The sequence below is a fragment of the Carcharodon carcharias genome, chromosome 5, assembly GCF_017639515.1.
Source record: "Carcharodon carcharias isolate sCarCar2 chromosome 5, sCarCar2.pri, whole genome shotgun sequence".
Taxonomy (NCBI): domain Eukaryota; kingdom Metazoa; phylum Chordata; class Chondrichthyes; order Lamniformes; family Lamnidae; genus Carcharodon; species Carcharodon carcharias.
In genome coordinates this window covers 66507848-67060157 of record NC_054471.1, presented here as the reverse complement: position 1 = coordinate 67060157, position 552310 = coordinate 66507848, and the positions used below count along the sequence as shown (strand labels likewise).

General features: G+C 42.0%; 3 protein-coding genes across 26 annotated transcripts; 1 reads left to right on the top strand and 2 right to left on the bottom strand.

Moving 5' to 3' along the window:
- Positions 1-4608: 4608 nt before the first annotated feature.
- LOC121277980 (peptidase M20 domain-containing protein 2-like) lies at positions 4609-42429 on the bottom strand. 2 transcript variants are annotated; one of them, XM_041187938.1, is made up of 7 exons: positions 41886-42429; positions 36651-36799; positions 30322-30464; positions 27351-27505; positions 21513-21645; positions 20137-20244; positions 4609-5323 (listed from the first exon to the last, which is right to left on the bottom strand). In XM_041187938.1, exons 1-7 carry the CDS (start codon positions 42273-42275, stop codon positions 5175-5177), a joined length of 1227 nt encoding a protein of 408 aa, XP_041043872.1. In that variant the 5' UTR covers positions 42276-42429; the 3' UTR covers positions 4609-5174. The 2 variants fall into 2 exon arrangements, with proteins under 2 accessions (XP_041043872.1, XP_041043873.1); XM_041187939.1 differs by lacking the exon at positions 4609-5323 and adding an exon at positions 5348-5507.
- A 7167-nt stretch (positions 42430-49596) lies between these two features.
- Positions 49597-92309, bottom strand: LOC121278139 (proline-rich nuclear receptor coactivator 1-like). 14 transcript variants are annotated; one of them, XR_005943061.1, is made up of 6 exons: positions 91452-92308; positions 90172-90583; positions 87633-87679; positions 62395-62424; positions 59834-61896; positions 58589-58718 (listed from the first exon to the last, which is right to left on the bottom strand). XR_005943061.1 is itself a non-coding variant. In XM_041188247.1 (5 exons), exons 1-5 carry the CDS (start codon positions 91875-91877, stop codon positions 79795-79797), a joined length of 945 nt encoding a protein of 314 aa, XP_041044181.1. In that variant the 5' UTR covers positions 91878-92301; the 3' UTR covers positions 79780-79794. The 14 variants fall into 14 exon arrangements, 10 of the variants coding, with proteins under 10 accessions (XP_041044178.1, XP_041044175.1, XP_041044180.1 ...); XR_005943060.1 differs by lacking the exons at positions 59834-61896; positions 62395-62424 and adding an exon at positions 49597-49634 and having other exon boundaries at positions 58468-58718; positions 91452-92309; XR_005943062.1 differs by lacking the exon at positions 62395-62424 and having other exon boundaries at positions 91452-92305.
- A 19167-nt stretch (positions 92310-111476) lies between these two features.
- On the top strand, positions 111477-511263 carry rngtt (RNA guanylyltransferase and 5'-phosphatase). Of its 10 annotated transcripts, none has more exons than XR_005942954.1 (18): positions 111480-111842; positions 117681-117731; positions 139131-139240; positions 150810-150913; positions 160218-160306; positions 171136-171211; positions 172960-173209; positions 173840-173949; positions 176485-176586; positions 208448-208583; positions 210920-210991; positions 281733-281897; positions 356308-356346; positions 368553-368621; positions 427558-427658; positions 429156-429235; positions 464997-465063; positions 494735-494790. XR_005942954.1 is itself a non-coding variant. In XM_041187200.1 (18 exons), exons 1-18 carry the CDS (start codon positions 111779-111781, stop codon positions 510278-510280), a joined length of 1893 nt encoding a protein of 630 aa, XP_041043134.1. In that variant the 5' UTR covers positions 111484-111778; the 3' UTR covers positions 510281-511263. The 10 variants fall into 10 exon arrangements, 9 of the variants coding, with proteins under 9 accessions (XP_041043143.1, XP_041043141.1, XP_041043140.1 ...); XM_041187200.1 differs by lacking the exon at positions 429156-429235 and adding an exon at positions 510117-511263 and having other exon boundaries at positions 111484-111842; positions 494735-494858; XM_041187205.1 differs by lacking the exons at positions 117681-117731; positions 429156-429235 and adding exons at positions 113508-113689; positions 510117-511263 and having other exon boundaries at positions 111485-111842; positions 494735-494858.
- The last annotated feature ends 41047 nt before the right edge of the window (positions 511264-552310 follow it).

The following is a 552310-nucleotide window of genomic DNA, read 5'->3' as shown; positions in this document are numbered from 1 at the left end:
ATCAGGTTAAGTGGGTTTCAACAGTGATGTGATTGACAAAATTTATGGCAGCAGAACCTGAAAAAAATTTGATCATGAATTAGATTTAAGCTAAATTTAAAATGTTCACAAAATATTTTAGCTTCTACCTTCCCTCCTTGTGAATGTCCCGATCTTTAGTTTGCTCTCTGTAATTTTTTTTAACAAGTGATTTTATTTTAGTGCTTTTTAGTTGTGTGGGTCTGTGAGAATTCTTTAATGTGATTGACTACTTGAACAGCTCAATGACATCACACCAACTCCGTACTGGGAATTGCCCACCAAAAAACGCTGCAATGTCACCACTGACTGCAAACTCTGTCCCATTGGGCTGAATGTTCCCTCTGGGGACAGGAAAAAGGAGTGGGGACTGTTTCCTAGTGGAGGGTGGTGGTGGGGGTGGGGGGGGCGCCCACGGGGGTGTTGGGGGCACACAGTCCATCTTTGGGAATTTCATGGAGGCATTGCCTTATTTCGTATGGAAACAGGTTCCCTGTCCAAAAAGGACAGTGGGTGGGTTCTCAAAGCTGGATGGCCAAACAGACCCCTTCCGGCTTGAGTGGAGCAATAGGTTGCAGTAAAGGGTAAGCAGTAGGGAGGGTGCTTCAAAATAGAGGTGCCATGCCATCAAATCTTTGAAAACTTAAAATAAAAAAAGAGAAAGAATCCAGGCCAACACTGGGGTGGGGGGGAATAGAGGAATCTCTCGACAGGGGTCCTTGGCTGCACCTGCACCCTGCTGCAGCGTGCCCGCCTTCCAGGCAGTTAAACTGGAAACTAGCCCCATCAAGTCATGAAAATTGTCAGTGGGAGGGGTGATAGAGGAGGGGCTGGCCGAGCATTGTCAGTGCAGTTGAGGGAGGAGTGAATGCTATTTTTGGGTGGGTGGGGTGGATAAGAGAGCAGTGAGCAATGTCAGGTGGTGAACAGTCAGTGTGAATACTGCTGGTGAGTGAGGGAGAGGGGTGAACACTGTCAGGAGTGAGGGGGAATGAACATTGGGGGTGAGGGTGGGGTTGAGCACTATTGGGTGAACAATATTGGTGGGACGAGGTTGTGCAGTTTGGGGTTGACAGATCCATTTAAAAATAGTGTAAATCAATAAACTGAAGACAGACTTTAACGGACAGGTCTTCAGTTCATGACAAAAAAAAAAGGAGTGGGTTTCGCTGGAATTACTTGCTAGTTGGCTTCCCAAACTAAGCTCAGCACTGGATCCCTGCTGGAGCCAAGTCTGGAATGTGTAATGACTCCAGCATAAAATGGTAAGTGGGCGCTTTAAATGGCAGTCAGGACATGCACGCTTGCTCCTTGGCTGACTGGAAGGTCTGAGCCAATATATGGTTGTTATATAATTAATTGTTTCAAGCTAATTATTCAAAAAATCTAACTTCACAAAATTAGGTATAGTCATCTTAAAAGTATTGCGTGCCAGGCAGGAAATCAATCCCAACAGAGATTATACTGGTCTCAGAGAATCAGTGTTTTAAGCCCAGATTTTCCATTGGAGTTATGCTGATTCACCAGCAAGTATTGTGCACACACTCACCACTTCCATCATAATCTATCAGAAGTAGAGCATCACCCAAACAGGGACGGAAATTTTATACTTACAAGCAGATTACAGGAACCTACATCACGCAGGTTTTCCCCCATAACTTGTGCCCCGAAAACACCATGGGGAGAATTTTCTCCCCATCAGGTGGGTTGGAGGGGAGCGGGTGCAGGCAGTTGGGTAGCCAATCACCACCTGCGAATGGCTGCACACTGCCATTTTGCGTGGGTGGGCCAATTAAGGCCTGCCCAGTGTGGCATGTATCTGGGGTGGGGGGGGGCGGTCGGTGTCTGCGCTCTTTTGCGCATGCGCATGAAAGATCGTGGAAATCTATTAAAATTTTCAAATATCAAACCAAAGAAAAAAAAGAATTTTTAAGACCTGTCCCCTCATGTGACAGTGTCACATGAGCTGGGACACATCAATGAATTTAATTAAAAATTGTTATTAAACTTTAAAAACCTTCATGAAATCTATCCCGCCCGTGGGATGAGGTTTCATGATAAATGCGAAGGCCGCCCGGACTCTTCGCCTGCCCGTCAATCTTAAGGTTGGATGAGCAGCTCAGTTAATTAGCTTAATTGGTGTTTAAATGGCCTTAATAGGCCTTTGGCAATGCAGTGGAGTCGGCTGCGTGCCTGCCAAACTAAAGATCTGAATGACGCACGGTGACGTCAGGACACACACCCAACGTCACCGTGCATCATTTTACACCTCGGCGAGCCGGTTTTTCACCCAACTGCCTGCACCCGCTCCCGTCCAACCCGTGTGCTGAGCCGAAGATTCTGGTCTGTGTGTGTGGGATGTCAGTTTCATTCAAGAATCCGCGCTACTAAGCGCAGTGAATGTTTCATAGGTGAGCCAGAATGTTTTGCAGTCCAGTAATAGCAAAACTGTTCTTGTTCAGCCCTGCCAGAAACTCCATAATATATCCCCAATTTCACCGTCTTTCTCTGATTCCTATTCAATTTAACCTGAAGATGCATAATCTTGGCATCCTATGCAATTAAACTAAACTCTAAACTCCACATCCAGTCCATCACCAAGGTCACTCAATTTCCCTTCTGAATTTTTGCCGGTCTTTATCCCTACCACAATCATGTTAACGCTAAAATCTTCATTCATGCTGTTGTTACCTCTCCAGACTAATCTTTCAAGTTCTTCCTTGCTGAACGTTCAAGCTTCAGGCTGCCTAAATTAAGTAATTTAAAACTCATCTGCCCCCATCCTATCCTGCATTTTTCTGGCCTTCTAATCCTTCATTTATTTTGATAATTATATTATTACATGCCAACAGTGTAATACTGCCCTCTATTGGTTTATAGTGAGATTGCAATGAACGTCCCAGAGTTTCAAAACAGGAAATTGAACATCTGGCCTTGTACTTTATAAATTAAAATCTAATAGTCTGTTTTCCTTTCTGTAATCTGTACGACATAGTCATCATAAATTATCTAGTACCTGCTCAAAATAGTTCCACATTCATCCTTAAGATTATAACGTATAAACTTCACAGTAGAGAATGTAGGATAATGTATAAATAGTACAGGGAACACACTAGTGGTGGAAGGGAAAAAAATTAAGAACACGGTATGTTTAATGTAAAACTTAAACTGTTAGAAACAATTAAGGGAGAGTGTTATAATTGTTTATTTTGTTTGTTCATGAGATATGGTCAATGCAGGAAGTGCCACTTGTAGCAAATATATATAGTTTCCCTGAAAAGGAACCACTGCAGGTCATGTAGTAACGGTGTTATCACAAAGGAATTCCAGGATTCTGACACAGCGCTGAAGAATAAACAGCAATAAATATTCATACTAGGATGAAGTGTGACCTATCTTCCCACAATAATGCTTCTCATTCTTTCATGATGGTAGAGAGCACATGAAAGAATGGGGCAGTTTAAATAACGTATAGATTGTACATATTGCAGCAATCGTGCTCCTGTGGTACAGGAGCACCACAATCACATCACTTAGCTGTCTTGCTTAAATAACTCAAAAGTGCAAAACACAATGCAGGGTCAGGCAAATATCACAGTATTAGGCACAGAATTAACCATTTCTGGGCCATCAACTTATCTAGCATGAGATAGTATTAGACAACTTCCTTTCCAAAGCCAAGACATCAACACCCCATCCGACAGCCACTGTACACAACTCCCACTGAGGAACTTCTTAAAAAGAGCATTTATTTAAGTAGTAGAAGACACACACCATATTTCACAAAGGGGAGATGCTGGAATAAGAAACACTAACCACCCATTAAACACCCATTAGAGAGAAAAAAAGCAAATTTAGGTTGTTACCTCTGTCAGTTCATTTGAGATTACTGCAGTTTCAGGTAGTTGTCCAGGAATAGTGGCATCAATTGTACTTGATGCAAGGCTGAGAGCAATAAAGGGATACTTTATTGCTCCACTTATTGATCAAACGTGCATTGAATGACACCAGATGCCTGTGCCAGCCAGTGAAAGCTTAAGAGTCTGTCTCCAAAATGAGGTTCTGTACATGTTTCCTCAGATTTCTTCCATATTAAAGGTTCCTAGTGAACCTCCTCTTCTGCCCCCTCCTTGGCAATATGTTTTCAGATGGCAGAATTGTTCAAGACAGCACAGACCAAAATGATCTTGAAGATTTTCACAGGGCTATCCTGCAATACCCACTAAATGTCAAGGCAAATGCCATAACTTTCTTATAAATTTAGTTTTTAATGACATTCCAGTACCAACTATCAGTGCCACATTTCTAATCTCAGTGAGAAGTTGAAATAGTAACCTGAAAGAATTTCAAAACAAATTGAGCGATTTCTTTGACACCTTTCAAAAAAAAAAGAGTAGTTTGCTAACTGGCTGGTTTTCATTTGTGGTGTTCGAATTTTGAGATTTTCTTTCTTGTTATATTCCCTACTCGTTCAATTATGATTGGTTTCCTGAACATGATATTTAATGAATATGAAAATCAAACCACAGCTACAATAAAGTTGCAAGTAATACATGGAGCGTGTTGGACAAAATCAATACTATTCGAAGCTTTTAATACACATCTACGTAGATTTATTTTTTCCAATAACAAGCAAAAATAATTCTCCCCATACATGGTAAATTACAATTATCTTGAACAAAGCAATATTTCTAGAATTCATATTGAATTATAGCTAGGATGAGAGACATTGGCTGCTTATTACTATAAATGAGGATTTTATTTTTCTTCATATCATGACCTAGAAACTACAAAATCATTCTGTACCAAATCAATTTTTAAAAAAATATACAATAGCTTTCCCATGTTAAAATAAAATCATGCAAAATGCTTAAATGCCAGGCTGAAGAAATTTTAAATTGTATTAAAAAATATTTAGTAGAGAAAAAAGGCATATATCAACATTACAGAACTTGATTTGCTTTTGCAGGTTAAGCAATGTGAGTAAATGTAAAATCTACGTTACCAATGCACGTATTCTGGCAGTTTTACATAGGATAGTGATCTGTTGTGATTAATTTACAATCCATCAACACTGGAGTTAAAAAAAATATTTTTAATTATGTGATCATTTAATGATGGCCATTCCAATCTCCACTGTAAGAGACTTGTATTGTTCAAACACCATCTGTTTGTTCTTGAAACTTAATCTTTTTAAAATCTCCTTTCATCTGCTGCAACAGATCTGGGTTTAACACAACATCCAATGCAGTCATTGCTAAGGCCTTTGCTGTTCGCAAAGTGTAATACTGTGCTTCTTTAGATCCTGCAACAATAGCATATCACCGAAATAAGTACAACTAATGCAAGATGATTTTATTTATTAAATTGTAATTTAAAACTAGTTTTTATCTGGTCTATGTAGACATATAAAAACTTTGTTTTCACTTGAACATTCCAATGCAATCTTGGTTGGTCTCCAGGGATGAGAGTAGATGAAGACAAAAAGTCTGAAAATATTTTGTGACAAAAGAAACACACATACATTATAGTGCAAAACAGCAAAGTCATTGAAGCTTGAGAAGCCAGAAAATTATAGCACTTTTTATGATCTGTAATGAAATGCAAATTCTTCAAATCGGTGGAATTAGGCTTCAAATGGGTTTTACCTTCTATTACCATCAAGACTGCAGAACAATGCGTTTGTATAAAATCACCAAAGTGACCTCAGCATTTCAGTGTTTAAAGCAGTTAGTGCATGCAATACAGGATGAAGTAAACAATACACCAGAGCATGGCTTTATAAACTTATTCATAAACCTTTTCAGTATCAAAAGTTTTACAAACTGCTGACTGGTTTGGTTTTGCTTTTTAGCAGATCCCATGTATAAAGGGAGCAACTCAAATCTATCATACCACTCAAGAACAACGTGCATCTATGCCCTCAAATGTAGAAAAAAAGTGCTTCACAGAAGCATAGATTAAAAATTGGCACTGATACAATGCAAGAAATATTAGGATGGGTGACTAAATGCTTGGTTAGAGAGAAGTTGTAAAGGGGGTCATAAAGAAAGATTGAGGGAGACCATCCCTTAAAAGCATTAGCATCAACTTAGTTTCCATTGGTGGAATAAACAAGTAGTCATCACATCCCTAAGATAGATACTTGTCAGCTAGGCAAGATAATGGTGCGTGTTTAAGTCCTAGGCTAGAGATTTTATCTTGACAACGTAAACTGTTCTGGATTATGTCCATGTGAAGCGAAGTGCAGCAAAGAAAAGGTCAGAAAACCATATCAAAGGGCGGGATTCCATAATGCAAAAGTAGGAATTCTGCCATGGGCAGAAATTTCTCAACCGTGGTTTCTCACATTCTACTGTTTGAAAACCTGAGGTCATTCAAAACTGCTGCATTGTCTTAAATAGCAGCAAGTCTGTTCATCTTATTATTTAGATAGTGAGAGATTGCAGAGCTCTGAGATTCAGAGGGATCTGGGTGCCTAGTGCATGAATCAGGCTATGTGCAATGAAAAGGCTAATATGCAGGTACAGCAAGTAATTAGGAATTAGTAATTCATAAGGTCAGTCATGACCTTATTGAATGGCGGAGCAGACTCAAGGGGCCGAATGATCTACTCCTGTTCCTATTTCTTATGAAAGCTAATAGAATGTTATTATTTATTGTGAGGAGAATTGATTAAAAAAGTAGGGAGGTAATGCTTCAGTTGTACAGGGCATTGGTGAGATCATATCTGGGGTTTGTGTACAGTGCTGGTCTCCTTATTTAAGGAAAGTAAATACATTAGAAGCAGCTCAGAGAAGGTTTACCAAACTAATATCAGGAATGGGCGGGAAGTCTTATGAGAAAAGGTTGGACAGGTTAGGCTTGTATCCACCGGAGTTTAGAAGAGTAAAAGATCACTTGATTGAAACATGTAAGATCCTGAGGGGTCTTGACAGGGTGAATATGGAGAGGATGCTTCCTTTTGTGGGAGAATCTAGAACTAGGGGTCACTGTTTAAAAATAAGGGGTTGCTCATTTAAGACAGAGATGAGGAGAATGTTTTCTCTCAGGGAGTCGTGAACCTCTTCCTCAAAAGACATTGGAAGCAGGGTCTTTGAATATTTTTATGACAGAGCTAGATAGATTCTTGATTAATAAGGGGGTGAAAGGTTGTCTGAGGTAGGCGGGAATGTGGGTTTGAGGGTACACTCAGATCAGCCATGATCTTATTCAATGGAGCAGGCTCGAGGGGCCAGGTGGCCTACTCATGCTCCTAATTTGTATGTTTGTATCTCTTGTCCTCACTGATGTACACTGGCTCCCAGTTAAGCAACACCTCGATTCTAAAATTCTTATCCTTGCTTTCAAATCTCCCATGGCCTCTTCCCACCTTGTCTCTGTAATCTCCTCCATACATACATGGAAATTAGGAGCAGGAGGCTGCCATTCAGCCCTTCAAGTCTGCGCTGCCATTTCATAAGATCGTAGCTGATCTGATTGTAGCTTCAACTCTGCTTGCCTGTCTACCTCCATCCCTTTGACTCCCTTGTTAATTCAACTTTAAAAATATTCTGTGATGCTGTTTTCACTGCTCTCTGGGGAAGAGCATTCCACATACTAACAACCCTCAAAAACAAAATTCTTCTAATCTCCATCTTAAATGGGAGACCCCTTACTTTTAAACTGTGTCCCCTAGTTCTAGTCTCTCCCCAAGGGGAAGCATTCTCCCGGTATCCATCCTATTAAGTCCCCTCTGTATCAGATATTTTTCAATAAGATTGTCTCTCATTCTTCTAAACTCTAAAGGATACAGGTCCAACCTGTCCAACCTTTGCTCACAAGACAACTACTCCATCAAAGGAACCAGTCAAGTGAACCAGTGAGTCCAGCCACACGATCATCTGAGATGTCTGCACTCATTTAATTCTGGTCATTTGAAGATCCAGTTTTAATTGCTCCACCATATGTGGCCCCTCCCTTTGGCTGCCTTGCTCCCGAGTTCTGAAATTCCCTCCTTAAACATCTCCTCCCTCCTTTAAGATGCTCCTTAAAACCTACTCCTTTGAAAAAGCTTTGTGCCATCTGCCCTAATATTGCTTTATGTGGCTTGATGTCTAATTTTTGCTTGGCTGGTATGTTTTATGTTAAAGGCTCTATATAAATAAAATTTGTTGCTTCATGAATAACATATACAATTATATATCCAGGAATCATATTTCAATAATCATGGCAAGTGAATTCAGCCAACAGTTCAAGACCACTCTACTAGAAGTGTGAAGTAATGCATTTGGGGAGGGCAAACAAAGCAAGGGAATACTCAATAAACAAGAAGTTGAGGGGGGATTGAGGAAGTGTGAGGCATTGGAGCGCATGTCCACAGATCCTTGAAGGTGGCAGGACAGGCAGACAAGGTCAAGAAAGCATATAGAATGCTTATTGGGCGAGGTATTGAATACAAATGCAGGAATGGAATGATGGAACTATATAAAACGCTGGTTAGTCCGCAGCTGGAATTGTGTACAATTCTGGTCACCACATTACAGGAAGGACATAACTGGTCTGAAGAGAGTGCAGGGATTTACAAGAATGTTGCCAGGACTTGAAAGTTGCAAGGTATAAGGAGAGATTGGATAGGCTAGGATTGTTTTCCTTAGAACAGAAGAGGCTAAGGGGTGACCTAATTGAGATGTACAAAATTATGAGGGGCCTAGATAGGGTAGACAGAAAAGACTCGTTTCCCCTAGCTGAGGGGTCAATTACCAAGGAGCACAGATTTAAGGCGATTGGTAGAAAGATTAGAGGGGACATAAGGAAAAGCATTTTCACCCAGGAGTTGGGCATCTGGAATTCACTGCCTAAGTTGGTTGAGGCTGATATGCTCAACTCATTTAAAAGGCATCTGGATCTGCATCCGAAGTCTGTAACCTGCAAGACTATGGACCAGGTGCCAGAAAGCGGGATTAAAATGAGCAACTAGTTTCTTTTTTCTCTTTTTGGCCGGCGTAGACACGATGGGCTGAATGGCCACTTTCTGCACCATAACTTTTCTATGGTTCTGTGGTTCTAATCATGCAATAACAGTGCTTTCTATTTGAAGGTTTACAACATTGGCTAGACTTTTCTTCCCCTTTCCGGTTTATCCTGCATTTAAATAATAAGCAGACAAAAATTGGCTTCAGAGCCATGCCTTATGACTAGGAACCCAATGATAAAGTTTTAACTTCATGTCCACATGACCCGAAGGATGCATTATTAATTGTTACAAATGAATACAGAACTTAGAAGAATGTCATTTTGAAGTAAATCTAGAGGCATGGCTGGGATTTTGTCAGGTCAACAGGGTCCCACCCATTGGTTGGAGAATAGGCAGGGAACCCCAGTCATTTCCGTGGGGGAGGCCTAATGGAATCAAGTGCCCTTCAGGCACTTTTGGTGGCCATCATTGGGTCTTCCTCACGATGAAGGTTCCTAGCAGGAGGTTTTGCTGCTCCCAGGAGACTGACACAGGACTCTCCCACGATTAAGTGGGCCTGGCCGCCAGGGTTGCTGCTGCGACAGGCTGCATTAAAACCAGCCCATGCATTTTGAAATCAGTGGTTGGTTTGGCAAGATGCAGCTGAGCTGATGGCAAATGACTGACGGCTGGCAATCTGTCCAGGAGGGATAAAACAATTAGATAGGAGCAAGGTTTCCAGACTGGCACATTGAAGCATTGTCAGGTCACTGTCAATTATGTACAAAGTTTATTTGGCTCGTCATCTTAAAGTTTTGTTTCTATTATATACTGATGATCTACGTGCCTCAAAGGCTAGGGACGGAATCGTCCCAGATTTGCACAAAGTGCAGTAGCAGGTGGGAAAAGGGCTTTTTACACACTGGCTGCAATGGTGGCTTTTCGTGCCGCATCGCCCCATTACCAATGTATCCACCTCATTAATAATGCATTCCCAGGAAACCGGCTGGAACGCTAGCAGGGCAGTCTCTGATTTGCCTGTCCTGCCGTCACCTCAGGCCTTCACTAATCTGGGCACCATATTTAAAGTGTCCCCCTGCACAGAGTTAGCACTTTCTAAGGGATTGAAGGCTGCTGAAAAGTCAGGGCTGCCAAAGGGAGGAAACACCCTGCCCCTAAATTTAGCCCCGCCTCCCTCGGTGCCTACTGGGTGCAGTGGATGCCCGTTGTGAAGTTCTCCATCCCCGTTCATTGGAAAACCAGCAAGCAAGGTCACCAATCCAGCATGGGAGGGGTGGCAGCTGTGGTCAGTGCCAGCAACCTGCAAAAGAGGACAGCCACCCAATGCTGAAAGAGGGTGAATGATCTCCTCCACTCCGCCAGGGTAAGTCACTCTTCTGATCACTCTCAACTCACACACAAACAAGCCCATCACACATGCATAGGGATCTCACTCACTGCTAGGTCAAGGGACATCACCATTCACTCTGAGGATTGTGTCCTCATCCCATCCATGGCACCACTCCCCACCCACACATGCCAGGACCTTCTCGTTTGGCAGGCATCCGGCTTACACTCTCTCCATCATTATTCATGCAGGACAAGCTGGCACACAACAAAAGGGAGAGGTCGCAGGCTGGTGGAGGAATGCCTGATGTCATTAGGTTAACATTTTTTCCAGAATATTTTTCTGGTTTATTGTGAGATAGGTTTATGGGGATAAGTGTGGTTGGGTCTGTGTATGATTTAATTACATTTTGTAGTCAAGCAGACTGCAAGCTTTAAATCGTCAAAAGGGGCCAGGTGCTTGACATGCTAATGGGTAAACTTGAATGCTGGCTTAGCATGTAAGGTGTAAAGGGTATTTGCATTTTTAGGTAAATGAAGGGATCTTTGGATTTCAAAGGGATCGTATTCTGTTTACAACTAGCCAGATAAGCTAGGCTAAAGAATGTGTTTATTTTTCCCCAAAGGTTACTAGCAATATTGGCACCATGATAGTTTTTATATTAATGAGGAAGATACAGTTTCAAAGACATCTGGGACAATAGAATGTACATATTAAAAAGAGAGAGAAACATATATAAAGGAGGATGAAAGGCCATGTGGGAGAAGGCCATAAAAACCTAACAGGAGTGTGTGAAATAGCCTTAGTGAAGCCTCCAGCCATTTGTGCATAAGTCTGCTATCTAACTAAGCTGGAGAAAGGCCATTTGGAATTGCACTGTCCAGGGTATTGTGTTAACTTGCTGAGCTTGTATTAAATCTAAAATCTAGTTTGGACCGTTGCCTTAAAAAGGAGTATAACTGGGAATCAGGTTAATTAAGAATTTTAGGAGTTACTATTGTAGTAATTGTATTTGCTTAAATTATTTTATTTATTGAATAAATATTTTAATTTCATTTTTAAATCTTTAAAGGTCTTGGTGGACTTATTACTTCTGAATTTAGTGCACACGTCTCGTAATAAAATACAAATTGCAAAACCGTTGTGAAAACGTGACCAAGTTTCCCTCATGGATTTGGTCTGCTTGGCACACATCATCTGCCACATTCTAACACTGATATCACAGACTTTGAAAATAGAATCATCCAGCTGGCTGGCAATGATCTGGACTGTTCCTGTGCTAACATGAGGTTGACAGTGCTCAACCAAGTGAGGATCCAGCAGTGCAACATCCATCAGACAACCATGTTATGAGTCAGTTCCCCTGTTCTGCAGTTCCCTGCCATGCACTAATTACCTCTCCTTGCTTTCGCAGGTACATCTGGGAAACAGCCGAGGAGGTCCACAAGTCAGGCCCTTGACTCAAGCTCCAAAGACACCTCAGAAGAAAAATCTAATGTTACCCTGATCAAAGACACTTCACAGAGATTATCCACACCCTCCACCAGCACAGGGATATTCACCTCAGTGGGACCTGGTTCTAGAGTAGCCTCGAGGTCACAATCTGGTGAGCATATTGAACTCCCTGATCCATAGCAGGTGGTGGCAGGGACTTCCCAGGTTTTCGGCACTCGGAGGACTGCTGGAGGCCAGAAATCTGCTGAGACTGAGTCAGATGAGGAGTCTCTGGAGTCAGTCATACCCCAGTTGCTGGAGCTGCAAAGGCAAGCTCGGTTGCAGGAGTCTGGCTGCCTTCAGGCTGATAGTGCGGCATGCCAATGCACCGAGGTCAACACTGGTAAGATGGCAACTGCCATGGAGACCTTGGTCCAGGGCATCGGTCGGGCACTGCTGCACAGGCTGAACTCCATTGTTGATGCCACAGTTGGCCTCCAACAGCGTCAACGCAAGAGGGGTGTGGGGCAGCTCAATCTCACTCCAGCTTCCCCTTCTTCTCAAGGTATAGGCCAAGGGCCTTCAGACACTCATAGGGAGAATCAGCAGGTGCACACCTCAGGGCCATCCACCCAGGTGACTCCGGGAATATCCAGCCCACCTGAATCCCCTCTTCCTGTGATCCCAGCAGCTCCACAGAGGAAGGTGCCACTGCCACACAGCAGGACCCCGAAAGCAGGTTGAGGCCTCCAGGTCTTGGCCCTCCACATGGCACCTGCCAAGTTCATCACAAACAGGGCATTGCAGAAAGCAGGCTTCCTCCACCTCTGCCGTGGAGATTGGGGAGCACGAAGATGAAGGACCAGGGTTAGGAAAGTTAAGAAGATGTAACTCTTGAGCACAAATCAAATAAACTAAATTAACAAAAGGGACAAATTAAAAGGCAGCCCCTTAATGGGAAACTGCAAAAGCAAAAGACAAAATTCAAAGGAAACTTACAAACATTAAATGTAAGTAAAGGGGGATGATAAAGCACTCCAGTCCCTGCGGTGCCCACCAAGCATGGAAGGCCTTGACAGTGCCGCGGACACCGCGTGCTCCTTCTCCAGGACACATGGCCGTGAATATAGCCGCAGAAGAAGGGCAGACAGTCGGGCCGGACTAGAGGTGTAACTCTTTTGAGCACAAACCAAATAAACTAAATTAACAAACCAAGGAACAAATTAGAAGGCAGCCCCTTAAAAGGGAAACTACAAAAGCAAAAGACAAAACTCAAAGGAAACTTACAAACATTAAAGTTCCATAGCCTGGGCACGGGGTGTTAATCACTTGTACTAAATGTTCACTATTGTAAATCAACTCCCAAGAATGTCTCCTTGCCTATTGCTCCTTGTTATGATGACCAGTGTTTGTGTCACTCAGATGTGAAACCATGTTTCCTGGCATAAAGGCAGGTGTCTTAGTCCAGGGCCTCTTCCCTGTGCAATGCGTAACCTTCAGATCAAAGTGAAGGTCCAGCTTCACACGCACTGGATACATTAGTGATGCCTGAACCTCAAATGGTGCTTCTCATTGCTGCTGAATGTTAAGGGCAGGCCTCAGAGTTCTGTCATTCTCTCTCCATGTGCTCTTAGCACCTTTGAGGTGGGGTGTCCCCCATCTCTTCAGCATCTGTAACCAGTGATACTGTGCTCCTGAAGGGGTCAGATGCTCAAGCCTGACAAAGGATCAGGTGCAGTTAAAGTTTCACGGCTGCGTCTCCATGATATGACCCTGATTACAAAGCGCAAGCGAGCTGCCCTCAGACAGTAGTCAGACATTCTCAGGGGGAATGTGAAGAACTATGGAGTGTCCTCATTGCACATTGTCATCATCCCCCTGGAATCTAGTGACTATTGGGGCCTCCACTGCATCTTCTAGACATCAGCCTCAGCACTGAGGGTATGTGTGCTGCCATCAACCACACAGGAGTCAAATGTTCAGATGTAAAGTGAAGATGTCAGGACTGTCCTCACTGCATCTCGTCATCAACCTCCACGAATCTTGCAGCCATGAGGGCCTCCCAAGTGCGCCTACCTTGTATGGCCAGTGAGATGGCCTCATAACTTGCATCCTTGCCTTTGAGGATCTCATCATGGTCATCCATTTTGATGTCCTCCTCATCGGAGGAGGAGGATACATGCAGCTCCTCCTCAGCCAAGTCCACCCACCGTTGCAGTGCTAGGACATCGAACGTGCAGCAAACGGCGATGATGCATGACACCCTCTGGAGACTATATTTCAGAGCTCCACCTGACCTGTCAAGGCACCAGAACCTCATTTTCAAAATGCCTATCATTTGCTCCACCAAAGTCCAGGTCTTGGCATGAGCCTCTTTATACCTATGCTACAGTCTATGGCTGCCGCATGGGTGTCATCAGCCTTGTCTTCTGTGGGTAGCCTTGTCCCCAGCAGCCAACCCTGCAGCCTCTGTGGAACCTGGAAGATGTCAGAGATCTGAGACCTGCTAAGGATGTAAGAATCATCGACACACCCTGGGAACTGTGCGCAGGCCTGTTGGATGTGGTTGCGTTGGTCGCACACCAGCTGTACATTCAACGAGTGGAACACTTACAGTTCGCATACTGAACTGCTTGTTGCCATGAAAATCTAAATGTCATGGAAGTGTAGTTGATGGCACCCTGCACCTGTGGAAAACCACAGATCTGCGCAAACCCCAGCACTCTTGCTTCCTGGCTTTCCTGATTCCAGTTGAAACGCACAAAGTTCCGTGCCTCGCGGGAATGGCGTCCATGACCTCCTGAATACACGTGCATGGAGGCTTGAGAGTTCCCACACAGATCACCTGTAGAGCACTGGAAGGAGCCACAGGAGTAAAAATTGAGCACTGTGGTCACTTTCACAGCTATAGGAAGTGGATGCCCTCCATGTCCCCAAGTTGCCAAATCCTAAGCAGGTGGCATATGTGACCGATCAGTTCCTTAGACATGTGCAATCTTTGGCGACACTAGTTCTTGGTCATCTGCAGGCATGATAGGCGCTCTCTATAGACCCTAGGTCTAGCGAGGTGCCTACAAGTGATGGCTCGCCGTAGATGGCCAGCTGCATGCGCAGCAGGCTCTGCTGCCCCTTTATCTTGAGGGAGGTGTTCCTCCTTTGCAGAGCCAGGCACTTCCACTGCTCTCTTCTTCTCTGTGAGCCATCAGGCAAACCACTAAATCACCAGACTCCATGATCCTTATGTTCTTCTCCTGCAGGATCAAAGAGAGAGATGCATAGGTTATCTTGGTCTAAGAGCCTCTCTTGGTTAAGTCTGAAGGCCCCTTCACACATGCAGGAGTGTGCTAGCCACTACTTGGGTGGCCAGTGTGTAGTGTGCTCACTGGCTTTCCAAAACCCCACCCACCTCCACTTGACCAATTGGTGGCAGCTTCGGCCGCTGGGCTGCATGCTGTGCTCTCAGCTCAGGCATTCTCCTAACCCGTACTACAAGGCTGTGCTGGTAGCTTGAACCATAATGGGTATTGGTCCAAACCTTAATAAAGACATTGCAAGGGGCTGTGAGCGCCCCCACCAGTGACTGCTCCATAGCCACCTTTCGCAAGGGGATTCTATAGCTTGCCCAGTCGGCCAAATGCTCTGCTGGCCCCTAAAACACACATTAATTTGCAGTCTGTGCCTGAGGGGTGAAACGTTCAGGAGCATTTGGTGGCATTTTCATGCTTTTGCGTTGCTTGAGTGGGCAGAAAAGCTTCTGAGGCCCAACTCCAAGCAGATCAAATGGAGCTGCTGCAGAACGGTCTCAGCTGCGGAAGAATGCTCACTTTTGACAAGCTTTCCCAAGTGCGTGGCAGCTTCTCTCCCCACCTCCTCCTCGCCCACCCCAACACCCCCAACATGTGCTTTGGTATTTCCTTCAGTCTGTGCTGCCTTGCCTCCTACCCCAACCCCTGCTGGCCCTTGCTCCACACTGAAAGCCAGCTGGGAAAAAGCAACTTGCCTGTGCCCCCAGCGAATGCACGGCACCTCTTCCTTGGATGCCTTACAGAAAAAAATCTCCTGGAAATTTCCTTTTTAAGAATCTGCAATATGTGCATCTCAGTTATTCCTTTTCACTCCAGAGGAAGCAGACTATGTGACAGCGCAGAAACACCGAACAATCATTTAAAAGGAAGTCTCACCAAGAAAAGTTCCACATGACATTAAACTTCAAAAGAATGAAACATGCTGCATGGGGGAAGGGGAAACAAAGGGTATTTCCAAATGATGTTTTAAATAGGCCAAATAGCCCTGTTCCATAAATGTCTTGTGAACTGAATAATTTATGCAAATAAGTGCAAAGTGTTGCAGTAAAACTCTCATGGAAAAGTTTTTTTTTTATATAGTTCATAGAAGCAGCTTCTCTGGAATTAGTCATGGGCCAGAATTTCTGTGCAGATGATAGGCCCTTCGGCCCATTACGGTCTCTGTAATTAGCTAACATCCTACAGATTGTTGGGAGTTTGAGCTTTAAGTGGCAAAATGGGGGAGGCAAAGGGAAAATGGAACCCTATTTCAGCTCAACTAGGAAATAATTTGAAGCAAAAATGTATGAACTCTAAGTATACCCATTGCATCAAATCATTTCAAATCAATTGACTCAAACATTCTATGTTGAGATCACAACCTCCAATAAAGTGGCCCTCAAAAGTTTTGAGAAACATCATTTTAAAATCTAAAAAGTGGTTTAATGAAGAACTGATTCAGGCACAGAGGTGAGAACAGATTATCTATACCAGAGGACTCCCAAATCCCTTTCTAACCAGATTCCAGTGAATTTTGAGAAATTGCAACTACTCATCAACAACAAGGCTTATGCACAGTTGACAACTACATAAATCTATTTCTTCTTAGGCTGTTCAGTGCTGAGATGAGATGACCGGGCTTGTCTGACACAGGAATAAAGGAGGGTACAAGTAGGCTTCACGTTTAGTTAATTAACATTGATCAAGTTTTCAATCAACATGGATGGGTAGAAATTCATCTGGAGTGGTGCCACGAAAAGGGCGGTTTTGGATCAGTCTCCCGTTATACACAGTGCCTGATATTTCATTCCAGGTGCAGGTGACTGATCTGATAACATCCATTCTGCTCCCTAGACTACATATTTACATTTTCAGAAAGTTGTCAAAAATTCCAGGAGAGACTTCTAAATTAAACCAAAAGCCATGAGAATTCAGTGTTTTTTTTTTTTAAATTATTATTTGTTCCCTTGATGTGGATAATTCTAACAAGGCTACTGTTATTGGTCATTCCTAAATACCCTGAGAAAATGGTGATGAGTCTTCTACCTGCAGTGCTTTTAAGGGTGATGGGCCCACAATTAGAACTGGATTAGAAGGACCTGGGTACATGATACGAGATGTAATGTCAGGCTATGGGGCGGGGAGCGGTGGTGGTGGTGACGTGGGTTTGCATGTTGTAAGGTTCACAGCTTGGATCTTTGTTTCTAATAGCCAACGTGTGACCTGGACAGCACAACCTTTTGCAAACCTAACAAGTTTGCAGCTGATGTCAAAATAGGGACAGCAATAGAGATATCCAAACACCGTTAATTACTTGCAAAAGGAATTAGATCGATTGCGCAAATAGTAAAATGAAAATTTGATGAGACAAGTATTACACTAAAACAGAAACAAAATACTGTGGATGCTGATAATCTGAAATAAAAGCAGAAAATGCTGGAAATACTCAGCAGGTCTGGCAGCACCTGTGGAGAGAAAAACCAGTTAACATTTCAGGTTAAGGGCCTTTCTTAGAACTGAAGGAAGATTGAAATGTAATAGGCAATTTGAGCATATGAAGGAGGTAGGGGGCCGGGGAGGAAAAACAAAAAGGAGAGGATCTTGATAGGGTAGTGCGCAGGAGAAATTAACTGACAAAAGATTTAATGGTACAAAAAGTAAAGGAAGTGGTAATGGTTGTAGTAAAGACACAAAATACTTGTCCAGGGTGGGTGTGAATGGCAGAATAATAAACAGCTATGTCTGAAAGCAAAAACATAAAGAAAAACATAAAGAGAATTTTCTCCCCATTGCCGGGGGTGGGGGGGGGTTGCTGAGCGGGAATGGGCGTGATCGGCTGCGTGCTGCCATTTTGTGTGGGAGGGCCAATTAAGGCCTGCCCGGAGTGGAGTGCACCCGGAAGCACTGAGCACTCCCTGTGCGGGCAGGGGGAGGAGGCTGAGTCGGGGCCTGTGCTCTATCGCACACGCGCATGAAAGAGCGCAGAAATCTTTGAGGCACAGCGCTGCCTCCGAGATTATTAAAATTTTTGATAATCAAACTAAAGAGAAAATCATATCCCCTCATGTGACAGTGTTACATGAGCTGGGACATGACAATGAATTTTAATTTAAAAATTTATTTAATTTATAAACCCTTCATGAAACCTCATCCTGCCTATGGATGAGGTTTTATGATAGGTGCGAAGGAAACCTTAAGGATGGACGGGAAGCTCAGTTAAGTACTTTAATTAGTTTTTAAATGGCCTTAATAGACCTTTGACAGTTCGGCGGGTGCACAGCTAACTATGCTGCGCGCCCACTGAACTGAAGATCTGAATTTTTACACGTCGGCGAATGGGGCCCACCCCCGTATGCCAACCCGAAGATTCTGGTCATGAGAAACAATATTTAGACCTGCACGTACCCCAAAAAATGAAACAAAGGGACAGGGTTTAGATTGTGGAAAAACAAACTATCGGACATGTCTAAAAACCAATGGAATAGAAATAGCACTAGGAGGATGAGGAAGATATCTGAGAGTAGTTAAACACAGCTCAGTCAATGTGGAGAAGCAATTATTGCAGTCCCACACTCTCTGAAGTGGCCTAGTAAGCCTGACATGTCCCTAAGACATGAAAGAAATCAAACAATGCAAATCAAATCTTATTCTTTTTTTTGCTTATTTAAAAATGAATTTAACTGAACCAAGAGATGACCACCTGATGGCCATCTGATGCCTGGAAATGTAAGGTGACCACTAAGGCATTATCTGGATTGCACTGAGGACATGCCCTGACATGTTGCTCACGTAATCTCATGCCTGGGACTGTCAAAATCATTTCAAAAAAGGGACTACTGAAAGGAAATGGACATCATTTGCATCTTAATTAGTTTACCCCTGTAGCAGAGTCCAAGGGTCCACCAAGACAATAGCCACGCGGAACAGGGTCATCAATATGGATAATAACTCTTTTCAGAGGGCTAATGACTGGGACACTATAAACCAACAAACAAAAGCTAGATCCAGACACCAGATAAACATCCCTTTATGAACTTATGTGGAGGAAGGTCACATGACTCAAGGGACCATTTTGAGATCTCTATATACAGTTGAGAACGCAGAAGCAGGACAGTCTGCTGATTTCTCTCCAATCTGCAAACACCCAAAAGCAGGACTCCAGACTGACAAAGCAGCCTGCTACAAGTCTGAGCCTCTTCGAAGCCTATTTCTCTGGAAGTTTTCGGTCATCACCAGTATAGCAGACCAAGTCCCTGAACATCAACCTCATCTTTAAAGGAATTTTTGCCCTTCTGTCTTCAGAAGGAACCCACCTGAACCGGAACTTCTCCATGAGGGAACCCCTGGATTTGGACTTTCTGGACTCTGGCAAACATATGAACTGATATCAGTTTCTGTGGTTCTTTTTGCTGTTAAGTTATTCACAGTTATAAAACCCCTCTTTCTTATCCCCTTACTGTGTCTATGTGTGTGTGTTTGTGTGTGTGTGTGGACAAAGTTGCGATCATCCCCACCCTCCCCATCAACCCCTGGGTTTGAATGTGTAAAGTAAACTTCTGATTTAATCCTACCAGAGTTTGCTACGAGTCACTTTAAAAACTGACTACACAAAGGGTTTTTTGGAATAAGCACGACAGCCTATTTTTAAAACAAAAGACACCTCTGCTCACAGACAGACAGTGAGAGAATTAAGGAGTTCAGTTTTGCCTCTCTCTCCTGTCCAACAGAAAGCCACTCAGTTGTACCACTAGCTTCTCAGGTGGGTAATAAATGCCAGCTTTGAATGCAATGCTCACATCTCAAGTATTAATAATGATCATGATTTCCTATACTGCAAGCTCTGATCTCAACTACTCTGGATTGAGTCATTCCAGGTTATTCCTGCTTACCCCACTACTATCCAGTTATAAAGAAACATGGGCAAAACTGGAAACAGTATGCAAAACTGCATACATATTCAGTTTTTGTACAAGATGGATGAGAAGAAGCCATTAGTTAGCAAAATACTGTGGATGTTGGAACGATCAGCACTATTCATCTTATACATTGCAAATACTTGCTGAATGCAAAAGTATAAACAAATCTGCAAAATGCTGCAGCATTCCAAAATTACTTACCAGCTGCTTCAGTGTATTCCTCTGAATGATTCAGGGCTGAGGTTCCAATGTGAAAATAAGGGTGAATTCCAGGAACAATAAAAGAAACATTACCAAAATCTGTGGAGCCTAAGAAAAGCCAAAAATTAAAGAGATACATTAACATGTTTTCTATCCAGTATGCCACACTGTCTTTAATGAAGGAATAGTAGGACATTCTAGATGGTCCCACTCAAATACAATAATGGAATTTAAATTGCGCAAAAGCAATATAGTGTACCTTTTCATTTTATAGTTCCATAACAGGGAGTCTCAATTTAATATACAATCTAGTTGCTAAAAAATTGCTTACATGATTTAAATACTATAAAAATTATAAAAGAATCTAGTGCTTATTGTGAGTAATATAACTTTAATATTGAGAGGTGTGAGGGAACATTCAGCTAAAAATAGCAATGCTGCATCCCATCCTTCCACAAAATACCATCGTTGCTATACAATGAAAGTGTTCAGCCATTACTGAAATGTATAGTATTATTTCAAATCCCTGGCAGTTTAATAGTGATATTTTACAAATAAAACTGAAATTCAACATTTTAAAAGTTTTTGTTGGCTCATAACTTTTTTTTACATTTTGTCCAACAAAATCTTTTATTCTCTAATAATATTGTTCAGCAACAAGTAACTAGATGTTAATCCTATTCAATACCATCTGGAACCTTGAAAGTTGGAATATGAAATACTACTGCCCAGGTAGATTTAAGGCAGCTGATCTACAGCAGCAAAACTGCACACTGCAATCTAATCTGGCAAATATTACAACTCTAGTTTCACAATATTATGTATAGCTTTAGAAAGTGTAATAAATCAATATTATTAGAGAATAAAAGATTTTGTTGGACAAAATGTAAAAAAGTTATGAGCCAACAAAAACTTTTAAAATGTTGAATTTCAGTTTTATTTGTAAAATATCACTATTAAACTGCCAGGGATTTGAAATACTGTTCTGGAGTAAAACTGAAAAAAAATCACATGCTTTCATAGTTCCACAGCATTGTCTGTAACTCAAAAACTTTTCAACTATAATTTTCGGATCTTGGTGCAGAACATCTGGGGAAACTATAAAAGGTGAGGCAACAATCAAGGAAAAAAATATTTTATTTATTTTTCTACTTCTGATGACAATTTCGAAAAGCTGATTTTTAATTTCCATGGCTTAGTGGTCAGAAGTAACTTAAGTGAAAGGTTATTATATAAATAGCATGCCTACAGCAGAAGCGAGCTTCAAGATCTATACTGCATGTGCATTTTAGAGCTAATTGTGTGCAACTTGTTTACAAATAAAACAGTTTCAGAAAAAAAGTGTGCTCAGTAAAAAGGTATTATAACAAATTTACCTGATGAAGTGTTTGGAGTTTCAAAAGTTTTGAATTCCATGCCAAGGCTTCTGCCATTCACCTCATACAGATGTCGGAGAGTTTCATTAGGAAGCACATTATAGAATACATTCTTAGCAAATTCCAGTTCTACCTGAAAAATTATAATAGCATTAGCTTTCATAAATTATATGTCTTGAACAGTTAGAAAATAGTTAACCTCTTGGATTCAAAATATCCGAGCAAACTGAATCATTAATCTCTTTTGCTGGAAGCATGAACAGATTTTAAACTAGACTTAAGTAAATGTGTTTAGCTCCTACAAAACCAGCCACATCATGCTAGTCCCAGTCTAAATTGTACTCTGAGAAACGGGGTACCAACTATGATTGGCGTACAGAGTTTACGTGTTGGTTGCACAAAATTTAACAGTTTTAACCCTTACAATATTTATGCACAAATTTGTGAATATGGAAAGTATTTGTCATTTGTGGCCTGTAGAAATAAACAATTCTTTTTTAAAATAAAGAAATGTATTAATTTAAAATGGCTGCCAATTTGGGGAAAAAGAACAAATAGGATTGCTAACCCAACCTGGCTGCCTCCTGCTTCCAAGCCCACCCTCCCAATTTCCCAGACTTGCTCATTTTCTTTCTATACAAACACTATTGGGTTTATTTGAAGTGAGCTCCATGACTGCTTATCCTCCATATGCTCTCATGCCCTTAATTCCATGGATCCTACAGTTCTTGCCATTCCATTCTTTCCTACCTCACCGCTCCATGGATGCCCAAGACATTATTGACCTCTCTTCAAAATTATATTACATACCCTTGCCCATGAAATATCAGGGAATAATCAATTATTAAAATTGACTTCAACAGAAATCCAAAAACATAGATTAACAGAATCTTTAGTGCTGGCCCTCTGTAAGAGCAATTCATTTAGTGCCACTCTCCTGCTATTTTCCTGCAGCTCTATACATTACATTGGTTTTACTAAAGGTAAGTCAAAGAATATGCAGCACATTTACTGTTTAATGCCATCATGTTGCTGATGCCTTGCTTCTCCTGCTATTTGTTTGTCTCCATCTCATTTCCTCCACTTCTGCTTCTCTATCCTCAATTCCTTTTGACTCTCTATTCTCCTGCTGCTCCTTTCCTTCTCTACTTTCCCAATAGTGGGTGGTATAGCAAGCTGTGATGCTGGCTGCATTTGGTGTGGGCATTGTGAAGGAAGTGTGGCCTTTTGTGGCTCCCTTCCCTTCGCCCTCTTCTCTCACCTCAGACTTCCCACTGTGTTCTCCAATCCATCACCTATCACTACCTCTACCTCCTCCCTTCCCCAATTTTACCAACAAATAAATAGCAAATATCTTTGGAAACTATAAGCAAAATGCAAGTGAATAATTAGCCAACTTCAAATATGCAACCAGTTTTTTTAAAATAATGAACTAAAATTAACAGTTTCTCTTTTTATTTTTACACTCTTTCTCCTTACCAACCTAACGTACTAAAGCTGTAAGAAAATTTCAAAAGCTACAACAGATGTGAATCACCATTCTGCTCTCATTCTCACCCAACAGATTCTCTTTTGTTTTAAAAATATAAATTTTACATTGAAGCTTTTGAAGAAAATCTACTGAAGAAGTGCTAGAAGCCAAAGATGATATTCCATCAATAAAGCTGACTGAAGGGTACTGAATTTATCTTATGTGCTCTGTAGAAACTCAGTCAACACATTTCAAAGTTAGCATACGATCACAACTTTGAGCAAAACATCACTCCATGTATGGACTTTTGACGAGGCTGGGGTTTTCAAGTCAAAAATGGACTTAAAAGCATAGCGGGTATGTATAAATTTTGATATCGCCAAATATATCAACTTTTGAATTTAAAAGAGTTGTCCAAAACCTTGTTCTGAACATCAAAAATTTCACTAAGGAAAATATGAAAGCCAAAAATGATTTTTGAAAGCATTGTTGGAAGTCAATGCCCTGTCTGGGCTTTCACAGGATAATTTATTCTCAATATAAAATAGTAGCTTTTAACAATATCACACTGAGATGCACCACATTAACAAGGCCAATCAATCATCAAGTAACAATTTGGAGTTCACAATGAGATGTGTGCCCCAAATACTGAATTTAATGTAAACAGATATACTATTCCCAGCAATTGCTTGCTGGTTATTAATAGGGAGAAGGGAAAAGGCTTAGAACTAAAACATTACCTTTTTAACTATTTTAAACATAAAATATTCATATGAAGAATGGAGATTCTGCATCAGATATGTAATACAAGGGGTTTTCCCCACATTTCTTATCATGGAATTTAATGTTTATGATTTACCACTTTACTTCAGGAAATACTAATCCTACACAAACCCTGGGGCAACTTTAGGTAAGGAGGGGATGGTAGGAGAGTGGAAGAATGGAGGTGGGAAAGTCTTACACCAGTATATTGCAGGAACCTGGGGGACAAAAAGAGGCAAATGCACAATGGGGATTTGTAACATTAATTACTGCTGGATCAAAAAAAATGGAACTAAATTGGTGCTTTCCAAAGGCCATATCATGAGTATGCCAGTCCTAGATAAAGTATTCGAACAAACAAAATAGAAAACAAAAAGGCATTAAAAAAATTTATAAGCTGTTCAACCATTTAAAAACACACAATATCAAATCATATCATATCATGAGTTCCCCAACCATGTTTTTGTTTGGTGTCAAGAGCTGATAATGCAACCGACAAAGAAAAGTCACTGGACCCTTACAGAAGGATGAAGCAATACTAGTACATGCAGCCATTAACAAGGAATGCTTAACTCATTTCAATTTTGGATGCTGGGTCAACTCTTTTGCATTGTGAACTTCAACCTAGTTCCCTGTTGAAGTCATCATAAACATAGCCACAGATAATGTACCTGGTTATTCAAAACATACAGATAAAATTTAAAAACAAAAAAACTGCGGATGCTGGAAATCCAAAACTACCCAAAATCCACAAACAGAACTGCCCCGGTAGACCGATCGTCTCAGCTTGCCCTTGCCCCACAGAACTCATTTCTCGTTATCTTGACTCCCTTCTCTCTCCCCTTGTCCAGTCCCTTCCTACCTACATCCGTGATTCCTCTGACACGTTACGTCACATCAACAATTTCCAGTTCCCTGGCCCCAACCGCTTCCTCTTCACCATGGACGTCCAATCCCTCTACACCTCCATCCCCCACCAGGATGGTCTGAGGGCCCTTAGCTTCTTCCTCGAACAGAGGCCCAAACAATCCCCATCCACCACTACTCTCCTCCGTCTGGCTGAACTTGTTCTCACACTGAACAATTTCTCCTTCAACTCCTCTCACTTCCTCCAAATAAAAGGTGTGGCTATGGGTACCCGCATGGGCCCCAGCTATGCCTGTCTCTTTATGGGGTATGTGGAACATTCCTTGTTGCAGTCCTACTCCGGCCCCCTTCCACAACTCTTTCTCCAGTACATCAATGATTACTTCGGTGCCGCTTCATGCTCTCGTTGGGACTTGGAAAAATTTATTAATTTTGCTTCCAATCTCCACCCCTCCATCATTTTCACGTGGTCCATCTCTGACATTTCCCTTCCCTTCCTTGACCTCTCTGTCTCAATCTCTGGTGATAGACTGTCCACCAATATCCATTACAAACCCACCGACTCCCACAGCTATCTCGACTACAGCTCCTCACACCCCGCTTCCTGTAAGGACTCCATCCCATTCTCTCAGTTCCTTCGCCTCCGTCGCATCTGTTCCGATGACGCTACATTCAAAAACAGTTCCTCTGACATGTCCTCCTTCTTCCTTAACCGAGGTTTTCCACCCACGGTCGTTGACAGGGCCCTCAACCGTGTCCGGCCCATCTCCCGCGCATCCGCCCTCACGCCTTCTCCTCCCTCCCAGAAACATGATAGGGTCCCCATTGTCCTCACTTATCACCCCACCAGCCTCCGCATTCAAAGGATCATCCTCCGCCATTTCCGCCAACTCCAGCATGATGCCACCACCAAACACATTTTCCCTTCACCCCCCTTATCGGCATTCCGTAGGGATCGCTCCCTCCGGGACACCCTGGTCCACTCCTCCATCACCCCCTACTCCTCAACCCCCTCCTATGGCACAACCCCATGCCCACGCAAAAGATGCAACACCTGCCCCTTCACTTCCTCTCTCCTCACCGTCCAAGGACCCAAACACTCCTTTCAAGTGAAGCAGCATTTCACTTGCATTTCCCCCAACTTAGTCTATTGCATTCGTTGCTCCCAATGTGGTCTCCTCTACATTGGAGAGACCAAACGTAAACTGGGCGACCGCTTTGCAGAACACCTGCGGTCTGTCCGCAAGAATGACCCAAACCTCCCTGTCGCTTGCCATTTTAACACTCCACCCTGCTCTCTTGCCCACATGTCTGTCCTTGGCTTGCTGCATTGTTCCAGTGAAGCCCAACGTAAACTGGAGGAACAACACCTCATCTTCCGACTAGGCACTTTACAGCCTTCCGGACTGAATATTGAATTCAACAACTTTAGGTCGTGAGCTCCCTCCCCCATCCCCACCCCCTTTGTTTCCCCCTTCCTTTTTTTTCCAATAAATTATAAAGATTTTCCTTTTCCCACCTATTTCCATTATATAAAAAACCCCACTAGAGCTATACCTTGAGTGCCCTACCATCCATTCTTAATTAGCACATTCATTTAGATAATATCACCAACTTTAACACCTATGTGTTCTATTGTACTATTGTCGTTGACATCTTTTAATGATCTGCTTCTATCACTGCTTGTTTGTCCCTACAACCACACCACCCCCCCCACCTCTCTCTCTCTATCTCTCCACCCCCGACGCACACACCTTAAACCAGCTTATATTTCAACTCTTTCTTGGACTCGAACTCAAGTTCTGTCGAAGGGTCATGAGGACTCGAAACGTCAACTCTTTTCTTCTCCGCCGATGCTGCCAGACCTGCTGAGTTTTTCCAGATAAAATTTAAGTTCAAACATTTAAGCACATCTAAAATAGTTGCCTTCTAATTATCAATTTAATAGCCCAAATCTATGGTTGCAATGATAGCAAAGCTGTCAGCATTTGCTGTCATTGCTCCATGAAATTGACAGCAATTGCTGATGTCTGCACATTCGCAGTTAAAACTCAGAAATCTAGAAGGCAGTGACAGCTGCTCCTCCACAAGACACACTGTTGAAGTCTGCATATTCAGAAGTTAATTTTTTTTAAATCACTGCATTGATGTTAACTTGCACTTTTTACGCTATTATCCTTGCTGTAAATGTCTTTCACAAAGGCATGCCCTTTTAACCAGGTTCTGGATTTTTAAATGGATACTAGGCCACAATTATTGAAGAACAACCTCCCTGACCCCAAAGAAAAAACTAATTTCAAACTTGTCAGATTTCTCCTTTGTATGACAAATACCAAATTTTTCAAATATGTTATAGAGTTAATGATATTTCAGCTTCTCCTTTTATCCCAGGTGTATGCATTAATCTTACGCATCAATCCTTATTTTATTTTCTGTAATAGTATAAAAAATGAATAAAACCTGCTAGTTACTTTCCGGTTTGTTGTCTGCAAGAACAAATACGATTGGCTGCTTATCCTGCTTGATGATACTACTGTTTTGGATGCCAAAGATTCAATGTGGCTGGCGCCAGAATGAAATTAACTTCAGAAAACTAGACCTTAGTGGACAGCTTCCTTAGGGGTCAGCAGCAAACACCACCACTTCACTGGTGATTGTAAAACCCAAGTCAATGTCTGTGTGATGTCATCAACAGCAAGTGATGCTCTCAGTTTATACAATCATCATGCAATAACTACCTGGCATCCTGTTGCCAAACCAGCAGCTTTGAAACACTGTGTTGCTTTTTCACACAGGATACACAGGTCTTTGTACTTTGAAGTGCGGAGATAAAATAACAGCTCAGAGTATGATGGAATAATGTTTGGCTTCACTCCTCCATGTTTGAAAATACCTAGCAGCAAGAAAGCATTATGATCAAACAATCAAATAATTATGGAAATTCAGCATAAGAATGTTTATTCATCACATATATAAACATGGTAGACATGTATGAATGAGTCCAGTGCCTTAATCTATAATTAGTATGCACAAAGCAGGGGAAAAGGCCACTTTCTGTTAGCTACCAGACAGAACGTGGATGGGAGCTCAGTCACTGGTTGAAGAGATGGGATCAGCAGAAAATTAAGGACACTGGAAGGTTCTCCCTGGCATGATCGGAAGGTGTTGCCAGATTGGGCATTAAGTCAAATCTCAGAACGGGAAGAAGTGAACCTGTTGGAAGCCGAGAGTAACTTTGGACTCAATGTATAGGTTTTCAGTTGTGTTAGGAAGTTAAGAGGGAACATTTTTTCTATAGTTTAGTTGTGCACAAAGTAATGTTTGGTCACTGTTGATTTTAGTTTGTTACATTACAAGTCTTAGAGTGTGAAATCATGTGAGATCCTTTGGGTTGATCGCTGGGAATTCACATAGTGGTCTCTAATATAAACTGTTACGATCCCTGTAAATATCTACAGAGCACAAAAACGTTCAGGAAATGTATGCACAAAAAAAAATCCCAACACCTTTCTTCTATACCGTATTCTCATTGACTCCAGCATGCTGACATCTATCACAATGCCTTTTACTTGAATTATTTGATCATATGAGAATGTCAGTTTGGAGTTCAATTGCAGCAAACATCTGGACTGATTTTAAAAATAATATTCATTCATGGGTTGTGAGTGTCAATGGCTAGGCCAGCATTTATTGCCCATCCCTAATTGCCCTCGAGAAGGTGCCTTCTTGAACTGCTGTCCCTGTGGTGTAGGTGCACCCATAGTGCTCGGGGCGGGGGGGGGGGGGGGGGGGGGGGGGGGGGTAGGATATTGGGAGGGCATGGGGGGGAATGTGGTCAGACATCGGGAGGGCACAGGGTGTGGTGGTGTGTTGAGTTGAGCCTCTGGGGTGGGGATTCAAGTTGGGTCAGGGGTGAGGATTGGGTCTGCTGGTTTGTGGTGTGGGTGGGGCGGGGGGGGGGGGGGGGGGGGGGGGTTGTCAGTGGTGGGGAGCCTCAAAACTGATTCCTAATACCCACAAATACAACTTACTTAAACTCTCTCTATTTCCTAACAAATGGTGGTGCTCCTATGGGCCTGCTGAAGCTGGGCAGGGTGTACCTTTGTCATGTCCAGTGCCTAGGTTAATGCTGTTCAGTTTTATTATTATTTGATTTTTCAGTACAACTGAGTGGCTTGCTGGGCTATTTCAGAGGGCAGTTAAGAGTCAAGCACATTGCTGTGGGCCTGGAGTCACATGCTGGCCAGAGCAGGTAAGGACAGTAAAAAGAACATGAGTGAACCAATGGGATTTTTATGAAAATCTGGTAATTTCATGGTGATCATTACTAAGAGAAGCTTTTTATTCAAGATTTACTTAAATTAATGGAATTCAAATTCCCCCAGCTGTCATGGTGAGCTCTGAACTCAAGTTGGAACAGTAGAACATTGTATGCTTGAGAAGGTAGTCAGAGGTCTTTCTACTTCACTGTGAGCATAGCCGACTCTTGGTGGCAGAAGCTCAGTTTTTTGTGCCACTTTTTTTTGTTTCTATGAACAGTCTGCTATTTAGTTTAAATGAGGAATTTTGGACAAAAGTCACAGACTGCAAAATTATAGTTTAAGCAGGAACCCCACATGATAGCATTGAAATAAATGAATCTTGTTGAAGACTCACATATATCCCTAGAAACACATTTTCTGTGCAATTACTAGTCACTGGGAACGTTTACTTCAATCTGTTCTAGATCAGTCATTAAAAAACTGCCTCACAATATCCCCTGCCTTTAGTTAGATAGAATTGACCAAGAGGTTGGTTCAAAATACAAACCAAGTACCGAATTTCAGTGTAATACAGGAATTAGGGGAAAATACAACTGAAGAATTTACTGGTCTTACATCATTCATCCAAAATTAAATTTGCCCATGTTACTTAGGTGCAAGTGTACATGTATGAATAGACTAGCCATTAGTGCTATTATTTAATAACAAAACTGCAAAGAATGAAAAACTTACATTTTTGTAACTGTCAACCAGAGCAAAATTTTACATTGCACCAGGCTCCCTGCCACTGCTACCCACAGCATAAATATTGGGAATGGTGAATCCGTCCCTGCTGCAGTGGGTTGCCCCATAGCCATTTAACACTCAGCAGGGCATTAATTGGCTCAGGGTGAGACTTCTGCCCCATCTGGGGAGGAATTCCTCCATCTTAGAGAGCTACCGTCCATTTGATTGGTTCCCGCAGTGTCAGAGGGAGTGGTGGCCACTTCTAGGACTGCAGCCAGTTCTCAGCACAGATCTTCACTGGAGAGGATGGGAAGGTAAATAGGATGGGTTTTCAATGAGCCAGGCCAGCAGGCCTTGGCGAGAATGGGGTACCAGGCTGGACAAGCCATGGAATTCCAAAAGGACGAGGAACCTGTAAATCAGCCCTTCGTCTGCCAGCAAATCGACCAGACCACTTAATGGCCTCAAATGGCCCAAGGACAGGCAGGTCACTTGACCTCCCCCACCATTCAAATTGCAGCACAGCAGGCAGGTTGACACCAGGAACGGGGGCCGGGAATAATGCCCAATTTCATCCTAACCCAGAGAGCATAAAATCCTGTCCTCGGTTTCCATAGAAACTATAAAGCAAATATTTATCAAAAAACAGAAACCAGCAAGTTCATGAACAATGTGATTCAATGCCAGAAATTGTTAATACATTCTCATATAGGCAATTTACCATGAAGTTTCCAATCTGGCTTTAGCTGCTGTCTCAATACTGACAGGTTGGTGTAGGCCAAAACTGCAGCATCTAATGCATTTACTCCTTCCCAGGGATAATCAGCAGCATGAGTGGCTTTTCCAAAATACCTCACAGTGACTCTGAAAGTATATAATAAATACAAGAAACATAATGTTCTCCCAGTTGTAAATAAAGTAAGTTACAGATGTATTGACATAAAATTCTTGGTTCTCTTTCATTTCAAAGGATTAAATGTCTACAATTACTTTGAACGGCGAACATCAGACACTGTTTGCAAAATCAAAGTTTAAAATCAGTTTATTTTACTCTGCACATTAACTCTAACCAAAAAACACACTATGATATTTCATTTTCCCACATAACCAGCCATAGCCTCTCAAACAAAAATGAAACAAAATGAAAAAATAATAGGTTGTGCATTGGGAATTGCAAGACAAAATGCCATGAAACCAAACCACTGCCTTCTCAAAAAAAAGGATCATAACAAAATTTGGGGAAGCTGCCCTAGAAAAATGAACTCTTGTTTATAGCAGCAGTTTCCATCAAGTGTGGTACCAAGTGAATTCAGACTTGTTGTCAATATGGACAGGTCACACTTTCTGGGTAGATACTGAATATTTAAGTGTCCCAAGGATTGCCATTTTTAATTTACCTCAGGTCCTTCTGTCTGCTTTAGAATATAATGAAAAAAGGGAATTTTAAATTTTAAACAAAGGGCATTATCTTTGTCAACAGATCAATGTAACTATTTTGGCTGAAATGTACCCAAATTGAATTACCTTAGTGCTTTTTTGCCATTCATTCATGGGATGTGGGTGTCACTGACTGGGCCCTCGAGAAGGTGGTGGTGAGCTGCCTTCTTGAACCACTGCAGTTCATGTGGTGTGGGTACACCGACAATGCTGTGAGGGAGGGGACCCAGCAATATCAAAGGAACGGCGATATATTTCCCAGTCAGGATGGTGAGTGAATTGGAGGGTGAATCCAACAAGTAATCAAATGGTGGAAAAAGGGATCTTATTTTGTGAAACTTAGTATTTAAGGGGTTGCGCTGTGACAGAAACAGATATTAAAGTTTGAAGTCTGTGTTGCATCAGAATAAACATATGGATATGGTTAGTTAAGCTAGGACTACAAATGATGACTGAAGCTATATAAACTTATTCTAACATGAAGTCAGCATTGACAGGAAAATGAGAATAGTCAAAATGGCATTAGCAGATTTACCACTCTACTAACATTCCAGTCACTGCCATTTTTACAAGGATCTCCTATTTTTAAAACTCATTGTTGGTTTTGGGCGTTGCTGGCAAAACCAGCATTTATCATCTATCCCCAATTTCCCTGAGGTGGTAGTGGAACTGCCTAGGGCTTCAGTCATGTTATTTTTTGGCAAAAATATACTTAATTTGTAAAATATATGAAAGGACATTAAAAAAAACACTTCAAAATGGCCATCACAAAAAATGCAATAATATTCATGTATTTTTACGTAGATCATGAGCATAATCTTCTCCCCGTCGGGTGGGCTGGTTGGGAGCAGGCACAGAGGCGATTGCCGCCCACAATCGGCTATGCGCCGCCATTTTACATGGGTGGGCCAAGCAAGCGCCCGGTAGTGCTCAGTGCTACCTGTGCAGGCGGGGGAAGGAGGGAGAGTCAGGGCCTGCACTCTTTCGTGCACACGCTCGAAAGAGTACAGAAATCTCCCTGAGGCATGGAGTTGCCTCAGGTGATTAAGTTCAGTTTTAAAGGTTGAAAAAGAGGAAAAATAAAATTATTCAGACATGTCTCCTCATGTGTCACATGAGCTGGGACATGTTTATGAATTATCAAAGAAATTTTTATTTATTTAATAAAACCTTCATGAAACCTCATCCCACCCGCCAACCTGAAGGTTGCACAGACAGCCCTGTCAATTGCCTAAATTGGTTCCTAATTGGTCTTAACAGGCCTTTGACAGTTCGGCAGGTGCGTAGCCGACTCCGGTATGCGCCCGCCAATTGAAAGATCTGAATGATGAGCGGTGATGTTGGGATGCACGCCTGAAGTCACAATGCGTAATTTTACGCGTTGGCGTACGGGGCCCGGCCCTGCATGCTGAAGAGAAAATTCTGCCCCATGTTGCACCCTGAGGTGCTTTAATACAATCAAAGGGACATTACAGACATTTCAAAATGGTCATAACAAGCAATCAGACAGTGCAATAGTATTTAGGTTGTCTATAATAGATCATGTTGCACTCTGGGGTGCTTCAATGCAATTGTGATATGTGTAATATTCATTGCTTACATTCAATGTGAGTCATACAGCCTGAGGGGTCTACACAATTCCTAGCCCCTCGCTGCACCATGGCTGAAAGGTCTTAGACAGCGACTGTTCTCCACTGCACCTCTGCAATGGCTGCCCCAAGCTTTAGTGCACCTCTCAACACGTAGTCCTAGACTTTGGAATGTGCCAGTAGGCAACACTCGGTCAGGGACAACTCTTTTTACTGGAAGAGCAACAAGTTTTGGGCATACCAAAGATCGTCTTTCACCGAGTTGATGATCCTCCAGCTGCAGTTGATAGTTGTCTCGGTGCATATCCCTGGGTACAGTCTGTAGAGCACAGAGTCCTGCATCATAGAACTGCTTGGGATGAATCTCGACAAAAATCACTATCTCTCTGCAGACTTACTTTGTAAAGGCACATTCCACAAGGAGGTGGACAATGGTCTCTTTCCCACCACAGCCACCTCGAAGGCAATGTGCAGAGGGGCTGAGACTCCTGGCGTGTAGGAAGGATCCGACAGGGAGGGCCTATCTCACCACCAGCCAAGCTATGTCTTGGTGCTTGTTGGAAAGTTCTGCCAATGAGGCATTCTGCCAAATAACTTTGACAGTCTGCTCGGGGAACCATCCAATAGGATTCAACATCATCTTTTCCGCAGGGCCTCCACGACGTTATGTGCCAACTGCTGCCTGATGAACGTGTGGTCCATAAATTTTTCCACGAGGGACAGACGGTATGCCACAGTCAAACTACTTAGAGCATTCAACAGCAGCATGGCCAGGCCCATCCTTTGTAACACCAGGGACAGGTAGAACATCAGCATGTAGTGACACTTGGTGTTTGCGTACCAAGGGTTTATGCATAGCTTGGTGCAGCCACGCACAAAGCTGGCCATCAAGATGAGAGTGACGTTGGGCACGTTTTTTCCCCCTTTATCTAGAGGCCTGTACATTGTGTTCCTGTGAATACTGTCCATTTTTGACCTCCAGATAAAGCAGTAGTTGGTTGTCACAGTGCAAGAGTGAGGAATGGGCCAGACCTGCACTACATACAGCAACACCGAGAGTACTTCACAATCATGTGAGCATGTGAGTGAAGTCAAATACAGGTCAAACTGGCTTCTTTATCCAAGAAGGACATTAGCAAAGCAGTTAGCTTTTTAATGACAAATTGACAGCTTCATGGTCACTTTTATTTGCAGCAGCTTTAATTCCACATTTTTTTTTGTTAATAATTGAATTCAAATTTTCAATCCGTCAAATAAAATAACCAGTGCTCAACTGTACCTGCATAATATTCTGGCTGGCCAAGGACTCCCAGTCTCCAGCAGTAGGCCCCTTTAATTTGCAAATTAGCATCCAATACATAGTTAGGATCCTGACATCAATTGGAGTACTTGAACCCACAGACTTCTGGCCATGCCCCACTCCAAATGCTTCACTGCATAAACCAGGCTAGTTCAGTATTGAGGAATATTGCACTGTCAGAGTTGCCAACTATCAAATAAGATGTTAAACTGAGGCTCCACCCACCCACCCACCCAAAGCACTATATACAGAAGAGCAGTAGAGCCCTCCGTGGTGTGCTGGGCAAAAATTTATCCCACAACCAAAACCACAAACTGTGTATAAGTATATGTATTTTGTAGTCATTTAGAATAAGAGTTGCATCACTGTAGAGTCAATATTTTAGACATAAAGGGTGGGATTTTCCAGCCCGTCCAGCCAGCGGGATCTTCCAGTCCCACCAAAGTCAACGGAGATTTGAATGGCTCGCCGCATCTACTACTATGAGGAAACCCGCTGTGTCAGGGCTGGAAAATCCCAGCACAAGTCTAACTTCAGGGTGAATAATGTGTGTGGGGTTTTTCATTGAAGACTTTGGTTTAAACACAAAAATGAGTAAAGAATTTAACATTACTTCAATGCGAGTGGATGATCCATCTCGGCCTCCTCCAGGGGTCCCCAGCATCACAGATGCTAGTCTTCAGCCAATTCAATTTTACTCCACGATTTCAACAAATGGCTGAAGACACTGGATACTGCAAAGGTTATGGGGCCTGACAATATTCCAGCAATAGTTCTGAAGACTTGTGCTCCAGATCTTGCTGCACCCTTAGCCAAGCTGTTCCAGTACAGCTACAACACTGGCATCTACCCAGCTATGTGGAAAATTGCCTAGGTATGTCCTGTACACTAAAAGCAGGACAAATCCAACCCAACCAATTACCACCCCATCCATCTACTCTCCATCGTCAGTAAAGTAATGGAAGGGGTCATCAACAGTGCTATCAAGCAGCGCTTGCTTAGCAATAACCTGCTCACTGACGCCCAGTTTGGGTTCTGCCAGGGCTACTCAACTCCTGACCTTATTACAGCCTTGGTTCAAACATGGACAAAAAAGCTTAACTCCCAAGGTGAGGTGACAGTGGCTGCCCTTGACATCAAGGCCACATTTGACAAGCACGGAATCAAGGAGCCTTAGCAAAACTGGAGTAAATAGGAATCAGGAGAAAACTCTCCACTGGTTGGAGTCATACCTAGCACAAAGGAAAATGGTTGTGGTTATTGGAGGTCAGTCATCTCAGCTCCAGGACAACACCGCAAGAATTCCTCATGGTAGTGTCCTCGACCAAGCTTTCTTCAGCTGCTTCATCAATGACCTTCCTTCCATCATAAGGTCACAAATGGGGATGTTCGCTGATGATTGCACAACGTTCAGCACCATTCATGACTCCTCAGATATTGAAGCAGTCCATGTCCAAATGCCACAAGACCTGGACAATATCCAGGCACGGCTGGCAAGTAACATTTGTGCCACACAAGTGCCAGGTAATGACCATTTCCAACAAGAGAGAATCTAACCAATGTTCAATGGCATTATCATCACTGAATCCCACACCATCAACATCCTGGAGGGTTACCATTGACCAGAAACTGAACTGGACTAGCCATATAAATACTGTGGTTACAAGAGCGGGTCAGAGGCTAGGAATCCTGCGATAAATAACTCACCTCCTGATGCACCACGGCCTGTCCATCATCTACAAGACAGGAGTGTGATGGAATACTCCCCGCTTGGTTGGATGAGTGCAGCTCCCATAGTACTCAAGAAGCTTGACACCATCCAGGACAAAGCAACCTGCTTGATTGATACCCCATCCAAAAACATTCACTCCCTCCACCACTGACGTACAGTAGCAGAAGTATATACCATTTACAAGATACACTGCAGGAATTCACTAAGGCTTCTTAGACAGCACCTTCCAAATCCATGACCACTATCATCTAGAAGGGCAGCAGATAGATGGGAACACCACCACCTGGAAGTTCTCCTCTAAGTCACTCACCATCCTAATTTGGAAATATATCACCATTCCTTCACTGTCACTGGGTCAAAATCCTGGAACTCCCTTCCTAACAGTACTGTGAGTATACCTACTCCACATGGACTGAAGCAGTTCAAGAAGGCAGCTCACCACCACCTTCTCAAGGGCAACTATGGATGGGCAATAAATGCTGGCCCAGCCAGTGAAGCCCATTTCCCATGAATGAATTAAAAAGTGCTGTTTGTGAGGCCTTGCTAAAAGCAAACTGACTCAATGCCACATTTTCTTACATTATGTAAATGATGGCACATCCAGAAGTATTTCATTGGCTGTAATGTGCTTCAGGTTGTCATGAGGGTATGAAATGTGCTATATAAATTAATTATTTTCCTTTTTAAAAAAAGTGGGACAAAACATTATTAGAGAAAAAAGTATAGTGGAAAAGTATTTTTTAAAATATAAAAATTACTTTGGAAAGAGTGATTAAATCAGTGAAGGGAAAAAAATGGAAAACAATTCCTACAGACCAACCTTAAAACTACTGTAAATTTGGAAAAGCATTCCATATTATATTATCATTTATGCATATTTTTCATTTCATAAAAATAAAAGGAATACTACAGTAGCAATGGGAAGAATGTACTGATAATTTACACAGTCTCTTTCAGAAAGATCTGGAAAGAATAAATCAACTATTGTTTACTCATTCAAAGCCATATCAGGCAGGTAAGAAGCATCTTCTTGTGAAGGGTGGGCCATAAGTACCATATCCAGGTCATTAAATGCACCAAATTGAATGAGATCAATTTTTCCTCCAGCATCCTCTTCAGCTGGTGTTCCGATTACTGAAACCTAAATTAGAATGATGAGGTTGAGGAAATGAGAGAAGGGTAAAGAAACAATAAAGTTCAGATTACCTCATGTGTTTTGGTGAGAAATAACCACTTGAAATTACCTTCAGCTTTAAAGCAGCAAATGACACATATTATGCAAGTATTAGCAAAGTAAGAAACTAAAATATATGTTATATCCTAAAGCTTGTTTCCCACATGAATTACCAGTAAAATGACATTGGTTGGTAATCTGATACGTCACATGTAAAAAAACATTTGACCTCATCCATTTCAATGGACTCAATGATCATCACATGATGATCACAATTACATGATATCAATAGTCGGTTTGAAGACCTGTCGACTCGACCAATTCCCACCCTGTCCTTTCAAAAGGAAACAACTTTAAAAACAACTTTTGAAAAAAAAACTGTGGCGGTAAAAGAATGCCTTCAATTAAAATGCTGAGCTTTACTCTGATTTGTTGGCCAATTTTGTGTGAGTGCCAAATCAAATCCAGAAAAGACTGGTATTGGTTTTATTTTTCCAAAATTCCTTAGATTCTGAAAAGGTCCCATCAAATTGGAAAACAGCGAATGTGACTCCTCTATTCAAAAAAGGAGACAGAAAGCAGGAAACTACAGGCCAGTTAACTTCACATCAGCCATACAGAAAATGCTGAGATCTATTATTAAGGAGATTATAGCAGGGCACTTAGAAAATCTCAAAGCAATCAGGCAGAGTCAACGTGGTTTTGTGAAAGGAAAATCATGTTTGACTAATTTATTGCAGTTCTTTGAGGTAACAAGCAACATGGATAAAGAAGAACCTGTGGATGTGAGGTACTTCCACTACTTCTGATTGCTGCCAATTTTATCGCTAAGTACAGCTATTGCACTTTCCCTTTCTTACCCCTCTATTTCTTCTAGATGTGTTGCAGTGATCAATTCCCTGTCCTGGCTTTTTTTTGTAGCCATGTCTCCGTAATCTCTACTATATCTGGTTCCAGCAGGCACTGAGCTTCCTCACCAGTGTGTTATGGTGTTATGGCTGCAGGGTGGGCTGGCATGGAGTGAGCCACCCCCATCCCCAACCCTTTCTCCATAATACTATGGGTGGGTAAGGCACCCTCTAGCCCGTGTGCCCTTACGCCTACTTAACTGCCCAGTTAAGGGGTAATTAGGGACCTCATTCTTCCTCTGACACCATAATACATTTGGCCTGGAAGGCAGAGTGGAAAGGCCAATTTTTTTATAAACTCTAGTGAAAGGAAATAGGGGTACTTCTTTTGGGGGATACCATGTGCATCGGGGGCAACCCCAAAGCTGGCACCATCCCCTTTGTGCCTTGCCCCCGGCCTCTGAAACCTGACCCCTCCTCAGGTGCCCAATCCCTCTCCACTCAAAGATCCCGCCCACTACCAAATTCCAGCACTGCTGGGATTGTTAAATGCTGCTGGCCAATCTGATTGGCTGGCAGCTCTCAAGGATGAGACTTCTTCCATTGAGGGACGGAAGCAGAAATCCCACACTCACCTCTTTAAGCCTGCCCCCATTGTAATTTTGCTGTGGGGCAGCCAAAAAAAGCAACCAACTTTTCTATCAGGGTGGTGAAGAATCCATGCCAAGGTGTATAAAAGGAGCATGATTTTCAAAAGTTCAGAGGCCTCAAAAGATACAGAAATCAAAAAGCCACTCTTATCTGGATTGGGTTGATCTCTCAATCTATGTATCAATAAAGTCTGTCCCACATATTAAGTTAAAAAGTGTCTCGTGCTTACTTGAAGTGTATTGTTGTAAACTGTGGAAGAAAGGAGGCTGAATGCTAATGCGATGGTCTACAGGTCATCTAATAGGGGAAGGGGGAGGGAGATAGTATGTGTTCAGGGAGCTACCAACCAGTCAGCTTAACACTAATGGTTGGAAAAATAATGGAAGCCCTACTAAAATTAGAAACCAAATGTATAAAGGAGTCAGCATGGATTCCAAAAGGGAAAATCTTGCTTGACCATCCTCACTGAATCCTTTGAAGAGGTAACATGGAAAGTAGACAAAGGTAATGCAATAAAAAGTAATTTGCCTAGGTTTCCAGAATTCCTTCAATAAGGTGCCACATACTAGACTAATAAATTAGGCCAGAGCATGCAGTTAGGGAAAGAGTAGCACAAAGGGATAGCCAACAGGCTGCAAGATCAAAAGTACAGAGCAGTGGTAAAGGGTAGCTAATCAGAGTGGCAGAAGGTAGAAAGTGGGATCCCACTGATCAGTGCTGGGGTCATTTACAATCTATATTAACAATTAGTCCATAAGACTTAGGAGCAGAAGTAGGCCATTTGGCCCATCAAGACTGCTCTGCCATTCAATGAAATTATGGTTGATCTAACAATCCTCAACTCCACTTTCCTGCCTTTTCCCCATAACCTTTGATTCCCTAACTGATTAAAAAACTGTCTATCTCAGCCTTGAATATAGTTAACGACCCAGCCCCTACAGCCCTCTGTGGTAAAGAATTCCACAGATTAACTACCCTCTGAAAGAAGAAATTCCTCCTTATTTGTCTTAAATGGACAACCCCCTTACTCTTTGATCATGCCCTCTGGTCCTAGACACTCTCACAACCTCTCAGCATCTACCCTGTCAAGCCCCCTAAGAATCGTATATGATTCAATAAGGTCACCGCTCATTCTTCTATACTCCAATGAGTACAGGCCCAACCCACTCAACCTCTCCTCATAAGAAAATCCCTCGGTACCCAGGATCAAGCAAATGAACCTTCTCAGGACTGCCTCCAATGCCACTATATCTTTCCTTAGATAAGGGGACCAAAACTGTTCACAGTAGTCTAGGTGTGGTCTAACTAGTGCCTTGTATATAGTTTTAGCAAGACTTCCTTATTTTTATATTCCGTTCCCTTTGAAATAAAGGCCAACATTCCATTTGCCTTCCCTATTACATGCTGAACTTGTATGCCAGCTTTTTGGGATTCATGCACAAGGAATCCCAAATTTCTGTGCTGCAGCATTCTGCAGACTTTCTCCATTTAAATAATATTCAGCTCCTCTATTCTTCCTGCTAAAGTGCATAACCACACATTTTCCCACATTATATTCCATCTGCCAAGTTTTTTGCCAACTCACTTAACCCTTCTAGATCCCTCTGCAGACTCTGTCATCCTCACCATTTGCCTTCCCACCTATTTGTGTCATCTGCAAACTTGGCGATAGAACATTCATTTCCTTCATCCAAGTCATTAATATATATTGTAAATAATTGTGGCCCCAGCGCTGAGCCCTGTGGCACTCCACTAGTTACAGGTTGCCATCCTGAAAATGCCTCCCTTATCCCAACATTCTGTCTTCTATTAATTACTCAATCCTCTATCCATGCTAATATACTACCCCCAACACCACAGGCTCTTATTTTATTAAACAGCCTTATGTGCGGTACCTTATCAAACACCTTTTGGAAATCCAAATATATTACATCTACTGGTTCCCCTTTATCTATCCTGCTTGTTACCTCCTCAAAGAACTCTAATAAATTTGACATGCATGATTTCCCCTTCATGAAGCCATGCTGGCTCTGCTTGATTATATTATGCATTTCTAAATGCTCTATTACACCCCTTTATAATAGACTCTGTCATGAATCGTTATTAATGTATATAATATTTTGGAAAATATTTTTCTTTTAAAATAGAGATTCATTCTGCGGATATGTCTTAGTGGGGTTAAAGTCAGCTAGTTTGGGTGCTTTGGTGTACGAGTTTGAGATGTAAACAGAGAGATAGCATGCATTTGCATTTGTTTTTGAATAGAGCACTCAAGAAATGGGGTGAACACTTGACGCCTTTTGAGGAGCTACCAAGCAATATGTTTATATTACTAATAAAATTGGTATTATGAAAGGGGTTTCATTGTTAAAAGGTGAAGTTCAAAGAGGTTGTTGATACAATGAGCATTAAAATTCAATGGGGCTGGTAGGTATTCGGGTGTGCAAGAGCAGAGGCAATGTAAGATCAAAAGGCAGCTGTAAGCCTCCAACTGGCTCCACAGTGGAAAGAACCTCATCTTGAATTCATAAAGTGAAAATGCTTTGCCTGGTGTTTTGGCTAAGTCTATGGGGTTGCCGTTGGATTATGCATCAAACCTTTAGGAAAAAGACTGGACAGATCATGTAAGTTAGCTAAGGGAGCGCCACCGCGGCCCCTCACTGGACGGCGTCAAGAAGGCACCGTCGGCCGCGAGCTACGACGTGCCGTGGGTCAACTCGCGGGTGAACCAGGTGGTCTGGAGCCTGATCACCGAGGGCTCGCTGCTGCAGACGGCGGGCACCGGGGCCTCAGGCTCCTTGAAGATGATCAACCGGCAGCACCTGGAGGGCCAGAGCCGCCTGGCCGCCGCTCCGACCCCTAAAGCCCAGGGGCCGGCAGCGGAGAGCGGCCGCCGGCCTCATGGGGAAGGTGAAGAGGAGCCCGGCGCGGGTGAAGAAGAAGCCGGGCGGCCGGCCGGAGGAAAACCGCCAAAGGGAAGCGGCGTCCAGAGGCTGAAACGGGCGGCCCCAGAAAGCGGCCAAGGAGCCGGCGCCAGGCACTGATCCGGCCGCCGGGCAGGAAGGTGAACCAGAGGTGGGAGCTGAGAGCATCCCCGAGGGATCCGAGCAAGGAGCAAAACGGTGAAGGAATAAAAAAGGAAAAACGTCCAAGTGGAGAAAATATCAACACATGTGCATTTCATTGCCATGATCAACATTCTGCATTTGGCAGGACTGCCCCTTTAATGGCAGTGATATTTGGCAGGACTGCCCCTTTAATGGCAGTGATAAACCAAACAAGCAGTAAATGCCAAAAAAAATTGCACTGCAAGCAGTTTGGCCTTTGAAAGAGCAAAGGTCATTTATTACCAAGTCTGATGAAGATGATCCAATTCAAAAAGGTTAATCTTTCACTGCAAGGCGCTACCCAACCTGCTGCCCCTTTGCAGCTCTTACCGTGTTTATTTCAAGTCTCCAGCTTTTAAAAAAAAAGGCACCAATGCAATCACATCATTTCACCAACAAATTTATTTTATAAAAGAGTTAAAATAAGCCCCCTGTCAGCAATCTTACCTTAACTTTCAGGTCAGGCAGGGTCTCCAGAACCGCTCTCAGCGCCAGAGAAGAGGCGGCCCCGACCTCGGCGATCAGGTTGTGTCCACAGGCGTGCCCGATCTCGGGCAGAGCATCGTACTCGCACAAGAAGCCCACGGTGAGGCCTCCGTCCGGGCCCCAGTCCGCCCTGAAAGCCGTGTCCAGGTGGTAGTGAGGCTTCACCTGCCAGCCGCCGGCAGCCTGGAAAAAGTTGCAGAGGGCGTCGTGAGCCCGGCTCTCCTGGTAAGCCAACTCCGGCTGACTCCAGATCTGTTGGCTCAGAGCAGACAGGCTGCCAGCGGCGGCCTCCACAGCTCTGGACAATAGCGCCTTCAGGCTGGCCAGCCCCTCTGGCGGAACCCCCATCATCGACCACTCGATCCGGTGCGCAACCCCCTCCTCAGCAGGTATCTCTCACTGGACGAAGAGTTCTGATAAAGGGTCATACGGACTCGAAACGTCAACTGGCTTGTTGCTCTCCACAGCTGCTGTCAGATATGCTGAGTTTTTCCAGCTATTTTTGTTTTATCTCTCACCGGCGACCTCCCTCCAGGCTCTCCTCCAATCAAACGTTGCCTCTCACTGGGGGCGTAGCTACCTCCCTCCAGCTTTTCCTCCAATCAAACGTTACCTCTCTGGGGGCGTGGCTACCTCCCTCCAGCTTCTCCAATCAAAGAGATAAAAACAAAAAAACTGCGGATGCTGGAAATCCAAAACAAAAACAGAATTACCTGGAAAAACTCAGCAGGTCTGGCAGCATCTGCGGAGAAGAAAAGAGTTGACGTTTCACTGGAACAATGCAGCAAGCCAAGGACAGACATGTGGGCAAGAAGGCCTTCTCCTCCCTCCCAGAAACATGATAGGGTCCCCCTTGTCCTCACTTATCACCCCACCAGCCTCCGCATTCAAAGGATCATCCTCCGCCATTTCCGCCAACTCCAGCATGATGCCTCCACCAAACACATCTTCCCTTCACCCCCCTTATCGGCATTCCATAGGGATCGCTCCCTCCGGGACACCCTGGTCCGCTCCTCCATCACCCCCTACTCCTCAACCCCCTCCTATGGCACAACCCCATGCCCACGCAAAAGATGCAACACCTGCCCCTTCACTTCCTCTCTCCTCACCGTCCAAGGACCCAAACACTCCTTTCAAGTGAAGCAGCATTTCACTTGCATTTCCCCCAACTTAGTCTACTGCATTTGTTGCTCCCAATGTGGTCTCCTCTACATTGGAGAGACCAAACGTAAACTGGGCGACCGCTTTGCAGAACACCTGCGGTCTGTCCGCAAGAATGACCCAAACCTCCCTGTCGCTTGCCATTTTAACACTCCACCCTGCTCTCTTGCCCACATGTCTGTCCTTGGCTTGCTGCATTGTTCCAGTGAAGCCCAACACAAACTGGAGGAACAACACCTCATCTTCCGACTAGGGACTTTACAGCCTTCCGGACTGAATATTGAATTCAACAACTTTAGGTCGTGAGCTCCCTCCCCCATCCCCACCCCCTTTCTGTTTCCCCCTTCCTTTTTTTTCCAATAAATTATAAAGATTTTCCTTTTCCCACCTATTTCCATTATAAAAAAAACCCCACTGGAGCTATACCTTGAGTGCCCTACCATCCATTCTTAATTAGCACATTCATTTAGATAATATCACCAACTTTAACTTTAACACCTATGTGTTCTATTGTACTATTGTCATTGACATCTTTTGATGATCTGCTTCTATCACTGCTTGTTTGTCCCTACAACCACACCACCCCCCTCCACCTCTCTGTCTCTCTATCTCTCCGCCCCCCCACACACACACCTTAAACCAGCTTATATTTCAGCTCTTTCCTGGACTCGAACTCAAGTTCTGTCGAAGGGTCATGAGGACTCGAAACATCAACTCTTTTCTTCTCCGCCGATGCTGCCAGAACTGCTGAGTTTTTCCAGGTAATTCTGTTTTTGTTTTGTTCTCCAATCAAAAGCTACCTCTCACTGGGGGACAAAAGTCAATTGCCTGTGCTGTCCTGTCCTGTCAGCAGCAGACCTTCGGGATGCAAATCTCCTTAGCAGTAACCTAAGCATCCAGTGGAACCCTACAAAACATCCCAGATGATTAACATGCTCATATTCACCTTGAAGACTGGCTATGACTTGTGTTCCCTGTTATAGAGTTCGGGGAGTTGGGGGTGGCATAGGCTGCTCACGCAAAGTTGCTTGCAATGGTCACATCGAGCTGTAATTTCCAACTTTATTTATAGTGTAAAGTCTCCCGCTGACAGTTCCCAAGCCCCCAGGTTGAGTAAATAAATGCCATATAACAACTTGTCTTTATACAATAAAATCCCAATAAGTTGAATCCCAGGGAATCCGTCCACAAACTTGTGTTAAGCAAAACTTTGTGATAGCCAATATGCCTACAAACACAGTTTAAGTCAAAAATAACATTCAAATGCCAAATGAAAACACAGTAGAGCAGTAAATGTGTGAAAGGGTATTTATACAATTTGTTCAAACCTTACAATGGCCTGGCCTTGTAAAAGGGCAGAGTTTTACATTGAAAAATGTCAGGGGTTAGCTCCAGAAAAACTCCATAACCTTTCTTAGTACGTTTTCTTCAGACCTGTGCTATACAGTCCACCATGTTGTCAATGCAACAATGTTTTTGGTGTTTTCATGCTGCAGGGCAAAACCTTAGAGCATCTCTACAGCCTTTGCGGCATCGGCTAGGGAAACAGGCATTCATTGGACTCCTCAGTTGAAGAATGTACCGCATCCACAATTGCATCATCTCTCAGTTCTGTTGCGCAATGTACAGCATAATTTTCCTCTGCATAAGTTTCCATGGTTGTTTCTGCTGGAATTTCCATTTTGGACTCCTGAAGCTGAAAAATGCCTCATCATCAGGTTGGTTAGTCTGATCCAGAGCCTCCTCGTTCTCAACATCTTGTGCAATCATAACCTGTTTGAACCCAGCATGGTGGAATCAGTTGGCAATTGTGGCTTCCATCACCAATTTCCACACTTTCTTCATCATGAAAATGGCCTCCTGAACAGCTGCATTATACTCCTGCTACTACTACTTATTTCACCTTTAAACATCAAGGAACAGTCTGGTGAAAGACAGTAAAACAGTCCGGTTTCATCCATGTTAAAAATATCTCATGGAGCATACTCATTCAAGATGCATGCAAGGCCATTTCGGAGCCAATATGTCATTGCTGCCATAACCGCTACACCCCACCATTTACCACCGGAACATGATGCCGTGTCTTGTCTTGAATCAGTCCAGCCATTCATTGCTGCAGGTGAACTCCAGGTGACCCAGCTTCTTTTCCTGGGTGACTACCCTTTCCTGCAGGATTGGACTGGAGATGGAAATGTTCCCTGCTCGGGCTGCCACGAATCAGTGCAGCAGAGCTTCTTCAGTGTTGAGATAGGCAGCCATTCTCATCCTCTTCCTTGCTGGAGAGAATGCCTGCTTGTCAAACTGCTCCCAGAAACCTTTCGCCTTATGTTTCATAATGGTGGACAAACTCAGCGCTGGAATCTCCCACTCGCAATGCTTGCTTTCTGCTCCATGCCACGGTTTTCCAATTATTGTATCAACTTCACCTTCTCTCCAATGGACTACACTTTCAATTTTCTCATAGGTTTAGCCATACCCACAGGTTTTGCATATCCTTTCACAGGGAGATCTCAATGCTGAATGATGGCTAGCTCGTGTGGTCTAACTCCACTCTGCTTGGTCGGCGAGGTCATATAACAAGCTTAAACAAGTTCAGCTAATGCGGACTTGCCAGTGCGAAATTTCAGCTCATCACGGGCATTGTTCTAAGGGATTTGCTATGCTGCTGGCAGGAATGATTGACAACTTTGATATAACTGGAATTTTGTGCCATCCAGGTTTGATTTATCATGATTTCACTGTATAGCGCTTTTAACATAGTAAAATGCCCCAAGACAGTTCCCAGGAATGTTATCAAAAAAAAGTCGCCGAGCCACATATGGAGATATTAGGACAGATGACAAACATCTTGATCAAATAGATTGTTTTTGAAGATCATCTTAGAGGAGGAGAAAGAGGTAGGGAGGCATAAAGGATCAAAAGGGAATTCTAGAGCTCAGGACTTAAACAACTAAAAGGACAGCCACCAGTAGTGGAGCAATTGAAATTGGGGATACCCAATAGGCAGGAGGCCAGAATTAGGGAAGTGCAGATATCTAAGAGGGTTATGGGGCTGGAGGAGATGGGTATTAAATGATGCTCATGTCCCAGGAACAAATAAAAGAAAATGAGGGGCAGTAAAGGAGAAATAGAATTGATGAGTTCAGGTTCAGAATGGCAGCCAAAATATGCCCGAATGGGCAGGGAAATTCAAATTACAAATGCATGGTTACATAATAAGGTTAAGTTAGACATTAAACAGAAAATGTTGGAAATACTCTGTGCTTCAGGCAGCATTAATGGAAAAAGAAACAGAGTTTTAAAAAGTTAGAGATATTACAGAGGCAGAGAAATTATGGAGGGGAGTAAACAGAGGGGTAGATTGGGTAGAAATCAGGAGTGATTAAATGACAAAAAAGGATGATGGTTTGGTGCAAGGCATCTGCTTTCTAAAATTTCTGGTTATGAACTGAAATTATTAAACTCAATGTTGAGTCCAGAAGAACGTAAAGTGCCTGGTTGAAAGATAAGGTGATGTTCATCAAGCTTCAGTTGAGCTTCGTTGGAGCAGTGCTTGAGGCTGACAAAGAGGTCAGAGTGGGAGAGTGATGGAGAATTAAAATGACAAGTGTCCAGAATCGTGATCTGAACTGTGATGTTCAGCAGAACCATCACCCAGTCTGTATTTGGTCTCCCTGACATAAAGAAGTCCACATCTTGAATAGCGAATATAGTATATTAAATTGGAAGAAGTACCAGTAAATGGCTGTTTCCTCTAGAAGGTTAGATGAAATATGGTAATAAATGGGAAATAAAAAGAACAGAGGAGGAGAGGTTCCAAGACTTAAAGTCATTGATCCCATTGTGGGATTAAGTTAATTTAGGGTTGTCACGATCTGGTCAGCGACCAGTTACTCTTTGTTGAAAGTAGACAGAGTTTGAAATCCCAATTATTCACTAGGAGAATAAAGCCACAAGATTCCATGATTTTAAACAAACAGAATAAACTTTATTGTACAAAGTCAGAAAAGTAAAACAGTTTACAATACCTATCTTATACTCTAACATTCAGAATTAACATGAGGTAAATATGAATTAACAGCCAAACAGTTACTGAACACGCTATACTGCACATCACATGGCAGGTGCAACCAAGGCAGACCCCGTGGATTTCTCAGCAACCCACCCACCCAGTGGCCACTGTGAGTCACAAAATCTTGGCAAAACTTTCTTCTCAGGAGGGATTTCAACTTTCGAAGATCTAGCCACTGAATTCCTTTAAAAGCCACTCCAATCTGGGCTGCCTCAACAACTGCTCACCTCCTGGTGGTTCAAACTCTTCTCCTGAGACTGTGTTCCATGGGCTTCATAATGCTGCATTACCACCTCTAATTACCAGCAAAATTCCAGGTCTTTCGCAGACTGCTAGCTTCACTAAGCTGGCACTGCCCTGAGTTTCTCTGAACTCCAGTCTCCCTGCTGCAGTAAGTTATAAATGGCTCACGATTGCAGTAGAGAGTACAGAGGAGATTTACAAGGATGTTGCCTGGACTGCAGAATTTTAGTTATGAGGAAAGATTGGATAGGCTAGGGTTGTTTTCTTTTTAACAGAGGAGGGTGAGAGGAGACCTAACTGAAGCAAATCAAATTATGAGGGATATAGACAAAGTGGATAGGAAGGCCCTGCTTCGCTTGGTTGAGGGGTCCTTAACCATAGGGCATAGATTTAGGGTAAGAATTAGGAGGTTAAGAGGAGATTCGAGGGGAAATTCTTTTCACCCAGAGGTGGTGGGGATATGGAACTCACTGCCTGAAAGGATGGTGGAGGCAGAAAGCCCCAGAATATCTCAAAAGTAATTGAGTGTGCACTAGAAGTGCCATAACCTGCTACGCAATGGACCAAGTGCTGGAAAATGGGATTAAATTGGATGGCATCTTATTGGCCAGCATGGACACAATGGGCTAACTGGTCTTCCTTCCATTTATAAATTTATATGATTCTTTAAGATGCCAGGGTACCAGCCTGATGCATTTATTAAAAATCTTTCCTGGCCCATGCGCTTCCAAACCTGACTCCAAGTGGCTAGGAAAATTCCGGTCCAGAATTTAATAAACAAGCAAGATATATCATGTGCTAAATCAGCACAATTAGAAGACCATAATTTTGATTTCAAGTACAAGTTCATCAACTTCCAATTTCTCACTTTCAAGGCTAACACATATGTTGCAGACAAAAAAATTGGGGATGTGAGACTAAACACAACTGTTCTTCCATGGTACGAAGCGCTGAATGGCCTTAATCTGTGCTGTAAGTTTCCATGATTCTATGATATGTTGAATGCTCCCCTCACAATAACATACATCTTTGTTAACTGGATTTGGAGAATGATATGGTGACAAATTCAATGTGAATTACAAAATACACCACTGAACTGCAGCAGTCCTTGTGGTGTAGGTACACCCACAATGCTGTAAGGGAGGGAGTTCCAGGATTTTGAACTAGCGACAGTGAAGGAACGGTAATATATTTCCAAGTCAGGATGGTGAGTGGCTTGGAGGAGAACATGCAGGTGGTGGTGTTCCCATGTGTCTGTTGCCCTTGTCCTTCCAGATGGTAATGATCGTGGGTTTGGAAGCTGCTGTTTAAGGAGCCTTGATGAAATCCTGCAGTGCATCTTGTAGATGGTACACACTGCTGCTACTGTGCGTCAGTGCTGGAGGGAGTGAATGTTTGTGGATGGGGTGCCAATCAAGCGGGCTGCTTTGTCCTGGATGGTGTGAAGCTTCTTGAGTGTTGTGGGAGCTGCACTCATTTAGGCAAGTGGAGGGTGTTCCATCACATTCCTAACCCGTGTCTTGTAGATGGTGGCCAAGGTTTGGGGAATCAGGAGGTGAGTTACTCGCCAAGGATTTCTAGCCTCTGGCCTGCTCTTGTAGTCACAGTATTTATATGGCTAGTCGAATTCAGTTTCTGGTAAATGGTAATCCCTAGGATGTTGATAGTAGGGGATTCAGCAATGGCAATGCCATTGAATGTTAAGGGGCGAAAGTTAGATTATCTCTTCTGGAAATGGTCATGATCTGGCACTTGTGTGGTGTGATTGTTACTTGCCGCTTGTCAGCCCATGCCTGAATATTGTCCAGGTCTTGCTGCATATGGACATGGACTGCTTCAGTATCTAAGGAGTTGCAAATTGTGCTGAACATTGTGCAGTCATCAATGAACACCCATTTCTGATGTGATGATGGAAGGAAGGTCATTGATAAAGGAGCAGATGATGGTGGAGCCTAGGACACTACCCGTGGAGCTCCTGCAGTAATGTCCTGGAACTGAGGTGATTGACCTCCATCAACCACAACCATCTTCCTTTGTGCTAGGTATGACTCCAACCAGCGGAGAGTTTCCCCCCTGATTCCCATTGACTCCAGTTTTGCTAGGGCTTCTTGATGCCACACGCTGTCAAATGCTGCCTTGATGTCAAGGGCAAACACTCTTACATCATTTCTGGAGTTCAGCTTTTTTGTTGATGTTTGAACCAAGGCTGTAATGAAGTCAGGCGCTGAGTGACCCTGTCAGAAAACAAACAGCATTAGTGAGCAGGTTATTGCTAAGCAAGTGCTGCTTGATAATACTGTTGATGACCCCTTCCATCACTTTACTGATGATCAAGAGTAGACTGATGGGGCAGTAATTGGCCGGGTGGGATTTGTCCTGCTTTTTGTGTACAGGACATACCAGGGTACTTTTCCACAATTCCGGATAGATGTCAGTGATGCAGCTGTACTGGAACAGTTTGGCTAGGGGTGAGGCAAGTTGTGGAGCACAATTCTTCAGTACTATTGCCAGAATATGTCCAGGCCATATCTCTTGCAGTATCCAGTGCCTTCAGTTGTTTCTTGATATCACGTGGAGTGAATCGAACCGGCTGAACATCTGTGATGCTGGGGACTGCCGGAGAAGGCCAAGATGGACCATCCACATTTCTGGCTGGAGTCTTATCTTTTACATTGATGTGCTGGGCTCCTCCATCACAGTATCACAATGCAGAAGGAGGACATTCAGCCCATCGAGTCTGCACTGACTCTCTGAAAGAGCACTCCACCTAGTCCCATTCCCCTGCCTTATCCCCAGAACCTGGCACATTCTTTTCAGGTAGCAATTCAATTCCCTTTTTTATACCTCAATCGAACCTGCCTCCACCACCCTTTCAGGGAGTTTGTTCCAGACTCCAACTACCGTCAGGGTGAAAACATTTTTCCTCACATCACATTTACTCCTTTTGCCAATTATTTTGAATCTGTGCCCTCTAGTTCTTGATGTTCGCCTGAGTGTGAACAGTTTCTCACTATTTACCCTGTCCATACCCCTCAGGGTCTTGATTACCTCTAATCAAGTCTCCATTCAACCTTGCTTCCTCCAAGGAAAACAGTTCTAAACTCTCCAATCTATGCTCATAGCTACAGTTCTTCATTCCAGGAATCATTCTTGTGAATCTCCTCTGTACTCTCTCCAATGCCTTCACATCCTTCCTCAAGTATGGCACCCAGAACTGGATGCAGTACTCTAGATGAGGCATAATTAATGTCTTAAAGAAGTTCAACATGACCTCCTTCTCTTGTACTCAATGCCCCTGTTAATAAAGCCTAATATATTATATGCTTTATTAAGCCTTGCACGCTTTTTGAACAAGGGTGAACAATATTTGCAGTTCTCCAGTCCTCTGGCACCTCCCCTGTGTCTAAGGAAGACTGGAAGATTTTTACTAGTGCCTCTGCAATTTGCACTCTCACTTCCCTCAGTACCCTTGGATACATCTCAACCGATCCTGGTATCTCATCTATTTTAAATAAAGATAGCCTTTCCAATACCTCCTTCCTCTCGATCTTAAGTTCTTTTAGTGTACCTGTTACTTCCTCTCTCACCTTGACGTGGGTGGTGAGTTCTTCCTTTGTAAAGACAGATGCAAGCACTCGTTCAACACCTCCACTATTTCTCCAGCTTCCACATGCAAGTGTCCTTTTTTGTCCGTAATTGACCCTACTCTTTCTTTTACCACCCTTTTATTATTTATATGCTGAAAGAAGACCTTGGGATTCCCTTTTATGTTCACTGCCAGCCTCTTTTCATGCTCTCTACTTGCTTTTCTGATTATTTTCTTCACTTGCTCTCTGGTCCTTCTATATTCAGCCTGATTCTCCATTATATTTTCTACCTGATATCTGTCATACATGCACTTCTTCCTTTTCACCTTTACCTCTATCGCTCTTGTCATCCAAGGCGCTCTGGATTTATTGTCCTACCTTTCCCCTTCAAGGGGCACCTTGACATTGCCTACTTTTTCTTTGAAGATGGCCCATTGTTCAGCAACTGTCTTTTCTGCCAAAATTTGATTCCAACTCACTTGACTCAGATGCATTCTCATCCCATCGAAGTTGGTTTTCATTATCCCTGCTCTGGATTGTTCTCTGTCCTTTTCATGATTAACCTAAATCTTATGATACAATGGCCACTGTTCCTTACAAGCTGTCCCACTGATATTTGATCCACTTGGGCCAACTCATTCCCCAGAACCAAGTCCAAAAGCGCATGTCCTCTAGTTGGACTGGAAACATACTGCTGTAGAAAATTATCTTGAATACATTCCCCTCTTGTCCTTTTGTACTATTCCTATCCCAGTCTATATTTGGATAATTGAATGATGATAATTATGATTACTCTATAACTCCTGCACCTCTCCATAATTTCTTTGCAGATGTGTTTCTCCACATCCCTTTCACTAGTTGGTGGTTTTTAAACTACGCCAATCAACGTTATTACACATTTCCCATTCCTTCACTCTAGCCAGATATATTCTGTCCTTGACCCCTCTGGAACATCCTCTCTCTCCAGTTCTGTAATGCCATCTTTAACCAATATTACCACTCCACAATGCCCCCCACACCACCCCCCCCCACACACACACACACACACACACACCGCCCCCCACCACCACCATTTTCTTCCTTTCCTGTCTCTCCTAAACACCTTGTATCCAGGTATATTTAATGCCCAGTCCTGCCCTTCTTTGAGCCAGGTCTCTGTTATAGCAATAATATCATAATTCCATTTGTCAACCTGTGCCTGCAGTTCACCAATCATTCACATATATGCACATTAGCCCTGATTTAGGCTTTTTTACTTTCCCGCTCATTCTGACCCCATCTAATGACTTACTGTTGCCTACTCAAATTCTATCAAACTCTCCAAGTATTCTATCTTCCTTGATGTAACTCTCTAATACATCCTCATTATCACTTGATACTTCACTACTTCCCACTGCCAGTTTTTTCTCCTCTACACTCTGAATTTCCCCCCAGGTTCCCATCCCCCTGCCAATCTAGTATAAACCCTCTCCAACGGCATTAGCAAACCTCCCAGTGAGGACATTAGTCCCAGTCCTGTTAAGGTGTAACCCATCCTTCTTGTACAGGTCCCACCTGCCCCAGAACTGATCCCAATGCCTCAGAAATCTAAAGCCTTCCCTCCTATTCCATTTCTCCAGCCACATGTTGAACTGCTCAATCTTCATATTCTTATGTTCACTAGCGCATGGTTCACTAACCACTATGATTGCTGCTTTCGGGGTCCTGCTTTTTAATTCTCTTCCTAACTTCCAAAAATCTGCTTTCAGTACCTCATCCCTTTTCCTACTTATGTCATTGGTCCCAAAGTGGACCACAAGCTCTGGCTGTTCACCCTCCCCGAAAAGAATGTCCTGCAGCCGCTCTGTGACATCCTTGACCCTGGCACCAGGCAGGCAACAAACCATTCTGGAGTCATGTCTACAGCCACAGAAATGTCTGTCTGTTCCCAGAACTATGGAATCCCTTAATACTATAGCACTTCCACCCCTCCACCTCCCCTCCTGTGCTGCTGAACCACCTTTGGTACCATGGACTTGGCTCCTGCTACAATCCTCTGAAGAATCATCTCGTTTACCAGTATCCAAAATAGAAAAGCATTTAGAGAGTGTGATAGCCTCAAGGGATTCCTGCACTACCTGCCTTTCCTCTTAGATACCCTGGCGGTCACCCATTCCCTCTCTGCCTGTGTCCTTCTTAGCTGCAGTGTGACCACCTCTCTAAACATGCTATCCACATTATTCCCAGTTTTGCGGATGCACCACAGTGACTCCAGCCACTGCTCAAACTCTGCAACATGGAACTCAAGTTTCTGCAGCAGGTGACACTTCCTGCAGATGCAGTCATTGAGGGCACTTTGTGCCTGTATGACTTCCCACGTCCTGCAATAATTCCTATATGTACAACAATTTATTGTGTTTATCTCAGTCTTGCCACTTCTCACACTCTTTTAACTCCCAACTTCAGTCTCAGTCTTGTCCCTTCTTGTGCACTTTTAACTCTTCGACTCCACTCTCAGTCTGATGCTTTCTCACGCTCTTTTAACTCTCCAGCTACGGTCTCAGGCTCGCCCCTTCTCGCGGTCCTTTAACTCTTTGGCTCTGCTCTCAGAAATGCATCTTCTCGCGCTCTTTTAACTCTACGATTCCGCTCTCAGTCTCGCGTTCTTTTAACTCCCAACTTCGCTCTCAGTCTCACCCCTTCTTGCAGTCTTTTAACTCTTTGACCCCATTCTCAGTCTTATGCTTTTTTAACTCCCAGCTCTGCTTTCAGTCTTGCCCCACCTCGTGCTCTTTTAACTCTCCGGCTCCGTTCTCAGTCTTGCCCCTTTTCGTGTTCTTTTAACTCCCAACTCCTCTCTCAGTCTTGCCCCTTCTCATGCTTCTTTAACTCCCAACTCCATTCTCAGTCTCGCCCTCTTTTAACTCCCGACTGGGAATACTTGTTGAGCCTCCTCCTCCAGTGAGTTGTTTAATTGTCCGCCACCATTCACAACTGGATATGGCAGGACTTCAGAGCTTAGATCTGATCCATTGGTTGTGGAATTGTTTAGCTTTGTTTATTGATTGCTGCTTATGCTATTTGGCCAGGTGGACACCTCATTTTCATGTTTGCCTGGTGCTGCTCCTGACTTGCCCTCCTGCACTCTTCATTGAACCAGGGTTGATTCTCTGGCTTGGTGGTAATGGTAAAGTGAGGGATATGCCAGGCCATGGGGTTTCAGATTGTGGATGAGTACAATTTTGCTGCTACTGATGGCCCACAGTGCTTCATGGTTTTCCAGGCTTGAGTTGCTGGATCTGTTCCAAATCTATCCCATTTGGCACGGTGGTAGTGCCACATAATCCGATGGAGGGTATCCCCAATGCAAAGACATTGCATGTGCATGACGTCTGGTTCTTTACAGCCTTATGAATTGAGATAATTTGTCAGCGTACGCATAATCTAGTCATTTCATTATTTGAGTTGATGAGGGTCTATTGAACATTTATAAATCAAAGTTCTATGATGCAGTTAGGACCCCAAAGATATTTTAACATAAAATTGCATAAGCCTAACCCAGTGCCCAAGCCACCAATAGAAACAAGCAGTATTGATTTCTCAGAGCCGCTGAAGCAGTATTTAAAGAGCTACTTAGCTGCACATGGATTATGGCAGGTGCTCATCACTGGCCTTTTCCAATATCGGATATACAGGCACAGATTCACTTTTTCAGATCTATTTGAACAGCAGTCCTTCTAACTGATTTCAAAATATTCCAGGAAATTCATTGTAGCTCAATGATTGCACAGAAAGCCAGCATTTTCTTTCTTGGTGAGACTGTTTTTTTTTGTTTAATCTTCAATTATTATGTACTTTTATCTTTTAAAGATCAAAAAATTCTACCCTAATTATTCCTTTATTATAATAATACTGGAAGGAAAGTTTTATTATTGTACTTGTGTCCTTTGTTCTGATGCTTGCTGGAGCCTCTTTTGCACACTTAATTGTTTTAAAAATTGTTTTAAATTTATTTTATATTCCTACCAAAGTTCTTGCTCTCCCCTTTCCCTGTAAGCTTTACATGCTATGTCCTTCTTCCAACTGGGATTTCTACCCTTGCTTGTTAACTTACATTCATCTTTCTTTACCGTGAGTCTCATGCATATTATAGTTTGCAATGTTTTCCTTGACAGAGCTTTTTTTAACAGTATATTTCCTTTAGTCTTTCCTCATATTATTAAAGTTGTTTTTTGAAATCATACACTTCTGTTTTTGCCCTTGCTATCACCAATTGCCAGATAGTCCCAAATATGATGATATGATGATATTTTTGTCCTTCACCCCAGAACTTGCATTGCATCCAAATTGAGGATATCATATTTCTTGCATGGATCAAGTCTAGAAGTGAGCTCCCCCTGGTAGGATGCACAACACTATTATGAAGCATTTTTGCCTCATATTCAGCAGTTTAGAGTCAGTCACCAAACTTCAGTTTGGAGTTTACCATATAATATTGGATTTATTAAAGCCACTCATTATTACAACATTATTTAAAAAACAAACCTCATCATATCATCACTGTTGTCTTCTTTTACTGTGCTGGAAGTCTGTAGCAAACTCTAATTGGAATTGTTTCCTGGAGCTCCAACAACATTCAAGATGCTTGACACAATCGAAAACAAAGCAGTCTGCTTGATCAGTATCCTATTGGTACAGTGTGTACCATCTACAAGATTCACTGCAGCAACTTGCCAAGCCTCCTTCGACAGCAACATTCAAACCCGCAACCTCTGCTATCTAGAAGAACAAGGGCAGAGATGCATGGGAAGGCCACCATCTCCAGGTTCCCCTCCAAGACACATGTGATTATAACTTGGAACTATATCGCCATTCCTTCCTGTCACTGGGTCAAAATCCTTGAACTCTCTATCTAGCAGCATTGTGGGTGTACCTACACCACAAAGGTTGCAGTAGTTCAATAAAGCGGCTGACCACCACCTGTTCAAGAGCAACTAGGGAAGGGCAATAAATGTTGGCCTTGCCAGCAATGCTCACATCTCAAGAATTAAGAAAAAAATTATTAAATCAAGTACGCTGTCTAATTTTTCCCTTACTCTAAAATCTTAATGGAAATTTTAAGTCATGGCCTCATGTGGAACTCATCCAGCTTGGTAAAAGAAGTAGGTTTTAATGACTGTCTTAAAGGAAGAAATCAAGATTGAGAGGTAAAGACCCTGGGACCTAGGCAACTGAAGTGTGCCCACCAAAGGTGGAGCAGATAAAATCAGGGATGCAAAAGAAGCCAGACTTAGAGGAGTGCAGATATCTCAGGGGGTTGTGGGGCTGAAGGAGATTACAGAGATAGTGAGTGAGCCGGTGAGTAATTTAAAAACAAGGATGAAAATTTTAAGATCAAGATGTTGCTTGACCGGGAGTCAATATAGCAAGCAAGGGGTGATAGGAGAACAGGACTTAGTGTGAGTGAAGATACAGGCAGCAGAATTTTGGATGACCTCAATTTTAGGGAGGGTAGAATGTGGGAAACCAGCCAGGGGGGTGTTGGATTAGTCAAGTTTAGAGGAATCAAAGGCATGGATTAGAATTTCAGCAGCAGATGAGCTGAGACGGGCGAAGTTGAGCGGTGTTAGACGTGGAAATAGGTGGTCCTAGTGAGTCGTGAGTAAGAGGTTGGCATCAAATGTGATACCAAGGTTTGCGAACCTTGATCTCAAACTGTCGCCAGGGAGAGGGATGAATTAGTAGCTAGGGAATGAAGTTTGGAGCAGGGACCAAAAACAGTTGCTTCAGTCCTCCCAATATTTAATTGGAAAAATTTCTGCTCATCCAATACTGGATGTTGGATAAGCAGCCCAATAATTTAGCAACAATGGAGGAGTTGGGACAGGTGATGGTGAAGTAGAGCTGGATGTTGCCGGTGTAGATGTGAAAACTAATGCTGGCCTTTCAGATGATGTTGTTGTGGGTTGTATGTAGATTAGAAATATGAGGATGCCAAGGATGGGTCCTTGAGGGACACCAGAGGTAAGGGTGTGGGAACAGAAAGAAAAGCCATCATTTGTGATTTTTTGGCTACAATTAGATAGGTACGAATGGAACCTGGTGAGAGAAGGCCCACCCAGTTGGATGACAGGAGTGGCATTGAAGGGGGATGGTGTGGCCAACCATATTAAAGACTGCAGACAGGTCAAAGGATGAAGAAGGAAAGTTTACGTTGGTCATAGTCCCACATGATGTCATTTGTGACTTTGATAAGAGTTGTTTTATTATTGTGGTAGGACTGAAATCTGATTGAAGGGATTCAAACACGAAGTTCAGAGAAAGCTGGGAATGGATTCGGGAAGCAACAACATGTTCATGGACTTTGGAGAGGAAAGGGATGTTGGAGATGGGATGGTAGTTTGCAAGGGGATTGGAGGTCAAGGGTTTATTTTTGAAGGCGGGTGGGGGGGGGGATGATGACGGCAGATTGATTTAAAGGTGAGTGGGACAGCACCTGAAGAGGGAACTGTTTACAATATTGGCTAACATGGTGATGAGGGGGGATGTTGAGTGACCTGGAATTTAGTGGGACCAAGGGAGCAGGAGATGGGTCTCGTGGACAAAATGAGCTTACAAAGGGCATTAGGGGAGATAAGAGAGAAACTAGAGAATGACCTGAGTTCAGGGCTAATGCAGGGGTAGCTTTATAGGAAGTTTGGCCAGGTGGGCTGGTGGAGGGGAAGGATATGACAGAGGCAGCTGACTGAACGGTCTTGACCTTAGTAACAAAAAAGTCCATGAGCTCCTCACACTTATTGTTGGAGGTGAGGGTGGTGGGGGCAGGGGAGACGGGTTTAAGAAGATTGTTTGCAGTAGAGTAAAGAAGCCAGGGGTTACCTTTGCTTTCCAGGATGATCCTGGAATAGTGAGCAGCTTTAACAGAGGAGAGCAAGACCCAATAGTATTTTAAGTAGTCCAGTCAGATCTGTAGTGGGTGGCTAAACCAATTGAATGCCATACCCTTTCAAGTTTACGTCCTTTGGACTTAAGGATTTTAGCCCAGGATTTAGATGGAGTCTATTATCAGGAAAGTTGCTTAGTAAAACAACAATGTGTGTATTGAATGTCTGAAACATTGGAAGATAATCCTAGACAAAAGATGACTTTGTCTATAGTTGATGGCTTATCCTTTGACTATTTTCCCATGACCTCAAGGATCTGTGATCCACTTTGTTTCTTCCCTGTATCAATGACCTTTTTCACACATCATCCATCTTTTTGTTGATTATTTTATTCAATGTGCATCAGTTTCCTTCAGATTGTATTCCTTTGCTGTACAAACCCTTAATTCATCTTGCAGTATAGTAACTGAATCACTAAATCTTTAACTTATCCATGCTGGTGGATATAGCTTCCTTCATTCACTAACATTAGCAAAAGAAAAGTCAATGTAATTGAGTTTCTTTGGAGCTTCTTACATCTCTTGGAAATCTGCAACATCTTATGTTGATGATTTTACCTTTCGTTCTTCTTCATCTGTTGACATTCTTAATCCGCTGACATCTTAGTCTTATTATTTCCTCCAGATCTCAAATGGAATTCCCATTATCTCGATCAGTCTTAAAGCTGCAACCAAAAAGCTCCAGTTCCTTTTTGGTGGCAAATGATTACTTCCATTAATAACTTCCACTTAACTCTCCATGAGGCTAGAATCCACTTGAATAGCGGCCTCAATTCTAGGGAGACTGTTCTGGCAATTCTCTTGAACTCCTGAGCAATATATAAAAACAGCTTGTCAGCTGATATTTGACAATTCTCTCACTTCCTCTGGCAAGCTTTAAACTAAATTTTCTATGGATAGAAATTTAGGGCTGGATTTTACACAACCAGTCATAGTGGAAACCAGGGCAGCCGAGCCCACTTAATCATGGTAGATGCCTGATTTAAGCTTTCCGGTGACTGGAAAATCTCCCTCGATTAATTTGGAGGGTAGAAGGGACTGATGCAGGATTCCCAGCCGCCTTCAGTGGGATGTCAATTAGGTTCATTAATGAGCTAATGTACCCATAATCCACGAGTCCACCACAATTTAGTTGTGGCTCAGGAATTAAATAGAGGTTCCATGTGTCTCCTGCACCCTCGGAAGGCTGCCCACAAAACCCTGACGGGTTTGCCAATGGCTTCCCGGGGCGGGGATGGTGGGGGGTTTGTCCCTCACTATCGGGCACTCTGTGCTTGATTGAGGGACCCAGCCATTGAAAGCCATTGCCCTGTCCTTATCTTCACCCTGCAGCCCCATCCTGTGATCCCAGCCTGCTTTCACTCACCTTGGTGATCCTGGGTCCCGGGTGGGTGCAGTGCTACCAGCAGCCACCGCTTCCGCTGGTGCTGGCAGCATCAGGAGCTTCTGGCTTCTGATTGGCTGGAAGTTCTTGGCAGCTGGAATTTCCACAGCCAGGGACCTCAATTGCAGTGAAGGCCAGATGGTGGCCAATTAAGGGCAGGATATTGCCGCCACGTAAAATGACACAAGATAATGTCATCCCAATGTCATCTTGTGTCATTTTGATATTGCATTCGGTGGGCGTGCGCCAGACGCAGCTGGGTATTCACCAAACTGTCAACAGCCTATTAAGGCCATTAAGAAAGTAATTTACCTGATTAACAGTGCTACCCACCGAACTTTAAGGTCGGTGGGCATGTGAAGAGTTGAAGCGGCGTTCGCGTTTTCCAGGAAACCTCATCCACAGGCAGGATGAGGTTTCCTGAAGGTTTTATAAAATTAATAAATAATCACAGTATCACAGAATCATAGAATCACACAGCGCAGAAGATATCCATATAATAATAGAAGTACTCATATGAACTTGTCACACCATACTTACATGCAGTTGTCAATGGGACCAACTGGATATTTCTTTCAGAGAGCTGATATAACTCCGATGAGCCAGTTAGCCTATTTCCATGCTGTAAATTCTTTGATATTTCTCAAACAGGTAAGTCATTTTAACTTAGTGATGCTAAAGAAAAACTAAAAATCAAATACTCTGACAAAATTAAATGATGGCCCCTAAAACATGCCGAATCATTTCAGCAGCAAAATGTGACCAAGGTCTTCAATTGTAATTGACACACTGTAAGACCATAAGCTCCAGGAGTTACGTAATGGCATGGCAATCAGCCAATGAGAAAATGAATTATCAATGACTTTTTGTAAGGAATAGTTGCCCCAGTATATCATTTCTTAACTTAAAACCATAGAAGACCTGTTCTGATCCTATTCCACATGCCTGCAATTAGCATACTGATCCATTTGTGCTTAACTTTATGACCTAAATTCTGCAGCACAATATATACTCTCCAGTGTTCGGTAAACCTTCGATTATTTAAATTTTTTTCCTTTTGCAACAACAGCTACTTGCACCAACCTCCTCATCACCCTATCCTGCTTTGGCCAATTTTTCAATAGAAACTAGGGTAATTTAACACAAATCCTATGCAAATTATTACCTCACTTTTAGTCTACACTCATTTTTCTATTGCTCTTGCATTAGCCTTTGACGCAGTTTAATAAATGGATGTAAGAAATCTCCAATGAGCAACTGAAGGATAAAATGCATGATTGTAATTACTGGGGCTTTTCACAACATATAATAAATTATTTTCCTTAAATAAAGTTCATACTTCTATTAGGTTCAATTTTAGCATAATAAACTATTAAAAAATAAACTTGAAACAAGTGCGTCTAAAGTAGTGGGTACAAAAATTAAGATAAAAATAGAGGCCAAGAAATTCAATCACACCGGAAGTGAGCACATGGGGATAAGGATCTTGCTGCATGCCATAAAAACCACTTGAAATGTATGTGCTGGACAGGCATTTAGCCAACTGCTTGTTACCAGAACTGTTTGTTAGCTGTATATCTGTCTGAGCTGGGGGAGGAATCTGATGATGTTGTTGCCAGTTAAAAACAGCCTGTACCTCTTAAACGAGAGGAGTACTTTGACTATAGGAAATGCTGGAAACTGGGAGACATGGCTGAAGGAGCTGGAGGTGGGGCAACCGGATTCTCTGATGCAGCTTTGGAGATGCTTGAGCAGGTGCACCACAAGATTCTGATCACTTAGAGGTGGCAGAAAGTTTTCCAACCAATGATTTCGAAGGTAGTGCGAAGAGGTGATTAATGAGGCTGCTAAGTCTTAGCTTCCAGATGCATTGCCAAAAGAAGTTAAGTGATCATCGTGAATCATTTGCAAGTTCACTGTTCACAGCATTCCCATTCTCCAGTTCCCCTCACTCTCCTAAGGTCACAGCAATACAATATACTCCAGTTCCTATTATTCTACTCACATATCTCCTACTCTCTGTGCAATTGTAACCCTCACTCCTCACATATCGCACTGTCGTTGTATAACATCACCACTTCATAATACTGGTAAGCATATTCTCAAAACAAGTCATAAGGCTATTAACAGTTTTTCCTTCTTGTTTCTATCTCACCTTCACACTCTGCATGACTAACTAGCTGCTTTCAGCAGCCAGTCATCTCTCTTGCTGATGCGTGACACTAAAAACTAACCCTTGCCCTTCTCTTTAATTTCAGGTGCAGAAATTGTTGAGCCCCTATGGCACTAGAGGAAAAGGCACCCTTTTCTATAAGATGTGCCATCATGATCCTAACAAGAATTGACTCAGAGAGTGGTATCATGCACACTTAAAGACTAGATTAGAGGAAGAGTCTTCACACTGTCAGTCATAGGACACAGGTGTGCAGAAGCTAGGACCAGTGGGATAGGATAGCACAGGAACCAGCTCACCAGAGGACGTTCACATTGCAGCCTTACTGCAGATGTTACTTTTCAGAGTGCAGACTAATACAAAAGCTAAATATAGCAGATGCTTGAAATCTGAAAAATAAATAGAAAATTCTCAGCAAAGCAGGCAGCATCTGTGGAGAGAGAAACAGAGTTAACACTTCAGGTCAATGATCTGGAAAGGGTTAAGAGTTGTAATAGGTTTTAATGCCCAGTATTTCACTCCCCAGGTAAGTAGTGCGATTTGGGAAATTTCCCGGTTAGCAATACCTGCCACAGGAGAAACTCCAACAAATGGCATGATCTTTGTTTCAGGGGTGCAGGTGCGAGTGCAAGTCTGCTGCTCCCGGATGCAGATCAGAAGCTGCTGAGTGCCAAGGTGGGCTGTTTAAAAGGCATGCCTTGGTTCTCTCGGACTTTCACTGAGTTGTTTTGTTAAGTTTTAGGCCCTCTAGCCCTCATCCCTCACACCCCATTATCCCCCACCCACTCCCCATTCACCTCTATGTCCCCATGCCAACTCATACCAACCCATGTCCCTGACCTACCCCTTGCCCCTTATAACCACATGCCAACTTAATATCAATTCATGCCAACCTTTTGTCACCCTTAGACCATCAATGCCAACTCACACAGTATCCACCATGGACAGATCTCAGGAGCTATGTTGAGATGAAATAAAGGTCTTATTATCTATTACAGCCTTCACTTTATTTAAAAATAAACTGCCATTTAGGAAAGCACATTCAAAATATTTAAGTGTCCTCTAGTGCTTAATCCCTTATAAAAACAAATTTCTATTCATAAACCACATCAAAGACAGCTAATCCTTTAATAACCACCTGAGCCCCCTGCTAAGATAATCATAGGTGGTGGAAAGGCCAGAGTTTTAATAGTGAATTGCTCTTCAAAAATTTATAGGTCAATTTAAAAAGTTCCCCAAACTCTTTATTCAATTAACTGGTTTAATAGGTGTGATTGTGCCTAGTTTGAGGTGAAAAATGTTAAGAAAGAAAGAATTCCAGTAGTTGCTTATAGCCTCAGAGATGAGAGCTCACTGTGGCTGGTCAGCAAACCTGTTTTTGATTGAGGTGAAAAATTAGTGAGTTTTTCTGACTTAATGCATTGATCTTTAGTTTTATTTTGTACATTAGCTACATAAGACAATAAAATTTAAGAAAAATATGAACATTTCATTTGTTGAAATAATCTTTAAAAGGCAAATTTACAGAACATTTTTGAATGCAGGAGCCATTCAGAAAAGAACTTGAGGTGATAATGATATTTTTCTTGCAAGTACAGTAACACTTGGGCAACACTCACTAATGGTATGGATGCAGTAGGAAGGTCGAGCCTTGCTGAATCTTGCAGGACAAGGCCCTCCCCTTACTTTCACTAAATTCCCTGTACATAGAAAACATGCACAGGGATTATCAGGTCGGCAGCATAGCTGGCTGGGAATAACAAAATTCAGTCAAGGAGCAGTTCTGAAAAACTTGTCACTGATTCTTAAAAGGAATGTTGGCAAGAAAACTTATTCCAGATATAAGTAGCTGTAGTTTCCATCAAAACCCATTCACCCAGCAGCCCTGTGTTCACTGACATTCACTGGTACCTAGTTGAACAACATGATTTTAAAATTCTCATCCCTTTTTTCAAATCATTCCATGGCCTCACCCCTCCCTACCTCCGTGATCTCCTTCAGACCTTCAAACATAGGAGATATCCTCTAATTCTGACCTCTTGAGCATCCCAAGTTTAATCACTACACCATTGGTGACCATGCCTTCAACTGCGAAGGGCCTCAACTGTGGAATTCCCTCCCTAAACTTCTTGGCTCCCTATCTTACTTTCCTTCTTTAAGATGTTCCTTAAAACCTATGTCTTAGAATGCAAGAACACAAATGTACAAGCAGGAGTAGGCCTTGGGGCCCCTTGGGCTTGCTCCACCATTTGATAAGATCAAGACTGATCTGATTGTGGCCTCAGCTCCACTGTCCTGTCTGACCCTTAAGCCTTTAGTCATCTGACTAATATCTCCTTTAAGTGGTTTAGCGTCATTTTTTTTATTCATTCATGGGATGCGGGTATTACTGGCTAGGCCGCATTTATTGCCCATCCCTAACTGCCCTAGAGAAGGTGGTGGTGAGCTGCCTTCTTAAACTGCTGCTGTCCATCTTGTGTAAGTACCCCCACAGTGCTGTTAGGGAATTCCAGGATTTTGACCCAGTGATATTGGAGGAACAGCGATATATTTCCAAGTCAGGATGGTGAGTGGCTTGGAAAGGATCATTCAGGCGGTGGTGTTCCCATGTATCAGCTGCCTTTGTCCTTCTAGATGGCACTGGTCATGAGTTTGGAAGGTGCTATCTAAGCAGGCTTGGTGAGTTCTTGCAGTGCATCGTGTGGATGGTACACACTGCTGCTACTGTGCATTGGTGGTGGAAGGAATGAATGTATGTAGCTGGCATGCCAATGAAGCGGGCTGCTTTGTCCTGGATGGTGTCAAGCTTCTTGAGTGTTGTTGGAGCTGCACTCATCCAGATAATTGGAGAGTATTCCATAACATTCTTGACTTGTGCCTTGTGGCACAAGGGGGGTGGGGTGGGGTGGGGGTGGACAAGCTTTGGGGTGTCAGGAACTGAGATACTCGTCACAGGATTCCTGGCCTCTGACCTGCTCTTGTAGCCACAGTATTTATATAGCTAATCAAGTTCAGCTTCTGGTCACTGGTAACCCCCAGGATGTTGATAATGGAGGATTCAGCAATGGTAATGCCACTGAAAGTCAAGGGGCTATGGTTAGATTCTCTCTTGTTGGAGATAGTCATTGCCTAGCATTTGTGTGGTGTGAATGTTACTTGCCACTTGTCAGCCCAAACCTGGATATTGTCCAGATCTTGCTGCATTTGGACATGGACTGCTTCAGTTTGAGGAGTCGTGAATGGTGTCGAATGTTGTGCTATCATCAGTGAACATCCCCACTCATGACCTTATGATGGAAGGAAAGTCATTGATGAAACAGCTAAAGATGGTTGGGCCTAGAACGCTACCATGAGGAACTCCTGCAGTGATGTCCTGGAACTGAGATGATTGACCTCCAACAACCACAACCATCTTCCTTTGTTAAAGGCAAACTCTTCCTTTGTGCTAAGTATGACTCCAACCAATGGAGGCTTTCCCCTTGATTCCCATTGACCCCAGTTTTGCTAGGGCTCCTTGATGCCACACTCGGTCAAATGCTGCCTCGATGTCAAGGCCAGTCACTCTCATATCGCCTCTGCAGTTCAGTTCTTTTGCTCATGCTTGAACCAAGGCTGTAATGAGGTCAGGAGCTGAGTGGCGGAACCCAAACTGGGCCTCAATGAGCAGGTTTTTGCTAAGTAAGTGCCACTTAAAAACACTGTTGATGACTCCTCCCATTACTTCACTGATGATGGAGAGTAGACTGATGGGTCGGTAATTGGCCAGGTTGGTTTTATCTTGTTTTTTTGTGTACAGGACATACCTGGGCAATTTCTTTTCCCATTGCTGGATAGATGCCAGTGTTGTAGCTGTACTGGAACAGCTTGGCCAGGGGCACAGCAAATTCTGGAGCACAAGGCTCCAGTATTATTCCCGCAATATTGGCAGGGCCCATAGCCTTTGCAGTATCCAATGCTGTGCAGTTTCTTGGTCTCATGTGGAGTGGATCAAATTGGCTGAAGACCGGCATCTGTGATGCTGGGGACCTCCACAGGAGGCTGAGATGGATCATCCATTCGGCACTTCTGGTTGAAGATTGTAGCAAATGCTTCAGCCTTATCTTTTGCACTCATGTGCTGGGATGCTCCATCATTAAGGATGGGGATATTTGTTGAGCCTCATACTCCAGTGAGTTGATTAATTGTACATTACCATTCATGACTGGATGTGGCAGGACTGCAGAGTTTAATCTGATCTGTTGGTTACGGAATTGCTTAAATGTCAATCGCTCGCTGCTTATGCTGTTTGGCATACAAGTAGTCCTGTGTTGCAGCTTCACCAGGTTGATACCTCATTTTTAGGTATGTCAGGTACTGCTCCAGGCATACTCTCCTGCACTCTTCATTGAACCAGGGTTGAACCCTAGGCTCAGTGGTAGTATTAGAGCAGATGATATGCTGGGCCATGAAGTTACAGATTGTGGCTGAGTACAATTTTGCTGCTGCTGATGGCCCACAGCACCACATGGACACCCAGTCTTGAGTTTCTAGATCCATTCCAAATCTATCCCATTTAGCATGGTGGTAAGTGCCACATGACATGATCAAGGGTATCCTCAGTGTGAAGGTGGGACTTTTGTCTTCACAAGGACTCCTACCAATTCTGCCATGGACAAATGCATCGGTGACCGGTAGATTGATGAGGACGCAGTCAAGTATGTTTCTTCCTCTTGTTGGTCCCCTCAAACCACTTGCACAGCGGGGTCTAGCAGCTATGTCCTTCAGGACTTGGCTAGCTCGGTCTGTACTGGTGCTACCGAATCACTCGGTGGTGGACATTGAAATCCCCCACCCAGAGTACGTTCTGCACTCTTGCCACACTCAGTGCTTCCTCCAAGTGGTGTTCAACCTGGAGGAGCACTGATTCATCAGCTGAGGGGGTATGTGGCAATCAGCAGGAGGTTTCCTTGACCATGCCCAACCTAATGCCATGAGACTTCATGGGGGCCAGAATCAATCTGAGGATTCCAAGAGCAACTCCCTCCAAACTGTGTACCACTGTCATGCTACCTTTGCCCGGTCTGTTATGCCGTTAGGACAAGACATACCCAGGGCTGGTGATGGTGGTGTCTGGGACATTATCTGTAGGATATGATTACATGGTTATGTCAGGATCTTGCTTGACTAGTCTGTGAGACAGCTGTCCCAATTTTGGCACAAGCCCCCAGATGTTCATAAGGAGGACTTTGCATGGTTGACAGGGCTGTGTTTGCAGTTGTTGTTGAGTGGGCAGATAAGCTAGAAGCCTGACTCCAATCATATCAATGTGGCTGCGCCTGAACGGTCTCAGCCAAGCCAAGTGATCTGTCCAGTTTCATTCCTTTGTGGCTATTTAGCAGTTTGATACAACTGAGTGGCCTGCTAGGCCATTCCAGAGGGCATTTAAGAGTCAACCACATTGCTGTGATCTGGAGTCACATGTAGGCCAGACCAGGCAAGGATGACAGGTTTCCTTCCTAAGGGGGCATTAGTGAACCAGATGTTTTTTTTTGACAATTGACAATGGTTTCAACTTCCACAACACCGCCACCAGGACTTATTATAATACACCTGCATATCATTATTAGGCCAGCCTGCCAGAATCGTTTTCCCCCTGCTGGAACGTCCATCTATGTTGACGGGAAAGCATGTCACCATGTTTCACAACAGCACAAAAAAGGTGTGCACTTGGTGGGCTGTAATTTGAGGGTAACATGGAGATCAGTACACAGCAATGATGTTGCAGCGCATGCCAGGGCCACCTGTTGGACTTCAAGCTTAAGGAACATCGTGGGGGGAGGGGAAGGGCTACCTTGAAGTTGAGGTGACTTTTGGGGGCGATGGGCAAGGGCAAACCTGCTGTTGAATATAGCGCACAAGCATTCAGGACGGGGGGTTAGGGTGGGCGAAGGAAGTAGCCACGCATTAGGGAAACCTATACAAAGTGACCATTCCTCTGCAGCTGAGACAGTTCAGGCGCAGCCACATTGATATGATTGGAGTCAGTCTTCTAGCTTATCTGCCTACTCAAGTGTCATGAAGAGATAGTAATGTCTATAATGTTATTGGAAATTATTTTTAACATGGAATTTTAGTGGGGTCTGTGTCTATGTGTGTCTGTATGTGTCTTAATTGGATTAAAGCCAACTAGTTTGGTTGTTTTAATCTATAATAGTTTTGAGATGTTAGTTGGATAATCGTAAGGAGAATAGAAGGTAAAGTGTAAATTTGCATTTGTTGAATGAAGCATTCAAGGGTGGAAGTAAAATCTTGCACCTATCTGGGAGACCCCAAGACATTAATTCCATAAAATTAGTGGGATGAAAATGTTATTGTTAGAAGATATGAAGAAAAGCCTAATGATCCCATGGAAAATTTACATTCAATGGGGAAGCTAGGTATAAAGAGGGAAAGGAGACTATGTGTAAGGTAGAGGCATTTAAGATCTAACCAGCCTGTAAGCCTACAACTTTGTCTGCAAAGGAACCAAACTGCAAGGAACCCCATCTTGAATTTGTAAAGTCAAATGTACTTTGCCTGGTGTCTATTTAAATTCTATGGATTACTATTGCCTTTGTGAGGATTTACCTTGGAGTGATTAATTTTGGGATTAGTTTAAAAGTTATTATGGTAGTAATTTGTAGACATGCATATGTGTTTAATTTGTTGTTAAATTAATAAATGTTTAATTTAGTTTTATATTAAAAACCTCTTATTCTTGAATTCAGAGCTGCATCTCAAACATACCAATTTAAGATATAGGTTATGACAGTTGCTCAAGTTTCCCTCTGGGATTTAAACAACTTAGCTTTTATCAACTGCTGTGTCATAACAATTGGGGGCTCTTGGCAGGATAATATTTGTAGTTCCTTGATTGGTTTGGAATTGGTGAATCTTAAGGTTACAAATATGAGAAGCATTTTGAGTTCAGGAGTTAGTGAGGATTTTTATTAGTGGTGAGACTCCAAAATGATTTTGGCAATTGTTAAGATATGTCTGGGAGTAGAAGATATAACTCTGATTGAGGTACAAAATGTATCCAAAAATAAGCTAACATAGTTGGCAGACAAGTTAAAATTAGGGTTACCTGTTGGGGTGAGGAAAGCAGATATAATTAAAGGTTTAGCACAGCAAGGCTACTTAGACAGCACCTTGCAACCCCATGACCACTACCATCTAGAAGAACAAGGGCAGCAGACACATGGAAACACTGCCACCTGAAAGTCCCCCTCCAAGTCACTCACCAGCCAGACTTGGAAATATATCCCCGTTCCTTCACTGCCGCTGGGTCAAACTCCTGGAACTCGCTTCCTAACAGCACTGTGGGTGTACCCACACCACATGGACTGCAGCGGTTCAAGAAGGCAGCTCACCACCACCTTCTCAAGGGCAACTAGGGATGGACAATAAATGCTGGCCCAGCCAGCGAAGCCCACATCCCATGAATGAATGAAAAAAAAATCTACAGTTGAAAGTGGAACCTGACACTAGTGAGTCACAGTTGGAGGTAGTGAGGCTTCAGTTACAAATGAAGAAGCTTGAATTTGAAGAAGCAAAGGAATTGAAAAAAATTGAATTAGAAGCAAAGGAAAGAGAAAAGGCATTTCAAAGGGAGAAAGCAGATAGGCAGGAGAAAGAAAGGAAGCTGGAACTGGAATTTCAGGCAAGAGAGAAGGATAAAGAGAGGCAAGGGAAAGAGGGAAAGAAAGGGAAAGAGAATACCTGTTTAGAAAATTGGAAGTTAAAAAAGAGATCCCAGATTCTGAGGAGAGTTCTGATGATGTAAAAACCTTTAACCTAAAACCTAGTGGGGAGATGTTTAAATTTGTACAAGCTCTTTCAAAGTTTGAGGAAAAAGATGTTGAAGCATTCTTTATTTCATTTGAGAAGATAGCTAAACAGATGAAATGGCCACAGGATACAGAATATTATTATTACAGTCTATGTTGCTGGGTAAAGCGCATACATTATCTGAAGAGGTATCATTGAATTATAGTGTGGTGAAAAAGGATATTTTGAGCGCATATGAGTTGGTTCCTGAGGCATACAGGCAGAAATTTAGGAATATGAGAAAACAGCCTGGGCAAATTTATTTGAGTTTGAGAGAGTAAAACAAAATAATTTTGACCGGTGGATACGGGCGTTAAAAATAAAGGCAACATATGCAGCTCTTAGCGAAGTAATTCTTTTGAGAGAATTTAAAGATTCAATTCTTTTGTTAGTGAGAACTCATGTGGAGGAACAGAGGGTTCAAATTGTAAGACAAGCAGCAGAGATAGCTGATGATAGCATAGAGCTAAACCTTTTTTTTGTCACCCTTTCAAATAAGAAAAGGATAGAAAGTGGGAAGGTGAAAGGAAGGTGGGTAGTTGGGGAAGAGAAGGAGCAGCTGGAAATTCCTAGTAAGTTTTTTCTCAGAATAAAAAGGAAGGTGCTGAGGGTAGGAGTGACATTCGAAAATTGAAGCATTTTCATTGTAATAAAGCAGGGCATATGAAGTCAGTGTATTGGAAATTACTGGGAAAATCTGTTGGAATTATTGGGGTGCAGAAAATTTCTGGAAATGAAATCACTGTGGGTTCTGAGGTTCAGGCACAGGAAAAACCAATGGTAAATGTACAGGTAAAAGAGGAAGAATCATTGAGAGGTAAAGAAGTGGGAATGTGTTCACAATTTACCCAAGAGAATTCCGAGGAGTAAGTTGCAGAAATGTTTAAAGGCTTTGGGCAGAGTTTTACCGCCCAATATCGGCAGGGATGGGGCCGTAAAATGCAGCGAGCCATTATAAAGCCCGTTGACTTCAGCGGGAACGTAATATCCCACTGTCGTAAAATTCTGCCCTTTGTGTGTGAAGGGAAAGTCTTTCCATGTGTACAGGGTGGAGTAGGTAAAGATATTAACATTTTAAGAGACACAGAAGCTAGTCAATCCCTAATGTTGTGGGATAATGACATTTGTTGTTCAGAGGGCGTATTGTTGGAGCAAGTGATAATAAGTGGGGTTCATGGAGATGCTAAACCTATCCTCTTGTGGAACATATATTTAAAGAGTAAATGGAAGACAGGTGAAGTTATTGCTGGAGTAGTGGAAAAATTGCCCATTGCAGGGGTTTAATTTATTTTGGGTAATGACATAGCTGAGTCACAGATTTGGGTGATGCCTATGGTAGTTGAGCAGCCTGTAGAAGTGGTTTCAACAGAAGTGTTACAGAGAGTATCTTGGATTGTTTCAAGATTGTGTGGTAATGAGGTCACAGGTTCATAGGCTGAAACAAGAAAAAGAAGGTGGGCAGGCAGTTCAAAGGCAAGAAGAAGGTGTCGAAATCCAATTAGCTGGCACTGTGTTTGATAACTGATTGGCCTGTAATTTCCTGGTCTATCCCTTCCTCCCTTTTTTAATAATGGGACAACATTAGCAGTCTTCCAATCCTCTGGCACCTCACCTGTGGCCAGAGAGGATTTGAAATTTACTACCAGGGCCCCGATATCTCTTCTCTTGCCTTCCTCAACACCTTGGGATACATCTCATCCAGACCTGTAGATTTATCCACTTTTAAGGTCATTTAACCTACTAATACCTTCTCTCTCCCTATGTTAATTTCCTCTAATATTTCATAGTCCTCCAATCTGATGTCTATACCTGCATCGTCCTTTTCCATTGTAAAGACCTTGCAGGGTATGTGACCCTCAAGCTACAAGGCACTCAGCCAAAGCAGCCAGGGCTCAACCCCATGGCTAGTGTCAGTGTGATTGACAGTTGGGACTCAGACTCTCTAACACATGAGCTCCATGGGGTGACGGCCAGCCCAAAACAATTCAACACACTGACCCATACCAACATGGTACTCACCCTTTCAGCAGCAGGTCATTGAAGCGCTTCCGGCACTGCACCTAGCTGCGCCACACCATGTCATGGCTGCTCACCCACGTTGCCACCTTCCCCCATGCCCTCGTTGTGAGGTGTGGTGGCCTCCTCCTCCCATCTTTGGGGACAAGAGGGTCCCTTCCAGCAGCCACCTCCTCCAGGAGGGCAGCAAGGCACTTGTCAGAAAAATGGGGGAGCCAAGTGCCCACCCAACCTGCCCTCCCACCTGGCGTTTGCTACAGCAATCGACTCCATCTTTGCAATGGCAGGCAGATGTCCTTCCCTGGCAGTCTTTCTGGGGCTGCCTGGGCCATTTTTAAACCGGCTGCAGGGTCGCCAGTGGACCTGGCAGCCGACAGACCCCCGCCCCCATTCAGCCCTTACCGGCTAGTGATGAGCCACATTTCACGCTGGGCAGCCCTTAATCGGCCCGCCAGTGTGAAATCGTGGTCAGGCCCCAATCACGGGCAGCAGTCGGATTCCCGACTGCATCTGCTGAGCCCACCCGACAAGGACAAAATTCTGCCCTTTGTATGCAACTGAAGTTCCTCATCCCTGGAACCATTCTTGTGAATCTTTTCCGCACTCTCTCTAATACCTATGCCCCTACTAATAAAGCCTTAGAGTGCTCTATGCTTTATTAACTGCGTTCTCAACCTGTCCTACTACCTTGAATGATTTACGCACATGTACTCCTCAGTCTCTCTGCTCCTGCATCCTCTTTCGAATTGTACCCTTTATTTTATATTGTTTCTCTGTGTTCTTTCTGCCAAAATGAATCACTTCACACTTACCTGCATTAAATTTCATCTGTAATTTGTCCGCTCATTCCACCAACCTGTCTCTGTCCTTTTGAAGTTCTATAATATCCTCCTCACAGTTTTGTGTCATCCCCAAATTTTCAAACTGTGCCCAGTACACCAAAGTCTAGGTGGTTTATATATATCAACAAGAGAAGGGGTCCTAACTCTGACCCCTGGGGAACTCCACTATAAAACTTCCTCCAGTCTGAAAAACATCCATTACCTACTTCTTTCTGTTTCCTGTCACTCATCCAATTTCAGATCCATGTTGTTATTGTCTCTTTTATTCCATGAGCTCACAAGTCTGTCGTGTGGTACTTTATCAAATGCCTTTTGGAAGACCATGTACATCACATCAACAACATTACAGACAGCCTTTCCAATACCACCTCTTTATCAATTTTAAACTCTTCAAGTGTCTGAACTACCTCCTCTTTCACCATGGCTTGGGAAGCATCTTTTTCCACAGGAAAGATAGATGCAAAGTATTAATTTAACATCTCAACCATACTTCTGCCTCCATGTATAAATCCCCTGTTTAGTCCCTTATCAGCTCCATTCCTTCTTTTATCACCTTTTTTACTATTTATATGTCCATCAAGACTTTTCTGAGGTCAGGCATTAAAAAATTGCTTCAAAACTCTAAATCCATTCTCTCCATGGAAATCCGTAGTAAAAGGGGGAAAAGTTAAATGATTTGAAGAGAATTTAGAGTTCATTAGCATGGCTTGGCCACATTCATCTGATGGGTGACGGCTGTATATCCAGCAACCATCTGTATGGTTAATTGACCACTGGGTCATGACCACCTGGGTGTCCATACCTCCATTGCAAGGACATTTGCAAACAAGAGTTGAGGATGGCAGATATTGACACTGCCATCAGGGTGACAGTTGCTGATGACCATGACCCCTGAAGGCTGACTGTTTGGAAGGGCATTGGGAGAGGTGAGCAGGAAAGAAAAGCTCACCTGGCCAAGAGAGTCCAGAGAAAACAGATTCCAGGGAATTGTGCACCTTCTCAGCCCACTGTCTTGCTGTGCAGCCAATGCAGCAGAATCTGTCAGCCAGGGACTCCTGAGCCACTCCAGGTGATGCTTAACAGAGCTGACTGCCATAGCTCCAACCATTGTCTTATGAGATGGAAGGCTGCCACAGAAGACTGTTGGGTTCCCTATTATGTTAGCTGCCAGTCTTTTTTCATATCCTTTGCTTCTCTTTTTTGCTTTTTTAATTCCCCTCTGAACCTTATATATTCAGCCTGGTTCTCATTTGTATTATCCGCCTTATATCTGTCATAAACACACATTTTCTTCTTCATCTTAATCTCCATCTCTTTTGTCATTCAGAGCACTCTGGATTTGTTTGTCCTACTATTGCCCTTTGTGGGGAATATATCTTGACTGAGCCCAAACTATCTGTTCTTTAAAGATAGCTCATTGTTCAGTTACAGTTTTGCCTGCCAACATTTGATGTCAGTTTATCTAGGTCAAATCTATTTTTAGCCCATTGCAGTTGGCTTTCCCCCTGTTAAATATTCTTAATCTATTAAATTCAGTGGCAGAACTCTTTATGTAATTGGCATGGCAGGCAAAATTAAACCTCTTGCACCTCACTGTTTACTGTATTGTTAAGTTTTGTGTCATCTGCAAACATTGAAATTATGTTCCCATACCCATGTTCAGGCCATCAATATGAATAAAAGAGCTGTTGTCACAGTGCTGACCCCTGTGGCACACCACTATTGTTCTTCCATACAGACTGAGAAGCAATCAGCTGGGGTGATAAAAAGAGCGCGGAATAGCGAGACCGAGAGCGGGGCTGGGGAGATAAAACAGCTTGAAGCCAAGAGCACAGCTGGGGAGATAAAACAGTGCGAGATCCAGAGTGGAGCCAGGGGGGTAAAAGAGCGCGAGATTTTTTTTTTGCAAAACTACACTTTATTCATAAAATATTTTCAAGAACATTCCAAACCATTTCAAAATCACTATCACAATAATACAATCAGGTTCAACTTTTACAACATGTATCACTAGGTGCATCAATACAATCAATGAATATTACAATCATTTGCAGACATTCATTTTGAGCCCGAGGGGTTCTAAACAGTTCCCAGCCCCTCGGAGCGCGAGATAGTGAGACCAAGAGCAGAGCCGGGGAGATAAAAGAGCGCGAGGCTGAGAGTGGACCTGGGGAGATAAAAGAGCGTAATAAAGAGTGAGACCGAGAGCAGAGCTGGGGAGATAAAACAGCGTGAGAAAGCGAGGCAGGGAGGTAAAAGGGCACAAGAAAGAGTGAGACTGAGAGTGGAGCTGGAGAGGTAAAGGAGTGTGAGAAAGAGCGAGAGCAGAGCCAGGGAGATTAAGGAGCCACTTGCTGGTGCTCGGTCTCAGTGGATGACCAGATTTGGAGGAATTCAATTGTGTCATCACAGAGAATTAGGTAAATGATTGGTTGGTGAGTATTTTACTTGTTTTGCTCATTTATCTTCTAAATACTAGTACAATTATTGGTCTGTAAGATTTTCTTCATAATAAGGTTTTTGTAATAGCAGTAGTACAGCTTATTGGAAACGGTAGGGTTTATTAATTTAAATAAATAAATAAAAATTAAGTAAATACCTAAAACAAATATCTATGTAATTAAGTAAGGTATAAGATACTGGAATTGATCATTAAGGAGGTTTTGGCTGGGCACTTAGGAAAACTCAGGGTAATCGGGAAGAGTTAACATGATTATGTAAAATGAAAATCATTTTTAACCAACTTATTGGAATTCTTTGATGGAGTAACATGCGCTGTGAATAAAGGGGAGCCTATAGATGTACTGTGCTTGAATTTCCAGAAGGCATTTGATAAGGTGCCATGTCAAAGGTTGTTGTGGAAAATAAAATCTCATGGTGTAGGCGGTAACATATTAGTATGGATAGGATCACACAATCACAGACTTTCAATGGCACAGAAGGAGGCCATGTGGCCCATCATGTCTGCACCGGCCCTCCAAATGAGCATTATGGCCTAGTGCCATTGCCCTGCGTTTTCCCCATACCCCTGTGCCTTGTTTCTATTCAAATAATCATCTAATGCCCTCTTGAGTGCCTCAATTGAACTTGCATCCACCACACTTCTAGGCAGACCCAAAACATTCATTGTGATAAAAAGTTTTCTCTCATGTCACATTTGCTTCTTTTGCAAATCACAGTAAATCTATGCCCTCTCATTCTTGATCCTTTTACGAGCGGGAACAGCTTTTCCCGATCTACTCTGTCCAGCCTCCTCATGATTTTGAATATCTCTATCAAATCTCCTCTTAGTCTTCTTCTCTCTAAGGAGAAAAGTCCCAGCCTTTCTAATCTAACTTTGTAACTATGTTTCTTATCCCTGGAACCTTTCTTCTGCAATCTCTCCAATGTGTTCACATCCTTCCTATAATGTGGCATCCAGAACTGTACATAATACTCCAGCTGAGACCTAACGAGTGTCTTATCTAAATTCAGCATTAGCTCTTTGCTCTTATGCCCTTATTAATAAAGCCTAAGATACTATATGCTTTATTAACTGCTCTCTCCACCTGTCCTGCCACCAGAAGATTGGCTGGCTGGCAGAAAACAGAGTGTTTGCATAAATGGATGTTCTTCTGATGGGCAGGATTTGTAGAGTGGAATCCCACAGGAGTCTGTGCTGGGGCCTTAAGTTTTTACAATTTATATCAATGTCTTAGATGAGGGGAACAAAGGCATGGTAGCTAAATTTGAAGATGACACAAAGATAGGTAGGAAAGTATGTTGTGAAGAGGACATCAGGAGGTTGCAAATAGATATAAATAGGTTGAGTGAATGGGCAAAAGTTTGGCAGATGAATATAATGTGGGAACATGTGAAGTTGTTCACTTTGGCATGAAGAATAAAAAAGCAGTGTATTACTTAAATGGAGAATGGCTGCAGAATTCCAAGGTACAGAATGATCTAGGTGTTCTAGTGCATGAGTCACAAAAAGTTGGTATGCAGGGATAGCAAGTAATTAAGAAGGCTAATGGAATGCTATCCTTTATTGAGAGGAATTGAACATAATAATAAGGATGTTATGTTTCAGTTATACAGGACATTGGTGAAACCACATCTTGAATAGTGTGTGCAGTTTTGGTCTACTTATTTAAGAAGGATGTAAATGCATTGGAGGCGGTTCAGAGGAAATCTACCAGATTGATAGCTGGAATGAGTGGGTTATCTTATGTGGAAAGGTTGGATAGGCTAGGCTTGTTTCCACTGGAATTTAGAAGAGTGAGGGGTGACTTCATTGAGTATATAAGATCCCGAATGGTCTTGAAAAGGTAGACATGGAAGGGATGCTTCCTCTTGTGGGTGAATCCAGAACCAGCAGGCACTGTTTTAAAATTAGGGTTGCCCTGTCAAAACAGAGATGATGTCAATAAATGATCATATTTTTCCTAATATTATTGTGGGATATTTTAAAACAGACGTGTGTGTGTGTGTGTGTGTGGCTGATTTAGTTACGCTAGAGATGGTTAGACTGCAAAGGTTTAAATTATCAAAGAAGTGAAGTGTAAAACAGGTGTTTGAAATAGAGATGAGTAAAGCTAGGGTGAGGTCAGCAGATATGGTGTGAATGAAATTTGCATTTTTAGGTAAGTGGAGAAGAGTTTGATTTTCAAAGGGACATGGAAAATGGTTACAACTGGCATGGTAAATAAGGCAAAGTTATGATGTTGATTTTTCACAAAAGTGCTGGCCATAATGATAACATGGAAGATTGTTATATTCTGGGAAAAGTAACTTTTAAAGGCAAGTTGAAACAATGGGACTTACAGATCGACAAGGGAGAAATATATTTAAAGAAGGATGGAAGGCTGTTTGAGGAGTGGCTGGATGAGATCTTGAAAGGTGACTGTGTGAAACAGACTTGCGGGAAATAGCCTCTAGCCACACTGCAGGAGTTTGCTGTTCCAGTAACCAAAGTTGTGTTAAAAGCCTTTGGGAGTCCATTGTCCAGTGGATGCCTGTGGTAATATTGCTGGATGACTTTATAAATTTGGAATCTATTGGACTTTGCCTTATGTAGTCGGGAGTCTGGCTAAGTAGAAATTTTGGGGGCGGTTATAACTGTGTAACTGTAAGCTTGTGTGTTTAAGTTTGTTCCTCTGTTAATAAATGTTTTAATTTAATCTTTAAAATCTCTAAAGGTGGTAGTGGACTCACTACTTCTGATTCAGTGTACCAGCCTTCTCGTAATAAATACAAATTGCCAAATCATTGTGATAGCATGGCCAAGTTTCCCCTGTGGACTTGGTCAGCCTGGCATATACCACCTGCCATATCATAATTAAATTGGGGGCTCTTTACGGGATTTTTGAAACTCCCTGATTGTCTTGGACTTGGTGAATCTTAAGGGTAGGAGTACAAAAAGAACATTGAACTCAGGGAGTTGGTGTTGAGGGATTTTAAAGATGCAGTTAGGATTAACGCAAGGGTGAAGAAAGCGGACATAATTGAAGTAACTCTTTCGAGTACAAACATGTTTCTATCTGTTTCGGATGAAGTTACATTGTTTCATAGTTTGCCATTGTGAGATTTGAACTCTTGATCTTGGGGTTACAAACCCAGTACCATAACCACTTGGCTATTTAGGCCAAGCCATAAATGAAGTAATAGTGCAGCATTTGAAATTAGAGGGGATAACTGGAATTAATGAGTCACAGCTAGAGGTTGTTACAAATTACAAATGAAGAAGCTTGAACTTGAACAAGCAATGGAAATGAAAAAAATTGAATTAGAGAAAACGAGCATTTAAAAGGGAGCAAGAAGAAAGGTGATAGAGAGAAAGAAAACAGGAAAGGGAATTGGAACTGGAGAAGTTAGCAATGGAGGAAAGAGGAAAGGAAAGAGAATATCAGCTTAAAAGACTGGAAGTTAAAAAAGCGATCTCAGATGCTGAGGAAGCTTCTGATGTGGAAACAAGCACATCCAACCTAAAACCCGGTGGGGAGATGTTTAACTTTTTACAGGCTCTTCTGAAGTAGGCTCTTCTGAAGTTTGAAGAAAGGGATGTAGAGGCATTCTTTATTTTGTTTGAGAAGATAGCTAAGCAAATGAAATGGCCACAAGAAGTCTGGATATGCTTTCACAATCTAGGTTGTAGGTAGAGCTCATGAGGTATATGCGTCATTATCAGAAGACATAGCGGTGGATTATGAGGCAGTAAAAAAGGGTATTTTGGATGCATATGAGTTTGTTCCTGAGGCATACAGGCAGAAATTTCAGAATGTAAGGAAACAGACTGGTCAGCTTTATATTGAGTTTGAAAGAGTAAAACAAAGTAATTTTGACTGGTTGATACGGGCATTAAAGATAGAGACAATGTATGCAGCTCTTTGGAAGAATTTAAAGATCAATTCCTTCAGTTCCTTCAATTCCACTCATGTGGAAGAACAGAGGGTTAAAACGGCTAAGCAAGCAGCAGAGAAGCTGATGATTATGAGATAGTCCAAAGATCTATACTTTTTTCTCGTCAACCTTTCAAGTCCAAGAAGGATAGGAAGTGGGAAGGTGAAAGGAAGGCAGGTAGTCAGGGAAGAGGAGCAGCTGGAATTTTTCAGGAAGATTCACCTCAGACTAGGAAAGAAGGTGCTGAGGGTGGAAGTAACACTCAAAGACTTAAATACTTTCACTGCAATAAGGTGGGGCATACGAAGTCAATGTGTTGCAGGTTACAGGGAAAACCTTTTGCAATAGCTGGAATGCAGAAAAGTTCTAGAAATAAGAGTACTGTGGGTTCTGAGATTCAGGGGCAAGACAAAGTAGCGGTTTGTATACAGGTGAAGCAGGAAGAATCAGTGGTAGGTAAAGAAGTGGGAATGTGTACACAATTTCCCCAAGTGAGTTCTGAAAGGCAGGTTACAGAAATGTTTGAAGATTGTGTGTGTGAAGGGTAAGCCATTCCATGTGTACAAGGTGGAGCAGGCAAAGTTGTTAAAATTTTAAGGGATGTAGGGGCTAGTCAGTCCTTAACGTTATGGGATAGTGCTATTTGTTGTCCGGGGGGAGTATTGCAGGAAAGAGTGATAATAAGTGGGATTCATGGAGATGCTAAACCTATTCTATTGTGGAAGGCAAATTTAAAAAGTAAGTTGAAAACAGGTGAGCTGTTTGCTGGAATAATGAAAAAATTGCCCATTGCAGGGTTCAATTTTGTCTTAGGTAATAATATAGCTGGGTCACAGATGTTGGTAGTGCCTACCGCAATTGAGCGCCTATGGATATGCATTCAACAGAGATGCTGCAGGAAGAGCATTCTGGATTGTTTCCAGATTGTGTAGGAACAAGATCACAAACTCAGGTTGGAACAGGAGGAACTGAAAGGCTGGAGAAGGATGTTGACATCCAATTAGCTGGATCTGTCTTTGAAAAGATTGTGCAGGAAGAGAACGTTGAAGAGGGTGAGGGAGAAGTGTTTAACTCAGTGAAATTGGTAGAGTTACAGCAGAAGGATCCACAAATAAAGGAGTTATATCAGACAGCTTAAACAAAGGCAGAATGTATTCCAGAATGTTATTACCTTAAAGGTAACGTGATAGTGAAGAAATGAGGGTGTCTCGTATTCCAGCAGGTGAGAAGTAGGTGGTAGAACATCAAATAATTATATCATCTGGATATAGAAATGAAACATTGAGAGTGGCTCATGAAATTCCAATAGCTGGACATTAAGAATTAGGAAAACTCAGGCGAAAATACAAAAACATTTTTATTGGCTTTGACTACATTAAGATTTGGCAAATCCTGTAGATCATGTCACATGTCAGGTGACAGGAAAACCTCAAGCAGTGATCAAACCTGTATCTTTAATTCTGATTCAAGCATTTGACAAACCTTTTACCACGGTCCTGATTGATTGATTGTGTAGGGCCCCTTCCTAAGACCAAAATTGGAAATCAGTACTTGCTGACAATCATGGATATGTCTATCAGTTTTCCAGAATCGATAGCTTTATGAAATATTACAGCAAAGAGAATTGTAGAGGAGTTGACTAAATTTTTTACAAGATATGGATTACCAAAAGAAATAGTCGGATCAGGGTTCGAATTTCATGCCATAGCTGTTTAAGGAAGTAATGAACAGCCTGGGATAAAACAGTTTAAGTCATTAGCTTATCACCCTAAATCACAAGGTACTTTAGTGAGATTGCATCAAACTTTAAAAACTATGATGAGGGATTATGGTCAAGATTATCACAGAACTGGGATCAGGGGATTCCATTCTTGTTATTTGCTATTTGGGGTGTCCTTAATGAATTTACATGGTTTAGTCCTTTTGAATTAGTCTATGGTCATGAAGTAAGGGGATCACTTAAGTTGATACAGGAAAAGCTAGTGGGGCAGAGTTCAGAAACAACTCTCCTGGATTATGTGACAAAATTCAGGGAAAGATTGGACAGAGCATGTGTGTTAGCTAAGAGACATTTAAATATATCACAGCAGGTGATGAAGACAAGTGCAGATAAGAGGGCAAAAGCTTGTAGATTTGTTGCCGTGAAAAGGTGTTTGTTTGTTACCAGTGTCAGGTGAACCATTAAAGGCAAGATTTAGTGCGTCTTACATGATTGAAAAGAGACTGAGTGAAGTAAATTATTTAATAAATACTCCACATAGAAGGAAGCAGAGGATGTTTCATGTAAATATGCTTAAAAAGTACTTCAACAGGGAGGATAACCAAAAGGAGGTGTTAGTAGTTGTTGATAAAGAGGTAGAAATGAAGGATTCTGAAATTGATTTTCCTCTAATCAAATTGGACAATGAGTGGGTATTTAAAATTTTAAATAAAATATGGAGTTACTTTCCAGACAAGTGTCAATGTAATTTGGAAAAGCTACTGCAGCCACATAAAGCTATTTGTGGGAATAAGTTGGGAAAAACAAATTTAGCTACACATGATGTAGATGTGGGAGATTCAGTTAAAATAAGGCATCCTTATAGATTAAATCCAGTAAATTTAGCCCAAGTACAAAAGGAAATCAAATTCATACTTCAGAATGACATCATAGAATCTACTTGCAGTAACTGGAGGTCACCTATTGTGATGGTGCCGAAACCAGATGGAACACACAGTGTAGACTATCGAAAGGTAAATGACAAAAGCAAATTCATATCCTATTCCATGGTTGTAAGATTGTATTGAGAAAGTGGAACAATCAGAGTTTATCACAAAGATTGACTTGCTGTGAAGATATTGGCAAGTACCGTTATCAGAAAATAAAAAAGAGGTATTAGCTTTTGTAATGCCAGATGGACTATATCAGTTTAAAGTTATGCCACTTGGTATGAAGAATGCACCAGCAACATTTCAGAGACTGACAAAAAAAAGCAATTGCAGGACTGAGCAATTGTGCTGTTTATATTGACGGCTTGGTAGTTTTCAGTCAAACATGGGAGGAACACTTACAACATCTGAAAGAACTGTTTGATTGACTACAAGAAGTTAATTTGGTGGTGAACTTGGCTAAGAATAAATTTGTAAAAGTGAAAGTTACATATCTAGGCCATACCATTGGACATGGTCAGGTAGCCCCAAGAGATTTGAAATAAAAGCCATCGTGAATTTCCCAAAGGGAAGTTTTGAGATTACTGGGCAAGTGTATTTTACCAGAAGTTTGTACCAAATTTTACCAGTGTGGTTGTTCCATTGGCTGAACTATTTAAAGAGAACAAGAAATTTCAATGGACACAGGAGTGTCAGAAACATGTGTTGACGACTGCACCTGTTGTGGTGGCACCTAATCATGTCAAGCAGTTTAAATTGGCAATTGATGCCAGTGATTTGGGTATTGGTGCTGTGTTGTTATAAGATGATGAAACAGGAATTGAAAAGCTGAATGTACATCAGAAGCGACGCTCAGCCATCATAAAAGAGACCCTAGGTCTGGTGTTAGCATTACAGCATTTCAAGGTTCCTGTTGCAAGCAATTTTTCAGAAACAATTGTTTATACCAACTACAAACCTTTAAAATTTCTGGACAAATTTCGGGACCAAAGTGTAAGACTGTTCAGATGAAGTTAATTATTCCAATCATTTAATTTACAGATTACGCATGTGGCTGGATGAGAAATTTTAATTGCAGATATGCTGTCAAGAGCTTAAAGGTCAAAGGAGATTGGACATTTGAAACATGGACACTGGACTCAAATGACCTCTGTTGATACAAAGGGTTTGTATATTTCATCATGTTAATGCATGTACCTGGTCATGTACTAGCTTTATGTATATAGGGAATTATAGTAAGCAATGTCAGATGGGTTGAGAAAATGAAGCCGTCTTTTAAAATTATGGTGGTTCAGTTTTCCATGAGGATGGAGGTGTCAAGGAACTATCATATTAATCCTAATATTATTGTGGGATAATATAAAGCTGGCTTAAGAGTTTGTTCGTCTAATTTAATAAAACAAGAATCTATTTAGAATGTTACATTATAGGGGGTGTGGAGTTGAGCCTGGTTAAGTAGAAATTTGGGAACTGTTACAACTGTGTAATTAGGGGAGGTGGTGACATAGTGGAATTGTCACTGGTATTTCAGAGACCCAGGGTAATGCTCTGGGGACCCAGGTTCAAATCCCACCACAGCCGATGGTGAAATTTGAATAAAAATCTGGAATTGGAAGTCTGATGTTGACTATGAAACCATTGTCAATTGTTGTAGAAACCTATTTGCTTCACTAATGTCCTTTAGGGGCCGTACTGGCCTGGCCTACATGTAACTCCAGACCCACAGCAACATGGTTAACTCTTAACTGCCTCTGAACAAGGGCAATTAAGGATAGGGAATAAATGCTGGCCTAGCCAGCAACACACTCATCCCATGAATGTTAAAAAAAAATTGTAATTGTGTGTGTGTTTAGGTTTGTTCTTTTGCTAATAAATGTTTTAATTCAATTTTTAAAATCTCTAAAGGTGGTAGTGGACTCAATACTTCTGACTTCAGTGCGCAGGCCTGCTTGTAATAAATTGCAAAATTGTTGTGATGTGACCAAGTTTCCCTTGTGGATTTGGTCAGCCTGGCAAATACTGCCTATCACAACAACGAGAAACGTTTTCTCTGCAGGTCATGTAACAGAAGGTAGTGGAGGTGGGGTCATTGAATATTTTTAAGGCAGAGGCGGATACTTGTTAGGCAAGAGAATCAAAGATTATACGTGGTAGATAGGAATGTGGAATTCAAAACACAGATCAGCCATGATCTTATTGAATGGCAGAGCAGGCTTGAGGGATGAATGGCTTGCTTCTGCTATTTCATATGTTCATACTGTATTCTGTCCCATGAATGTCATTTTTTCTAACAATCTCTTATGTCACATTTAAACAAATCTCATGATAAACAAATAAATAAAATTTAGTAATAGCAGTGAACCTTCAGATTCAACAGCTTTCCTAGGCTCTGGCAGCAGTACTAAGCATTTACATCAATTGAAGAAAGAAAACTGCTTTAAAAAGATGGAATCATTGGAGATCATGGCCTGAGAACATCTCACTTATACGAGGGAACTCTATGCATGTGAGATAACCATCAACGGTTATTTCAGGACAAATGTATCAAAAGTCAGATATTATATTGGAGCTGTGGGACCAAGAGTGCAGATATGTACATTTTTCTCTGAAAAGGCTAAGTGCAGGGAGAAAATGGCACTTAAATGGGATTTTGGATGGACTGAACATAAAAGCAAGGTGGTGATGAATTTGTTCAAGTTGTTCATCTGTAGTTGAAATGCTGTGTGCAGATTCACACAATGCATCATAGGAAAGTATTAGGACCAATAGCCGCACACTGAAGATTCACTAGAAATATACTTTAGTCACCCAAGAGCTCATTTTTAGTATGGAAGCAAGTCATTCTCAACCACGAGGGACAGCCTAAAAAGACTTGAGCTTATAGTTATTAAAAAGGGCTTGAATACTTTTTCAGTGAATACAAGATTACAAAGGATCCAAACAGGATTTTCCAAATTAAAGGATTGTTTCTACTTAATAATAAATTGGTAACAAAAGGTATAAACAAGAGGTTACCATTGGAAGATGGAATACATTAAAATGAGGCACCATTTTTCAAAATTAATTGGAAACAAAATACAAAAGGATATGAAAGGTATTCAAAATGAGATTGCATAGCTCCAGTAAAGGAATTGGCACTGAATTTCTGTGCTGTAATTTCTATGATCATCCATTGTGGTACTGAGCTAAGGCTTATCTGGTTAGTGCCTTTGCTGCCAATTGACTAAAATTAATCCTGATAACATTGGGATTGAGATGCGTTTTATCCACAGTCCCCACACAATCATATCGAGACCTCTGCCTGAAATACAAATGTACAACTTGAATTTATATTGTAGCATTAATGTAGAAAAATCTTCCACAATAATTTACAGTAGCACTATCAGACATATATGAATGAGGTGAACCAGAAGACACAGATTAAAGGTGATTGGCTCAATAACCAGAAGCAAGTTAGCAAGTTGTTGCAACTTGGAATGCACTGCTTAATGGGGTAGTGGAAACAAATGTAATATTAATTTGCAAAACGGAATTGGATTAATACTTAAAAAAAAGAGGGCTATAGGGATAGAGCAGGGGAGTGGAATAACAGGATAGGTTCTACCAATGAGCCTACACAGTTGGTTAAAAGTGACTGACTTGCAAACAGGCAACCCTGGGTTTGATTCCCATTGAGGCCTTATTTTGCTCCTATTTTTTATATTCTTATTGCAGGAAGGTGGAGTTGAGATAGATCAACCATTATCTTGTTGGGAAGTGGTTCAAACAACCTGTCTTTTCCAGCTCCTATTTATATAGGTCCAATGGGCCATACAGCTGGTTCTTGGCATCATTTTATGGTTCTAAGTGACAACAGGATCAAGGTGCTAAAGAATTAAGAAGTTATGTTAAATGTGTTGTCATCCGCAGTACAGGGATGAAGATATTACCAAACTTATGTTTTTAAAATTGACAAAAGCTTTTAAGATTGCTAGCATTTCATATGACTTTTAGCAGCATTCAACTCCAGAGTCCTGAACTCAAACAAATATCTAACATGGATAATCAGCCACTTGTAAAATTCACATATCTTTTATAAGGATGGACCATCAACAAACAGGACTATTATATATCAGCCGACTCAACTTTCTGCTTCACTCTGAACAATAAAGACATCAAAACTCAATGGGTGTCAGATGAATATGAATCTCATTGACCTTTCATTGTATTGTGTTGGCTCCTCATCCTCATCCCAAATACAATGACCTTGGCTGTCTGAAAAACCACAAACATAGGATGCTTACTGGCCTAATGCACCACCTTGTTTGGAGAAGGATTTTGGAGTTGTATCAGGTCACATTGGTAAGGCAGCCATGTTTGTTACGTACTTTTAAAAACAGCAGAAATTGTTCTGAGGCAGAAATACCATTGAATCAGCTGCAAGACAACTGTGCAGCCAAGGTTAATCAGCTATACCTTGAAAGTGGGAGGAAGACTCTTCCCCCCAGCAACCTGTTCCAACTTCACATTTGCCCAAGAGCCAACCTCTTGACAATTCAACTACAAGCAGCCTTGCAGCTTACTAAAAACCCACTGCTTTCACAAGATCTCCACTGCAACTAAAGCATTAATTCATCTAAGAAACTACAGGCCTGTTACGGAAAAAGACTGAAATAACTCAAGATTGTAATCATTAATTTTTTTCTTCATCTGTATCTAATCTGATATGTCACACTTTAAACCACAGGGGCAAGTGTGTGATAATCTTTATTTTTAAATGCATAAAGGGACAAATCGCCGAGGATAAGAAAACACACTAATCTCACACATTAAAACCCTTTGAGCAGACAACAGTAAAAAACAAAATTCTATTCGGGACACTAATACAAAACTTTGGTGAGAATACTGCTATTATCTGCATATGTCCCATAAAATCACAGCTCTTCACATATGCTGCTGGCTTGGCCCTGGCTTTTCAGGCTATGCAGCTTAAGGACATTGAGAAAACTCACTAAAGATAAAGATTAATGTTCTCTGGAAGCCTACTTCACAAACACTGCCAAGGCTGTCGACTCAGTCTTCCACCTGTACAACTCAAAAGGCCAGGGAAGAACTTCATGTCCATGAAGAACATGTGACCACTCACTCAAATGCCAAAATACCTTGGCAACACTTGATCGTACATTGACTTACTGGTTACACCTGCACAACACTGGAGCCAAGGTTAAAAATTAGTTTCATACGGAAACTGGCAGGTGATACCTGCGACAGTACAGCCAACAGTATTTCACTCAGCCTGCTCAAACTGACTCAGGAGCTGCTGCACAGTAGATATCCACCTCTGAGAAGTCATGATGAATAATTCTGGGGCAGAGACCAACGCACCTCAAGTGGCTTGTGCTAGCACATATTGAGCTCTTGATATCCGCAATAAACATCCTCCTCAAACAATGCTGCCTGACAGCCAACAAAGGACACCGACAAACACAAGGTCTCACAATAAAAAAGAACCCACACACTCATCTGAAATCCCATAGTCCCTAATGGAACACACTCCACACTTTACAAAACTGATGACAGCCTCACTCTTGATGGTGTATCTCCTGGATGACAGCAAATATCACCAACTGCAACCTGGTAATTAACATGTCCACTGAAAATCTGGACAACCATCAACTGCTTGAGGATGGGCCAGGGAAGTCCTGACCACTTGCTCCACAAGTGGAACAGCTCAATTGTGACTGTGGCCATCCCATAATGGCAGCTGGTGGAATTTAAATTCAATTAATAAATCTGGAATATAAAGCTAATCTCAATAATGGCAAACATGAAACTATCAACTGTTGTAAAACCCCCATGTGGTTCACCAATGTCCTTTAAGGAAGGAAACCTGCTGTCCTAACCTGGCCTAGATGTGACTCCAGACGCACAGTAATGTGGTTGACTCAATTGCCCTCTGAAATGGTCTAGCAAGCCACAGTTCCAGGGCAATTAGGTATGGTCAACAAAAGCTGGTCCTGCCCACGATATTCTTTCATGGGATGCAAGAAAAAAATCAGACCACTGTCCTTATACTGAACTTCTGCCCTAAGAGGCCCATTCCTGGTGGCATCATAACCATTCACATCAGCTGAAGCTGTTGAATGGATTGTTAACTTTAACTGCTTTCCCAACCGTATGAATTTTTTAAAATCTGCATATTACAAAAAGGATATACAGAAACTAGATTTAAGAATGATGCAAGAACTGAAATGTTTCAGCAATCAGGAAAAGCTGAACAGGCTTCAGTTCTTCTTTCTAGAAAAGAGAAGGCTGAGTAGTGACCCACTATACTTGCAAAGATTTTATAAGGAGTCCAAGACTGGGGACTATGAATGTTAGATAGTTAACAAATCTAAAAAATAATTAAAGGAAGAACATCTTTACCCAGAGAATGGTTAAAGTTGACTCTTACCACATGCAGTAGTTGAGGTGAAAAGCTTGGATGCATTTGAGTGGAATCTAGCACACAAGAGGGAAAATGGAGAAGAAGGAAATAATAAATAAGCAGAAGTTTTGAAGTTGCAAAGAGCAAATTTTTGCTATGTTTTCCTACATTACAACACTTCTTTGATTTTAAAGCACTTAGGAAATTTAAGACATTGTAAAATGTTTATACAAGTGGAGGGTGACAACCATCTTCATGAGGGATACAAGGAAGAGAACTGCTTTTGCTATCCTGATGCAGACAAGAGGTCGAGAAGTAGAAGTAAAGGAAAGGACTTGCTTCAAAGCTCAAGGAGATGTGTTCCATGGCAAACTCTTGAAAAATAACATATATACCTTAAAATAACACTTAGCTTTCTTATATCTTTGTCAAAAGTATTCTCCTGCCATCTACAAGGTCCATAAGCAGAATTTCAGGTGGAGGGAAAGACAGTATCAATGACTGATCCAACCTTGCTGCTCCATGTACTATTAGAAACAGTATCAAAAAGTGACAGGTATTGTTACATGGACAATGAATGGAATCTTTTGAAAATAAACAAGACAATTACCAGGGAGACCAATTAAGTTTTATTTTTGGTTTTGAAATTTGCCAATTTGTAGGAAGGATACAAGAGGAACAGTTAACAAATGTTGCAGCAAAATATCTTTACTTCAAGAATGTCAGCATTTCTTCTGGAAAATAGTTTTATTCCTCATTTAACAAATAGACAATGCTATATGTTTTTTTAAGTCACTGGTAAATAATTGATGACTTGCATAGGGATAAAAGACAAGAAAATGTTTCAGCTTGTGTTTACTCATTCAACATTAGGTAGAATTACCATTTCCAGTATTATGACTGGACTTTTCTTTCAACTGTTATAGAAACCACTGAGTTCATGACCCATTCTCTCAAAGAGTACTCAAAATCTGTTGAGATAGTTTTGTATAGCCTAAACAATATGTTAGACCCAAAATGAAGACACAGGATCAATAATTATCCCCTTTTGAGAACTGTAAACACTTCCATACATTGTTTTCATTTGAGTTATTAAAAACTAAAATGCTAGTTCAATTACCAAAATGGCTGTAGGGAGAAATTTTAGGAAGCTTTTAAGTAACTGTACTTCAGATAGTTAACAATTGTTAACTATCTGTTCAGACATAATGCTAAGAGCTCTTTTGAAGATTATGGCAATTCACACCTGAATGAACCAGTACCAGTCAATCTAATTTAAGCAATTACCCATGTCATTGATTAATTGGCATTGTATATAGACTCAAATCGGGGAGAGAGTTCTGTAAACAAGCAGAACTTGTTTCCTGTAAACAGCTCAGATGTGCAACACTGAAGGAATGAAAGAATCACATGAAACAGTTAATGTCATTACTCATCTAAAGTACAAAATGGGTTAACTATATTGACAACTGCAGTTTTTATAGAAGGAAAATCTCATTGATCCTGTGTGCATCTTAGTTCATTGCAGCATCATTTAGTCAGGCCTGAAGTTAACTATCCAATCAACAAAGCAGTCCTAGAAATTCAGGAAAATACCTACAAAGCAACTGGCATCGGCCACAGTACAACTAAACATTAGAAATCAGGAAGAAAAAGTCGAGCAGATTTGGTTTCCATTTTCAGAAGTGGAACTGTAGGAAATTTAGGTGAGCTAACAAATGAGATGCACAACTCGTTGCTCCCATTGGTATTCACAACTTAGGCAACAATTGGGCAAATTGGTGAAGGAAATTATCCAAGTTTAAAAAAAGTTTATCAATGGTATTCTTGGGACCAACACTTAAAGGATCCACAAAACTTGTACACTAACAGCGAGGTATTCTGTTTACTAACAGACAAAACTTTGCTCCTCCTACAGCCAGAGCTTTAAGTTAAATTTGGTGAGACTTTAAAATTAATTCACATTATATATTTAACACTCAATAAGATGAAAAGTGCATCTTGTTGATGGTACGTAATATCCTCTAGTGCAGATAAAAACAGTGCGTGAATCGTTCTATCTTTTGCCCAGTTCTTTTTCCTGTCAAGAATGCATTGCAGATTGTCAAACATCTTTACAAAGGGACATACATAACTCTACAGCTGCTGGTTCATGCATTCAGAGGATGAACAACTTGGAATGCTTCAGCTTTAAACTTGAGTTTTCCCCTTTTATATACAAAATATAAAATTTTAACTCTGCCCACCAACTGGTACAAGGCAACAAATTCTCATATGAAACTATAATTCCTTTCTTTCAAATTGAGTATATGAAAATATACAAATAATTACATGGTTTACACTAATGTACACAATTCCACTTCATTACTAGCACCATTTGCATATGGTTATCCCAAAAGCACAATCAGAAATTTACAATTGTCTAAAATGCAGGACCTTCTGCTGCAACGACTGAAACATTCTTAATTTATGACTCTATTACAGTGTTTAAGTTAACCTGAACTGTGCTTGAATTATACATCAACTTTTAGTAAAGTCTTTAAGTGGACAGTCATTATTTCCTTACTCTTATCAGGATATTCAGCGTGTGCTCCTACCCAATGACTGGGTGGCTTAGGTAGAACACTGGGAGACGGTGGCTCACTGAATTTTGGCCCAGCATAGTTCTGATCTCCTTGAAGACTCAGTACAGACTTCAAACCAACTTTCAGTAATTTTAGATTTTTGGAGGGGCTTCCAGAAATAATCGGCTTTCCCCCCTCTTTTTTGAGAATGTTGCAGCGTTCAACAGAGGGAGCATTCTGACTATGGTTGTTTTCATTTCTTTTTATTGAAGTTTTTCTCAACTGAAGGTTACGCTTGTTTCTTTTCTTGGTACTTAAGGGTTGGCAGTACTCTTCTGCTTTAATTACACTATACATGAATGGAGAGTGTGGAACTATTACTTTATCCGATCTTCCCATGTTCAATCTGGTCACCTAAGACAAACAAAAGAAAAAAGTTAAATGAACTAGGCTGCAAAGCACATTGACCAAGCTTCAGCAAGGACCTAAACTGAAAGTTTAATCTACACTAGCTACTATATGTCCCAGGGATTCCCTCCCCCAGCAGCATTCTCCAATGGGAAGTTGGACAATCTTGCACGTGAGACCGAAGATCATCTTTAAGCCACAAGCTCTTCTGGCAGAAACTAGCTCCCATTGCCCTATTAAGGTCCCTTTCCCTTGCACCCCATCCAGTGAACACCGTAAGGCAGGAAAGGGGCGGGGGGGGGTAACCATTGAACTGAATTTGTAGAGAGCGAAAAGTCCCGAACAGGAAATTAACCCGGGGCATCCCAAAAGGACACCAGGATAACAACGGCCTCTGCAGCCATTGGTCGCAAAATGAAGCGCGCTGATTGGCTGGCTGTTGTTGGGGCGGCCAAGAGCGTGCGGCCCAAGAGCTTCAGAACGACCACGGAGTTTGAATCCCCTCAGCAGCTTCCAAGTGCTCCCCATCAACATTCCCCCCCTATCCGGGCTCGGCGGCTTCCAAGTGCTCCCCATCCACCGGCTTCCGACTGCTCCCCATTCCCCAGCCCCGCTTCCAAGTGCTCCCTATCCGCCACCACCACCCACCCCCTGGCTTCCAACTGCTCCCCATCTCTTTCCCCCGCCCCAGCCGGCTTCCGACTGCTCCCCAGATTGGTCGACACCAGGAATTCCCAAATTCAAACGTTTAACGGTAACCCTTCCACTGGGGGAAGAAACAACACAGCGCTCAGATACCGGGGGGGGGGGGGGGAGGGGGTAAAGTTTGTACCCGCACGAAGCTTTCCAGACCCAGGGGCCCTCTCTCTCTTACCTTCCCTTCCTTCTTATGCTCGTCTGCGCGCTCAGAGCTGGCGGTCGCTGACGGCGTTTTGTCGGCCGCCGACGGTCCGCCAGCCCCGCTCCGGGAGCCGGGTTGCAGCGCTGGACGGCTGTGCGTGTGTCTCTGCAGCAGCCCGGCCGAGGAAGAGCAGCGGATCTTCCAGCCCCGGCTCACCACGGCCGCCTTACTCTGATGCTGGTGCTGCTGCTGTTGTTGTTGCTGCTGCTGCTGGTGGTGGTGACGGTGGCGGCTTGAGGCGACGGTCTTGGAGGCGCTGACGGGCAGAGGGCCGGGCTGCGGTCGGGGCAGAGGTAACGGGTGCATCGCTACCTCCCGCCTCCTTCGCTTCCGAGCTGTGGCTAAAATCTCGAGCTCAGCATCTGAGGTGCGACGTCCAGTGGAGGAGGCGGTCACCATGCAACACAAAACGCGCCTCCCCCCCCCCCCGTCTAATTTTTCGGCCGAAACTGTGGCGAGGGGAAAGTCTCTGGGTGGCCTCGGCTAACAGAAGAACACGTCGCCTTTCTCCGTCGGTTAAAAGTTTCAAAGGCTGAAAATGGCGGCCGGATTGAAGCGACTTCCTGCGATTGTTCGCTCACTCGTAAACCCTCCCGGCTCAGGCGTTACCTCCACACCCCCAAGTTTATATATTTCTCTATATATATCGACGGCTTCAAGTGCCTCTATTTTAGCGGGTGGAGGATAAGGAGCCCACTCCCGTTTACAGACGGCACAAACAAACATCCAACTCAGTCTGCACCTCGCTCCTCTCCTAACAACCCCCCAACCCAGGGTGCCACGACACATCATCACTCACGGTGCTGACCAATGGCAGTGCTCCGTGCCCGCATCACCTGACCTCAGTCACGTGCGCGGGGGTCTGCCCCGCCTCCCATGGCCCTTGGTAACGATGATGTCATCGTCGGGCGGGGAAGCGAAACCGAACTGGGGCAAGAGGACGGACCCTTTGCTGCTTTCGTGCAACTTGCTGCGAGTGGGCCAAACCATGGGTGTGATGTCTGTTGGCTTTTTTTGACGTTTTTTCCCATTTGTTTACGATTGGAATGCGGAGGTTGATCATGTGACGGGACTTTCCGGCCACTCGGGCAGTGACGTCAGCGGGATGAATTTGCCGAAACTTTAAGCCAAATCAGATAGAAACCTGGATTCTTGAGTGACGCCTTCTGCAGCAACAGCTTCTGTGGCAATAATTTCCACTTCTTTCACTCTGGAATTTCCCAGAATCGCTGAGAATGCACGGTTCATTGCATGTTAAAACGCATTTATTATCGTAAAACTAAAAGGAAGGAAGTGTTAAATTAATGTAAAGTCACGGAATTGTTACAGCGCAGGAGGCAATTCGGCCCATCGTGTCTGCACCGACTCTCCGATGAGCAATTCACTTAGTGCTATCCCCCTGCCAGCTGTCCGTAACCCTGAACAACCTTCCTTTTCAAATAATAATCTAATTCCCATTGGAAGCTTCGATTAAATTGTATTAATTAAGTCAAAAGATTTCAGAATTTATTTATGTATTATTACATCAAAATAAGAAACGGCCAATAAAGTATTATATTGAGAGAGGAACATGGTTTATTCCAATTTCCATTTGTCCTGTATCTAAAAATCCCACTAGATTTGAAATTCGGTAAGAACACAACACAAGAATATAAGAATCAGGAGCCAGAGTAGGCCATTTGGCCCCTCGAGCTCACCCTGCCATTTGATAAGATCATGGCTGATCTGATTGTGGCCTCTGCTTTGTGTATGCTCCCAATATCCTTATGTCTCTCTTATCAGTCAAGAATCTATCTACCTCAGTCTTAAAAATATTCAATGACCCTGCCTCCAATACTCTCTGGGGAAGATATTTCAACAGACTAATGACCCTTTGAGAGACAAAAATTTCTCCTCATATATGTCTTAAATGAGAAACCCCTTATTTTATTTCTAGATTCCCCCACGATGGGAAACATCCTTTCAGCTTCCACCTTGTCAAGGGCCCTCAGGAATATATGTTTCAATAAGATCACCTCTCATTCTTGTAAACCTCAATGGATGCAGGCCCAACATGTCTAACATTTCCTAATAATTCCTTCATCTCAGGAATCAGTCAAATGTGTGAACTGCTTCCAGTGCAATTATATTCTAACTTAAATAAGGAGATAAAACTGTGCGCAGCATGCCAGATGTAATCTCACCAAATCCCTGTACAACTGCAGCAAAAATTTCCTACTGTTGTATTCAATTCCTCTTGCAATAAATGGCAACATTTCACTTGCCTTCCTATTCACTTGCTGTACCTATATACTAACTTTTCATGTACCAGGACACCCAGATCTCTCCATTATGCAATATCTCTCCATTTAAATAATATGCTGCTTTTCTATTCTTCCTGCCAAACTGGATATGTGCACATTTTCCCACATTATACTCCATATTTCAATTTTTTGTGCTCTCACTTAACTTTTCTATATCCCTTTGCAGACTCCTTATGCCCTCTTCATAACTTACTCTCCTACCTATCTTTGTGTAATCAAATTTGCATATATATCTTTCCTCATGTTGCCTCTGGTTCTTCTGGAATCCATGAGATGCAGTGGGCCAACAGCAGCAGCAGAATTGTACTCGAACACCATCTGTAACCTCATGGCCTGGCATATTCCTCACTATACCATTGCCATCAAGCCAGGAGATCAACTCTGATTCAATAAAGAGTGCGGAAGGACATGCCAGGAGCAGCACCAGGCATATCTAAAAATGAGGTGTCAACCTGGTGAAGCAATAACACAAGACTACTTGTGTGCCAAACAGCATAAGCAGCAAGTGATAGACAGGGCTAAGCGATCCCACAACCAACGGATCAGTTCTAAGCTCTCCTGCCACATCCAGTCGTGAATGTTGGTGGACAATTAAACAACTCACTGGAGGAGAAGGCTCCACAAATATTCCCACCTCAATGATGGAGGGGCCAAGCACATCAGTGCAAAGAATAAGACTGAAGCATGTGCTACAATCTTCAACCAGAAGTGCTGAGTGGATGATTGATCTCGGCCTCCTCCAGAAGTCCCCAGCATCACCGATGCCAGTCGTCAGCCAATTCGATTCACTCCACATGATATCAAGAAGGGCTGAAGGCACTGGATATTGCAAAGGCTATGGGCCCTGACAATATTCCAGCAATGTTACTGAAGTGTTGTACTCCAGAACTTGCCACGCCCTAGCCAGGCTGTTCTAGTACAGTGACGATATTGGCATCTATCCAGCTATATGAAAAATTGCCCAGGAATGTCCTGTACACAAAGAAAAGCAGGACAAAGCAACCTGGCCAATTACTGCCCCATCAGTCTACTTTCCATCATCAGTAAAGTAATGGAAGGGGTCAGTAACAGTGCCATCAAGCGGCACTTGCTTAGCAATAACCTGCTCATTGATGCCCAGCTTAGGTTCTGCCAGGGCCACTCAGCTCCTGGTTTAAGCATGGACAAAAAAGCTGAACTCCCGAGGTGAGGTGAGAGTGACTGCCCTTGACATCAAGGCAGCATTTTACCGAGTGTGACATCAAGGAGCCCTAGCAAAACTGGAGTCAATGGGAATCAGGGGTAAACCCTCCGCTGGTTGGAGTCATACCTAGCACAAAGGAGGATGGCTGTGGTTGTTGGAGGTCAGTCATCTCAGCTCCAGGACATCACTACAGGAGTTCCTCAGGGTAGTGTCTTAGGCCCAACCATCTTCAGCTGCTTCATCAATGACCTTCCTTCCATCATAAGGTCAGAAGTAGGGATGTTTGCTAATGATTGCACAATGTTCAGCACTATTCGTGACTCCTCAGATACTGAAGCAGTCCATGACCAAATGCAGCAAGATCTAGACAATATCCAGGCTTGCACTGATAAGTGGCAAGTAACATTCACACCACACAAGTTTCAGGCCATGACCACCCCAAACAAGAGAGAATCTAACTATCACCCCTTGATGTTCAATGGCATTACCAACACTGAATCCCCCACTATCAACATCCTGGGGGTTACCATTGACCAGAAACTGAACTGGACTAGCTACAAGAGCAGATCAGAGGCCAGGAATCGTGTGATGAGAAACCTGCCTCCTGACTTCCCAAAACTTGTCTACCATCTACAAGGCACAAGTCAGGAGTGTGATAGAATACTCCCCACTTGCTTGGATGAGTGCAGCTCCCACAACACTCAAAAAGCTTGATGCCATCCAAGACAAAGCAGCCCGCTTGATTGGCACCACATCTACAAACATTCACTCTCTCCACCACTGACGCACAGTAGCAGCAGTGTTTATCACCTACAAAATTCACTGCAGGAATTCACCAAGCTCCTTCGACAGCACCTTCCAAACCTACGACCTCTACCATCTAGAAGGACAAGGGTAGCAGATAGATGGGGACACCAGCACCTGGAAGTTCCCCTCCAAGTCACTCACCATCCTGATTTGGAAATATATTGGCATTCCTTCATTGTCACTGGGTCAATATCCTGGAACTCTCTTCCTAGCAGCACTGTGGGTGTACCTACACCACATGGTCTGCAGGTGTTCAAGAAGTCAGCTCACCACCACCTTCTCAAGGGCAACTAGGGATAGGCAATAAATACTGGCCCAGCCAGCGAAGCCCACACCCCATAAATGAATTTAAAAGAATTACCTTAAATCTGTGTCTTATAGCTACTGACTCTTCTACCACTGAACATAGTTTCAGCAGTTGAAATATGGCTCCATGCTGCAGTGATAGTGAATGCATTTATGATTTTACAAATTCTTTTGTTTCTTGAATATTCCTAGCTGATTGGAAGGTAAAAAATATGAAACCGCTATTCAGGGAAGGACAGAGAGAGAAAACGGAACTACAGGCCAGTTAACCTGATATTATTTGTTGGGAAAATGCTGAAATCTATTATTAAGGAAGTCTTATTGCACTTAGAACATCATAGTACGATCACACAGAGTTAACATGGTTCACGAAAGGTTAATTGTGTTTGACAAATTTATTGGAGTTTTTTGAGGAGGTAGAGGAGCAAGTAGATGTAGTATACTTGGTTTTCCATAAACTGCCATATAGAAGGATAATGCGCAAGATAAGAGTTTGTAGAGTAGATGGTAATATATTTGTTCTCTCCACCTAATGAAGGCTGGACTTCCCGTGGAGACAGTACAGTGAAGGTTCACTAGACTGTTTCCTGGGATGAAAGGGTTGTCCTATGGTGACCGTAAGACGTAAGAGCAGAAGTAGGCCTTTCAGCCCATTGAGTATGCTCCGCCATTCAGTGAGATCATGGCTGACCTAATAATCATCAACTACACTTTCCTGCATTTTCCCCATAACCCTTGATTCCCTAAGTGATTAAAAATCTGTCTATCTCAGCTTTGAATATATTTAGTGACCCAGCCTCTACAGCACTCTGCAGTAAAGAATTCCACAGTTTGACTACCCTCTGAGAGAAGAAATTCCTCCTCATTTCTGTTTTAAGTGGGTGTCTCCCTAATCTGAGATTATGCCCTCTGGTCCTAGATTCTCTCACAAGGGGAAACAACCTCTCAGCATCTAACTTCTCAAGCCCCCTTAGAATCTTATATATTTCAATAAGTTCGCCTCTCACTCTTCTAAATTCCAATGAGTACAGGCCCAATCTCTCAACCTCTCCTCATAAGAAAATTTCTCCATACTTGGGATCAACCTAGTGAACCTTCTCTGGACTGCCTCCAATGCCAGTATATCTTTCCTTAGATAAGGAGACCAAAAATGTTCACAGTGTTCTATGTGTTGTCTAACTAGTGCCTTGTATAGTTTATCAAGACTTCCCTATTTTTATACTCCATTCCCTTTGAAATAAAGGCCAACATTCCATTTGCCTTACCTATTACCTGCTGAACTTGTATGCTAGCTTTTGGGATTCGTGCTCAAGGACCCCCAAGTTCCTCTGTGCTGCAGCTTTCTTCAATCTTTCCCCATTTAAATAATATTCAGCTCCTCTATTCTTCCTGCCAAAGTGCATTACCTTACACTTTCCCACATTAAATTCCATCTGCCACATTTTTGCCCACTCACTTAACCTGTCCATATCCCTCTGTAGACTCTTTGTGTCATCCTCACCACTTGCCTTTCCACCTATTTTTGAGCCATCCACAAACTTGGCGATAGTACATTTATTTCCCTCATCCAAGTCATTAATATATATTGTAAATAATTGTGGCCCCAGCACTGATCCCTGTGGCACTCCACTAGTTACAGGCTGCCAACCTGAAAAGGCCCCCTCTATCCCAACTCTCTTCTATTAATTAGTCAGTCCTCTATCCATGATAATATACTACCCCCAACACCATGGGCTCTTATCTTATTAAGTAGCCTTATGTGTGGTGCCTTACTGAATGCTTTTTGGAAATCCAAAGATATTACATATACTAGTTCCCCTTTATCAATCCTACTTGTTATGTCCTCAAAGAATTCTAATAAATTTGTCAGGCATGATTTCCCCTTCATGAAGCCATGCTGACTCTGCTTGATTTTATTATGCCTTTCTGAATGCTCTGCTTTGAGAGGCTAAGTAGATTTTGCCTTTCGTCTTTGGAGTTTAAAAGAATGAGAGGTAATATCATTGGAAGATTCTAAAGGGTCTTGACAAAGTAGACAGGGTCCTTTGGCTGGAGAATCTAGGACTCAAGGGGCACAGCCTTGGGATAATTTAGGACAGAGATGGGGAGACAGTTCTTCACTAAGAGGGTTGTGAATCTATGGAATTCTCTACATCAGAGAATTCTGGATGCTTCATCATTGAACATATTCAAGTTTGGGAGAGGTAGATAGTTGACTTCTCAGGAAATCAAGGGATATGAGGAACAGATGGGAAAGTGGAGTTGAGGCAGAAGATCAGTTATGACCGTATTGAATGACAGAGCAAGTTCGAAGAGCCGTATGGTTTACTCCTCCCATTTCTGATATTCTTATGTCCTTATTTAGTTTATCAAAACCTTCATGATTTTGAAAACCTCTATTAAATCTCCCCTTAACTTTTCTGTCTTGCAATGTAACTGAAGTTTATCATCCCTCATACCATTCTAGTAGACCTTCTTTGCATCTAAGGCCTTGATGTACTTCCCAAAATATTGGAAGAAGATTTGATAGAGGTGTTCAAAATGATGAGTGGTCTAGACAGATGAGCTAGGGAGGAATTGTTCCTGTTGGCAGAAAGATCGAGAACCAGAGAAGTGCCAAATAAAAGGTTAAAACACAAGATAAGCTCATGAAGATGGGGTTATATATTAGCATGGATAGAAGACTGGTTAACGGACAGGAAGTAAAAAGCATTGATTTAGTGTGATTGGCAAAAGAAGCAATGGCGATATGAGGAAAAGCTTTTTTAGTGAGTGATTTAGGATCTGAAATGCACTGCCTGAGAGTGTGATGGAGGTATATTTGATTGTGGCTTTCAAAAGAGAATTAGACAATTATCTGAAGAGAGAAACATTGCAGGGCTATGGGAAAAAGGTAGGGGGGGGCAATTGCAGAGAGCTGGCACAGACACTACGGGCCTAATGGCTTCCTTCTGTGCCACAACCATTCTATGATTTAACAAATCCATTCTGGCAGCCATTCATTAACCTTATAATTTTAAGTCTTGATATTATTCAGGCGAATCTTCACTGTACCCATCCAAAGCGTATATCTTTCCTGAAGTTCAGTGTCTAAAACTAAACGCAGTACTCTAGATGAGGTCCGACAATGCTCTCTCCAAATGAAGCATCTTCCTCACTGATAAATTCCATTCCTCTTAAGATAAAGTTTAAAATTTCATTAGTATTTTTCATTACTTTTTGTATCTATGTGATCTGACCAGAGTGTAGTATAGCATGTTACATCTTAAAAGATGCTATATAAATTTAAAGCAGTCTTTCTTTTTCTATTTCCTTCTCTTTCTCTCTAACTTGCTCTCTTCATTTCTATTTTCCTTCCTTCGTCTCTCTTTCTTCCTTTCTCCAACATGAAAGGCATAGATCTCTAACTTTCTTGCTCCATGTCTGCTCACTAAGTGCCATATTCCATCTTGCCCCTTTCCCATTAGCCATCCCTCTCTGTATACAGTCTTTCTTTGCTTCATTGTTACCTCCTCTCGTCCTCCCTTCCCTTCCCACCTGGTCCCCTACTCTTTCCTCCCACTCTGTTTTTCACCTAATCTACTGGCTTCCCTTTTCCAATTACGCATCAAAGTCTAATCCTGCCTGTGTTTTGGAGCATTTTAGTCCGTACAGTTTAAAAAGGAGTGAATTTGAGTAGCTTTTGATTATGTGTTTAAATAAAAGATATGAATCATTTTGACTTGAGAAAGCATGAACAGTTCAGATGAAAATTCTGCACCTGAGATATTAACGTGATATTAACCTCACCAGGGCCAGATGAAATGTACCTCTGGCTGTTAAAAGAAGCCAGAGAGGAAATAGCGGAAGGTCTGACCATCATTGTCCAATCCTCTCTGGATACAGGTATGTCAGAGGATCGGTGGACTGCTAAAGTTGTACCTTTGTTTAAAAGGGAGTGAGGGACAGACTGAATAATTTCAGGCTAGTCAGTCTGCCCTCGGTAGTGAGCAAATTATTGGAATCAATTCTGAGAGACAGGATAGGCACAGATATTCAAGGATAGCATGGATTTGTTTAACTTGATTGAATTTTTTGAGGAAGTAACAAAGAGGATTGATGAGGGTAGTGTAGTTGACAAGGTCTCACATGGCAGATTGGATAAAAAAATGAAAGCCCATGGGATCCATGGGAATGTAGCAAGCTGGATACAAAATTTGCACAATGGTAGGAAACAAGGGGTAATTGTTGACAGGTGTTTTTGTGACTGGAAGGCTGTTTCCAGAGTGTTCCACAGGGCTCAGTGCTAAGTCCCCTGCTTTTTGTAGTATATATTAATGATTTGGATGTAAATGTAGGTAGGGGCATGATCAAGAAATTTGCAAATGCCACAAAAAATTGGCCGCGTGGTTGATAGCGAAAAGGATAGCTGTCGACTACAGGAAGATATTAATGGACTGATCAAGTGGGCAGAAAAGTGGCAAGTAGAATTCAACCCAGAGAAGAGTGAAGTAATGCATTTGGGGAGGTCAAACAAGGCAAAGGCATACACATTTAAGGGGAGAATACTGAGAGGTAGAGAGGAATCGAGGGACTTTGGAGTGAATGTCCACAGATCCCTAAAGGTAGCAGGACAGATCAAAAAGGTGGTTAAGAAAACATGGAATCCTTTCTTTTATTAGCTGAGGTATAGATATAAGAGCAGGGAGGTTATCCTGGTACTGCATAAATCATTAACTAGGCCACAACTTGAGTACTGTGTGCCATTCTGGTTATCTCATTACAGAAAGGATGTAATTGCACCAGAGAGGCTACAGAGAAGATTTACGAGGATGTTGCCAGGACTGGAAAAATGCAGTAATGAAGAAAGATTGGATAGGCTGAGGTTGTTCTCCTTGGAACAGAGGAGGCTGAGGGAATATTTGATTGAGATGTACAAAATTGTGAGGATAGAGTGAATGGGAAGAGCCTATTTACCTTAGCAGAGAGGTCAGTGACTCGGGGATATAGATTTAAAGTGATTGTAGAAAGATTAGAGGGGAGATGAGGAAAAATCTTTTCACCCTGAATGTGTTGAGGGTCTGGAACTCACTGTCTGAAAGGGCAGTAGAGGCAGAAACCCTCAACTCATTTAAAAGGTGTCTGGATATGCACCTGAAGTACTATAACCTGCAGGGCTACAGACCAAATGCTGGAAAGTGGGATTAGGGAGGGTGGCTCGTTTTTTGGCCGGTGCATACATGATGTTCCAAGTGGCCTCTTTCTGTGCCATAAACTTTCTATGGTTCTCTGATTCTGGCCAGTCTTGCTGAATGTTTCCAGAATTTTCAGTTCTTCAGCTTTGGCATTTTTTGCTTAAATTAAATTAAACTGTTTTATTGATTAACATTGAAAATCATTATTTTTAAAACAGTCATGTGCTTATTTAAAATTCCTAGAGGCAGAGATGTAGTTACAGAAAATAGAATCCATTTATTTCTTTTATTTATTCATGATCTACAGCATTCATTTACTGAAGAAAAACAGAAAAAAACAATGTTTTTAGAATTCTTGCAGAAACCTGGATTCAATTGTATCATATCCTACCCCATCCCAACTACTGACATTAGAAATATGCCAGTGAGCCAACCCCAACATTCTGCTCTCCAATTTGATAAAACCCTGTGCTCCCTACCTACAAAGAGTCACTGGACGACAGGAATCCAATGTTTTCCTTGGGTTGAAGGATTTAGGAAATATTGTAAGGTGTTGGATACCGTTTGATGGGTCTTAATGAAGTCTTTGTAGTCTTAAGTAGATTAGCTGTATATATTTATTAATTACAAGAATTATGTACATATATATAGTAAAGGCATCAAGGTGAGAGCTGTCTCCATGCTTGCTTGTGCACATAGCTCTGTCCAACACTAGACTGACCCCTAGATACTCATGTGTTCTCTTACATCACTGTGTGGGTGGTACTGTTCTCAGCCACATGTTAACCTTATATGTGCCAGACCCTTATACTACACCTCTCCCCAAGTCTTTGTCCAATGTATTTCAAGTTATTCTGATGTATTTACATCAGTATCACTACCCAATTCCCCGCCTTCAGGTCTCTGAGTCCATAGGTTCAGGTGGTCTGGAGGCCTTGTAACTCTTCCATATCTTGTTCACACTAATGTTGGAGGATTGGTAGGCTCTGTTGTTGCAGGTAAACTCTGTTGATTTTGAGGTTATTCTGGTATCTGGGTATCTTTTCATCCACTTTTTCCATTCCTTGGTATTGAACTGCTTTTTGTCAATTCAGAAGTTGTGGTGATAGGTGTTGATTTATCTTGTTTCTTCCAGGGTGAATAAACACAGTGCTTGTTCCCATAGCATTTTTTCCTCTTCTTTCATTGTGCGACTTGCCACAACGCATATGGAAGTTCACATTTCAACAATGGAACATTCATTCCCATTTGTTACACAATTTTAGCCGAATTTTTGATTACTTTCTTGCTTTCCAGTTGTTTTTTGAGCTTGTGAACATTTTCATTTAGCTCAGTTTCAGAGTTATCTCCATAGCTCTTACTTCTCCTGGGCCTTAAGTTCTTTTCAGAATCTTTCTTCTATGGTCACTGACTGCTCTCTAGACTTTTTCAATTAACTCATTAGATCTTCAATCTGTTCCATAGAATTCACCTTTTCTACTTTTAAACTCTGGATTTGCTCTCCCATACTGTGCATCTCATCCTTCCTGTTGTTCACATTGGACCGAAGATCAAGAAGTGCATCAGGTTTGGTTGTTAGTTCTGTTTTCATGTAGTTGTTCTGATTCATCAGCAATTCCTTTTCCTGTTCCCATTTTTCACAATGCCTACTAGAGACTACTGATGTTTGAAGTTCATCAGGTTTTAATTGAAGATCCATTTTTGTTGAATTTGTTTCTACAAGTTTATCATTTACATTTTGAGCCCTCTTTCAAGTGTTCTACTGCCTGTGAGTGACATTCCACTGTTATGATTAGTTCTCATTTTTCCTTATCAAATGCATCTTTTGTATGTGAAAGTTGATTCTCTATAGTGATCAGTTTTTCCTTGCCAAAGAGGCAGGGAACTTTCTGGAAGCCTTGAAAATATATTATTTTGGAAATCCCGACACATTACTTGAACTGCAACAGCAGATAACAGTGCAGAGCGAGCAGCTGGCTGTGTATGAAGGGAAGCTATCTGATGAAAACCAAAATAAACAAACTCTGCAAAAGGGAAATGAAATAGGGTTGGAAAATGTTTATATTGGAACAGAATTGGAAGATTTGAAACTCAAGATTCAAGCTGAGTATATACCCTTGAAAATGCATGAGACACTAAAGTTGTCAATGAATCAAACTGTTCAAGAACTGAACAAGCAAAATTTTGAGGTGTCACAGAGATGCAAGAAAGAGATGACAGTGTGCAATAAAATGGTTGGACATATGGAAGAAAACTTGGAAAAACATTACATTTCCAAGAATAGATGAAAATCAAGAACCTAGAATGGAAATAGAAAGTAAAAGTTCTTACAAAAAGCATGAGGAGTTTCAAAAGCAGTTAGCAGCAGCACAATTACAGAATGCAAGTTTGAATGATAGCACAGAAGAATTATATTTTTAAGCTGTGTATGTTCTTGAAGAGTACAAATTAAAGATTAAAATATTTGTCAAAGGCTCTTAATATTTCATCAAAGCTGGCTGAGGACTCATCAATGCATTGCATTATGATTACCTTAACAGCAAGTTCACCAAACCAGTATAAAAAGGTATTCATCTGGACCTTTTTCTGATTTTCTACCTAGACTTGATGTACTCTGGTAGTTTAAAATGGTCTTCTCTAGGACACCCAATTTCCCATTAGGTTTGGCCCTTGGATGAATCCAAACTGATCTGGTAAGTTGGCTTTTTGATCTATGCTTAAAAAAGTTGCTGAAATTCAAAATGGCACTGCCATTTTTTTATTCATTCACGGGATGTGGGCTTTGCTGGCTGGGCCAGCATTTAATGCCTAAACCTAGTTGCCCATGAGAAGGTGGTGGTGAGCTGACTTTTTGATCCACTGCAGTCCATGTGGTGTAGATACATCCACAGTGCTGTTAGGAAGGGAGTTCCTGGATTTTGACCCAGTGATAGTGAAGGAACAGCGATATATTTCCAAATCAGGATGATGAGTGACTTGGAGGGGAAATCCCAGGTGGTGGTGTTCCCATCTATCTGCTGCCCTTGTCCTTCTAGATGGTAGTGATCATGAGTTTGGAAGGTGCTGTTGAAGGAGCCTTGCTGAATTCCTGCAGTGCATCTTGTAGATGATATTCCCTGCTGCTACAGTGCATCAGTAGTGGAGGGAGTGAATATCTGCGTATTTGGTGCCAATCAAGTGGGCTGCTTTGACCTGGATAGTGTCAAGCTTCTTGAGTGATGTGGTAGCTGCACTTATCCTGGCAAATGGGGAGTATTCCATCACACACAAAAACAAAAATACCTGGAATAACTCAGCAGGTCTGGCAGCATATGCGGAGAGGAATACAGTTAAGAGACTGGACAAGGGGAAAGAGAATGGGGTCAAGATAGCAAGAAATGAGTTCCATGGGGCAGGAACAGGCTGACAAGAGCGGTCTGCCGGGACAGTCCTGTTTGTAGATTTTGGGTAGGAGGTAGAAGCGAGCCGTCCGAGGTAAGGGGACCATGAGGTTGGAAGCTGTGGAGGGAAGATATCCAGAGGAGATTAGGTCAGTGACAATCCTAGAAACAATGGCTTGATGTTCAGTGGTGGGGTCATGGTCCGGGGAGGTAGGAGGAAGTGTCTGCGAGTTGACGCTCAGCCTCTGCGAGGTAGAGGTCAGTGAGCCAGACAACAACAGCACCACCCTTGTCAGCAGGTTTGATGACAATGTCAGGGTTGGACCTGAGAGAACGGAGTGCAGCAAGTTCAGAGGGAGACAGGATAGAGTGGGTGGGAGGAGCAAAGAAATTGAGATGACTGATGTCATGCTGACAGTTCTCAATGAAAAGATCAAGAGCAGGTAAGAATCCAGAGGGAGGGGTCCAGGCAGAGGAAGAATATTGGAGGCGAGTAAAAGGATCCGTTGAACGGGGAGAGGACTCCTGCCCAAAGAAGTGAGCATGGAGACGAAGGCGGCAGAAGATTTCAACATCATGCCGAGCCTGAAATTCATTGAGATGAGGCCGTAAGGGTATGAAACTGAGTGATTTGCTGAGCACTGAACATTCAGCATCAAAGAGGGGAAGGTCAGAGGGTATAGTGAATACACGACCGGGGCTGGGATTGGAAGACGGGATGGGGACAGAGGAATGGGCAGGGGTGGAGGATCCTGGATGGGTGTTGGTGTCGATGAGTTATTGGAGCTTGCGTTCCTTTGCACCTGAAAGAAAGAGACAAAGTTTCTTGTTGAGGCGTTGGATGAGACGAAGAATAAAATGAAACTGGGGGCAAGGGCAGCTTAGAAATAGGGTGCAATGGTGCTGCTGGAGGGAGACTATCCATACTCAGTGCCATGTGCCATCATATGAACACACACGGCCTCTCCCTCCAGCAGCATTGACGCACCCTATTTCTAAGATGCCCTTGCCCCCATTTTCATTTTATTCTTCATCTCATCTGACGCCTCAACAAGAAACTTTGTCTCTTTCTTTCAGGTGCAAAGGAACGCAAGCTCCAACAACTCATCGACACCAACACCCATCCAGGACCCTCCACCCCTGGCTGTCCCTCTGTCCCCATCCTGTCTTCCAATCCCAGTCCCGGCCGTGTATTCACCATACCCCCTGACCTTCCCCTCTCTGATGCTAAACGTTTAGTGCTCAGCAAATCACTCAGTTTCACACTCTTATGCCCTCATCTCAATGAATTTTGGGCTCGGCATGATGCTGAACTCTTCTGCTGCCTCCTTCATCTCCATGTTCACTTCTTTGGGCAGGAGTCCTCTCCCTGTTCAACGGATCCTTTTACCCGCCTCCAATATTCTCCCTCTGCCTGGACCCCTCCCTCTGGTTTCTTACCTGCTCTTGATCTTTTTATTGAGAACTGTTGGCGTGAAATCAGTTGTCTCAATTTCTCTGCTCCTCTCACCCACTCTAACCTGTCTCTCTCTGAACTTGCTGCATTCCGTTCTCTCAGGCCCAACCCTGACATTGTCATCAAACCTGCTGACAAGGGTGGTGCTGTTGTTGTCTGGCTCACTGACCTCTACCTCGCAGAGGCTGAGTGTCAACTCGCAGACACGTCCTCCTACCTCCCCCTGGACCATGACCCCACCACTGAAAATCAAGCCATTGTTTCCAGGATTGTTACTGACCTCATCTTCTCTGGAGATCTTCCCTCCACAGCTTCCAACCTCATGGTCTCTCAACCTCAGATGGCCCGCTTCTACCTCCTACCCAAAATCCACAAACAAAATTGTCCCGGCAGACCAAACGTGTCAGCCGGTTCCTGCCCTATGGAACTCATTTCTTGCTATCTTGACTCCATTCTCTTTCCCCTTGTCCAGTCTCTTAACAGTATTGCTCTCCGCAGATGCTGTCAGACCTGCTGAGTTTTTCCAGGTATTTTTGTTTTTGTTTTGGATTTCCAGCATCTTCAGTTTTTTGCTTTTATCTTAGTATTCCATCACACCCCTGACTTGTGCCTTGTAGATGGCAGAGGGGCTTTGGGAAGTCAGGAGGTGAGTTACTTGTCGCAGGTTTCTTAGCCTCTGACATGCTCTTGTAGCCACGGTATTTATATGGCTAGTCCAGTTCAGTTTTTTGTCAATGGTAACCCCCAGGATGTTGATAATGGGGGATTCAGTGATGGTAACGCATTGAATGACAAGGGGCTATGGTTAGATTCTCTCTTGTTGGAGACGGTCATTGCCTGGCACTTGTGTGGTGCAAATGTTACTTGCCATTTGTCAGCCCAAGCCTGGATATTGTCCAGGTCTTGCTGCATTTGAACATGGACTGCTTCAGTATCTGAGGAGTCATGAATGGTGCTGAGCATTGTGCAATCATCGGTGAACATCCCCACTTCTGACATTATGATGGAAGGAAGGACAATGATGAAGCAACTGAAGATGGTTCGGCCAAGGATACTACCCTGAGGAACTCCTGCAGTGATATCCTGGAGCTGAGGTGACTGACCTCCAACAACCACAACCATCTTCCTTTGTGCTGGGTATGACTCTAACCAGTGGAGAGTTTTCCCCCTGATTCCCATTGACTTCAGTTTTGCTAGGACTCCTTGTTGCACACTTGGTCAAATGCGGCGTTGATGTCAAGGGCAGTCACTCTCACCTTACCTTGGGAGTTCAGCTCTTCTGTCCATGCTTGAACCAAGGCTGTAATGAGGTCAGGAGCTGAGTGACCCTGGCAAAACCCAAACTGGGTGTCAGTGAGCAGATTATTGCTAGGCATGTGCTGCTTATAGCACTGTTGAAGACCCCTTTCATTACTTTACTGATGATTAAGAGTAGACTGTGGGGCAGTAAATGGCCGGGTAATTGGTTGGGTTGGATTTGTCTTGCTTTTTGTGTACAGGGCATAACTTGGCAATTTTCCACATAGCCGGGTAGATGTCAGTGTTATAGATGTACTGGAACAGTTCGGCTAGGAGCATGGCAAGTTCTGGAGCACAATCTTCAGGACTGTTGTTGGCCTTTGCTCGTAGCCTTCAGCCATTTCTTGATATCATGTGGAGTGAATCAAATTGGCTGACAGTTGGCATCTGTGATGCTGGGGACCTCTAGAGAAGGCCAAGATGGATCATCCACTCGGCACTTCTGGCTGAAGGTTGTAGCAAATGCCTGATCTTTTGCACCATCATTGGGGATGGGAATATTTGTGGAGCCTCCTCCTCCAGTGAGTTGTTTTATTGTCTACCACCATTCACAACTGGATGTGGCAGGACTGCAGAGCATAGATCTGATCCATTGGTTGTGAGATCGCTTAGCTCTGTCGATTGCTGCTATGCTGTTTGGCACACAAATAGTCTTATGTTATAGCTTCATCAGGTTGACAACTCATTTTTAGGTCTGCCTGGTGCTGTTCCTGGCATGCCCTCCTGCATTCTTCATTGAACCTGGGTTAATCCCGAGGCTTGATGGTAATGGTAGAGTGGGGGATATACCGGCCCATGAGTACAATTCTGTTGCTGCTGATGGCCCACAGTGCCTCATGGATGCCCAGTCTTGAGTTGCCAGATCTGTTCGAAATCCCATTTAGCACGGTAGTAGTGCCACACAACACGATGGTATCCTCAATGTGAAGGCAGGACTTCGTCTCCACAATGAATGTGCGGTGGTCACTCCTACTGATTCTGTCAGATGTACCTGTGACAGGCAGTTTGGTGAGGACGAGGTCAAGCATGTTTTTCCCTCTTGTTGGTTCCCTCATCACCTTCCTCAGACCCAGTCTAGCAGCTATGAGCTTTAGGACTCACCATCTTGATCAGTAGTGATACTACTGAGTCACTCTTGGTGATGGACAATGAAGTCCCCCACCCAGAGTACATTCTGCGTCCTTGCCACCCATTCATCAGCTAAGGGAGGGCAGTACGTAGTAAACAGCAGGAGGTTTCCTTGCCCGTGTTTGACCTGGTGCCATGAGACTTCATGGGCTCTGGAGTTGATGTTGAGGACTCCCAGGACAGCTCCCTTCCAACTGTATACCACAGTGCCACCCCCTCTGCTGGTGATGGTGGCGTCTGGGACATGATCTGAAAGGTATGATTCTGTGAGGATGTTGCTTGACTAATCTGTGAGATAGCTTTCCCAATTTTGGCACTAGCTCCCAGATGTTAGCAAGGAAGACTTTGCAGGGCCGACAGGGCTGATTTTACCGTTGTCATTTCTGGCGCCTAGGTCAATGCTGGGTGGTCTGTCCAGTTTCATCCCTTTTTAGAGGCTTTGTAGGGATTGATACAACTGAGTACCTTGCTGGGCCATTTTGGGGTCAACCACATTGCTGTGGGTCTGGAGTCACATGTAAGGACGGCAGATTTCCTTCCTTAAAGGGACATTCGTGAATCAGATGGGTTTTTATAACAATGATTTCATGGTCATCATTAGACTTTTAATTCCAGATTTTTTTAAAAACTTCCGCCATCTGCCATGGCAGGATTCAAACCCAGGTCCCCAGGGCATTACTGAGTCTCTGAATTACTAGTCCAGTGACAATACCACTACACCATTGCCTCCCCAGCTTAGACCTGATTTACTCTGGTAGCTTAAAAATTCTCTTCTCCGGGACGCCCAATTTTCCATTAGCTTTGGCCTTTGAATGAGTCCAAACTGATCTAGTAAGTTGGATTTTTGATCCATGCTTAAAAAAAATAAAAGCTTTAAGAAGTTGCTGAAATTCAAGATGGCGATGCCATTTGTTTGAATACAAAAGGTTTACCCGCTGCAATGGTGCTTGCACTCAGCCTTCAAAAAATTTTAAACAATGGCTGCTTGGATAGACTAGCTGCAGACTTCTCTGTTTCAACACTGTGCTTTAGGGTTGTGAAAGCTTCAAATCCTAACCTTTGCTGGTCTTTAAACCTGATTCATTAGTCGCAATGCTTCCAAATTAATTAATAAATTTTAATTTTTTCAGGTCAGAATGCTTCTTCAACTTTTTCTTTATTCTTTCAGGATTTTTGTTTCTGCATTTTTGTGAAATGTCGGCTTTCTCCATTAGCTGCCACCATGTTGTAAGGTGTTGGATAGCATTCGGTAGATCTTAATGAAGTCTTTGTATTCTTAAGTAAGTTAACTGTATGTATTTATTAACTACAAGAACTATATACATATATAAGGTAAAGGTTTCAAGAGCTGTCTTCATGCTTGCATATGGCTCCGTCCAAAACTATACTGATCCCTAGCTGCGGGTCTTGTGTTCTATTACATCACTGTGTGGGCGGTACTGTACTCAGCCCCACATTGACCCTATATGTGCCAGACCCTTTTACTCCATTTTATATTTTTCTTTTCCCACCTATTTCTATTATTTTTAAAAGTTATTTTCCATTGTTTTATCTCCACCTTTTAGTCTATTTTGATCCACCCCCCGCCCCCCACCCCCCCCACCCAGCCCCCCCACTAGGGCCATCTGTCACTTGCTCATCCTGCTTTCTACCCTTAATGTCACCATTAGCACATCCTTTAGCTAATATCACCACTGTCAACACCCCTTTGCCCTTTTGTTTATGACATCTTTGGCAATGCTTCCAAATTAATTAATAAATTTTAATTTTTTCAAGTCAGAATGCTTCTTCAACTTTTTCTTTATTCCTTCAGGATTTTTGTTTCTGCATTTTTGTGAAATGTTGGCTTTCTCCATTAGCTGCCACCATGTTGTAAGGTGTTGGATAGCATTCGGTAGATCTTAATGAAGTCTTTGTATTCTTAAGTAAGTTAACTGTATGTATTTATTAACTACAAGAACTATATACATATATAAGGTATATATTTTGCCTTTGCCTCCACCTATCACTGGCCATCTATCCAGCTCCACCTGTCTCACCCCCCCTTAAACAGCTTATATTTCACCACATTTCTTATTCCTCATTAGTTCTGATGAAGAGTCATACAGACTCGAAACATTAACTCTGTCTTCCTTTCCACAGATGCTGTCAGACCTGCAGAGATTTTCCAGCAATTTTTGTTTTTGTTTTGCCACAGTTTGGTTGGTTAGGGAGTCATATTGCTGCTTGACCTCTTCACCCAGATCCCAGATGTCCTACTGCCATTTCCCACTTGCAGCAGCAACTTGTGGAGCAAAATATCCTTGGGAGTAAATGGGCAAGAGTTGGTTGACCTGCCTGCAGCAAATTCCGGGCTTCAGAGCTAGTGTTTCAGATGGATGAGCATTTTCTGTTGTTATTTCGGATTCACAGCACCGCAGCATTTAGTTTTCCTTTCGGGTTCCTGACCCTTCTTACCCATGCAAGGTTGGATGCAATGTTGCGCCAAGTCGCTTCTCCTGTAAGACAAAAGCAAAATACTGCGGATGCTGGAAATTTAGAACAAAAACAAAAATACCTGGAAAAACCCAGCAGGTTTGATGCTGTCAGACTTGCTAAGTTTTTCCAGGTATTTTTGTTTTCGCTTCTACTACAAGTCGCTCTCACTGCTTCCCGTCACCGCTCATGTTTGCATCGTCTTTCATATTTTGATTAAGTTTCTTTTACTTTTGGCGAGTCCTCTCACACTTAGGTTATTACATCCGTGCCGCCTCCTCAAGGGAGCGACGGCACTTGCTGTTGCTCCCGGGAAGGAACGCAGCAGGTCTGATGCTCGGGAGCGTGCACTGCCCGCGAACACGTGGTATACAGTGCGCGCGCAGCACTGTCGGGGGGGGGGGTGGGGGGCGCGCACTATGTCCCTCGGGTGCTCGCCGGCGTGTAACAGCTCAGTGCCATCTGATTAAAGAAGCTACGGCCGACCCCCCGACCACCCACCCCTCCCCCCCCACCCCCAACCTCTCATCACCCCGGAGCTACCGACTCGGCTGCTGTTGCCTCGGGGTTTCAATATTTAAAACAACAACAGATCCGTGCCGGGATATTAGGGGAGCGGGAAGTGTCCGGGCTTGAGGCCTCCGAGCCGGGGACTCGCCTCTGATGTGAGGGCGAGGGGAAGGAGAAGGGGAACCTGGGAACTACTGGGCGGCGACGTTTTTCCTCTTGCTGCTGCTGGCGGCGGCGGCCGGGTGCTGGCAACTTGTGGTGTGGGTGTGAGATATCAGCATGTCAAACAACGCAATCCCCCCGCGATGGCTGCATTGTCCGAGGAGAGGACAACCGGTGGCAGGTGAGTGTCAGAAATCAGCCAAGGGGCTTGGGCTTTTTTTTTTGTTGTCTTGGATCACTTATATTGTAAAATAATTCACAATACCCAGATCAACATCTGGGGGCCTTTAACCTGTTCCCTGGCTCCAGCCGAATAGAAACGATTGGGGTTAGCCCTGTTGTTTAGCATCCAATCATGGTAGGCAGCAGATTTCAAATAAGTTGAAGAGGGAAAGTTTTCTCCCCCCCCTCCCCCCCCCCCATGTGGATGGGCTCCTAATGACAAGCATTGCCTGCATTCTACTTCACAAACTCAGTTCGATCTCTTAAACAAGATGTTTGCATTGTTCCTCTATTTATAAACATATTTTGTAAATGTCTAAATAATCGTTTGTTTAAATTAAGCCAACTATTTTCTTCGTAAAATACATCGTTGGTAGTTGTTTACTGCAATGTGTTTATTCAAAACTTTACTATGTGCCACCCTCGGACGCCTTCTAGTGCTTGTAAGTGGTGGGTTCACTTGAACCTGTTAACGATAGTTGCACTGTACATAGACGATTTTACTTCGCATTTATAAAATTGTAAGTGTATATAATTACAAATGATTAGGAATAATCAAATGCCACGTAAAAACAAGGCTAAAATGTAGCCAACCAATCAAAACATTGCATTCTGTTCCTCTCCTATATAACCCTTAACTGTAATAAAAAGTCTGAATCAAAAAAGTTTTGTTTTTTAAATGTGGGAATAGGTTAGTGAAGGGAGGGGCCTAATAAATTCTATTTAAAAAAACTTTCAAATTCAACAAGGTACTTTATCAGATCTTTTCAAAGGGGGCAGGCAGGAAGGAATGGACAATTAAATTATATGAATTAGGAGCAGGAGTAGACCATTCGGCACCTCGAGCCTGCTCCGCCATTCAATAAGGTCATGGCTGATCTGATTCTGGCCTCAACTCCACATTTCTGCCCACCCCAATATCTTTTAACTCCCCTTGTTAATCAAGGATCGATCTACCTCTGCCTTTTAAAAAAAATTCAATGGCCCTAACTCCACTGCATTCTGGGTTACAGGGTTCCACAGACTTTCAACCCTCAGGGAAAAAATTTCTCCTCATCTCCATCTTAAATGGGAGACTCCTTATTTTTGATTTGTGTCCCCTAGTTCTAGTCTCCTCTATCAGAGGAAACATCCTTTCAGCATCCTGCTTGTCAAGTCCCTTCAAGATCTTATATGTTTCAATAAGATCGCATCTCATTCTTCTAAACTCCAATGGATACAGGCCCAGCATATTTTAACCTTTCCTCATAGGATTAACTACCCCATCCCAGGTATCAGTTGAGTGAACCTTGTCTGAACTGCTTCTAACTCATTTATATCCTTTCTTAAATAAGGAGACCAAAACTGTACAGAGTACGACAGATGTGGTCTCACTAACACCCTGTACAACTGTAGCAAAACATTCTTACATTTAAATTCCATTCCCATTGCAATAAATTACAACATTCCATTTGCCTTCTAATCACTTGCTGTATTCTGCACACTAACTTTTTGTGATTCATGTATCAGGACACCCAGATCTCTCTCTCCCTCAGAATTCTGCAATCTTTCTCCATTTAAATATTAAAAATGGTTATCAAACTATTGGATTGACTATCACTCATATGGTGTATTTTTAATACAGTGCTACCACCGATTGCTCTGTCACCAGCATTGGCTAGAGGCATACCTAGTACAAAGGAAGATGCTTGTAGTTGTTGGAGGCCAATCATCTCAAGCCCCAGGACATCGCTGCAGGAGTTCCTCATGGCAGTACCCTCAACCCAGCCATTTTCTGTTGGCTTTGTCAATAATCTTCCCTTCATCGTAAGTCAGAAATGGAGATGTTCACTGATGATTGCACAGTGTTCATTTCCATTCGCAAGTCCTCAGATAATGAAGCAGTCCATGCTCGTGTGCATCAAAAACTGGACAGCATTCAGGCTTGGGTCGATAATTGGAAAGTAACATTTGTGCCACACAAGTGCCAGGCAATGGCCATCTCCAACAAGAGAGAACCTAACCATTTTCCCTTGCCATTCGATGGGATTAGCATTACTACTCCCCACTACCAATATTGACCAGGAACTCAACTGGACTTGCCACATACTGTGGCTACAAGAACAAGTTAGAGACTGGGAATTCTCCGGTAAATGAACTGCTTCCTGAGTCCACACTTGCCGAGATGAGTGCAGCTCCAAAAACACTCAAGAATTTGAATGCTATCCAGGTCAAAGCCACCTACTTGTTTGATTAAACCCATCCACCACCTTAAACATTCACTCCCCCCACCACTGGTGCGTTGTGGCTGCATCTACAAGATGCAGTGCAGCAAATCGCCAAGGCTCAGTCGACAGCACCCATAACCTCCACCCCCTAGAAGAACAAAGACAAGGCAATGGGAGCACCACCGGCTGCAAGTTCCCCTCCAAGTGCACGGACAAATATTCCAGTGGGAAACATTAAACTGAGTTTTAAACTGAAGGATGTGATTGCACTGGAGGGGGTGCAGAGGAGATTCATCAGGATGTTGCCTGGGATGAAACATTTAAGTTATGAAGAGAGGTTGGATAGACTTGGGTTGTTTTCTTTGGAGCAGAGAAGACTGAGGGGCGACTTGATCGAGGTGTACAAGGTGATGGGCATGGATATGGTGGATAGGGAGCAGCTGTTTCCCTTAGTTGAAGGCTCTGTCACGAGGGGACACAAGTTCAGATGAGGGGCAGAAGGTTTAGGGGGATGTGAAGAAAAATGTTTTTTTACCCAGAGGGTGGTGATGGTCTGGAATGGGCTGCTGGGAGGGTGGTGAAGGCGGGTTGCCTCTCATCCTTTAAAAAGTACCTGGATGAGCACTTGGCACATCATAATATTCAAGGCTATGGGCCAAGTGCTGGCAAATGGGATTAGAAAGGTAGGTCAGGTGTTTCTCGCATGTTGGTGCAGACTTGATGGGCCAAAGGGCCTCTTCTACACTGTGATTCTGTGGGTTTCTCCCTGTCCACTCCAGTAGTTCTGATGGAATTAAAGATTCAAAACGTGAAGCCCTGTTGTTCTGGTCAACATTTCTTCCTCAATTAACAATGGCAACAATAGGTTGACATGTCATTGGTGTTTAAGGGATCTTGCTGTGTATAAAATAACACATTTGCCTACACTGCATCCAATGTGCTTAAAAGTAACTTTTCTACATAAACTTTGGAAATTTCAATGTTAAGTGTTACATTAGTTATATAAAGACTTTAAAAACAAATATTTTTCAACCGTGTCATTGCACTTTATAGGTTTGTCTGGAATTTGCCTAGGAATGGGCTATAAATGCTTGTCTTGTCAGCAAAACTTATATTCCATGAATGAATTTTTAAAACGTTACTGAAAGAAAATGGAAGTTGTACTTAATGACTGTGAGTGGAGCAAAGCTTTTAGAGCACCAGTGAACATTTACAGTACCACTTTTATTTAAAGCAATTCTATATAATGTAAAGTCAACACAGTAAGAGCTATAATAAAAATAAAGTGCTGTGGGGAGAGAAACCAAGTTAACATTTTGAGTCCAATATGACTCTTTAGAACTGGAGAGAGGCAGAAATGTGATGGGTTTTATCTTGTTGAAAAAAGGAGGAAGGTCAGATGGACCAAAAATCAAAGGTCAGGGATAAGTTAGAGGGCGATGGAGATTAACTTACAAAGATGTTATGGAACAAAAGGTAAAGAAAGTGAGAATGGTCGTAGTAAAAGAACAAAGCATTAGTCCAGAGTAGGTGTTAATAGCAGAATAAAGGTCAGTGCTGTCTGAAGCAAAGCATGAGAACCACATAGAGTGGTACTAGGGAAAAAAAATACAAAATGGAGGACAGAGTTCATGGTCTGAAGTTGTTGAACACAATGTTGAATGATGAAGCTGTAAAGTGCCTGATCTGAAGATGGGGTGCTGTTCCTTCAGTTTGCGTTGGGCTCCACTGGAACATTTCAGCAGGCCAAGGACACTCATGGGAGCAAGATGGTGAATTGAAATGGCAAGCATCCAGGACGTTGGGGTCATGCTTGTGCACTGAATAGAGGTGTTCTGCAAAGCAGTCACCCAGTCTGTGTTTGGTCTCCCCAGTGTAGGGCAAATACAATAGACTAAATTGAAAGTACAGTAAGAGCTTTCTTGTGATAAAATCCAACCTGCTTGTTCCCCAAAACTAGTTTGTGTGCTGGAAATATGGTGAATATCATTGCATTCCAAGCTATTTATGGTGACTGCATCATTTTGGAGAGCAAAGATGGTGGTGACTGCATTCATTTTTCAAAAACCACCTGTCTCCTTAAACCTCTTTCCTCTGCCCCTTCCATGCTTGTCTCCAGCAAATATGAGGAGCTCATGGCCTTCTTTATCACCAAGACTGTTGATTCAGCAGCCACTGTTGCTTCCCCTTGTATATCAATCCAAACCCACAAGCTCTGATTTCTCTCCCCTCAGGCCTTCTCTGAGCTATCTCATCCACGAGACCTGCCTTTGACCACAATATCCTGACCACCCAATTTCTCTCCCTTTCTGCCATTGTACATGGTTCAGTTTGCTCAGGCACAGTTTCGTGCCTTTTAAGACCCTTTCATACCATTCCTTATAAAAAGACTATTTTAACCCTTCTGTGCATGAAGAGTACTGTCCTTCAATCTCCCTTTCCTTTCCAAAGTCCTTGAGCATGGAGTCTGTAGTATAAGGGTCTGACACAAATAGGGTTAATGTGAGACTGAACACAGTACCACCCACACACTGATGTAAGAGAACACATGACCCACACCTAGGGGTCAGTCTAGTGTGGAACAGAGCCCTGTGCACAAGCAAGCATGGAGACAGTTCCTAGCTTTAACCCTTTATTGTAGATATGTGCATCATGTGGTTAATAAATACATAGTTAACCTACTTAAGACTATGCAGATTTCATTAAGACCTACCAAACAGTATCCGATGCCCTACAATATTTGAGTCGCTTCCTAAATTTGTGCCCCTTTTCCCCAGTTTGAATCTCTCCATTCAGCCTCTAGCCAAAGCCAGAAATCCCATCCTCGGTGACTTGGCACATTTTCCCATCATAATTTCCTTGATCCCTATGCAACGTTTGACACTGGTGACCACACAATCCTCCAGCATTTCTCACCTGTGGTTGAACTCAATGGGACTTCTCTTGCTTGGTTTCACTGTTACTGGACTAATTGTATCCAACAGCAGTTCTCTTTCTGCACTGTTTCCTCCGGATCTGCCTGTGACCCCTTTCTTTTCATCATCTATCTGTTGCCCCTTGGCGATATCTGGTGACATGCTGCAGTGTATTACATTCTGTGGCACGGTACACCAGTAATGGAGAGCATCTATACTGAATATGAGTGCCTTTTTGTTAAACTGCTGTGTCCTGGACTGTGATAAGCTGTACTCATCCAGGCAGGTCGTGGGGGCTTCATCGTAGTGACCAGCCTTAGTGAGATGGTGGAGAGCCTTAGCGGGATCAGGCATTAATCCATTCATAACAGAATGCCCTGCTTCTAACTTGCTTTGGTAGCCAATGCATTTGAGGCTGACCCTGTTGAGTATATGGTCGCTGGTGACATTTCAGAGGCTTGCCAATCGCACTAAACTGAAAATTGAGGTCATGGTTGACGATGCCAGTTGAAAAAGTTCCTTAATATGAAAACCATTCTAAAATGAAGAGCACTTTCAAAGAAATTATTTGAACTGAGGATTACTGTACAGTAGACATAAAGCTGTTTTACACTGTGCTTTAGGTAATTAAAGTCAGTTTTTGGCCATTTGCAAACCAATTTTGGTCTTTTTCAGCTTTTATTTTCAGGGGAAAAGATCAGTGGAGAATAATTTACCCAAAAAATGGTAAATATGGCATTTGTTTTTTTAAACTCCTTGTTTTGGATATGTCACGAAACTAACATTTTTTTTCGTAATTTTCTGGTCTATAATGAAGTAGGTTTATGGAGGTAAGTATAGTTGGGTGTGTGTGTGATTTAATTACATTTTGTAGTCAAGTAGACTTCAAGCTTTAAATCATCAAAAGGAGCTAGGTGCTTGACATGCTAATGAGTAAACATGGGTGCTGGCTTAATATGTAAGGTATGAAGGAAATTTGCATTTTTAGATAAATGAAGGGATATTTGGATTTCAAAGGGATCTTAGTCTGTTTACAACAAACCAGATAAGCAAGGCTAAGGAATGTTTATTTTTCCCAAAGGTTACTGTCAATATATAGGTGGCAACATGGAAGTTTTTATATTATGAGGAAGATACAGTTTCAAAGACACATGGAACAATAGAATTTACATATTAAAAAAAGAGAATCATATATAAAGGAGAATGAAAGGTTATGTCTCAGAAGGTAACAGCCTTACAGCTGACAGCCTTCTAATATAGCCTTCATGAAGCCTCCAGCATTTGTACATAAGTCTGCTATCTAATGCAACTGAAGCTGGAGAAAAGCCATTTGAATTCCACTGTCCAGTGTATTGTGTTAACTTGCTGTGATGGTTTTACATCTAAAATCTATTGTGGACCGTTGCCTTAAAGGGAGCATAAATGATGGTCAGGTTAATTAGGAATTTTAAGAGTTGTTATTATAGTGGTAATTGTAGTCTTTTGTATGTGCTTGAAATTTTTTATTTTGTTAATAAATGTTTCAATTTATTTTTTAATCTCCAAAGGTCCTGGTGGACTTATTACTTCTGAATTCAACGCATACATCTTGTAATAAATACAAATTGCAAAACCATTGTGATAGCATGACCAAGTTTCCCTCATGGATTTGGCCCGCCTGGTGCACATCATCAAGTCATAACAAATTGTGGCACTTTGCGGGATATTTGAAATTTCTTGATTGGTTTGGAGTTGGTGAATCATAAAGTTACAAGTACGAGAAGCTCATTGAATTCAGCAGTTGATGTGAGGGATTTTTAAAGTGGTGAGACTGAAAACAAAAAGGTTGTATCCATGGCTAAACTTTTTTGGAAATAGAAGATATAACTCTGGGTTACAAAAAGAATCTAAGGGTAAGTTAACAGAATTGGCGGATAAGTTGCAGTTGAGGTTACCTGTAGGGGCAGAGAAAGCAGACATAGTTGAAGTGATAGCACAGCACTTGAAGTTGGAAGTGATATCTGACAGGAGTGAGTCACAGTAGTGGAGTAGTAGAGGTAGTGAGGCTTCAGTTACACATGAAGAAGCTTGAACTAGCAATGGAAATAAAAAGAATTGAACTAGAGGCAACAGAGAAAGAGAAAAAAGAGAGAGTATTTCAAAGAGAAATCATCTGCCACGTCATAACAGATATCCCTAAAACCCAAGAAAACCTGCAAGTATTTTTTCTTTCAAGAGGTACAGTCATATTAAATAATTATTTACACAATTCACAAATCATCAATGTCTCATTTGACCCCAAAATATATTTTTAAAAAGACCTTATAGAACCAATGTTTGTTGTTGCGGCTACAGCCCTTTAACTTGCTAATATGATGGCAATACATGATCAATACTATATATACCTGTGTAAACATGCATTATACGATATCTGTTTTGAAGCTTACCTGAGCACTCTACACTCTGTCTTGTAGAGTGACACTTGAAATTTTTAACAATTCATTCATGGGATGTGGATGTTGCTGGCTAGGCCAGCATTTATTGCCTATCCCTAATTGCCCTTGAGAAGGTGGTGGTGAGTTGCCTTCTTGAACAGCTGCAGTCCATGTAGTGTAGGTACACCTACAGTGCTATTAGGGACGAAGTTCCAGAATTTTGACTCAGCAACAGTTTTGTGTAGGATCTTTTTTAGTGAGAACATTCTTGCATATCTGACAGACATGGAAGAAAGGCCAGACCCTACATTTTGAAAAAGAATTTATTCTTCCATGACTTTTCTACTGCTTTATATCCTTTTCAGTTTGTGGTTGATGATGGAAAGAGACAAAGTAAAGGCATCAGTGAGGGAAACAGAAGACCCAATACTCCAACTGATCCTTAGGACAAACAAGCGAATGAGTTACCCAAGTTAATTCCAACAACTCTCTTGTCCTTGTCTTGGCAAATCTTGTGGATATTGTATATTTTGGTTCTATGGGGTGTACTGCTGTCAAGAGGATCAAGAAGTGCCAGTGATAGAACTGCTCATCAGTTTACATAATTAGACCTGTATTCCAGTGGACCACCTTCCCACCCAATTTTCTGAGAAGAAGAAACCAGAGAATTGAATTGCTTCTGCTGTAGTTAGCAATCCGTAATGACTGAATTGAACTAGTGACGTTGGTTGCGCTGAAGCTGTTTATTAATACTATTCCCTTGCATGAAAAATCATAATTTGTTGTTGGCTAATGCAGTTCTTTCTGGACTAGTAATCTAGAGGATTTAAATCCAATCCCACCAGCACAGTTTGAGGCTTTGAAACAATTTTTTTAAATAAAAGAAGCTGCATCTAAGAAAAAAACTATTCTCAGTAAAAAGTGACCATGAACTTGTTGCTTTTTTATAAAAGCCCGACTGTTTCACTAATCTGATGTAGGGAAGGACACCTGCTGTTCATACCCATTCTGACCTACGTGTGACTTCTGTCCCATATCAATGTGTTTGGCGCTTAACTTCCCTCAGAAGTAGCCTAGCAACTCACTCAGTTGTATCAACAGAAAGAAGACCCACCACTACCTTGGGGCAGTGAGAGACGGACAATCAATGTTCACATGCCAAAAAATGAATAAAATAAAAAAAATCAGATTCTGAATGGTTTACAACTACTAATTCCAGCCAAGAAAAGTGGCTCAAATGATATATAATTGTTCAGTCAATATCTAATGCTAGAGAGATGAGAAAAGTGGAACTTATCATCTTGGTATTCTTTGCTGTTGAGGAAAGCATGCAGGAGCTTTGCAGTGTAATGGCAAACATAGGAACATACAAACAAGGAGCAGGAGAAGGCCATTCAGCCCCTTGAACCTGCTCCGCCATGGCTGATCTGATAGTAACCTCAAATCTGCATCCCGCCTACCCCGATAACCTATCGCCCCCTTGGCAAGAATCTATCCACCCCTAGCTTAAAAATATTCAAAGGCTGTTCCTGAAGAGGTGGTAGAAGCAGAGAGTTCCAAAGACTCATGACCCTCTGAGAGAAACAAATTTCACCTCATCTATTTTCAGTGTGCGACTCCTTATTTTTCAACAGTGATCCCTATTTCTAGATTCTCCCACAAGAGGAAACATTGTCTCCGCATCCACCCTGATAAGCCCCCTCAGGATCTCATGTGTTTCAGTCAAATCACTTCTAAACTCCAGCGGTTACAAGCCTAGCCTGTCCGGCCTTTCCTCATAAGACAATCCCCCTCATTCCAGGTATTAGTCTTGTAAACCTTCTCTGAACTGCTTCCAACACATTTACACCCTTAAATAAGGTGATCAAGACTGTACACGGTACTCCAGATGTGGTCTCATCAGTGCCCTGTACAACTGAAGCATAACCTCCCTACTTTTGTAATCAATTCCCCACACAAATGATAACATTTAACTTTTATTTTCTGCAATAACATTTGATGTGGCTATGTGAACATAGCTTCCCTAATTACTTGCTGTACCTGCGTACTAGCCTTTTGTGATTCATGCACGAGGACGCCCAGATCCCTCTGAATCTCAGAGCTCTGCAATTTCTCACCATTTAAATAATGTGAACAGACTTGCAGCTAGTTAAGACAATGGCAGCACAGTTTTGAATGACCTCAGGTTTTCAAACAGTAGAATGTGAGAGACCATGGTTGAGAAATTTCTGCCCATGGCAGAATTCCTACTTTTCGATTATGGAATCCCACGCTTTGATATGTTTTTCCGACCTTTGCTTTGCTGCACTTCGCTTCGCGTGTACATAATCCAGAGCAGTTTATGTTGTCAACATAAAATCTCTAGCCTAGGACTTAAACATCACAGAATCTCTCAGTACAGATGAGGCCCTTCGGTCCATTGAGTCTGCACTGACACGTAAGAAACACCTGACCTACCTACCTAATCCCACTTATCAGCACTTGGCCCATAGCCTTGAATGTTATGACATGCCAAGTGCTCATCCAGATACTTTTTAAAGGATGTGAGGCAACCCACCTCCACCATCCTCCCAGCAGCCCATTCCAGACCGTCACCAGCCCCTGGGTAAAAAAGTTTTCCCTCACACCGCTCCCTAAACCTCCTGCCCCTCACCTTGAACTTGTCCCCTTGTGACCCTTCAACTAAGGGGAACAACTGCTCCCTATCCACCATGTCCATGCCCCTCATAATCTTGTACAGCTTGATCAGGTCGCCCCTCAGTCTTCTCTGCTCCAACGAAAACAACCCAAGACTATCCAACCTCTCTTCATAACTTAAATGTTTCATCCCAGGCAACATCCTGGTGAATCTCCTCTGCACCCCATCCAGTGCAATCACATCCTTCCTATAATGTGGCGACCAGAACTCTTCACAGTATTCCAACTGTGGCCTCACCTAGGTTCTATACAACTCCAACATGACCTCACTACTTTTGTAATCTATGTCTCGATTGATAAAGGCAAGTGTCCCATATGCCTTTTTCACCACCCCACTAACATGTCCCTCCGCCTTCAGAGATCTATGGACATACATGCCAAGGTTCCTTTGTTCCTCAGAACTTCCTAGTGTCATGCCGTTCATTGAATACTTCCTTGTCAAATTACTCCTTCCAAAGTGTATCACCTCACACTTTTCAGGGTTAAAATTCCATCTGCCACTTATCTGCCCATTTCACCATCCCATCTATATCTTCCTGTAGCCCAAGATACTCAACCTCACTGTTAACCTCCCGGCCAATCTTTGTATCACCCACAAACTTACTAATCCTACCCCGCACATAGTCATCTAAGTCATTTATATAAATGACAAATAATAGGGGCCCAGCACAGATCCCTGTGGTGCGCCACTGGACAGTGGCTTCCAGTCACTAAAGCAGCCTTCGGTCATCGCCTTCTGTCTCCAACAACTAAGCCAATTTTGAATCCACCTTATCAAATTATCCTGTATCCCATGTGCATTTGCCTTGTTTATAATTCTCCCATACGGGACCTTGTCAAGGGCTTTGCTGAAATCCATATAAACGACATCAACTGCCCTACCCTCATCTACACACCTGGTTACCTCCTCAAAAAATTGGTATTGTGCAATGATTAACAATCTTGTTGTGCGGGGTCCTTTGGGGAACAGTGACCATAACATGATAAAACTCTTCATTAGGATGGGAAGTGAAGTAGTAAGATCTGAAATTAGGGTCCTAAATCTAAACGAAGGAAACTATGAGGCGTGAGTTGGCTACGATAGATTGGGGAACTTCATTAAAAGGCATAATGGTTGTTGACAATGACTAATATTTAAGGAACAAATGTATACATTGCAATAGTTATACATTCCTTTCTGGCGCAGAAACACAACAGGAAAAGTAGCCCAACCATGGCTAACAAAAGAAATTAAGGACAGCATTAGATCCAGAAAGGTGCCATATAAAGTTTCTAGAAAAAGTAGCAAGCCTAAGGATTCAGCAAAAGAGGATCACGAGATTGATTAAGAGGGGAAAATAGTGAGAGTGTAAAGTTGCAAGGAACATAAAAACGGACTGTAAAAGCTTGTACAAGAATGTAAAAAGACAAAGATTAGTGAAGACAAATGCAGGTCCCTTACAGTTTGAAACGGGAGAATTTATAATACAGAACAAAGATCTAGCAGAGCAATTAAACAACTACTTTAGTTCTGTCTTCACGGAGGCAGACACAAATAACTTCCCAGAAATACTAGGAAACCAAGAGTCTAGTGAGAATGAGGAATTTAAGGAAATTAATATTACTAAAATAATAGTGCTGGAGAAATTAATGAGGCTGAAAGCTGATAAATCCTCAGAGCCTGATAATCTACATCCCAGGGTACTAAAGGAAGTGGCCATGGAAATAGTGGATGCGTCGGTTGTCATCTTCCAAAATTTTGTAGATTCATGAACAGCCTCGGCAGATTGGAGGATGGCAAATATAACCCCACTATTTAAGAAGGAGGGAGAAAACAGCGAATTACAGACTGGTTAGCCTAACATCAGTAGTAGAGAAAACTCTAGAGTCTATTATAAAGGATGTGTTAACAGGGCACTTAGAAAATATCAACGGGATTAGACAAAGCCAACGTGGATTTATGGAAGGGAAATCATGTTTGACAAACCACCTGCAGTTTTTTGAGAATGTAACGAGCAGAATAGTTAAGGGAGAACCAGTGGAAGTGGTTTATTTGGATTTAGAATTGCTTTAGAAAGCTTTAGATAAAGTCCCACATAAGAGGTTAATTTTGTAAAATTAGAGCACCTGTGATTGGGGGTAATATATTGTCATAGATTGAGAATTGTTTAGCAGACAGGAAACAGAGGAATAAATGGGTCTTTTTTGGAGTGGCAGGCGGAGACTAGTGGGCTACTGCAGGGATCAGTGCTTGGGCTCCAGCTATTCACAATATATATCAATGATTTGGATGAGGAAACCAAATGTAATATTTCCAACTTTGCTGACAACGCAAAATTTGGTGGGAATGTGAATGATGAGGAGGATGTTAAGAGGTTTCAGAGTCCTTTGGACAGGTTGAGTGAGTGGGCAAATACATGGCAGATGCAATATAAAGTGGATAAGTGTGAAATTGTCCCCTTTGGCAGGAAAAACAGAATTTCAGAATACTATTTAAATGTTGATGTACAAAGGGGCCAGGGTGTCCTGGTACACCAATCACTGAAAGCAAGCATGCAGGTGCAGCAAGTGGTTAAGAAGGCAAATGGTATGTTGGCCTTCATTGCGAGAGGACTTGAGAACAGAAGCAAGGATGTCTTATTACAGCTGTACCTTGGTGAGACCACACCTGGAGTATTGTGTGCAGTTTTGGTCTCTTTATGTGAGAAAGGATATACTTGCCATAAAGGAAGTGCAGCGAAGGTTTACCAGATTGATTCCTGGGGTGGCAGGATTGTTGTATGAGGAGAGATTGGGCTGACTAGGCCTGTAATCACTGGCGTTCAGAAGAATGAGAGGAGATGTCATTGAAGCATAAAATTATGACAGTGTTGGACAGACTGGATGAAGGGATGATATTCCCCCAGGCTGTGTGTGTGTGTGTGTGTGTGTGTGTGTGTGTGTGTGTGTGTGTGTGTGTGTGTGTGTGTGTGTGTGTGTGTGTGTGTGTGTGTGTGGGGGGGGGGTGTCGTCTAGAACAAGGGATCTCAGTCTCAGGAAAAGGGGTAGATCACTTAGGACTGAGATGATGAGAAACTTCTTTCTTTAAGAGAGTGGTGAACCTGTGGAATTCTTTACCACAGGAGGATGTGGAGGCAGAGTCTCTGAATATACTTAAGAAGGAAATAGATTTCTAGACTCTAAAGGTGCCAAGGAGTATGGGGAGAGCGCAGGAGTACTGCATTGAGATAGAGGGTCAGCCATGGTCATATTGAATGGCGGAGCAAGCTGGAAGGGTCAAATGACCTCCTCCTGTTCCTATTTTCTATGTTTTTCTAGAAGAGAAAAGTAGTTAAGAAGAATTTTTAGAAGGTGCTACAGAATAAACTTTTAGCAAGAGAGTAACCACAGCTACTGGCTAATGTCACTTGCAGACTACCTTGACGAAATAGCTGAATAATACCACACCACTTGGATTCCATGGTCTGGGAAAGGTGAATGATATATACATTCTCCATCCCGCCTGGAAGCCATGCAACCCCCTAGAAGAGGTTGACAAAAGAGATTATAGACCCAAGGGAAATTCGGTGACTCTCCCCCACCACCACCCCTTCGGTGATGAAAATGATTTCATGAGTATAATTTTGTGTTGCCTAATGTTGTCTGTTACCTGCCAATTCTATGAAATCATATCTGCCCAAGTCAGAAACACTTGAAGGAATTCTGCAATCATCTCATGGGCCTGCAAAATGTTTCACAAGTCCTTCATTCTCTGGGAAAGGTTAACTTCCTAACCCAATTTGGCCTTTCCGTAACTTGAGATAATGACCCTTGCCCAGCCTAACTTCTGTACTTGAAACTCTTGACGCAAACACAATCTAATCTCTTCATCATCTTAAGCTTGGATCAAAACATTCCAAAGCCTATTCATCTCTCTAGGCTCAATGGAATGGGTTTCTGTCTTGGAACTTAAGATGTTTTAAATGGAATTAATCTTGGAACCCTCCTCTGAACCCTTTCCGAAGCATCCATCACCCACTAGACTGCAAGTTTCTTCCACATTAATGAGCTGTGGTAAAAATAATAAATATTGCTGAGAAAAGAGACACGCTGATGAAGCTTTTCATCTTGCGCTCATCAGGACACACTCGCAAGAATACCAAATATAATTCTAAATTGTTGTTGCCTTTACAATTGGCATTCTTGCGAATCCGTCCCGATGAGTACAGAATGAAAAGTTTTGACAGAATGTCGTTTTTTTTCAGTGATACTTGAGTTCTGTGCTACCAACCAACTATTTGTAAAATTATAAATGTGAAAACAAAATTTATGCATTAGGTGTATAATATCACATTAGTCTGAGAACCTCATTCTGATTTGCACAGAATGTATAATGAACCATATTAATTTACTGATGTAAGAATTTAGTTTGATGTCAAAGATTTGACAATGAAATTTGATAAGCACTGCAATCTTGTTAGCTAAAGCTATTCAGCCCACTTACAGTTGCAATAGAAAGGCTGAATTGGAATATGCAGGAGCCATGCCACAGATATTGTCTGCTTTCGTTTGAGAGTTTACCATGGGTACTTGTTCATCCCTCAAAACTGTACCCTCTAATTGGTGATAGTTATTTACTTAAACACACTTCAAGTGTAGCAAGTTGAAAACTATTTAAGGCCATTAGTGCTAATGAATTCACAAAGCTGGACGTGGGGAAAAGATATCTCAAAGTGCGACAGTTCTTCGGAGTGTATTCTGAAGCAATTCTTTTGGATTTGTCACCTGACTGGTTTTGGCTTATATTTAAGAATATAGTGATTTGGATACTGCTGATTGCGACTGAGAAACTACAGTGAAGACTACTTCACATTTGCTAACTATTTACCTGGAAAAGATCTGATATTAACAATAAGGTTCTGTCCCATAACTTGGTAACTATTATTGGATATGTGTTTTGATCCACGGTCCAATGAAGAAGGTAGCCATTGCAATCTTATGTTGACTCTCGTTGAGTACAACTGATGTACGGACAAAGAAGTCTTACTACCGGTTCGTTTTAAGTCGACTTTATTATATCACAGATTTACTCAAAAGTGTTTTACCAATATAACTCTAAAAGCTTACACAGTTTGGAATGTAATGATACTACTTGTTCAAGGAGAGGTGATCAGTCTCTGGCTTGGCAGTAGACCTTGTCGCTGACCCTGACTCAGGGTCCGCTTTGCGAAGGTTGTCCCTGCAGATCTTTGCTGTTGGTGCCTCTGAAGTTCCTTCTTTTATACAGTTTCATCAAGCATTGAGAACGTTCTTAATCACATACTCATACTGAGTCATAGTCATCCATTTACTTAGCGATAAGTGTAAAACAGGTTACATCTGTTAGATTGTTCTTTGTGATTAAGTTAGTTTCTCATTTGTGTTGATTCATCCAGTGGAGGGGGTGGGGTTACCTTCTGTCCCCTGTTATTTGATTTAGTTAAGATATGCCAGGGGAGCTCAGTCCTGTGATTTGCACATTTGACGCTATGTGGGAAACCCTAGACGCTCCCAGCAGTCTGGATGACCACGTGTGCAGGAGTTGCGTCTGACTGGAGCAACTTGAGCTCCAGGCTTTGGAGCGAGAGTGGCAGCTGGGGGCATTATGGCGCATTCATGAGGCTGACAGGTTCATGGATGGCATGTTTCAGGATGTGATCACGACCACAGCTTGAGGAAGTGCAAGCAGAGAGGGAATGGGTGACTGTCAGACAGAAGAAGGGGTCCAGGCAGGTAGTGAGGGAATCCCCCAGTGCATTTTGCTCACAAACTGTTTTACAGCTTTGGAAAATGGTGAGAGTGATGGTTCCTCTGTGGAGGTCAGCCATAGCCAAGGCGATGGCACTGTGAGTGGTCCAGCTGCTCAGGGTGGGAGGAAGAAATACAGAAGGGCAATAGTGGAAGGGGATTCGTTAGTGAGGGGAGTTGACATGCACCTCTGCGTCTGTAGACATGACTCCAGGGTGGAATCATTATAGCAGTGAAGAGGGATGATACCTTGGAAGGATCATCAGATGAAGCCATATGGGTAGAAGTAAAAAAAACACAAAAGGGGTAAACACGTTGTTGGGCGTGTACTATAGGCCCCCAAAAAGTCAGCGAGTGAGAGAGGATCAAATATGATATCAAATTTCAGAGAACTGTAAGAATAATGTTGTAATTGTTAGGGGATTTTAACTACCCAAATATTAACTGGGATGGTTTTAGTGTGCAAGGTAGGGAGGGAGCAACATTCTTAAATTGTTTCCAGAAGAACTTTTTTAGCCAGTACGTAGAAAGCCAGACAAGGGAGGGGACAGTTCTGGACCTAATATTTGGAAATGAGTCCGGGAAGGTGGAAGGTGTATCAATGGGGGAGCATTTTGGAGATAGTGAACATAACTCAGTTAGATTTAGCATAGTTATGGAAAAGGATAAGGTTGGGTCGGGAATAAAAGTTCTAAACTGGGGAAAAGCTACTTTTACAAAGATGAGATAGGATTTGGCCCAAGTGGACTGGGGGCAGCTACTTGCAGTTAAAACTGTCAGAGTGGTGGGAGGCACTCGAGGAGGAAATAGCGAGAGTAAAGACAAGGGTGGGTTTTGTGGGGGGGGGGGGGGCAAGTCTGGAGAACCCTGAATGTCAAGGGACATAAAGGTTAGCATCATTAAGAAAAAAAGAGAAGTTTGTGGTAGATACCTAGGGCTCAATACTCCCTCGAGGAGTATAAAAAGTGCAGGGGGGAGCTAAAAAAAGGAAATTAGGAAAGCTAAGAGAGTGCATGAGAAAGCATTAGTGGGTAGAATAAAGGAAAACCCAAAGGGGATTTTTAAATATGTAAAGAGCAAGAGAATAACTAGGGAAAAAGTAGAGCCACTTAGGGACCACAGAGGTGTGGACTCAGACATGGGTGCAGTCTTCAATGAATACTTAGCATCGGTCTTCACAATCGAAAAAAACGAACGCAGCTATAGACATCAGAGTGGAGGGTGAAATATTAGAGGAAATTAACATAGAGAGAGGAGGCACTAGTGGGTTTAGTGGCCTTAAAAGTGGATAATTCCGCAGGCCCGGATGAGATGCATCTGAGGGTGTTGAGGGACGTAAGGGAAGAGATATCAAGGGCCCTGACAGTAATTTTCAAAATCCTCTCTGGCCACAGGTGAGGTGCCAGAGGATTGGAGGACTGCTAACGTTGTCCCATTATTTAAAAAAGGGAGGAAGGGATAGACCAGGAAATTACAGGCCAGTCAGTCTAACCTCAGTGGCAGAGAAGTTAATAGAATTCTGAGGGACAGAATATATCTGCACTTGGAGAGGCACGGATTAATCAGGGATAATCAGCAAGGATTTGTTAAGGGAAGGTCGTGTTTGACAAATTTGATTTAATTTTTTGAGGAGGTAACCAGGAATGATGAGGGTGATGCATTTGCTGTGGACTACATGGACTTTAGGAAGGCTTTTGATAAGGTCCCTCATGGCAGACTGGTCGAGAAAGTAAGAGCCCATGGGATCCAAGGCAAAGTGGCACATTGGCTGCAAAATTGGCTGAGTGGCAGGAAGCAGAGGGTGATGGTAGAGGAATGTTTCTGTGACTGGAAGCCTGTTTCCAGTGGGGTTCTGCAAGGCTTGGTGCTGGGGCCCTTGCTGTTTGTGGTGTCCATAAATAATTTGGACTTAAGTGTAGGGGGTATGATCAAGAAGTTTATGGATGAAAATTGATAAGGTGGTAAATAGTGGGGAGGATAGCCATAAACTGCAGGAGGATATCAATGGACTGGTCAGATGGGCAGAGGAGTGGCAAATGGAATTCAACCTGGAAAAGTGTGAGGTAATGCACTTGGGGAGGGCTAACTAGGCAAGGGATTACCTTGTGAATGGTAGGACCCTGGAAAGTATTGAAGATCAGAGGGACCTTTGGTGTGCATATCCACAGATTCCTGAAAGTAGCAGGGCAGGTAGATAAGGTGGTTAAGAAGGCATATGGCATACTTGCCTTTATTAGCCAAGGGAGGTTATGCTGGAACTGTATAACATGCTGGTTAGGCCGCAACAGGAGTACTGCATGCAGTTCTGGCCACCACATTATAGGAAGGATGTGATTGCACTGGAGAGGATGCAGAGGAGATTTACCAGGATGCTGTCTGAGCTATGAGGAATGATTGTATAGACTGGGGTTTTCCTTGGAGCAGCGAAGAGTGAGAGAGAACCTGATAGAGGTGTGTAAGATTATGAGAGGCATAGATAGGATGGATAGTAAGGCACTTTTTCCATTAGTAGAGGGGTTAATAACCAGGGGACATAGATTTAGGTAAGAGGTAGAAGGTTAAGACGGGAGTTGAGAAAGTTTTTCACCCAGAGGGTGGCGGAAGTCTGGAACTCACTGTCTGAAAGGATGGCTGAGTCAGAGACTCTCATAATATTTATGAAGTACTTAGATATTCACTTGCATTGCCATAGCCTCCAGGGCGATGGGCCAAGTTCTGGATAACGGGATTAGTGTAGTCAATCTTAGTTGATGGGTGGGGACAATTAGGCCAAATGGCCTCCTGTGCTGTAAATGTCTATGAGCATTCTCCTCCCTTTTGATTCATCTCCACTCCTATGTCTGAGTGATTTTTCTTAAAATTTCATCGGGTAGGAATCTTTCAGCTTGCCTCAGAAAATACCTAATAATGTTCATACGTGCGTTTTCTCTCAGGTTTGAAGTTGTCCTAAGGTGATGCTACGAGCAGAGAAAAAGAATGGTGGGATCTGATTAAGATTCCAAAAAAGCAGAAGATGTTTTGCTACTAGCAAGCATAAAAATTGTATGTTCTGTCCCTTATCTAAGCATCATTAGTGAACAGCTCACCCCTGTCTGTCAGCTAGCAGGATTGTCAGAGAATCACTGTTGCAGCCTTCTTTGGTGATCTTTTAAATCACTTGTCAGTGTCAGTCTTGTTACAGATACTCAAAGATCCTCCAAATCCGATGGAAAGAAAGGTAGTCCAACAGCAGCATCCTTTCCCAAGTCAGCTTGCCCCGCATTGAGGCACACATCACTCAAAACCAGCTCCACTGGGTGATACATACCGTTCATATGCCTAATACCAGACTCCTGAAGCAACTGCTCTACTCAGAACTTGGTCGTGGCAGGAGACTCACAGGAGAGCAATGGAAACGCTTTGGGGATGACCTTAAAGCACCCCTGAAGAGGTCAAACATCCGCATCGATTCTTGCTTGTGACTGACCAAAATGGGGAAGGTTTATTTGAGAAGGTACCGAACACATCGAGATACTTCGTTAGGAACACGCAGAGGCAAAGTCGAGGCATTGGAGAGAGCACACAAACCTCCAAACTCCTCACCTGCCCGATTCTTCAAGCACCATCTTCCCCGCATGTGACAACATGTCATGCATTGAACTTATCAGCCATCTCAGAACCCATCGAATCAGAGTGTTTGCAAGTCATCCTTGATCCCTAGGGAGTGTTGAAGAAGATAGATACTGTAGTGGGAAGCTTGTGCTTTAGGGTTGCCATCCATCCAGGATTGGCCTGAAATCTCCAGGAATTGAAGATCAATCTCCAGGACACTGCTGTGTGCAGCCCTGGAGAAAAATCATAGGGACATTAAAAGATTTTTTTTCATTTTCTTGGAACATTTCTTTTTGCCAGATAAAAAAATATTGAAATTGGGGGTGGGGAAATAAGGCTGTTTGGCTGAGAGTCAAACATCATGCGATTGCGTAATGACTCTTTTTGCTTTCCAATTGACGTGGGAAGGCAGTCCGTCACAAGGATGGATGTGTTGGCCAACAAATGGTTGAAGCATGGGGGAAAGTCATATGATGAAACCTCCAGGAATACACTTAATCACAGTTGACAACCCTATTGGGCCAATGTTTCTCCTACTGCTCTTCTTGTTCCATTTAAAAAAACATGTTTGAGAAATGCTGCAATTGGAATACCCAGGATTGCAAACAAGTTTGTGCCATATTTTTCTGAGCCCTTTAAACTTGTCAATCCAATAGCAGTTGAGGCAGTGTGGGCCATATCCACTATCCTGGGTCACGTAACAATGGCACAGGTAACGTTCTTATCAATATAGTACTTACAACTGAGCAGTTCTTTGAAATGAATGTGACACAGTGAGAGCTGTTACATTTATTGTACTTGGGGAACTTGTTAGATTTGAAAATTGGCAACTGAATCATTAATGGAGTGCATCTGTTAGCTATCTAGATATTTTGCCAATTATTCCACAGAATGTAGATCAGAGTGTTTTTAGAATGTGTTCTAAGCTAAAGTTCACTTTAAAGGGTCGAATTTCTCTGGAAAGCTCCATTCTGGGATGCAAATCAGAAAGCAGACTGAGGCATTGGGAGCTTATTCACACACTTTCAACATACAATAAACTTAGAAATTTGAATGTCTCAGCCTTTGAGCATTGCATAAAGCTGTTTCAAGGGCAGGATTGCAGCCAGGCACATTTGATTGGCAAGATAAAAGCAAAATACTGCGGATGCTGTAAATCTGGAACAAAAACAGAAAATGCTGGAAAAACTCAGTGGGTCTGACAGCATCTGTGGAGAGAGAAACAGAGTTGACATTTTGAGCCCGTATGACTCTTCAGAGCTACAGAGAAGTAGAAATGTGATGAAATTTATCCTGTTTTAAGTTTGTTGGGGGGGGGGGGGATCGAAAATGGGATAACAGGAGGGGAGATAAAACAATGAATGAATGAAAATAAAAATGAATAGAAGTAAGTGGGTAAAAAAAAAAGAAGAATTTTGAAAAAAGGGATCAAAAAGAAGTGTAGATGGAGGAGAGAGTTCATGGTCTGAAGTTGTTGAACTCAGTGTTAAGTCCGGAAGGCTGTAAAGTGCCTAATTGGAAAATGAGGTGCTGTACCTCCAGTTTGTGTTGGGCTTCACCAGAATATTGCAGCAGGCCAAGGACGGACATGGGGGCATGAGCGAAGGATGGTATGTTGAAATGGCAAGCAACAGGAAGGTTTGGGTCATACTTGCGGATAGACCGGAGGTGTCCCACAAAGCGATTACCCAGTCTGCGTTTGGTCTCCAATGTAGAGGGGACCACATTGGGAGCAGCGAATGCAGTAGACCAAATTGAAGGAGGTATAAGTGAAGCGCTGCTTCACCTGAAAGGACTGTTTGAGCCCTTGGATGGTGAGGAGGGAGGTGATAAAGGGGCAGGACTTGTATCTTCTGCGATTGCATTGGAAGATGCCGTGGGTAGGGGATTAAGCGTTGGCTGATGGAACAGTGGACCAGGGTGTCCCGGAGGGAGCGGTTCCCATGGAATGCCGACGGGGGGGTTGAGGGGAAGATGTGTTTGGTAGTGGCATCATGCTGGAGTTGGCGGAACTGGTGGAGAATGTTCCTTGAATGTGGAGTCCGGTGGGGTGAAAAGTGATGACAAGGGGGAACCCTATCATGATTCTGGGAGGGAGAGGAAAGTGTGAGGGCAGAGACGCGGGAGATGGGTCGGACATGGTTGAGGGCCCTGTCAACCACAGTGGGTGAGAAACCTCGGTTAATGAAGAAGGGAGACATATCAGAAATGCCGTTTTGGAAAGTGGCATAATCAGAACAGATGCAACGGAGGCGAAGGAACTGAGAGAATGGGATGGAGTCCTTACAGGAAGCAGAGTTTGAGGAGTTGTAGTTGAGGTAGCTGTGGGAGTCGGTGTGCTTGTAATGAATATTGGTGGACAGCCTATCACCAGAAAGGGAGACAGAGAGGTCAAGGAAGGGGAGGGAAGTGTCGGAGATGGACCATGTGAAAGTGATAGAGGGGTGGAAATTGGAAGCAAAATTGATTAATTTTTCCAGGTCCAGACGAGAGCATAAAGCGGCACCGATACAGTCATCGATGTAACGAAAAGAGTTGTGGGAGGGGGGCCTGAGCAGGACTGGAACAAAGAATGTTCCACACACCCCATAAAGAGACAGGTATAACAGGGGCCCATGTGGGTACCCATAGCCACACCTTTTATTTGGAGGAAGTGAGAGAAGTTTAAGGAGAAATTGTTCAGTGAGAGAACAAGTTCAGTCAGATGGAGGAGAGTGGTGATGGATGGGGATTGTTCGGGCCTCTGTTCAAGAGCAAAGAGCTCTCAGACCATCCTGGTGGGGGATGGAGGTGTAGAGGGATTGGACGTCCATGGTGAAGAGGGCCAGGGAACTGGAAATTGTTGATATGACGTCCCTCCTCACCATCCAAGGGACCAAATGCTCCTTTCAGGTAAAGCAGCGCTTCACTTGCAGTGGACCAAATTGAAGGAGGTGCATTTGCTGCTCCCAATGCAGTCTCCTCTACACTGTGGAGACCAAAGGCAGACTGGGTGACCGCTTTGCGAACACCTTCGGTCTGTCCACAAGCATGACCCAGACCTTCCTGTTGCTTGCCAATTTAACACACCATCCTGCTGTCATGCCCACATGTCTGTCCTTGGCCTGCTGCAATGTTTCAGTGAAGCCCATTGCAAACTGGAGGAACAGCACCTCACCTTCCGATTAGGCACTTTGTAGCCTTCCGGACTTAACACTGAGTTCAACAACTTCAGACCTTGAACTCTCTCCTCTAGCTATGCCCATTTTTTCAATATTGTTTTATTTTTTATCCACTTCTTTTCATTTTTATTTTAATTAATTAATTAATTCATTGTTTTATCCCCCCACATTTTATCCCATTTTTGATCTTTTTTTTACCCCCACCACCGCCGCCTCCTACCTCCACCCCACCCTTGAATTCAGCGCTCTTGTTCATGTTTGGACCAAGGCTGTCGTGAAGTCAGGAGCTGAGTGACCTTCCCAGAACCCAAGTTTAGCGTCAGTGAGCAGGTTATTGCTGAGTAAATGTTGTTTGATAGCACTTGATGACACTCTTCATCAATTAGCTGATGATTGAAAGTGGACTGATGTGGTGGCAATTGGCTGGGTTGGATTTGTCTTGCATTTTTTGTACAGGATGTACATGGGCAATTTTCCACATTGCTGGGTAGATGCCAGTGTTGTAGCTGTACCGGAGCAGCTTGGCTAGGGGTGCAGGTATTTCTGGAGCACAGTGCCTTCAGCTGTTTCTTGATATCATGTAGAGTGAATCGAATTGGCTGAAGACAGGCACCTGTGATGCTGGGGACCTCAGGAGGAGGCCGAGATGGATTATCCACTTAGCACTTCTGGTTAAAGATGGTTGCAAATGCTTCAGCCTTATCGTTTGCATTGATGTGCTGGGCTCCCCCATCAGTGAGGATGAGGATATTTGTGGAGCTTCCTCTTCCAGTTAGTTGTTTAATTGTCCACCATCTTTCATGACTGGATGTGGCATGACTGCAGAGCTTAGATCTGATCTATTAGTTGTGGGATCACTTAGCTTTGTCTGTTGTATGCTGCTTCCACTATTTAGCATGCAAGTAGTCTTGTGTTGCAGCTTCACCAGGTTGACACCTCATTTTTCGGTATGCCTGGTGCTGCCCCTGCCATGCCGTCTTGCAACTCTTCATTGAACTTTAGCAAAACCTCCCTACTTTTACACTCCATTCCCGTTGCAACGAGCAACAGCATTCCATTTGCCTTCCCAGTCATTTGCTGTATCTGTATACTAAATTTTTGTGATTATGAGCATGCAAAACAATGAAAGCAGCACACAATAGACAGAGCTAACTGATCCCACAGCGAATGTATTGGATCAAAGCCCTATAGTCTTACCACATCGGGTTGTGAAATGATGATGGGCGATTACCCGATCACTGGGAAGAGGATGATCCACGAGCATCCTGACCCTGAATGATAGTGAAGCCTAACACATCAGTGCAAATAACAAGACTGAAGTATTTATAGTGATCTTCAGCCAGAGTTCCCTAGTATCAAAGATGTCAGTCTTCAGCTAATTCAATTCATCCAATTACAATTTTGTGTTGTAACATATTATTTGACAAATCTTGTGTTAAAACATGGTAAATTGGAGGATTTGGTAACTCTTAACTGCCACTCTGATGGCTTCTAATTATTAATTCTCGTCTCTTTAACTATCTACCTCTCTCTTCTTCCTGTAACTCTTTTTGCTTCTCCCTCCTCTTCTGTTTTTTTTTTCTTTCCTTTTGATTGGGAGCGGTAGCTAATGTGGTGGTGAAAGCAGCCATCAATGGCTCAGGCTATATTGGTAGGAGGTGTTAGCTCTCAGCAATTCAGTCCCCTTGCATCCATAACCTTCTAACCATTCTCCTGGATTGCCAGTTGCACCCACCAAGAGTGACTGCTGAGAGGCTAAAGGCCCCCCCCGCCCCCAGCTGCTTCCTTCTGTCCCTCTGTCTCCTAACCTCTCTATTTATCTGATTCCCTCAGAGGCTGTATCTGCTGTTGGAATTCAACCTTCATTTTTAAAAAAAGAAATCCAAGACCCAGCCATAAGACATAGGAGCAGACATGGCCATTCGGCCCATCGAGTCTGCTCTGCCATTCAATGAGATCATGGCTGTTTTGATAATCCTCAACTCCACATTCCTGCCTTTTCCCCATACCTCTTGATTCCCTTACTGATTAAAAATCTGTCTATCTCAGCCTTGAATATACTTAACGACCCAGCCTCTACAACCCTCAGTGGTAAAGAATTCCACACATAGACTACCCCCTGAGGGAAGAATTTCCTCCTCATCTCTGTTTTAAATGGGAGCCCCCTTCAAGATTATGCCTCTGGTCCTAGTCTCTCAAGGGGAAACAACCTCTCAGCGTCTATCCTGTCAAGCCCCTGAAGAATCTTATGTTTCAACAAGGTCGCCTCTCATTTTTATAAACTCCAATGAGTACAGGCCCATTCTACTCAACCTCTCATAAGAAAATCCCGGGACCAGCCTAGCAAACCTTCCCTGGATTGCCTCCATATCTTTCCATAGACAAGGGGACCAAAACTGTTCATGGTATTCTAAGTGTGGTTTAACTAGTGCCTTGTATAGTTTTAGCAAGACTTCCCTGTTTTTATACTCCATTCCCTTTGAAATAAAGGCCAACATCCCATTTGCCTTAACAATTACCTGCTGAACTTGCATGCTGGATTTTTTAGGATTCATGCAGAAAGACCCCCAAATCCCTCTTTGCTGCAGTTTTCTTCTGTCTTTCTCCATTTAAATGATATTCAGCTCCTCAATTCTTCCTGCCAAAGTGCATAATCTCTCAGTTGCCCACATTATATTCCTGCCAAGTTTTTGCCCACTCAACCTGTCTGTAGACTCTGTGTCATCCTCACCATTTGCCTTCCCACCTATTTTTGTGTCATCTGCAAACTTGGCGATAGGACATTCAATTCCTTCAACCAAATAATTAATATATATTGTAAATAATTGTGGCCCCAGCACTGATCCCTGTGGCACTCCACTAGTTACAGGTTGCCGTCCTGAAAATGCCCCCCGTATCCCAACACTCTTCTATTAGCCAGTCCTCTGTCCATGCTAATATACTACCCCCAACACCATGGGCTCTTATCTTATTAAGCAGCTTCATGTGTGGCACCTTATCGAAAACCTTTTGGAAATCCAAATGTATTACATATACTGGTTCCCCTTTATCTATCTACTTGTTACTTCCTCAAAGAATTCTGATAAATTTGTCAGGCATGCTTTCCCCTTCATGAAGCCATGCTGACTCTACTTGATTATATTATGCATTTCTAATGCTCCACTATTACATCCTTTATAATAGACTCCAACATTTTCCCATTGACAGGTGTTAAGCTAACTGGCCTATAGTTAACTGTTTTTTGTCTCCCTTCCTTTTTGAATAAAGGTGTTACATTGGCAGTTTTCCAACCCTCTGGGTCTTTCCCAGAATCCAAGGATTCTTGGAAGATTACTACCATCCGCTATGTCTGCAGCTATTTTCTTTAATATCCTAGGATGCAACCCATCAGGTCCAAGTGACTTATCGGCCATTAGTCCCATTAGTTTCCCTAGTACTTTTTCTCTTGTGATAGTTATTGGATTTATTTCATCCCTTCCTTTTGCCCCATGATTATTTAATATTTTTGGCATGCTGTTAGTGTCTTCTACTGTGAAGACTGAAGCAAAGTATTTATTCAACAATTCCTCCATTTCCTGGTTCCCCATTATTATTTCCCCAACCTCATTCTCTAAGGGGTCCATATTGACTTTGGCCTCTCTTCCTTTTATATATTTAAAGAAGCTCTTACTGTCCATTTTATATTACTTGCTAGTTTACCCTCAAAGTTTATTTCTCTCTCTTAATTATTTTTTTGGTCATCCTCTGCCCTGTACATCTTTTGCCTCACACCCCCTCCCACCCCTCTTATGCACACATGCCTTGACCCATTAGCTTCTTGTGAAACCGCCCCTGAATGTAAATGGGTTAAATGTGATTTATATATTGCAGAATCACTTGTGGTTGAATGGGATTTGCAACATCCCAGGACTTTTACCATAATGGCACACATTAATGACAATTGTTTTATTCAACCTTCTTCATGATTGTACATTTAATAACCTGGCATAAATTGTGGCTGAAAGCAGACATTGTAGTATTGCAATATAGCAGCAACAACTTTCATTTATATCATGTCTTCAGTGTAGGTGGAGGGATGACCACAAGCTTGGTTGAAGAGTAGAAGGTGGAGGAGCTTAGGCAGAGTTCCAGAACATGGGGCTAGGTGGCTGATATTGGTGGGGGGGTGGTCAGGAGTTGTCAGGCTGCAAGATATTTTGGAGTTTGAGAGGATTGTATACCTGAATTGTTCTAATTTGAGATGTGTTGGGGGTGGATTGGGTACCAGTGGAGATCATTGAGGATAGAGGTGATGGGCGTGTAAAATTTGGTGTAGGATACTGGCAGTGAAGTTTTGGTTGAACTGCAGTCTACAAAGAAGGGAGGAAGAGAAATAGCTAACAGAAATCACCTGTCCTCCCTCCTTTACCCTCATGATCAAATCGGATATTAAGAAATACTGAAACAGAAGTGTGGACTGTATAAATTCTATTTTTCTGCTTCATTAACTTAGTTTGTTTTACTTCAATATTTTATAGGAAAATTTTTGCCACTGAAGACCATGTTAGGAGCAAGGTATGATGATCAAGTTCCTGAGGAGAATCGATTCCATCCTAGTATGCTTTCAAACTATCTAAAGAGCTTGAAGGTAAGTAACTAAAATGTATAAATTGAATATGTTGCTACAGAATGCTACAGGTTATACTAGTGAGATAGGCCCATATTTTAATTCAAATATTGAATGGGCACTATATTTTCATTTAACAAAAAAATAACTGACTCATAACAATAACAGAGAGACTGCTGGTCAGAGTCCTACTAAGTAAGAGACTAAATATGAGATTTGTTAAGGTGCTGATAGTCTTGAGGGAATTGATGAATGCTGGCAGGTCCTGCAGATTGGGAAAATTAACTTGGTAGCTAATTTTGAAAGCATAGTGATAGAACTATTGGTCTTTATACAGATACTATGTAGAAAACTGGGATTTATTAGACCTAAACTGGAGGGTTTTCTGTATAGAAACTATAAACGGAATTTTTTCCTATGTTATCAGGTGATCCCAAGTAGTTTTAATTAAAACTACTCATTGGCTGTATGGTCACTGTTGTAACATAGACAAATGTGGCAGCAGTCCCCACAAACGGCATTAGATAACTTTTTTTATTCATCCCTGGGATGTGGGTGTTGCTGGCTACGCCAGCATTTATTGCCCATGTAATTACACCCACAGTGCTGTTAGGGAGGGAGTTCCAGGATTTTGATCCAGCGACAGTGAAGGAACGGCGATATATTTGGATGGTGAGTGGATTGGAGGGGAACTCCCAGGCAGTGGTGTTCATCTTTCTGCTGCTCTTGTCCTTCTAGATGGTAGTTGTCATGGGTTTGGAAGATGCTACCTAAGGAGGCTTGGTGAGTTCCTGCAGTACATTTTAGGGAGTGACAAGGTATTGGAGGCAGGCTTAAAAGTGAACAAATCTCCAGGTCGGGATGATTTGTGTCCCAGACTGCTGATGGAGGCAAGGGAGGAGGTCGCAGGGGCTCTGACCTAAATTTTTAATTCCCCTCTGGCCACGGGGGAAGGTGCCAGAGGCTTGGAGAACAGCTAATGTGGTTCCACTATTTAAGAAAGGTTGTAGAGATAAGCCAGGGAACTACAGACCAGTGAGTCTCACGTCAGTGGTAGAGAAACTATTGGAGAAAGTTCTGAAGGAGAAAATCTATCTCCCCTTGGAGAGGCAAGGTTTGATCAGGGATAGTCAGCATGGCTTTGTCAGAGGGAGGTCATGCTTAACAAATTTGATTGAATTTTTTTGAGGAGATGACCAGGTGTGTAGATGAGGGTAGTGCAGTTGATGTAATTTATATGGATTTCAGCACAGCCTTTGACAAGGTCCCACATGGGAGACTTATAAAGAAGGCAAATGCACATGGATACAGGGTAATTTGATAAGGTGGATTCAAAATTGGCTTAGTTGTTGGAGTCAGAGGGTGATGACCGAAGGCTGCTTTAGTGACTGGAAGCCAGTGTCCAGTGGCATACCACAGAGATCTGTGCTGGGTCCCCTATTATTTGTCATTTATATAAACGACATAGATGACTATGTGGGGAGTAGGATTAGTAAGTTTGTGGATGACACACAGATTGGCCTGGTGGTTAACAGTGAGGTTGAGTGTCTTGGGCTACAGGAAGTTATAGACAGGATGGTCAAATGGGCAGATAAGTGGCAGGTGGAATTTAACCCTGAAAAGTGAGAGATGATACACTTTGGAAGGATTAATTTGACAAGGAAGCATTCAATGAACGGCATGACACTAGGAAGCTCTGAAGAACAAAGCGACCTTGGTGTGTGTGTCCATAGATCTCTGAAGGTGGAGGGGCATGTTGGTGGGGTGGTGAAAAAGGCATGTGGGACACATGTCTTTATCAATCGAGGCATAGATTACAAAAGTAGGGAGGTCATGTTGGAGTTGTAGAGAACCTTGGTGAGACCACAGCTGGAGTACTGTGTGCAGTTCTGCCACCACATTATAGGAAGGATGTGATTGCACTGGAGAGGGTGCAGAGGAGATTCACCAGGATGTTGCCTGGGATGAAACATTTAAGTTATGAAGAGAGGTTGGATAGACTTGGGTTGTTTTTGTTGGAGCAGAGAAGACTGAAGGGCGACCTGATTGAGGTGTACAAAATTATGAGGGTAAATATAAGCTGGTAGAGGGGGGTGGATGGGACAGGTAGAGCTCGATAGGGAGTCAGTGATAGGTGGAGGCCAAGAAGAGATTGCCAAGGATGTCATAGACAAAAGGACAAAGGGGTGTTGATGGTGGTGATATTAATTTAATTAAATGTGAAACTTTTTAGGACATCCTGAGATTATAGAAGGTGTGATTAAATTGCAAGTTCTTTCTTTTTTCGTTTATTCTCTCTTTGCAACAAGGGTATTGAATAGTGATCAGGAGAGGAAACCACAGCAAATTTTGCCCTCTTATCTGAAGAACAATTGGCGACATACTGCCATAGCGTCTAAAATCAGCTAACTTAATACAGATTTGAATTTGAGGCTGGGATTTACTGCTGTACTTGATTCAGCTACCTAATGAGTTCCTTGGGGTGTTGCTGGATACAATTTTAATACCAGGTTGTTCTTGTAATACTAGACAATGCTCCTGATGGCTCAGCTGGTTAAGCCAGAGTGAATAGTTGAGCCATATATGCTCAGGATGGCAACTTAATCTGGAGGTATTCTTGGACATCTGACCATACATTGACTGCAGATGTTAATTTATTTATCTTTTGAAGATTGTGCCCGTGTGGTTGATTGCGGTTTTTGCACCAGTGGCTGTTGTGTGAAAAGTTCCAGAAACTAGAAGGGGGCCCATGAGCAGAGGAAGATGGAAAATCAAAGATGTGGGGCAGTGGGCAGATTTGCAGAGAGGGAAGCAGAGGTAGGAGGAACTTTGGTTCCGTCAGTAACTAATAGGAAGCAAAATTGCACTGATCACTAATAGTAGTACTGGTAACACACACATTGTCCACATAACCAGCAGTAATACAAGAACTCAGTGATGGGGTGAAGGAGAAAGTGGGGAGGAGGAAGGGGAGGTGAGGCGAGGAAGAGGGAAGATGAGATGGGTGAGGAGGGAGAGGGAAGTGGGGGGGAAAAGAGGGAAGGGCAGGGATAGGAAAGATGGAATGGGAAAGGAGTGGGGAGAGGGAAGAGGGTGAGGGGTGCCAGAGGGGACGGGGAGAGGGTTTCTGGGGGGAGTGGAGATTGGCATTGCTAATATAGGCCAGGAATTCAATTTTAGCTGTTTCCTGTTTTTAAACTTTAAAATGAATGAATTCATCTTTGAGTAATTTCTCTGGTCTGGTGTTGACTGCAAAACCAAAGTCTTAAAACTTGGTAGGTGGAAGTGAGATCTGGTCTGCACTGAAGTGGTGTGTTTGGCTGCAGTAGAGTGCTTCAGTTGGAGTTTGGTGACTGAGGGAGTTTACATCTATCTAAAGTCTGGCCTTTCTTTAATTTAGCAATTAACTAAAACTTGCTATTAGGGCTGCAAGAAGGTAAGTTTTAGTCCAGCCTTAAAACAGGGTTCATATAGGCCCAGCTTGTAGCTGCAACTGGTTAATTAGATAAAAATAAAAAACTGCAGATGCTGGAAATCCAAAACAAAAACAGAATTACCTGGAAAAACTCAGCAGGCCTGGCAGCATCGGCAGAGAAGAAAAGAGTTGACGTTAATTAGATAACTGGCTTAAGCAGGTTTTCAAAAGCTCGGTTCAGAGAGCATAAAAGTAGGCAATCTTATAGAGCTGCCTTTGTCTGCCCTGGAGTGCTGTGTTTGGCTGCAGCAGAGTGCTTCAATTGGAGTTTGGTGACAGAGGGAGGTGCTCCTTTCCTTTTCTATCTTCTTCGGAAAGAAGAGCGGTGGTCTTGGTAAATAGGACCTGGTGAGTAAATTAGAGAAGTGTAATATTTTTAAACAAGTTGTTATACTTGGACTTAACTGAGAAGCGCCAGGAGTAAGGGATATTTAGGGCCAATTTGGTAAAGTAATATAAATAATCCAAAATAGGTTAAAGTTAACATAAGGGAAGTAGAGTTAAGACATGGCGAAGCCATGGACGCTACCGGTGTCCTAGATGATCACGTGCAAGAAGTGCTGCCAGCTACAGAAACTTGAGCTCCAGGTTTCAGAGCTCGAGAGGCAGCTGGAGTCACTGTGGCGCATCCGCGAGGCTGAGAGCTACGTGGATAGCATGGTTAGAGTGGTGGTCACACTGCAGCTTAAGGGCCTGGAGACAGAGAGGGAATGGATGACCACCAGGCAGTCCAAGAGAAATAGGCAGGTAGTGGAGGAGTCCCCTGGGTCCCTCTCACAAATCAGTTTTCCATTTTGGAAGCTGGTGACAGTGCTGGTTCCTCAGAGGAGTGCAGTCAGAGGCAAGTTTGTGGCATCACGAGCGTCCCGGCTGTACATGATGGGGGGAAGAGGAAAGGAAGAGCAATAATGATATCGGATTCTCGTGAGGGGCATGATCAAGGTGGATAGGGAGCAGCTGTTCCCCTTATTTGAAGGGTCAGTCATGAGGGGGCATAAGTTCAAGGTGAGGGGCAGGAGGTTTCGGGGTAATGTGAGGAAAAACTTTTTTACCCAGAGGGTGATGATGGCCTGGAATGCACTGCCTGGATTCTGTGATTCTGGTTAGGGGGACAGACAGGCGTTTCTGCGGCTGTATTCGTGACTCCAGGGTGGTATGGTGCCTCCCTGGTGCCAGGATCAAGGATGTCACAGAGCGGCTGCAGGACATTTTTCTGGGGGAGGGTGACCAGCAAGAGGTCGTGCTCCACATTGGTACCAATGACTTGGGTAGGAAGGGGGATGTGGTCCTGCAATCTGAATTTAGGGAGCTAGGTAGAAAATTAGCAAGCAGGACCTCAAATGTGGTAATCTCTGGATGCTACATGCAAGTAAGTACAGAAATAGGAAGATAAGACAGATGAATGTGTGGCTGGAAAGATGGTACAGAAGGTAGGGCTTTAGACTCCTGGTACGCTGGACTGGCACTGGGGGAGATGACACCTGTATAAGCTGGACGGGTTGCATCTGAGCAGAGCTGCGACTGAGTTCTTTGCAGGATGTTTTGCTAGTGCTGTTGGCAAGGGTTTAAACTAACTCAGCTGGGGTGTGGGAACCAGGAGAGAGTATCAGAAAGTAATACCAGGGTGCATGGAATGCTGGGAGAGGCAGATAGCATAAAATAGAGAATAGTAAGCTAATAGATGGAATTAGAGTAAGGGAGCAAGTAATGAAGCCTAATATGGGTTACACAGCATGTATGTGAATGCACAGAGTATAGTTAATAAAATTGGGGAGTTACAGGCACAGACTGCCTTGTGGAATATGATACTGTGGTGATAACGGGGGCTTAGCTTAAGGAAGGGCAGATCTGGGTGTTAAATATTCTTGGTTACAAGGTGTTCAGAAAAGATAGGAAAGGGGAAAAGAAGGAGGGGTGGTGTTTTTTGTTGAGAATATTGCAGTACTGGAGAAAGAGGATGTGTCAGAAGATTCAAGGACAGAATCAATTTGGCTAGAGCTAATGAACAAGAAGGGTGCATTTATGTTGTTTGGTGTAATATACAGATCACCTGCTAGTGGGAAAGATATAGAAGAACAAATCTTCAAGGAAATTACAGAGGTGTAAGCATTATAGAGTAGTAGTTTAATTGCCTGTATATAGATTGGGATAATGGTAGTGTAAGGGGCAGTGAGGGACAAACGTTCCTAGATTGTGTTTAGGAGAATTTCTTTCAGAAGTATGTGTCCAGTCCAACAAGAGAGGAGGCACTGCTAGACCTGGTTCTTGGGAATGAGGTGGGCCAAGTAGATCAAGTGACAGTGGGGGAACATTTTAGGGTACAGTGATCATTGTATCCTAAGCTTTAGGATGATGATGGAAAATGACATTGGTCAATCCAGAGTAAGAATAATCAACTGGCGAAGAGCGGACTTCAATGGGGCAAGAACGGAGCTGGGCCAGATAGACTAGAACCAAAGCTTGGGGGGAAAAACAGTAGCTGAACAATGGGCTAACTTCAAAGAGGAGATGGTTTGGGCACAGTCAAGGTATGATCTCTCAAAAGGGAAGGGTAGGACAAACAAACCCAGGATGACAAAGGAGATGGAAATTAAATTAAAGAAGAAAAAATCTGCCTATGACAGGTTTGGGTAGCAAATGCAATTGAGAACCAAGCTGAGTTCAGAAGGGATGTGAAAAAGAAATATGGGAAGCAAAGGAGGATTATGAAAAAAGACTGGCAGCTAGCATAAGAGGAAATCCGAAAGTATTCTATAAGCAGATCAATAGTAAAAGGGTAGTAAAAGGAGGAATAGGGCCGATTAGGGACCAAAAAGGGAAGTTACACATAGAGGCAAGAGGCATGGTTGAAGTGTTAAATGAATACTTTGCACTTGTCTTTACCCGCAAGGTAGGTACTGCCCAGGCCATGTTGACAGAGGAGGAAACTCAAGTCACCAGAAGGGCTTAAAAGGAGGAGGTATTGGATAAGCTGCCAGTACTTAAAGTTGATAAGGCATTGGGACCGGATGAGATGCATCCAAGAATATTGAAGGAAGTGAGAGTGGAAATTGCAGAGGCACTGGCAATAATCTTTCAATGTTCCCTGGATTCAGAGGAGGTGCCAGAGGATTGGAGAATTGCAGACATTGCGCCCTTGTTTAAGAAAGGTTGTCGGGATCTGCCCTGCAATTACAGACTAGTCAGTTTACCTTCGATAGTGGGGAAACTTCTGGAAATAATTATTCTGGATAGAATTAATAGTCACATGGAAAAATTTGTATAGATTCGGAAGAGCAAGCATGGATTTGTTAAGAAAAAAAAACGTCTAACTAAACTGCTGGAGTGCAGTGAAGGTTCACCAGGCTGATAAAGAGGATGGCAGGACTGTCGTATGATGAGAGATTGGTTTGACTGGGCCTGTGTTCACTGGAGTTTAGAAGAATGAGAGGGAATCTGATTGAAATGTATAAAATTCTAACAGGGCTAGATAGACTGGATGCAGGGAGGATGTTTCCCCTGGTTGGGGAGTCTAGAACCAGTCTCAGGATACTGGAGTTTTTGAAGAGGTAACAGAGATGAGGGAAAGGCTGTTGATGTGGTGTATATGGACCAAAAATGCCACACAACAGACTTGTGAGGAAAATTATAGGTCATAAAATAAAAGGGGCAGTAGCAATGTGGATACAAAATTAGCTGAGGGATAGGAAACAGAGTAATGGTTAATGGCTATTTTTTAGGCTGGAAGAAGGTTTATAGTGGAGTTCCCCAGGGGTCGATACTGGGACCTCTGTTCTTTCTGATATATTTAAATGATCTAGATCTTCGTGTGCAGGGGACAATTTCAAAGTTTGCAGACAACACAAAACTTGGGAGAATTGTAAACTGTGAGGAGGACAGTGTAGAACTTCAAAAGGACATTGACACATTGGTGGAGTGGGCAGATAGGTGGCAGATGAAGTTCAATGTGGAGAAGTGTGAGGTAATACACTTAGGTACAAAGAACATGGAGAGATAGTATAAAATAAAGGATCCTATTCTAAAGGGTGTGCAGGAGCAGAGAGACCTGGGTCTATATGTACATAAGTCATTAAAGGTGGCAGGACAGGTAGAGAACTGTTTCTAAAGCATAAAGTATTCTAGGCTTCATTAATAGGGGCATAGAGCACAAGAGCAGGGAGGTTATGATGAACTTATATAAGATACTGGTTAGACCTCAGCTGGAGTATTGTGTACAGGTCTGGACGCCACACTATAGGAAGGATGTGAACACATTGGAGAGAGTGCAGAAGAGGTTTACGAGAATGGTTCCAGGGATGAGACGCTTCAGTTATGAGGAAAGATTGGAGAAGTTGGGACTGTTTTCCTTGGAGAGAAGGCTGAGAGAAGATTTGATAGAAGTTTTCAAAATCATGAGGGGCCTGGAGTAGATAGGGAAAAACTGTTCCTGCTTGTAAACGGCTTGAGAACCAGAGGGCACTTTTTTCAAGTGTTTTTCAAAAGAAGCAAATGTGAGGTGAGATAAAACTTTTTCACACAGTGAGCAGATAGGGTTTGGAATGAACTGTCTGGAAATGTGGTGGAGGCAGGTTCAATTAAGGCATTCATAAGGGCATTATTTCTATTTACATAATCGTCCAATGTGCAGGATTATGGGGAAAAGGCAGGAGATTGGCACTAAGTTAAAATGCTCAGAGAGCCAGTGCAGACACAATAGGCTGAATGGCCTCATTCTACACTGTAACAATTCTGTGATTCTGTAATCAGTCTGATGGTTAAGTAGTAATTTATGCTGATACACAAGACGGCAGATACTTTACAATTTGGCCTGTTCACCTGTGTGGATTTCATAGCATCAGAGAGTGCATTGAAATAATGTCAGACACAAGATTGCAGTTATTTGTTATTCAGAAGTCATGGAGGTGATGTTTCGGACTGCAGATCTTTAGGACAAGGTCAATATAGGGCTGTCAACAGCCAGCCCCCTCCACCCCTCACCTAGATCAAAGTGGTGTTCGGTATCCAGTGTCAGCTGCAGAAGCTGTTCACTTTTGTCACTGACAGTGCAGAGGCTTTAGTTTGTTTGCATGAGTTATTAAACCTCGGCCCCATTTGCCTTCTAAGGTGCATGTAAAAGATGCTGTGGTACTATTTGAAAAAGAGCAGGTGAGTTATCCCTGATGTTCTGACCAGTATTTATCCCCCAATGAACATTACAAAAAAGTAGAATATCTGACCATTATCATCACATTGTAGGAGTTTGCTGTGTGCAATTTGGTTGCTGCATTTCCTACAATACAATACTGACTACACTGTGTGGGAAAAAGAAGCACTTCATTTGGCTGTAAAGCACTTTTGAGAGGTCTGCTGGTCATGAAGAACGCTACATAAATGCAAGTTCTTTCTTTCTGGGGATGTAATCTTGCATGCTAATTCTAAATTTAAATGTTGAATCTGCTAACACATTGCACAGGAAGTCCTTAGCTTAATACTTAATTGGTTCTTAGAAAATGCATGCTTTGCAAAACAACACTGTGAACTGTCTGTCTGAGCTCATAGCCCCTTTCCAAGATTGCCTGTTTCCCACCCCACTGGAGACCCAGCTCTCTCAGGCATGGGAGTCATGTGGGAACGTCCTGCCATATGACAATGTTAATATGAATGGGTGGCAATGCAATGTGAATGCAGTGTTCTAATTAGATAGTGATGTTAAAGTGAAACAATATTGTGAGGGACAACATTAAGCGAGGACTTCTTGTATGGTTTTACTGAAGCTCAGGTGAAGGTGTCAATGACTACACACTTTACACAGCAATCATAGCGCTGATTATTACCTGTGTACATGTTGAACACACTTACCACTGGAGGTAGTAGGCATCATTTGCCAGTAAGATTAATATTCTACATTTTTCCAGTAGGATTAATATTCACCAGTGGAAATGGCTATGCTTTTGATTATGGGTAGCTAAAATGCTGAACATTTTGAGTTTTCCCCTAGAGGCCAACTGAGCTATATCCTCCTGTCCCACTTGTAGCTACTCCTACCAGGAGATCTGCTGTCATGGTATGTCATGCTTGTCTATCTTGCACCATCGTCGCAAATCCACTGTAGCTTGTCTGAAACCGCTCTGTGACGTCCGCCAACCAACTATGCTTAGGTCTGCTGCCCTCCACTTCACCCTCTAGAAGACATCGCTGTAGCTTTTCAGCTCTGATTAAATGGCCGAAGTTCTTTTCGGGATGTCACTTCTTAAGAGTTATTTTTGCTCTTGTAATTTCAAGCACCTCTTCATTTAGCTTATGGTCTGCAAATGGAATTTTAAGCATATGTCTTAGCATCCACATTTCAAAGGCCTCTCTTTTCTTCCACAGATCTTTATTTATTGTCCAGGTTTCTGAAGCAGACAGGAAAATGGATAGAATGAAGTGTCTTATGAGTTTTTTGCCTTGTTACAAGCTTGAGTTTTCTTATTGTTAACACATCCATCATCCTCATAAAATTACTTCAGGCATTCCTTTTCCTCCTCTTGACTCGGCATCGCAACCACCATCTTGTGTTATCGTTTGGCTGAAGTCGGCAAACTTATCTACTGTGTCACACCATCCACTTCAGTCTTTACTCTAGTTTCTTCTAATGTATTCCTTCTGACTACCATTGTTTTTGTCTTTTTGGTGCTCATACTCAATCCATGTTTTAAGCTTCTAGATTTTACTTGATATATGACATTTTTTATGGTGACATCCTGAATTGTTATGATCACATCAAATCAACTGATGTGGTAATTGTAATGGGTGACTTAAACGCTAAAGTCAGTGAAGGAAAATCAGGAATGTGTGTCGGTCAATATGGCCTTGGATCGAGAAATGAAAGAGGAGGGAAACTCTTAGTTTTGTCAAGAAACTAATTTGTTGGTAGCAAGCGTAATCTTTAAGCAACCAAAAAGAAGACTGTTTACTTGGAGAAGTCCAGGCTATGGTTACAGAAATCAAATAGATTATGTGGTGGTGAAACGATGTTTTAGAAACAGTATAAAGAACATTCAAGTGTGTCCCAGTGTGGATACAAATTCAGGTCATCGTCTCCTCATGGAAAAAATTAAGATGAAACAAACTACCAAAAAAGGAAAAGATGTGCAACCATTTAGACTGTTACAAATGGAGTAAATGTGATGTGAGGAAAAAAATTTTCACCCAGAGGGTGGTTAGAGTCTGGAACAAGCTTCCTGAAAGGGTGGTGCGGGCAGGTTCAATGGAGGTATTCAAAAGGGAATTGGATTGCTACCTGAAAAGACACATTGTGCAAGGTTATGGGGATAAGGCAAGGGAGTGGGGCTAAGGTGGAATGCTCTTTCAGAGAGTCAGTGCAGACTCGATGGGCTGAATGGCCTCCTGTACTGTAAAGGTACTGTGATATATTTGACATGTTGAAGGAAGAGGAAATCAGAGAGGCATTTACTCTTATAAAGTAAAAAATAAATATGAATGTCCCAAGATTGAGGAGACGGAACAGAGGTCTCAGAATAAGAAATAGAAAGCAAATAAATAAATGTGAAAGAGCATATATACAACATGCTGCAAAGGAAATAGTGCCAAAATGGAAAAGAAAAAGAGACAAAAAGTGGACGACAGATAAAATACAAGCAATGACGATAGAGAATGGAAAGAAAAGAAACACACCTGAGTTATATGAGTTGTATATACACTGGCCAGAAATTTGAAAATGGGCTGTAAAACAAGTGTCAAATAGCTGATGCTCCAATATCATGGGGACCAGTATAACCATGGAAGTTCATAGTACATTTGTCTTATCATCTCTATGCCAGTTCTTTTCTGGAGCAATCCAAAACTAATTCTAGAGTGCCCTGTTCTCTTCCTGCAAAGCCCTAAATCTTTCCTGCTTTTAAGTATTTTCTGCATCTGCTTAAGTATTTCAGCAATTTTCTCATAAGAAGATAGTGGTCTGCACTTCCCTTCAATCAATTTTGATTCAGAAATGTTTCAGGATGCAGATACAGTTTGACTGTGAGAAGGTGCAGAAACTCTGCATTGAGTTAATGAAAAGCTTAACCAAGTTTATAATTAGTTGTGCATAATTTGCATGAAACTTTTTTTTTACATTTTATGTATTTCTTTCAGGTGAACATGGGACTCTTAGTTGATTTAACAAACACAAGCAGGTTTTATGACAGGGTTGAAATAGAGAAAGAAGGAATTAAGTATGTTAAACTACAGTGCAAAGGGTAAGTAGACTTTATCTGCTTTATTTTTATTAGAGAAGCAAAATCTTATGTTATCTGAATTATAATTTTTGTTGCATTTTTAGTCTTTGAAAGCAAGTGAATTAGAAGATAAATGTGCCAAGCCTCTGGGTACTTAGCTAAATTTCTGATTGGAACAGCAGAATTTCAAATGGTTATTTAATTTGAAACATCATGCAAAAGATTAATGAATTAGCTACATTATAAATTGAGGTTTTTATTTGATTTTTGGTATTTCTAGGGTGCCTTTTATTGTGATGTCTGTTTATTTCTGTTTTAATAAATTCTCAACTTTAAGAAATTAAAATATTTGTGTCAGACAAAGAGTAAGCTTCCACAGAAGCCATATGTAAATATGGGCATTGCATTTGTCTTTTCAGTTGCTGTAGCCTACTGCACCTGGAAGATAGGGCCATCTTAAAACAGTCAGTAGGAAGTGCATGATAGTCATTCGTTCTTTATCAATCCTCTCAGGGGAAGAACACCTGGCCTTCACTCTTTGCTTCTGTTAATTAGAATTATCTGCCATTTTTGTCCATCTTTAGTTTTTGCAGATACATTAAGACAACTGCAAATGATTCACATGATAAATACACCAGGGGTTTGACTGCTTAACTAAGTTTCTCCAAGTAGTTGCCAATGTTTTCATTGACAGATCATTCCAAAAAGTTACAGGCTGAGTTTACTTGGTAGCCTGATGCTGCAAACTGTTACATTGCTGCAGTACTTACTCCTGTTGATGGGTGGTGCTGCAGGAATGTAGATACATAATCAGTATTGTCTGCAGTGTTGTTTTTTTCATTTCTGTTACAGTCTCTGGAACCTGTACTAAATGTCAAAAGATGAAATGCGCCAATATGACATTTTGAGTAATAGAAAATGGGGAAATCAAGTCAAATAATTCGAAAGTAATCACATTTTTAATGAACCGAGAATAGAAGTGAATCTAAAGAAATCAATGAAACGAAAATAGTTGAGTAGTATCTGGACAGTTACAAGAAAATAACTATTTCTAATTTTCTGGCTCAGTGATTTAAAAGTCTACCAACAGTTGCTTATGCACAGTGGTCCTGCACCATTAGCCAAGAAGAATACTTTTGGTGCCTTAGGCCATATTTTCATAAGCTAAAAGTGGTTTTGCACTATATTGTATGCTATATGCTACTTGTATTTATCTCACACTTTTTAACATAGAAAAATACCCATGGACTGAAGGTGGGGAGTGTTGGGACAAATCATTGTAGCAGTTTTGGTCTCCATACCTAAGAAAGGATATACTTGCCCTAGGAGTGCAGTGAAGGTTCACTAGGCTGATACAGAGGATGGCAGGACTGTCATATGAGGAGAGATTGGTTTGACTGGGCCTGTGTTCACTAGAGTTTAGAAGAATGAGAGGGAATCTGATTGAAATGTATAAAATCCTAACAGGGCTAGACAGACTGGATGCTGGGAGGATGTTTCCCCTGGTTGGGGAGTCTAGAATCAGTCTCAGGATACTGGGCAGGCCATTTAGGACTGAGATGAGGAAATATTTCTTTACTCAGAGGGTGGTCAATCTGTGGAATTCTCTACCACAGAAGGCTGTGGAGGCCGGTTCACTGAGTATATGTAAGAAAGAAATTGATAAAGTTTTGGATATTAGGAGCATCAAAGGGTATGGAGAGAAAGCAGGAATATGGCATTGAATAGAGAATCAGCCATGATCGTATTGAATGGCGGAGGCTCGAAGGGTTGACTGGTCTACTCTTGCTCCTAGTTTCTATGTTTCTAGAATTGGGTGGGCTGGCTGAAAGCTTAGTGGAAAAGATAGGTATTAAGCACACCATTTCTGCAACTACTGATCTGCTCAGCCACATCCTCACCTCCACATTTGATCCTTAGACACCATTAAAACAATTACTCTCTCTCCATCTGGTCGTTTGCTGGTACAGCTCCATTCTCCATGCCCCTAAGTCCAATGGTTGCAAACTTAAACGGACATGGTGGACAACTGGTTTATCTATACACCATATTAAGCAATTCGCTATATAAAATATAAATGTTCTTGTCTGCCAAAACTGCTCAGTATTCTAAGATCATCTGAAATACAAGGATAACTCCCATCCCCCCCAACAGCATCTTTTCCTTACTGCAAACCATCGTTCACCGTCATTTCCTACAACAACAAATGCGAGGACCTCATTGACGACTTTGCTGCTAAGATTGAGACCATCTAATCAGCTGCCTCTGTTGCTTGCTTCCTTCCTTTCCCCATCCCACTGGGCTAAACTTCCTCCAAGGCATTCCCCCCTGCCCTTGCCCTAAACTTGCATCTTTCTCTAGTTTCTCTTGCATCTTTCTCTGGTTTCTCTATCTCCTTTCTTGCCCTTTACAAGTTCACCTTGACCATGAGATCCACCTCCTGTGCCCTTGACCATGTTCCCACTAAACTACTGCTCAGATGAACCCAAAAGAACGTGTATCTTTCTGTTTTTTTTCCTGGTTCCCAGGCTTGCTCATATTCTTAACAGTTCTTTCCCCTGGTACCTGAGCTGCCTTCAAATATGCCATTATCATCCCTCTCCTCAAAGGAATGAGTCCATTTTAAAATTATCATCCTTTTATGTTCAAGTCGTTCCATGGCCTCATCCCTATCCAACTTTGTAATCTTCTCCAGCCCCACAACCCTTCACAATATCTACTCTACTCCAATTCTGGCCTCTAGAGCAATCCTGTTTTTAATGGCTCCACCATAAGTGACTGTGCTTCAGTGCCAAGACCTAAACCAGGAATTCCCTCCCTAAACCTTTTCACCTCTCTGGTCGCCTATAAGATACTCCTTAAAATCTACCTTTTGAGCGAGCTTGGTCATCTGCCCTAATGGCTCCTTACGTGGCTTGGTGTCATATTTTGTTTGATAACGCCCTGTGAAACATCTTAGAATGTTTTACTATGTCAAAGTTGCCAAATAAATGTAAGTTGTGACTTTAATAGGTTGAAACAAAGGTCATGCAGCTAAATGAACTTATTGAAAAGTGGTCGAATGCAGAATTGCCAGGGGATTCAAGGATGTGGGTTCTAATGCAATGGGAGACAGAGCTACTGTAGGAGGATGTGCAGGACAGAACGCAGACAGCTGAAAAGTTCATGCCTGAGTTGCAGCTTACCTTTGGCTCAGACAAGATGGTGTGGTCATTCATGGTCTGATTCATCCTGACATAAGTAGTAGGGAGAGGTGTGGAGTGATGGCAAACAGAGAGAAAGCTGAAGAAGATGTCCTTTGTGATTTTGATTCAGGCAGTTTCTAAGTAGAATAGAAGGCAGACTGAGGATTTGAATGGGTATCTTTGGCAGCGATGTCAAAGGTTTGGGAGCTGGCAGCCCATTTGAAGATTAGATGGTACTCGTGCTGTTATGTTGAATTAGAATGTGCTTCAAATAGAAACATTTTCTATTGTTTCTGGTTGTGGGTGAGGTGATTAAATAAGAAGGACGGAACTGGAAATGAAATGAGGAGGGAAGTGGATAACAAGGGAGATTCGGGAACTGGATGGAGGATGCTAGGCTATGAAGGTTTTACTTCAGTAATGACTTTAATGATCCTCATACAGACTCTTCTTCTTATCGTGTCCACGGACAGTCTATACATGGCCCAGCCAGAACTGGACAAATTTTTGCGCCTTGTTGTTGAATTCGGCAAGATCTGCAACAGTGCAGGGTTCCTCTAGCGATAGGCATTGCAGGAGATGTTGCATAGTCCGTGGCTCAGTTCCACATTCACAAGTTGTTGGGCCAGTTATATATCCCCATTTGCTTAGTGGCACCTTTGAACGACCTGCACAGTCCTAAGTCTGTTAAGGCACTTCCAAGTTGCCCAGTTGCAATTAACTCCTGGGGGAAGGCTTTCATCCGGTAGAATTTCCATCGCTGGGGGTTGTTCGAGACTGGTGAGCTGGTCTTTCCACAAGGCAATGGGGTTGATTGTAATGGAACAACACTGTTCATGAAGCTCTTCCTTGACTTTAGGCGGCTGGGTGTAGGTGTATGACCATGTAGAGGGTGCCTCTCATTTGATGTTTGATGGAGTCGCTCTTTTTTGCTGGCTATCATTCTTCTTATACCAGGGGGAGCGATACCTGCCAGGATCTATAGGCTGTTGGTGTTTGTTTTTTCAACAATTGTGTTTCAACCAACTCTACCACACACAGCAAGTGGTGTATACAACATATAGAATAAGATTATAATAGCGCAAAGGGCAGAGAGGGAGAAGAATTTCTGAAGTGAGTTCATGAACATTATATTGATTGATAAAAACAAAAAAACTGCGGATGCTGTTGATGAGGTTGAGCTGGGTGTCATCAGATTACGTGTGAAAACCAATGCTGTGTCTTCAGTCGATGTTATTGAGGGGCAGCATGTAGATGAGAAATAGGAGGGGCCAAAAATTGATCAACAGGCATATAATTAATACAAGGGGAGTGAGAAGAGGGTGGGGGTGATTAGGGACCAAAAAGTGGATCTGTGGTTGGAGACAGAGGGCATGACTGAGCTACTAAATAAGTACTACACATCAAGGATAAAGACATATGCACAAATCATTGAAGGTGACAGAGCAGTTTGAGAGCGCAGTTAATAGAGCATACTGGATCTGGGGCTTTATGAATCGAGCACAAAAGCAAAGCATTTATGGTAAACCTGTAAAACACACTGGTCTGGCCTCAATTGAAGCATTGTGTCCAGTTCTGAGCACCAGACTTGATTAGACAGGGTGCAGGTGAGGTTCATGAGAATGGTTCCAGGGATGAGGAACTCCAGTTATGTAGATAGAAGCTGGGGCTGTTCTCCTTGGAGAAGAGGACATTAAGAGGAGATTTGGTAGAGGTGTTCAAATCATGTGTGGTCTGGACAGAGTAGAAATGGAGAAATTGATTCCATTGATGGAAGGATCAAAAACCAGAGGACACCAATTTAAGGTGATTGGTAAAATAAATAATGGCAACATGAGGAAAAATGTTAAGGAGTGGTTAGGATCCGGAATGTACTGCCTGAGAATGTGCTGGTAGCAGATTCGATCGTGCTCTCCAAAAGGAAACCTGAAGAGAAAAAAATGCAAGGCTGTGGGTACAGGGCAGGGGTTTGTGATTAGCTGAGTTGCTTTTGCAAAGACTGCTCTTGCCGGCTCATAAAGGCCCAATGACCTCCTGTGCTGTAACCATTCTATGATGAGTATTTAAACAAAACAACTATTTTTCTGGTATTTAAATTAGGGAGTGAAGCATTTATCTTAAGTGGCTGACCTCACAATTGCTGGCTGCTTCACATAATTTCTAATTACATTCAGTGGAACTGCTCAAAGTCTGTCACATTTCAGCTGGTTTGATCTTGATCTTGAGTACACCCCCAGAAACAATGAATTGGGGGTGGCTGTTAGACAGAGATGTCTGATTTCAGTGACAGGCCTCAAAAATGGCTCTAGTCTGAGGATCAGCTGTTACATTTGAAATATTTTTTCTGAAAGATTGGATGAAAACCTGAGTGAGGAGACTATTATTCCTATATTAGACTATTTGTTACTTTATTTCTATATTATTTTATGATTTAGCAGAACTTGCATTGAAAACCATTGAAGATTTTATCAAAGTGAGATTGTGTGGTCCTCAGCAAGTAGGGCAAAAGCAATTACAGTAGTTACCCTGATTTCAGTCTAGTCAGCTCATATTCCCCTTCTCTGCAAGAATGGGAGCTGTTAAGGGAGATAGTGACAGTTGCCTATACCTTGAGGCCCACAAAGTTTTATCCCACCTAATGTTGCTATCTTTTTCAGCCCTATCTTTCAGCCCTAACTGAAGCAGAAATGGAATGGCGCAGCCTCTCCAGGGTTAAGTCCAGCGAGTGTAGGAGAGTTGGGGGAAGGAGAGGGAGAGGACATGATCCCTGTTGATGACAGTAGTATGGGTTAGTGAATGGGTTGGTGAGTGAGGTGGGTGAATAGGTAGTCTGGCCTCATTGCTGGCTGGGGCGAGTTGCTGGGGGTTCTAGTCAGGAAGGGTAGTCGGGCCTGGCTGGAGGGGAGGAGGGGATGGTGGTGACTTTTTGGGGGGTGGAGGGGGCGGGGGGTGGGGTGGGGGGGGTGCGGTGCGGTGGTACCTTGTTGATTGCAGGGGGCTAGTCTGGTCTGGTTGGGGGCAGTCATGTAGAGTCCCAGGCAACAGGGGATCAGCCCACTGAAAATTTAAACTTCCTGATGTTATGATATGGCAGGTGAGATGTGCCAGGCAGACCAAATCCATAAGAGAAACTTGGCCATGCTATCACAACAGGTTTGCAATTTGTATTTATTACGAGAAGGCTTATGTACAGAATTTAGAGATTTAAAAAATTAAATTAAAATATTTATTAACAAAAGAAAAGAATTCAAACGCATGCAAGGTTACAGTTACTTGATATTATTACAAATCCCAAAATTCCTAACTAACCTGACTCCCAATTACACACCCCCTTTAAGACAACAGTCCAAAATAGGTTTTTAAATTTAAATAAGTAATCCAGCAAGGTTATCGACAGTGGAATTCCAAAAGCTTAATAGAAACATAGAAAATAGGAGCGCGAGTTTGGCCCTTCGAGCCTGCTCTGCCATTCATCATGATCATGGCTGATCATCCAACTCAATAGCCTGCTCCTGCTTTCTCCCCATATCCTTTGATCCCTTTCACCCCAAGAGCTATATCTAACTCCTTCTTGAAAACATAAAATGTTTTGGCCTCAACTAATTTCTGTGGTAGCGAATTCCACAGGCTCAGCACTCTCTGGGTGAAGAAATTTCTCCTCATCTCAGCCCTAAATGGTCTACCCTGTATCCTCAGGCTGTGACCCCTGGTTCTGGACTCCCCCATCATCGGGACATTCTTCCTGCATCTATCCTGTCTAGTCCTTTCAGAATTTTATAGGTTTCCATGAGACCCCCCCTCATTCTTCTGAACTCCAGCGAATATAATCCTAACCGACTCAATCTCTCCTCGTATGTCAGTCCTGCCATCCCAGGAATCAGTCTGATAAACCTTCACCGCACCCCCTCCTTACCAAGAACATCCTTCCTCAGATAAGGAGACCAAAACTGCAGAAAACACTCCAGATGCGGCCCCACCAATGTAACCTTAGTAACTTTTAACGTAACTTTAGGTACTGGATCAGCACCTCAAAAGTGGCAAGAGGCTTTTCCCCAAGGAAAGTTTACCTTTCAAGATATTACATGCCCACCCTCCACATAACCTTTTATCCTTCTTTATATATGTTTTCTCCCTCTTTAATGTGTAAATTCCCATTGTTCTATATGTCTTTGGAAATTTACTTATATAAAAATCTTTCATGTTGTCAATATGGTCTCTTTCCTTTTGGGAAAAATAAACATAGTAACCTTGCCCTATTTATCTTGTTAGTTGCAAACATCCTACCATCCCTTTGAAAATCAGACAACCACTTTACTAATCTAAAAATGCAAATTTCATTTGCACTTTATCTGTAGAACTCTCATCCTCGCTTGTCCATCTCCATTTCAAAAGTCTGCTTTACACTAACACTTTTGATAATTTCAACCTTGCAGTCTTTCTGACTCTAATTCAATTAAATCAGTCACACAGACAGAACCATCCACACTCACCCATAAGGCTACAATAATATTATGAAAAATACACACCCGTAAGGCTACAATAATATTATGAAAAATACACACCCATAAGGCTACAATAATATTATGAAAAATACACACCCATAAGGCTACAATAATATTATGGAAAATACACACCCATAAGCCTACAATAACATTATGAAAAATACACACCCATAAGCCTACAATAATATTATGAAAAATACACACCCATAAGACTACAATAATATTATGAAAAATACACACCCATAAGCCTACAATAATATTATGAAAAATACACACCCATAAGCCTACAATAACATTATGAAAAATACACACCCATAAGCCTACAATAACATTATGAAAAATACACACACATAAGGCTACAATAATATTATGAAAAATACACACACATAAGGCTACAATAATATTATGAAACGTATTATAATTTCGTGACACTGACCAATTTGCACACATGTCTATGCATCGGGAATTCTGCAGGGTCTGGATGCTCAACTCCCAACATACATCCCATCTCCAATAATCAGGGGACTGGAAGATTTGGACCAATGTTTCCTTATCAGCAGGGATTGGTCTGAGGTGACATGAATTTGATTCCTTATGTTGTATTCCAAATGGATATTGGAGTAGGCAGAATTAGTTAATGAATCTGTTGGTCGCTGTAGATTTTTGCTACCCATGTCCTGGCTTGCATCAAGTCTCATTCTCCTATTACCCCTGTGCTCGCTGATCTAGGCTGGGTCTCAGCCTTGATTTTAAAATACTCATCCTTGTTTTCAAATTCCTCCACGGCCTCGTCCTCACCAGCTCTGTAGCCTCCTGCAACCCTTGGAGATATCTGCGCTCCTCCAATTCTGTTCTCTTGCACATATTGTGATTTTAATTGTTTCGTCATTGGTGGTGGTGCCTTCAGCAGTCAAGGACCAAAGCTTTGGAATTTGACCCTCTCCCCCCACAAAAACATTCTCTCTCTCCTCTTAATAATAATCTTCTCAATCCTTAAAGAAACTACCAATTTGAACAAGCTTTCGGCCATTTGCCCTAACATCTCCTGATGCAGCTGGGTGTCAAATTTTGTTTGATAACACTCCTGTCACTTTTTACTACATTAAAGGTGTAATATTAATGCACGTTGTTAAAGTCATCAGCTGTTTGTTGTGAAAGTCATCAGCCACTTATTGTGTAATGCATTCTGATCGTCACTAGATGTCAGACTTTCTCTGTTCCAGCACAAATGGTGGGGACCAAAACTACTGTACACAAAAAGCTTGTTTTTAGGGTTCATATGTATATGTACTTTCTAATCTTTCTTTGCCAATGCAAATTTTGTTTTTAATTCTGCCTCGTTTTGTCTTTAAATTTGCATTTTGGAAAGCATAAAAGTTTATTGTTCCAATGAAGTGTGAGCTAAATACCTAAGCACTGATAGATTGAGGAAGCATTTGAATGCATGTGCAATGTTCCTTATTATAAATGTGTAACTGAGATCTGATCAGCTGAAACTTCTACTGATTCAGGAAACCCATGAATTTGGTTAGCATTTATCCTATTAAAACTAAAAGCTGTCTTGGGTTTGAGCAGTTGTCAATGTGACTAGTGCAGTGTTATGTGTATGTGACTAGATTTTAATTTTGTTTTGTTTAGACATGCTGAGTGCCCCACTGAAGAAGTAACAAACATGTTCATTCGTTTGTGTGAGCATTTCATAATGCAGCACCCCATGGAATTAATAGGTATGTACTGAGGAAAGAAAGTCGGGGTGCACCATATCATTTTTTTCTTAAATTTTACTGCGGCATTGCCTGGGCATTGTTCTCTGTTCTTATAGTATGGATTTTTCCTTCCAAATACTGTAAGTCAAAATGTCAGATAAAGACCTATGGGACATTAACCCAGATAAGCGTTTGGTACATGATTACACAGACTATAAGTCAGTTGGAAGCACAAATTCAGCTGAAAAGGTATGATGCAGTTGCCATTGTAGAGATCTGGCTGCAACCTGAGTATAGTTGGGAGCTAAATATTCCAGGCTGTAGGATCTTCAAAAATGACAGGGAAGTTAGGAAAGGAAGGAGAGTAGCAACAGCAAGTACTTTATAACCATTTTCACAGTGGAGGAAGAAGACAACATATCGATGGTATAAGGAAATTTAAAACTAAGTCAATGGAAAGAAATGTGGAATTATGAAAGACCATTTTTCTCAGTTTGCCAATTAGAGACTGAACCCTTTATCTCCAGTGCCCCAATTAGTGACTCACATCTCAACATTACCTCCAATTCTAAAAATATACAATATTTATTTATTATCTAGAAAAGTTTGGATGAAAGAATAGTGAGTTCTTTAACCAAGTTTATAAATGACACTATGATTAGTTGTAAGAATAGGAGGAGGAAACTGAAAAAGCCCAAAGAAAGACAGAGTGAGTGAGCAAAACTATGGACAGATATGTGGATGAATGAGGCCAATTAATGGATAAGTACCAAGGAAACAAAATCTGGGTGCACTGTTTCATTTTTAAAAAATCTTATTGTGAAATTGCCTTTTAATCTTCTCTGTTGTTGCAGCAGTTGGAGGGAAAAATCCATACTGGATCTGAAAGACAGTAATTTTTTTTTAATGGTGAGAAACTAAGCAATGTGGACAAACAAAGGGACGAAAGGCTGGTACAAAAAGTAATCAAAGACTAATGGAGCATTGGCCTTCATTTCAAGCGGGTTGGAATTCAAAAGTGAGGAAGTGGTACTTCAGTTGTGTAGAGTGCTGTTCAAACCCCATCTGGAGTACTGCATTCAGTTTTAGTCATGAATGCCAAGAAAAATATATTGTCCTTGGAAGAAGTACAGTGCAGATTCACCAGAATATTACCAAGAGTTAAGGGTCTGAATTAGGAGGATAGTTTGTATTTTTAAATTTACAAGTTTGAGGGTGATCTAATCAAGGTGGTTAAAATGATCAGGGGATTCAACAGGGTTGATGCAAGCAAACTGTTTCCCCTGGTGGGGGAATCCAGACCAAGTGCAGAACTAGAGCAAAGCCATTCGAGAGAAAGCAATTTTTCATATGCAGAATTGTGGAAACCTAGAACTCGTTCCCCTAAAAATTTGCGGAAGGACCAATTGAAATTTTCAAGACTGAGACAGATATATATTTATTAAGTAAGAGTATCAAGCTATGTGGAACAAAGATAAGTAAATTGAGTTAATGTAAAATCAGCCATGATCTAATTGAGTGGTGCAACCGGCTTGAGAAACTATAGAACCTGCCGTTGTTCCTGTGTTCCTCATTCCAACTAAGTTTTTGTTAATATTGTTTTGTAATCAGCTTATTGGAGTTATGTGAAAGAAACCTTAGTTTGCCTCATGGTTATTTTTTTTTCTCTCTGCTATGCCACACCTGACTTATTTTTAGTGTCTTCTCCAGTTGTTTTGCAATATTTTAAATTGTGGATTCAACTTCCTTCCTCACTTGTAATAATAGTGGGAAGTGCCACGGCGTAATTCTTTCATATGCTTATTTTCCATGAAACTTATGACCAGCTATTTGCTTCCCATTACCTGAGATAGTTTGTAATATTTTTTCTTGAAGGATAGTGTGTACTTTCCATGCAAAGTACTACCATTTCGTTGTGGCTATAAGTATTAGATCAAGCATGGCAGGTTCAATCGAAGCATTCAAAAAGGAATTTGACTGTTATTTGAAAATGTGCAGGGTTCTGAGGGGAAGGCAGGAAAATGGTTACTGATGAATTGTTCATTCAGAGGGTTGGTGCAGACACGATGGGCAAAGTATATATGTAACATATTGAAATGCAGTGGGTTTCCTGCCTTATATTGGATAAGGAGATGCAGAGTGCTGGCAGGGTGGGGAACTTGGTGAAGAAGGGGAAGAACATGATATAAAAGTTATATTTAATAAACCAGAATCAGAATTTGTCACTTATTGGCAATTATAATGGTTGTGTTTCCCTTTTGTATTGGCACTATCTCTTGTAAGCAGATTATTAGAAGTTTGGGTAACTATTTTGTAGCTGTATCATGATGAGATTAGTTAACATTGGTTTCTCTGCCCAGCAAATCTTATTAAATTCCCTTGTTACCACTAGATGGCCCCTATGTCGTGTTGCAGATAATTTTCTGACTGGGAAAACAATGCAGTCAGTCACTTGAATGTATTACCTTATGCTTTATTATTGTATGCTTTATTAATCCCCCCCCCTCAACTTGTCCTGTCACCTTCAATGATTTATGCTCATATACACCCAGGTCCCTCTGCTCCTGCACTCCCTTTAGTATTGTACCCTTTATTTTATATTGTCTCCCCGTGTTCTTGCAACCAAAATGAATCATTTCACACCTCTCTGCATTAAATTTCATCTGCCACTTGTCCACCCCTTCCTGTACACCAAGTTCTAGGTCATTAATACATAGAAGAGCAGGGGCCCTGACATCGACTCCTGGGGATCTCCACTATAAACTTTCCTCCAGCCTGACAAACACTCATTAACCATCCTGTCTATTTTTTGTCACTGAGCCAATTTTGTATCCATATTGCTACTGCCCCTTTTATTCTGTGAGCTTTAACTTTGTCCACAAGCCTGTTGTGTGGCACTGTATTAAATTCCTTTTGGAAGTCTATGTAAACTACATCAATTGTATTATCCTCATCAACCCTCTCTGTTACCTCATCAAAAAATTCCAGCCATTTAGCTAAACTAGATTTGCTGTTAACAAATCCGCGCTGTCTTGCCTTAGTTAACCCACATTTGCCCAAGTGACTAGTAATTTTGGCCCTGAATTATTGTTTCTAGAAGCTTCCCCACCACCGAGATTTAACTGACTGGCCTGTAGTTGCTGGGCTTATCTTGACACCCTTTTTTGAACAAGAATGTAACATTTACAATTTTCCAGTCATCTGGCACCATCCCTGAGTCTAAGGAAGATTGGAAAATTGTGGGCAGTGCCTCCCAATTTCCTACATTACAACAGTAACTACACTTCAGAAGTACTTCAGTGGCTGTAAGATTGTTTGGGACTTCTGGTGGCCATGAAAGGTGCTATATAAATGCATATTTTTTTTCTCTGGTTCTGAACATGGGAATAAAATGGAAAGAACATAAACAGCTGTATACAATGACAGACAGGTATTTCAACAGTAAGAAGCTGGTGCAGACAGTTGTTTTCCAGACTTGAGGTTGAGATGTGGGATGGTAGTCGGAAGTTGTTTTCTTTTTAATCAGCAAGATAACCTAATGATGTGGAGAAAGATAGTGTGTTCATTATTTTGCAAAATCAACTTGTACGCATTTGAATTAATTGAGTCCAGTTATAACAGTCATGTATGTTCACTTGCTATCTGGGAAATAAAGCAGTTTAATATTTTGTTTATCTGATCTCTAAAGTGTGAATAGTGCACCTACTGGAAGATTGAAGCAATACAGCTGGGAGCATGGACGAAGCCCATGCTTATCTGGTTTGTTTGTCAAGAGAGGTGCATTGTTTTTTCCTCTGGATTGTGCTATTACATAAATAGATGTTGAGTAGTGTGAGCCTGATCTGTAAATGAGATGGAATCTGCTTATGGGAGTGTCTGATACTGCTGAATCAGTCTGACAGACCTGAGTTTGTAATACTGGAGGTAGGTATTCATTCCATCTTATTTAAGACTTGGATATTTTAAATACGTTTTGTTGTGATATTCTCCCCCTCAAGCTTCCATGATCTCAATGAAAAATTAAAGAAATAGTTTTACTCACCGTTTATCCGAAGCTATACTGGAGTTGAAGATTGCATTATAGGAACTGTAACATAGCGATAATGTTACTGGTCTAATAACCCCAAGGGTCCACAGACATGAGTTCAAATTCCATCACGGTATCTGATAGGATTTAAATTCAGTTAATCAAATAAATCTGGAATAAGAAGCTAGTCTCAGAAATGATGGCCATGGAACTTACCAGGTTGTCATAAAAATCAATCTGGTTCACTAACGCCCCTTAGGGAAGGAGATCTGCCCTCCTTACCTGGTCTGGCCTACAAGTGAACCCAGATCCACAGGTTGATTCTTAACCACCCTCTGAAATGGCCTAGCAAGCCACTCAGTTGTATCAAATCGCCACAGAAATGTTGAATAAGAATAAAACCAGTCAGACCACCTGGCATCGACCTAGGAACCAGAAATGACAAAGGCACACCATGCTCAATTGATCCTGCAAAGGTCTCACTGATATCTGAGGGCTTGTGCCTAAATGGGGAGGGCTGCCCCACAGACTAGTCAGCGGACATAATCATACTCACTGAATCAGCAATCATATCTCTCAGCCAATGTCCCAGACCCCTCCATCACCATCCCTGGGTATGTCCCATCCCACCAGCAGGACAGACCCACCAGAGATGGCAGTACAGTGGTGTACAGTCGAGATAGAGTTTCCTTAGGAGTCCTCAACATTGACTCTGGACCCTATGAAATCTCAAGTCAAACATGGGCAAGTCAACCTGCAAATTATTACCTGCTGCCCTCTCTCAGCTGATAAATTAGTGCTACTCCATGTTGATTATTACTTGCAAGAAGCACTGAGGGTAGCAAGGGCACAAAATGTGGCGCAGTAATATCACTGCTAACTGAATCCTGAAGCACATATCTGCTAGACTAGGTCTGTGGCAGGTTGTGATAAAACCAACATGTGGGAAGAACCTTTTTGACCTTATACTCAACAATATACCTGTCAGTGAAGGATCTGTCCATGATAGCATGGTTGGGAGTAACAACCGCACAGCCCCCGTAGAGATGAAGTCCTGTCTTCATACTGAGGACTTTATCCATAAAGCTGTGTGGCACTACCACCCGTGCTAAATGGCATAGATTCAGAACAGACCTAATAACTCAAAGCTGGGTATCCATGAGACACTGTAGGCCATCAGCAGCTGCAGAATTGTATTTAACACAATCTGCAATCTCATGGCCTGGCATATTTGCCACTCTACTGTTATCACCAAGTGGGAGGATGAACCCTGTTTCAATGAAGAGTGCTGGAGAGCATGCCAGGAATAGCACCAGGCATACTAAGAAATGAGGTGCCAACCTGCTGGAGGACTGTGTGCATGCCAAACAGTGAAAGCAGCATGTTATAGATGGAGTTCAGTGATCCCACACCAACTGATCAGATCAAAGCTCTGCAGTCCTGCCACATCCAAACGTTGAATAGTATTCGACAATTAAACAACTAATGGGAGGAGAAGGCTGAACGAATATCCCTATCTTCAGTGATTGGCGAGTCCAGCATGTCAGTGCAAAAGACAAGGCTGAAGTATTTGCGACCATCTTCAGCCAGAAGTGCCAAATGATTCATCCCAACCACTTCCTGAGGCTCCCATCATTACAGATGTCAGCCTTCAGCCAATTCGGTTCACTTCACGTGATATCAAGAAATGGCTGAAGACACTATGCAGCAAAAGGTGCGGGCCCTGACAAAATCTTGGCTATAGTACTGAAGACTTGTGCTCCAGAACCAGCTGAACCCATAGCCAAGCTGTTCCAGTACAACTACAACACTGGCATCTACCCAGTAAGGAATATTGCCCAGATATGCCCTGTCCCCAAAAACAAGACAAATCCAATTACTGCCCCAATAGTCTACTCCCAATCAATCAGTAAAGTGCTGGAAATTGCTATGTAAGTGGAACTTATTCACCAATAACCTGTTCACTGATGCTGCCGTCCTGGCAGAACCGAAACTTTCAGCTCCAGACCTCATTACAGCCTTGTCCCAAACATGGACCCAGGAATAAAAACAAAAAACTGCGGATGCTGGAAATCCAAAACAAAAACAGAATTACCTGGAAAAACTCAGCAGGTCTGGCAGCATCGGCGGAGAAGAAAAGGGTTGTTGTTTCGAGTCCTCATGACCCTTCGACAGAACTGATTGAATGTTAGAAGATGGGTGAAATATAAGCTGGTTTAAGGTGTTAGTGGTGGGGGGGGTGGGGGGGGGGGGGCGTTGGTGGAAGACAAGTTGGGGGGGTGGTGTGGTTGTAGGGACAAGCAAGCAGTGATAGGAGCAGATAATCAAAAGATGTCACAGACAATGGAACAAAGAAGTGTTGAAGGTTGTGATATTATCTAAACAAATGTGCTAATTAAGTACAGCTGTAGTGGGGGTGGGGTGGAAAGACTAGCCCGGCATACAAGATTTAAAAATAATGGAAATAGATGGGAAAAAAAATCTATATGAATTATTGGAAAAAACAAAAGGAAGGGGGAAGAAATGAAAAGGGGGTGGGGATGGAGGAGGGAGTTCAAGATCTAAAGTTGTTGAATTCAATATTCAGTCCGGAAGGCTGTAAAGTGCCTAGTCGGAAGATGAGGTGCTGTTCCTCCAGTTTGCATTGGGCTTCACTGGAACAATGCAGCAAGCCAAGGTCAGACATGTGGGCAAGAGAGCAGGGTGGAGTTTTAAAATGGCAAGCGACGGGGAGGTTTGGGTCTTTCTTGCGGACAGACCGCAGGTGTTCTGCAAAGCGGTCGCCCAGTTTACGTTTGGTCTCTCCAATGTGATTGATCCACTTGACCCAGGAGTTGAATTCCAGAGGTGAGATGAGAGTGATTGCCCTTGACATCAAGGCAGCATTTGATCAAGTGTGGCATCAAGGAGGTCTAGTCAAATTGAACTCAATGGGAATCAGGGGGCAACACTCCACTGGCTGGAGTCATACCAAACACATAGAAGATGGCTATGATTGTTGGAGGTTAATCATCTCAGTCCAGGGCATCGTTGCAGGAGTTCTTCAAGAAAAGTCCTAAGCTCAACCATCTTTGACTGCGTCATCAATGACCTTCCATTCATCATAAGGTCAGAAGTGGGGATGTTCACTGATGATTGCACAGTATTTGGTACCATTCACAACTCCTCAGATACTGAAGCAGTCCATGCCTGCATCCCACAAGACTTGGACAATATTCAGGATTGGGCTGATAAGTGGCAAATATTTGCTCCGCACAAGTGCCAGGCAATGACCATCTTTGACAAGAGAAAATCTAACCACCTCCCCTTAATGTTTAATAGTATTACCATTGCTGAATCACCCGCCATCAACATCCTGGGGGTTACTATTGAGCAGCAACCTTTTTTGGACCAGCCAGAGAAATACTGTGACTATGAGAGCAGGTCAGAAGCTGGGAATCCTGTGTCTCACCTCCTGATCTCGTAATGCCTTTCCACCATCTACACCGCACAGATCAAGAGTGTGATGAAATATCCCCACTTGTCGGGATGTGTGTAGTTCCAACAACACTCAAGAAGCTCGATATCATTCAGGACAAAGCAGCCACTGGATTGGCACCCCATCCACCAGCTTAAATATTTGCACTTTTCACCACAGGTACACTGGCTATACTACAGCATCTTGCTAAGGTTACTTTGCCATTCTAAATCTGCAAAGTCTACCACGTAAAAGATAGGCACGTGGGAACATCACCAACTGCAAGTTTCCTTCCAAGTCACACACCATCCTGACTTGGAAATATATCACCATTGCTTCACTCGCTGGGTCAATATCTAGAACTCCCTTCCTAACAGCACCATGGTGTACCTACACCACATGGGCTGCAGCGGTTCAAGAGAATTACTTACCACTACCTTTTCAAGGTACATTAGGGATGAGAGATAAATGCTGGCCTTGCCAGCGATGCCCATATTCCATAAATGAATAAAACAAATGCATGCCATGTCATCAATTATCAGTATTCTTATTCTTTCTTTACCACATTGCCTTTTTTCCACCCTCAAGCCACCTCTCCTGAAGACTCATTATGGGGAGCAAAATGGTTGAACCATGTTCTGTCCATGTCCAATATTCATACACACTTTCTAACAGGATAGTGATGAAAATTACCTTGATTTGACGCAAAGACTGAAGCTGGTCTCATATTCCTTTTCCAAACTACTGTGTAATAAAAATGTTTTGTCACATTATGATGCAGTAATGTCCCAAGGATCCATGCAGGACGACGGATCTTGCATGGTTTTAGAAGCCTTTTGCTATCTTCTATGCTGTACTTTGTTTTTGCCTCCCGGATTTCTAATAAGGGAATAATATATTCAAAAGCAGCAAGATCTATGCGGCTGAATGAGTAGGAATGTGTAAGCATACTTCTTGGGGGGGGAGAAAAATGAAAACTGTATCGAATATTGGTAATTTCTCTTTCTTATAGAGAGACTCTGTTGGAGACTGCCAAAGTATTATCAGACTAGGAAGAAGGAGGACCTTACAAAGAAACAGAGATACCTATTACTAAGACTGATGACAATTTTTACAACAACTGTCTGACACTTTCCAGCTGTGTGATCGATAACATCAGTAGAAATCTGCTGGAAAGACATCTTGAATGTTGCCATAGAAACAACAGAATCGGCATTCACCATTCCTGAATGTGTTTTATATTGGATATTTTAAAAAGTACATTTTATGCCTGCCAACCTATAATGTATATTCACATAATTTATGAAATTGTGTTGTATCAGTTTCATAAACTGTGTTACATTATACATCGATCTCCTGTAGTGTTAAGCACACCAATTCAAGACCATGTATGATATTCAGTTCAAACAAGGTTAGAGGGGGAAATAACTATCAACGATCTTCTCTCTACCCACTTCTCCATCCCTTGCTTTCTCTTCCTCATTCTCTCCTTGCCTTTTTCCAACATGTTCTCTGTCTTGTACTCTTTCTTTCTCTCTCTCTCTCTTTCTTTCTTTCTCTCTCTCTCATATGGTGCCTTTTTCTCACTCACACTCTCTTGCTGCCTTTTCCCCACCAGCTTTCTGTCTGCCTGCCCTTCTCTGCCTCTTTGCCTATGCTGCTTTCAACCTGCTCCACTCTCCACCTCCCTTTCACTTGCTCTCTATACCACCCTGCTTCCCTGCTCACTTGCTTCCTGCTTCCCCTCCCCACCTGCCTGCTCTTTGCCTGCCCCACTCGCTATCTGTGTCTTGATTTTTCTTACTGTACCCCTCACTCTATTAGGTTTAAACTTTAATTAATACTTATGAAGTATATAGAAGTTTTCCCCAGTTGTAAATGTAAGCTGTAAATCATCAGTTTACTACACTTTTTTTCATGATGGGTAAGATTACTTATTTTTAAACTGAACAACAATATTTTACTTTTGTTCATTTTAACCTGACTCAAATTAAGGAGAAAAATTAATTTGAGCTTGGATTTACTTGCTTTATTCTCAGTGTAAAGGCATTCTCAGCACTACGGTGATGTTGGAAGAAAGTTAATCGCATTGTGTTGCGGTGGAAGCTATTTTTCTTCTGTCTTTTAAGTGTCATTTTTTTAAACTGGGGAATGGAAATGGCTGTCAAAAATCATTGATTTGATACTAGTGTTGTACTTTTATGTGAAGAAGGCTAACTAATCTGGAACAAAATATAAATTCTAATTATTAGCTGTGCAACCAATTGATGGTAGACAAATTATTTCATATATGGATTACCAGTGACCTGACAAAAAATAAAATTTAATGTCACATTAGAGATGTATTATATTTCAAGAGTAACTATATTGTGGTAGAATCTAGTGCCTTTCCCAAAAACTTTCGTTTCTCCCTAAATGTGCTTATTTAAAACTATTGCCTCCTTTATTTTTTGTTTAGTGTAGATTAAACTTGAGACTGGCATGGCTTGTGGTAGTTTTAGTGAATGCTCAGTCACTGAATGCTCAGTAAAAATAACTTCAATTGAATGTTTTCCTTTGAAATACATTGCTGACTGGATGAATTGTATAAAAGCTCATGTATCGTCAGATTACGCGATACATAAAATTGCTACCTTTTGACTATTCGTTGGCTTCTTTACATTTTCTTTGTTCCCAATAATGTTCTTCTCTTCTTCAATATATTAGTACAGCTGTACAGAAGGGAATTGTCCTATTCTTAGTGAAATTTCTGAGAATAATGCTGTCTAATGGCTCCTTGCAAATGTGTTGGTGTTGAGAATTTTTTCGGTCCTATTTATATTTCTGGGTTTACAACACAAGTTGTAGTTTCACAGATTTAGATTACTCACTAATTTCTTTACATTTTCTTTGTTCCCACTAATGTTCTTCCCTTTCTGGAGTGTGGTTCCATGGTTAATGGTCATCCTCCAGTATCTCTAGTGGCCATTCTTCATGTATTTAACCTGCTGACACTTCCAGACAAGACTTTGTGACTGTGGTCATCATGAAAGAATTCCATGCTGTTCTTGCACAATGCTCATCCCCACATGAATTTCTAACAGAGGTTGCTGAATAGCAATTGGGAGTACAATTCTTGGCTGATCTACCCCCTCTCAAGCACAAGTATGTAGACCCATTGTAGCACCCATACTGCTGTCTGAGCTGAGATCAGCTAACCTGCCACTCATTCAACCAACCACCAGGCTTTTCAGGGAGCCATTTTTTACTTTTTACTAGAGGAAACATCTAAGTATTTTCCGTAAAATGAAAATGCATATCTTTTTGAATAGAGGTTGCCGCAAAAAACTTGTTTTAAAGTTTTTATTGTAAATCTGTGTTTTTCAGGAGTACATTGTACGCATGGCTTCAATCGAACTGGATTCCTTATTTGTGCTTACTTGGTGGAGAAGATGGATTGGAGGTAATTGATTTTCATAATATAGAATACATTTGAGGATACCAGTAGACCTGTGAAAAATGAAATTGTCCTTTTTGTGAAATTTCTCAATAATGCTGATGGTGTCTCCTTGCAAGTGTGTTGGTGTCAAAAATTTTTTTGGTTCTATTTATATTTCCTGGTTTACAATAAAAAGTAATTTCACATGTGATATTGTGGTTAATAAAACAGATGGGCAAACATTTTCTTGATTATGTTCATCCACATGAAGGGGAAGTGTATTCTACTGATTTGTTGCATAATCCTAAATGTTATACAGGGAATTAAACCACATGTGTGGACTGAATATCGATGGTTTACTTGTGGATTATTTCTGAAACTGGCACTTTTTTGACTCCCAAAATTACTTGATGAATGCACATGCATACTCAATGAAAGCAGCCTTTTGAACTGTCCACCCTCACGTGGAACATGCTGAAGCCTTCCTCCATGGTAAGTCTCACAGAAAAAAGCCATTACATTGTCGCCAAGCTAACCTTTTTTCTTTAAACAAAAAACAAATTTATGAAATTCTTCACATATGATACAAGTGAAATATTCGATGTTTATTAGTAAATAAGCCACCAGTAATATGATTTTGATGAATTATGTGCGTGGCATCATTGGGTACTTTGTTTCCACTCCCTTCCCAAAACTACAAGTTTCACCCTATATATCTTCATTATAACTGCACCTTTGTGGTGTGTTCAGTGACTCCTTGTTACCATGTTTTAAAGTTTAGAGTTGCTGGTTGGAAAGCATCTCAGAGCTGAGGTTTTGTATTGAATTTCACTGATCTATTCGGAGTGAGTAGATTGCTGATCTTCTGTTACCACTGGAACAGAATATTGATATATTTGGAAGAGGTGAAAATTAAATGATTGTTTTCTGACTGCTTCTGGCTTTCTAAAGCGTAGGATTTGGTAACAGCAGGACACTGAGATATGCTGAAATATGCAAATCCCTCCTTTTGTATTAGCAATTAGGATTATGTGGCAATTCAGTAAAAATACTTTGTGTTTTGTATTCCTATTGTTCCACACTTAGAACTGTATTTGAATTCCTTCCTGGGTTTGTGCAGTAATAGATTGATAATGGGGTGTGTTTTGTTTACAGTGGTAGCAAAATTATGAAATAAAATGAACTGAATATTGATAAATCATATTGTTAAGACTTGCATACAGGACTGATTTTATAATCCCCTCTGTGTAGAATAACACCAAGTCTATCAAATGGCTGATGCAAGGATAAAGCTTTTTATTCAGAAGCCAGATATATTAGAGAAATTTTTCTTTTAATTTTCATACGTATGATAATATGTATTTGTATACATAAAAATATAAATAAAATTAAAATATTGCCATGGTCTTTTTTGTGAAGATTGCATAACTGTCTCCACATGTTGCAACACAACAAAGAAGTACTTGCCATATGGGTTACACGATAGACCTCTGGTGGGTAAAAGAACTTCAGTGGAGCACAAGAGAATTGAATGCAGCTAGTTTCTGATATCCAACCTGGAGAACCTATTTCCTTCAATGCAGAATGGCATAACCTTACCATAGTTTTGCTTTAACTTGACCTGTCACTATTATTGATTTAGGAACTGTCTGGATTAAATTGTTGCTGATATTGTTTTGACTTTAAGATTTTGAAACCTGATTCCAATTCGACTTATTTTACAAACCACTTTCTTACTTGAGATCTGTGACTTGTACTTTTGTGTTATTTAGCATTGAAGCAGCAGTTGCTACTTTTGCTCAGGCAAGACCCCCTGGCATTTATAAAGGGGAATACCTACAGGACCTTTTCAGCCGCTATGGTGAAGTAGAAGATGCTCCACCCCCACCAGAAAGACCAGATTGGTGCTATGAGGATGACGATGGAAATGTTGATGACGATGGATGTAGGATCAGTAAAGATTCAGAGCCTGGCTCTTCAGGCTCCAACCCATGCAAAAGGAGAAAAGAACGCATTAAGTTGGTAAGAATGTATTGCAAGGATATAGGGAGGAGTATTAATGTCAATTAAGATTAAGTTTATCCATAAATGCTGCAACAACTTACTTGATAAATCATTGAAATCAGAATAGAAGAAAACAAGGAATGAAAAAAGATCCTTTAGCTCATCATATTATTTCATCAGTTTTTTTCATCTATTTGCAGTTTGGGCTATTATATGTAACAAAAACATTTGATTGCTCTTGTCCATCAGAGGTAAATTGGACAAATCACTAGCATATTTAATCTCGTATCCTAGACCAAGTGCTCATTGATAAATAAACACTAAATGCAGCCCAATATGCAATAATTACTGGACCAGAAGTTCGAATCAATGTAATATATATTAGTTAGGTAGAGGATTGGATAAATTCTACTCCCCCAACCTCCCACCATCTCCCACCTTGTGTAACACACAATCTATTTTTGAGATGTACAAAGGCTTAAAGATATCTAGTAGATCACAAAATGGGAGCAAATTTAACCTAACCCGTCTGGTGGGGATCTTATGGGATCAGTTGGAATGATCTTTTTACATACCAATTGATTTTACTCTCCATGGGTACCTGTTCTAACATTGATTTACTACAATTTTTAAAAATTTTCTTAAAAGGGAGCAATTTTTCTGGAGGGCATGCAAGTTAAAGGTGTGACACAGGTGACAATCCAATCCAAGTTAGGAGAGATCCAAAGGAAATGTCAGCAGTACTGTGGATGGGAAAGGTGAGTAACTTTCTTTTGTGAGCAATTTACATATTGTAGAATAAAAACAGAAAATACTGGAAATACTTAGTAGGCCTAGCATCATCTGTGACGAGTGTTACCCAGTTCTGAAATAAGGTCACAGACCTGAAACTTTAGCTGTTTCTCTTTCCACAACTGCTGTCAGACCCGCTGAGTATTTCCAGCACTTTGTTTTTATTTCAGATCATCAGCATCTGGAGTATTTTGCTTTTGTATTTCATTTGTGGAAGCCTTTTAAGAAGTAGTAACCCTGAATTAGTGGACCTTACCTCCGGCATTAATAGTGATTATTAGTTTGGGTCCATTAGTTTTTGGTTCTAGTTGTTTGCAATTAACCTGTTGCTGTGGTGGTTTGAAGTTTTCAAGCAAACAACCATTTACTTTAGTAAAAATCATTGGAGAGGAATTATTTCATGTGCTCTCTCTGACAGGGCAATGCTTTAGGCTGAAGCCCACTTGTGCGGAAGCTCTTTGCAAAAACCTTAGTGTTATTCATAAGATTGCATTCTTCTGCACTTGTTGGATCAAGAAATAACCACCCGAACTTCTCTCCAGATTATCAGAGACGTTCCTATGTGTAAAATTCACAAACTAATGTTTAGCAGACTGAGATGACAAGAGAAATAAAAACAGTAAATGCTGGAAATACTCAGCAAGTCAGATATCATCGATGGAGAGAAACAGAGTTAATGTTTCAGGTCATGATTACCTTTCATCAGAATTGAGGAAGGTTAGAAATGCTGTTGGTTTTGAGTAAGTAAAAGTGAGGGTTAGAAGAACAAAAAGGAAGGTCTGTGAAATGGTGGAGGACAGGAGAGGTTAAATGACAAAAGGTTTCATTGTGCACAAGCCCGAGGGAGTGGTAATTGGTATATTAAAGAAACAAAAGGTGTTTCCAGATGTGGTGTGAATGACAGCATGGCAGCTATCCCAAATGTAAGATGAAGGAATAAAGAAAGAAACAAGATAAAACCAAACTAGACATTCACACCTCATCTGGCACATAAAAATGAAAAGCAAAATACTGTAAAATAAAAATAAAGTGCTGGAAATACTCAGCAGGTCTGGCAGCAACTGTGGAGAGTGAAACAGAGTTAATGTTTCAAGTTGGATAAGACTTCAGAACTGAGGGAAGGTAGAACTATGATGGGCTGTATGCTGTTGTAAGGGGGTGGGGTGGGGGGTCTGGGATAAGATATAAAATGGGAGAGATTAAATGAAAAAGATGTCATGGAACAAAAGGCAAAGGGTAATAATTGTAGTAAAGGAAGAAAATAATTTCAGACCATGAACTCTGAACCCCATTTTGATTCTGTTTTTTTTGCTATGTGCTGGTCTGAATCTTGTTTTTCATGTTATACTTTTAGACAGAGCTGTTCATCATTCTGCCGTTCACACTTACTCTGGAGAACTGCTTTTGTTTCTTGACTACAGCTATGATAATTCCCTTTGCTGTTTGTTCCACAACATCTTTGTCATTTAATCTTCTCCACCTTCTACCCTATTCTAGGCCTTCCCCTTAGTTGTGGCCGCCCACCCCACCTCCTTTCAATTGCATAAAATCCATCACATTTCAACCTCTCTCCATTCTGGAGCAGAGTCATATTTGACTCGAAACATTAACTCTGTCTTTCTCTCCACAGTTGCTGCCAGACCTGCAGAATATTTCCAGCACTTTGTTTTTATCTCATGGTACTTCCAACATCCACAGTACTTTGCTTCTATTTTTATGTACCAGATGAGGTATGAATGGCTGGTTTGGTTTGGCCTTGTTTCTTTCTTTATTCCTTCGCATTCCTTCAGGACAATTCACACCTCATCTGGACAGGACTTTTGTTTCTTTACTATTCCCATTAACACTTTCTTTGGTTTTTATACCATGCAAATTTTAATATTTAATCTCTCCTGCCCTCCAACATATCACAGACCTTCTCTTTTTGTTCTTCCAAAACAAAGCCAATTACATTTCTAACTTGCCTCAATTCTCAAGAGTCATCATGACTTGAAATGTTAATGTTGTTTCTACTGACAGATGCTATCTGACCTGCTGAGTATTCCAGCACTTTTTGTTTTCTTTATTTCAAATTTCCAGCATCTGTAGTATTTTGCTATTGTAAAATAACTATAGAGTTTGTCTAGCTCCTGTGCTTGGTAAGATTTTTTTTCCACTAACTGACTTAAAAGGGGAAACAGTCACAGAGGTACATACTCTGACTTGTAGCCTACCTGATTAGATGGTCATCCCCTATGCTGTCATTAAGAATAACTGTTTGAAATGGTGGCAAATTTGAATTTGTGTTGCTTTTCTGGTCTATAACACACGCTACCTGAGGAGGGAAATGTAAACGTGAAGTGGAACTGTGATACCCTGAGAACGACATTTGAAAAGGAATGGTAGGGAGGGGAGAAAGAGTGTCACTACTTCAAACTCTGCTTCCCCAGATCAAACTGTGTAAGATGCATATTTTGTGGATTTTCTATGACTGCCCAGTAATAGAATTTCTGTTAATCCAGGGCAGGATTTCCTGGAGCCCAGCCTGTTTCCATGGATAAACAAAACATTAAATTTCTTGAACAAAAGCCATATAAAGTCAGCTGGAAAGCAGATGGAGCACGGTGAGTATTTGTTTGCTTTGAGACTTTCTAAAATGATTCGGATTTAAAATTGTGATGTATTGTTTCTGCTTGTTTGTAGATTCTACCTCATTGTAACAGCATTCAGGAACCATTGTATTAAGGGCCATGTCTTGAGTGTTCAATAATTTCAATATTGAATAAAAAAAATCTTATGTACAATGCTTGTCATATTTTAAATTTATTTACAGCATGAAAATAATTAACTTTGGTTCAAACTATTTCTTAATTTGACTAACCTTACATATACGCAAGTTACCATTTAGAAATCAGTAACCAAGCCAAAAGCAACTAATCTTGGACCAAAAAAACTGCTCCAAAATTGGCCACCCAAAGTGCTCAAATGTTCTTTTCTGATTTTCTTTGGTTTTGTTCTTTCCTCAGCTAACTGACTATATGCATTCAAAAAATTGAATGCATTACGTTGAAAACCTAAGTCAGAAAAAAAATGTGTAAAATCAGGAGAGGACAAAAGCATGGTTGAGGAAGAGATTTTTGAAAGGAGCTGTGTGCAGGTTGAAATTGCTGAGGGAAAATGTTTTGAGTGCAGGGGCAACAGTCTAAAGAAGAAGAAGCCACTGATAGTGGAGTGAGTGGGGAATGAGAAGTAGGCCAGTGTTTTTCTTTTTATTTGTTCTTTCACGGGATGTGGGTCTTGGGTGGCTAGGCCAACATTTATTTCCCTTGAGAAGGTGATGGTGAGCTGCTGCATTGAGCTACTGGGTACACCCACAGTGTTGTCAGGAAGGGAGTCCCAGGATTTTGACCCAGTGACAGTGAAGAAGCTGCAATACATTTCCAAATCAGGATGGTGTGTGGCTTGGAGGGGAACTTGCAGGTGGCGGTGTTCCATGCAGCTGCTCCCCTTGTCTTTCTTTCTGGTAGAAGTCGTGAGTTTGGAAGGTGCTGTTGAAGGAGCCTTGGTGAGTTGTTGCAATGCATCTTGCGTACAGTGCACTGTGCATTGGTGGTGGAGGGAGTGAATGTTTAAGGTGATGGATGGGGTGCCAATTAGGCGGGCTGTTTTGCCCTGGATGGCGTCAAGGTTCTTGAGTGTAGTTGTTGCGGCTCTCATTTAGGCAAGTGGAGAGGATTCCATCACACTCCTGACTTATGCCTTGTAAATGGTAGACAGGCTTTGGGGAGTCAGGAGGTGAGTTACTCACCACAGAATTCCCAGCCTCTGACCACTTATTTTTTTATTCATTCATGGGATATGGGTGTCACTGGCTAGGCCAGTATTTTTTGCCCATCCCTAGTTGCCCTTGAGAAGGTGGTGGTGAGTTGACTTGTTGAACCAATGCAGTCCATGTGGTGTAGGTACACCCGTTAGGAAGGGAGTTCTAGGATTTTGACCCAGCGACAATGAAGGAATGGTGATATATTTCCAAGTCAGGATGATGAGTGACTTGGAGGGGAACTTCCAGGTGATGGTGTTCCCATCTATCTGCTGCCCTTGTCCTTTGTATAGTTATAGCCACAGTATTTACATTCTGGTCCAGTTAAGTTTCTGGTCAATGGTTACCCCCAGGGTGCCATTAGTGAGGGATTCAGTGATGGTAATGCCATTGAATGTCATGGGAGATGGTTAGCCCCCCTTTTGTTGGAGGTGGTAATTGCTTGGCACTTATGTGGCATGAATGTTAATTGCCACTTACCCGCCAAGTCTGCATGTTATCCTGGTCTTACTGCATTTGGACAAGGACAGGTTCCGTATCTGAAGAGTCGTGAATGGTACTGAACATTGTGCAACCATCAGTGAATATCCCACATCTGACCTCCGGATGGAAGGAAGGTCATTGATGAAGCAGTTGAAAATGGTTGGGCCTGGGATACTACCCCTGAGGAATACCTGCAGCGAACTGCTGTGACTGACATGATTGATCTCCAACCACAACCATTGTACTTTATGCTAGGTATGACTCTATCCACTGGAAAGTTTTCCCTATGATTCCCATTGACTTCAGCTTTGCTAGGGCTCCTTAATGCCACACTCAATCAAATGCTTCCTTGATGTCAAGGGCAGTCACTCTCATCTCACCTCTTGTGTTCAGCTCTTTTGTCCATGTTTGGCCCAAGGCTGTAATGAGGTTAGGAACTGAGCGGGTCTGGCAGAACCCAAAACTAAGCATCATTGAGCAAGCTATTGCTGAGCATGTGCTGCTTGATAGCACTGTCGACAACCCCTTTCACCACTTTACTGATGATCGAGATAGACTGAAGGGAGTGGTAATTGGCTGGGTTGGATTTGTCTTGCTTTTTGTGGATGGGACACACTTGGGTAATTTTCCACAATGCTGGGTAGTTGCCAGTGTTATAGCTGTACTGGAACAGCTTAGCTAGTGGTGCAGCAGAGGCTTGGGGGGGGCAGGGGGTGGGGTGCGGCTAGTTTAAAGGACAAGTCTTCAGTACTATCACTGGAATGTTGTCAGGGTCCATAGGCTTTACAGTATCCGGTGCCTTCAGCCTTTTCTGGATATAGCATGGGGTGAATCAAATTGACTGAAGACTGGCATCAGTAATGCTGGGGACCTCTGGAGGAAGCTGAGTTTGATCATCCACTTAGCACTCCTGGCTGAAGATGGTTGCAAATGCTTCAACCTTGTATTTTGACCTGGTGTGCTGGGCTCTCCCATCATTGAGGATGGGGATGTTTGTGAAGTTGTCTTCTCTGGTTCACTGTTTAATTGTCTACCACCATTCACTGGTGTGCAGGACTGCAGAGCTTAGATCTGATCCGTTGGTTGTGGGATCACTTAGCGTTGTGTATTGCATGCTGTTTCTGCTGTTTGGTATGCAAGCAGTCCTATGTTGTAGACGGAGTGTGGGTGCCAGGTGCTGGAATGTGTGTTGAAGAGCTGGACATGAGTTGCAGGAGATCCTGCTAGTGGATCATTGCGCACAGCTGAGCTGGTGCCCATTTCAGAGCAGGCAGCTGAGTTTGATTTGGCAACGGGCACCTGAGACACGTGGGAGCAGCCCCAGGAACTGCTGGAGGAACAGTGAGGACTGGGGGAGTAATGGTTGGTGTGGCGGCTGATGAGACAGACGACCACGGCGGAGTGAGATGGAGACAGAGAGCTTGGCCTCAATTTTATCGGAGACAGCCAGAAACTTCCATCATCTCCAGTGAACCAAAAGAGAATCCTTCAGGCCTTTCAACCACCATCTTGAGGACCCGGAGGTAGGAATCACCACCTGGAGCCACTGATCTATGAATCCCAGGAAGAGAGTTCCTTGGGAAGGAGAAAAGAGGACAGTAGGAGTATGTGTGTTTGTAAGTTCTAGACCCACACAATGGACCCAGGCCTCCAGTCGTCACGGACCTCCTTACCACTAGACCAAGGCCTTACTCCATCAAGCCTGTGTGATAGCTGGTGTGCAATGGCCATCCCATGTTAAAAGTACTCAGGCACAAGCATCTTCCACCCCCTTAAAATGAAGTTTGGGAACTGGAATGTAAGGGCCCTCGTAGACAATCCCGACAGAAAAGAACGGCGTATTGCTCTCATTGCCCAGGAACTCAGATGTTTTGATATTGACATCGCTGCCCTAAGTGAGACCCAGTGGGCAGGGAAAGGCCAGCTTAAGGAACAAGGTGGCGGTTACACCTTCTTCTGGAAAGGTAAACCACCTCTACGGGGTTGAGTTCGCCCTCAAAAACAAACTAGTTGGTCATCTCAAAGACACCCCTTGTAGGATAAATGAGTGCCTCATGACCCTTTGGCTGACCCTAGCCCAGAACCTGTACACTACAGTCCTCAGCGTGTAGGCCCCAACACTGGATGCCACAGATGAGCCCAAAGAGGAATTTTATTCCAACCTTGAACGATCCCTGGCCCGAGGCCCAGTGGTCAATAAGCTGATCATCCGTGGCGACTTCAAGCCAGAATTGGGAAGGGCACAGATCTCTGGGGAGATGCAATTGGCAGAGAGAGGGGGTGTAGGGAAATCCAACACCAACTGTACCCTGTTCCTGACAAAATGCCTAGAACACAGCCTTGTCATAACCAACGCCTTGTTCCGACAGAGACAAATACAAGGCCTCATGGCAACACCCTCGCTCCAAGCACTGGCAGCTGCTCGACTACGCCATTGTCTGGGCGAGAGACCGCAAGGATGTGCATATCACATGTGCCTTGACAGGAGTCGGCGACTGCTGGGCGGACCACCACCTAATTTAATTTGCCATCAACATCAGTTTAGCGCCAAAGCAGTGACAGCAACAGAAACAATGCTGCAGGAAAATCAACCCCGAGGCTCTCAAGGACCCTGATAAGAGAGCCCTATTCAGCCAGCGCCTCACTGCCAAATCGGCAACTCCCAGAGACGGAGATTGTCCACAGCGCATGGTCTTCTCTCAAGGCCTCCGTAATCAGCACCTGCGAAGAGATGTTTAATCAGGAAACACAAGGACTGGGTCGATGAGAATGACCAGGAGATCCAGGAGCTGATGAGCCACATGCAAGGCATTTCTGAACCTGAAACTGCAGCCCAACTTGAGAGCAAGGAACCAGCTTAACAGATGGCTGAAGGCTGAGTCCAGCAAAAAAATCCATGACCTAAAGAACAGATGGTGGGTGGAGAAAGCACAGGAGATCCAACAGTTAGCCAACAACCATGATGTACGAGGTTTCTTTAGCACAGTCAAGACCACCTACAGCCCAAGCACCAAGGTCCCACTCCACTGCTGGCCAAGAATAGAGGTGCTCGTCAAGGACAGGGAGAGGCAGTCAGCGCTCACTGGACTGAGCACTTCGAAGATCATCTTAACAGAGACTTTGTCTTCAGCACAAGTGTCCTCATCTCCATCCAGCAGCATGCTACCCGTCACCATCTCTGCACAACCCCAACATGGCATGAGGTAGAAAAGACCATTCGATAGCAAAAGAGCAACAAGGCATCAGGAGTAGATGGAGTCTCTGCCGAAGCTGTAAAGCATGACGGAGAAGTACTATTGGAGTGAATACATGGCCTCATCTCCTTTTATCTGGAAGGAAGAGAACATGCCAAAAGATCTTGGAGACGACGTAATAGTGACCAAGAAAGGTAACGAATCTGACTGTGATAACTATAGAGGAATTTCCCTGCTGTTGGCCACAGGGAAGGTTATCGCAAGAATCCTCCTTAATCGCCTTCTCCCTGTGGCTGATGCAAATTCCGCCCATTGTAAGGGCACAATGGACATGATCTTCATTGTGTGGCAACTGCAAGAGAAATGCAGGGAACAGCACCAGCTCTTGTACATGGTGGTCTATGACCTCGCAAAAGCCTTTGACACTGTCAACCATGAAGAATTATGGAGCATCCTCCTCCATTTTGGCTGCCCCCAAAAGTTTGTCACCATCCCCTGCCTGCTCCATGATGACGTGCAAGCTGTGATCCTCACCAGGGACCCAGTCCATGTTCAGACTGGGGTCAAGCAAGAATGTGTCATTGCATCGACGCTCTTCTTGATCTTCCTTATCGCAATGTTCCATCTCACCCTTGGCAAGCTCCCCTTTGGAGTGGAGCTAAACTACAGAACAAACAGCAACCCGTTCATCGTCTGCTGCCTGCAGGCCAGATCCAAGGTTGTCCTATCCTCTGTCATTGAACTACAGTATGCAGATGATGCTTGTGTCTGCGCACACTTGGAGGCCGAACTCCTAGCCATCGTCAACACCTTCATCGAGGCGTACGAGAGCATGGGCCTTACACTAAACATCTGTTAGATGAAGGTCCTCTACCAACCTGCCCCTTCAACAGTTATCAAAATCTACGACAAGGCCTTGGACAACATGTACCACTTTCCATACCTTGGGAGCCAACTGTCAACAAGAGCAGACATTGATGATGAGGTTTAATGCCACCTTCAGTGTGCCAGCGGAGCCTTCCGCCACCTGAGAAGAGTGTTTGAAGACCAGGACCTCAGTGCTGGCACCAAGTTCATGGTCTACAGAGTAGTAGCGATACTCACATTCCTATATAGCTTGAAGACGTGGACAATGTACAGGCACATCAAAACTCTGGAGAAGGACCACCAGCGCTGCCTCCGCAAGATCCTGCAAATCCATTGGCAGGATAGGCGCACCAATGTCAGTGTTCTCACTCAGGCCAACATCCCCAGCATCAAAGCATTGACCATGCTTGATCAGCTCCGCTGGGCAGGCCACGTTGTCTGCATGCCTGACAGGAGACTCCTGGAACATGCGCTCTACTCGGAGCTTCGACAAGGCAAGCGAGCCCCAGGAGGGCAAAGGAAACGCTTCAAGGAAACCCTCAAAGCCTCCTTGAAACAGTGCAACATCCCCACCGACATCTGGGAATCCCTGGTCCAAGACTGCCTGAAGTGGAGGGAAAGTATCCGGGAAGGAGCTGAACACCTTGAGTCTTATTCTGAAGGGCTAGCTGAAGCCAAGCATCGATAGCGAAAGGAGCGACTGGCAACCTGGGCACCCTGCCCACTCATTCCCCCTACCACTGTTTGCCTCACCTGTGACAGAGACTATAGGTCATGCGTTGGACTATTCAGTCACCTGAGAACTCATTTTTGGTGTGGAAGCAAGTCAGCCTCGACCCCGAGGGAGAGCCTAAGAAGCTGTAGCACTACCAGATTAACATCTCAATTTTAGGTGTGCCTCTTGCTGCTCCTGGCATGCCCCTCCTGCACTCTCCATCGAATCAGGTGGCAAAGGTAAAGTGGCGAATATGCCAGGCCATGAGGTTGCAGATTTTGTTAAATATAATTCTGCTGATGCTGATGGCCTGCAATGCTTCATGGATGTTCAGTTTTAAATTGCTAGATTTGTTCAAAATCTACCCCATTTAGCATGGTGGTAGTGTCACACAACACGATGGAGGGTATCCTCAATGTGAAGATGGGACTTAGTCTCTACAAGGACCGTGCGGTGATCACCCCTACTAATACTGTCATGGACAGATCTATCTGCAACAGGTAGATTGGTGAGGACGAGGTCAAGAATGTTTTTTCCCCTCGTTCTCTCACCACCTGGCGCAGACCCAGTTTAGCAGGCATGTCCCCAGCCAGCTTGGTCAGTCATGATGCTACCGAGCCACTCTTGGTGATGGACATTGAAATTCCCACCCAGAGTATGTTCTGTGCCCTTGCCATCCTCGGTGCAATTGATCTTCAACATGGCGAGTACATCAACAGTGAGAGCTGGGAGGGGTGGGGGTGTGTGGTTGGTGGAATCAGCAAGAGGTTTTCTTGACCCATGTTTGACCTGATACCATGAGATTTCATGAGGGCTGGAGTCTTTAAGGACTCCCAGGGCACCCCCCTCATGCCTGTACCACTGTGCCACCACCTATGATGGGTCTGCCCTGCCCTTGGGACAGGCCATACTCAGGGATGGTGACATGGTGATGTCTGGGACATTGTATGGTATGATTCAATGAGTATGACTATTTTTCACCAGTTAATTATCACTTGGTGTAATTGCAAAGCATGATGTCTATTGCCCTGCAGAGTTAGCTTCTCTTGTTCTATTTCTAGAGAAGCACTGGATAATATATTGCCTAAACTGTTTTTGCCTTTTGGCTGAAGGAGTAAAGTGTAATGGAGGGGTGGAAGGACACAAAGAATTGTCTTGATTTTGTTCCCAGCAGTAAAGGAACAACTTTTGTCCGCAGATTGTTTTGCAGGTTTGCCAGTAGTTCACTAATCTGGCGTCTGTTTCAGTGTAGCATCCTCTATAGGGAATCTCTGCTGCCTGTGAACAGGGCAAGAAATAATGATGGTCTTCAGCAATGAGATTGAGTTATAACTACTGAGATGCTCAGTGTTGAAACCAGGAAGTAAAAAACAGGAAATATAAATTACATTTTAAGCACATACAAGAAGCAAAATAAAGATTGGGAAATATAGAAGGAATGAAGTGAAAGAGATAAGAGATGGACAGAAAAAGTTTTAAAAAAAATCTGCAACTTTAATTTTCTTCATGAATGAGTCCTGTAAAATTAGTTTTTCAGCACTAGAGAGGTTATTCATTTGTAATTATCACTTTTTATAGCATTTTAAAAGCTTGCTCCTAAATGTGCTAGCCTAATTAGTTATTTCAGTAGATTCCCAAGGAGCAGGATATCTCTGACAGCAACTTCTGGATTTTTGTGTTTAACCATGCATGTGCAGTTGCCAGAAGTTATCACATTTACTCTAATAATGACAAGGGCAAATAACCTTGCTGTTAGAATTGCAACAAAATTTGGGCTAATATGGCATGCTTGTTTATTGACTTCTTCTGTTTAAATTGTGGACTTTTGTGTAAAAGTAATCAGCACTTGATTTACATTTAAATTTCAGCCTGGAGGATTCCAAGTAGGATTATGTTTGACAGGGAACGGCATAATAGTTCACTAGAAACAATGACTCCAGTCATCCTGGAGGTAAAAGTTCCAGCGATTGCAATGCTGTGAGTGAGGTTGGGCAGAATTGCTGTCTGCTGCTTTGTCCTCACCATGATACATCTCACATTCTGGGAATATGATCAGTGTGATAGGAACTTGTGCTCTAAAACTGTCCAGTTTTAATTGAAGAAAAATCATCAATATTGGTAATCTATGAACCTAGACTTCATATCTAGCAGAGTGGTAGGATTTCAAAGTAGGATGTGTCTGTCTAAAGGGTACATTGCTTCTGCAACGAGGTTGCCAATTGATTAGCTAACCTAGAATGACACCCATGTAGACATTGCTGGGCCCGATAGTTATGTATCTGTTGGAATTTCTGAGGGAACCTGGGCATGCTGCCCCCCCATCAACCCCCTCCCATCCTCAGCTCAGTTTTCTTTGGCCATTTCCATTGAGTAGAACCCTGGTAGAGCCATGTTCTGCTCCAACCTCCCTGTTCCTCCTTGTAACCGTGCATGTCTTACTTGTATGCTAAAGATCATATTTGACCAGTTATTGTAAACAAGTTGGTTGTGTTTGGCAGTGAAGGTGGGGAAGGGGGCATGGAGAGCAGAAAGACTAATTATTTGTGAAAAGGTAAAGAGATGGGAGTTGCTAAGTGTCTCTGCTCTAATAATGTGGAGAAGACAAAGCTATTTCTGATTAGTCCCATCTTCTTATTAATACTGATTATCATAACACCACTTACATGTGTAAATAGTATTTCTAGCACATTGTTACCTCCGCCAGTGAAGGTGGAAAGAGGTAATGTTATCACCCCTGTTTGTTAGTCTGTTTACTGTTCATTTGTAAACATTGCATGTCAAAAATTAATGGATTAATTTCAACAAAACTTGGTACATAGATAGGATATGGTCCAAGGAAAACTGATTCATTTTTGGCGAAAATGTGCATCTGTACCATGGAATTTTTTTAACAGAACCTGTTAACATTGGGAAGTAGAACAAATTGAATTGTTTTTAGAATATTGTTAATTATTTTAGAATGTTGCAGATTGTCTCAGCTGCTGTAGTGAAATTTGTCACAACTGTCAATGTGAGCAGAGTTTTCAGAACACGTTGTTGGACATGGATTGGCTTGAAGCCTCCTCAGTGAAATGAAAGCTGTTAATAAAAAGATTTTTTTTCAGCTTTGCCATTATGGAGCAGCAACTAGGCAGGCTGTGTAATTTTAATAATGCTGAGTTAACATAGTGTGGCAGAGGTATGTGCTCTACTGAGTACCCTCTTGTCTCTTCTGTTTCTTCATTGAGCCTCCCTTATTATTGTAATGAAGCAGGTCCTCTGCTTCATTACAATAAATCAAACCTGGTAGATGATTTGATGAAAAACCTAACAAACTTATTTGATCAAATTCATACAGGTGCTGTCGACTTATATTTGGCGAACGCTATTAGCTGCCTGACAGGGACGGGTCAGATTTGAGCCAATATGAATAACATTGGCATGTCTATAGGCTGCATGAATGGAGCTCCCATCAAGTGAGAACATGTTAAAGAAACAAGCTGAAGTTGCTGTAGAAATCTATAATCCCACCAACAAAAAAATTCATGCTCTGTTTTGTGAACCCCAAGGCTTAGCCCAGGTGGACCTGACATGAGTCTGAATATAAGTGAATCACTTTAAGTGAACCTTTCTTTCCACTGGGGATTTGTGTAGGTAATCATTTTAGGGGGAGGGGTGGAAGGAAAGGGCATGGGGTGGGGTAGGGGGGGCAGTGGCGTGGGCAGGGGTTGTCGAGCAATAGGAAGGGCCTCCTGTAAATGCCCTGAATCCCATTATCCCTACTGGATGTAGTGCATGCAGGCATGAAGCCACATTTCATCACTTGTTAGAAATTAGGATGTGTATCTTATTGGCTGTCTGAGGAATAGAAACAACAAGTGGAGGGCTGTGCCATTCATTCATTTTTGTCTTTGGAATTCAAGAGGATAGGTTCCTTTGGATAGTTTTTTTGGAACAGTATGAGACTTTTGAGCTCATGTGCTATGCATACACAGACTGCCTTTTACTTAGGTTACCAAAGAAGTACTCTGAGGCCAGGAAAACTCAGCAACCTGATAGGTTGTACATATTGTATTTTTATTAGATACAAAACATGACCTATACAGAACTGTTTTATTTGACTTGATTGTCACAGTTTATTTATTAATTAATTATAATTTAATTCTTGACAATTTTACATATTTAAGTGCATGTGTGACACAACACCATGTACGCACATTGCTTTTTAGGATTTGGCCAGTGTCTTATAGTTTGGAGCCAGCCTGTCATGTCTCTATTTCAGTCTAAATTTTGATCATATGTCCATTAAATACAATGGGTATATAATATAACATACAATGGTGTTGTGCCCAATTAAATTTGTATTAAGTCATACGCACTCTTGCAGGAGTGTGGCTCAAAGGCAGCCAACAATAGTGTCTTTTAGCTAAGGATCATGGATTAATTTGATAAATGGATAGAAGGGAAATTATGTTGTATTGAGTAGTATCAATGACTTATTTTCCTCAAGCTACTAAAGGGTATTTGGCTTGATGGTGTGTTATAGTTCACTCATGGAGTCTGAGTTGCGATGGCAACATGCACTTTTACATGCGTGTTGTAGTCTAGAGCTATGGATAGTGATGGTAGATGCTTCAACATTCTTTCTATCACATGGCTGACCAGGAATCTCTCCCACTCTTACTGCCTATATTTGCAGTGTCTTGGAAGGATTTGCAGGTTGATTTGCCTGTTTGGCCATGTTTTGAATGTACCTTCCTTGGCCATCAAGTCCTGGAGTGGGACATGAGCCTGGAGCAGAGTCAGGGATGCTACCCACTGTCCCACAAGATTTCTCTAGTTGGTTAGATAGAGAGCTTTATATATCCATATGGCAGAATTTATTTATTAAGCATATTGCTTTAACTATTTCATTCAGTAAATTTAAATGGATTATAGTGAAGCTTCATTTTATGTAAAATAGCAAGAAGTTCTGACACTTTTCCTTGAAGGATAAATAGTTTAAACGAAACTTGCCTTCAAGTTCTAAACATATGGGAGACTGCTTGCTTAAACCTGATTAACTAACAATGTAGAGTGCATCAGTTTGGCTTGGTTGATGATACTTGCATCTGAGTCAAAAGGTTATGGTTCAACACCTGCTACAGATTTGAGCACGTAACTGCGTCCACTTCAGATGTGCTGTTTTTTGTATGATGCTTCCAACTGGGTCCCTGACTACCTGCTCAGCTGGAAAGCAGAGATCCCGTGATAGTTTGAAGATGAGCAGAGAGTTCTTTATGTCTTGGCCAAAGTTCCTCTTCCTACTAAAACCAGTAAAACAAATGTTCTGGTCAGTCATTCATTTTGCTGTCTTTGGGACTGCTGTGTGCAGATTGGCTGTTCCTTAAATAACAATGGGTGTGCGTCAAAAGTAATCAGTAAAGGTCTTTGGAACATCCTGAGAATATGATAACATGCTATATAAATGCAAGATCTTTCTGTCATGAAACTCAGTGGATGAAAGCTGTAACAGATGTCTGCATTAATGAGATAGAAAATAGAACTTTCTATGAAGAGGAATAAATGCTACTTATGATGCATTAGCTCAGAGCTATTATGCTGATGACAAATGTATTTATAAGAACAAATTAGTAATAAATGAGTATAAATTTAACAGTTATTGTCCAAGTGTATACCCCTGGAATAGAAAATACAAAGTAGAATGAGGAGGTTATAATTGCTAAATGAAAATCGAGGAATTTGATAAATGTGTGGGCTCCACTGTCTGTGATTAAGGCATGGCAGGTAAATATTTATGTTGCCTGGCTTTTGTCACCTAACTTGATTGGGATTATTTTTCCAAAAAATTGCTTTAATTGCATGGGTTAAAAGTATATAGATATTAAATATGTTGAATAGGGCCATCACATTTGCAGTAACTGCATGGTGCCATGTAGTAGTAGTAGTAAGTTCAGTCCTTGCTCTGATTTACTGATTTGAACTTGCAGTGCATGAAGTTGGAGGTTGTGCTTTTGTATCATGGGAAGAAAAATTCAAGAGAGAATTTTTGCTAATCTGCTATTGTGCGCCTTCTGCCAACTGGCTGAAGAATAACACGAGAAAATCTCAGAATTCTAAGACCATACTAAGGGTGTGTGGCCTGAGGAGAGTCAGGGGAACTGGGGGGGGAAGTTAAGTATTCATTGTAGTCACATTCCAACTTTTTTAACATGTGAACGGTTTCCAGGTACTCATATTCCAGTTGATTTATGGCTGTATTTAGGAAGCAGAATATCGGGAAGAGGCGGAAGTGTTGGATTGGACCCTATAGAGCACTCAATTTTAATACAGCCTTTCACAATGTGGAAGATCTGACTGTAGGTCTCGCTAGATTACAACAAGAATCTTGCCTCATTCCTGAGCAATGTTCAGCTGAGTAGTTTATCCATTTGCCTAAGTACACAGTTTTAATTAAATGCTATTTTTATTGAAAAAAGCTGATGTTTTGCTGACAAGGTGGCTTAGTGCTTTGTTTGATTAAGATGCTGTGCCAAGGAATGGTAAGACAGAAGTTCCCCCTTATGGTGCCCTACATGGCAAACTTCCAAGCTAAGCTGAGCAACTAGGGTGGGGGTTGGGGTGAAGAGTTGTAAAATGATGAAAGGAGTGACAGAAAATAGCAGCTGAGGCAACCCATGCTGCTCATGTGCATCTCCCGGCAGCTGGCTCTGGAGCAAGATTGGCAGGTTGTATGCACGTCTAAGACTGCTTTGAACAGAAGGACGTAAAGTTGAGGATCAGCACATTTTTTCCCCTTGAGACACTTTTGTTAATGCAAAATATATTAATGTATATAACCAATGGCTTGAATAGTATCACAAGAGAAAACAGGGAGCCTTGTTGAATTGTCATTATGAGCAAAGAAATTAGACAAGAGAAGGTTATTAGAAGCTACTGAAGCAAAGAAAACACAGTCCAAAATTCAGACCTAATCTGAGGTTTATCCCAGTGTTGCTTCTTTGCATCCATTGAATGCTGAGACTAGGTGGCAATATTGCTAAGTTTTGATAATTAATCAAATTTATCCAAGGGAAACTGTGTGGTCTTTAATAATAAATTATTTTCTCAGCCATAATGTTTGGAAGAACTTCCATTGGTATGCTTGTAAAGATCTTGGCTACATTTTATGGAAGATATTAAATGTTGTGGTATGTTGGTAGCTGACAGAATGTTAGTAATATATATTTTTTAAAATGGTAAAACTGAAATGGGCTTGTTTTGGTGCCTGACAATACTGATCTTGTCTAAGTGCACAGTTGAGAATCGCAAGTAATAGTGCCTCCAAATTATCACTTTGACATTGCATAACTAGAGACAGTTTGATTTTCACTCTGCTGTGACAATTATTCAAAGGTTTTCTTTAGATCGTTCCATATGGGTCTGACCATTTACTCAGAACAATGCATAAAATAAATTGCTTTGGCCTGCAATTACTGTTTAGACAGACCTTGCAGCCATGTTGTATAAGCAAGACCCCACAAACATGCATGATATTAACGACCAGTTAATCGGCTTTTGGTGGTGTAGGCTGAAGGAGAAATGATGGCTGGAACACAGGAAGAATTTCCTGCTCTTTGTTTAGTAACATGGGACCTTTAGATTCACCTGGTAAAGCTCTCAGATTTCAGTCAGAAAGTTGTGGGTTTGAGCCACACACAAGGGTTGAATGCACAATGTAAGTTGATACTCAAATGCAGTATTGTGGGAGTACTCAATCCATTGACAGGTGGTGTCCTTCAGATGAGACATTCCAGATTGGTAGATAATGTTATCCCAGTCGCAGCTGTTTATTTGTTTGAAGGAACCCTGCTGTGCTTTTGTCAAGATTGTGGAATTGTCTAGCTGAGACCCATCCAGTATGTGGCATTTATAAAAGGTAGATGAGCTAGGACAATGCAATCACCTTTATTACACTTGTCCACTCCAGGTGTGATTATGGTATATTATCCCATCTGTTCATCATTACAGCTCTCTTCCTAAAATTCAACCCTTGACTTCCCTTTCCTCTACAAAGTCCTAGAACATATTCTTGTGTCCCAAATGCTTTCCCATCTTTCCCGGAGCTCCATGTTTGAATATCTCCAATCAGGTTTCCATCTCTGCCATGGTACCAAAATAGCTCTTAAAGTCACAAATGACATTCTGTGTGACTGTGACAAAGGTAAACTTTACCTCCTCATCCTTGTCAACCTGTCAGCAATCTTTGACACCCTTGATAGGGTTGCCAACCTTCCTGCAATGTCCGGAGTGACTACTAGATTTGTCCTCAATCTCCTGGTGGCTGTTAAAAGCTGTTCCAGGAGATTTTAAAATGAAAAGATTTCATTAATTGACTCCTGGTGGCCACAGAGTCCATTTAACTGAGTGGCGATGGATGATTGCGTTTTCAGGCAGCACTCTGCGCAGCACAGCGTGATAACATACCTTTATGTTGCAATTGCGTACACGTCGTGCACTCGTGAACGTTGCTGCTTGCTGCCTTGCCTGGTTTTTTTCCTGCTGGTGGCCAACACTAAGCCTGAGTGAGTGAGCGAGCCTCCAGTTGGCCAACTTTGAGCAGAGAGAGAAGTTAGAGACTATTGAAGCCAGTCCAGACAGGAGGTACAGGAGCGAGCAATCAAAAGCAACAGTCTGAACTTTCAACTGCCCTACCTACTTGGAATGTACATATCCACCAGTCCAGCCCAGCCTAGAAAGCTTTAGCGGCTCCCTGCACCCCGGCTAAAAAGAAAGTCCTGAGAGGTAAGGTGGAGTGCTACTTCCTGTTTCCTGCTTTGCTGCTGGGCTAGAAAAATTGCATGGATTAAAAAGGCCTAAAAGCCAAACTTAGAAAGCATTCTGCTTAAAGACATGAGTCCCATATTAAAATAAAAAATGATGGCTTTACTGTGCAAGGGTTTGAAAATGACAGGTTAAAGGTCAGTCGACGTCGTCATGTTTGGAGGAAAAAAATCTCCTAGAAGAGCTTCACTCTGATTTGGGAACCCTAGCACTTGACCACACCATCCTCTTCTAATGCCTCTCCATTGTCGCCCAGCTGGGTGGGATAGCTCTCATCTGGTTCCAAACTTATTCATCTAATCGTAGCCAGAGAATCACTTGCAGTGGCTTCTCTTCCTACTTTCACAAATCTGTGATGTCCCCCAAGGATCTATCCTTGGCGCCTCACATTTCTCATGCTGCTCCTTGGCAACATTGCCTGAAGGCATTGTGTTAATTTTCACATGTGCAGTGACCCAGCTCTACCTCACCATCACCTCTCTTGAATCCTCCAATATTGCTAAATGATCAGACTGCTTATTCAACATAACTTCCTTGCTTTTGTAATCTAAGCCACTATAAAGCCCAGGATCCCGAATGTCTTTTTAACTGCTTTCTCAACCTGCTCTGCTATCTTCAACGATTTGTGCACATATACCCCCAGATCTCTTTGTTCCTGTGCCCCCCATTAGAATTGTCATTTTATTTTATTTTGCCTCTCCCCAGCCTTCCTACCAATGTATCACTTCACTTCAGATTTACCAGAATGGCTCCAGGTGGATGAGGGATTTAGCTACAAGTTTAGGTTTAAGAAGCTAGGGTAGTTTCTCCATGGAGCAAAAGAGTTTGGAAATTTGATAGAGGTGTATAAGATTACGAACAATTTGGATAAGGTAGCCAAAGAAATACTGTTCCCATTAGCCGATTGTACAACAACTAGAGGAGACAGATTTAAGGTTTTGGGCAGCGATACAGGAAAGATTTGAGAAGGAATCTTTTTACTCGGCATGTGATGATGACCTGAAACGCACTGCTTACAAAGGTAGTGGAAATGGAGGTGATGAATGATTTTAAAAGGAAATTAGACGGGCACTTGAGGGAAATAATTTGCAGAGCTGCGGGGATAGAGTGGGGAAATTGGACTTGTTCAGTTTCTGGTCAGTGGTAACCCCCAGGATGTTGTTAGTGGGGGATTCAGTGATGGGTAATGCCATTGAATGTCAAGGGGAGATGGTTGGATTCTCTCTTGTTGGAAATTGTCATTGTCCGGCACTTGTGTGGCATGAATGTTATTTGCCACTTGTCAGCCCAAGTCTTCATGTTGTCCAGGTCTTACTGAATATGGGCGCGGACAGCTTCAGTTTCTGAGGAGTTGCGAATGGTGCTGAACATCGTGCAATCATCAGTGAGCATCCCCACTTCTGACCTTTATGATGGAAGGAAGGTCATTGATGAAGCAGCTAAAAATGGTTGGGCCTAGGACACTACCCTGAGGAAATCCTACAGTGATGTCTTTGGAGTGATATGATTGACCTCCAACAACCATAACCATCTTTCTTTGTGCTAGTTTGTGATTCTGAGCAGTGGAGAGTTCCCCCCCTGGTTCCCATTGTCTGCAGTTTTGCTAGGGTTCCTTGATGCCACACTCAGCCTTGATGTCAAGGACAGTAACTCTCACCTCACCTAGTTCAGCTCTTGTGTCCATGTTTGAATTGAGGTCAGGCACTGATTGAACCCAAACTGAGCGTCGGTGAGCAGGTTGTTTCTTGAGTAAGTGCCGCTTGATAACACTACTGATGACCCTTTTCATTACTTTGCTGATGGGTGGTAATTGGCTGGGTAGGATTTGCCCTGTTTTTTGTGGATAGGACACACTTCGGCAAATTTCCTCATTGCTGGGTAGATGTCAATGCTGTAGCTGTACTAGAACAGCTTGGCTTGGAGTGCATCTAGTTCTGTGGCACAAGTTTTCAGTGCAATTGCTAGAATGTTGTCAGGACCCATAGCCTTTGCAGTATCCAGTTCATTTAGCCATTTCTTAATATCATGTGGAGTGCATTGAATTGACTGCAGACTGGTATCTGAGATGCTGGAGACCTCAGGAAGTAGCTATTTTAATACATGGTCAGAATTGCTTACCAAATTTATATCATTTTAAATGAATTCACACAGACCATCTGGCAAAATATTCTTAGAAGAAGCAATTTAGCCCATCTTTACACTTCTCTGCCTTTGTTATTGCTGTACTGAATTGTTCTGAATTGCCTTCATTGCTTTGCTCAGAAGAACATTGCAATTTTTGACCGCACTCTGTGTGAGCAAGAGCACCAGTATCAGCCCTAAAGTTCCTTATGTCCCCTTACCCTGCTTCTATTGTTTAAAGTGTAGTAGTATCCTAGAATAATCTTTTTAATACTATTTGTTACCTTCCGAGCTGACAAGCCCAAGTTCCACTAGTGTTTTATTATGTCAGATCTCTGACACCAGGGATCAGCCTTGCATCTCTATTTTGCAATGTCTTCAGTACCTCGTTTCTTGGCCACTAAAACTGAATGTAGAATTCAAAGCGTGATTTGACTAGCATACTGCAGTTTGGTTGTGACTTTTCGTAATCAAAACAGCAAAATACTCCATTAATTGTGGCTCTTAGTGGGTTGGAAATGTTAAACTTGAGTCTACCAAGACTCTGAGGTTCATTTCTACTTCATTCACTGCTTTCTAGTACCTTCCATCTGATTATGCATTTCCTATTTTCTTATCTGCAGTACTACAAGGATAGTGCATATATTGCATTGTTAACATAGTAAAACATCCTAAGGTGCTTCAAGGGAGCATTATCAAATTAAACTTAATACTGAGGCACATAAGGAGATATTGGGGTAGATGGTCAAATGCTTGGTCAAAGAGGTAGGGTTTAAGGAGTAACTTGAAAAAAGAATGGGATGGGGAGGTTTCAACTGAAGGCATTGCCACCATTGGTGAAGTGATTAAATCTTGGGATGCTCAAGAGGCCAGAATTGGAGGAGCGCAGGTACCTTGAAGGATCTTAAGGCTGGAGGAGATTGTAGCAATAGGATGAGGCAAGACGATAAAGAATTTGAAAATGAAGCAAATTTTAAAATGGACTCCCAGTTAAGCAACACCTCAGTGTAGATCAGAGAGCACTGGAGTGATGGGTGAATGGGATTTGGTGTGATCTAAGTAATTAAGTATTTAGTCACAATCCACAAAAGACCATGGGCAAACTCCTCCGTTAGAGAGAGAGACGACTGGCTATTTATAGCTTGAAGGACACCATTCCACAAGCATGGTGCAAGGTGAGGAACAAGTCTGCATGAACAGTCACAGCTGGTAGCCGATTGATCTTGCTCCATTGGTGTAGTTTTGCACCACACTCTAGCCATCTAGCCACGTGAGCTAACCGACCTACCAGTTGGTGTTAGGATTTGGGCAGCAGAGTTTTGGATAGCTTCAAGTTTACGGAGGGTAGAAGATAGGAGCTTGACCGGGAGTTTGTTGGAATAGTTGAATCTAAAGGCAACACAACAGCATGGGACAGGGGGTTTCAGCAGAAGGTGGGCTGAGGCAGGGACAGAGTTGGGCAATGATTCCAAAGGTGGAAATAGATGGTGGGCAAAATCCTGGAACTCCCTACCTAACAGCACTGTGGGATACCTACACCACATGGACTGCAGTGATTTAAGATGGCAACTCAACACCACCTTCTCAAGGGCAATTAAGGATGGGCAACAAATGTTGTCCTAGCCAACGACATCCACACCCATGAAAGAATAAACAAAAACACCAGAAGTTACAGTGTGCAGACAGGAAGAGAAAGCATTGCAGATGATTCCCTGGCAATGACTGAATAGATAAGAATGGAACAAGTCCACTCAACTGGATAACAGGGGAGAGGCTTTGCATGAGGATGGTGTGGTTAACTATTGCAAAGGCAGCATACATGTTGAGAAGGCTGAGGAGAGAGGTTACCACAGTCACCATCACATAGTCATTTGTGACGTTGGTAAGAGGCATTTTAGAATTGTGACGGGGCAGAATCCTGATTGAAGGGATTCAAGTATGGAGTTCCAGAAAGATGAAACTGGATTTGAGAGGCGATAGCTTATTGAAGAACTTTGGAGAGGAAAGGGAGTTTGGAGATAGTCCTTGCAAAGCACTGCCCTGAGGGGTCAAGGTTTGATTTTTAAAGGAGAAGGACGATATGGCATATTTCACTCCCTCCACCATCTGCACAGTATCAGCAGTGTGTACCATCTACAAGATGCACTGCAGCAACTCACCAAGGCTCCTTCAACAGCACCTTTCAAGCCCATGGCCTCTACCACCTGGAAGGACATGGGCAGCAGATGCATGGGAACATTACCACCTGCAAGTACCCCCTCCAAACTACACACTATCCTGACTTGGAACTGTATCAACGTCCCTTCACTGTCACTGGGTCAAAATCCTGAAACTCCTTCCCTAACTACACTGTGGGTGTACCTACACCACATGAACTGCCGTGGTTCAAGAAGGCAGCTCACCACCACCTTCTCAAGGGCAGTTGGGGATGGGCAATAAATGCTGGTCTAGCTAGCGATGCCCAAATCCCATGAAAGAAAAAGAAAAAAAATGAAGGATGGCAGGAGAGGACAGTACCTGAAGAGAGTGAGCCAGGAAGGCAAATTGTCAGTATTTTAGTAGCAATAGAGTCCAGAGAGCAGGAGTCTGGTCTCATGGACAAGATGGTGTGAGATGGATAGGAGAGAAGATAGAGAAAGATGCAAGTTCAGGGTCGAGGGGCACGGGTGAGCCCTTGAGGAAGCTTGACCCAGTGGGCTGAGGGTAAGGAGGGAAGTTTCAGAGACAACTGAATGTTCAACATTCATGACAAAGTGCGTGAACTCCTTGCATTTGATGGAGGAGAAGGGATTTGAAAAGATTTTTTTGCAGTGGAGAAAAGAAGCCAAGGCTATCTTTGCAATCCAGGATGGCCCTGGAATAACGAGCAGTTTTAGTAGGTGCCAACAGGACCCGAAGGTGCTTCATTTAGTTGGTTCAGATCTGGCAGTGAATGGCTCAAGCAGTTGTCCACCATTATGCCTTGGACTTGGAGTGGAGGTGAGGGCCGTATGAGAGGAAATGGCTAGGGTGTGAGAGAATAACGTTTTTAATGGGGACTAGGGCATCAAATGTTGAGGTGAAGGTGTGGTTGAGCGGATTGGTAGTTGCAGAATGGAGGGGCAAATGTTGAACAGTTGGAATTTTGAAAGTGCAGGCATGAGTGAATTGTGAGAAAATGTTTGTACGGGTGGCCACAGAATAAAATAGAGGTGGGAAAGGGGATGTGGGAGGAGAGGAATACAGGGGAGTGATCAGGGATGGCATTATCTGTGATTGACACAACGGGGGCAGTAAAGCCACGTACAATGGCTAAAAGGTGATAGCGACTGTGAATAAAGTTAAGGGGATTTATATGGAGAGAAAGCTTAACGGAGGTTTGGAGGCACTTAACCCTGGAGGGAGCATGATGAGTTGAGATGAAGGTTGAAATCAGTGAGGATGCGAAGTTGCTCTGAGCGCACTAGATTAGACCTTGTTCCTTAAACCAAAAGTCATTGTTGGCTGACAATTTGTGGTGAGACCAGCGGATAGGAACTCCTCATACTGCTTAGCCAAGATGTGGTTTTATCAGGTGATCTTTCTTGACTTTGGAAGGTGGTCAAATAAACACTTCACTGAACTGTGACTCATGTAACAAGCTGCCAAATCTTATTTTATTAAACAGTGAATGATGATGTATAGATTCTTGGTAAGCAAGGGGGCGATAGGTTATCAGCGATAGGTGGGATGCAGATTTCAGGCTACTATCAGATCAGCCATGATCGTATTAAATGGCAGAGTCGGCTCGAGGGGCTGAATGGCCTACTCCTGCTCCTTGTTTGCATGTTTGTAAGTAAAAAGAACTGATAACACAGCATTTTTAAAATTCAGTCTTGGGATGTGGGTGTTGCTGGAAAGGCCAATCCCTGGTTGACCTTGAGAAGCTACTGATGGGCTTCCTTGAAGCATGCAGTCCACAGGTGAATATGCCTCCTCAAGGCCCTGAAGGCGGGAAGCTCTAGGTTTTTGATTTAACAGTGCTAAAGGAATAGCAATTCATGACCATATCATGATAGTATGTAACTTGGAGGTGATGATGTTCCCATGTAACTGCTGTCTTTGTCTTTCTGGGTGATAGAGATTGCAGGTTTGGTAGGTGCTGCTGAAGAAACTGTGGGAAAATTGCTGCAGTACCTCCAATAGATAATATACAGTGCAGTCATGGCATGCTAGTGGTGGAGCAGGTGGATGTTTAGGCTGTTGGGTAAAGTGACAAAGTGGAGTGCTTTACCCTGGATGGTATTAAGCTTCTTGACTGTTGCAGCTGCATCCATCCAGGCACTTGCTCCTGACCTGTGCCTTGCACAAAATGGGCAGGCTTTGGGGAGTTAGAGGATGATGACTTAGCAACTGGAGCTGCAAATTCTCTGCTACAGCATTCATGTGGCTGGTCCAATTAAATTTCTAGTCGGTAGTTATCCCCAGGATGTTAGGGAATTTGGCAATGTTAATGCAATTGAATGTCATGGGTAAGTAATAATACTCGTGCTCATTGGAGATAGATATTGCTTGGCATTTGTGTGGCATGAATGTTAAATAATTTTTGTTCATTCATGGGATGTGAGCATTTATTACCCATGTTCTGAAGGAATTTAAAAGTCAATCACATTGCTGTAGGCCTGCGGTCACGTGTAGGCCAGACCAGGTGAAGACAGCAGGTCCTAAAGGACATTAGTGAACCAGATGCGTTTTTACAACGATCGGCAATGGTTTCATGGTCATCATTAGACTTTTAATTCCAGTTTTTTTTTATTGAATTCAAATTCCATCATCTCTTGTGGTGGGATTCGAACTTGGGTCCCCAGAGGATTACCCTGGGTCCCACCGCCTCACCTATATCACATGTCACATGTCACTTATATCCCCAACCTGAAATGTTGTCTAGGCTTTGCTGCATACAGGCTTGGACTACTTCAGTCTCCGAGGAATTAGAATGGAGCTTAACACTGTAGTCATCAGTGAACATCCCAATTTCTAATTTAATAATGGTGGGAAACTTATTGATGAAGCAGCTGAAGACATTTGAGCCTAGGATGCTGCACTGAGGAACTGCTGTGGTGATGTCCTGGGGCTGAAAGGATTGGAAGGAAAAAGGGGTGCATTGTATGTGATCACTGGTATTGAACTTGGTCGGGGCAGGTGGCTGAAAGAAATCTGGAAGTGATTTTAGACTGAGACTAACAATTTCCAGTCATTGGAGAGCAGTAATCAACAAAGCAAATAGAATGCTGAACTATATTGCCAAATTAGTAGAATTTGAGCTTTTTATGCTGCAATATGTATGCTGCTCTGGTCAGGCCGCATCAATCCAACAGTTTGTTCTGATCACTAAGTTAGAAGGAAAATTTCAAATCCTAGAACTAGTACAAATAAAGGGAATCTGGGTGAGCTGCAGACTCAGTTATGAGAAAAGTCAAGTTATTTAGCATTGAAATTAGATGAATGTGAAAGAACCTTTTTGAGGTATATAATCTGATAAAACAGAAATATTGATCCAAAACACCATTTCAAATTAAAACATAGCTACAGGGAAAGGGTAGGTTGCAGGAAGAGTGTTTTAAAATCTGGAGCAGGTTTCTCTGGAGCCATTGAAGAAGTATTTGGATGTTGTAATTCTGAGACTGAGTTTCTATAGATGCATAATTTAGATGGTCTACTCAGCTGTGATCTTTGTGAAATTAAAGCTTGATTTTTTTTTGGTGGTCCAAGTACTGTTTAAATTGCACAACTTGGAACTATATCATCGTTCCTTCACTGTCACTGGGTCAAAATTCTGGAACTCCCTCCCTAACAGCACTGTGGATGTAGCAGCACCACATAGACTGCACCGCCACTTTCTCCAATGCAATTAGGGATGGGCAATAAATGTTGGCCTAATCAGCGACGCCCATATCCTATGTATGAATAAATCTAAAAAACTGATTTTGTTTTTTTTGAGTGTTCATCAAATTTTTTGCCTTTCCCTCCCCACTTTTTTAAAATAATTTTTTGCCTCTACCTCAGTCAAGCATGTTTATTCTCTCAAATGCCTTGTGCTATTGATGAAGTAAGGGAACACATGGAGCGGAGACTATGCTGGAGTGAGGCGGAGACAGAGTGCGTAGTTGGGAATTTGGTTCATGTGGGTGCACGGGGAGAGAGGTGCTCCTTTTTCTATTTTTTTTTGCCCTCCAGTAGTTGGTGAGTTTTCTTTCTTTATCTCCAAGCTAGGAGATTGCAACTTTCTATCACTTTAGCTGTATAAGTTATTAACTAATTGACTAAATAAATAAATGGCAGATCTGGTGTTGTGCTGTAACTGCAACATGTATTAGTTTGTGGAGTGCACTGCAATCTCGGACAACTATTTCTGCGGTAGATAAGCCTGCAACATGTGCAACTTCGGCTCAGAGTTGCTGAGCTGGAGTCTGAGTTGCGGGCATTGTGATGCATCAGGGAGGGAGAGAATAACCAGGACACTTTGTTCCAGGAGGCAGAAGGCACACCCCTTAGGTTGAACAGAACTTTGGATTTGGCCAGTGGTCAGAGACAGGAGGTCAGGGAATTGGCTTGTCCTGATGGACAAAGTCAGGGGTTGAGGCTCCTCCAACAGGTACGAGACGCTTGCTGCCTGTGTGGATGAGGAAAAGGAATGCAAAGTGGATAAGTGGACTGCGCGTAGCACCATGTTGAAGGATGCCATTCGAATGGGGGGAGCAAAGAGGAATGTAGTAGTGATAGGAGAAAGTATAATCGGGGGTAGTACTGGTCTCTGCAGCTGCAATCGGGTGTTCTGAAGGTTTTGTTGCCTGCCTGGTGCCAGGGTTATGAATGTTTCCTTGTGACTGGAGAGGAACTCGAATAGGGAGGATCCAGTTGCCATGGTCCATGTGGGCACCAATGACATAGGTAGAACCAGGAATGATCTGCTAAGAGAATTTGAGGAGTTAGGGTCCAAGTTAAAATGCAGAACATCAAAGGTAATCATTTCTGAATTGTTGCCTCAGCCGCCCGCCAATTGGCATGAGGTCAAATAGATTAGAGAATTAAACGCATGGCTGAAAAAGTGGTGTGAGAAGGGATTTCATAATCATGGGGCACACATCAGCACTCAGGGAAGAGTGAGCTATTCTGATGGGATGGATTTCGCTTGTATCGGGTTGGGACCAGTCTTCTGGCCAATCATATTACTGGGGCTGCAAACTGGGTTTAAAACTGTAGGGAGGAGGGTTCAGGTGAAGGGAGATTTAGAAATCCTGAGGCATCTGAACAGTAAGCTATGTAGGTAAAGAAAAGCAGAGTGGGGCAGAAAGGGACAGAGTTTAACAAAAATTGTACATCAGTGAAAAAGGAGTAGAAGTAAAACAATGAAATTAAAAGTTCTTTATCTTAATGCTCAAAGCATCTGTAATAAGAGAGATGAACTAGTAGGACAAATAGTGGTAAATGATTTAGATCTAATCGCCATTACAGGCACATGGTTACAAGGTAATCAAAATTGGGAACTAAATATTCCAGGGTACACATATTTGGGAAAGACGGACAGAATAGTAATGGAAGAGGGGTAGCCCTGATAGTAAGTGATGACATAAGGACATGAGTGAAAAAGGATATGGCCTCTGAAGATCATGAAGTTGTGTGGAAATTAGGAACAGCAAGAGTCAGAAAACATTGGGATAGTCTATAGGCCCTCTACCAGTAGTTATACGGTCAGAAAAGTATTAAACTAGAAATTATTGGCACTTGTAACAAAAGAAATGTAATAATTGTGGGGTACTTTTAACCTTTATATGGACTGGGACAATCAACTTGGTAAGAGTGATCTAGAAGTTGAGTTTCTAGAATGTTTTTTGTGACAGTTTCTTGGGATTATATGTTGTGGAACTGACCAAGGATAAAGCTATCTTAGAATCAAGTATTGCATAATGAAGCAGGGTTAATTAATAATGTCATAGTAAAGGATCCACTGGGAAATGGTGATCATAATGCCATTGAATTCCATGTTAAATTTGAAAGTGACATGCTTCAATCACAAACAAGAATCTTAAACTTAAACAGAACCACTTACGTAGGTATGGGGGTAAAATTGGCTAAGGTTAATTGGGTAAGGTAGATGAATAGTGGGAAACATTTAAAGAAACAGTTCTATGTTCAACAAAAATACACTCCATTGAAAAAACAAAAACTCAGCAAGAAAGACCCACCTGTGGATCACTCAGGAAGTTAAGGATTGTATCAGATTAAAAGAAGAGGCTTACAATGTTACAAAAAACAGGAGCAAGTCTGAGGATTGAGTGCTTTAGAAACCAACAAAGGGCCACCAAAAAGTTGATAAAAAGAATGAAAGTAAACTAGCCAGAAATAATAAAACCAGTTGTAACAGTTTTTATAAGTATATAAAAAGGAAGAATAGCTAAAGTAAACACTGGCCCCGTAGAAACAGAGATGGGAAAAATTATCATGAGGAATGAGGAAATGTCAGAGGCATTGAACAAGTATTTTGCACCTGTCTTCACAGTAGAAAGAAACAAGTTTCATAACACAAATTGATGATCTAGGGGCTAAAAAGAGTAAAGAATGTAAGAAAATTAATATCAGCAGAGAAAGAGTATTGGAGAAACTTAAGGGACTAAAATCTGACAAATCTCCAGGACCTGAGGGTCCCTGGGGGGACATGGTGGCGTAATGATGATATCACTGGATTAGTAATCCTGAGGCCCAGGCTAATGCTCTGGGGGCATGAGTTCAAATCCCACCAATGCAGCTGGTGGAATTTAATTCAGTTATCAAATCTGGAATATAAGCTTGGCACTGTAATGGAGACCATGATTGTTGTAAAAATCCATCTTCTTCACTAATGTCCTTTTAGGGAGGAAATCTGCCATCCTTACCTGGTCTGGTTTATATGTAACTGCAGATCCACAACAATGTGGTTGAATTTTGACTGCCCTCTGAACTGTAACAAGCCATTCAGCTCAAGGGCAAATAGGGATGGGTAACAAATGCTGGCCTTGCCAGCGATGCCCACATCCCATGAAAGAATGAAAAAAAGGCAGTGCAGGGACAGTGATATGCTGGCAATGATTTTCTAAAATTCCTTGGATTCGGGAAAGGTCCGATCAGATTGGAAGTTGGCAAATGTTACACTGCTTCTCAAGAAAGGAGGGAGAGAGAAAATAGGGAACTACAGGTCAGTTAGTCTAACATCAGTTGTTGGGAAAATGCTGGAAAGTATTATTAAGGAAGTTTTAACAATGCATTTAGAAAAGCATGATTAGAACAAGTCAACATGGTTTTACTAAAGGAAAATCTGTTTGATAAATTTATTAGAGTTCTTTGAGGATATAACTTCTAGGGTAGATAAAGGGGAACCAGTAGATGTAGTATACCTGGATTTCCTAAAGACATTCAATAAGGTGCCACATAGGTTAATAGGCAAGCTATAAGGGCTCACGGAGTTGGGGGTAATTATTTAGCATGGGTAGCGGATTGGTTAATGGATAGAAAGCAGAGAATGGGCATAAATGAGGCTTTTTCAACTTGGTAGACAACGAATAATGGAGTGCTACAAGGATGAGTGCTCGGGCCTCAGGTATCTACAGTCTATATTAATGACTTAGATGAAGAGACAGAGAGTAATGTATCTAAGTTTGCTAATAATATAAAACTAGGTGGAAAGGTAAGTTGAGGGGAGGATGCAGAGAGGTTGCAAAAAGATATAGACAGGTTAAGTGATTGGGCAACTAGATGGCAGATGGAGCATAATGTAAGAAGGTATGAAATTATTCATTTTGGTTATAAGAATAAAAACGCAGAATGTTTTTCAAAAGGTGTGAAACTTGTAGTTGTTGATAATCAAAGAGACTTGGGTATGCTCATACATGGAACACAAAGTTAGCGTGCAAGTGTTGCAAGCAATTAGGAAAGCAAACGGCATGTTGGCATTTTATTGCAAGGGGATTGGCGTACAGGAATAAAGAATTCCTGCGACAATTGTACAGGGTTTTGGTGAGACCACATCTGGAATACCATGAGCAGTTTTGATCGGCACATTTAGAAAGGATGTACTTGCTTTGGAGATGGTACAGTGAAGTTCACTAAATTGGTCCCTGGGATGAGGGAGCTGTCCTACAATAGGCTGAATAAACTAGTTCTGTCGAAGGGTCATGAGGACTCGAAACGTCAACTCTTTTCTTCTCCGCCGATGCTGCCAGACCTGCTGAGTTTTTCCAGGTAATTCTGTTTTTGTTTTAGGTTTATGTTCTCTGGAGTTTAGAAGAATGAGAGGCAATCTTATTGAAACCTATAAAATTCTGAAGTGGCTTGATAGGTTGGATGCTGAAAGATTGTTTCTGCTGGTTGGGGATTCTAAAACATGGGATAAGGGGCCAATTTAGGACTGAAGAGGTGGTGAATGTTTGGGATTATCTATCCCAGAACGTTATGGATGCTCCATCGTTGAATATATTTAAGGCTGGAATGGACAGATTTTTGGTTTCTCAGGAAATCAGATATGGGGAGCAGCAGGAAAGTGGAGTTGAAGCCTAAGATCAACCATGCTCATATTGAATGGTGCAGCAGGCTGGACGGGCCATATGATCTATGCTATTCCTATTTCTTCTGTTCTTATTTCCCAGCGGAGGGGCATGTGTAAGTCGTCTGCTTTCTGATTTGTAACTAATGCCTGATATTGACTCATCTGTTTGCCCTTTTCCTCCTTCATTCACCATCTCTGCCAATGACACAGATGAGCTAAGAAACTTGCTGTGTGAGAAACTGCATGGTGCAGGGTGTTGGTATACTGAGGCACTGCATGAGTGTGACACCTAGATTGTTAATCGTTACTAATCCTCAGATGTTTCAAGTTTATCTCATTAGTTAGCTAATCTAAAATTCAGTGCTGTTTTCCCCGACCACCACTCTTTAAAGCAGTCATTTCTCTGCAAACACAATAACAGAATGTCTAATTGCTCGAGTTTCTTGTTAATTCCTTGAATGCCAGCAAGCTTTTAATATTCTTTAAAAAGTGTTAATGTCAAGGGATTTCTGGAAATTGAGTGCTGATATTGTCTTTGTTGACAACATGAGCATTTCCAGGGTCAGGATATCTAATTCATGGGAGAACTGTAAAAAGTTGCAAAATAAGTGCAGTTTTCCTTACTTATTGCTTAAAATGTATTTCTTTTCACTTGGATTAAGATACAGTCATGGTGAGTGGGTTAAGTAATTCTCTTCTGTCTCTTTTTTGCTGGAATTAATTACTTACTGATTGCTCTCACTGGACAGTTACCTCCAAAGCTTAGGATCTTCATCAGCTAAAATACTTGCCACATTCTAATTGTACAAATGGTGTATTAAATAAAAGTAAGGAGCCCATTTTTAGTATCTTAAGTGAAGCCGAGCGATTTGTTAGTGACTTCTGAACTTACCTTGTTTTACTCCTTGGGGTTCTGAAGCGGCAAAATGTTTAATTCTGAAGAAATTCAATTAGTAGCTAAGTGATACTCCATTCATATTTCTGAAAAAGTTGGCCAAACAAACAGTGCCACTTCTGTAAAAAGATGTAATATTTAAATAACAATGCTTCATATTTAAAACAAAGAAAACAGTGGAAACTGGTTTACTTTATTGGGTGCAAAATGTAATAAAGTCTGACATGGTTGAATTTGATATTCATTTGACAGTTTTTCAGTGTCACTGCCAAATGATTTTATGACTCATCAGTTATTTCAAAATGGAACTGAAGAACTGCATGCCATTTGATAGAATGTAATCTGAATAATGGAATAACTTTCATGGATTCAATCTCTCATATATTTGAACACTCATTTTACAAATGACACTGATTATGATGCATATTCCACTTGAATATTGGAAATGCAAAGCTAATAATTGACACAATGGGGATTTGAACTGTGCCCACAAGAAACTTAGATTTATCATGGGAAGTTAAGAAGTTATTGCATACAAATATTGCGTATTGAACTGTCATTTTTCAAGTTGTAGCTCCCTGAACTGTTTAAAAAAGTGTTCCTGAGGATTTCTGAATTATTAAATACAAACCATGCTGTAAAGCTCTAAAACATGAATAACTTTGGCACTACATCAAAGATACCAAAACAAAAACAGAATTACCTGGAAAAACTCAGCAGGTCCGGCAGCATCGGCGGAGAAGAAAAGCCGATGCTGCCGGACCTGCTGAGTTTTTCCAGGTAATTCTGTTTTTGTTTTGGATTTCCAGCATCCGCAGTTTTTTTGTTTTTATCAAAGATACCATCTTGTTTTTATTTTCTTTTAGATATGTGGTTTAAGTAAAGGGTGGGTTTTAGTAGGAGGTGATGGTGGAGGGGATTCTGGACTGTTGGGCCAAGATGGCTGAATGCATGGCTACCATTGACTGGGACCAAGGGAAGCAGGGATACACAAAGAGCCAGAGTCAAGCAAGAGTGTGCCGGGCTGTGGGGTGGGGTTGGCAGCTGTTCCAGAGATTTGGAAGGATGAGAGAAATTATTGTGTTGGGGTTTGGAGATTGGAGCCTGGAGATAATGTGTAGGTGGGGAAAGAAACCATAGCTTTGGCAGTAATTCGACAGGTACAACTGGAACTAATTGAGGGCAAACCCACTGAGATGGACCACAGAAGAGAGTTGTTAGAAGAGGATGCTTTGACGGTCAAAGGGTGCATAGAGGCCAAAGCGAAAGAGGAAAGATAATGGCCACAGTCACAGAATGTTTGTGATTGTGGTCAGTGCCATTTTGATGCTGTGACAGAAATAGAGGCCTGATTGGAGATATGTAACTGGAATTGTGGAAAAGATGAGCATGGAATTCAGAGGTGATAATGTATTCGAGAGAAAAGGAAATTGTTGATTGGTAGCCTGTAAGGAAAGGGGGATCAATGGTGGGTTATTTGAGGAGTCATTGATGGCAGTTTGAAAGGGCAAAGGGAGTACCTGAGCAGAGGGAGCCATCGAAATGTAAGCTAATAAGTTGGGGGGGGAAAAGACAAGTTCAGCACGAGGGCAGGGGGAAGTTTGGCTTAATGGACAAGGGAGGAAGCAGCCGAGGCATCTGAGTATTATTGGAAGTATTGAGCATTGATCTTCTGAATAATATTCGAATTCTCAATAGCAGCTTGACATTTTATTAACTACATTGGCTAAGGACAGATGGCTGCTTACCACATTTGGGCCAAATCATTTTCCGTGCAGCATTAAAGCTGTATAAGCTATGAATTTTCACTGGCTTGATCTTTGCTACCTCTCCTCCCCCACAAGATTTTTTTAAAATCCAGGGCTATGGAGCAGCCTGAACTGTGGAATGCATGATGGCAGGCAGCTTTAGTCTGTGCCATCTGGCAACAAAGGGGTGCTCTGCTCGCATAACGAACCTTCTGTAATGTGTAGTGATGTTTAAGCGTGAAATTTTATTTTGTAGATTTACAGGCCTATGGCTCAGATGGCTAGATACTTTTCTAGCCTGAATTAGAAGAAAATAGGAAAAGTCATTGTGACTTGTATGCATGCCATAGATGCTTTATTAGTTACAACAGTTAGGTTTCAGATAGGAGAAGATCTTTGGCCTATCTATCCCTTTTATTCACAATATTCCCTCAATGCATTTCTAACAACCCTGAACCCCATATATGCAGTTGCAGATGAGCAATGGAGCTTTCCTGTAGTAAGTGGTATGAACTGATTCTTGCTGCTGGCAGCAAGAACTGTGCTTGTCTGTTGTAGAAACCCCCATTCTTTTCTGACCAAACATGGGAGTGTGTTAGAGGTGCTACCAGATCCTTGAATGAGTTCTCTGGCATGTGAGGGCATGTGGAAAAGGTGTGTAAAAGTACACTTGTTCAGCTGTAGCCTTTCCAGTAATTAGGCAGATCTTTGATCTACAAGGGAGTTAAGGGCTCTGGGAGGCAAGCAGGAAAGTGCAGTTAAGGCCTCAGCCAGATCAGTCATGTCCTTATTGAATGGCGGAGCAGTCCCGAGGGGCCAAATGGCCTGCTCCTGCTCCTATTTCTTAAGGTCTTATAATCAAGGGATTTTGAGTTTTGGACAAAATGTTGGATTTGTAGAATTGCAGCTGGTCTACTTTGGTGACCTATACGTATCTGTTTGGGCAAACAGGCAACTACTAATGTTGATTTTTTTGCACCCACTTATTTACCTGCACATCCCTTTTCAAAGATGGTTTAGTGTGATTCTAACATTTGCTGAATTGTACAGAAAAATAATTGGCTAGCATTTTAAACCTAACTCTCTGATGTGACCTTGGCCCAAACAACATTGTCCTCTCATATAAGTGTACCTTATACTGTAAACAGCTGCTGTAAACAGTCTTAGTGAATAGAATTATTTTTTACAGTTTATTTCCCATTTTAAAAAAAATCCCACTGGTGTTATTTTTTTGAACAGCATTCGTGAAGTAGACATTCTTTTGAGCATTCAGAATACTGATGTGTGCTGGTTCTTGTTGCAGGTATATGATGATTATTGATGGCAAGAATGAAGTGTACATGCTTGACAGAGACAATTCAGTGTTTCATGTAGCAAACCTGGAGTTTCCTCTTCGGAAAGATCTTCGTATTCATCTGACTAACACCCTATTGGATGGGGTAAGAAAGCCTTTTACTTTTCAAGTGACTTTACTTTGGACAGACACATTACTGCTGATTTTCCTTATTGCCATTTATTACCACTTAAAGGAAATGAAACAAAGGGAAAGGATGTGCATGATAAAAGGACACCCCAAAGCACCTTAAACCTTACGTGTATTACTATTGTAATACAAGGAAATTTGTGCAAAGGAAAGTCCCACAAATAGCAGTAAGATACATGACCAGACAATCTGTTTTAGTGATGTTGGATGAGGGATAAATATTGACCCGGACATAGGGAGAATTCCCCTGCATGTCTTCAGATGGCTTCATGGGATTTTTTACACCTACCTGAAAAGGAGAGATGGGGTCTCGGTTTAATGTTTCATCCAAAAGATGACACACATGACAGTGCAGCTCTTCCATCGTACTGCACTGAAGTGTGACCTATATTATATGCTCAAGTCTTTGAAATATGATTTGAACCCACATTACCATCCTGTATGGCAATGTTGCTTAATTTTCTCATTTAAAATAGTTTTTATCGCATGCAAGTTTTTGCATGCCTGTCGGTCCTCAATGTTTATCATAGAGAATATATACTTTTATTTGAAAGGCAAGGGGAGAAAATTAGAAGGAATAAAAACACAGCTGGACAAAAACTCTTCTATTTTGAGTCGTCGAGCTTGTGCCAATGTATTCTGACTGTTGTGCAGGAGTGAAGAACAAACTTTTTAACTCCAACGTAGAGTACCATGCAGTACTTTGCTTGCCAATTATATGTGGTGTAAGTGAAGTTAAGGCTCAATTGGAAAGCTGACAAAATTGAAATGTCAACCTGATCAATGCGACTGTCAATTTGTGTGGGGTGTAAGCGTGCTCTAGCTACTGGCTTGTGTATTATTGGAAATGAATGTAATATGTGAACAGCAGCAGGTGGCACAGATGGGATGGCTGTTGATTGTGACCCTTTCCAAAAAGCACTGCACTAATGTTTGTAATGACTACAGAGAATGTTTGGTGGATCATATGTTACCAGTAGAGAAATGTTAACGTATTTTTCTTTTTCAGTTTAATTCTTCCATGTGCATGAATATTGATGTATTCAAGCCAATTGTCCCTTGATCTGAATTTTTGTGCGCTCCAAAAGAGAAGTACATTTTTTCCCAACTTATAGTAGTGACCACATTTTTAGGTTTTTACTGAGCTTATTCTGGGCCTAAGTGCTTCTCATTTTACCCTTCTTATTTTTTCTGTTTGATATGCAGAAGAAAAGCAAAGCATATATGCAGGTCCAGTTGTATTCCTTGTTGATATACCTGGATGCAGTGTTTTGAAGTGTAGGTTGCATGTTTAGTCCCCTACTCTGCTAACATGTTAGAATGGATACTGACTGTTTCCTTCGAGAAGAGAGGGCAGGGTTAAGTTGTTCTATGGCCAGAGTTATGTTGATGGAGGATGAGTGCAGGATTTATATATCTGTGAAGTCATTTCTGGGATATATCAATTACTGTTGTCAGCTGCTCTGTAGAAAAACATAGGATTGTGTTAAGAATGCTAGAGTGCATAGTTACTGCTTTGAAATTTTTAGTAAGAACAGGCTTGGGTTGTGTTTCATATTGAGAACCATTTTAAAATGCCAACGATTTATAACACTTTAGGATTCCAGATTTTTGGAATTATCAGCACCAAATCATGGACAACCTCAGAATGAACTTTATTTTCTAATCACTGGGCCATCATGGTTGGATGGAGAAGATCATAATGGCACAATTGGGAAATAACATTATTGACATGTGAAGCTGGACAAATAGTTCAGCTTATTAGTGGCAAGAAAAAGACATTTGTATTGTTGGTGCAGTGCTGGTGGCTCCTGGAACATTGAGCTCATAAATGATGTCCACTTAATGAGAAAATTAACTCCGTAATAAAATTTATTAACATTAAGTCAACCAGTATATTCACATTTGTGAGCAATTCTGAATAACAGTGACCAATTACAGTTTTATGATGAGAAAACCAGTGTTCCCTTGTTGCATTTTAGGAGCTTGCAATTTAAAAAAAACAAATGGGAAGAGTGTCATTAGTTTAGACAATTCCTGTAGTTCTTAAAGATGAGTAACAGAGAATAATGTGTGTGTGTGTGTGTGTGTGTGTGTGTGTGTGTGTGTTGCAAGAGAACATAGTAAAATCAACGTCATGTGCTCTGTGCTGATATGAGCTAATGGGAATTCATTCCAGTAAGTTGACTGTGAGGCGAGTAATACCTGATCAGTCAACTTTTAAATAGCTGTTTACCAAATTTGTAAATGTAAATATGTTGAATGAACTTGTTTTTCTTTTTCTGTTGCTAGGAAATGATCATTGACAAAGTTGATGGAAAACCTGTTCCTCGGTACTTGATTTACGACATAGTAAAATTTAGTGTAAGTACCAGTTTAGTTATTCCTTGAATGCCACTGTTGTTTATCTCCTGGCCTTGTGGTCAGATGACATAAACCTTAATTGAATTCTGTGTTGAATTTTAATGAGTTGAACATTAAGTGGATATCAAGGTGGAACAGCAGTTGAAATGCATTAAACTTGCTCTAATGTCTTTCTGTTCACTTATTTTACCTTTCACATATAAAAGTAAGGACAGTTAGTTGAAATGTTAGAGTCAATGGTGAACAATCTCAATCTAAAAGCCTGATGTATGATTATGAGAAATGTGCATCCTTGCTGCATGTTAAGCTGCCTCAAATTGAATTGTCTGCTCTGCTGTTTCTCCAACAATTTTTTTGACTAGATTATCAATTTTTTTGGGGGGCTTGCCAATGAAAAGATTGTTCAGGACGGTGGCTCAAGGGAAGAACATATTATTGACTTGAGGACTGGACTGGATGTAATAGTCTGCATTATAAGATAATTTAGTCTGATCTTATTAGGAATTTCACAGTATCTTTACAGTGCAGAGGGAGGCCATTTAGTCCATTGAGTCTGTATTGGCTCTCTGAAAGAACATTCCACCTACTCCCACTCTCCTGCCCTTATGCCCGTAACCTTGCACATTTTCTCTCTATTTTCAAGTGGCAATCTAATTCCCTTTTGAATACCTTGATCGAACCTGCCTCCTCCATCCTTTCAGGAAGTTTGTTCCAGACTCCAACCACCCTCTGGGTGAAAAAACTTTTCCTTGCATCACATTTACACCTTTTGCCAATTATTTTGAACCTGTGCTCTCTAGTTCTTGATGTTCTCTTGAGTGGGGACAGTTTCTCACTATTTACCCTGTCCATACCCTCAGCATCTTGAATACCTCTATCAAGTCACCTCTCAGCCTTCTTTTTTCCAAGGAAAACAGTCCCAGCCTCTCCAATCTGTCCTCATAGCTACAGTTCTTCATCCTGGGGATCATTCTTGTGAATCTCCTCTGTACTCACTCCAATGCCTTCACATCCTTCCTCAAGTATGGAGCCCAGAACTGGACACAGTACTCCAGATGAGGCCTAACTAGTGTCTTGTACAAATTCAACATGACCTCCTTTGCTCTTGTACTCAATGCCCCTATTGATAAATCCTAAGATACTATATGCTTTATTAACTGCTCTCTCAACATGTCTTGCCATCTTCAGTGACCTATGTACGTATACACCGAGGTCCCTGTTTCTGCACCTCCTTTAGAGGCTCTCCCTTTATTTTATATTGTCTCACCATATCCTTCCTGCCAAAACAAATCACTTCACACTTCTCTGCATTGAACTTCACCTGCCACTTGCCTGCCCAATCCACCAACATGTCTATGTCCTTTTGAAGTTCAAGACTATCCCCATCACAGTTGACAACATTTCCAATCTTTGTATCATCTGGAAATTTTTAAGTCATGCCCTACACACCACAGTCTAGGTCATTTAATATATATCAGGAGGATCAAGGTCCCAGCACTGACCCCTGAGGAGCGCCACGACAAATCTTCCTCCAATCTTAAAAACAACCATTTATCACTACTGTCTGTTTCCTGTCACTCAGCCAAATTCTTATCCAAGTGCCTACTTTCCCTTTTATTCCATAAGCTAGAATTTTGCTCAAGTCTGTTGTCTGGCCTTTTGAAAATCCATGTACACCACATCAACAGCATTTCCTTTATCAACCTTCTCTGTTACTCCTCAAAAAAACTCCAAGTTAGTTGATTTTTGCTTGATAAACCCATGTTGGATTTTTGGGTAAGGCATGGGTTTATGCATACCTCTTAGTCAGACATCCATTTTGGGCCTCAAAGATCAAAGTCTGACTGTTGGATGATGTATTTTTTCTGCTTGATATGCATCAGAAAAGCATATACGCAGGTCCAGTTGATAAACAAACCGGTGGATGCGGTGTACTTAAATTTCCAGAAGGCATTTGTTAAGGTGCCCCATCAAAAGTTATTGCAGAAAATAAAAGCTCATGATTTAGTGGGTAACATATTGGCATGAATAGAGGATTGGCTAGCTAACAAGAAACAGGCATAAATGGCCCATTTTCTGTTTGGCAGGATGTGATGAATGGTGTGCCACAGGGATCAATGCTGGCCCTCAACTCTTTGCAATTTATATAAATGATTTGGATGAAGGGATCGATGGTATTGTTGCTAAATTTGCTGATGACACAATGATAGGTAAGAAAGTAAGTTGTGAAGTGGACGTAAGGGGGCTATGAAAGGATACAGATAGGTTAGGTGAGTGGGCGAAGATCTGACAAACAGTATAACGTAGGAAAATGTGAGGTTGTCCATTTTGGCAGGATGAATAAAAAAGAGGCATATTATCTAAATGGTGAGAGATTGCAGAGCTCAGATGCAGAGGGAACTGGGTGTTCTTGTGCATGAATCGCAAAGGGCTAGTAATCAGGTGCAGCAAGTAATTAGCAAAACTAATAGAATGGTATTATTTATTGTGAGGGGAATTGAATACAAGAGTAGGGAGGTTATACTTCACTTACACAGGATGAGACCATATTTGGAGTACTGTGTACAGTATTGGTTTCCATATTTAAGGAAAGATGTAAATGCTTTAGAGGCAGCTCAGAGAAGGCTTACTAGATTAGTATCTGGAATGGGTGGATTGTCTTATGAGGAAAGGTTGGACAGGCTAGGCTTGTATCTGCTGGCGTTCAGAATAGTAAGAGGCGATTTGATTGAAACATTTAAGACCCTGAGGGGACTTGACAGGGTGAATGCGGAGAGGATATTTCCTCTTGAGGAAGAATCTAGAACTTAGAGTCATTGTTTCAAAATAAGGGGTCGCCCATTTAGGACAGAGATGAGGAAAATCTTTTATTGTCAGAGGGTTGAGAGATTTTGGAATTCTCTTCCTCAAAAAGTAGTTGAGGCAGAGCCCTTGAATGTCTTTAAGGCACAGGTAGATAGATTCTTTATAAGCAAGGGGGTGAAAGGTTATCAGGGGTAGGTAGGAATATGAGGTTAAAATCAGATCGGTCATGATCTTCTTGAATGGCGGAGCAGGCTTGAGGAGCCGATTTGCCTACTCCTCCTAAATCGTATGTTTGTATAAATGGGTCTATCGAAGATAATATTAATTTTCTTAAAACTTCAATTGATGAGCAATCATTTTCTAAAATACTGTAAATATCACAAATTAGTGAAATCAAGTCAATTCAATTGACATTATTAGAGCTCTATTTATAATACCGTAGCAGTGTTAAATGTTTGCTAGTACTTCCCAAAATTTGAATAATTATGCAATACCCATCTTAACAAATAGCATTTAAGTATCCATAAATTCAAATACTTGATTAGATCAAAACATAAAATGCTGTTTTGGTTGTTATGTGATTAAGTGATACTGTAGGAACCATTGAAGATCTATTTACAATTTTGAAATGGGTATCTTGGTGATTAATTTTCGTAAGTGCATAAACAACTAAAGTTGAAAAAGCATCTTCTGTTCTTTCAAGAAGTTTAGATTAAGGATGAGGAATGTAATAGAAAGTGTAGAATGTGTGATTTTAGGGTTTTGTATTTTGAGAAAATTGAAAATTGGGAGCATGTTCCCCAACAGATGTGGTACAGATTACAGATGCACTCGGTGGAATCTCCCTTAAAATGTGCTGTGAGGCTAAAGAAGATGTCGTCTTCTGGCACAGTGTGAGCTACCCTGCCTCTGGGCCAGAAGCTCCTGTTCAAGTCCTACTTCAGGTCTTCGTGGTCATGGAAGGTGTGTTCATAACGTGGCCAAACAGGTTAATTATCAGGCTGTAAATCCTTCCAGTACGCCTGAAGGCAGGCGCTAAGAGCAGGAGAGCTTCCTGGTCCGTCATACTGCAGAAGGCTACAACAAACCACTGCAGTACTTTGCTAGTCATGATCATGGACCAGTCCAATGGAACTCCATGGTCATCAAAGCTCTTTTAGGGCATAATATCTGAAGGAGGAGGAGGTTATTAAATCTCCAGTCTAGGAATTAGAGATAGGAAGAGGATATACAGATCGCTGTGCTCCCCAAAAGATGTGCTGACTGCCTCCGAGATACCTTTTGTTCTCTCCATCTTTTCTTTCTCTTTTCTTTACGGTTTTTCCCATGGTGGTGATCTGTAATGTAGATCACACTAAAGCAGCATTCATCTTGGCAGTACAAAATCAAAATAGTGCTAGTGTTGAAATCTGAAATAAAAACAGAAGACACTAGAAGCACTTAGCAGGTCAGGCAGCATATACGGAGAGAGAAATAGAGTTGATGTTTTGGGTCGATGACCTTTCACTTGAAACATTAACTGTGCTTCTCTCTCCACGGATATTGCCAAAACTGCTGAGTATTTCCAGCATTTTCTGTTTTTGTTTCATGCTGGCAAAGATTTATTTGGATTCTGGGAAGCTAGTGTCCGTGAATTAGGTTTGCAAACTGGGCCTGTGAGTGCGACCATGATCAGTGAGCTAGAATTAGCAGCATAAACAACGAGAACTGTTTCATCAATATTGGCCACAGAAACAGGATTAAAATGGCACCACGTTGTTTAGGTTATTCATTGTCAGTTTCATCTTGCGTACTCCCCAGCCCATTCCAGTGGGCCAGTCTGATGTAGTTTTATATTTGTGATATCCAGCACAGTAGCGAGAGGTTTTGCTTTTGTAACTGTAAAATGAGACAAATATGATTTTTAAGGAAAAACAGTGCCAAAGAAATTTGCAAGCAAGATATACTAAAATTAACTTGTGTTATTTCAGAAGCCTTTGTTGCTGAAACAAAATACTGCAACTCCCTATCGAACAGCATTGTGGATATACCTACATCACATAAACTGCAGTGGTTCAAGAACATGGGTCACCACCATCTTCTTCAGGGCAAATAGGGATGGGCAAGAAACACTGGTTTTACCAGCAATGCCCACAAGCCAAGAACAATTTTTAAAAAAACATTTTGCAGATGTAATTTGCCCTGCAAATTTTCTTTGTGCATATCTCTTTGCTGTTGCTAGTGTTGTGTTTTTTTGTTATTTTGGCTTGTCTTTAAATTCCCCTTTATGATGCCCTCTATTTCTCTACTGAGGATGTGGGCATTTGATCTTCTAGGCAGTGGCTGTGCTGTTGTCAAGATGGCTATGAAGAATTTTCGTCCCTTAATGCAGAGAAGGATTTAATTTCTGCTTGGCCCCTTTCAAAAGAAAAGGTTGAGAACTTGGTAGCATGGGGAGTTCTGAGTGTAAAATTATTCTCTTGTAGACATTTGGGGTTGTCTTGATTTTACTTGCCACTCCTTTCAACTTTGTTTCATACTACTTTGTTTATTCTATATTCTGTTTTATTAACCTTGTATTCACTCTCTCTTACGTGCTTTCATTGTTGAAGTAAAATTCTGGCCAGCATTTCAAGGTCTGTGACCTTTCATCAGAACTGAGAAAAGTTAGAAATGCCATAGGTTTTGAGCAAGTGAAAGGGGATATGGTAGGAAGAAGAATAAAAGAGAAGGTTTGTGATAGGATGGAGGGCAAGAGAGGTTAAATTGCAAAAGGCTTCTTCGTGCAAGGCTAAAGGGAGCGGTAATGGGACAAGGAAGCAAACAAAAGATATGTCTAGAGGAGGTAGGAATGGCAGAGTAGTCACCATCTGAATGCCAAAGTAAAGACATTGATAAAGAAGTGAGAAAAAAATGAACCAGCATCAAAAGGTGAAAAAACTGGGAGCAGAGATTATGATCTAAAGTTGTTGAAATCAATGTTGAGTCCAGAAAACTGTAAAATACCCAGTTGAAAGATGAGGTGCTATTCCTCAAGCTTCTGTTGAGCCTCATTGGAACACTGCAGGAGGCTAAGGACAAAAACTCAAAGTGGGAGTGAGGCAGAGTATTGAAATGACAGGCGACTGGAGGCTCGGGGCCACGCTTACTGACTGAAAGAAGGTGTTCAGCAAAGCGGTCACCCAGTTTGTGTTTGGTCTCTCCAATGTAGTGGGGACCACATTGCAAGCAGCAAATACAGTAGGGCAGGTGTTACACACCCTGTGCTTGCATGGAAAGGTGCCTTCCAAAAGGGTGAGGGTATTGGGGGTGATTAAGGAGTGAACTAGTGTGTCACTGAGGGAGTAGTTCCTCCGGAATACTGAAAGGAGGGGAAAATTGTGTTTCATGCTGGCATCACACTGCATTTATTTCCAGCATTTTCTGTTTTCAATTCAGATAATCAGCATCCACAATATTTTGCATTTTGCTTTGGTTCAGAGTCGTTTTTTGGTAAATACCTGTGCTATATATTTCTACTGTCATCTGAACCTCCCACCTCCCCCCAACCCCCTCAAATAAACACATTTGAGTTTACCACTACCTGCAAAGTTATGTTAACAAATAGAGAATATCTTCACTACAACAAAAAAAAAATACATTTACATGCGAATATATACTAAATTTGATTAATGTAGACCTTTTAATTTTCTTCATTCATTTGCAGGATGTGGGCATCGCTGGCTACGCCAGCATTTATTGTCCACCCCTAATTTCCCTTGAGAAGGCCGTGGTGAGCTGCTGCCTTGAACCGCTGCAGTCCATGTGGTGTAGGTACACCCACAGTGTGGTTAGGGAGGGAGTTCTGGGATTTTGACCCATCGACAGTGAAGGAGTGGCGATATATTTCCAAGTCAGGTTGGTGAATGGCTTGGAGAGCCAGGTGATGGTGATCCCATGTATCTGCTGCCCTTGTCCTTCTAGATGATAGTGGTCATGGGTTTGGAAGATGTTGCCTAATGAGCCTTGGTGAGCTCCGCAGTGCATCTTGTAGATGGTATACACCGCTGCCACTGTTTGTCGGTGGTGGAGGGAGTGAATGTTTGTGGAATGGGTGCCAATCAAGTGGGCTGCTTTGTCCTGGATTCCTGTTGCAGCTGCCCTCATCCAGTCAAGTGGAGAGTATTCCATCACACTCCTGACTTGTGCCTTGTAGATGGTGGGCAGACTTTGGGGAGTCAGGAGTTGAGTTACTCGCCGTACGATTCCGAGCCTCTGACCTGCTCTTATAGCCACAGTATTTATATAACTAGTCCAGTTCAGTTTCTGGTCAATGGTAACCCCCAGTATGTTGATAATAGGGGATTCAGCGATGGTAATACCATTGAATGTCAAGGGGGCAATGGTTAGATTCTCTTTTGTTGGAGATGGTCATTGCCCGGCACTTGTGTGGCGCAAATGTTACTTGCCATTTGTCAGCCCAAGCTGGATCTTGTCCAGGTCTTGCTGCATTTGGACAAGGACTGCTTCAGTATCTGAGGCATCATGAATAGTGCTGAACATTGTGCAATCATCAGTGAACATCTCCACTTCTGACCTTGTGATGGAATGAAGGTCATTGATGATGCAGCTGAAGGTGGTTGGGCTGAGGACACTGCCCTGAGGAACTCATGCAGTGATGTCCTGGAGCTTAGATGACTGACCTCCAACAACCACAACCATCTTCCTTTGTGCTAGGTATGACTCCAACCAGCGGAGATTTCTCCCTTGATTCCCATTGACTCCAGTTTTGCTCAGGCTCCTTGATGCCACACTAGGTCAAATGCTGCCTTGATGTCAAGGGCATTCACTCTTGCGTCACCTCACGAGTTTAGTTCCTTCGTCCATGTTTGAACCAAGGCTGTAATAAGGTCAGAAGCTGAGTGACCTTGGTAGGACTCTAACTGAGCGTCAATGAGCAGATTATTGCTAAGTTAGTGCTGCTTGATAGCACTGTTAATGACTCCTTCCATCAGTTTACTGGCGATTGAGAATAGAATGATGTGGTGGTAAATGGCTGGGTTGGATTTGCCCTGCTCTTTGTGTAGCTGGGCAGTTTTCCACATTCTGGGGTAGATGCCTGTGATGTAGCTGTCATGGAACATCTTGGCTAGGGGCATGGCAAGATGTGGAGCACAAGGCTCCAGTACTATTGCCGAAATATTGGCAAGTTCCATAGCTTATGGAGTATCCAGTGCCTTCAGCCGTTTCTTGATATCACATGGAGTGAATCAAATTGGCTGCAGATTGGCATCTGTGATGCTGGGGTCCTCTGGAGGAGACTGAGATGGATCATCCACTTGGCACTGCTGGCTGAAGATGGTTGTGACTGCTTCAGCCTTATCTTTTGCACTGATGTGCTAGGCTCCTCCTTTGTTGAGGATGGGGATATTTTTGGAGCCTCCTCCTCCAGTGAGTTGTTTAATTGTCCATCATAGAACCATAGAAAAGTTACAACACTGAAGGAGGCCATTCGGCCCATCTTGTCCACGCCAGCCCGAGGACACCCACGTGCCCTTTCTAATCCCACCTTCCTGCACCTGGCCCATAGCCCTGCAGTTTACAGCACTTTAGGTGCAGATTCAGGTACTTTTTAAAAGAGTTTAAAGTTTCTGCCTCTACCACCAACTTGGGCAGCGAATTCCAGACACCCACTACCCCCTGCGTAAAAAAAGTTCTTCCTCATGTCCCCCCTACACCTTCTGCCACTTATCTTGAATCTGTGTCCCTTGGTTTGAGAATTCTCCATCAAGGGAAATAATTTTATCCTGTCCGCTCTATCTATTCCCCTCAAAATTTTGTACACCTCAATCAAGTCACCTCTCAGCCTTCTTTGTTCTAAGGAAAATAACCCCAACCTATCTAATCTCTCCTCATAGCTACACTTTTCTAACCCTGGCAACATTCTTATAAACCTCCTCTGCACTCTCTCCAGAGCTATTACGTCCTTCCTGTAATGTGGTGACCAGAACTGCACACAATACTCCAGTTGTGGCCTCACCAGTGTTTTATAAAATTCCAACATTATATCCTTACTTTTATTTTCTATACCTCTGCCAATGAAGGAGAGCATTCCATATGCCTTCTTTACAACCTTGTTTACTTGAACTGCTGCCTTCAGGGAACTGTGTACTTGTATGCCAAGATCTCTTACTTCATCTATCCCTCTTAGTATATTCCCATTTATTTTGTAATCCCTGTAACTGTTTGACCTCCCTAAATGCATGACCTCACACTTCTCTATTTTAAAATCCATCGCCACTTTACCGCTCACTCCACCAACCCATCTATATCATTTTGGAGATTATGGCTATCCTCTGCGTTATCTACTGCTCAGCCAATCTTTGTGTCATCTGCAAATTTTCCAATTGTGCCCCCCACGTTCATGTCCAAATCGTTAAAATGTATCACAAACAGCAAGGGTCCCAACATCGAGCCCTGTGGAACACCACTTGAGACAACTTTCCATTCACAAGGGCATCAAATCGACCATTATCCTTTGTTTCCTGTTACAAAGCCAACCTTTTATCCAGTTTGCCACACTACCCTGAATCCTATGGGCTTTTACTTTCCTGACCAATCTGCCATGTGGGACCTTGTCAAATGCTTTGCTAAAATTCATGTACACATTATCCATTGCACTACCTTCATCAACCCTTCTTGTCACTTCCTCAAAGAATTCAGTAAAATTTGTGAGGCAAGACCTTCCTTTAACAAATCCATGCTGACTATCCCTGACTATTCCGTGTCTTTCCACATGACAGTTAATCATATCTCTCAAGATTGATTCTACTAATTTGCTCACCACCGATGTAAGACTAACTAGCCTATAATTGTTTGGCATTTCCTTTGATCTCTTTTTAAACAATGGAACTATGTTTGCATTTCTCCAATCCTCTGGTACCTCCCCTGTATCTAGTGAAGATTGGAAAATCATCCTCAGAGCATCTGCTATCTCCTCCCTGGCTTCCTTCAGCAGCCTCGGAAACAATCCATCTGGCCCTGGTGACTTATTAACTTTCAAGGATTTCAACCCTTCGGGTACTTCCTCTCTCTTTATGACTATCCCATCCAGTATCTCGCAGTGTTCCTCCTGGACTACTATATCTACATCCTCCCTTTCCTTTGTAAATACGGAGACAAAATATTCATTCAAAACCCTTCTCACAACCTCTGCATCTACACACAAGTTTCCATCTTCATCTCTGATAGGTCCTACTTTTTCCTTAAGTAACCTTTTAGCATTAATGTAAAACATCTTTGAGTTATCTTTAACTTTATTTGCTAATCTTTCTTCATGCCCTCTCTTTGATTTCCTTATTTCCTTTTTTACTTGGTCCCTGCACTTCCTATATTCATCTAGGCTGTCTGCAGTGCTTAGTTCTTTGTGCCTATCGTATGCTTTCCTTTTTGATCTTCCCCGGTATTCCTCTAGACAACCAGGGAGGTCTAGATTTGGCAGTACCACTCTTATTTTTGTCGAGGACATGCCTACTTTGTACAATTAGTGCTTCCCACTGGTTTTATCCTCCAGCAGTGCTGTCCAGTCCACCTCAGCCAAGTCCCTTCTCATTTCTGCAAAATTTGCCTTCCCCCAGTTCAAGACTTTTACTCCTGCCTTATCTCTGTCCTTTTCCATGGTAATGCTAAATCTAACTGAATTGTGATCACTGTCCCCGATATAGTCGCCAACTGTCACTTCACCCACTTGCCCTTCTTCGTTCCCCAAGGCTAGGTCTAGAATTGCATCTCCTCTCGTTGCGTTTGTCACCAGTTGGTTGAAAAAATTTTCCTGGACACACTGCATGAATTTTTCTCCCTCAGTGCCCCTTATATTGTTTGGATCCCAGTTGATATTAGGATAGTTGAAGTCTCCTACTATTATTGCCTTCTTGTTCTTACAAGCAGAAATTTGCCTACATATTTGTTCTTCTATCTCCCTTTCACTAGATGGGGGTCTGTAGTGTACTCCCAGTAGTGTGACTGCCCCTTTTTTATTTCTAAGCTCAATCCATAAAGCCTCGTTTGTTGACCCATTTAGTATATCATCCCTTTTCACAACTGGAATTAATTCTTTAACCATTAGTGCTACCCTCCCTCGTTTTTTATCTCCTACTCTATCAAGTCTGAAGACTCTATAACCAGGGATATTTAGCTGCCCGTTTTGTCCCTCCTTTAGCCAGGTCTTTGTTATAGTAATGACATCCTGCTGCCATGTGTCTACCTGTGCCATTATCTCATGTACCTTGTTTGCAATACTCCTTGCATTGAAATATAAACAGTTTAACCCCATCAATTTCCCTCCTTGGATACTTTTTAAACTTTGCTTCTCCTGTAACACCATTTGTATCATAACTAATGTTCCCTAGCTAATGTTCTACCTCCATTTTTCTGATCTGAATCTGACCTATCTGATCCTACTCCTCGAATCCCAACCCCTGCCACACTAGTTTAAATACTCCCCAACAGAACCAGCAAAAGCCCCCGCAAGGACACTGGTCCCAGCTCTGCCTGGGTGCAGCCTGTCCAGTTTGTACAGGTTTCACCTTCCCCAGAACCGGTCCCAGTGCCTCAAGAATCTGAATCCCTCCCGGCTACACCATCTCTCCAGCCACCTGTTCATTTGGTCTATCCTCTTATTCCTGTTCTTGCTAGCACCGTAGAACTGGGCGGAATCCTGAGATTACTACATTTGAGGTCCTGCATTTTAATTTATCTCCTAACTCCCTGTACTGAGCTCGCAGGTCCTCAACCCTTAGCTTACCTATGTTGTTGGTACCAATGTGTACCACGACCACTGGCTGCTTACCTTCCGTCCCCAGAATGTCCTGCAGCTGCTCCGTGACATCCCGGATCCTGGCACCAGGGAGGCAGTATACCATCCTTGATTCACCTTTGCAGCCACAGAAGCGTATGTCTGTGCCCCTAACTATTGAATCCCCTATCACTATAGCCCTGCCACTTGTTTTCCACCTGCCCCTCTGAGTAGCAGAGCCACCCACGGTGCCATGAACTTGGCTGTTGCTGCTTTCCCCTGAGAGGCCATTACCCCTCCCCCCCCAGGTATCCAAAGCAGTATATCTGTTAGAGAGGGGGATGACCACAGGGGACTCCTGCACTATATTCCTGAGTCTTTTTACTGTTCCTGATGGTCACCCATTCCCTTTCTGCCTGTGTAATCTTCACCTGCGGTGTGACCACCTCACTAAACGTGCTATCCATGACTTGCTCAGCATCGCGGATGCTCCACAATGAGTCCATCCACAGCTCCAGCTCCGAAATCCAGTTAGCTAGAAGCTGCATTTGGACACACCTTCTGCACACATGGGCAGCAGGGATGTTGGAAGCATCCCTCATTTCCCACACAGGAGGAGCATATCACGGATCTGAGATCTCCTGCCATGATGTCCCTCTCGATTTAGCTAGTTACTCCCTTTAAAAAAAATGCTAGCTCGGGGCCTTATTTATGTTAGCTAGGAACCTTGTTTCTTGACTAATTATACTTGCACAGTACAACTCTATACTTTTTTTAAGCTCCTACCTCAGTATTAAGCAATGAATAACTTTAATAGATTGAAAAAAAAACTCACCAGGATTTACTCACCAATCAGCTGCTTTTTAAAAAATTCCACTTTCAGAAGAGTGTCCCTTGCAGGTCTGGGTGCACCACTGAAGGCACAGCCTCTCCCTCTTTTTTTTTTTGGTTTGAGGAGGAGGGAGGGATGGAAACACTACAGAATGTTATGTTTGGGGCTATTCCGTTCTTTGATAGTGGATCCTCTTCGATTCCCTTCTGAGTCGCTGTGTCTACAGTGATGTCTCCCAGATTGCTTCAGTCACTTCTCACTAGCACCTTCTGGATGCTCTTCCCCCTGTTGAGTGCAAGAGTCCTTCTCCTTGATTCCCTCCTGAGTCGCGGTGTCTGTGGTGACTTCTCCCAGAATGCTTCAGTAACTTCTCACTAGCACCCTCTGTTGGATGCTCTTTCTCCTGTTGAGTGCAAGAGTCCTTCTCGATTCCCTTCTGAGTCGCGGTGTCTGCGCTGCAGTCACTTCTCACTAGCGCCCTCTGTTGGATGCTCTTCCTCCTGTTGAGTGCAAGAGTCCTCAATTCCCTTCTGAGTAGCAGTGTTTGCAGTGACTTCTCCCAGAATGCTTCAGTCACTTCTCACTAGCGCCCTCTGTTGGGATTCACAAATGGATGTGGCAGGACTGCAGAGCTTAGATCTGACCCATTTGTGGAATTGCTTAGCTCTGTCTATCACTTGCTGTTTAGTATGCAAGTAGCCCTGTGCTGTAGCTTTACAAGGTTGACACCTCATTTTTAGATATGCCTGGTGCTGCTCCTGGCATGTTCTCCTGCTCTGTTCATTGAACCAGGGTTGATCCCCTGACTTGGTGGCAACGGTAGAGTGGGAGATATGTCTGGCCATGAGTTTACAGATTGTGTTTGAGTACAATTCTGCTGTTGCTGATGGCTCACAGCGCATCATGGTTACCCAGTCTTTAGTTGCTAGGTCGGTTTGAAATCTCTTCCATTTAGCAAGGTGATAGTGCCATACAACACAATGGAGAGTACCCTCAATGTGAAGACAGGATTTCATCTCCACAAGGACTGTGAGATGGTCACTCCTACCGATACCGTCGTGACTGCAGCAGGCAAGTTGGTGGAGGATGAAATCAAATATGTTTATCAGTCTTGTTGGTTTGCTCACCATCTGCAGCACACCCATGTCCTTTAGGACTCAGCCAGCTCGATCTGTGGTAGCGCTACAGAGCTGCTCTTGGTGATGGACATTGAAGTGCCCTACCCAGAGTACATTCTTCAGCCTTGCCACCCTCAGTGCTTACTCCAAGAGGTGCTCAACATAGAGGAGCACTAGTTCATCAGCTGAGGGGGTGGGGGGCGGTACATGGTAATTAGCAGGAGGCTTCTTTGCCCATGTTTGACCTGATACCAAGAGACCACGGGAGTTGGAGTCAATGTTAAGGACTCCTAGAGCAACCCCCTCTTGCCTCCGACAGTGTACCATTGTGCTGCTATCTTTTCTGGGTCTGTCCTGCCAGTTGGATAGGATATACCCAGTGGTGGTGGTGTAAGGTATGGTTCTGTAAGGATAACTATGTCAAGCTGCTGCTTGGCTAGCCTGCGAGACAGCTTTCCCAATTCTGGCACAAGCCTCCTGATGTTAGTAAGGAGGACTTTGCAGGATCGGCAAGGCTGGGTTTGCCTTTGTCATTTCTGATGCCTGGGTCAATGTGGGTGGTCTGTTCAATTTCATTCCTTTTTTATTGACTTTGTAGTGGTTTGATACAACTGACTGACTTGCTAGGCCATTTCAGAGGACGTTTAAGAGTCAACACATTACTGTGAATCTGCAGTCACATGCAGACCAGACCAGGTAAGGATGGCCGATTTCCTTCCTATGAAACCAGAAACTAGACAGGTTTTTACGACAATCAAAAATCATCATTAGACTTTTAATTCTAGATTTTTAAAATTGAATTCAAATTCCACCATATGGCGGGATTCCGGATCCCCAGAGCATTACCCTGAGCCCCTGGATTACCAGTCCAGTGACAATACCACTATGTCACCACATGCCAAGCTGCTTCAGAGACATGAAGAAAAATAGATAAGTTTGGTTAAAAGTTTGTGCAAGTATAGCTTCCAAACTCTTTGCAATTCTGCTGTTTTTCAGGTGTGCCCTCTTGAGGACACTTGCCCCCCCACTCCCCCAGTACCCTTTCAGTAGTCACAAAACCCTAGGCTGTATTCTGTGTCTTTTCCATTGTTCCAAAACGCCCCTCTTTTTAAAATGAGGAAAAAACCTATGTTGACGTTCAGCTGTCATTGTGCAATTGCCAGCCTTCAGACACTGGGTGATTCCAGTGCGTGAGTCACCCAGCTCCACCCACATGTGGGCTGATACTTTTTGAATGGAAGCATAAAGAGTGGAAAGGTATACGTAACAGTAAAACTTTTAAAGGAATTGGGGCAGGAAAAAATTATAGGGGTTAAATACACATACCTTTAAAAGCTGACAAAGCTTGGGAAAAATGTTAGTTGAATCCCACGTTTTATAAATGGGAGGATAAGGTACCAAAGCCATAAGGTAATGTTAAAGCTGACTAAATCACTGATCAGGCTGCCATTAGAACATTGTGCCCAATTTTGAGTGTACTTCAGGCCATTGAGATAAAGTGAATAGCTCTTTGTGTGTCATTGTAGATGCAATGGGTTGAATGTCTTCCTTCTGTGATATAAATTCTATATCCCACAATAAAACTGATCATTTTAGTAGGTAGGGGATATTTTTGAAAATTTCTGATTTAGTATTTCATTTTTGGTGAGCTCGCTAATAGATATTTAACAACAACATCCTGACTATATAGCGCCTTTAACTTAATGAAATGTCCCAAGGCAATTCACAGGAGCATTAAAAACAAAGCATGACACTGAGCCACGAGGCAATATTAGATCAGGTGACCAAAAGTTTGGTCAAAGGTGTAGGTTTTAAGAATTGCCTTAATGGAAGAAAATGAGGTAGAGGGGCAGAGCAGTGTAGAGATGGAACTCCAGAGCTTGGGGCTGAGGCAGCTGAAGGCATGGCTATCGATGGTGGAGCAATTATAATTGGGAATGCACAAGAGCCCAGAATTAGAGGAGTGCAGCTATCATGGGTTATAAGGTTGGGAGAGATTACCAAGATAGGGAGGAGGCTTGGCCATGGAGGATTTTGAAAACGAGAATAAGAATTTTAAAATCAATTTGTTGCTTAACTAGAAATTAGCAAGCATGGGTGATAGGTGAACAGGTTTTGCTGTGAATTAGGGCACAGGTAGCGTTTTGGATGACCTCAAGCTTATGGAGGGTGGAATGTGGGAGACCAGCCAGATGTGCATTGGAATAGTCAAGTCTAGAGGTATCGAAAGACATGTATGGGGGTTTTGGCATCAGATGAGCTGAGGTAGGGGCAAAGTTGAGCGATGTTACTGAGGTGGGAATAAGTGATCATAGTGACGGCATGTATCTGAAGTTGGAAGCTCAGCACAGGGCTGTAATGGTTGTGAAATGCCTGTTTTAATCTCAGACTGTCCTATGGGAGAGGGATGGCGTCTGTAGTTAGGGAACAGAGTTTGGAGAGGGGACCAAAAGCAATGCCCTCAGTCTTCCCAATATTTAATTGAAGGAAATTTCTACTCATCCATCACTGGATATCAGATAAGCAATCTTATAATTTAGCAACACTGGAGGAGTTGAGAGTAGTGGTGGTGAGATGGAGCTAGGTATGGTCAGCCTACATTTGAAAACTGATGCAGTGCCTTTGGATGATGTCACACATAGATGAGTAATATGAGAGGGCTGAGGATTCACCAAAGGTAACAATGTGGAAACAGGAAGAAAAACCATTGCAAGCGATTCTCTGGCTTTGAATAGCTAAATAAGAATGGAACCAGGTGAGAGCAGTTGCACCCAGTTGAATGACAGTAGAGGGGTGTTGGAGGAGGATGATGTGACCAACTGTGTCAAAGACTGCAGACAGGTCAAGAAGGAAGAAGTGGAAAAGTTTACTTTTGTTACCATCACACAGGATGTCATTTGTGACTTAAGGTAGTAATGTAAAGACAGGTACTAGCTGGCAACAGGACAGCCAATGATGGTGTGCCTGGCTGTGTTGTGGATGAATCAGTGCAGGAGGCTGGTGAGTGGGAACACAGTTGGAAGAGGTGTGCGCCTTTTGGATGTATGAATTTGGTGGCATCAGGAGGCCTGCTTGGTTATGTCAAAGCAGGTAGTGTGCCTCCTCTAGCAGCTGGCCTGTTATTTGAGAATGCAGCTGGGTTTGTCAACTACCAGATCACTCTTGACCCTAAGAACACATGGTTGTCTCATGGGGCCAAGGGCAGATTGATGTCATTCTCCTCTCCCCAGGGTTGTTATACCATGCCAATCTCAGGATGCCAGTTCCAGCTACTCTGCTAATGCTGTTATAGTTTGGCTGCCCTCTCTGATTCTTCTTGACCCCAGGTGTCTGCTGTCTGCCCTCAGAGAAGTTTTGCCATTTTGCCCCCTCCATTTGAATTTTAGGAGCTCCCTCAATGCTCCCAACCCTTTCAAGCTCATTTCCAGTGCCCTCAAATCCCAAAACTGCTGCCCTTGTTTCCAGATATTGAAATCTTTCTTGTGCAGTCCTGGACCTCAGGAAGCACTCCAGAATGCTCAGAATTCTGCAGTATATTCCTAGGGACTCCCTCCATGTGCCAAGGCATGATGGAACAGCCGATCATTGTTCCCAGGCTCTGATTCAAATTCTGCTGGATCCTAAGACTCCATTTCAGTACTGCTGAACCCAGGATCCTTCCTAGTGCACATTGATCTCAGAACCATTCATTGCTCTCAGACTGTGGGATCCCAATGTTAGAACAAAGAAAGGAAGGCCAAGGTAGACTTAAGGTCATCAAAAAATTGGTGATTGGGCAGACGCATACCAGATGAAATCTAATGTCGGGAATTGTGAAGCGATGCATAATTTAAAGAGGATGAAGGATCAAAGGACTGCAGGTGTATGCACAGAAATCTTTGAAACTTGCAGGACAATTTGAGAAGGATGTTTTTTTTAAAAAAAAGAACACTTCCTGGCCTTCGTAAGTAGAGGCAGAGAGTACAAAACCAAGGAAGTTAGGCTCAAACTTTATAAATCACGGGTTATGTCTTGGCTGAAGTGCCTTGGCCAATTATGGGTACCAAATTTCAGAAAGGATGTCAAAGAGAAAATGCAGAGGAGATTAACCAGTATGGTACTAAGGCTTAGGGAATTCTGTTACGTGGAAAGACTAGTGAAGCTGAGATTGTCCTCCTTAAGAGTAGAGAAGATTAAGGGAAGACTTAATAGGGGCATTCAAATTAAAATTTAGTGCAGATAAGTGTGAAGTGATTCATTTTCGTCGAAAGAATGCTAAGAGACAACATAAAGAATACGTAAAGGGGGTGCAGGGGCAGAGGGATCCGGGTGTATATATGCATAAATCATTATGAAGGGCTTGAATACAGTAGATAAGAAAGTGTTTCCACAATGGATGGTCATTTATCACAGGACAGATAATTCAGGTGATTAACAAAAGAACCAGAGGCGAGATTTGGACAATTTTTCTCTCACAGTGTCATGATCTGGTGATGGAAGCATGTAAAATTAAAGAAATTTGCACCACAGAAGGAGGCCATTTGTCTGTCACTTGTCTGCTGATACCACCAACCTGCCTGTCCTTTTGAAGTTCTACACTAGCCTCCTCATAGTTCACAATTCTTCCAAATTTTGAAATTGTACCTTTTACACCAAGATCTAGGTCATTAATATATATCAGGAAGAGTGGGGTCCCAACACTGACCCCTGGGGAACTCCACTATAAATCTTCCTCCTGGCTGAAAAACATCTATTAACCAGTACTTTGTTTCCTGTCACACTTCCAATTTTCTATCTATGTTGCTACCTTTATTCTATCAGCTCTAACTTTGCTCACAAGTCTGTTGTGCGGCACTTTATCAAATGCCTTTTGGAAGTCCATGTACACCATATCAACAGCATTACCCTTATTTGAGCTCAGATCACCCAGAGGTGCAGTGCAGACAGGCTGATAGAAACGAAAGCTGGATCCAGGAGCTGGCAACAGGCAAACACAAGGTTGCTGCAGCTTTTTCTGTTACTATAAATTATTGACTAACTGGCCTTGGCCATACAGTGCACTGTTGTCACTGAGGGTTTGATAAAGGCAATACTGGTGAATCCATGCCACCAAAACTATTGTGAGCAGAGCTGATGTTGTTCTGAAGCTGTGCGCTATTTTAGGCATGCCAGTTTTTTTATTCATGGGAAGTCGGGTTCGCTGGCTGGGCCAGCATTTATTGCCCATCCCTAGTTTCCCTTGAGAAGGTGGTGGAGAGCTGCCGTCTTGAACCACTGCAGCCCATGTGGTGTGGGTACACCCACTGTGCTGTTAGGAAGGGAGTTCCAGGATCTTGACCCAGTGACAGTGAAGGAATGGCGATATATTTCCAAATCAGGATGGTGAGTGACATGGAGGGGAACTTCTAGGTGGTGGTGTTCCCATCTATTTGCTGTCCTTGTCCTTCTAGATGGTAGTGTTTGTGGGTTTGGAAGGTGCTGTCGAAGGAGCCTTGGTGAATTCTTGCAGTGCAGCTTGTAAATGGTGCACACTGCTGCTTCTGTGCATCAATGGTGGAGAGAGTGAATGTTTGTGGATGTGATGACAGTCAAGTGGACTGCTCTGTCCTGGACGGTGTCAGGCTTCTTGAGTGTTGTGGGATCTGCACTCATCCAGGCAAGCAGGATGTATTCCATCACACTCCTGATTTGTGCCTTGTAGATGGTGGACAGGCTTTGGGGAGTCAGGAAGTGGGTTACTCGTTGCACTGCTCCCCTGACCTGCTCTTGTAGCCACAGTATTTATATGGCTATTCCAGTTCAGTTTCTGGTCAATGGTAACCATCAGGATGTTGTTAGTGGGAGTTTCAGTGATGGTAATGCCATTGAACATCAAGGGGCGATGATTGGATTCTCTCTTGTTGGAGGTGGTCATTGCCTGACACATGTGTGGCGCGAATGTTACTTGCCACCTGTCAGCCCAAGCCTGGATATTGGCCAGGTCTTGCTGCATTTAGACCTGGACTGCTTCAGTGTCTGAGGAATCGACAATGGTGCTGAATATTGTCCTATAATTAGTGAACATTCCCACTTCCGACCTTATGTTGGAAGGAAGGTCATCACTCTTGACGTTATGGATGAAGCAGCTGAAGAAGGTTGGGCTGAGGACCCTGTGGAACTCGGTTGGCTTGAGAGCTGCTGTCAGATGAGAATCGGTGGCTAAATCTTTGAGGAAAAGCAGCTGGAATTCTACCCGAGGAAGAACAGAGTCTTGATGGACTTTGTAGCTGAAGTAGGTGCTGTGTGTGCTGCGTGAACTGCCTAGTAAATCTCTGCGATCTACATTCATTGTATCTGCTATTTAATGTGCAATTTATAGTTTATATTGACTACAGTTTGTCTATTAATTCTTAATTTATCTTGACTTTGTTTTAATTGTTCAAGTATAAGTTATAAAAAGTGAAATCTTGTTCATTGGTTTTCTTTTTGGAGCCATTTGGTAAATTTGGTTCTTTTGGTTTGCTGGTCTCCACAAGGGTCATAACACCTGCCACTGAGTCAATTTTCGATCCAACTTGCCACTTTTTCTTGGATCCCATGATCAGTTACTTCTCTGACCATTCTGCCATGTGAGACCTTGTCAAAAGCCTTCATAAAATCCATGTATATAAAATCAAATCTCAGTTAACCGTCTTTGCAACCAACTCAAAAGCTTCAACCAAATTAATCAAACATGAAGTTCTCAAGAAAATCATGCTGACTGTCCTTGATTAATCTGTGCCTTTCTAAATGATCATTAGTACTGCCCGTCAGAAGTAGTTCCAAGAATTTGTTCACCGCCAAGTTTAACCTCACTGGCTTGTACTCACTTGGTTTATCCCTTTCTCTCTTTTGAAACAGCAATATAATGCTCGCAGTTCTCTGGCACCACGCCTGTAGCCAGAGATCATTGGAAAACAATGCTATTTCCTCACTCGCTTTTCTTAATAGTTTAGGATAAGCTTTTCTTAATAGTTTAGGATAAGCTTTTCTTAATAGTTTAGGTTAAATTTCACTTGGGCCTGGTGATAGTAATTTTTGAGAGAATTGGTGCATACTTGTAAAGGAAATGTTTGCAGGAGTATGAGGAAAGTAGGGCAAATTAGATAGCTGTTTCAAAGAACTGGCACAGGCATAATGGACTAAATGACCACCTATGATGTATGGTTCTATTATCCTATTCAAAATATCACTAGATGCTCAGACATTAGTCCACAATTGTCAGAGCCTGAACCCTGATCCAGTACTCCCACTGCTATCCTCAATTATGATCTGGCAGTATCCTTGGTAACTTAGAGAGTCCCTGACTCACTGAGCAATGCACCCACAAGAGATCTGTAGGAATACACTTATGTATATTCTACTGTTGCTGTAAGTGTCACTTATTTTTGGTAACGTTATTCCTGTCACACTTTGTTGATTGGCTAGAAGTAAAACATCAGAAAATCAGAACTGGATAGAGACCATAAGTATCAAAGTGAGCTGGAAAACTGCCAGTGAGAAGCAACTGATAGCATTCTATTGTGAATGCCTCATAAGGAAAACCTATTAATAAAAAAAGATGAAAAAACAATTGTCACTGAGAACTTTTTTTTAGAGTAACTGAAACTTCTAATGTCTAAAATAATTAAATTTTCAGTTTTTGGTTCCTTGGGAACCTTAATTAATGTTTTGACTTGAACGGCTATTTCAAAAGTTATTTTTGCTCCAAACTGTGATTCTGTTGAAGGCAGATCTTTCAATCTGAGCAGGTGCGCACTGCGCTAATTTCTTCAGATGTATCAGCCCCTCCCTCTAATATTACATATTTTGTTTGGTTTTCAAATCTATTTCAAAAGCTTGGGGGCAAATTTTAGTAAGATTTATTTAATAAAAGTTTCTGTTCCTTATTAAATCAAGTTTGTGTATGTGGAAGACCCAGTTTGAAGATATACTGCTTCCAGCTTGCAGTTTTTATTTAGGGTTTTGTTCATGTTTGAATTCCAATTAGATTTTTCAATAACAAATAACATTTCTCAAGGGGAGTCACATTGAGCCTGTACAACAGTATTTTAGTTTTGCTGCACTGTCTTAGTGTACAACTGCATTTCAGTTTGTGTGAATATAAACTAGATGATGAATTTCAGTAGGTTTTCAGCAAGCTTCTAAATAAAGTTATTCATTTTTTACTTTAGAAAGTGTGTCAAGATGAGAAAGACAGACAGCGAGGGAGCAGCTCTGGTAGCTATTGGAGAAACAGAAGTTTAACTATGATATCGTAAAATACACATTATTTTTGAGGGAATTCCTTGAAGACAAAATGCACTTTATAAAATTATCTAGATTAAAAGGCAAGTTATCTAGAGCAGGTTATTAAATTGCCTGAGTTTATTCATATATAGGAGTTGCCTTTTGAGAAGCTAATTACATTACCTATATTATTAGATTGTAAACATTCTAATTAATTACAGCTATGTATGCGGTCAATAATTAGAGTACTACATGCTTTTTGTTTGCTTAAAATTGGCTTTAGACCAGAAACTAGGCAGCCTGGGGTTGTGGTATAGGCTGTCTGTTAGCCTGTAACAGCCCAAGGCAGGTCAGCCCAGATTCTCTTTCACCTTCTTCCCCTTGATACTGTTAAGACTATGGGTGGAATTTTTCTAGATTTGCAATAAGTGCGGTAGTGGGCAGATAAAACCTTTAAGGAGGGGCTGGCCTCCATCTCTTCAGCATCTGTGACCACTAATGCTGTGCTCCAGCTCCTGAAGGACTCAGGTGCTGATGGTGGATAAAGCATCAGATGCTTCTAAAATTTCATGGCTGTGTCTCTATGAAATGGCCCTGATCGCGCAGCGCAAACGAGCTGCCCGTGGCCAGACAGGAGTCAGACATTCTCAAAGGCTATGTGAAGATTTATGGAGTGTCCTCATTGCATGTCGTCATTATCCTCCTGCAATTGAACGACTATTAGGGCCTCCACTGTCTCCATGACGGGAGCATTCTCACAGAAGGTATTTGCGTTGCCATAAGCCAGACTGGGGTCAAATGTTCACAAATGCAATGTGAGGATCTATGGTGTCACCTCACTGCTTGTCGTCATCATCCTCCACAAATCTAGCAGCTATCAGGGCCTCCTGAGCATGACTGCCTTGCCTAGCCAGTGCAAGGGCCTCATCCCCAACACTGTTGCCTCCGAGGACCTCGTTGTCCTCATTGGAGGAGGTGTGCAGTTCCTCCATTTCCTCCTCAGCCAGCTCGTCTCCCTGTTGCAACGCCAGGTTGAAAAGGGCGCAGCAGATGATGACGATGTGTGACACCCTCTGTGGACTGTATTGCAGGGCCCCACCAGACCAGTCCAGGCACTGGAATCTCAGCTTCAGCATCCCGATGGTCTGCTCCAGCAAGTTGTGAGCTGCAGCATGAGCTTCATTATCGTTTTGCTCTGCTACAGCATGAGGCCGCCGCACGGGGGTGTCATCAGCCACAGCCTCTGCGGGTAGCCCTTGTCCCTGAGGAGCCACCCCTGCAGCTTCTGTGGACACTGGAAGACTCCAGGAATCTGTGACCAAATGAGGATGTAGGCTTCATACACACTTCTTAGAAACCGTGCGCACACCTCCAGCATGTGTTTCTGGTGGTCGCATACCAGCTGCACATTCAGCCAGTGGAAGCCCTTGTGGCTGGTGCAGTCCACCGTATGTAGTGATGGAGACCTTTGCGCCACATGGGTTGCAGTCAGTCGCACCCTGCACCTATGGGAATCCTGAGATCAGGGTGAATCCAATGGCCTTCGCATCCTGGCTACCCCAGTCCCGGGCAAAATACACAAAGTTGAGTGCCCTCAAGAAGATGGCATCTGTGACCTTATGACTGCATTTGTGGGTGGTGGATTGTGAAATCCCACCGGGGTCACCTGTGGAGCCCTGAAAGGATCCACTGGCATAGAAATTGAGCACCATGGTCACTTTCACAGCCACTGGCTATGGATGCCCTCCATGTCCTGTTGGCGCCAAGTGGCAGGTGAGCAACTGGGTCCCTAGACACTGGTTCTTGGTCATCTTCAGGAATGACAGGCGGCATCTATTGACTCTAGGTGTCGTTTGGCGCCGACCAGTCATGGCTCGCTGTTGCTCCTGGGCAGCATGTGAGGGAGCTCCAGCAGCCCCTTCTTCCTGAGGTTGCTGCTGCTGCCTTTGTGCAGCCAGGAGTCTCAGTCGTTCTCTCCTCTGGCTTCTCTACAGCTAGGTCACCAGGCTCCATGCTCCTGATGTGGTCCTGCTGCGGCATGAAAGAGAGAGAGAGGTGATTATCATGGCTGTACTTTTTCTTACCCTGTGTGACTGCCCCTTAATGCTTCCCGGCCAGTGCTGGCCACCCCTCGAATGGCCACAGATGAGTGTGCTGCATGGCTGCACTGTTAACTTGCGACATGGGGAGACAGCCCCGAACTGGGGTGCTGACATTGCAACGCGCTGTGAGCGTCTCCAGCAGTGACTGCTACATGGCCAGCATTGGCGAGGAGATTGTACAACGTGGGCAGTCCAAATGCCCTGTGATCTAATAAAGTGGCAGCGGACTCACAGTCTGTGCTGGGGTGGGGGGTAAGGGGGGGAGCACCTGGTGGCACTTTGGTGCCTTTGCATTGCTTGTGTGGGCGGGTGGCCTAGGAGGCTGACTCCAACTGTATCACTGTGGCTGCGCCTGAACCATCTCAATTGCAGAGGAATGGTCAGTTTATACAGGTGTCCCTATTGTGTGGCCACTTCCCTCACCTACCCTGCCCCCCACTTCGATTTCTTGTGTGTGGGATCCAACGCCAGGGCAGCAGTTGGCCCTCCGCACCCCCCCCCCCCCCCAACCTCTTCGACAACAGTCGCCTCTGAGGCTGGGCAGTAGTTGCCCCCAGACACTGTGGCAGGGCGTCAGTTCATTCCAGTGCCCCTGAAGCCTGCAAAGCCACCGGTGACCATGGCAAACTCTGCAGAATGATGCTGTTCATTCACCTCCAGTCCCCCCCAAAGTGAAGGCTGCCAAGTGCACGTCACCCATATGCTGTTGTGAAACACATTGATGTGCTTTCCTATTGATGTGGATGGATGATCTGGCAGGGCTGCAAGAGACTGGCGGGATTGCCATTTGATGATACGCTGATGTGTTACAATGAGTTCCCCTATGACTGTTGGCGGGAAAGGGTGGGCTGAGTGGACAATCGCGACCTGCCTTCCCGGTGTCGTGAAACCAATCGCTCCACATTGTCTGAGCATGCCACCTATCATGCCCGCTACCAGCAGGCATGGAAAATTCAGCTCTATAACTTCACCCTCAATACACCTGGACTCTAGTTTCCAACCGCTCTGTCTATTGCTACCCAAAGTTAACCATCTCTAGTTTTTGGATCTTGGTATTCCATTCCCTAGTCCATTAATCCCGAGTCAAAAATGAGTTCCAAACCTGTAGAACTTCCAAACCCCAGAACCTCCCTCCCTGTGTTCTGCAGTACTGAACATAACACTCCCAACATTGCAGATTCCACAAACACTGTTACACATGCTTCCAGAGCCAGCCACCTGCTTCATCAGTGCTTCCAGCTCTAGCCAATGCTGAGCATCAAAAGTTCCCAGGATCCTTTTCTTATTTGATGCTGCCTGTTGATGTATGGTATGACGATTGATGGAATAATCGCAACTTCCAAGTTCCTCGAGGTGGACAAGAAACTGCAGAGATGTCATGAACACCTTAAACTCTCAAAGCAAGAAGGTGCACTTGGCCTCCCAAACTTCAGATTCTACTAGTTGACTACCCAGACTGAAGTGATGGTAGTATGGTCTCTGGCCTTTCAGCAAAACTATAGCCGGAAACCCTCTGAACAGCTTACAATTCATACATCCTCCAAATGATTATTACATTTGGACTCATTATCCCGGCAGTATATGGCATCTCTGTTCTCTCTATCAAAATGCACCACCTCACACTTATCAATATTGAAATTCATTTTTGAGTTATGTATATTAATCTAGTCTTGTATTTTGTTGCATTCTTCCTCGGTATTAACTTTATCTCCAATTTAGTGTCTGCAAGTTTTAGTTCTGGTTCAAGTCAGAATTGTTTATGTAAATTGTGAACAACAATGTCGCTTGTGAATCACCACTTCTAATGCTTGTCAGCTTGAGTGGCTACCCTTAACTTGACACAATGCTTTCTGTTTTGTAGCCAGCTTGCTATCCATGCTGCTGTCTGTCCCCTAACTCCAAATGTTCTGATTGTGGCCATGAATCTACTATGCAGCACCTTATTAAAGGCCTTTTGAAAGCCCACATTACCTTGCCTACTTCATCAGTTACATCTTCAAAAAATTCAATAAGGTTGGCCAAACCTGATCCAAACCCTTTTTAAATTCGTGTTGACTACTATTTACATCTTAGGTTTCTGGCTGTTTCTTATTACATTTTTTTTAATAAAGATTGCATTATCTTTTCTATTGTTGACTTTAAACTCATTGGTCCAGTTCCCTGGATTTGTGCAATCTCCCTAAATATGTAATAGTGTCTCTTCACTAACTTCTTTAAATATGCATGGATTCAATCCAACTGGACTAGGGATTTAATCCTCTATATTTGATTAGTTTATAAATTATCTCTCCTCTTTCTATCTTAAATGTCTTTACACCTTCTTTGATATTTCCTAATGCCTTGCCTGCCCTTTTAGTCTTCCTGGTAAATACTGAGGCAAAGTAACTCTTTAATGCATCTGACATTTCCTTGTCATTACCTGAGAGTTTACCTCGTTCATCCCTTTGTGACCCTGCCCTGATTCTTTTGTTTTTGATGTTCCTGTAGAATAGTTTACAATTTCTTTCTATATTCCTTGATAATTTAATTTTGTGGTTTCTCTGTGTCCCTAATTGTTTTTTTGATGACTTTCCTAACCATTTTGTATTCCTTTTTGTCATCCTCTCCGTTTTTGTTTATGTATTTTGTGTGTGCCTTTCTCTGTAGTTTCATTATTGGATAATTTGTTATTGTCTTTTCGTAGAATATGTTTCTCTTGAGCCCTTCATTATCTTTAAATATTTGCTACTACTGTTCTATCGTAGTCGATTTATTTTTCATGTCTGACTCCATTCACTAGCTCCGTTCTCACCCTTTCACAGCTATGTTTTTTCCAAGCTATTATTTTGATCTTTATTTGACATCTTTCTCCATTATTATTTTGAATCGTAGGTTACAGTCACTGTTGCCTAGCTATTGCACTATGCGCATTATTCCATGCCTTTTACTTATTTCCTAGACTTGCTTGGATATTCCTTCCACAGTTACGTGGTCTGTAGAATATCCCTATTGCTGCTATCAATACCTTCTATCCTTTATCTTAATCTATATGTGTTCTGTTTCTACCTTAATAGCATCACTTTTTTCAACTAACATTACATTACCTTTTATTAGTGCAGCTACCTCATCGCCCCTTCTTCCTTCCCTCTACTTTTTAAATATGTTATATCCTACACTATTTAATTCTCAGTTCTGTTAATTTAGCCAGATTTCAAATACCCCTATTACACCTGGCTTCTCACTTCACATTGTTTCCAGTTCTTCTGTTGTTATGGATGCTGTACACATTTCTGCTGTACAGGCAATTTAATTTGTCTTCTCTCACTTCATTTTGAACCATCATTTTACACTTGTGTTCCATAACTGTACCTGGCCCCGGTTGTTTGTCACTCCAGTTTCTTCTCCTCTCTTCTATCTATTATCTTCAACCAGATCCCTCCCCCTTTCTGACTGATTTAAAGCTGTACCCACAGCCACATTTAACCTCTGAAAGGAGTCTACTCCCATTCCAATCCAGGTTGAGTTTGTCCTATTGGTACAGTTTGTTCCGATCCCAGTGCTGGTGCCAGTGTCCCATGAAGTGGAGTCCCTTCTTCCACACCAGTCGTTCGGCCTTACATTAGCCTTCTGATCTGCCAGTCCCAGTGCTTATTGACATGTGGCAGGGGTAGTAATCCCAAGGTTATCGCCAGAGATCCTGCTTTTTAATTTAGCATGTAGCTTTTGATAATCCCTAAGCAGCAACTCCCACTAATTTTGCTAATGAATTCTGTACACAAAAATATTACTTTTTTTGCATATTTTCTCAAGTGTTGGTATCTGGTACTGAATACATGGTATTTTGCAGTTCTCATAGAACTGAAATGCACTCTTGATTGAGAGTGTATATTGAGGCATCTCAAGTCTGTTGAGGACAACATTTGATGTTTGAAAATGCTGATCTTGATTCCAATTTAACTTGCTGCTTTACATCCGCTACCACCTAGAAGGACAAGGGCAGCAGATGCATGGGAACACCACCATCTAGAAGTTCCCCTCCAAGTCACTCCATGACCTTAATTGGAAACATCGTCGTTCCTTGACTGTTGCTGGGTCAAAATCCTGGAATACCCTCCCTAACAGCACTGTGGGTGTACCTACACCACATGCACTGCAGTGGTTCAAGAAGGCAGCTCACCATCACCTTCTCAAGGACAATGCGATGCCCACATCCCATGAATGACTCAAAAAATAACGTGCTTCATACTGATTGGAATGTCTGGTGAGTGGATGAGCAAGTGAGCAGGAGAGTAGGTGGAATTGCTGGCAAGCAGGCAGAGTTTGAGGGGGTGCCAAAATCATTGTTTTGCTTTCCTTAGTGAGTTTGGAGCTGTATACAACACTAAGAAAAGATGTTGCTGGCTAATTGCACTTTATACCCTTAGGTGTTGGCTGTGGCTTAATGATAGCACTTAATGCAGAGACTTGGGCACAGCATTCTAACACTTCCTTGCAGTACTGAGGAAGTACTGCACTGTCAAAGAAATAATTTTTTGGATGAGACAAATCAAAACCTCATCTACCCTCTGGTGATTGTTCTCCTATAAATGTAAAAACTCATGGCACTATTCGAAGAAATGCAGGAATGTTCTGTCTGATGTCCTGTTCAATACTTCTCCCTTAAGCAACATTACCATCAGCTTATTTGGTTATTATTTTATTGTTTGAAGGACTCTACTGTACGTGAATTGGCTACCATGTTTACATCGGTAGTTGCACTTCAAAAATATTTAATTGGCTATAAAATGCATTGGAACGCACTGAGATCATGAAGGACGCTATATAAATGTAAATTCTTTCTTATTCAGTTGGTATAATGATTTTATTATGTTGGCTATCTTCTGAATTTGTTTGTAGTTGTGGTCCCTGTTACAAGTCCTGGAGTCAATCCAAAAACCTTTGCACTAAAGATGTGGGGAAACATGGCAGGACTCTATACAAAATGGGCAAGAAAGTAATATTTTTGTGAATGCTATTGTTCCTTTAATTATTGTGTCTGTGGGGAAGAAAATGGGGATGTGGGGTTTTGCTAGCTGGGCCAGCATTTATTGCCCATCCCTTGAGAAGGTGGTGGTGAGCTGCCTTCTTGAACCGCTGCATTCTATGTGGTGTAGATGCACCCACTGTGCTGTTAGGGAGGGAGTTTCAGGATTTTAACCCAGTGACAGTGAAGGAACAAGTTTTTATTAATGCTACTCAGTAGCCCGACAGAAAACTGACAGAGATGTGAAGCGGCTTACTCACTCCTTCAGCACTTCATAGCTAGTTTAATCACCCAGTATATCACGCAGTCACGGGCCCAGTGATCCAGCTGAACAGGAACAGCGATATATTTCCAAGTCAGGATGGCAATGGTTGATGCAGTATGGTGACCTAACTCCTGTTCAGCTGGATCACTGGGCCCATGACTGCGTGACATGCTGGGGTGATTAAACTAGCTATGAAGTGCTGAAGGAGTGAGTAAGCCACTTCACATCTCTTACTGTCAGTTTTCTGTCAGGCTACTGAGTAGCATTAATAAAATCCTGGGAAGCCAGTCACATATCATCTTATGCAAGTACTAAAGTGTAGCATGAACAGGAAGTTAACTGAATCATTTTGGAGATGGAGGGTATTATGTGCATTTTTAATAATTATAAAATAGTTTGTGATATATTAAATTTTTCATAAAGATTCAAGAGTTTTATCAATAAAATATTTGAAATTCCAGGCTTCTGGGAGTTCGATTTGCTTAAGCCTAGAATGTAAAATTGCTGTTTAACAATGCACAGTAACTTGTTGTCAGAGCTATAATTTAATCTTTTTCCTTAAAGCAGAGATAAGCAATTCCATAAAAGCATGTTGTACAGTGATGTCATTTGCAGCAATGAGAAGCAACAATAGGATTCTTTTTCCTTGTTTCAATATAACACTACTATAAAATTTAAATAATCAGTTATGAAATATGAATCATTGAATTCTATTGGGTAAATTGGTGGTCAATGTGCGATAAGTAGAGATAAAAACCTAAATGTTGAGGCAAATAATACAGCCTAATGTCCCAGTAGAATGTTTTTCATATTGAAGCACGTTGCACAATGTTTGTCGATGTACCCTCAATATCTTGCATTTTTAAACTCAGCAGCATCAATGTGACTTCTGAGATTAATTTTTTTTTGTAGCTTGCTTGGCACTTGCATGAAGATAAACTCACACAATAGCCAAGTGTTCAGATAATGTAGGCACAGTAAAAAAAATTAATAACAGTGGAACAAGAATCAGAAGAGTTTTGAAGTTTTCAAAATTGTGAAGGGAATGGACAAATTACGACAGATTGATTTTGGGGATAATAGGCTAAAATGAAGTTTGGCAAAACCTTTCCTCACTTAAAATTGTGGTTGCATTCCTGAAAATTGTGACTTTAAGTGAAACAACTTTAAGTGAATCATGGGTCCCTGTAGGAATCTATGTTAACGGCAGAGTTAGGTTTCTTTGGAATTTCTCACCTGGTGTACAGGTTGAAATAATGTACCATACATGTGCACTCTGCATTCCAGGCAGAAATGACTTACAAGATAAAATGCATCACTAAATATAAAAGAAATACCATACTATATACAATATAAAAAATACACTCACCATAAGGGTACCTGTACTGTACAATACTTTTAGATTGACCAGGCTCCATCTAGTGGCAGACATTGGTCAGTGTCGTTATCAGCTGAAGCTCCAGAGCTACCTGCACTCGACCAACCTTGGCCACTAGATGGAGCCCAGGATGCCAGTGGGAGTTCAGCACCAGTGAAGCCAGGAGCAGACGCAGCAGCCAGGAGGAGAACAGACCCCAGGGCCTAAGGCAAGAACATGGGATAGGAGATGAGGCTTGGGAGCAGGGGTGGGAGGCAACGCCCTGGAGCAAAGGCAGCAGCGGGGGTAAGAGGAACTGATGATGAGAGTGGAAGGATTTTGGGGAAAGGTTTTGTGAGCAAACAGGCCACAGAAGTGGAAGCCTGTGGCAAATGACATTAAAGTAAACAGAAAATGCTGCTAAAACTCAGCAGGTCTGACAGCATCTGTGGAGAGAGAAATAGAGTTAATGTTTTGAGTCCGTATGACTTTTTTTCAGAGCTAAAGAGGCTCTTTACCACTGGTGGTGAAGAGAACAAAGAGAATTCTGGAGAGGAAAACAATTGAGTAATATATTGAGGAAGTAATTACTTGGGTTGTAATCCAGAATAAAGGAATAAGATTTTTGGGATTCATTCTTGCTCCTGATAAATGTAATATTGTTACTTTAAATCACTCTTTTGCACTTCGCTTTTTTTCAAGAAAAGGTATAATATGTAGTGTTTTTGAGTTGCTTTGCTTTAGATAGCTTCTTTGCCTGAATCTGAGCTCTGTGTATAATTAATGTAAAATGTCCTCCCCAAAGGATTAAAAATTGTCTTTGCTGTGTGTTATGGGGAGAATTCTTATTAGTCAGTTGCTGAGTTACTTGTGATTTTTATTAATTTACCCAGTTCCCCTAACTGATCAGTGAAGATAAGTTGTATCTAAATCTTGTTCTTTGAGGGTGAGATTGTAAAGCACAACAGCAAAATGTTTCAGAAGATATGGTGTAATCGCTTAAACGTTTAGGACATTTGCACCCTGTATCCTCTGCTATTATAATTTTAGCTTTGTTTATAAATGGAAATTTTTATTTTTATTTGGTTCAAACTTTTGTTCTTATGCTAAGTTTGTTGTGGTTGGCAAGTTGATCCCTTTCAGTAATTCATTTTTGTGCAGTGTTGCCTGTAGGCTAATAGTATCAAAAGTAAGCATTTGTATAAGTTGTTGCAATGTTTTCATGGTGCTTTGTCTGATACTGAACATTGTAGCTAAACCTTTTTTTAATGTTTTAATGTCACAGGGTTTTATTGAAGGATTTTTAAAAGTTCTTTCATGGGACGTGGGTGTTGCTGGCTGGGCCAGCATGTGTTGCTGGCTGGGCCAGCATTTGTTGCCCTTGAGAAGGTGGTGGTGAGCTGCCTTCTTGAACCGCTGCAGTCCATCTAGTGTGGGTACACCCACAGTGCTGTTAGGGAGGGAGTTCCAGGATTTTGACCCAGTGACAGTGAAGGAACGGTGATGCATTTCCAAGTCAGGATGGTGAGTGGCTTGGAGGGGAACTTGCAGGTGGTGGTGTTCCCATTCACCTGCTGCCCACACCCTTCTAGGTGGTAGAGGTCGTGAGTTTGGAGGGTTCTGTCAAAGGAGCCTTGGTGAGTTGCTGCAGTGCTGTTTGTATATGGTATTCACTGCTGCCACTGTGCATCGATGGTGGAGCGAATAAATGTTGAAGGTGGTGGATGGAGTGCCAATCAAGCAGGCTGTTTTGTCTTCAATGATGTCGAACTTCCTGAGTGTTGTTGGACCTGTGCTAACCCAGACAAGTGGAGAATATTCCATCACATTCCTGATTCGTGCCTTGTAGATAGTGAGCAGGTTTCAGGGAGTGTGCTACTCTCAGCAAAATTCCAAACCTCTGAGCTGTTCTTGTAGCCACAGTATTTATATAGCTAGTCCAGTTCACTTTCTGGTCAGTGGTTATCCCCAGGATGTTGACTGAATGCATTTTTAAACTTTTAGCGTGGTAACAAAGTTCAGTTCTTCTGCCTGAGACTATGCTGCAGCATATTAGGCCGAATTTTCCTGAAAATTTAGGGCAAACTCGGGGTATGCTGTTAGTGTGCAATTCAACTAGCAAGCTCGGATGAAGGGACACATTGTAAATTGCAAATCTTTATAACTCACTGATTTATGACATTGGTTACATCATACCAATAGCAACTCGCCCTCAACCTTCTGATTATTTATAAGAATTTATTGTATTTGTCTTCAGAAAGTTAGGGTTTGTAATGAACAGTGTATGTTGCGTATTAACAATGTGATAATTGTGGGGGCAGGGTGGTATAGTGGGAATGTTACTGAGCTAGTAATCCAGAGGGCAAGGCTTAATCCACTGAGGGCAAGGGTTCAAATGCCATCATGCATCTGGTGGAATCTAAATCCAATTAATATATTTTGAATTAAAAGCTAATGTTAGTAATGATAACCATGAAACTATCAGATTGTTGTAAAATCCCATCTGGTTCACTTTAGGAAAGGAAACCTGTTGTCTTGTCTGGAATCACATGTGACTCCAGACCCACAGAATGTAGTTGATTCTTAACTACCCTCTGAAATGGCCTAACAAGCCACTCAGTCGTATCAAGCCATTACAGAAAAGTCGAAAAGGAATAAAACTGGATGGACATCGACTGAGGCATCAGAAATGATAACAGCACACTGAGCCTAGCCGATCCTGCAATGACCCCTTACTAACACTTGTGGCAAATTTGGGAGAGCTCTCTCATAGACAAGTAAAGCAACAGTCTGACATAGACATACCTTACAGCCAATGTCTCAAATGCCTTCATCCATCCCTGAGTATGACCAGTCTCACCCAGCAGGGGTGTCGGCACATTGGTATAAGTCGAAAAGCAGTGGCCCTGGGAATCCTTAATATTGACTCTGGAGCCCATGATATCTCATGACATCAGGTCAAATATGGGCAAGGAAACCTCCTGATTACCACATACCACCTCTCCACCCAATCCCTCCACCTCAGCTGATGAATCAGTGCTCCTCCATGTTGAAGATCAAGTGGAAGAAGCACTGAGGGTAGCAAGGGAACAGAACACACCCTGGGTAGGGGCTTCAATGTTCATCACCAAGAGTGGCTCGGTAGCACCACCACAGACAGAGCTGGCTGAGTCCTAAAGGACGTAGCTGCTTGGCTGGGTGTGTGAAAGGCAGTAATGAAACCAACAAGATGGAAAAACCTCCTTTACCTCACCCTCATTATCTACCTGTCGAACATACATCTGTCCATGATAGTATTGATGAGAGTGACCACCACACAGTTCTTGTGGAGACAAAATCCCATCTTCACACTGAGGAAACCCTCCATTATGTTGTGTGGCACTACCACCATGCTAAATGGGATAGATTCAGAACAGATCTAACAGCTCAAAACTATGCATTCATGAGACACTGTGAACCATCAATAGCAGCAGCATTATTTTGAACCACAATCTGTAACCTCATAGCCTGGTATGTCCCGCACTCTACCATTACTATCAAGCGGGGGAATCAACCCTGGAAGAGGAGTGCAGGAGGGCATGGCAGGCACTGCGCCAGTCATACCTAAAAATGAGGAATTAACCTGATGAAGCTACAGCACAGGACTACGTGAATGCCAAAAGCGGAAGCAGCAAGCGATAGACGGAGCTAAGCGGATGTGCAACCAAAGGGCCAGATCAAAGCACTGCAGTCCAGCCACATCCAGCCGTGAATGGTGGTGGACAGTTAAACAACTCACTGGAGGAGGAGGCTCAACAAATATCCCCACCCTCAATGATGGAGGAGACCACAACGGTGCAAAAGATAAGGCTGAAACGTTTGTAACAATCTTCAGCCAGATGCGCCAAGTGGATGATCCATCTCCCCAGCATAGACAAGGTTGTAAAGAAGGCATATGGAATGCTCTCCTTCATTGGCAGAGGTATAGAATATAAAAATAAGGATATAATGTTGGAATTGTATCAAATACTGGTGAGGCCACTGGAGTATTGTGTGCAGTTCTGGTCACCACATTACAGGAAGGATGTAATAGCTCTGGAGAGAGTGCAGAGGAGGTTTATAAGAATGTTGCCAGCACTAGAAAAGTGTAGCTACGAGGAGAGATTGGATAGGTTGGGTTATTTTCCTTAGAACAAAGGCTGAGAGGTGATTTGATTGAGGTGTACAAAATTATGAGGGGAATAGATAGAGTGGACAGGATAAAATTGTTTCCCTTGATGGATAATTCTAGAACCAGGGGACATAGATTCAAGATAAGTGGCAGAAGGTGTAGGGGGGACATGAGGAAGAACTTTTTTACGCAGTGGGTAGTGGGTGTCTGGAATTCGCTGCCCAAGTTGATGGTAGAGGCGGAAACTTTAAACTCTTTTAAAAAGTACCAGGATCTGCACCTAAAGTGCTGTAAGCTGCAGGGCTCTGAGCTGGGTGCAGGAAGGTGGGATTAGAAAGGGCACGTGGGTGTCCTCGGGCTGGCATGGACAAGATGGGCTGAATGGCCTCCTTCTGTGCTGTAACTTTTGTATGGTTCTATCACAGGTGCCAGTCTTCAGCCAATTCGATTCACTCCACGTGATATCAAGAAACGGCTGAACTACCCGCATATGTGAAAGATTGCCCAGGTATGTCCTGTCCACAAAAATCAGGACAAATCCAACCTGGCCAATTACTGCCCCATCAGTCTACTCTCGATCATCAGTAAAATGATGGAAGGGGTCATCAGTGCTATCAAGTGACACTCACACAGTAATAACCTGCTCATTGAAACTCAGTTTGGGTTCCCCGAGCCACTCTGTTCCTGACCTCATTGCAGCCTTGTCAAAACGTGGACAAAAGATCTTAGGGAAAGCTGTCCACTGGCACAGTGGCAGATGGTTATGATTGTTCGAAACCAAACATCTCAGCTCCAGGATATCACTGCAGGAGTTCCTCAGGGTAGTGTCCTAGGCCCAAGCACCTTCAGCTGCTTAATCAATTATCTTCCTTCCATCATAAGGTCAGAAGTGGGGATGTTTGCAGGTGATTGCACAATGTTCAGTGCCATTCGTGACTCTTCAGATACTGAGGCAATCCATGTCCACATGCAGCACATTCAGGCTTGGGCTGACAATTGGCAAGAGACATTGGTGCCACACAAGTGCCAGGCACTGACCATCTCCAACAAGAGAGAATCTGATCACCTGCCCCTTGGCATTCAACAGCATTACCATCGTTGAATCCCCCATCAACAACATCCTGGAGGTTATCATTGATCAGAAACTGTACTGGACTAGCCATATAAATACTGTGGCTACAAAAGGTCAGAGGCTAGGAATTCTGTCGAGAGTAACTCACCTCCTGACTCCCAAAGCCTGTCCACCATCTACAAGGCATTAGTCAGGAGTGAAGGAATACTCTCCACTTGGCTGGATGGGTGCAGCTTCAATAACACTCGAAGCTTGACACCATCCAGGTCAAAGCAGCCTGCTTGATTGGCACCCCATCTACCACCTTAAACATTCACTGCACCCACCACCAATGCACAGTGCAGCAAATGTATAGTATACAAGATGCACTGCGGCAAATTGCCAAGGCTCCTTCGACAGCACCTTCCAAACCTCTACCATCTCGCAGGACAAGGGCAGCAGATGCATGGGAACACCACTACCTGCAAGTTCCCCTCCAAGCCATACTTCATTATGAATTAGAACTATATCGCCATTCCTTCACTGTCACTGGGTCAAAATCCTGGAATTCCCTCCCTAACAGTACTGTGGGTGTACCGACACCACATGGACTGCAGCGGTTCAAGAAGGCATCTCACCACCACCTTGTCAAGAGCTACTAGGGATGGGCAATAAATGCTGGCCTAGCCAGTGACACTTGCATCCCAAGAAAGAATAAAAAAAATTGTTAATACAAATTCCAGTAGATCTCTCTGACCTTTGGATTCAGAGGAGGAAAAAAAGACATTCTATTTTCCCCTATCCTTGTTTCACCCTACCCGATTTGAGTTTAATTCATCCGATGCCTTTCCTAGTTGTGCCTCATTTAATCCTAATTCTCATGAGTTACAGAGATAGTTCTGGTGTTCACTGAGGTTCCAGATGCCCCCTTGCCTCCATGCATTGTTCTCAACCCGCACCCACTTGCAGCATATTCCAACACAAATTATATTTCAACTGAAGAGTGCAGGGAGAGGATCTAACTTGTGATGCCCACTCCAGCGAAATGTTCATAGGGGTTTGGCGGTATAGAAAAAAAAAACACCCTAACATTGAGTTCGTGTGTAATTCAGCTGTTTTCTTTTCCACATTAGGAAAGTGGTTGGAGAAGTTTAACTATTAGAAACAGAGCAAAAACTTGGTTTCAGAATGAAAGTACCATAGGGCAGATTGTCATATCAAGTGTCACGGTCAAAAGAATCAATTTTCTACAGCAGAGGAGAAAGAGGAAAGTAGTGGGAGGATGGTACCAGGCAAGTTTTTGTACAGGTGAAGGCCTGGTATAAACAGAGCCAAATTGACATTAAATGATAAATCAAAAGGAGCCAAGCCACTTGCTTTCAGCAGTCATGTTTCATCACTGTTGTATGTTAAAGGATAAATGTCGTTTTTAGACAGACCTATTGAAGGTTTATTGCTTACCCTACAATAGTGTCTGACGGGTGTGGAGGTTGGTGACTTCATTAAATGTGGAAGTGCATCAACAGCAATTGAGTTTATATTGCCGAAGAGACAAATGGTTCAATCAGTTCGGAAAAAACATCTCCTGTTCATAAGGTCAGTTTGAGGAGAGGAGGAATTGAACATAATTCAAGATACAAAATTTCCCAAAAGAGAGCTGTTTGTTGAATGATGGCATTTGAAAAGTTATAATGAACATGAAACTGTACAGCAGTTCTGCTTAAAAAAAAACACACACTGCTGATGTTGAAATGCAAACAATTAATCCAACAAGGTGTCCTGGTGCGAATGCTGTTCTGAGAACATCTGTTTAAAGGTCTAAAACTTTTTACCTTTGACTGTGTTTGTGTATTATTTTTGGATTGAACTACTTTTTTGCTGTAATAAATCTCCAAACAGCACATGTCAGCTAATTTTTTTTATTCATTCATGGGATGTGAGCTTTGCTGGCTAGGCCAGCATTTATTGCCCATCCCTAGTTGCCCTAGAGAAGGTGCTGGTGAGCTGCTTTCTTGAACCACTGCAGTACCACAGTGCTGTTAGGAAGGGAGTTCCAGGATTTTGACCCAGTGACAGTGAAGGGACGGCGATATATTTCCAAGTCAGCATGGTGAGTGACTTGGAGGGGAACTTGCAAGTGGTGGTGTTCCCATCTGTCTGCTGTCCTTGTCCTTCTAGTGATTGTGGGTTTGGAAGGTGCTGTCGAAGGAGCCTTGGTGAATTCCTGCAGTGCACCTTGTGGATGGTACACACTGCTGCTACTGTGCGTCGGTGGTGGAGGGAGTGAATGTTTGTGGATGGGGTGCCAATCAAGTGGCTGCTCTGCCCTGGAGGGTGTCAAGCTGCTTGAGTGGTGTGGGAGCTGCACTCATCCAGGCAAGTGGAGATTACTCCATCACACTCCTGACTTGTGCCTAGTAGATGGTGGACAGGCTTTGGGGAGTCTGGAGGTGGGTTACTCGTCGCACGACTCCTAGCCTCTGACCTGCTCTTGTACCCAGAGTATTTAAATTACTAGTCCAGTTCAATTTCTGGTCAATGGTAACCCCCAGGATGTTGGCCAGGGGAATTCAGTGATGGTAATGCCATCGAACATCAAGATGGTTGGATTCTCTGTTGTTGGAGATGGTCATTACCTGACCCTTCTGTGACATGAATGTTACTTGCCACTTGTCAGCCCAAGCCTGGATATTGTCCAGGTCTTAATGCATTTGGACATGGACTACTTCAGCATCTGAGGAATCGTGAATGGTGCTGAACATTGTGCAATCATCAGCGAACATTCCCATTTCTGACCTTATGATGGAAGGAAGGTCATTGATGAAGCAGCTGAATGGTTGGGCCTAGTACACCACCCTGAGGAACTCCTGTGATGGATGTCCTGTAGCTGAGATGACTGAACTCCAACAACCACAACAATCTTCCTTTGTGCTAGGTATGACTCCAACCAGCAGAGAGTTTTCCCCTGATTCCCATTGACTCCAGTTTTGCTAGGACTCCTCGATGCCGCACTCAGTCAAATGCTGCCTTGATGTCAAGGGCAGTCACTCTTACCTCACCTTGGGAGCTCAGCTCTTTTGTTCATGTTTGAACCAAGGTTGTAATGAGGTCAGGAGCTGAGTGGCCCTGGTGGACCCCAAACTGGGTGTCGGTGAGCAGTTTATTGCTAAGCAAGTGCCGTTTAATAGCACTATTGATGACCCCTTCCATTACTTTACTGATGATGGAGAGTAAACTGATGGGGTGGTAGTTGGCTGGGTTGGATTTGTCCTGTTTTTTGTGTACAGGACATACCTGGGCAATTTTCCATAGCCGGTTAGATGCCAGTGTTGTAGCTGTACTGGAACAGCCAGGCTAGAGGTGTGGCAAGTTCTGGAGCACAAGCCTTCAGTACTATTGCTGAAATATTGTCCAGGCCCTTAGCCTTCGCAGTATTCAGTGCCTTCAGCCATTTCTTGATGCCACGTGGAGTGAATTGAATTGGCTGAAGACTGGCATCTCTGATGCTGGGGCCCTTTGGAGGAGGCCGAGATGGATCACCCACTCGGCACTTAGGGCTGAAGATTGTAGCAATTGTAGCCTTATCTTTTGCACTGATGTGCTGGGCTCCTCCATCATTGAGGATGAAGATATTTGTGGAGCTGCCTCCTCCAATGAGTTGTTTAATTACTATTAATTGATTGTATGTACCAGGACTGCAGAGTTTGGATCTGATCTGTTGGTTGTGGGATTGCTTAGCACTGTCTATCACTTGCTGCTTAGGCTGTTTGGCAAGCATGTAGTCCTGTGTTATAGCTTCACCAGGTTGACACCTCATTTTTAGGAATGCCTAGTGCTTCTCCTAGCATGCCCTCTCCATTGAACCAGGGTTGATCCCCTGGCTTGATGGCAATGGTAGAATGGGGGATATGCTGGACGATTAGGTCACAGATTGTGTTCGAGTACAATTCTGCTGCAGCTGATGGTCCACAGCCTCATGGATGCCCAGTCTTGAGTTGTGAGATCTGTTTGAAATCTATCCCATTTAGCACAGTGGTAGTGCCACACAGCATGATGGACGGTATCCTCAATGTGAATGCGGGATGTCATCTCCACAATGAATGTGTAGTGGTCACTCCTACCGATACTGTCATGGACGGATGCATCTGTGGCAGGCAGGTTGGTGAGGATGACGTCAAATACGTTTTTCCCCTTATTGGTTCCCTCACCACCTGCAGCAGTCCCAGTCTAGCAGCTTTGTCATTTAGGACTCGGCCAGCTCAGTCAGTAGTGGTGACACTGAGCAACTCCTGGTGATGGACATTGAATTCCCCTATCCAGAGCACATTTCTGTGCCCTTGCCACCCTCAGTGCTTCCTTCAAGTGGTGTTCAACATGGAGGAGCACTGATTCATCAGCTGAGGGAGGTTGATACTTGGTAATAAGCAGGAGGTTTCCTTGCGCATGTTTGACCTGATGCCATGAGATTTCATGGCAATGTTGAGGACTCGCAGGGCAACTCCCTCCTGATTGTATATCACTGTGCCACCACTTCGGCTGGGCCTGTCCTGTTGGTGGGACAGGACATACCCAGGGATGGTGATGGTGTCATCTGAGACATTGTCTGTAAGATATGACTCCTTGAGGATGACTATGTCGGGCTGTTGCTTGACCAGTCTGTGAGACAGCTCTCCCAATTTTGGAACTAGCCCCCAGATGTTTGCAGGGTCAACAGGGCTGAGATTGCAGTAGCCATTTCCAGTGCCTCGGTCAATGCTGGGTGGTCCGTCTAGTTTCATTCCTTTTTTATGACTTTGTAGCATTTTGTTTTACAACTGAGTGGCTTCCTAGGCCACTTCAGAGGGCATGTGAGAGTCAACCATATTGCTGTGGGTCTGGAATCACGTGTAGGCCAGACCAGGTAAGGACAACAGATTTCCTTCCCTAAAGGACATTAGTGAACCAGATGGGTTTTACAACAGACGACAATGGTTTCATGATCATCGTTAGACTTTTAATTCCAGATTTTTATTCAAATTCCATCACCAGCCGTGGCGTGATTCAAACCCGGGTCCCCAGAGCATTACCTTAGGTCTCTGGATTACTAGTCTAGCAACAGTACGCCATCACCTCCCCTCGATTCAGCTTATCCCCAAATCCTGTTCCTGGGTTTGTGATTGACATCAGAAGTTTCAGTTCATTTTAGGCTGGCACTCCACTGAAGAATGTGGCATAATTGGAAAGATCAGCTGACACTGCAGTATAGTACTGACGGAGTGCTCACACCACAATTGATTGACATCCTTCCACTGCAAGAGATGATGGGGGTGAATCGTCAGAACTTTGGTGAGGTCAGATAAGATTATCTGCTGCGCCTCTTGTGTTGGCTAAACAAGACAATTCTGGAAAGGCAAAATTTGCCATTGTGCTATACCTTAAGTTGTCCCTTGCCAGTGTTGAGGGATGATCTTTGCTGGTGCCTTGTTTGCAGGGCTGGCATCTGCTTTGGAGCATCTAATAACACATGTTGTCATGGTGATGAATTCCTGCTCTCAGTTGGTGTTGCCATTTTCATTGATTATCAGCTAGAGTTTCCCACTTGTCGTAATTGATGTTGATGGCTTTTGTATCTCCCATATTTGTGTTGAAGCACAGGCTACCTCTCCGTATATTATATCCTTGGGGATGCAGCTATCTTCCATCATCTGCACATGCCCAAGCCAGCGAGGCCTTCTTTGTATGATTTGTACAAATGTGCTTGGAATGCTTGCCCTCGAAAGGACTGTTTCTTTGATGACTTTGTCTTTTTATGTCATGCCAAGACTTTGCTTTAGCCACTGGAAGTATAAATTATTTAGCCTTTTTTCTTGGTCGGTGTAAGTTGTCCAGGCTTTTCTGCCATACAGCATTGTGCTGAGGATGCAGGCAAAAAGTTCTATCTTTCACGTGAGACGTGAAACTGAGGCCCCATCTACCCTCTTGGCAATCCTCCCAGTTTTCTGGCAAAAGTTTATAGCTGAAACAGCATCACTGAAATGGATTATCTTGCCATTTATCTCAGTGCTATTTGTGATTTCTTACTGTGCGGATATTGATAACTTCATTCCTCTACCTTACAATAGTGACTACACTTTTTGAAAATACTTCATTAGTTTTGGAGCATTTAGGGACATGCAATGGTCATGGAAAATGCTCTATAAATATAAAGTTTGCTTGTTTATACCTGTTCCAGCGGTTGAGAGGCACATTGAAGCCCTTTTGACATTATTTGAAATGTGTCTCATGCGCTGACCAACATGCCTCCTTCAACCAATGGTGTCATTAGCTAGCTTCAAATTAATATACAATTCAGTACAGAATTTTGGTGTCATAGCTGCAGCTGGGTTCAACTTAATATAGCATAACTGTGCTAAGTAGAAAGTGCTTGGCAGGATCGACTCCAGTAGCCAGCATGCTCTTTTTGTTTGTATCATGAAGACATTGCACAGTTAAATTTCAACCTGAGAGGTTGTGTGTTTTGATATTAATGTCCATTCTTGATTCTTTTTAACTGTGGACAACTTTTCAAATTGAAGAGCTAAAAAATAAAAAATGTTGCCGATAAACTGCTCCTGAGATGGGTTTTTTAGTTCGAGTGAAGTGCGAATGTTGCACAAGAAAGCTGTAACATCCCGGGATTGGACAGCTCCAGATCAGAACCCTGCCAGATTTGCAATCACATTCCCTGCTGCATGTTTCATTGAATTTACATCATTGGAGAAGCAGGGAGTGAAACACAGCTCTAACATTAGTGACTTAATGTTGACAGGAAATCGATTCTTAAAAGCAAAATGTTTTTGTTTGAACAACAAGCTTGGGGAGGTTTAGTTAATTGAGGACAACCAGGATGGATTTGTAGTATTTAATTGAATTTTTTGATGAAATAACAGAAGGTTAAAGAAGGGAATGCAGTGGATATTGTCCAATGGATTTTAAGAAAGAGTTTGACAAAAAGTACCACATAAAAGGCTGGTTAACAAAATTGAAGCTCATGGAGTAGGAAGGTCCGAGTCAGCGTGGATATATATATATATATAAAAAAATTGTCTTCCGAGCAGAAAACAGCAAGTCATGCTTAAATAGTTGTTTTTCAGACTGGAGGATGGTAGACAGTGGTGTTCCTGAAGGATCAGTGTTAGGACCACTGTGCTTATATAAATGACTTGGATATTGGAATACTGAATAATATTTCAACTTCGCCAATGTGGCAACAGTGAGGAAGATACCAAATAACTACAAAAGGACACAGGCAAGCAGAATGGGCATACAAATGGCAGATAGAACTAATACGAAACGTATGCTGATGCATTTTGGTAGAACGGATAGGGAGAGGCAATACATATTTAATGGCACAGTTCTAAAGAGTGTGCAGAGACAGAGAAACCCTGTGGGTTCATGTGTATAGATGTTTGATAGTGGCAGGACATATTGAGAAAGTGGTTAGCAAAGAATATGGGATCTTGGGCTTCATAAAAAGAGGATTTGACTATAAAAGCAGTGATACTATGTTGAACCGTGAATAAACCTCTGGGTAGGCCACAAGTATTGTGGCCGGTTCTGATCGCCACACTTGAGGAAGGGTGTGAGGGTCCTTGAGAGGGTGCAGAGCAGACTTATCAGAAGGTTTCCAAGGATGAGGGATTTTAGCTACGAGGTTAGGTTAGAGAAGCTGGAGTTGTTCTCCTTTGAGCAATGGAGGTTGAAGGGAGATTTGATAGAGTTCTACAAGATTGAGTGGTTTAGACAATGTAGACGAAGAGCTGTTCCCATTAGCGGATGGTATTAGGATTAGGGGGCACAGATTTAAGGTTTTGGGCAAGAGTTGCAGGCGCACTGTGAGGAGAACTTTTTTACATAGTGACTGGTAATGACTTAGAAGTGGAGACAATCAGTGATTTCAAAAGGAAATTGGATAGACACTTAAGGGAAATAAACTTACAGGACTACAGGAATAGAGCAGGGGATTGCTCTACAGAGAACCTGCATGGATTCTTAGGGGCAGAATGGTCTCCTCCTGTGCCGTCATGACTCTGACTCTATAACAACTACCTTATATAGCAGGAGGTGCTTTGCAGAGGCTTATCAAGCAAAACTTGAACACAGCCAAATAGGGAGATGTTAGGGTTGATGATCTAAAGCTTGGTCCAAGAACTAAGCTTTAAGGAACATCTTCAAAAAGGAGAGTTAGGGAGGGGGTTGCAGGACTCGGGGCCTTGGCAGCTGAAGATATGGCCACCAGTGGTGGAGTGATTTAAAAGTGGGAATGCTTTAAAGGCCCGAAAGTGAGAAATACAGACATTTCAGGGAGGTTGTTAGGCTGGCGCAGGTTACAGAAATGGAAAGAGGCGAGGCCTTGGAAGGATTTGAAAACACGGATGAGAATTTTAAAATCAAGGCTTTGTTTAATCAGGAGCCACTATAGGTCAGCGAAGACTGGGGTGATGGATGACCAGGGCTAGGTGCAAGTTAGGAACTGGGCAGCCGAGTTTTGTGTGGTCTCAAGTTTTTGAAGGGTAGAATGTGGGAGGCAGTCCATAAGTGCATTGGAAATGTCGGGCTTTGAGGTTATTAAGGCATGGATGAAGGTCTCAACAGGATATGAGCTGAGGCAGGGGTGGAGTCGGACGATGTTATGGAGGTAAAAATGGGCAATCTTGGTTATGGCATGGATGTGTAGTTGGAAGCTCATTTCAGGGTCAAATATAACACCAAGGTTGCAAACACATCACATAAAGGGATGACAATGAGAAGGGGGGACGGGAAATACAGGACTGAAGGTGTTGTATCCGAATGCACGCAGTATATGAAATAAGGTAAATGAGCTTGTGGTGCAGATTGAAATTGGCAGGTATGATGTGGTGGGCTGCAAGGGGATCAGGACTGGGAGCTAAATATCCAAGGATATATATCCTATCGAAAAGATAGGCAGGTTGGCAGAGGGGGTGGGGTTGCTTTGTTAGTAAAAATTGAAATTAAATCGATAGCAAGAAACGACGTAGGGTCAGATGATGTAGAACCTGTGTGGGTAGAGTTGAGGAACTGCAAAGGTAAAAAAACCATAATGGGAGTTATGTACAGGCCTCCGAACAGTAGTCAGAATGTGGGGCACAAGATACACCAGGAGATAGAAAAGGCATGTAAGAAAGGCAAGGTTACAGTGATCATGGGAGATTTCAATATGCAGGTAGACTGGGAAAATCAGGTTGGTAATGGATCCCAAGAAAAGGAATTTGTGGAATGTCTACAAGATGGCTTTTTGGAGCAGCTTGTGGTGGAGCCCACTAGGGAACAGGCAATTCTAGATTTAGTGATGTGTGATGAGGCAGATTTGATAAGGGAGCTTAAGGTGAAGGAACCCTTAGGAGGAAGTGACCATAATATGATAAAATTTACCCTGCAATTTGAAAGGAAAAAGCTGGAATCAGGTGTAAGGGTATTACAATTGAATAAAGGCAACCACAGAGGCATGAGGGAGGAGCTGGCCAGAATTGACTGGGAGATGAGCCTAGCAGGAAAGACAGTGAAACAACAATGGCAGGAGTTTCTGGGAGTAATTTGGGTGACACAGCAAAAATCCATCCCTAGGAGGAAGAAGCATACTAAAGGAGGACGAGGCAACCATGGCTGACAAGGGAAGTCAGGGACAGCGTAAAAGCTAAAGAGAAAGCATACAATGCGGTGAAGAGCAGTGGGAAGCCAGGGGACTGGGAAACCTACAAAGACCAACAGAGGACAACTAAAAAAGAAATAAGGAGGGAGAAGATTAAATATGAGGGTAAACTAGCCAGTAATATAAAAGAAGATTGCGAGAGTTTTTTTAGATATATAAAGGGTAAGAGAGAGGCAAAAGTGGACATTGGGCCGCTGGAAAATGATGCTGGAGAAGTAGCAGTGGGGAACAAAGAAATGGCAGAGGAACTGAATAGGTACTTTGCGTCAGTCTTCACGGTGGAAGACACGAGTAATCCCCAAAGTTCAAGAGAGTCGGGGGGCCGAGGTGAGTGTGGTGGCCATTACCAAGGAAAAGGTGCTAGGAAAACTGAAAGGTCTGAAGGTGGATAAATCACCTGGACCAGATGGATTACACCCCAGAATTCTGAAGGAGATAGCTGAAGAGATAGTGGAGGTGTTAGTGGTGATCTTTCAGGAATCACTGGAGTAGGGAGGGTCCCAGAGGACTGGAAAATGGCTAATGTAACCCCTTTGTTTAAGAAGAGAGTGAGGCAAAAGATTGGAAATTACAGGCCGATTAGCCTAACCTCGGTCGTTGGTAAGATTTTAGAGTCCATTATTAAGGATGAGATTTCAGAATACTTGGAAGTGCATGGTAAAATAGGGTAAAGTCAGCATGGTTTCATCAAGGGGAGGTCATGCCTGACAAATCTGTTAGAATTCTTTGAGGAGGTAGTGAGCAGGTTAGACAAAGGAGATCCAATAGATGTTATCTACTTGGACTTCCAGAAGGCCTTTGACAAGGTGCTGCACAGGAGGCTGCTCAGTAAGATAAGAGCCCATGGTGTTAGAGGCAAGGTACTAGCATGGATAGAAGATTGGCTGACAGGCAGGAGGCAGAGAGTGGGGATAAGGGGGTCCTTCTCAGGATGGTGGCCGGTGACTAGTGGAGTTCCGCAGGGGTCAGTGTTGGGACCACAACTTTTCACTTCATACATTAATGATTTAGATGAAGGAACTGAGGGCATTCTAGCTAAGTTTGCAGATGATACAAAGATAGGTTGAGGGACAGGTAGTATTGAGGAGGCGGGGAGGCTGCAGAAGGATTTAGACAGGTTAGGAGAATGGGCAAAGAAGTGGCAGATGGAATACAAAGTGGGGAAGTGTGAAGTCATGCACTTTGGAAGGAAGAATAGAGGCATAGGCTATTTTCTAAATGGGGAGAGAATTCAGAAATCTGGAGTGCAAAGAGACTTGGGAGTCCTTGTCCAGGATTCTCTTAAGGTTAACTTGCAGGTTGAGTCGGTAGTTAGGAAGGCAAATGCAATGTTGGCATTTATTTCGAGAGGACTAGAATATAAAAGCAGGGATGTGCTGCTGAGGCTTTATAAGGCTCTGGTCAGACCACATTTAGAATATTGTGAACAATTTTGGGTCCCGTATCTCAGGAAGGATGTTCTGGCCCTGGAGAGGGTCCAGAGGAGGTTCACGAGAATGATCCCAGGAATGAAAGGCTTAACATATGAGGAACGTTTGGGTCTATACTCGATGGAGTTTAGAAGGATGAGGGGGGACCTGATTGAAACTTACAGAATACTGAAAGGCCTGGATAGAGTGGACGTGGGCAAGGTGTTTCCATTAGTAGGAGAGACTAGGACCCGAGGGCACAGCCTCAGAGTAAAGGGAAGACCTTTTAGAACAGAGATGAGGAGAAATTTCTTTAGCCAGAGAGTGGTGAATCTATGGAATTCATTGCCACAGAAGACTGTGGAGCCAGGTCAGTGAGTGTATTTAAGACCGAGATAGATAGGTTCTTGATTGGTAAGGGGATCAAAGGTTATGGGGAGAAGGCGGGAGAAAGGGGTTGAGAAGCGTATCAGCCATGATTGAATGGCAGAGCAGACTCGATGGGCTGAATGGCCTAATTTCTGCTCCTATGTCTTATGGTCTTATGGCAAGCACGCTCTGCCATTCAACTAGGTTATGGCTGGTATTCTACCTCAATGCCATTTTCCTGCACTATCCCATATACCTTGATATCTTTAATATCTAGAAATCTGATGATCTCTGTCTTGAATGTCCACAATGTGACAACCTTGTCAAAGGCGTTTCCTCAAAGTGGTTGGTGAGCTAAGAATTTGTGTTTGTGTGTAGTCCTCTTTTAACTTGCGAGTGGCACAAGTTAGAAATAACTTAGACAAGATAAAGATTTGTTTTTTACAAAACTACTGTTGTAAGTTACTTAAATAGAAGTAATACAGTTTTTAACTAAATACATGCAAAAAATTAATGCAGATATGTATTAAAGATATTTATAAAAATGAAATTCAGTTCATTCCTTTATATCATTGCAAGCGCATAGCTTGGAGTTCAATTATTTGTTGTCTGGAGTGAAGGGTTTAAGTTGAAGTTATTCCGCAGCTCTGATGGCTCCTGTAGTTGATTAATCATTTCTCAGGTAAGCTCAGCAGGAAGAGCAGCTTTGGTGAGTGAGTGAATGTCCCTTTTCTTTATTGGTTCTGCCAGCATGACACTTACATTTTTTTAAATTCATTCATGGGATGTGGGCTTCGCTGGCTGGGCCAGCATTTTTTATTGCCCATCCCTAATTGCCCTTGAGAAGGTGGTGGTGAGCTGCCGCCTTGAACTGCTGCAGTCCCTGTGGTGTAGGTACACCCACAGTGCTGTTAGGAAGGGAGTTCCAGGATTTTGACCCAGCGACGGTGAAGGAATGGCGATATATTTCCAAGTCATGATGGCAAGTGACTTGGAGGAGAACTTATCCATCTATCTGCTGCCCTTTTCCTTCTAGTGGTAGTGGTTGTGGGTTTGGAAGGTGCTGTCTAAGGAGCCTTGGTGAATTGCTGCAGTGCATCTTGTAGATGGCACACACTACTGCTACTGTGCATCGATGGTGGAGGGAGTAAATGTTTGTGGATGTGGTGCCAATCAAGCGGGCTGTTTTGCCATGAATGGTGTCAAGCTTCTTGAGTGTTGTTGGAGCTGCACTCATCCACGTAAGTGGGGAGTATTCCATCACACTCCTAACTTGTGCCTTTAGATGGTGGACAGGCTTTGGGAAGTCAGGAGATGGGTTACTCGTCTCACGATTCCTAGCCTCTGACCTGCTCTTGTAGCCACAGTATTTATATGGCTATGCTTGGATTTCATTTTCAGCGGAACAGTGATGATTTCTGGACAGTCTCCTCTGAGACTGAGTGGCAGAGAGAAACCCAGCTCCCACATGCTGTTCACAAGTTAGTTCAGCTGAGAGCTGTGGGCTGGAACTGACTTCCTGAGGTCTTCTGGTTCTGGCACAAAATGGCTGTTCTCAGCCAGTCTTTATACAGTTGAAATCTGAAAATGGCTGCAGTCCCAAACTGTCGAATCATGCTTTCATATTAGGTATTGGGTTAGCCCAGGTCTGACCGCACAGTCCCATCCATTATATTTTAGCTGAGCTAGTTAACCTTTTAAATGTCTTAGCCATTAAAATGAATGGCTCCCATTCTTCCAGGTTTGGTGAGATAGCAAAGAGCTATTCAGGCCTCCAGGGCAGCCATTGGGTGGTATCATCCCAGATTTGCACAAAGTGCAGTTGCGGGCAGGAAAATAGTCATTTTACCCGCCTGCACCAAAGGCAAGTTTTCGTGCAGTGTCATCCCATTCCCGCGTCATTAATTTTGCAGTCACAGGAAGCACACCATCTCGCTGGCAGGCGGCCTCCAATTTGCCCACCACGCTGTTAACTGAATGCTTCCTCACGTAGGGCGCCATATTTAAACTGCAGCTGTGCGCACACTTGTCAATGCTTGCAGCCCAGGACTGCTCTGGTAAAGACCAGGCCCCAAAAGCCAAGAAGAGTGCAGTCCTCCGATTTAGTGACGCATCCCTGGGATGCCTTTTGGACGCGTGGAGGTCCACCGTGATATCCTCTATACCCACTCTGGCCGCAGGAGGCCCCTCAGTCTCACCAATTCGGCTTGGGAAGTGGTGGCAGAGGTGGTCAGTGCCATTGCTGTACACAAGAGGTCGGCCATCCAGTGCAGAAAATGGATGAATTATCTCATTTATGCAGCCAGGGTAAGGCAACCATCTTATCGCACTAAACTCTCAGACTCACAAGGCCATCACACATTCACTAGCATCTCACTCTCTGTCATGGGATACCTGCCTTACCCAGTACAGCCCTCACCCTGCAACCCCTTCCCTTGCCTGAGGCCACTTTTACCCTTGAGATCCCGAGTGAAGTGCAGCTTGCTGGGTGTACGTCGCTTACGTGCAGTTGGTGTGCGTGCCTGGATGATTCCGGTGAGCAGAGCCTATAATGAGATGCTAGAGTATTGAAATTAGATTCCCGATGTGTAGCGGCAGGAAACTTGGCCCACCATTGACAGGTGGAGCAGCCGATCGCAAACTGGTTTCACGATGATGTGAAACTGATTTTTGGCCTTCTCGCCATATTTCCCCTCGCCTGCCATGATACCTGACACCAATGGGGCCAGGAAATTCCAGCCATTGTCAATGAGTTTCTGTTTACTTTTGTGGAAAACTACATTGAATTTCAAATGTCTTGATATGTCTGCTTCCAATCCACTTGGAGCCTTCTGGAAGCTTGACAAACGCTGTGGATGTAAAAGGTCAGGTGACTTTTGGAAGCCATTTTTTAGACTCCTTGTGTACATTTATAAGAAAGATCTGCTTTTTTTTTCCCAAATTCTATAATATCACAACTGCACATTTGTGACATTCAATGACTGAGCCTCCACAGTCCTCTGGGGTAGAGAATTACAAATATTCACCACCCTCTGAGTGGCCTCTTATTTTGAGACTCTGTGCCCCGGTTCTAGACCCGGCACCAGCCAGGGGAAACATCTTTCCTGTATCTACCCTGTCAAGCCCTGTAAGAATTTTGTATGCTTCAATTATGTCACCTCTCATTCTTCTGAACTCTAGGGAATATGGGCCCCGTCTCCTCAATCCCTCCTTATAGGACAATCCCGCCACCTAGAGATCCGTCCAGTGAACCTTCATTGCGCTACCTATATTGCATGTATATCCTTCCTTAGGTAAGGAGACCAAAACTGTACACAATACTCAAGTGCAGTCTCACCAATGCTCGATACCAGGCTTGTCCAACCTTTTCGTGTGGGAGCCACATTTCAATTTTTTCTCACTCAAGGGCTGATGAGCAAATTTCAGAAAGGTAAGCTTTGGCACGACATTTAAGATGCTTTTAAAAAAAAAAAGCAGATGTATGAAAAGAAATAAGTTGCTGTGCTTAAAAATATCAAAACAAATTGATTTTTTAATAAAGAGTAATAAATAAAAATTGCCGTTAAGAGTGTGAAAGGGTGGAAGTGTGCATGTCCAGCTCACTCCCAGACTCGGGTGCTCACTCACATCCTTACTCTGAGAGTGGAAAAAGAGGGCATGTGATGGTGTGTGGGGTGAGGTTGAATGAGAACCTTGAGTTTGGGAGTGAGCCAGACACATACACTCCTCCCTCACCCCTTCACACATGCGCACATTCACACATCCCTCCCTCTCACACACTCGGCCCCTCTCTGTCACACACTCGCTCCTCCCTCTCGTGCTTGTAATTAACACGGTACGAATGGTCAGTTCTGTATTTGGATGGGTAATAACAGTAAACATTAGGTCAGTCAGGTATCTGGATTGGATGTTTACAGTAAAAGAGATGTCAGTAACCGTATGGTAGGGTGTTCGTGCTGTAACAGAATCTTCACTGAAAATCCTATTATATGGTTCAGGGACATTGTGCGTAAACCAACCACCTACCCTCCCATCCCCACCCCCACCCTCACCCACTGACATCCCTCACTCACTAAATTGGCAGGGGAGGGGGGTGTGATGAGTGGGGAAGACACCTGGAGCGAGGCCTGAGGCCTGCCCGAATGCAGATGAACTCCAAGGGCTGTGGGAAAGCAGTGGGAGCCAGGGGAATGCAGTGTGAGCCAGGGGAAGTGGGGTGAGGGGCCTGGAGGGGGGTGGAGAACAGGGCAAGAGGCCCCTGGAGGAGGGGTGGGGAAGCAGGGTGAGAGGGGGCGAAAGCACGGCCCTGCATGCCCCACACTCTCTCTTGCTCTGTCTCTACATATCGGCAGCTGCTGGTGTTTGTTGCTCCTCCAATCACAGCCTGTTTTTCTCCCATGTCTACTACTGATTAGGCTCTATAGTGAGCCTAATCAGTTGCAAACATGGGAGAGAAACAGGCTGTGATTGGAGGAACAGCCCCTTGCAGAAATCTTCAATTTCGCTGACTGGTCTTACCGGCATTTTGATCAGTGGGCTTCGCGGGCCTCTATGTGACCCGTAGGCAGCAAGCTGTACAAGCCTGCTCTATACAATTGCAGTAAGACTTCTTTACTCCTGTACTCAAATCCTGTTATAATAAAGGCCAACATTCCATTTGCTTCCCTGATTGCTTGCTGTACCTGCACATTATCTTTCAGTGACTTGTGAACAAGGACACCCGGGTCCCTTTGGACATCAACACTTCCCAATATCTCACTGTTTAAGAAATACTTTGCGTTTCTGTTTTTCCTACCAAAGTGGATAACTTCAAATTTGTTCACACTATATTCCATCTGCTATGGTCCTGCCCACTCACCTTAGCCTTTCTAAACCCCCTTGAAGCCTCATTGTATCCTCCTCACAACTCTCATTCCCACCTGGTTTTGTGTCATCGGCATCTTGTAGATGGTACACACCGCTGCCACTGTGTTTTGTTGAAGGAGGGAGTGAATGTCTCTGGATGGGGGTCAATTAAGTGGGCTGCTTTGTCCTGGATGGTGTCAGTCTTCTTGAGTGTTGTTAGAGCTGCACTCATCCAGGCAAGTGGGGAGTATTCCACTGCACCTTGTAGATGGTGGACAAACTTTGGGGAATCAGGAGGTTTGCTGCAGGATTCCTAGCCTCTGACCTGCTCTTGTAGCCACAATATTTATGTGACTAGTCCAATTCAGTTTCTGGTCAATGGTAACCCCCAGGATGTTGATAGTGGGGGATTCATTGATGATAATGCCATTGAATGTCTCGGGGCAATGGCTAGATTCTGTCTTGTGTGGCATGAATGTTACTTGCCACTTGTCAGCCCAAGCCTCGGTCTTGCTTCATTTGGACATGGACTGCTTCAGCATCTGAGGAGTAGCGAATGGTGCTGAACATTGTGCAATCATCAGCGAACATCCCCACTTCTGACTTTATGATGGAAGGAAAGTAATTGATGAAGCAGCTGAAGATGGTTGGACCTAGTACACTAATTTGAGGAACTCCTGCAGTGATGCCCTGCAACTGAGATAATTGATCTCCAACAACCACAACCATCTTCCTTTGTGCCCCAACCAGTGGAGAGTTTTTGCCTGATTCCCACTGACTCCAGTTTTGCTCAGCTCCTTGATGCCACACTCTGTCAAATACTGCTTTGATGTCAAGAGCAGGCACTCTCGCCTCACCTTCCAAATGCTCCCAATCCTCAGGTTTCCTGCTTTTTTTTGGGCAGCTTTATAAGCCTTTTTTTTTTGATCTAATCCAATCTATAACATCTCTTGTTAGTCATGGTTGGGTTTTCCTGTTGGTTTTTTGTGCCTCAAAGGAATGTAGGTTTGTTTCAAACCATGAATTCTTTAAATGTTAGCCAATGAGTCATAGAGTCATAAAGGTCTACAGCACAGAAAAAGGCCCTTTGGCCCATTGAGTCTGTGCTGGTCAAACAAGTACCTAACTTTTCTAATCCCATTTTCCAGCACTAGGCCCATAGCCTTGTATGCCATGGCAACGCAAGTGCACATTCAAATGCTTCTTAAATGTTATGAGGGTTTCTGCCTCTACCACCCTTTCAGGCAGTGAGTTCCGGATTACCACCACCCTCTGGGTGAAAAAATTCTTCCTCGCATCCCTTTTAATCCTCCTGCTCCTTACCTTAAATCTATGCCCCCTGGCCCTCCACCAAGGGGAAAAGTTCCTTCCTGTCTACCCTATTTATGCCCCTCATAATTTTATACACTTCAATCATGTCCCCCCTCAATCTCCTCTGCTCCAAGGAAAGTAATCCCAGTCTATTCAATCTTTCTTCATAACTAAAATTCTCCAGCCAATGCAAGATCCTGGTAAATCTCCTCTGCACTCTCTCTAGTGCAATCACATCCTTCCTATAATGCAGATTCCAGAACTGCACGCAGTAGTCTAGCTGTTGCCTAACCAGTGTTTTATACAGTTCCAGCATAACCTCCCTGTTCTTATATTCTTTGTCTCGGCTAATAAAGGCAAGTATCCCATTTGCCGCTTTAACCACCTTATCTACCTTGAGGGATCAGTGGACATGCACACCAAGGTCCCTCTGATCCTGAGCATTTCCCAGGGTCCTACCATTCATCGTGTATTCCCATGCCTTGTTTGTCCTGCCTAAGTGCATCACCTCGCACTTATCTGGATTAAATTCCATTTGCCACTGATCAGCCCATCTGATCAGCCTGGCTATATCCTCCTGTAATCTAAATCCTCCTCATGATTTATTACCCCACCAATTTTCGTGTCATCCACAAACTTACTGATCAACCCTCATACATTCAAGTCTAAATTGTTTATATATACCACAAACAGCAAGGGACCCAACACCGATCCCTGTGGAACCCTGCTGGATACAGGCATCCAGTCACAAAAACACCCCTTGACTATCGCCCCCTGCTTCCTGCCACTCAGCCAATTCTGGATCCAGTTGCCAAATTGCCTTGGATTCCATGGGCTCTTACCTTCATTAGCAGTCTCCCATGCAGGACCTTATCAAAAGCCTTGCTGAAGTCCAAGTAGACTACGTCAAATGCATTGCCCTCATCTACACACCTGGTCACCTCTTCGAAAAATTCAATCAAATTGGTCAGACATGACCTCCCCTTAACAAAACCATGCTGACTGTCCTTGATTAATCCCAGCCTCTCCAAGTGTAGGTTAATTCTGTCCCTCAGAATTGCTTCCAATAGTTTCCCCACCACTGAGGTTAGACTGACTGGCCTGTAATTCCCTGGTTATCCGTTCCTCCCTTCTTGAATAACAGCACCACATTGGCTGTTCTCCACAGTCCTTTGACACGTCTCCTGTGGCCAGAGAGGTACTGAAAATATTGCCAGTGTCCCTGCTATCTCCTCCCTTGCCTCACTCAACAGCCTGGGATACATTTCATCCGGGCCTTGAAATTTATCTACTTTTAAGCCTGTCAGACCACTTAGAACCTCCTCCCTTTCTATGCTAATTTCTTTAATTATATCATAGCCTTCTGCCTGATTTCCAGACCCACATCGTCCCTCTCACTTGTGAACACCGACACAAAGTATTCATTTAGAACCCTACCTACGTCTTCCAGCTCCACACACAAATTACCACTATGGTCCTTAATGGGCCCTAATCTTTCCCTAGTTATCCTCTTACTCTTAATGTACTTGTGAAGTAACTTTGGACATTGCCTAATATCTTACTTTTTAATGTAGTTCCCCAATCTCCCATAGCTAATTTGCCTCTTATACCTTTGTAGTTTCCTTTGTTTAGATTTAAGACCCTCGGTTTGAACTGCATCACTTTGAAACTTAATGTAAAATTCTATCATGGCATGGCTACGCTTCCCTAGAGGCCCCTTTACCATGAGATCATTAATGAGCCCTTTCTCATTGTACAATACTAGATCTAAAATAGTCAGTTTCCTATTTGGTTCCTCAACATACTGTTTTTGAGTACCATTTCATAAGCATTCCAGGAATTTGTCCTCCACACCATTAGCACTAATTAGGTTTACCCAGTCTGTATGTAGATGGAAGCCCCCTATGACTAGTGTATTATCCTTTTTACATGCACCTTTGATTTCTGATTTATACCATGCGCTACATTATCACCACTGTTTGGTAGTCTTTGAACAACTCCTAACGATGTATGCTGCACCTTGCTGTTTCCTAGCTCCACCCAAACCGATTTTACATCTTGATATTCCAGTCTAAGATCACCTCTCACAAATGTATTGATCTCATCCTTTATTAGCAGCGTTATCCCATTTCCTTTTCTTTTTTGTCTATCCTTCCTGAATGTCGAATATCCTTGAATATTCAATTCCCAGCCTTAGTCACCCCGAACTATGTCTCCATAATGGCAATTAGATCATACTTGTTTATTTCCATTGTGCTGTCAATTTATCTATTTTGTTTTGAATGCTGTGTGTGTTCAGATAGTGTGCCTTTAATTCTGTCTGTTCATTATTTTTATAACCCCAACTTTATCTCCTGGCTTACTCTTAAGTTTGCACGTTCTGACCCTGCCTGCCACCCTCAGATTATCAATTCCCTTATTGCTCCCTTGGTCTCTTGCCTTGTCCTCTCTTTTTAGTTTCTCACCATCTTCCCTCAGTGGCCCCTCGGCCCCTCCATTTAGTCCAAAGTATTCCCTACTACCCAAATTATACGGCTCACTAGAATGCTGGTCCCAGGGCTGAGGCTCCACCACTTTTACCTCCTTCATTCCCATGTATCGCAGTTGCACCTTCCTGTCCCTGACCACGGACCAAATCAGATAACGCTATCCTCAGGGGTGAGACCATTTCTTGGAGCGAAGTGTCCAGGTAACTTGCCCTCTCCTTGATGTGTCTGCAGCTTGGCCTCCAGCTCAGTTACCCTGAGCCAGAGTTCTTCCAGGCGCGAACACTTACTTCAGATGTGTTTTCCTTGGATCACACTGGTGTCCATGAGCTCTCACATTCTGCAGCCGCCACACATCATTAGCCCCGCCATCTTTATAATATTTAATTAATTAATTATTTTACTTATTCAGTTTTAGTTGATGGCTCTCGTCCTGCCAGTAAATGTTCTACTTGCCCTGATAGATAAATAGGAAATATTCACTAACCAATCTAATAAGCTTTATTGCTATTAGTAAACCTTACTACTACTAATACAAACCTTAGAATTACTAAAATTACCCGGGTTTTGAAAGATAAGTGAGAAAAATACTCACCAACCAATCAACTACCTGTTTTTCTGCAACGTCACACTTCGATTTTTCTCAGAAAGCAGTTGGTCGACTCTGGTGCCATGGATGGACTGGACTAGATAGCTCTTCTAGCTGCTGCTGTCGGACTCCATGTCTTCCTCTCCGGGAGGGCATTGGTGGTGACATAACTGAGTCTGTCACAGGGACAAAAGGCATTGACTTCAGTTTTTCCAATATTTACTTGGAGGAATTAACTGCTCATCCAGCACTAGATAATTTAGAGACAGTGTAACGGTTGAGAGAGGTGGTGGTGAGGTAGAGCTGGACGTCGTCAGTCTACATGTGGAAACTGATGCTTCATTTTTGGATATCGCTGGAGGGCAGCATGTAGATGAGAAATAGGAGGAAGGAGCTGAGGATAAATCCTTGAGGGAAGCTACACTTCAGGCAATTCATTGAAGATAAAGAAAAGCATGTAAGAAAGTGGAAGATTCCAGGATTGCTATTCCTACTTTATTTGCTCTCTCTCAAGTGTCCAAGCTGTAATTCATAGTCCACAGTAAGAGCTGAGATAGGATCAGTGGAGTTTAGGGTTGCTAACTTTGGGCATATTCCTGGAAATGTCCTGCAAATAGCAATGCGATAACATGTGAATTTCTTTATAGTAATGTTGGTTTAAATAAAATATCGGGGGGGTGGGGGGATGTTGTTGGGGGGCCTCCCTTGCTCTTTTTCAAATCATTTAATTTATTAAGCCCACTTGAGAAGGCAGCTTTAATATCTCACATGAAAGAAAGATAGTACCTCTGACAGTACAGCAACCCCTCAATATTGCACTGGAGGGTCAACCTAGATTTTTTTTGCTCATGTCTCTCATTCAGAGTCAAAGCTTTTGCTACCTTTCTAGCTAGAAGGAAAAGCACTCACATATGTTTGGAGACACAGAGGAAGAGAACTCTCTTTTTAAGGTTAGAGCTCACAAGTTAAATAGATTTGCTAGTCTGTAAAGTAAGTTCAGCTGCTAACATAGTGGCATGTTTTGTTTTTCCATATTAGAACGATTGTTATGAATAACTGTGTCTTCTGATCATTCTTGTAAAATAAACCTATTGCTTTTTACAAAATTAGCCTTGTCTGAGTGTTACTCATCTATTGTCTGGAAGATAGGAGAAAAGCACGCACATGCTTGTGTGAGAGTACAACACCCTAACTACAGAAAGTGGGATCTCATTGTTGTGATTCCCAGGTCAGGGTGCTGTATGACTAGGATAGTAAAGCTAAACTCCTGATTGTAGGAGGTGCTGTTCATGTTAAATCCAGGAAAATATCTGGTATAGCGCTGAAATTTAGAGCAGGAAGTCATTTCTGAGTCAGGACTGCAGCATATGATTCACGTGAATAATTTAAATACTAAGTCTGAATCTTTCTTTACCGCCAAATGCAGAACTTTAATCTATGCGTTGTGCTTCCCGCTCCCTGTTTGCCTCTCAAGTGCAGAATTTTAAAAAAGTTACCTAAGATAAAAACACAGCACATAATGTTGTATTTACCCTCCCTGAGGGAGCCTTGCATTTTGGCATGAGTATAGCCTTGGTTTCATACTTAGCTGGCAACAGTCTCAAACTCAATCAGCAGATAGCTCCAAATGCTACTGTGGCCCTGGGGATTAACATCTGCTTCTGATTCGTATCCTGTAACAAGAAGGATCTTGAGCTCTGTTGTGTGAATGCAACTACTTAATTGAGCGGAAACCAGGATCATCCAGCCTAAAATATTAGGCTTCCTCAAGGCTGAATCACAGTGATGCTGATTTTTTCTGTATAGCAGGCTGTTAACAACCTACATTTAAAGAACGTGAAAGGCAGTACTTATCCATATTGACTATTCTTTTAACATTTTCCACAATGTTTACCAACAACAACAACTTGTATTTATATAGCATCTTCAACAGAATAAAACATCCCAAGGTGTTTCACAGTAGTGTTATAAAGCAAAATTTGGCACTCAGCCTATAAAGTGATTTTAAGGCAGATGGCCAAGAGCTTGGTCAAAGGGGTAGGTTTAAGAATCATCATGAAGGATGAATGAGAGGTAGAGAGGTTTAGGAAGGTAGGGCCTTGAAAGTGGAGGTGTTTTCAATTATCACAGATTGCTGACAGCAACCAGTTTGCCTATAAATTCGTTTTTTTTTTTGAAGTATTCATAATCCTCACATAAGAGGACCGTTGGACACTCTTTTTTGTATGGGATGGTGTGGGGGTGAGGAAGGATAGAATTTCACTGAATTTATAATCCTGGGGATATGACAGTAACTTGAGGCTTTCAATTAATGATTTGGGGATATGATTTCAAATTGCACTATGGCAGCTGGAGAATGTAAATTCAATTATTTCAATTCGTCCATGGGATGTGGGCTTCGCTGGTTAGGCCAGCATTTATTGCCCATCCCTAATTGCCCTTGAGAAGGTGGTGGCGAGCTGCCTTCTTGAACAGCTGCAGTCGCTGTGGTGTAGGTATACCCACTGTGCTGTGAGGGAGGGTGATCCAGTATTTTGACCCAGTGACAGTGAATGAACGGCAGTATATTTCCAAGTCAGCATTGAGTGGCTTGGTGGGGAACTTGCAGGTGGTGGTGTTCCCATGTGTTTGCTGCCTTTGTCCTTCTAGATGGTGGTGGTCGTGGGTTTGGAAGGTGCTGCCGAAGAAGCCTTGCTGAATTCCTGCAACGCATCTTGTAGATGATACACGCTGCTGCCACTGTGTATTGGTGGTGGAGGGAGTGAATGTTTGTGGATGAGGTGCCATTCAGTTGGGCTGCTTTGTCCTGGATGGTGTCAAGTTCCTTGAGTGTTGTTGGAGCTGCACTCATCCAGGCAAGTGGTCAGTATTCCATCATACTCCTGTCCTGTGCCTTGTAGATAGTGGACAGGCTTTGGGGAGTCAGGAGGTGAGTTAGTCGCCACAGGATTCCTAGCCTCTGACCTGCCCTTGCAACCATAGTATTTATATGACTAGTTCAGTTTCTGGCCAGTGGTAACCTCCAGTATGTTGATGGTGGAGGATTCAGTGATGGTAATGCCATTGACTGTCAAGGGGCAATAGCTAGATTCTCTCTTGTTGGAGATGGTCATTACCTGGCACTTGTGTGGCATGAATGTTACTTGCCAATTGTCAGCCCAAGCCTGGATATTGTCCAGGTCTTGCTGCGTTTGGACATGAACTGCTTCAGTATCTGGTGCTAAATGGTGCTAAACATTGTGCAATCATCAGCAAACATCCCCACTTCTGACTTTATGATGGAAGGAATGTCATTGATAGAGCATCTGTTGATTTTTGGGCCTAGGACAATACTTTGAGGAATTTCTGCAGTGATGTTCTGGAACTGAGAGGATTGACCTCCAACAAGCACAGCCATCTTCCTTTGTGCTCGGTATGACTCCATCCAGCGGCGAGTTTTTCCCCTGATTTCAATTTACTCCAGTTTTGCTATGGCTCCCTGATGCCACACTCTGACGAATGCAGCCTAGATCTCGAGGGCAGTCACTCTCATCTCACCTCTGAAGTTCAGCTCTTTTGCCCATGTCTGAACCAAGGCCAGAAGCTGAGTAGCCTTGGTGGAATCCAAACTGAGCTTTAGTGATAAAAGCAAAATACTGTGGTTGCTGGAAATCTGAAACAAAAACAAAAACTGCTGGAAAAGCTCTGCAGCTCTGACAGCTTCTGTGGAGAGGAAGACAGAGTTAGTGTTTTGAGTCCGTATGACTCTTCATCAGAACTAAAGAGAAATAGAAATGTGGTGAAATATAAACTGTTTAAGGGGATTGGACAGGTGAAGCTGGATAGAGGGCCAGTGATAGATGGAGGCAAAGGTGAGATTGCCAAAGATGTCATAAACAAAAGGTCAAAGGGGTGTTTACAGTGGTAGTATTAGCTAAAAGATGTGCTAATGGTGACATTAAGGATAGAAAGCAGGATGAGCTAGTGACAAAAACAAAAAAAACTGCGGATGCTGGAAATCCAAAACAAAAACAAAATTACCTGGAGAAACTCAGCAGGTCTGGCAGCATCGGCGGAGAAGAAAAGAGTTGACGTTTCGAGTCCTCACGACCCTTCGACAGAACTTGAGTTCGAGTCCAAGTAAGAGTTGAAATATTTCAACTCTTTCTTGGACTCAAACTCAAGTTCTGTCGAAGGGCGTGAGGACTCGAAACGTCAACTCTTTTCTTCTCCGCCGATGCTGCCAGACCTGCTGAGTTTTTCCAGGTAATTTTGTTTTTTTTGTTTTGAGCTAGTGACAGATGGCCCTAGTTGGGGTGGGGTGGGGGGAGGGGATTGAAATAGGCTAGAAGCTGGAGATAAAGCAATGAATGGAAATAAAGTTTAAAAATAATAATCAGGATAGGTGGGAAAAGAACAAATTACATATAATAATTAGAAAAAAGGGGATGAAAAAGGGGTAAGGACGGAGGAGAGAGCATGTGATCTGAAGTTGTTGAACTCAATGTTAAGTCCGGGAGGCTGTTAAAGTGCCTAATTGGAAGATGAGGTGCTGCTCCTCCAGTTTGTGTTGAGCTTCACTGGAACATTGCAGCAGGCCAAGGATGGACATGTGGGCATGAGAGCAGGGTGATGTGTTGAAATGGCAAGTGACAGAAAGGCCTGGGTCATGCTTGTGGACAGACCGAAGGTGTTCCGCAAAGCAGTCACCCAGTCTGTGTTAGACCTCTCCAATGTAGAGGAGACTGCATTGGGAGCGGTGAATGCAGTAGACTAAATTGAAGGAAGTTCAAGTGAAGTGCTGCTTCACTTGAAAGGAGTGTTTGGACGGTGAGGAGGGGTGACGTAAAGGGGCAGGTGTTGCACCTTCTGCGGTTGGGAAGGTGCTGTGGGAGGGGGTTGAGGTGTAGGGGGTGATGGAGGAGTGGACCAGGGTGTCCCTGAGGGAACGATTCCTACGGAATGCCGACAGGGGGGGAGAAGGGAAGATGTACTTGGTTGTGGCATCATGCTGGATTTGGCGGAAGTGGCGGGGTATGATCCTTTGAATGCGGAGGCTGGTGGGGTGATAAGAGAGGACGAGGGGGACCCTATCCTGGTTCTGGGAGAGAGAGGAAGGTGTGAGGGCAGATGCACGGGAGATGGGTCGGAGACGATTGAGGGCCTTGTCAACCACAGTGGGTGGAAAGCCTTGGTTAAGGAAGAAAGAAGACATGTCAGAAGAACTGTTTTGGAAAGTGGCATCGTCAGAACGGAGAAGAAGGAACTGAGAGAATGGGATGGAGTCCTTACAGGAAGCAGGGTGTGAGGAGCTGTAGTCGAGGTAGCTGTGGGGGTTGGTAGGCTTGTAATGAATATTGGTGGATAGTCACCAGAAATTGAGACAGAGAGGTCAAGGAAGTGTCAGTGATGGACCATGTGAAAATGATGGAGGGGTGGAAATTGGACAAAATTCATACATTTTTCCAGCTCCACACGAGAGCATGAAGCGGCACCGAAGCAGTCATCGATGTACCAAAGAAAGAGTTGTGGGAGGGGGCCTAAGTAGGACTGGAACAAGGAATGTTCCACATATCTCGTAAAGAGACGGGCATAAATGGGGCCCATGTGGGTACCCATGGCCACACCTTTTATTTGGAGGAAGTGAGACGATTTTAAGGAGAAATTGTTCAGTGAGAGAACAAGTTCAGCCAAATGGAAGAGAGTGGCGGTGGATGGGGATTGTTCGGGCCTCTTCAAGGAAGAAGCGGAGAGCCCTCAGACCACCCTGGTGGGGGATGGAGGTGTAGAGGGATTGGACGTCCATGGTGAAGAGGAGGCGGTTGGGGCCAGGGAACTGGAAATTGTTGATACGATGTAGAGCATCAGAGGAATTGCAGATGTAGGTGGGAAGAGACTGGACAAGGAGGGAGAGAAAATGGAGTCAAAGTAGCAAGAAATGAGTTCCGTGGGGCAGGAACAGGCTGACACGATCAGTCTGCTGGGACAGTCCTGTTTGTGGATTTTGGGCAGGAAGTAAAAGCAGGCCGTCTGAAGTTGGGAGACTGAGGTTGGAAGCTGTGGAGGGAAGATCGCCAGAGGAGATGAGGTCAGTGACGGTCCTGGAAACAATGGCTTGATGTTCAGTAGTGGGGTCATGGTCCGGGGGTAGGTAGGAGGAAGTGTCTGCAAGTTGGTGCTCACCCTCTGAGAGGTAGAGGTTAATTTGCCAGACAACAACAGCATTACCCTTGTCAGCAGGTTTAATGACAAAGTCAGGTTTGGACCTGAGAGAACAGAGTGCAGCAAGTTCAGAGAAAGACAAGTTAGAATGGGTGAGAGGAGCAGAGAAATTGAGACAACTGATGTCATGCCAACAGTTCTCAATAAAAAGATCAAGAGGAGGTAAGAATCCAGGTGGAGGGAGAATATTGGAGGCAGGTGAAAGGATCCATTGGATGGGGGGAGGACTCCTGCCCAAAGAAGTGAGCACGGAGACAAAGGCAGCAGAAGAAGAGTTCAGCGTCATGCAGAGCCCAGAATTCATTGAGGTGAGGACGTAAGGGTATGGAATTGAGTCTTTGCTGAGCACTGAACATTCAGCATCAGAGCGGGGAAGGTCAGGGGTATGGTAAATACACGGCTGGGGCTGGGATTGGAAGACCGGATGGGGTCAGAGGGATGGGCAGGGGTGGAGGGTCCTGGATGGGTGTTGGTGTCGATGAGTTGTTGGAGCTTGCGTTCCTTAGCACCTGAAAGAAAGAGACAAAGTTTCTTGTTAAGGCGTCGGATGAGGTGAAGGATAAAATGAAACTGGGGGCAAGGACAACTTAGATATTGGGTGAGTCAGTGCTGCTGGAGGGAGAGGTCGAGTGTGTTCATATAGTGGTGCATGGCACTGATTGTGGATCTCAGGATGTGATGAGAATAGCAGTCTGAGGAGCGTTGCATGTCTCGGAGATACTGGTAATCCTGGGTGGGGTCAAAACATGAGGGATGGAACTTCAGTTGGAATCCACGTGGGATAGGTCAGAGACAGAGACAGTCACTGAGGAAGGAAATATGGCTGCGAAAGTGAGTTTTAGTAAACACCTTGTCAAACACCAGGAGAGAAATGGAAAGCAATGAAGGTGAACAGGGCAAAAGAGACAAGCGGAAAGCCTGTCAGAGAGAAGAGCAGCACTTCTTCAATGTCCTGGAAGAGAAGTGGCAGTCAATTAAGCACTAAGATAAAAGCAAAATTCTGCGGATGCTGGAAATTGGAAAGAGAAACAAAAACTGCTGGAAAAACTCAGCTTTAGTTAGCAGGTTATTGCTAAGCAAGTGCTACTTGGTAGCACTGTTGGTGACCCTCTTCCATCACTTTACTGATGATTGAGAGTAGACTGATGGAGTGGTAATTGGCCAGGTTGGATTTGTCCTGCTTTTAATGTAAAAGACACACCAGGGCAATTTTCCATATTGCTGGGTAGATGCCAATGTTGTAGCTGTACTGGAACTGGTTGGTTAAGATATCATGTGGAGTGAATCAAATTGGCTGCAGATTGGCATCTATAATGCTGGGGATCTCTGGAGGAGGCAGAGATGGATCTGCACTCGGCATTTCTGGCTGAAGATTGTAGCTAATGCTTCAGCCTTATCTTTTGCACTGATATGCTGGGCTTCCCAATCATTGAGGATGGGGATATGTGTGGAGCCTCCTCCTCCAGTGAGCCGTTTAATTGTGCACCATAATTCACAACTGGATGTGGCAGGACTGCAGAGCTTAGATCTGATCCGTTGGCTGTGGAATCACTTAGCTCTGTCTATCACTTGCTGCTTATGCTGGTTGGCATGCAAGTAGTCTGGTGTTGTAGCTTCACCAGGTTGACACCTCATTTTTAGGTATGCCTGGTGCTGCTCCTGGCATGCCTTCCTGCACTCTTCATTGAACCAGGGTCAATCCCCTGGCTTGGCGGTAATGGTAGAGTAGGGTATATGCCAGGCCATGAGGTTACAGATTGTGGTTAAGTACAGTTCTACTGATGTTGATGGCCCACAATGCCTCAAGGTTGCCCAGTCTTGAGTTGCTAGATCTGTTTGAAATCTATCCCATTTTTGCATGGTGGTAGTGTCACACAACACGATGGAGGGTATCCTTGATGTGAAGATGGGACTTCGTCTCCACAAGGACCATGCAGTGGTCATTCCTACCGGTTCTGTCATGGACTGATGCATCTGCGGCCGGCAGGTTGGTGAGGATGAGGTCGAACATGTTTTGTCCTCTTGGTTTGCCCACCACCTGCTGCTGACCCAGTCTAGCAGCCAGTCCTTTAGGACTTGGCCAGTTCGGTCTGTAGTGGTGCTACTGCTCTACCCTTGGTGATAGACATTGAAGTCCCCCACCTGGTGTACATTCTGTGCTCTTGTCACCCTCGTAGGAAGTGGTGTTCAACATGGAGGTGTACTGATTCATCAGCTGAGGGGGGGCATTAGGTGCTAATCACAGGAGATTTCCTTGCTCATGTTTGACCCGATACCATGAGACTTCCTGGGGTCCAGAGTCAATGTTGACTCCCAAGGCAACTCCCTTTTGACTGTATACCACCGTGCTACCACCTCTATTGGGTCTGTCCTGCTGGCGGTACAGGGCATATCCAGGAAGGCCGATGGTGATGTTTTGGACATTAATTGCTGGTATTAGCTTTTTATTCATGATTTATTTAATGGTGACTGTAGAGCTCGAGATTGTCAAGGAAAACAAGGCTGATTCACCAATATCCTTCAGGGAAGGAAACCTGCTGTCCTTATTTGGTCTGGCCCACATACAAGTTCAGACCCACAACAATCTGGTTGACTCTTAGTTACCCTTTGAAATAGCCTAACAAGATACTCAGTTGTACTCAAGAAGGCAGCTCACTACCGCTTTCTCAAGGGCAAGGGAAGAAATCCTTGTTAATAGCCAAAGAAACCTCTCTGCTGGTCAGGGTTTCCTTTTGAGCTTTTCTTAATTCAAGACAAAATGGAAACTTATTAGTAAGATTGTGCGATAATAGGATTGCCAACTCTTATTGCAGGTAACCGTTTGAAGCCTGACCACATTACCTCTGTAAATGTTATTGTATTTACCTTAAAACTTGAGTCCCTATAGCTGCTCATGGTTTCATGCCAGCAGATGTTGTTTGTGAAGTTCCAGTAATTAGGAGGTCACAGCAAGCAGGCGAACAAGCAAAACATGCATTTTTGGACCTGGTTCTAGTGAACTGAGTTGGCCCAAGTGGATCAAGTATCATGGGAGAGCTTCTAGGGGACAGAAATAATATCGCAGGCAGTGTCAAGGTATATTCCCTTGAAGATGAAAGGTAGGACAATAAATCCAGAGCACCCTGGATGAAAGGAATGATAAAGGGAAGAAGTGTGGATATGATAGATGTCAGGTAGAAAATACAATGGAGAATCAGGCTGATTATAGAAAGTTCAGAAGCGAAGTGAAGAAACTAATAAGGAAAGCAAGGAGAGAGCATGAAAAGATGCTGGCTGCAAACATAAATGGGAATCCCACGGTCTTCTATAAGCATGTAAATAATAAAAGGTAGCAAAAGAAAGAGTAGGGCCGATTAGGGACAAAAAAGGGGACTTGCATATGGAGGCTGGAGAAATAGCGGAGGTGTTGAACCAGTACTTTGCACCTGTATTTACCTGTCTTTACCCCAGGCTGAGGTGAGAGGAGGTAACTGGTACACTAGAAGAACTTACAATCGAGAGGAAGGAGACGTTGGAAAATCTATCTTCACTTAAAATAGATAAGGTACCAGGGCCGGATGAGATGCATCTGAGGGCACTGAGGAAAGTGTGAGTGGAAATTGCAGAGGCACTAGTAATAATCTTTCAGTCTTCCTTAGGCACAGGGGAGGTGCCAGAGGACTGGAGAACTGTAAATATTTTACCCTTGTTCAAAAAGGGGTGCAAGGGTAAAGCTGGCATTTATAGGCCAATCAGTTTGACCTCTGGTAGGGAAATTTCTGGAAACTATAGTACAGGATAAAATCAATAATCACTTAGGGAAGTGCAGGATAATTAAGGAAAGCCAGCATGGATTCATCAAGGGAAAATCATGTTTAACTAACTTGCTGGAGTTTTGTGAGGATGTAACAGAGAAGGTTGATAAAGGAAACATTGTTGTTGATGTGATGTATATGAATTTTCAAAAGGCATTTGATAACGTGCCACACAACAGACTTGTGAGCAAAATTCTAGCTTATGGAATAAAAGGGAAAGTAGGCATTTGGATAAGAAATTGACTGAGTGACAGGAAATAGAGAGTAGTGATAAATGGCTGTTTTTAAGATTGGAGGAATGTTTGTAGTGGAGTCCCCCAGGCATCAGTGTTGGGACCCTTGCTCTTCCTGATATATATTAATAACCTAGACTGTGGTGTGGAGGGCATGATTTCAAAATTTGCAGATGATATGAAGATTGGAAATGTTGTCAACTGTAATGGGGATAGTTCTGAACTTCAAAAGGATAGACATGTTGGTGGATTGGGCAGACAATTGGCAGGTGAAGTTGAATGCAGAGAAGTGTGAGGTGATTCATTTTGGCAAGAAAGATATGGTGAGACAGTATAAAATAAAGGGAGAGCCTCTAAAGGAGGTGCAGGAACAGAGGGACCTTGGTGTATGCATAGGTCATTGAAGATGGCAGGGCATGTTGAGAGAGCAGTTAAAAAAGCATATAGTATCTTGGCTTTCTCAATAGGGGCATTGAGTACACAAGTAAGAAGACCATGTTGAACTTGTATAAGACATTAGTTAGGCCTCATCTGGAGTACTGAGTCCAGCTCTGGGCTCCATACTTGAGGAGGGATGTGAAGGCATTGGAGAGAGTACAGAGGAGATTCACAAGAATGATTCCCGGAATGAAGAACTGTAGCTATGAGGATAGATTGGAGAGGTTGGGACTGTTTTCCTTGGAGAAAGGAAAACCGAGAGGAGACTCGATAGAGGTATTCAAGACGCTGAGGATATGGACAGAGTAAATAGTGAGAAACTGTCCCCACTCAAGGAAACATCAAGAACTATAGGGCACAGATTCAAAATAATTGGCAAAAGGAGTAAATGTGATGTGAGGAAAATTTCTTTCACCCAGAAGGGTTGTTGGAGTCTGGAGCACACTTCCTGAAAGGGTGGTGGAGGCAGGTTCTATCAAGGTATCCAAAAGGGAATTGGATTGCTACCTGAAAAGACAGAATGTGCAAGGTAACGGGGATAAGGCAGGGGAGTGGGACTAGGAGGAATGCTCTTTCAGAGAGCCAGTGCAGACCCGATGGGCCGAATGGCTTCCTGCACTGTCGTGAAACTGTGTAACTAGAGGTGGACAGAGTAGATGCCAAATATCTGCACAGATTCTATTAGTAACACTGTAAAGAGTTAACGTTTCAGTGTATCATGACCCACCATCGGACCCTGTTCTGTTGAAGAGTCGTCATTGATCAGAAACGTTAACTTTGTTTCTCCCCACAGATGCTGCCTGACCTGCTGAGTATTTCCAGCATTTTCTGTTTTTATTCAGGTTTTGAGCATTTGCAGTATCTTACTTTTGTAATAACTCACTGTAATTGCTCTAATCATAATACTTCTAATGCTTCAATTCCCCTCATAACAATGGTAATCCAGTAACTCACTGGACTGTACATAACTGGTATTGATAGTTATAATGCCCTGATATCTTATCATCTGGATGCATTCATTCTGTAATTACAGCCATAATTCCACTCCATAAACATAACAGCTCTGAACAGCCAGAGCTGACCTGAACTTGGACTGAACACATCAAAACCAGCCGGAATAGACTTACCTGAACCAAATGGAGCGATTGAACGCTTCTTATATAGCACATCATCTTAAACTGAGTTCAGCTCCAACATTCCTAAATCACTAATACAAATGTTCTGATGAATGGTTAACTCAGTTGCTTTCTCCACAGAAGCTGCCAGACCTACCGAATATTTCCATCATTTTCTGTTTTCTATTTCCAAATCACTTCCTGGGTTCAGACTCATCAAAGGAGTTTTCATTGAATGGTAGCAGTTACAGGACAGAGGAGGATACTCCATCCCATTGTAAATGATGACTTGGTTCGTACATGACTAGCCACTTGGTCTCTTTCTTTTCTCTTTCCCCCTTGGTTCTTCCAATGAGAGTGCTCCACCCCCTCACTTTCCATTATTATACCAATCACAGTAAAGGCCCCAGGTTTTATTCACCCATTTACTGACCACTCCTCTCAAACCAACAATCTCAGTTGGTTCAAAACATAAACAGAATTACCTGGAAAAACTCAGCAGGTCTGGCAGCATCGGCGGAGAAGAAAAAAGTTGATGTTTCGAGTCCTCATGACCCTTCAACAGAACTGCGTAAAATTAGGAGCGGGGTGAAATATAAGCTGGTTTAAGGTGGGGGGAGAGAAGTTGGAGGGGGGGGTGGTGGGGGGCAGTGGTGAGTGTGGTTGTAGGGACAAGCAAGCAGTGATAGGAGCAGATAATCAAAAGGTGTCACAGACGAAAGAACAAAGAGGTGTTGAAGGTGGTGATATTACCTAAACAAATGTGCTAATTAAGAATGGATGGCAGGGCACTCAAGGTACAGCTCTAGTGGGGGTGGGGTGGAATAAGACTAATAGGGCATAAAGGTATAGATTTAAAAATAATGGAAATAGGTAGGAAAAGAAAAATCTATATAAATTATTGGAAAAAACAAAAGGGAGGGGGAAAAAAATGGAAAGGGGGTGGGGATGGAGGAGGGAGTTCAAGATCTAAAGTTGTTGAATTCAATATTCAGTCCGGAAGGCTGTAAAGTGCCTAGTTGGAAGATGAGGTGCTGTTCCTCCAGTTTGCATTGAGCTTCACTGGAACAATGCAGCAAGCCAAGGACAGACATGTGGGCAAGAGAGCAGGGTGGAGTGTTAAAATGGCAAGCGACAGGGAGGTTTGGGTCATTCTTGCGGACAGACCGCAGGTGTTCCGCAAAGTGGTCGCCCAGTCTGCGTTTGGTCTCTCCAATGTAGAGGAGACCGCATTGGGAGCAACAAATGCAGTAGACTAAGTTGGGGGAAATGCAAGTGAAATGCTGCTTCACTTGAAAGGAGTGTTTGGGCCCTTGGACGGTGAGGAGAGAGGAAGTGAAGGGGCAGATGTTGCCTCTTTTGCGTATGTATCGGGAGGTGCCGTAGGTGGGGGTTAAGGAGTAGGGGGTGATGGAGGAGTGGATCAGGGTGTCCTGGAGGGAACGATCTCTACAAAGTGCCGGCGGGGGGGTGAAGGGAAGATGTGTTTGGTGGTGGCATCATGCTGGAGTTGGCGGAAATGGCGGAGGATGATCCTTTGAATGCGGAGGCTGGTGGGGTGATAAGTGAGGACAAGGGGGACCCTATCATGTTTCTGGGAGGGAGGAGAAGGCGTGAGGGCGGATGTGTGGGAGATGGGCCGGACACGGTTGAGGGCCCTGTCAACCACCGTGGGTGGAAAATCTCGGTTAAGGAAGAAGTAGGACATGTCAGTGGAACTGTTTTTGAAGGTAGCATCATCAGAACAGATGTGACGGAGGCGAAAGAACTGAGAGAATGGGATGGAGTCCTTACAGGAAGCGGGGTGTGAGGAGCTGTAGTCGAGGTAGCTGTGGCAGTCGGTAGGCTTGTAATGGATATTGGTGGACAGTCTATCACCAGAAATTGAGACAGAGAGGTCAAGGAAGGGAAGGGAAGTGTCAGAGATGGACCGTGTGAAAATGATGGAGGGGTGGAGATTGGAAGCAAAATTAATAAATTTTTCCAGGTCCTGACGAGAGCATGAAGCAGCACCGAGGTAATCATCGACGTACCGGAGAAAGAGTTGTGGGAGGGGGCTGGAGTAGGACTGGAACAAGGAATGTTCCACATACCCCATAAATAGACAGGCATAGCTGGGGCCCATATGGGTACCCATAGCCATACCTTTTATTTGGAGGAAGAGTTTAATCTCAGGTGGTTGCTGCTACTGTTCCTTGCTGTGCAGAAAACAGTGGACTCCATGCCCACCCTTTGCCCCCTCTTTTTTCCCTCATCTTTACATGAGCCTCAATCATCTGCTCCTTCTCCCTAGTCCTTATTCTCGAGTCTCGATTTGCTCAATTGAAATTTCAAGACTTAAATCAACCTATTTTTGTTAGGTAATGGTATCGTGGACCAGAAAACAAAGGTAGTTAAAATAGGGTTGAAGTACAGATCAGCCATGACGGACTGAATGACAAACCGGGTTTTAGGGGCTGAATTGCCTGCTACATGCTGATGTTTCAATTTCAGGAGAAGACCTACAAATGGAAGTGAATAAAATCCAATTTTTCCTTTTTTCTCTCATAAACAGAAGTACTTTACCTGTTGGACTAATTTTATAAATTTTGCTTTCTATGTAGGGGAAGCCAGTTGGTGACTGTGATTTTAATGTTCGATTGAGCTGTATTGAAAAGGAGATAATACAACCACGGCATGAAAAAATGAAGAGTGGGCAGATTGACAAAACAAGGGAACCATTTAGTGTTCGAAACAAGCCATTCTTTGACATCAATGCTGCAAGAAAGGTGAATAATTATATTTGTCCAGTGATGTTTGATGTTTCTGTTCTTTATCTAACTTTGAAAGTTCAAATAAGAGAAATAGTATGTTTTAAGACAGCACTTTTATTCCATATGACGATGCTGAAGTACTTAATGTATGGCACTATTGGACTGCAAATATTTTAACTTGAAGGTATGAAATTCTTTTTCTCCACTGACAATGACCCTGTCTATGTCCAACAATAATCTGCTCCCAAGCTTTTGTTAAATAGACTCTGAATAGGCTATTTGTCTTATATCAGAGAAACTGTTGATGTCCTGTTGAAGTCTTTTTCCTTCCTTATGAAACAGCAACTTCCCAAGTGAGATATGTGCTGGGAGATTGAACTGCTATTGTACCACTTCTTAGTGGTACATAATGGCACTGAAGAGTGCTTTGCTACCACAGATCTTAATATCTCCTCAGATTAAGCTTTTTTAGTAACTCGAAGGATAAAATTATAAGTGTGTTAAGATTGTTTCAGAAGCAGTTCTCTCCTGACTAGGCAACTCCAGTATGATGCCACCACCAAATGCATCTTCCCTTCACCAACTCCAGTATGATGCCACCACCAAACACATCTTCCCTTCATCAACTCCAGTATGATGCCACCACCAAACACATCTTCCCTTCACCCCCCCTATCGGCATTCCGTAGGGATCGCTCCCTCTGGGACACCCTGGTCCACTCCTCCATCACCCCCTACTCCTCAACCCCCTCCTATGGCACCACCCCATGCCCACGCAAAAGATGCAACACCTGCCCCTTCACCTTCTCTCTCCTCACCGTCCAAGGGCCCAAACACTCCTTTCAAGTGAAGCAGCATTTCACTTGCATTTCCCCCAACTTAGTCTACTGCATTCGTTGCTCCCAATGTGGTCTCCTCTACATTGGAGATACCAAACGTAAACTGGGCGACTGCTCTGCAGAACACCCACGGTCTGTCTGCAAGAATGACCCAAACCTCCCTGTCGCTTGCCATTTTAACACTCCACCCTGCTCTCTTGCCCACATGTCTGTCCTTGGCTTGCTGCATTGCTTCAGTGAAGCCCAACGCAAACTGGAGGAACAACACCTCATCTTCCGACTAGGCACTTTACAGCCTTCCAGACTGAATATTGAATTCAACAACTTTAGGTCGTGAGCTCCCTCCCCCATCCCCACCCCCTTTCTGTTTCCCCCTTCCTTTTTTTCCCAATAAATTATATAGATTTTTCTTTTCCCACCTATTTCCATTATTTTTAAATATTTTAAAATATTTTATGCTCTCCCCACCCCCACTAGAGCTATACCTTGAGTCCCCTACCATCCATTCTTAATTAGCACATTCGTTTAGATAATATCACCAACTTTAACACCTATGTGTTCTTTTGTTCTATTGTTGTTGACATCTTTTGATGATCTGCTTCTATCACTGCTTGTTTGTCCCTACAACCACACCCCCCCTCCACTTCTCTCTCTCTCTCACTCTCCGCCCCCCACACACACACCTTAAACCAGCTTATATTTCAACTCTTTCTTGGACTCAAACTCAAGTTCTGTCGAAGGGTCATGAGGACTCGAAACGTCAACTCTTTTCTTCTCAGCCGATGCTGCCAGACCTGCTGAGTTTTTCCAGGTAATTCTGTTTTTGTTTTGGATTTCCAGCATCCGCAGTTTTTTTGTTTTTAGATTTTTGTTTTTATCTATGATATTCCATTTACTTGAAGTAGATTTTCAACTGGAAAAGTATATATTTTTTATATATATGAATACCTTAAAAATCCTTCCAAGTGTGTTTTAATGCCACTTTGTCACAGTGATGTGCATTTCTTGAAGTAGAATAAGGCTGGAACCTAAAACAAAGATGAAATAGAACTTGGATAATCTTGATATCCTTACATGTGCCTGATGCATCACTCAGAAAAGAAATGGAACGTAAGCTGGAAAAACAGTTGAAATTTTTTTCTTTAACATTGTCTTAATGCAGCAAGTTGTTTCTGCAAAGCCCACGAACGATATAGACTTGTTGAAACATATACCTTATTAACAGAGTACTATATAGTAAATTATATATTATTCTATAATGAGATAGAACTCAAAGCATAACAACAGATCTGAAAATGCTTTTTAGAAAAGGTGGGGTAGATCAGACATTGAACAAAATTAGGTTAAGTTGGGCTGGGGTGGTGCTGGTGATTCGGGTCTGAAGCGTGTTATTATAATAACTTGATCATCAGTTGCTCATAAGGGATTGCGTAAACACGTTGAGGGTTCATTTATTTAGACAACAGTTATTCACATTTGTATAAAGCTTGAAGACATGAGAGTTGTGTGTGTGCTCTGCTCAAAACAAAAGTGAAACTAAGACTGGATCACATCACATGTTTCCCTTCCAGTGATGTCATGCTGATATCCCTTAAATGCATACTCCAACATCCCCCTTTACTTTTAAAGATAATTTCCCCCCTTCCAAAGAAGTGTAGCTATTTACAAACATTTGCTTGTTTAGTTACCATTACATCGATTCATCAGTTCTGTGCACTTTGAGTCTCTAAAGCATAAAGGTGATCTGCTGGTACACCCAGATCTTGTAATGGTAACCTTGTTTGGATACCCCAGAGGATCATGGATGTCTTATCAGTGAATATATTTAAGGTTGTGACAGATGGATTTTTGGTCACTCAGGATTGGAGGAATATGGGGATTGGGTAGGAAAGTGAAGTTGAGGCAGAAGGTCAGTCTTGATCATGTTGAATGGCAGAGCAGGCACGAGAGGCTGTATGGTCCACTCCTGCTATTTCTTATGTTCTTTTCTTGATGAGTGGTAGGTCTGGGGGAGATTATAGTGATGGAGAGGGGTGAGGTCATGGAGAGATTTGAAAACCAGGGCAAAAATTTTAAATTTAAGAGGTTGCTCGACTAGGAGCAAAGGCCGATCAGCGAGCATAGGGATGACAGGCGAATGGTTCTTAGTGTGAGTAAGGATATGGGCAGTGGAGTTTAGGACTACCTCAGTTTTACAGAGGGTAGAATGTGAGAGGTCAGCATGGAATGCATTGGAATAATCAAGTGTAGAGGTGAGAAAGGCATTAATAGATAAACAAAATCTGTTGACAGATGAGATGCAGAACTTCGAATTAGGTAGAGTTTATAGAGGGTAAAGAAAAATGTCAAATAAAACTGGGTGGAGTAGAAAATGGACTGCAGATGCGCATTCTATCCTTTTTCACTACCTCTTAAGATGGTTTTCACCCCCTTTGTATCTGGAGTTCACGAAAGCATGGGTGAAGGTTTCATAAGCGGCTGAATTGTTGGCAGTGGAGGTGGGCAAAACAATGAAGGTGGAAGTAGACAAAGTTGATGATGCATAAAATATGGAACTTGAAGTTCAGTTCATGGTCAGATGGAGTGCAAAGGTTGCATATTGATCATTTGATCAAGTAGCCATGAAAGGAGATGGAATATTTTGGGATGTGGGGAGTGGGGATGGTGGGATAGAACTCAGTTAAGGAACTTCTGGAGAGAATTGAAAAGGATGGCTTTGGTCTTGTTAACATTAAATAGAAAGCCCCAGGTCAGCCACAATTAGTGATGAGGCAGAACAGTGGTAATGTTGAATTTGAGTGTGATTATGTTCGATGTGTCACCTGTCATTGATTTGCTGACTTTGTGCATGGAAATATTGTTAGTGAGGAGAGGAACCTTGTGCATTCATGAAGTGACTGGGCATTGGGGAGGAAACTGTTACATGAGATTTGTTGGTTGGACTGGGAGGTCAGAACTGGATTCTTACAAGGATGGTACCATGTGGCAAACTGGAGGAGAGATGGAGGAGGATTGAGTGGTAGATTTATGTTCAAAACTATGGAGAGATCTTGGAGAAAACAATGACAGTAGCCAGGGTTGTGGTTAGAATTGATGCATTTGGTATTTATCTGTGTGTCCTCATAATTGTATCTATTGGTACATCAGTTTTGTACATTTCAGCATTAGGCTAGCCACAGGAAATAATTGAGCAGGGAGTTTTACATAAAATCAGGATGCAATTTACAGACATAAGCCTTGTAATTATAATTTCAGTGGTGACTTCCTGAAAACTGCAGTGAATTTCATTACACAAATGAATAGAAATCTAAAAGCCCCAGTAATTCAAAAAATTCTTGGAATTTAAGCATGGTCTTCCACAAATTGAATGAAACATTAATTTGTAGATTCTAGTAACATTTTCTTCTGTCTTGATGTACTCATAAGAAGCTGGAGTGCTCATTAGAAACCTAACTAAGGATTACCCTGCCAGTTGGTTGAAGTACCTACATTGCCAAAATTCAATGTAACTTAAATGGAAACTAATGAATTTAACCCCACTATCTTGAAGTGAAGAACTTTGACTACGTTTACAGGCTACTGAAAATGGGACTTGCCATTTTTTTTCATCCAGTAGTATAGTACTATAAAATTCAATATACAAATCAAATTGATAAGACAGTGTTTTTTATGCCAGCTGGCAAAAGCTTATTTATAATGTTGCACTTCCGTATTTAGATGTCATTAAAATAGTTTTTCTGCAATTGACTTTTAATTAAATTTGACTTTGATAAATAACAAGCAGTTTTAGAATGCAACTTTAAACATCGGAAATATTTTAACTGGAGAAGGTTAGGGTATTCATCTTTAAGTAATAGAGGGTCTACTTTTATTAAATCATCTAGATAGCTTGAATTATAAATTGTCATGACACGATGTATCATCAATGTAAACTGACTATTGGGATTGAATATCTTTCACAATGCAGTCACTATATTAATGATTTGTGCCACTAACCTTTAAACCAATTTATAAGCACTTTTTTATAAATGAGAATGTCAGCTTTCAGAAGGAAAAAAGAAAATACTTACCCTTTGGTCAAATTTAAATCAGTTCAAGTACTTAATGCCAATGTAGTTTTGTCCAAACGATGTAGCAAGATTTCCATTTTCATTTTGTTTAGTGAAAACCTAGAAAGTATTATAATGTTTACTCCAAGTGCTAAGGTTAAAAATAATAGCTCTTGGAAGGGATGTGCATTTGTAAATATGCAAACAGCACTGCTCTTTTAATCCAATTCCTGTCAAGTCACACGTTTCTTTTTTATTTGTAAGGTGTTGTTCTGTTTGGAATATTTAAATTACCTATTTAAGTTTTTTTTTATTGTTGCAATGCGGTTCTGGTCACCACATTACAGGAAGGACATAATTGCTCTGGAGAGAATACAGAAGAGATTTACAAGAAGGTTACCAGGGCTGGAAAATTGCAGCTGAGGGGCAAGATTAGGTAGGCTAGGGTTGCTGTCCTTAGAACAGAGGAGGCTGAAGGATGACTTGGTTGAGTGTACAAAATTATGAGGGGCCAAGATAGAGTAGACAGGGAAGGCTTGTTTCCCCTAGCAGAGAGGCCCATTACCAGGAGGCACAGATTTAAGGTGATTGGTAGAAGAATTAGATAGGATATTAGGAAAAAAAACGTCTTCACCCAGAGGGTGGTAGCTGTCTGGAATTTGCTGCCTCGATTGGTGATTGAGGCAGAAACCCTCAATTCATTTAGCAGGTACCTGGATCTGCATCTGAAGTGCTGTCACCTGCAGGGTTATGGACCGGGTGATGGAAGGTGGGATTAGAATGAGCGGCTAGTTTTTTTTCTTCAGTTGGTGCAGACACAATGGGCTGAATGGCCTCTTTCTGTGTTGTAACTTTTCTATGGCTCTATGGTTCTTCTACCAGCACAAGTAGAAACAAAAGTACAGTTTGACACTTGACTATTCACTCAATTCATAATTGTGTGTGCTTTATTGAAATATCTACTGAAACAACATATATTAACTTTTAAAGCGGAATCTATTTTACTATGTGGGTCTACAGTATTCTGTGTGAATACTAATAACCTCCAAAAGTATTTCTAAATCTTTTATGTACTCTTACTGGAGTAAAAAATGTACTGTCCATGGTGCTCCCTGAATGATGCATGCTACAGGAATTTAGACAATTGCATGTTTTGTATATGCATAAGAAAGTTACAGTGGAGTCAAATAAAGTTGCCCTAGCCAGCTTGCTTTAGGATTTCAATTTAATTGAACCAAGTCAGCCTTTATACTTCCCATGGGAATGGTTTGCTACCTAAATAGCAGCAGAGATCAATTTAATTGATTTATATGCCTCTGATACTTTTATTACTTTTTGTTGGAGTCTAAAGCATTCTTGATTATATTTTTCTCTCAAACATTATTATGGGCCTTTGTCGTTGTGCTCGGTTTGCTTTCAGGAAATTTCTACAAATGTTTCTCACTTCCACCATATGGATAAATAACACCTTTAAAAATATGCATCCCTGACTCATCCAGTTCAGTCTCTGCAACTAACTAGTGAAAGTATCCATACGTTTAGCTGAATACTGATTATTCTGTGTCTGCCATCAGCTCAGTTGGTACAACTCTCACCTCTGAGTCAGCAAGTTGTTGGTTCAAGCTCCACTGAAAGACTTGAGTAACTAATGTGGGCTAATACTTTGATGCTGTCTTGCAGCAGATGGGAAATTAAACTGAAACCTTGATCGCTTGTTCAAGCTGACATAAAAGTTCTGAAAGAAGAGCAGGAGGTCTCCTGGCATCCTCGCCAACATTTATCTCTCAACCAATTTCACTAAAACTAATTGTTTATGCATCTCATTATATAAATCACTCTTCTGCTTGTTCCCCATACTCTTTTATAGTCCTTGTTTTCGAGCTACAGTCTCATGCCCTTTTAAAATTGACTCTTGCTTCAACATCATGTGTTAGAAAATTCCACTTCTAGCCTTCCTTTATGCAAATAAGCTTTTTAAACTCCCATTAATTCTTCTTGCAATCATCTTAAATTAGTGCCCGTTTAATGCCATACTGCTCCAGTGGAGATGATCTATCAGCATTTACCTTATAATAATTCCCTATCAGGTCATCCCTTTAACTTTCTCAGCCCCAGGGCAATGTTCTAATTTCTCAAGTTCCATTTATAACTGTACTCCATGTTCCTGATTGCAGCCAATATAATTTATGCTGCATCTTTTAGAATCTTGCATAATAGGGAAACAAACTGTACATAATACTCCTGACCATGTTCCCCTTCCAAAATGCCTATTGATTTCAACTGCAACCCACCCTGCACCCCCATCCACCACAACCACCCTCTACTATTATTATTTTAAACCCTTCCTGTTGCTTCAGTACCCTCCCTTAAACATACTGGTCCAAAATCTCAGTTATCAAATCATAGAATTTTCCAGCTTGTTAGAATCCATCTTGCCTGCACTGACTTGCTCCTGAGCAACTTCCAAACCCACGACCAGTACCACCTAGAAGGACATTGGCAGCAGATGCATGGGAACAACACCACCTGGAAGCTCCCATCCAAGCTACACACCATCCTGACTTGGGGATATATCACCATTCCTTCACTGTTGCTGGGTCAAAATCCTGGAACTCCCTACCTAACAGCACTGTGGGTGTAGCTACACCACATGGACTGCAGTGGTTCAAGAAGCCAGCTCATCACCACCTTCTCAAGGGCAGTTAGGGATGGGCAATAAATGCTGGCCTAGCCAACGACACCCACGTCCCATGAATGAATATTAAAAAAAAATCAACTTAGTCCCTGCCTTTTTTCCTTGTATCGTTAATTTTCAAATATCTATTGATATCCTTTTTTAAAAGCCCTTATGCATTTTGCTTCCACCACTATTTCTGTAGGTCATTGCACGTTCTAACAACTCTGAGTATGAAATTTTTGGCTATTCCTCCTTTCGCTGTTTTTTTTGTGTGCGTTTTTGGTTTTTTACCTTAATGATTATGTCAAAACCCCTTAATTTTGGACACCTCTATGAGAACTATGTCTTGTCTTGAAAACAGTCAAGTATTTCTCATTTGCCCTTGCAATTAAAACCCACTCTTCTCAGGCTGGAAATCTGAAATAAAATCAAAAAATGCTGCAAAAACCATGCAGGTCTGGCAGCACCTATAGAGAAAGAAACAGAGTTAACATTTCTGGCCCTGACCTGAGTTCTACTGAAAGTTGAAACTTTAGCTCTGCTTCTGTCTCCACTGATGCTGCCAGTCTGTTGAAGATTTCTAACAATTTTGATTTTTATTTCAAATTTTACAATATGCTTGGAGGTATGATTTAAGCCACCTTCATCCCTAGTTATCTTGTGATATTAATAAATCTCTTCTGTATTATCTCCGTTGTCTTGACATCTTTATTAAAGTCAGCCAAAACTGGGCACTGTATTCTGACTTTTTATTCTTTCACAGGATGTAGGCTTGCCAGCAATTTTTTGTCCATTCCTCATTTCCCTTGAGGAGGTGGTGGAGAACCGTTTTCTTGAATTGCTTTAGCTCATGTGGTATGTGCTATTAAGTAGAGAATTCCAAAAATTTGACCCAGTAACGATGTATTCTCAAGTGAGGATGGTGTGTGACTTGGAGGGGAACTTGAAGGTGGTGATGTTCCTATGTGTCTGCTGTACTTGTCCTTCTTGGTGGTAGAGCTTGACGATTTGAGTGCTATTGAAAAAACCTTGTCAAATTGCTGCAGTGCGTATTGTAGATGATCTGCAGGCAAGCTGTGCTAGTGGTAGAGAGAGTGACTAACTGATCTAACTAATGATCTGTATAGGTTTAGCATCCCCCCTTTGATTTTATAGTACATGCAACTTGATAAGATCCTGAATTTGTCTTTTAGCAGCTTCATGTACTTGTCCTCCCACGTTTAATGATTTGTAATGCTCATTCCTACTCAACTGATACTAATGCCTCAAGAAACTTTAGCTTCTAAAGCATGTCTCTAGCTATGCATTCAGCTCATTAATTTGATTGTTTGTTTTCTGGATAGTGGATGGCAGTGGTAGTATTTCTGAGAGAAGCTGTGAGCTCCTGCTGCATGTAATCTAACTTGCATTAATCTTATGACAGTTGAGCAATGAAATACCATTTGTGATGGCAATATAAATTCCTACAAAGTTGAAGTGGAGTTAGTGAAATTATTAGAGCCCCATAAACAATGCTTACGTCAATCTTTATAGTATGCTATGCATTGAGAAGTATGTTACACTGAGATATTCTGAAATAAATTCATAAAAGTATTATTTTGTTTGATAATTCCTCCTGTGGTGCATCTTGGGATGTTTAACTATGCTAAAGGTGCTTTATAAATAGAAGTGGCCAGAAGAACATTTGTGCCTTTAACAAAACAAAATGTCTCAAGGTACTTAAAACAACAGAAGAAATTTTTGGACACTGAGTAGGCGTCAGAAGAAGTGTCAGGAGAGAGATGAAGTAAAGAAATGTGTTTTGCAGCCATATTTTGGTTTTGGCTTCGACTTTCTCCCTGTCACCTAAGAACCTAACTTGATAACTTGAAATCAAGCGAACAGCTAATCAACCAACCCTTTCTGCCTTCATGTTATCATTGCAACGGACATCCTCTTAGATCATCATTGTCAATTGGGCCATGCATTACCATGTACTATGTTTTTAATTAGTATTGGATTAGCTAATAATTACCTGTTTTGTACTTTGTAATGTTGAGAGCCATGAAATTGATGAGGCAGGTCCGAAACAAATGTGGCATTGTTGTCTTACAAGTATATTAAATTTTTTTTTTCAAGACTACAGTTGAGAATGCGAAGTGTAAGTTGTATTAATTGCAAAACACACTTTTCCAATTAGTGAACAAAAAAAAATTGAAGGGTAATAAAATTTAAAATCTAAAACTTTATTTCTATTGCTTGCTTGACTGCAATATATTCTTTTTGGAAAACGTGACCATCCTTTTTTTGTCTTGCTCTTTAATGTAAAAAGAACAACATGGATTCATCAGTATATCCAAGTTGTTTTTACATACTAATTTGACATCTTGGTAACTTGGCCTGAGTAATTCCATTGTTATAGACAATAATACTTGCCAAAGCCAATAGTCACTTTGAAATTGATTGTAAATCAGCTTTATTAGAATTTTAAAACACAAATACTTAACTGAATTTAACTTGAAGGGTTAGCTTTTTACTTCAATGCTATGTATGGATTACCCGGGAGCTTGGAGAGTCCATAGTTCCCCGCTGCTTTCTTCATGGCAATGCCTTGGCCAATCAGAGCTGACTTGCAAACCAAACAGCACCCTTTTCTCCTCCAGTATAAATTGCTGTGATCATTTGCAATCTGGCATTCTTGCCTTTGTTCTGATGATTGCAAGACAAAAAGCTTCAGTAGCATGTTGCTCTCTCTTTTTAGCATTATTGAAGTTCTGTGCTACCAAGCGACTGTTTGTAAACCAGAACTTGTGCTCCAGAACTAACCGTGCCTCTAGCCAAGCTGTTCCAGTATAACTGCAACACTGGCATCTACCCAGTGATGTGAAAAATTGCCTAGGTATGTCCTGTCCACAAAAAGCAGGACAAATGCAATCTGCCCAATCACCCCAGCAGGCAACTCATGATTATCAGCAAAGTGATGGAAAGTGTCGTTGACAGTGCTATCAAGTGGCACTTGCTCAGGAAAACCTGCTCACTGATGCTTGGTTTGGGTTCTATCAGGGCCACTCGGCTCCTGACCTTTTTGCAGCCTTCGTCCAAACATGAATATGAGCTGAACTCAAGAGGTGAGGTGCAATTGTCTGTCCTTGACATCAGGGCAGCATTTGATGTAGTGTGGCACCAATGGTCCCTAGCAAAGCTGAAGTCTATGGGAATCAGGGGGAAAACTCTCCACTGGTTAGAATCATACCTAGCACAAAGGAAGATGGTTGGGGTTGTTGGAGGTCAATAACTTCAGCCTCAGGAGATTGCTGCATGAGTTCCTCAGGGTAGTATCCTTGGCCTAACCATCTTGAACTGTTTCATCAATGACCTTTCTTCTATCATACGCTCAGAAGTGGGTATGCTCACCAATGATTGCACAATGTTCAGAACCATTCGCAATCCCTCATACTGAAACAGTCAGTGTCCATGTGCAGCAGGACTTGGTCAGCATTCAGGCTTGGGCTGATAAAGTGGCAAGTAATCCTTGTGCCGCACAAGTGTCAGGCAGTGACCATCTCCAACAAGAGAGAATCTAACCATCCCCGCTTGACATTCAGTGGCATTACCATCACTGAATTATTAACATTCTGAGGGTTACCAGTGACCAGAAACTGAACTGGACCAGCCATAAAAATACTGTGGCTACAAATGCAGGTCAGAGGCTGGGGATTTTGCAGCGACTAACTCACTTCCTGACTCTCCAAAGCCTGTCCGCTATTTACAAAGCACAGGTCAGAAGTGTGATGGAATACCCCCCACTTGCCTGGAGAATAGGTGGGAAGGCAAGTGGTGAGGATGACACAAAGAGTCTACAGAGGGATATGGACAGGTTACGTGAGTGGGCAATAACGTGGCTGACGGAATATAATGTGGGAAAGTGTGAGGTTATGCACTTTGGCAGGAAGAATAGAGGAGCTGAATATTATTCAAATGGAGTAAGACTGAAGAAAGCTGCAGCACAGAAGGATTTGGGGGTCCTCGTGCATGAATCCTAAAAAGCTAGCATACAAGTTCAGCAGGTAATAGGTAAGGCAAATGTAACGTTGACCTTTATTTCAAAGGGATGGAGCATAAAAATAGGGAAGTCTTGCTAAAACTATACAAGGCACCAGTTAGACCACACCTAGAATACTGTGAACAGTTTTGGTCCCCTTATCTAAGGAAAGATATGCTGGCATTGGAGGCAATCTAGAGAAAGTTCGCTAGATTGATCCTGGGTATGCAGGGCTATTCTTATGAGGAGAGGTTGAGTAGGTTGGGCCTGTACTCATTGGAATTTAAATGAATGGGAGAGGACTTTATTGAAACAAATAAGATTCTTAGGGGTAAAAACAAAAAAATTGCGGATGCTGGAAATCCAAAACAAAAACAGAATTACCTGGAAAATCTGAGCAGGTGTGTGTGTGTTGTGTGTGCGGTGTGTGTTGTGTGTGTGGTGGAGGGAGGTGGTGTGGTTGTAGGGACAAACCAGCAGTGATAGAAGCAGATTGATGTCACAAACAACAGAACAAAAGAACACATAGGTGTTGAAGTTGGTGATATTATCTAGACGAATGTGCTAATTAAGAATGGATGGTACGGCACTCAAGGTATAGCTCTAGTGGGGGTGGGGGGAGCATAAAAGAATTAAAAATAATGGAAAAAGGTGAGAAAAGAAAAATCTATATAATTTATTGGAAAAAACAAAAGGAAGGGGGAAGAAACAGAATGGGGGTGGGGATGCAGGAGGGAGTTCAAGACCTAAAGTTGTTGAATTCAATATTAAGTCCGGAAGGCTGTAAAGTGCCTAGTTGGAAGATGAGGTGTTGTTCCTCCAGTTTGCGTTGGGCTTCACTGGAACAATGCAGCAAGCCAAGGACAGACATGTGGGCAAGAGAGCAGGGTGGAGTGTTAAAATGGCAAGCGACAGGGAGGTTTGGGTCATTCTTGCGGACAGACCGCAGGTGTTCTGCAAAGCGGTCGCCCAGTTTACGTTTGGTCTCTCCAATGTAGAGGAGACCACATTGGGAGCAACAAATGCAGTAGACTAAGTTGGGGGAAATGCAAGTGAAATGCTGCTTCACTTGAAAGGAGTGTTTGGGCCCTTGGACGGTGAGGAGAGAGAAAGTGAAGGGGCAGGTGTTACATCTTTTGCGTGGGCATGGGATGGTGCCATAGGAGGGGGTTGAGGAGTAGGGGGTGATGGAGGAGTGGACCAGGGTGTCCCGGAGGGAACGATCCCTATGGAATGCCGACAGGGGGGGTGAAGGGAAGATGTGTTTGGTGGTGGCATCATGCTGGAGTTGGCGGAAATGGCGAAGGATGATCCTTTGAATGCGGAGGCTGGTGGGGTGATAAGTGAGGACAAGGGGGACCCTATCATGTTTCTGGGAGGGAGGAGAAGGCGTGAGGGCGGATGTGCGGGAGATGGGCCCGACACGGTTGAGGGCCCTGTCAACGACCGTGGGTGGAAAACCTCGGTTAAGGAAGAAGGAGGACATGTCAGAGGAACTGTTTTTGAAGGTAGCATCATCGGAACAGATGAAAGAGGTGAAAGAACTGAGAGAATGGGATGGAGTCCTTACAGGAAGCGGGGTGTGAGGAGCTGTAGTCGAGGTAGCTGTAGGAGTCGGTAGGCTTGTAATGGATATTGGTGGACAGTCTATCACCAGAGATTGAGACAGAGAGGTCAAGGAAGGGAAGGGAAGTGTCAGAGATGGACCACGTGAAAATGATGGAGGGGTGGAGATTGGAAGCAAAATTAATAAATTTTTCCAAGTCCCAACGAGAGCATGAAGCAGCAACGAAGCAATCATCGATGTACCGGAGAAAGAGTTGTGGGAGGGGGCCGGAGTAGGACTGGAACAAGGAATGTTCCACGTACCCCATAAAGAGACAGGCATAGCTGGGGCCCATGCGGGTACCCATAGCCACATCTTTTATTTCTGTTTCTTCCCCCTTCCTTTTGTTTTTTCCAATAAATTATATAGATTTTTCTTTTCCCACCTATTTCCATTATTTTTAAATATTTTTAAATCTTTTATGCTCCCCCCACCCCCACTAGAGCTATACCTTGAGTGCCCTACCGTCCATTCTTAATTAGCACATTCGTTTAGATAATATCACCAACTTCAACACCTCTGCGTTCTTTTGTTCTTTTATCTGTGACATCTTTTGATGATCTGCTTCTATCACTGCTTGTTTGTCCCTACAACCACACCACCCCCCCTCCACTTCTCCCCCCCCCCGCAACACACCTTAAACCAGCTTATATTTCACCCCTTCCTTGGATTCACCTAGTTCTGTTGAAGGGTCATGAGGACTCGAAACGTCAACTCTTTTCTTCTCAGCCGATGCTGCCAGACTTGCTGAGTTTTTCCAAGATTCTTAGGGGGCTTGACAGGGTAGATGCTGAGAGGTTGTTTCCCCTTGTGGGAGAGTCTAGGACCAGAGGGCATAATCTCAGAGTAAAGGGACGTCCATTTAAAAAACAGAGATGAGGAGGAATTTCTTCTGAGGGTAGTGAATCTATGGAATTCTTTACCACACAGGGCTGTAGAGGCTGGGTCGTTAAGTATATTTAAGGCTGAGATAGACAGATTTTTAATCAATAAGGGAATCCAGGGTTATGGGAAAACGGTAGGAATGTGGAGCTGAGGATTATCAGTAAGATAAAAGCAAAAAACTGCGGATGCTGGAAATCCAAAACAAAAACAAAAATATCTGGAAAAATTCAGCAGGTCTGGCAGCATCTGCGGAGCGGAGCACAGTTAACGTTTCGAGTCCGAATGACCTTTCAGCAGAACTAAGTAAAAATGGGAGAGAGGTCTTCTGGCAGATGCTGCCAGACCTGCTGAGTTTTTCCAGGTATTTTTGTTTTTGCTGAGGATTATCAGGTTAGCCATGATCTCATAGAATGGCGGAGCAGACTTGATGGGCTGAATGGCCTACCTCTCTACGTCTTGTGGTTCAAAATCCTGGATCTCCCTCCTTAGCAGCATTATGGCTGTACCTACACCACATGAACTGCAGCGGTTCAAGGAGGCAATTCACCGCCACCTCCTCGAGGGCAATTAGGAATGTGCAATAAATGCTGGCCTAGCCACATCCACATCCACTTCCACATCCCGTGAAAGAAGAAAAAATGGATTTAAATATAATCAAGCAGGAGATGGTGTATTTTGGTAGATGGTATGATAATGATTGTCTAAATGGCCTAGAGTTACAAAGGGATCTAGGGATACACATTCATTAAATATAACTAAGTTCCTTCTCATAGCAGGTTAGTAAAGCCATTGAAAGTGCAAACAATGTATTTTGGTTTATTGCTTGAGGAATATATTCATAATTTTAACACTACTTCCCTTATGTAGAACCTTGAGTAGACCACAGTTTGAGTACTGTGTATAATTCTGGCCTCTATTATAAAAAAAAGTATAGAAACATTGAAGAAAATGCAAAGAAGATGTAGAAAGTTAATACTAGCAACAACAACCTGTATTTATATAGTAGTAAAATGCCCCAAGGTGCTTACCAAGAGTATTATCAATTTAAGAAAAAGCATTGCTATCAGTACTAAGAAGATACAACTATCAGGAAAGACTATATAGGCTGGGTCTTCTTTCTCTAGGACTCCCTGTCTAGTAGCACTGTGGTGTACCTGCAGCACATGGACTGCAGAGGCCTTTGAAATTATGAAGGGGTTTGATAATGTAAAGAGGATGCTTCCACTTGTGGGAGAATTGAAAACTGGGATCAGAAATATTAGTCCCTAATAAATCCAATATGAAATTCAGGAAAAATTTCTTTGCTAGGAAAGTGATGAGAATGTGGAACTTATTACCATAAGGAGTAGTTGAGATGAATATCGTAGGTGCATTTAAGGGAAAGCTGGATAAGTACATGACAGAGAAAGAAATAAAAGGATGTGTTATTAGGGTGGGAGGAGACTCATGTGGAGCACAGACCTGTAGGTCCACGCAACCATTTTCTGTGCTGTACCATTTTAAGTGAAGCCTAAACTAAGTATTACACCAGGACAATTTTTTGTCTTGAAGCATCCTGACAGTGCAATTTAATGTACTGTACTTGTGAGCCAGTGGCTAGAGCTCATTCTGCATTCAGTTCAGGTGCAGGATAAACACTATGTGCCAACTTGACTTGTCATCCTATAGCCAAACACAGTGCCAATTCCCAGTTACAACATTGCAAGTGATTATATGTTTTCACTTGCCTTGCAGCGAGTGCTCCAGGCTTTGCAGTTGCCACATTAATCAGTGTGGATCTCCAGAATCTAAGAAACTTGAATGATTTACCTGTTTGTTTTTAAAGTTGATCTGACAGTAATGACTAGATTTGGCTTTTTGGTTTGGAAAAAAAGTTGGATTACTTCACATAATTCTAAAAATGTCATTGTCTCAGATTGTGCAAGAACATTTGTTTTGGGAATGCGACCGATGAATATCAAGACTCTGTTCGAGGTCCTTAAATGGTATTTATGTAACATAATGCCATAGGTATAGGTATAATTTATGGTAAGAATTTTTAAGAATGTGTTACGCTTTATGCTAATGAATAATATCATAGCCCTGAAGTCAAGGTCCCATTTTCACTTAAACAATGCTATGGTAGACCAATTTACAACCTGTGAAGAACATTTTTTGAAATTACTTCTAGTAATTTCTCATTTACAGGCTGACTGTATTCACAATAAGTTCCTCCTCATAGCAGCTGTTTTCTGTAGTGTAGCTGTCGCTGATCTGAATTTGAATTCTCCAAACAGCACTGTATACTCAGTACTAACCTTCTATCCAATAACATATGCTAGCCACTGAAGCGTAAAATTAACAGCTGCTTCAAGTACGATCTCGATATATTGAACAACATAGCCAATCTATCCTCATTTTGTTGTAGGTCACTTATTCATATGTTCTGCCCTTAATTTTAAGACACTCGGTTTTAATTGGACATCTGTTGTTTCATAGTTTGTGTGTTCTTTCCTTTCTGTTATAAAATTTACCCTTCCATGACTCTTTGGTGCATAATTGTCCAGTCTTTTGGATTGCTGTGTGGGTACTTTTTTATATATACTTCACATCTAGCATAGAATTCTTAGGCATTTAACACATTGCAACAAAGTAGTTCATTCTCCAGTTCAAGATTTCCTTTTTTTTGAAGATTACCTTCAGAACTTGAGAGAACATCAGCACAGATTGATGTGGATAAAAGTTTCCTCTTGTACAATGGTTTTTAAAGCTCCATGTGAAATGATTTTGTGTGACTCCATTGCAGTTTGTTTAAATATTACTGCAATACACAAAGTGCCTATTAGCCATAGATTTGGCATTTCATATGGATACCATAGCGATTATTGTGTTTGGTTTGGTATGCCATGCCCCCCCCTTCTCCCAGCCAGAACCTCTCATGTAAGCGGTTCAATGATCATTTCCTTAAGTATACAGAGGTCTCCTATGAAATAAAAACAGAAAGTGCCGGAAAGTGTGGAGAGAGAAACAGAGTTAAGATTTTGAGTCCAATCTGACTCCTCTTCGGAACGTAATGGACTCAAAACCTTAACTCTGTTTCTTCCTCCACAGATGCTGCCAGACCTGCTGAGTTTCTCCTGCATTTTCTGTCATTATTTCAGATCTCCAGCTTCTGCAGTATTTTACTTTAGAGGTCTCAGAATCATATTCTCCTGTGCCTTATTTAAATGAGTCTAACCTATACTGAAAAAATTAATGTGACCAAAATGAATTGAATACTGGAAAGCAGAATATGCTGAATATCATATGATACCACTTTATACAGGCTATCCCATTCTGCTAGATTAATTACAACAAATAAAATATGTGGAAACAAAAAAGGCTGCATACTAAACAGCACAATAGTATGAAGGAACTAGAATTCTTAGTCTAAAATCACATCTCTTTTGAAATCATTGAACAAGTGTTAAGGTCTTTCACCTTTTTTCCATGTTCTTCCCAAACTGTGTTCACACATGTAGAACCATCCATCAATACGTTGCTCCACGATCAAATAGCTTTTAACTACTGTTATATTAAAAATGGGTTCACGATTCTAACAACAGCAACTTATCTTTCTTTTATAAAGCCTTAAAGTAATTAAATGTCACAAGATGCTTCACAGCAGTGTTACATAGCAAAATTAGACACCAAACCTCATTCTTGGAATCTGGGCATTGTTGGCAAGGCCACTTTTTGTGCCCCTTTCTGATTGTCCTTGAGAAAGTGGTGGTGAGCTGACCTTGAATTGCTGCAGTCTATGTGGTGTAGGTACACATTGCTGTCCAGGATTTTGACCCAATGATAGTGAAGGAATGATAATATAGTTCCAAGTCAGTTTGATGATCCACTTGGCGGGGGGGGGGGGGGTCTCTTGCAGTGGTGGTGTTTCCATGTGTCTGCTGCCTTTGTCCTTCGAGGTGGTAGAGGTTGCTGGTAGGTGCCGTTGAAGGAGAGTTGCTGCGGTGCATCTAATACACGGATACACTGCTGCCACTGTATGCCGGTGGTAGAGGGAGTAAATGCTTAAGGTGGGGTGCCGATCAAATGGACTACTTTGTCCTGGATGGTGTCAAGCTTCTTGAGTATTGCTGGAATTGCACTCATCCAGGCAAGTGGAGAGTATTCCATCACACTCCTGATTTGTGCTTGGTGGTGGATGGACTTCGGGATGTTATGACGTGAGATACTTACTGCGGAATTCCTAGTCTCTGACCTGTTCCAGCCACAGTATTTGTATGGCTGTTCCAGTTGTGTTTCTGGTCAATGGTAACCCTTTGGGATGTTGATGGCCAGAAACTTGGTCAAAGAAAGAGGTTTTGAGGAGTGTCTTAAAGAAGGAAAGTGAGATAGAATGGCAAAGAGGTTTAGGGAGGGTATTCCAGAGCTTTGGGCCTTGGCAGCTGAAGGCCTGGCCACAATTGGTCGAAGCTGAAGAGGCCAGGATTAGATGACCACAGATATCTTGGAGGATTGAATGGAATAGTGTTTGTAGTGGGTTCTTAAGACAATGGCTTTCGTTTTCCCAATGCTTAGTTGGTGGAAGTTTCTGCTCAACCAGTCCTGGATGTCAGAGAAGCAGACAATTTAGCAACAGTCAAGCTACGGGAGTCAAGATGTTGTCAGTGTACATGGGTAAACTAATGTTGCGTTTTTGCATGATGTTGCTGAAGGGAAGCATGTAGATGAGAATTGGAAGGAGGCCAAGAATTGATCCTTGGGGAACACGAGAGGAAATGGCGTGACAGCAGGAAGAGAAGCCATTGCAGGCTATGACTAGATAAATAAAAATGGAACAAGGCATGTGCAGTCTCATCTGCTGGATAACAGTGAAAAGGCATTGGAGGAGCATGTGGTGGTCAACCATGTCAAAGACTGTAGAAAGGTCAAGTAGAAGGCAGAGGAATAATTTACTTTTGTTGCATAGGACATCATGTGTGACTTTGAAAAGAACAGTTTTGGTACTATGGCTGGATGGAAACCCAATTGGAGGGATTCTAATCATGTAGTTCTGGCAAAGATGGGCATGCATTTAGGAGGTTATGACACATTCAAGGATTTTAAATACAATACAGTGTCAGTGGCACGCTGAACATGTGACTCATTGATCATCTAGTACTACATGAGGGCACCCTGTTGAAGATTAATCTCAATTTAAAGCCTTGCAATAAAAACATAATAGTACCAGGAAGTGAAAACATTTTAAAGGCAGCAAAAATCAATATTGCAACATTGAGTACCATAGAAAGATATTTAACATAGATATTTTGGGAAATGGACATCCACAGTTCAAAATGTCAATTTATTGGATGCTGAACAAATGATTGAGGCAAAGGAAATGGGACCAGAAGAAAGAAGGTCCAAGCCTCCAGAATTCAGTACACTTTTTTAAAAAAAAAGCGCCCCAAAAACTATACTACAGAGCCCAACTGAGACAAAAACACTGTTCCTCAGATACAGAGAATTGTAAAATGATCCTTTCAACAATTCCAAAGTTAGCAAAGCATGGCTGTTGGAAACCGCCAACTACATCACAGATTGTGTTGAGCAAGTTGGAAATAATGACCAGTGATAGTGCTCATCTTGACTAGAAATAGGGAGCCACGATTCCTAGTGCCCCTCTCCATGAGCAGGGATCATTTTACTCGGACTGTCACCGCTGAATGCCCAAATTGACCTTGTTATCTACTCCTGTTTACTCAAAGTCTTATTGCTTGATGAAAAAATTATATTATCCAGTAATATGAATTAAACAACTTAAAGCAGAATTAAAAACACACTTCTGCTCAAAAAATCAACATCCTGGGGGTTATCAGTCATCAGAAACTAAGCTGGACTAGCCATATAAATACTGTGGCTACAAGAGCAGGTCAGAAACTAAGAACCCTGTACGGAGTAAGGCACCACCTGACTCCCCAAAGCTTGCCCACGATTTACAAGGCACAAGTCAGGAGTACGATGGAATACTCTCCATTTACTTGGATGAGTGCAGCTCATGGGAGGTGATAGCATAATGGTATTGTCACTGACTAAAATTTCAGAGACCCAGGGTAATGCTCTGGGGACCCAGGTTTAAATCCCACCACGGATTCACTGCAGATAGTGAAATTTGAATTCAAAAAGTCAAATGAAACCATAGCCAATTGTTGTAAAAACCCATTGTTGTAAAAACCCATCTGGTTCATCTCTGGGGAAGGAAACCTGCTGTCTGTACCTGGCCTGGCCTACATGTGACTCCAGACCCACACTCAAATGCCCTCTGAACAGGGCAATCAGGGATGGGCAATAAATGCTGGCCTAGCCAGTGAAGCCCACATGAATGAATTACAAAAAAAAAGCTCCAACAACAGTCAAGAAGCTTAACACCATCCAGGAGACAGCAAATATTCATTCACACCCTCCACCACCGATGCACAGTGGCAGCAATGTGTACCATCTACAAGATGCACTGCAACAACACACCAAGGCACCTTAGACAGCACATTCCAAACTCATGACCGCTACCATCTAGAAGGACAAGGGTAGCAAATACATAGGACTATCACCACCTGGAAGTTTCCCTCCAAGCCACACACCATCCTGATTTGGAAATATATTGCCGTTCCTTCTTGAAGCTCCGTCCCGAACAGCATCATGAGTCTACACTGCAGTGGTTCAAGAAGGCAGCTCACCATCTTCTCAAGGGCAATTAAGGCAATAAATACCATCCTAGCCAGTGACGCTCACATCCCAGAAATGAATAAAAAAAGAAAAACCCCTCATCCCTGGAAACCTTCTGATAAATCTCCTCTGTACCCTCTCTGGGACCCTCACATCCTGCCTGAAGTGTGATGAACAGAACTGGATGCAATACTCCACTTGCAGCATTGTATTGAAAAAAAATCCATTTGAATTCCCTGCTTTTGTACAAAAATACCTCTTTGTGAAACCCAAGATTCCATATGCTTTGCTAACTACTCTCAAGATTTCCTGTCACCTTCCAAAGATTATGCACATAATGTGGAAATTGATAGGAAGGGTGTACTGGTAAAGCTGGCTGTGTTTAGAGTGGATATGTCGCCTGGTTTCTTTAGAACCATGCCATTAAGTATATATTGCCCTATCCCTTCTGCTAAACTGCACTACTATTATTTCTCTAAGTTCCATCTGCCACTTGTCTGCCCACTCTGCCAACCTGTTGTGGTTGATTGGTATCATCCTCACTGTCTGCCACACGCACACACACCCAAGTTTGGTTTAGTCAGCAAATTTTGAAATTTTACTCTGTATTTCAATATCCAAGTTATTTATATATATCAAAAAAAAGCAGTGGCCCTAGCACTGACCCTTGGGGAAACCACTGTCTACCATCCTCAAGTCTGAATAATAGCCTGTTATGGCACAGCCGATGGTAAATGCTGAGTTGTTCAAATCCCAAAGGGAAACTTGAAACAATTGCCACAACTTATTTGCAGTTTGTATAAATTTCGAGATGCGTGCCTTGAATTCTGCAGTAATAAGACCACCAAGTCATAGGTTTTTATAAAACTAAATTAAACATTTATTAATAAAAGAGAAATGATTTTTAAATGCATACATTGATCTATAAATTACTATGATAACTTCTAAATCCCCGAATCAATCTAACTCCCAGTTACATTTTCGTTAAGGCAACAGGAAGACACACAGATTTTACAAGACTCGGGCAAAGAAACATGATACCTTGAACAAGTCGAATTCAAAGTGAGTTCGCTTTACTTCAGTGCCTGGAGACAGCAGCTTGAGGCATAAGTGCTAAAGGCTTTTTTGCACTTATAAGATCTTAAACATACCTTCCCTTAGAAACGGTCTTCTCTCTTATGCATATCTCCCTCTTTGAATGCAAATACCCATTGTTTCACAATGTCTTTGGATTTTACCTCCCTGATAATAAAACTCTCTCATAACACTAAGTTTTTCCAGTAATCTTTGGGAATAATAAACACACTGTTTTTAAGCTTCACCCGGCTCGGTGACACATTTCACACTCTCTTTTGAAAAAAATTCTAGCCTGGTTTATTTTAAAAATGCAAATGTTCCCTTGACATCTATGTTTCTAAACTTCCCTATGTTTACCTAATTAACATTTCAAACCTAACTCCTCTTCTTACATCAAAGCCTAGCTGCCTCTAATTCAATTTAGTCTCCTACTCTCACTCTATATATATATACACACACACACACACACACACACACATCCCACTATTACCCTAATTTACAATAAATTCCAATAATATAATGAGAATTATGACATCCTCCTGACAGTCATTTACCACAAATCACTATTTTCAATCCTTAAGTCAAATTTTTGCCCAAGCTGCCTCTGACCCTATTCTGTGAGCCTCAATTTTGTTAAACGGGCTTTTATTTGGTACTTTGTCAAAGGCTTTCCTAAAATCCGTATAGAAAACATCCATTGTGTTCTCATCATCAGACTTTGTTACTTCAAAATGTTCAATTAATTTAATGAAGCATCCTTGCAGGCTCTCCTTAATTAACGCTAACCTAAATCTTCACCTATCATTGATGTTAAACTAACCAGCCTGTAGTTACTAGGAACTTCCCTACACCCTTTCTTGAATAAGGGTGTCACATTTGTCATTCACTGATCCTCTTAATCTTCGCAATCCTCTATATTTAAGGAAGACAGGAACATTTTGGCAAGCCCTTCTCCCATGTTCACTCCCACTCTCTTTTGCATTCTAGGATGCAAGCTGCCCAGACCAAACGACTTATCCACTCTAAGTATAGCTGCCTTTCCAGTACAGCCTTGCTATCATCTTCCACCCAATTCATTACCACTACCATCTGTACTTCTATAGATATTTAGTTGGCTTCCTCTGCCTTAGCATACACTCATACAAAATACTCATTAAGTATTCTAGCTTTTCCCTGCATCTCTAAGCATATATCATCCTCTTTGTCCCTAATAGACCCTACCCGACCTCTGACAAGCCACTTACAATTTATATGCCAGTGGAAGAGTTTTGAGACCTCTTTTATGTAACTGCTATTCTGTTCTCATATTTTCTCTTTGCCAGTCATATCATCTTCTTCACCCCCATATCAATTTATGGTATTTTGGTCTGGTTCTGACTTGAAAAATTCACCTGACATGTACTCTTTTTTTGTTTGCTTGATTATATGCTTTATCAACCTCCCCATCCAAGGAGCCTTGGTGCTACCTTTCCCTCTAGTTGGAATGTACCTAGCTAGCCTGTACCCAAAATATTGCCTTAAAGATCACCCATTAGCCCGTTACAGTTTTGATTTTTAAAAAATGGTAGGACTTTATGTTAGCCCAGAGGAATAAAAAATATATAATTATGAAGTCAATTACACCCAATTAAGATTTGTGAACCTGGGATAATCTCACTTGCATGAAAACAAATTCTATAATTAGATATTTTATCCAAAATTATCAGGAATGTGTGAAATGTTTGACGTTTTACTAACTTGTAATATACCTAAAAACTCTCATCATGCATGGAGTAATGCACATTAGTAAACTTGCTCTTCCCCACTTCTCAAAAGCTCAGCTGAGGAGTCTAGAGTGCATTAAATAATAATGAAGTGTGGAACAAATTTACTGCACAATGTGCTCATTTAGTGGACAAGGTTAGGTTCAAAATTACTGAATGTTTCTGCAAGTGCACATATTAAAGACAAAGAAGATGTAGATCATGGTCGCCACTTCTTGCAAGCAATGAAGATAAATAAATATAGCGTCTTTCTCAACCATAGGACATTCCAAAGGCTTTACACTGAGTACTTTCTTAACTTGTAGTCACTGTAATAATGTTGAAAATACAGCAGCCAGTTTACACACAATTCTTCCACAAGCAGCGATGAAATAAATGACCAGATCATCTACTTTATTGATGCTGGTTAACAGATCAATGGTGGCCAGGACATGAGGAGAACGCCCCTGCTGCCTTCCGATAGTGTCATGGGATCCTTTATATCCACCTGAGAGGATAGACAGGTTGCCAGAAGACTGACTGCACAGTACACAGTCAGTACTGTGCGGATGTGTCAACCTAGATTATATGCTCATCTTCCTGGAGTGGGGCATGAACACACAGCCTTCTGACTCAAAGATGAGAGTGCTATTACTGAGCGAAGACTTATAGCTAACAATATCCAAACAGGGGGAATCTAAAACCAGGAGCTGTAAATATATGGCAACAGCTAATAAACCCAATTAAGAATTCAGGAGCGACTTAATTATCCAGAGAAAACGGGAGCTTGCTACTATATGGAGCGGTCAAGGCAAATACCTTAAATGCATTTGAGAGGAAGCTGGGAAGTGCATGAGTGAGTAAGGAATAGAAGGGATTTATTATTACTTGATAGGGCAAGATGAAGTAGAGTGGCAGGAGGCTTGTGTGGTGCACAAACACCAGCATAGACCAGTTGGACTGAAAGGCTGTTTTCTGTCATGCAAATTCTATGTAAAAATTGATAAGTAACTGAAAATAATCAGTTACCTTCATAGCAAATCCTATTATAGGTTTCTGTGAACAAATTAAACTCACCAAGCCTCTTTAGACAGTACCTTCCAAACCTATGACTGCTACCATCTAGAAAGACAAAGACAGCAGACACATGGGAACACCACCATTTGGAAGTCCTCCTCTAAGCTACACCCCATCCTGACTTGGAAATATATCACTGCTCATTCACTGTCGCTGGGTCAGAATCCTGGAATTCCTTCCGTAACAGCACTGTGGGTGTACCTACACCACGTGGTCTGCAGTGGTTCAAGAAGGCAGCTTACCACCGCCACCACAAGGGCAATTAGGGATGAGCAATAAATGCTGGCCTTGCCAGTGCTGCCCACACCCCATGAATGAATAAAAAAAAATTAAAACAAAAAGTCAACATCTGTAATGAGGCAAGTAATAAAGTTCAAGTAAATTAACTTTTGCTACTCTTTGAATATTCAGCTTCCAACCAAGTCCCATTGAAATGGGGCTCCTCTGAGACACCCCAGAGGATGACATACATCATTAGCCGGAAATGAAAGCATACCTAACACAATGTGGCACGTCTATAGGGGTATTCTTGTTCCCTTTTTCTCATCCATATTATCCCTTATACTTCTGATGGAGTTTGGGACCATGGATGCAAAGCAGCATCTGGTACAATGCCAAGCAGTGGCCAATAGGGGAGGCAATGGCATAGTGGTATTGTCACTGGCTAGTATTCCAGAGACTCAAGGTAATGCTCTGGGGACCTGGGTTTGAATCCCACCACGGCAGATGGTGAAATTTGAATTCAATAAAAATTTGGAATTATAAGTCTGATGATGGCCAAGAAACCATTGCCGATTATTATAAAAAAAACATCTAGTTCACGAATGAACGTGAGCTATAACAGTAAAAAATGGCAGATGATACAACTGTGGGGGATGTCACGCCATGGTCCCAACCTTCAAAGGCCCCAAAGCCTAGCTCATGGACCATGCTTTTGGACAATGCCCATAATTGCCTTCCCCTTCCTGCTTGGGCCTGTTAAGCTAAAAGGGATGCTGCATGTCTTACATATAGCCTCTGAATAAAAGGAAATTATGGAAGATTTATGCAAGATATTGCTTTGGCCATAGTTGGAGTGCTACATTCAGTTATGGGCATCCCAACATAAAACAGTAGAGCTACGGAAGACTACAATGGAGATTCACTGGAATGGAAGGTTTTTGTTAAGAAGCAAGGCTTGTAAATTGTAACTTACTCAATAGAATAGAAGATTATGCAGAAATATAATTCTTATTTTCAAAGTCTGGAACGGTTGAAGACAATTTTCATATATACTTGAGTAACAGTCGAATCATGTAAAAGTCGACCCCCAACTTTTTGCTAAGAAATCCTAAATGTTTCCACTTACCACCTGCTCACTGCCTCCCCCGCAGACCGACTGGCCATGAAAAGAGTAGATTCACCATTGTTTCATCGTGTAAGCCTGATGGAACAAAGCTTAAGCCAATTGTGATGTCCAAGAGGAAAACTACTCCAAAACAGCAATTCCCAAAAGGAGTAGTCATCCATGTTCACTATAAAAGATGGATGGATGAAGGAGGCTTGAAAATATGGCTGAGGAAAGTTTGGAGTTTTGGACCAGGAGGATTATGCAAAGAAAAAAGTCTTCTCATTTGGATCGCATCTTGTTGATGTTGTTGCTGAAGTTAGTTTCGGCAATGGTCTCATCAGATTGGAAGTTGGCAAATGTTACATCCCTTTTCAAGAAAGGAGGGAGAGAGAAAACAGTGAATTACAGGCCAATTGGCCTAACATCAGTCATTTGGAAACCTTAACAGTGCACTTAGAAAAGCATAGTATGATTAGAACAAGTCAACAAGGTTTTATAAAAGGGAAATTCTGTTTGACAAACTTATTAGCGTTCATTGAGGATGGAACAAACAGGGTAGATAAAGGGGAATCAATAGATGTAGTATACATGGATTTCCAAAACACATTTGTTGAGGCATCACACAAAAAATTAATAGGCAAGACAAGGGCTCATGAGTTGGGGATCCTCCAGTCCCGCAACCCTCCGAGATATCTGTGCTCCTAATTCTGACCTCTTGTGCATCCCCAATTTTAATCAGGTACCCATTCATCACTGACGGATTACTGCACCGTCATCACCTTGCAATTTCAGCAACTTACTATGCAAATAAATTAAAAAACTTAAACATACAAGTGCAGGTTTAACTAACAGTAAATGTTGTTAGATGCTCAGCTGCAGCAAAATCTGGCCCAACACAACTCAGGCACACAACCAAAACAGATTCATGACATTATTACTCACATATTACGCAGATGGTTCACTCATTTAAGCCATACTAGGGCCCATATGGTATCTTTCCATCTCTACACCACTTGGCTAATGGTATAGAGTTTGTGTTTTTGCAATTCTGAAGAACAATCTGCGTCATACAAAATTTCTTCAGTAGCCGTAACTTGAGAAAAGTATCCAAACACAGTTAGCGGAGGAACTATAGATGCTGCTTTTTGGTGTTTCAGGCTTTGGAGAGTCAGGAGGTGAGTTACTCGCCGCAGGATTCCTAGCTTCTGTCGCCACAGTATTTATGTGGCTAGTCCTATTCAGGTCAATAGTAACCCCCAGGATGTTGATAGCGGAGGATTCAGCGATGGTAATGTCATTGAATGTCAAGGGGCGATGATTGGCTTCCCTCTTGTTAGAGATGGTCATTGCCTGGCAGTTGTGTGGCACAAATGTTACTTGCTACTTGTCAGCCCAAACCTGGTTATTGTCCAGGTCTTGCCGCCTTTGGATATGGACTGCTTCGATACTTGAAGATTCGCGAATGGTGCTGAACATTGTGCAATCATCAGCGAATATCCCGACTTCTGACCTTATGATGGAAGGGAGGTCATTTATGAAGCAGCTGAAGATGGTTGGGCCTAGGATTGCACACAATACTGCAGGTATGGTCTCACCAAGGCGCTGCACAGCTGCAGTAAGACCTCCTTGCTCCTGTACTCAATTCCTCTTGCAATGAAGGCCAACATGCCATTTGCCTTCTCAACTGCTTGCTGCACCTGCATGCTTATTTTCAGTGACTGGTGGACAAGGATGGTCAGGTCCCTTTGTACATCAACATTTCCCAATCTGTCATCATTTAAATAATACTCTGCCATTCTGCTTTTTCCTACTGAAGTGGATAACGTCACAGCTATCCCCATTCACGCAACTTGTCTAAAGCCCTTTGAAGCCTCTTTACATTCTCCTCACCACTCACGTTCCCACCTAGTTTTGCATCATTAGCAAAATTGAAAATATTATCTTTGGTACCTTCGTCTAAATCATTGATATATATTGCGAATAGTTTGGGCCCAAGAATTGATCTCCATGGTACCCCACTTGTCACCTCCTGCCACTCTGAAAAAGACCCCATTTGTTCCTACTCTCTGTCTCCTGTCTGTCAACCAATTCTCAATCCATGCTAGTATATTACCCCGAATCCCAGGTGCTTTAATTTTGAGCAGTAACCTCTTATCTGGGACTTTATCTTAGCTCTTGGAAAATCCAAATACACTGGTTCCCCCATATCTATTCTACTAGTTATGTCTTCAAAAACTCCAGCAGGTTTGTCAAACAGGATTTCCCTTTCATAAATCCATTTTGACTTTGTCTAATTCCATTAATATTCAGCCTAATAACAGTGTTCTGTAACCACATCCCTTATAATAGACTCTAGCATTTTCCCTACTACTGATGTTAGGCTCACTGGTCTGTAATTCCCTGTTTTCTCCCTCCATCCTTTTTTAAATAGTGGTGTTACATTTGCTACCCTCCAATCTGCCAGAACTATTTCAGAATCTACAGAATTTTGGAAGATGGCAACCAACGCATCTACTATTTCCATTGTCACCTCCTTTAGTACCCTGGGATGTAGATTATCAGGCCCTAGAGATTTAACGGCTTTTAGTCCCATTAATTTCTCCAGCACTACTTTTTTTAGTGATACTAATTTTCTTCAATACCTCCATCTCCCTAGACCATTGGTTCCCTAGTATTTGCGGGGATGCAGTGGCGTAGTGGCATTGTCACTGGACTAGTATTCTAGAACCCAACGTAATGCTCTGGGTTCGAATCTCACCACGGCAGATGGTGATATTTGAATTCAATAAAAATTTGCAATTATTAGTCTAATGATGACCATTGCCAATTGTTGTAAAAACCCATCTGGTTCACTAATGTCCTTTAGGGAAAGAGATCTGCCATCCTTACGTGGCCTACATGTGACTCCAGACCCACAGCAATGTGGATGACCCTTTAAAAGTTAGGGATGGGCAATAAATGCTGACCTAGTCAGCGATGCCCACACCCCATGAATGAATAAGTAAAAAAATGAAAATTTCAGGGAAGTTATTTGTGTCTTCCTCTGTGACAGAACTAAAGTAGTTGTTTAATTGCTGTGCCATATCCTTGTCCTCTTTTATAAACTATCCTGTTTTGGACTGTAATATGTCTTCACTAACCTTTTTCTTTTTACATACTTATAGAAGCTTTTACAGTCCACTTTCATGTTTCTTGCAAGTTTATTCTCATTCTCTATTTCTCCCGTCTTAATGAGTTTATTGACCCTGCTTTGCTGAATTCAAAACTGAATCTAATCCTTGGGCTTGCTATTTTTGTAGCAAATTTATATGACTCCCCTTTGGATCTAATACTATCCTTAATTTCTTTTGTTAGTCATGGTTGGGCCACTTTACCTGTTGTGTTTTTGCACCAGAAAGGAATGTATAACTGTTGCAAAGCGTACATTCGTTCCTTAAATTTTAGCCATTGCCTAGCCACCATCATGCCTTTTAATGAAGTTCCCCAACCTATTGTAGCCGATTCGCCTCTCATACAGTTATAGTTTCCTTTATTTAGATTTAGGGCCCTCGTTTCAGATTGGACTACTTCACTTTCCATCCTAATGAAGAATTCCAACATATTGATCATTGTTCCCTAAAGGACCCTGTACAACAACTTAAGTAAGTCCTACTGCACCAGCCAGCTATGGAAAAGGGAGAGCTATTTGTGACTTCTAATCTCCAATGTTGTGCTAATAACCCCACTGTTATCTGCCCCAAAACACAATAGGTTTCAACCAAGCACCTTTGTTAGTTGAATAGCTCGACCTGAATCCACCCTGTCACATGACTGAGATTTGAGCTATTTGAATTCCTTTAATTATACAGCTCTTGCATTTTATCTTCACTCCCTGTTTGACCTCAGAAGAGAAGCAGAACTCCAGGCAAGCAGCCTGCCTCTGTCTACGATTTTACCATCCAACAGGTAGCAGCAGAAAGCTCTGTCCAGGTTAATGGCCTGACCCTCGTCTACACTGTGAACGATTGGAACCTTGGACCATCTGTACCTGTGCCTTCAGTTCTAATTCATCTCTACGTGCCGCCTTCCATCGTGGAAGTCGGATCACCCTGTAACAGTTCAGCTCTGAATGAATACATCACTGGACTTACGAATCTGGACTCTGGACACGTGTAAAACCATGACTCTTATTTTTATTGTGGGCTTGTCCTGTACCCCTTTTCTTTCCCTTATCCCTTTTTCATTGTATGAGTGCAAAAAAAGGCAGACGTTGCAAAATCCCTTTCCTGTGTTTTGTGTGTGTAAATTAAACCTTATTTTAACTTATCTTGAGTTTGCTGTGGGGTTATTAATAGAGGATTGGATCACTCCTAACTGAAGGGTCGGGGGAAATACGCTACCACTTATAAAGGGGGAGATCAGAAATCAAAAACACCTTTCTGTTTACGGTTGGGTAGTGAGAGGAGAATTCAGGATTATTTAAATTAATCCTCCACTTCAGTCTATAACCAGTGCAGGATGAAAAGTTTTGGCAACATGTCTCCCTTTTCAGCAATATAAACTTTATAGTTTATTGCACTTTTTATGGATGACTATGTGGGTAACCATTTTTGCTTTCATCAGCTTTTAGCAAAGTTAATCCCCAAGCAAAGCAATAGCAGCATTTGGTAGGAGCCAGATGCAGCCCAGAGTGATTCAGGGGCAGGTCATGTTTTACCACTAATGCAGTTTTTGTGTGCATTCTTTTCGATTTATTATTTTGATTTTGTTTGTTCAAAGGGTGGTGAGGGCTAACTTAATGCAGTAATTTCGATGACTGGATGGATAGAATTTTTTTTCATATTTATTGTTACTTCCTGTGCTGTTCTAATTTAATTTGCTTTATTTGAAATACTGTCTAGCTCAATTTTTTTGCACTGAAACAACTTTCAGTTAACAGATACATTGTATTTTAATTAGCAAAAGCAGAGCGCATCAGTATTTCTTATTAAGATTGAAATATTTTTAGGCAAATATTAGACTTGGTTCTGTCCAAGGTATTCAACATTTCACTTTTAAATTGGATAGATAAATTTTTATCTCTAGTTTGCAGTATTGCCTTCAAGAGCTGAAAATAAATTATATGGATAATAATTTTATCTTATTGCTTCAGTATATTCCAGGCTATCTGATTTCCCAACCAAATTATCTTAGTACTAATGTCAAATAGACTTGCTGATTTGAGGTGTGGTGCAGTTATATGGGACAAAAGTTGGATCATAAACTTTGTGTTGTTAGCTCGTACTCAGTGAAACCAGCCAAGAGGAAACCTAGAGTTTTAAAATTGTCTTCCTTAACAGAGTGTGAAAAACTTTGTAGGAAAAGTACTGTTCCTACAGGCTACTTTTCTGATGAATTCTGGGGATATCCTGCTATGAACAATACATTTTCGGTTCCATATGTTACGACCGGGATGGGAGGAGTATGCGAATTATCAAGCCCCACTACTCTGCAGGCCATAGCATTAATCTAAATGTTTAATTTTCTCAACCAAATGCCAATTGTGTACCTATACCTCTAGTACCTTGAAGAAGAAAGTCTGACCAGGCTTCTTTCAAAAACTCAATGATTAATTTATTTTTAAACAAAACGTCTTTAATCAAGCTGCAAACACTGGTTAACACACAATTGTGATCATAAAGTATAACTTCTATTTCTTCCTAAAGAATTCCCCCAGCGCGCATGCGCGCACACACAAAAAAGAAAAACAGATACTGCAGAGATGGACTTTGGAGGATGGGCGTTATAAAATAAAGGATAAACTCCATAGGGTCTCGCCACTGTCAACCTGGTGTTATCACCACTGATGATGGACCACTGTTGGAAGCCTGGAAGTTCTCACCACTGGGCTCAGCTTTGCAGGTCCAAACGTAGACCCGTTACACTCTCATGAGGGTTCTTCGACTACAGGTTGATAGCCGTACACAAGTTTAGGCAAGATAGAGAGGGGGAGCCAGTCAAGGTAGCCTTCCTTTCTCAGATTGTTCATTAACAAGACTGCCTTCAAAACAAGCAGGTTCACAACTTAAGTTTTCTCCTCTCTTCCATGTGATTGCCTTTTTGTCTCCCAGCTTTTCATTTATTTAAATCCTTTGCAGTTCAACACAAACAAATGACTCCTTCTCAAATATCATATAGGTCGGGTGATTTCTTAGAAGAGGCCTGTTGACAGTTCCAAGGTGAACTTGTGACATCCTTTTTTAAAAAGAACCCCAGGTTAGCTCCCACATGTCCAGACCATGCTAGGTCCTTCCACTTTGTAAAAGAAAAACTTCAGTCTTAAGAGATATGATTCTAACAGAAACTCATCATTTGGGGTCCTTCTGTCCCATGCTTCTCTGACCTCTGTTGTGGTGTGTGTGTTGATTTCTTTGGTAAAATGCCACTCACAATTTGAAATGATTGCTTCCATGAGACTCAGTGGAAGCATTCTGAAGCAAGTCATGTTTTATCAAATGCCTCTATACTGGTGGAAAATATTTTGAGTGTGGTTTTCATAGGAAACCTGGAAAAATGCCATATAATGGAGGAGTTATCCTTTTTTCCGCTTGAACTTGATTTTTAATTTTAGACCAGAATATTGTTAAATGTAGAAAGATCTTTTTGGGTAACTTATAAAGTTGGTAATAGTTTAGAAGATGTTTTCAAGCACAAGCCAAACCATGAACTTGCATCTGAGGGAGTCAGAAAAATAAAACATGCATTTCAATAATGGTATAATGATATGGTAAAGTTACTCTCCTGGTGTTCAGTTTAAGACATGCATTTGGTTCATCCTTTTTCTGACCTTGGAGTGCTTATTGCCAGAAATTGAAGTGTTCACATTCATCAACAATATGATTTTTTTGGTTAACACAAATGTCAAGTAATTCCTCGTGAACTTTCTTATAAAATAAAATACCATAAGTCCATGATACCAATCTTTCATACATGCTTTCAACCCTTAAATTGTATTCATTGTTTATAATCCTTCCATGTGCGTATACTGAGTCTGTTTTTCCTGAGACAATAATGTTAAGTAGTTTGAAATCAGCATTACCTGTAATGTCAACAGACTCCTCCAACTCACTAAAATTGGCCTTTTTCCCATAACCCTATGTGCCATTCATATATTAGTTTCCGAGATGGCCACATTACAGTTGAGCAGCCTCGTGCTCCCAACAATCTAGGAAGGTGGAAACATCACCTTGAAAGCACATGACAGGTACAGATTAGTACCTCTTCCTGTTTGCAAGATAAACTTTTGATTGCTGGATGTTACATTTTCTTTTCACCAAATTGCTTTCGTCTGGGCAATGGGAAAACTATTGGACATTCATAAGCTAGTCACAAGACTGCACTTTGATGCGTATCCGTTGATGTTTGGATTGATCTTCAGTTTTTAAAAGAAACCAGCAGCATATTGGGCCATTCCTGATTCTATTCTGAAGCGCTGAGTGAGAAAGAGGGAGTGGGTTGTGGCAGTTGGGATATTGCTTGTAATGAGGCATTGTCAAGTGCTTGGCTGAGCCTGTCAGAGGATGCCAATGAGGCAAAGCAGAAAGCTGTAGGTTTATCTAAGAAGTCAAACCTGGAATGGCAGCAAAGAATGTCAAAAAGTGCTAAAGGGTTGGGTTAGGAATTTGGGAGGGCATGGTACCCGAGGAGGGATAAGCATGAAAGAGGCATGATGAAAGGAGAGCGAGGCCTAAAGGGAAAAGTCAAAAACATGAAAAAGTATAAATAAAAATAATGAGCTCTGGTCCCATGGGGCAGCCAAAATGCGCACACTAATGACACAGGGAAAAATCAAGTGGCATAGGCTTGGTTATGTAGCAAGTAACATGATACTAACAGAAAATGGATAGGAAATAATGGTATTAAGTCCAGAGTTGGAATCAGAGCTCCTGTGGTGGGATAATGTTGACATAATGTTGATGGAGTCAGCATGGAGCATTGATGAACTTTTCTCCAGGTTGTTCAATCTATGCAGCAGACTCCCTAGGGAGAATAGTGGAAGCAAATAGTATTGATTCATTCAAGTTGTAGAAAACCAGGAGGCAAAAAGGAGGGAGGAGCTTAAAACAATTATTATCCCAGGAGAAAAATATACCAGGCAAACTAATGGGACCAAAGGCTGACTAGTGCCCTGCATCCTAGGGTCTTAAAAAAAGTGGCTGCAGAGAAAGTGGATGCATTAGCTGTAATCTTTCAAAATCGCCTAGATTCTGGAAAGATCCCAATGGATTAGAAAATCATAAATACGAACATACGTATGAATTAGGAGCAGAGGTAGGCCATTTGGCCCCTCAAGCCTGCTCTACCATTTGCTGAGACTATGGCTGATCAGATTGTAGCCTCAACTCTACTTTCCTGTCTACTCCCTATAACGTTTGGCTCCCTTGTTAACCTAGAATCTATCTAACTCAATGTTAAAAATATTCAACAACCCTGCCTCCACTGCTCTCTGGGGAAGAGAACTCCATATACTAATGGCCCTCCCTTCATCTCTGTCTTAAATGGGAGACGTCTTATTTTTAAACTCTAGCTCCCAGTTCTAGTCTCTCTCAGACTCTCTCTCTCTTCAATTGAAGGGTCAGTCACAAGGGGACATAAATTCAAGGTGAGGGGCAGGAGGTTTAGGAGGGCTGTGAGGAAAAACTTTTTTACCCAGAGGGTGGTGACGGTCTGGAATGCGCTGCCTGGGAGGGTAGCAGAGGCGGGTTGCCTCACATCCTTTAAAAAGTACCTGGATGAGCACTTGGCACGTCATAACATTCAAGGCTATGGGCCAAGTGCTGGTAAATGGGATTAGGTAGGTAGGTCAGGTGTTTCTCATGTGTCGGTGCAGACTCGATGGGCTGAAGGGCCTCTTCTGCACTGTGAGATTCTGTGATTCTGATACATCCTTTCAGCATCCACCCTATCAAGTTCGCTTGGGATCGTATATGTTTCAATAAGATTACCCCTCATTTTTCTAAGTCCCAACCTGTTCAACCTTTCCTCAGAAAATAATGCCCTTCATCACAAGAATCATTCAAGTAAACCTTCTCTGAACTGCTTCTAATGCAGTTTCTTAAGCAAGGAAACCAAAACTGCACATTGCCTTCCTAATCACTTGCTGCATTTGTATATCAACTTTTTGTGATTCATCTCTTAAAACAATCAGTCTCCATTTAAATAATGTATTGCTTTATTGATAAATGGGTCAGTTTCAGGTTGACAAACTTAACTATTGGGGTACCACAGGAATCAGTGTTGGGGCCTCAACTATTTACAATATGTATTAATAACATAGGTGAAGGGACTGAATGTATTATAACCAAATTTGCTGGTGATACAAAGATAGGTGGGAAAGCAAGTTGTGAGGAGGACGAAGAGTCTGCAAAGTAATATTGTTAGGTTAAGTGAGCTGCCAAATTTTTGGCCATTGGCAAGTATGATGTGGCTAAATTTGAAGTTATTTATTTTGGTAGGATGAATAACAAGGCAAACTACAGAATACTGCCCTACAGAGACCTGGGTGCTTTCATACATGAAATACAAAATATTAGCATGCAGATACAGCAAGTAATTAGTAAGACAAATGGAATGTTGGCTTTTATTGCGAAGGGCTGGTGGAGTATAAAATCAGATAATTTTGCCATAGCTGTGGTGGGACTACACAATGGAGTACTGCATACAGTTTTGGTTTCCTTATTTTCTTGAGGGATATAGTTACACTTCAGAGAAGGATCACTAAGTTGATTTGCACGATGAATGGCTGTTTTATGAGAAAAGGTTGAGTAGGTTGGGCCTATAATCATTGAATTTTGGAAGAATGAGAGGTGATTTTGATTTCCAGGATGAAGGAGCTGCCTTATGAGAAAAAGTTGAGCAGGTTAGTCCTATAATCATTGGACTTTAGAAGAATGATAGGTGATGTTCTTGAAACATTATTCTGAGGGGTACATAAGTGCTTAAGAAATTGAAGCAGGAGTAGGCTATTTAGCCCACCGAGCATACTCTGCAAATCTATGAGATCATGGAAGACCTGATGTGGCCTTCACTCCACTGTCCTACCTGATGACCTGTAACTTGTGACTCCCTTACAGACCAGAAATCTGTCTAACTCAGCTTTGAATATATTCAATGACCCAGGTTCCACTGCTTGCTGGAGACAGGATGATCAATACTAGGGGAAGAAGATAAGGGATAACTCCCTGAGGAGTGGGGTTGTGGGAGGGGGGCCTGATGAGGCCTTAAGGGTAAAATAGGGGGTTTTCCCCCTCATACCTGCCCGAGCCACTCTTCCTACTGAGGCCTGCCTGGACCCCTCATTTTCTTAAGCCTGCTTGGACCGGACCCCTTCCCCCCAGCCGCCAAGCCTGCGCCAACCCCTTCCTCCCAGGACCGGGATGCAGGACGGGCGCCAAATTCCTGGACAGTCCCGAAAAATTTGGGACAGTTGTTCACCCTGCCCGGGGAGAAAATTCCAAACACTAATGGCCCTCAAAGAAATTCCTTCTTAGCTCCATCTTAAATGGGAGACCACTTATTTTGAAACTCTGCCTTGTAGCTCTAGATTCCCTCACATCCTCTCAGCATCTACCCTGTCAAGCCCCCTTGGAATTTTTTTTAATATATTCATTCATGGATGTGGGAGTCACTGGCTAGGCCCTTGAAAAGGTGAACTGCTTCCTTGAACTGCTGCAGTCCATGTGGGGTAGGTGTACCCACAGTGCTGTTAGGTCGTGTTCCAGAATCATAGGGCCAACCTGCTCAAACTTTCCTTAAAAGACAACCCCTTCATCCCAGGAATCAGTCTACTGAATCTTCTCTGAGCTGCTTCCAATGCAAGTATGTCCCTCCTTAAGTAAGGAGACCAAAACTGCACACAGTACTCTAGGTGTGGTCTCACCGATGTCCTGTACAGTTGTAACAAGATTTCTCTACTTTAATACCCCATCATCCTTGTAATAAAGGTCAACATCCTGTTTGCCTTAATTACTTGCTGTACCTGTGTGCTAACTTTTAGTGATTCATGTGCAAGGACATCTAGATCCCTCTCTACCACAGCATTCTGCAGCATCTCTCTGTTTTAATAATACTCTGCTTCTCTATTCTGCCTGCCAAAATAGACAACCTTGCCTTTTCCCAGATTATACTCCATCAGCCAAATTTTGTCCACTCACTTATCTATATCCCTTTGTAGACTCTTCATATTCTTCTCACAACTTGCTTTCCCACCCGTCTTTGTATCATCAGCAAATTTGACCACAATAGACTTGGTCCCTTCATCCTAGTCATTAATATAGTTCATAAATAGTTGAGGTTTCAGTGCTGACCCCTGTGTCACTCCACTGGTTACAGTTTGCCAACATGAAAATGACCCAATTATTCTGACTGTCTCTTTGCTGTTAGCCAGCCTCCTATCCATGCTAATATATCACCCCCAAAGCCACAAGCTCTTATCTTGTGTAATAACTTTTTATGTGGCACCTATTGGAAATCCAAATACACCATCTACGGGTTTCCCTTTATCTACCCTGTTTGTTGCATCCTCAAGGAACTCTAATAAATTTATCAAACACGATTTCCCTTTCACAAAACCATGTTGAGTCTGCCTGATTGTGTTATGATTTTCTAAATGTGCTACTACTACCTCTTTAATCCTGGATTCTAGCATTTTCCCAATGACAGTTGTTAGACTAACTGGCCTATATCTCCCTGTGTTCTGTCTCCCTCCTTCATTGAACTGAGGTGTTACATTTGCGGTTTTTCAATCTGCTGGGATCTTTCCAGAATCTAGGGAATTTTAGAAGATTACAACCAATGCATGCATTATCTCTCTGCAGCTACTCCTCTCAGCACCCTAAGATGCTGAGAAGATGCTTCCCCTCGCGGTAGAATTGAGAAGTAAGGCGGAGAATTTCTTCTCTCAGCCAGTCATGAATATTTGGAAAACTCTGCCCCGGAGAGGTGTGGATGCTGTGTCATTGAATATATTCAAGGCTGAGTTGGACAGATTCTTGAACTTTGGGGAAGTGAAGGGTTATGGGGAAAAGGGAGGAAAGTAGAGTTGAGGAAGATCAGATCAGCTACCATCTTATTGCATGGGAGCAGACCTGAGGGACCATATGGTCTACTCCTCTTATTTCTTATGTTCCTAAGTAGTTGGATTTCTTCCATAAAATAAAAGTTTGGCATCAGTATGAGTAATGTGAGATATGATGTGATAAGTGAAGCATGCTTAGAAGGATCAGGTAACTTGGGGCTGATGGGTTCCCAAAGCTCGCCTCCACTGGGATTTTCTGTGCAATATGTCTGGGTCTATTGTAGACTAAATTGTAGAGATTGATTGCTATGATTAGTCAACAACTCCATTATCATGTCATGTGACTACTAGGATGGTAGAAGGCAAATTAGATGAAACTTAGTCTTTTTCGTTTAGCAATTCCTATGTTCCAAATTAAGCAATCTATTATATTCATGTTTAAATAATTGTTTCTTAGTTCTATAATGAGTTAAACATATTAATATGCATTTACATACATATTGTTTTATGTACTTCAGCACTGACTGAATTCCTTCACTAACTGGTTGGGAAAGTAGCACCAATATGAAGTATGATTGCAAAAATACCAATCACCAATCTCTATTTGCTGCTGCTTAAGTAATCAGTCATTTGAAGTTCCCTGGTAATTTACTTTAAAGAAGTGTTTGCCCTGTATTTTAAAGTTGAAAAATTGCATTCCCGATATAGTTAATTGCGAGTTAACGAAAAGATCCGTTGTCATAATTTATAGGTTAATTGATTAAAAGATTAAATTACAAATCTTTGGCAGCTTGCTCAGGATGTTTAGTCGGTGCATTAAGTAACCTAGAGATAAAAACAAAAAAACTGCGGATGCTGGTTTTGGATTTCCAGCATCCGCAGTTTTTTTGTTTTTATCTCTGTGTTTAATTGACTGCCACTGCTCTTCAAGAAATGCCTACCTCCTTGAAGAAGTTCTGTTCCTCTCTGCGACAAGATTTCCGGATCTCTCTGTTGCCTTGTTATCTCTCCGCCCCCCACACACACACCTTAAACCAGCTTATATTTCAGCTCTTTCCTGGACTCGAACTCAAGTTCTGTCGAAGGGTCATGAGGACTCGAAACGTCAACTCTTTTCTTCTCCGCCGATGCTGCCAGACCCGCATTAAGTAACCTGCCTGATGAGATCAAGATGTTAGTCTATATCTCTAGCAATAAGAAGTAACAAAGCTTAGCTAAACATAAATTACCTCTGATTATATTGGTGGCAACAAGCAATTTTTTTCCTAGATTTTCAATGACATGATTCTACAAAAGGCCTTGTGTTTAACAATTCCAACACTAGCACTAATGCAATGAAAACTATACTTAGCTTGTTGAGAGTGGAGGTCGGGAACTTCAATTCCCGATGGACCTCTGAGCTTTGGCACATGTGCAGACCTTCACTTTGAATTCTTTGGGCGCAGCATGCCTGTACAGGAAGAAAAAATAAGTGTGAAAACGCAGGTCAGGTGACTGGGAGCAGAATGCCATAGAAGGCAAGTGTCCCAGGCAGGGGGTCAGGGAGAGGTCTGAAAAGAAGAGTCTCCGAAAAGAAGAGTCCCAGAGGGGGACAAGGTCAGCAAATGGTCTGGGTTCAGTTAAAAACCGAGGAGCAGAGAAACAGGTTCCAAACAGGAAAAGGCCTGCAGGGAGCAGACTTTTAAGTGAAGAAAGCAGTCGAAGGTTGGTGACTCTGGGCTGCGAGCCATTGGAGCGGTAGTGTTCTGTTTGGCACAGCCAAAGGCCTGAAGTTGTGCTTGTAGGTTGGCGCCCGAGTGCATACTCAGGAATCCAGGGGAATGGAATCTTTGGAGATGGAATTGAAACGCTGCAAGGTGGGTCGTCATTGACGCTTTCGGAGCGACATTTGGGGAGAATTCCCAGAGTGGATCTTCAAGGTTGAAGACACGAATCCCTTGTGAGAGAGACAGAGTTTCAGTGAGATTGTTTGACTTAATGTTTACTGTCGTTTGGGTGGTTTATTGAGAAATCCATGGACTCTGACTTGGCTGCATCTGCCATTTATTGTGTAGTGGTGTGCTTTCGACCACAGTTTGCTTGTTAATTTGCATGTACCTCATATTCACCCTGCACGTTAAGAGTATAACAAACGTAAATTGTTTTATCTTTCTGTATAGGAAAATTTGGTTTTGTTTTTCAAAACCCGTGGAATCTTGTGGTTTTATTCACTGGGCAAGTGTCTTGAATCTTTAACTTTGTCTACTTTAAACAAGATGTTATATTTTCCCCTAACTGAATCTTACCAAAAATTTGAGGATCATAACATAAATTGGGGGCTCTTGCAGGATTTTGAATCCACAGACAAAAATACGAGTGCTGATACTTTCTGAGGTTTGACAGGATTTCCACTGTGAATTTTACTATACTGATGAAAAGCAGAGTAACTTTGTCAATTGCTGCGACTTTTCCGGAGAGGGTAGATTTATCTCTGTGATCTACAGCAATTAATCAAGGCTAGGTTAATTGCACTAGCAGAAGAGTTAGCATTAAGAGTTAAAAACAGGGCCGAAGAAAACAGAAATAATTGAGGTAATACAACAGCATCTGAGATGGGAAGAAGAAAAAGTTAATCCAGGTAACAATTTAGTTGAGTTAACTGGTTGCAGGTCAAGCAGCTTGAGATAGAAAGAGATAGAGAAAAGCAAAATCTTGAATTTGAACTTGAAAAAGAAAAATGAAAAAGTTCAAACTGGAAAAATAAATTGAAATGTGAAAGCTTGAACATGAACCCCAGAGATAGAAAGAAATCAGACAGCATGAACTGGCTAGAGAAAAGCTTAGGTTACTGGATCAAAGAGAGTCTAGTAGTTCAGATGAGGAATCGAGTCCCATTCCAAGCTTTGATAGAACAGAGTATTCACCTTTTGCGTAAATTCACTGAAAACAGAGTTTAGAGATATTTTATCTCGTTTGAAAAGTTGGATACAAAGCTGAAGTGGCCAAAGGACACATGGACTCTCATTTTGCACAGCGTTTTGGTTGGGATGGCCAAAGATGTGTATTCTAGCCTTTTGGAAGAACAATCCTCAGAATATGAGGCAGTTAAAGCAGTGGCACTTAATGCTACAAGCTTGTCTCTGGAGCATATCAGTTGAAATTTTGGACTCTAAAGATAAATAAAACAATGAAACGTTTGTAGAATTTGCTAGGGAGAAAGAAATGTTGTGGAATCGGTGGTTTTGATCACTGAAGTTACATATAAAATTTTGAGAACGTGAGGGAGCTCATGATACTGGAAGAATTTTGAAACAGTATCCCAATAGCTATTTTGTCACACCTAGAAGACCACAGAGTTTCTAAGGTATGGGAAGCAGCAGTTTTGTCAGATGGGCATCACCTAGGCAGTTAGGGGGCAGTAAAACTCTCTTTGTAAAAGCACAGGGAAGCTGAAGTAATAGAAAAAAGTCTAGCTTTATGGAGAAAGCAGAAGCTTTTCCAGTCAAGAAAAACAATCATGGTAGAGCAGGCTTGTCCAACCTTTTCATTTGGGGAGGCCACATTTCCGTTTTCTTCTCGCTCAAGGGGCCAATATGCAAATTTCAGAAAGATAAAGTTTGGCATAACATTAAAGGTGAATTTCAAAATAAGTTGTGGCATGAACAAAAGAAGCAACTTACTGAGCAAAAATAAAGCAATGTCAAAACAATAAATTGATAATTATAGAGTGATTAATAAAGATCGCCATTAGAGTGTGAGAGGGACAGAGACTGTGTGATTGTGTGTTGGTGGATGGGAATCCTTTGACTGAACCAGACACTCACACAAATGCACACCCCCACCCTTTCGTCCACACACACACACACCATCACCCTCTCACCCACACACACATACACACACTCATCCTCTCAACTGCTCCCCCACACACAAACATACTCACCCTCTTCCGCTGCCCCACACACAAACATACTCACTCTCTTCCACCCCCCCACACAAACACACCCACCCTCTTCCCCCCACACACAAACACACTCACCCTCTCCCTCAACACAGACACGCATTCACCCTCTCCCCTGACACACACATGCACACTCACCCTCTCCCCCCCAACACACTCACTCAACATCCCCCCCCCACACGCACTCACCCTCTCCTCCCCACACACACACACACACACACGCACACAAACATGCGCACGCACTCTCTCCCCCCACACACACACACATGCATGCACCCTCTCCCCCCCCCCACACACGTGCTCACGCACCCTCTTCCCCCCACACACGTGCGCGCTCACCCTCTTCCCCCACCCCACACTCACGCGCACTCACCCTCTCCCCCCTACACATGCATGATCACCCTATCTCTTTCTCTCACACCACGCTCTTCCCTCTCCACTACACACACACACACACACACACACTCTCACCCTCTTCCAACCCGCGCGCACACACTCAACCTCACCTACACACACATTCACCCCTCTCCCACACCCCTGGGCAGTGAATCTTTTCATCTTCACCATGTACCACACTCACACAATTGCACCCTGCCTCCTAAAGCCCAGCAGCAAGTCTCTCTCTGTCCCCCATATGGCCTGGCCTGAGTCAGGATTTGCTCTTCCCTACTGCTCATCCTTTTTGTTCTATAGATTGCATTGAATTTCAAGAATTTCATTGCTCTTTTCACAATGACATTCCAACAGCTTTGGTTTTTAATGGTTCAGAGTTTTGATAATTCTATGATGTTTAAATCCTGCTCTTCCTAGTTTTACACTTACTGGCTTTTGTCTTCGTTAAGCCTTGGGACCTTTATAGTATGGGATATGAAATTGTGGAGCAAAAAAGATAGGTTATCTGTATAATGTGTAATAAGCTATTTGTTAAGATGCTTATGATAAGTCCTTCTTGTAAAGAAGTTATAAAGCCATTGTAAAGAAACCTTCACTATAGTGAAGCTTTCTTTCATCCAAGGAAAAGCTGTTCTGGAAACTGAGTGGAGGTCGGGAACTTCAAGCTGCCTTGGAGCTTTTGCACGTGCACAGACCAGAAGTGGGCTGCACAGGTGCAGCTCTGCACTTTTTGAACTCTTCGGGCTCAGCGCACCTCTGCAGGAAGAACAAAAAAAAGAGTGGTGAACAAGAGCGGAGCTCCGCAGAAGGCAAGTGTCTCAGGCAGGGGACAGGGAGAGATCACAAAGGGGAGAGGGGACAGGAAGAGGTCCAAAGGGCAAGGGGACAGGGAGAGGTCCCAAAAGAAGAATCCCAGAGAGGGGACAGGGATAGGAAAAGACCCCAGTTCAGTTAAAAGAGAGAAGCAGAGAAACAGACTCCAAACAAGAAAAAGCCAGTGGGGAGCAGATTTTAAGTGAAGAAGGCAACTGAAGGCTGGCGCCTCCACGCTTTGGGCTGCTGGGGCAACGGTACTCCTTTGGAGCAGGGTGTTCTGCTCGGCACAGCCAAAGATCTGAAGTTGTGTTTGTGAGTTGGTGCTTGAGTGCATACTCAGGAATCCAGGGGAATGGAATCTGGGGAGATGAAATTGAAATCCTGTGAGATGGGCCTTTGTTGATGCCATCCGAGTGTGGTAATTGAAGAGGGTTCAGAGGATGCCCTGAAGATTCCAGAAGACAGCCAAAGGTTGGTGACTCCATGCTGCAGGCCATTGGGTCAAAGGTATCCCTCTGGAACAGTGGTGTTCTGCTCGACTTTTGGAGAGAATTCCCAGGTTAGATCTCCGAAGGTGAAGACTGAAATTCTTTGAGAGAGACAGAGCTTCAGTAAAATTGGTTGACTTGGTGTTTACTGACAACTTGGTGGGGTGTTGAGAAACCATGGACTCTGTATTGGTCGCATCTTCCATTTATTATGTAGCATGGTGTGTTTGACCACGGTTTGCTTGTTAATTCACATGCAGCTCATTTTTACCCTGAATGTTTAGAATATAAGATAGTAAATTGTTTTATCTTCCTGACCTTGTATAGTAAAGTTTATTTTTGTTTGTTCAAAACTTGTGGGAACTTCTGGCTTTATTCACTGGGCAAGTGTCTTGAATCTCAAATTTTGTCTACTTGAACAAAACGTTATTGGTCCCTAACCGAATCCATCCAAAAACTTGGGGGTCTGGTCAAAGATCATGACAGCAAAATAATTTTTGATTCTTTATATTAGAATATTAGTGAAGTCAGCTCCTTGCATTATGCATTGCCCTGTGATAGCTGAATTTTTGCAAGAGCCCTGATGTCTTACCAATTTCAAGCTTGGAGTAAATTATAATATTGCAATTGCCTGTTGCTTTCAGTGGGTATAAAATCACCCCCGTCCCCACCTTTTCAATTTTTTGTGTTTACAGGAATTTCTTCTTGTTAAGATGGCATATTTTGTGCTGAGGTCATGCTATGTTGCTGCTTTGACAGCCAAGTTGCAGCTGTTGGTGGATGGAAATTGGATGTTGTGGAGAGAGCAAACAGTATACTCCTAAACATCTGTGTTTTCATGTCAAGAACCGAACAGGAAGGATAAATCCACATGTCATCAATCGAGCTTGTGTGCATTATCGTGATGCGATAAAGCTCAACCTACAGATAACTGCCTGTTTGTAAAGCTAATTCAGAAGACTCTGACATACATATTAATCAATTACATATGTTCAGTTATACATTATGCTATTGAAACATTCAAAGTTGGTTTCACGTTTTAAATGAAAATGTATATGTGATTTCAGGAGGACAGAGAAGTGGGAAAACTCATGACAGATAACATTTAATACAGAGAAATGCAAAGTGATGCATTTTGCAAGGAAGAATGAGGAGAACCAATAAAATAATGATAGAGTTTTAAAAGAAGTGCAGGAACAGAGCAATATGAGGATTGTCTACCCAAATCTTTGAAGATGGCAGGGCAAATGGATCAGATTGTTTAAAAATGTGTACTCCTTTATAAACAGAGCCATTGATATAAAAGCAAGGAGGTTATGCTAAATCTTTATAAACCACTGGTTAGGTATCAGCTGAATGTGCTGTGTCCAATTCTGGGCATTATACTTTAGGAAGGATGTCAAGACCTTAGAGAGGGTGCAGAGGAGATTTAGTAGAATGCTAGCAGGGGTGAGGGGTTTCAGTTGTATTGTATAGAGAAAACAGAGAAGCTGAGATTGTTGTCCATGGAGGCAGGGAAGGCTTAGGGGAAGATTAGTTGAATGGGTTGATATGGTAAATAAAGAGAAACCATTTCCACTAGTAGAAAGATTGGTAACCAGAGGGTACAGATTTAAGGTGATTGGCAAAATAACAGGGGAGAGGAACGTAGGACTTAGAAGCAGGTGTAGGCCATTTAGCACTTTGAGCCAGTTCTGCCATTCAATAAAATCATGCTGACCTGGTTATGGTCTCAGTTCCACTTTTCCTGTCTGCCCCCCATAACTTGACTCTCTTGTCTATCAAACATCTACATAACCCTGCCTGGAATAAATTTAATGACCCAGCCTCCACTGTTTTCTGAGAAAGAGAATTCCACATTATAACAACCCTCTAAGAGAAAAAACTTCTCCTCATCTCCTTCTTAAAAGGGAAACCTCTTATTTTTAAACTGTGTCCCCTAGTTCTAAGCCCTCCCTCTTGCACCATCTTTCCAGCCACACATTCATCTGCTTTATCCTCCTACTTCTATGCTCACATGCACATAGTACTGGGAGTAATCCCGAGATTACTACTTTTGAGGTCTTGCTTGCTAATTTCCTACCTATCTCCTTAAATTCTGAGTGCAGGGCCACATCACTCTTTCTGCCTATGTCGTTGGTACTGATGTGGATCATGACTGCTGGGTGTTCACCCTCCCCAGTCAGGGTGCTTTGCAACTGTTAAATGACATCCTTGACTGTGGCACCAGGGAGGCAACACACCATCTTGGATTCACGTCTGTGGCAGCAGAAACACCTATCTTTTCGCCTAAGCATTGAATCTCATTTCACTGTCGGGATCACAATGTGGCTCACTTACGCATGCTAGAAGCCACATATTCACAGACAGGGTCCTATCCTTTACGGAGGATTCTAGCAATTTCCCTATGACAGATCTTAGGCTAACTGGCCAGTAGTTTTCTGTTTTCTGTCTCCCTCCAATAAAGGTATTAGGTTGGCTATTTTCTAATCCACTGGGACCCTCCCAGAATCTAAGGAATTTTAGAAGATTATAACCAATGCATCTAGTATCTGTGCTGCCACTTCTTTTAAGACCCTAGGATTCAGGCCATCTGATCCTGGGGACTTGTCAGCCTTTAGGTCTAATAGTTTTCCCAGAACATTTTCCCTAGTGATGGTGATTGCTTTAAGTTTGTCTCCTCTTGTTCACCTTTTGATTTGCAGGTGTCTTTGGGAAGTTTTCTAAGTTGACAGACACAAAATACCTGTTCAACCCCTCCACCATCTCCTTATTTTCCATTATAAATTCCCCAGGCTCACTCTCTGGAAGACCAACACTAGCTTTAGCTACTATTTTCCTATTTAAGTACAGGGACTCCTGCACTACCTACCTGTTTCTTCCTATCTGCCTAGTGATCACTCTATCTTTCTCCTCTGTGTACTCTTAAGCTATGGGGTGACTACATCTATAAACATGCAATCCATGAAGCTCTCAATCTCACGGCTGTGCTGCAGTGACAAGCTGCTGCTCGAGCTATGAAACCCAGAGTTTGAGCTGCAGCAGCTGATGACACTTCCTGCATGTAGTGGTCATCAAGGACACGGGAAGTGTCCTGGGGTTCCCACATGGCACAAGCTGTGCATTCTATAGTTTGGAGCTTCCCTGCCATTCCTCTATCGATTAGATAATAAAACTTACTACTTAAAAAAGAAAGATTCACAAGCTATTCACTTCCGCTCTGCTGATATCTCTTAAATATAGCTAAGTTTACTTGCATTTTTTTTGACATTATTATCTTAAACAAAAAATGGAAATTTTAATTTCCCAACTCCTTGGATTAACTCACTCACTTAGGAGAAAGTGAACAAAGCAATACTCGTCTACCAGTCAACTCACAGCCTTTTTGTGATGTCAGTATTAAGATATACATGTGTACTGTTCATCATTTAGCAGTATGTAAAATTGATAATATCCCTTGCTGTGCTGAAGGCTGTTCTTATGCTTTTGAGTAAAAAGTTAACAAAACAACAAATGAAAATACCTATGTAATTTCAACAATAGTCCAGTTAAAAGTTTCCAGAAGAGAAATTAAGAAGTTTAGTGGAACACTCATTATTAGGTCATTTCTGAGACACCCTCATCGTATATTCATGTTATAAGAAAATGCCTTCTTTTTCATCATGATCTGAACCAACCTGTTTTTGGTGTGTCAAAGATAGGGCTGTGAAAATGATTTAGTTTTGATATCTCTTTCTAGCTATTGAAAGGGATACTGTTGAATTGACACTGATTGAATGCTCACAAGGCAAATGGTTATATAACTACATATTGTAGCACCCCAGTGTTTCCCTCAAATCTCCTGTCCCAAAGAAATATCTTGCTTAAACTACCTATTTAAGACATATTTTAGTTCCAAGTGAGCAGCTGCCCATTTGATTTGCACTTGAGATGCACAAATTGACCTTGGTGTCTGAGGACTGAGAAAAGAAAAACCCATCAATGTTCCAAAACCAACTCCTTTGTGCAGTAACTGCTGTTGGAGACTGATCAAATATTTAATGAGGTCAGGAATAGGCAGGTTGTGATACTCTATATACTCAATTTGCTCATTGATATTCACGTTTTCATCCCACATAGGAAGAGTAACCACTTTGTCTAGGTACCGGGGCTGTATGCATTTATCCCAGTTAGAGTCGTGGCCATCAGAAGGGAAGGGGAGAAAAGGTGAGAAAAATGGGAAACTCATTTTCCTCCTCCCTTAATTATAGATTATCTTTTATTTAGTAAAAAATATTGCTGCTTATATATTTCAATACTTTGTTTTAGTAACCTGTGTAGAAATGTTTACTTTAGACTGAGGTGGCTCAAAGTAACAATGTTTCTGAGGCACAGTCTAAGAACAGAAAAGTCACCATCTTTCACTGTTTAAAATTGGAAGTGCTGCCATTTAAATGTTGTTTGTCTAAGGGAGACATTAGGTGTATTATCCCATCCCAATGCTGTCCAGCTGTGTTTTACGGGTACTACGTTGGAGGCCAAATTTCCCATTATGAAACTTAACGGAATTTTGGTTGTTTCATTCCTTTTATTTCCAAAATATTTGAACACTCCAAAATCTTTTTGCACTATGAGAAGTCAGCCTGCTGTCCAACTGACAGAATCCTGATATTTAATGGGAAATTTGGCACTTTCTCAAGATCACCCAGCAGTTACTAAGATTAAAAGCACTGGGTCAAAATGTCAACTTGAAGCCCAGACTTTTGGGAAAAGCTGAAACCTTCATGTAAAGTATTCATAAAGCTATTCAAACACACAAAACATCTTTGCAAGTAAGATTAATCAAGTTATTGGTGAAATACATTTTCCAAATATGTTTTTATGTTATAAACCTTTAGGTTTAGTCTATGCTTGCCAGATTAAAAGGAAAAAGATATTTTTTAAAATTTTGATTCAATTGTTTCACTTAAGAAACCTGTATATGTTCATATCATAGCTAATACATCTGATCTATAACGGCAAGTGTATGATTTCACTCAATAGTCGGAATCATTGGGGTGGTGTTTATTCTTTCCCTTTGTACACTGGTTGACTGAGAGTGCTTTTCAGTCTCTGCTGTATAATGGAAATTGATTTTTGGAAAAGGAGGTTGACACTGGGGACGTGGAAGGGGGTGCATTAAAGCTGCACTCATGCCTTCCTTCCATCATTTGAAAAGCCTTTCACAATTCCTTAGTTTCATCTTCCCTTGACGGTACTAAAATGCATCCAAAAGGTATATTATTGAGATTGGTAGGTACTCTGGCTCCCCTGGTATCCATGTGCAGCTACAGAGCATTTTTTCAACATAACAGTTAATACTTACATTTTCATAGTGTTCCTAACACGGAATTTGAGAAAAACTCGATGTCAAACAGGTGGTAAAGAAAGAATTATGAGAGTTGTGGGTGGTGAAGGCAAAGTAGAAATGAAGAAATGAAAAAAAAATTGAGGTTTTTAAAAATGGAGAGATGGTAGAATTTGCCAAAGGATGTATAACTACATTCCCCAAATGGAAGAAACATGTCAGTTTTCTGTTTATATACAATACTTCAAAAAAAATCTTATAAATTTAGTGACTTAATTTACCGGTGACTTCTGACTTGGTTGTCTTTTTTTTGGATATTTACCTGATATTGCATCACTGCTTCAAGTATCCTGTTATGGTGGAGCATCTCCTTTGTTTTTTTTAATATGGGCTATAATAAGCATCTCCTGTCTTCTTATAGTTGACATTTTATTTTTGCCTTGATAACTTCATTTTTTCCTTCCTGTGCCGAACAATTGGTAAAAGGGCCAACTTGCTAATAGCCACACCCTAAACAGTGCTGAGAAGATAACATGGATTGTAGTCATGCTGGATGTCTGTAAAGAAACCCGATCAGTCCCTTTCCACATTCTATCCTCATGGCCCTGCAAGTTTATTTCCCTCTTCAAATGTCCATGTAATTTCCTTTTAAAAATGTTGATTGCTTCCACCAGCTTTGTAGGCAACTAGTAACAGGTAATCACCATTTGCTACAGTTAAATAAAGTTCTTCCTAACATCCTCCCTGCACCCTTGCCCAAAACCTTATATCTGTGTCATCTAGTCCTTGTACCACCAGCAATGGGAAGAGTGTTTCTTTGTCCGCCTTATCTAAACACCATCTTGTACACGTCTATCAAATCTTACCTCAACCTCTTTTGCTCCAAGGAGATCAATCCCAACTTCTCAAACCTAACTTTGTAGCTAAAACCCCTCATCCCTGGAACCATTCTGGTAAAGCTCTTTTGCACCCACTTAAGGGTCATCCCATCATTTCTGAAGTGTTGTGACCAGATTGGATGCTCTTTTGTTGCCTCACCAGAGCTTTATGCAGGTTCAACATAACTTCCCTGCTTTTGTACTCAGTTATTCTATGTATTAAGCCCAAGATCCCATATGCTTTGCTAATTACTCTCTAAATTTGTCCTATCATTGTCAAAGATCTATTTGGGCTTAATTATACATTTTGTTCCAACTCCTCTATGGAATGACTTGGTTAAGCAAGGGTCCAGCTTTACTTTTTATATTCATTTACAGGATGTGGGCATTGCTGGCAAGACCACTATTTACTGTCCACTTCCAGCCACCCCTGCTGCCTTGAACTGCTGCAGTCTGTGGGGTGAAGGCACAATCATAGCACTGCCAGTTTGGTTGTATTAGTTAAAGTAGCCTAGTTTTGCATGGTAGGTTTTTGGTCTTTTAATCAACATCTGTGGATTTGGTTTGGCAAAGAATAGCTGCTGGAAATTAACATTGTTCGTTGGCATCCTCTTGCATACATGATTAATTTAACTGCCCACAAGATGAATAAATTCACTGGTGTAATTAATCAGTTTAAAATTGTCTTCCACATATGACATTCATTAAGTGTTGTTTAAGAAGAATGTGCAATTTGACCAGAAGATAAATGGCTGTAGAATATATAGAATTGTTCACTAATTGAAATAAGTTCTGGACATCAGGTATAGAGGACAGTATGTTAATTTGCACTGGTGCTAGAGTTACAGCCTTTTACATTACCAAGTGACTTATTGCTGGGATTACACTGTCTGTATGTATTTATTTAGGGGCCGGCATAGTGGTATTGTCACTGGGCTAGTATTCCAGAACCCAGGATAATTTCGGGGGACCTGGGTTCCAGTCCCACCATGGTAGATGGTGAAATTTGAATTCAATAAAAGTCTGGAATTAAAAGTCTGATGACCACAAAACCCATCTGGTTTACTAATGCCCTTTGGGGAAGGAAATCTGCCATCCTTACCTGGTTTGGCCTACATGTGACCCCAGACCCACAGCAATGTGGTTGACTCTTAAAATATGCCTTCGGAACAAGGGTAATTAAGGCTGGGCAATAAATGCTGGCCTAACCAGCGATGCCACATCCACATGAATATTTTTTAAAAATCAAGTTTGACATGTTTTTACTTATTTGCAAAAAATACTCACCTCTTCTCCCCTGAATACTCTTAGCTGTGGTATAGTCTTGCAGATGTCTTGTCCAAATGAGCAAGAATGTCAGTAGGCTGTTGAACCACATGGTAGAGAAACTTATCAACTCAACATGTACCAACAAACACTTGCAAAGCGAGGTTGCTGGATTGTAATCAGGACCAAGACCTCTGGTCATTTTTTTTTGCTCCCTAATGTGTACTTGAGTTTTACTTTGAATTTAGAGGGAATTTAAAGAACATATCAGTAAATTGTTATTAAATAAAACATAGAGTCTTTATATTCAGCCTGTAGTGTATTCAGCTAAATAAATTTGGGGTTGGTTGCATCAAATGTCCTTATCACTTGGCCGAACTGACTTCATCAGCTGAATGAATAATGCTTGACTTTTTTAACATCCTCCCAACTCCAAGATGTATTGTCACCTTGGAACATACTAGAGGGCAAGTTATTATTTATAATCTTTGTAAATTAAAAAGACTGCAAATTTTAAACGTTTTATTGTTTTCCATTTTCTATTATGGAAATGTCATAGTAGACAGCAGTTTCTGCTTTTAGCGAGTGTATAGATCCGGTGTTTGTGGTATGCTCTTGACTGGCTAATACAAGGGAGTGCCACATCTTCTACATATTATCCTGATATCGCTGTTTGTAATTGCACATGATTTGACAATAAGGGCTTAAATTGTACTTTAATCTTCAAATTATAGGAGGTAATCTTTATGTCTGTGCAGGATAGAATGCTATTTGACGTATACTCGAAGGTAATCAGTACATCTTTGAATTGAGCTAATATTGGTAAATATTGGTAACTTTTGAATTTATAATACTGTAACCTCTCAATGTTGATAGGCTTCCAAATTGTCTCATTTGGAATATCATCCTATAATCACATATTAAAATACATAATATAAAGAGGATAGCTAACCTTTTACCTATTTTTCAGAAGGGGAAACGAATATTTCCAGGCAACTATTAGCCAGTCAGCTTTTCATTGATGATAGGGCGAGTAAACATAAAACATTAATATGAAGATGGTAGCATAGTGGTAATGTTACTAGACTAGTAATCCTGAGGTCTGGACTAATACTCCAGAGGCATGAATTCAAATCTCACCAAATCACTGAGGTAATTTAATTCAATTAATAAATCTGGAATAAAATGTTAGTCACATTAATGAAGATCATGAAACTACTAGATTGTCGTAAAAGCCCATCTGGAACTTCAGGGGAGGAAATCTGCCATCCTTGCCTGGCCTACATGTGACTCCAGATCCACACCAATGTGATTGACACTTAACTGCACTCTGAAATGGCCTAACATGCCACTAAGTTTTAGGTGGCTCACCACCGCCATTTGAGGGCAATTAGGGATGGGCAATAAATGCAGACCTTACCAGTGATGCTCACACCCAACAACAAATTTTAAAAAAGAACTGTGAGTTTATACCTATCATGAAAGGACGAACAGGCTGGGTCTCATTTCTTGAAAAGAGAAGGCTGAGCAGTGACCAATGGAGGCCTTGAAAATTATGATGAGCTTTGATCAATAGAATGTTTCCACTTTTGGGGAAGAACAAAATTGAAGGCCATCAACATAATATTGTTAAGACATCAAACAAGGAATTCAAAAGAAACTTCTTTACCTCTGGAGTGGTGAGAGCATGGAACTTGCTTCCATAGGGGATAGTTGAGGCAAATAGTATAGATGCATTTACAGGGAGGCGCGATAAGCATATGAGGAAGAAGGGGCTTATGCAAATAGAATTAGGTGAGGAAGGATGGAAGAGGCTTGAGTGGAACTTAAAATGCTGGTATGGGCTGGTTAGGCTGAATGGCCTGTCTCATACATACATATACATACATACGAACATACGAATTAAGAGCCAGAGTAGGCCACTAGGCTCCTTGAGCCTGCTCTGCCATTCAATAAGATCATGGCTGAACTGATTGTAACCTCAGTCCCACATTTCTGTCTCTGTGCCGCATGTGCTATAGTTGTAAGTGATAGACCCTTTGTTGAATATAAATAATATCAATTTAGAACAAGAAAACTCTAGAATAAATTGGCTTAGATGTTGCAGTCAGCAACAACTAATGGCACTCACCACTGACCTTGAGGAAAGCAGCCCACAAATTTGTGCTGTGGAGTCTTTCCTAATGTTATTTTCATTCTGGTACTAGCTATAGGAGATCTTGAGCGTCCAGCAACAATGATGTCATCAAGCAGGCGAAATAGCCAATCACATTGAAGAATTCTCAGCCAGGTGTCAGAAAGATATAATAATGTCCATAATGTTATGGGAATTTATTGTAAAATATAGTCTGTGCCTATGTGTCTGTATGTGTCTGTGTGTGTGGGTGTATGAGATTTAATTGAATTAGAGGCAGCTAGCCTGGGTGCTTTGATGTAAGAAGAGAAGTTAGGTTTGAAATGTTAATTAGGTAAACATTGGAAAGATTTAGAATGTGAAGTGTAAAGGGGCAATTTGCATTTTTAAACAAACTAGTGTGGCTTGAATTGAAAAGTGGGTGTGTAATGTATACCTAGCTAGCAGATGTAGTAAGAAATAGTGTGTTTATTTATTTTTCCTAAAGATTACTAGTAAAACTTAGTGCTATGAGAGATTTTTATTATCAGGAAGGTAAAATCCAAAGACTTAGTGAAACAATGGACATTTGCATTCAATGGGGAAAATATGTATAAAGGAGTGAAGGCTGTGTGTAAAGAAGGCAGTCTAAGATTCAACAAGTGTGAAACGCCTTCAGCCTGTATGTACCAAATTGCTGCCTTCAGGGACTGAAGTTAAGAGAACTCACTTTGAATTTGACTATTCAGGGTATCGTTTACTTTGCCTGGGTCTTTTAAAAATATGTGTCTTACTGTTGCCTTAACGAAAGTGTAAATGGGAGTCAGATTAAGTTGGGGATTTAGTAGTTATCATAGTAGTAATTTGTAGATCTATGTATGTTTTTAAAGTCATTTTGTCTATTAATAAATATTTAATCTAGTTTTGTAAAAATCTATAAGATTTGGTGGTCTTATTACTACTGAATTCAAGGCAGCTCAAAATTTATACAAATTACAAAACAAGTTGTGGCAGTTAGTTCAAGTTTCCCTTTGGGATTTGAACAACTGGGCATTTACCATCAGCTGTGCCATAACATAGCAAACCAGGAAGTAGCATGTGGGTTTTAGCTTTCACTTTTTATTATTTTACAGAAAGTGGAATAAAAATTATGATATAAACTTGGGATTACAACAGAAACAGAAATATACACTTTTAAATATATATTATTTCGAAAATTTATGAATTTATCATGGAAGTAGAAATTTGACATTCAACAAATACAAATTAATTCTTCAGGGCCAGAGGTTTTTCAGCAGTAATTATGACTTAGTACACCATTAAAAGCTCAGCTACACCTCATTTAGCAAAGCATAATTTTTTCAAGGATTTTCACAGTGATAATAGAGGTGTAAATAGTGGGTGCTCATGTCAATCCAGTGATTTCTAGTTGATTTCTATCTGTCAGGACTTCAACAGTGCACCCTTTGGAAGAGGAGGGAATCACCGAGAGCAACTTCTACATTTCTATGTTTGCCTGCATGCGTGCAGACTCCAGAGGTTTCTGTCAGTTTCACAGAGTATTTAGAGCAAATGTTGACAGTTTTGTTATCATTACAACTGCAAAATACCCCCTTGATTAGATCTGGATGTTGTTTTGCACCTGACGTTACGTTTGTTACTTTTGTGAGGTTTTTTAAAGTACATAATTGCTCAGCTACAGATTCAAAAAAATTGTTTCTGAAGCCTCAACAAGAGATCAAAGTAAGTTAGTATGATATTTCATGTTCTTTGTCAGAGATGTTTTGTGCCTCAGGGTCTGAAACTTCAGAGGCAAACTTTGTTAGTTTCTCTGTGCACCAAAGAAAATAGCTGTATTAATATGTCTTGGCCTGTGGTGAAGTGAAGCTCATGTGGCTCTATTCAACAAAATATGTTTTTTTTTAACCTTTCACGAGATGTGGAGGTTGCTGGCTGGGCCAGCATTTATTGGCCTTGAGAAGGTGGTGGTGAGCTGCCTTCTGGAACTGCTGCAGCCCTTGTGGTGTAGGTACGCCCAAACAGTGCTGTTCGGGAGGGAGTTCCAGGATTCTGACCCAGCAACAGTGAATGAGCGACGATATATTTCCAAGTCAGGATGTGTGTAGTTTGGAGGAGAACTTCTGCTGTCCTTGTCCTTCTAAGTGGTAGAAGCTATGAGTTTGGAAGGTGCTATCAAATTGAGCCTTGCTGAGTTGTTGCAGTGCATCTTGTGAATGGCGCACACTGCTGCCATTGTACATTGGTGGTGGAGGGAGTGAATGTTGAAGGTGGTGGATGGGGTGCCAATCAAGCAGGCTGTTTTGTTCTGAATGGTGTTGAGCTTCTTAAATGTTGTTGAAATGCACTTAGCCAGGCAAGTAAAGATTATTCCATCACACTCCTGACTTGTGCCTTGTAGATAGTGGACGGGCTTTGGGGAGTCAGGAAGTGAGTTACTCTCCACAGAATTCTCAGCCTCTGACCTGCCCTTGTAGCCACAGTATTTATATGGCTGGTCCAATTTAGTTTCTGGTCAATGGTAACCCCCAAGATGTTTACAGTGGGGGATTCAACGATGATAATGCCATTGAATATAAAGGGGCGATGGTTGGATTTGTTCTTGTTGGAGAAGGCCATTGCCTGGCACTTGTGTGGCATGAGTGTTATTTGCCGCTTGTCAGCCCAAGCCTGGATATTGCCCAGGTCTTGCTGCATTTGGACATGGACTACTTCGGCATCTGAGCAGTCTCGAATGGTGCTGAACGTTGTGCAATCATCAGTGAACATCCCAACTTCTGACCTGATGATTGGAGGAGGGTCATTGATGAAGGAGCTGAAGATGGTTGTTTCGAGGCCACTACCCTGAGGAACTCCTGCAATGATGTCCCAGAATTGATTATCTTTGATAATCTGTTGACTAGATCTGCACAGAACCTTGTGTTGGTGTAATTGTAATTTAGAAGCGTTGGTTTAAAAAAAAATCGCTTTACCACCTCTGAGGGCAACTACATCTTAACTGTCCTTTTTTAAAAATTTCATGTGTTAAGATGGCCCTGGTTGGACCTGACAAAACACTTCTGAAAATACTAATAGACGTTCCATTGTATAGCATACAGGCAAGGTAGTTAGCCATAGTCCACTAAGGACTATAGGTATCTCCCTGAGAGAAAGACAATTGGTTACATAAAGCTTGAGGGGCACCACTCCACAAGCATGAGGAAATGCGTCTGTAAACTGTATTGTTTGCAATGCAATCCAAATGTAAAATGTAATATTTCCAAGCTTTCTGATGACACACAACTAGGTAGGAATGTGAATTGTGAGGAGGATGCAAAGTGGCTTCAAGGGGATTTAGACAGGCTAAGTGAGTGGGCAAGAACATGGCAGTTGGAATATAATGTGAAAAAAATGTGATTATCCACTTGGTAGGAAAGACAGAAATGCTGAGTATTTTTTGCACAGTGAGAGATTGGAAAGTATTGATGTCCAAAGGGACCTGGGTGCCCTTGTCCATGAGTCACTGAAAGCTAACATGCAGGTGCTGCAAATAAGATGACAAATAGTATGTTGGTCTTTATTGCAAGGGGATTTGAGTACAGGAGTAATGATGTCTTACTACAATTATATAGAGCATTGGTGAGACTGCACCTGGAATATTGTGTACTGTTCTAGTTTCCTTACCTAACGAAGGATATTATTGCTATAGAGGCAGTGCAATGAAGTTTCACTAGACTGATCCCTGGGATGGCAAGATTGTCTTATGAGGAGAGATTGAGGAGACTGGGCCTGTATTCACTAGAGTTTAGAAGAATGATAGGCGATCTCATTGAAACATACAAAATTCTTGCAGGGCTTGACAAGGCTGATTTAGGAAGGATGTTTCCCCTGGTTGGAGAGTCTAGAACCAGAGAACACAGCCTAGGAATAAGAGGGAGGCCATTTAGGACTGAGATGAGGAGGAATTTCTTCACTCAAAGGGTGGTAAATCTTTGGAATTCTCTACCCCAGAAGGCTGTGGAGTCTCAGTCATTAAGTATGTTCAAAACAAAGATTGATATATTTCTAGACAGTGCAGATATCAAGGGATATGGGATTAGTGCCGGAAAATGATGCTGAGAGAGAAGATCAGCCATAATCAAGTTGAATGGCAGAGCAGGCTTGAGGGGCCAAATGGCCTACTCCTTCTGCCATTTCCTATGTTCCTATGAACTACCACAGCCAGTTCCAGAACTACCATATTCCACACCCACAACCGCTACCATCTAGAAGGACAAGGGCAGCAGATAGATAGCAACACCACCACCTGGAAGTTCCCCTCCAAGTTACTTACCATCCTAACTTGGAAATATATCGAAGGTTCTTTCACTGCTGCTGGGTTGAAATCCTGGAACTCCCTCTCTAACAGCACTTTGGGTGTACCTACAGCACATGGACTGCAGCGGTTCAAGAAGGCAGCTTCCCACCACCTTCTCAAAGGCAATTAGGAATGGGTAATAAGTGCTAGCTTAGCCAGCGATGCTCACATCCCATGAATAAATAGAAAAAAGTACTGGGATTGAAGCTATGCCTTTGACATCTTTATGCGTCACATTTGAACCATCGAACCAACTGAGTTAAACCACTCCAATGTTGTAGAATATGGTCTGCCTGTTCTCTGTCTCTGTTACTACTTTGTATGTAGGAATAAAACATGTGATACATAGTACAGGAGAAGACCATTTGGCCCAACCAATCCATGCTGGTGTTTATGGTCCATTCAAGCCTCCTCCCATCTTTTCTCACGTAAATCTACCATCGGCAACTCTTTAGCTCCTTCTCTTTCATATGCTTGTCTAGTTTCCCCTTAAATGCACCAATACTATTTGCTCCAACCACTCCCTGTATTAGCAAGTTCCATCCTCATCATTCTTTGGGTAAATAAGTTTCTCATGAATAAAATAAAAACAAAATACTGTGGATACTGGAGATCTGAAATAATACAAGTGCTGGAAAATTTCAGCACGTCTGGTAGTATCTGTGGCGAGAGAAACAGAGTTAACATCGCAAGTCCAACACTACTCCTCTTTGGAACTGAAGAGAGTTGGGAATGTGATGGGTTTTATGCTATTGAGAAGGTGGGGGTGGGGAGGCAGGTGGAGCAAAAGAGAAGGTCAGGGATAGGTTAGAAGGTGGGGGAGATTAAGAGACAAAGATGACCCGGAACACGAGGCAACGTGAGTGGTATTGATAGTTTAAAGACACAAAGCATTGTCCAGAGTAGGTGTTAAAAGCAGAATGAAGGCCAGAAAGCAAAAACTTGAGAATAAGGTACAGACTGGCACTTGGGGGAAAAAAATTCAAAATAGAGGACAGGGTTCAGGGTCTGAAGTTTTTGAACTCGATGTTGAGTGCAGAAGGCTGTAAAGTGCCTAATTGGAAGATGAGGTGCTGTTCCTCCAGCTTGTTTGGGCTTCATTGGAACATTGTAGCAGGCTGAGGACAGAAATGTGAGCATGAGAGCAAGATGGTGAATTGAAATGGCAAGCGACTGAAGGTTAGGGTCATGCTTGCCGACTGAGCAAAGATGTTCCATAAAGCAGTCATCCAGTCTGCATTTGGACTGCCCAGTGTAGAGGAGACCACATTGTGAGCAGGGAATACAGTAGACTCAATTGAAAGAAGTACAAGTAAAACACTGCTTCACCATCTGCTGAATTCCCTGTTTGATTTCTTGGTGACGATCTTATATTGATCACTTCTAGTTAGATCTACCCCCACAAGAGGCAACATTCGCGCTGTTTCCAATCTATCAAAACCTTGATAATTTTAAAGATCTTTATCAGATCACCGTTTAGCCTTCTTTTCTCAAGAGAAAAGAGACACAGCCCGTTAATCCTTTATTGATATTTATACTCACGCATTTCTGGTATCACCCTTGTTAATCTCCTCTGCACCTTCTGCAGTGCCTCCATATCCCTTCTATAATATGGCAACCACAACTGCACGCAATACTCTTACTAAGTACGCCATGAATCAAGGTTCAATCCAGATTTAGCATAGCTTCTCTATTTTTTAATTCTACCCCTAAGGGAGTCAAGGATTATGGGGGCAGGCAAGAAAATGGAGTTAAATGCCACTATCAGATAAGCCATGATCTTATTGAATGATGGAGCAGGCTCAATGGACCAAATGACCTACTCCTGTTCTATTTCTTATATTCTAGAAATAAAACCTAATACTTGATTTGCTTTTATATTGGCCTTGCTAACCGGCGGTGCAATTTTTCATGATTGCTATATTTGTATTCTGAGATTGCTTTGTTCCTGCACTCCACCTAGACTTGCACCTTCCAAGTATTAAGTGACCTCCCTGTTCTACCAAAATGCTCTGCCTCATTTATGTGTTGAACTTCATTTGTCAATTATTTCCTCATTCTGCAAGTTTATTAATGTGGAGTTATCCTCAAATTTGGGAATTGTTTTTCATTCCAAAACTCACATTGTTTATGTAAATTATGAACAGCAGTGGTCTCAGCATTGATCCTTCTGGAACACCACTCCCCATCTTCTGCCACCATTCTCTCTTTCTCTTTGAGGCCGACTCCCCCCAACTTACTAACTTTGTATCTTCTCTCAGCCTTTTTCTTTCTTCCCAGGTAGAGGTGATTAGCAGCTTGGTGGGGTAGCCATTCCAAGCCACATTTTTCACTGGAGGTGTGGGTAAAATCTCTCTCCCTGTCTCTCCCCAACCACTGCACACACATGCGCGCGCGCACACACACACACACATACACACACACACACATCACCGCCCAGCCCTCCTCTACCCACTCACTCATGGCCAACACCTCTTGCCTGCTTGCCAACGCCTCCTCCCACCCCCACATGCTTTCCCTCTCACTGCCTCTCTCTCTTGCTGGTGTCAGCAATAGAATATTTACACTCTAATTGTCAACAAAATACAGGTGAGGTAACTTCTGTTTTCTGCAAAATTCAATTTGTCAGTTTCTAAAATTAAAAAGTTAAGATGAGGGACACACCTAATCTTGAAAATTTTACATTCCCTGCTACTACCTGTTAACTTCTCCATTATAAATTCTTACTATGCCCTTCTGCCAGCAGAGACAGTGCAGTAGTATTGTAATAACAGTTTACATAGCTGTTTCCATCACTGTGTAAGGAAATGTAGGGACCACTTTGCATACTGCAAGGAACCACATAGAGCAAAGAGATAAGGAGCTGAGCTGTTTTAGCGATGTTGGTTGAGGGATAATAGCAAAGATATCAGGAAAATTCCTCTGCTCATCTACTAGTGTCGTGGGATCTTTTTCATTCATCCCAGAAGTTAGATAGGACCTTGATTTAATGCCTCATCTGAAAGACGGCACCTCTGAGAATGCAGTATTCCTCATCCTGCGATGAAATATCAACCTAAACAATGTGCTTAAGTCCCTGGGGTAGGACTTCAACCCACAATTTTTTGACTCCTGAGGTGAGACTCCTACCACTGAATTAAAGCTGCTACCATATGGAGATATGCAGATAGTAAATCATTAAAATGACTTTAAATTAAAAAGTGAATAGCTAAGGAAGCCAAGTTTACCGAGTAATAACTACTAGCAGGAATGTTCTTCAACACTGCGATCCATGTATGGAACAAGCTCCTGGATAAGTTAGTAAAGAAAACAATTAACACAATTGCAGGCTGCATAAGATCTTTATGGATGTGCAGACTGATGGGTAAATGGCCTCCTTCATTTATAGTTATCTTGCAAAATGGTTCAGTAGTTTAAAAATGTGACAAAGATGCTGACCCTTTTGTGTTTTAAGCTGATGATGTTATGCAGACTTTATACATATCTCAAACAAAACAATGGCTATAGGAAGCAGAAGCTTTTGTTGCCTAATGGTGCCATGTCACACTGTCTCAGATACTTACCCTGTTTTCCTGTTGCCATGACTTACTGTAAAACCCATTGTTAATCAACAATACACAGCAGTCATGATGGATGCATTTCAGGATTACCTGTATTGTGAAATCTAGTAATTGAAATAAATTAAAACTTTGTTTTGAAAATATAGTCAGTTACAAATAATGAAAGTGCATATTGGAAGAACTTGATTCTTATCAAGCTTGGATTAATAATGTGTGTGAAAAGTGCCCAAGCAATTGTATCCAACTGAAGGACAATTTGAGTTATTTTTGACAAAAGTGAAGGAGTGCCATATGTCAGTTTCTTACAAATGTGCAGCATTATTGCTGATAGTTTTCTCCCTCTGGTGCACTTAACAAACTAATTCCTTTGTGTTCCTCAATTTTTAGCTAATTCACTCCCTGTTGCTATGATATATTGCAAATGAAGGATGAAAGTTTCTTGGGGAAATGCATAATAATTTTTTTACTTGCTGAGGTGCTAATTAACACTTGCACAGTTGGAGGGAGTCTCTCTGTCTTGCGCGCAGTGAATCATTTTTATTGATTCCCCTGAATTCTTGCAGTTCATTTCATGTTCCAGTGAAATTACAGTGCTTCTGTGCTGCAGACAGTAATAGATTTACAAAATGTTTGTGGATTTTAATGAAGACTAATGGAAGAACAGCTGCTACAAATTAAAAATTCATAACCTCTGTATCATAGCAACATTGTACAACCTAAATATGACCTTTTAAAAAAAATTATTGAGCAAGGGATTGAGCAAGTTTATCAAAATATATTATCAAATTGTTGACCAAAGCCAAAATTCCATGTACCACCCATTACCTTATTGTGGATAATTGCATTGATAATGAAGAAAACCTGGCTCCTGTGGGGATATTTTGTCCCTTGTTGGAGCTGCCCTGCCTGGCTATACATTTCATCAGCTGCCCCGCCCAAACCTTTGCAATAACCCTCAACACCAGTTCACAGCCTGTCTCTCCCTACTTCTGGCATCTTGGTCTCTGAGCATCTCATCTTATTCCAGTCCCCTTGTCTCCTTTAAAATCTTTGTTCTCTACCACCCTCCAAGTCCCTCCTGGGGTTTCTCATGGAGAGATCCTCTCCCTCATATAAACACCCCTACCTATATTCACAGTCAGTCATCATGTCATCTCATGCAGCCTCGCTACTCCTATCACCTCATTCATGGAAAAGATTGTCTCTGATGCCTACACTGTATCTCTCATCACTCAGTCCCCTACCCCTTTCAACCACTGTTTCCTTCTGTATCTGCTATAGGAAACATATCCTCATCCCCTATGTCACTTACAATTATAAGAATTTCAGACTTATAGCTATTTAACTGTTGGCCCTTTGTTCACCACTAACTCCGCAACTCTCGACCTGCTAAATTACTTCCTCACCTCTGCCTCTGATGTGCTTATCCTAGCAAAATCCTTGATTTCTCCCCCTTTGTTCCCAGTGGTGGCCCCTTACCTTTTTTACTTCAAATTCATCAATCACTAGATCTGGATGGACCACATTGAGCGCCATCAGGCCTTGCTATCCAGTGGCAGAATTACTCATTACTTCAGGATCATCCTGGAAAGCAGAGGTAACCCCCAGTTTCTTTTTTGCATTACCAGGCGTCTCCTTGAACGCCTCTCCTCTGCTCACACTGCTATCATGAGGAGTGTATGAATTTCTTTGCCATGAAGACCGAGTTCAGCTGCGTTTGCTGCATCCTCCCTCCCCCTTGCCCATCAAATCAAATGACCCTAGGCTCCCCCTTCCCTACCCTTATTCCACATATTTCTCTAGTTTCTCATCTATCTCCCATCTTGCCCTCTCGAGAGAATCTTGTCCTTGAGACCTACCTTCTGACCTCCTAACTTCCTCTCCTGGCATCAATGGTTCTCTCTCCTTAGGAAATATCCCTTAGCCTTCCAAAGCAGCCATCATTATGCCCCATCAAAAATATAACCTCGATTCTACTGTCCTTGCAAAGGATCACCCAATCTTTAGACTCCCTTCCCTCACTCAAGTCCTTGTTGTGTCCCAAATCTATCCACCTTTTCTGTAACTCGGTGTTTGAACCTCTCCAACTGAGTTTCTGCCCATGCTGTAGTATTGAAACAACCCAAATTGAAGCCCCAAATGTCACCTTCTGATCATGGTGACCTGTCCTTGCTTCTTTCTTGACCTCTCAGTAGCCTTTATCACAGTAAACTACACTACTCTCCTCCAACACCCGTTATCTAGCTGAGTGGAACTAAGCAGTTTCACTTGCATATTCAACCCCAGCCGGAGCATTTCCAGCAATAGCTTCTCTTGCCACCCAACATCTCGATTCCCTGAAAGATCTATCTATCGCACCCCCTCCTCTTCCCTTTCAACATCTATGCCTCAATGATATCATGTGAATACATGAGCGCAGGTTTTAGTTGTATACTGACAACACCCAGTTCTACCTTTCTCTCACCTCCCTTGACCCCTTCACTGCCTCAGACTTGTCTCCCTGCTTGACTTTAGGGGAGGAAAACTGCTGTCCTAACCTGGTCTGGCCTACATGTGACTCCAGACCCACAGTATTGTGGTTGATTCTTAACTGCCCTCTGAAATGGCCTAGCAAGCCACTCAGTTCAAGGGAATTAAGGATGGGCAATAAATGCTGGCAAAAACAGAAATACCTGGAAAAACCCAGCAGCTCTGGTAGCATCGGCGGAGAAGAGCAAAGTTGATGTTTCAAGTCCTCATGACCCTTCAGAACTAAGTAAAAATAGGGAAGGGGGTGAAATATAAGCTGGTTTAAGGGTGTGGGGTGGGTGGAGGGGTGGTTTGTTGGGACAAGCAAGCAGTGATAGGAGGAGATAACCAAAAGATGTCACAGACAAAAGAACAAAGAGGTGTTGAAGGTGGTGATATTATCTAAAAGAATGTGCTGATTAAGAGTGGAGAGCAGGACAAGCAAGGTAGCTCTAATGGGGGTAGGGTGAAATAAACGATGGGTGGAATACATTTAAAAATAATGGAAATAAGTGGGAAAAGAAAAATCTATATAAATTATTGGAAAAAACAAAAAGGAGAGGGAAGAAATGGAAAGGGGGTGGGGATGGAGGAGGGAGTTCAAGATCTAAAGTTGTTGAACTCAATATTCAGTCCGGAAGGCTGTAAAGTGCCTAGTCAGAAGATGAGGTGTTGTTCCTCCAGTTTGCGTTGAGCTTCACTGGAACAATGCAGCAAGCCAAGGACAGACATGTGGGCAAGAGAGCAGGGTGGAGTGTTAAAATGGCAAGCAACAGGGAGATCTGGGTAATGCTTCCGAACAGACAGAAGGTGTTCTGCAAAGCGGTCACCCAGTCTGCGTTTGGTCTCTCCGATGTAGAGGAAACGGCATTGGGAGCAACGAATTCAGTAGACTAAGTTGGGGAAAATGCAAGTGAAATGCTGCTTCACTTGAAAGGAGTGTTTGAGCCCTTGGATGGTGAGGAGAGAGGAAGTGAAGGGGCAGGTGTTGCATGTTCTGCGTTTGCATGGGGAGGTGCCGTAGGTGGGTTGAGGAGTAGGGGGTGATGGAGGAGTGGTCCTGGAGGGAACGATCCCTACGGAATGCCGCCGGGGTTGGGGGGGTGGGGGGTAGGGGGGGCTGGTGGTGAAGGGAAGATATGTTTGGTGGTGGCATCATGCTGGAGTTGGCGGAAATGGCGGAGGATGATCCTTTGAATGCGGAGGCTAGTGGGGTGATAAGTGAGGACAAGGGGGGCCCTATCATGTTTCAAAGGATCATCCTCCGCCATTTCCGCCAACTCCAGCATGATGCCACCACCAAACACATCTTCCCTTCACCCCCCTGACGGCATTCCATAGGGATTGTTCCCTCCGGGACACCCTGGTCCACTCCTCCATCACCCCATTCTCCTCAACCCCCTCCTACGGCACCTCCTCATGCAAACGCAGAATATGCAACACCTGCCCCCCCACTTCCACTCTCCTCACCGTGCAAGGGCCCAAACACTCCTTTCAAGTGAAGCAGCATTTCACTTGCATTTCCCCCAACTTAGTCTACTGCATTCATTGCTCCCAATGCCGTTTCCTCTACATTGGAGAGACCAAACGCAGATTGGGTGACCGCTTTGCAGAACACCTTCTGTCTGTTCGCAAGCATTACCCAGACCTCCCTGTTGCTTGCCATTTTAACACTCCCCTGTTCTCTTGCCCACATGTCTGTCCTTGGCTTGCTGCATTGTTCCAGTGAAGCTCAACGCAAACTGGAGGAACAACACCTCATCTTCTGACTAGGCACTTTACAGCCTTCCGGACTGAATATTAAGTTCAACAACTTTAGATCTTGATCTCCCTCCTCCATCCCCACCCCCTTTCCTTTTCTTCCCCCTCCTTTTTGTTTTTTTCCAATAATTTATATAGATTTTTCTTTTCCCACCTATTTCCATTATTTTTAAATGTATTCCAGCCATTGTTTATTTCACCCTACCCCCATTAGAGCTACCTTGCCTGTCCTATTCTCCACTCTTAATTAGCACATTCTTTTAGATAATATCACCACCACCAACACCTCTTTGTTCTTTTGTCTGTGACATCTTTTGGTTATCTCCTCCTACCACTGCTTGCTTGTCCCAACAACGCACCCCCCCCACCCCCCAAACCAGCTTATATTTCACCCCCTTCCTTATTTTTACTTAGTTCAGTTGAAGGGTCATGAGGACTTGAAACGTCAATTTTGCTCTTCTCCGCCGATGCTGCCAGACCTGCTGAGTTTTTCCAGGTATTTCTGTTTTTGTTTTGGATTTCCAGCATCTGCAGTTTTTTGTTTTTATTAATAAATGCTGGCATTGCTAGTGACACCACATCCCATGAAAGGAATTGTCATTGACATATTAAAATTGCTTTATGGCCTCTCCCTCCCTTTGAATCTTTTCTCTGTAACTTAGCAATCTCTGTCAGGTCAACCAACCTTTGTGAATTAAGCAGAATAAAATCTCTGCTAACCTCCCTGTGCCTTTTAAAAAAAATTAGTGCTGTTTTTCCTCACTTCAAACCTATTGAGCGATTGCATGGGACCTAGAGATGTCATTCTGGTCCAACAAGGGTGTCCTAAGAAAAATGGTTGTGGGAGATTAGAAGAAATTGGTTTTCAGCTGTACCTGACATTATGGTTCTTATGCTAACACACCATGTCCCCAAAAGTTATGGATCTCCAAATTAACACAGGCATTGGATTAAAACACCATGGATATAGGTTTACATTTTTTTTGCAATTTTGAACATCAACCTGAGTAAGGTATCACTGCTTGAGTTCTGCTGATTGGTATTTCATCAGTCAAGGCATTGAATATTTTAAACATTTTTCAGTAACATTGTTTTGGGTGTCCAGCAAACATATTAGAAGTTTTTTGATAGGACACTCAAAAACTAGATGGATGAAAATCCTAACAAAGTGTCTGATCTGTGCCACAAGACATCAGTGCTGGTTACTATTAACATTTTGCACGATATCGAATAATTGAAAGCAAACTTTATCAGAATCTGGATGCTGTATCTTTTTAGTAATTTGCTCATATGATTAACAGTTGCCCTATTTGAAGTAAAAAGCTCACTAAATTAACTGCAGTTGCATGGTGTAATGTCATTCTCTTTGGATGTATGAAAGATTAAACATAGACCAGATTTTTACTGGCTAGCCCCACTAAAATCATTGTTAGAGTGCAATGGAAATAATCAGCTGAAATAATTAAACGTGTTTGTGGAAATATAATGAGCAAAGTATGTAATTATTATTTAATCTTTTCATGAAAACTATTTAGAAAATGACCCATCCTGAATTAGACTCGAATAGTGAGTTGCTCTTCCAGAGAGCTGGCACAGAAATGAGGGGTCGAATGATGGCCTCCTTTGCTGTCACCATTCTTTGATTCTATGAATTGTGATTTATGCAACATTAGTTTCACTCATAAGAAATCCTTTGCCTCCAAATGCTAGAATAAACAACTGATTTGAAAACCATCTGGTTCTAACTGGTTCCTTCTTTTCATGACTCATAATCTGGTTTAAAATAGATTATTGTTTTTGATGTTTTTATAGATGGGTTTTTCAGAAAACAGAAGCACTCTAACAGTATTACCATTATGATGTACAAAGGGTAATCTAATAATGTTTCAAATATATAGGCATGTGATCACAGCTCGCTCAATCCATTTAGCACACATTTCAAACTCATCTGCAGAGGCTTCAAACATATATTTTTTCAGCAATGACTTGTGAAAATAAACCACTTTTACTTTGGATCTTGCCCCCCTTTTAATTTCTCCATTGAAAGCAACTGTTTGAACTTGAAAATTATACCTGGAAATATAATCTGGATAGTTACAAGCAATTGTCTTAAATGCATGGAAATATTAACTAATATGGAAATTATTTAAAAGGAATTGCAATACAATTTCTTTTTGAATATTTTAATGAAATACAAAGTACAGTGGTGGCAGTACTATATATTTTGGGTGAAAACACAACGTTGCATCATATATCAGGATATACACTTGCACCTGCTGTTTCCCACACATTGAAATCCCACATCTAACTTTAGTCATTTGGTAGTACAGAACTTGAGTATTGCTGAAGAAAGATACATGTCTAAGCTTTCATTTTGCACTAATCAAGATTACCAATACAAGAGGAAAACAACAATTTATACTGTATGTGAAGAGAGTGCCGATTGGTTGGCAAGTGGCATTGCCATGGAGAATGCTCCAGTGATGGTGACTCACATTTAACTGCTAAGCACGGTTTGAAATTTAAACCAGGTAGCATGACCCTGATAGGTCAAGGCATTGCCCTGAGGAATGAGTCAGCAAATGCCTTTCACTTATTTTGTTTAGCTGATACAGGCACAATGTATGTACATGTTCTTTCTGTCTGCAAAGAACAGGGCCCTGTGTATTAATATATGTAGCTTCCAATACATGCAAATGCAAGCCCAACTGACGATCATAGATTGGTTGTCAGTGTAATACTTAGCACACTGAAGATTATTTAGCAAATGTTGTCCAATCGGGAGACCACATCTAATGTTAGATACTGTATTTTGAGTTTTGCAAGCACAGGCTCGTTAGGTACAGTCTGTATCCTGCCCGTTGTCAACAGCTGCTGTTCGTATTTCACATAAACTTCTACTCTACTTTGTCTAGCCCTATCAACATATCCTTGTATTTCTTTCTCTATCATGTACTTAATTAGCTTTCCCTTTAAAATCACCCATGTTATTTGCATCAACCATCCCATGTGGTAGCAAATTCCACATTCTAACCCCTTTCTGGGTGAATAATTTTCTCCTGAATTTTTTTTTTGGATTCATCGAACAGTACTAGAAGGGACCTGTGGATGGGTCTACAGCTTAGTCAAAACGAAAATGCTCAGAAGATAGTGAGTATAAGATAATGATCACGAAGATGAATTACAAATTTTAAGTTTTAAACTTTAAATGCTTTTGAAATACTATTATGTCCACCATAGTTTTCGTGGTGTTTCATAAATATCATTGCTATTCCAAGCAAACGTTACAAATTTTGATTAATCTGTGTAAAGTTCCTAAATACAGAATGTATTCTTGTGATGTACTGCACACAGCTTATGATCCCAATACAGTCAATCAACCAGTGCATTACACTGTAGGATGTTTGCACACCAATGTTTGAATTTTCTTCAGCCATTGGGTATGCTACTACCTTCTGGCATACAGACTGTAGGCTGTAGAGTAAAATTAGTTTCTGATGAAAGGTCAGAGACCTGAAACACTAAATCAGTTTTGTACTCCACTGATGCTGCCAGACCTGCTGAGTATTTTTAGCATTGTCTGGTTTTTATTTCAGAAAATTTTATATTTTGTTGTTAAAATTATTGTCCATTAATGTGAATGGTTATTTCTGTATGAAACAGAATTGAAACTGGCAACTGTAGTTGTAGAGGAGACTATGTTTCTCTTACTTATAAAATATCAAAATTAGAAGTGACAATAATGTACTTAATGTTCTATAAAATGACACTGCTTTTATAAGGGACATGGGTAAACCCTTACTATGTATTCTATTAATAGTTTCTAACATCATTAGTCATTCTTCAGTATGAAGTACTGTTGCCCTCTTGTATGTTTGTTTCCTTAAGAACTGTTGTGCAGCCGAGTCATTAGGGCAGAGAAGGAGGCCATTTGGCCCAGTGAGTCTATAAGGCTCTCTGTAGAGCAATCAAATCTCCACATATATTGAATTTGGTACCTCTTCAACCAGTAAACTTAAAATAACAATTCTTTTTAAAAGATGTTAGAGGCAAACCAGTTTATTATTTATTAATCGTATCCTAAGAACATTCTGTGGCAGGGATTCCAAAGTACCTTTTTTCTTATCCTGCACAGACATCTGCTTCATAGGAACACAGAAATAGGAATAGGTCTTTCAGTCCCCACAAGCCTGCTCTATCATTCAATTAGATTGAGGCTGATGTACCTCAAATCCATTTATCCACACTTTGATTTGTAACCCTGGATACCCATACCCAATGAAATTTAATTGTGATGGAGGTGTGGACATGCCCAAATGATAATATTTCTGTAAAGCAAGCTTTGAGAATAAATGATAACTTTCATTGGCCCATATCTTCTAGTCAGTGGTGGAATAAGAGCCACTGGCCAAGTTTAAAACTGCCCCTTTTTTACGCTGGAGTCTTAGGATCTTCTTGACCTGGATCCAGTTTGGTTTCCCAAGACTGAGGAGACCCAGTGGCGATGCACAACGACAGCAGAGCCATGCCCCCCTTTTTCCATCATGAATTGAAAACACGTCCCTTGAGGTTTGTCTTCAGTTCATTGACTTGCATGGTTTTTAAATGTCCCTGTAACACCCCCTGACACTGCTTAGCATCCCCTACAACTTTGCTCACCTACTACCCCGCACCCTGATACTGCTCACACCCCCTACACAGCTCACCCTCTGTACCCTCTGACACAGCTCACCCCCACATTGCTCACCTCCCCCCAACCATGCTCACCCCGCACCATCAACTATGCTCAACCTCCTGTGCACCCACGACAATGCGCACCAACCAGCCCCCCCAAAAATGCTCAATCCCCTCCTTGACCATGCTCATCCTCGCTCTCCTGACAACCCTGATTCTGTTCCAACATCAGCCTAACTAAGGAGACAGGGATTCTGGGAAGGGGTGAGCATAGTTGTGGTTGAGGGCTGAGCAGCATCGGAAGAGGGTTGAGGTGTTTCTGGGTTGGGGGAGGAAGGAGGTTGAACAGTGTCGGGAGGCAGGGTGAGCAGTGTTAGGAGAGAGGACGAGCAATATTAGGAGGGGGATTAAGCGGTATTGGATGAGGGAGTGAGCAGTGTCAGGCAGGTTATGAGCAGTATCAGAAGACAGGGTGAGCATTGTCGGGAGGGGGGCTGAGCAGTGTCTGGATGGGTCTGAGCATGTCAGGGGAATGGGGTCTGAGCAGTATCAGGAGGGATTGAGGAATGTTGGGGAGGGCGCAGTGGCAAGCCTTGGGGTGAGCAGTGTCAGGAGCTGGGATCAGCTATGTCTGGGTTGTCATTGTGCTAGAGTGCTTTGACACTCCACCTGATGTACTTAAAGCCTGCTCAAGAGCATAGCACTAAGGAAATCAGTGTAAAAAGCAGGGTAAGTATGGGGCAAGCTGTCCAAATTTGCCGGCTTACAGGTCCTGGGGACCATCAGTGAGAGCTCCCACGGAGCCATTTCTGAGATATTGGGAGTTCCTGGTTCCAGTGTAAATCAGCTTCCCAGAACTTCAAATGTCATTGCAACCCTCAGAAACAGTGATCATCTCCATATTGCTGCAGTTGGGATCCAAAGATCTGGACCATTGTGTACAGGACTTTTGCACATAGGGAACCATGGAATTCTTCCTTGCCTGGTTGCTCTCCACCAGGTGGTGGTGCCTGATATAGTCTAGTGCTGAAGACCTTGAGATTAATACTTCAAAGGAGACAAGTGTTGCTTCTATTTTCCAGATTTATTTTTGAGCTTGTAGCAATATTGTGTTTTTCTCGGAGTTCATATTTCCCTATAGACCTCTGCTTGTAGTTTGGGAGCTTTACATTTTGATGATGTTTGTTTGTTAAGTCTGAATCTATTTTACAATTCGGTACTCCTGTGGGGCAAAGATCATCATTGCTTTAGCAGGTTCAGTGTTCTGGAAACCTTGGACATTGAACCTATAATCTTTAGAATTTGAAAAGTAATATTTGACGATCAGTGGTTTTGTATCTCTATCAGATATTTTGTCTCATAGTTTAGCCATGTTTTATTTATTTCGTTTTACAGTTAAGCTCCACATATTTCTCTGTGAAATGAAGGACGTGCATCCATACATTATATATCATATTTTCTTTTTTGTTCTGAATTTTCTCCTGAAGCTATTTGCACTGCATTGAAATAACTCGGTGTAGACCAGGAGTTGAACAACAGAGCATCCTTGTTTTTATGCCTCAAAACCACTTTGAAATATTTGAGCCAATGGAAGTGTTATGACATGGCAGGTGATGTGTGCCACAAGGGAAACTTGCCCACGCTATCACAACAATTTTGTAATTTGTATTTATTATGAGAAGATTTATGCAGTGAATTCAGAAGTAATGTGTCCACTAGCGCCTTTAGAGATTTAAAAAATTAAATTAAAATGTTTATTAACAAAAGAAATTTCAAGCACATACATAGGATTATAGTTAATACTGTAACAACTCCCAAAATTCCTAACTAGCCTGACTTCCAACTACACACCCTCTTTAAGGCAACAGTCCAAAATACATTTTAAATTTAAATAGACAATTCAGCAAATTTACCACAGCACCCTCACAACAGTGGAATTCTAAAGGCCTTTCTCTAATTTTGGTTACTGGACACAGCAGACTTCTGCAAAAGTGGCTAGAGGCTTTTTTCCCAAGGCTGTTTTACACAGTTGTTTTAGATCTTACATGACCCCCCAACATAACCCTCTATCCTTTTTTATATATGTTTCCTTCTCTTTAATCTATAAATTCCATTGTTTTATGTATCTTTGGAAATTTACTTTTCCCATAATATAAAAATCTTTCATGTTGCAAATATGGTCAATACCTTTGGGAAAAATAAACATACTGTTTGGCCTTGCTTATCTTGTTAGTTGTAAACATATCATCCCTTTGAAACTTAAACAACCCCTTCACTTAACTAAAAATGCAAATTACCTTCACATCTTACATGCTGTCCTCATCCATGTTTGCTCATTTGCATTTCAAATGCCTAACTTTTGATAATTTCAACGTTACAGCCTATCTGACTCCAATTCAATTAAATCACAGACAGAACCATACACATTCACACTCATAAACCCTCTTTACAATAAACCACAATGAAAAAAATGGTAGTTTTATGACACAAGAACTCTGCACTCACTGTAGAAAATCACATAGGCATCAATCCAGAACTCGAGCATGTCACAAGTGTCCCTTCACTGCAAATGTTACATGTAATTTTAATATTGCTGATACTAAACAAGTAAAACTGCAGCTGTGGTATATCACATTTATCCAAAATTTGTGTTTTGTAGTAGTGGTAAATTGACAATGATTATTGAAGTTTTTCTTTGCCATATTGTATTGGTTTGAAGGTTAATAAACCCGGTGGCTGACATTTGTTCTTTTTGGTGAAGTAATTTAATTCTAAATGCGGATATCATTTTTTAAGAGAAACCTTCCCACGCAATAAGTTTCATTAACTGGACAAAGCACAGTGATGTAGTGCAATTTCATTTGCAAATGGAAACTGCAGGGCAAATTATCTTGTCTGTACACTTAATTGAATGCAGTACTAAATCTCACAATCAGTAAGATCGATCAGAGTTTCTCCCATCTTGCTCTTGCCATTCTGTGCCCACAAAGACTGTATTCCACCTCTGCAACTTACCTAAATGAGCTATTCAAAGTGTCATAATTAAAATAAAGTAGATTCTTAAAAAATAGCATTTAACATATACTGTCAGCCACCACTCATTAATTGTGAAATAAAACAAGTCTTCAAAAATAAGTCCAGGAGGTCATATGGAATAAAATACCTGTTAATAAAAACACTTGGCTTCTGTATGTCAGGAACTGGTCTAGCTCTCTCTTGAAGGCATGCAGAGAATCTGAATCCTCCACATCAGCCTATGATACATTCCTGTGGCTCGCAATTCTCTCAAAAACAAGAACCACCTAATTGTCTAGCCTATCTGACTCTTATACAGATTAAACTTGTATCCCCAGCCATCCACAACCTATTTATAGCTGGGATAATTCATCAGTAAGGCAAAATTCCAGTCTTTCATTATTTTATAAATCTATTGAGCCACTCCTAAATCTACAGCTCCAAAGGAAATAGATAGATCATATAAGCTAGGATTTATTCTTTTTGCACTCTGGATCTTTTCCAAGGTCACTATATCACCCACCATGGGAGGGAAGCAAAGCTGGGTACTGTATTCTAGATATGGTCTGACCAAACTTGTACCCTGGTCATCCACAATCTATTTATAGCTGGGATAATTCATCAGTAAGGCAAAATTCCAGTCTTTCATTATTTTATAAATCTCTATTGAGCCACTGCTAAATCTACAGCTTTAAAGTAAATAGATAGATCGTATAAGCTAGGATTTATTCTTTTAGCTCTCTGGATCTTTTCCAAGGTCACTATATCACTCACCATGGGAGGGAAGCACTGTACTCTAGACACAGTCTGACCAATCACCTGTGTGGTGTCAAAGTTCTGTCCTTTGATTTATACTGAGTGGTTCTATTGATAAAGCCTAATTCCTTTAGTTTTAGCTATTAGTTAGCTCTACATTAGTACAAAGTACTACCAAGATCTTTGACTCAAAGATGGCAAGAGTCTCCTTGAAGACATGGACCGTTTCACCACCTGCTGGAAAGACCACTTTGCAGAACTACTCAGTCAGAGTGCCATGGTGGACATGTACCCATTGGAGAACCTCCCACAACATGCAATCAGAAGTGAGCTAAACCAGTGCTTCCCAAACTGTTTTCCAATGCGACCCCATCTTAACAAATGAAAATTAATGTGACCACCCCCCCGACACCAACAAAAGCAAAACAGCAATAAAGCATCCTAGTAACATATAGTATGTAATCATTAAATTGTGTTTCATAAATCAACATACAATACATGATATAAACATGAACATCTGTGTTGTAAAGTACTTTGTAAAAATGTTATTTTGTGTATTCATTTAGGTTTCTGCCAAGCTCTCCTTATTCCTTAGTGATTGGAAGGTTAGTGAAACCCCTCTTCTCTCCCTGCCCCCCACACACATTGTAATCAGCCCCTCTCCCCAAACTACACATCCCAGTTCCAGTGCAGCCCCTTTTCCCAATGCTTCTCACCACTCTTGTCAGCCCCATACATATGCATGCACACACACATGCGCGTACGCCCCTCTTCCCAACCCTCCTCCCCAACTCACTCACTCAGCAGCCCTTCTTCCCAAACCCCTCCCCTACTCGCTCACAGCAGCCCCTCTTCTCAACTTCCCTTCCCCTAGCCATTCATTCAGCAGCCCCTCTTCCTTAAACTCCTAACCACCCCCCCCCCAACTCAAGCACTCACTCAGCAGCTCCTTTTACAAGCCCCTCCCTCTCCCAACTCAATGACTCACTCAGCAGCCCTTCTTCTCCAACCCCTCCCCCACCCACTCACCATCCTGACTTGGAAATATATCGCCGTTCCTTCACTGTTGCTGCGTCAAAATCCTGGAACTCCCTGCCTGATAGCGCTGTGGATGTACCTACACCACATGGACTGCAGTGGTTCATGAAGGCAGCCTTACCACCACCTTCTCGAGGGCAATTCGGGATGGGCATAAATGCTGGCCTAGCCAACGATTGCCCACATCCAGTAAATTGATTTTTAAAAAAAACCCTCACAGCAGTTCCTCTTCCCAACTTCTCTTCCCCACAACCTGCTCATCCAGCAGCCCCTATTCATTAACTTCCTCTCCCCCACTCAATCATTCACTCAGCAGCTCCTTTCACAATTTCCTCCCACCCTCAACTCACTCAACTCATTCAGCAGCTTCTCTTCCCAGCCACTCTCCCCTCACTCATGAACTCATTCACTCACTCACTCAGCAGCCCCTCTTCCCAACCACTCTCATCCCCACACGCACTCATCGGCTCCTCTCACCCTTTTGTCCTTTTGGTCCAGTTGGTGGTGCCTGCAAAGTAGAGTTGTCAGCTCGGAGTACGGAGCCTATAGAACAGGAGCAGAACCATAGTATAGATTGAAGCCTCCACTCACCATCTTGGCTCAGCCCTGTGACTTTCCAGTTTTTCTCCCACTCATTCAGTAATTGATTTATGCTTGTTGATCTCCGTCTGTACCAAGTCAGTGCACAGATGTTCTGGGCCCCCTTGCTAAAAGTAGTTTCTGATGTTAAAGGGCACTTTGGTTTCACTGTCCACCCCTTGCTGTTCAGCATCAATCCAGTAGGCCTAGGGCTCTCCAACCATAGTCACCAGACTTGCAGTCTCCTCTCCACAGTCACCTTTGCTGCCTTGGTGGATGGGGAACTCATGACCCCCAATGTGACTTCTGGGACCAACAGTTTGACCCTACCCTGAGCTATATAGCGATCCAACTCTCGATGAATTGATAATTGCCATCAAAAGAAAGCAAAGCTTCTGGTCTTGACAATATCCCCGCGGAAGTTATAAAACATGAAAGGGACATATTGAACTCTTGGATACAGGCCCAATTTGTGAAGCTCTGTCAGAATGAAGAAATTCCAAGCAACCTTAGAGATACCTTGATGATCACAGTCTTCAAAAAAGGAGGGATGTCGAACTGTAGCAACTGCAGGGACATGGCATTGCTCTCGACTGTAGGTTGCTTTTTAATTGCCTCTTGCGAATTGCAGAGGAGGCCCTTTTGGAGTTCCAGTGTGACTTCCGATCCGCCAGCAGAACAATTGACATAATCTTCATAGCACGCCAACTTCAGGAAAAGTGCAGAGAGAAGAACACCCCTTTGTACATGGCTTTCTTTGACCCCATAAAAGCCTTTCAACTCAGTGAATTGAACTGTCTTTTGGAAGTGATGTGGATACTCAGCTAAGTTCACAACATCATCTGTCTTCTACATGACAATATGCAAATAACAATACCATACAATGGCTCCACTACAGACCCCTTCCCTGTCAGAACAGGTAACAAATGGTGCACCAACACTATTCTCAACCTTTCTTGCAGCAGTGCTGCAATGGACTGCTAACAGGCTTCTCCAATAATAACTTACTGCACCCTTGGTAAACTCTTCAACTTCAACCAGCCATAAACCACAACCAAGACAAAACCTCTTCTGTCATAGAACTACAGTATGCTGATAATACAAAGTTAGTGCTTACTTTGAAGAAGAATTACAACAGGTAGTCAAGTATTCATCAAAGCCCTAAGAGAGCATGAAACTTGTCCTGAACACCAAGAAGACCAATGTCCTCTACCAACCTACACCAACTGTATCAAGCCCAAAGCCTTCAATTGAGATTCATGGTGAAGTATTAGAAATTGTTCCTCACTTCCCATATCTTGGAAGCTATCTATTCCAAAAAAAAGCTGATATTGACGAGGAGATACACCACTGAATCCAATGTGCTGGCTCACCCATGGTAAATTAGGTATTTGATTTTTCAACTATCATGGCATCAGTCCCATTGATAAACTCAAAAGTCTGTTGGGTTGTGGTTCTCCCACGTTTTTCAACTGAAGCTTGGACAACTTAAAGATGTCATATTGAAGCCATGGAGGAGCATCAAGGCTGTCTTAGAAGGGTTTGCGAGTCAAGTGAGAAAATCAAGGGAACAAACACGAGCTTCCTTTAGAATGCAGACATGCCAAATATAAAGACCATGATCATCTTACATCAACTGAAATGGATGGAACATATCTGAATTCCTGATTGACTGCCCAAACAGGTGCTCCACTCAGAGCTACACCAGGGAATCCGTTCACATGGGAGCCAAAGGAACTGTTTCAAAGCGTTCATGAGGGTCTGCTCTATTAACATCAATGCAAGGAAAGCAGAATGTCCAATCGTAATCAAAATGGCGATCCATCATTCAAAAATGGTGTCAAAAAGTTCCAGTTGGCAAGAGCAGCCACTGAGAGCTGAGACAGAACGGTGAAAGAGATGGAAAACGTGGGCAGCTGCTGGAGCCACTCCTCTCTGGGCTGATGACCAATGTCTTCACTATGGGAGAGCCTGTAAGGCTAAGATAGGGCTCATAATCAGGATCTCAAACTTGAGACTAAGGTCGTAGTTTACCAGGCAGCAGTGATCTCTCCCTCTTATATGCTTCAGAGAGTTGGACAACCTACAGACACCTCAAAGAACTGGAGAGGTGTCACTAGCAGTGCCTTTGCAAGATTTTTCAAATACTGTGGCAAGAAAGACAGCAGTTCTCTCCCAAGCCAACATGCCCAATATTGAGGCACTAATCACTTAAAAACAGTTCCCCTGGGCAGGGCATCTTGTTTGTTTGCTTGACAGCAGACTCCTGAAGCAACATCTGTATTCTGAACTCAGCTATGGCAGGAGGCTCCCAGGAGAACAGCAAAAACGCTTCAGGGATGTCCTCAGCATCCTTGAAGAGGTCAAATACCCCCTCCAACTCATGGGATACCCTGGCTTGTGACCAATCAAAATGGAGAAAGCTCATTTGGGAAGGCACCAAGCACATCGAGAGACTTCAGGAACATGCCACTACAAAGTCAAGGCATTGGAGAGAGCACACAAACCTCTAAACAACTCATCTACTTGTCCCTTCAAGCACCAACCTGCCTTGCAATAAAGGTCATTGAATATTTTTATGGCTGAGTTAGATAGACACATAAGTGACTTGGATGAAGGTACCAAAGATACAGTTGCTAAAGTTGCTGAAGATACAAAGGTAGGTAGGAAAGTAAGCTGTGAAGAGGACATAAGGAGGCTACAAGGGGATATAGATAGATAAGTGAGTGGGCAAAGATCTGGCACATGAAGGAAAATGTGAAATTGTTTATTTTGGCAGGAAGAATAAAAAAGAAGCTTGTTATCTAAATGGTGAGAGGGTGCAGAAGGATCTAGGTGTCATAGTACATGAATCATAAAAGGTTAGTATGCAGGTACAGCAGATAATTAGGAAAGCTAATAGAATGTTATTGTTTATTAAGAGGGGAATTGAATACAGAAGTAGAGAGGTTATGCTTTACTTACACGGGGCATTGGTGAGACCACATCTGGAGTACTGTACTGTATTGGTAACCTTATTTCAGGAAAAATGTAAATGTATTGGAAACAGTTCAGAGAGGGTTTACTAGACTAATAACTTGAATGGGCGGGTTGTCTTATCTGAGGGTTGAGAGTCTTCGGAGCTCTCTTCCTCAAAAGGCAGTAGAAGCAGGGTCTGAATATTTTTGAGACTAAGGTAGATATTCTTGAAAAACGGGGGTGCTGGTTATTGGGGGTAGGCAGAATGTGGAGTTGAGGTTGCAATCAGCCATGATCTTATTGAATGGTGGAGGCTCACGGGGCCGAAAGGCCTACTGCTCCTCATTTGTGTGTTCATATTAGTTTCTTTGAACCTTTAATGAATCTGTATACAGCATTATCAAGATCCTTAACTCTCTCAACCTCTTTCAGTATTGTTTTCCGGTTCACTAATGTCCTTTAGGGAAGGAAGTCTGCTGCTCTTACATAGTCTGGCCTCCATGTAGCTCCAGACCCACAGTAACGTGGTTGATTCTTAATTGCCCTCTGAAAAAGTCCAGCAAGCCTTCTCATGGGCAATTAGGACTGGGGAACAAATGCTGGCTAAAAGCAAAATACTGCAGATGCTGGAAATCTGAAACAAAAACAGAAAATGCTGGAAAAACTCAGCAGGTCTAACAGCACCTGTGGAGAGAAAGACAGAGTTAATGTTTCGAGTCCATATGACTTTCGGCACTAAAGAGAAGTAAAAGTGTGATGAAATTTATACTGTTTAAAGGGGGCTGGAGCAGGTGAAGCCGAATAGAAGGCCAGCGATAGGTGGAGGCGAAGGAGATTGACAAAGATGCCATGACAAAAGGACAAAGGGGTGTTAATGGTCATGGTACTGGCTAAAGGAGGTGCTGATGGTGGCATTAAGGTCAAAGCAGAATGTGGTAAAACAGGACAAGGGTAAACACTCTAGAAAGAATAACATGAACAAGTGACAGATGGCCCTAGTGGGGATGGGGTGGGGGGAGGGGACGGTGGTGGGAAGAAAGATTGTGTTTTTTCAACAAATGCTGGCCTTGCCAGTAATGTTCACACCTCATAACAGGGAAACACTGTACCTAAACGCTTTGATTTGTTACAGTTAATGCTTCAACTAGCAAGCTATTTCTCCAGATTCTGTTGTATGTATGCATTTTGGGTGCAAACTTCTCTAGAAAGTAGCAAAGAGAAGACTTAGGATGTGATCTGATGGAGGCCTTCAAGATTATGAAACAGTTTGATCGAATAGACATGGAGAAGACTTTTCCACTCATGGGTGAGACTAAAACCAGAGGCCATAAATATAAGATAGTCACTAATAAATCCAATAGGGAATGCAGGTAAAACTTCTTTACCCAGAGAGCAGTTAAAATATGAAATTTGCTAGACAAGTTGTAGTTGAGATGGGTATCATAGAAGCATTTCAGGGAAAGATAGATAAACACGTGAGGGAGAAAAGAATAGAAAAGCTATGTTGATGGAGTTGGATGAAGTAGGATGAGAGGAAGTATTCCTGGGGCATAAACACTGCCATAGACTGCTTGTTTCTGTGCTGTAAATATTATGCAATGCTAAGCAAAGTGTACAGTGAAGAAAAGGGCAAGACCAGGAGGAGCCTGAAGATTTTAAATGATGGACTTCTTCAGGGAATGGCAATACATTTCAAATATTTCCTAGAGTTCCCAATTTTTGTAATTATTTCGATTTTTGGGTGGTGAATATTGACCTTACATTGAAATAGTTGCACAGTTATCTCTTTCCATTTCTTTTTGCTGCTTTTTGTCTTGCAGGGAAGATAGGGTAAAGATTTTGTATATAATTGATGTAAACAAAGTGGATGCTGTAACATATGAACTGTACGTGATGCAGCTCTAACCTGAACAAATGAATAAACTGCTAGCCTAATAAATATTTTTATGTTGTCTTTTATTTCTTTGGAGCAGTCATGGAAGAAGGGAGCTACAGTTATATAGTCCCCTTGCATTGCCAGAGTGGGGGGGTGGTGGGACAGGGAGTGGTAGTCAGGGAGATCTCTGTTTGCATGCATACATAGTTGAACACAACTACCGAACTGCTGCACAGTGGCTTCAGACTTGCTTCATTTCTTTCCACTCAGAAGAACTAATTGAATTGTCAGGACACACAGAAATGAATTTGTTTCCTTTTATTTATTTTTATAGGGTCTTGGAGCAGGGCATGTTTATAAATCTGAAATATCTGTGAGATCTGTGACCAATATCATTTCTTCACGTTTTAACCTCATAAACAACAAACAACACAAAATTAATATTCAGCATGCTGAGATTTTAAGTTACACTATTGTGATTTATCACTACTGCAAAGACTGCCAATTGTACAGCTTCACCGCATATTAAATGAAATGTGACACATGCTTTCAAATAAAAATTAGTATCTGACAAAAGTTGAAACAATTCTAAAAGGGCATGTTATGTCTCACAAGATTGACTTTGGTGATTGTTGAATGCATAGAATAATTTGCAGACATTATTTTGAGGTAGTGACAGATCAAAGTATTCTGATAGCATGGTTCAGGAAATATCAATTAATTTTATGTTCCTATTGCAGCAGCTTTAAAAAAAGTTCCAGGAGAAGGCTGCACCATAGATAGATGCTTTGCTTCTAATGTTCTTCCCAAAGTTATTGATGTATATCTAGGTTTAATGTGTGGTGCTTGATTTAGCTTGTTTGAGTTGTCCTAAATTAAACCAACCAAATTGCATGAAATTGGAAAATAACATTCTGGCAATGGTCTGAGTCAAGTGCAGCTTTGGTTGAAAGATATTTTAATCTTGAAATATCAAGAAATGAGCATCTACAAAGTTGTATCTCCTACGCTTTATTCAGTGCTCTACATGTGCCTAAATAATATATTTACGAATGTGACGATCATGATGGTTACAATAGTTTATTCCTTTGACTAATTCAAGAACTTACATAACTCACTCCAGCAGAAAACTCCTTCAATGTTTCTTTCCAGCATTTGTTTCTGAGACATACTGTACACCCCGTTCACCACCTTAAACATTCACTCCCTCCACTACAGGCACACAGTGGCAGCAATATGTACCATCTACTGGATCCAACACAACAACTCATCATGGCTCCTTTGGCAACACCTTCCAAACTTGCAACTTCTACCACCTAGAATGACAAGTGCAGCAGATCCATGGGAACGTCACCACCTACAAGTTTCCCTCTAAGTCACACACCATAGCACAGAAAAAAGAATTCATTCAATCTGTTCTGTCCATGCTGGCCCTCAGAAGGAGAAATTCACCTAGTGCCCACTCCCCTGCCTTTTCCCTGTAGCCCCTTTTCAGATAATAATCCAATTTCCTTTTGAAAGCCTCAATTGACCCCGCTTCCACCACATTTTCAGGCAGTGCATTCCAGATCCTAACCACTCACATGAAAAAGATTTGCCTTATGTCGCCAATCACCTTAAATCTGTCGCCTCTGGTTCTCGATCCTCCCATCAATGGGAACAGTTTCTCTCTATCTACGTTGTCCAGACCCCTCATGATTTTGAATACTTCTATCAAATCTCCTTTCAACCTTCACTTTTCCAAGGAAAACAGCCCCAACTTCTCCAATGTATTTATGTAACTGAAGTTTCACATCCATGAAACCATTCTCGTGAATGTATCCTCTATAATACTTTCACATCCTTCCTAAAGCGTGTTGCCCAGAACTGGATGCAGTACTCTAATTCAGGCTGATCAGCATTTTAAACAGGTTTAACATAACTTCCTTACTTTTGTATTCTATGCCCCTATTGATAAAGCCCAGGATGCTGCACGCTTTATTAGCCACTCTTTCAACCTGTCCTGCCACCTTCAATGATTTATACATATATACACCCAGGTCCCTTTGCCCCTGCACCCACTTAGGAATTGTAGCCTTTATTTTATATTGTCTCCCCATGTTCTTCCTACCAAAATAAATAACTTCGCACTTGTGTGTATTAAATTTCATCTGCCACTTATCCATCCATTCCACCAACCTCTCTGTCTTTCTGAAGTTCTACAGTATCCATGGTTCACAATGCTTTCAAGTTTTGTATCATCCACAAATTTTGAAATTGTGTCCTGTATACCAAGGTCTAGGTCAATAATATATATCAGGAAGAGCAGAGGTCCTAACACCAATCCCTGGGGAACTTCACTATAAACATTCCTTCAGTCTGGAAAACAAGCATTCACCACCACACTTTGTTTCCTGTCACTCAGTCAATTTTGTATCCATGTTGCTGCTATCTCTTTTGTTCTATGAGCTATAATTCATAGCGGCACTTTATCAAATTCCTTTTGTAAGTCCATGTACACCACATTACCCTCATCAACCCTCTCAGTTATCTCATCAAAAAACTCAAGCAAGCTAATTAAACACAATTTTCCCTTCATAAATCCGTGCTGGCTTTCCGTAATTAACCTGCATTCATGGAAGTGACTATTAATGTTGCCCAGAATTATCATTTCTAAAAGCTTCCCCACCGCCAAGGTTAAACTGACTGGCATGTAGTTGCTAGGTTTATCTTTATACCCTTTTTTGAACAAGGGTGAATGTTTGCAATTTTCCAGTCATCTGGCACCACTCTAGAGTCTAAGGAAGACTGAAAAATTATGACCAGTGCCTCCCGTAATTTCCACTGTCACTCCTCTAGGTACCCTTGGATGCATCTCATGCGGTCCTGGTGCTTTAAGCCCAGATAGCCTGTCCAATACCTCTACCTTATCAATTTTAAGCCCTTTAAGTGTCTGAACTACCTCCTCTTCCACAATGACTTGGGCAGCATCATCATCTTTGGTAAAGACAGATGCAAAGTATTCATTTAATACCTCAGCTATGCTCTCTGCACCTATAAATTAATCCCCTTTTTGGTTCCTAATTGGCCCCAGTCCTCCTCTTTTCCTCCTCCAATCAAAGAATTCTGATAGCATGGTTCAGCAAATAATAATTAATCTTGTATTCCCATTTGAGCAGATTTAGAAAAAGTTCCAGGAGAAGACTGTGCCAAAGATATATGTTTGGCTGCTAATATTCTTCCCAAAGTGATTGATGTACATCTAAGTTTAATGTGTGGTGCTGGATTTAGCTTGTTTAAGTTGTCCTAAATTAAGCCAACCAAATTGTATGAAATTGGAAAAAAAAAACGTTCTGCCAATGGTCTGAGTTAAGTGCAGCTTTGTTTGAAAACTATTTTAGTCTTATCATATTAAGAAATGAACACCTGCAGATTTGTCTCTCTCATACTATTCACATGCCTGTAGAATACTTTTGGACTCCCTTTTAGGTTAGCTGCCAGCCTCTTCTCATACTTTCTCTTTGTTTCTCTTACTTGCTTTTTTAATTCCCCTCTGAATCTTCCAAATTCAACCTTGTTCTCATTTGTATATTCCACTTGACATCTGTCAAAAGCACACTTTTTCAACTTCATTTTAATCTGTACCTCGTCACCACGGAGCCCTGGATTTGTTTGCCCTAGCTTTCCCCTTTTTTGAAATATGCCTTGAATGTACTTGAACTATCTCTTCTTTAAAAGCAGCCCATTGATAAGTTACAGTTCTGCCTGCTAACCTTTGATTCCAATTTATCTGGGTCAGGTCCATTCTGACGCAGTGAAGTTTGCTTTCCCCAGTTAATTATCCTTACTCTAGATTTCCCCTTGCCCTTTTCTTTAGCCAACCTAAACCTTATGATATCGTGATCACTGTCCCTTAAATATGCAGCTACTGATACTCGATCCACTTGCCTACCCCATTCCCAAGTAACACATCCAGCAATGCTTCCTTTCTTGTTGGACTGGAAACATACTGCTGTGGAAAATTCTCCTGAATACACCCTAGGAACTCTTGCCTCTCTGCTTTTTACACTACAGGTCCAGTACCCTTTATCCAAAACCCTTGCCGCCAATTGTATTTTGAATTTCAGATCATTTTGGTTTCGGATATCGCATATAGGCCTAGGTATACTTACATTACAATGGCCAAAGCCAGGGTTAGCTATAGTCTAAAGTAAATAAAATGATTATAAAAGTAAGATGTATCATAATAATAAATACAGGATACCTGTAATAAGTTCCCACCTGTGGCGCCATCTGTGATTCTGCTTGTAGGAGAGGGCTTGCAAGGTAAACAGTGCAAAGAAAAACCGCAAGGTAAACAGTGCAGACTAACTACTTGGCTTCCCACGCTAAAGATTGGGTCGTGTCGACTGGGTCTCGGACTTCCTGTGCTAAAGGTCAATGAGGTTCAAGAAAGTGCGGTTTTGAATGTGTTCGGTTTTTAGATTTACAGAAAAAGGATATTCGACCTGTATTACCATCCCAGAATATATCCATATAATTACTGCATAATTTTAGCATGTCTTTGTAACTTCCTTGCAAAGTTGCTGCTCTACATCTTTTCTACAAGTAATTACACCTTTTTTGTTCCTTAGCTCTAGCCAAGGACTTGGAATTGTATTGCTGTTCCTTCATTGTCACTGGGTCCAACCCTGGAGCTCCCTCCCTAACCACACTGTGAGTGTAACTACACCATAAGGATTGCAGTGGTTCAAGGCTGTGGCTCACCATCACCTTCCCAAGGGCAATTAGGGATGGGCAATAAATGCTGACCCTGCCAGTGCTGCCCACATCCCAGGAATGAATAAAAAAAAACTAGTGCTGTTTGCGAGAGAGTAAAAGTTGCCTCTCAATCAACATCAGGAAGTTAAAAGCCTTAGTTTTTGGCTCCTGCTGTGAACTCTGCTTGTTCATCCCTCTCCATGCCACTCATCTGGGCTGAAGTAGAATCATTGCCATATTCAACCAAAAGCTGATCTTCAGAATGTAAACCCTCATCATTATTCAAAAATTATCCAAATACTTGCTATCCCACATCCTAACTGCCCCCTCCAGTAACCTGGTTCATGTCCTTCCTCCATGCTTGCCCGTGGCCCTCTTCCCCTCTGTGCCTATATAGTTCATTCTCTCTCTCTCTTTTACTAATAGATTAACAAATAATTAGTTATTAAATATTTATTTTGCTTGTTAGTTAATTCATCATTCTATGTTTACTTTGCTGGTAAGGTAATTATTCCATATTTACAATCTGCTCAATTGGATAATTCTGTATTTACAGCCTGCCTGCATACCATCAACTGGCTTTTTCTTTCCATTGTTGTTATTCCTTTTTTTTGTTTCTGCAAGCTTATGGTCAGGCATCTGTCTGTTTTGTGCCTTCAATTTTTTGCTTGTGTTAGTTATTTTTCTCCTGGTTGTATGTTGGTTTTGTTTTTGTTTTGATGGTAGAGGATGAGAAGAAGCTTTTCTGAGACACAGGCTCGTATTTATTGTACAGAAAGCAATTGAGGATTGTCCATAAATTTGCGGCTGATATAGTTTATTAAAGCATATGATTCTCTTCCTTTAACCAAACTTGACTATAATTTTCATTTTAGTTTCCCCCTAAGCTCATCTCCATGAACAATCAAATTATTAAATACTTGGTCCCAGGCATTTTTATATACTCTGAACTGGGTGCAAAAGTGAACAGCAATTCCCTTTCAACAATTACGCTTTTTAAAAAAAAATCAGCTAGGCCTCTCTCTCTCTCTGTCTGTCTGTCTCTCTCTCTCTGTGTTTGTCTCTCTCTCTCTCTCTTTCCCTCTATCCTCCCACTGATGTGCCAAATTCACTCAGTATTTCCTGCATTTGTACGTATAAGATTCTTTGATTCAAGCTACTGAGAAACCCACACAAGTAGAGCTTCTATTTATCTAGAGGGCTTGGATACTGTTGGCAAGAGCCAAGACTTGGGAACCCGTATCAGGAATTGCGGAGTTGACCAGCTAAACCTGTGCACCTTATCAGCATGGGTAAATTTTCCACTGTTGGTCCAACCAGGACCCTTAAGGGTAGGATTATTAGGACCAGACTTATCCCACAACTGCAGGATAGTCAAGGTGGCAATGAGGGAAACCATAATGACAATTTACCTTACCTTCATAAAGGAGGAAATTATTAATTTTACTTTAAACTAAAATATTTCTGTGGTCCTTGAAGTAAATGTCATCAAGTTAAAATGTCATCATTTTTGTGCCGACTGTGTAACTTGCAGCTTTACTAGCTTTTACAATTTTTTGACAATCAGTTCAGTTGTTGAAATTATACCTATTCATTCAATTGTTCCCATTTCTAATTTAGCTGCTGGAAGGAAGCTTTGCTCGTGAAGTCAGCCATGAAGTGGATGGACTGATTTTCCAACCAACTGGGGTAAGGCTAATTTGCGTGCATGTGTGTGTGTATAGCTTGGTTAAAGCCCCTAATTGAGTGTGTTCATTCTTTATTACTGATATTTGATTAATATAGAAAAAATACATTGTGTCCTGTGTGAATCTGCCATCGTCCTTGCAATCAGAAATTATACAGCACAGAAGGAGGCCATTCAAATGATCACACATAGCTGGCTCTTTGAAAGAGCAGTAAATTCCAGTGCCCCATTTTCCATCCACTTTCTAAAATAAATTCAAATATTTATACATGATGTTCACTGGAGTTGATCCAGTAGCCTCTTCCATGCAAAGCATATGAACTACCACTGATTATTTGCCTTCTGGGAGAGGAGTGGACCTGCGGGAGGAACACAGATGGGGGAAACGCTTAAATAAAGCCGAGGACTGCGGCCTAACTCCACTTACCTTCTGGGAGAGGAGCGAGCCTGTGGGAGGAACGCAGCAGCAGATAAATAAATCTCAAGGATCACGGCCTACAGCACTGACTTCCCCAGGATGAGGTGGGGGAGTCCAGTAGCGCCCTGAGCTTGAAAAAAGTGGACAATGACATCAGAGGAAAACTGTAAATTGGTTGGTGAAGAACTGCTCATAGGGTGTGTGTGTAAAGAGCTGATGAGTATACTGTTAAGAGGGAGAGTGTAAAGAGTAGAGATTAGAAAGATGTAAAAAAAAAAGCTAAAGTAGCTTAATTAGTTTCATTGTAATTAATAAAGAAACAGCAGTAGAAGGAAAGTAAGAAGCTGTTGAATCTTCTGTTTTATTTGTAAGCCCCACCGGCAGGACAGAAGTACCAGAGGTGGCAGTGCAGTGGTATACAGTCGGGTGGGAGTTACCCTGAGATGCCTCAACATTGACCTGGACCCCATGAAGTTCTCATGGCATCAAGTCAAACATGTCAAGGAAACCTGCTGATTGCCACCCGCTGTGCCCTCCACCATCTCCACTTCCTCCTCCCCCCTCCGATGAATCAGTACACTTCCATATTGAACACCACTTGGAAGAAGCACTGAGGGTGGAAAGGGCACAGAATGTACTCTGGGTGGGGTACTTCAATATCCATCGCCAAGAGTGGCTCAGTAACACCACTGCTGACCGGGCTGGCCAAGTCCTAAAGGACATAGCTGCTAGACTGGGTCTGCAGCAGTTGGTGAAGAAACTAACAAGAGGGAAAAACATACTTGACCTCGTCCTCACCAATCTATCTGTCACAGATGCATCCATCCGTGACAGCATCGGAAGGAGTGACCACTGTACTGTTCTTGTGGAGACATATTCCTATCTTCACATTGAGGATATGCTCCATCATGCTTTGTGGCACTACTACTGTGCTAGATGGCATATATTTTGAAATGATCTAGCATCTCAAAACTAGGCTTCCAAGAGGTGCCTATGGGCCATCAGTAGCAGAGTTCTATACAACCACAATCTGTAACCTCATGGCCTGGCGTATACCCCTCTCTACCATTAACATCAGGATGGGGTTTTAATTCTGGTTCAATGAAGAGTGCAGCACCAGGCATACGTAAAAATGAGGAGTCAATCTGATGAAGCTACAACACAGGACTACTTGCATGCCAAACAACAGAAGCAGCATGCAATAAACAGAGCTAAGCGATCCCACAACCAACAGATCAAATCTAAGCTCTGAAGTCTTGCCACATTTAGTAATGAACGATGATGAACAATTAAAGATCTAAATGCAGGAGGAGGCTCCACAAATATCCCTATCCTCAATGACGGGGGAGCCCAGCACATCAGTGCAAAAGATAAAGCTGAAGCATTCGCAGTAATCTTCAGCCAGAAGTGCAGAGTGGATGATCCGTCTTGGCCTCCTCCAGTGGTCCCCAGCATCATAAATGCCAGTCTTCGGCCAATTCGATTCACTTGATGCGCTATCAAGAACAGGTGAAGGCACTAGATACTGCAAAGGCCCTGACAGCATTCCGGAATAGGACTGAAGACTTGTGCTTTAGAAATAGCTATGCCCCTAGCCAAGGTAATCCAATACAGCTACAACATTGGCATCTACCTGGCAACATGGAAAATTGCCCAAGCGAATCCTGTCCACAAAAAGCAGAACAAATCCAACCCAGCTAATTACTGCCCCATCAGTCAACTGCTGATCATCAGAAAACTGATGGAAGGTGTCGCTGACAGCACTATCAAATGGCACTTATTCAGAAAATAACCTGCTGACTGATATCCGTTCCGTCAGAGCCACTCAGCTCCTGACCTCGTTACAGCTTTTGTCCAAACATGGACATCAGATTTGAACTTATGAGGTGAAAGTGACTGCTCTTGACATCAAGGCAGCATTTGACCAAGTATGGCATAATGAAGGCCGAGCAAAACTAGAATCAATGGGAAAAAGGGGGAAAACTCTCCACTAGTTGGAGTCATACCTAGCACGTGGAAGATGTTTGTGGTTGTTGGTCGATCATCTCAGTCCCAGGACACCACTGCAGGAATCCTAGGTCCAACCATCTTCAACTGTTTCATTAATGACCTTCCATTCATCATAAGGTCAAAAATGGGGATGTTTGCTGATGATGTTCACCATTTGCAATGCCTCAGACACTGAAGCAGTCTGTGTCCAAAACCATTTGTTGACTTGGACTGATAAGTAGCAAGTAACATTCATGCCACATAAGTCAGGCAATGACCATCTCCAACAAGACAAAACCCAACCATCTCCCCTTGACATTCAATGGCATCGCCATCACTGAATTCCCGCACTATCAACCTGGGGCATACCAGTCACCAGAAACTGAACCGGACTAGCCATATAAATACTGTGGCTACAAGGTCAGATCATAGGTTGGGAATTCTACAGTGAGTAATTCACTTACTAACTCCCCAAAGCCTGTCCACCATCTATAAGGCACAAGTCAGGAGTGTGATGGCATACTCTCCACTTGCCTGGTTGAGTGCAGCTCCAACAACACTCAAGAAGCTCAGTACCATCCAGGACAAAGCAACCCTCTTGATTGGTACTCCATCTACCACTTTAAACATTCACTCCCTCCAACACCAACACACAGTGGCAGCAGTGTGTACCATCCACAAGATGCACTGCAGGAACTCATCAAGGTGTCTTTGACAGCACCTTCCAAAGCCATGACCTTTACCACTTAGAAGAACAAGGGCAGTAGGTGCATGGGAACACCACCACCTGCAAGTTCCCCTCCAAGCCACAATCATCTTCACTTGGAACTATATAGCCGTTCCTTCACTGTCACTTGGTCAAATTCCTGCAACTCCCTTCCTAACAGCACTGTGGGTGTACCCGCACTGCATGGACTGGAGTGGTTCAAGAAGGCAGCTCACTGCCACCTTCGCAAGCAATTAGGGATGGGCAATAAATGCTGGCCTAGCCAGTGATACCCACCTCCCGTGAAAGAATAAAAAAGTGGTACGGTTTATCAGCATTAGTTGCGTTTAAATTAGTAAGTGGTTGGTGAGTAGAGTCATTAATTAAGAAAATAATTAATAAGTTAAGGAAAACACATTACCAGCCCTGCTATCCATAATGTGTTGCAGCTGCAGTAAGTGGACACAGTGTGATCCAAGGCAGCCACATCCATAATAAGTGTCTACCACCCGAAGGACTTCAGCTCAGAGTTGATGGACAGCGTAATGCACCAGGGAGGGGAAAAGTTACTTTGTTCCAGAAGGCGGTCACTTAAGCTAGGGTCTTCTGATTTGGTCTATGGTCAGGGACGGTGGGGCGTGACTGCAAGTTGGGCAAGGGGATTGAAAATGTACAGGTGCAGAAGCCGACGACTTTGTAGTTGTCCAATACGTTTGAGATTCTCGCAGTTTGTATGGATGACAGGGGGTACTGTAAATTGAATGACCAAAGTGACCATGGCAACGTGGTAAAAGAAACCATTCATGTTGTGTGGGGGGGGTGGTGGGGTTGGAGTTATAGGAATATAGTTGTAGGGGACAGCAGAGTGAGGGGGATAAACATAGTTCTCTGCAGCTGAGAGCATGAGTCCAAATGGCTGTGTTGCCTGACTGGTGCCAGAACTCGGGCTATCTGGGGCTATAGCGAAACCTGGAGAGGTGGTTGGGCATTGGGGAAGGAGAAAAGTGGCTGTGGTTCACGTGGGTACCTGCAACTAGGACTAGGAGAGAGGTTCGGCTCAGGGATTATGAGCAGTTAGGGGATAAATTTAAAAAGCAGAACCACAGAGATAATAATCTTTGGATTACTACCTGAGCCACAAGTTAATTTGGCATTGGGTCAATAAGACTAGAGAGTTAATATGTGGCTCAGAGACTGGTATTAGAAAAATGGGTTTTGATTCATATGACATTGGCATCAGTACTGGGGAAAGTGGGAACTATATTGTTGGGACAGTCTTCACCTGAATCGTGCTGGGAGTTGTGTTCTGGTGAGTTGTCTAACTAGGGCACTGGGAAGGGCTTAAACTAAATAGTGTGGGGAGGGATCGTGTGAGGGGTGATGTAGTAAATTAAAGGGAAAGGACAGGGCAATAGTACAGGGTAGCAATATGGGTAATAATGACCTCTTGATAACCCCAAGTGTGGCAGGAAGGGACAGAGTGTACAAACTTTAGAGTGCACCAGTAGATAAGGTCAGATTTTTCAAAATGGAAAAATTAGAGAATTGAAGGCTCAGTATCTGAATGTGCACAGCATTTCTAACAAAACATATGAATTGTTAACACAAATCGAAATAAATATCTATGACCTGATAACCATTAGAGAGACGTGGTTGCAAGGTGACCAAGGCTGGGACCTGAATATTCAAGGGTATTTGACATTTCAGAAGGACAAGAAGCTCGGAAACTGTGGTGGGATAGCTCTGTCAATTAAGGATGACATTGGTACAGTAGTGAGAGATGACCTTAGCTCAAAAATCAAGATGTAGAATCAGTTTAGGTAGAGATAAGAAGTAGCAATGGTAAGAACTCACTTGAAAAAGTAGTTAATAGGCCCCCTAACAGTAGCTATACTGTAGGAAGAAATGGGGGCTTGTAAGAAAGGTACTGCAATAATCATGGTGATTTTAATCTACATATAGATTGGATAAATTAGACTGGCAAAGGTAGCCTGGAACATGAGTTCATAAGAGTATTTTCAGGACAGTTTCTTAGAGCAGTATGTTCCAGTGCCAAACAGGGAGCAGGCCATTCTTGACCTGGTAAAGTGCAGTGAGACAAGATTAATGAATGACTTCATAGTAAAGGAGCCTCCAGGCAGCATTGATTATAACATGGTAGAATTTCATATTCAGTTAGAGTGTGTGAAGTGTAGGTTAAGCCTAGTGTTTTAAACTTAAATAGAGGGAACTACGAGGGTATGAAGATGGAGTTGGCCAAAGTGAATTGGAAATTATGTTAAAAGTTAGGACAGTAGAAAAGCAGTGACAGATATTTAAGGAGATATTTCATAACTCTCAGCAAAGATATATTCCTGTAGGAGAAAAAGACTCTAGGAGAGGAATGCACCATACGTGGCTAACTAAGGAAGTTCAAGAATTGTATCAAATTCAAAGAAAAAGTGTACAATTCTGGTAGTTCAGAAGTTAGGACAGATTTTAAAAACCAGCAAAGAATGACTAAAAAATAATAAGGCAGAAATTAGAGTATGAGAAAAAGCTAGCTAAAAATATTTTTAAAAATCGTTTGTACAATAATTTAAAAAAGAAAAGAATAACTAAAGTGAGCATTGGTCCTCTAGAGAGTGAGCCTGGGGAATTAAATATAAGGAAATGACGGAAGCATTGTTTTGGTTTACACAGTACAAGACCCAAAAAATATCCCAAAGATACTTGGAAAACAAGAGTTAAAATGAAGGGAGGAACTTAAAACAATCACAAAGATCAGGGAAAAGATACTGGGAAAACTATGAGAGCTAAAGGCTGACAAATCTCCAGGACTTGGTGGCTTGCATCCTAGGGTTTTAGAAGAAGTGGCTGCAGAGAAAGTAGATGCACTGGTTGTGACCTTCCAAAATTTCCTAGATACTGGAAAGGTCCCATCAGATTGGAAAATAGCTAATGTAACTCAAGAAAGGGGGGTGATGGAAATCGGGAAGCTAGAGGCTAGTTTGCCTAATGTCTGATATAGGGAAAATGCTACGAGTCCATTATTAAAAAGGACATTTAGAAAATCATAATACGATCAGGCAGAGTCAACATGGCTTTGTGAAAGGGAAATTGTTTTTGACTAATTTATTCTTTTTTTTTGAGGAAGTAACAGCAATGTGAGTAAAGGGGAATGTGTAGATGTGGTGTACTTGGTTTTCCAAAGGCATTTGGTGAGGTGCCACATCAAAGGTTACTACACAAAATAAGATTTCACAGTGTATGGCATAGCATGCAAGCATGGATAGAGCTAACAGGAAGCAAAGAGTATGGATAAATGGGTCATTTTTGGTTTGGCAGGATGTGACTAGTGGAGTGCCAAAGGGGTCAATGCTGGGGCCTCAACAATGTACAATCTGCACCAATTATTTGGATGAAGGGACCAAATGTATGGTAACTAATTTGGTGATGACTCAAAGATAGGTAGAAAGATAGGTTGTCAAGAGAGCATAAAAAGTCTACAAAGGTCACGAAGATCACAGAATCACAAGTTCACAGAATTGTTACTGCGCAGAAGGAGGCCATTCAGCCCATAATGTCTGCACTGGCTCTTCGAATGAGCAGTTTGCCTATTGCCATTCTCCTGCCTTCTCCCTGTAACCCTGCAGGTTGTTTCTTTTCAAATAATCACCTAATTACCTCTTGACTGAACTTGCCTCCACTACACTCTCAGGCAATGCATTCTAGACCCTAATCACTCGCTGTGCAAAAAAAGTTTTTTCTCATACCACTTTTGCTTGTTTTGCCAATTACTTTAAATCTATGCCCTCTTATTCTCAATCTTTTTTTCGAGTGGAAACAGTTTCTCGCTATCTACTCTGCCCAGACCAATCATGATTTTGGATACCTCTATCTAGCCTCCCCTCAGGCACCTTTTCTCCAAGGAGACGAGTCCCAACTTCTCCAACTTTATGAAGTTCCTCATCCCTGGAACTATTCTCATAAACCTTTTCAGCATTCTTTCCAAAGCCTTCACATCCTTCCTAAAATGCAGCACCCAGAACTCAACGCAGCACTCCAGCTGAGGCCAGATTAGTGACTTATACAAGTTCAATATGACTTCCTTGCTCTTGTACTACATGACCTTATTATTAAAGCTTAGTTAGATCATTAATCAATCAATTAGATAGATTTTAAGTGAGTGGGCAAAAATTTGACAGACGGAGTATAATTTGGGAAAATATGAACTTGTCCACTTCGGCAGGAAGAATAGAAAAGCATAATAATATTTAACTGAAGAGAGACTGCAGAACACTGCGGTACAGAGAGATCTGGCTGTCCAGGTACATGAATCATAAAAACGTAGAATGCAGGCGAGCAAATGATTAGGAAGGCAAATGGAATGATGTCACTTATTGCAAGGGGAATAGGATATAAAAATTGGGAAGTTTTGCTCCAGCTGGACAGGCCTAAGTGAGGCCACATCTGTGTACAGTTTTGGTCTCCTTACTCAAGAAAGGGTAAAATTACATTAGAAGCATTTCAGAGAACGGTCATTTGACGGATTCCTGGGATGAATGGTTTATCCCCATTGGAGTTTAGAAGAATGAAAGGTAATTTTATTGAAACAAAAAATATTCTGGTTTGGGGGAGGTGGTGGCGGAGGGCTTGACAGGGTGCATATTGGGAGGAAGTTTTCACTCATGGGTGAGATGGGAACTAGAGGTGTTAACCACTTAAGACAGAGATGAGGAGAAATTTGCTTCCTCAGAGAGCAGAAGGTGTAGGGTCATTGAATATATTCAAGGCTGAGTTAGATTCTTGATGGGCAAAGGAGCCAGGTGTTATGGGGGGCAGAGGAGAAAGTGGACTTGAGGGCCACATTCAGATCAGTCTGATCTTATCAAATGGCGGAGTGGCTTCTCCTAATCCATAGGCTTGTATTTTCATATATTTAACAAGAAACATTGTTCTTTGGATGCTTGTTGCACACCTCTTCAGTGGTTCATGATTTTTTTTTAATGATTGTTGAAACATTTATGGAATGTAAATCCAAGGTGGATTTATTTAATAATTATATGGTTTAAAAAGACAAACAATTCAGTGCATGCATCTCTGGATTCCAATTGGGACCAACTCAATTTTTATATAAAGCTGGTCTTAATTGTGAAGTTTTGTAACCTAGAAGTTTTTTCCCTTAAAGGTGAATGCATAGCTTTTCTTAAAAAGTCAGTAGTTTATTTACAAAATTTCTTGGTGAATGGTACGAATTAGATGCTGTCATGGCAAGGAAAATTTTACTCTAAAACGGCATCAGATGATTGTTTTCCTTAAATGTTCATTCATGGTTTCCACTTATTCTATAATTTTTTACACCTTCCAGAAAATTTTGGTTGATAAAGGAGTACTTTTTAAAAGTGGATATTAAGCGAAAAGAGAAGGAACTTGCTTTCATCTTCTCAGGACAAGCGCTTCATAGCCAATAAATCCATTTTGGCATTCAGTCACCATTGAATTGTCGGCAAATGCAGCAGACAAACTGCATGCACATGGTTTCACAAGCATGCATGAAATTAATAACACGCTCATTTGTTTGTGGTGGTGTTGGTTAAGAGGTAAATGTCAGGCAAGGCATTAGAAAATTCCTTGCTCACTCCTACCATCTGAGTACAGTACCATGGCATCCTTTTCAGTCACCTGAACAAGTAGGCATGGCCTCAGTTTAATGTCTCAGCAGAAAAATGGCATCTTGGACATGCAGCCCCACTCCCCTCGCCCCGATCCCTATTAACTACATTGAAGTGCCAGTCTAGTTTGTGTACAAGTTTTGGAATGCCACTTGAACGTAGGACTTTCTGACTCTTTGGTGAAATTCTACAGCTGTATCGGACTAGGAGCTTCTCGGCCTGCCTCCGGCAAGCAAAGGGAAAGCAGTCATTGAGTGGCATTGTCATATTAGTTCATTGTGCACAAAAAGCTTTTACTATAATCTGAAGCTTTTAGCTTCTAAGAATTTTTTTTAATACTGTTGTCAGGGCTTACAATTTTAATGCATTGAGATGTGATATGTTATCAGTGCTGTCATATCTTGCAATTTTAATGCTTTGAGCTACGATATACTTTTAATCTTGTCATATGTAAAATGCTTTGTTGTGGACTCTCTTTTTAAGTGATATTACTCCAATTTGTGATAACAACACACTACCATGACAGTGTAGCTGGAGTACATCCCATAGTGTTCAGTCTTCAGCCTATGGGTTTTTGTGAGTTTTCATTCAAACTAATTATTTTGCTAGCCTCCATTTTGGCAGTGTTTCAAATTATGGCAGACCACACATGGCCTTGTTTAGCAGGTAAGTAAACTGCCTGTTGGCCTATTCATTGGATCTTTTCAATAGAAACTGTAGCCAAGTTGCCATTATCTTAGGGAAATGGTAATGAAAAAATTGTTTTATTCTCGTATACTACTTGGTAATTTGTGCATATTATTGGCTTCTTGCATGAATAGAAACAAGGAATGTTTTTTGTCAGTTTAGGCATTTGACTCATGTGGGAATATGGTTTTGATAAATTTTGCTATTTGTTGTTAGGCGGGACCATCAGGGAACAGAGAAATTACTCCCCTGTGCAATTTTTTTCCATATTTTTCAATGCAACATGCAAAACACCCCTTTTGAAGCCAACTAAAAGTGTAGAAACCTAGAGCAGTGTACGTATTTTCCAACCAGCTCCCAAAGCACAACAACTCCCCCTGTCGATTAAGATCAACAGTGAGATCCTGGAACATGTGGACTATTTTCCACATCCTGGGAATCTCCTCTCGACAAAGGTTGATGTAGACAATTAAGTTTATCATCACCTCCAATGTGCCAGCTCAGCCTTTGGCCGATTGATGAAAAGAGTGTTTAAGGACTAGGATTGCAAACCCAAAACATGGCTTACTGGCTAGCAGTGATCCTGTACATGCTTCAGAGACCTAGACAACCTATAGCAGGCCCCTGAAAGCACACAGGAAAACTACCACCACCGGTGCCTGCAAGATGTTCCAAATTCGGTGGTAAGAAAGGGGGTCCTGCAGTAGCAACCTCTCCTAAGCCAACATTCCCAGCACCGTTCCGCTGGATGGGACATATAGTTCAGACTCCCAAAGCAACTGCTATAATTGAAACTTGGTTTCAGCAGGAAATTCTAGGAGGACAGTGGAAATGCTTTAAGGATGTCCTTCAAAGCATCTAAAGAGGTCAAACATCTCCGCTGACTCATGGGAGTCCTTGGCTTGTGACCGACCTAAATGGCAGAGGTTCATTTGGGAAGGCAACAAGGCAACAAACACATGGAGAAACATCATTGGGAACAGGCAGAGGTGAAGTTGGGGCATTGGAGAGAGCACTCAAATGTCCAAACAAATCATTTATCCGACCCTCCAAGCACCACCTTCCCAGCATGTAGCAGAGCCTGCATTGGTCTTACCAGCTACCTCAGAACCCATTGTACAGGAGTGGAAGCAAGACATCCTTGATCCAGAAGGACTACCTAAAATAAGACATGCTTTCACTAAAGGATGAATGTCTTGTTTTTACACGGCAATGTGGTAAGTGAGTGAGTTAGTGCTGTTGTCCACCAAGCTTGCCTAGCGATACACAGCCTCAGATCCTTCCTCTCTTGCCCTGTCTCCCACAACCTTCCTTTCCTCCTATTTGAAAGAGGATGCTAAATCAATAAAGGAGAATGTCTTGATCCATGTGGCTATGATTTTACTCATTGCTTGGACTTCAGCCTCCACATAAAATAATTAGCCCCCAGGCTGTTTCTCTGTGCTCTTGACATGCCTGAAAGCTGCTGTAATGTTTACATAAAGACGTTTCAAATGCTCTCACTCTTAGTCAGAGCCGTAATACTACCTGTTTCGCTGAAAAACTATAACTGTGCTCTTCAGATGGGAAGATAATTTTGGTAAATTAATGCAAATGTTCTTTTTAAAAATGGGGAAAGATATTCTGGCAAAGATGACCTAATATTCCTTGAAAAGCAAAATTATAGACAACTAATTGTTACAATTTTGTTGTAATGCATAATATTCATGAAGATGTGTTGGTTGATTAAGCCATCTATTTGGCTATCTCTCTAATCAGCAAAAGCATGCAAACTAATGTTTAGCTTAATTTGATTTTGTTTAAGTTGCAAAATATTGAGAATCCATAGAAACAGTTCATATTAAATGACTCTCTGGAAGTATTGTCCAATATTTTAGACCTGGTAATGAGACAGGATTAATAAATGATCTCATAGTAAAGGATCCTCTAGATAAGAGTGACCATAACATAATAGAATTTCAATTCAGTTTGAGGGTGAGAAACCTGAGTCTGAAACTTAAACTCTAAGTTAACTTAAATAAAGGCAGTTACAATGGTATGAAGACAGAGATGGCCAAAGTGGACTGGAACAATAGGTTAAAAGGTAATATGGTAGAGCGGCAGTGGCAGACATTTAAGGAGATATTTCAATAACTCTCAACAAAAATATATTCCATTGAGAAAGAAAGACAATGAGACAGATGCACCATCCATGGCTAACTAAGGAAGTTAATAATGGTATGAAATTGAAAGAAAAATGTACAATTCTGCAAAGATTAGTGGTAGGCCTGAAGATTGAGAACATTTTAGAAACCAGCAAAGGATGACTACAAAAAAATAGAGGGAGAAATTGGAGCATGAGCAAAAACTAGCAAAAAATATAAAAACAGACAGTAAAAGCTTCAAAAAGTATGTAAAAAGGAAAAAAAAGTATAGTGACAGTGAGCATGAAGGTACAGCAAGTAATTAGGAAGGCAAATGGAATGTTGGCCATTATTGCAAGGGGGATAGAGTATAAAAGCAGGGAAGTCTTGCTACAACTGTACAGGGCATTGATGAGACTGCACCTGGAGTACTCTGTACAGTTATGGCCTCTTTACTTAAGGACAGATATACTTGCATTCAAAGCAGTTCAAAGAAGGTTCACTAGGCTGATTCCTGGGTTGAAGGGATAGTTTCATGAAGAAAGTTTGAGCAGGTTGGGCCAATACTTGTTGGAGTTTAGAAGAATGAGAGGAGATATTGAAACATATCAGATTCTGAGAGGGCTTGACAGGGTAGATGGTGAGAGGATGTTTCTTGCATGGGGAACTCTAGAACTAGGGGCACAGTTTAAAAATAAGGTGTCTCTCATTTAAGATAGGTGAGGAGGAATTTCTTCTCCGAGTGTATTTAGCTTTTGGAATTCTCTTCCCCATAGAGCAGTGTAGGCTGGTTCATTGAGTATATTCAAGGCTGACTTAGACAGATTTTTGATTGGCAAAGGAATCAATGGTTATTGGGAACAAGCAGGAAAGTGGAGTTAAGGCCACAATCAGATCAGCCATGATCTTATTGAATGGCAGTGCAGACTCGATGGGCTGTCTGGCCTACTCCTACTTCTTTGATCTTATTTTAGCCACATGTGGCTAATCGGAAATTCAGATGTACTTTTGATAGATTAAAATAAGCAGTACACAATTGTTGGGTATGTTATCTCAACGCCGATTCCCATGGCATATGCATGTGTAATTTCACCTTTTTGTACATATGTTAGGGGAGATGGTGGCAAAATGGTAATGCCACCTGACTAGTAATCCAGAGGTCCAGGCTAATGCTTTGGGGATATGGGTTCAAATCCCACCACAGCAGCTGGTGAAATTTAAATTCAATTAATAAATCTGGAATTGAAAGTTAGTCTCGGTATGGTGACCATAAAACTAACATCAATTGTCATAAAGACCCGTCTGGTTCACTAAAGTCCTTTAAGGAAGGAAATCTGTCATCCTTACCTGTCCTAGCCTGGGTGTGACTCCAGACCCACAGCAATATGGTTGACTTCTGAAATGGTCCGGTAAGCCACCCAGTTCAAGGGTAAAGGATGGCACCAAATGTCAGACTTGCCACTGACACCCACATCCTATGAAAGTATATTTAAAAAGTTGGTAAAATGTTAAAGCAAAAGGCAGCGTGCAAGTTCTTTTTGATACGTATCCTTCACTTTCCTGATTACTGCTTATTTACTGTCTGCTAAAATATTATATAATACGATTTGTAAATACTGGGTTTGTGGCCAAGGAAACATCAGCAGCATTGCATCTAGTGAGGAGCTTGTTGTCTTCGTTAGCTTGAGCAATTGTAAATAATATCTCAGGATCAACAGAAGAAAGCATAGCCACCCATTAGCGAGCAACACTAATAGAATACGTTATGGCAAAGATTAAGCACCATCCAACCATGTTCTGGATGGAGAGTAGGAGCACAGGGTCTGGCGCATTTAATTTTGTGAATCATCCTTCTCAGCAGTCACTCTGAAGTCAAAATACTGCTTTCAACTTGCGCACCACACGGGGCCAAGCAATGACCATCTCCAACAATAGAGAATCTAACCATTTCCTCTTGACATTCAACGACATTACCGCTTCAGAATCTCCCACCATAAACATCCTGGGGATCACCATTGACCAGAAACTTAACTGGACTAGTCCTATATGTACTCTGACTACAAGAGCTGGTCAGAGGCTTAGAATTCTGCGGCGAGTAACTCACCTCCTGACTCCCAAAGCCTCTCCACCCTCTACAAGACCCAAGTCAAGAGTGTGATGGAATACTCTGCACTTGTCTGATGACTGTAGGAATAAACGGATCTTTTTCCGAATGGCAGGCAGTGATTGGTGGGGTACCGCAGGATCGACGCTGGGACCCCAGTTATTCACAATATGTATTAATGATTTAGATGAGGGAATTAAATGTAATATCTCCAGATTTGCACATGACACAAAGCTGGGTGGGAAGGTGAGCTGTGAGGAGGATGCAGAGATGCTTCAGTGTGATTTGGACAAGTTGAGTGAGTGGGCAAATGCATGACAGATGTAGTATAATGTGGATAAATGTGAGGTTATCCATTTTGGTAGCAAAAACAGGAAGGCAGATTATTATCTGAATGGCTATAAATTGAGAGAGAGGAATATGCAACAAGACCTTGATGTCCTCACACACCAGTCGCTGAAGGTAAGCATGCAGGTACAGCAGACAGTAAAGAAGGCAAATAGTATGTTGGCCTTCATAGCCAGAGGATTCGAGTACAGGAACAGGGATGTCTTGCTGCGATTGTACAGGGCCTTGGTGAGACCACACCTGGAATATTGTGTGCAGTTTTGGTCTCCTTATCTGAGGAAGGATGTTCTTGCGATAGAGGGAGTGCAGCGAATGTTTACCCGACTGATTCCTGGGATGGCAGGACCGACATATGAGGAGAGATTGAGTCAATTAGGATTATATTTGCTGGAGTTCAGAAGAATGAGGGGGGATCTCATAGAAACCTATAAAATTCTAACAGGTCTAGACAGGGTAGATGCAGGAAGGATGTTCCCGATGGTGGGGGAAGTCCAGAACCAGGGGTCATAGTCTGAGGATATGGGGTAGACCATTTAGGACTGAGATGAGGAGAAATTTCTTCACCCGGAGAGTGGTGAGCCTGTGGAATTCGTTACCACAGAAAGTAGTTGAGACCAAAACATTGTATGCTTTCAAGAAGGAGTTAGATATAGCTCTTGGGGTGAAAGGGATCAAAGGATATGGGGAGAAAGTGGGAGCAGGCTATTGAGTTGGATGATCAGCCATGATCATAATGAATGGCGGAGCAGGCTCGAAGGGCCGAATGGCCTACTCCTGCTCCTAGTTTCTATGTTTCTATGACTGCAGGTGCAACAACACTCAAGAAGCTTGACACCATCCAGGACAAAGCAGCCCATTTGAATGGCACCCCATTCACTCCCTCTGCCACTGACGCACAGTGGCAGCAGTGTGTACCAAATACAAGATGCACTTCAGCAACTTGCCAAGGTTCCTTCGACAGCACCTTCCAAACCCATGACGTCTACTACCTAGAAGGACAAGGGTAATGGATGCATGATTCAAAACCCTGGAGCTCCCTCCCGAACAGCACTGTGGGTGTACCTACACCATGTGGACTGCAGCAGTTCAAGAAGACGGCTCACCACCACCACCTCAAGGGTAATTAGGGCAACAAGCGTTTGCCTAGCAGGTCATGCTCATATCCCATGAAAGAATTTTTAAAAAAGGGCAAAACTCTAGAAGCCAGAATTACAAAGTTTAGTGAAAGAGAACGATTGCAAAGTTACCTATTGATGATGGTAGATATTGCGTAAATATACCCATGAAATATGTCTACATGTAAGCCAGTGTTTGCTAAAATTAGTGGACGTGACTTGTTCTTGTAGCTATGTCTGTGGCTAGTCTATTGGACAACACAATGTTAGAAATTCCTTCCAGAGCTATGACAAATATTTACTTTGTTTTTTTGTAAAAAAAAAATCATCGTCCTGCATTACATTTATTTTTGCCAAGGGAACTGTGCACATTCATTAGGAATCAGCTACTCTTTGACTAATGCATCTGTGTTTTACTTGTAACAGAAGATCATCGACAATGCTGCTTTTCCTGTTTTGATTCTCCATGTAATACTTGTATTGTTTTTAATTTGTTATGCTTTGTCAATCAATATAATTGCTATGGTCTTTTCTAACTGACTCTATTGTACAGCTGTATGTAGCAGAAACATTAAGACAGTGGGATAAATACAACACGCTACCCTTTTAATACTGTATTAAACAGCTGTCCTGTCCATAATAATAGCTGTTAAATAAGATAATCGGATATGCATCTTAAGGAAACAAATCAAGCAGCAAATTCCTATTTGTGAAACCAAGCTGAATCTTTTTTTTTAGTGTTTTGCCACCAACAGGCTTGCCATTTGTGATCTCCCTGGTTCCTCGACCAGACAGTGAGCCAGGATAAAATTTGCATTCCTTGCAGCAGAAGAGAACTGAAAAAAGAATAAGAGGGACAAAGTAAGAGAATGAGAATAGATTAAGGGCTAAACATAAAAGGGAGTCTATTAAAACCTGTGAATAATAAAATAGTCAAAGGAAAGATGGTGCCAGTAAGGGACCAATAATGAGATCTTCTTCCGGAGGCATTGGACATGGTTGAGGTATTAAATGAGCACTTTGCATCTGCCTTCAGTAGAGAAGAGGACGCTTCAAACGTAGCAGTAGAAGAGGAGGTAGTAGCAACAATGGATAGGATAGAAATAGGTACAGGGTATAAAAGGAGGCACCAACATCAACTTATATAACACCTTTAATGTAATGAAATGTTCCATGGTACTTAAAAGTTTGGCAGTCCTCAAAATAGAAAAGGTAGTCTAGATGGGATGCATCCTAAGTTACTGAGGGAAGCAAGAGTGGAAATTGCGCAGGCTCTGACTGCAACCTCCCAATCCTTTGGATGATCTGTAGGAGTTACGGGGGCAGATATAAGAGAGCTATCCAACTAGTCCCTTTTAAATGTTACTATTGAATTTGATGTGCATTTGAGATCAAACAACTCACTGTGTAAAAGAAAAAAATCTTCATGTAATCTGTTTTCTTTTGCCTAATTACTTTAACTGTGTCCTCTTGATATCAATCAATCTTTCTCCTATCAGAAACAGTTTCACCTTAGTTGCTGTATCAAAATGATTCTCTAAATTTCTATCAAATCTCCCCTTAACCGTCTTTGTCCAGCTTCTCTAGTCACTCCACATAACTGAAGTTCCTTATCCATGATACCATTCGAGTAAATCTTTCCTGTACCCCTCTCCTTGGCTATGGGGAGTAGATGAAGGAGTGGCACCAGGTAAATTGCTCCTACAGAGAGCCGGTGTAGACATTATGGGCTGAATGGCTGCCTTATGTGCTGTAACAATTGATTCTGATTCCCAAAAATCTCCCCTCAGGCTTTTCTCCATTCTCCATTCCTGGCAATATGCTCCTTGACCCTCCTTGTGATTTCCTCAAAAAATGTAGTCAAGCCTATCAGACATGAACTTCCCTTAACAAATCCATACTGGCTGCCCTTGATTAATCTATGCTTCCCTAAATGATGAATTCTACATTGTCTCAGAATGTCGTTTCCAATAATTTTCCTACCACCAATGTTAAGCTAACTGTCTTGCTGGTTAGTCACCTTCCTAGCTTCCTGACATCAGCCTACAGAACTTCTTCCCTCTTTGTACCTATGCCACTGGTAGCCATATGGACCATGACACTCTGGCTGTTCATCACCACACTGCTCCCCCCTCACCATCCAAAGAATGTTCTGCAGCTCGCCAGTGATGTCTTTGACCCTGATACCAACGTCTTGGAATCATGATTATAGCTGCAGAAACACGTCTTCTCCCTTTACTATTGAGTGTCCTACCACTATGTGCTTGCCCCCTGCACAGCTGAGCTACCCATGGTATGTGGACTTGGTCCTGACTATATTACCAAAGGCACCATTGCCTTCACCTGTATTCATAACTGAATACCGGTTGGAGAGTGAGATACATACAAATTATACGAATTAGGAGCAGGAGGAGGCCACTTGAGCCTGCCTCGCCATTCAATAAGATCATGGCTGATCTGATGTAACCTCAATTCCACATTCCCACCTACCCCCAATAATTTTTCACCCTCTTGTTAATCAAGAATCTATCTAGCTCTGCCTTAAAAATATTCAAAGACTCTGCTTCCGCTGCCTTTTGAGGAAGAGAGTTCCAAAGGCTCTCAGCCCTCTGAGAGAAATTTCTTCTCATCTCTGTCTTAAATGGGCAACCCCTTATTTTTAACCAGTGACCCCTAGTTCTGGATTCTTCCAGAGGAGGAAACATCCTTTTTACATCCACCTTGTGAAGATCCCTCAGGATCTTATATGTTTCAATCAAGTAGCCTCTTACTCTTTCAAACTCCAGCGAATACAAGCCTAGCTTGTCCCACCTTTTCTCATAAGACAACCCATCCTTTCCAGGTATTAGTGTAGAAAACCTTCACAGAACTGCTTCTAATGTGTTTATATCCTTCCTTAAATAAGAAGACCAATACTGTACATAGTACAGCAAATGTGATCTCACCTGTATAACTGAAGCATGACTTCCCTACTTTTGTATTCAATTCCCATCTCAATAAATGATATTCTATTGGCTTTTCTAATTACCTGCTGTACCTGCATACTAACCTGCACTAAAGGGACACCTGTGCTACTTACCTAATCCTGATTGTCTGGTGTGATCCAATCATTCTCTGCCTGTACACCAAAAGCTGAGAGGTGGTAACCACCAGGAGCACGCTAGCTCTCAGCCTGACGAATGCATCGAAACAATGCCAGCTACTTCTCAAACTTCAAGACCTGGAGCACAAGCACCTTCAGCCAACGACATTTCCTGTGCATGTGGTTGACCAGAACACAAGCATCCTGGAGTCCCCACATGGAACAGAATATGCATTCTATGGAACTGAAGTGCCCTGCCATTCCTCTATTCATTGGGCTACTAACTAACATAGCAGAAATAAACTTCAAACTAAAATAGAAGGCACATAGCAACTGACTAATTAGCTCCTTCCCTGGTGCCAATGTCACTTTAGGTGTTTGTGCCTCTCTCCCTCACGATAGCACGCCTTTACCTATACTCAGATACTAAAATGCCAAATGCACAAAAAGTGAATTATAGATACTCGACTTATATAACTGCCTTAAAACCCTCAAGATCTGTTGCTGCTCCCTCAGAGTTGTTTGTGATGTCACCCTGATGCCATTTTTTAAATTTCTTCGCTGCTGCTCATTTTCAATCCCTGGTGCCTGGGGACCCCGCGCTTTTTTTTACAGCCTTCTCAACTTGTCCTGCTGACTTCAAAGACTTGTGTGCATGCACTTGCACTCTGTTCTTGCACCCTCTTGAAAATTGTACCATTTAGTTCATATTGCCTCTCCTTATTCTTCATACCAAAATGTACTGCTTCGCACTTGTTCCCTGAGACCTAAAACTTCAAAGACAATAAAAAAAACCCATTGAGCAATCGTGCTGATTGTTTTAGTTTTCAAGATTTGCCAATTAGGTAGTTATTAGCAAGAGGTTCAAATTGATGCAACAATTGATGCCTGTTTAGTTTAGCTTTCCAGATGTGTTGTTTGATGTCGCTGGTAAGCTGTGAAGCTCTAGTTGGTTAATTTTTGCAAAGTTGTGCATTGCAATGGGCCTTTGTGGTACAAAGTGTATGGGTCTCTTGCTCAGACAGGGTAAGGATATTGTTAAGTCTGTGGGGCTAGCAAAATGGCAGTTAATGTGGACAATAATTTCCTTGCCTCTGCAGGTGAAGTCATGAGCAGCAAGCAGCTTCCAGCTTCAGCTTGTTTATCACTAAGCAGTAGCCTTTCAAGGTAACTGCAAAGGCAAGAAAAGCTGTTAGAAAGCTTTTAATGTGGCTCTTGAAGCCTCTTTGGAGCAATCAGGAGCAATAATAAATGAAAATGCAGCCTGTTTAAGCGGCCTGGAGACTGATAGGGAGATGACATGCTTCAGTAGGTTTCATTCATCTGTAAGATCATGTAGTTATGTAAAAAAAACATAAAAATTATTGTAATTTGTTTTTTGTTTGACCAGACTCTGTTGTCAATGGTTTCTTGGGATGGTGCCTATAATTGACATGGTCATTGCTCTCCAGTATTGTGCTGCACAGATAGAAGGATTTAATGAAGCAGTTTAATGAGAGGAAGCCAAGTTTGCAGTGTATTGCCTGACTGTAGGACAGCATCCATTGATGATATACCAACTTCTTAAAAGCTTCTCTAGCTGAAGGTGTGGGGGTATTAAATGATCTTCTAAAGCAGTGGCAGGAAATGCCACCTCAAATTGGAGCTGCCCTCTGAGGCTAGGGACTAGGAGGTATAGATATAACTTTGAACTTCCAGAGTTCATTTGTGTTTTCTGCACCTGAATGGGAAAAGGGTATTTTTGGCGAACCCAAAAGCTACAATAAATCTCACTGCTGTTAAAGGTTATTAAAATGGCTCTTTAGGTGTTGCTGCATGCATTCTGAAGTTTTGGAGTCCTGCAGAATAGTCAGAAAGGAATGTGATCAGTGCTCTTGTGTGGCATGTAGGGCTTTATACTAGCTTACTGAGTATTGGAACACTCAAAAGGAAAAGCTTTTTTTGTGCATCATATGGCTTTCTATCTCATGCTAGTGAAGAATCTAGAAACAATGAGGTTTCGTGGCAAAATCCTTGCAGCTTTAAGATCAAATTAAGGTTAGATGAAAAAGTAATTGAGCCTTTCTTCCCCAGCAGAGTAGTGAGACATAGTTTACTAGCATCATCCATCCTATTCAATGGCTTCAGCAACATTTTGGATAGCCTCAAAAGGGACAGGCTTGAAAAGTTTCCATCCATTACTGGTAGGATTATGGTGCTCCTTTTCAAATGTTGGTGTTATTGACAAACTCATCTGGGGGAACAGTGCTCTCAACATCTTGAACAATGGTCTAACTGATGAGATTTAGAGGTAATTCCTGTAAGTACAGTAATATGGGTTTTCATGGCTCAAGAGAGGACCTTGAAGGTATTGATTATTTAGAATGTAGAAAGGCATTTGTATCTTAATTGCTAATTCATGTCGGTACTTGAATGAGGCACAATCCATTGGGACCACATTAAGAGGGATTGAAGGAGACTTACCATTATTGGAGAAAGATAAGAAAGGTAAAAAAATGGAACACATGTTAAGGTTGTGTATAAATAATTGATAAACAGCAAAATGGCTTCTTCTGGCCTGTATGTGAAATCCAGGATCAAGCTGCATCTGTGATTGAAAAAATGCATTGGTTGCAGAAAGAGGGGGCTCCTGACAACACTCACTGTTAGGTATATCCTGGATAGATTCTACTGCTTTTTCCTCTGTTTTAGTGTTAAATTTACCACAATGGTAGCTCTGTTGCTCTGACCAGAAGGTTGTATGTTCTGGGAAAGATCTCTCAATTGAGGAAAAGTTCAATAATTTATAAAACTGTAATGCTAAATACGTAAGATAATATGTTAATCTCTATTTGGCATTCCTAGTTTACATACTGGGCTTAAATTATTTGGATATAACTGACATTCATTTGGAATACTAATGAGGTATAGAGATGGACTTATAGAGACAGTAGTTCAAAATCTTATATAGTGAGTAATGACTTGGTTGCTCGCAGAACTTAATACTAGTAGAGTACCTCAAATCCAGCTACCTCAAAACCAGCGGGGCCTGAAAACCAATTATTTTTGTAATAGAGAACTTTACTGTTTGAGCCACTGCATACTGGTTTTTGTCTGCTTGAAAAATGCTTGCCCAGGTGAATGCCTACAAAGAAAACAGTAAATCAATTTAAGTGAAGCACTTGTGCCTTGTAGATGGTGGACAGGCTTTGGGGATTCAGGAGGTGAGTTACTTGTCTCATGATTCCTAGCCTCTGACCTGCGCTTGTAGCCACATTATTTATATGGCTGGTCCAGTTCAGTTTCTGGTCAATGGTAACCCCCAGGATGTTGATAGTAGGGGATTCAGCGATGGTAATGCCATTGAATGTCAAGGGAAGATGGTTGAATTCTCTCCTGTTGGAGATGGCCAATGCCTGGCATGTGTGGCACGAATATTACTTGTCACTTATCAGCCCAAGCCTGATGTTGTTCAGGCCTTGCTGCATAAGGGCACGGACTTCTTGCATATCAGAGGAGTCATGAATGGTGCTGAACATTGTGCAATCATCAGCGAACATCCCCACTTCTGACCTTATGATGGAGGGAAGGTCATTAATAAACAGCTGAAGATGGTTTGGGCCTAGGAAATTACCCTGAGAAACTCTTGCAATGATGTCCTGGGATTGGGACAATTGACCTTCAATATCCTTAGCCATCTTCCTTTGTGCTAAGTATGATTTCAACCAGTGGAGAGTTTTCCCCTGATTCCCACTGACTCCAGTTTTGCTGGGGCACCTTGATGCCACACTCAGTCAAATGCGGCCTTGATGCCAAGGGCAGTCAGTCTCACCTCTTGAATTGAACTCTTTTTTTCTATGTTTGGGCCAAAGCTGTCAGGAGGTGAGTGGCCCTGATAGAACCCAAACTGAACATTTGAATTAAGAGCAGAGTAGGTCACTCGGCCCCACGAGCCTGCTCTGCCATTCAATATGATCGTGGCTGATCTGACCCCTTTAAGGTGTTGCCCATTAAAGATCGAGATGAGGACAATTTTTTTCTCTTAGAGGGTCGTGAGTTTTTGGAACTCTCTTCCTCAAAAGGCAGTGAAAACAGAGCCTTTGAATATTTTTAAGGTAGAGGTAAATAGATTCTTGAAAAGCAAAGGCGTGAAAAGTTATCGGGGTAGGCAAGAATGTGGAGCTTAGGTTACAATCAGATCATGTCATTGAATGGTGGAGCAGGCTCAAGGGGCCGAGTGGCCTACTCCTCCTAATTCATATGTGTTGTGTGTTCAGGTTGGATTCTGATAGGCCAGCTCAGCTCCTGACCTCATTACAACCTTGGTGCAACCATGGACAAAAGAACTCAACCGAGCATCAGTGAGCAGGTTATTGCTGAGTAAGCGCCGCTTGATAGCATAGTCGATGACCCCTTACGTCACTACTGATGATCGAGAGTAGACTGATGGGGCAGTAATTGGCAGGTTGGATTTGTCCTGCTTTTTGTGGACAGGACATACCTGGGCAATTTTCCACCTTGCGAGGTAGATGTCAGTGTTGTAGGCGTACTGGAACAGCTTGGCTGGTGGCGCAGCTAATTCTGGAGCACAAATCTTTAGTACTACTGCCCGAATGTTGTCAGGACGCATAGCCTTTGCAGTATCCAGTGCCTTCAGCCATTTCTTGATATTATATGGAGTGAATCGTATTGACTGAAGACTGGCATTTGTGATGCTGGGGACCTCAGGAGGAGGCCGAGATGGATCACCCACTTAGCACTTCTGGGTGAAGGTTGTTGCGAATGCTTCAGCCTTATCTTTTGCACTGATGTGCTGGGTTCCCCCATCATTCAAGATGGGGATATTTGTGGAGGCTCCTCTTCCAGTTAGTTGTTTAATTGTCCACCATCGTTCATTACTGGATGTGGCTGGACTGCAGAGCTTAAATATTGTCTATTGGTTGTGGGATTGCTTAGCTTTTTCTATTGCATGCTGCTTCCTCTGTTTGGCTTGCAAGTAGTCCTGAGTTGGAGCTTCACTAGGTTCACACCTCATTTTTAGGTGTGCTTGGTGCTGCTCCTGGCATTCCCTCCTGCACTCTTCATTGAACCAGGGTTGACCCCCTGGCTTGATGGTTATGGTAGAGGGAGGGATATGCAGGGCCATGAGGTTATAAATTGTGGTTGTATGGAATTCTGCTGCTGCTGATGGCCCACAGCATCGCATGAATGGCCAGTTTCGAGTTGCTCGTTCTGTTTGGAATCTATTTCATTTAGCATAGTGGTAGTGCCACACAACATGATTTAGGGTATCCTCAATGTGAAAACAGGACTTCATCTCCACAAAGCTATGTCATTTAGGACTCAGTCAGCAGTGGTGCCATCCTGGTGATGGACATTGAAGACCCACACCCCGAATACATTCTGTGCCCCAGCCACGCTCAGTGCTTCCTCCAATTGGTGTTCAACATGGAGGAGCACTGATTCATCAGCTGAAGGGAGATGGTAGGTAGTAACCAGCAGGAGGTTCCCTTGCCCATGTTTGACTTGATGCCATGAGAGTTCATGGGGTTGGAGTCAATGTTGAGAACTCTCAGGGTAGCTGCCACCTGACTGTATACCACTGTTCCACCACCTCTGGTGTGTCTGTCCTGTCGGTGGGACAGGACATACCCAGGGATGGTGATGGGGGTGCCTGGGACATTGTCTGCAAGGTATGATTCCATGAGTCAGGCTGTTACTTGAGTAGTCTGTGGGGTACCTCCCAATTTTGGCACAATCCCCCAGTAAGGTGGACTTTGCAGGGTTACCAGGACTGGGTTTGCCCTTGTCATTTCATATGCTTTGGTCGATGCCGGGTAATCATCCGGTTTCGTTCTTTTTGTAAACTTTGTGGTGGCTGATACAGCTGAGTGGCTTACTAGACCATTTCAGAGGGCAGTTGAGAGTGAATCACATTACTGTGGACCTGCAGTCACTTGTAGGCCAGACCAGGTAAGGATGGCAGATTAATTTCCCAAAGTGGTATTAGTGAACCAGATGGGTTTAATGGTCATTCCATGGTCACTGTTACCAAGACTAGCTTTTTAATTCCAGATTTATTAATTGAATTTAAATTCCACCAGCTGGCTTCATGGGATTTGAACCTATGTCCCCAAAGCACTGACCTGGGCCTCTGGATTAATAGTCCAGTGACATTACCACCATGACACCGCCTCCCACCTCAATGCATTATTGTCAGAATCGCTAATGTGAGCACCAAAGTGACATACAGTTGGAGGAGAGGCAGTGGCATAGAGGTATTATCACTGGACTAGTGTTCCAGAGATCCAGTGGGGACCCGAGTTCGAATCCCACCATGACAGATGTTGAAATTTGAATCCAATAAAAACCTGGAATTAAAAGTCTGATGTAGACCACAAAACCATTGCCGATTGTCGCAAAAACCCACCTGGTTCACTAATGCACTTCAAGGAAGGAAATCTGCTGTCCTTACCTGGTCAGGCCGACACGTACTCCAGACCCACAGCAATGTGGTTGACTCTTAAGTACCCTCTGAGCAAGGGCAATTAGGGATGGGCAATAAATGCTGGCCTAGCCAGCGACGCCCACATCTCATGAATGAATTTTTAAAAAAATTGGCTCTGGCAGCTATCTTTAACGCTAGCTGTATATGTTTATTCCCTGTGCCTACACTGAATTCTGGAAGATTTTGATCCAAATGGAATGGAAAAGTAAGATTGCAGGCAGAATAAGGGAGTTCATGGCCTGTTTTTATTTAGTGATTGGTTGGAGGGGAAGTAGAGGGTTTAGAGCAAGAAAAATTGTAGTGTTCCCCTACATTCCAATCGTAGTGTGGGTTCATAAATCTGCTGCCAGACCAAGGACACCTCTTGTAAATTAAACATAGAGGCAGCTCTGTGAATTTGCCCTTGAGGTTAATAATTATGGTTAATTAATGACATTATCCTGAGGTGATTTGCAAATTTTGTTGTTTTGTGTCAGGGGAGCGGTGTGTTGCGGATGATGGGCAGTAGGTTATGATCAGAAGATTTACTTGACTTTTTTTGATTTAAGGTCCAGAGTTGAATGTTGATGACTCCCAGGTTTATTCCCACCTAATTGATTATGATGCGCCCACACCTTTCATTGTCTTAACATGTTAGTGGAACTGGACATGCCCAGGGATAGAAATGAAGGAACCTGGATGTTGCCTGATAAATATGATTCTGTGATTATGGCTATGGCAGGCTTGACTCATCTGTAGACTATTCCCCCAACTTTGGTGCCAACCCCTCGACGTTAATGAGGAAGACTTGTAGGATCAACTCAGCTGAGAATTCTATAATGCCTGCATTGTTATAAATTGTTTACAGTTAGGCCATTTTCTTGGCCACTCAATCACACAGTGTGGAACAGGAGTCCCATGGTAGACCAAGTAGGAAAGTACCCTTGGAGGTTATTAGTGAACTAGCTAGGTTTTTGCAACCGAGAAATTATGCCATCTAACTTTGCAACTTGGCATTGGTAGGATGTGAACTCAAGACTTTTGGTTGTTTGTCCATTACCAAAAACTTTCATCTACCAAACTGGTATCAACGGTTAATACCCTTAATGCAGTAGTTTGCTTCTGGATTATGTTGTGACCAGAGGGCAGCATCTGACCCAGTATGATGCAAGGGCATTCTCCTAAGACGAGCAACTTTTCTTTTTTGTGTAGCGTGGGATAGCACCTAAGGAAACGTATAATGATGTGCGTATGGCAGAGGGAAGTGAGATTACTGCTAAGATTATGGCAAGCAAAAGACTGGGAAACTTAAACTTTTTTTAAAATATTACCAGGAATACAATGTGTATATAGTTTGCAGACTCGTGTCTTTTAGCTGCCTCTCAGGGTGAGACTGGAAGATTGATCCTGCCAGTTGAGCCCTGATGCAGAGAATTATGGTATCACATGGAGCACTGTTAGCTGACAATCCAGTCAATATTCCATGGGGAACTTCCAGATATGATGTCAATCAAATTGATTTAGTGAAAGGGTTGCATTGGTTTTGCAGGTGTTTTTAAGCAAGGCTTGAAATATTCAGTTAATTTATGGGGAGTTTTAAATGTTTCCCCACGAAAATATTCCCTCCCTCCGTGTCCCTCCACTGGTTATTTAAATAGATTTTATCATGGAACTAAATGTTAAAACACATTGTAATTCATTCTTGGTACAATTCAAAAACACGTGTATTTTTGGCTTGGAGCCCATGTTAGAACAGCGTGAAAGTATACTTCCAAAACTGAACGGTCGTATTCAGAGCCATCAAATATTGGTCAATAAATTTATTGAGAGTAAGATGAGGTGCAGTAAAACCTTTGTTATCCAGCATGTTCAGAGAATAGGTGATGCCAGTTAATGGTGGGGGGGGGGGGTTACATTACTCTGGACACAAGACAAGCTGCGGTATATCTTTCTTCAGTCACAATAATCAAAACTGACCCAGTGATTTGACAATTTTGATGTAAAACCTAAAACTTTATAGATTTACAATCTATTGTTGTTATTAAATTTAAAGAATGCATTATCTGAACACTGAAAGTGATAGGCTTTTTAAAAAATTGAGCTGTCAGAAATTCCGGTTACGAGAGAATTCCGATAGGTAGAGTGCCGCATAACACAAAAGTTTGCTGTATCTATGCTGAAAGACATAATCCAAATTGGCATTTTCCTCAAGGTGTCTGTTTTTGTCATGTATTTGGATTTTTGAGCAGTTTTCTATGATTTACAAAGTAAACCTGAAGCAGTATACTTTGTTGGAGGTGCGATAGATGAGCTGTGCAATTCTCTTCTGGTTTACTTTAATCAAAATTGGATTGAGGAAACTGTTTGGAGAATAACAGACATTTACTTTTATAAAAATGAAGTAATGATGCAGGTTTTCAATGTGTTTATACCCACTCTTTTTGAGTGTTGTTATGGACAGGAAGGGGGTTAATTTAAACTGCACTAATTTCTCCTCTCACCACCCATCTGTAAACAGAAAGGTGTTTTGATTTGTTTGCCACTTTATAAGTGTTTTCCTCAACCCCTCAGGTTTGGCGCAATCCAATTTTCTATTAATAACCCCACTGCAAACTTGAGATAGGAGGAACTCAAAGGGTTAGTTTATTTGCATGCACGCAAAACACGAAAGAAGGGTCGCCACGTTGCCTCCACACTCGGACAGTAAAGAGAGAGTTAGAGAAAAAAGGCTTTGCAGTTTAGAGAGCACAGAGAAAATAAATATTGGTTCATTTGAATTCCAGAGTCCAGGATCAAAGTCCAATGAGGTATTTCTTCATGGAGGTCGGTGGGCTGAAAACTGTGCTGGATAATTCACTTTTCAGGTGGCATTGACTTCATATGATGAGATAGGCTTGCAGAGATGAATCAATCCTGTAAGCGATGGGACAGAACTTCCAGCAGAAGCAGGATAGATGGGGCCAGGCATTCAACCTGGGCCAGAGCTCCTTTGGTGTGGCCTGCTAGTCAGATGTTAAACGGCAGACTGAACTGTGCAGTTCAGCGATGCAATATTACTTGTTCCACAAGCCAGAAGGCCCATGTCACATGACTCCCACCTCTCCACCATCTTTGACAAAGGATGTGTATCCATTATCTGGATTTGAAACATTGTCAAATGCTTCAGCCATTAGGAATTGAAAGGAAGACTGTGAGGCCTTTGTTTTAGCAGATGACCCATCTCCTTCTGGCCAACCTGGGTTATTAAATGCAGGTGGCCTTTGTTGAAGTAGGGCTGTCCAATCCACAGGTGGTCTATAGTGGCTCCTCAGAGATAAGGAAGTGCAAGTTTACCTGAAACTGCCAAGTGACTTCTTTAGTGTGGGGAGTCACAGACAGACATAGGTTCAGCCATTTTTAAAGGCCTTTGTTCAGTTTTAAAATTCTAGAAATAACAATGCACATCTCTATATATATTTTACAGAAATATACAGTGTGAGGTTTTAGCCTCTCTCAGTGTCCAGAACAATGTAATTTATAGTCTAGCCTACTTAAAATGTTACTTCTGGAGTCTACGCCAAATGTATATTGCAACAATGTTCACAACATATTGAACATTAATAGAAATCGGTTTTTAGAATGAAGATACCTATGCTCAAGATTATTATAATTCCTGTGTAAAAATTATGAATGGGGCTGAAGACAGGGATAGAATATTTCACTTGAATAATGTATTGAATATTTTATTCTGTGTAAATGATTGTAGAAAATGGAAAGATCAGTGTGTGAAATAATAAAAGACACAAACACACACCAGGAAAATGTAACATTCAAATGTACCATTCCGAATTCAACATAGTATAATACACTAGCAGACATGGTCTCATTGTGAAGTGAAAACTATGAAGATTCACTGTCTTAAGTGTACCTCACTTTGTGTCACATCCCAAAGTTTGCTGGGCTATCTGTTATCTGTGCTAAAATCTCCAGTGCTACTCTTGACCTATAATCATAGGATGATTACAGCACAGAAATAGGTCATTTGGTTCTTGGTACCTGCCACGGAGCAGCTCAGCTGGTCCCATTCTACTGTCTTTTATCCGTGGCCTTGCAAATCTTTCTCTCAAGGTAATTAACAGATTCCCTTTTGAAAGCCACAAATGAATCTGTTGAATCCACCACGCTGTCAGGCAGTGAATTCCCAATCCCTTATCACTTGCTGATTTAAAAAAAAATGTTTCTCATCCTAATTGTACTCAAGAAGGTTGTGAACCACCTGCTTGAAATGCTGCAGGTCATATGGTGAAGATAAAAGGAGAACGGAAACTTGCAGGTGGTAGGTTTGGAAGGTGCTATCAAAGAAGCCTTGGCAGGTTGCTGCAGTGCATCTTTTGAATAGTTTGCAGAGCAGCCATGGTGCATCGGTGGTTGAGGGACTGAATGTTTAAGGTGATAGATGTGGTGCTGATCAAGTGGGCTGCTTTGTCCTGAATGGTCTCAAGCTTATAGTGTGTTGGAGCTGCACTCTTTCGTGTAAATGGAGTGTTCCATCATACGCCTGACTTGTACTTTGTAGGTGGTGGAAAACTTTGGGAAGTAAGGAGGTCAGTCACTCACCACAGAATGTCCAGTCTTTGTCTAACAAACATATGAAATAGGAGCAGAAGTAGGCCATTTGGCCCATTGAGCCTGCTCTGCCATTCAATTAGATCATGGCTGATCTGTTTATGTTTCGAATTCCACATTCCCATTTAGCTCCGATAACCTTAGATTCTTGTTAGGCAAGGGAATCAATCTACCTCCGCCTTAAAAATATTCAGTGACCCCGCCTCCACTGCCTTCTGAGGCAGAGAATTCCAAAGTCCCGCAACACTCAGAGAGAAAATATTCTCCTCATCTCTGTTCTAAAAGGGCAACCCCAAATTTTAAAACAGTGCCCCCTGATTCTGGACTCATCAACAAGAGGCTACATCATTTTCACGTCCACCTTGTCAATACCATTCAGGATTATATATACTTCAATCAAGTCACCCCTTGCTGTTCTAGACACCAGTGGAAACAAGCCCAGGCTGTCTAACTTTTCCTCGTAAGACAACCCGCTCATTCCAGGTGTCAATCTAGTAAACTTCCTCTGAACTGCCTCCAACACATTTACATTCTTCTTTAAATAAGGAGACCAAAACTGCACACAATAGTCGAAATCGGGTTTCACCAACGCCCTGTATAACTGAAGCATAGCATCATTACTGTTATGTTCAACTCCTCTCATAATAAAGAATGGCATTCCATTAGCTTGCTTAATTACTTGCTGTACCTGCATACTAACTTATGTGACTCATGCACTAGGCCCCTTTTCACCTCGGAATTCTGCAGCCGATCTCTGTTTAAGTAATACTCTGCTTTTTTGTTCTTCCTGCCAAAGTGAACAACTTCACATGTTCCCACATTATACTCCATCTGCCAGATGTTTGCCCAGTCATTCAACCTACTGATGTCCTCTTCACAACATACTTTCCGATCTGTCTTTGTATCATCTGCAAATTTAGCTACCATGCCTTTACTCCCCTCATCTAAGTCATTGATATAAAGTGTAAGAATAATTGAGGCCCCAGCACAGAATCCTGCAGGACTCCACTCATCAAATCCTGCCAATCAGAAAAAAACCCATTTATGCATACTCTCTCTTTTCTGCCAGCCAGCAATCTTCGGCCCATGTGTTACCCCCTATATCATGAGCTTTTAATTTCTGCAATAGCCTTTGATGTGGCATCTTATCAAATGCCTTCTGGAAATCCAATACAGCACGTCTACAGTCTCCACTTTATCCAGAGCGCATGTTACTCCTTCAAAGAACTCCAAAATTTGTTATGTATGATTTCCCTTTCACAAATCCATGTTGACTCTTCCCGATTACTTTGAGTTTCTCTATGTGCCCAGCTATAACCTCCTTATTGATCGACTTTAACACCTTCCCCATGATAGACATCAAGCTAACTGGCTTATAGTTTCTTGCTTTTGTAACCACAGTATTCTCTATCATGTTGGAGATGGTCATTACCTGGCCCTTGTGTGACTTACCTTTCTCTCATCAGCCTAAGCCTGGATGCTGCCCATATCTTGCTGCATGTGGGCACAGACTGTTTATGGCCTAATTTCTGCTTCTATGTCTTATGGTCTTCTGGTCTAAACACTGTGAAATCATCAGTGAACATCCCCATTTCTGACCTAATGTAGTATAGAGGGTTAACAGATGGAGTATGCTAATGTGAAATGTAGGTGATGATGTACCACCTACATCAGTCAGTCATGTATTAGACTCTCTCACTTTCTCGAAAAAGCCAGAGAGGGGAGAAAGGTTGGAATCATGCCTCGGAGCAACATGCCTACTCTGTGACCTGTTTGGATGTAGTACTAATAAACAAGTGTTAAGTAGGTACCAGAGTATGTCTACAGTCTGCCTAAGAACCAAGTCCCATGCCTAGAGTCCAAAGTAGAAAAGCCACACCTCAGAATAGGGTGGCAGCAGTAGAAACATTGATGTAAGAAATGAATCAACGTCATTGAAGGAACCACAAAGTGAAGAAACCTTTGGAAGCATCTGGTAAAAAAAAAAGTTTGGTGGATGAAGGAGGCACTCTGGAGAGAGGTAACAATGACCATACCTGATGAGCAGACCTTGCCCTTACCCTGCCCATTTGACTGTCTCGAGGGCTGGCAGAGAGGTCGGCAATGGGAGTTATGGAAGTAACATTTTCTCTGGTACCGAGCAGCATCAGGCCTTCATGACAAGGAGCAAAAGCTTCAAGTCAGTTCCATTCTTTATGCAGTGGGTCCAGTAATAGACAAAGTTCTCCTAAGCTAGGATGTGCAGGAGTCCACCGTGGACCTTGAGTCCATCCTTAAAGCCTTTGACACCTATATTAGCCCAAAGCAAAATTTATTAATTGAAAGAGCACATTTTAACCAGCAGTCTCAACTGCCTGAGGAATCAAGCAGACCAAAGATGACCTTACATTGGATCAAGTGGTCCAGTATGTGAGGCAGGCCGAGCTTCGAGCATTTAAGCAGGCTATAATACATGGTGAGTCCGAGGGTTCATGTGACTCCGTAGATTGGGAAGGCTCACAGGCAGCTGCCCCACCTACACAAAAACCCACCCAACCAAGCGAAGGGGCAGGAAGCTGCACACCGACAAACATTTTGAGATATGTTGTGTAGTGAAAACCCAGCATAGTCCCCAAGGCTGCCCAGCAGTGGGTGCAGAATGCTTCCAACATGGCAAAACTGGACATTTTGAGCGTTTCTGCAAATCTAGTAGTTTTAATCAAAATCAAGGACCACAAAATATTTCTGAAAAACATTCCATCCAAGAAATGGAAAATCAAGAAAAAGAAGAAACTACAGAATTCCTAACCGAAGTAAATAATCTTAATTCAGACTATTGGCCAGTTACGGTCCAAGTTCAAGGCTTCAGCACTTATTTTAAAATTGATACTGGCACTGCTTTTAACATGGTCTCAAATGATCACTCCTGGCTTCAGCCAATGGCCCTTTATCCATTAGACATCAGATAGCATAGATCTTCCAATCAAAGGCAGGATTATTGCTTGTCTTAACTACAAGGAGGGACAGGTTGTCGATTCTCTCTGTTCTTCACAATCAATGTAAATTCTTATTGAGTGGTGAGGTTGGCGTACATCTAGAATTTCTAGAAAAAACAGATAATGCTCATCATTTGAATGATGCACTGTCATTCATACAACAATCTTCACCCTTTAGAAGAAGTGGAAATTCAGCCTTCAGAAGCTGAGGAAGTTTCATTCGCAGAGACACCATTCACTCGATCCAGGCTAGAGATGGAAGCTATGAATCTCTCTGTTCTTCATGCAGTAAGTCCAGAGAACATGGAATGTCACACCTAAAAAGGCATCGAGGCCTACTTCAGACGGAGACACTTGAAAGGAAGAGATGAAATGCAGGACAATTTTGCTCTCCTGTGGTTGCGGAGACAATGGAGACTGATTGCCACATTTCAACAGAAACCATTTGCTTTTGAGTTATCTCAGAATGTGGAAACGGTCTGAGTTGAAAGAAAGCAGATTTTGGGCAAAAGACATGTTTGTTTTTCCCTTTCAAGAATAGACAAGGAAATGGGTTAAAAAACAGCTGCAAACCTGATCAGTATTTTCTAGTTCTGGTGTGCTAGTGAAAACCACAGCAGAAGGACATTATCTAGGCATCCCTTCAGCTTGCAGGTAAAAGTCTCCTCTCTGTGGCTGGAGGCAAGTCAGCAAAGCCACAGTCAAAAAGGAAACAGGACAGCGCCTTCAACTAACCTGCAGAACCAAGTTTTTCCAAACCAACTGCTCAATTGTCAGAGTCAACTCTACCGTAATCACCCAACTTAACGGCCACAACATTTCGCCATTTACTCCTCACAGACAAGCCAAAGACTAATTCGTATATTTTTTAAAAAAATTATTTTGGACTCAACTTCTCATTTCTAATCTGAGTGTTTGTGTGTTGCTCAGGGTTTTTAATAACTAATAAACTTACTCTTTCTTTGACCCAAGAAACCCTGGTTAAGTTGGCTCCTTCTAAAACATAAACATGTTTGGACTGGGAAAAGGGTATCCACAGGGGAAGGGATCCCTTTTAACTTAACCTTCTTGTGACCAACAGAGAAGGTTAAATAAAGAAGGGGAGCTAGCTCATTCCTCCTCACCAGGGACCATAACAAAATTGGAGTCCCGTTGAGGAAGTTAACAATTTGGAATATCTCGTCCAGGATCATAACAAATTGGGGAACCTTGCCCAGGGACCGGTCATAACAAACTGAGGGCTTGGTGCCAGAATAGTTCCCACAGATGAAATGAAAGAATTAGAGTGAGAAAAGTAAATTGTTCCTTTGAAACCAATTTTAAAAACTTCAAAAAGGTTATCTTGAGTCTGTACTACTAAATGACCACATTTGATGCCAGTGCTTTCCTGGGAGAAGGGGACGTTACTTTTAAGGATTTAAAAGTTCTATCCCTCAAACAGTTAAAAGAGCTAGCAAGGCAGTTAGGATTCGAATTTCACCCGAAAGCCAGAAAACCCAAAACTTTAAAAGGGGGGGCAATGGTCTAATTGTGGACATTGAGGACGATGAAATAGATTAGGTAGCAGTAGAGGCATTAAAATTAAAACAGCGGAAATTCAAATTTCAAGAAAGAGGAAAGATAGGAAAGGGAATTTCAACTCAGAGGGAAAGGGAGTTTAAACTAAAACAGCTCAGGTAGAGGGGCAGGGACCCTACTGTGACCCTTGAAGACACCATTAGCTCAGACTTGAGGGCTGAAGCAACCCAGTTTGCTCATTTAATCCCTAAGTTTGATTAAACAGAGGTGGAAACCGTCTTTATCTCTTTCGAGCGGTCAGCACAGCAGTTAAAGAGGCCAGTCCAACGTTGCTCCCTGTTACTGAAGAGTAAACTTTCATAGAAAGCTCACAAGGTTTACTTCCTCTTGCCTGAGGAAAGTGCCACTGACTATGAGGCAGTAAAAAGGGCTATTTTAAGTGCGTACCAGTTAGTGCCAGAGGCGTACCATCAGAAATTCCTAACGCTCAGGAAATGGCCTGCCCAGATGTACCTGGAATTTGAAAGGCTAAAGCAACTTGCTCTTGATCAGTGGGTGCAGGCACTTAAAACAGATGCCACTTACAAAAACCTCCGTGAAATAATTCTCCTTTAAGAATTTAAAAACTCCACACCCTTCCCAATAAGAACAAACCTAGAGGAACAGAGAGTAACAGGCCAGGCAGGCAGCCACGCTGGCTGATGATTATGGACTGATCCACAAACCCTGGCTCCAGAAGAGACCGTCCCCTAGTCACCCCCAACCAACTGGAAAGGCTAGAGGATGGAGAGAGTCATTGGAAACAATTTGGGGTATCTTGTCCAGGATTATAACAAATTAGTGGACCTTGCCCGGGGACCAGTCACAACATGGAGTCCGAGGTAGAAGGGCACACCCCAGAACAGGAGAACGTCTGTGCTGAAACAGTTGAAGATGGTTGGTCCTAGAACACTACCCTGAGGAACTCTTGCAGCGATGTACTGGGATTGAGAAGTTACTAACCTCCAACAACCACAACATTCTTCCTTGCTTTTGGTATTACCCCATTCAGATTCCTGTTGACTTCAATTTTCCTTGGTGTCTTTGATGCTACACTCAAAACCTTTGTGTCGAGGGCAGTTATTCTTATCGCACCTGTGGCATTCAGCCCTTTTGTCCATGTTTGGGCCAAGGACGAGTTGTCCTGGCAGAACCCAGACTGAATACCAGCTATCTGGTTATTAGGATGAGTAATTGTTGCTTGATGGCATTGCCAATGACCTCTTCCATCATTTTGCTAATGGTTGAGAATAGGCTGACGTGGAAGTAATTGGCCAGGTCGAATTTTTCCTAGCTTTTGTGGACCATTGCATCTTTTAACTTGAATGATCAGCAATGCCTTTTTTCTCATGTCTTTAGATCAGCATTATATACAGGTGATTTCCCTCAATATCTTCACTTATGGGACTGAAGCCAGTGAGATCAATGTAGGAATTGTGTCACTTCTGTATAACATTCCATCAGGAAGTTCACAGACCTTTACTTAGAAATCTTGCAGATTAGTCAACTGAGTAGGATAAGACGAGAGTTTTACCACTTGTAAACTCTGCCATGTTAAACCATAATTCATGTTAGTTCTGTGATATGGCGCAGTGTCCACTTACAGAATATATAAAGTTACACATTTTGGTGGTGGACTTAGTTATGATAAAGAAACTGCCTCTTTACCAAGAGCAAAGAAAGAGAGCTGGGAGAAAACTTAAATGTATTACTTAGCAATAGCACAGTATTAACAACTTCTAGTTATAAAACATCATTAATGCAGAATGCACTCTGCAAGGGCAATGTGGAAGAGTGAGGAAACCAAAGAGGTTTTCAGAGTCTTTTGAACACTTTTAAAAGTAAAATGAAGCAATTTTTGAGAAGCGTTTCAAAGAATGGGGATGTATTGGCTGAAACATTGATCTCAAGTAGAGCAAACCTTGAAGGTTGTTTTTGAAGAAGAAAATGAGGATAAGCTCCTTAAAGTCAGTATGCTCAGGGTTGAGTGTGATGGGATTGTGGTGACAGGGACCCAGTGAAGCTGATGGAAAAGAAGAGTGATGGCAATAAATATGACCCAAGACTAGGCCTAAAAATTGATGTAGGAGTTTGCACATGATGGAGGAAGTATATCACTTAAGTAGATAGCCATGGTAGGGTTGCCAACCCTCTCAGAACAGCTGGAAGCGTATCTCACCATAGGTCAGTGCCTTCAGGGAGCACGAGTTGAAAACAAAGAATGTGAAAGGTGAGCTTGGATCAAGTGGTTTGCATGTAATTTAAAAATTTCAATTTGGACTGCTTTTTTTCTAAATTGAAGAACATCAGTTCAAGACACTAAGGTCTCTCTTTGGCATGAAGAATTTAACCTAATTGATGAACCTTAGCACATGGAGAACATTTCTGAAATTTAATCCTTCTGTCTCTCCAATGAGAGTGGATTATCCAATCTGGTAGAATTTGTACAGAGTGCTACAACTGCTGATTCCAGGCTGCTTGAAACTGCATTAAGCAGAGGATAAGTTTTGCAAAGCTAAAAGCACTTTGGGAAAGATCTAAGATGCTAAAATAAAAGCAAAATGCTGTAGATTTTGGAAATCAGAAAATGCTGGGAAAACCTCAGCAGACCTGGCAGCATCTGGGGAGGAGAAACAGTGTTAACGTTTCCAGTCCAAGATGACTCTTCTTCAGAACTGGGGTTCCAAAGGCCTAGTCACAAAACTGGCAACCTCAGGACCAAGGCCATGCACAATTTCAGATCTTGTTGGATTTCAGGTTGGACGGTTCAGGTCAAACAATGTCGAGTGGGGTCAAGGGTCACTTGGAGCGCTACAATAGACAGGTGCACAGCTAGTGAAGCCAATAACTAGTCTGATGCCACACCATTGCCAATGCAGCGCCTAGGCAAATTGTCCAGGTAAGTTAATTTTTACTTGATTAAAATTGATGAACCTTAGCACATGGAGAAAATTTCTGAAATTTAATCCTTCTGTCTCTCCAATGAGAGTGGATTATCCAATCTGGTAGAATTTGTACCAGAGTGCTACAACTGCTGATTCCAGCACATTCTAAAAATGTCCAGTTTTCTGCCAACTACGATTTTTGGACGGCTGGATTTGCGACATTGTACCGGTAGTTAAATTTCCATCTGTCTAGGGCTTGGCATAATGCATGGCAGAGTAACGGTGTTTGAGAATTCTGTTTTTGTTTTCATTTCTTTATTCGTCTTAGTATGAGTGATAATGAATATTGTCAGAGAATGTGCCTTTTTGCACTTATTGCTGATATCCTCATGATACCGTTTGTTTCTATCTCACCTCAATTATCCCTTTCTTTCAGCTGGAGTTTGTAGGTGATATGGCATAGTGTGGTAGGCAAAAGTGCTCACCAATTATTCAGACTGCATGGAGGGTGTGATTCATTGGGGCAGTCTATATTTCAAAGGCTCTTTTACCACCTTCCTCCCAAACATTCATGCTTCTATCCACCTATTTCCTCACACTGCTTCCCAACCCCTTTCATTTTACCACCACCTCCTCTCCTTCTTACTGCCCTCTGAGGCCCATTGCTGCTTTCTCCCCTTTGAAATATCCGTTCAACCCCTGCATCCTCTTTTCCCCTTCCTTTTCCTGTAGTTCACCTCACTGAAAGCCTCCATCCACTGTGCCACACTGATAAGTGCGGATGGTGATGATGCCACTAGCCCCGCAATCAAACTTTTTACCACTTCTCTCTCCCCACAAACTACTGCCTCTTCTCCTTCATCACTTCCGCTCTCCTCCTCCTCCACCTGTCACCCACTTCCTTCTCTTGACAATGCAGTTTAAGTGTCACTAAACGAATACAATAATTTCAATTGTACAAATGCTGCTGTTTTTACAGCTGTACAAAGTGAATGCAAGAACACCCTAACCACATTTGAGCACACTGTAGTGATGAAATAAGCTGATATTTAGTTTGATATCTGTGATTATTTCTGTATAATTAATAAAATCTTGACATATAGTTAATGAGCAGCCTGCATGTTGACTCAAACACTGTGCATTGACTTGCATTTATTTAATTTTTGGAATATTTAATGTCAACACCACTTCTTCATGTTGTTAGCATTGTAGTACTGTGTTATTGGCATGCAGGCCCACATTGATGCTGTTTTTTTATTGAGCTCTTTGGAGGTAAAATTTCCATGTTTCTGTTTGGGGAGCATTAAAACCTTGTTTTCTATTGGTGACTGCAGCTGTTCCATTTTAAATGGCTCCAGGCACCGGCCAGATTAATTTTAAACTACCTCATTTACACTGCAACACAGAGCAGGGTAGCTAGCCAAATAACAGCACCACAAAAAATTTGCTACTGGTGGTCATTTAAAATGCTCTTATTTATAAGATTGTGTATCTTTACCCAGACCTGCTTACAATTTAGATCACTTCATTAGCTCTTAAATGATGGATTGGATTGTTTTGTTGTGCATTACTTGTTCTGTTTGAAAGTAAGTATTTTGTCCTTTCTGTGTAGCCTTGGCATCACTCAAAATTAAATCTGAAATATCTTGAGCTGCTTTATATTACAGCCGCAGCCCTGACTTCAGCAGCAGCTGTGCAATATGAGGTAGTACTGCTGCGAAACATCTCAAGAATTGGTTTGCATAGAGGCAGCATCACTGCCACTGCCAAACAGTGCCAGCCATTTGTCTGCTTGTGGATGAACTTGCATCCATTTGCTGGTAATAGGATTTTCTAGACTCTGAGTATTATGTTTAGTTTTAGTTAACACATTGCAAATGTATGTATATTCTTTGGAAAGGACTCAGGGAAAAATAACAAGGTTGATCCCCAGTATAGAGAGGATGAGCAATTGAGGAATTTAATCATGATAATCTAAAAATTAGATGGCGAAACAGGTGGTGGGGTCAGCGGGGTGGTGGAGGGAACTCTACTGAAGTCTGCAAAATGCCAAATTGTATATGCCAAAGCACCAGAGAAATAAAAAAAAATGAAAACTTAAGCTAATATTGAGATGGATTTATTTATTCAAAAAACAATTCATGTTTGGGTGGGCTGCCTGGAAGACAGAAAATTCAAATGTTATTGGGATGTTCCAGATGGATAGATTCCGTAATGGGGCAGGTAAGGTACTATAGGGGTGAGCTTCACTAGGCTCCCCCAGGGAAATGCATTAAGGAAAACCAGAAACTTGAATTGTGTTTTCACATCCCTGACTCGGCACAGATCTTCATTTGCCAATAACTGTTTGCCAGCCAAGTGTTTGAAGCAGACCTGTTCCGGCAAATTTTATTTTTTCAATCCGTAAATGGAAAACACAATTAAAAAAAGTGAATAGAATTTTGAATTAGATACGGATAGATAGTTAAATTAGTTAGAATACACTTGGAAAGATTGTCCACAGTTCTGGGCAACCCATTACACAAAGGATATGCAAGCTATGGGAAAGGTGCAATATAGATTTGCAAAGTTAGTTAGTACCAGGAATGAGAAGATATCATAACAGTGGGAGACTTGAAAAAACTAAGACTGAATTCAGTGGAAATTTAATTGAATTGTTTGAAGATTTGAAAGTGGAAAATAATGAAATATTGGGCAGGATTTTCCCTTGGGGGCTGGGTGGGGCCCGCTCACTGACACGTAAAATGACGCGCGGTGTCATCGGGCGGAACTCCAGATGTCACTGCGCACCATTTAAATTTTCAGGTAGGTGGGGGCTCAGCAAAGTCAGCTGTGCGCCCGCCGACCTGTCAGTGGCCAATTGTAGCCATTGACAAAGTCATTAAACTAATTAATGGACCTGCCCTTCCAACCTTAAGGTTGGCGAGCAGACCAGGAGCCCTGGTGGGCATTAGAAAAAGCATGAAACCTCATCCACAGGCGGGATGAGGTTTCATGTAGGTTTTAAAAAAATTAATCAAAGTTTTTTAAAAAATTATGGACATGTCCCAACTTATGTGACAGTGTCACATGAGGGGACATGTCCAGGAATTTTTTTTTCTACTTTTAATATTTTTGACAGTAAAGCCGATCTCCCTGAGGCAGCACTTAGCCCCAGGGAAATGAGTGCACTCTTTTGTGCGCATGCGCAAAAGAGCGCACTCTCGGGTTTAGGGATTCCCCCCGCCTGCACAGGGAGCGCTTCCGTGCGGACGTCACGCTAGGCAGGCCTTAATTGGCCCACCCACGTAAAATGGCGGCACGCCCCTGCACTTCAACTGCCCCCCACAACAGGGGAAAAATCCTGCCCATTATTTCTACTGGTCAATGAATTGGTCACAAAATGGGCACAAACTTTGAATGAGCACTAAAAACTTAAGAGTTTAGAATTTTTCCATTCACAGGGTTATTAGAATAGGCACTGCTTTACAGCTCAAAACAAAAACAGAATTACCTGGAAAAACTCAGCAGGTCTGGCAGCATCGGCGGAGAAGAAAAGAGTTGACGTTTCGAGTCCTCATGACCCTTCGACAGAACTTGAGTTCGAGTCCAAGAAAGAGTTGAAATATAAGCTGGTTTAAGGTGTGTGTGTGTGTGTGTGTGTGTGTGTGTGTGTGGGGGGGGGGGGGGGGTGCGGAGAGAGAAGTGGAAGGGGGGTTGTGGTTGTAGAGACAAACAAGCAGTGATAGAAGCAGATCATCAAAAGATGTCAACAACAATAGAACAAAAGAACACATAGGTGTTAAAGTTGGTGATATTATCTAAACGAATGTGCTAATTAAGAATGGATGGTAGGGCACTCAAGGTATAGCTCTAGCGGGGGTGGGGAAAGCATAAAAGATTTTAAGATATTTAAAAATAATGGAAATAGGTGGGAAAAGAAAAATCTATATAATTTATTGGAAAAAAAAGGAAGGGGGAAACGGAAAGGGGGTGGGGATGGGGGAGGGAGCTCATGACCTAAAGTTGTTGAATTCAGTATTCAGTCTGGAAGGCTGTAAAGTGCCTAGTCGGAAGATGAGGTGTTGTTCCTCCAGTTTGTGTTGGGCTTCACTGGAACAATGCAGCAAGCCAAGAACAGACATGTGGGCAAGAGAGCAGGGTGGAGTGTTAAAATGGCAAGCGACAGGGAGGTTTGGGTCATTCTTGCGGACAGGTGTTCTGCAAAGGTCGTGAGCTCCCTCCCCCATCCCCACCCCCTTTCTGTTTCCCCCTTCCTTTTTTTTCCAATAAATTATATAGATTTTTCTTTTCCCACCTACTTCCATTATTTTTAAATATCTTAAAATCTTTTATGCTCTCCCCACCCCCACTAGAGCTATACCTTGAGTGCCCTACCATCCATTCTTAATTAGCACATTCGTTTAGATAATATCACCAACTTTAACACCTATGTGATCTTTTGTTCTATTGTTGTTGACATCTTTTGATGATCTGCTTCTATCACTGCTTGTTTGTCCCTACAACCACACCCCCCCCTCCACTTCTCTCTCTCTCTCTCTCTCTCTGTGCTGCCCCCCCCCGCCGCCACCTTAAACCAGCTTATATTTCAACTCTTTCTTGGACTCGAACTCAAGTTCTGTCGAAGGGTCATGAGGAGTCGAAATGTCAACTCTTTTCTTCTCCGCCGATGCTGCCAGACCTGCTGAGTTTTTCCAGGTAATTCTGTTTTTGTTTTGGATTTCCAGCATCCGCAGTTTTTTTGTTTTTATTACTGCTTTACAGCTATTTGCCATTGAAGCCAAGTCAACTGTGGCATCTAAAAGGAATTTAGATAAGCACTTGAAAAGGAAAATATTAATGGCTACAGGGAAAGGGAACAAGGAAATAGGATAAGAGTGAGTAGCTCTGATATGAAGCTGACATAGGCACAGAGCCCTGATTGGGTTCCTTTGTTGGAATTTCTATGATTTATAATGACAATACAGGTCAGCTCGCCCTTCAGTTTTCCCTTTCCTTTCTTTGGGAAAATGTTATTACCTCTGCCAAGCAGCCCATATAGATGGAGACTCCGAACCGTGGATGGATGAAAAGAGGGGGAGAAAGAATTAATTCATGTGGCACATTTCTGATATACATATTCCTGAAAAGTCTAACTGAGAACCTGATTCACTGTTGAAGAAGGGCTTGGGGTGAGGATATGTTAACCCAATGCAAAGTACAGTGTTCCATTGATATGCCTTATTGACGGGATATCTGTGGTCAATGTTTAAATTGGTTATGACTTATAGATTCTGCATTGGCATTATTTAATAAAAATTACTGTACTGAGACTTCTCCAATTATAGTTTTTTTTATTTCCTTACAATATTAAGAGGATTACTAATGGTACAAAAAGGATTGAAAGTATGAAATAAAGAACAATGAATAAACATTGCAACCAAAAAGAAATTGGATGAAAAATACCTTTATAAGCTGAACTTCAAATATGAAAGACATAGAAAAAGATGGATGAAAATTTTGATGAGAACAGTTTGTCAATGAGAAAGGAAAGCTAGCTGAATCCATATCAGATTGACCAAATAGAACCTACTTTCTCTTTTCAGTTCTGAGGAAGCGTCACTTCCCTAAAATATACATAATTTTTTTCTTCTTTTTGGATCTGTTCTACATTTGCAGCATTTTAAGTTTTCTGTCTGCTCATTTAATGTTTTTAGTGGACTCCTTCATCAAAATCAGTGCAATGCGGATACACGTCTATGTTTGTTGATTCCTTTAATGACATCTAAGAGTCTTTTTTTGTTAGGTGTTAAAATACCTCTTGCTTTTTAAGAAGTTATTCACAAATTATTTGTTCAAGACAATTTACCACTGAAGTTACCATGAGCAAAACATTTGTTCTGTTAAAAGCTTAAACCTCATTTTAGAAAGCTTATTTCAGAATGCAGATACTATAAAGAATTCCTTGTTTTTTTAAATATATTCATTCATGGATGAGGGCACCACTGGCAAAGCCAGCATTTATTACCCACCCATTCCTAATTGTTCTTAAGAAAGTGGTGATGAACTGTTGCATTCTGTGTGGTGTTGTTAGGCAGGGAGTTCCAGAATTTTAACCCAACAACGATGAAGTATTTCTAAGTCAGGATTGTATGTGACTTGGAGAACTGGGGGTCATGGTGAGCCCATGTGTTGCTTCCCTTGTCCTTCTAGGTGGTGGAGGTTGCAGGTTTGGAGGGTGCTATCAAAGCAACCTAGATGAGTTGCTGTAGTGCACTTTGTAGATGGTACACACTGATACCACTGTGCGTCATTGGTGGAGGGAGTGAATTTTAAGTTGGTGGATGGACTGCTGATCAAGCAAGGTGCTTTGGCCTGGATGGTGTCAAGCTGTTTGAGTGTTATTGGAGCCGTACTCATCCAGGCAACTAGAGAGAATGCCATTGAACTCCTGACTTGTGCCTTGTAAATGGTTGAAAGGCTTTCTAAACATGGTATTAATGCAACCTCTAACATCATTTCTTAAGGGATCAGCTACTTTCTTGATTGACAGGAGAGGTAATTCGACTCCCTGCTGCTTTGAAATGAGCCAAAGGGACCCACCCCATGCAGTCAACAAAAAAATAATGTAGATGAAAATTGACATTTGAACAGTTTTCATAAACAAATATTGTATTTCCTGTCGTGCACCAATGACTTAAATTGCTTTTGGACATTAACATTTAAAACAAATACCAATCCATAAACTGCTTTTTTATTTGAATAAATTGAATTTTACTTGAATGAATTGCATTTTTCTGTAGCATAATACCTTATGTGGAAAAGGAAGTATTAGCTTTTGATCAGCTGAATAGAATATTCATATTGACTAACATTCAGCAAAAGTGACTAAGTTCAGCAGCTTTCCATAATGGCCTTGTTTTTGTTTTCTCACTCAATAAATGGTGCCGCATTTTATTTGCCTGTTATTTGGCATGTGTATATTCTCTGCTGGATGGCGATGGTACACGTTTTTCTCATCAATTTTTACAGCATATTTTTGCTTTGTTTCATAGGTTTCTGCAGCCTTATCCAAACGGTTATTTTTCATGTGTAAGGATAGACATAGAGAATGTTGACAGATCATTCAGCTGTAGTCTGAGAGCATCACAGTCAAGTCTGATTATGCCCCCACTTCTTGCACTCCTAAAATCATTCAACGCATCGCATGATGTGTGCATGTACATTTCAAATCTTTTGTGACTGCCTCTTACATCAGTACTTTGTTCTATCATCTACAGTTGTTCGTATATTTTATACCCTGCATTTCCTGAAAATTGCTAGTTCTATAACTAAATAAAAACATGTTTACCATTAGGACAATATAGCTACCTCCCCAACCACTTAGTAACCATGTAGCAGTTCAATTGTGTTTCTGAATATACAGGAGCCTTTCGATATGGCTAAGTCCCTGTAGAATAAAGCTGTTATGTTGTCCCTCTTTAAAAAGCAACTTAAAATCAATGGTATAACTGAGGTACACAATGGGATTCTGAGATGTACAGAAAACTAAACCACTGAATAGGTTGACCTTCATACCTGAATCCTCCTGTTTGTCAATGAATTTTGCACACACATTTGATTTATTTTTCCTTAATTTATTTTGAAGGATATAATTTTTGAATCGTAACAGAAAGGGGAGGAATTACTAACATGGCCTTCCTTTTCTGCAGTTCCCTAAAATAACACATATTGTCACTAGCACCAGAAAGGCAACTAACAGGGTGGTAAATTCTGTTTAAAGAATAGCATCTGTATAAACTCTCAAAATGCTAATGAGATAGACTTTTTAAAAAAAGACAGAAAGAAAGCTGTGTTTAGCACAGCCATAGGTAGTAATAAGCCTCATTTTGTTTTGCATTTGCTCTTACAACTCCTTCGACACAGCAGGGCAGCAGTGTTTCTGTATTGTGACAATTATGTGCCGTTACACAAAGAGACAAATGCATTTCTTTTATGGGAAATGTATAGCTTGACAGAAATGTATAAACCTATTGTAGCTTTCTTTTAAAGCTAAATAAATTTATTAATTCTATGGAATGTAGCACCAAACCAATGACTTAATTTTTTATTTCCTGGGAAAATCTTTCCAAAAATAAGTTTTGGCACTCTTTGAGTCTGTCTAAGGGAAGTAACAGTTAAAGGTCCTTCTGTGTAGATGGAACAAAAGAAGGGCAAATCAACTGCATTTGCAAATCTTCCATTTATAAGCTATGGAGGAGTTTTACCAGAAATCAGAGTATGCTATCTCCCTATATTTAGTAAGGGTTGAGCACCATGCAGAGACCCGAATAAAGGTATTTTAAAACATAGCTTGAAAAGAAAATGTGAGAATGGAGGGTAGGGAAGGTGAGATTTAATACAGTTTTCCAGAAATTAGGCTCTTGACTAACAGCCGAAACCAGGCAAAGGTCAAGTCATTATTCAAGTGTTCTCAGCCAGACTTAAGAAATGTAAATGAATACATTTATTCAGGCCTCCTGAAAATTCTGTCCATCTAAATGAAAGATGTACCTGTCATAGATACTGAGCTGAACAGATGAGTTTAAAGACATTGAGCAGACCTATTCAGTCACTTTGTCACTTCAAACACTTTTTCTTTCCAGTGTTGCAGAAAATAAAAATTGATGGTTTTGAAGATTTTGCTTTCACTTTGTTACTTGTGTGTTTGGCCTTCTGTATTACATGTTGTTAAACTAAACAGGTAAAAGAGCCGTGTTCCCAACAGAGAATTTTTTTTATTCATTTATGGGATGTGGGAGTCGCTGGATAGGCCGGCATTTATTGCTCGTCCCTAATTGCCCTTGAGAAGGTGGTGGTGAGCTTCTTGAACTACTGCAGTTCCTGTGGTGTAGGTACACCTACAGTGCTGTTAGGGAGGAAGTTTCAGGATTTTGACTCAGCGACAGTGAATGGCAATATATTTCCGAGACATGATGGTGAGTGGTTTGGAAGGGAACTTCCAGGTGGTGGTGTCTGTTGCCCTTGTCTTTCTAGATGGTAGTGGTCATGCGTTTGGAAGGTGCTGCCTAAAGAGCCTTGGTGAGTTGCTGCAGTGCATCTTGTAGATGATACACACTGCTGTTACCGTGTCTCAGTGCTGGAGGGAGCAAATGTTTGTGGAAGGGGTGCCAATCAAGCAGGCTGCTTTGTCCTGGATGGTGTCAATCTTCTTCAGTGTTGTTGTAACTGCACTAATCTAGGCAAGTGGTGTGTATTCCATCACCCTCCTGACTTGTGCCTTGTAGATGGACATGCTTTGGGGAGTCAGGAGGTGAGTTACTCACCACAGAATTCCTAGCCTCTGACCTGCTTTTGTAGCCACAGTATTTATATGGCTCGTCCAGTTCAGTTTCTGGTCAATGGTAATTCCCCAGGAAGTTGATAGGGGATTCAGCGATGGTAATGCCGTTGAATGTCAAGGGGTGATGCTTCAAATTATATGGTAGGATCACAGTAACTAATCCAGGAGTGATTTAACATCATTTGGGTAGACCCACATTTTCAGCATTGTATTTTAAACAAACCAGACTCCGTTCTTGTGATTTTACCAAATGCATTGAGCCCTCAAGCAGCTGACTTCACTTTGCTCGAACCAACATCACTTTGTATGAGCTTTCAACATATGAAACTTCTCCCATCTTGAATGAAGAACAACTGTAGCCATTGCACTCAATGAAAACTTTAAGAATACAAGCTGGGCTTGTATTTTCAATTTACTCTGCATTAATAATAGGAGTACATCTGGTTCATGGATGGGGACAGGTGTTTATAGTTAACTTAAAAGTCTGACTAGTGGTGTTAATAGATTGACTGCTCACCCAGCTCTGGCCTTGTGGGTTAGCAATAAAGTAAGCAAGTGGAATGTTGATTATATTGCTAAATCAGTTGAATTCAAATTCCCATAGATCATGGTGAGGTTGAATAGTGAAACTGTGAAGAACAAATATTGGAAAATATAACTGTATGAGGATGATCAACAAAGGAGGAAATTGCCAGGAAGAATAGTTGAAGTTAGGACACAGAATAATTTAATAAATAGCTAGATGCTGTAATACAAACACAGTAATATTTGTATTCTGGACAGATGAAATCCAATGGACTCAAAGGCTTTACATAGAGTCTACAACATAGAAATAGGTAATTAAGCCTGACTGGTCAATGCCAACAGTTATGCCCCACAAGAGGTCCTTTGCAATCACCTTCATTTAACTTCATCATCTTGCTCTTCTATTCTTCTCTCCTCCTCTCTGCTATGTGCTTATCTAGGTTCCTCTTAAATGCATCTATGCCATCACTTCAGTTGCTCCTTGTGGTGATGAGTTCCATGTTCTAATAGATATCTCCCAGTAAAAAGATGTCTCCTGACTTCCCTGTAAGAATTACTTGTGACTGTTATATTAATGGTCCTAGTTTTGGCCTCCTTCACTTCAACCCTGTCAAATACGCTCTTATCTTAAAGATCTCTATTAGGTCACCCCTCAGCCTTCTCTTTTCTGGATAAGAGTCCCAGTGTGTTCACAATAACATTAACTGTCCTCCAGTCTTCTGGTATGATTTCTTTTTTTTTTTAATTAATTTTTATATACCGGTTGTTTATAAAGTGCTTGTGCAACTTTAAACTTTAATAACTTTGGAGCTACACATGATAGCTTTTCATCCGGTTATTAATTGAGATCTTACATGGTGCATTTTCCTATAACGGGCAGTAATTTTTCTCCTAACAGCAGTTAAGGACTTCAGTTCTGCTAACCGTAGCACATAGTTCACCATTTCTTCTACTGTTACCCTATTCAATCAGGAAAACATTAACATGGCATTAACAATAACATCAGCAGTTTGTTTTTTATGTGCACACCCAAAGTTATTAAAGCTTAAAGTCGCACAAAGATTTTATCAACATGCTGTATATGTAACAGTGTCTTCCCTTCCCTGCCTCTTATAATATGCATGGATGCAATCCCTCGATACCAGGAGCTTGATTTGTTATTCATTATCTGGCAGCTTTTTTCTTGCTTAAATGTCTTTGCAGCTCTTCTTCACATGTCATACCCACCTTGTTAGTCTCCCTGGTAAATATGGAGGCAAAGTAATTATTTAATATTTCTGCCATTTTGTTATCATTATCTGCATATTTAGCTTGTGCACCCCCCTGTGGTCCTATTCCCATCCTGATTTTTTTTGTGTTATTTATGCGTCTGTAAAATTTACTATTTATTTTTATGTTCGTAGTTCCCCTTTGCCTTACAAATTTTATTTTTAACTTCCATCCTAACCTCTTAGTATTCCTTTTTGTCAGCATTCTTTGCTTGTTTCTATCATGTTAGCCCACAACCATGCTTCTCAACTCATGGATGGATCTCAACCATGCTAACCCATGCCCCCTCCCAGCACCCCCAATGGCCCCTCATACCTCCATGCCAACTCATGGCACTTCCATACCCATTCACCCATTATGCACTCTGTACAGAACCAATGAATACATGCTTGACTGAAAGCCCAGACTTCCATTAATTGGTTGAAACAAGTGCACACAAGGGAAAACGTTGCTTGATAGGTTATTACAACCTTTTTTCTCTGTGATCTATTTTGTCACTGGCTCAGTGTTTATTTACAAAAGATAAAGATGTATCGAGTGCTTATTGTTTCTATTATCGATACTTTAAAGGTCTGGTTGATCAACACTTTTATAGGATTATGTAGCAACCGGGCATTTTAAAAGAAAATTATGAATGGCAATTTTCTTTTTAAAGCATTTCCATGCCATTGTTACTGTAGGGTTCATTGGTTCTGTACAGAGTGTACCCTTGATGAATGAGTATAGAAGTGCAATGAGTTGGCATGGGTACACGGGGTCTTTGGAATGGGTGCAAATGAGTTGGCATGGGTAGTGCATGGGAATGGTGAGACGGTGTGAGGGGTGAGGGCTAGTGGCTTAATATTGAACAAAAGAACTGGGATGAAGTCCCAGAAAACCAAGGTGGGCCTTTTAACCAGCCAGCCTTGGAAGCCCCTGTAGTGGCCACCAATCTGCTTCCGGAGGCAGTAAGCCCAAATCTATCCTGAAACCACATCTGCAAAAAGAAAATTGCTCCAAGCAGGGCGCTTCTTCCCAAGGCAGGTGCACTGAGCCGGGAAATTTCCTGACTCGAGCTACCCACTCCTAAGATAAAAATCTGACCTTAAGTTTTTGGATTGGGGTATTCAAATATTTTTTTTTTAAAAAAGGAATTCCTTGAAAAAGTCTTGCCTAGAGAGCAAAGACAAAATTAAGGGATCATACTTGCAGCTTATTTTTCCAACTACCTGAGAATAAAGCAGTGCAATAACAAATTTCTAAACAAAGCTTCTGTTTCATTGGGACAATAGTGTGTTAGTCTTGTGCAGCAGTGTGTTCTCTAGATCACCTTTACTTTATGACTTCATGTATAAAAGCTAGGCAGGCCCTTCTTGGATCTTCTTTTACCTTTTAACTTCGAATTGGCAGACTTATCTGCAAATACTCTAACAATGCAAATACTAACTCATAGACCAAGGAAAATGTTGTAAGTTTTATTAGGTTGAAGACAGTGGAGTGTATTTTTTCCAAATTTTAATAAGCCTCCTTAAGCGTTCAGAAGAAGAATCAAATCGGTCTCAAAACATAAACTGTTTCTCTCTCTGCAGATGCTGCCAGACCTGCTGGGTTTTTCCAACACTTTCTGTTTTTATTTCGTTAAAAACATGCCTCATTTTAAGAAAATTGACTTGGGGGATTTTGCTATCATGTACCCATTTTTATTCCCATGCAGTTTAGTGAGAATGGGATCAAGGGAGCAAGAAGTGATCATGAACAACATGAACTCGGAGAGAGGTTGAAAGAGAGTAGAAGTGAAATTTTAAAAATATGGCTGGGGTGGGGCATTTGGTTTGGCGTGGTCAGGAAGCAGCAGACATGGATGGTGTCGAAAAAAAACCAAAAACCTTCAGGGTCATGAGGACTCTAAACGTCAACTTTGCTCTTCTCTGCCGATGATGCCAGACCTGCTGAGTTTTTCCAGGTATTTTTGTTTTTGTTTTGGATTTCCAGCATCTGCAGTTTTTTGTTTTTATTTTTGTTTTCATATATGGATGGTGTCGGTCTTACTGACTAAGAGTTCCATGAACTTGCACTTGGGGGTGATGGTGGATACAAAGGAAAGGGATTTAAGGAGACACTTATTTTTTGGGAAAAGAAAGTGGGTGTTACCTTGGCTCTCCAAGTTAAGCCTGGAGTAGTGAGCATTTTTGGCAAAGAAAAGTTAAAACATAAAGAAAAAATCAGAAATCCAAACAAATGAAAAGGAATATAACTCATATGGAGTGACCTTAGAGTAATAGGGTGGAATTTTCCATGCATGCTGGCGTCGGGTGTCATGGCGTGCATGAGTGGACAATATGGTGGGAAGGCCAAAAATTGGTTTCAAAACATCGTGAAACCAGGTTGCGATCATCTGCTCTGCCCAAATTTAACACCCATCTCCACAGGAAAACACACCAGTGCGGAACACGTCTTGATAAGTGTGACGTGCAGAAGTTGGGACTTACCATCAGAGCCTTGCTCTCATTGCGGACATCTGAGGAGCAGAAGATGCTAGAGCCCTTGTAACAGCCTCAGATTTACTTCCGGACAGCAACCAGATCCTAGAGGAATATGTGCATTGCATGCTGGGTGGATTTATTTGGACATGGCTCTGCTGCGAGCAGCTCACAGAAGGTGGAAGGTTATTGTTTGGGTCTGCTTCAGGACATCAGTGTCTTGGCCATGGTTTGCTGTGGATGATCATCGAGGGGGTGGAAAGGATAGTCCAGCTGTGAGTGGAACAGGAAGGTGTACTGGTAGTGGTGGGGGCGGGTGGTTTTGACTGGGAGAGCAAGGCGTACCAGGAAGGGGTGAGTTGGGATGGGGGGAATGATGGTGTCAGGAGAAAGTGAGGTTGGGAGGGGGGTGAAAACAATGGGGGAGTACAGTGGGAGGGGAGGATGTAACAGGGGAGAATGTGGCAGGGGGGATGAAGGTGTAAGGGAAGGAGTTTGCAGGGTGGAAGGAATCCGTGGGGCGGAATGATTCGAAGCGGAGGAAGGAGTAAGTGGCAGGGATGTCCAGGTGAATGTGCAGGGAGGAGTCTGTGGAGTCGATGACTGCCCCCTGGGAAGTGAAATGACGATGGGCGTGGTTGAAGGAATGGTGAGAATGAGAGAGGGCAGAGCGAGCCAGTCGGGTGGGAGGGTGTGGGTGTGCCAGTAGCAGTAGATGGAACGGCAAGGGTGGTTGGTGGGGACTTAGAGGCAGACACCGACCCCGGGGGTGGGAAGGAAAATGTGTATGAGTAGTCTGAGAGGTCAATGTGAATGTGGGTAGGATTCTTAGGAAGGCAGAGAATGTGTACGTTCACCTGGACATCCCGGAAAAAGGATTCTGGCTTGTAGGTGATAGTGGGGAGGTGGAAAGTGATGCTGGTGGGGTCAACAGTGATGGGGGAAAGGACGTGGGTGACTGGGGGAGGGGAAAGGACGCGGGAGCTAAAGACATATTTCACCAATAGTATTTTGCAAAACCAAAAGTCAAAGGAGTCTCATGTTGGGTGGGAACAGGTGCTGCATGGGAGTGTAATCAGTGGGTAGGCACAGGTGCAGGTTGGCTCAGATGGACAACTGAAAGAGAACCCCAGCAGGCAGCATTGAAAATGCTTGGAAGCTTGGAACACCGAGATGAGTGTGATGGAGGAAGGATCCGCGTGCGTGGGAGAGTGCTTTCATGAGGATCCTGGAGGCACCCCCCCCCCCCCACCAAATACATACATACACGCGCGCACACACCTCCTTCCAGAATAACTCATGGGCTAGCTGTGTGCAGCTGAACTGTTCACTGGGGGCATGTTGCAGGGGAGGACTCACGAAGCCTGTAAATGAAGATGAAAGACACCATTACGCATTATTCAATGAGAGTGAATATATTTTCAGATTATAAAGTGACAAAATGTGTTCACCTCACCCATGCAATCATTTGCGAGCAGAAATTCTTAAATTTTCTGTAAAGGCCTACCACTTCTAGTTGCTGCCCTGACATCCACAACAGGGGTGGAGACAGCCTGTGCAATGGTGTTAGTCCTGATGCCACTAATGACTTTGGCGTGCATCCTCTGAAGAGCCGAGGCCTTGGGGGCCCCGGCTTGCATTGGTTGTCCTCCTGTGAGCCAGCTGCTCCCTCTGTGATGACAGAGGACGAGGTTGAGTGGGTCAAAGGGGACTCGGGGGGCAGAGGACAGTCTCTGAGATTCCTGAATGAATGACCCGGGGTGTCCAGCTGCTGCTCCTCCTCCCTTCAGGTGCTGGAGGGTCCCAGCCTGACTCCTGAGGGGAAGAAGCACCTGGAGGGACATTGAGGTGCCTCATTTCCTTCTCGCATTGCCACTGCAGAAACTCACCCATAGTTCACACGATGGAATGCTGGTCTGCACACATCTCCGCATTCTGCTGGACCAGGGTCTCCATGGTGTCTGCCATTCTTCCCATGGAGATCTCCATATGCGCACATGCGGGCACCACTTCATCAGAGAGCAGGCGGATGTACTCCTCCAACTCATGTGCCACTCTGTTGACAGCTTCCAGCAATCCTGCATGATGTCCTGCCTTCTGCTGTGTCTCCACAATGAGTTGGAAGACTGAATCCAGAGGCTTGTAACCTGACTCAGACCTCACAGAAGCTTCTTCCCCAGTCCTCCTCCAAATGCCAGGGTGTTCAGTGGAACCTGCCTCCTTCTGCTGCGGACTGGTGTCTGTGCAGTGACCACTAAATTGTGAACCCGAGCCTGCTGTAGATCTAGGTCCCACTGAGGTATGTGTCTCTGAGCTGGTGGAGGGTGTGGGTAAGCGCTGTGAGGGGTGTTCCAGGCTGTTTATTTCCAGCTCTACAATGGAGGAGGTATCCTCTTGGCTGGAGGTGAGGAACTGAATGGAGCTGAGAAATTGGCTGGCTGAGAGTGTTGGTCGCTTGGCAGAGCTCCACGTGAACCAAAGTAGAGATGATTAGTGCATGGCAGCAGAGTCAAAAGTAGGAGAGAGAGCACTCACAGTTGCGCTTAGAGTGATGCAGGATCCTCAGCTGAGTGTTCGCCTCCGATCTAACCATTGCCACAGGCATGATCCACATCCTCACTAGTCAGCGCGATGGTACGCTCCTCAAAGTGAGTGAGGGACCTAGTGTGGGCCACTCCACCACTGGTCTGGGACCTCTCCCTGCTGCTCTGAGCCAGCTTCTCTGGCATGAAAACAGATGGAGTGTGTGTGAGCTGGATGCATGGCACCGCGTGGAAGGTTTCTGTGGTGAGTGGAGCCATGGACAGGATGAGGATGCAAGCTCCAGAGATATAAGCCTGATGGAGATATGAGGGTGTGTGTGAGAATTAGTGCTGTTGTCCTTTGAGGTGTGAGATCCTTGTGAATGTGTGATGGGTTTCTGAGTATGACAGTTGAGAGTGATAAGGTGATTGACTTATCCTGGTGGAATGGATGAGACCATTCATCCTCTTTCTGCACTGGGTGACTGTCTTCTTTTTCATGGTGTTGGTGCTGACCACTGCCGCCACCACCTCCCATGCTGGATTGGTGACCTTGCTTGCTGGCCTTCGCACCGAGCAGGAGTAGAGAACATTAGAGCGGACCTCCATGGTGTCTAAAAGGCGTTCCTGGGATGCATCACTGAATCGGGGGAAGCTGTAGTCTTCTTGCCTTTCGGCGCCATGTCTTCTGTGCAGCAGTCCTGGGCTGGAAGCACTGAGAGGTGTGCAAGAAGCTGTACTTTAAATATGGCGCCCATGTGAGGAAGCGGCAATGTGATGGTGTGGCAGGCGAATCAAGGCCGCCTGCCAGCAAAAAGACGTGCTTTCCAGGTATGCATGATTACTGAGGCAGGATTGGGACAATACAGTGCAAAAACCCGCCCATTGCAGCCAGTGGGTAAAACATCCTTTTTCCTGCCTGCTACCGTACCTAGTGCAAATCTGGGACAATTCCGCCCATTGATTCATTTACCACACAGAAGGAGACCTTTTGGCTACTTGAGTTCTTGATGGCTCCCTGCAAAGCAATCCACTCAGTCCCACTTCCTCGCTCAGGCCCTGTCGCCCTGCAAGTTTATTTCCTACAAATGCCTGCCCAATTCCATTTTGAAATCATTGATTGTCTCTCCTTCCACCATCCTCATGGGCAGCAAGTTCCAAGTCATTAATTGTTGCGTAAGAGTTCTTCCTCACATTCTCACCAACCCCACCCCCCCATATCTCTGTCCAAAATCTTGCCTTTGGTTTTCGAGTTGTCAGCTTTTTTGAAGCTGTTTGGCAGTCTTTCTGGGGTTTGTAGCTTTTACGAGCCTGTACTTTATTGGTCCTCATTGCCAGGTATAAGACGCCTCAACCCTTGTCTCCTTTTTAATTTGGAACTCTTGTTCCACTCCATCTAATTTGTCTAACTCCTTTGCTCCCTGGACTTGAACAACACAATTGCAGATGATCTTGTCTTGATAAAGATGGTTGCTGTTGTGAAGTTGCTTCACAAGTGTTCTATTTGTTCTGGATGGCTCAGAATGCTTGCATTGTTTTGTTGTAAAATGTATACTGTTAATATTCAAATAATTTCGCAGCATTTTTTCTTCTAAGTTTGCACTGATCATAGCTGTTTGCAAAAAAATAAACGATGGACAGAATTTTACATTCCCCAGCTGTCTTATTTGAAGGTGGAGGGGGTGCTCATAAAATGCAGTGCGTGGCCTGCTCGCTGCCTACTTGCCCATCCCAAGCTGTCTCCCATTTTAAGGGGGATAGTGGAGACATCAGGTGGTCTGCCCATCATTGTGCCTATTGAAGCCTTTAGGTGGCTTGCCCCACAGCAGGTAGAGACCACGCCAAGTGGGTAACCCAGCAGCTTTAGCTGTGTGGGTTGGTGTTGGGCAAGGAGGGAGGTACCTCCTTTGGGGGTCCCTAGTGCCAATTGGAGGAACCCCACCCAAGATTATACCTGCCCCTTAACCTTATCCCCTGGCCTCACAAACCCGGTTCCCCAATCCCTCTCTCTCCTCACTGGCAACCAGGCATCACTGATCCCCTGGACTTATTTTCAGTCCAGCCTCCATTAGCTCCCTTTCTTCGGGGACTGCCTGTAATCCCAGCAGTGGTCAGTGCTCAAACCTGTCACTGCTAGGACTACAGAGTTGCCTGTTATTTGGTAGTCAGACCGCTCGTTAAGGCTGGACTTTGTCCCCAGATTGGTGTGGAAATCTCACTCTTAGCCAATTAATGCTCTGCCAAATGTTAAATGGCTTCAGGGCAACCGATATCTTCAGATGATAGAGTGGCAAACCCTGCCATCAGTAAAACCCTGCCCTATGTTATATTCCATTACAAAACAAAATTAAATCGTAAATTAAATCATATAGTTCTAAGGAAGTGTTGCACTTTTTGAAGTAGACAGAATTATGTAATATTGTCTTAAGTTGAACATAGATTAAATCAATTACAGTGCTTCCTAAAATGTTTTATGATAATTTTCTATGTAAAATCTGCAGCCTTAAAAGTGTTTCTCTTCAATTGTTTTCACCTGTATTATGTGTTCAACCCATATTCTTTTGACCTTCAGTTCAGAACTGACGTTGTCATTTATAAATCATACTTATTCGGTGCAGTGATTTGTACATCTGAAAATATCGACTTATTTATTTTAAGTTGCTGATTTTGTATTTTTCTATTCATTTTTCCTTCCCCTTTTAAATTCAGACTTGCCCAATGCCAGTCCTCCAGCTGGATAGTTAATAAGTGGGCTGAAGACTCCTTCATTGCTTCTAATGGCTGATGTGCAAATTAGTCAGCAGTAGACATGTAAGCAAGGATGATGGACCAGATACTTTCTGCTTCTTCTCTCTCATTCTTCCCCCTTTATTCGGCTTCTAGTTTCTTTCTCTGCCCACTCTCACAACCCTTTCCCCCTCACAATTTCTGCCACTACCTTTCCTTCACGCTTTTGCCCTACTTTCTGCTTTTCCCTTTTACACCCTCCCATACACATGCTGCTCTTCTTGTCACCTCCTGGCCTATTCTTCCTTCTCATGCTCCCTCCTTCCTTTCCCCCTTCCAAGGCCCCTGCTCCCCTTCTTCTGCAGACAAATAATGATTGGAAGATGAGCTAAAAGAGGCCAAAGTATAAAAATGTAGGCAAGAGCAAGACCATTGCTTGGAGGAACAATTTGGTTCTCTCTGAGCTTGGGGGATTAGCTTAATATTTTCGTAATGATCTAAATTCAGCACTTCTATTTTATCCTTTTTAAATGCTGCTCTAGGACCAGAGACTTACATTCAGACTTCATTATAACTGAACTGGATAAAGATCTCACCTACAGTTCTATTGTCAAATCGTAACTTCTCAGCTTAATATCTAGGAGGCATTTGTACGTAAATGCACTATTTTTCAATATAATAAACAGCAAGTTATTGCAGAATACAGCACAAGTCAAATATTTTCTTAAATCACAAGTTTGTTGTAAAAATTGCAAATTATGAGGGTATTTACTTACTCAGTGTGTAGTATGGTATAATACTCAATTTTTTTTGTAATTTACTAGATAGCATTCTGTTTAAGGCTTATAACATTTGAAATTCAGTCATAAATTCATTGAACATTTTTATGACCAATTTACTACTGCATAACTTCATCTCATATTGCAAGCAATCTTCCCATTAACTAAATTTTAACTTAAAATAAACAAAGGCTGGGATTCTCCGGCCCTGCTGTGGCGGGACTGTCCGCGGAGGGTGTGGCAGCCCAACCAAAAGTCCATTGACTTTCAGCAAGACCGGACGATCCCGGTGGTAGGCAGGACTGGAAAACCCTGTCCGAGTTAATCTGTTACCTTAACTTTGGTTTGGAAAAAGTCATTGGCTGTGTTTTGTTCAGGCCAGTTCACTAGCATCCCTGTATGCTATTTACAAAAACCATGCAAACTTGGTAACTTCAAAATTTAAAAGTATATTAAAAGTAAAATTTGTGCAATCAAATGGAGTATCTTCTAGCTTAATCTGTTCTCGTGGATTAAGATAGTTATTTTGAAGTCCGTATCCATCACAACTCATCACCTAATGTAATAATTTATATTGCCCCATTTAATAATGCAAATATACTAAAATCTTTGTTTCACTACAATAAATTCTTCTATAGTATTGGATATTGCTGTGTGGAAGGGATATTTATCAGCAACTGGCCAATATTCTTCAAAGAACAGCAAAAATAGGTTAACTGATCATCATCTCGTTGTTTGGGTATTCATGGTGTGTGTAAAGTGTGTGTGTTTACATCCATTGACCTGCTAAAGAAATCCATTTATACTTCTCTTTGACATGCTTCCAAGAAATGTATAAAACATTAGATACGTGCAAGTCTTTTGACTAAAGAGATATGATACCTGTAATCTCAAGGCTTTCTAAAATGTCTGAATTTCCTATGCTTTTATATCCTATGGATCATAGCAGAAATGCAGGGAAAGTTGAGATGATCTAATACCTACCTGCCTAGACCCGAAATTTCCGATTCCACTGGGACTGCTGCTTGATTAGACTTATCACCGTTCGTTGCATATAATTGCTGTGGGAGGCAGGGATGGCATCCTAGCTTGTTCCACTCCTATTTCCAATTCTCATTGCTGTTCCTTGGGACTATTGGATGGAAGTTTGTAATAGACCCAGGGTAGGGGCAGTAATATCCCTGACTCCCAGAAATGGCAAGACAGGACCTAGGATAGGCTTGCTCAGCTTTCATCTTGTCCTTGAACATATATCTTTAAATGCCTCGGTCTCTTCTACGGACTATTATTGCTGCAACCTCATTCTTCTCAGGGTTCTCCTGCACCTCTCTTGTCACTGCCTGTGCTGTAACTGATCCTTGCTGCAGCACTGCCTTATTCCTCTCTTTAGTCCTGGCATTGGAGATGCTGCTGGAGCCTGTCTTGTATGGCCAGTGTCCCCATAGCCCAGGAAATATTGGAGGCGGTGTAGTAATTTCTGAGAAGTGAGCAGAAGGAAAATCTAGCCCAAAACTTTGCCACTTGGTCTATTGTCTTTTTGGGAAGCTGCCTCGTGACCTCATTGGATTGTTGAATGAGATTGGGTCCCTGTGAGGAATTGAGGTGGAAGAAAATAATTAATTACCATATTGCGCACCTGCTGTTGTTTCAGTTTTAATTTTGTTACATCTGCAGTTGCTTGTATTGTTGAAACTTCAGTTTATCAGTATGCAGATTGCCTTGATAACAAACACTTCTTGTTTGCTTTTATGGTTTCTAACAAAAGAATATAGGGTTTTGCAAAGGTCAGTAAATTAGTATATTCACCTGGAATTGATTGTTTGTATTTATGTCAGCTAAAGTCATGATTATCAGTTGAAGCAGATCATTGTAACTCTTTCGAGTACAAACACGTTTCCATCTGTTCCTATTCAGATGAAGTTACATTGTTTCATAGTTTGCCATTGTGAGATTTGAACTCTTGATCTTAGGGTTACAAACCCAGTACCATAACCACTTGGCTATTTAGGCCAAGCTAGACTCTCAAAACAACTTTGCTTCTTTATAAACTGAAAGTTTTAATCTTTAAAAGTATCCCAGGAGTTGGTGTGTTCAATTGAATAAACTATAATTACTGCAAAATTAGTTTCATATTGTGATTTTGTTGAGTTAGTTCCTAGTTTTATGTCCAACATTAATGGTTCATATTCCAATTTGACACTTTGAGAATGACTTAACTTGTTCAATTAGAACAATATCAGTATGATTTTCTATCACTGACACATTGATTACATCTCTATTGTAGAATGATCAGGAAAGACATCAAAAGAGCATTTTTACTTAAGTAACTTTCACCATTATATTCAGTTTCCTTAAAAATCAGACCATAGAGCATGCATAGGGACCAAGATTTCAAATTGTAGATCCGATATTAGTGTGATGTGAAGCATAGTTTGAGGTCTTATAAGTGAATCAACTATCCTACAGCTCTTAACTATAATTTTTTACATTAGATGCACTCATATTTTCTTTGTAAATGATGCCTATGTCCCATTATTAAGTACTTAATAATCCTGTGTTTGCTTGATCTGTATAGTAAAAGAATAAATGCTGACACATGCATTGTTTTAAACTTTATATAGAAGTACAAGCCTGGTCGGTGTGATGATATACTAAAGTGGAAACCTCCAAGCCATAATTCTGTTGACTTTCGTCTGAAAATAACAAAAGTTGGAGGAGAAGGGTGAGCAAGCTCTACAACAGTGTATTTCAGTAACTTTGACCTGATTCTTTGAAAGGATGAAATGAAATGTTGTGTTGTAAACCTGTGGGTGGACTGCTTGTACTCTTAACTTGTTTTTTCATGATATTCGTAAGCACATAGTTTTCAAATATTGCATTTGGAATGACTCCACAGTGGGGAAGAAAGCAATTGTTTCTATTATATGAAAGACTGGGACTAAAATTTAATTATATTCAAATTAATTACATTGTGAAAGATGCAAATGTACATGTTGAATAGAAATGCAACAAAGATGCAGTGCTTTAGGATTCACTTTCTATTTAGGTTCATTGTTAAAGTTGACGCTCTCATCCTTTCTCTCTTCCCTATGTCCTAATCTCAATCCTTTGTTGATTATTTGAACTACATGACCATTACAATGTCAAAAACCGTATTCAGTTGCCATACGTCTAAAAGAAAATGTCTGATTTATACTATATTTGAAGTCTTTCCTGTTAAAAGTTTTGGCCTTACTTTTAATGCCAACATTTAGCAATTTCAAATGCCTGCATAATCAGCTGCAATGATTCTTTTTATGTAAACAAACCCTGGTAGCAGGCTGCAGCATCTCAGTGGCCTTGTACCTACACTGTACCACTGTATTCTCTGACACACTCAGAATGCTACATGAGATCTAATTATATAAAAGAGTATCTGTCACACTCCAGATAATTATTTGTTAAATACAATTATTATAGAACAGAAGCAGACCATTTGGCCCAACTGCTCAATGCTAGTGCTTATGACCATTATGAACCTCCTCTCTTGCTACTTCATCTAACTCTATCAACATAGCCTATTATTTTTCCCCTCGTGTTTATCTAGCTTCCCTTAAATGTTTTAGGCTATTCACCTCCGTTACTTCTTGTAGTAGTGAGTTCCACTGCCAAACCCCTCTCTGGGTAAAGATTTTCTCCTGAATTCCCTAACTGTGACTTGTCTTATATTTTTTGTCCTTAGTTTGATCCCGCTGTGAAGTGGAGACATTGTCTCTACGTCTTTCATAATTTTTAAGACTTGTATCAGATCACTCTCTCAGCCTTCTCTTTCCCAGAGAAAAGAGCCTCAACCTGTTTTAGTCTTTCTTGATAGGTATAATCTCTCCATTCTGGTGTCATCCTTCTAAATGAAGTAGTTTTTCATTAAAGGTACTCTGCCCCGGACTTCAATTCTCTGTTAACTGTTTACAGTTATCCATTTTGTATAAGATTGAATTTTGATTTTTCAGCACTGAGTTTGGTCAAGAATACTACTATTACTGGTCCATTTGAAGCTACATTTCGAATTGAGCATTGATTTAAGAATAAAAAACGCAAGAAGCAAAGGAAATCTATTTATTTCCAGCCATTCTTTTTTGACTTTGAGACAATATGTAGAGACTGTTGCCAATTGAGAGAACCTTCCGACTTCCAGTTACCCGATATTTACCATACATTGATTTAGACCATTTTCCCACAGAGTAACTGAGCAGTGGGCTTAAACGGACAGGCCCCGTTCCCAACTGACCATCATGAGTGTGCTGAAGACCCCAGACATATGTGAGCAAAGCCATATGAGATCAGTTTGTATTTATAAATGTATTTTAGTATAACTAGGCAATTATACTCTAATAACATTTGAGGAGGTAGGTTGCAAAATATTGTGGCAGAGATACTGTCCTAAATGGAAAATAAGCTGTATATTTTGGACCAAAACTATTTTTTCTCTTGGGAATTTGAAGTTTTTTTAAACACCTTTCCTGCTACATTGCATTGCAAGCAACCCTGTATATTATGTGACTTTGTTTTTAAATTATTAATAGATATAATTGTCTCAAAAAGGAGGAAATGATCTAAGTGTACAGTGTGTTACAATGCAGACAGATCCCAACCCCAGAATATGTTGCTGCCTTGGCATGTTATTCATTTGTGAATATCAACATTTTTTAACCAATGAGATTGTCATGGCATACATTGATGAATGGCAGCTTTTGTTAAAAACAAAAAACTGCGGATGCTGGAAATCCAAAACAAGAATTACCTGGAAAAACTCAGCAGGTCTGGCAGCATCGGTGGAGAAAAAAAGAGTTGACGTTTCGAGTCCTCATGACCCTTCAACAGAACTGAGTGAATCTTAGGAAAGGGGTGAAATATAAGCTGGTTTAAGGTTGCGGGGGGAGGTGGTGTGGTTGTAGGGACAAGCAAGCAGTGATAGGAGCAGAAAATCAAAAGATGTCACAGACAAAAGAACAAAAGAACACAGGCGTTGATGGTGGTGATATTATCTAAATGAATGTGCTAATTAAGAATGGATGGTATGGCACTCAAGGTACAGCTCTAGTGGGGGTGGGGTGGAAAGGCTAGCAGGGCATAAAAGATTTAAAAATAATGGAAATAGGTGGGAAAAGAAAAATCTATATAAATTATTGTAATAAACAAAATGAAGGGGGAAGAAACAAAGGGGGTGGGGATGGAGGAGGGAGTTCAAGATCTAAAGTTGTTGAATTCAATATTCAGTCCGGAAGCCTGTAAAGTGCCTAGTCGGAAGATGAGGTGCTGTTCCTCCAGTTTGCGTTGGGCTTCACTGGAACAATGCAGCAAGCCAAGGACAGACATGTGGGCAAGAGAGCAGGGTGGAGTGTTAAAATGGCAAACGACAGGGAGGTTTGGGTCATTCTTGCAGACAGACCGCAGGTGTTCTGCAAAGTGGTCGCCCAGTTTACATTTGGCCTCTCCAATGTAGAGGAGACCACATTGGGAGCAACGAATGCAGTAGACTAAGTTGGGGGAAACGCAAGTGAAATGCTGCTTCACTTGAAAGGAGTGTTTGGGCCCTTGGACGGTGAGGAGAGAGGAAGTGAAGGGGCAGGTGTTGCATCTTTTGCGTGGGCATGGGGAGGTGCCATAGGAGGGGGTTGAGGAGTAGGGGTTGATGGAGGAGTGGACCAGGGTGACCCGGAGGGAACGATTTTGTTATTCAGTTGTAGTATGTGATTCAATATTTAGTAATATTAGGGTTTCTCTTTACTGATAAGTGCCAAGTAATATTATTTCTGTACATCATAAATGTATAAGCCTTAATGAAGATTCTATAAGGTTAAGCATATTCTCTCTGCAAGAATAGAAATGCTCCACTTTGATTCCTCATGTATAGCATTTATAGTATTATAGAACATGGAGGGGTGATTGTACTTCTAGCCAATATGAATTAATTGCTCAGCTTTCTTCAACCTGGGGACCTTTTGGATTGTTCCGATAAAAGCAAATTGAAAAGTATAAGAGCATAAGAAATAGGAGCAGGAGTAGGCCATTCGGCCCCTCAAGCCTGCCCCACCATTCAATAAGATCATGGCTGATTTGCCCCAGGCCTCAACTCCTCTTTCGTGCCAGCTCCTCCTGATGCAGCCTCCTTGGCATGCATGTAACACACACATATTTTTGCTCTACAATATGAATATATAGAATTTTAACCCACTGTAAAATGTGTTTCTAAAATCAGGTTGATAATTTACTGTTATTGGTACATGGTTGTGTATCACTGGTTGTTCACCATTTAGTTTGTCACTATAAATACTTCTGTCATGTTATGAAATAATTGGAATATCAAACCAGAATTTTAGATGAAGTTCTTATTGCCTCAGGAACAATGCATAAATGTCCTTTAGATCTTCTAAAATATTTTAGTGTTAACTTAAATATTTCATGTTTTTATAACTAAACTGTTTATATCTTCAGGAACCAGTTTAACCCTGAGCTGATCTTTCAATCTCATATCCTGCCTATCACAAAGACTTTCAATTCTGTAAGGTTTTGCCAACCTCTCCACCCATTTCAGCGTAGATCCTGCAGAATCCCTTATCAGTGTCTTTGCCATCTTGCGACTCAAATATTCCAAAACACACACAGCTGGTCTACCAAGCCTACTGCAGGCAAACTTCAGCTCACCCAACACTCTGCTGCTTGTATCCTATCCTGCACCAAGTTCTACTCACCTACCTCACCTGTTCTTGCTGACCTACATTGGCTTCTGGACTGCCATGCCACTAATTTAAAATTGTCACCTGTGTGTATAAATCCCTCCATACTCTAGAAATCTCATCTAACCCACAACCAGCCACCAACCCCCTTTGTTCCTCTGCTTCTGTGCACCCTGCTCTCCCTGTCCTACCTTTAGCAAACCTATTTATTTATTTACCATTTGTTTCATAACAGCAGGGATGTTTGTTTAGAAAGCATACATTTGGGCACACTCAGCTCCGTTTTTGGTGAACATGGGCACAAAGCCACTATCTGAATGGCCCACTTGAAGCCAGACACTATCCTGATTTGGAACTATATTGCTATTCCTCACTGTCACTGGGTCAAAAATCCTGGAATTCCCTGCATGACAGCACTGTGAATGCACCAGAACCACCACTTCAAGGGCAATTAGGATGGGCAATTAGTGTTGACATTGCCAGCGATGCTCACATCTCAAGAACAATTTTTTAAAAAAAGCACCAATCCATATTTAATTAGTACTAAGGAAGTCATGCAGTCATAGAATGGTTACAGCACTGAAGGAGGCCATTCAGCCCATTGTGAAGGTGCAGCTCTCTGCACAGGCAATGACAGCACTGAATGCACCAGCACCACCGCCTCAAGGGCAATTAGGATGGGCAATTAGTGTTGATGTTGCCAGCAACCTGGTGCCACTGCCTGCGTTTTCTCCATAGCCCTGCAATTTTTTTCCTTTTCAGATAATGATCAAAATCTCTTTTGAAAGTCACGATTGAATCTGCCTCCACTACACACTCAGGCAGTGCATTCTAGATCTTAACTAATCATTGGGAAAAAAAAGCTTTTCCTCACGTTGCCATTGCTTTTTTGCCACATACGTTAAATTGATATACTGTTTGTTTAACTGGTTCGCAGGACAGCTTTATCATCTTGGCCATTAGCCACCAAATATTAGTGAGGATACCTTTGCTGAGTTAAACAGTTGAGACTAACATTCTGTTTTGATACCTGTGTCATTAACATCAAGTCCATCTAACATTTTTTTCATACCTTGTTGCTTTGTGCTATGTGCTTTAAGGCAATAATAATGTTCCTTTTGAATTGTAACTAGTGCTTATGGAGCACTCCAGATGGGGTGTAATGAGTGCCATATTACAAAGACATTTTCTATCCATATGTTTGTTTGCCTTTTTCACTACAACTACACGATGACTAATCTTTCTAATAACATCTTTTCAGATCCTTTTCACGATCAATAAACTAACATAACTGTTTCATTCAGTGCATATTCTTCACTTAGATCCTTGCTCCTAAACAAATTTATACCCATGTACATTTTATTACATTTGACTTCTGCTTTTTTTAATTCATTCATGGGATGTGGGCATCGCTGGTTAGGCCAACATTTAGTGCCCATCCCTAATTGCCCTTGAGAAGGTGGTGGTGAGCTGCCTTCTTGAACAGCTGCAGTCCATGTGGTGTATGTACACCCACTGTGTTGTTAGGAAGGGAGTTCCAGGATTTTGACCCAGTGACAGTGAAGGAATGGTGATATATTTCCAAGTCAGGGTGGTGAGTGGCTTGGAGGGGAACTTCCAAGTGGAGGTGTTCCCATGTGTCTGCTGCCCTTGTCTTTCTAGACGGTAGCGGTGGTGGGCTTGGGGCTCTAAGGAGCCTTGGTGAGTTTCTGCGGTGCATCTTGTAGATGTTACACACTGCTGCCACAGTCTGACAGTGGTGGAGGGAGTGAATGTTTGTGGATGGGGTGCCAATCAAGCAGGCTGCTTTGTCCTGGATGGTGTCGAGCTTCTTGAGTGTTTTTGGAGCTTCACTCATCCAAGGAAATGGTGAGCATTCCATCACACTCGACTTGTGCCTTGTAGATGAACAAGCTTTGGAGGTGAGTTACTTGCCGCAGGATTCCTAGCCCCTGACCTGCTCTTGTAGCCACAGTATTTATATGGCTAGTCAAGTTCAATTTCTGGTCAATGGTAACCCCCAGGATATTGATAGTGTTGGGGGTGGGGGGGGTGGGGTTCAGCGATGGTAATGCCTTTGAAGTCAAGGCTGATGGTTAGATTATCTCTTGTTGGAGATGGTCTTGCCTGGCACTTGTGTGGTGCGAATGTTACTTGCCACTTGTCAGCCCAAGCCTGGGTATTGTCCAGGTCTTGCTGCATTTCAACATGGCCTGCTTCAGTATCTGAGGAGTTGTGAATGGTGATGAACATTGTGCAATCATCAGCAAACATCTCCACTTCTGACCTTATGATGGAAGGAAGGTCATCCGTGAAACAGCTGAAGATGCCTGGACCAAGGGCACCACCCTGCCAAGCTGCATTACAAAAAACCCACGTCTTCCTAAATTTGGTGCCGTGTTTCCAAATTATTTCCTGTGCTGCTTGTCTTGCTTTCAGATCCTCAGCCAAGCCATTGATGAGGTTCCAAAAATAATGCATGACACCTACCTTGTAACCCTTTACAACTTGAAAAGTTTTTCATTATACCTGTTCTTGATTTTCTGCTTTTGAGCCAATTTTCTATTTGGTGCTCCATTTTATATCTTATTAGGTAGATTGTCAGTGTGATTGAACTGGTAGTACTTTTGAGTTACAAGTTATGAGTTCAAGCCACCCCCACTCCCACAAGACTTGAGTGCATGAGCTAGGTGACATTAGTGTGGCACTAATAGGTGCTGCTTTGTACTTCAGATCAGACATTAAACTTGGAGCTCTGTTTGCCTGTTTAGAGATTCATGGCAATATTCGAAGAAGAACAATGAATTCTCCTGTTATCCAACCAACCACCAACACAAAGAAATTGGTCATCCATTTCATGCTGTATATAGGATTTTGCTATGAATAAAATTATTAACTGTGAGCTTACATGACGACTACTGCACTTGTAAATAATTTATTTTGTTTGAAGTCCTTTGTCGTTTGTGTTATAAATGCTTTAAGGTGCTATTTAAATGCAAGGCTTTTATTTTCTATCTTATGTGCATGTGTGTGTGCGACTGTCTGATCCCTCCCTTCCCTGCTTCCTCGTCTCTTTCCCCCCTCCTCCCCCCTTTCTCTCTCTATTAACCATAGAAATTTCAACACCAGAGGTCATTCAACTTATAATGCCTGAAGCATTGACAGTTTTTTAATGGAGCAATCTAATCTTAGTGCCCTGCCCTTTTCCAGTGACTTTTTTTCTTAATTCCTCCTTTTCAAATACTTATGTAATTCATTTTTCCAATCGTTTCAGTCACTGCCTCAGTTGCCACTTATGGTAAAATATTTCTTCAATTTCTCCTTTTGTTCTTCTCTTAATCATGCATTTATGCCCTTTACAAATTCAACAATCTTTGGAATTAACCTTTTGCAGTTCACTATTTCAAAATATTTGAATTTACTGTTTTAATAAAATGCAAATTATTGAAACTTATTTCAAAGATTTAAGTGATTAAAATTGCTGACTCAGATTTAGAAGATCTACATTATTCACACTCCCCTCCCCCCCACCTCCTCGCCACTGCCATGAATTCTGCCAATTAGCTCGCCGCTATTTTTAAGTTCCATTACAATGATATTAGGTTTATTATACAGTATTTACACTGAATTTTCCTATTTAGAGCTCTTTGAATATATTGCTGTTCAGTCAGGTTCCCAGTATTATTTCTATTTCATGACCCTGACATATTTAATGTTTTTGAGTCTGCACATTTAGTGTATGACAGTATTTGTCACTTTTTTCCTTTCCCCACATCAGTATATGAATATAATTAGCATGTGCAAGTGTAGACATAGCACTTGATCCACAGGAATAACCAGTAGGTTTATAAGAGACTAATATTATGTGCTCCTCTTGATCCTTATTGAAAAGCCATGTTAATTTTTTTTCCAAAATTCTGTGAATGAAATCCCATTTTGTTCGAGTGTAATAGTTTTGGTCTTTATGAGAATGAGTTGTGTGTATTTATTGAAATCACCAAGAAATGTGGATCTATGGAAGGATATGTTCCCTCACATTGGCTATGCTGTGTGACACCTATATTGATCTTATGTCAGTGTTTCATTGTTCATGCTTGTGTGGCTTATTAGTAAATAAACATCCACATCTACTACGCACAGACCATTAAAGTGACATCTTGCACTTCAGCATATGCTCGTTATACTCCAGAATGCCCACGGCAAAGATGACAACGAGAGCTCTCTCCACGGGAACAGATAAATGGCCTTTCACATTATATGTGTACTGCCAATGATTGACAGCCTTTTGTTATGCTTTTTCCATTCCTCTTTAAAATTTTGCTTTCTGAGCATGTGCTCAAGGATTTAACACAAAGATCTATGCTTAATTTGTACTTTGGGTCATTTTAGACGCAGCATTGTTTGTGATTCACAATTCTGTTGTATTATTATTGGATGATTAATTTGCAAGTATTTATTGAATATCTTTTTTATTTGTTAACTTTTAGAATGCTAGTCACGTATACATATGTGTAGACAATGCTGCTGACATGTACATGGAAGTGTTTGGTGTGCAGTCTCTGATTCTTGCCCAGTCTCATACTCTGAAAAGCTTACAGCTTCTCTTGTGCTCTTTCCCTTTGCCATTCAGTAATCGAGAGGAGAGCATGGTGACATCTGAATGCTGCGATTTAATTAATTTGGGAGAAAAGTAAAAGTGGGCAATTGTATTGTGCATTACCGACCCTATAGTTGTGGTTTCTTTGTACTACCCTTTTCCTTTGCCCACCCATTCAATTTCTCTGTGCTAACATGGTGTCTAGGATTGGGCTAAAGTAAAGGTGTGATTCTCAAATATTGAAGTATTCATGTTTTGATTGCATTCATTTTAAATACAGTATGATAGTATATATCTGTATACTGTCTGAAATTGTTTGTGTTCGCGCAAAAAAGTGAGTGCTTGTTTTTTCTAAAGCTTTATCCAGCCTTCGTTATGATTTGAGTGTTTAAATCTATCTGAAGCATACTCACCTTGATGAATCCTCTCTGAAGGTTTTCGGTAGGCAATCACAATTTAGTTCCAAGTGTAGACAAGTTTGGAATATTAAGCCACCCATCATGATTTGTTAGTTGCCATCTATTTTGAGAAATAAGTCATCGCATTGCTTCAATTTTTCTTGACAGTGTTTATCCTCACTGGACAGAAAAAATGCAAGTGACCTCTATAATGGCTACCAATTAACTCTGGTAACTAGTTTAATTACTTTCCTCACTCACTTATATTTGCTGCATTTCAAATTCAGATTTGAAATCATAGTAAAGCAGCATGTGTTGCAATGCATTTTCGTGTAAGTCACATTTTAAGATGGCATTGGTGAGTTAACATTTTGTTAAATGAACTTCTGAAATCCATAACAAAAAATAGAATGCATTTTAATTTCAGTTTTAAAAAGTACAGTAGACTTACATTTACTACCTAGTGTGTGTATATGCATATACAGCACCACCTAAAGAAATATACGCAACATAAATCATCAGATTGCAGGTCTGTAACTGGACAGATGAACCAGTCTGGGTCATGGAATTCATTCAAGAAATTGATGGTGATACCAGCTATCACTAATAAATCAACTAATAATTGAAACAATGTCTGTATCAATGCATAGTTGTAATTATCAATATGGATTAGTTTTGCAAAACATGCAGAACTGATTTAAAATTATAAAAGGTCTTCAATGTATTAGTCAGTGCTAATAATTGTAAGTACTTAACTGAAAATGGGTCTCAGGTGCTTGTTTTCTTTATGTATGATTTCACCCCCTACCCCCACCCATAATAATCCCATTGGCAGAATTTCTTTGTGGAGCTTATCTGTCTTTTGGCAACCAAACAATGGAATAGATATGATGGGATGATATATACTAAAGGGCTCTCTCTTTTCTCAACTCTCTCTCCCCCTCCCCACCCCAGTCACATCTGTTTCTTGTTATTGATCTCTGTATGATTGGTCCAATTTCATTATTATGGTGGGTTTTTTTGAAGAAGTAAAATCTGGTTTCATCAAGTATTTGCTGAATCGTCACATGAATGATGCACTTTCAGAAGCAAGACCATATTATTTACAACCTGTAGTTACAGGGTCCTACTCATGTAATAAGTTATCTTGACAGGCTAATTAGTGGAGGAGACATCGATAACGTAGCCAATGATGATGCTTCTGATTCTACACTGTCATGTTGTAATGGATACAATGGCTGTTGTAGAAATTATATCAGGAACAGATGTGGCCAAAGTGAACGATGCAGTGGGATTTTCAAAGCTCAGCTGATCTAAAAAAATATTTTGGCAGTAACACACCTTTACCTAAGTATGAGGACCTGTTCTATCCATTTAAATATGGGAAGACTGAAGCCATTGTCTTCAGTCCCCACTACAAATTCTGTTCCCAGGGCACTGACTCTAACCATCTCCCTGGCAACTGTCTGAGGCTGAACCAGACTCTTCACAATCTCAGTGCCCGGCGATCAGCTTCTGACGACAAATCTATGCCATCACTAAGACAGTTTACTTCCACCTCTGTAACATTGCCCGACTCCACCCCTACCTCAGTTCATCTGCTGCTGAACCCTTCATCCACGCCTTTACCACCTCTGGCCAGTCTTCTGTGTTTTACTGTCTATAGCTTGAGGTAATCCAAAAGACGCTGCCTATGTCTTTACTCACATTCCTGTCTTCGCTGACCTACATTGCCATTAAAGAGTACGGGGAGAAAGACAAGAGACCATAAAGGAGCGTGGAAATGGAGACACAAAAGGCCATTAAAGAGTGCGGAGAGAAAGAGATGAGAGACCATTAAAGAGCGCGAAGAGAGAGAGATGAGAGAATATTTAAAGAGTGCGGAGAGAGAGGCGAGAGTCCATTAAAGAATGCAGAGAGATGAGAGGCTATTTAAAGAGTGCGGAGAGAGAGATGAGAGACCATTAAAGAGTGCGGGGGGAGAGAGAGAGAGAGATGAGAGACCATTAAAGAGTGCGGAGAGGGAGAGACAAGAGACTATTTAAAGAGTGCGGAGGGAGAGACGAGAGACCATTAAAAAGTGCAAGAGAGAAAAGAGCGCAAAGAACAGCTGTTTGGTGAGTAAGATTGGTGAGTGTTTCTAGTCTTTAAAGTAAAAGTAAGACCTTTGTATTTAGGTCTTTAATCATTTTTTCTCTTTTTCTTAAAAATAACTTGCCTAAGTGTAGGATCGGTACTGGTGTAAAAAAAATACAATAAAGAATAAAGAGCGGGGGATTCTTCAAGTATAAGGAGCAGGGTTATTAAAGTAATTTATTAATAAATTAAATAAAATATGGTGATGGCAGGACAGGTGATGTGTTGCTGTGGCAGCATGTGTAAGTTGCTGGACACAAAGTTGAAGAGAGTGAACACATCTGTAGTAAGTGTTTGCAATTCGAGGAACTTCAGATTCGAGTTGAGGAGCTGGTGTCTGAGCTGCAGTCATTGTGCCACATCGGAGTGGGAATGGGGAGGAATGTTACCTGGACATTTTGCTCCAGGAGGCGGTCACATCCCTTGGATTAGATAATTCAAATTTTGTCTGTGATCAGGGATAGGAGGGTGTGACTGTAGGCGAAGCAGGTATGAGGACCAAGGGGATAGCGTTCAAGGAGCCTCGGCCTCTGCAACTGTCCAACAGTTACGAGGTTCGCGCAAGCAGTGTGGATGAGAGCGGGGACTGCAGGGAGGATGAGCAAACTGACCACAGCACCGTGGTACAGGGAGCCACTCAAGTGAGGTGTGGAAATAGGAATGTAGTAGTGGTAGGGGACACTATAATTAGGAGGATAGATACTGTTCTCCACAGCCATGAATGTGAATCCCGAAGGCTATGTTGCCTGCCTGGTGCCAGGCTTAAGGACATCTCAGAGCTGGAGAGGAACTTGGGTAGGGATCCAGTTGCCATTATACGCTTTGGTATGCATGACATTGATAGATCCAGAAAGGAGGTTCTTCTGAAAGAGTTTGAACAGTTAGGAGCTAAATTAGAAACCAGATCCTCCAAGGCAATAATCTCGGGATTACTACCTGAGCCACAGGCAAATTGGCATAGGGTAAATAAAGTCAAGGAGTTAAATGTGTGGCTCAGAGATTGGTGTGGGAAGAATGGGTTTCAGTTCATGGGGCACTGGCACCAGTACTGGGATAGAAGCGAGCTGTTCCAGTGGGATGGGCTTCACTTGAACCATGCTGGGACCAGTGTGCTGATGAATCGAATAACTAGGGCTGTAGAGAGGGCTTTAAACTAAATAGAGGAAGGGAGGGCTCTGGAGAAGGGATCTGTAGGCTTACAAAGCAAAAGGATATGGCAGCATTGCAGGGCAGCTATTTAGGTAATGATATCCAGACTGTGACAGGAAGGGACAACATGTGCAAACATAAAAAAAAAGCAGCAAATAGAGTCAAAGAGGGAAAAAATGGTAAAAAGGCAAAATTAATGACTTTTTACTAAAATGCACATAGTCTTCGGAATATAATAAATGAATTAATAGCACAAATAGAGGTTAATGGGCATGACCTTATAGCCATTAAGGAGACATGGCTACAAGCAGATCAAAACTAGGAACTAAATATTCAGGGGCATGTGACTTTTTGAAAGGACAGGCAGGAAGGAAAGGGTGGTGGCGTAGTTTTGTTAGTACAAGATGGAATAAGTACAATAGCAAGAAATAATCTTGGATCAGAAGATGTAGAGCCTATATGGGTGGAGTAACGAAGGGAAAAAGGCATTGGTGGGAGTAGACTATAGGCCCTCTAACAGTAGCTATACTGTAGGACAGAGAATAAATCAGGAGATAACGAGGGCATGTAAAAAAGACAGTACGTTAATCATGGCTGACTTTAATCTTCATGCATATGGGAAAATCAAATTGGCAGAGGTAGCCATGAGCAAGAATTCATAGAGTATATTCGGGACAGTTTACTAGAACAGTGTGTTGTGGATCTAACCAGGGATCAGGCTGTTTTGGATCTAGTAATGTGTAATGAGGCAGGTTTAATAAATGATCTCAGAGTAAAAGATCCCCTTGGAAACAGTGACCATAACATGGTAGGATTTAGCATTCAGTTTGAGAATGAGAAATTTGAGCCAGAAACAACTGTGCTAAACTTAACTAAGGGTAATTACAAAGGAATAAGGGCAGAGTTGGCTGGGTGGACTTAGAAAGAAGTTTAGCAGAAAAGACAGTTGATGAACAATGGCAGACATTTAAGAAAATAGTTCATGACTCACAACAAAAATATATCCTAGTGAGGAAGAAGGGTCTTAGAAAGGGGACAGGTTAACCAAGGGAGTTAAGAATAGTATCAAATTGAAAGAGAAAACATACAATTTGGCAAAGATTAGTGGTAAGCCAGAGGATTGGGAAAGTTTTAAAAACCAACAAAATATGACCAAAAAAAAAGGAGAAATACACTTTGAGAGTAAACTAGCAAGTAACATAAAAACGGACAGTAAGAGCTTCTTTAAATATATAAAAAGGAAGAGAGGCGCCAAAGTGAACATAGGCCCCTTAGAACGAGGCTGAGGAAATAATAATGGGGAACCAGGAAATGGCAGAGGAGTTGAATAAATACTTTGCATCAGCCTTCATGGTAGAAGACACTAGTAACATTCCAAAAATACTAAATAATCAAGGGTCTAAAGTGGGAGAGGAAATAAATACAAACCAATCACTACAGAAAAACTATTAGGGAAAATAATGGGGCTAAAGGCCACTAAGTCCACTGGACCTGATGGATTGCATCCTAGGATATTAAAGGAAGTAGCTTCACAGATAATGATCCTTAGATTTTGGAAAAGTCCCAGAGGATTGGAAAACTGCCAATGTAACGTCCTTATTCAAAAAGGGAGGGAGACAAAAAACAGTTAACTATAGTTAGCTTAACATCTATCATTGGGAAAATGTTACAGTCTATTATAAAGGATGTATTAGCAAAGTATTTAGAAATGCATAATATAATCAAGCAGAGTCGATATGGCTTCATGAAGAGGAAGGCAAGTGGTGAGGATGACACAAATTCTATGTTAAGTGAGTTGGCAAAAACTTGGTAGTTGGAATATAAGATGGAATTTTCCCAGATTTGCACTAAGCGCAGTAGCGGGTGAGTAAAATGGAGTCTTACCCGCCTATGAAAATGGCAGGTTATCACGCCATATCGTCCTGAGCCCGCTTTATTATTCATTCACTCCTGCACAACACACCGTTTGCATGGTGGGCAGGCTCTCATTCGCCTGCCTGTTATCACCCCGCTGTTGTATCATGCCAGCCACCATCTTTAAAAGGCAGCCACCAGTGAAGTGCTCATTGCCACCAGCTCATCACCGCTGCCCGGGAGACATGGGCAGCAAAGGAAAAAAGACTGCAGCCCCATGCTTCAATGACGGGTCCCTCAAGCAACTGCTGGTTGCCGTGGAGGCCTGTCGGGATATACCCTACCCCCGCTCTAGCTGCAGGATGGGCAGCAAAGTCACCAACCCAGCTTGGGAGACGGTGGCAGTGGTGGTCAGCGCAAATGCTCTGCACAGGAGGACAGCCACCCAGTGCTGCAAAAGGATGAATGATCTCCTCCGTCCCGGCAGGGTAAGTCATTCTTTTCAACACTCCCAGCTCTCACTCAATCACACATCCACAGGGCCGTCACCCACTGTCAGTGCAGTGGATGTCACCATTCACTCTTTCACACACACCGTCAATGTCCTCATCCCATCCATGGGACCACTCACCACCCATACAGGTCAGGCATACTTATCATCTTTCCCGACAGGCATCCTGATACACCCTCCCCATCTCTATCCATGAAGGACAAACTGGAGGGAAAGGTTGCAGATAGGTGGAGGGATTCCGGAGATCAAATTTCTGAAATTTGAAAACAGCCATCCAGCTGGCTGGTGATGACTGGGATCGGTCCTGTGCTGACAGTGAGGTCAGCGCTGCTGTACCAAGTGAGGATCCAGCAGTGCAAAATCCATCAGACAGCCATGTTGTGAGTGATGTGTCCTGTTTCACAGGCCACTGCCATGCACTAATTATCTCCCCCTGCTTTTGCAGGCACATCTGCCACAGCCCACAGAGTCCATGAGCCAGGGCTTCCAATCAAGCCCTGAATAAACCTCTGAAGAGGAATCTGGAGGCAGCCCCCGCCCCCAAGTCCCATCACAGCACTCATCCACACCCCCCACCTGGGTGGGACCTAAATTTTGAGTAGTCTTGGGACTAAATCTGGTGAGCACATCGCACTTTCTGATCCACCGCAGGCGGAGGCAGGGACTTCCCAGGCCCCCAACACTCTGAAGATTGCTGGAGGCCAGAATGTTGCAGAGTCTGAGCCAGATGACAATCCTCTAGACTTGATTATGTCACAGTTGCTGGAGCTGCAAAGGCAAGCTAGGGAACATCAGGAAGGGATGTCCGCTGCACTCCTCAGATTACAAGCCAGAATGGAGGTGTCCGTCCATCTTCAGGCTGAGATGATAGCACCGGCATTGCATCAGGTGCATCTAAAGTTTTATGGCTGCGCCTTTGAAATGGTCCTGATCATGGAGCGCAAGCGAGCTGCCCTGGGCCAGACAGGAGTCAGACATTCTCAGAGGCTATGTGAAGATCGATGGAGTGTCCTCATTGCACGTCATCATCATCCTCCTGAGATTGAGCGACTATTAGGGCCTCCACTGCATCTCCATGACAGGAGCATTCTCACAGAGGGTATTGGCGCTGCCATAAGTCGGACAGGAGTCAAACATTCACAACTGCTATGTGAGGATCTATGGGGTCACCTCACTGCATGTCGTCATCATTCTGCAGAGACCTGGCAGCTATGAGGGTCTCCCGAGTGCGCCTGCCTCATCTAGCCAGTGTGAGAGCCTCATCCCCGTCATCATTACCACCGAGGACCCCATCACCCTCATCCCCGTCGGCGTCCTCCTCATCTGAGGAGATCTCCAGCTCCTCTATCTCCTCCTCAGCTAGCTTGTCCCTCCTTTGCCAGGTTGTAAAGGGCGCAGCAGACGACGATGATACGTGACACTCTCTGTGGACTGTATTGCAGGGCTCCACCAAACTGGTCCTGGCATTGGAACTGCATCTTCAGCATCCCGATGGTCTGTTCCACCAAGTTGCGAGCTGCTGCATGAGCCTCATTATAGCATTGCTCTGCTGCAGTCTGAGGCTGCCGCACGGGTGTCATCAGCCACAGCCACTGCGGGTAGCCCTTGTCCCTGAGGAGCCACCCCTGCAACTTCTATGGACCCTGGAAGACTACAGGGTTCTGCAAGCAACTCAGGATGTAGGTATCATGCACACTCCCTGGAAACCGCACACACCTGCAGGATGCATCTCTGGTGGTCGCATACCAGTTCAGTGAGTGGAAGCCCTTGTAGTTGTTGAAACCCGCCGAGTGTAGCGACAGAGACCTGAGTGCCACATGAGTGCAGTCAATCGCACCCTGCACCTGTGAGGGTCCCGAAATCAGGGTGAATCAAATAGCCCATTGCATCCTGGCTGTCTTGGCCCCAGGCGAAATGCACAAAGTTGTGTGCCATGGAGAAGATGGCATCTATGACCTCATGGATGCATTTGTGATTGGCGGATTGTGAAAATCCCACAGAGGTCACCTGTGGAGCTCTGAGAGGAGCCACTAGCATAGAGGTTGAGTGCCACATTCACTTTCACAGCCACTGGCAGTGGATGCCCTCCATGTCCCCTTGGTGCCAAGTCATGCAGTAAGTAGCAGATGTGAGCCACCAGTTCCCTAGACGTACAGTCGTCGCCAACACTGGCTGTCAGTCATCTGCAGGAATGGCAGGCGGCGTCTATAGACCCTGGGTGTCGCTAGGCACCAACCAGCCATGGCTCGCTGTCGCTGTCGCTGTTGGGTAATGTGTGCAGGAACCCCTGCTGACCATTCTTGATGAGGTTGCTGCTCCTGTCTTTGCACAGCCAGGAGCCTCAGCCGCTCTCTCTTCAGTGTTCTACAGTCTCTGTAGGCCACCAGGCATATAGCTAGGTCACCAGGACCCATGATCCTGACATGGTCCTCCTGCAGCATCAAAGAGATGGAAAGAAGTGGTGATTATGGCTGTACTTAGCACCTTTCCTGGCCCTGTGCGACCTCCACTTAACGCTTCCCAGAGATTGCAGGTCACCCCTTGGATGGCCAGAGATTAGTGCACTGTATGGCTGCCCTGTCAACCTGTGACATGGGGGAGACTGGTCCAAACTGGGTTACTGAGATTGCAAGGAGCTGTGACCATCTCCAGCAGTGACTGCTACATTGCCAGCATCGGCAAGGAGATTGTATAACATTTGTAAGGCAATTGCTTTGCGGTCCAATTAAGTGGTGGCGGACTTGACATCTTTGCCAGTGGGGGTAAGATATAGTGTGCTGAGTGGCCCTTTGGTGCCTCTGCAATGCTTGCATGGGTGGGCAGGCTAGCAGGCTAGGAGCCCAACCCCAATCATATCACTGTGGCTGCACCTGATCTGTCTCAGTTGCAGAGGCATGGTCAATTTATCTAGGTATCCCTAATGCATGGCCACTTCTCTCGCTTACCTTGACCCCCACCTTGATTGTCTGTGCAGGGCAGCATTTGACCTCTTCCCCGCACCCTGTGCGCCCCCCCCCCCCCCACATCACCACCACCACCAACAACAACAACAGTGGCCTCAAAGGCTGGCCATTTCTTGCCCCCGAACACACATCCCCACCCCACCCCCCCCTTGAGGCCTGTAAACAACAGGTGAGCTGTGGAGAACACTGCTGCTCACTCACCTCAGTTCCCCCAAAGTGATGGCCGCCAAGTGCACGTCACCTGCGTGCTGTTGTGAAACATGTTGGCATACTTTCCCGTTGACGTGGACGGACGATACGGCGGGGTCCATCCAGCCTTGCAGGATGACCTTTTAATTATATGCTGATGTATTACAATTAGCTCCCCGCCGACCGATTCCGGGAAACCTGGCCCGCCATCAGCAGGCTGAGTGGATAATCGTGACCTGCCTTCACGCCATCTATTTTCCGCACACGCCATCTATCACGTCTACAGCGGGCTCGGAAAATTCTGCCCATAATGTGGGAAAATGTGAGGTTATGCATTTTAGTGGGAAGAATAGAGGAGCTGAATATTATTTAAATGGAGAAAGGCTGCAGCACAGAGGGATTTGAGAGCCCTCGTGCATGAATCACAAAAAGCTAGCATACAAGTTCAGCAGGTAATAGGTAAGGCAAATGGAATGTTGGCCTTTATTTCAAAGGAAATGGAGTATAAAAATAGGGAAGTCTTTCTAAAACTATACAAGGCACTAGTTAGACCACACCGAGAATACTGTGAACAGTTTTGGTCCCCTTATCTAAGGAAAGATATACTGGCATTGGAGGCAGTCCTGAGAAGGTTCACTAGGTTGATCCTGGGTATGGAGGGATTTTCTTATGAGAAGAAGTTGAGTAGTTTGGACCTGTACTCATTGGAGTTTAGAAGAATGAGAGGCAACCTTATTGAAACATATAAGATTCTTAGGGGGCTTGACAGGATAGATGCTGAGAGGTTGTTTCCCCTTGTGGGAGAGTCTAGAACTAGAGGGCATAATCTCAGAGTAAGACAGATGAGGAGGAATTTCTTCTCTGAGGGCAGTCAGTCTGTGGAATTCTTTACCACAGAGGGCTATAGAGGCTGAGTCGGTAAGTATATTCAAGGATGAGGTAGACAGATTTTTAATCAGTAAGGGAATCAAGAGTTAGGGGAAAAAGGCAGGAAAGTGGAGTTAAGGATTATCAGACCAGCTATGACCTAAAGGAATGGCGGAGCAGACCTGATGAGCCGAATAGCCTACTTCTCTTACGTCTTATGGTCTTATGCCTCCTGGTTAAGGATTGCCTTGACTGTAAAATTCTCATCCTTGTTTTCAAACCTCTCCCTAGCCTTGCCCCTCCCTAACTCTGCAATCTCCTTCAACCCCACAAACCTCCAAAATGCCTGCACTACTCTAATTCTGGCCTCTTGAGCATCCCAGATTTTAATTGCTGCACTAATGGTGGCTTCAGCTACCTGAACTACATAAGCCCTGGAATTCTCTCTCTAAACCCCTCTGCCTCTTAACCTCTCTTTTCCCCTTAAGTTGCTCCTTAAAACCTACGTCTTTGGGTCTTCTGCTCTGATATCTCCTTCCATGGCTCAGTGTCATATTTTGCTTCATGACACTCCTGTAAAGCTTCTTGGAAAATGTTGTAACATTAAAGCAACTTATATTTATTTAGGCCTTTTATTACTGAATGATGTAGAAATATAATCATATCTGCAGGCTCAGCTGACAGGTCGTAACTAGATATCACCAGCCTAAAGTAGCATTATATTTACTGTGGTGCATAGGCAGAAGCATCTGTGGAATTAAGGGGCAAGCATTCCACTAATGCATGGTAAGCTCTTATAATAATAGAGGCTCTGTTGGTAGTGCATTGTGTGTTCTGGCTGGCCCATTATTGATTTAAAAGTCCAGCAATTAATTGTATAGACAGCAGAGAATTTGGCTGTGAGGCACTTGGATTATTTGAAAAAAAACATAAATGATACTACAGTGATTGAGGTTGCAATGCAAACATGTCTTAACTGTAGGTAAGATTTTTTACATTCAGCTTTTACTGACCGCTGCCCCTGACCCTCCCACCTCCGCCACCACCCCATCACAAACTTTAATATTGTGCTTATTCCCTCATGCCTTAATCTCTTTCTTCTTCCAATCTCCCTTTCTCCCCATATTTTCTCCATAGCTTTCCCATCAGAATTCTTTGTCTCCGCAGTTCCTTCAATGTTTATCTAACCTTTTGGCATTACTGCCTTTCTCTCTGATGTGTGCAACCGGCCCTGTGGTATTAATGCTCCCATAGTGCCCCATCTGTTTTTTTAAAGTATTTTAAAATTTGTTTTAAAATGAATATTTGAAGCGGACCATAATCTGCCATACCAATTTTCACATGGACTTTATTCTTCTTAATGAAGATTCCATGGAAATTTGAGTCGACTTTTCGGAAAAGCACATAGTTTTTATTTTTACGGCATCATTAATTTAGCATTTAACACCTGCCTGTTCCATAAATGTTGTAAAGTTAAATAAAATTTATTGCATTATTGCAGATCAGTCATGGGTCATTGGAAACAGTATGCTAATTAAATAATATCTAGCCTTTTAATTATGCTGTGTTTCATTTATGGATCCACTTAAATGTCAGTACCGTGCTGTCATTCTGAACCTTATTGTTACAGGCCTGTTTTCTGAGAACCTCTTGTGAATTAATTATTCTGAAAGCAGGAATTATAAATGGCTGTCAGTCAAAACTTGTAAGCTTTATTGTGGGAAAGGCCCTGGGTCAGCGTAGGTTCAGTTGCATATTAGCCAACCAAGCAAAGTGGGTGTTCAAGAGGAGTTTGAAATTAGGACAGTGATAACAATGGTAAAGGAATTTTTCTTTAATAAAAGCACAAATTTTGCAATTTTAATAGTTTCAGTTCTTATCCTCTAACAGAAATATATTTAAGTATCATTGCAGTAATCTGCAACAAACAATATCAGATCCAGCATAATTATAATGTCATATTTACTGACTATTAAGTGTGTTATGTGGTGTTATATGGAGCTTTACAGAACAAAACCCATTCATTAGTCACCAAGTTACACTGATTAATGCTTGTTAAAATACACTTGTGAAGTTAATTACTTCTGCACTGCCAAATTCACTTTAGTTTGCTATCAACACATATTAGAACAAATTTATTTTTATTTAGATTCCTTCAGAGCTCCTGCTATGTTTAATGGTAAATTACTTTCTTTTGCCTTGTTGCACTTTACCAATACAGCTAAGACATAGATTTAGCAGGTCTTAATTGAATCTGTTGCGTAGAGATACTTAAGTGTTATTATTGGTTTTGTAATTTTGTTGATTGGTCAGCTCAGATGACAGGAGAAGAATCACTTGTGAAACTTTCTCTTCCTCTCAGCATTTCCCCCACTTTCAACAACTTATATTTATATTGTGCCTCTAACATAGTAAAACATCCCAAGGTGCTTCTCAGGGATATTAGTGAACAAAATTTGACAGTGAACCACGTAAGGAAATATTAGAGCAGATGATGTTTGGTCAAAGAGGTCGGTTTTAAGGAGCACCTTGAAAGAGGAATTAGAGGGAGAGAGGCAAAGAGATTTATAGAGAGAATTCTATAGCTAAGGGCCTCAACAGCTGAAGGATAGGCTGCCATTGGTGGAGAGATTAAAATTGGGGATGCTCAAGAGGCAAGAAGTGGAGGAGTGCAAATATTTCAGAGAATTGTAACGCTCAAGTTTATGGATGCAGGAGAAAGGAAGATATGCCTCCTTTTTTACAGCATGGTTAGATGGGGGCAGGTTGGGGTGGTCAGTGGGAGGGATGGTTTGTGGTGTGGGTCAAGTTGTCTGTGCAGTTATTGGGGAGCCAGGGAGGGTCAAGGGGTGGGGTCCCATGAAGGGTCCTGTAGGAGGTCAGTTGGGTAGCAGGATGGGGGGGCTTGACAGGGTTAGTCGGGGGGTGGGGTCCCATGTGGCATCGGGAGGGTGGTCAGGGGTTGGGAAGGATGTCCGTGTGGCATCGGGGGATGGTTATACTGTGTGGTGTGTGGGGGGGGGGGGGGGGGGGGGGGGGGGTGTGTCCCGTGTGGCATTGGGAGGGTATTTGGTTGGGGGTGGCTGTCCTGTGTGGTGTCAGGAGGGGGCGGTGTTCCTTGTGGCGTTGGGGGAGGAGGATTGTGTCCCCCTTGTGGCATCGAGAGGGTAATTGGAGGGAGTATTCTGTGTGGCATCAGGAAGGTAGTTGGGGTGTAGTCAAAGGGGTGGGAGCATAGTCAGGGATCTCGGGAGGGTAGTATGGAGGGTAGTGTGGGGGGGATAATTGGGGGTGCGGGTAGACAGATGGGGGGATGTGGGGGTAAGGATAGTTGGGAGGTCCATTGAGATTTCGGTTCGAGAGAAAGGGGGGTGGTGGTGGGTGGCGGTCAGCACTATAATGACCCAGTAGTTAGAAGTAGTTTTAATTCTTCTAACTTTTTCTGGGTAACTTGTTCTGTAAGTCAGTCACAACTATCCAAAGGTTGTGATTTAAATCGGAGTATCGGGTGGTTCCCAGTGCAGGTTAGAAGTTTGAACTTCCTGGGCAATTGCCATGCAGTCCTTGTGTGGGAACTTCTGGGGCATCTTTGCGGTACTCCCCCATCTCCCTAGGTACAATGTCCTGGAGATCAGAAGTTATGGATCAATGACCTTTCACAGAACTGAAACGTTAACCCTGTTTCTCTCTCCACAGATGCCATGAACAGGTACCGAAAATAATCCAAAAGGCTAATGGAATGTAGGCCTTTATATCCAGCGGACTAGAATGATAAGAGTTGGAAGTATGCTACAGATATATAAAGCCCGAGTTAGTTCACACTTGGAGTACTGTGCATAGTTCAGGTGGTATTGGCCTTGGAGGACGTACAGCATGGATTTACTAGAATAATACCTGGACTCTTAGGGTTACTTTTCAAAGAGGAATTACATAAATTATAGTTGTATTTAGTGGAATTTAGATGATTAAGGGATGATTAGATCACAGGTTTCAAGACAGTAAGGGCAACTGATAAGGTACATACAAAAAAACAATTTTTGTGCTTCGGGTGTTGAAGGCGAGGGGTGTAAAGATTTATAGAGTTAGGCCTTTCAGGAGTGATGTTAGAAAATACTTCTACACACACTTTTATTGACCATCCCTAATTGCCTTTGAGAAGGTGTTGGTACTCCACAGTGGTATTAGGGGGTTACTTCCAGGATTTTGACCCAGTGACAACAAAATCAGGATGGTCTGTGACTTTGAAGGGAAATTGCAGGTGGTGGTATTTCCATGTGCGGTGGTATTCCCATGTGCCTGCTGCCCTTGCCCTTGCCCATTTAGATGGTGGAGCTCGCAGGTTTGGGAAGTGCTGTCAAAGGAGTCTTGATGAGCCTGTGGATAGCACACGTTGCAACCACGGTACCAGTGGTGGAGGGGATGAATGTTGTAGATGGTGGATGGGGTCCCACTCAAGCTGGCTGCTTTGTTCCAGATGGTATTGAGCTTTTTAGGTGTTGTTGGAGCTGCACTGAAGGTGAGTGGAGAGGATTCCTTTGCACTCCAGACTGTGCCTTTTAAATGGCGGCGGGGCTTGGGAGAGACAGGAGGCAAGTCAATCGTTGCAGAATACCTAGTTAAACTAGATTAAAGGAAAGATAGTGCCCTGTCTACCTGCTGTATAGATTTTAAGTGAAATGAACTTGAACAGTTTTGAGGGGGACAAAGGCAACAGCGCAAGCCTGCCTATAAATAGTTGGCAATTAGCACCAAACTGCGATCTCACTTATATATCCGTTAAATAGCTGATATGAAAAATAAAATTGCAGGTACAGTGCGAATGTACTTTTGGTTAGAAATAAGCTAATTATTGAGGCATACTTGGAGAGACTTTACTCTGGATCTGATTGTACTGTGCCTGATGTAGGATTGTTTGCTATAATTAGATGTCATCACTGACACTGGGGGAGGCAGTGGAGTAGTGGACATGTCACTGGACGGGTAATCCAGAAACCCTGTAATCCTCTGGGGACCCCTAGGTGACAACAGTGTACAATCAACCTGAGTTCCATGAGACCTTAACCAAAAATGGCACATGTTTGCAGAACCTCCTCAATTTGGTCTGGATTGTGTAGCTCCACCAATGTTATCTTTAACTAACAGAAACAGCAGCAGCGGTTGCATATTTGCCTATTCTCAGCTTCTGGATGTAGCTTCTGTATTCTCCAGCCTGTCTGTACTGTACCACTGGGATCATCATCATCATCCATTGAGCTCTGAGGGTTTTCTGTGTCCTTTTATAGGAATTCAAGCAGATCAGTCTTAGCTTCCTTAGAAACTGGGAGAGTCAGTTTCCTTCCTTGGTTTCCCTTTTCAGTTTCTCTTTTCAATTAGAAATAGAAATAGGAGCTTTGAAACTATGGATTCCATCACAAGTCACTCTTCACACCTATCAGGGGGAGGATTGCCAGTATGAACTTAGAGGACTGGAAGGGAATTTCTTTGAAAGGGTTGGGTGGGGATTCATGTAGGAAATGGGTTGTTTAAATAAGTTGAAAAAGTGATAGTCTTGTGGACCTGTTGAAAATCCAAATTTCACCTTATTTTACCTTTCCATTTTTTAAAAAAGCTAAAATTAATTAGAATTAAATATGATTAGTGTTTAAAAAAATCCAGAGTGCAGCACAAGGCTCATTAAAGTGTTCTAATTCAGTGAATGTAACCTCCCTTTAAAAAGCTGGCTTAGAACTCCTGTCAGATAACACACAGAGAAGGTGGACTGGCAGCCAGTTTGCATCTTAATGCAACTGAGCAGTTAAAATAGCACCCCCCCCACCAAGCCACCCAGTCCATGATGTATTTTTGGTGTGCTCCAGCCTTAAGTCCCCCCTTGCCCCAAGCGTTTGATCCTGCTCTCGGTTAGAACTAATCTCTGTCAGTCAGTCAGCTTTTGCTAGTTTTGTAGGCTGTCTTGTTCACCAGAGTTCTGTGAATTACTGCTGCTGGGATTATACCTGAAACCTATGCATCCTGTAGGAAGAAAACTTTGTAGCAGCTCCATGTACTAACACAATCAAAGGCATGAACATATTTCTAAATCAGACTGCAATTTGAAATCACTAGTTCTTTTAGTTGCCCTTTGGCTAGATCTTGCCAATATATTAGAGTCATTAAGGCACCCATTGAGCCTATGCCGGCTTTCTGTAGGGCAACCCAGTTAGCCCTGTTCTCCTGCTTTATCAACCTAGTCCTGCAAGTTTATTTCTCTCAACTGCTCATCCCGTTTCCTTATCGAATCATTGATTGTCTCTGTTTCCACCATCTTCACAGGCATTGAGCTCCAAGTCGCTACCACTCACTGCATAAAAAAGTTGTTCTCACATCCACCCTGCATCTCTTGCACAATACCTTAAATCTAAATACTCTAGTCCTTATACCATCAACCAATAGGAACTGCTTTCTTTGTCTACCTCACCTAAACCTGTCATAAATGCGTTTCATACTTCACCAATATTATGCAAAATACATCATGATTCTGTGGCTGATGGTACATTTTGAATTAGCCTCTTAATGTCTGCGGACATTTGAAGGCAGATCATTTTAGTTTTATTGGATGCTAACAATCCATAACCTGTGATGTGCTAATAGCGTTCGTATAATGCAGCACCATTAAAAGCCCAGGAAGAAAAGCATTTGATCGATGTTTTGCCAGTTTGTGTTTCTCAATTTCAGCGTTGAGTACCCCTTTATTGTTGGCATTAATAAATTTGGGAGTCTTTTGATGTTTGCGGATTTTTCTTGTCTTCACCTTTACCATGTCACCTTAGTCCAGGACTTGACTGCATCATCTAGGCTTGACTGTTTAGAGCAGTACAGAGGGTGTATTGTATTTTTGGAAGTGCTGCCTTCTGGATGAAATGTTAAATTGATCTGTGTCTGCAATGGATTTAATATATATTGGATATTTGCATTGTGTGAATTTTATTTTGTTTCTTTGAGGGATGAACAGAAATAGTATTATTGTCATCACTATGACTTAATTTGGCAACAGATTAAAATGAAATTGTGTACAATATGAATCATGGAATTGAGTTCATTCCACTGGAACCTGCTGACTACAGCAATGGCTTTCATTGTTATAGTGCCTTGACCACCGAGCCATACGAAGAAATATTAATACAGTTGACCAAAAGCTTGGTCACAGAGGAAGGTTTTACAGAGTGACTTAAAGGAGTAGAGAGGGGTAGAAAGGAGAAGTTATTTAGAGATGGAATTCCAGAGCTTTGGCCTTGACAGCTGAAAGCATAACTGTCAGTGGTGGAGTGATGAAACTTAAGAATGGGCAAGAGGCCAGAATTGGAGGAGCACTGAGACTTTTGAGGGTTATAGGGCTGGTGGAGGGTAGCGATAGGAAAGGATGAGGCCATGGAGTGATTTGAACTCAAAGATGAGAACTTCTTCATGGTGACTTTGCAGGGCTGGGAGCCAAGCCAGCGTGCGCAGGGATGATGGGTGAACAGGACTTAGCGTGAGTTATAACATGGACAGCCGAACTACCGATCAGCCCAAGTTTAGGGAGGATGAAAAATGGAAGACCGTGAAATAGTTGAGCTTAGAGGTAACAAGGTGGGCACTGTTTGTTTGTTGTGCATTTTGTTCAGATTAATGTTCTGCTGTGACCTTTTACACCAGGAACCCAACATCCTAGCAACTTGAAGCACATCAGTTAGTTTCATGCTCAAAGGATTGATTCAGCTTGAAGCAAACACACAAAGTGGTGGACTTCCTGAAAATGAATTGTTCTGTGTATGACAGTTTATTATGCCATTGTGAATAAGCCAAACAAAATTCAATAGCAGAATTTGATCAGAAAGCATGTGCCTCTAGTGTTGGGATTTAGATATTCAAAAGGAAATAATATGAAGAACTGTTTTAAGGGTAATCCTTATGGCAATTCCAGCATTCAACTACTTTAAAATAGATTTGCTCACCCACAAATCCGCATATAATATGTACCAAACAAACCACAGTATTATAGATAAAAGGAAAAGCCAGGATAGCGATAATTGTTTTACATCCGGCACAGAAACTGTGGCTCACACATGGATTCCGACTGGAAATTGAACTTGTGACTACCTCATCTAAAAAGATTTACTCTCTGTAAAATCATGTTGTGGTGGATCTTGTACTTGTGAAGGAGCGATTGAAAAGGTAATTAGCACAGGAAGCTGGGAACAATAAATGGAAAGGAGTTTTTCATGTCCAGAGTTGTCCTAAACCTTTAGATGAAGGTTTGTCCAGTCTTGATGTACATATTTCATTTCCCCTCTGCAAGAGCTAAAACAGGGAATGTCCCATTTTGTTAATATTTAATAATGGACTTTTGAAGGATCAGACTCCACATTAACTATTATACCCAACAGCAGTTCATATATCTTCTGTTTCTACAAATAGCTTAATTTGCCCTAAAGTTCATGATGTGAAAACTGAAGTTATTTATGGTGGCTTTTGAAGTTATTTATGGTAGCTTCCGTGTTAGTGAATGATTCGTCATTAAACAAACATATGTTCATGACGTGTCATGAATGAGAGCACCATTTCCTGACTGTCATCAGACTTGAATTTGCCCAGCTCAAAATTGACCATCCTGTCTTTCAGTTCCATGCGATTCTTGCAACGGTAAATTAAATTCGCTAATATATTTATAATTTATAAATTAAATGCTGTACCTGGAACCATAGAAAAGTTATGGTACAGAAAGAGGCCATTCAGCCCATTGCGTCTGCGCTGGCCAAAAAGAGAAAAAGGAAACTAGCTGCTCATTTTAATCCCACTTTCCAGCACCTGGTCTGTAGCCTTGCAGGTTACAGCACTTCAGATGCAGATCCAAGTTCCTTTTAAATGAGTTGCGCGTTTCAGCCTCAACCACCAACTTAGGTAGTGAATTCCAGATGCCCACCACCCTCCGGATGAAAAGATTTTTCATGGTGTCCCCTATAATTCTTCTACCAATCACCTTTAATCAATGCCCTCTGGTAATTGACCCCTCAGCTAGGGGAAACAAGTCTTTCCTGTCTACCCAATCTAGGCTGCTCATAATTTTGTACACCTCAATTAGGTCATCATTTAGCCACCTCTTTCTAAGGAAAACAACACTAGCCTATCCAATCTCTCTTCAAATCTGCAATTTTCAAGCCCTGGCAACATTATTGTAAATCTCTTCTGTACTGTCTCCAGACCAATTATGTCCTTCCTGCAATATGGTGACCAGAACAGTACACAAAATTCCAGCTGTGGCCTAACCAGCATTTTATACAGTCCCATCATTACATCCCTACTTTAGTATTCAATACCTCGCCCAATAAAGTAAAGCATTCCATATGCTTTCTTTACCACCTTACCCACCTGTCCTGCCACCTTCAAGGACCTGTGGACATGCACTCCAAGTTCTCTCACTTCCTCAACCCCTCTCAATAGCTTCTGTTGAGTATTTCCTTGCTTTGTTAGCCCTCCCAAATGCATTATCTCACATTTTTCCAATTTGAATTCCATTTGCCATTTTTCCACCCACTCAACCATACCGTTGATATCATTCTGGAGACAATAGCTATCCTCTTCACTATCAACTACATGGCCAATTTTTGAGTCACCTGACTCTCAATCATGCCTCCCACATTTAAGTCTAAATCATTAATATATACAACAAACAGCAAGGGCCCCAACACTGAGCCCTGTGGAACACCATTGGAAACAGTTTTCCATTTGCAAAAACACCCATCAACCATTACCCTTTGTTTCCTGTCACTGAGCCAATTTCGGATCCAACCTGCCTCCTTCCCCTGTATCCCATGAGATCTCACTTTCCTGACCAGTCTGCCACGTATGACCTTGTCAAATGCCTTACTGAAATCCACATAGACAACATCTACTTACTACCCTCATCAACCCTCCTTGTTAATTGCTCAAAAAATATCCTATTATGTTAGTAAGACATGATCTTCCCCTAACACAACCATGCTGACTATCCCTGATCAATCCGTGCCTTTCTAAGTGACAATTTATCCTGCCTCTCAAGATTGTTCCAATAATTTGCCCACCACTGAAGTCAGACTGGCTGGCCTATAATTTTCTGGCCTATCCCTCACACCCTTTTTAAATAATGGTACAATGTTTGCAGATTAGTGGAAATGGCTATGCTTTTGATTATGGGTAGCTAAAATGCTGAACATTTCGAATTTTCCCATAGAGGCCAACTGAGCTATATCTTCCTGTCCCACTTGTAGCTACTCCTACCAGGAGATCTGCTATCACGGTATGTCATGCTTGGCTATCTTGCACCAATCTCGCAAATCCACTGTGGCTTGTCTGAAACTGCTCTGTGACGTCCGCCAACCAATTATGCTTAGGTCTTCTGCCCTCCACTTCACCCTCTAGAAGACATCGCTGTAGCTTTTCAGCTCTGATCAAATGGCCGAAGTTCTTTTCTGGATGTCACTTCTTAAGAGTTACTTTTGCTCTTGTAATTTCAAGCACCTCTTCATTTAACTTATGGTCTGCAAATGGAATTTTAAGCATACGTCTTAGCATCCACATTTCAAAGGCCTCTGCTTTCTTCCACAGATCTTTATTTATTGTCCAAGTTTCTGAGGCAGACAGAAAAATGGACAGAATGTAGTGTCTTATGAGTTTTTTGCCTTGTTACAAGCTTGAGTTTTCTTATTGTTAACGCATCCTTCATCTTCATGAAATTACTTCAGGCATTCCTTTTCCTCCTCCTGAATTGGCATCGCAACCACCATCTTGGGTTATCGTTTATCCGAAGTCGGCAAACTTATCCACTGTGTCACACCATCCACTTCAGTCTTTACTCTAGTTTCTTCTAACTTATTCCTTCTGACTACCATTGTTTTGTCTTTTTGGTGCTCATACTCAATCCATGTTTTAAGCTTCTAGATTTTACTTGATGTATGACATTTTTTATGGTGACATCCTGAATTGTTATGATCACGTCAAATCAACTAATGTGGTAATTGTAATGGGCGACTTAAACGCTAAAGTCAGTGAAGGAAAATCAGGAATGTGTGTCGGTCAATATGGCCTTGGATCGAGAAATGAAAGAGGAGGGAAACTCTTACAGTTTTGTCAAGAAACTAATTTGTTGGTAGCAAACATAATCTTTAAGCAACCAAAAAGAAGACCGTACACTTGGAAAAGTCCAAGCGATGGTTACAGAAATCAAATAGATTATGTGGTGGTGAAGCAATGTTTTAGAAACAGTATAAAGAACATTCAAGTGTGTCCCAGTGTGGATACAAATTCAGGTCATTGTCTCCTCATGGAAAAAATTAAGATGAAACAAACTACCAAAAAAGGAAAAGATGTGCAACCATTTAGACTGTTACAAATGAAGTAAGTGTGATGTGTGGAAAAAATTTTTCACCCAGAGGATGGTTAGAATCTGGAACAAGCTTCCTGAAAGGATGGTGGGGGCAGGTTCGATGGAGGTATTCAAAAGGGAATTGGATTGCTACCTGAAAAGACAGAATGTGCAATGTTACGGGGATAAGGCAAGGGAGTGGGACTAGGGTGGAATGCTCTTTCAGAGAGCCAGTGCAGACTCGATGGGCCAAATGGCCTCCTTTTGTACTGTAAAGGTATTGTGATACCTCCTATCCTCTGGGACCTCACCTGTATCTAGTGAGGATTGGAAAATGATCCTCAAGAGTATCAGCTATTCCCTCTCTTCAACTTCAACAGCCTGGAATACAATCCACCTGGCCCTGGTGATTTATCCACCTTCAAGGATGCCAGTCCCTCCAGTACTCCCTCTCTCACTATGCTTATTGTATCTAATATTTCACACTCCAGCATCCTTCTCCTTAGTGAAGACAGAGACAAAGTACTCATTGAGAATCCTGCCTACATCTTCTGCATCAACCCATAAATTACCAAGTATATCTCTGATAGGCCCTACCTTTTCCTTATTTATTCTCTTGCTCTTAAAGTACTGATAAAACATCTTAGGATTTTCTTTGATTTTACCTGCCAATGTTTTTGTCGCATCCTCTCTTTGCTTTCCGAACTTCCATTTTTACTTCACCACCCATGTACTTTCTGTACTCCTCTAGGCTTTCTACAGTCTTTTGTGACTGTCATAAACTTTGTTTTTCTGCTTCATCTTGACTTGTATACTTCTGGATAACTAAGGGGCTCTAGATTTGGCAGTACCACCCTTTTTCTTTGTGGGGACATCTCTACACTATGCCTGTAGAATGCCCCCCATTGATTTGACACAGTTTTTCCTTCTAATAGCTGTGTCCAGTCCACACTCACCAGCTCACCTCTCAACTTTGTAAAATTTGTCTTCCCCCAATTTAGAACTTTTACTCCTGTGCTATCTTTGTCTTTTTCCATATTGATGCTAAATCTAACCATATTATGGTCACTATCTCCAAAATGGTTGCTCACCGTTACTTCATGCACTTGCCCAGCTCCGTTTCCTAAGACTAAATTTAGAATTGCTCCCTACTTGTTGGGCTTGTTACATGCTGGCTAAAAAAAGCTCTCTTGAATGCAGTTCATGAATTATATGTCCGCTGTGCCTTTCACACTGTTCATATCCCAGTTGATATTAGGGTAGTTGAAGTCCTCAATGATTACTGCCCTATTGTTTTTGCACTCAGAAACCTGTCTACGTATTTGTTCTTCTAACTCCCTTCCTTTATTTGGGGGGCTATAGTACATTCCTAGCAGTGTGTCTGCCCTTTTTGTAGAATTTCTGAGCTCAACCCACATGGCCTTATTTGATGCTTCATTTGGTAGATAATCCTTCCTCACAGCTATTTTTTAACCAATGATGCTACAACCCCACCTTTTTTATCCCCCTCCTTATCCTGCCTGAAAGCTCTACATTCAGGGATATTGAGCTGCCATTTCTGTCCCTCCTTAGGCCAAGTTTCCCTTATAGCAATGATATCATGTTGCCATGTGTCTGTGTGGCCTCAGCTCATCGGCTTTATACGCTATACTCCTTGCATTTACATATATACCTTTTAGCACTGCTTTAATTCCTGTGCTGTACGCTTTTTAACCTGTGCTGCTTCTGTCTTTCAGAGACACTCACTAATTCTTCATCTCTCGTTCCCTGCTCTGAATTTGCCCTCAGGTTTCCACCCCCCTGCCAATTTAGTTTAAACCCCACCCAACAGCACTAGCAAATATCGCAGCGAAGATATTCGTCCCAGTTCTGTTCAGGTGTAGTCTGTCCGGCACGTACAGGTTCCATGTTCCCCAGAACTGGTCCCAATGCCTCAAAAATCCGATGCCCTCTCTCCTACACTAGCTTTCCAGCCATGTGTTTATTCACTCAATTCTCCTATACTCGCACGTGGGACTGATCCTGAGATTACTGCTTTAGCAGCCCTGCTTTTCAATTTCCTCCCTAACTCCCTAAAGTCTACTTTCAGGACCTCATCCCCTTTCCGACCTTAATCATTGGTACCAACGTAGACCCCGACCAGTAGTTTATATGGCCAATAATAAAACTTCCAGTGAGTGAGAACATCATACAGTATGTTCTAATTTGAGCCTTTTATTTTGAAGCTGATGGTTTGGGGTTTTTTTGGAGTAACAAGACTAGCTAAATTGCTCTCAGGTTGGCATGGGCTTGACTAGTCGAATGGTCTCCTCCTGTGCTGTAAACATTCTATGATTCTATACTCTAGAATTCTATTCCATTCAATGCACAAATTAACCTATTTCCAGATTATTCAATGAAAGTGCAGTGGCAGATTACGTTGATCCATTCCAAGCTTTTCAGTGGGCTAGGGAAAATTTCTGTCTGCAGCAAGAAGGAAATGTAAAGATAAAAGTAATTTTTATGTTTATGCATGCTTCTTATTCGGGATTGATTTTCCCTCATATTTTGCCACTTACAATTGTCTAATATGGCACCACCTTAGCTGGGTTGGAACCCTGACCGGAAAAGCTGTCTCTAGTTTATGACCTTGTTCCGTAGTTTTTCATGTTATAGACTTTTAAGTCTCCAACATCAGTTGACAGGTATTTTGGCCTGGAATATTCAATGCATTCAGTAGGGACACAGTGCTCCAAATATAGAGTGTAGAGTACAATGTTATGGAGCCCACTGTTACTCCTGCTTTGTAGCTATTCAGTCTACTACTTGTTCTCTTGGGTATAGAATGCATATAGTGCAGGACAGATGAGACTTATAATATCTGATTACAGCCTAACTTTTAAACAAATAATTTGGGAAGGATGGTATACTGATAATCTAATTTAAAATGTATTAAACATTCTCATTGTACTGTATCTGGTGCTAATACCCATTTGTTTTTATAGTTTGATGCTTATGGAATAATACCGATGTTTTTGTAAAGCACCGAATTGTATTAAAAAAAATTAATTCATGGTATTGTTTTACAATCGGCATATCAGTGAAACCCTAATTTTGTTGCAGTTAATCAAAACCCTTAATGAAAAATTAGTGCATAGTGCCTAACCAATTCCATTACGTTTCAATCTGCAGAATCCAAATCTGCATGCCCTTTGAGTTATCAATGGCCATAAGGATAATGGGGAAAGCATGTAAAGGATCACGACTGATTGCGTAATAAATTCATTAACTGCTACAGGGTTCTATGCTTGATAGCAAGTCTTTTAAAAAAAATAAAGGTACTTAGAGCACCTATCTTTTGGAAAGGATATACCTGTAAACTACACAGCAGCCCAAAAGTTCCAGTACAGGCCACACACAAATTGGTCCCTTTGTTACTGCATGTGTACAAACATGCAAAAAAATTTAAAGCGTCTACACGCTTAAACAAGTTTCCTTGCATTATAAGAAAAAAATTAGAGGCTGCATTGCTGGTGATGAGGAATAAAAAGTATAGAAACTATTAAACCACCTAAAATTAAAGGCTCACCTACATGATTGTGTAAGAGTGTGAAAATCAAACCTTGAAGCTTATATTTTAATTCATAACACTAGGCTCCAAAACACACTCAACCCAGTGCCATTTTCCTACTGCTTTGAACCTGCATTTGTCAATCAGATGTCAGCTAGAGCTAATAATTTTGTTGGCGTCATTGTGTCCTTTTATTTGTGAGTACTAATGCTCTGTTTCACTGAGATCCAACCATGTTTCCCATGAGTTTCCATTGGAGCTTTTGGGGACACCCTAAACATAGGTAAGGGTTTTCATAAGGAGGGAGGTAAAAGTGGCGGGTGAGTCAACTTTTTTTATATTGCATTTGTGGCTGACTCAAATATGACGCTGATAGGTGGTTGGAGTAGGTCACATGCTCATAGTTTGTCAGAAGAGAAAGAAAACTCAAAATTGTGATAGGAAGAGTACAATTATGCTGCCTCAGCATAGTTAAACGCAAGTTCTCGCCATTGAACACCTCCTGTCAACCATGTTGCTTGAGGAGATGCTGAGCAGCAGAATCTTTACTTATCACAAGGAAAATTTTGTCCTCTACAAGCGACTTTTTAAAGAAAAAAAATTGGTTGGAGAACATTTAATTAAAGAAAATGAAACTGAAGAAATCTCTCTGCCAGAAAGCATGCTTCTGACCCGACGCTGTCACACACTTTCACTTGTTCCTGACTATTTGGTAAGATCCTGGAGAGAGAGATATTAGCTGTGGTTGTGTAACCTTTCTCATTGCTCCTACAGAAGGAATATAACTCAATTATATTTGAAATGGGAGTTTTAGCAGATGTATCTCCTTAATTGTATCTTTTTCTAAAATTTCAGTTCCTTTGGCTTGTTTGTGAACTGAACCCTTTGCTGACAATAGTGTTGTGATGACGCTGTGACATGTTGCTTGACCATTTAATGCATTTTGATATCCTCTGCCAAATTTATGAAGTACTGAGAAAATGAATAATGAAAACAATCCTCATTTGTATGATAAGCTGTGCATCCCTTTGCTGCTCTTTTTGCTTTCCCACCTTGAAGGTTTCAAAATGCAGATTTCATGTCTGAGTTGCACATACTCTTGAGGAAAATACACAAATGCTGTCGATTTTAAGTCTTGAATATTTATAAAGTAAAAAGGATTTCTGACAGGGCTCTGAAAAGTCAGTGTTCCCTCTGCTTAGAAGCAAGATTATTTTATTTTCATCACTGGAATTTTCGCCATCTCATATCTTACCCAATAACTAAACAACAACTTGCATTTATAATAGCACCTTTAACGAAGTGAAGCATCCCAGGGTGCTTCATGGGGGCATTGTTAAACAAGATTTGAAACTGAGTCACATGAAATAATTGGACAAATGACCAAAAAGCTTGGCCTAAGAGGTGGGTTTTAACGTAGGAACATATGGATTAGGAGCAGGCCACTCAGCCCTTCGAGCCGGCCATTCAGTAAGATCATGGCTGATATGATTCAAGGGGCATCTTACAGGAGGAGAAAGGGACAGAGTGGTTTATGGAGGGAAGTCCAGAGTTTAGGGCCTAGGCAGCTGAACAGAGGAGGCTGGCTAGGAGAATATTAGAATAATCAGATCCAGATGTGGCAAAGCAACAGCATATGAGCCGAAGCGGGGTGAAGATGGGCGGTGTTATGGAGGTGGTAGAAGTACATAGCCTTGGTGATAGAAAGATTATGGGTTCATAACCTCAGCTCAAGCTCAAGTAGATGGCACAGTAGCAAGCAGTCTGTTTCGGCCTCATACAGTTGTTAAGGAACAGAGGTGTAGCAGATCGGCTTAATAATTAATTGGAGGAAATTTATTCTCATCCGTTGATGGATGTCGATCAAGCAGAAAGACAAGTTGGAGCTACTGTTGAAGTCTCAAAGCATCCCAGTGTCTTTGAGACAATTCATTACTTCTGAAGGGTACAAGTACTTGTTATACACTCCCTTTCACATTGGAAGTATCTCCCAAAGTGTTTTACAGTAAATTGGTTTGCTTTTCAAAGTGTAGTTACATATTTTATAGGCAAATGGAGCAGCCAATTTGCACACAGCAAGAACCCACAAAATAAATGACCAATGAATTGGTTTTGGTTGTGTTAGTTAACAGGTAGATGTTGTCCAGGACACTGGGAAAACTTCCTGTTCCTTTTTAAATAGTCCCTCAAGGTCTTTCACACACATTTTAATAGACACTTGAGGCCCAGGTTTAGCATCTATTCTGAAGGGTGACAGCTCCAACAATGTAGCACTCAGTGCTGCACTGAAGTGTCAGCCTAGATTATCTGCTCAAGTCTTGGAATGAGACTTGAATCTGTAACCTTCTAACTCAGAGATGAATGCGTCAAAACTAGGGAATGTGGTAACCATTTTATGAAGGCAGTGAGATGAATAGCCAGTTTATTTGTGTTTTTGGCCTGGACACCAAGAGCACACTGCTCTTCTTCAAGTAGTACTGCATGGATTTACAACATCTACTTATACAGCAGATCATGCAGATGTCTCATTGGAAAGCAGGAACTTCTAACAATGCAGCATTCTGAATTGAATGCACTTTCAGCCAGCTTATTTACTTCCTTGCCTTGGATGAGGCTTTTTTTTTTAAGGATCTTGACATTTATAAAATGTTTAGCACATTCCCTACAGTGTTGCCACTCTTGCCTCTGAGTTGGAAGGTTGCAGGTTCAAGCCTCACGTGCCTAATCAAATGAGTGTGAAAAACTGTGTGGCATTATTAAAAAAGAGGAAGTTCTCCCAGTATTCTGGATAACATTTATGTATTAACCAACACTACCAAAGCAAATTAATTGTTAATTTATTTTGTTGCCTTTTCTGGGTTCTTGCTGTATGCAAATTGATTTCTCTATTTGTTTCAGAGGCAGGAGTGTTGCCAACTGAGGCACGCTGACATTAGGTCTAAGCAAATGTATAAAAATCACATTTCCCAACAAAATAGTATGCTTCAGAAAGGGGTAATTTAAAAAACACTCTTTTTCAAAACCAGCCACATAAAGTTTAATATCTGTCAGACTTTCTTCCATTAGATCGTTTGCATTCTTGTTATAGGTAGATGCAAAAGATGCCATGGCGTAATTCTAGAAGAACCAGAGAGATCTCCTGGTATTGTGACCAAACTTTCTCTCTTTTCCAACACCATCAAAACTGATCAGGTGCTATTTATCTAATGTTCTGTTTTTGTGATCCTGCTATATACAAATTTCCCATCAGATTTGCTTACAAAAACAATAGTGACTGCACTTCAAAGGTAATTCATTAGATTTAAACACTTTTTTGGGCATCCTAAGGGCATGAAAAGTGCTAGATATTTCCAGGTTCATTCATTGGCACAATGGTTACTCATCTCAGTTCTGGCCTCCTCCCCCCACCTTAATGGAATTGATCTGTTAAGTCACTGCATTAACCCCTAAAAAGATTGAAAGTACTTGTCATACGTAAGTATTAAGCAGAGAATGCTCTGAATTTTTCAAGGCCCTTGCCAGCACCGGGCTTCTGAATAGTGGACAGTTTATCAGCAAATAGAAAATGTAGGGTCTGCAATTAATTTTCAATTGGTATCAATTGTTGGATAAATCTGCCTCCCTCTTTAAAGGATTAGGTATGGATATAGCTGTTTCCACCCATATCAGGTACTGGCTTTGCACTGAGTTCGTAGGATTACTGGCTGCTTATGTCTCTTATACATACGGATTTTCATGTCCTTTTGTTTGAAATAAATATGTTTTTTTTCAAAGGTTGCTGCCACAGACTGTAGGACTACTATATGTTGGCAATTATGAACGCCCTTTTGCACAGATGAAGGTAAGTGATTGAAGCAGTTAAGTGATTTGAAATTCAGTGCAACTTTTGTCTACTGATGTCTGTGTTGTGTGAAATCAAAAGCTCATGTTATCTTAATTATGAAATTTATGTGGAGAAAACTAGACACAAAGCTGAGTGACATTTCATATTAATAATGAAAGGATTTTTGTTACAGATATTAAAGAAAAATAATTACAAAGGATGACCTTAAATATACATCATTGTTTATGAGCACACTGTGCTCCATACTGAAAAAGCCAGTTGTGAATGTACTAATTACATTAAACATATTGATAAATTTGAGAACTTGGCACAATTGAGAAAACCACAGCTTATTGGGAAAATCATTCATAGACTAAGTTTTCTGAGACATTTTTCAGCTCTATGTCAAGAATATAAAGGTTACTTTTTGGAACTGCAACAAATAAGGTCTGATTTTGCTGATATCCAAGCCATAATCAGTTCCCAGTCATGTTAAAATTAAGTTAAATGAGCTTTCCTGGGCCTTGAGCCCACATCTTTCGACTCATTTGTTGCACCATATAGAATTGAACAGATTGCAGATGCTTGTAATTTTCCAGCTCCAGTTCAATCTGCAGACTCACTTCATCAACATTGAATAACTTGTAATTAGCTTCATCAGATACTGAAGCAATCCCTGGACAACATTCAGGCTTGGGCTGATAACATGCAAGTAACATGCAGGCCACACAAATAACTGGCAATGAGCATCTAGCCATCTCCCCATGACATTCAATGACATTACCATTGCTGAATCCCCACCATCAACATCCAGAGACTTACTATTGACCAGAAACTTAACCAGACCAGTCATATCAATACTGTGGGTACAAGAGCAGGTCAGAGCTGTGAATTCTGAGGAGAGTAATTTCATTTTCTGACTCTCCATAGCCTGTCCACTATCTACAAGGCACAGTTCAGGAATTGTCTTTACTTGCTTGAATGAGTGCAGCTCCAACAACGCTGAAAAATCTCAACAGATAAAGCAGCCTGCTTGACCAGCACCCATCCACCACTTTAAACATTCACTCCCTTCACCACTGATGCACAGTGGCAATAGTGTGTACCATCTACAAGATCTGACCGAGCCAAACATTGTGAATATAAACTAATAATTGCAATGCACTACCAACATCAGCTGAATTGCAAACTGCTCATATTCACAAAGCCTTTTTATAAATTGCCATTTTATATCTCTTCAAAGTTTATTGATTCTTCTTCTACCTGAGTCATTAGAGAGTGATATGGCCTTCAACTTTCGTACTGTGTCTTTACTCACCATCAGTTTGCACATTTGTACAGCATCTGGAAGAATAATTTCCATTCCGACAGTATGACTTTTGGAATCTGGCATTCTGTTAAGAAAGATACTTACATGACAATTTACAGAATGGGGAGTGTTATGTTTGTCATTTGTTGACTAGTTCTTTTTTGTGCTCAAAGAAATCTTTCAGTTTTCTTCATGTTTTGATTGTTTTGTTGTAAGATGTCGCTTTAGTTTTGCGGCTGTTTTTGCTTCGTTAGAGAAAATATAAAAGCACAAAACTCACGGCGTTTATCCATCACTGAGTTCTATTAACTCGAATTTTATATAACCCTCCTCATGCTTTCTGTTCTTTGTTTGCTTCTCACCACTGGACTCAACACTATCCATAGATTAAGCTGAAGTACTTGCAATGGCTTCATGAGGTTGTCTGAAAGACTTTTTTAAGGTTGTCTGTGTTTTACAGAAGCACATAGTTGCCAGAATGACAGACATGTGAATGTATTCTAAAGGTTAAAAAAGAAAATACAGAATGACTGGCAATTATATAATGCTCCTCTTGATCTCTAGAAGTCCTAAAGCACTTTATACTTTTGAAATGTAGTCACTGTTGTATAATTATATTTGTATTTATTTCTGTTTACTGTATATGGCAACTGTCAGCTTTTGCAGTTCACTATTGTGGAACTTCCAGGTACCAAAAACAAGAAGCCGTTTTTACAGTTATACTGGGTATGAAGACTGATTTGTGGAAATTAACCCCTGAGCAAACTTGTGCTTTGGCACCCTTTCTTCAAATTTAAGTATATAGCACTTAAATATTTAAAAAGCTCCCCTCTCTTGCATTCACCTGGCATCCATCAGCAGTCTTGGTAACAGCAGGCCTGTTTGGCAATCTTCATGCTGCTCTTAACAGTCTTCTGTGTGCAACCCCTCCTAGGTAAGACGGCCAACCCAATCCATGTTGTGTGTATGGCAGCCACACACCACTCCTTGCTTCCTAATTACACCAAGTCCACCTCTGGCCACCGCTCATATGCTTACTTGCCTATTTTGCAGAGACCTCAAAAGTCTCCGCAATTCCTAAGGGTCTATGGGTCCAGGTTTGAGAACTACAGTGCTAGAGTCTCAAATTTCCAAGCATTGCTCAATGTGACATTTTTAATTTTGCATACCACCCACCCTATCACATATCTTCAGTGAGATTTATCGAATTAGAGATCAGTAGTATCAAATTGGAGGTTACTTTTAATCATATGGATCCATACCTAATAGGAACTGGATTGACATTCCTCAAACTCAATTCATTTGACTTAAAGCCAGCAACCAGACTTCATTCTAATCATTTTTGGGTTGGATTTGAATCCAGATTCTTGCTTTGTCAGCAATTTTTTAAAATTCATTCATAGGATGTGAGCATTGCTGGCTTGGCCAGCATTTATAGCCCATCCCTAATTGCCCTTGCAAAGGTGGTGGTGAGCTGCCTTCTTGAACCGGTATTATAGACAATATTCTGAAGAGTTTAATGTTTCATTGGTAGCAGAAGTCAGTTATGTTGATGAATCAGTGTTGATGAAGTCCTAGTACTCCAGGCTGTAATATATACATATTACAGCTTGGTGCATTATAGAACACATTTGATAGATTTAGTCTTTCAACCACATATGCATTGGTCATCCAGTCAACATTCAATCTGGTGAAATTGTTAATCTGTTTTCACATTTGAGAAACGATGGAACAATTTGACAGTATGCACGTTTGAGTAAAATTAGCATTACAAGTAACACATTATATTAGCCAAGAATAATGGACCTAACATTGATAATATTTCAGAGCCTGATTTAGTTTATACTAGACTGTTTAAGGGAATGGTAGCAGTCGTGCATATGAGGCATTGAATGATGGTATCAATAGTGCAATATGTGTATGTGGCTTAATCCTGAGACTTTGAAGGTATCTTGAATATCCTGCTAAATAAAGAAAATAAGTTAGACCATGGGAACTGTTGGTTGCCAAGCTTCACATCAGTTGTAGGTAAAATATTAGGAAGCATTATGTGAGATACCATTAAATGAAAATGAACACTTCATTGATTAACATAGCTGTTGGGGATAACCAAAGCTCATGTCTTACTAACTTGGTTAAGTTTTTTGAGAAACTGACTAACCCAATTCATATTGAACATCGACTGACATAAAAGAAAAATATGACTGATGCTGGAAATCTGAAACAAAAACAGAAATGCTGGAAAACTCAGCAGGTCTGACAGCATCTGTGGAGAGAGAAAAACAAAGTAAACATTTTGAGTCCATATGACCCTACTTCAGAGCAGAAGAGAACTAGCAATTGGTTATTTAGGACTCCAGAGTAGCTTCTGTATAAATGATTATGAGATAAAAAGTAGGTAATGTATTATTGGAGAAAAAGAGCGGAATCTTAACTTTTTTGTTAGTTTGTTTCTACTTTTCACTGTCGTGGCAAAATGTGCAACGTTTTTGCCTGGTACCTTATTTTCTCTGTTGAACAGAAGGGTTACTAGTTAATGTGTTGGCAAGACAAAAGATTTATCAATCAAGCCAGTATTTTGTTTCCTTAGGAAAAAGAACTTTACTAAATGGAGCACAGCATTTTATATCTCGCAACATTGTTCCGTACTAGGGACAAGACCCACCAGGGAAAGTAAAAGCTCCTTTCACGCTACTTCATTCAAATTATTGTTTAAGCACCAACTCACAATTTGAATTGAGTAACATAACATCTTGTTCAAAACGTTAAGTGTGAATTATTAGTTGGAGGATTCCACGCAAGACCATCTGTAAGGCAAATACATTGAACATAATGTACATTTCGTTAAGCGTTATTATCTTGAGTTTATTCTCGGCCATTGCATTGCTTGTGGTGAAATGGAAATGTGAGTTTTTAAAATCCCACTAACGTTTTCATATGGCAATGGTATGTGCCTTGATGTATGAAGAATGAAGGGAAATGTTAGCTAAGATACTATAGACACAGCAATCCGTTCTGGAGGAAGTTCACCCTTCAGGTTCAAAGCTTTCACCCTATCTCCCCCCCTACATTTATTTTATGGTCCTGGTGTGGCTCAGTGTTTCTGTAGTTTTATTTTATTGTTTTGGTGCTATTGTTTTATTTGTTCCCCAAGTGTTGGTGGTGCCTTGAAAGTCATTAGTGAACTGTTTGGGTTTTTATGTGCCAAAAATGATCAGATTTATTGAATAATGTTGTTGCTCATGAGCTCTGGGTTTCTGCTCCAGTACCATAACAAATGCATTACTTCAGCCTTCTGAATTCTCAGCATATTCTCTTCAATGCAATGAATTCTGCGATATAGTCCAGTACAAGAAAGTGCATTGAATGGGAAAATATCACCTGACCACCAGCAAGTTTACTGCTTAAAGCGACAGTACCCAGATTATTTTCCCTGTTATTGGGTGATAGCAATATCCTAATTTTATATGATGGAGGTTGAACTTTTTTAAAACATGAGGAAAATTGTACTTCTGATAAGACATGCAAACGTCAGCTGTTAAATAATGGGGATGCTGTACTGGTATGATGCACTGGATGGATCAGCTGCCATCGTAGATGTTTGCAATTGGTCTGTTTTCAGGCTGATGGGGACTGCCCCAGCCCTTCCTCTCCATTTGCTAGAGATTGAGCTCTGTCCCCACATTAATATTCACTGTTTAAAAATCAAAAGTTATTTGCTATAATTCTTCCTGGTTTGTTCAACTTCTATTTAAATGGGAAATAATACATCTGAGAGAGTAGTTCTTCAAATTTCCTGCTGTGTTGTAAATACTTACCATTTAAATGTTAAACGTTTGAGATGCCAGCCATGGCTCAGTGGGTAGCACCCTCGCTTTTGAGTCTCAAAGTTTCAGGTTCAAGTCTCACTCCAGGGCTCAAGTGCAAAAATCTATGCTGATACTCAGTGCAATTCTGAGGGAGCGCTGCACTGTTGAAGGTTTTTTTGGAAGAAGAGGGGAGATATTCTCGGTTTTCTGGTCAGTATCAATCCCTCAATCAACATCATAAAAAAACGATTACCTAGTCATTATCACATTGCTCTTTGTGGGAGTTTGCTGAGCACATATTGCTGCTGCATTTAATTCCTACTTAACACTGCGACTACACTTTAAAAACTACTTCATTGGCTTTACAGAGCTTTGGGAGGTCCAGTGGCCATGCAAAGTGTTATATGAATGCAAGTCTTTTTTCTAAAAATGAAAATATATATAAAAATATCTTAATTATATATGTTCACAGTTCAATGACGCAGGGCATTCAAGCTCCACAATTCCAAGTAATTAGGATGAAATGCCTAGTTACTAGGAATTGCAGAGTCTTACTAACCACTGGTGAGCAACATCATGGGAAAAAATAACGGAAACAGATTAAAGCTTCTGTAACCAGCCATCAGAGGAAGTGTTGGAAGCATACAGGACAAAGACGTGGGAGTCATGGCTGTCAGGAAAAACAAACGTGAAAACATGAAAGATGATTAAAACTTGAGCAGGAGGAAACCAAAGTGCTGATAAAGGATGATAACCATATATGCCAAAAACTATAAAGATGAATGGAGACCTAGAGAGGTGTATCAGTATACCTATTACCTGACTGACTGACTGAGTAACAATGGTTCAAGAAAGAAATGTAAGAAAACTGGAAAAACTGTGAAGATCTATATGATGAACATAATCCTGTTAATAAAAAGATGCTGAGTGACCAGAGTGGTGAATATTCTCAGAATCAAAAATCAGACATGAGAAGTGTGGCAGTGATTGAGGAACTACATGAAGCGAAAGTACTGGTATTAGATCAGATATCATGAGAAACCTGGGAGACTAAATTGAACATGATGTATATAGTCTGTTTCACAGCTCTAGAAAGGACATATCCTGACACTCAGCATCACAGCCCACTGAAGCTTTAATACATTTTGCAGCCATTTTGTTCCATAAAATCTGCTTTCAGACTTGTGTGTGCAGTGCACTACAACAATTTTGAAAGATAGCAACAGCCGGTGATACTTTGAAACAATGTTAGGCTAGGAGAGGAAGCAGAAAAATTACAAAATATCTGTCCTAACCATAAATAGTTTAGTGGTCTTCCAGTACTTCACTCATTTTTTTTAATTTGTTTATGGGATGTGGGTGTCACTGGCTCAGCCAGCACTTATTGCCTATTCCTAATTGCCCTTATTCATAGGGCATTTAAGAGTCAACTACATTGCTGTGGATCTGGAGTTACATGTAGGCCAGACCAGGTAAGGACAACAGATTTCCTTCCTTAAATGTTCCTAGATGACATTAGTGAACCAGATGGGTTTTTATGACAATCGGCAAAGGTTTCATCATCAGACTTTTAATTCCAGATTTTTATTGGATTCATTTTTCACCATCTGCTGTAGTGGGATTCCCAGAGCATCACCTTGGGTTTCTGGAATACTAGTCCAGTGACAATACCACTGCCTCCCCATTCTTCAGATATGAGCTTAAACAGAAACTGTTGGCAGCCTTTCAACCGTTGCAGCTAACCACTTGCTCTGTCTTTACTTTCTGTCACGTAAATGCACTCCCAGTGTTGATCACTGGAGCAGGAGCCACTTTTTTCTTTCCGTGGACTGAGGATGCTGTTGTCAGCTTCAACACCTCTGCCTACTTCTAACCCTTTAACATTAACTCAGTACAAATGAAAGGACTGAAGTTAGGATCTTGCTTGTATGTAAATTTTACTGGTAGACCATTATTTTATCTGTTTATCGATTAGAAGACCAAACACTTTAAATACGGTTTTAAGAATCTTAAATCTATACAGTAAAATGACATATTTTGCAAGAAAGGGTGAAGAGGCTGGGTCTCTTTTCTGTTGAAAAGAAATGACTGAAGGTTGACCTAATGAAAGCTATGAAAGGTTTTGATAGAGTAATTATAAAGAGAGTGTTTTTAGTTGTGGGGAAAAGCAAAACTAGAAGCCATCAATGTAAGATAGTCACCAAGAAATCAAATAAGGGTTTCAGAAGTGTTATATGATGTGGCAGATGATGTGTGCCAGGTGGACCAAATCCACAAGGAAAACTTGGTCATGCTATCAAAACGGTTTTGCAATCTATTTATCACAAGATGCTTGCACTAAATTCAGAAATAATGAGTCCACCAAGACCTTTAGAGATTTTAAAAAATTAAGTTAAAATATTAATAAAAGAAAAGATTTCAAGCACATATATAAGACTACAATTATTTAAACTATAATAATTCCTAATTATCCTGACACTAATTACACACCCCCTTTAAGGCAACAGTCCAAAATAGATTTTACATTTAAAAAGCAAGCCAGCAAGTTACGACAGTACCCACTTGACAGTGGAATTCCAAAAGCTTGTCTCCAACTTTAGTTACTAGACACAGCAGACCTATGCACAAATGGCTGGAGGTTTCCTGTAGGCTGTTTCACAGACTCCTGTTAGATCTTACATGGCCCCCCAACATAGCCTTTCATTCCCCTTTATATATGTTTCTCTCTCTTTAATCTGTAAATTCTATTGTTCCGTATGTCTTTGGAAATGCACTTTTCCCACAATAAAATAATATTCATGTTGCCAATATTGCCAGTAACCTTTGGGAAAAATAAACACACTGTTTGGCCTTGCTTATCTGGCTAGTTGTAAACATCCTAACATCCCTTTGAAATCCAAACAACTCCTTCACTTATCTAAAAATGCAAATTTCCTTTACTCCCTATATGCTAAGACAGCATCCATGTTTACTTATTAGCATTTTAAGTACACTTCCACAACTAACTTCTTTTGATAATTTCAAGCTTGCAGTCTCCCTGACTCCAAATGTAATTAAATCACACAGATAGAACCATCTGCACTCACACCAATAATCCTTGATAATAGCCCCAAATAATAATATGAAAATTATTCGGAAACAGAAGAAACTTGTTTCCCCAGAGAGTGATTAGAATGTGGAAGTGGCCACCACAAGGAGTGATTGAAGTTATTTGTTGCATTTAAGGTGAAGCTAGATAAACATAAAATGGAGAAGGGAATAAAGTATTATGCTGATAGTTAGATGAGGAAAGACTCAAGGAGGCTTGAGTGATGCACTGCTGTTTGGGACGAATGGCCTGTTTCTGTGCTGTATGTTCTATGTAATTTAGAAGTTTACTGGGTGCAAAGCTAATGTGACATCAGTTAAGACCTCTCTCATTAGCCATAACCATTGTGTTAACACGATCAGGTCTACGTGCGAATTTGGGGAGTGCATTCTTTGAAAGATAAAGCCCTTCAAAGTTAAAATTGTTATTTTGAACATAAAACTGGAGAGCAGCACTACAAAATATTGTAACTTTGAAATTACATTCTGAATCCAGTAGAAAAATCTGTACTTTCAAAGTAAACCACTGTGCGCTAAATTCCACCTGGTTACCGTCCTGCAATGTTTAATTAATAGATAATTTCATGGCTAATTAACTTGGACCGAGTTACCAAACATATATGCAAACAATAAAACACTAGAGAAAGGCGCTATCGCACCTGCTCTGCAGTATTTAACCATAGAAAATGAATTGGCCAATTTCTCTACCTTGCAGGAAAGTGAAAACTTGCACAAGAGAGCTGCAATACCTAATGAATAGAAACAAACCGTAAATGCTGGAAATTGGAACTAACACTAATTGCCACGAATACACAGTGATTCCACTAGCATTTATAAAGAGAAAAGACATAGACTTTCAGGCATAGACTGTTTATCATAACAGGAGAACAGCGCTTAGAGAAGCATTAGTTTTCCATCAGGCAGAGAAACTAAGCAAAACTTTGTAACTTTGCAGTGGATTCTTGAGCAAGGAAGGAATTTGTTGAAGATGCCAAATGGAGCTGTTTTTACTGTTTGCATTTTAGCACTACATGCTGCGAAAGTTGCTAAGCAACTAACTTTTAATTCTAAGCCAATTTCTCAAACTTCCAAACTTTATATAAAAAATTACAATATGTAAGCTTTTAGAATACATTTCAGGAGATTAAAATACTTTGTCTGAATACCTTTTATGAATGGATGATTTTATGAATAAGGAAGTGGGAAACTTGCCTTATGTTTGTAGAGCACAATCAGACAAAATGATATTTTGGCCTACGCTTTAAGCAAGTCACCACAACTGGATTCCAAAGTAATTGGTTAGAGGGGTTATGACATTCCTTTATAGGAGGATTTAATTATTCGCACTAATTACAATTCAAAACAGCCCGCAGACACTGAACATAGTATTAGAGGTGGAAGTGGTGGATTTGACATTCAGAGGCAGAATTCTTTCCAATGAGTATCAAAACCTTTTTGTTAATATTTGAAAACGTTCTTTTGAAGGCTGACTGATGGCAGACTTTTACTCTGATTAGTTCATGCAGTTTTTGTTAAACCTTTTACTTGAAAATTTGTGTTTAATAATTGTAAATATATTTTAGCCTGTAAAATATGAGTAATAATGCTCAAAATTGTAAAGTGAGCGTTTAAGTGTAGTGCAAGACTAGCACAGTAATTGTATTACTGCAATTAGATTATAACGTAAGAACCTGCATTTGCATAGTGCAATTCGCAACCACAGAACATCTCAAAATGCTTTGAAGCCAACGCAATGATTTTGAAGTGTAGTTGCTATCATTAACTGTTCATCTTTAAGTCAAACAACTCTATTGCGCATTGCAGGGAACAAAATATAGCTTTGAGATGATTGGTGGTAAGGTCTGCATATGGGAATTTGTTGTTAAATTGCTGAGAGACAAGTTTTATATATATAAAATATTGTAGTAGAAAGCAGTAATGCATCAAATCATGAGTCTGTAAATTCATAATTTGGTGTTTCAACAGTGATATCTCCTTAGTAACTCAATTATTTTGTTAGATTTTTATTCTTGGTTTCTTTCAGCATTGGATGAGCCAGAAACTATGCTTCCATATGTTTTAAACATGTATATATAATGTCCTGTGGCCTCAATAATTGAAGATTTCACTGGATTTTCCTAATTTAAATGATTCCACTGGATTTAATCATAAATAGTGTAACTTAATTTTCACAACAGAGCTGTAGCACATTAGAACACATATGTAGTGTCAGCGAGTTTCGATTTTCCCAAGTCCCATATTTCAGCATTGAAACTAAGAGTGAGTCATCAAATTGTTGGAACCTCTATGTTCTGATTTACAGATTTTAGTCTGGAGAGAAATCACTTCTTTATAACTTAAATAGCTAATCCAATCTCTGATCAAATTAATTTTTTTTAATGAACTTAGTACAGAACTCCACTGTGTGCTTGTGTGTCTATATTTAGCTCCTTTAAGCTTGCACTTAAGCTTTTGGTCATCCGCTTTCAATAAAAGTTGCTTTCTAAAAAATCCAGAACACTAAATGAAAGCAAACTGATTTAATACCACGTGTATGCACTTTTAGCATTTGAGTTAATTCTCTAACCTCATGCATATGAAAGGATTATTGTTCACCCGATGGTGTTCCATTTTGCATTTACTGATTCTACTGAGCATTCTTGAGTGAGATTAGCACCAGATATTATCTGCAATTTTTATCAGTTTGGTTCCTTAGTAGCACTCCTGTCTGAGACAAAGTTTGTAAAATTGAGCTTCACTGTAGGATTTCAGCATCTAATCTAGATTGTCATTTCAATCAAGGGATGAGAAGCTGCTGCATAGTCTCAGTTTAATGTCTCCTTCAAGAAACAATGCAGACCTGTTCCGACCTCTTGGGACTATTCAAAGAAGAGCAGGGAAGTTCTCAGTGTCCTGGACAAAATTTATCCCTCAACCAATACCACCATCAACAGACTAACTGGTCATCATTAATTTATTGTTTTTGGGATCATGCTTTATGCAAATTGGCTGCTGTGTTTGTCTGCAAAATGATGACTGCACAGAAAAAAACTAATTGGTTGTGAAGGATCTTGGAGCATCCCGTAAATGTAAAAGAGTCATGTAAATATAAATTTTCTATTCACCACACCATCTGTTCCTCTAGGTCCTGTGAGTTAGATTGCTCAAATTCATGTCAAATCTGTAGTTTGTTTTTCATACTATCATAGAGCACACAAAGAAGCCATTGAGCCTATTTTGACAATGCAGCCTCTTTGAAAGAGATATCCAATTAGTCTCACTCCCTTGCTCTTTCTCCATTGCCCTGCACCTAACTTTTATGCAAATTTACAAAGCTAACTTCTGGCTTGAAACTGCCCTTGCCCATCTTACTGTAGATTTTTAACAGAACATTTGGGAAGTAGGATCTAAATTCAAACATTCTGAAGATTCAAAATCAGGAGAAAGAGCAATTTTCTAATCCATTGTATCACTCAGGGAGAATTCAAACTGTCAGTCGCTACAGTGCAGCTCTTCCAATATTATTGACTGACTGAATACTAAACTTCATCATCACCAACCCTTATCAAAAGTTAAAAAGCTTTTGAGAATTATGATTAAATTTTCTCTGGAGCTCTAGTAAATGATAGGAGTGTACAGTTAGCAAGAATGATTTAGATTATGAACCTATTCAAACATGGAAGACTTCATTTTCAGTGAAATGCATTGGAGCAGGTTCTATGACATTTCTGTTCAGTATTATCTTTTTCCTTGTGTGTTTTTGCTGTACTTTTGAATACTTTTGCTTAAACAGTGGATTTTCCATGGGATTGTTTAAAGTAAGTCAGAGCATGGGCAAATTTGTCGGTCTTAAATTTCATATTTCAGAGGTAGGGATTGCGGGCAGGCTGGTTTGCAGAAATGACAGCACCTCTTTTTATTTCTCTGCAGTAAAATTAAAGGTTATAAGTGTTTTGTGTGGGTGCAATAGATCACAAATCTCTGAGTGATGTTCTTGCCCGGTTTGGCAGAAATTGTAGATGGATGGTCCATTTCTAGGATGGACGGGGTGATTTTGGCAGTGAAAATTGTGTGTCTCAAGCAGGTGGTGTGGTGTTGGTTAGTGTGCACTTGGCAAAAAATAAAGAGGAACTGCTATACATAATTAACACTATTTAGTAAGAACTGTAGTTCGTGGGTTGGGGATATATCCATTAGACAGTTGATAACGTGTTGAATTTTGTAGGGTGCGAATAAGTACTACATTCATTAGCAGAAGTGATTAGCAAATGAAGAAGTATGAGCTTCAAGAAACAAGTTTGGGTGGAAAGATATATGCCAAAACCAGCTGGAAGATGAATAAGTAAATATGGGGAATTTGCTAATTCTGCAATGAAAGTAGTAAAAGAGCAGAAATTACCCCAGGTAGAAATAAATAAATGTAGTAAAGAAAAACAATGCTGGTGGGCTGACTAAAATCGATATGTATAGCCAAGAGGTGGAAGGAATCAAAAGAAGAGAAAAAAAAAGTGTAGACACAGAAATGGCTTGTGAGTAGGTGGGTAGCGAAGGAGGGCTGATTAATTTTCAAGATACACTTAACAACATTAGGATGAAAAATAGACAGCTTTTCCACCTCAGTTCAAGCAGAAATTCTGTAAATTAGTTCAGGCATAGGTAACCTGGGCCGTGGCATGCCCTGTGGCATACCCTGAGTATATGGTGAAAGAGTGGCATATCTGGGAAAAGGGCACTTGGAGATGGAGCTAGGAGACCTCTGAGATAAAAATGCAAAAGCGCCAAATACCCTGATCAGAAATAAGTAAAATTATTGGGTCTGTTTAATCATAAAGGAGAGAAAGAAATGGTGCATTGTAATAGTGTCTTTCAGGATACCCCAAAATGCTTTACACTTGTGAAGTCCTTTTGAAATGTCGGCACAGTTGTAATGCAATCAGTTTGTGCACAGCAAGTCCCATGAACAACATTGAAAGAAATGACGTGATAAATCTTTCGACAATGTTGGTTCAACAATAAATGTTGAAATCTCCTGCTCTTCGAATAGTGCCCTGCAATCTTTCACCTCCACCTGAAAGAGCATATGGGGCCTTGGATTGATGTCTCACTAGAATGACCACCTTCATGATTGCAGTACTGCCGTCAAGTGAAAGGCTCGAATTTTTTACAAAAATTTCTAGAGCAGCATTTGAATCCAGAACCCATTGACTCAGAGGCGAGAGTGCTACCACTGATCAAAGCTGACATCATCGTGGTAGGAAAGTGTGCCACAGGAAGTGTGTGGGAATGCCTAACCTTTTTGTGTTCGTGGACTACTTAGGTGCACGCCGGTCCAGCAGTCAGTGCTGCATGTGACTTTCATTGCACGCACCTGTGTGTATGATGACTTAGTTGATTAGATGCCAATGCATAGAACGAGGTGTATCCTCGTTCATTAAGATCATGGCTGATCTGACTGTAACCTCAATTCCGCATTCCCACCTACCCCATAACCTTTTACCCTCTTGCTTAACAAGAATCTATCTACCTTTGCCTTAAAAATATTCACAAAGACTCTGTTTCCACCACCTTTTGAGGAAGAGTTCCAAAGACACTCAACTTTCTGAGAGAAAAAAATTCTCCTCATCTCTGTTGCAAATGGGCGACCTGTTTTTTTTAAACAGTGACCCCTAGTTCAAGATTCTCCCACAAGAGGAAACATCCTTTCCACATCCACCCTGTCAAGACCCCTCAGGACCATATATGTTTCAATCAAGTCGTCTTTTACTCTTCTAAACTCCAGTGGATATAAGCCTGGCCTGTCCAACCTTCCTCAAAAAGATTTTCGAAGAGGTGAGCAGGTGTGTAGATGACGCAATGCATTTGACGTAGTCTACTCGGACTTCAGCAAGGCTTTTGATGAGGTCCCGCATGGGAGATTGATAATGAAGGTAAGAGCCCATGGGATCCAAGGCAATTTGGCAAATTAGATCCAGAATTGACTGAGTGGCAGGAAGCGGAGGGTGATGGTCAAGGGATGTTTTTGTGACTGGATGCCTGTGTCCAGTGGGGTTCCACAGGGATCGGTGTTGGGTCCCTTGCTGTTTGTGCTATATATAAACAATTTAGACTTGAATGTAGGAGGGTTGATCAGTATGTTTGCAGATGACACAAAAATTGGTGGGTTGGTAAATAGTGAGGAGGATAGCCTTAGATTACAGGAGGATATAGACGGACTGGTCAGATGGGCTGATCAGTGGCAAATGGAAATTAATCCGGATAAGTGTGAGGTGATGCACTTGGGCAGGACAAACAAGGCACGGGAATACACGATGAATAGTAGGACCCTGGGAAGTACCGAGGATCAAAGGGATCTTGGTGTGCATGTCCACCAGTCTCTTAAGGTTGCAGGACAGGTAGATAAGGTGGGTAAGAAGGCATATGGGATACTTGCCTTTATTAACTGAAGCATAGAATTTAAGAGCAGGGAGGTTATGCTGGAACTGTGTAAAACGCTGATTAGGCCACAGCTAAAGTATTGCGTGCAGTTTTGGCATCCGCATTATAAGAAGGATGTAATTGCACTGGAGAGAGTGCAGAGGAGATTTACCAGGACGTTGCCTGGGCTGGAGAGTTTTACTTATGATCGGATTGTCTGGGGTTATTTTTCCTGGAGCAGAGGAAATTGAAGGGGGACATGATTGAGGTGTATAAAATTATGAGGGGCATGGATAGGATAGACAGGAAGGAACTTTTCCCCTAGGTGGAGGGATCAATAACCAGGGGGCATAGATTTAAGGTAAGGGGTAAGAGGTTTAGAGGGGATGTGAGGAAGAATTTTTTCACCCAGAGGGCGTTGGGAGTCTGGAACTCACTGCCTGAAAGGGTGGTAGAGGCAGAAACCCTCAACATTTAAGAAGTATTTGGATGTGCACTTGCGTTGCCATGGCATACAAGGCTATGGGCCTAGTGCTTGTAAATGTGTTTAGAATAGTTAGGTACTTGTTTGACCAGTGTAGACTAGATGGGCCGAAGGGCCTTTTTCTGTGTTGTATACCTCTATGCCAACCTGCCCATTCCAGGTATTAGCCCAGTAAACGTCCTCTGAACTACTTCCAATGCATTTGCATTCTTCCTTAAATAAGAGACCAATATTGTGCACAGCACTTCAGTTGTGGTTTCGCCAATGCCTTTTGCATAACTGAAGCATAACCTTCCTACTTTTGTATTCCATTCCCCTCTCAATAAACGTTAGCATTCTATTAACTTTCCTAATTACTTGCTGCATATTAATCTTTTGCAATTCATACACTAGGGCACCCAGATCTCTCTGCATCTCAGCTCTGCAAACTCTGACCATTTAGATAATATGTTTTTTTTCATTCTTCCTACCAAATTGGACAAATTCACATTTTCCCACATTATACTGCATTTGCCAGATATTTGCCAACTCACTTAACCTATTTATATCGCTTTGTAGCCTCCTTATGTCCTGTTCACAACTTACTTTCCTACCTATCTTTGTGTTATCAGCAAATTTAGTAGCCATACCTTCATTCCCTTCATCCAAGTCACTTATATAAAATGTAAAATGTTGAGGTGGCAGCACTGATCCCTGCGGCACACCATTCATTACATCTTGTCAACCAGAAAATGACCTATTTATGCCGACTCTGTTTCCTGTTATTTAGCCAGTCTTCTATCCCTGCCAATATTTTACCCCCTATACCATGAGCTTTTATTTTCCGCAGTAACCTTTGCTGTGGTATCTTAGCACACGCCTTCTGGAAATCTAAGGACAGTATATCCACCGGTTCCCCTTTATCCACAGCACATGTTACTTCTTTGAAGAACTCCAATAAATTGGTCAAACATGATTTCTGTCACAAAACTATGTTGACTCTGCCTGATTGCCTTGAACTTTTCTAAGTGCCCTGCTATAATGTCTTTAATAGTAGCTTCTAAACATTTTCTCAGTGACAGATGTTAAGCTAACTGGACTGTAGTTTCCTGCTTTCTGCCTCCCTTTTTGAACAAAGGAGTTACATTTGCTGTTTTCCAATTTAATTGAACCTTTCCCAAATCTAGGGAATTTTGGAAAATTAAAACCAATGCATCAATTATCTCATTAACCACTTCTCTTAAGACCCTAGGGTGAAGTCTGTCAGGACTTGGAAAGCTAGCCCACATCTCCAACAGTTTGGTCGGTACCATTTCCCTGGTGATTGTAATTTTCTCAAGTTCCTCCCTCCCTTCCATTTCCTGATTACAGCTATTTTTGGGAAGTTACTTGTATCCTCCATTTTGAAGACCAATGCAAAATACCTGTTGAGTTCATTTGCCATCCCCTTATTTGGCATTATTTAATTTCCCAGACTCATCTTCTATAGGACCAATGCTCACTTTGTTAAATATTTTCTTTTTTAAATATCAATAGAAACTCTTACTACCTGTCTTTATTTCTAGCTAGCTTTCTCTTGTACTCTAATTTTTGGCCTACACCTGCTCTTAATTCATATGTCCGCATCCAAGATGGCCTGTTGCAATTGGGCAGACGGAAACTATGTTGGTGATTAAGATCTCATGCTCAGCACACATCTTCAGCGAGAGACTATCGCTGTTACAACTGCCAACCCCATTTTTTTTTGATAACCCCTTCCCACACGTAGTGATCTGCACCAACTCTTGAGTGAAAGTCACCAAGAATGATTAGCTTGTCTAACTTTGGCACAGTAGCAAGCAAGGAATGGAGATTATCATAGAATTTATCCTTGACTTCATCAGGGTTGGCCGTGGTGGGGGCATACTGAGAGTTGGTTGCTTGTTGCCATGTAGGGGCCATTTAAGCATCATCAGACGATCATTAACACTCATGGGAAAACAAGTCAACTTGCTGGCAAGACATTACAGCAAAGTCTATGCCTGCTTCATGCCTTTCTGCTTTTCTGCGAAACCTCCTTGAGCTGACCCTCCTCGGGTAGATAGGTCTCGTTGAGGGCGGCACTCTGGGACTTGTACCTAGCCAGCTCTCATCCAGAAATTAAGATAAGGAAGAAAAAGTGTGCACGTGGCAGATGTCAGGTAGAAAATACAATTGAGAATAAGGCTGAATATAGAAGGCTCAATTTAATGGGACAGTTTTATTTGTATTCATTCAGGGGATGTGGGTTTCATTTGCTAGGCCAGCATTTATTGTCGACCTCTGATTGCCCTTGAGAAGGTGGTGGCGGGCTGCCTTCTTGAACCACTGCAGTCCCTATGGTGTAATTACACACACAATGCTGTTAGGAAGGGAGTTCCAGGATTTTGACCCAGTGACAGTGAAGGAATGGCAATACAGTTCCAAGTCAGGATGGTGTGTGGCTAGGAGGGCAACTTGCAGGTGATGGTGTTCCCTTGCATCTGCTGCCCTTGTTCTTCTAGGTGCTGGACGTCGCAGGTTCGGAAGGTGCTGTCGAAGGAGCCTTGATGAGTTCCTGCAGTGCATCTTGTAGATGGTGTACACTGCTACCACTGTGTGTTGGTGATGGATGGCATGCCAATCAAGCATGCTGTTTTGTCCTGGGTCATACCGAGCTTCTTGAGTGTTGTTGGAGCTGCTCTCATCCAGGTCAGTGGAGAGTATTCCATCACACTCCTGATTTGTGCCTTGTAGATGGTGGTCAGGCTTTGGGGAGTCAGGAGGTGAGTTATTCTGCCTAGAATTCCCAGCCTCTGACCTGTTGTTGCAGCCACAGTATTTATATGGCTAGTCCAGTTCAGTTTCTGATCAATGGTAATCCCTCAGGATGTTGATAGTGGGACATTTGGTGATCGTAGTGCCATTGAATGTCAAGCGAAGAAGGTGTTATTGGAGACCCATCTCTTGTTGGAGATGGTCATTGCCTGGCACTTGTGTGGCACAAACGTTACTTGCCACTTGTCAGCTAAAGCCTGAATGTGTCTGGCTCTTGCTGCATGGTGAAAAGGAAAATAAGTGAAGCAGAGAAAGTATGGAAAGAAAGTGGCAGCCAACATAAAAGAGAATCCCAAAGTCTTCTACAGGCATATAAATAATAAAAGGGTAGTAAAAGGAGGAGTAAGGCTGATTAGGGACCAAAAAGGGAATGAAGGCAGAGGGCATATATGAGGTATTAAGTGAATACTTTGCTTCTGTCTTTACCAAGGAAAAAGATGCTACCCAATCCATGGTGAAAGGGAAGGCAATTCAGCCTTTCAAAGGTTTTAAAATTATTAAGGAGAAGGTATTGGATAGGCAGGCTGTCTTTGCTTAAAGTTGACAAGGACCAGGACCGTTTGAGATACATCCAAGGATAATGAGGGAACACAAGAAATAGCAGGAGTAGACCCTATGGCCTGTTGAGCCTGCTCCAACATTCAACATGATCATAGCTGATCTTGGGCTTCAACTCCTCTTGCCTGCCCATTCCCCATATCCCTTGATTGCCTCAGAGACCAGAAATCTGCCTGTCCCAGCCTTAAATGTACTAAATGATGGAGCATCCACAACCCTCTGGAGCAGAGAATTCCGCAGAGTCACAACCCTTTGAGTGAAGTAATTTCTCCTCATTTCAGTCCTAAATGATCGGCTCCTTATTCTAAAACTTTGTCCCCATGTTTTAGATTCCCTAATCAGCGGAAATAACCTCTGTGTCCACCCTATCAAGCTCCTTCAGAACCTTGTATGTTTCAGTCAGATCGCTCCTCAGTTAATCTAAACTCCAGAAAGATCTGCTCAGCCTCTCATCATAGAACAGCCCCCTCATCCCAGGGACCAAATTAGTGAACCTTGGTTGTACAGCCTCTGATGCAAGTATAATCTTAAATGTGGAGACCAAAACTGCACACTGTACTGCAGATGTGGTCTTGCCAAAACTCTATTCAACTCTAGGAAGACTTATTTATTTCTGTACTCCAGTCCGCTTGCAATAAAAGCCAACATGTCACTTGCCTTCCTAATTGCTGCACCTGCATGCTAATTTTTTGCATTCTTAGGGAAACGCAATTTTCATGCCTGCGGGAAGGGAGTGTGGAAATTGCGGAGATACTGGCCACAACTTTCCAGTCTTCCTCAGGCTTGAAGTGGTGCCAGAGGACTGAAGAATTGCAAACGTTACACTCTTGTTCAAAAAGGGTGTAAAGATAAATCCAGCTACTACAGGCCAGTCAGTTTAACTTTGGTGGTGGGGAAGCTTCTCGAAACAATAATCTGGGACAGAATTAATAGTCACATGGACATGTTACTTAATGAAAGCTCACGTGGATTTCTTAAACGAAAATTGTGTTTACCTAATTTGCTGGAGTTTTTTTAAGAGGTAACGGAGAGGGTTGGTGAGGGTAATGGAGTAGAAATATTGAAAAATAGAAACAGACGTAGGTCATTCAGCCCTTTGAGCCTGCTCTGCTTCAATATGGTCATGGCTGATCCTCTATCTCAACGTCATACTCCTGCGCTCTCCCCATACCCCTTGATGTCTTTAGAATCTAGAAACCTATTTCTTTCTTAAATATATTCAATGACTTGGCTTCCAAAGCCCCCTGTGGTAGAGAATTCCACAGGTTCACCAGCATTTGTGTGAAGAAGTTTCTCCTCATCTCAGTCCTAAATTCCCTACACCATATCCTGAGATTGTGACCCCTTCTTCTAGACCCCCAGCCAGAGGAAACATCATCCCTGCATCCATTCTGTCCAGCCCTGTCAGAATATTATACATTTCAATGAGATTCCCTCTCATTCTTCCAAACTCCAGTGAATACAGGCCTGGTCGGCCCAATCTCTCCTCATACGACAATCCTGCCATCCCAGGAATCAGTCTGGTGAACCTTCGTTGCACTCCCTTTATGGCAAGTATATCCTTTCTTAGGTAAGCAGACTAAAACTGCACACATTACTCCAGGTGTGGTCTCACCAAGGTCCTGTACAGCTGCATCCTTGACATCCTTGCTGCTGTACTCAAGTCCTCTCGCAATGAAGGCCAACCTACCCTTTGCCTTCTTAACTGCTTGCTGCACCTGCATGCTTGCTTTCAGTGATTGGTCCCTTTGTATATTACCATTTCCCAATCTGTCACTATTTAAATAATACACTGCCATTCTGTTTTTCCTACCAAAGTGGATAACTTCACGCTTATCCACATTACACTGCATCTGCCATGCATTTGCCGACATGCTCAACTTGTCTAAATCGCTTTGAAGCCTCTTAACATCCTCCTCACCACTCAGATTCCCATCTAGTTTTGTGTCATCAGCAAACAGAAATATTACATTTGGTTCTCTCATCCAAATCATTGATATATATTGTGAATAGCTGGGGCCCAAGCACTGTTCCCTGCCGGTATCCCATTAGTCACCGCCTGCCATTTTGTAAAAGACCCATTCGTTCCTACTCTGTTTCCTGTCTGCTAACCAATTCTCAATCCGAGCCAATATATTACCCCCAAAATTTTGTAGACTAACTTCTTGCATGGGCCTTTATCAAAAGTTTCCTGAAAATCCAAATACACCACATCCACAGGTTCTCCCGTACCTATTCTGCCAGCTACGCCCTCAAAAAAACTCCATTAGGTTTGTCAAATATTATTTCCCTTTCACAAATCCATGTTGACTTTGTCTAATCCTGTTGATATTTTCTAAGTGTCCTGTTACCATATCCTTTATAATGGACTCTAGCGTTTTCCCTACCACTGATGTTAGGCTAACCAGCCTATAATTCCCTGCTTTTTTTTCCCTCCCCCCTTTTTTAAATAGTGGGGTTACATTTGTCACCCTCCAATTGGCCGAGACTTCCAGAATCTAGGGAATTTTGCAAGATGACAACCAACGCATCCACTATTTCCATGTCCACCTCCTTTAATAGCCTGGGATGTAGATTATTAGGCCCTGGGGATTTATCGATTGATTGATCTATCAGTCCCATTAATTTCTCCAGCACTGTTTTTTTAGTAATACTAATTTCCTTCAGTTCCTCCTTCTCACCAGACCTTTGGTTCCCTAGTAGTTCTGGGTAGTTATTTGTGTCTTCCTCCGTAAAGACAGAACTAAAGCAGTTGTTTAATTGCTTTGCCATATCCTTACTCTCTATTGTAAATTCTCCTGTTTAGGACTGTAAGGAACCCACATTTGTCTTCACTAACCTTTTTCTTCTGCATACTTATAGAAGCTTTTACAGTCCTCTTTTATTTTCCTTGCAAGTTTACTTTCACCCTATTTTTCCCCTCTTAATCTCTTGGTCCTCCTTTGCTGAATTCTAAATTGCTCCCAATCCTCAGGCTTGCTACTTTTCTAGCAACTTTATATGACACCTCTTTGGATCTAATATCATCCTTAATTTCTTTTGTTAGCCATGGTTGGGGCAATTTTCCTGTTGTGTTTTTGTGCCAGAAACAAATATATAACTTTTGCAATGCATACGTTTGTTCCTTAAATATTAGCCATTGCCTATCTACCATTGTGCCTTTAAATGAAGTTTCCCAATCTATTTTCGTCAACTCACGCCTCATTCCTTTATAGCTTCCTTTGTTTAGGTTTAGGACCCTAGCTTGGGAATGGACTACTTCACTTTCCAACCGAAGGAAGAATTCTATCATATTATGGTCACTATTCCCTAAAGAACACCGCACAACAATTTTTTTAAATTCATTTATGGGATATGGACATCACTGGCGAAGCCAGCATTTATTGCCCATCCCTAATCTCCCTTGTTCAGAGGGCATTAAGAGTCAGCCACATTGCTGTGGATCTGAAGTCACATGCCTAAAGGGTATTAATCAACCAGATGGGTTTTTACAACAATTGACAATGGTTTCATGGTTATCATTAGACTTTTAATTCCAGATTTTTTTTTGAATTGAGATTCCACCATCAGCAGTGGCTGGATTCGAACACGGGTCCCCAGAGCATTACCCTGGATTACTAGTCAAGCAATGATACCACTATGCCATCACCTCCCCAAATTATTAATTAACCCTTTCTCATTGCAAAAAACCAAATCCGGAATAGCCTGTTTCCTAGTCGGTTCCTCGATGTATTGATCTAAAAAAAACACCTCGTACATGCTCCAGGAACTCATCCGCCACGTATTATTGCTAATTTGGTTTGCCCGGTCTATATGTAGATTAAAGTCACCCATGTTTACTGTAGCATCCTTGTTACAGGTGAGGTGAGAGTGACTGCCCTTGACATGAACAGAGTGTGACATCAAGGAGCCCTAGCAAAACTGGAGTCAAAGGGAATCAGGAGGAAAACTTTCTGCTGGTTGGAGTCATACCTAGCACAAAGGAAGATGGTTGTAGTTGTTGGAGGTCAGTCATCTCAGCTCCAGGGCACCACTGCAGGAGTTCCTCAGGGTAGTGTCCTTGGCCCAACCATCTTCAGTTGCTTCATCGGTGACCTTCCTTCCATCATAAGGTCAGAAGTGGGGCTGTTTGCTGATGATTGCACAATGTTCAGCACTACTCCTGACTCCTCAGATACTGAAGCAGTATATGTCCAAATGCAACAAGACCTGGCTTGGTCTGACAAGTGGCACGTAACATTCGTGCCACACAAGTGTGAGGCAATGACATCTCCAACGAGATAATCCAACCATGGCCCCTTGATGTCCAATAGCATTGCCATCATTGAATCCCCCACTGTCAATGTCCTGATGGTTACCATTGACCAGAAACTGAACTAGATTAGTCATATAAATACTGTGGCTACAAGAGCAGATCAGAGGCTCGGAATCGTGTGATGAGTAACTCACCTCCTGACTCCCCAAAGTCTGTCCACCTTCTACAAGGCACAAGTCAGGAGTGTGATGGAATACTCCCCACTTGCCTGGATGAGTGCATCTCCCACAACACTCAAGAAGCTTGACACCATCCAGGATAAAGCAGCCTACTTGATTGGCGCCACATTCACAAACATTCACTTACTCCACCACCAACGCACAGTAGCAGTGTGCACCATCTATAAGATGCACTTCAGGAATTCACCAAGGCTCATTCGACAGTACCTTCCAAACCCACGGCCACTACCATCTAGAAGGACAAGAGGAGCAGATAGATGGGAACACTGCCACCTGGAAGTTCCCCTCCAAGTCACTCACCATCCTGACTTGGAAATATATCGCTGTCCCTTCAATGTCGCTGTGTCAAAATCCTGGAACTTCCTTCCAACAGCTCTGTGGGTGTACTCTCATGATATAGATTGCTGCAGTTCAAGAAGGGAGCTTACCACCACCTTCTCAAGAGCAACTAGAGATGGGCAATAAATACTGGCTCAGCCAGTGAAGCCCACGTCCCGTGAACGAATAAAAAAAATGCATCTCTAATTTCCTGTTTAATACTATCCCCTACCTTACTACTACTGTTTGGAGGTATATATATTAACTCCCACTAATGTTTTCTACCCCTTGTTGCTTCTTAGCTCCACCCAGACTGATTCTGCATCTAGATTTTCTGAACCAATATCCTGTCTCACCATTGCACTGATATCATCCTTACCTAACAATGCCACGCTACCTCCTTTCCCTTTTGCCTCCCCTTCCTAAATATTGAATACCCTTGGCTACTCAGTTCCCAGCCTTGGTTACACTGCAGCCATTTCTCTGTTTTCATAATCATATCGTACCCGTTTACATCTATTTGCACTGTTAATTCACCTACCTTATTGCGAATGTTCCGTGCATTCAGATAGTGCCTTTAGACTTGTGTTTTTTAATCATCCTTTTTTGTACTATGATCCTGTTTGCTGCTAGCCCCCATTTCCTTTGTCTTCCACTTTTACTTTTTACTTTCCTATCTTTCTTTCTTTGTTTCCCTCTCTTGAGTCTCTCCACTCTGGCTCCCATCCCCCTGCCCCTCTAGTTTAAACCTTCCCCCCACGGTATTGGTCCCGGTCCCCCTGGGGTGCAAGCTGTCTAGCTTGTACAGGTCCTATCTTTCCCTGAATCTGTCCCAATGCCTCAGGAATCTAAATCCCTCCCTCCTACACCATCTCTCCAGCCACACATTCATCTGGTCTTTTCTCCTAATCCTGCTGTCATAGCACGTGCACTGGGAGTAATCCTGAGATTAATATCTTTGAGGTCCTGCTTTTTAATTTATTTCCTAATTCCCTATATTCTGCTTGCAGGACCTCATCCCTCTTTTTACCTATGTCATTGGTACCAATATTGACCACAACCTCTGGCTATTCACCCTCCCCCTTCAGAATGTCCTGCAGCTGCTCAGTGACATCCTTGACCCTGGCACTAGGGAGGCAATACACCAGCCTGGTGTCACATCTGCGGCCGTAGAAATGTCTATCTGTTCCCCTTACGATAGAATCCCCTATCACTATTGCTCTCCCACTCGTCCCCCATCCCCGCACCGTGCAGCTGAGCAACTCATGGTGCCACGGACATGTCTTTTGTTGCGTTCCCCTGAAAAGCTGTCTCCCCTAGCACAATCCAAAACTGTTAGATGAGGGAGGGGACTTTTGCACTACCTGCCTAGTACCTTTACACTCTCTGGCGGTCACCCTTTCCCTTTCTGCCTGTGCACTCTTTACAGGTGTGACCACCTCACTATGTGTGCTATTCACAAAGGTCTCAGCCCTGTGATGCTCCACAGTGACTCCAGCCACTGCTCCAGATCCGAAATGAGGATTTCAAGTAGCTGCAGCTAGAGACACTTGCTGCACACGTGGTCACCATGGCAACTGGAAGTGTCCGACTTCCCACATCGCACAGGAGGAGCATTCCACATGACTGAGTTGCCCTATCATGACTTACCGTTAAATTACTCCATTTACTTTTACTTCCTCTGGTTGAGAGAATAGTAAGGACAGAAGAAATACTCACCAAGTCCTGCTTACCAAGGCCGCTGTCCTTCTTTCTGAGGAAAAGTAAAAAAGATCACCTCCTTCCCTCTACAGTGAACTCCCTCACTCACCAAGCTTCAACTGAAGCACTCAAATGTAGCCCAGAGCAGCACTCCAGTGCAGACTAAAACAACAGTGATGTAGTGTACATCGACTTCCAAAAGGTGTCTGATACAGTGCCACACAACAGACTTGTGAATAAAGTTATAGTTCAAGAAATGAAAGGAACAGTAGCACCATGGATATGGATTTACCTGAGTCATAGGAAATAGTATTTCATGCATGTTTTCCAGGCTGGAGAAAGGTTTGTAGTGTAGTTCCCCATGGACCAGTGTTGAGATGCTTGGTGTACAGGGCACAATTTCAAAGTTTCTGCATGATATGAAACTTGGAAGCATTGTGAACTCTGATGTGGATAGTGTAGTACTTCAAAAAGACATAGGACAAGGATGGAATGAGTGGACAGGTGGCAGATGAGGTTCAAAACAGAGAAATATGAAGTGATTCATTTGGTAAGAAGAACATGGAAAGATAATATAAAATTGGGGCACAATTCTAAAGGAGGTACAGGAGCAGAGGGACCTGGGTGTATTTCTGCATAAGTCATTGAAGGTGACAGGACAGGTTGAGAGAGCAGTTAATAAAGCATACAGTATCCTGGGCTTTATCAATAGGTGCATAGAGTACAAGAGCAGGAGGTGGCACTTTTATAAGACACTAGTCCGGCCTCGGCTGCACTATTGTTTGCAGTTCTGGGTACTGCACTTTAGGAAAGATGTGAAGGCATTGGACAAAGTACAGAAAAGATTCACAACAATGGTTCCAGGGATGGGAAACTTCAATTATTAAGATCGATTGGAGAAGTTAGGACTGTTTTCCTTGGAGAAAAGAAAGCTGAGAGGAGATTTGTTAGGGCAACCAAAATCATGAGGGGATCCAGACAGAATAGATAGGGAGAAACTGTTCCCACTAATGAAAAGATTGAGAATGATATGACACAGATTGAAAGTAAAAGAAGCAAAAATTAAATTCTTTCTCACACAGCAAGCACTTAAGGTCTGGAAAGCACTGCCTGAGAGTGTGGTGGAGGCAGGTTCAGTTTAAGCATTCAAAAGGAAATTAGTCAGTTACCTAAAAAGGAAGAATTGTGCAGGTTACGGGGGGAAGGTGGGAGAATGGCACTCAGTGAATTGCTCATTTGGAAAGCCAGTCCAAACATGATGGGCTGAATGGCCTCCTTCTGCACTGTAACAGTTCTGTGTTCAGTTTGGTCCTGAAAAGTGCTGCTCATTCGCTCAGGGGACTGTTGCATTATGATTCTTGTTTCCTTCCAGTGAAAAACGACCCTATGACCTGCATTGCGTATGTACAGCAAAATGGACACTCACTACATTGAGTATGATTAGCCAACCTTCATCGGTATAGTGTACTCCACTGCTCTAAAGGCCCTTGGCCCCTACATCTCAAAGTATCAAGATTTGTTTGATGAAAACGATGAGGTAACCCAGAAACTACTAGAGGAGAAACATTGCCTCAATAAGGTTTACCTCAATGACAAATCATTGCTATCCAAGCACAGTGCCAAGAACAGAGTATGGACTTCCACACCATGTTTGTTAACCTGACACAGGCATGAAGCCTTTGACGCAGTCAGCCATGAGGAACTTTGGAGGTCATGAAGAAATTTGGCTACCCTGAGAAATTCATCACAATGTTGCGACAGTTCCATGGTGACATGCTTGTGTTTTCCTGGATGATGGTGAGATTTCTAACCCATTCCCAGTCACTAATGGAGTTAAACAGGGTTGCATGCTAGTGCTGTCCCTCTTCAGCATGTTTTTGTTCTTAATGCTCTCCTGTGCCATCCATGATGATGATCCTAGCATCGATATCAGATATCGTATGGACGGGAAGCTCCAGACAAAGACCACGGTCTCCAAAGACATACATTGTGATTTCCTGATTAAAGATGACTGTGTGCTAGCTGCCAGCTCGGAGTTGGAAGTGCAGTCTAGCATGTCTTGTTTTCCAGTGCATGTGACAATTTCGGCCTTATGATCAGCAATGAAGTAAATTGGAGTAGTGCACCAACCTGCTCCAGGAAAACCCTATTTTGAGCCCAGGATTTCAGTCCACGACCAGAACCTATCAGCATTGGATAAGTTCACTTACCTTGATAGCACAGCCTCTCAAGCTGACAACAATGACAAGACACATGCAAGAAGTGTTAAAGCAAGTGACACCCAGTAAGTGTAGCCTTTGGCAGACTTCAAGCATCAGTCTGGGAATGAAGAGGACTAAGTCTGCCAACCAAACTAAAAGTCTCTCGAGCAATCGTCCTACCCACTTTGCTCCACGCATGCGTACCAGTGTCCTGCCAAGAAGCTCAATCACTTTCACTTGAGCTACCGTCAGATGCTTCTGAAGATCAAAAGGCAGGAAAAATATCAGACACTGAGGTGCTCACCTGAGCTGGCATACCAAACATCCACACCATATTGAGACGGTCATAATTGAGTTGGGGCTGGTCACATAGCCAGAATGCCTGATACCCATTTATCAAAGTGAATCTTCTGTGCAGAGCTTGAGTCTGGGGTGCACTCACATGGCAGTCAAAGAAAACGTTACAAGGGCACTCTGAAGGCTTCATTCAGTTGGGAGTTTTTAAATCGATTTTGATGCTGAGAGAAGCTTTGCAGCTGGCACAACCAAATAAAAAAATGGTATGGCCTCCTTCAAAAGCAAGTGCATATCAGAGGCAGAGAGAAAATGCAAGGAGAGGAAATCCCAATACAAAACTCCTCTGCGGTATCCTGTCCTATTTGCAGCAGAACCCTCCAGCTGCAAATTGGCCTTAATTAACAGTCCCCTACATACCCACCGAAACTCTACCAAACACCTCAAATGTTGAACATGGTCATGTTCACCTCAAAGGATGAACCAAAAAGGTGCACATCATAGAGTCTTAGGAGACCACATATAAAGTTTCTGTTATTTTGATGTATCTCATGCTGCATATTTTTAAAGGATGTTCTGGCTTAGGATTTAACCATCAGTGAGGCAACAGCCCTTCTAGCCTACAAAATCTGAAACACAATATGAAATGAAATGTCAAATAAAATTTAATCACCTGGGAGTTATGGACCACATTGCCAGAGTTTGAGTTCTGACATTGCTAGCAGGCCATAGTTTCAACATCCCGAGATTTTACAGACAGATAGTTAGCAATCACAGGAGTGATGATCACTGGGGCCTATCACTGACTATTTTTAAAATAAACAATGACATATATACAGTTGAAATCATAGCATTCTGGATTAATGATTATTCAAATTGTTAATCTGCTTCTTTCAACTATTGGACTCAGTCATTCCTCCAATTCAATTTCTGCGATGAAATCATTAGCAATAGTTGTTTAGACAATTATTAAGAAGGCTGTGACATAGTGGTATTGTCACTAGACTGGTAATCCAGAGACCCAGGATAATGCTCTGAGCACCTGAGTTCAAATCCGGACACAACAGACGGTAGAATTTAAACTCAGTGAAAAAAATCTGGAATTAAAAACCTAATGATGACCACAAAACCAATGTCGATTATTGTAAAAACCCATCTCATTCACTAATGTCCTGTAGGGAAGGAAATCTGCCACACTTACTTGGACACGTGACTCCAGACCCACAGCAATGTGGTTGACTCTTAATTTTTTCCTCTGAACAAGGGCATTTAGGGATGGGCAATAAATGCTGGCACGAATGAATAAGAAAAAATACACCAATTTTCTTATATGTCATGCAGTAGTTCACAATTTTGATTTTGAAGAGATATACTGATCAGAGTAATGCATGAATTAGTGTTCCAATATGTGGCGCCACAGCGTTGATTGGATGTGAATATGTGGCACTAGGTGACTACACAGTGACTTCTCTAATTTCAGGTAGGCCATCAGATGTGCTGAGTAAAGATTATGTACTTCTCCAATATAGTGAAGTGATGAAAATCAAGTTACTCAGCCATTTATCTAATTTATTTTCAAAGGGATAACATTTATAACATTTTACAAAAGACCTTTTCAATGTATGGGGGGAAATTTATTTGCAATACCTATCGTATTGTAATTTACAATGCTAATTCCTTAAATGGTATAGATATTGGAAAATGGCATTGTGTTAGAAGATCAGCATGATCTAGTTGAATGTCAGAGCGGGTTCAAGGGCCGAATAGCCTACTCCTGCTCCTATTTCCTATATTCTTAAGTACGTATTTTATATTGTGATGTCTGTATCAATCATACCTAGTTGCAATGTGATTGGATATTTGCACAAAAATAGACCTATTCTGTTTCGTATATTAAATATCCTGTGTTTATCTAGGAAATGGAATAGAAAAAATATTTGCCTTCACTGATGATGTGAGAACTTTATTAATGACCTAAATAAAAACAAAAATACCTGGAAAAACTCAGCAGGTCTGGCAGCATCTGCGGAGAGGAACACAGTTAACATTTCAAGTCGGAATGACCATTCTGAGACCTGCTGAGTTTTTCCAGGTATTTTTGTTTGTGTTTTGGATTTCCAGCATCTGCAGTTTTTTGCTTTTGTTTTTATTAATAACCTGTTCCTTGTAATAATTTTCTTGTTTCTCATTTGTGTTTGCATTTTAGGTGAACAAAGAACTAAGAATGTATGATAACAAGATCATTGAATGCAAGTTTGAGAACAACAGCTGGGTTATTATGCGTGAAAGAGTAGACAAGAGCTTCCCAAATTCCTATGACACAGCTATGGGTAAGCAGTTCTGAAAAATTCCAAGTGGGTTAATCATCTAAAGAGTGTGCTGTAAAACAATTTATACCACATGTAAAATAATCATCATCAAATTATATCACATTATGGTCTAATTAATGAAGCTATTTCCCTTTCAAAATATCATGAATTTTTTAAGCCCAAAAAAGCCATGGTGAGACCTGGAATGTGCCCTTACAACCAACCTAGTGTGCTGATGAAGGATGTGGGGGGAAGCTATTGAAACAAACAATTGACAATAATGGGCAATGCAATTTGAGATGACTAGCTCAAATTGTATGCCAGGCATACTATACCTCTTAGAGCATCTACAGAGACCAGCACCTTGCTACATGTTCTGGATACATGTACGCACTTTATCATATTAAGGCCTTGTCTGGGCCAGCAACCTGTGACTGTACCTCTCAACCCCTCAGGACCAACTGCAAGTCTACTTAGCTTCCCACCTGGCCACAAAGAGAGATGCCAGTAACACAGAAACTGGCGTAATTTGCAATATTTATTCCTTAAATGGTACATGTGTCACCCACCCCACTACCGCCACCACAAGGTTTGAACGAATAATGCATAAACTATGCCTGAAGCTGGCTATCTCTGCCTCTTCCAACTGGTTTAATATCTAAGCCAATCATGGATGCGATTGGTCAACCTGAGGTAGGAGACACATTGCATTAAATCCCAGAAGTGCTTCCAAAAGCTGTAATCTCAATCTAATATACCACTGCACTGTAATAAAACGCTACTCATCTCTTCCCACAACCTCCACTGTCATTGACAGCCTTCATTGGCACCCAATGCCTAATGTATCCTTTCCCAAATCCTTATCCTCATTTACAAGTCTCTCCATGGCCTTTCCTCTCCCTTTCTGTGCAACTTCCAACAACCTTGTGTTCCTGGCTCTACACTCCTGTCTCTTGTTTCTCTCCACTGCCACCTTCAGCAGTAAAGTCTTCAACCATCTTTGCTTCCATGTTCCGCAAATCTCTCTCTTATCTCATCTGCCTTGCTACCTATTTCCTACAATTCAAAAGACTCCTCAAAACCATTGATTACACCTTCAGTCATACCTGATCTTCCATTCACCACTGCCTATTGCTTTATTATTTGTTCCTCAGTTGAAACACTTTAGGTTATTTTTTAAGTGCAAGCTCTTTTTAAACTTAGAAACTCCTGGAATAGCTATTGTCATAATCACAGCCCCATGCCTGTGGGCAGCAGAGTTGCTTCCCTCTAAGGTGTATTACCCTTCATACACAGAATCGCAGAATCTTAATGACACAGAAGGAGGCCATTCGGCCCTTCATGCCTGCACTGGCTCTCCAAATGGGCATTATGACCTAGTGCCATTGCCCTGCCTTTTCCCCGTACTCTTGTACATTGTTTCTATTCAAATAATCATCCAATGCCCTCTTGAATGCCTCGAATGAACCTGCCTCCACCAGTGCATTCCAGACCCAAACCGCTCAATGTGTGAAAAAGTTTTTTCTCACATCACACTGGCTTCTTTTGCAAATCACTTTAAATCTGTGCCTTCTCGTTCTTGATCCTTTTACGAGTGGGAACAGCTTATCCCTATCTACCCTGTTCAGCCCCCTCATGATTTTGAACATCCCCATCAAATCTCCTCTCAGCCGCCTTCTCTCCAAGGAGAACAGTCCCAACCTCTCCAATCCATCCTCATAGCTGAAGTTTCTCATCCCTGGAATCATTCTTGTAAACCTCTTCTGCACTCTCTCCAATGTGTTCACATCCTTCCTATAATATGGTGCCCACAATATTCCAGCTGAGGTCTAACAAGTGTCTTATATAAGTTCAGCAAAACCTCCCTGCTCTTGTACTCTTTGTCTCTATTAATAAAATCCAGGATGCTATGTGCTTTATTAACTGCTCCCTCCACCTGTTCCGCTACTTTCAATGACCTATGCACATATACACCCAGGTCTTTCTGCTCCTGCACTCCCTTCAAAATTTCACCCCTTATTTTATATTGTCTGTCCATGTTCTTCCTACCAAAATGCATCACCTCACACTTCTATGCATTGAACTTCTGCCACCTATCTGCCCACTCCACCAACTTGTCTATGTCCTTTTGAAGTTCCACACCGTCGTCCTCACAGTTCACAACACTCCCAAGCTTCGTATCATCCGCAAACATTGAAATTGTTCCCTGCGCACCAATATCTAGATCATTAATATATATCTGAAAAAACAAGGGTCCCCTGGGGAACTTCACTACAAACCTGCCTCCAGCTCGATTAATATCCATTGACCATTACTCTCTGCTTCCTATTTTTCAGCCAATTTTGTATCCACATTGCTACTGTCTCTTTTATCCCATGAGCAATAACTTTTCTCACAAGTTGGTTGTGTGGCATTTCAAATGCCTTTTCAAAACCCATGTACATCACATCAACAGCATTACCCGCATCGACTGTAACTGTTCCACTGATGTAATTTTGTATTGGATTGTACAGTTTTGAGTGTAAACAAAATTCACATGATTATCGCTCATTTTCATCTTATAGGCATTAGTAAAGGAATCTAAAAAAGAAACTAAGAAAATGCTCAAAATATAAATATTCCAAACCCACACAAGAATCCAATAAGTGTTCGTACTGCCTCCAGATTCAAGGAAACCAAACTACTAAGAAATATCGTGCATCATTAAACTCACCCTGTTAACCACTTAACCCTATTATTGTATGGTGTAGAAATAGAGTAAACAATCTTATTCAGATCCCTGACTTTATTGTTTTCAATTACTGGCTTGTAACTCTTTCGAGTACAAACCCGTTCCCATCTGTTTCAGATGAAGTCACATTGTTTCCCATTGTGAGATTTGAACTCTTGATCTTGGGGTTACAAACCCAGTACCATAACCACTTGGCTATTTAGGCCAAGCACAAAATCAAACACAGCTTGTAACTCTTTCGAGTACAAACCCGTTTCCATCTGTTCCAGATGAAGTTACATTGTTTCATAGTTTGCCATAGTGAGATTTGAACTCCTGATCTTCTGTGTGGTACTGAAGCACAATGCACTTATTTGCAACCACTGGTTGAGCTGCAGTCACTGTTGTAACTCTTTTGAGTACAAACACGTTTCCATCTGTTTATACAGATGAGGTTACATTGTTTCATAGTTTGCCATTGTGAGATTTGAACTCTTGATCTTGGGGTTACAAACCCAGTACCATAACCACTTGGCTATTCAGGCCAAGCCTAAAGTTACATTGTTTCATAGTTCGCCATTGTGAGATTTGAACTCTTGATACTCTTTTTGAGTAAACCTGTTTCCATCTGTTTCAGATGAAGTTACATTGTTTCATAGTTTGCCATTGTGAGATTTGAACTCTTGATCTGGGGGTTACAAACCCAGTACCATAACCACTTGGCTATTTAGGCCAAGCAAATATGTTTCCATCTGTTCCTATTCAGATGAAGTTACTTTGTTTCATAGTTTTGCCATTGTGAGATTTGAGCTCTTGATACTCTTTCGAGTACAAACCTGTTTCCATCTGTTTCAGATGAAGTTACATGTTTCATAGTTTGCCATTGTGAGATTTGAACTCTTGATACTCTTTTTGAGTAAACCTGTTTCCATCTGTTTCAGATGAAGTTACATTGTTTCATAGTTTGCCATTGTGAGATTTGAACTCTTGATCTTGGGGTTACAAACCCAGTACCATAACCACTTGGCTATTTAGGCCAAGCCAATTACTGGCTTGTAGGTGGAATGCCAATTACATCTCGTTGGTATTCATACTTAAAGGCAAGTAATTCTGTGCAGTTTAACATTCTGTGGCAAGCCCCACAAGTGTTTACTGTTGCTCTGTGTGGCGTGATTTGCCTCCTGATTATCACAACTTTACATAAAAAATCCTAAAGGAAGTGAAATTGCAGTTTCTGAACAGATGTGAGTGATATCCAATCACTGACTGAAACACATCCCTTGTTTTATTCATGTTGTTTCCTCCACCACATGGTAGGGAGTTAAAGCAAATAGCTGAAAGTCCCCCAAATTAATCCCTGAATTATGCCAAGTTAGCTGATCTCAGAGCGACCAGTAGCAAAGGTTGTGCAGTTTTCCTCACCACCTCTGGATTAGGAGCAGGGGGATTCAGCTTCCTCCCGATTGCTATCCTGTGAATCCTAACAAAGACTGTGTTTGTTCGAAGGACAACAAAGATAATAAGTTGGGCTCTGATGCCTTCCAGTCAAATAGCTTGCTGGCACTTGCTATCTAGGCTCTTGTGGAGATTGACCACTTGATTAAGTACTAAAACAAAAACAGAATTACCTGGAAAAACTCAGCAGGTCTGGCAGCATCGGCGGAGAAGAAAAGAGTTGACGTTTCGAGTCCTCATGACCCTTCGACAGAACAGTACTAGATGGATTGCATTGTCCATGGAGCCTTAATCCCGCAAGTGGGAAGAAAAATAATGCCTAGCTACTCAAATTAAGAAAGCAGAAATAATGTAGCTTATATTGAAAAAGAAATTGGTCCTGGGCAGTAATGCAAAATGGACACTACAGAATTTCACATGTTTTGGAAGTAAAAAAAAATTCTAAATCAAATGGATAACCAACTCTTAACATTTTTAAATTTCTGTTGTTTTTTTCAGTTCTTCGAACAATAAGTGCAGATAATATTGTAGGTGTTGCCAAATGTTACAATATGAGGGAGCTGCAGCTCAGATAATCACTAGGTTACTGCCTTTTGTTCACTGTGTTCACTGTTCAAACACAAATATAATCGAAAACAGACAAAAATAGAGTAAAGAAGAACAAAAGGATGTTAATGATAATTCTTTGTTACTGCTTGATTTGCGAAAGGGTGGTGACATTTTCTACCCTGCATTCCTTTTTCTAACTGTTTCTAAAAGCCTTATCATCACTGGGGTTCCTCAGGATCCTGCTTAAATTAAATATGTTGCTACTGTTCAAGAAAGAAAAGATACAATCATATTGTGCAGTTCACTGCACATTGATATCATGTGATCAGAAAAGATTTCTTGTTTTACTGAGTTATAATTTGTCTCTGTCAGTTTAGTTGTCACTGTACCTCCGAATTGGCTAATGTATTTGCTTTCACCGAACAGACTGTCAAACTGCTTTCCAAAAAAAAATGAGCAGTTTCTAGTTACAAGCATTCATTTGTTACCAATCATAAAGTCTAGTAGCCCGAGTCAGTAGACAAATCACAGGGATTGAGGCACTTTTAAAACTATAGGTCCAAAAATCCTTAGCTTCGCTCCAGTGTCCAGTACCAGAATGGCAGCTGAGCAGGGGCTGGGTGAAGGTGAACATAGGTAAAAGAAGGCTGGTATAATAGTCAGTAACATTACCCATGATATTTTATCACTGCCCTCTTTATAAGGAGGGTGCCAAAAAGAATAATGCTACAGAGTTTGTTATTGGAGGGCCAGCAGAGACCCCAGGCCCAGCATTTCACACATTATGGGTCATAGGGAAAATGGAAGTTCCACCCTCTAGCAGCAGCAATCCAAGGGGAAGATCTGGTGAGAGAAAAGTGGAGGAAAGCTAATAAATAGTATATTTTTTGGAATGCCCAAGTGGCATGTTTTGATATAATAAATTGGTCAAAAATGTTGAAATGGGGTTCACCAATACTTGGAAGATATGTCAGCATCTGCGCAGTTCTGTTGAAGAGTCGTATGGACTCGAAACGTTAACTGTGTTCCTCTCCGCAGATGCTGTCAGACCTGCTGAGTTTTTCCAGATATTTTTATTTTTGTTTTTGTTTTGGATTTCCAGCATCCACAGTTTTTTGCTTTTATCTTGGAAGATATGTGTAAGATTCATGGGATTCTTCATCATGGAATTCAATAATTCCTACCTGCTAATGCCTTATGAAGACAAGAAAGAAGGCAAACCTTCATTCTCAATAAACAAACCATTTGCAGTTACACCAGCGTCTTTTATGACCTCAAGACATTGTAGTGTTTTACAGCTAATACAGTACTTTTTAAGCGTAGTCATTACTGTAATGTAGAAAATGCGGCAGCAAACTTATGCACATCAAGATCCTACAATGTTCCCTCTAAGTTTTTTTTGTACTGGGTGGGCTACAAGCTCCTCTGAGCACTATTTATTTTGTCCATGAGCTGTTTATATTTTAAAAGTCGTGACTTAAATTATATTGGGAATTTCTTCCGACGTACTGACAAAGTTCTGAGCGGCCTGTTCATTTCAATGCACAGTACATCCCTGATCGCTGCATGGCCACACACCTTAGAAGAAACATTGCCCGTAGGAACATAAGAAATAGGAGTGGGTTTGACCCCACAGGAGGAACATGTCATAACGGTGAATGATGAGAGAGGAGAAGGCACATCAGCACAGTTTGCTACGCAGGATGCACTCATTGTTTTGGGGTTCATTTAGCTTTTATCAGTCCACCCTTCTGACAGCCACATACAAAAGGCATTTCCCACCTCGTTCCCCCAACACAAAGCAGTTGTGAAAGCAAAAAGCACCTCTTTCACAGTCAGCCTGCCAATTGCTTGCCATTAATCCATGTCCTACCATTCAACACAAGAAAAAAGCAACCAAAAATGGGAAAGACTGGAGAAAGAAATAATATTTATGTGACTCAAAAATGAAATTGATCTATCTGGCATTGTGCAACAGAATCGTGTGTGGACCCTTGTGCAACTAATCTTTACTTTTGCACTTACTAGCACTTATACATGAAGCAACCCCTGTTGCTTCGGTAGAGGCAGGCTGTGCACATCCCTGCTCAGATGCTCTTGACAGATGTCCGCTGGGTTTTGGAACCATGAGGGTCCCACCAAAGACTGCTCCACCTGCAACTGTCCACCGGTGAAACAGTTGTGGCCTCAATTCCACTTATACTGTATTGCTTGGAGACATCAGTGCCCTGTACTGTCACTTGATGCCAATGATAGGGCAGGTGGGAATGGTCAAGCTGTTTGTGATGGCAGCAGTAGATCCACAACTCAGATCCATATAGTGGAACGGTGAGGACAAAAGCTTGATATAAATCGGCTTTTGTTGGCAGACTAACCTTCTTTCCTACCGGATCTCCACTCCATTTTGCCAAAGGCAGAACTATCTCTGCCATTTTGGTGAGAGATATCCCACTCACAATTGGAAGCCACTTGGGAGGTTCTCTTGCTGAAGAACCAGGATTTGCCTGAGATCTCAAGTGGTGCATTTCTGATCATAACCACAGGGGGCACGACTGGATGACAATGTACTTGCAGTAGAATGTCCTCGAGTGTGGTTAAGGATCTGATGGGTAGGTTTGAAGGAATTTCAGGTTGCAAACTGCAGTGCTGAGTACCTGACTTACGAAGCTGTTCCAGTAAAGCTACAATACAGGCATCTACCCAGCTATGAAAATTGCCCGGGTATGTCCTGTATACAAAAAGCAGGACAAATCCAACCCAGCCAATTACTGCCCCATCAGTCTACTGTCCAACATCCAGTAAAGTAATGGAACTGGTCATCAACAGTGCTATAAAGTGGCACTTGCTTAGCAATAACCTGCTTACTGACACCCAGTTTAGGTTCCGCCAGGGCCACTCAACCCCCTGACCTTATTACAGCCTTGGTTCAAACATGGACAGAAGAGTTGAACTCCGAGGTGAGGTAAGAGTGACTGCCCTTGACATGAAGGCAGCATTTGACAGAGTGTGGCATCAAGGAGCCCTAGCAAAGCTGGAGTCAATGGGAATCAGGGGCAAAACTCTCCGCTGGTTAGAGTCATACCTAACACAAAGAATGATGGTTGCGGTTGTTGGAGGTCAGTCACCTCAGCTCCAGGACATCACTGCAGGAGTTCCTCAGGGAAGTATCCTCAGCCCAACCATCTTCAACTGCTTCATCAATGACCTTCCTTCCATCATAAGGTCAGGAGTGAGGAATGCACAATGTTCAGCATCATTCACAACAACTCAGATACTGAAGCAGTCCATGTCCAAATGCAACAAGACCTGGACAATATCCAGGCTTGGGCTAACAAGTGTCAAGTAACATTTGCACCACACAAGTGTCATCTCCAGCAAGAGAGAATCCAGTCATCGCTCCCTTGATGTTCAATGGCACTACCATCACTGAGTCCCCCACTATCAACATCCTGGGGGTTACCATTGACCAGAAACTGAACTGGACTTGCCATATAAATACTATGGCTACAAGAGCAGGTCAGAGGCTAGGAATAGTGTGATGAGTAACCCACCTCCTGACTCCCCAAAGCCTGTCCACCATCTACAAGGCACAGGTCAGGAGTGTGATGGAATACTCCCCACTTGCCTGGATGAGTGCATCTCCCACAACACTCAAGAAGCTTGACATCATCCAGGACAAAGCAGCCTTCTTGATTGGTACCACATCCACAAACATTCACCCCCTCCCCCACCAACGCACAATAGCAGCAGTGTGTACCATCTACAAGCACTGCAGGAACTCAGTAAGGCTCCTAAGACAGCACTACCATCTGGAAGGACAAGAGCAGCAGATAGAAGCGTTGAAGTTCCCCTCCAAGTCACTCATCATCCTGACATGGAAATATATTGCCGTTCCTTCACTGTTGCTGGGTCAAAATCCTGGAACTCCTTTCCTAACAGCAATGTGGGTGCACCTACACCACATAGACTGCAGCAGTTCAAAAAGGCAGCTCACCACCACCTTCTGAAGGGCAGCTAGGGATGGGCAATAAATGCTCGGTCAGCCAGCGAAGCCCACATCCCATGAATTAATAAAAAAATAAGCACCTCAACTGTCTTTCAGTGTGATACATGCCACATATATGTGCCCAGGATAGGGCTCCTCTCCCATCAGCACACTGTGTAAGTAAAACTCATCCATCAATTGAACAGGTGAATTCTTCCACCACTGGTTAACAGCAAAGCGTAAACATCAGAATAATCAACTACGGAGGAACCATCTTGGGTTTGATTGCACTCGCAGCTATAAATCTGATTATAAGTAGCAGGATCTGAATTTAACATTCATTTGAAGTTAATTGCTTGCTCTCTGCTATGTTAAATTATCGCTCGTAATGGCTCTCCAGGGGATCTAAATTAAGGTCTGTCATTCAATCTGGCTATTTGCTAGCTCCACCTTGCCTCAGTTCCTTGGTAATACAACAGCTAACAAAATGTAGTTTGTATGAGCCGGAAAGCAAAGTTAAATTGATGGATGATGGACCAGTGGGAGATGCCTAAAACAAAGCCCATCCACAGTGTACTTATAAAAATTGATGATAAACCAGCAGGAAATGTAATTTTAGGATTTACAGCATAGAAGGAGGCCATCCGGCATATTGCACCTGTGTTGATGTTACCTCTTCAGCTGGAGCTGTCTACTTTTCTTTGCCCTTTTTTCTTATCTTTTTAGTCTTTCTTTACACAGACTTCACTCAATTCCATTTTAATTGAGCTTAAAGTCCCCATTTCAAAAGCCACTTCTGGTAAGCATTTTAGTTTTCTACTATCTCCCTGTAGGAAAAAGAAAGCTCTTCTGACATCCCTGAATTTTCCAGTAATAATATTGAGTTCCCTTACTAACAGTTTGCCAGTCAGTTGAAGCTATCTTTTGATGCTTATCCTCTCAAAAAAGTTCATAATTTTGTATTAGACGCCTCTTTAAACTTCTCTGTTTATGTGAACAAATAACATTTACTAAAAGCTTTCTTCATTTATTCTTATAACTTTCAAATGATTCAGTGGGAACCATTCTCACCTCTGAGTCAGAGGGCCGTGAGTTCAAGCCCCAGTCCAGAGCTTAAAATCCAAGCTGACACTCCCAGTGCAGCACTGAGGGACACTCCGCTGTTGGAGGAGCCATTTTCCGGAAGGGACCAAGGCCCTGCCTGTTACCTTGGTGAATCTAAAGGATCCCTTGACACTATTCTAAGATGAGCAGGGGAGTTCTTTCCAGTGTCCTAGATGGCATTTATCCCTCAGCCAATGTCGTTAGTAAAAAAAACAGGCTATCCAGTCAGAGCCACTTTGCTGTTTGTGGCAGCTTGTTGTCCACTATCTTCCATACTAGACTGCTATTTAATCTGACCATCATTCCCAGCCAACTAATTCAGGATAATGCCCTCTTCATGTCACTAAATTAGTTCATTTTGACAACTTTATACCTCCACCACTAAAGGTGTATGGCCCAGGGAAGAACTGATTTGTTTTTGTTGAAAATGCAGATCTGGATCTGGATTATGGAATTTGCTTTTAAAGAATCTGTTAACATTGGGAGATAGGGGAAGTTGACATCTTCTTCTTTTAGAATGTTGTGGGCTGTCTCAGCTGCATTGGTAGAATTTCTCATAGCTGTCAAAATGTGAGCAGAGTTTACAGATCAGGTTGTTGGATGTAGATTGGCCTGAAGCCTCCTCAGTGAGGTAGAAGCTCAAGGAAAAATCTCAAGGCAGAGCTGCATAATTGTTATAATGTTAAGTTAACACAACATGACAGAGGTATGCATTGTACTGAGTGCCCTCCTCACTTTTCTTTTACTGTTTTCACTATGAGCTCAGTTTATTTCTAAGATGTTCACCAGTAGTCGTCACTTACTTGCTCCTACTTTGTTAGCCTGATCTAATACTGTATGTTTCTTTGCACATGCTATGTATATTCCAAGAAAATCCTGCGAGATGTATTCCAAGAAAATCCCTTCGTAAGTTGACCAAACACTCCTGTCTTTTAAAATAGTAACCAGTGCAAGCCTACAAATCACGTTGATAATTTATTTTTGCTACATAGTGTACTCCCAGCATAGTAAAAAAAAAACCCTCCTTTCTTAATTCTACCCAGACAGGTTATCTGTGTAACATCTCCATAAAATTTTCTACCTAAGAATTTTGGTTCTTGATCATGCCCTAATTGAAGAAAAGCAGGTGAGATCAAAGTTGCATTATCATGCATAACCATTTTAATTAATGCCTCCAGCTTCCTGATTTATTTCTAATGCTTTATATATTTGCATATAAATGCTCCTATCCTGATCTATTCATATTCCATAGGACCATTTTCACTTCCTTTGCTGCCTTTTCCCTTAATCTTCTATCTGCTCTGACATGTTCTTATATAGCCTTCCACTCTTTAGGTTTTGGAGACTGCTTTGGCCCTTCACTGTGCTCCCCCCCCCACCCACCACCTCAAAAGTCTGTAAAATTTGCCTCCCTTTAAATAAAGATGACTGAGATGAACTTGATAAACCTTGAAGGGCATGCACTAAAACACAAATTGGAATATTGAGTTATTAATTATACGGCACCAGTAAATGGATTGCCAGTGTTTTCAGAATGCATCATGTACTCTTTGTTTGAAATTTAATATTATTGGCACACAAATTGATGAATAACATTCATTTTTAAAATAAGAGGGAAAGCGATTGAGGACAGATTGTAGTCTTAAAACCTTCATTTTACCCTTGCTCACAGTGCATTCCATTTACTCCTATCTTAACAGTCACCATTTCATCATCATTTTTTTCTGCATTCTAATGTTAGCATCAAGTCCAGAAATGAAGAAATCTTTTTGCCTAAGTGCATTCAATTGGAATCATAATTAAGTGAGCAAAAAGGTTAATGAGTATCATTTTTCTGGCTTTTATTACTTTTATCTTTTCCTTTATTTGATTCAATTACTTAGTGACATCTCCTCAGTCCAGTGTGAGAAAGTAATCAGTCATGTTTGATGAGTATTCCTGCTGATAAAATAATAGTTCTAATATTATAGTTCTCCATCCATTTTTAAGAGATTTCAAAGATATATTTATGTGAACTGAAACACTAAGATAATGAATGCCGCATCCAACACAGCCTGAAAGTCTATGTTATTATTTTACTGTTCTGTCGGTATGAGTCATAGATACAGGCAGAGTGTGTTAGAAAATGGATGAGTTGTTCAAGGTAAATAAATCTGCAAGTAACTGTTGCTGCTGCCCCTTATGTGAGCACAGTTCTTCTTGTAAATATGTAATTTCTTGAATTCCTAAGGGTGACTCATGTCTGCTCAGTTACTGAATGTAGTTTGTTTAAGAGCCAGATGTATTTAGTTGGATTATTTGGCATTTTAGTTGTTTATAAGGGTGACTTTTGGGTAGACATTTAATGTTACCTCCTGCTTTCTTCAAAATGGAGCATGGTAATTTGGAGTAATTGCACTTTTGATGGCATTACTGCTAAACCATATTTTTCAACAAATATATGATTACTACTGCTTAAATAAAAACACCAATTAAGCCAATTATTATTGGTGGATCTCCTTTGAATTAATTTGTTTTCCACTTTATTCCTTTTTAAAAGCTGGCTGGACTTAGTTCATTGCAGCCATAGACTGACAACACAAACTACCATCAATTCAGTGCAAATTAGCATTAAATTGACAATCTCACTGGGGTTAGCCTGTGTGAAAAATGTTACAGTGGTGCAGTCAGTGTTTGTTTTGCAAGGCTGGAGGCAGAGGCACATTGTTTCACCAGAGTACATGGAGCTTTTCACTGCAATTTTTTATTCTTCACAGGATGTAGGCATTGCCGGCAAGGCTAGCATTTATTGCCCTCAAGAAGGTGGTAGTGAGCTACCTTCTTGAGCTGCTACCATCCTTCTGGTGCAGGTATGCCCACAGCACTGCTAAGGAAGGGAGCTCCAGACTTTTGACCTAGTGACAATGAAGGAAAGACGATATAATTCCAAGTCAGGATGTTGAATGACTTGGAGGGGAACTTGCAGGTGATGGTGTTCCCATCTGCCTGCTGCCCTTGTTCTTCGAGTTGGTAGAGGTCAGGTGTTTGGAAGTTGGCTGTTGAAGAAATCTTGATGAGTTGCTGTGGTGCATCTTGAAGGTAGTACACACTGCTGCCATGGTGCACCGATAGTGGAAGGAGTGAATATTTTTAAGATAGCGGGTGAGATGTCAATCAAGTGACTGCTTTGACCTGAATCAACTTACTTGGGGCAAATGGTAAATTCCACTTGTCAGTCATTGCTGACAAGGTCCTACTGACTATTGCCACATGAAGGCCTCAAGGACAATTGCTGGCCTCACCAATATCCACATCCTAAAGAAGACAAAGAAACTGACTTGAGAGTGCTTATAGCTGACATGGAGCATCTAAAGTAGGAAGGTGGTTGGACCTTGTCTTGGAGGTGCACTTATTGCTTAGTGCTTATGTGAGGAAATGGTACATATCACTGCTCAGCCAATGCTATCAGGGTCCTACTGTGCGCTGGCATGGAGTGCTTCATTATCAAAGGAATTGTGGATGTTACTGGATATTGTACTTCTGGCCTCGTGTTGCCGGGAATGTCATTGATGATGCAGCTGAGGAAGTTTGCTATGTGGATCATATCCTGAAGAACTCCTGCAACAATGTCCTAGTCTGTGATAGTTGACCTCCAGCAATCACAACCAACCTCCCTTTGTCTCAAATATAATCCTAATAATTGGAGGTTTCAGTTTCAGTTTTGCTAGGATTCTATGCTGCCTTATTTGGTCAAATGCTGTTGTGATGTTGAAGACAGTCACTCTCGCCTATCTTCTGACATTCAGCACATGGCCGTGCCTGGCTCAAGACTGCCTCAAAGGTTGCTTTCTCACGTTAATGAAGACTCCTTCCATCACTTGACTAATGATTGGGTGGTGGCAGGTGACTAGGACTAATAGCGTAGGTCTCAGAGGGCCAGCCCAAAAGGCTGAATGCTTTTTCTACACTGCAAAATTTCATACTTTCAATCTCAGCAGAATAAAATATAAACATTGAATTCCACAAACACCAAAATGAGTGTAATTTTTTTTAAACATTGTATGGTGTTCATTTTTTTGTAATTGTAAAGCTTTATTTTACTTTGCTACTATAGAATTTTGTAATTTTATGCATAAATTATTAACTTCAATCCTGGTATAATCCTAGTGTTGGCATTGTCATTAGAGCAGTTATAGTAGGTGTAAAGCTGAAGTCACGTGAGTTACTATCCTGATGGTCATGCCTAAATGTGCTTTGCGTGACTTTACACCAAATAAAAGTGCCCAGTTTGTATTGATGTAAAGCCAGACTCACCAAAACTGCAGTTTAAATTGCATATAAATCACTGAATGCTTAAAAGAGATTCAAGTCCAAATAAAAGGGACATGAAATACGTACTTGGGGGCAGATTCTAGAGTTAGGCTTCTTTTTTATTATCATGTAGATAAAGCGTGTAAACGGGCAGAGAAACAATGAGAATCTATTTTGCATCTGATTAAATGTGTGAAAAGCTATTTGACCCTCAGGTGGAGAGTTCTCTCTAGTGTTGGAAACATTTTGTAAAGTAGCAGCTCATAAACAAGAGTCTGTCAATAAAATGGCTGCAAAAACGTCACAAAACATACCTTGCAACCTAAAGATGCATTTGAATAAATAAAAGCCTTTGCAAGATTTTATACAAAATATTGTTTTACAAGTAAAAAATCTTAGAAAGTAAAATGGCAAAAAAAGGAAGGCTTGTCAACCTAAGAACTTTTAATTGGACTTCAATTTTCCATTGCAAAGCAAGTATTATGTACTAGTAACTGGACAATTTTCCTAAATTAGAGCCTTTCTGCAGCTATAACTTGATCAGATGTTGTGTAAGCACCTCACCTTGTCCTCTGGTGCAAGGGTGTTGTTTTTTAGAAAAGCAAGGATTCAGATGCACACAGAAATGAAATAACTTGCAGCACAATACAAAATAGTGTGGATGCTGGAAATCTGAAATATAAACAGAAAATGCTGGAAATACTCAGCAGGCAGCATTTCCAGTATTTTCTGAAAAAATACCTTTCACCTCTGTAGCTGCAACTGGAGCACAGTTCCATTCCACTCAGCCATATAAGTTTGAATATTGAACATAAATTTATCAAATTGTGTGTCAGCATAAGCAAAGTAAAAGACAAAAATGTTTATACCTGAAACATAGATTATGATTGCTGAAGTTCAGAGTGCATTTTACTTTACCAGGTTTTTATAAAGGAAAACATTTCTCTTCAATCTTTTTTTCTGTCTGCTAGCACCCCATTTTTTTGGATTAGCAAGGCAACTGAAATAATAACCTTTGAAGTGGTAACAAATTTCTAAAGTGCGAGCAGAATAAAGGGTTAAATCCTGAGCATAACTCGGGATTAAATAGATGCCGATATTCCTATTCACTCGGGCATGTGATTGTGATGCAGTGACACTTAAGGGAATAAAGTCATTCCCATCTCACTCTGCTATCTTTTCCCAGCTGTCTGCGGCAGTATCACTAATCCAGTTACAAAGGAATTCCTGTTTGAATTCATTGAAAGGAATCAGATGCAATCCCAAAGAGAGCCAAGGAAAAAGTCTCTGGATATGGACTCTGAACTAATGCCACCACCTCCTCCGAAGCGACCAAACCATGCTTTGTAAGCGTCGGATTTGTAGACATTGCATCTCTGTAAAAGGTTTCAAATACAGTCATTGTTTTTGCAGGTCTGTATACACTGATATCAAAACTATCCTCTCTGGTGGGGGTGGTGGGGGGTGTTGGTGGAGGGTGATAGATTGAGATTGCCTTTACCATCATTAGATATTTCCCTCTGAATTCAACAAACTGTAAAATGTAAAAATCATTACTTATTAGGAACAATTTTTTATTTGTTTTCTTTAAATAATAACAGGTCTCCATATTTCAAAAGTTGTTTGTGGGTTCTTCTTTTGTTACTGCATTACAAACCCTAGTCCCTATTTTATATTTGCAAGAGACTACAAATATATAAAAGTTTCTTCTATGGAGAAAATCATACTTTTTTTGTTTTTCACCCTCTAGATCAGTTGATTCAAAGCACTCAATGCAGTGAAGCTATTTTGCTCGCTATTATTTTTGCAGTCTGTCCTGGATATAAGATGGAGACTAAATTGTCATACAGTTTTCTAATTTTTTCTTTTTAAATTTAATGTACTTGATAGCTTTAATAGACAAACTATGCAGGCCACAAAATGAAAGAATTCTATTCAATAGGTTTATTTTGTGCACTGAAACAATACTAGAGTGTGGTAAGTGAACCAACTTTCTGTTAATTGAATAAAGATTTCCCCACTCATTTCTCCCCTCCACCCCATCTCACCCCCGCAACTACTCCACACACACACACACACCACATGTATTTGCTTTAATTTAAAAAAGGTAGGCTTATCAGCCTGAGTGCTTCCCCCATTCCACTTCCCATTTGCTGGCTCACTAAGTTTCCTGTTTTCTCTTTTAAATGTAGGGGGCTTGATGTAAACAATTGCAATAAGTAAAATACAGAACCTTCTACCTGCTTAAAATGGAGTGTGTTGGATTATGTAATTTTTAGAAGAACTTTGTTGCATCTTTTTTGTCTGTTAATTAATAAAGAAAGATGTTTTGAGTTTGTTTGTAAGATCCCTTACTTTTGTTATAGCTATTGTGTTTTAACATTTGTCTGCCAGACTGCATAGACTACCTCTGTAATTTTGTCATTCAAAAAGGACACAGTTGAAGCAATTTGCATTATCTGATTAACAAAAAGGTATTTTAAATCATTGAAACATTCAGGAAAATGAAAATAAGTTGGCATACTTCAGGGAGTACTATATTCTAGCAAATTAGCAAAATTCATTTTTATGGCTGTGTTTCACCCTATAAAAATCAAAAAATATAGAGGCACAATTTGAAATCCTGCCCATGCATTGCCTGGGTTTCATTTCCTGTGTAAAAATGGATAAGAGAAATGTCCTAAGATCTGACATTGTGTTTGGTATTGAGTTTTTACGAGCTTTGGATTTCCCTTCCTTTGCTCAGAAACTGTTGTAGAAAGAGCATGGCATAATCACACTCATCTTTGTGGTGAAACAGCTGCTATAGAAAGAGACTGGTGAAGGTGTTTCCATAGGACTGAATCATTCGTTAGAGGATACAATATCCTGTTATTGTTTTATTTAACTATTGGATTTCATATTTTGTGTTTACTTTCCAACCTAGGTAAGATGCAAGAAAAAGGTCCTGTCTTTCTAAATAGACTTACTTCCGTTCAGGTTATTTTTGCTCAATATGCAAATATTTACATAAATTGATCAGTAAGTGTCTTTTTTTATTATTCGTTCTTGGGATGCCGGCATTGCTGACAAGGCTGACAATTATTGCCAATCCCCAGTTACCCTTGAACAGTGATGGTAGGCTGGCTCATTCTTGGATCACTGCAGTGGCTTTGGTGAGGATACTCTCACGGTGGTATTAGGTAGGAAGTTCAGTATTTTGACCCAGCGACAACAAAGGAATGGCGATGTCTGTCCATTGAAGACTTGGAGGGAAATCTGAAAGTCATGGTGTTCGTATGCACTGCAGCCCATATATTCTAGGTGGCGAAGAGTTTGCAGGGTGCTGCCCCTTAAGTCTTTTGTGAATTGCTGCTGTGCATCCTGTAGATCAGGGGTGGGGAACATACAGCCCGAGGACCGGATTCAGCCTGTTGCTCAACCTCATCTGGCCCACAGCAAGATTTCTAAAATTATATAGACCTATGACAGTAGCGCCTTCAAAATAACATTTATCTTTGTTACAAACTTTACTTTGGATAAAAGCTTCAGCTAAATTACAACAATAATAGTTAACAATATAAAAGTCAAATTCAGCCTTTGTATTAAACAGCGGATGAGTTAAACATTTCTGTATTCTCTCTTGAAAAATAATTACATTAAATTTTGAGTGGTGGAGAATTCATTTTAAAAAGAATGCAGAGAGCGGGGAGACTTCAATTAAAAAAGAACACAGAGAGCTGGGAGACTTCATTCTAAAAAGAGCATGGAGAGTGGGGAGACTTCATTTTAAAAAGAGCAAGGAGACCTCTTTTTAAAAAAGAGCGAGACTTCATGAAGTGCGTCAGAGGGAGAGAGCAGCAAGATTCGATAAAGAGTGCGAAAAGGAGAGAGCAGCGAGACTTCATAAAGAGCGCAAGAGGGAGAGGAGGAAATGATTGGTGAGTGACAGGCAAGTAAGCACTTTATATCAAGCTTAAGGCATTCAGTGTAGCTCGTCCATGTGGAATGTGCATCCTGCGGGATGTGGGAAGTCATGCAGACACAAAGTGCTCTCGATGACTACGTCTGCGGGAAGTGTCACCAGTTGCAGAAACTTGAGCTCCGGGTTCCAGAACTTGAGCATCGGCTGGAGTCACTGTGGTGCATCTGCAAGGCTGAAGATTATGTGGATAGCCTATTTAGAGAGGTGGTCATACCTCAGCCAAGAAGTACACAGGCAGAGAGGGAATGGGTGACTGCCAGAGTATCTAAGTGAAACAGGCAGATAGTGCAGGAATCCCCAAGGCTATCTCACTCTGTAAACACTTTTCCATTTTGAATACTGGTGAGCGAGATGATTCCTCAGAGGACTGTAGGAAGAGCCAAGCTCTTGGCATCACAGGTGGCTCAGCTGCACAGGAGTGGAAGTGCTATAGTGGCAGGGGATTCCATAGTTAGGGGAACAGACAGGTGTTTCTGTGGCCGTAGACATGACTCCAGGATGGTATGTTCCCTCCCCTGTTCCAGGGTCAAGGATGTCGTGGAACGGCTGCAGGGCATTCTTTTGGGTGAGGGCAAGCAGCCAGAGTTCGTGTCCACATTAGGATCAATGACATAGGCAGGAAAAGAGGTGAGGTCCTGAAGGCAGATTTTAGGGAGTTAGGAATTGAAAGCAGGACTTCAAGAGCAGTAATCTCGGGATTACTCCCAATGCCACGTGCTAGTGAGCATAAGATTAGGAAGATTGAGCAGTTCAATATGTGGCTGGAGAAATGGAATAAGGGGGAGGGCTTCAGATTAAGAGGCATTGGGATTGGTTCTGGGCAGGTGGGATCTATACAAGAAAGACGGTTTACATCTTAACAGGACTGGGACTAGTGTCCTCACTGGGAGGTTTGCTAGTGCTGTTGTGGAGGGTTTAAACTAGATTGGCAGAGGGATGAGAACCTGAGGCAATATTCAGAGAGGAGAGGAGAAAAACTGGCAGTGGGAAGTAGTGAAGTATTAACTAATGAGGATATATCAGAGAGTAGAATCAAGGATAACAAGATTACCTAGAGAGTTCAATGGAACTAAAGTAGGCAATAGTAAGTTATTAGATGGGGTTAGAGCAAGGGGGGATGTTAAAAAGCCTAAATCAGGATTAAGGTGCATGTATGTGAATACACAGTGTAATTAATAAGATTGGTGAACTACAGGCACAGATTGACAAATGGAACTGTGATATTATTGCCATAACAGACCTGGCTCAAAGAAGGGCAGGACTGGGCATTAATGTTCCTGGGTACGAGGTATTTAGGAGAGACAGGAAAGAAAGAAAATGGGGGGAGGTGGCAATATTGATTAAAAGTGGCAATAAAGTACTGGAGAGAGAGGATGTTCCAGAGGGCTCAAGGATGAAATCTCTCTGGCTACAGGTGAGGAATGAAAAAGGTACAACATTGATTGGTGTAGTATATTGACCACTAATTAGCGGAAAGGATGTAGAGAAACAAATTTGCAAATAAATTACATAGAGGTGCGTGATTTATAGAACAATTATAATGGGGACTTTAATTATACAAATATAGACTGATAGGATAGGGATAGGAATAGCACAAAGGGACAAGAAGGGCAAGTGTTCCTGGAGTGTGTTCAAAATATTTTTCTGCAGCAGTATGATTCTGGTCCAACGAGAGGGCAGGCACTGTTGGACCTGGCTCTGGGGAATGTGTTGGCCTAAGTGGATCAAATAACAATGGGAGAGCATTTAGGGGACAGTGACCATTGTACCATAAGGTCTACGTTGGCCATGGAGAAGGACAGAGCAGGGATAATTAATTGGGGGAAAGCCAACTTCGATGGGATGGGAATGCACCTGAATCAACTGAGTTGGAATCAAATGTTGGTGGAAAAGACGGTGGTTGATCAATGGGCTACCTTCAAATAGATAGTATTGCAAGCGATGTCAAGGCATACTTCCTTGAAAGGGAGAGATAGGACAAATAAATCCAGAACACCCTGGCTGACGAGAGAGATAGGAATGAAGATGAAAAGGAAGACGTTGAGTAGAAAATGCAATGGAGAATCAGGCTGACTATAAAAGGACCGGGGAAGTTAAAAAACTAATCAGAAAAGCAAGGAGAGAGCATGAAAAGAGACTAGAAGCGAACATAAGAGGGAATGCCAGGGTCTTCTATCAGCATGTAAATAATGAAGTGGTAAACGAAGGAGTATGACCAACTAGGGGTGAAAGAGGAGACTTGTGGAGACAGGTGAGGTAGCAGAGGTATTAAACAAGTACTTCACATCTGTCTTTACAAAGGAAGAGGATGCTACCCAGGCCAAGGTGAGAGAGGAGGTAACCGGCGCACTCATGGAATTTACAATTGAGAAGGAGGTGGTATTAGAAAGGCTATCTTTACTTAAAATTGATAAGGTACCTGGACTGGATGAGATGCATTCGAGGATACTGAGGGAGGTGGGAGAAATTTCACAGGCACTGATAATCTTCCAGTCTTCCTTAGACACAGGGGAGGTGCCAGAGGACTGGATAATTATGAATATTACACCCTTGTTCAAAAAGTGGTGCATGGATAATCCTGGCAAGTACACACCAGTCAATTTGACTTCAGTGGTAGGGAAACTTCTGGAAACTATAGTTTAATGCTAAAAGGTTAGTTAAGGAAAAGTGGGACCAATCAGAGATGAAGATGGAAACTTGTGTGTGGATACAGAGGCTGGGGGAAGGGTTTTGAATTAATATTTTGTCTCTGTATTTACAAAGGAAAGGGAGGATGTAGATATAGTAGTCCAGGAGGAACACTGCGGGATATTGGACAGGACAGTCATAAAGAGAGAGGAAGTACTCGAAGGGTTGAAATCCTTGAAAGTTGATAAGTCACCAGGACCGGATGGATTGTTTCCGAGGCTGCTGAAGGAAGCCGGGGAGGAGATAGCAGAGGTTCTGAGGATAGTTTTCCAATCTTCACTAGATACAGGGGAGGTACCAGAGGACTGGAAAAATACAAACGTAGTTCCATTGTTTAAAAAGGGACCAAAGGAAATGCCAAACAATTATAGGCTAGTTAGTCTTACGTCGGTGGTGAACAAATTAGTAGAATCAATCCTGAGAGATAGGATTAATTGTCATGTGGAAAGGCATGGACTAGTCAAGGATGGTCAGCATGGATTTGTAAAAGGAAGGTCTTGCGTCACAAATTTTATTGAATTCTTTGAAGAAGTGACAAGAAGGGTTGATGATGATAGCGCAGTGGGTGTTGTGTACATGGATTTTAGCAAGCCATTTGACAAGGCCCCACATGGCAGATTGGTCAGGAAAGTAAAAGCCCATGGGATTCAGGGTAATGTGGCAAACCAGATAAAAGGTTGGCTTTGTAACAGGAAACAAAGGGTAATGGTCGATGAAAGCCCTTGCGAATGGAAAGTTGTCTCAAGTGGTGTTCCACAGAGCTTGGTGTTGTGACCCTTGCTGTTTATGTTATATATTAACGATTTGGACGTGAATGTGGGGAGCACGATTGGGAAATTTGCAGACGACACAAAGATTGGCCGAGTAGTGGATAGTGTAGAGTATAGCCATAATCTCCAAAACGATATAGATGGGTTGGTGGAGTGGGCGGTAAAGTGGCAGGTGGATTTTAACATAGAGAAGTGTGAGGTCATGCATTTAGGGAGGTCAAACAGTTACAGGGATTACACAGTAAATGGGAATATACTGAGAGGGGTAGATGAAGTGAAAGATCTTGGCGTACATGTACACAGGTCCCTGAAGGCAGCAGTTCAAGTAGACAAGGTTGTAAAGAAGGCATATGGAATGCTCTCCTTCATCGGCAGGGGTATAGAATATAAAAATAAGGAGATAATGTGAGGCCACAACTGGAGTATTGTGTGCAGTTCTGGTCACCACATTACAGGAAGGACGTTATAGCTCTGGAGAGAGTGCAGAGGAGGTTTACAAGAATGTTGCCAGGGTTGAAAAGTGTAGCTACGAGGAGAAATTGGATAGATTGGGGTTATTTTCCTTAGAACAAGAAGACTGAGAGGTGACTTGATTGAGGTGTACAAAATTATGAGGGGAATAGATAGAGTGGACAGGATAAAATTGTTTCCTTTCGTGGAGAATTCTAGTAAGGAGGGGACATAGGTTCGAGATAAGTGGTAGAAGGTGTAGGGGGGACATGAGGAAGAACTTTTTTATGCAGAGGGTAGTGGGTGTCTGGAATTCGCTGCCCAAGTTGGTGATAGAGGCAGAAACTCTAAACTCTTTTCAGAAGTACCTGGATCTGCACCTTAAGTGCTGTAATCTGCAGGGCTATGGGCCAGGTGCAGGAAGGTGGGATTAGAAAGGGCACCTGGGTGTCCTCGAGCTGGCGTGGAAAAGATGGGCCGAATGGCCTCCTTCTATGGCTGTATGGGATAAAATCAATTGTCACTTAGACAGGTGCGGGATAATTAAGGAAAGCCAGCGTGGATTCATTAAGGGAAAATCATGTTTAACTAATTTGCTGGAGTTTTTGGAGGTGGTAACAGAGAAGGTTGATAAGTGAAATGCTGTCAATGTGGTGTATATGGATTTTCAAAAGGCATTTGATACAGTGCCACATAACAGACTTGTGAGCAAAATTGTAGCTCATGGAATAAAAGGGAAAGTAGACACTTGAATAAGAAATTGGCTGAGCTATTGGAAAGAGTAGTGAATGGATAGTTGTTTTTCAGATTGGAGGAAGGTCTGTAGTGGAGTTCCCCAGGGGTCAGTGTTGGCACCCTTACTCTTCATATATATTAATGACCTAGACTGGTGTGCAGGGCATGATTTCAAAATTTCCAGATGATACGAAGATTGGAAATGTTGTCAACTGTGATGACGATAGTCTTGGACATCAAAAGGACATAGACATGTTGGTGGATCGGGCAGATGAAGTTCAATGCAGGGAAGTCTGAGTTGATTCATTTTGGCAGAAAGAATATGGAAAGACAGTATAAAATAAAAGGAGAGCCTCTAAAGGAGGTGCAGGAGCAAAGGGACCTCAGTGTATATGTACATAAGTCATTGAAGGTGGTAGGGCATGTGAGAGAGCAGTTAATAAAGCATATGGTATCCTAGGTTTTATTAATAGAAGCATTGAGTACAAGAGTAAGGAGGTCAAATTGAGCTTGTATAAGACACTAGTTGGGCCTCACCTGGAGTACTGTGTCTAGTTCTGGGCGCCATACTTGAGGAAAGATGTGGAGGCATTGGAGAGAGCACAGAGGAGATTCACAAGAATGACTCAGGGGATAAAGAACTGTAGCCAAGATGATAGATTGGAGAGGTTGGGTCTGTTTCCCTTGGAGAATTGAAGGCTGAGAGGAGACTGATAGAGGCATTCAAGACCTTGAGGGGCATGGACAGGGTAAATAGTGAGAAACTGTTCCCACTCAAAAAGACAGCAAGAAGTAGAGAGCACAGATTCAAATTAATGGGCAAAAGGAGTAGATGTGATGTGAGGAAAAATTTTTTCACCCAGAGGGTGATTGGAATCTGAAACGAAATTCCTGAAAGGATGGTGGAGGCAGGTTCAATCGAGGTATTCTAAGTGAAATTGGATTGCTATTTGAAAAGCAAGAATGTGCAAGGTTACGGGGAAAAGACAGGGGAGTGGGATTAGGTAGGGCGCTCTTTCAGAGAGCCAGTGCAGACTTGATGGGCCAAATGGCCTCCTTCTGCACTGTAAAGATTCTGTGAAGTTGATTTTTAAGGGTATGTGGCCCATGACTGATTTTGTCTATGTGTGAATGGCCTGTGATAAGAAAAAGGTTCCCCACCGCTGCTGTAGATAGTACACACTGCAGCCACCATACACCAGTGGTGGAGAGCACAGATATTTAAGCTAATGAATGAATTGCTGATCAACTGGACTGCTTTGTCTGTATAATGTCAAATTTCTTGAATTTTGTAGCAACTGAAAGGATTGAGAACGAACTATCTAAACAAGTGCAAGGTTTTCCATCACACTCCTAACTTAAATAAAAACAAAAAAACTGCGGATGCTGGAAATCCAAAACAAAAACAGAATTACCTGGAAAAACTCAGCAGGTCTGGCAGCATCGGCGGAGAAGAAAAGAGTTGACGTTTCGAGTCCTCATGACCCTTCGACAGAACTTGAGTTCGAGTCCAAGAAAGAGTTGAAATATAAACTGGTTTAAGGTGTGTGTGTGGGGGGGCGGAGAGATAGAGAGAGAGAGAGCTGGGGGGGGGGTGTGGTTGTAGGGACAAACAAGCAGTGATAGAAGCAGATCATCAAAAGATGTCAACGACAATAGTACAATAGAACACCTAGGTGTTAAAGTTGGTGATATTATCTAAACGAATGTGCTAATTAAGAATGGATGGTAGGGCACTCAAGGTATAGCTCTAGTGGGGGTGTTTTTTTTTTATTTTTTTTTATAATGGAAATAGGTGGGAAAAGGAAAATCTTTATAATTTATTGGAAAAAAAAGGAAGGGGGAAACAGAAAGAGGGTGGGGATGGGGGAGGGAGCTCGCGACCTAAAGTTGTTGAATTCAATATTCAGTTCGGAAGGCTGTAAATTGCCTAGTCGGAAGATGAGGTGTTGTTCCTCCAGTTTGCGTTGGGCTTCACTGGAACAATGCAGCAAGCCAAGGACAGACATGTGGGCAAGAGAGCAGGGTGGAGTGTTAAAATGGCAAGCGACAGGGAGGTTTGGGTCATTCTTGCGGACAGACCGCAGGTGTTCTGCAAAGCGGTCGCCCAGTTTACATTTGGTCTCTCCAATGTAGAGGAGACCACATTGGGAGCAACGAATGCAGTAGACTAAGTTGGGGGAAATGCAAGTGAAATGCTGCTTCACTTGAAAGGAGTGTTTGGGTCCTTGGACGGTGAGGAGAGAGGAAGTGAAGGGGCAGGTGTTGCATCTTTTGCGTGAGCATGGGGTGGTGCCATAGGAGGGGGTTGAGGAGAAGGGGGTGATGGAGGAGTGGACCAGGGTGTCCCGGAGGGAGCGATCCCTACGGAATGCCGATAAGGGGGGTGAAGGGAAGATGTGTTTGGTGGTGGCATCATGCTGGAGTTGGCGGAAATGGCGGAGGATGATCCTTTGAATGTGGAGGCTGGTGGGGTGATAAGTGAGGACAAGGGGGACCCTATCATGTTTCTGGGAGGGAGGAGAAGGCGTGAGGGCGGATGCACGGGAGATGGGCCGGACACGGTTGAGGGCCCTGTCAACGACCGTGGGTGGAAAACCTCGGTTAAGGAAGAAGGAGGACATGTCAGAGGAACTGTTTTTGAAGGTAGCATCATTGGAACAGATGCGACGGAGGCGAAGGAACTGAGAGAATGGGATGGAGTCCTTACAGGAAGCGGGGTGTGAGGAGCTGTAGTCAAGATAGCTGTGGGAGTCGGTGGGTTTGTAATGGATATTGGTGGACAGTCTATCACCAGAGATTGAGACAGAGAGGTCAAGGAAGGGAAGGGAAGTGTCAGAGATGGACCACGTGAAAATGATGGAGGGGTGGAGATTGGAAGCAAAATTAATAAATTTTTCCAAGTCCCGACGAGAGCATGAAGCGGCACCGAGTAATCATCGATGTACCAGAGAAAGAGTTGTGGAAGGGGGCCGGAGTAGGACTGCAACAAGGAATGTTCCACATACCCCATAAAGAGACAGGCATAGCTGGGGCCCATGCGGGTACCCATAGCCACACCTTTTATTTGGAGGAAGTGAGAGGAGTTGAAGGAGAAATTGTTCAGCGTGAGAACAAGTTCAGCCAGACGGAGGAGAGTAGTGGTGGATGGGGATTGTTCGGGCCTCTGTTCGAGGAAGAAGCTAAGGGCCCTCAGACCATCCTGGTGGGGGATGGAGGTGTAGAGGGATTGGACGTCCATGGTGAAGAGGAAGCGGTTGGGGCCAGGGAACTGGAAATTGTTGATGTGACGTAAGGTGTCAGAGGAATCACGGATGTAGGTGGGAAGGGACTGGACAAGGGGAGAGAGAAGGGAGTCAAGATAACGAGAAATGAGTTCTGTGGGGCAGGAGCAAGCTGAGACGATCGGTCTACCGGGGCAGTTCTGTTTGTGGATTTTGGGTAGGAGATAGAAGCGGGCCGTCCGAGGTTGGGCGACTATCAGGTTGGAAGCTGTGGGAGGGAGATCCCCAGAGGAGATGAGGTCAGTGACAGTCCTGGAAACAATGGCTTGATGTTCAGTGGTGGGGTCATGGTCCAGGGAGAGGTAGGAGGAAGTGTCTGCGAGTTGACGCTCAGCCTCCGCGAGGTAGAGGTCAGTGCGCCAGACAACAACAGCACCACCCTTGTCAGCGGGTTTGATGACAATGTCAGGGTTGGACCTGAGAGAATGGAGTGCAGTAATTTCAGAGAGAGACAGGTTAGAATGGGTGAGAGGAGCAGAGAAATTGAGACGACTAATGTCGCGCCGACAGTTCTCAATGAAAAGATCGAGAGAAGGTAAGAATCCAGAGGGAGGGGTCCAGGTGGAGGGAGAATATTGGAGATGGGTAAAAGGATCCGTTGAACTGGGAGAGGACTCCTGCCCAAAGAAGTGAGCCCGGAGACGAAGACGGCGGAAGAAGAGTTCAGTATCATGCCGAGCCCGAAATTCATTGAGGTGAGGGCGTAAGGGTATGAAGCTAAGTCCTTTGCTGAGCACTGAACGTTCAGCATCAGAGATGGGAAGGTCAGGGGGTATAGTGAATACACGGCTGGGGTTGGGATTGGAAGAAAGGATGGGGACGGAGGGACAGGCAGGGTTGGAGGGTCCTAGATGGGTGTTGGTGTCGATGAGTTGTTGGAGCTTGCGTTCCTTAGCACTTGAGAGAAAGAGAAAAAGTTTCTTGTTGAGGCGTCGGATGAGCCGAAGGATAAAATGAAACTGGGGGCACGCGCAGCTTTGAAAAAGGGCACGGCGGTGCTGCTGGAGGGAGAGGTCGAGTGTGTTCATATGGCGGCGCATGGCACTGAGTGTGGATTTCAGAATGTGACGGGAACAGCAGTCCGAGAAACGTTTTATGTCCTGGAGATACCTGTAATCCTGGGTGGGTTCGAAATATGGGGGGTGGAATTTCAGTTGAAATCCACGTGGGGTAAGTCGGAGACGGAGACAGTCACTGAGAAAGGAGATATGGCTGTGAAAGCGGGTTTTAGTAACACCTTGTCAAACACCAGGAGGGAAAGCAAGGAAGGTGAGCAAGGCAACAGAGAGATACGGAAATCTTGTTGCAGAGAGGAACAGAACTTCTTCAAGGAGGTAGGCATTTCTTGAAGAGCAGTGGCAGTCAATTAAACACAGAGATAAAAACAAAAAAACTGTGGATGCCGGAAATCCAAAACAAAAACAGAATTACCTGGACTCCTAACTTGTCTCTTGTAAATGGTGGAGAGGTTTTGGTGAATTACTCACCAGGGAATGCTGAGCCTCTTCCTGATTGTAACCATGGCACTTACTTCCCTGATCTAGTTGAGTTTCTGGTCAGTGGTGATCCTCAGGATATTCATGGTGGGGGCTATGCAATTGCAATGCTATACAGCGTAGACAGAGATAATTGGGCTCTCTTGTTGGCCATTGCCAGGTAGTTCTGTAAATGTTCCTTGTCACTTATCAGCCCAAACTGCCTGTTCGGATTATGCTACATGCAGGTAAAGACTGTTTTATTATCTGAGGAATTTCAAATGGAGCTGAAGACTGCAATCATTAGTGAATATTCTGATGTTATGTCAGAGGGAAGGTCATTAATAAAGCAGCTGAAGATGACTAGGCCTAGGACACTGCCCAGGGGAACTCCTGGGATGCCCTGAGCCTGATATGATTGGCTTCCAGCAACTGCAGCCATCTGCCTTTGTGCCAGGTATGACTCCAGCCAGTGGAGAGATTTCCCCCAAACCTGGTTAATGACAATTTTACTGTGGTTCCTTATTGTCACACTTGATTAAATCTTTCACTGCTGTCAAGCATTGTCACTGTCACACTGCAGAATAAATAATAATGTTTATTGTCAGAATAGGAAACACCATTTTTAAAACCCAATTAAAACTATTTTATACTTATGTAATTTTGTATTTTTTATAAAACCTACTGTTTCATTAACTTGCATAGATGAACAGTGAGAGTATGGTAGGTCAGTGAAAATATTTCTTGCCTGTGGCATGTAAACTCTCACTCTCTTTGTTTTTAATGAGAGAAGAAAGCATTAGGCATGACTTGCCTGCAACTGTCATTTCATCTTTGACATAAAATTTGAGTTCACTTAAAAAAGCATATTTTAACCCCATATTCATTAAAATGTAAGTTGTAAAAATCTTGCAGTGAAACATTGTGATCTTGGCTACAGATAAAATGCACCAACTCAGCCCTAAAAAAAAATCTAGAAAATGCAGTAATCTTGTTAATGTGGTATATGTGAATAGTTCTGATTCTTCATTCATCATTCTCTACATTCAAATAAGATAAGCCAGCAACGAGATTTTTCATTTACATACCTTTAATATAGTAAAACATCACAGGGCAGTAAAACAAGGAAATATTTGGACAGGTGACCAAAGGTTTAGTCAAGGAGAGAGGTTTTCAGAATCTGAGGTTTGCTACAGTGCATTTGGCCCATCGTGTCTGCACCGGCTCTCCGAATGAGCAATTCCCTTAGTGCCATTTTCCCACCTTCTCCCCGTATCCCTGCACATTCTTCATTTTCAGATAACAGTCTAATTCCCTTTTAAATGCCTTAGTTCAACCTGCCTCCACCACACTCTCAGGCAGTACGTTCCAGACTTTTAACCACTCGCTGCGTAAAAAAGTTTTTTCTCGTCGCTTTTGCCTCTTTCGTTAATTACTTTAACTTTGTGCCCTCTCGTTCTCAATCCTTTCACGAGTGGGAACAGCTTCTCCCTAACTACTCTGTCCAGACCCCTCATGATTTTGCATACCTCTATCCCAACTTACATAAGATACCAAATTATGTAAGAAATCGTTAAGGCAGATGACCAACAGCTTGATCAAAGCTGTAGATTTTAAGACATCTAACATGAAGAAAGAGAGCTACAGAGATGGAGAGGTTTGGGGAGGAAATTCCAGAGCTTAAGGCCTAGTGGTTGAAGGCATGGTCAACAATGGTGAAGAAATTAAAATCGGAGATGCTCAAGAGTCTATAATTAGGTGAGCATGGATGTTTTGGAGGTTTCTGGAGCTGGAGGAGATTACAGAGATCAGGAGTACTGAGACCATGGAGAGATTTGAAAACTAGGATGAGAATTTTTAAATTGAACTGTTGTTTTACTGGGTGCCAGTGTAGGTCAGCAAGCACAGGGGCGAGGGGTGAACGGGACATGGTGTGAGTAAGAACATGGGCAGCAAAGTTTTTGCATGGCCTCAATTTTATGGAGGGTCAAATGTGGAAGGCTGGCCAGGAGTGGAATAGTCAAGTGCAGAGATAACAGAGGCATGAATGAGGGTTTTGACAGCAGATGATCTGAGGCATGGATGGAATTCGACTATGCTGCCGAGGTGAAAATAGGCGGTTTTCTTAAACACACCCCAGGGTCAATACGACACCAAGGTCGGGAACAATTTGGTTCAACCTCAGGCCATTGCCAGGAAGAGCGATAGAGTCAGTAGCTAGGGAATGGAGTTTGCAAGGAGGAACAGTTTGAATTTTTTTTTTTCAGACTTTTCTTCATTTTGAGAACTTTTTTGAGAGCTCCAACAGAATCTTGTTTAGGCTGGCACCTTTAGGCAAATAGAACTTCTTATGTTTAAGTTATGGTCAATTTATTCTCAGCCTCTGGATCCCTAAATTTACCCTGTGTATCAAATATCCTGAATCCTTCCCCCATGACATATAACTCACTTCCATGTATTCCCATAGTGCTCAACATAACCATCTAATTTATTGGAAAGCTATCCTGTACAAGTTTGATTTTCCCCTGCTTGGAGGGGCGAGAATGGGCCCTGTAAAGAAGCATCTTTTCAGATAAGTAAATTATCAGTTGGTGATGGGAATCATTCATTTTCTAAAGGTGAGTGATGTTCTGCACTTACTCATGTGCGCTCACTCAGGATTGATGCGGTTGGCATCTTTGGTTTTAATCTTCAGGTGCATGATCCTTATCCTAGTTTCTCATCTGAAGATGAAATATTATTGGAGAGAAAGATCTTAGTCTTTACAAGAGCTTCAGCCAGTTCATACAACACCTTTGTTCATAACTTATCACCCAGAGGGGCATCCAGATTATAGAGTGTACTTCTTCCAATAAAACTTACATCTGCCTGATGGATGTAACAGCTTTCAACTCATTTGTGGACTACAGAAAGGTGCTTTGAAGCTGGCTGCTCCATTGCAACAGAGGAAACTATGTTCCTGCCTGCAGGTACAGGTAAGGTGTAGACTTTTCTCCAGTGAAAACAAGGCTCTGAACAAATGAAATACATATATGTCCCATTTATATTGCAGGACCACTTCCACTTGTGAAAGAATGTGGGAAACGAGTGCTGGCATGGGCTTGAACGAGCAAAAGGCATTTGGAGGAAGAGAAAATGCCTCCATGAAATGATATGAAGTTGGATGAGTTAGTGTATTTGTGAACTGGGGTTGGGGATTGTCAGATGTTGGAATGAGACTGTCGATGTAACCTTTGGCAAAATGATGATCTGGTTTATCTGTTGAAAATCCAAATGTGACTTGGTTGTTCACCTCTAAGAAAGGAAAAGCAAATATTTGTGATGTACAAGTTAATAGTAGATAATAAGGAAATGGCAGAAGAAATGAACAAATATTTTGCTTCTGTGTTTACTATCAAGGATACAAAAAACATTCCAGCTATAGCTGCAAATCAGGAGGTGAACGGGAGAAAGGAACTTGGTGAAATTGAAATCACTAGGGAAATGGTACTGAGCAAATTGATGGAGCTATGGGCTGGCAAGTCTCCGGGTCTTGATGGACTACATCCTAGGGTCTTAAAAGAGGTGGCTAATGAGGCAGTTGATAAACTGGTGTTAATTTTCCAAAATTTGCTAGATTCTGGAAAGGTTCCATCAGACTGGAAAGTAGCAAATATAACCCCTCTATTCAAGAAGGGAGGGAGGCAGAAAACAGGAAACTAGGCCAGTTAGCTTGATGTCTGTCATGGGGAAGTTATTAGAATCAATGATTAAGGAGGTTATAGCTGGGCACTTAGAAGAGCTCAAGGCAATTGGGAAGAGTCATCATGGTTTTGTGAAAGGAAAATCCCGTTTAACCAATTTATTGGAATGCTTAAAGGAGTAACATGCACAGTGGGTAAAGGGGAACCTGTAGACGTGCTGTACTTGGATTTACAGAAGGCATTTGATAAGGTGCCACATCAAAATTATTACGGAAAATGAAAGCACATGGTGTAGTGGGTAACATATTAGCATAGATAGAAGATTGGCTGGCTGGCAGAAAGCAGAGAGAATGCATAAATGGGTCTTTTTCTGATTGGCAGGATGTGACAAGTGGCATCCCACAGATTCTGTACTGGAGCCTCAACTTTTTACGATTTACATTAATGCCTTAGATGAGGGGAGGGAAGATATGGTAGCTAAATTTGCAGATGACACAAGGTTAGTATGAAAGTATGTTGTGAAGAGGCCACGAGGAAGTTACAGATGGATATAGATAAGTTGAGTGAATGGGCAAAGATCTGGCAAATGGAGTTTAATGTGGGAAAATGTGAAGTTGTTCACTTTGGCAGGAAGAGCAAAAAAGCAGAGTATTACTTAAATGAAAAATTGCTGGATAATTCTGAGGTGCAGAGGGATCTAGGTATTCTAGTACATGAGTCACAAAAAGTTAGTATGCACGTACAGCAAGTAATTAAGAAGGCTAATGGCATGCTATCCTTTGTTACAAGAGGGATTGAACATAAAAATAAGGATGGTTTGCTTCAGTTATACAGGGCATTAACGAGCAACTCAAATGCTGTGTGCAGTTTTAACCTCCTTATTTAAGGAAGGATGTAAATGCATTGGAGGTGGTTCAAAGGAGGTTTACTAGACTAAGACCTGGAATGTGTGGGTTGTCTTATGAGGAAAGGTTGGACAGGCTGGGCTTGTTTCCACTGGAGTTTAGAAGAGTGAGGGGTGATTTAATTGAAGTATACAAGATCCTGAATGGCCTTGACAAGGTGGACGTGAAAAGGATGTATCCTCATGTGGGTGAGTTCAGAACTAGGAGGTTTTAAAATTAGGGGTCGCCCTTTCAGGACAGAGATGAGGAGAATTATTTTCTCTCAGGGTTGTGCGACTTTGGAACTCTGCCTCAGAAGGTGGTGGAGGTGGGGTCATTGAATATTTTTAAGGCAGAGGTAGATAGATTCTTGTTAGGCAGGGGAATCAAAGGTTATCAGGGTTAGATGGGAATGTGGAAATCAAAACACAAGATCATCAGCCATGATCTTATTGAATGGCAGAGCAGGCTCGAGGAGCCAGAAGGTCTACTCCTGTTCCTATTCCTTATGTTCTTATATGTTACAGTATTTGAAATTAACCAGTATGCATCAATTTTAGGGGAGGCAGTGGCGTGGTGGTATTGTCACTTAACTAGTAATCCAGAGACCCAGGGTAATGCTCTAGTTCAAATCCTATCATGGCAGATGGTGAAATTTGAATTTGACAAAAAATCTGGAATTAAAAGTCTAATGATGACCATGAAACCATTGTCGATTGTCATAAAAACCCATCTGGTTCACTAATGTCCTTTAGGGAAGAATTCAGCTGCCCTTACCTGGTCTGGCCTACATGTGTCTCCAGATCCACAGCAGCATGCCCACTCTTAAATACCCTCTGAAATGGCCTAACAAGCCACTCATTTGTACAAACCACTAAAAAGTCAATAAGGAATTAAACCAAATGGACCACCCAGCATCAAACTAGCCACCAGAAATGACAACAGCAAACTCAGCCCTGTCAACCCTGCAAAGCCCTCCTTACTAACATCTGGGGGCTAGTGCCAAAATTGGGACAGCTGTCTCTCAGACTAGTCAATCAACAGCCTTACATAGCCATACTCATGGAATCATACCTTACAGATAATGTCCCAGACACCACCATCACCATCCCTGGATGTGTCTTGTCCCACCAGCAGAGTGGTATACAGTCAAGGGAGTAGTCCGGGAGTCCTCAACGTTGACTCCGGACCCCATGATGTCTCATGGCATCAGGTCAAACATGGGCAAGGAAACCTCCTGCTGATTACCATATACCGCACTCCCTCAGCTGATGAATCAGTGCTCCTCCATGTTGAATACCACTTGGAGGAAGCATTGAGGGTGACAAGGGCACAGAATGTACTCTGGGTGGGGACTTCAATGTCCATCACCAAGAATGGCTCAGTAGCACCACTACAAACCGAGCTGGCCAAGTCCTAAATGACATAGCTGCTAGACTGGGTCTGTGGCTAGTGGTAAGGGAACCATCAAGAGGGAAAAGATACTTGACCTCATCCTCACCAACCTGCCTACAGCAGATGCATCTGTCCATGACAGCACCAGAAGGAGTGACCACCGCATGATCCTTGTGGAGAGAAAGTCCTGTATTCACATTGAGGATACCTTCCATTGTGTTGTGTGGCACTGCCATCATGCTAAATGGGATACATTTCAAACAGATCTGGCAACTCAAGACTGGGCAACCATGAGGCTCTGTGGACCATCAACAGCAGCAGAATTGTACTCGAATACAATCTGTAGCGTCATGGCCTGGCATATCCCCCACTCTACCATTACCAACAAGCTAGGGGATCAATCCTGGTTCAATGAACGGTGCAGGAGGACATGCCAGGAACAGCAGCAGGCATACCCAAAAATGAGGTGTCAACCTGGTTAAGCTACAACACAGGATTACTTATGTGCCAAACAGCATAAGCAGCAAGTGATGGACAGAGCTAAGCAATCCCTCAAACATTGGATCAGATCTAAGCTCTGCAGTCCTGCCACATCCAGTTGTGAATTATGGTGGACAATTAAGCAACTCACTGGAGGAGGAGGCTCCACGAATATCCCCATCCTCAATGATGGGGGAGACCAGCACATCAATGCAAAGATACCCTGAAGCATTTGCAACAATCTTCAGCCAGAAGTGCCAAGTGGGTGATCCATCTCGGCCTCCCCCGGATGTCCCCAGCATCATAATTGCCTATCTTCAGTCAATTCAATTCACTCCATGTGGTATCAAGAAACAGTTGCAGGGACTGGATACCGCAAAGATTATGGGCCCTGACAATATTCCGGCAATAGTACTGGAGGCTTATGCTCCAGAACTTGCCTTGCCCCTAGCCAAGCTGTTCCAGTACAGCTACAATAATATAAAAGCAAAAAACTTTGGATGCTGGAAATCCAAAACAGAAACAAAAATACCTAGAAAAGTTCAGCAGGTCTGGCAGCATCTGTGGAGAGGAGCACAGTTAACCTTTCGAGTCCGCATGACTCAACAGAACTAAGGAAAAATAGAAAAGGGGTGAAATATAAGCTGGTTTAAGGTTGGGGGGCGGGGGGGCGGGGGGTTGGTGGGACAACAAGAGCTGGATAGAGGGCCAGAGGGTGGCATCTACCCAGAAATATGGAAAATTGCCTAGGTATGTCCTTTACACAAAAAGCAGGACAAATCCAACCCGGCAAATTACCGCCCCATCAGTCTACTCTTGATCATCAGTAAAGTGATGGAAGGGGTCATCAACAGATCAACAGCACTATCAAATGGCACTTGATAAGCAATAACCTGCTTACCGATGATCAGTTTGGGTTCCGCCAGGGCCACTCGGCTCCTGACCTCATTACAGCCTTGGACAAAAGAGCTGAACTCCAGAGGTGATTTGAGAGTGACTGCCCTTGATATCAAGGCAGCATTTGACCGGGTTTAGCAAAACTGTCAGTGAGAATCAGGGGAAAAACTCTTCCCTGGTTGGAGTCATGCCTAGCACAAAGAAAGATGGTTGTGGTTGTTGGAGATCAATCATCTCAGTTCCAGGACATCACTGCAGGGGTTCCTCAGGGTAGTGTCCTCAGCCCAACCATCTTCAGCTGCTTCATCAATGACCTTCCTTCCATCATAAAGTCAGAAGTGGGGATGTTCACTGATGATTGCACAATGTTCAGCACCATTTGCAACTCCTCAGATACTGAAACAGTCCATGTCCAACTGCAGCAAGGTTTGGACAATATCCAGGCTTGGGCTGACAAGTGGCAATGAACATTCGTGCCACACAAGTGCCAAGCAATGACCATCTCCAACAAGAGAGAATCTAACCATCGCCCCTTGTCATTCAATGGCATTACCATCACTGAACCCTCCACTATCAATATCCTGGGGTTACCATTAACCAAAACTGGACCAACCATATAAATACTGTGGCTACAAGAGCAGGTCAGAGGCTAGGAACCCTGCGACAAGTAACTTACCCCCTGACTCCCCAAAGCCTGTTCACCATCTACAAGGCAAAAGTCAGGAATGTGATGGAATACTCTCCACTTGCCTGAGTGCAGCTCCAACAACACTCAAGAAGCTCCACACCATCCAGGACATATCAGCCCACTTGATTTGCATCCCATCCACAAATATTCACTCCCTCAACCACCGACGTACAGCAGCAGCAGTGTATACTGCAATGTACAAGATGCACAGTAAGAGCTCATCAAGGCTCCTTCAACAGCACCTTCCAAACCCATAACCACTACCATCTAGAAGGACAAGGGCACCTGGAAAGACACATGGGAAGTTCCTCTCCAAGCCACTCAACATCCTGTTCCTTCACTGTCTCTGGTCAAAATCCTAGAACTCCCTCCCTAACAGCATTGTAGGTGTACCACATGCATTGTAGCGGTTCAAGAAAGCAGCTCACCACCATCTTCCCAAGGGCAACTAGGGCTGGGCAATAAATGCTGGACTAACCAGCGCCACCCACATCCCATGAATGAATAAAAAAATATACAAAATTTGATAATTTTGTGGGCAACATGTTTCTGAACCACCTTTTCACCATGGCCTCCCTCCCAATTGATTGACGCACATGCAGAAGCTGTTTGAGCAACTCCAATCCAACTTGTGGTGTAACTACCCTTTCTGGAAGGAGTTGACAGTGGACAACTCCAAAGTAGCAAAATTGAATGCTATGTTCTAAATTTGAGGGAAAATAGAATATTTTCTTTGGAGAATTATCAGGGTTAAATGATTATTTTTTTTCTTCTGTATAAGTTGCAGTTAGGTTTGCCCACAATCTTTGTATGCTGTGGCCTTTAAGAAGGTAAACTTGCAGAAAGAGTTCAGAGTCTTGTTGGTCGATCAAATTTTTTACTGCAACCTGAAGTTTTCCTGATGTCGTCATTGCTCTAAGCTGGGGAACTGGGTTCACGTCATCAGGTTTCCATCCCCATTTCTGGCTTGGGATCGTAACATTCTTGTTTGTCCGTAAAGATTGATGAATTGTAGAGTGCTGGATTATCTCTCAGGTTATCATTCATTTCTTGAAAATACTTTAGTCTGCGTACAAATCTGTCATCCATTCTATTCCTTATTTTTCTGAGCTGCTGGTGTTGGAACTAGTACAGCTTAGAATAATCATGTGTTTTATTGCTTAGGCAATGCAGTCATGATCTCATTGCTGCATTCTCTACTTGAAAAAGCTGTATGTGTATCCGCAACAAGGCTCTCTGTAAAAGTTGAATGCAGAGTGCTACTTGCTGTGGACAGCATGAGATCCTAAAGTGACTTCTTACATATAGGTGTTTATGTATTTAAATAATACCCCTGTATAGGTAATAAAGCATTATAAAAACAAGGCTTCCCCATATAAATTGCCAAGAGCATAAACCCCATAAATATACAAATGACAATTGAAACTTTTCTACAAGTTATGTTTAAAATTTATGTAGAATAACTTGCTGCGCAGGAGGACATATGCTTCTTTCAATATGTTTAGACAATTCCCATTTGTCAGACCTGTATATAATAATCTATCCATTGTATAGATGGCACTTGGGTTTATCATAGGGATGCAAAGATAAAACTGTATCTGAAGCAAAATTCCAATGAATTTTTCAATTTGAATCTTCTGCATTCTGATCACTAGCAAAATGAGCTACTTCGTTTCAGAGTCCAGCATTTTAGCAATTCAAAATTCAGCCTTTGTCTTCGGTCAGATTATTTTGCTGATGGAACAGAACATTTGCTTGTGACAGTTACAGCTATTATCAAAAATGTAGTGCTCACAAAAAAATAATAATGTTAAGTTCAAGCCCTGCCTTATTTTACAGAGTATTTATGGGCTGGATGGAGATAGAACTGTGCGTGCTTTCCATTTATTACAGCAGTCACACAGTCCTTTTCTTTTCCAGTACTGCACCATTAATGAATCCTTCCAAATCACAGTTTCAATATTATGGAGGATAAAAAGCTCCTGTTGAGTGGCAGGAGGAGAATACAAATATCTGCTTCGTAATATATTTGGGAAGTTTAATTAAACGGCATGTTAATGAATTGTGGGTAAGTGCCCAGACCTTTGACCTCTAGATAAGAATATGAATTACATAGATCTAACTTACATCACAGAAACAAGTAGCCTGGTCCTATCCATCCAAATATATTTATCTTCAGTACTCCTAATCATTTGATTTCCCAGTTCCCATATTCCTTTATTCACCTTTCCCTCAATCAACCATCTGGTTTACTCTTAAATGTTGACATAGCCTCTGCTTCAATCGTTAATTCTGGTCAGACATTTCACAGCCAGTTGTAAAAAAGCTATCTCCCGCCAACTATCCTAAATCAATTACATTTAACTGTGTAACTATGTTTCCCCATTCAATCTACTCTGTAGATTGTTCTTAACTCTAACTTTTCGTCTGCTCTCTTCTAATCAGCTTTAATTCAATTTATTAGCTTCCCCTATTTACGTACTCTTTAATCTTCTCTAGTAGTGTCCTGTATAGTACCTTGTCAAAGTTCACGTATACTACATCCATTACCTTTTTTCCCATCCGCTGTACTCGAACACAAGCTCATTATCCAATTATTCTTGCGTGATCCCATCAGATTCAGGCACTTTTGTCTTTAACATCTCTACGACATTTGTTTTATTTATAAATCCAGCAAATATATATTTTTGTCAAGGATATGGGCATAGGGAGACAGCCTTCCTCTGGACATATTACCAACATCACATTATGCTATAAAAGCTGAATCTATCCAATTAAGAAAAATACTGAAGAAAACGGCTCAGAAAATATTGAGTGTTTTTATACTAATGTTTCAATGTTTCCACCATGTTGGATAAATACCAGAGAGAATGTGGCCTGAATGGCATGTTCTGATTTTGCCATCAAGCCCAACCATTTTGTGAATGGTCCAGGATTCCACCAATGGCCGGCAGCGACTTGCCCTCAAACCTGATCCACTGGTTGCTGGTCCTGTTCCCAATGGTATACATACATTAATTGGTTCAACTGTCACTGCTAGCAAAGAGAGATGTAGCCCCTGTTAAAGCAAAACCCCAATTCTCCCACCACAAATATGGGCTCAGCACTTGAGTATTCTACAATCAGTACATGATATTTGGCTTCTGCCTGCAACTGAGAAAGTACCAATGTGTCTAGAACCTCTTCTTGAAGGCCTATATGACAAGTCCTGTCTAACAAATGAGACAATGACAGCAAAGGAGATGTGTTGTCCTATTAAGATAAAAAGCAAAATACTGTGGATGCTGGAAATCTGAAACAAAAACAGAAAATGCTGGAATAATGCAGCAAGTCACTCAGCATCTGTGGAGAGGGAAACAAAGTTAACATTTCCAGTCCAAATGACCCCTCAGAGCTGTAAATGGCAATTGAAGCTGGACCAGTTGTTAATTTTAAATAAATTGATGGATTTTTATTAAAGAAAGGTATATGGGACAAATGCAGGTATAAGCCACAGATCAACCATGAATTAATGAAAGGCAGACCAGGCTTGAGGGGCTAATTTTCCGACTCCAGTTCTGACAAGCCTCATCCTTCTAGGCCTTTCTGCAGTCTTTGAACATAGTTGGTCACATTTTTTTAATTCGTTCATGGGATGCAAGTATCACTGGCTAGGTTTTTGCCCATCCCTAATTGCCCTTGTTCAGAGGCCATTTTTAGGAGTCAGCCACATTTCTGGAGTCACATATAGGCTAGATCAGGTAAGGTTGGCAGATTTCCTTCCCTAAAGGGCATTAGTGAACCAGATGGGTTTTTATGACAATCAACAATGGTTTCATGGCCATCATTAGACTTTTAATTCCAGATATTTATTGAATTCCAATTCCACCATCTGCTGCATTACCCTTGGTCTCTAGATTACCAGTCCAGTGGCAATACCACTATGCCACTGCCTCCCCAAAGGGCAAAAGACATCGTCCTCAACAAAAGATTATTTTCATTCATGGGATATTGGTATTACTGTCAAGGACAGCATTCATTGTCCACCTCAAATTGCTTTTAAGAGGGTGGTGGTAAGCCGCATTCTTGAACCACTACAGTGCATGTGGTGAAGGTAATTCCACAGTGCTGTTAGATAGGGTGCTTCAGGGGGATGACCCAGTCAGGTTGCTGTGCAACTTGGAGGTGGTGGTGTTCCCATGCACCTGCTTACTTTGTTCTCCTAGGTGATAGAGGTCACGGGTTTGGAGATGCTCTCAAAAAAACTTTGATCAATTGCTTTAGTGAATCTTGTAGATGGTACACACACAGCAGACTGGTGGTGGAGAGTAAATATTTAAAATAGTGCAAGGGGTGCCAATCAAGCAGACTGCTTTGTCCTGATGGTGTTGAGCTTCTTGAGTGTTGTTAGAGCTGCAATCATCCAGTAAGTGGAGAATATTCCATCACACTCCTGACTTGTGCCTTGTAAATGGGCTTTGAGGAGTCAGGAGGTGAGTTACTCACTGTAGCCCCTCTGACCTGCTCTTGTAACCACAGTCTATTTGTAGCTTAGTTACATAGAAAGTTTAAAGTAGCTGGGAATAGAAAAGGAGAAACTGTTTCTGTTGGCAGAAAAGTTGATAATCAAATGGCAAAGATTTAAGGCAGTTGCCAAAAGAAGAGGTGACGAGGAGAAATTATTTCATGTAGTAACTTTTCATCAACTAGATTCAATATTAACTTTCAAAAGGGAATTGGATAAATACTTGGAAGGGAGACATTTGCAGGGCTATCGGAAAAGAGCAGGGGGTGGGATTAATTGGATAGCTATTTTGAAAAGCCACATAGGTCTGATGGGCTGAATGGCCTTCTGTCATTCTCTGATTCAACAATGATGAATCTCATCTCAAACGTTTATTTAAAAAATGTCAATCAAAAAGGATGTTCAGTGAGGTTGATTTCAAAATACAATTCAAGGCTTCTTGGACCTTCCTTTCTACAGTGCAATCAAAACTATCACCATCAAGAACAATTTGAAGCTGTCATGACAGAATTCAGGTGCAGCACACTCAAGACATGAGCTATTATTCTAATTAAATAAGCAAAAGTTAATTTTAAAAAGACCATGCTTGTGAAGAAATTAAATGTAGAAATAAAACTGACCAGTTCATATTTATGATAAAATGTTGAAGTTTGGACATAGCTTTAATTGGAATGCTCTGAATTGAATTTCTTTTTAGTAAAAGAACAATACTAATCAAAATGTTGAGAAACTTATTTCCATTCAATCACAGTAAATGTGGGACATTTGAAAGTGCAGATAAAAGAACTTGCACTTCTATTCTGTGCACTTTCTTTCCTGTAATATGCTCAAATAAATTCACTTGTACCTTCTATATGGCAGATATACTTCAAGGCTACTTTCAAATCCATTCTGCTGTCTGCTGTTAATATGACAGCTGCAGCTTATACAAGTCAACTGTGAGAATTTTGATTCATGAAAGCAAAGCTCTTTTAAAGTGCTTTCCAAGGGAGGTGATGGCATAGTGGTATTGTCACTGGACTAATACTCCAAGGTAATTCTCTGGGGAGCAGAGTTCAAATCCCACCATGGCATATGGTGAATTTGAATTCAATAAAAAACTCTTGTAAAAACCCATCTGGTTCACTAATGCCCTTTAGGGAAGGAGATCTGCTGTCCTTACCTGACTCCAGGCCACACAGCAATGTGGTTGACTCTTAAATGCCCTCCAAAATGGCCTCAGTTCTCAAGGGCAATTAGGGATGGGCAATAAATGCTGGCCCAGCCATGAATGAATATATTTTTTAAAAATTCAGGTCTTTTATTGTTCAAATTCCCAGCTTTAGCTTGAAGTATTTTGGGGGGTTTTGAAATTCCTTCAATGATTAGCAAATGTTCTCAACAGGGGTGGTGATTATGGGGATTGTGAAGTTAACCAGAAGATGGCATACTAAAAAGTCAAAGAGCACTTCAAGTCCAGCCATCTGGAAAAGCAGTTTTCACTGGCTTAGGACAATGAGTATTTCAAAACATGGAAATTATTACAAAGTTGTTCTCTTTCCTACAAAAAAAACAGTTTTCATATTTAGGTTCCTACACATATTAAATAAGAATGGTTTGCATCTGTATAAATACATTATTACTTTAATTAGATTTTAAACAGGGACATGTAGATGTGCAGTTTAACCCAGTGCACACCTATAAGATGCACATAATGGAACTTGGATCAATAACGATGCAGTGTTTTGACCTGACCTCCAAAGGAAACAGTGCACATAACCATTGAACCCTGACTTCCCAGTAATTTGGTTGAACTGTGGTTTGAACGGCACACTCAAACTGGTAAGCCACTTGGCAGCATTCAAATTCTCTGCTCCTGGCTGTGCATTCTACTTGAGTAATGGCATAACATCAACTAGTTTTATGTAAAAGTACAAAATAATGTATAATTTAAAATCTTAACTACAGCAGTTTAATGTAGTTGAAGAAAAAAGCCAAACAAAGGAGAAGAGGAAGTGGCAGACAGACTGGATAGGAATGAAGTACATTACTGATGAGGAACAAACACTGGCACATTCACAATGAAACAAATGGCCTTCTTGACTGAACTTTAGTCTATTAAGATCATTTAAAACACAAATTGATTCAGAACTTTTAATCTCAAGGGTAAGAAAGAATAGAAAAGTGTTGTTTGTGAGTTTTAACAAATTATATTAAAGCTTAAAGGTTGAAGTTTTTAAGCTCACTGAAGTATATCTTATGTATTATGGGATTTATATAAAATATGCCAACAAAAGGAGCCCTAGCAAAACTGGAGTCAATGGGAATCGGGGCAACTCTCCACTGGTTGGAGTCATACCTAGCACAGAGATAGATGGTTGTGGTTATTGGAGGTCAGTCATTTCAGCTCCAGGACATCACTGCAGGAGTTCCTCAGGGTAGTGTCCTTGGCCCAACCATCTTCAGCTGCTTCATCAATGACCTTCCTTCCATCATAACAGAGGTTAATGGGTATGATCTTATAGCCATTAGAGAGACAGGGTTACAAGGAGATCAAAGCTGGGAACTAAATATTCAGGGGCATGTGACTTTTCAAAATGACAAGCAAGAAGAAAAGGATAGTAGAATAGCTTTGCTTGTACGAGATGGAATAAGTACGATAGCAAGAAAGGATCTTGATCTGTAGATGTAGAATCCATATGGGTGGAGGTAAGAAATAACAAGTGGAAGAAGGCACTGGTGGGAGTAATCTATAGGCTCCCTGACAATAGCTATACTGAAGGACAGAGAATAAATCAAGATTTCATGAGGTCATGTAAAAAAGGCAGTACATTAATCATGGGTGACTTTAATCTTCATGTAGATTGGGAAAATAAAATTGGCAGAGGTAGACATAAGCAAGAATTCATCAAGTGTATTCGGGACAGCTTCTTAGAACAATATGCTGTGAATCCAACCAGGGATCAGGCTATTTTGGATCTGGTAATGTGTAATGAGGCAGGTTTAATAAATGATCTCAGAGTAAAGGATCCCCTAGGAAACAGTGACCATAATATGGTGGAATTTAGCATTCAGTTTGAGAGTGAGAAACTTGGATTGGAAACAACTGTACTAAACTTAAATGAGAGTAATTACAATGGAATGAGGGCAGAGTTGGCTGGAGTGGACTGGGAAAGGAGTTTAGCAAAAAAGATGGTTGATGAACAATGGCAGACATTTAAGAAACTAGTTCATGACTCACAACAAAGATATATCCCAGTGAGGAAGAAGGATTCTAGGAAGGGGATAAACCAACCATGGTTAACCAACGAAGTTAAGGGTAGAATCAAACTGAAAGAAGAAAAAGCATACAATGTGGCAAGGATTAGTAGAAAGCCAGAGGATTGGGAAAGTTTTAAAAAAACCAACAAAAGATGACCAAAAAAAATAAATGAGGGAGAAAATAAACTTTGAGGGTAAACTAGCAAGTAATATAAAAATGGATAGTAAGAGCTTCTTTAAATATGCAAAAAGGAAGAGAGACCAAAGTGAACATAGGCCCTTTAGAGAATGAGGCTGGGGAAATAATGGGGAACCAGGAAATTGCAGAGGAGTTGAATAAACACTTTGCTTCAGTCTTCATGGTAGCCAATACTAATAGCACTCCAAAAACACTAAATAATCAAGGGGCAAAAGGGGGGGAAGAAATAAATACAATAACTATCACTAGAGAAAAAGTACTAGGACAACTAATGGGGCTAAAGGCCGAAAAGAGCCCTGGACCTGATGGATTGCATCCTAGGATATTAAAGGAAGTAGCTACAGAGATAGTGGATGCACTGGTAGTAATCATCCAAGAATCCTTAGATTGGATGGCGTGAATGTTATTTGCCACTTGTCAGCCCAAGCCTGGATATTGTCCAGGTCTTGCTGCATTTCGACATGGACTGCTTCAGTAACTGGGGAGTCAGGAATGGTGCTGAACATTGTGCAATCATCAGTGGACATTGCCACTTCCGGCCTCATAATACCATAAGACATAGGAGCAGAAGTAGGCCATTTGGCCCATCGAGTCTGCTCTGCCATTCAATGAGATCATGGCTGACCTGATAACCCTCAACTTCACTTTCCTGCCTTTTCTCCACAACCCTTGATTCCCTTACTGATTAAAAATCTCTCTATCTCAGCCTTGAATATATTTAATGACCCAGCCTCTACAGCCTTCTGCGGTAAAAAATTCCACAGATTGACTACGCTCTGAGAGAAGAAATTCCTCCTCATCTCTGCTTTAAGTGGGTGCCCCCTTACTCTGAGATTATGCCTCTGGTCCTAGACTCTCCCACAAGGGGAAACAACCTCTCAGCGCCTACCCTGTCGAGCCTCATAAGGATATGTTTCAAGAAGGTTGCCTCTCATTCTTCTAAACTCCAATGAGTACAGGCCCAACCTACTCAACCTCTCCTCATAAGAATATCCCTCCATACCTGGCATCAACTCAGTGAACCTTCTCTGGGCTGCCTCTAATGCCAGTATATCTTTCTTTAGATAAGGGGATGAGAAGTGTTCACAGTATTCTCGGTGTGGTCCAACTAGTACCTTGTATAGTTTTAGCAAGACTTCCCTATTTTTATACTCCATTCCCTTTGAAATAAAGGCCAACATTCCATTTGCCTTCCCTATTACCTGCTTAACTTGTATGTTAGCTTTTTGGGATTCATGCACAAGGACTCCCAAATCCCTCTGTGCTGCAGCCTTTCTCCATTTAAATAATATTCAGCTCCTCTACTCTTCCTGCCAAAGTACATAACCTCACATTTTCCCACAGCCAAGTTTTTGTCCACTCACTTAACCTGTCTATATTCTTCTGTAGGCTCCTTATGTCATCCTCACCACTTGCCTTCCCACCTATTTTTGCGTCATCCGCAAACTTGGCGATAGGACATTCACTTCCCTCATCTAAGTCATTAATCGATATTGTAAATAATTGAGGCCCCAGCACTGATCGATCCCTGTGGCACTCCACTAGTTACAGGTTACGATCCAATAATGCCCCCTTTATCTGAACTCTGTCTTCTATTAGTTAGTCAATCCTGTATCCATGCTAATGTACTACCCCCAACACCATGGGCTCTTACCTTATTAAGTTGCCTTATGTGCAGTACCTTATCAAATGCCTTTTGGAAATCCAAATATATTAGGTCTACTGGTACCCCTTTATCTATCCTGCTTGTTACCTCCTCAAAGAATTCTAATAAATTTGTTAGGCATGATTTCCCCCTCATGAAGCCATGCTGACTCTGCTTGATTAGGTTATGTATTTCTAAATGCTCTGTTATTGCATCCATAGCTAGGCAATGACTATCTCTAACAAGAGAGAATCCAACCACTGCCCCTTGATGTTCAATGACATTATCATCACAGAATCTCCCACTATCAACATCCTGGAGGTTACCATTGACCAGAAACTAAACTGGACTAGCCATATAAATACTGTGGCTACAGGAGCAGGTCAGAGGCTGGGAATCGTGTGATAAATAACTCACCTCCTGACTCCCCAAAGTCTGTCCACCATCTACAAGGCACAAGTCAGGAGTGTGATGGAATACTCTCCACTTGCCTGGGTGAATGCAGCTCCCATAACACTCAAGAGGCTTGACACATCCAGGACAAAGCAGCCCGCTTGATTGGCACCACATCCACAAACATTCGCTCCCTCCACCACTGATGCACAGTAACAGCAGTGTGTACCATCTGCAAGATGCATTGCAGGAATTCCCCAAGGCTCCTTAGACAGCACCTTCCAAACCCATAATACCATCTAGAAGCAAAAGGGCAGCAGATAGATGGGAACACCACCACCTGGAAGTTCCCCTCCAAGTCAATTACCATCCTGACTTGGAAATATATCACTATTCCTTCACTGTCGCTGGGTCAAAATCCTGAAACTCCCTTCTTAACAGCACTGTTGATGTACCTATACCACATGTGGTTCAAGGAGGCAGCTCACTGCCACCTTCTCAAGGGCAACTAGGGATGGGCAATAAATGCTGTCCCAGCCAGTGAAGCCCACATCCGGTGGATGAATTTTAAAAAATAGCTCTGATCGATGAAAAACAACATTGCTGTGTGGAAACATGTTCAGATCAATGTAGAACCTTGGTGCAAAAGATTGGAATCCTCAAATTCTAGATTACAGAAACAGGGGCACAAACAATTTTAGGATCCTTTCATCTATCCAAACTGGTATATACCAGCACCAACAATAACTTGCATTTATTTAGCACTTTTAACAGAGCATTATCAAACAAAATATGCCACTGAGACACATGAGATCTTGGGACAGGTGACCTAAAGCTTAGTCAAAGAGTTGGATTTAAGCAGCATTTTAACAGACAGAGGCAAAGAGGTTTAGGGAGAGAATTGCAGTGCTTCGGCCTATGTGGCTGGAGGCACAGCTGCCAAAGGAGAAGTGATAGGAATCGGGGATACACAAAAGGCCAGAGTTGGAGGAATGCAGAGATCTCAGAAGACTGTAAGGCTGGAGGAGGTTACAGCGCTAAAGGAGGTTGATGCCATGGAATGCTTTGAAAATGAAGATAAAAATTTCATATTCAAGGTATTGCCGAACCAAGAGCCAAAGTACATCAGTGAGCATAGGGATAATCATACCAATCACAAATAAGGCCATCTCTGATCTCTTCCTTACATTGCTCTTCATCCACAACCCCCTACCCCCTCCCAACCCTACTCCTTTTGTGTCCTCCCCTGAAAAATCTTCTAATGATTCACTTATACTGTACCCTCAAAATCCCAACTGCCTAGCCTGTGGCCTTCCATTCACCACAACATTTCTGCAACTCAACTACACACTGACCATCTTCAATGCACTTGTTTCTATTAAAACTGTTGTTCTCTCTAGCCCTGGCCACCCCCTCAGGTATGGCCCCCATCTCCATCCCCTTAAGTCCAAGGGGCACAGACTTTAATAGATATGGCAGACAACTGATTAAGCCATTCACAGCAAGATCTGGTTGACCACCTACAACGCTATCAGGTCCTAGTATCACCTCCAAAAATAGCTCATTATTCCAAAATCACCCTGGAATGCAACAATAGCCCCCAGTTTCTTGTTTCAATTGGAGGCGGTCTTCTTAAGCCCTTCTCCCCTATCCCTTTCACTCACATATCCAACAAGAAAATTAACTGCCTCTGCCACCTTTTCCCTAGTCCACCAGTCAAACTCCCTGTGTCCTAGCCCTGAACTTGCATCTTTCTCTAATTTCTCTCCTACCTTCCCCCATGCCTTCTCTGAGATCATCTTTATCATGAACCCAGACCCTGATCCCTTGACCCTCTTTCTCTCTCCACGTAGGATACCCGTTGTCCAAGGGTTGCTAAACATGGCTCAGTGATGCCATAATATCACAATGGGGGAACAAGTAGAAGAGGTTTCAAGAATTACTTCAGCTGGTGTGGGGGACTGACCCCATGCAATCAACATTATTATGCATACACTTAACCAACTGTACTAACTGGCCCCGAACAGCTTGACCCTATTCCTACTAAACTAATGACCACATAACTTCCTTTCCTGGCTCCCATGTCAGCTGATATTGTTAATAGCTCTCTTCTCAGCTGCTCCCACTCCCCCATCTTCTCTTTCAAATCTACCATCGTCACCTCTTTCCTCAAAACATCATGCTTTGACCCCATAGTCGTTGCAAACTACTGGCACGTCTGCAACCTCTTTCCTCTCAAGTTCTTTGAACATATTGTCACCTCTCAAATCTGGGCCCATCTTTCCTGGATTTCCAGATTTCCAGCCCTGTCACAGTGCTGAGACAGTTTTTAACAAAGTCAAAAATTAAGTCCTAACTGACTGTGACAAATTCCTCCTTGCCCTTCCCTTTCTTCCCCTGAACCATCTCCAATTACCAGGACTTCCCCTGAGCCCTCTCCAATTACAAAAAAAAAACAAAAATACCTGGAAAAACTCAGCAGGTCTGACAGCATCTGCGGAGAGGAACACAGTTAACGTTTCAAGTCCGTATGACTCTTCAACAGAACTAAGGAAAAATAGAAGAGAGGTGAAGTATAAGCTGGTTTAAGGGGGTTGGGACCAGTAGAGCTGGATAGAGGGCCAGTGATAGTTGGAGATAACCAAAAGATGTCACAGACAAAAGGACAAAGAGGTGTTGAAGGCGGTGATATTATCTAAGGAATGTGCTAATGGTGACATTAAGGGTAGAAAGCAGGACCAGCAAGGTACAGATGGCCCTAGTGGGGGTGGGGTGGGGGGAAGGGATCGAAATAGGCTAAAAGGTAGAGATAAAACAATGGATGGAAATACATTTAAAAATAATGGAAATAGGTGGGAAAAGAAAAATCTATATAAATTATTGGAAAAAAGGAAGATCAGAAAGGGGATGGGCATGGAGGAGAGAGTTCATGATCTAAAATTGTTAAACTCAATATTCAGTCCGGAAGGCTGTAAAGTGCCTAGTTGGAAGATGAGGTGCTGTTCCTCCAGTTTGTGTTGAGCTTCACTGGAACAATGCAGCAAGCCAAGGACAGACATGTGGGCAAGAGAGCAGGGTGGCAAGCGACAGGGAGGTCTGGGTCATGCTTGCAGACAGACCGAAGGTGTTCCACAAAGCGGTCACCCAGTCTGCTTTTGGTCTCTCCAATGTAGAGGAAACCGCATTGGGAGCAGCGAATGCAGTAGACTAAATTGAGGGAAGTACAAATGAAATGCTGCTTCACTTGAAAGGAGTGTTTGGGCCCTTGGACGGTGAGGAGAGGGGAAGTAAAGGGGCAGGTGTTGCACCTTCTGTTGTTGCATGGGAAGGTACCATGGGAGGGGGTTGAGGTGTGTGGGGGTATTGGAGGAGTGGACCAGGGTGTCCCGGAGGGAACAATCCATGCGGAAGGCCGCCAGGGTGGGTGAAGGGAAAATGTGTTTGGTGGTGGCATCATGCTGGAGATGGCGGAAACAGTGGAGGAGGATCCTTTGAATGTGGAGGCTGGTGGGGTGATAAGTGAGGACAAGGGGGACCCTATCATGTTTCTGGGAGGGAGAGAAAGGTGTGAGGGTGGATGCGCGGGAGATGGGCTGGACACGGTTGAGGGCCCTGTCAACCACCGTGAGTGGAAAACCTCGGTTAAGGAAAAAAGAAGACATGTCGGAGGAACTGTTTTTGAAAGTGGCATCATCAGAATAGATGCGATGGAGGCGAAGGAAGTGAGAGAATGGGATGGAGTCCTTACAGGAAGCGGGGTGTGCGGAGCTATAGTCGTGGTAGCTGTGGGAATCGGTAGGCTTGTAATGAATATTGGTGGACAGTCTATCACCAGAAATTGAGACAGAGAGGTCAAGGAAGGGAAGTGTCAGAGATGGACCATGTGAAAATGATGGAGGGGTGGAGATTGGAAGCAAAATTAATAAATTTTTCCAGGTCCAGACAAGAGCATGAAGCAGCACCAAAGCAATCATCAATGTACCGGAGAAAGAGTTGTGGGAGGGGGCCGGAGTAGGACTGCAACAAGGAATGTTCCACATACCCCATAAAGAGACAGGCATAACTGGGACCCATGCGGGTACCCATAGCCACACCTTTTATTTGGAGGAAGTGAGAGGAGTTTAAGGAGAAATTGTTCAGTGAGAGAACAAGTTCAGCCATACGGAGGAGAGTAGTGGTGGATGGGGATTTTTCGGTCCTCTGTTCGAGGAAGAAACGGAGAGCCCTCAGACCATCCCGGTGGGGGATGGAGGTGTAGAGGGATTGGACATCCATGGTGAGGAGGAGGCGGTTGGGGCCAGGGAACTGGAAATTGTTGATATGATGTAGGGTGTCAGAGGAATCACGGATGTAGGTGGGAAGGGACTGGACAAGGGGAGAGGGAATGGAGTCAAGATAACGAGAAATGAGTTCCGTGGGGCAGGAACAGGCTGACACGATTGGTCTGCCGGGGCAGTCCTGTTTATGGATTTTGGGTAGGAGGTAGAAGCGGGCCGTCTGAGGTTGGGAGACTATGAGGTTGGAAGTTGTGGAAGGAGGTGATGTCAGTAAGAGTCCTAGAAACTATGGCTTGATGTTCAGTGGTGGGGTCATGGTCCAGGGGGAGGTAGGAGGAAGTGTCTGTGAGTTGACGCTCAGCCTCTGCAAGGCAGAGGTCAGTGTGCCAGACAACAACAGTACCACCCTTGTCAGAAGGTTTAATGACAATGTCAGGGTTGAACCTGAGAGAATGGAGTGCAGCAAGTTCAGAGAGAGACAGGTTAGAGTGGGTGAGAGGAGCAGAGAAATTGAGATGACTGATGTCATGCCAACAGTTCTCAAGAGAAGCTAAGAATCCAGAGGGAGGGGTCCAGGTGGAGGGAGAATATTAGAGGTGGAGAAAAGGATCCATTGAACGAGGAGAGGACTCCTGCCCAAAGAAGTGAGCACTGGGGGCACGGACAGCCTAGAAATAAGGTGTGGCGGTGCTGCTGGAGGGAGAGGTTGAGTGTGTTCATATGGCAGCGCATGGCACTGAGTGTGGATCTCAGGATGCGACAAAAACAGCAGTCCGAGGAGCGTTGTATGTCCCAGAGATACCTGTAATCCTGGGTAGGTTTGATGCATGAGGGATTGAACTTCAGTTGAAATCCACGTGGGGTAAGTCGGAGACGGAGGCAGTCACTGAGGGATGAAATATGGTTGTGAGAGCAAGTTTTAGTAAACACCTTGTCAAACACCGGGAGAGAAATGGAAAGCAATGAAGGTGAACAAGGCCAAAGAGAGAGACGGAAACCCTGTCAGAGAGAAGAGCAATACTTCTTCAAGATAGGCATTCCTTGAAGAGAAGTGGCGGTCAATTAAACAGTAAGATAAAAGCAAAAAACTGCGGATGCTGGAAATCCAAAACAAAAACAAAAATACCTGGAAAAACTCAGCAGGTCTGACAGCATCTGCGGAGAGGAACACAGTCAACGTTTTGAGTCCGTATGACTCTTCAACAGAACTAAGGAAAAATAGAAGACAGGTGAAATATAAGCTGGTTTAAGGAGGGGGTGGGACAGGTAGAGCTGGATAGAGGGCCAGTGATAGGTGGAGATAATCAAAAGATGTCACAGACAAAAGGACAAAGAGGTGTTGAAGGTGGTGATATTATCTAAGGAATGTGATAATAGGTGACACCATGACTTCCCCTGAGCCCTCTCCGATTACCAGGACTTCCCCTGAGGCCTCTTCGTGTTTTTTTTGCTGTGCTTCCATTCTACTATTTGAGAAGCCTTCATTGCTTTATGTTGCTGAATGGTTACACATTCCTTTCACATTTGAGCTTGAAGGACAATCAACTGTTATTTCAACTGTTTAATTTCTTGTTGCCCTCCCTCTGGGGTCTCCTGTTGCCCTAGGCGTAGTTTTCCTTTTTCTGGCATCTCTTGTTGCCTTCCACAGAGTTGCCCTCTCTCTGGGGTCCATAAGGCCATAAGATGTAGGAGCAGAAGTAGGCCATTTGACCCATCGAGTCTGCTCCGCCATTCAATGAGATTATGGCTGACCTGATAATTGTCAACTCCACTTTCCTGCCTTTTCCCCATAATCTTTGATTCCCTTACTGAATAAAAATCTGTCTATCTCAGCCTTGAATATACTTAACCACCCAGCCTCTACAGCCCTCTGTGGTAAAGAATTCCACAGATTCACTACCCTTTGAGAAAAGAAAATCCTCCTCATCACTGTCTTAACTGGGTGACCCCTCACTTTGAGATTATGCCCTCTGGTCCTAGACTCTCCCACAAGGGGAAACAACCTCTCAGCATCTACCCTGTCAAGCCCCCAAAGGATCTTTCAATAAGGTCACCTCTCATTCTTCTAAACTCCAGTGAGTACAGGCCCAAGCTACTCAACCTCTTCTCAGAATAAAATCTCTCCGTACCCAGGATCAACCTAGTGAATCTTCCCTGGGCTGCCTCTAATGCCAGTATAACTTTCTTTAGATACTCTTGTTGTCTTTGGCAGAGTTGCCCTCTCTCTGGGCCTCTTCTAATTTTCTGCCCATAGCCACTTTTTTTGTATTTACCACTTTAGATGTATTGCCATTTTAAGAGCAGTCACTTTTTTTTTCACTCGGGCTGTCTCTGCAGCTGTCAGCTTTTCTGTGCTGTGTTTCCTGCGCTTTATAAGTTTTGGCAGGATCCCCGTGATCACGGGCCATCATCTCCTTTAACTTTGTAAAACTTCGTTCCTGTTTGGAAAAAAAATACACAGCAGCTGTTTCTTCTCCCTTTCCTGGGCGATTCTGCAGGGTTTTCCCTTTTTACTCCACAGGCTCTTTTGATATTGGAAGCCCCTCATTCTGGGAGACCCAGTGGCCTCATGGCCCAATTGGGCCGTTTTTAAAAAATTTAAAAACTGCAGCATTGCTTTCTGCATTGATTGCTGCTCCTTCCCTTTAACTTGCAAGCTGTGTGCCAGCCTCTCCAACCCACTGAGCCTGTGGGGCTGCTGCCCACTTTATAGTGAAAGTACAGATTCTCTCCCTTTGCCAATGGTTTACTCACCTGTCCTATGGACTCTCACTCAGGGGTCCTGCAACCCTTGTACTATTCTTTCAATGTTGAGAATGCTCCGGGAGATTTCTCAGCCATTTGGATCAGGGCCCATTTCTTCTTTAACGTAAATCGACAGCATACCTGGTGAGTATATTTTCCTTTCTTTTTAACTTGATTTCTTCTGATCAATCCTCTTTTATCCTCATTGCCAGCTTATTGTGGGGTGGTTGAGTTGTACTGTTAGTGATAGAGTTGAACTGCAGATACTTCTTGGCTCATTAAGTTTATTTTCAAGATAATCAGCAACAACTATACATGTGCTTTGAACTCCAACCCCATCTCTACACTGCCTGCTGAGGTAGCCCGCGCTACTCCCCTATTGGTTACTACAGATCATGTGATCTTCCTTAACAAGAATTATTCTTAAAGGAGGTACATTGCACACTAAACAAAACCATAATTGCTACGCATCTGTAAACTCAACTCAGCGTCAGTTTCCAGACGTACATTGACAGCGCCCTGCTCAACCTCCTTCCAACCCCTCCACTGTCTGTAAATTGTCAGATGCTTGTTCAGCATCAGGTGCTGGATGAGCAAAATTTTCTTCCAATTAAATATCAGGAAGAATTAAGCCATTGTCTTTGGACCCCTGGCAAATTCCAGTCCCCAGTTACTTATTTCATCTGTCTCTCTGGCAACTGTCTGAGGCTGAACCAGACTGGTCAATTACCTTAAATAAAAGCAAAATACTGTAGCTGCTGGAAATCTAGAACAAAAACAAAAATACCTGGAAAAACTCAGCAGGTCTGACAACACCTGCGGAGAGGAATACAGTTAACATTTTGAGTTCGAATGACTGAGTCATCCGGACTCGAAATGTTAACTGTATCCCTCTCCGCAGATGCTGTCAGACCTGCTGAGTTTTTCCAGGTATTTTTGTTTTTGTTCAATTACCTTGGTGTCATACTTGGCTCTAAGATGAGCTTCTGACCACACATCTATGTCATCACTAAGGTAGCCCAGTCCTTCCTTGGTAGCATCACCTGACTCTGACCCTACGTCAGCTCATCATTTGCTGAAACTCTTATCTATGCCCTTGTTACCTCAAGACTTGACTATTCCAATGCACTCTTGACCTTCTACCCTCCGCAACCCTCATTCAAAATTCTGCAGCACATGTCTTAAAGCAGCCATGTCCTGTTAACTCATCACCCCTGAACTCAACGATCTACACTGGCTTCCATTTAAGTAACAGCTGGATTTAATAATTCTCATCCATTTTTTCAAAACCCTCCATGGTCTAGCCCTTCCTATCTCTGTAATCTTCTGCAGTCCTACAAATCTTCAAGATATCTGTGTTCCTCTAATTCTGGTCTCTCGAGCACCTCCAGTGTTTAATTTCTCCAACTTTGGCGGCAGTGCTTTCAGCTACCTAAGCTCTGGAATTCCCTCCCTAAACATCTCTGATTCTCTCTGAGTCACTCCTTAAAATCTACCTCGTGATCAAGCTTTTGATCATCTGCCCTAATTTTTCCTGATGTGGCACAGTGTCAAATTTTGCTTTGTAATGCTCTTGTGAAGTGTCTTCTCACATTTTATTACATTAATGGCACTATATAAATATAAGTTGTTGTAATGGGTGATCATGGCTTGGTTCAAATACATACCAGGTATATATTGCCAGTTAATCTTTGTAAAGCATTTTGAGCATTTTCTCTTTTGGCTTAACTGTAGCATTCTCTTAGTCATTGTTAGAGTTGTACTGAAGCCTCTAAAATTCCCATGACTTAAAATAGGTACTTAATAGGAAATTTAGGGCTTGAACTGGCTTCTAGAAGGGTACAGCAATGGGGCAATGTCAGAACATATCCATTAATATAACTTTAAGTCCATGAAACTGCACCAGACTGAAATTCTAATAGAGTAATCATATTTGAAGTCTTACATTGGATTAGACAGCTTTACACAAGAATGGATGGAAATTCAGCCTCAGCACATATGCCTCCACATTGAAATGTGGAAATACACTGCAGATCAGTCAGTTATGCAAAACAAAAAGATAGCTTAATGTTTCAGATCGGATCCCTTATCAGAGAATTCCCACAGGCTTGGCTGGTCTGGAAAATGGAAAGTGTCAGACTGGTATAGTTGGAAATGTTGTGGCAGTGTGGTGGAAACTTCACTCTGTCTCTAACCATACCAGTGAAGTGCTTGATGATATCACTAGGTTCCAGAAGCCTATTCCTTAACATGTTGAAAAATCAAATAAGCTACATTGTCAAATGGCGGTAATAAATTGTGTCACCAGACTTTTCAATTGAGGTAGTAATTCAGACGGTTTACTCAATCAACCTCATGGAATGTTTTGCCTATAACTGCGACAATGAAAAATGTTTCAGGGAAACGCTATCAGCTGGGAAAACGTACTTAAATGAGGCATTGACTAAATGACTTTACTTAGAACAGAAGATAGATTATGGAACAAAGAGTCCTAAATTAGAGAACTTAATGAAAGCGAAGAAAGCTAAATAACAGGGAACCATAATAAGGGAGATGTTTCACGTAGAGAGGAGCACAAGAGGTGGAACAAGGTGAACTTCTAAAATTAAGGAAAACGCCTGTAGAGAATCCTGGGATTTTGTACTGTAACTGCACTTGGGCAGGCCTGCAGATTAACAGCCCTGGCACCTGAAACAGAGAAGGAAATCTTTCACACTAACGTTTTTTTCAAGTATTTCATAAGTGGACATTTAGTTGTGGAGGCGGGCTGCATGGGGTTTGAAGATTCTCTTGTCTTTTTTCAATAAAATGATGGCATGGGATTTCATCCAGCCACCTGGTGCCTCCAGCACCTGGTTGTGTTTTCCATGCAGGACCCTCTTAGAATATGATGAATGGGATTTCAATGTGAATCTTGCTGTTGTTCTGTGAGGGCGGGAAATTGGGGTGGGCTGCAACAGTGAAAAGGTCACTGCAGCTGAGATGGCCACAAGGGAAAGAGAGAGCTGGAGTTGCACTTGCACATTGAAATGCATAGCATAAAGGGGCACCACCTGGGACAATGGAGGAGGGTATGCAGTCTGCAATGACTGAAGAGTCAAAGATTCTGAAAGTAATGAGGATAGCGATAAGAACCAGAAGATGATAGCTGTTTGGCATCCAAAAGATAATGTGCAAGCAAACAGTTGTACAAGGAGTCTGGAAAGACTCAGTACATGAATACCAATTTAATGTTCAAAACATTCCCGTGACCTTACCAGGCTCATTATTTGATTTAGTCTGTTCATACCCTTTGTAACTTCCTGCTAATGTCCACACAACTTACTATGTCTTAAATATAGGGTAACTTGACTTTGTGCAATAGTGTAAAATAGATAATAGGGAATTAGCAGTCTGTTTTACATGTCTGTGACTTTTATTTTCACTGAAGTCATTTGGGAGGGATAGGCTGCCAATTCATTGTTTTGTACCTTTTTGCTGTAATTTGCAAACTTGGATATAGAATATTTCATTCCTTCATCAACGTTATTCCTACTTCAAAGTAAAGCTGAGGCCCTAGCAGATATCCCAGGGGAAACACCACTTGTTGGCAGTCAGGCATTTTTCTCTTCATCCCTGCTCTGAGTTTTTAACTCTTTGGCTGAGGCAAAGGTTTTTCAATCATAGAACTCAGTTCACAATTGAACCTACTCCAGAAGATAATGTAAATAGGTATGTTTGCTGTTGCACAAGTTAACTCAGTGTAGGCCAGTCCCTTAAAAATCATCCTTAATTAAATGAGAATAGTTTCTGGCCATTTTGATGGATAAGTTACTTCTCTTACCTGCAGCCTAATCCATAAGTTATGGAGGCAACTAGGTTCTATTTTCCTATGGGCAAGTAATGGGATTCATGATTTTCTGTTGTACCCTGGGCTATTTTTTTGTATTGATTAGCATGCTCACTTTTTTGTCTACAGTTTATTTATGTGAAATGAAATTGGAACACTGTTCATTCACCGCTCCCCCAGTACTGTTTACCTCTCTCTAATCACCTTTTTTGAATTCCTCCAGTCTTTTCTCCTTTGAGTAGCATTAGGATGACTCTAGCTAATGATATCTAGTTGTGTTATGAGATTAATAAGATTATGTTTTGGGACTGTATCTTTAATTTAAGGTAAAATGAAAGGGATCATGTCACTTGTTCTGACAGCAAGTCTGAATGGTTTGATTATTAAGATTAAAGGAGGCCCAGATTATTTTATTGGAAAGAAGGCGTAAGGTGTTTGCACTTGGAGACAAAGTCAGCAACCTGTGTGCTAACAGTGGATAGACCATGAGGCCCCAAAACCCCAAAAAAGAGTTAAGGAAGTTGCATCGTAAACAATTCTGCTTTAAACTGTCCATTTACTTCCAAGATAAAAGAAAGCTGGGGTCCCAAGGATAGCTAATCAACATTTTTACCTGGATACAGGCCTGTGTGAATCAAGTTGCCATGGAGATGGGCTTTGAGAGGGAAAGGATCTAAGATATCCCTGAAAACTCTCAGATAAGATTAGTATGTCAAGATCCAAGGAGAGGAAGAGCAGCTATAGGCAGCAAGATGCTGCAGTTCACCATGCAGGAATGGGGGTGGGAGCTCACGCTTGGATTGAAAAGACCAAATTCATGAGGAGTTAAACAAGGCTGGAAGATTCGCCTAGCTTGCACTAGAGAAAGAATCTCCAGGGGAAAAATACCTTGCAGTGAAACGCCGTTCTGAGATTTTTAATACTTAGCTTTTTGTTCCCAGGCTGAGAAAGGAAAAGAGTAGAAGTAAACCCTCAGGAGCTCAGAAACATGTTGGACTGGTTCCAGGAGAATTGAATGTCTACCTATAAGATGGCGTAAAGTATATCTGTGAAGTGCATTTTTGGTTATGTTAAAAGAAAAAGGCGCATTTTCTGTTTTGTGGTTGAAAGTATAAGTTGCCTGCAAAGATGGTGTTTAGTCATAGTGCCTTTAGT

Excerpts from the sequence above, each read along its gene's own strand:
- LOC121277980 (XM_041187938.1), bottom strand. The coding sequence starts at position 42,275 with ATGATGGGGGTTCCGCCAGAGGGGCTGGCCAGCCTGAAGGCGCTATTG. Across the intron at positions 27,506-30,321 it reads GCCAGATTGGAAACTTCATG|GTATTTTCAAACATGGAGGA; the intron begins GTAAATTGCCTA and ends TCTTGCTGCTAG. Across the intron at positions 21,646-27,350 it reads GTTTGGCAACAGGATGCCAG|GTAGAACTGGAATTTGCTAA; the intron begins GTAGTTATTGCA and ends ATAATTTTTCAG.
- LOC121278139 (XM_041188241.1), bottom strand. The coding sequence starts at position 91,877 with ATGGTGACCGCCTCCTCCACTGGACGTCGCACCTCAGATGCTGAGCTC. Across the intron at positions 90,584-91,451 it reads AGCATAAGAAGGAAGGGAAG|GTGACCAGATTGAACATGGG; the intron begins GTAAGAGAGAGA and ends TGTTTGTCTTAG. Across the intron at positions 87,680-90,171 it reads CGCTGAATATCCTGATAAGA|ATTCCACTCAAATGCATCCA; the intron begins GTAAGGAAATAA and ends CTTGTGTGCTAG.
- rngtt (XM_041187200.1), top strand. The coding sequence starts at position 111,779 with ATGTCAAACAACGCAATCCCCCCGCGATGGCTGCATTGTCCGAGGAGA. Across the intron at positions 208,584-210,919 it reads CTAACACCCTATTGGATGGG|GAAATGATCATTGACAAAGT; the intron begins GTAAGAAAGCCT and ends TTCTGTTGCTAG. Across the intron at positions 281,898-356,307 it reads ACATCAATGCTGCAAGAAAG|GTTTCTGCCAAGCTCTCCTT; the intron begins GTGAATAATTAT and ends GTATTCATTTAG.